Source organism: Homo sapiens, chromosome 14 (assembly GCF_000001405.40).
Source record: "Homo sapiens chromosome 14, GRCh38.p14 Primary Assembly".
Taxonomy (NCBI): domain Eukaryota; kingdom Metazoa; phylum Chordata; class Mammalia; order Primates; family Hominidae; genus Homo; species Homo sapiens.
Genome location: NC_000014.9, coordinates 104481296 through 104903499, shown reverse-complemented (window position 1 = coordinate 104903499; position 422204 = coordinate 104481296). Strand labels below are relative to the sequence as shown.

Sequence of the window (422204 nt, the reverse complement as noted above, 5' to 3'; positions counted from 1 at the left end):
GGATGGAAACATGGAAATGCAGGAGGGAAAGAATAAAAGAGCAGCAGAGAAGAAACACGCCAGTGCGTTTCCATGCACGCCGGCTGTAGAAAATGATAAGATGATTTATTGTGTGGTTTAACATTGTGCAGAACTGAAATACCTGAGAATGACAGCACAAAAAGTGGGGGAGAGGCCGATGGATTTAAAGCGTTAGAAGGGCAGAGCGTGGTGGCTCACACTTGTAATCCCAGCACTTTGGGAGGCCAAGGCGGGTGGATCCTTTGAGGTCAGGAGTTCAAGACTAGCCTGACCAACATGGTGAGATCCCGTCTCTACTAAAAAAAAAAAAAAAAAAAAATAGCTGGGCATGGTGACACATGCCTGTAGCCCCAGCTCCTCCGGAGGCTGAGGCAGGAGAATCGCTTGAACCCAGGAGGCAGAGGTTGCAGTGAGCCGAGTTCACACCACTGCACTCCAGCCTGGGCGACAGAGCGAGACTCTGTCTCAAAAAATAAATAAATAAATAAAGCGTTAGAAGGTCTTTACATTGTCCAGGAAGTGATAAAAGTACACATTTACATTAGGCCCTGGTAAGTGAAGGATGAATTTTATAATTACATTTTATAATTGTAAATGATTTTATAATTATAATTGTATAATTGCCAGAAAGTAGTAAAAAGAACAATTTGCCTTAGACCATAATTAGTGAAGGATTAATTTTATAATTGTTTGGGTAATTGCTACTAGTACAGTAAAAGTATGACTAACAAGCAAATCGGAGGATGTAAAATAAAATATTTTAATTAATCCTAAAAAAGGAAAAAAAAAAGGGAGAAAAAAGAACAAATAGCAGATGTAATATAGCAGATTTAAACCTAAGTACATTGATAAATATAATAGATGTATACTAAAAATACTCCAATTACAAGAAATATTGTCAGACTGAATGTTTTAAAACAAGCCCCACAAAAATGTCGTTAAAAGGACAGAAATTCTTTGAAGTGAGTTGGTTTAAATAAATAAATAAAAGGATGGAAAAAATAAATCATGATAACATTAACTAGAAAAAAAGCTGGCAGAACTATAATAATGCGAGACAAACTGGACTTCAGATAAAAAAACAACTAGAGATAACGGAGACTTCATAATGATAAGAGGGCTCATCGACCGGGAAGTTAATAATTCTAAATTGTATGCACCTAATAGCATAGCTTCAAAATACATAAAGAAAAACTTATAGGCCTGGCACAGTGGCTCACACCTGTAATCCCAGCACTTTGGGAGGCCAAGGCAGGAGATCACTTGCGGTCAGGAGTTCGAGACCAGCTTGACCAACATGGTGAAACCCCATCTCTATTTAAAAAGATGGGGTTTTTAATTAGCCAGGTGTGGTGGTGGGAGTCTGTAATCCCAGCTACTCGGGAGGCTAAGGCAGGAGAATGGCTTGAACCCAGGAGGTGGAGGTTGCAGTGAGCCAAGATCACATCACTGCACTCCAGCCTGGGCTACAGAGTGCGGCTCCGTCTCAAAAAATAAAATAAAATAAAACAAAATAAAAACTTACAGAACTGAAAAGAGAAATAGAGAGATCTGCTATCACGGCGGCGACTTCAACACAGTCCTTTCAGTAACTAGTAGAATAAGCAGATGGAAGAAAATTCATATGGATATAGATTATTTGAACATAAATTATGAAGCTGGTCAAATTGACAAAAAATAACACCTCTCCAAAAAAAATTGGAAGTTTACATATTCTCTTCAAGGGCACATGTAATAATTATCAAAAGTGTCCATATACTGGGCCGTAAGTCATTCTCTATACATTTCAAGTGACTGAAATAATTTTAAGCATATATTCTGACCATAGTGAAAAGAGGCTACAAATCAATAACAAAAGACTAACCAGAAAATTCTCAAATGTTTGGTAATTTAACAACACACATCTAAATAACTGACAGGCCAAGAAAGAAATCACAAAACGCTAGAAATTGTTTTACCTAAATAGTGATGAAAATATATCAAACCTTATGGTATCAGCTAAAATTATGTTTAGAAGGAAATGTATAGCTTTAAATCTGTGTATTAGAAAAGAAGATTCGCAGAAAAATCAGTGACTGTCCATGTCACGAAGGAAAGAAAGGAGTAGGAAAGAAACCCCAGATAGGGAAGAAAAGAAAAAAGCTAACAAACAAAAAGAAAATTAAAACTAACAGCAGAAATCAATGAAAGAGAAAACAATAAACAGGCAACAGAAAATATGTAAAACCAAAAAGTTGGTTTTATGAGAAGAGTATTGAAACTGGCAAACCACAGCAAGAATGAAACAAGAGCGAGAAAAGGCACAAATCACCAACATCAGGAGTGAAAATGAGAGCGTCAGCGGCTCCTACAGAGGCGAGAAAGACAAGAGGATATTAGGAACAATTTGATGCTATTAGATATTTTCTATCCTTATTTTTTTCAAATTTGTATGCAGTATAACATACATATGTAGAGTGACCAAATTTATTTATTTTATTTTAGGAGACAGAGTCTTGCTCTCTCTCTCAGGCTGGAGTGCAGCGGTGCGATCTCAGCTCACTGCAACCTCTGCCTCCCAGGTTCAAGCAATTCTTGTGCCTCCTCCCTCAGAGTAGCTGGGACTACAGGTGCACACCACCGTGCCTGGCTATTTTTTTGTATTTTTAGTAGAGATGGGGTTTCACCAGTTCAGGCTGGTCTCCAACTCCTGACCTCAGGTGATCCCAGCCGTCTCGGCCTCCCAAAGTGCTGGGATTACAGACGTGAGCCACTGCTCCCAGCCTGATTCCAGGTCTTCAGATAACTCTTTCAATCAACTGGCAACCAGAAAATCCCTGAATCCATCTATTACCTGGAAGCCTGGGACCACAGGTGTGAGCCACCATGCCTGGCCTTTTTTTTTTTTTTTTTTTGGAGACAGGTGGAAGACATTTCCTTGAACATCTTAGTTAATACCTTCCCCCCAAGAGGTAACCAGTGTTGTGATTTCTGCTGTCATGGATCGCTTTTTCCTGCTTTTGAAATCCTACGGCATGTAGACTTTGGTGTCTGGCTACTTTTGCTCATTGCGACGTCTGGAGAATCATCCATGTTTTATGAAGTGTAGTCATTTATTTTTCCCTTGCCATGTCCTAGCCCAGGGCTCGAACATACCAGGTGTTATTCACCCATTCTGTTGTCGAGGGCCATGAGGTTGCTTTCCATGTGGAGATTTTACCCATACAGCTGCTATGAGCAGTCTTGGACATGCCTTTGAAGGGCTGAATGCACTTGTTTCTCTTGGGTATAAAGCTGGGAGTAGAATTGCTGGGTCCGAGGTAGGCATATGTATAGCGTTGGTAAATTCTGCCACTTTTTCCAAAATAGTTGAACCACTATACTCTCACCTGCCAAGCCAAGGATTCTAGTTTTAGCTACCTTGGTGGGTATGGTTGTATCTCATTATGGTTTTAATTTGCACTTCTCTTTTTTTGACAAATGATATTGGGCATGTTTTCATAAAGGTGTTTGGTCACTTGGACACCCTCCTGCAACGCACCTGTTCACTTTCCCTGCTCTTTATTGGGTTGCCCATCTTTTTTCTCTGACTTATAATAGTTACTATACATTTTGAGTCCAAATTATTTGTCCTTTTCACTCTCTTCAAGGTGTCTTTGGATGAATAGAGGTTCCTAGTTTTCAGGTAGCCTAATTTACTAAGAAATTCCCAGCCAGGCACGGTGGCTCACACCTGTAATCCCAGCACTTTGGGAGGCTGAGGCAGGCGGATTGCCTGAGGTCAAGAGTTCGAGACCAGCCTGGCCAACATGGCAAAACCCCCGTCTCTACTAAAAATACAAAAATTAGCCAGGTGTGGTGGCACATGCCTGTAATCCCAGCTACTCAGGAGGCTGAGGCAGGAGAATTGCTTGAACCCGGGAGAAGGTTGCAGTGAGCCAAGATCACACCACTGCACTCAGCGAGACTCCATCTCCAAAAAAAAAAAAAAAAAAAGAAAGAAAGAAATTGCCTTATAATTGATAGCTTAAGGAAGAACTTAAAATTATGCCACAGGCTGCTTCTGGCCGTGAGCGATAGGAGTACAGGATGGTTTGCCTTCTCACCTCGGACAGTGAGAAAACCAGACCCAAGCTTTGCAGCGGGAGGGGAGGCAGGGCTGTGGGCTGATGGTGCCCTACTCATCGGCAGTTCCCTTCTGAGGACCATCCAGTGTCCTGTGCACCACGAGCCTTTCTCCCTCAGCCAGTGGGGGTGCAAGCATTTCCAGGCCTGTATCACATCCGAGGCATGCTCGGCTCCAGCGTTCTGCGGGTGGTTTTCCTGCCTCCCCTGGCTTCCTCGCGTGTGTGCAGGGGGTCCTCTGCCGGCGCTGGGGCTGTGTGTGTGGTGCTCTCCTCACCGCTGCTTCACTCTGCAAATTCCAGTTGCTTTGGCCTCCCCAAACTCTGATCTGGGCCTCAACTCGGCAACATCACCAAACCCCGTGGGAGCCGCTCCGCCCTTTGGCCTGCAAGCTATGCTGTGAGCAAGGCGGGCGGTCGGGCTCACCTCATTTCTTTCCTTTCTTGACATCACGGTCCTGTGCTGCCTGCTGTCCAGTGTCTGAAAACTGCCGTTTCACATATTTTGTCATTTTCTCACTGTTCAAGGTGAGAAGGCAAATCCATCCTGTACCCCATTACTCACGGCCAAAAGGAGAAATGGCCTGTGGCATGATTTTAAGTTCTTCTTCAAGCTAAATCATGACAGCCTTCTCAGTAAAATTTTATTGTATTTGAGAGTAAAAACAGTTTACTGTCTTTTTTGTCATAATTTGAATGTTTGGCCATCATTTCTTTGAATTTTTCTGAAAATTTTCTCTGAAAAAGCCATTAATTTTTGCATGGAAAAGGTGCGGGCTTCATTCTGTCTAATGGTTTCTTATATTTGTCACTAGCAAGATTAATTGGACACAAACCACATGTGTGCTTCACTCACTCCTGCAAATGACCCAAGACCCAAAGCAGGCCCTGAGCCACTGAGCTCCCCTCTGTCCCGCAGGGTTCTCTCTCCTCAGCTCCAGCTCCCTGACTGCATCCCCAACTGTCACCTGAGCATCTCACCCACTGTCCCCACATCTGGGCCACTTGGGCCAGGAGCTGGGCATGTCCTTGGCCCTCTCTGCCCCTCCGCCGGGGACCCAGCCCCTTCAGCCTCCGGCCTCTCCACACGGCCCATCTGCCCTCCACCGCCTCCTCCCGCAGCCCCTGTGCCCTCACTCCCAGTCAAAGCCCTCCTCACTCTGACTAGACAAGGAACAAGAAAAGCTCGCACTCCTTAGGGAGGTCCTGGAATGTTGAGCCCACCAAACCAGATCACCGCCCACTGGCCCGCCAGGCCCAGCCCTACCCTAGGGCTGGCGCACCCCCGGCACCTTCCACAGCCGTGGGCCCTGGGACGTCTGTTGAGGCTGACTTTCCAGCAGGTCCTGGGTCTCTGGGAAGGCCCGTTAAGGGGCCCCACTCAGAAGGCCCTCAGGAGTCTGCTGCCCAGACTAAGGTCTCACTACCTGGCCTTACCCACAGTCCTCCCTGTGGCCTCCCGTTAAGGGGGCCGGGCCAGCGGTGACCACCTCCAGTGTGGCCCCGGGAGTGGCGTTCAGATGGTTCAGATGCAAGACAAGGCGTGGAGGCCCCGAGTGGCTGCATGAGGCCTGTGGAGCCCTGTCCTCAAGTTCTCGGCGGGCCGCTCGGCTCAACCACCCCCTTGCAAACTCAAATGCATCCCCAAGGGCAGGGGAGGGTGGCATCATAAAGGCAGTCCACCCAGGAACATCTGGCGATGTCCTCTCCACGGCCACCGCAGGGAGTGGAAGGACAAGGGGCTCGGAGCAGCCAGACGGCTGGGCTGCGGAGGTAAGAAGCCCGCCCTGCTACTCCCGCCAGGGTCTCAAGGTCAGCCTTGCTGAGGACCTGAACCACTGCCTGGTAGCCTGGCAGCCGGACAACACATCAGTACCGTGGGGCCCGCCCTGTGGCCGGAAGTGGACAGTGACCTCTGACACCTCCAACAACCCGGGTGTGATGGGTGCCAGTGACGTGATGTAACAACGGGCAGTGGGTGTCCTCCGAAGCCCTAGCAGGGAGAAGGAACTGGGGCGGGAGGTGGTGCTCACCACACGGGGACTGTGTGCCTGCTTACTGCCTATTTTTATGCAGGATGAGCGGGGTTTTAAACAGTGCTCTCGGCCAGGCGCGGTGGCTCCCGCCTGTAATCCCAGCACTTTGGGAGGCCGAGATGGGCGGATCATGAGGTCAGGAGATCGAGACCATCTTGGCTAACACAGTGAAACCCCGTCTCTACTAAAAATACAAAAAATTAGCCGGGCGTGGTGGCGGGCGACTGTAGTCCCAGCTACTCGGGAGGCTGAGGCAGGAGAATGGCGTGAACCCAGGAGGCAGAGCTTGCAGTGAGCCGAGATCGCGCCACTGCACTCCAGCCTGGGCGACAGAGTGAGACTCCGTCTCAAAAACAAACAAACAAACAAAAACAGCGCTCTCGGATGCTGTCTCACTGAACAGTTTTCATAAATTAACTCTTCTGTTTTTTAGGAGTAAACATCTGGAAATGCTGCTTTCTAGCCCAGGCCGCCTCCTGGTGGCAGCATCTCTGAATTGCAGCCACCCCTGGTCTGTCCTATGTGCAGGGCCCCACCCACCCCAAACACCAAGGATAGAGAAACAAGGCCAAGGTGACAGGCTCCAGCGTGCTGCCATGTGATAGAAGAATGATTTATTAGAACAAATTCCATGACAAATCATATAAAATAACCATTTTCCGAAAGACAGCCACAAGACCACCTGAGAACGAATGTACAGTGAACCCTCCGAGAAGCCCGGCAAACAAGGACCAGTTCCCAGGCAAAGGCTGGAGGGGGAGGAACAAAGGAGCTCAGTGTGGGGAGGAGCAGGAACTTGTGAACTTAAAACATTGCACAGCCACTGCCGAGGGGTGGGAAGGAGCCGTGGATGAAGCGTGACCACTTCATGTCCAGGGGCAGGCGGGGTGGGCAACTGGGGCATGCAGGGGTGGGCAGCAGCCCGGTGGACCGGGCTAGCACCTCCTCCATACAGACAGCAGGCTCTTGGGGCGGGGACCAGGGGGGGACACCTGCCACCCCCGCCCCCCCTCACACACACACGTAAACATCAGGTGGGCCGCAGGCTCAGAGGAACAGAACCCGTACACCCAACCCCAGCTCAGCTAAAAGTAAACAGGGGACACACACCACCCGCTTCCAGCCTCCAGTCCCCAGTGCCGCTCCCCCAGCAGCTGGCCCTGTCCAGGTCCGACTCTCATACCATTGCCAGGCAGGGTGTGGAGCTCACCCACGCCAGTCTGGTCCAGGTGGGACACCCCCACGTCCACCCCCACCAACCACGGCCAACGGGCTCTTTGGCTTAGAGGCTCCGGCAACACGGGCTGCCCCAGCAGGGGCCACGGCAGAGGCACCAAGCTCTGCTCACCTGCCATGTTCCCAGCTGAAAGAATCCTGAGAAAACAACAGTTCCTGGGCCCGTCCCTGCCCCCATGCCCACTTGAGGCCTGATGGCGTGAAGCCAAAAGGGGAGGGCGTGTGGTGCAGGCCAAGCTGCGAGCTTCCGGAAACCCGGCTTCCAGTGACTTTGGTCGTGCGCTCACCCCCGCCAGAAGGGCTGCCATGCACCCGGCTGCACCCAGGACCTTGGAAGCCCACCTACAGAGGCCCATAGCCCCTCACGGGGACATGCCCTGCAGTCCTCACGGTGCAGCGTGGAGGCGCCTGGACTAGCCGTGTGCATGGGAGTTGGGGGGTGTCTGCACCTGTGTGCATGGCTCAGCTCTCAACAAGCCCCTGGTCCATACCCAGGAGGCCTCCACAGGGCAGCCCCAAGCTCAATGGGTTTGGCAACTGTGTTGGCACCAGAGGCTGGAAGCAGTGGGGCTCCTGCCTATAAAAGGCCTGGGGTCAGGTGGGAGCCACCAGGGCAAGTGCCCTGCCATCTCAGACAGTCCCAGGAACAGGTGAGCCTGCCCACCTCCATGTTTGGCACCAAATGACCCCACAGTCGACCTCTCTTCCTCTGCCTGGCCGCAGGCCAGCACAAAGGGTTATGGCAGGTTAGTGCCTGGCGGAGCCAGTCAGGCCTGGAGGGGGCACCTGCAATGGCACCAACAACTCTTTCCTTTAAAGCTAAAGACAAAAATAACAGTGATGAAGAGGAGGCGGGGTAATGCCCTTGAGGGCTTGACCTTGGCAGCAGCCTGGCCAGGAGCTGGGCCCAGAGGCCTGTAGGGGGCGAGGCAGGGGTGGGGGTGGCCATGGGGCTGGACAGGGTGAGTAGGGTGCTGGCTGGGAGCTGACGAGGGGGCAAGGGCGTGGGAGGCACCCGCCCACAGGGATATGGCACATGTGGGGGTCTTCAGGGAGAACCACCTGCGGCCAGGCAGGCGGGTGTGCGGCGGACGGAAGGCAGAGACGCACACGCACAGGGAGGCTGGCCTGGCCAGGTCTGGGGCCTAGATCAGGAACCTCTCGGCATCAGGGAGGAAGGTGGGGTCCGGGAGGCTGGGAGGCCCACAGCTGGCCCGCTGTGGGAAATTCCTCAGGGGCAGGGCTGGCAGCAGGGCCTCGGCTGAGGCGGGTGAGGGTGGGCTCTGGGCAGCCACGCGGCCCTTCCCCAGCCCCGGCTGTGCAGAGCTGGCCAAGCTCCTGTTTCCTGTGAGCAGGTCCAGGCTCCCACTGGGGTCCACGATGGCATTGATAACTGGAGGTGGGGAGGGAGGGTCAGGCTGCGGATCCAGTTCACCTGCTCCCACCCTGTGAGTCAGGGTTCCCCACAAGGCCCTGCCAGCCTCCCTTGCTGCCCCAGGCTTGGGCCACACTCACCTTCCAGCTGTTTCTGCACCCGCCTCAGTTCCTTCAGGATGGAGCTGATTTCCTGGAAACGTGGCAGGAAGGGAGGTGGAGTCAACTTCTGACGGGCTGCAGCCCTGCCCCGGGGCTCTGTGTGCAGGAGCTGGGACAAGGTTTGGGGCCAGCCAGGCAAAGGCAGGCTGGCTGGGGGCAGGCCAAGGGGCACGGGGCCCCAGCGCTCACCTTGTTAGATGTCTTCAGGATGGGCACCTCGTTCTCGGCGTTGATCCTGGCTTCCAGGTCCTCCCAAGCTCTCCCTGTGTTCTGAAAGAGGATCCTGTCCGAGGTAGGGGGAGGCAGAAATGGGGGGACAAGGACAGAGATGACAGAGCTGAGGCACAATTCTCCCAGACCTCCTCTGCCATGGTGAAGTTCATCCCAGCCCACCTGGGCCTAAGGGGGAAACTGAGGCCTGATGCATGAAGGGCACCAAAGTCCCATCTGTGCCTGACACTCGGCGGTGGGGAGGGCTGGGCCCGGGATGAGGGCTAGGGGAGAAGGGGAGGAAGGGCCGCCCTGGAGGCGCTGGCTCCTCTGAGTTCAGGGTCTGCCTGCTGGGAGCCACATACACGTGCACACGGGAGGGCTGCTCCACAGGTGCACACGAGTACCCATGAAACCGCTGCCCTTGAGGGATTCAGCCAGGCTGAGTCTCAGCTCATGCAGCTGTGCTGGTGTCTGGGCGTCCACCTCAGCCAGGAAGCCGACTCACTTCATCTTCTCGGCAAGGTGCTCTGTGTTCTCACGGATGGCCTGCGACAGCTGGGACACCGGGTTCAGCATCAGGTTATCGAAGATCACCTGCAAGAGCCCGGCCTCAGCATGGCCCCGCCCTCGAGGAGCCCCGCCCCTGCTCCCCCCACACCCAGCTCCGTGGCGGTAGTGGGCACCGTGCCTCCTCTCGGTTCCGAGGCCGCGTCTTGTTGGCCAGGGCGTCCTCACAGCTGTCGTTCATGTTCTGGTCAAAGTCCCGAGAGTTCAGCGAGCCGGGCGGCACCTTCTGGAAGTTGAGGCTGGCCTCGGGGATGCGCTGCACCAGCTGCAAGAGGGAGGGCCGGCACCGTGGGCCCCAGGCAGAGGCTCCTGCCAGGCTGTGGCTGCACCTCCCTGCTCCGGCCCGGCAGGTGGACAGAGCACACCCACCTTCCGTCTGTGCAAGGTCCCTCCTGTGCCCCTGCCCCGCCATGGAGGCAGCTGGGCTGGGGATGACGGCACAGTCAGGCTTGACTCAGGTGCCACGAGCGCCCCAGACCTCGAGCTCTCCGGTGGCCGTTTGGGGCGCTGACCCAGGGGGACATGTTCCAGCTCGCCAAGTGGGGATGTGCAGCAGGGCCTCAGCCGAGGCATGCAAAGGGCTGTGGGGACCTGGCCTGACCCTCCTCGAGGGTGGCTCTGGCACAGGGGCCTCAGAAAGCCTGGGGCTCACCTCCTCCCGGGCAGAGATGGTCGAGGCGGGGGTGCTGGGCATGTTGCTGAGGGAGGCGCTGTGGGCAGGCTCCGAGGAGCCCAGTGTGTCACCGTCCCCAGCCACATCGTGGATCTCCTGGGCTAGGATGGCCACGTCCTTCACCAGCGTCTGGCTCAGCCTGCAGCCGGCAGGAAAGACGGCAGGTTCTGCACAGAGGAAGTCGGGGCAGCAGGGGCCAGACAGGCCTCAAAGCCCCTCCCAGCTCCCAGGCAGCTGCTGGCCAGAGGTGGGGCCTGGGGGAGGTGCTCCCCAGCCTGGCCCCAAACACCGGCCTAGCCACTGGTTACACAGGCACTGGCCACGGCCCCAAAGGGAGGCCAAACTCCCCACAGCCACAAGGAGGGATGGTGGGGGGCTGGGACGGAGCCTGAAAAGAAGGGTGCACAGAAACCCTTGCTGGCTCTGGGGCAGGCCACACCTCCTCTCTCTCCGGCCCCCCAGGGCCAGCATCACAGCTGCGGGGCCCAAATGGGATGGATGGGACTCAGTCATAGAACGTGTGGGTGCCACGGGTGCCCAGCTCTGCAGGCAGAGAAACTGAGGCAAGGAAGGGAGTGGGCTGAGGCCACAGAAACTACAGCCTGGCACTCCTCACACTGAGGGTGGGGGCTGGGCAGAGGGTGGGGCTGGGCAGAGGGTGGGGCTGGGCAGATCCAGAGAGGGAGGGGACCCCTTGCAGGCCAGTGAGGCCAATGGCAGCTCAGCCTAGCCCCCTGCTCAAGCCTGGCCAGCTCAGTCCCCCTAGGATGTGCCCAGGGGGCACAGGCCTCCACCCTGCCGAGGTAACAGACACTTCCCAGCGAGGACAGGGGCCTGCCGGGCCCGTGAGCAGCTCCCAGCCCTCTGCTGGAGCGCACAGCCTCGTCAGCTGTCCTGCTGGCCCCTTAAGCACCTGGGCCACCAGCAGGTCCTGCCCCACTTAGGCCTTCAGCCCAGGCCGTGGGGACCTAGGCTCCCTGTCACTGCCAACCACCCATCCTCATGGGGACAGGCCCCACCCCAAGCCTCCTCGGCCCCCACACTGGCAGTCACCCAAGGAACAGACCACCCTGAGGGCCCTCCCCCTACCCCTACCTCCAGCGGCACCACAACCCTCGCCAGACACTGGCACGACCAGAGAAACACCCCCAGCACCCTCTGCCCAGATGGCCTTGCACATCCCACTGGCTGCCCTGGCCCCATTCAGGACTGGGTCCTAGCTGGGTCCACCATTCCACATCAAGACAAAACATGGAAGCCCTCCCTCCACCTCTGGGTGACACCAACTGGCACATGCCCCTGGCCCTCAGGCCCCCGCCCAGCACTCCCTGGCCTCCTGCCCCCGTCATATGGCATGCTCCAGCTCACCCACCATGGAAGGCAGAGAACTCCAGAAACCCACATGGGCCCCCCACATCCCCTTCTGCTCTCAGGCCTGGAAGCACCCACCCCCTTCTCAGCCAGGTGCAGTGTCTCTGTCCAGAGCCCTAGCCCTGTGCTAGCCTCCTCCGCTGATGGCAGCCTTCTTCCCTATGCTCCCCCAATACCTCAAGCATCCCAAGAGCCCTGTCCCCAGTCCCCATCCTTCCAAGCCCCCCAGGTCCTCCCCACCAACTTCATGCTGCTCACAGCCTCAGGTGCCTGCGCCTCCACCCCAGTGTGGGCCACTCTCTAAGGGCCGCCTGCTCCTGGCCACCTCCTTCCAGGTCCCTCATGGGCTTCAAGCTCAGCATCCTCCACAACAAACACTTGCCATCCACCCTGGTCCTGGGACCCCCCCTGCCTGCCCCACAGCCTTTCAGGGACTGCCTTTGCAGTACTGACCACTGCTTGGCAAAGACCACTCTCACTCCCACCCAACTCCCTACCCCATCCTCCCCAGCGCCTGGCCTGGAGAGGGCCCTGTTACTGAATGACCATGTGAGGGAGTTCATTTCTAATGAAAACCTTTGAGGAGGCCCTCCTTGTACTGGCGGTCTCACCTCCTGGGAAGATCTGCATCCACCCACCCCTCCATCCACCCACTCACTCTCCATCCATCCATCCATCCATCCACCCACCCACTCATCCATCCATCCATCCATCCATCCACCCACCCACTCATCCATCCATCCACACCCACCCACCCATCCATCCACACACCCACCCACCCATCCATCCACCCACCCACCCATCCATCCACCCACTCATCCATCCATCCATCCATCCATCCCTCCATCCACCCACCCACTCATCCATTCATCCATCCACCCACCCACCCACTCATTCATCCATTCATCCATCCATCCATCCATCCACCCACCCACTCATCCATCCATCCATCCATCCATCTACCCACTCATCCATCCATCCACCCACTCACTCATCCATTCATCCATCCATCCATCCACCCACCACTCATCCATCCATCCATCCACCCACCCACTCACCCATCCATCCATCCACCCACTCACTCATCCATTCATCCATCCATCCATCCACCCACCCACTCATCCATCCTTCCATCCATCCACCCACTCACTCACCCATCCATCCATCCATCCATCCACCCACCCACCCACCTACTCACCCATCCATCCATTCATCCATCCATCTACCCACCCACTCATCCATCCATCCACCAACCCACTCATTCATCCATCCATCCATCCATCCACCCACCCACTCACCCATCCACCCACTCACTCATCCATTCATCCATCCATCCATCCATCCATCCATCCACTCATCCATCCATCCACCCACCCACTCATCCATCCATCCATCCACACACTCATCCATCCATCCATCCACCCACCCACCCACTCACCCATCCATCCATCCACCCACTCACTCATCCATTCATCCATCCATCCATCCATCCACCCACCCACCCTCCTATTCATCCATCCATCCATCCATCCACCCACCCACCCACCTACCCACCCATCCATCCATCCATCCATCCATCCATGCATCCATCCATCCATCCACCCACCCACCCTCCCATCCATCCATCCATCCACCCACCCACCCACCTACCCACCCAGCCATCCACCCATCCACCCACCCAGCAACCTATCCATCTACCTGCCCACCTGCCCATCCATCCATCCATCCACCCACCCACCCACCCTCCTATCCATCCATCCACCCACCCACCCTCCTATCCATCCATCCATTCATCCATCCATCCATCCATCCATCCATCCATCCATCCATCCATCCATTTGTCCATCCATCCAGCCAGCCAGCCATCTGCCGTACCATCTATCCACTCAAGAAGGGAGCTCCCAGCCTGGTCCCTGCCCTCAGGGTGCTCTCACTCAAGAAAACGCACTGGCACCCAGTGGATTTACTCTGAATGGGCTACTCACCTGGCAATCTCCGCAATCTCTGCCGTCTGCACGATGAAACCATAAGGGTCAGGCTCCTCCTCATCGTCGTCCGTGTCCCGGGGGCCGGGGGCCCGGGAACGAGCCCGGCTGGAGCTGCCAGCCCTCGGGGTCTGAGTGGCTGTTGAGGTGTGGGAGCGTGTGTGTTTGGGGGAGCCGTGGCGGGAGCCGTACTCCTCCTCAGAGGTGGACGTGTAATCCGAGCCCTGCTGCCGGCGCCTCGTGTCTTGGTGAGTGAATTGGTTTTAGAAGCAAGAACAGAACAAAGCAGCACTCAGCACCCTGTGGCAGTCCCAGGGTCCCTCTGGGAGAGGGCTCAGTGCTGCAGGGCTGGGCAGCGTCGAGGCTGGTGCCCCCACCCAGTAGCCCTTCATTGAAACATCAACAGCTGCTGAGCTCCAGGGACCACAAGGCCCCCACCAGCCCAGGGCACATGCGGGGAAGGCGGCCTGGTGCTCCCAGGCCAGTGGCTGCAACCCGGGAGCAGTCTGCAGCTGATTAGGTGGGAAACCCCCTTACAGGTGGTGGGAAAGCAGTGCCTGACAGACCCCAAAACAGAGTAAACCTCCCCACCAGGACCTGCTGCGGCCCAGGCTGGACCACACAGACAGGCAAGGACCAGTCAGAGCGCAAGCAAGGCCACTGCAGTCCCTCCCTGCTGCCTGCTTGAGTTTGTCAGACCCAAAGCTTCAGGTTCCGCCCTCCTGGGCAGAGTCCTGGCCTCCTCACCAGCCCCTGCTCTAAGCCTGGCAGCAGCTGCGCTCCTGCACTGTAGCGGGGCATGATGGCGAGCCGCATGCTTGGGTCAAACACCACCAGTGCACCACGTCGGGTAGGGACAGCAGGCTCCACCAAGCAGGGGTGACCCTCGGCCCCGCCCCACCCCTTCCTCCAGCGAACCCTGCCTCAGCCTCCAGCCATACGCAAGGCCTGCCCAGTGCAGCCAGCAGTTGGGGTGGGGCTGTGGGAGGATGCTGGGAGTCAGGAAAGAGGCTCCACTGGGATCGTGGGTGGGTAGGTGGGTGCACAGGGCAGAAGGCAGTAGCAGCAGCACCTTGACCTCAAACCAATCCACTCGCAGGACAGCTCAGCTGCCTCGGCGGGCGGGGTGGGCCCCGCTCTGCAGACGCGGATGTCCGGCCACCCCAGGTAGGAGGCCAGCTCTGGTGGCCACAGAGGACCATCCCCGCTTGCTGTGCCCATGGACATCTGGGGGGCAGGGCAGGACTCTGCTCACAGCCCTCCCTCCCTCCCTGGTCATGGGGCCTGCGGGCTCAGAAGGGTGTTAGAGCAGCTACCAGCGGAGGGCACAGGTGTACTTGGCACCCTTCACTGAGCCACAGTACTGCGGCAGAGATCCATGGGACAGCCCTCCCCAGGCCTAGGGCCTCAGGCCCATGGGCAGATGGCGTGGGGACCCAAAGGCACCAGGGGCCTGAGCCAGGAGTACAGGAAGAGTGGGGAGGGCCAGCCTGGGCTTCGGGGCCCTGAGGCACACCCTGGGGGATGGAAGGCCCTCTCCACGCCAGAGATGGTCAGGGTGTTCTACCCACACCAGGGGACTGCGGGCCCTGCCCTCGGCCCATGCACGTGTGTGTGTGCACGTGAGTCCAGCAACACATCTACCCCAGCTTTGGGAACAGAGGCTCCTCTCGTGCCAGGACCAGGGGCCCACGGCCAGCACTCAGCTGGCATCCAAGATGCTGCAGACCCACTGGCAGCCCTGTCTTGGCCCTGGCCTCCCACCCGCCCTGGCACTCACTGGAGGTGTATCGGGCACTGCCTGAGCGGGCCCTGCTGAAGGGCTGGCGGGGACCCGTGGTGGTGGCTGTGTTGGCAGCCTTCCTGGAGACAGCCCGTGCTTCGGCCATGGTGGGCTTGCGGCTGGCACAGCACAACTCCACACTGCGGCCAGAGAAGCTGGTGCGGGCAGGGGCTGCCTCGGGGTCACTAGTCCCTGTGAAGGAGCCGGCCCGCTTCCGGGGCATGGCCAGGATGTCCAGGCGTGACAGCTTCTTGGCCTGCTCAGCAGCTGGCCGGCCCACGGGCTCAGGGTTGCCCAGGGACCCCCGCTCACCATCCGCAGCCTCAGTGTCTGAAGCGTCCCCCAGCCGGGCCCGCCTCAGCCGGGAGGCCCGTGTGGGGCGAGGGGTGGACAGGCTGTTGGAGCGGGTCAAGGCCTGCGGCCCCTTCTGGGAGCTGGCTGAGCTACGGCTCTGCTCCTCCCGGGCAGCTGGGGATGGCGGTGGGGCCGCTGGTTTCCGGCGAGAACCTAGCCGTCCTGCCCCGGTGGCCTCAGGGGTTTCGTGGTTGGAGGCCATCACATCTGAGCTGGGTAGGTGGGCGAGGACAGGGCCACGCTCCTCACTGGGCCAATCCAGGGACCCTCGGGGCCTGTGGCCACGCCTTATGGCTGAGCGCCGTACCGGCTCTCCACGGCCCATGTCCGTCGGGCCAAGTGGGTGATGCTGCCTCTCTGAGGACTGCTCACGGGCACTGACCAGGGCGGTGCCTCCCGGGTCCTGTGCAGCTGGCGGGGATGGCGACATCTCCTTCTGTGCCCGCAGAGGCTGGGGGGTTGTGGGGCTGGGCCCGCTCTTGCCACTACGCAGGCTGACGGTGCTGGCTGTGTCCACGTCCGAGTCCCCAGACAGGGCGTCCTCCGGCGGCCTCGGGGTGCTGCCCCCCTCACACTCGGCATCCACAGAATTAGAGAGGAGTCGGGCCTCCAGGGCCGCCAGGGCCGTCTCCGTCTCCTTCAAGATCAGGTGGGTGTCCTGGGAGTGGAAGTCCATGCGTGCGGCCCGGGTAGCGGCCAGGTCCTGTAGAAGCGGGTGGCTGGAGATGTGGGGGGGCTTGCCGGGCGCTGGGGGACCACTGGCTGGCTCCTTAGTGAAGCTCTCTTGCCGGAGAAAGGCTGGGGCAGGGCCGTCGGGTTCTGGGGACCGTCCAGGCCGTAGCTGGATGACCATTCTCCCATTGGCACTGACATAGACGCCATCCCGTGCTGGGGGGCTGGGCTGGGCTGTCTGCCCTAGGCCCTCCCCATCCCCTGGAGCCGCAAGCGGTTTCCTAGATAACACAGCGTCCCCATTCTGGTCCCCAATGAAGAAAGAGGCGGGAGTTGGCTCCCCGGGGGCCCTTGGTGAGCGCCGACCCCTGCTCCACGTGGGCCCCTCCTGGGGGCTCCTGCGTCTGCTGTCCTGTGGCTCCACCCCTGGCTCGGGGCCTCGGCCCCCGTCCGACCCACTGGCATCGCTGAGGCTGTCAGGATCCAACTCCTCCTGGCCGAAGAGGCGGCTGGGCTGCTCACTGTCCAGCTCCGGTGGCCCAGGCCCACTCCTCCTGCTGCTCTCTGGGCCCGCAGGGCTGTCAGCCCTCTCACTGGGCAGCTGAGGGAGCCGTCGCCGCATGCGCACAGGCAGGGACCCCTCCGGCTCCCCGCCTCTACGTCCCAGGCCATCCTCTGTGGAGCACAAAGGCAGCCGGTTAGAGGGCCGCTGGTCTGCAGGCCCTCCACGCTCAGGAAGAGGCAGCCTGTGTCCGTGGTCAGTGGCCTGAGGCCCGCCCCGGCCTGGCCCGACTCCCCCGCAGCACTGGAGCCACTTACCTGTGAGGCCCGGGTCTGAGTAGCTGTCAGCCAGGCTGGCCCAGCGGGACACCCACTTCTGACCCCCAGGGGAGCCCGGCACCGGGAGGCCCTGTGGAGAGGAGGGTGGGAGTGTTTCCACACGCAAGCCCAACGGCGAGAAGCAGGGGGTGCCAGGGAACAGGAGGGGCGTCCAGAGCAGCCAACACCAGCCCCACGCATGCGCGCCACCCAGGGCCTGCCGCATGAGCAAGCGTGCCCCTGCAAAGGCAGCCAGGGATCCCAGTTGCCTCGCCTGGACTTGCTCCAACGCGACCCCCTGCCTGCCCAGCCCAGGCAGCCTCACAGAACTCAGTTCCAGGTTGGCAGAGCAGCCGTGGCCCTGTCCTGACCTCAGAGCCCGTTTTGCCCAGGACCTCAAATCAACAGTGGGCCTGACACCTGGCCCCGATCCCTCCTCATGGAAGCCCCAGCCCACCCTCCTCTGAGCGTGTCCCTCAGAGGAAAGTCCAGTCTCGCCCCATGGGGGGCCCGCTGACCCCAGGTCCGGCTTGGATGCTGCCCTCTTCCTGCCCAGCCCCTCCTTGGGGTGGCCGTCTGTGCCTGTACCTGGTGCTCCGCCTGGGGGGCCGCACCCAGTGGCCGGGAGGCAAACTCCTGCAGTAGCGCCATCCGCTGGGCCACGCCCCCGTCATCAGACTCATCTCTGTCCCCTCTGATGACTGGGCGAAAGGTGGCCGAAGATGCCCTGGAGAGTTCAGGGGACTCCAACACCCCAAAGACCTGCCAAGAGGAAATGGTCCCAGGCACCGAGGGTCAGAGAAGCCCACCTCCCAACCCTCCACTGACACTGGCCACCCCCAGGCCACAGGGAGAGCAGGGACCTGGTTGGCCAGAGTGGCTGGTGGCCGGGACATGCAGCCTGGCTGTCAGCAGGACATGCGGATGGGATACGGACCCAGCCCTGGGAAGGGGAGGGGCGGGGCTGTGGGCAGCATACCAGGCTCCCTCCTGCCCAGCTGGGCCAGAGGCAGGAGCCAGGGCTGGGCCGGAGCAGGACAACGTCCGCCCACCTCCACCCCCGGCATCGCCTCCACCCCCCGTTCCCCACGAGTACTCTCACTCGCCACCCCCGGCATCGCCTCCACCCCCGATTCCCCACGAGGGCTCTCACTCGCCACCCCCGGCATCGCCTCCACCCCCCGTTCCCCACGAGTGCTCTCACTCGCCACCCCCGGCATCACCTCCACCCCCCGTTCCCCACGAGGGCTCTCACTCGCCACCCCCGGCATCACCTCCACCCCCCCGTTCCCCACGAGGGCTCTCACTCGCCACCCCCGGCATCACCTCCACCCCCCCGTTCCCCACGAGGGCTCTCACTCGCCACCCCCGGCATCACCTCCACCCCCGGTTCCCCACGAGGGCTCTCACTCGCCACCCCCGGCATCACCTCCACCCCCCGTTCCCCACGAGGGCTCTCACTCGCCACCCCCGGCATCGCCTCCACCCCCCGTTCCCCACGAGGGCTCTCACTCGCCACCCCCGGCATCGCCTCCACCCCCCCGTTCCCCACGAGGGCTCTCACTCGCCGCTGGGCTGCACCTGGTCGATCATCTTCCGGGCCTCCTCCACCTCCGTGTCCTGCGCCTCGGTCTCGATGGTGTATGTCCCTGCGTCACTGAGGCTGTCGTCCTCCTCCTGTTTCCGTGCCTTGGTCAGCTGGGGGTCCGTGGGGGCGGGCGGTGGGGTCGGGGGGCCCACGGGGCTGGTCCCATGGGGTGTCAGGGGAGCGGGCAGCACCGGAGGAACCTTCTCGGGGCTGGGCCGGGCGGCCGGGGAGCTCTCCCGCAGACACTGGGCCATGAAGTCCTGGGCCAGGCGGGAGCGGCGCCCCACGCTTCCGAAGGGGCGGGCAGGGGTTCGGGAGGCGGGCGAGGGGCTGCCCAGCCGTTCCTCTGTCTTCTCCCGCTTGAGCGAGCCGGCCCTCTGTGGCCCCGAGCTGCGGCCCCCTGCCTGGACTGGGGCTGGGACACTGGGGCGGTCCCTATCGGCCGGCGTTGGGCCACGGCGCTTGTCGGCCTTGGGGTCCCCGGACGGGCTGTGCGTGAAGGACTGGGAGCGCTTCTTTCGGGGTGTGTCCTCGTCGAAGAACTCGATGACAAAGGCCTGCTGGTTATGTAGTAGCTCCTGGGGGTCCCGCTTGATCTGCCTCTGCAGCCGCACCTGCTCCCCGCTGGCCTCCAAGGGCACCCCAGCGGCCGAGGCCGCCTTGGCCAGGGGGTCCTCTGAGTCACTCTGCGTGCCGTCCTCGTGCTTGTGGCCTGGGGGAGACAGGGGACCCCACCTTGTCAGGCCGAGAGAAAGGAAACAGCTGTCGATCTCAGGCAGCCTCATCACCCCATGCCTTAGCTGAGTTGACAAAGCACCCCAGCCCTCAGGGCCCCCCCACACAGGGCAAAGAAGTGCAACGGGAAGACGCAGGACCGGACTCCTGACCAGGCAGGTGGCTCTTAGGCAATTAACTGAAAAATGGGAAGTCAACCCAGCTGAATGGGCCCCTCTGCATGGCAACAGTGCAGACCCAGCCAAAGTCCGGTCCCCTGCCTGTCCCGGGACTGGCACGGCCGCCAGCTGGGCACTCACCCTTCAGGGTGCGGGTGTGGACAGGCAGGTCGCTCTTGGTGCTGTGGCGGTCATCCCCAGGGCCAACCCGGTGCAGCAGGCTCGGGTCATTCTGCACCAGCCAGTCGGCCACCTTGGTCTCAGCCGACACCATCTCGCCAGGTGTGGCCTCCTTGCCCGGGGGCCGCCGCTGGCGCAGGGAAAACTTGGTGATATGGTCCTTGATCTTCATCTTGCCAGGGCTGCAGTCATCAAACTCGATGGTGAAGGAGGCGTGGCTCTGCACCACAGGGGCCGCTCCGCCCCCACCTGCCTCTGCATCCTTCGTGGGCATCTCGTGTGCCGGCACCTCGGGGGGCTGCGACGGCTGCGGGGTCTCCTTCGTGGGGATCTCGAAGTAGCTGGGCTCCCGCCGGAACGAGCAGCCCTGAGGCTCAGCAGGGGCGCGGAAGCCGTGGAGCTCCCCGTCCTGCTGCACTGGTCCCTTGGGGCGCTCTGGTGTGGGAAGATGTCTTCAGACCGGGCCTCAGGGTAACCACCTGCCACCACCCTCCTCAGCCAGGACCATCCACTCCACCCAAGAGGGGGAGACAGGCCCCATGTCCCCCGGAGTGGGCTCCTCAAGCCCAGGCCATCCCCTTCACACACCACCCTCTGGGAGCCCTCAGGGTCTCACCAGCCTGGCCCCAAGACCAACCTGGGTAGGGCTCTCCCTGGCGCTGGGCGTCAGGCAGCGTGCTACCATCGTCCTCACCCCACCAGGAGGGCTGCCCATACAGGGGTGTGCGGTAAGAGGCTGCCTCTGTGGAGGGAGCGAGAGGTCAGACCCTGTGTTGCTGGGGCCCCCAGTGTGAAAAGCAGAGAACTGGCAGCCCAGGAGAGGCTGGACTCTGGGGCAGGCCCTGGCATCACCTCCCAGCTTGGCCCTGTGGCAGCCCAGGGCCCCGCCTCTGTGGGGAATGTTGACTACCTTGAGTTCCGAGGTGGCTCACTGGCCCCTCCCTGCCTGGCCCCACCTCCTCCCACAAGTGCTTAGAGGCTCCCTGCCTGCCTGGCCCCTCCTCCCTGCCTGGCCCCTCCTCTCTCCCCTCTGATGTACTCAGAGGCTCATCCCCTGGGGCATGGTGGGGGCCCCCCACCTCCGTCCTGCAACCCTGCCCCGGCCTTCCCGACCCCAGAGCGCATCCAACAGAGGGCAGGAGGCCAGGGGGAGCCCACACCTGGGTCCAGCCACCTCCAAGGCTGGTAAATGGTTCAGGCCACAAATGGGTGGCCCTGGGGGTGGGCAGCCACTGCAATCTACATGGTCCCTGCGGCATTTTAGTTTGTTTGCCTTAATGACCAGGAGGGAAATTGTATATTTCAGATAGAATCTCACTCCTGACTCCCTCTGAGAAGCCGGCAGCCCAGCCCTTCCTGATGGCAGCAGTGAACAGAAGCAGTGTCCAGTGCCCTCAGGTCAGGGCGCTGGCCCTCATGCCCACAGTCTCCTTCCTGGGCCCTCCACCCAAGCTCTTTCCATCCTTGCGGAAGCCCAGGGGGCCTCTGCGTCATGGCCCCCAGCTGCTTACACTGCTGGGGGGCCAGAGGGTCTGGGGCCAGTCACCCGTCAGGAACCATGTGCACACTGCGCTGGGGCCAGTTACCCATAGGGAACCATGTGCACACTGCGCTGGGGATGCAGGGCCCCTGAGATGTGTCACACACGCCTTACCCCTCCCTGGGGACTCCCTCTTGACCCAGGGACACACCCAGGGGCTGCTGAGGCAGGGGCATCTGCTACCAGGCAGTCCCCATCTGCTGCCGGCCCTGAACTCCTCCTTGGTCCCCACAATGTGCTGCCCTCGCTCTAACGGAGCCAAGGAGCCAGGCTGCCCAGCTGGCTGCACCTGTCATGACCTCCGGGACAGCCCCACACTGGCTGTCACCAGCTGCATGTGTTTCACAGTCTGGACACTGACAGGTGCTCTGGGGAGCTCAGATGGCTTTCTGGAAAGCTTCCCAGTCCCCAGCGGTCTTCCATTCTGGGCGGACCTGCATCCCAACCAGACACCGGCAGCTGCGGCTGTACAACACAGATGTGTGGGCTGACAGCAGAACACAGCAGACATGGGGCCAAAGCTGGGGGTGGCAGGGTGACCCCTCCTGGACCGAGGTGGGAGCCGAGAGCCTGATCCCCGGATACACCCCTGTCTAACCAGAACTCAAGTCTGGGGCCTCAGGCTTGGATACCCCACCCCGACCCCTCCACACCCCACCAGGCACTTTCTCACTCTCGCTCCTTCCCTTCCCTTTGTGCCCACCGGACCCACGCGGACCCTCGTGCAGCTGTCCTCCTCCCAGACTTCTGCCTACCCGCTGCACTGACTGCCAAAGGCGCAAATCAGGTTTCATCAGAAACCACCAACCCCTGAGCCCTGCTGGCTCGGTCTGCAGAATCCAGTCCAAATGCCTGATACTAGGGAGCATAGCCTCACCCCCCCATCACCTGCCTCTCACCACTGGGGACAGAGGGTGCCCAGCTGGTGGCCCACCAACCCCACAAGAACTGTGGGCTCAAGGGGTGCAGGCGTGCACAGGTAGGTGTGCACAGGGGTGAGCAGTGTGGGTGTGCATGGGTAGCTGTGTGTGTGGGGTAAGAGGTGAGGGATGTGGGTGTGCACAGGTAGATGTGTGTACAGGGGTGGGGGTGTGAGTGCACAGGGGTGAGCAGTATGGGTGTGCATGATAGGTCTGTGCACAGCAGTGAGAGCTATGGGCATGTATGGGTAGGTGTGCACAGGGGTGAGTGGTGTGGGTGTGCATGAGTAGGGTGTGTATAACGAAGATGCAGGCATGCATGGGTAGGTGTGTACAGAAGTGAGGGGTGCAGGCATGCACGGGTAGGTGTGTGCAATGGGTGAGGAATGTGGGTGTGCAAGGGTAGGTGTGCACAATGGGTGAGGGGTGTGCATGTGCAAGGGTAGGTGTGTGCAAAGGGTGAGGGGTATGGGTGTACATGGTATATGCATGCAGAGGGTTAAGGGGTGCAGAGAGGCAGGTGCGGGGCAGAGGGCCTGGCAGTGGCCCTGTGTGCTCACCCCATCCGCACTGCCTGGGCCTACCTGTTCCTGGTCTCCGGTCCCCCTTCTCCGGCCTGGGGTTCGAGGCCTCGCAGTATGGTGTGTGTTCCGGCAGTGCCTCGCTCCTCTTGGGCGCCAAACCCTTCACGCTCACCTGCAGCTGGCTGGTGTACTTTTCATGCTGTGGGCAGGCCAGGCGGGGTGAGGTACTGGGCCCAGCCTCAGGAGGAACCCACCAGGGTGGGCCCAGCCTCTCCTCTCCATCCAGAGGGCCCAGCTATGACTTTGCATGTCACAAGCTCTCCCTAATGCTCCCCAAAAGAGCAGACAGAGCCTCAGCCTGCCCAGGTAACACGGCTCGGGGTCCAGCTCAAGCCTGGGGAGGGGCAGCTTCCAGGGAAAGCAGGGGCCTGCTTGGGTGGGGCAGGACAGAGCAGGCTGCGATCATCAGAGTGGGGGCCCTGGGATGGGCAGCAGGGCCGCTTGTGCCATCAGACAGAACCTGACTCCCTTAGGCCCTGCCCCTTGCAGGCTGGGGGACCCCAGGCTGCTCGGAGATCATCCGAGGAACGGGCTAAGCGCCCTGGCCCCAAAGGGCTCCCGGGGAGCTCTGAACAGGGCCCTGAATCTGTGCTCCACAACTCCCACATGAACAAGTGAGGGCGAGGAGATGCCGTTCCCACCTAGGACCCTCACGCCCCCCACAGGGGCCCCGGCTGTGCGTGTCGCCAGCACACCGGGGAAAGGGCACGCAAGGATGCCCACCCCTGAAGGCTGCCACCGTCGGCCTCCAGCACCCTTCCTTCCTGCCTCTGGCCACCCCCTGCTGGCGGCCTCATCAATGTGCTGGGGGCAGCTGTTACCTCCTGAGGGGCTCCGAGAGGGCACCCGGCCAGGGCGGGCAGTGCGGGAGGAGATCGGAGAGACTGACAGGAACTCGGGGGGCCTTGGTCGTGCAGCGTAAAACCCTTATAAACCCTCAGCCTAAGACCTTCAGATTTCAGCCCAGGAGACCTCAGATCCCCTCACCCTAAGAAGCAACAAATCCTCTCAGCCTGAAGTGACCCCAAATCCTGCCACCTTGAAGGACTCAAATCCGTTAACCTGGAGCGAACTTAATCCCCTGGGCATGAGACCCCAAAGCACCTCAGCTTCAGAGACCTCAAATCCCTTCACCCAGAGGAACGCCAAATCCTCTAACACGTAGATCCTCAAATCCCCCGAGCCTAAGGAACCCTAAATATCTCACTCACAGAGAGACCAAATTCCCCAGCCTCAGAGACCCTAAACACTCTGTCTAGAGACTCTTAATCCCTTCAGCTTCGAAGACTCCAAATAACTGTAATGTCAGAGAATCTAAAGCCCCTTATGAGACCCCAAAGCTACTTAACCTGAGAGACACTCCCAAAAAGATGCTGGGGGGCTCAGGGGCTCTATACCCTCCTGGCCCTCTGAACGGGGCCCTCTGCTCCCAGGGAGGCTGCTGGCCCCCGCCTCAGCCCCGCTGCACTCTCCTGCAGGGTGACCCCAGCAGCTTCCTGGGCTCTGGCCACCCAGCTCACCCAATGAGCCATTTGTTCTGTGAGCCACAGCTAAATCCGCCAGTGCCCAGCGATGCAGCTCCGAAAGCCCAGGAGCTCCAGCAGGCTGACCATGCAGCCCGGCTCCTCCCAGGCCCCTCCCAGAGCCCGGATGCTGCTGCATCCACAACAGTGGCACCCGCGTCCCGGTGCCCCCGCCACCTGTCACTGCAGCAGGCTGGGGGTAATGACTACCTTCCCACCTGCCGGACTGGGCCATCTGGCAGGGCAGGACAGGCTGGCCTGACTCATGGCACCCGCAGCCTGAACAGGGCGCCCCAGAGGCCTGGTGAGTGTTTGCTGGGGAGATGGCAGCGGGAGCATGGTGGGGAGGATGGGGGGCTGAGCCCTCGTGGCTGAGCCACCCGGGCTTGGCCAGCACTAACCTTGAGTGCCTCCTCCGGGACTCGGTGCTGCACACGCTCCAGCACATACATGTTGGAATGTGGACACGTGTTAAGGCGAACACAGAGCAGAAGAGCCAGGAGCCCAGCGCTGAAGTCCACGCCCAGCAACAGGTGTGCCAGCTCAAGGGCCCATCGAGGCAGGCAGAGGAGGGGCCTCTTTCTTCCCGGGGAGGCACAGCCATGCCCACCCATGTGCTCAGACAGTCCCAAGGTCGGGCCAGGACTCGGGGTCCTAGGGAGTGGTCACCAGTTCCCCAGGCCCCATGTGACCTCAGGCTGGGTGGGTGGGCAAGCAGCAGGTACCCGTGGCCAGGGTGTCCACGGGGGGCCGGGCTGCAGGGACTGGCATTCCTTGGGGTGCTCCATCAGCAGGTGGAGCCCAGCCCTAGGGTCATCCTTGGTGCTCTGTTACCCAGCAACCCCAGCAGTGACAGCCCTGCTTCTGGAGTAACAGGGTGACTGTGGTCCTGGGGACTGAGAAGAAGCCCAGGAGGAGGGACGCTCAGGGGCAGGATATCGTAGCCGAAGCGGATGACATCGTTGAGCTTCAGCGTGACGTACTTCTGGTCCGGGATGCGCATGTCATTCACAAACGTCTGCAGGAAAACAGGTGGCGGGGGGGGGGGGGGAGCTGCGCGGGTGGGTGGCTGTGGGCAGGGCCGCAGGGTGGTGGGGCTGAGCAGGTGGGTGGCAGTGGGCAGGGCCGCGGGGGCACCAACTCTCTGGAACCCACGGCGAGTGATGGCCTGTGCAGCACTGTCCCAGGCACCAGCCCCAAGTTCCACAGCCATGGCAGGGGCACCCAGACACTGGGGCCCACCCAGCACTGCAGGGACCATGATGGAACCCTCCAGAACAGAACTCTTTGAGCATCTTTGTGAAGTGGACTCCAAGAGATGCTTCCTCTCACCCATACAGCCTCGTGCTGGCCCCAGCCCCCACCTTGGCCCCATGAGCCCTTGGGAACAGTCGAGGCAGGCCTGCCCTGTGGTGGCCCTTGGCCAAGGGTCAGGCCTCAGAGGGTCTGATACCCCCCTCCAGGCTGCCTACTGGCAGGAGTGTTGATGCACCAGTCCCACAGGCAGGTGGGAGGCAGGTCTGTGGGCATCACAGGCCTCAGAAGTAGCCAACCATGCAGGGCCCAGGAGCACGGACTGGGACGGTGCCATGCAACCCAGGCCAACAACCCCGGGGACCCTCTCAAAGCCCATGTGGGTGACGCAGTCCACACAGGCAGAGGAGCGGCCACTTGCTGTGCAGCCATTCAGGGACAGCCGCTTCATCAGACAGGCATGCTGCGGGAGGAGGGAGCTCAGGACAGACCCCAGCAGCCTGAGACCCCCTGGCCGGAGCTCCTTGAGGGGCTGCTGAGGGGCTGCTAGGGCCCCCCAGCTCAGGACTGCAGAGTGCAGTAAAGATAGAGTGTCCCAGGACAAGCTGGAGTCCGCCAAGCGCAGCAACAGACAGAGACATCCAGACAGGGACCTCAGGGACAGACACACGCCCCCAGAGAGGGGCCTCCAGCCTTCCTGCCTGCTTCCACCCCATACCCCATTCCTTTCACCTGACCCCCCAACCCTGCTCTTGCAGCCAGGGGTTCCCTCCGGGTTACCTTCCTGCCCCTGCCACCCCCAACTTACAGAAGAAAGGATCACATGGCTCCACCCATACCCAGACTGGGTACCCAAGCATAGCTCCTTCCATTTCAGGGGCCCCATTCCCCAGCCTAGTGCTTCCCTTCCCATCTGCAGGGTCCACTCTCCCTGAGAGCAGCCTGATCCTTGGCGGCCTGAGACCCTGCCAGGGGGAGCCTTCTGGGGAGGCCTGGGGGCCTCTGTAGTTGGGGATGGGGCCCGATCTGGGAGAGGGGCCAGATTTTGGAGAGGAGCCAGGGCTGGGGGAGGGGCCAGGGCTGAGAGGGAGGGGCCAGGGCTGGGGGAGGAGCCAGAGCTGAGAAGGAGGGGCCAGGGCTGAGAAGGAGGGGCTATGGCTGGGGGAGGAGGCAGAACTGAGAGGGAGGGGCCAGGGCTGAGAGGGAGGGGCTATGACTGGGGGAGGAGCCAGAACTGAGAGGGAGGGGCCAGGGCTGAAGGGTCGAGCTGTTAAAAGGCCAGGCCAGGGCCTCTCACACTTACCCCATTGAGGCTGCCCAGGTCCTTCACCCAGTGCTCGTCCCTGTCCTGGTCGTAGTTGATGACGGCATGCTGCTTGTCCACGCTGCGGGACTGGAGAGACACACAGCCAGCCCTCAGGTGCTCCAGGGGAGGAGGTGACACCCAAGAGGCAGAGGCACCCCTGCTCCATCCCCTGCCCCAGCACAACACCAGCAGTGGCCCCCAGGCCTCTGACCACAGAGCTGTGCCCACCCTGTCTCCAGAGCAGGATTCGCCAAGATGCCAGGGCCACGTCCCCCACCCTCTGCTGCTGCCCCAGGCCTCCCCTCATGACCGCCCTCCCCAGAGATGCTCCCCGCTGGGCCGTGGGAGTGCTGGGAGCCCTCTGGTCATCTGGCACACGCTGCTCCCTCCCAAGGTCAGGTGGCGGCAGCCAGGCTGGCGGTGAGGGGGCTTGTCTCAGGGAGCCCTCCCCCACTCCTGGCCCAGCCCCACAGGAACACACACAACTCTCAGCCAGTGTCCACACCTTTGGTGCTCCCACTCCAAGTGCTGCCGACCCTTTCTGGGCCACTAGCCCACCCAGGACCACCCCCCCGGAGGACAGGTGCCCTAGTGCCCTCACAAGGTCAAGCCCGGTCGTCCAATCATAAGGCCACAGCCAAGCCCCCATCACTGCCCCACTGGGGCATGGGGAGACGGAGGCAGAGGCGAGTCACTTTCTACTTGCTTAAGCGCTGCGAGCACGGCTGCTGCCCACTCGGCCTCCACTCCACACAGCACTGCGAGCACAGCTGCTGCCCACCCGGCCCCCAACTCCACACAGCGCTGCAAGCACGGCTGCTGCCCACCCGGCCTCCACTCCACACAGCACCCTGTGCTGCCTGGGGCTCTGGGTGGTGGCTCCATCCCTCCTGCCCCCAAACCTCAGGAGCCACAGGCCTGGGGATCCAGCCCCAGGAAAGGCCAGCAGAACCAGCCGACCCAGGGAAGTCACCGAGTCCTGGCCCAGACAGCGTGTGACCCTCGCCACCACCTAGGGACCATCCAGGCAGCACACCCACAAGACACCAGGCCAGCTTCCACAGGCAGCAATGGGCCTGAAGGAAGTCCCCCAGCCCTGGGACAGGACGGCCTGCAACCCACACGACTAGGAGCTGGAAGTCCCTCCTGAGTGCCAGCACGGCTTCTCAGTCTCCCAGGTGAGAGCCTGGGCCCCTCAGGCTGGTCACTCTTAGCCTGCCACGTGCAGGCCACCCTGGCAGCTGGCCATCACTGCCCCACCACAGGGCACCGTCATGAAACACCAGTGTGGGGCCTTCCCCAGCACCCCTGGGCAAGGGCTAGAAACCCTCAGGGCAGGGCCTCCTTCCTAACTCAGAGAGGAGATCACACAGCAGGGGCTAGTTGGGGGCAAGGGCTCTGATGGCCCAGCTTGACTGAGGCCTCTGCAGAGGTGCCAGGGCAGGGAAGCTGCAGCTGGGTGGGGCTCGTGGTGGCCAGCAGGCCTGAGAGCCAGCCTCACGCTAGTGCCACTGCCACCCAGCAGTGGGCACTCAGAAGCCCTGGGTGCCTGGCTCAAGCCACGGTGGTTGCGCTGCAGAGGAGGACCGGGGGTGGGGGTTGGGGGGTACTGCAGTGGAGGACCAGGGGGAGGACTGCAGTGGAGGACTGAGGGGAGGACTGCAGTGGAGGACCGGGGGCAGGGACTACAGTGGAGGGTGGCGAGGAGCCCACCCCTCCTGTCAGGACCCTGGGTCCCCCCAGGAAGTGGGCAGGGGTGCCAGGGAGGTTTAAAGGGGAGAGTAGGGTCCTGGGTGCAGCCATCCCTGAGCTGCCTGCCCAGACACAGCCCGTGGTTTCCCAGAAACCAGGTGAGCGGCTCCTCCTGCCCCACATGCCCTCCCTGGGAAGGCGGATCCTGGTGGGGCTCCTGGTGCCAGCTCCCCTGCCAGCCAAAGCCACAGGTCTCTGAGAGTGGGTCTGACCTTGATAGCCACCACCCACCTCCAGGTCCACCCTGTTCAAATTCCTTCTCCGAAGCTGGCACCCACAGCTACGTGGCTCCTGGCCACCCCAGTGGCAGTCTCTGCCGGAGGGGTTGGGGGAGGATCCTGGCCAGGGTGGGTGATGCCAGACATCACCTCCTCCATTGGACTTCCTACCTGTCCCTGAAGGCCTCCAGACACAGGCGACCCCCAGCACTCACCTCCTCCAAGAAGCCCGTCCTGAGACCCCCTCCCCAACTCTAGGATGGCTGCTGGAGACACCTCAGGCCACTAACTGCCCCGTGGGCAGCCCTGAGGGCCAGGCCCCAGGATCCCTGCCTGAGAGTGCAGCCTGGAAGCTGGGAGGCCTGGATCTCCCTCAGGGGGTTGGGGCTCACCTACTCCCGCACCCTGTCCTGTGCACAGGGCAGCATCCCCACCTCAGCCCGCCCGACACATGGGCTCCACGGGGCCAGGGGGACCTGCTGCTGTCTCAGAGAAAGGAAGCACTGAGGCCTGGGGCCGGGCTCGGGCCCTCCCTGCCAGCATGAGACCTCCCCAGGGGATGGGGTCCAGCAGGGGCATGAAGGAAGGAGCTACTGCCCCTGTCCCCTCTGGAAAGGGCTGAGGTGGCTGAGGGCGGGTGACTTGGATGTCATCTCTGCTGAGGAGTGGAAACCCTGGAGGGGTTTCCAGCCTGGACGCCTCCCTGCTGCTCCCCTAGCCTCAGACCCGCTGGGCCTCGAGAGCTCCTGCTGGACACAACTCTGCACACCTTCCAGGTCCTCTGAGCCCTGCCCCAGGCCTTCCCTGGAGGGTTCACCCACCAAGCCCCTCTCCACCACAGGCTCCAGCAACACTGGTCTTCCTCTCGGCAGCCCTCGGTCAGCCTCTCTCTCCACAGCCCCCTTTCCCGCAGGCCCCAAAGCCTCTCCAAACCTTCCTTACCCCACCCAGGCCACAGTCAGGCTTCAGGCAGATGACTCTGCCAGCTCTGGGCACACCGCATCCTTGCCCAGGCCTGGGTCTCACCTTCAGTCCAAGCCCCCTCCCCTGCCTGCACCCACCTTCCCCACCCCACCCGGCCCACACCAGCTTCCGGCTCCTTTGACTCAGCACAGAGTCCCCCCGCAGGACCCTGTTAACACCCCGAGCCCAGCTGCCCCGCCCACTCCCAGGACTGAGCCTCCACCCCCGGCCAGGGCTTTCTCACCAGACCTGCTCCTGCCAAGCCCCTCCCCAGACTGCAGGAAGCGCTGGAGACACATGGGGAACCCCCTTCCAGAAACTCCCCTCTCCAACCAGAAGCAGCCCCTCACTTGGCCGAGCCTCCAGCCACCAATGAGAAGTGGCCCCCGGCCCAGGGCTCAAGACTTAAAACAACAGAAACCCGGGCTGTGGACGGAACTCGGTGCAGAAACAGCCAGGCAAACACAGATGTGTGGCATGGCCGGAAGACGCCCCAAACACATGGATTTTGGGGAAAGTGTCTAATAATTTGTGCTCACTTTAAAACAGAATAAAGATGTTCCCAAAGTTCACGTCTGACGCCCTCTGGGGCAACAGCCTGGCCCAGCTGTGCTGAGTGGCAGTAGCAGCAGCCAGGGCTCTGGGCACACCCTCCTGCCAGCTCACCCGAGTTCCCCATTGGCGGCCACAGGCACCCGCAGCAGACCGGCTCGATGCACGGGGCACAGAAGGTCAGGGCCTGCCCAGGCTGTGGTCTCTGGGGCAGCACGCAAGAGTGCAAATCCCAGCTGTCACACGCTCTCACGGAGGACACCTCCCCACAGACATGCAGCACACACATGCACACAACACACACAGATGTGTGCACCTACAGACATGCACATGTATGCACATGCACACTTACACACGCACACACACACGGCACACACGCACACACACGGCACACCCACACGCACACACATGGCACACACACGCACACACGCACGGCACACCCACGGCACACCCACGCACACCCACGGCACACATGCACACCCATGGCACACACACGCGGCACACACACGCACACACACGCACACCCACGCACACCCACGGCACACACGCACACCCATGGCACACACACGCGGCACACACACGGCACACCCACACGCACACACATGGCACACACACGCACACACGCACGGCACACCCATGGTACACACACGCACACCCACGGCACACACACAGCACACACACGCACACACACGCGGCACACACGCACACACACGGCACACACACGCACACACACGACGCACACACGCACACCCTGGACCACAGCCTGGGCCACCACAGGAGTGACAGCCACAGCAGGAAGTCCTGCCTGGGTCCACGTTCCTGCGTCATTTAACGCCTGTTCGCTGGGCACCAGCTCTGTGCCAGGCTTGCACTGGGCACAAGGACACTGTGGGGAGCAGAGGCAGGGCCCTGGACAGCGTGGTCCGTGGGACAGCACGTGGGTGGCAGCTCTGCCTGGAACACAACTCCCCTACCCGTCTACCTGCTGTGGTCCAAGCTACCGCCCCTCTTGCCTAGTGAAAGCCCAGGCCTCGGGCCGCCCACTCTGCTTGTCTCCCCTCCATGTCCCATCCCCGTAGCCCCAGCTCAGCTCTGTCCTCCCACAGCCTCCCCCTCCTCACCGGCCCCAACTCCTGCTGCTGCGGCTCCTTGGGCCTCAGCACAACATAGGCAGGTGTCTGCTGACCGCCCAGTCCCCAGTACCACCTTCTTTACACAGGACTGGACCCTGGACACCTTGCTGGCCCCTCTCTGCAGTGGATGCCAAGGGAGGGCAGGGTCTCTGCTTGACACCCTGCCCAGTGGAAAGATGTGGCGCCGAAAGCAAGGACTGTGGAGGGGGCGCTGGGACAGGGTGTGGAGGTTCCAGGGCAGGAAGGTCGGTGTGAGCCGGGTCCGGAGAGCCAGGGCAGGTGTGGGGAGAGGCTGGGTCCAGTGGAGGCCTGCATTCCTGTCTGTGCGTGGGGTGGGGGTGGGGGTGGCACTGAGCAGAGGGAAGGGGACCCTGGCGGGGACCCCGGGTGGAAGGGACGGAGGGTGACAGGTTTGGTTCAGCCACCGAGCTTGGGATGCCTCTGAGAGGCCCCAGTGCAGCAGCCATATCCAGTAGGAGGCTGGAAGCCGAGGACAGAGCAGGCTCCAGGCAGCATGTGGATCATCTGAGCAGAGGTGGATAGGGCCTCGGGGAAGCAGCAGCGTTCGGAAAGGGCCACTGAGGCCCCTGAGCATGAGCTGAGAGGGCGGGGGTCCTGGCGCAGGTGCCAAGGAAGTTGCTGCAGGGAGGGGCGGCAGGTGCAAACATCCTCAGGTGGGGGCAACAGAGGGGCCAAGGGGCTGGACATGGGGCTGTAGGGTGGGGGTGAGAAGCCTCTAGGGCAGGTGCACAGGGAGTGAGGGGTGACAGAGGCCGGCAGGGGGCAGCGGTGGGCAGGTAGGAGGCCGCTGCAGGGGCACCGGGAGGCAGACAGCCTTCCCACACTCGCCACACCTGCAAGGCCTCCCTGAGCCTCAGTTTCCCCATGGAGATACATCTTACAATGGTGACACCACCCACAACAGCGAGGGGTAGAAATGCAGGCCCACCCAGGCCAGGGGCGGCCACTGAGGAGAGCTGGGAAGCCCCCAACACTCCCGACCTGCTCAGGGCTCCACTGACAGGTGCAGAAACTCGGAATCGGACCCCAAACTCACCCTGAGCACCCTGCCCCCAGCACTTTTCCCCTACCCCAGGGAGAAGCAGGCAGAGCAGGCCTGGTGCAGGGGTGGGGCAGGAAGAGCACCCACACCAGTCCCCTGCCTGCAGGCTGACTCTGGCTTCTTCCAGAGGCTCCAAAGTGCCGCCGCCTCCAAGAAGCCCTCCTAGCCACCCTAGGTAGAGCAGCGCGGCCATCACTGATGCCACCCCTGTACGCAGACCATGGGAGCAACCCGCCAAATACAGCTGCGGCCCCATGAGGCAGTGGGGTATGTGGGGCGTGGCCTATGGCCTGCCGCCTGTCTTTAGATGGCTTGAGAACTAAGAATGATCTTTACACTTTTAAATGATTGAAAATCATCAAAAGGCTATTTCATGACACATGAAAATTATGGGAAATTGATACTTCAACATCCATAAATGAAGTGCAGGTGCTGCCGCGCCCACCTCGGTCGCCCACGCTCGCTCCCTGGCTGCCCCTCACCACGGCCACAGGCCTGGGCTGCAGTGGATACTTTGTGGTCCATAAAACCTAAAATCTTTACCAGGCCCTTGTAGAAAACATTTGCCGACTCCTGCCCCCAGCCACCGACTCTCTCCCGCTACCAAAGGCATAAAGAAAAGAGAAAAAAGGGAGAGAATGTTCCAGATTAAAGAACTTCAGAGCCGGAACAACCAACCACAAGGTGAGAGACCTGCTGGGTCCAGACTCAAGAGGATCAGAGGACGCCTGGGGAGAAGCTGGGATGTCTGGACTTAGTCCATCCCAGCTGCTGTAACAAAATTCCTGAGTAATGTGGAAATGGCACAAATGTATTGCTCACGGTTCTGGAGGCTGGAAGCCCGAGATCTAGGCGCCGGCCAATTTGGTGTCTGGAGAGGGCCCTGTCTCTGCTTCAAGGATGGTATCTTGAATGCTGCGTCCCCACTGGGCAGAAGGGGTGAGCCAGCTTCCTCTGGCCTCTTTTTAAGGTCCCTGATCCCATTCCCAAGGGCAAAGCCTCACGCCCTGCTCACCTCCCAAAGGCCCCATCTCTTGAAGCTACCACGCTGGAAATGAAGCTTCAACCTCCGAATTGCAGGGGACACAAACCTTCCCGCCACAGCAGGACACATGCAGCAATATCGGGTGGGGCTGCCCTGGGTAGAGGCAGACAAACACTGTCTGCCCCAGGGAATGTGCACATGGCCAGGACCCCTCACCACAGCCTGAGGCCTGCCCACCTCGTCAGAGCCTGGCATGGCCCGGGCATGTGCGGCAGTAGCACGTTGCATCCAGGAGGCAACGTCTGAGTGGGCAGGGCAGCTCCCTGCACCTGCAGGCCCCTCGGCTAGACTGGACAGTGCCATCCACCTGGGTCAGGGGCCCACGTGCCACGCTGGGGGATGAGCCAGGACAGGGAGCCCAACTCGTTCACAGGCACACGGGGTAGAGGAAGGACATCAGGCCAGGATGGGCCTATGGGGTTAGCTCACCACCCCTGCTCTTTGTTCTCAAACAGCCAGATCGCAAGCCCCACAAAGCCAAACTCAGACCTCAAACCAGGGCCAGAGAAACTTCCGATTGTCAGTGCCGGTGCTCGGCAGGCTCTCATGCCCTGAGAAGAACCCCTCATGCCTGGAGGCCGCCAAAAGGCACTAGCCTTCACCAGGGTGCAGCTGGGACCAAGATACTGGGACCCCCGCTCAGGCAGCACTCACAGCATAGACGGGGCCCCCAGACAACAAGAATATGGACAGACCGGCTTTCCAGGACCTTCCAAAGCCCAGCCTCAGCTCCCTCTCTGCAAAAGGACGCCAACTCACGCTTCTAGGGACCCCAACAACTTTGAGAACCTGACAAAAGCCTAAGCCCCCTCCTGTCAGAGACAGGGATACGTACGGGGCAGGGACCCGAGCCTGTGAGCACACACACACCCCTGCACGCACCCACGGGAGCCCCAGAGCCCTCGGTGCATCCGGGACCCAAGTTAAGAGGCCCAGCCTGGGCTGCATGGCGGCCTCCTCGCCAGGGTGGCCTGCAGCAAGTGGGGTGGGCACCTTCCTGGCCTCCACAGGGACAGACTGTCTACCCCCTACCCTCCTGGCCCCAAGCGCTCCCTGCAAACCTGTAGCATGAGCTCACACTCCTCACGCCCCACGAAGATGAGCTCCCGAGGGAGCCGGTGGCGGGCGCCGCTGCTGCTCACCAGGAACCAGGACGTGGCACTCATCTTGGTGCTGGCTGGGCCCGTCTGGCCCTGGGGAAGAGGGGATTGTTAGAGTGGGGCTCCCTGGCCTGGTTCTTAGCCCCCTGGACACATCCAAGGCCCAGCCCAGATCCTGACCCTCTAAGGGAAGCTGGCAGCTTCCGGAGAAGCTGGGCTCCAGCCTCATCAGGCCACCCGCCCTCCCTGGGTATGGTCCCGAGTCCCACTGCCAGGCCTTTGCCCTCGTGACCGGCCTTTCCCATCACGTCCATCCCTGGCAAAGGCTGCCTGGTTCTCCCTTATCCTCCAGGCCCCAGCACACCTCATCTCCTCTATCTTCCAGGTGTCAGGGGTTGAAGTTCATGGGGACACTGGCTGCACTGCCTGTAAGTGACCCCACATCCACGTGACCCATCAGGAGCAGCTCATGGGTAGGACCCAGCATAGCCCATCAGGGTCCCCATGATGCCAGGTCCACAGCACCAGACCCACCCCAAGACATACACTGAACAAGAGGACCCACTCCCCCCAGCAGGACACTCTGAGACTGAGCCCCAGGCAGGGCCTGGGGTGAGGGGCAGCAGGGACAGAGCTGGAGACAGGGGCCCTGAGTCAGCAATATGTCCACCACCGAGAGGAGGCCAAATGTCCTTTGGTGGGCATGGTGCAAGGACAGCATCAGGCAGCCCCTTCAGTGCCCAAGAGGGAAGTGAGGCTTTGGTGCCCATAGTCCCAGTGACATCAACAAAGAGGGGGTGGTCTGAGGGGCTGGTGTAGACAGGCAGGGAGCCCCGTGGCAGCCTGGGAGGTAACGGGGACAGCCTGAGTAATGGCCAGGGCTGATGTCACCCCAAGACCCAACCCTGGGCAGCCCTATACCCAGCCAGCATGCACCCTGCAAGCCCGGAGCATGCCAGCACACATGTCCTGGGCACTCCACCCCACTGCCCAGCACATCCTGAGTGCTGCTATGGGCTAGGCGGCCTGGGCTAAGCCAGCTGTGACCAAGACACAGAGTCTCAGAATCCTGGGGCTCCCTTCAGCAGGGGGCAGGCACAGAGAACAGAAACGGCTTATGAGAAGGTGCAAAGAGGGATACAGGGAACACAGAGGCAGGGCGGGGATGGGGGCTCACTGGGAGGCAGCCTCCAGGCTCAGCAGGACAGGGGTGGAAGTGAGCCCATGAACGCTTGTGGGACTGCATTCCAGGCAGAGGGAACAGCTGGTGCCACCAGGGCAGAGGGACAGGGCAGAGGGATGGAGGGCCTCACATACCCCTGGGAGTCCTGTGGCTAGTCCTGGAAGGGGATGAAGTCCCTAAAGGGCCCAGCACTGGCTCCATCACTGCAGGGCCCAGCACAAAAAGAAAACGCGGTACCCTTATTCAAAAACTGAGAAGGAGAGCTGAGCAAGATGCCACATGCGGGGTCCAAGCAAGGGCTCTGTGGGGGTCTCCAAGTCACATACCTGTGAGGCCGGCCCCAGAGCTCCTGAGTGGACATGGGGCTGTGACTCAGGAGGCCAGTCAAGAAGTGAGGACAATAACCCAGGACAGGGATGACAGCAGCTGAGGCCCAGTGGAGCAGAGGAGAAGGGGAGGCTGCCGGGCTGAGTGCATCCTGAGGGCAGGGCCACACCACATGAGGGTGCCAGGCAGAGGAGTGAGTGGCTCCTTGTCCCTACTTTGCCCAGTGCCCACGCCCAAGGTCTTCAGCTTTGAGGCTCTTCACCAGATCTCAGCTCCCTTCGGTGAGCAGCAGGGAAAACCAACACCCAGCTCCAGCTAGCATGAATGCCCAAGTGACCACGTGCCCCATGGTAAACCCTCACCTTGGGCAGGGAGGTGGGAAGATGTAGAAAAATCCTCACCAGGAGAAGGCAGCTCCAGGCAGCCAGGACCCTCTCACTCTGGGGGCCCTGCCCTTCCTAAGCCACGCACCCAGCTCCAGCCAGACAGGCAGGCACTGGAGGCCAAGGGGCTGGCACTTCGATGACCCTGCAGCCCCAGACAGCAAAGCCTCCAGGAGGCCTCTACAGCCCCACCCTCCCTAGGGCTGCTGGGGGAGACCACAGGGTGCTCTATCGGGCAGGGCCTACCCCACCATTGCACCTCCGGCCCCCAGCCAGCCCTCCTAGGCCTCACCCTCTGCCATCACCTGCCGCGGCCCGCCCTGAGGAGTCCACGGTCCCTGTTTAAGGCGAAATGAAGCCGAGCCCCAGAGCCTGGTGGTGCCGCTGTGCCAGAGCCAGGCCACCCACTGCCCCGGCCGCCCACCCTGAAAAGGCCTGGGAGCCCGCGACGCTCCAAAACGGCCTTCGGCTGCCTCGGGGCTGGGCTGGCCATCGTTGCTAGGAGGAAGAATAATAAACGCCCCAAACTTGTCCCCTCAGCCGCCCCGGCCGGAAGGGCCACAGTCAGAGGTGAGGCGGGGAAAGGTGGCTAGGCCCAGGGCAGGGAAGGGCAGCGAGCCGGGCGGGGCAGGCCGGCGGTGGAAGGAGCGCACAGGCCGGGAGAGGCAGGGACAGCGGGGAGACGGCGGCGAAGGGAAATGAGGAGAGAGGGGAGGAGGAGGAAGACGGAGGGAGGGACCGCGGGAGGAGAGACCAGGCCAGGAGGGAGGCGGCCGGGCCCGGCGGGGGAGGGAGCGGCGCCTTCTGAATCAGCGCTCTCCGGGGGCGGCCATGGCCGAGCCGGTGCCGGGGCGGGGACCCGGGTGCCCAGGCTTGCCGCCCCCTCCGCAGGCCGCGTAGAAACGGGGCGGCTCCTCCCGGCCTGGCGCAGACCAGGGCCGCCTCCGCGGCGGCGGGGACCCGCCTGACCAGGTGCGCCGGGCGGCCCCCAACCCCCGCGCCTTTGTCCGGCCTCGGCCGGGACCCCGCGCCCCGTGAGACCCCACAGCCGTGCAGGTGCGGGCGATGGGAGGCCCGGGCCGCGGCCAGCGCTGGGCCGGCGCGTCCTACCTGCTGTTCGGGCTCGGTCTCCGGCTCGCCTTAGTCCCCGGCTTGGTCCCCGGCTTGGTCCCCGGCTTGTTCCCCAGCTCGGCCCGGCTCGGTCCCTGCCCTCGCGCCCGCCCGCCCGCCCGGCCGAGCGCTGGGCGGGGCCGCCGCCTAGGACATGCCCGGCGAGGCCCGCACGCTCGTGGCAGCCCGGGCCGAGCCCACGGCAGAGCGGCCGCCGGCGGCCTCGCGCGCGGGTCCCTGACGTCTGCGGGAGGCTCAGCCCCGCCCCCGGAACGCCCCGCCCCGGGCACGCCCCCGCCCGCCCCGCCCCCGCCCGGCCGCGCCGCACCCCGCGCCGCCCCGCCGGAAACCAGGTTAGGGCGGGTCCGCGGCCGCCAGGTGAGCCCGCCCCGGTAGCCCCGCGCGTGGTCCGGTCGGCAGAGGCTTGGCGAGCCGCCATCCCGCCCCTGCCCCAGGCCCACCTTCCCCCACCGCCCAGGCCCCGCTGGCCTCCCCGGCTCATCTCGCACCCGGCGCAGACCCCATGCCCTCCCGTCTCGGCAGCGCCCCCCGCTTCGCCTCCCGGTCCGGCCCCAGCTCGACGGGCGGAACCGGGTGCGCACAGCAGCCCCGCGCCCTGGCCCAGGGCCAGCGGGTTAACGCTTAACTACGCTCCAGGAGCTGTAGGCTCCAGCCGCGCCTCGAGTCCCCAACCTTTGGCCCCGGAAGCCAAAAAGAGGAGCGGACGGTGAAGGAGTCAGGGTGAGTTCCAGAGGCCGCTCCCAGATTTTCCCTCCCGAGCCTGGCCAGACTGGGCGTATGTCCGACATCTCCACCTCTGACCCCGGGCGCTCTGGGCTGAGCTGGGGGCGATGGTGGTGGGCATCGACGCCGTCTTACCTGGACGCCCACAGTGGACCTGACCTGGCCGAGGGGTGGGGGTGGGGTTGGGAACTACGGAGGCGCTCGGGGTTCCTGGGTAAGTTCCCGCGGACTGCTCGCTCCTTGCCGGGTGCTACAATAGGCGTATCCGGTGTCCCTGGAGCCAAGCTAGGGGACGGGATCAACGTGGGGGCGGGGCAGCGTGCCCGAAGGGCATTGCTGCATTCCAGGTGTTGGGGAACGCAGTGAGCGAAGGCGTGGAGGTGAGGGAGAATGTGGAAGGCGTGCGCCCGGCCGGGGAACCCTGGGCTTTGTCCTGTGGGCAGCTGGAGCGGCTGGGCGTTCCCGGCTGCGACAACGCCCACCTGGCCCCGCACCTGGGCCTGCTCGCAATCCAGCGGCGCCTCTCCGCATCTGCCTTCACGGATCTCAGCCCCAGCAGAGCCCTTGTGCCGGACCCTGGGGCGGGATTGCGAGTTCAGAGGGAGTCAAGAGGCGCCCTTGAGTATGGCGGGAGCCCCACCCCAAGCACCTGGTGGGAACTCACTTGCCTAGGGAGAGAGCAGGGCAGTGAGCACTCCGGGCTGGCTCCCAGGAAAGACCCTCCGGCAGGAGCTTGGATTGCAAGGTTGGGGAGGAGGGAGGCCAGGGGAGGGACCTGCAGCCAGGTGATCCGGGTGCCTGTATTTCTTCCCAAGGATAATGTGAGTTGATGCTGGCTGAGATCTGCTCCGATGAGGGTTTGAAAGAGAGAGCTCCGGGTGTCAAAGTCAGTGGATGGCAAAACATGCCTGGAGGGAGCAACCAGGCATCCAACCACAGGCCCTGGGCTGGAGGGCGGGGGGGGGGGGGGGTGGAAGCAGAGGAAGGAGAGAGAAGGAAATTTGGGAGGAAGAGTGGGCACGAACTGGCTGCCCAATTGTGTGGGTGGGTAGGTGGCAGGGAGGGACTGGTTGTTCTGGGTCTGCCCCTCCGGCCCCACCACACCTGCTTCCAGGTGAGCTTAGGAATTTCCCAGGCTTCCTCCCAGCTGGAGCCAGACGTGTCCCTCAGAGGCCCCAGCCCTGCCCATCCTTTCCTGCCCTACCCAGGGCTTCTCTACCTTCTTGGCTTGGCCTGCTCCTTGTTCACACCTTGGTAAATGACCCTTCACAAAAGTCATTTTCTCTATTTGTGCTTTTCTTTCTTTTGCCAGGACGCTTGACTTTCTCGACAGGGAGGGGGAGGCAAGCCTGGTGCCCAGTGCTCTGCCTGCACTGGTCAGTGCGCGTGGCTGTCACTTGGCTGGGAAGCTAGGCCAGGAGAGCAGCTGCAGCTGTGGAGGTCGGCAGTTGAGAGGTGGAGAGACCTGAGCACACTTGGGCCAGTCGTCCCGTGGCATTTGGGAGCCCAGGACCGAGCCGGGGGGCAAGTGTGGGCAATGCTTGGAGCCACAGAGTGGGGGTAGGGAATTGGAGGGGTAGAGAGGACAACTCAAACCAAGCCAGGAACCCACAGAGGAGACCAGGAAAGGAAAACCAAGAAGGAGTGAGTCCCCAATGCCCCCAAATTGATCCATATATTGAATGATCCCCAGTAAAAGTAGCTCCATGATGATTCCAAAGCCCTTAGGAAACTAAAGGTGCCAGGAGAATGAATAGACACGTCTCCATAGAAGACACACACTGGTCAACAAGTACATGGGAAATGTCCAGCATCCTCCAGGAAATGCAAAGCAAAACCACAGTGAGATCCCACCTCCCACCCGCTGGGACTGGGCAGATGCAGTCCTGGCAAACCAGTCTTGGTGAGGAGCGGGGGTATCAGAGCCCTGCTGCACTGAGATACACACACACAAAATGGAATAGTATTCAGTCTTAAAAAGGAAAGAAATTCCAGTACTGGCTGCAACTTGGATGGACCCTGAGGATCCTATGCTGAGTTAAATAAGCCAGTCACAGAAGAACACGTACCATACAATCCCACTTATGTGAGGTCCCTAGAGTAGTCACTTTCATAGAGATAGTAGCTGACAGGAGGAGCATGGGGAGTGACTGTTTAATGAATACAGACTTGAAATTTGGGAAGAGGTAAAAGTTCTGGAGATGGATGGTGGTGATGGGTGGTGATGATGGACATTGGAGATGGGCAATGGACATGGATGGTGGTGATGGATGGTATAAATGGATATTGGATGTGGACAGCGGACGTGGACAGTGGAGATAGAGGGTGGTGATGGCTGGTGGACATGGACAGTGAAGATAGAGAGTAGTGATGGATGGTGGAGATAGAGGGCGGTGATGGACAGTGGAGATAGAGGGTGGTGATGGACAGTGGAGATAGAGGGTGGTGATGGACAGTGGACATGGACAGTGGAGATAGAGGGTGGTGATGGACAGTGGAGATAGAGGGTGGTGATGGACAGTGGACATGGATAGTGGAGACAGAGGGTAGTGATGGACAGTGGAGATAGAGGGTGGTGATGGACAGTGGACATGGACAGTGGAGATAAAGGGTGGTGATGGACAGTGGAGATAGAGGGTGGTGATGGACAGTGGAGATAGAGGGTGGTGATGGACAGTGGAGATAGAGGGTGGTGATGAACAGTGGAGATAGAGGGTAGTGATGGACAGTGGACATGGACAGTGGAGATAGAGGGTGGTGATGGATGGTGGACATGGACAGTGGAGATAGAGGGTGGTGATAGACGGTGGACATGGACAGTGGACATGGACGGTGGGGACAGAGGGTGGTGATGGACGGTGGACACAGACGGTGGAGATAGAGGGTGGTGATGGACGGTGGACACGGACAGTGGAGATAGAGGGTGGTGATGGACAGTGGAGATAGAGGGTGGTGATGGTCAGTGGAGATAGAGGGTGGTGATGGACGGTGGAGATAGAGGGTGGTGATGGACAGTGGACATGGACAGTGGAGACAGAGGGGGTGATGGACAATGGACATGGACAGTGGAGATACAGGGTGGTGATGGACGGTGGACATGGACAGTGGAGACCGGGGGTGATGAACAGTGGACATGGACAGTGGAGACAGAGGGTGGTGATGGACCCTGGAGATAGAGGGTGGTGATGGACAGTGGAGATAGAGGGTGGTGATGGGCGGTGGACATGGACAGTGGAGATAGAGGGTGGTGATGGACAGTGGACATGGACAGTGGAGATAGAGGGTAGTGATAGACGGTGGACATGGATAGTGGAGATAGAGGGTGGTGATGGACGGTGGACATGGACAGTGGAGATAGAGGGTGGTGATGGACGGTGGACATGGACAGTGGAGATAGAGGGTGGTGATGGATGGTGGACATGGACAGTGGAGACAGAGGGTGGTGATGGACGGTGGAGATAGAGGGTAGTGATGGACGGTGGACATGGACAGTGGAGACGGAGGGTAGTGATGGATGGTGGACATGGACAGTGGAGACAGAGGGTAGTGACGGACGGTGGACATGGACAGTGGAGACAGAGGGTAGTGATGGATGGTGGACATGGGCAGTGGAGGTGGAGGGTAGTGATGGACGGTGGACGTGGACAGTGGAGATGGAGGGTAGTGATGTACAGTGGACATGGACAGTGGAGATAGAGAGTGGTGATGGACAGTGGAGATAGAAGGTGGTGATGGACAGTGGAGATAGAAGGTGGTGATGGACAGTGGACATGGACGCTGGAGATAGAGGGTGGTGATGGACAGTGGAGATAGAGGGTGGTGATGGATGGTGGACATGGACAGTGGAGATAGAGGGTGGTGATGGATGGTGGACATGGATAGTGGAGTTGAAGGGTGGAGATGGAGGGTGGTGATGGATGGCGGTGATGGAGGGTGGAGATGGAGGGTGGTGATGGAGGGTGGAGGGTAGTGATGGACAGTGGAGATGGAGGGTGGAGATGGTGGGTGGTGAAGGAGGTTGGTGATGGAGGGTGGTGATGGGGGGTGGAGATGGAGGGTGGTGATGGATGGTGGAGATGGAGGGTAAAAATAGTTGGTGGTGATGGAGGATGGAGATGGAGGGTGGATGGAGGGTGGAGATAGATGGTGGTGATAGAGGGTGGTGATGGAGGGTGGAGATGGTGGGTGATGATGGAGGGTGGTGATGGATGGTGGAGATAAATGGTGGTGATGAAGGGTGGAGATGGAGGGTGGAGATGCAGGGTGGAAATGGAGGGTGGTGATGGACAGTAGAGATGAATGGTTGTGATGGATGGTGGAGATGGAGGGTGGAAATGGTGGGTGGTGATGGAGGATGGAGATGGAGGGTGGATGGAGGGTGGAGATGGTGAGTGGTGATAGAGGGTGGAGATAAATGGTGGTAATGGACAGTGGAGATGGACAGCGGAAATGGAGGGTGGAGATGCAGGGTGGAAATGGAGGGTGGTGATGGACAGCGGAGATGAATGGTAGTGATGGATGGTGGAGATGGAGCATGGAAATGGTGGGTGGTGATGGAGGATGGAGATGGAGGGTGGTGATGGAGAGTGGTGATGGATGGTGGAGATGAATGGTGGTGATGGACGATGGAGATGGAGGATGGAGATGGAGGGTGGATGAAGGGTGGAGATGGAAGATAGTGATGGAGGGTGGTGATGGATGGTGGTGATGGAGGATGGAGATGGAGGGTGGATGGAGGGTGGAGATGGTGAGTGGTGATGGAGGGTGGAGATAAATGGTGGTAATGGACAGTGGAGATGGACAGTCGAAATGGAGAGTGGTGATGGATGGTAGTGATGGATGGTGGAGATGGACAGCGGAGATGAATGGTGGTGATGGATGGTGGAGATGGAGCGTGGAAATGGTGGGTGGTGATGGAGGATGGAGATGGAGGGTGGAGATGGAGGGTGGTGATGGAGGGTGGAGATGAATGGTGGTGATGGATGGTGGAGATGGAGGATGGAGATGGAGGGTGGATGAAGGGTGGAGATGGAAGGTGGTGATGGAGGGTGGTGATGGATGGTGGAGATGAATGGTGGCGATGGACGGTGGAGATGGAGGATGGAGATGGAAGGTGGTGATGGAGGGTGGAGATGCAGGGTGGAAATGGAGGGTGGTGATGGATAGCAGAGATGAATGGTTGTGATGGATGGTGGAGATGGAGGGTGGAAATGGTGGGTGGTGATGGAGGATGGAGATGGAGGGTGGATGAAGGGTGGAGATGAATGGTGGTGATGGACGGTGGAGATGGAGGGTGGACGAAGGGTGGAGATGGAAGGTGGTGATGGAGGGTGGAGATGGAGGGTGGTGATGGAGGGTGGAGATGCAGGGTGGTGATGGAGGGTGGCGATGGAGGTTGGTGATGGAGGGTGGCGATGGAGGGTGGTGATGGAGGGTGGAGATGGAGGGTGGTGATGGAGGGTGGAGATGCAGGGTGGAAATGGAGGGTGGAGATGCAGGGTGGAAATGGAGGGTGGTGATGGACAGCAGAGATGAATGGTTGTGATGGATGGTGGAGATGGAGGGTGGAAATGGTGGGTGATGGAGGGTGGAGATGGTGAGTGGTGATAGAAGGTGGAGATGAATGGTGGCGATGGACGGTGGAAATGGAAGATGGAGATGGAGGGTGGATGGAGGGTGGAGATGGTGAGTGGTGATACAGGGTGGAGATAAATGGTGGTAATGGACAGTGGAAATGGAGGGTGGTGATGGACGGTGGTGATGGATGGTGGAGATGGAGCGTGGAAATGGTGGGTGGTGATGGAGGGTGGAGATGGAGGGTGGTGATGGAGGGTGGTGATGGAGAGTGGTGATGGATGGTGGAGATGGAGATGGAGGGTGGACGAAGGGTGGAGATGGAAGGTGGTGATGGAGGGTGGTGATAGACGGTGGAGATGGAGGGTGGAGATGGTGGGTGGTGATGGAGGGTGGGGATAAATGGTGGTAATGGACAGTAGAGATGGACGGTGGAAATGGAGGATGGTGATGGTTGTACAACAATGTGAATGCACTTGATGTCACTCAACTGTTCACTTAAAAATGGCAAACATAGTAGTTTTTATGTTACATATATTTTACTACAATAAAAAAAGAATGAAAAGCCTATAAAATTCTGAAAAATAAAAAAGGGGGCTTTAGCCCTGCCAGAGAGTAGAATCCATCATAGAACATCTTGCTATGGGCAGTTGACTGGACACACACATCAGAGCAGGTCTGTGTGATCATTTAGCATATGATTAATGGGGCATTTAAAATCCACGAGGGGCCGGGCGCAGTGGCTCACGCCCGTAATCCCAGCACTTTGGGAGGCCGAGGCGGGTGGATCACCTGAGGTCAGCAGTTCGAGACCAGCCTAACTAACATGGGGAAACCCTGTCTCTACTAAAAATACAAAAAATAGCTGGGCATGGTGGTGGGTGGCTGTAATCCCAGCTACTGAGGTGGCTGAGGTGGGAGAATCACTTGAACCTGGAAGCGGAGGTTGCAGTGAGCCAAGATCGTGCCACTTCTCTCCAGCCTGAGCAACAAAGCGAGACTCTGTCTCAAAAAATAAATTAATTAATAAATAAATAAATCCATGAGGGAAAGGATGTCATTTAAAAAAGGGTGTGGCCAGGCACGGTGGCTCATGCCTATAACCAGCACTTTGGAGGCCGAGGCAGGTGGATCACCTGAGGTCAGGAGTTTGAGACTGGCCTGGCCAGCATGGTGAAACTCTGTCTCTACTAAAAAAAAAGGACAAAATTAGCTGGATGTGGTGGCGCATGCCTGTAATCCCAGCTACTTGGGAGGCTGAGGCAGGAGAATCGCTTGAACCTGGGAGGCAGAGATTGCAGTGAGCCTAGATTACGCCATTGTACTTCAGTCTGGGCAACGAGCGAAACTCCATCTCAAAAAAAATAAAAATAATAATAAAATAATAATAAAGGGTGGTGGAGCAACTGGGCGGCCTTGGTGTCTGGAAAAACATGACGTTGGATCCTGATCCCACTCTTCACACGGAAATAAATTCCTTATGGAGCGGAAATAGAAATGCAAAAACCCAAAACCACAAACATAATTTGGAAAAAACACAGGAGACTATTTAATGATCTCAGGATCCGGAAGGCTTTTCTGAGCACAACAAAAAAGCAGAAGCCACAGGGAACATTGTTGAAAAATTTAATTAAATTACAAATGGCAACATTTTGCCTAGACCACATATTTAAAATCAAAGGATGTGCAACAAACTGGGGAGAACCCATGATAACTCAGTGGTTAACAAAGGGCCGATTCTCCCAACAAAGGGCTACTATCAGTCAACGAGGAAAGGGCCAGGCCGCCGGACACGCTGCACAAAGGAAGCCCCAATGGCTGCTGACTGCAAGATGCTGAACCTCCGCCGTAATCAGGGATGAGCAAATTGGCCCTACCGGAAGATGGTATTTTCACCTGTCAGACGTTTTCATGAGAGACTGGGATGGGAGGAGCGGGGAGACAGGCACTTCCCACAACTCCCAGCAGGAGTGTGAATTTGGGGTGTCGGGGGAGGGGATTTTGTTTCCACTATAGCCTGGTACTGCTAGAAGGTTTTAAATGAGGACACTAGCTGTACTAACAATTACAAAATTCGCAGTACTGTGTAGGGGAGAGAGGGTCGGGGGGGAGGGCATGGGGCCCCCTACGCAATGTGGTGGCGCCAAGGGAATGCCTAGCGGGTCCCTTGGGCTTAAGGACAAGGATGCCAAGGTTTTGGGGCCTGGCAGGCCGGAGTGGGTGCCTGGAGCTAGAGGTAGAAGGTGTAGGTGCCCCCTTCTGGGAACAAGGGGGTGAGAGGAGGGAGGGAAAAAGGGGTGCAGGGCGGGTCAGAGGGCTCCCTCCCCCCAACAGCTGACCCCCCAGCCCCAGCGCCCTGCTTTGCAGCCACGGCATTCAGCAGCCTCCACCTGGGGCTGAGATTGTGACCACCCTCAGGGACACGGGTTCAGGTCTGCTGTCTGCTGAACCTACGTTCTGCAGGATTTGGTCCAGGGCTCTGGTGAAGATGTAGGAGTTGGCCTGCGTCAGCGCCCGTCCCCGCTTTCCACAGCGAGCAAAGACCGTGGGAACCCTGATGCCCCTTTGCATTTGCGCTTCTGTACTTAGCTGCTAGTCTCAGGCAGTGAAAGCTTCAAGCCACCCGCAGAGCCCTGGAACTGGGGCATTGGCTCTAGTGGGAAAAGGAGGCTTCCCACTGGCGACCCACCATGACAGACCACAAAAGACATGCAGGTCCCCACAGTCAGGCCCTGACACCCACTCTTCCTGCCTTCTTCTGCCTAGGCTTGCACAGCTGGGCAAGTGAGCGGGAGCCACGGGTTAGCTGAGATCACCTGCGGCCAGGAACAGGGCCTTCCTGGAGGTGAGGACAAGCTCTGCTTCCTCCAGGAGCAGGTGCTGGAGCAGAGCGGCTCCCCCGTTCTACAAGTGTCCTCTGTGTGGCGGCCCAGGTCTGTGCGGGCCTGTCCAGCCCAGGAGAGGACAGAAGTCATCTGTAGCCTGGGCCCCTGTGGCCCCCAGCGAGAGGCCCTGGTGGGACTGGTCTTTCTCAGCCTGTGCACCTGGGGCTGAAACAGGACTCAAAGAGGGAAAGTGGCCCAGGCAGGCCCTCCCCTCAGGCCTCCCCTCTCCCTGGCTGCTCTCCCAGGCTTCCCTGCTTTCCCTTCTGAGACCCCGACTACTGGACCCAGCCTTACTGCCAAGATAATTATCCACAACAGCAGGAGCGCCCAGGCCCATGAAGATAATCGCCTGCCCAGCACTGTGTCCACATCCAGTTCATCCCAGCTGAGACCCAAGTGCAGCTGAGGGGTGGGGGACACTCCTCAGCTCTCGAATGATGCCAACCCTCCAGGGCCTGGCTGGGAGCAGCTCAGTGCTTCCTGGCTCCGGGGCTGTGTTCCCTACGTCCCATTCGGAGCTTCTCTCCTGAAGAAAACAGTGTCTGCCTGCACCCTTCTTAGAAAGCACCCTGACACGTGGCTACAAAGAGCAGAGAGCACAGTACCCTTCCCAGACACACACCAGCACCCCCACCCACTGCATTTAAGCCACCACTGTCCCGCCGCATTCATCCCTCCTCTACCCCCTAAATTCATCTTTCAGTGGAACTCTGCGTTCATCCCTCCACTCCCCGCTCCATTCATCCCTCCACTCCCTGCTCCATTCACCCCTCCACTCCCCCCTCCATTCACCCTTCCACTCCCCCCTCCATTCATCCTTCCACTACCCCCTAAATTCATCCTTCCACAGAACCCTGCGTTCATCCCTCCACTCCCCGCTCCATTCACCTCCACTCTCCCTCCATTCACCCCTCCAAACCCCCCTCCATTCACCCCTCCACTCTCCCCTCCCTTCACCCTCCACTCCCTGCTCCTTTCACCCCTCCACTCCCCCCCATTCACCCTTCCACTCCCCCCTCCATTCATCCTTCCACTACCCCCTAAATTCATCCTTCCACAGAACCCTGCGTTCATCCCTCCACTCCCCGCTCCATTCACCTCCACTCTCCCTCCATTCACCCCTCCAAACCCCCCTCCATTCATCCCTCCACTCCCCCCTCCATTCACCCCTCCACTCCCCCCTACATTCACCCCTCCACTCCCCCCTCCATTCACCCCTCCACTCCCACCTCCATTCACCCCTCCACTCCCCCCTCCATTCACCCCTCCACTCCCCCCTCCATTCACCCCTCCACTCCCCCCTCCATTCACCCTCCACTCCCCCCTCCCTTCAACCTCCAGTCCCCTCTCCATTCACCTCTCCACTCCCCCCATTCACCCCTCCACTCCCCACTCCATCCCTCCATTCCCCCCTCCATTCATCCCTCCACTCCCCCCTACATTCATCCCTCCACTCGCCCCTACATTCATCCCTCCCCTACTCCTTACATTCATCCTTCCACTCCCTCACTCCATTCATACCTCCACTTCCCCCTCCATTCATTCCTCCACTGCCCCCTCCATTCCTCCACTGCCCCCTCCATTCCTCCCTCCACTGCCCCCTCCGTTCATCCCTCCACTGCCCCCTACATTCATCCCTCCCCTATCCCCTCCATTCATCCCTCCACTCCCTCACTCCATTCATCCTTCCATGGCCCCCTCCATTCATCCCTCCACTGCCCCCTCCATCCCTCCACTGCCCCCTCCATTCCTCCCTCCACTGCCCCCTCCGTTCATCCCTCCACTGCCCCCTCCGTTCATCCCTCCCCTATCCCCTCCATTCATCCCTCCACTCCCTCCATTCATCCCTCCACTGCCCCCTCCATTTATCCCTCCACTGCCCCCTCCATTCCTCCCTCCACTGCCCCCTCCATTCCTCCCTCCACTGCCCCCTCCGTTCATCCCTCCACTGCCCCCTCCGTTCATCCCTCCACTGCCCCCTACATTCATCCCTCCCCTATCCCCTCCATTCATCCCTCCACTCCCTCACTCCATTCATCCCTCCACTGCCCCCTCCATTCCTCCCTCCACTGCTCCTGACTGCCGGCTCTGGGGCAGTGCTCTGTGTCCCATGGTGCAGAGTAGGACAATGATGAGGAGGCAGAAGAGCAATCGAGTGGAGTTTCGGAGAGTACTGTCATAACCCTGCGCTGAGGGCGGATCCCATCTCTGCCCAGGTCCTGGATCTTTACCACCCAGCACCCACACACCCCCTAAGCTCTGCAGGACCCATGGTGAACAAGATGAGGAAGAGGACTGAGGTGGTCATCTCCTTTCTACTTCAGCGGGAATCCTTTCTCTGCGGTTCATCAGGGAAAATGGAATTTTTTTTGCTCACCTACAGATCAGCTCTCCAGCATGACGGGCCCTGCGGACCACCTGCCTCAAAGCCTTTCCTCCTTGTTCTTTCCAACAGAACCAGGGGCTTTCAGCCATCTGTGGTGATCTCTTGATCTCGGGGAAGGGGCCAGGTCCAGGACTGAGCAAGGGCACATAACTAATTTGGGGCCAAGGAGATATGAGGGGAAGTGTGCTGTTGCAGGGGACAGTGTGTGGGGAAGGGCGCTTCTAGGAATGCCGTCCTCCTGTTAAAGAGTTGATGTGAGGTAAGACATTCTCTGTCTCTACTCACCGCCTCTGCTGGGTGAGGACATGATTCTTGGGACTGCAGAGCCATCTTGAGACTAAGAGAAGACCAGGAGCAGAGCAGACAAGCTGACCAAGATCCCTGCCACAGCTGAACTGGACCCAGAGCCATAGACTTCTTAATCTTACGAAGTGGATCAAGCTAACAAACTTAAACGATGTTGTTTAAGCTACTTTGGGTTGGATGTTCTGTTAGTTACAGCTGAATCACCCATGTAGCAGAGGATGTTTTTATTTATTTTAGAGACAAGCTGTTGCTCTGTCACCCCGGCTGAAGTGCAGGTGCAATCATAGCTCACTGCAGCCTCAAAATCCTGGCTGCAAGTGATCCTCCCACCTCACCCTCCCAAGTACCTGGGACTACAGGTGCACTCTGCCACGCCAGCTAATTTTTTAAATTTTTGTAAATATGGGGCCTCAGTATGTTGCCCAGGCTGTTATTGAATTCCCGGCCTCAAACGATCCTCCTGCTTCAGTCTCCCAAAGTGCTGGGATTACAGGTGTGAACCACTGTACCTCGCCCTGCACACGTGCTTAGATATGCTTTCTCCAAGTACTGTTCTTTGGAATACTGGTAATAAATATTTCTATGAGCTGGGCACGGTGGCTCACTCCTGTAATCCCAGCATTTTGGGAGGCTGAGGCGGGCGGATCATCTAAGGTCAGGAGTGCAAGACCAGCCTGACCAACATGGATAAACCCCATCTCTACTAAAGATACAAAATTAGCTGCGCGTGGTGGCGCATGCCTGTAGTCCCAGCTACTCGGGAGGCTGAGGCAGGAGAATTGCTTGAACCCGGGAGGCAGAGGTTGCGGTGAGCTGAGATCGCACCACTGCACTCCAGCCTGGACAACAAGAGTGAAACTCCATCTCAAAAAAAAAATTTTTTTTTCTATGGAAAAAAGTCTATTTTGTGAGATATACATATATTTTTTTTTAAATAAAAATGTGTTGGTCCACCCCCCCCACACCTCCACCCCTGCAGTCAAAGCCACTGACCATGGAGCCAGGAGCCACCCAATGAGGTGTCTTTTCTCTAAGGATGGTGAAGTTAGAGAAGGCTCCTTTAAACCTCCTCCACCATGTGCCAGAAACCCAGAGAACACTCACGGCGGCCCTGAGCTCTCGAGAATCGTTGTGCAATGCCCATTCCAGCAGCCATGCACATCTCATGGCCAGGGTGAGCCTAGGAAGGAAGGGCAGAGGATGACACATTCGACGTGAGTAGGACTTTCTGTGTGTCCACTCTGTGGGGCTCTTCTTTGGAACGTCACTGTGGACACAGGAGTCAGAGGTGAACGAAGGCACTGAGAGGGGATGGGGCACTGGCATTGGAGGAGTGAGGAGCACCCAGCCATCCTTATTCGCTTTACTGCTTTTGGCAGTTTTTCTGTTTGATGTGTTAATTCGTGTACACGCTGCATGCCAGCCGCCACTGATGGCCGCCTTAACGGCGGTGCTGACCACGGCTGCTTTGTCAGCACAGGTGAAGCTGTTGAAACGCCTCTCAGAGGGGCCTCTGGTGGCACTGCCCATCTCTTCCCTCAGCCTCTCCTGAGTGAGGCCTGCTGCGGGGTTTCCGAGAGTTCCCTCAGGAAGCGGCAGAAGGGAGCAGATGCCCGAGGTCAGGTGCCTGAGAGACGGTAGCATTTGGACAGCCCAGTAGCCTTTCCCATGGTCACGCAAATTCTCCTGAAACTCAGGCAGGGTCTGAAGAAACACAAGATGGCACAAAGCCATCCCCAGAGCCGTGGGTCCCACGTGGTTAAATGTGGAAAACACTCGCTGAGGGTCATAGTGGAAAACAGCGGCTGGAGATGGGGTCTTCCTGTTGGCTGCCGAGACGGTGACATCTACAGGTGTTGAGTGGCTAAAAAAATGTATTCCTTGCAATGCCTCACAGACATGGTAACGTATGCACATATGCGTAGTGGCCTGCCAGGGCTGGTAAGATAACATCCCTTCTATATTCAGGGAGATGAAATCTGATCTTTTTTTTTTTTTTTTTTTTTTTGAGACAGAGTCTTGCTCTGTCACCCAGGCTGGAGTGCAGTGGCGTGATCTTGGCTCACTGCAACCTTCGCCTCCCAGGTTCAAGCGATTCTCCTGCCTCAGCCTCCTGAGTACCTGGGACTACAGGTGCCCACCACCACGCCTGGCTAATTTTTTGCATCTTTAGTAGAAACAAGGTTTCACTGTGTTGCCCAGACTGGTCTCAAACTCCTGAGCTCAGGCAATCCACCCGCCTCAGCCTCCCAAAGTGCTAGGATTACAGGTGCCAGCCACCGCGCCTGGCCAGAATCTGATCTTTTGATGGATAGTTGCAGAAAAGTCTTCTGCTATATTCCTAATCAAAGTCTTCTTAGAATATTGAAATATCACCTTTTTAGTAAGCGAAATGCCTTTTCATTTTATCCAAAACAACACAGATAGAACTATTTGTTTCATGTGTCAGATTTTATATTCCTTTCATATCACTACATTTCCCCTTGTGTTTTTTCACTCATGCACATGCAGTCTTTGTACTTTTTTTTTTTTTTTTTTGAGATGGAGTTTCATTCTTGTTGTCCAGGCAGGAGTGCAATGGCATGATCTTGGTTCACTGCAACTTCCGCCTCCCAGGTTCAAGTGATTCTCCTGCCTCAGCCTCCCGAGTAGCTGAGATTACAGGCGTGCACCACCACGCCCGGCTAATTTTGTATATTTAGTAGAGATGGGGTTTTCAAGTTGGCCAGGCTGGTCTCCAACTCCTGACCTCAGGTGATCCACCTGCCTCTGCCTCCCAAAGTGCTGGGATTACAGGTGTGAGCCACCACACCTGGCCTGTGCCTGGCTAATTTTAAAGTTTTTTTGTAGAGATGAGGTCTTGCTATGTTACCCAGGCTGGTCTTGAACTCCTGACCTCAATAGATCCTCCTGCCTTAGCCCACAAAGTGCTGAAATTACAGGTGTGAGCCACCATGCCTGGCCCTAATTTTAATAATTTCTTATATCAATCAAATCATCCAGTAGATCATTCTTCCTGTCTACCAGGCAAATCTATAAGTACTCATTATCATTTATTAGGCCATTTAATTCTTTTTTTTTTTTTTTTGAAACGGAGTTTCTTTCTTGTTGCCTAGGCTGGAGTACAATGGCGTGATCTTGGCTCACTGTAACCTCCACCTCCCAGGTCCAAGCGATTCTCCTGCCTCAGCTTCCCAAGTAGCTGGGATTACGGGCATGCACCACAACACCTGGCTAATTTTGTATTTTTAGTAGAGACGGGGTTTCTCCGTGTTGGTCAGGCTGGTCTCGAACTCCTGACCTCAGGTGATCTGCCTGCCTCGGCCTCCCAAAGTGCTCGGAGCACAGGCGTGAGCCACCGCGCCCGGCCCCATTTAATTCTTTATAGTAATCAGGAACCTCTATGCTCTCAAAAATAAAGCTTCCCACAAAGCAAAAACACCTACTTGTGGCTGTGGTAAATAACAAGTATCAGACACCAAAAGCAACTCTAAAAACTAGTTTAAAAACAACAACAGGCCGGGCACGGTGGCTCACGCCTGTAATCCCAGCACTTTGGGAGGCTGAGGCGGGTGGATCACGAGGTCAGGAGTTCAAGACCAGCATGACCAACATGGTGGAACCCCGTCTCTACTAAAAATACAAAAAATTAGCCAGGCGTGGTGGCAGGTGCCTGTACTCCCAGGTACTTGGGAGGCTGAGGCGGGAAAACGGTGTGAACCCAGGAGGTGGAGCTTGCATTGAGCCGAGATCGAGCCATTGCATTCCAGCCTGGGCGACAGAGCAAGACTCTGTCTCAAAACAACAGCAACAACATAACAGCTGTTTGAAGGCATTGGAGAGCAACCAAGGCAGCCAGGACTTGAGGGACTGAGAACCTGAGAAAAGGGAATCACATTGAGATGAGCCTGGCAGGTACTTAGAGACCAAGCAGAAAGTGGCAGCTCAGAGCTTCTGGGATTCTCACAGGCCTGGGGAGGCAAATATTGGCATTGGAAGCTACCATTCAATCTTCTGTGCCTCTTTTCCCATTAAGATATTTGCCAATCTCTAAGCTGTTTTGGGTAGGAGGTTACAAAGTCAAGCAGAAAATGGCAGCTGAAAGCCCATGAAATTAAAGCTTTAGCTGTCTGATGGTGTTATGGAGAAAGGAATTGGAGTCCAGGCATCAAGGAGAAGGGACCCTGTAAAAACACTCAGCCTTTCAGGTAAGGTCCTTGGAATGTGACACTCCAGCAAGCTAGAAACCAAATAAACCTTCCCACCCCTACTCAATTTCTCACACACGGGCCAGGCACAGTGGCTCATGCCTGTAATCTCAGTACTTAGGGAGGCCGAGGTGGGAGGATCGCTTGAGTCTAGGAGCTTGAGACAAGCCTGGGAGACATAGTGAGACCCCGAGACCTCATCTCATTTTTAATCTTTTTTTTTTCTTTTTTTTTTTTTTGAGACAGGATCTCACTCTGTCACCCAGGCTGGAGTGCAGTGGCACAATCAACTCCTGACCTCAAATGATCCAACTGCCTTGGCCTCCCAAAGTGCTAGGATTACAGGCATGAGCCACCATACCTGGCTGTGAGACCTCATCTCTACAGAAAATAATAAAATTAGTGGGATGTGGTGGTGTGCAGCTGTAGTCCCAGCTACTCTGGAGGCTGAGTCGGGGGATCCCTTGAGCCAGGCAGTTCAAGGCTGCAGTGAACTATGTATGACTGTGCCACTGCACTCCAGCCTGGGCCACACAATGAGACTGTAAAGAACTGGAGGCTCTAACCACACGTGGCTACTGCACTAGTAGCTGGTGCCTAAAACTTGGATTTTTAGGCCGGGTGTGGTGGCTCACACCTGTAATCCCAGCACTTTGGGAGGCCGAGGCGGGCGGATCACAAGGTGAGGAGATCAAGACCATCTTGGCTAACACGGTGAAACCCCATCTCTACTAAAAATACAAAAAAATTAGCCAGGCGTGGTGGTGGGTGCTTGTAGTCCCAGCTACTCAGGAGGCTGAGGCAGAAGAATGGCGTGAACCCGGGAGGCGGAGCTTGCAGTGAGCCGAGATGGAGCCACTGCACTCCAGCCTGGGCGACAGACAGAGCGAGACTCCGTCTCAAAAAAAAAAAAAAAAAAAAAGGAAGCTGTCAGTAGCCAGAAGTTAAGAAATGGAGTCCAACTCCTCAATACAAACTACCAGCTTACAGGGAATGCAGAGGCACAGATGCATGTTAAACAGTAGCAGGGGGCACAGCTGGCAAAATCCAGGCTGGTGAGCTACAGGGGAACAGCCTGGTTTCCTTTGCTAGAGGGGAAGAAAGGACGAATAAGAAAAGTGTGGATTAAGAAGACCTGACTTATCAACCAGTCACAAAGTGGCAAAACTGGGTTCCAATTCAAACAAACGTTTACAAAACAATTGGAAAAGTGAACATTGACTTGATATTTAGTAATATTGGCCGGGCGTGGTGGCTTGTGCCTCTAATCCCAACACTTTGGGAGGCCGTGGCAGGCAGATCATGAGGTCAAGAGATTGAGACCATCCTGGCCAACGTGTTGAAACCCCGTCTCTACTAAAAATACAAAACATTAGCTGGGTGTGGTGGCGGGCACCTGTAGTCCCAGCTACTCGGGCGGCTGAGGCAGGAGAATCACTTGAACCCGGGAGGCGGAGGTTGCAGTGACGATAAAACCATTTCACAATTATAAAAGGGTCAATTGAATAGGAAGATCTAACAATCATAAATCTGTAGACACCTAATAACACAGCGCTGAAACATAGAAAACAAAATCTGATAGAACTAAAAAAGTAGCAGCAAATCCACAACTACTGTGGGAAATTTTAAAACATCTCTCTCGGTAACTGATAGACTAAATGGACAAAATACCGGTAGAGATACAATATATTTAAACCACAAGTTGTTGTTGTTGTTGTTGTTGTTTTTGAGCCGGAGTCTTGCTCTGTCACCCAGGCTGGAGTGCAGTGGCACCATCTCGGCTCCCTGCAAGCTCCGCCTCCCGGGTTCACGCCATTCTCCTACCTCAGCCTCCCCAGTAGCTGGGACTACAGGCGCCCGCCACCATGTCCAGGTAATTTTTTGTATTTTTAGTAGAGACGGGGTTTCACCGCATTAGCCAGGATGGTCTCGATCTCCTGATCTCGTGATCTGCCCACCTCGGCCTCCCAAAGGGCTGGGATTACAGGCGTGAGCCACCGCGCCTGGCCCTCTTTTTTTTTGAAACAGAGTCTCGTTCTGTCACCCAGGCTGGAGTGCAGTGGGGTGAGATCTCAGCTCACTGCAACCTCCATCTCCTGAGTTCAAGAGATTCTCGTGCCTCAGCCTCCTGAGTAGCTGTAATTACAGGCACCCACCACCACACCTGGCTAATTTTTGTATTTTTATTAGAGATGGGGTTTTGCCATGTTGGCCAGGCTGGTCTTGAACTCCTGACCTCAAGTGATCCTCCCAAAATGCTAAGATTACAGGTGTGAGCCCCCGCTTCTGGCCCTGGTTTTTCTTTTTCTCTCTCTCTCTCTCTTTCTTTCTTTCTTTCTTTTTTTTTTTTTAAGAGACAGAGCCTCGCTCTGTTTCTCAGGCTGGAGTAGAGCCCTGATTTTCGTGTTTGGTTTTCAACTGTTGTGTTCTCAAATGGTCTGGGAAACTTCTGCATAGACCTAGACCTTGAAGTGTCCTCCTCCCCCAACCTGTCCCTCTAGGGAGCTTATGATGGTTAATTTTAGGGGTCAACTGAGCTGGATTGAGGGATGCCTAGATGGCTGGTGAAGCATTGTATCTCGGTGTGTCTGGGAGGACTTGTGAGTCAGTGGCCTGAGAGAGGAAGACCGGTCCTTAGTGTGGGCAGAACACCATCCCATCGGCTGGGGGCCCAGCTGGAACAAATGGGCAGAAGAAGGGGGATTCACTCTCTCTCTGCTGTTCCTCTCTACCTTTTGGAGAGGAGTGCTTTTTCTCCTCCTGCTTTTGTACATTGGCTCTTCTGCTTTTGAACTCTGGGACTCGCACTAGCGGCCTTTTGGGAACTCTTGGGCCTGAGCTGGCTTCCCTGAACCTGGCTGGCTTCCCTAGTTCTGAGGCTCTGGAAGTTGGACTGAGCCATGCTCTGGTCTCCAGCTTGCAGACCACCTGTCAGAGGACCTCACCTCTGTGAGCCTGTGAGCCAGCTCCCCTAATAAACCCCCTTTCTTATATCCTGCTGGTTCTGTCTTTCTGGAAAACGCTGAAAAATAAAGAGCTCAATCACATTTTTGGGCCAAAAAGGGCAAATCTCTCATTTGGCTGTTATTAGTCATCTATTGACTGCATTGGGCTTCAGAGCACAAATGCACTACAGCAGACTTGGCTGGTGGCCAGATTCCTGGGGCCCTTCCCTCAGCTGTCCTGCCTGTCACCCACCAGCAGCGACATCTCATCACCTAGAGGCTAAATCCTGGGAAGGGAAGGTCCCTCTGGTTCTGCTCAGGACTGGAGGTGGGGATTTGACACCTCGGAGAGTTCTCAACCACAGGCTGGAAGGAGTTGGTGTATAAATACCCCAGCTCTCTTCCTCCTAGCTCTGCATGTTTTACATTTTTCCCAAAATTCCCCTGGAGGTTATACTCCAGTTGCCTACCATAGCTACCTCTCCATCCCCATCTTACTCATCCACCACCTTCTGGCATTGCTATGACAAAAACCACAGACTGCACAACTTACAAACAACAGAAATTTATTCTCATTGTTCTGGAGGCTGTGGAGTCCAAGATCAAGGCCCCAGCAGTGTCTGGGGAGGGCTGCTTCCTGGTCCATAGATGGGGCTTCTCACTGTGTCCTCACATGGTGGGAGGGATGAGGGATCTCTCTTGGGCCATTTTTATAAAGGTACTATTGCCATTCCTAAGGGCTGTGCTCTCATGACCTAATCACCTCCCAAAGGCCCTACCCCCTAATACCACCATCACATGTGAACTTGGGAGGGACACACATATTTAGACTATGTTAACTTTTCAGTGTGGGTGCCAATCCCTGTCTGAGTCTGCTTCTGGAGAAATCCCACAGACCCGGAGTGTCCCCAACACCAGGGGGTCCTCACTGTGGGTGGGGTGGGGGAGGGGCACAGGGTGTGGAACTGCCACTACATAGCTCTTTGGCAGGGTGAGATACCAGGGGCTGGCCAGGCCTGGCTTGTGGGAGAGGAGCCAGCTCCAGGGACATGGGGAGAGGGTGGTGGGGTGGAGAAGGATGGGCCCTGCTTTCTCCAGAACACTCTTCTGCCTCCCCTTATCTGAGATCCCTTGAGAGCATTCCAAAGGATGGCCACTTATTCCCCAAGTCCTGAGGTCCTAGGTAAGCAGGCGGCCGCAGGGACCAGGCTCCTTTACCCCTTTCCCCCAATCTGTGTCCTGGCTCCTGCCTCCCCACAAAACACAGCCTGGCCCGCATGCCCCTCAGGGTCAAGTCATACAGCTCAGCCCAGCTTGGGAGAACCACCTGCACCAGACCCTCACCTCCCACCATCACCTTTGACTCCAGCTAAGCTCCAGGCCACCACTCTGAACTCTGAGCTTTTGCACATGCTGTTCCTCTCCCTTCCCTTCATGGGTTGTGTGCCATGTGCCCTTTTTTCTCAGGGTAAATGCCTTCTGACCCCAACTCTGCTCTTCCTCCGTAACCCCCCAGTGTGCATTTGTCACACTATGGTTCTGGTTAGTGAAGCCCTCAGCCTGTGCGGGGCTGGGTGAGGAGGAATCTGCAGGGGAGGGGCCAGCCAGCCAGCAGTAGGCAGCCAGGGCGCTGCATCCCGGAGGCTGTGGTCCCTCCTTCGCAGGTGAGCTCTGAGCACCAGTGAAAGCCCCTCTTTGCCCGCTCTGCTCTGAGCTGATTTCCAAACTTGGAAAAACGGAGACCGTAAGTTAAGAGACCTGAACGCTGGACACATCCGTTGCCAGAAAGAGGCGCTAGGGAGTGAATGAGCGTGACATAAAGAGTCTCCCTGAAGACAGCCATCTCCAGGGCCTGGGCCTCCAGCAGGTCTGGCCTTGGGCGGGAGGCTGTGCAGGCAGAAAACCTGCCTCTCGGTCTCCGAGTGGGCGAATGCGCGCCACCGTGGCTGCACCAGGCTTGCTGGTGATTTGGGAAGAGTTACGTGGCCCCTCTGAGCCTGGGTTTCCTCACTTGCATGGCCTGAGGACCCCAGGCAGAGGAAGCAGGGCCCGGCTGGGCCAAGCTAGATCCTGTCTGGGGGCTGCCGGGCTGGAAACAGCAGGAGCAGAGGGCAGCTTCCGTGGCACAGGAGGCGCGGAAAAGCGGCGCAAGGAGGTGGGGACGGATGAGAAGATTTTGAAATGCGTGCCTGGTTTCCCCTATAAAAGTCGAGTTGCAGAATCTTATTTTGAGATACAGTCCCCTCCCACCCCTGGGGGACTAGGGGTACTAGGGAGCGTCTCATTCTTCTCTCCTGAGTTCCGAAATCCACCTCCGAGAGCGCAGTCTCCAGGCTTTCAGCAGCCAGGCAGGCGCTCGGCGAGAAGGGTTTCTGGAATTCGAGCGATGCGGCTTTGCTCACCAGGGAGCCAGCCCGGGACCCAGAACTTACACCCGGGACCCCGCGAGTACAGGACACCGGTGGGGACAGGAATTATCCCCCGCCCAGGAGGCACTGAGACCCTGCGGGAGGCGTGCGCGGCCCTAGGGGAGGGGAGGGGAGGCAGCCGCCACTCGTGTCCGCGGAGAGTTGGGAGGCGGTCGGTTTTGAAAGGCGGCCAGGGGAGCTTTGTGCTGAACCGGGAGGGCCAGATTTACTCCCTCGGGCCTTCCGGAGTCGCTGCCCGGGAACGCGTGTCTGCCCCCGCTGCGCCCAGACGCGCCTGTGCAGAGAACAGGTGTCCCGGGGGACCGAACGCACTGAGCGCGGATTCTGGGAATATATGCGCGTCCTGGCTCCGGGTAACAGAGCAGCGGAAAGCACCCGCCAGGGAAAGCAGGAAGGGACCGGTCCGCCGGGCGGCGGGGCAGGCGAGCCCGGGGGACGGAGGCCAGGAGGGAGGGAACGGCGGGAGAGACAGGGTTTTCGTTTGGCTTCACTTGCTGTTTAGGATGAGGAAGCCTTAGGGGAGGGCCAGCGGCCAGGAGGAGGCCGCCGGGGCGCTGCGGCGACGGAGCCCCACTGTGTGCCTGCCCCTGCAGGGCCCCGGCCTGGCCTCCAGCACCACCTGCACTTACAGGTGAGCGTGGGGGGCTTGGCGCGCTGGGCGGGCATCCCGGGGTGACAGCACGTATGCCCAAGGTGGCCTGCTTGACTCTTCCTCGAAGCTTCTTCCTTTCGGCCCCCAGGCCTAGAACTTGGGGGCTCACACCCGCAGACCATCAGTCAAAGAGCCTGGGCCTCCCCCAAAGGGCCTCCTGGTACCTCATCTGCCAGGACCCCAACCCCCAAGCTTGCAGGGACAGAGGTTCAAACCTCTGCTGGGAGCGAGCACCTGGTGTTTCCAGCAGGGCCCGGCCGAGGCCATGAGCAAAGGCAGTGGGGAGGAGGAGGAGAGCAGGGCTCTGCTTACCTGCAGAGAACAGACAGGTCTGACCCAATGCACTTATTCCACAGCACAGGGAAAGGCGGGAGCCCCCAGCCCCCAATAACAGATGGTACAGAGGAGAAGGTAGCCACCCACTTGTGCACATAATAAAAGTGAAATAATTGGCGTAAACATTGGTAAAAAAGGATTACAGAGCTTCCCCTTCTTTTTTTATTTTTACATTTTTTTATAGAGATGAGGGTCTTACTATGTTGCCCAGATTGGTCTCAAACTCCTAGGCTCAAGTGATCCTCCTGTATCCGCTGCCCAAACTGCTGGGATTATATGTGTGAGCCACGGCACCTGGCCAAGCTCTTCTTCTTGATGATGATATGCTTGAACACCTGAACGATCTAAGAGACTCAAGTAAAAACTGCTGGCCTTAATAAAATAATCTGGTAAATTGAGAAGAGAAGAAGTATGCTCAATGATCAATCTTTCTTTCCATTCCAATAATGAGCTTCTGGCAAAGGCAATGGGAAATCTATCCCATCCAGAAGAGCGACAAAGAAATATAAAAAGCTTAAGAAAATCACTAAGGAAGGCACAGAACCTATAGGAAGAAAACATGGAATGATATGGAGCAATATCTGGACAAAAGAAAGCAATACCAGGTAGAACCCCAGATCTTTTCAATGACTAAAACTATCTTAAAGTGTATATGGAAGAATAAATGCTGAAGAACAGCCAAGAAAAGAACAAAAAAGAAAAGTGTGGCCAGGCGCAATGGCTCACGCCTGTAATCCTAGCACTCTGGAAGGCTGAGGTGGGCAGATCGCTTGAGTCCAGGAGTTTGAGACTAGTTCTAGCCTAGACAACATGGCGAAACTCTGTCTCTACAAAAAATACAAAAATTAGCCAGGCGCGATGGCACATACCCTTAGTCCCCAGCTATTTGGGGGTCTGAGATGGGAGGATTGCTAGAGCCTGGGTGGTTGAGGTGCAGTGAGCCATGATCGTGCCACTGCACTCCAGCCTGGGTGACAGAACAAGACCCTGTCAAAAAGAAAGAAAGAGAGGAGAAGGAAGGAAGGAAAGAAGGGAGTAAGGGAGGGAGGGAGGAAGGGGAGGAAGGAGGGAAGGAGGGAGGGAGGGAGGAAGGGGAGGAAGGAGGGAGGGAGGAAGGGAAGGAGGAAGGAAGGAAGAAAGGAAGGAAGGAAGGAAAGAAGGGAATGAAATAGAAAAATGAGCAAAGGTTATAAATAAGCAATTCATAGAAGAGCAATATGAAATGGTTAACAAACATTTGAAGAAGTTCTAATTCACTAGCCATCAGGGAAGTGTCAGCTAAAGCACTGCTCACACAGGGATCTACCCCCAGGTGTCAGACACAGAAGACAACCTAGCACCTAGTGCTCCCAGAGGTGTGAGGGCCCCAGGGACCCTCATTTGCTGATGGCGGAAATGAAAATCATTACAACAATCACCTTGGGAAGCAGCCTCTCAACTGCAAACACAATTAAGAAGGCAAATGGACATTGACCCAGCAATCCCTGACGCATTTTTTTATAATGGCAAAAGAAAAAAATCATAAATAAAGAGAATGCTAAATTAGTAAATTGTTCCTTCATCATTAGTGCACTCAACAAATACATACTAGACCATGTGCCTGACACTGTTTTCAGATCCTAGACTAAGGCAATAAGCAAATAAAAATCTTTAGACCTTATGGAAGATTTATTCAGTAAATGAGACAGAAAGAGACAAATAAATATATTTAAAATGTTAGGTAGTGGCAGGTACTAAGATAAAAAATAATCCAGGAAAGAAAAGAAAATTAAGAAAACAACTCCATCTGCATGCGATAGCATCTAAGATAATTAAGTACTTAGGAATAAATCTAACCAAGGAGGTGAAAGACTTAGATGCTGAAAACTACAAAGCATTGCGGAAAACAATTAAAGAGAGAAATAAATGGAAAGATACTTCATATTCATGGATGGGGGACGAAACATTGTTAAGATGTCACTACTACCCAAAATGATCTACAGATTCACCTCAGTCTCTGTAAAAATTCCAATAGCCTGGGCCGGATGTGGTGGCTCATGCCTGTGATCCTAGTACTTTAGGAGGCCGAGGCAGGCAGATCACCTGAGGTCAGGAGTTGGAGACCAGCCTGGCCAACATGGCGCAACCCCATCTCTACTAAAAATACAAAAATTAGCTGGGCATGGTGGCAGGCACCTGTAATTCCAGCTACTCAGGAGGCTGAGGCGGGAGAATTGCTTGAACCCAGGAGGCAGAGGTTACAGTGAGCTGAGATCGCGCCACTGCACTCCAGCCTGGGGGACAAGAGCAAAACTCCATCTCCAAAAAAATAAAAAATAATTCCAACAGCCATTTTTACTTTTTCAGAAATAGAAAAGCTGATCCTCAAACTCATATGGAATTGCAAGAGACCACAAATAGTCAAAATCGTTTGTAAAAAAGAAAGATAAAGTTGCAGGACTCACATGTCTTCACTTCAAAACTTACTACAAAGCTACAGTAATTAAAACAATGTGGTATTGGCATAAGGAGTGACATATAGACCAATGGAGTAGACTAGAGAATCTAGAAATAAGCCCTCGCATATTTGGTTAAATGATTTTTGGCAAAGTTGCCAAGACCATTTAATGGGGGGTAGGACAGTCTGTTCAACAAATGGTGCTAGGAAAACTGGATATCCATACACAAAAGAATGATGTTGGATCCTAACCTTATGCTATATACAAAAATGTACTCAAAAATGGATCAAAAAACCTAAACGTAAGAGCTAAAACTACGAAACTTGGCCAGGCACAGTGGCTCACGCCTGTAATCCCAGCACTTTGGGAGGCTGAGGTGGGTGGATCGCCTGAGGTCAGGAGTCCGAGACCAGCCTGGCCAACATGGTGAAACCCTGTCTCTACCAAAAATACAAAAATTAGCCAGGTGTGGTGGCAACGCGCCTGTAATTCCAGCTACTCAGGAGGCTGAGGCAGGAGAATTGGCTTGAAACTGGGAGGCAGAGGTTGCAGTGAGCCAAGATTGCACCACTGCACTCCACCCTGGGCAACAGAATGAGACCCTGTCTCTAAAAAGATTTTTTTTTAAAGAGTAGAATAAGGCCTGGTGCAGTGGCTCACGCCTGTAATCCTAGCACTTTGGGAGGCCGAGGCGGGTGGATCACGAGGTCAGGAGTTTGAGACCAGCCTGACCAACATGGTGAAACCCTGTCTCTACTAAAAATACAAAAATTAGCTGGGTGTGGTGGCACATGCCTTGTAATCCCAGCTACACGGGAAGCTGAGGCAGGAGAATTGCTTGAACCCGGGAGGCAGAGGTTGCAGTGAGCCGAGATCATGCCACTACACTCCAGCCTGGGCAACAAGGGAGACTCCGTCTGGACACATAAACCCTCCCAAGACTAAACCAGGAAGAAGTTGAATCTCTGAATAGACCAATAACAGGCTCTGAAATTGAGGCAATAATTAATAGTCTATTAACCGAAAAAAGTCCAGGACCAGACAGATTCACAGCCGAATTCTACCAGAGGTACAAAGAGGAGCTGGTACCATTCTTTCTGAAACTATTCCAATCAATAGAAAAAGAGGGAATCCTCCCTAACTCATTTTATGAGGCCAACATCATCCTGATACCAAAGCCTGGCAGAGACACAACAACAAAAAAATAGAATTTTAGACCAATATCCCTGATGAACATCGATGCGAAAATCGTCAATAAAATACCCGAATCCAGCAGCACATCAAAAAGCTTATCCACCACAATCAGGATAGCTTCATCCCTGGGATGCAAGGCTGGTTCAACATACGCAAATCAATAAACGTAATCCATCAGATAAATAGAACCAATGACAAAAACCACATGATTAACTCAATAGATGCAGAAAAGACCTTCAACAAAATTCAACAGCCCTTCATGCTAAAAACTCTCAATAAACTAGGTATTGATGGAATGTATCTCAAAATAGTAACAGCTATTTATGACAAACCCACAACCAATATCATACTGAATGGGCAAAAACTGGAAGCATTCCCTTTGAAAACCGGCACAAGACAAGGATGCCCTGTCTTACCACTCCTATTCAACATAGTGTTGGAAGTTCTGGCCAGGGCAATCAGGCAAGAGAAAGAAATAAAGGGTATTCAATTAGGAAATGAGGAAGTCAAATTGTCCCTGTTTGCAGATGACATGATTGTATATTTAGAAAACCCCATCATCTCAGCCCAAAATCTCCTTAAGCTGATAAGCAACTTCAGCAAAGTCTCTGGATACCAAATCGATGTGCAAAAATCACAAGCATTCCTATACATCATTAACAGACAAACAGAGAGTCAAATCATAAGTGAACTCCCATTCACAACTGCTACAAAGAGAATAAAATACCTAGGAATCCAACTTACAAGGGATGTGAAGGACCTCTTCAAGGAGAACTACAAACCACTGCTCAACGAAATAAAAGAGGACACAAACAAATGGAAGAATATTCCATGCTCATGGATAGGAAGAATCAATATCATGAAAATGGCCATATTGCCCAAAGTAATTTATAGATTCAATGCCATCCCCATCAAGCTACCAATGACTTTCTTTACAGAATTGGAAAAAACTACTTTAAAGTTCATATGGAACCAGAAAAGAGCCTGCATTGCCAAGACAATCCTAATTAAAAAGAACAAAGCTGGAGGCATCACGCTACCTGACTTCAAACTATACTACAAGGCTACAGTAACCAAAACAGCATGGTACTGGTACCAAAACAGATATATAGACCAATGGAACAGAACAGAGCCCTCAGAAATAACGCCGCATATCTACAACTATCTGATCTTTGACAAACCTGAGAAAAACAAGCATTGGGGAAAGGATTCCCTATTTAATAAATGGTGCTGGGAAAACTGGCTAGCCATATGTAGAAAGCTGAAACTGGATCCGTTCCTTACACCTTACACAAAAATTAATTCAAGATGGATTAAAGACTTAAATGTTAGACCTAAAACCATAAAAACCCTAGAAGAACACCTAGGCAGTACCATTCAGGACATAGGCATGGGCAAGGACTTCATGACTAAAACACCAAAAGCAATGGCAACAAAAGCCAAACTAGACAGATGGGATCTAATTAAACTAAAGAGCTTCTGCATGGCAAAAGAAACTACCATCAGTGTGAACAGGCAACCTACAGAATGGGAGAAAATTTTTGCAATCTACCCATATGACAAAGGGCTAATATCCAGAATCTACAAAGAACTCAAACAAATTTACAAGAAAAAAACAAATAACCCCATTAAAAAGTGGGCAAAGGATATCAACAGACACTTCTCAAAAGAAGACATTTATGCAGCCAACAGACACATGAAAAAATGCTCACCATCACTGGCCATCAGAGAAATGCAAATCAAAACCACAATGAGATACCATCTCACACCAGTTAGAATGGTGATCATTAAAAAGTCAGGACACAACAGGTGCTGGAGAGGATGTGGAGAAATAGAAACACTTTTACACTGTTGGTGGGAGTGTAAACTAGTTCAACCATTGTGGAAGACAGTGTGGTGATTCCTCAAGGATCTAGAACTAGAAATACCATTTGACCCAGTGATCCCATTACTGGGTATATACCCAAAGGATTATAAATCATGTTACTATAAAGACACATGCACACGTATGTTTATTGTGGTACTATTCACAATAGCAAAGACTTGGAACCAACCCAAATATCCATCAATGATAGACTGGATTAAGAAAATGTGGCACATATACACCATGGAATACTATGCAGCCATAAAAGAGGATGAGTTCATTTCCTTTACAGGGACATGAATGAAGCTGGAAACCATCATTCTCAGCAAACTATCACAAGGACAGAAAACCAAACACCACATGTTCTCACTCATAGGTGGGAATTGAACAATGAGATCACTTGAACACAAGGCGAGGAACATCACACACTGGGGCCTGTTGGGGGTTGGGGGGCTGGAGGGGGATAGATAGCATTAGGAGAAATACCTAATGTAAATGACGAGTTGATGGGTGCAGCACACCAACATGGCACATGTATACCTATGTATCAAACCTGCACGTTGTGCACATGTACCCTGGAACTTAAAGTATAATAAAAAAATTTAAAAAACAATAAAAAGAATTTTTAAAAAGAGTAGAATGGCGCTTCTTGTCTGAGAAAACACCAAATGGCGGATGACGCCGGTGCAGGGGGGGGGGGGGGGGGTGCCGGAGGCCCTGGTGGCCCTGGGATGGGGAACCGTGGTGCCTTCCGCGGAGGTTTCGGCAGTGGCATCCGGGGCCGGGGTCGCGGCCGTGGACGGGGCCAGGGCCAAGGCTGCGGAGCTCGCGGAGGCAAGGCTGAGGATAAGGAGTGGATGCCTGTCACCAAGCTGGGCCGCTTGGTCAAGGAGATGAAGATCAAGTCCCTGGAGGAGATCTATCTCTTTTCCCTGCCCATTAAGGAATCTGAGATCATTGACGTTTTCCTGGGGGCCTCTCTCAAGGATGAGGTTTTGAAGATTATGCTGGTGCAGAAGCAGACCCGTGCCGGCCAGCGCACCAGGTTCAAGGCGTTCTTTGCTATCGGAGACTACAATGGCCACGTCGGTCTGGGTGTTAAGTGCTCCAAGGAGGTGGCCACCGCCATCCGTGGGGCCATCATCCTGGCCAAGCTCTCCATTGTCCCTGTGCACAGAGGCTACTGGGGGAACAAGATCGGCAAGCCCCACACCGTCCCTTGCAAGGTGACAGGCCGCTGCGGCTCTGTGCCGGCGCGCCTCATCCCTGCACACGGGGGCACTGGCATCGTCTCCGCACCTGTGCCCAAGAAGCTGCTCATGATGGCTGGTATCGATGACTGCTACACCTCAGCCCGGGGCTGCACTGCCACCCTGGGCAACTTCGCCAAGGCCACCTTTGATGCCATCTCTAAGACCTACAGCTACCTGACCCCCAACCTCTGGAAGGAGACTGTATTCACCAAGTCTCCCTATCAGGAATTCACTGACCACCTCGTCAAGACCCACACCAGAGTCTCCGTGCAGTGGACCCAGGCTCCTGCTGTGGCTACAACATAGGGTTTTTATACAAGAGAAGTAAAGTGAATTAAGCCTGAAAAAAAAAAAAAGAGTAGAATGGCAACTCACAAAATGAGATATTTGCAAATCCTATATCTGATAGGATATTAATATGCAGCATATTAGAATTGCTGTAACTCCGAAACAAAAACTCCCTAAACAACCTAATTTACAAATAAACAAAGTACTTGAATGGACCTTTCCCCAAAGAAGACAGATAAATGGTCAACAAGCACACACAAAAAATGTTCAACATCATCAGTCACTAGGGAGATGCAAAATAAAACCACAATGAAATACCATGTCACACCCATTGGGATGGCTATAATTTTTTCAAAAGAAGCAAAATAACAAATGCTGGTAAGGGTAGTAAGAAATTAAAACCCTTGGCCGGGCACAGTGGCTCATGCCTGTAATCCCAGCACTTTGCGAGGCGAGCGGATCACGAGGTCAGGAGATCGAGACCATCCTGGCTAACACGTGAAACCCCGTCTCTACTAAAAAATACAAAAAATTAGCCGGACGTGGTGGCGGGCACCTGTAGTCCCAGCTACATGGGAGGCTGAGGCAGGAGAATGGCGTGAACCTGGGAGGCGGAGCTTGCAGTGAGCCGAGATGGGGCCACTGCACTCCAGCCTGGGCTACAGAGCAAGACTCCGTCTCAAAAAACAAAGAAACAAAAAAAGAACTGAAAAGGAGGAATCACACAGATACTTGCTCACCGATGTTCATAACGCATTATTTACAATAGCCAAATGTGGAAACAAGCCAAGTATCCATCAACAGATAAAAGAATAAACAAAATGTGGTCTAAACACATAAATGGAATATGCTTCAGCCATAAGAAGGAATGAAGTTCTGAGGCATGCTACAATATGGGAGAATTTGAAAACATTCTACTAAGTGAAATAAGCCAGACATTAAAGTTCCAATATTATATGATTCCACTTATATGACACATCTGGAATAGGCAAGTTTATAGAGACAGAAACTAGAATAGAGGTTACCAGGCCTAGAGGGAAGGGAGGGAGAGGGACTTATTGCTTAATGGGCACAGAATTTGGGATGACAAAAAAGTTCTGGAAATAGTGGTGATGATTACATAACATTGTGGATGTACTTAATGCCACTAAATTGTACACTTAAAACGGTTATAGTGGTAAATTTTTGTTTGTTTGTTTGGTTTTGAGATGGAGTCTCGCTCTGTCGCCCAGGCCACGGTGCAGTGGCACAATCTCAGCTCACTACAGCCTCCACCTCCTGGGTTTAAGCAATTCCCCCTGCCTCAATCTCCCAAGTAGCTGGGGTTACAGGCGCTCGCCACCACGCCTGGCTAATTTTTTTTGTATTTTTTAGGAGGGACGGGGTTTCACCATGTTGGCCAGGCTGGTCTTGAACTCCTGACCTCAGGTGATCAGCCCACCTTGGCCTCCCAAAGTGCTGGGATTACAGGCGTGACCCACCACGCCTGGGCAAAATTTATGTTATGTAAATTTTACCTCAATAAAACATAAATTTGAAAATATATATAGCAAAAGAAATGACAAAAGAATTAAATGGAGGCTGGCCGTGGTGGCTCACGCCTGTAATCCCAGCACTTTGGGAGGCCAAGGCAGGTGGATCACGAGGTCAGGAGTTCGAGACCAGCCTAACCAATATGGAGAAAACCCGTCTCTACTAAAAATACAAAAAAAAATTAGCCAGGGGTGGTGGCACCCACCTGTAGTCCCAGCTACTCGGGAGGCTGAAGCAGAAGAATTGCATGAACCTGGGAGGTGGAGCTTGCAGTGAGCCAAGATTGTGTCACTGCACTCCAGCCTGGGCAACAGAGCGAGACTCTGTCTCAAAAAAAAAAAAAAAAAAAGAATTAAATGGCACATTAGAGAATATATATTTAACACAAAAGAAGCAATATGGAGGAATAGAGGAGGAACAAAACAGGCAAGACAGAGAGAAAACAAATAGCACAATGGCAGACCTCAATCCCACCACTGGTAATTATAGTAAATATTAATATATTAAACACTAATTAAAAGAAAAAGATTGGCAGAATAGATTTAAAAAACATAATCCAACTATATCTGCTAGGTATAAAACATGATGGCTACTAGAGACACAGTTTAGATTCAGACACAATATCTTAAAAGTAAAATGACAGGAGGCCGGGCGCGGTGGCTCATGCCTGTAATACCAGCAATTTGGGAGGCCGAGGCGGGCGGATCATGAGGTCAGGAGATCGAGACTATCCTGGCTAACACGGTGAAACCCCGTCTCTACTAAAAATACAAAAATTAGCTGGGCGTGGTGGCGGGCACCTGTAGTCCCAGCTACTCGGGAGGCTGAGGCAGGAGAATGGCGTGAACCTGGGAGGCAGAGCTTGCAGGGAGCCAAGATTGCACCACTGCACTCCAGCCCGGGCGACAGAGCGAGACTCCGTCCAAAAAACAAAGTAAAATGACAGGAAAAGATATAACATTCAAACAGCAACTCAAAGAGAGGTGGAGTTCCTCTACTAATATTAGAAAATATAGATATTAAGACAAAAATTATTGTTAGAGACAAAGAAGGATGTGTTATAATGATAAGAGGGTGATCCATAAGGAAGATATAATAACTAGAAACACATATGCACTGGCTGGGCACGGTGGCTCATGCCTGTAATCTCAGCACTTTGGGAGGCTGAGGCGGGCAGATCACGAGGTCAGGAGATCGAGACCCTCCTGGCTAACACAGTGAAACCCGGTCTCTACTAAAAATATAAAAAATTAGCCAGGCTTGGTGGCACCTGTCTGTTATCCCAGCTACTCAGGAGGCTGAGGCAGGAGAATCACTTGAACCCGGGAGGCAGAGGTTGAAGTGAGCCAAGGTGGTGCCACTACACTCCAGCCTGGGCGACAGAGCGAGACTCTGTCTAAAAAAAAAAAAAAACAAAAAAAAAAAACTGACAAAATTGAAGGGAGAAATAGATAATTCAAATTAATTGGAGATTTCTTCCTTCCTTTTTTTTTTTTTTTTTTTGAGACAGAGTCTTGCTAAATCTCCCAGGCTGGAGTGCAGTGGTGCCATCTTGGCTCACTGCAACCTCTGCCTCCCAGGCTCAAGCCGTTCTCCTGCCTTAACCTCTCAGGTAGCTGGGATTACAGATGCCTGCCACCACACCGGGCTAATTTTTGTATTTTAGTAGAGATGGGGTTTCACGATGTTGGCTGGGCTGGTCTCAAACTCCTGACATCAGGTGATCCGCCCACCTTGGCCTCCCAAAGTGCTGGGATTATAGGCGTGAGCTGCCACACGCAGGCCTAGTTGGAGATTTCAATACCTCACTTTCAATAATGGATAGAACAACTAACAGAAGATAACGAGGAAGTAGACAACTTCAACAACACTATAAATCAACTAAACTAAACCTAACAGATCTTGAAAAAATGGTCCACACAACAATATCAGAATCCATATTCTTCTCAAGAGCATATGGAAGGTTCTCAAGGATAGACTATATGTTAGGCCAAAAAAAACACCTCAATAAACCTAAAAGGACTGAAGTCATGCAAAGTGTGTTCTCCAATCATAATGTAATAAAATTAGGAATCAATAACAGAAGGAAATTTGAGAAATTCACAAATAGGTGACGATTAAACAACACAATTCTAAATAACCAATGAGTCAAATAAAAAATGTCAAGAAAAAATTTAAAGTACTTTGATATGAAAGCGAGTGGGGGCATAACATACCAAAACTTATGGATGTAGCTAAAGTGGCTAAATAGGGAAATTTAGACCAGGCGTGGTGGCTTAGGCCTGTATCCCGCACTTTGGGAGGCCGAGGCGGGTGGATCACGAGGTCAGGAAATCGAGATCATCCTGGCTAACATGGTGAAACCCCACCTCTACCAAAAATATAAAAAATTAGCTGGGCGTGGCGGCGTGCACCTGTAGTCCCAGCTACTTGGGAGGCTGAGGCAGGAGAATGGCGTGAACCCGGGAGGCGGAGCTTGCAGTGAGCCAAGATTGTGCCACTGCACTTTAGCCTGGGCGACAGAGCGAGACTCTGTCTCAAAAAAAAAAAAAAAAAAGAAAAGAAACTAGAGAAAAAGCAAACTAAACCCAAAGCAGAAAGAAGAAAGGAAATAACAAAGGTGACAGTGGAAATAAATAAAATGGAGAACAAGCCAGGCATGGTGGCTCATGCCTACAATCCCAGCACTTTGGGAGGCCAAGGCGAGCGGATCACGAGGTCAGGAGTTCGAGACCAGCCTGGCCAAGATGGTGAAACCCCCGTCTCTACTAAAAATACAAAAATTAGCCGGGCGTGGTGGCAGGCGCCTGTAATCCCAGCTACTCGGGAGGCTGAGGCAGGAGAATCACTTGAACCCGGGAGGTGGAGGTTGCAGTGAGCTGAGATCGTGCCACTGCACTCCAGCCTGGGTGACAGAGCAAGACTCCATCTCAAAAATAAATAAATAAATAAATAAAAATGGAGAATAAAAAATAGAGAAAAATCAGTGAAACCAAAAGTGAATTCTTTGATAAAATCAATAAGATTGACAAACCTTAAGTTGTACTGACCTACAAAAAAAAAAAATAGAAAAGCCTTAGATTAATAAAATCAGGAATGAAAGTAGGTACAGTAGGACTGACCTTCAGGAAATAGAAGGGATGATATGCTCGGAATAACTGGAGGCCAATAAATGAGATAGTCTATATGAAACTGACACATTTCCGAAAAGTCACAAACTAATGAAACTAATCCAAGAAGAAATTTTAAAAAGCTGAATAGGACTTTAAGAAGTAAAAAGATAACTCTCTTGGGTCTGTGCCTTCAAGATGACAAAGAAAAGAAGGAACACTGGTTGTGCCAAAAAGGGCCATGGCCATGTGCAGCCTATTTGCTGCACAAACTGTGTCCAAAGACAAGGCTGTTAACAAATTCATCATTTGAAGCAGTAGAGGCCACAGCAGTCAGTAACGTTTCTGAAACAAGCATCTTCAAAGCCTACGTGCTTCCCAAGCTGCACGTGACGCTACACTGCTGTGTGAGTTGTGCGATTCACAGCAAGGCAGTCAGGAATCCATGTCGTGCAGCCTGCAAGGACCAAACAACCCTACCTGGATTTAGACCTGTCTGTGCTGCCCCACAACCACCATCAAAGCTCATGTAAGGAGCTGAGTCCTTAAGGACTTAAGAAAAACTATTCTCGGCCGGGTTCGGTGGCTCACAATTGTAATCCCAGCACTTTGGGAGGCCAAGGCAGGCGGATCACGAGATCAGGAGTTTGAAACCAGCCTGGCCAACATGGGGAAACCTCATCTCTACTAAAAATACAAAAATTAGCTGGGCATGGTGGCAGGTGCCTGTAATCCCAGCTACTCAGGAGGCTGAGGCAGGAGAATTGTTTGAACCTGGGAGGTTGGAGAGAGCCAAGATAACGCCATTGTCCTCCAGCCTGGGCGACAGGGTGAGACTCTGTCTCAAAAAAAAAGAAAAAAGAAAAAGTATTCTCTGGAGAAAATTAAAGTAAGAAGATTAAATTAGTGACAAACAAAACAAAACAAAAACAAAAAAATAACCTCTCTATAAAGAAAACCTTAGCCCTTTTGGCTCCACTGGTGAATTCTACCAAATATATATATATATTTTTTTTTTTTTTTTTTTTTTTTTTTTTTGCGACGGAGTCTGGCTCTCTCACCCAGGCTGGAGTGCAGCGGCGCGATCTTGGCTCACTGCAAGCTCTGCCTCCCAGGTTCAAGCAATTCTCCTGCCTCAGCCTCCCGAGTAGCAGGGACTACAGGCGCCCGCCACCCCACCACACCTGGCTAATTTTTTTTTCTTTTTTTTTAAGTAGAGACGGGGTTTCACCGTAGCAGCCAGGATGGTCTCTATCTCCTGACCTCGTGATCTGCCCATCTCGGCCTCCCAAAGTGCTGGGATTACAGGCGTGAGCCACTGTGCCCAGCCAACACTGAACACTATTAAACGTCATTTAAAGAAATTAAAAGGCTGGGTGCGGTTGCTCACACCTGTAATCCCAGCACTTTGGGAGGATGAGGCAGGCAGACACAAGGTCATGAGACTGAGACCAGCCTGGCCAATATGGTGAAACCCCATCTCTACTAAAAATACAAAAATTAGCTGGGTGTGGTGGCGCACGCCTGTAATCCTAGCTACTCAGGAGGCTGAGGCAGGAGAATTGCTTGAACCTGGAAGGCAGAGGTTGCGGTGAACTGAGACTGCGCCACTGCACTCCAGCCTGGGCGACAGAGCAAGACTCAAAAAAAAAAAAAGATGAATTTTATGGTATGTGAATTATATCTCAATCTTAAAAGTTTTTAAAAAGAGAATGAAAGAAGAGGAATTAGAGGCATGGCATGTAGACAGCATTCTGTGGGCGTCTTGCAGTAAAGATCTATGCCTTTCTTTTCTTTTCTTTTCTTTTTTTTTAATTGAGACAAGGTCTTGCTGTGTCACCCAGGCTAGAGTGCAGTGATATCATCATGGCCCGGACTCCCAGGCCCAACCCAAGGGATCCTCCCACTGTAGCCTCCCCAGTGGCTGGGACTACAGGCCCATGCCACCATGCCTGGCTGATTTTCCCTTAATTTTTTTGTTGTTGTTTTTAAAGAAATGAGGTGTCACTATGTTGCCCAGGCTGGTCTCCATCTCAAATAAATAAATAAAATACCACAGACTGAGTAATTTATAAATACTAAAAATGTATTCCTCACAGTTTTAGGGGCGGGGAAGTCCTAGGTCAAGGCCAGCAGATGTGGTGTCTGGGAGGGATTACACCCTCTTGCTGTGCCCTCACATAGAGGAAGGGGCCAAAAGGCCTAAAGAAAAGAACCCGCTGCCTCAAGCCCTTGTGTAAGAGCACTAATCCCGTCCGCCCTGCCCTGGTCACCTCCCAAAGGCCCTACCTCTTAATACCATCACTTTGCAACTTAAGTTCCAATATATGAATTTTGGATGGACACAAACATTCAAACCATAGCACACACAAAATAAGCTTAAATATTTTATTTTTTGAGACAGGGTCTTGTTTTGTCACCCAGGCTGGAGTGCAGTGGCCCCATCTCAGCTCACTGCAACCTCTGCCTCCTGGGCTCAAGCAATCCACTCACCATGGCCTCCCAAAGTGCTGGGACTACAGGCGTGAGCCACTGCACCTGGTCTTTTAAAATTTTTTTTTTTTTTTTGAGATGGAGTCTCCCTCTGTCGCCCAGGCTGGAGTGCAGTGGCGCGATCTCAGCTCACTGCAAGCTCTGCCTCCCAGGGTCATGCCATTCTCCTGCCTCAGCCTCCCGAGTAGCTGGGACCACAGGCACCCGCTACCACGCCTGGCTAATTTTTTGAATTTTTAGTAGAGACGGGGTTTCACGTGTTAGCCAGGATGGTCACAATCTCCTGACCTCGTGATCCGCCTGCCTTGGCCTCCCAAAGTGCTGGGATTACAGGCGTGAGGCTGAGGCAGGAGAAAGGTGTGAACCCGGGAGACGGAGCCTGCAGTGAGCCAAGATCGTGTCACTGCACTCCAGCCTGGGCGACACAGCGAGACTCTGTCTCAAAAAAAAAAAAAAAAAGAGTGACCACTGGTCGTCCTCACTGCTACACTCCCACCAGCACCATGAGAGTTTACAAATGCCATGGCAACATCAGGAAGTTACCCCTTATGGTCTAAAAAGGAGAGTCATGAATAATACACCCTTTGTTTATCATATAATAAAAATAAAACCATAAAAATGGTCACCCAGCAGCCCTCTGGCCCGCTCTATGGAGTGGCCATTCTTTTATTCCTCTAATTTCTTAATAAATTTGCTTTCGCTTTACTTTGTGGACTCGCCCTGAATTCTTTCTTGCGTGAGATCTAAGAACCCTCTCTTGGGATCTGGATCAGGACCCCTTTCTGGTAACCCCATGAACCACAGACTCACTCTCAGCCCTGGATCCCCATGCCTCTGCCACTGAGGCCTGAGGGACCACCTCTCCCGCCCCTGCCCTGAGCACTCTGGTGTCTCCGGCCAGCCCTTTCTCTCCAAGCCAGGCTCCTCCCACCCTCCCTGCCTTCTCCAGCCGTGTACCAGACACGAACCTGTGGAAGGAGAGCCCGCAGCTCCTGGGGCACCTGCATTCAGCCCAGCCCCTCCTCCCTGCCCCGTCCCTGGCCTCCCCCAGCCCCTGGCGGCTTCTTCTCTGCGGCCTCCTCCTAGTGGCTGGCTGAGCAAAGGACAGGAGGTACTTAGCCTTATCATCTGCCCTGCCCCTCCAGGACTGCAGGCGCCAAGCCCCCTGCACGCCCCTACTTCCCCGATGGGACCTCCCTGCTCCCAGCCAGTCAGCCTCCCAGGGAAGCTTAAGGCTGCTGCCTGGCTCCAGGGCGACGGCTGTTGGTGCTGGGGCCCAAGACGCAGGAGAGATTCAGACAGCACTTGGGGCCACACAAGACAGTGCCTGGGACGTGTGAAGCACCGCCCTCCCCTGGACGTGAGTCCACCCCAGGGCTTCAACGCCAGCCTGTGCCCACCTCACGCAGGCCTTTCTCCGCGGCTCAGGTGCTTCCTCCCCCCCACCGAAGCGCTGGTGCTAAGGTCACCGCCCTGCCCCACCGTCACTGTTCACTGATACCAGTCCTGGGCGCCCTCCTCGCAGCCCCTGCCCCACTCCACACCGGATCGACCACCAAGGCCTCTGCCTCCTACGCATCCCCAACGCCTTTTCCTTCCTTCCCGCGGACCTGCGGGGCGGGGGCGGGCCTGGCGTTTTTGAGCTGGACCCGAGCAGCCTCCCGGTGACTCCCCTGCTGTTGCCACCTCCTCATTCTCCACTCAAGAGACAAAGCGACCTCCCCGAATGCAAACCCGACCAGCCGCACTCCTTAAAATCCTTCGACGCTTCCCATTTCTCCCAGGGAAAAACTCCCCCACTCCTCCCCACCTGTGTCCGCGGCCCCTGCAGGACTGAGAGTCCGAGGTCTCCGCGCCGTCACCTCCCCCGACGCCCTTCCAGCTTCCCTGGGAGCCCGGGGCCATCCTCCGAGCCCACCCGCCCCCTCACCCCCGCAGACCCCCCTGCAGACCCTAGCAGTCCCCTGCGGCCCGTCTCGCCTTGCGGACGAAGCCGGGGCGCCCGAGGTCTCCGCCCTCTGAGCTTGCGTCCCCATCCCCAGGGGCCCCCAGCACAGTTCCTGGGGCAGGGCTGGAGCTCATCAGCCCCGGGACGGAAGGTTAGATTCCCAGGATCCACCGTGTCCAAGGGTTGCATTCCCACTCGAGCCCCGCCCCTCCGGCAGCCCCGCCCCCTCCGGCAGCCCCGCCCCCTCCGGCAGCCCCGCCCCTCCGGCAGCCCCGCCCCTCCGGCAACCCCGAAAAGCAGAGCGCGGCGGGAGCCATTGCGAAGTTTGCCGCCAGGGGGCGCGCGGGGAGCGGGGCGCAGGGCTGGCGGGGAGTGCGGAGCCGGGCGCGGGGAGAGGGCGGGACGGGTGCTCCTCCCGGATGCCCAGGGCGCCCAGCGCCGCGGGAAAGGCGCCTCCCCAGCAGGACGCCAGGCTCTGGGGCTAGCGCTCCTCGCCGCAGAGAGCTTGGGGCTGGCCACGGGTGGCCTGAGGATGACTTGGGACCGCCCCCCGCTCCAACGCCAGCTGTCGCAGTCTGCTCCGCTTCCCAGAAGGACCAGACCTTTCGCTTAGGGATTTCATTTTGGGAACTCCCTTTAAAGCGCTTCATTCATGCCGCAGTGCCTTGAGGGCGAGGATTGGCCACACCCTCCTAGGGACAGTGCTCACCCCGGCCTGAGCTTAAGAACAGGAGTTCCCCAGCCTCGTCAGACGCCCCACCTAGCCCTCCCAGCCCACCCCCCGCATATCCCCCTGCTCTGTGGTCTTGCACTGCCGCAGCGCTCCCACCACCGCCTTGCCCGTGTGCCCTCCAACCAGCGCCAGGGGTTGCGGTCAGAGCTCAAGCCCGATCTGGTCTCTCCGGGGATCAAACCTTCCTGCAGCTCCCATCGCACTCGGAGTGAACATCCAAGACCCCAGGAGAGCTCCATAAGGCCTCCACACCTTCCTCTCCCTCTGGCTCCCCTCCCTGCCGGTGCTCCGGGATCTCCTGCCACTTCGCTACGCCCCAGCACGCCCCAAGCCCCACATCAGGCTTCTGCTCCTGCCAGTCCCTCCGCCCCAGCCATTTCCTGCCTCTGCTCAAATATTCCCAGTCAGCGAGGCCATCTCCGCCAATCCTCAGACTGCCGGTATCTGTCATTCCGATTCTTTTCTTTCCTTAAGAGACGGAGTCTGACTCTGTCGCCCAGGCTGGAGTGCAGTGGCACCATCTCGGCTCACTGCAAGCTCCGCCTCCCGGGTCCCGCCATTCTCCTGCCTCAGCCTCCTGAGTAGCTGGGACTACAAGCACCCACCACCACGCCTGGCTAATTTTTTTGTATTTTTAGTAGAGATGGGGTTTCACCGTGATAGCCAGGACGGTCTCTATCTCCTGACCTCGTAATCTGCCCGCCTTGGCCTCCCAAAGTGCTGGGATTACAGGCGTGAGCCACCGTGCCCGGCCCGATTCTTTACTTTTCTATTGGCTTTTAAGCTGGGGAACCTGCCACCTGCCTTCATGAATCCCACCCAGAAGAGTCTTGGGGACTTCTAGAATCATCTGGAGTCCACAAATAACCATCTCCATCAGACACCAGAAATCCTGCAGAGTGCACCTCCACCCAGTTCCTTGTCTGTGCCTCTGCATCTCTGTCCTCACAGTGGCCCCTATCCCTAAAACCAGCCCAGGTCAAAGCCTCTCCAGTCTTGACTTCTCATCCACAGGACAGGCCCACAGACCCCTGTGATCAAGATTTCCAAACCTCCCAGAGTTTGCTCAGGTAGCAACCCTGGGGGATCCTCCATCCATCCAATTATCTTCCTAGCCAACCATCTTTAAACATCCATCTTTCCACCACCTATGCATCTGTCCTTAACCCCATCATACCATCTATTCAACCATCTGTCCAACCATCCATCCATCCACCCAACCAACCATCCATCAATCCATCCAACCATTCAACTGTCCATCCAACCTATCATCTACCAACCATCTATCCATCCATCAGTCCACCATCAATCCATCCATCCAATCATCCCTATCCATCCAACCATTCACCTATCCTACCATCCATCCATCAATTCATCCAACCATTCACCATCCAACCATACATCCACCCACCCAACCATGCAACCATCCACCAGCCTACGATCCATCCAAACATTCATCCAACCATCCACCATCTTACCATCCATCCATTAATCTATCCATCCAACCATTCACCATTCTACTACCCATCTAACCATTTACCTAAACATCTACCATCCTACCACCCATCTATCCATCCACCATTCTATCATCCAGCCAATATGCATTCATCTAACCCTCCATCCATCCATCCATCCATCAATCCATCCATCCAACCACCCACCATCCTACTGTCCATCCAACCATTTATCTACCCATCTACCACCCCACTGTTCATCCATCCATCCAACATCCATCCATCCTACTATCCATCCAGCCAATTATCCACCATCCACCATCCTACCATCCATCCAACCATACACCACCCGAATATTTATCCCACCATCTATCCAACAATCCACCCACCCTGTATCCATCCTTCCACCCATCCAACCATTCATCCATCCCTGACCCATCCAATCATCCACCTGTATCTGTTTTTTGGGGGGGGGTTTGAGATAGGGGTCTCGCTCTGTCACTCAGGCTGGAGTGCAGTGGCATGATCTTGGCTCACTGCAACCTTGCCTCCTGGGTTCAAGCAATCCTCCCACCTCAGCCTCTGGTATGGTTTGGCTGTGTCGCCACCCAAATCTCATCTTGAATTCCCATGTGTTGTGGGAGGGACCCAGTGGGTAATTGAATCATGGGGACAGGTCTTTCCCATGCTGTTCTCGTGATTCTGAATAAGTCTCATGAGATCTGATGGTTTTATAAGGAGGAATTTCCCTGCATAAGTTCCTTCTCTCTCTTGTCTGTCACCATGTGAGATGTGCCATTCCCCTTCTGCCATGATTGTGAGGCCTCCCCAGCCACATGGAACTGCAAATCCAATAAACCTCTTTCTTTTGTAAATTGCCCAGTCTCAAATACGTCTTTATCAGCAGCATGAAAATGGACTAATACAACCTCCCAGTGAATAGTTGGGACTATAGGCACGTGCCCCCATGCCCAGCTAATTTTTGTATTCTTCTTCTTCTTTTTCTTTTTTTTTTTTTTTTTGAGACAGGAGTCTCGCTCTGTCACCCAGGCTGGAGTGCACTGGCACCACCTCGGCTCACTGAAACTTCCACCTCCCAGGTTCAAGCGATTCTCCTGCCTCAGCCTCCTGAGTAGATGGGATTACAGGTGCCCGTCACCACGCCTGGCTGATTTTTGTATTTTTAGTAGACACAGGGTTTTACCATCTTGGCCAGGCTGGTCTTGAACTCCTGACCTTGGGATCCACCCGCCTCGGCCTCACAAAATTCTGGGATTACAGGCATGAGCCACCACGCCCGGCCTTTTGTATTTTCAAACGTCCAGCAGCACCACTGGTTGCGCACCTCATCTGGAGGGAAGGGAGGGCCTGGAGGACAGATTTACGTTGATTAGGCCTAACTCACAGGCAGGAGATGGCTCTGTGGACTGGGGAGGGGAGCTAAGGAACTGCTTGAAAGGGCAGGGGCTAAGACATTTGTAATCCATGAAAATGCTGGAAGCATTCCCTGCAGAGGAGGGGCTCAAAACCAGGGAGGCCTTCGGTGGACGGACACATCATGGCCTTGCCACGCCTCTGCAGTCCTTTGCACAAAGTGGCTGAGGCCACAGGCATGGTGGCCACACAGGCTCCGTAGCCTATTCACCCCCACCAGACCCTTCCAGCAGCATGGACAGCTGGGCGCCCATCTTTCCAACAGCGAGGATGGTGTCTGAGCCCTGATGTGGCACCACCCCCTGTGGGGAGGGCAGCCAGCCTCCAGGAAGCAGGCAGAGCACACGGCGTGCCTTTTGTCGAGAGCCAGTCCTTGCAGGGATGGATCCTCAAAGGGACGGGTCCTCGCAGGCTTCTCCCGCCAGCATGCCATCCTTGGCCTCCTTCGCTGCCTTGGGATTCCACAAATGACACTTGTAATCCAGGGCCTTGTTTCAGAGGAAAACCAGTGTGGCGATAAGCTTGTGTCCATCAGTTCCACTGGTCTCACTCCACGCCCTTCACCTAGAAGCAGGAGGCCTAACAGACTGGTGGAATGGTTGCAGCGGGGAGACTGCACCCCTTAACACTGAGATGCAGGCCTGTGGGGGGCAGAACAGGCTTCTAACCTGGGACCGACCTAGGAGGCCGTTTCCCCACCGCCAGAATGCCGAACTGGAGGTGGCCATGCCTGTGAGAGGGCTTCTGTGGACGGACGCCAGTCACGGCCTTGCCACGCCTCTGCAGTCCTTACACAGAGTGGCCGTGACAGCTAATCGGCTATGGAGGGATTTTTCTTTCCCACTCTGGTAAGGTGGGGTCGCAGGAGTGGCAGTCCTGGCTCCCGGTCCTCTGGGGAACGTGGGTCTGCTTCCCAAACACAGGAGCAGAGATGCCCTCTGGCCATGTGGGGCCGCTCACTGCCGAGCTGACCGCTGGAGAAGGGAGCTCCGCGGGCCAGAGATCTCTGCAGAGGAATCTCTTCGGAGAGATCCCTGCAGGAGGGTGGGAATGCTGCCTCAGGTGAGGAGGAAGCACTGTGTCAAAACCCAGGGATTCTGGGGCACTGCTCGATATTCCCATGTCACCTAATAAAGGTCCGTGGAAAACTAGGGCAGCTCCCACAGACAGAGCTGTGAGGCTCAGAGCCGGCCTGAGTGAGGACTCGGGTCGAGGTGCCTGGTAGAGACCCCAGCCTAAGCGTGGCAGAGGGAGAAGCACATCGGATGTGTGGGGAGACAGAAGCTGTTACGGGTCGAATTGTGTCCCCTCGAATTCATATGTTGAAGGCCTAACCCCCAGGGCCTCAGAATGTGACCTTGTTTGGAAATAGGGTCTTTGCAGATGTGATCCATCAAGTTAGGGTGAGTCATCCCGGGAGTGTGGGCCCCTGATCCTGTGTGACTGTGTCCTTATAAAGACGGGAAATTTGGACACAGCTCGCAGGGAGAATACCATGTGAAGATTCGGGCAGAGATTGAGGCGCTGCCTCCACCAGCCAAGGAACAGCAAAGATGGCCTGCAAACCCCACGAGAGTGGAGGAGAGGCCAGGTTCCCCACAACTGCCTCAGACCCAACCAGCCCTGTGGACAGCTGGAGCCTCCAGAACTGGGACCACACGCTGCTGCTGTTCACGCCCCGTTGGAGGCACCTCCTTACAGTGGCCCTAGCACACCAACGCTGGAGCTGTACTCACCAGTGCGGGCCCCCGACCCGCTCCTGCGTTGCAGGCCGGCAATGCCCCGACCCAGGAGCTCTGTCCTGAGGTCCATGCTGCAGAGTTCCTTGCTGTGCCCTCCTCCAGCTCAAGGGACATGGCCCCTCAGCACCTAGCCCCTTCCGTCTAGGTTGCTGCCCACACAGGCCTGAGCCTGCTTCCCAGACGGCAGGCCTCTTCCTGGGGTCTGCCTCCTGGGTGGACGCCGCCGCTGCGTGCACACATCTAGGCTCAAGTGGTGGCTGTTGGTGGTGGGCAGTGGACAGAGCTTGGTCGTCAGGCTGGGGTTTTGACATGCCTCTGGGAGAGCCTCCATGGTGCAGGGATGAGGAGTGGGCCAGCCGCAGCAGGAGCTTCTATTCCCGGACGCAGCGTATTGCAGGTTAATTTACCATTTCCTTTGATCCTCTTCCCTGCCACCTCTAAGGAGGGATTACTAGTGGCTCACAACACAGCTCCGATTTCTGTGGGAAGTGCCGCTGTGGTTTCTTCCGTTTGGGGTTAGAAATTCTTTCTCTTAGGGAAGGACAGTCACCGAGGACAGGACGCAGAGTGCAAACGTGGGCTGTGCCATGAACCTCCATCGGCCGCCCAGTGCTGTGCTCTGCCTGGGACATCACCCCCTTCCCGCCAGTTCCTGCAGGAAGCCGCCAGTGGGAGCTGCTGGCAGGAGACTGAAAGGCAGGAGGCGGCTAGGGCCTTGCTCGCCACCCCTCCCTGCTCAGGCGCTGCCTCTGCAGCCAAACGTGCCCCGCAGCGCCCACGGGGTGCTCGCTCTGCTGGGATCCAGGCAGAGGCACATGAAGGTTTGCAGGGCCCAACAGGCACATTCTTTAAGCTCCTCTTTAAGGTACAAGGATACACACACACACACACACACACACACACACACACAATGTATATTTTAATATAGAAATATGTTTTCTTTGTTTACTTTTGGCTAAATTGTGTCCCTGCCCCCACCAACTCATATGTTGAAGTCCTAACCCCTATCCCTCAAAATGTGACTGTATTTCGAGATGGAGTCTTTAAATAAGGTCACTAGAGTGTGAGGTCCCTAATCCCATCTGACGGATACCCTCATAAGAGATCAGGACACACACAGGGAAGACAACGTGAAGACACAGGGAGAAGGCAGCGTCTACAAGCCAAGGAGGGGGCCTCTGGAGAACCCAAGCCTGCTGACACCCCTTTTCAGACTTCCGGCCGCCAGAACTGTGAGAAATAAAGTTCCATTGTCGGCCGGCCATGGTGGCTCACGCCTGTAATCCCAGCACTTTGGGAGGCCGAGGCAGGTGGATCACTTGAGGTCAGGAGTTCAAGACCAGCCTGGCCAACATAGTGAAAAAAATTTGTATTTTTGTATTTTGGGTCTCTACCAAAAATACAAAAACTAGCCGAGCATGGTGGTGGGCACCTGTAGTCCCAGCTACTGGGGAGGGTGAGGTGGGAGAATCACTTGAACCCAGGAGACAGAGGTTGCAGTGAGCCGAGATCGCACCCCTGCATTCCAGCCTGGGCAACAGAGTAAGACCTTGCCTCAAAAAAAGAAAAAAATCCATTGTTTAAGCTGCCCAGGCTGTAGTATTTTGTTTTGGCAGCCCTGGCAGACTGTAGATAGATGGACAGATGGTATGGAGAGAAATGTAGAGATATGTGTATTTATTTAAGGTATGTAAATTATGTCACATGACTCTGCAAGTACATTTCTGGGGTCCCTCCCAGGGCCCTGAGAAAGGGCGTGAAGGTCAGGGTCCCTGACTCTCAAACCTCACCAGCCTCACGGCCCTACATGGCTGGCCTCCGGGCACCTCGGCCCCTGGTCTACTCCCTGACCCCTGCCTGCACCTCTAAATGAGTTCGAAGGAGAGAGCTCCAGTTTCTGCAGGCCCCACCCAGGGCGTTCTCGCCCCAGGCCTGCCACCCTGCCTGCCTCCTTACTAGTTTGGTGCCTGCTGCTCTCATGGGCTCCCACATTCGGAAATACCCAAGGTGGTGGGCATCGTCTCCACGTTCATCTGGACAGCCCACCTTCGGGGACAATAAGCCCAGCCCCAAGGATCGCTCTGCTCCCAGGGAGACAGCAGGACTGTCTGCAGGGAATGTAGCTTGGCTGGCTCCCAGCTGGGGGGTGAGATGCCAGAGTCCTCACCTGCAAGCATTTCAAATGCACACCCTCGCTGCTTCAGGGGTGACAGGGGTGGGAATCACTGCATTTTGCCTATCAGGATATGTGCTCTGAATTCCCTCCCCTCTTGTAGGTAGGACAGGAGAGGGTATGACATGAGGCTGCCAGAGCTGTGTAGCTTATAGGACTCTCGCTCAGTCACCTGGGCTGGAATACAGGGGTGCAATCTTGGCTCACTGTAACCTCTGCCTCTGGTTCAAGTGATTCTCCTGCCTCAGCCTCCTGAGTAGCTGGGATCACAGGCATGTGCCACCACACCCGGCTGATTTTTGCATGTTTGGCTGAGATGGGGTTTCACCACGTTGGCCAGGCTGGTCTCAAACATCTGCCTTGGCCTCCCAAAGTGCTGGGATTATAGGCGTGAGCCACCGCGCCTGGCCAAGCTGTGTAGCTTCTGTCACTTCCTTGAAAGCCCAGGGGTAGAAGCCTGGGCCCTTGGTTGGGTCTCTCTTTGGAATCACTAAGCAAAACCCAACTGTGGGATCTGGTTGCTTGTCTACCCCCTCCCTCCCACTTGCCCAGACACTGTGGTCGGGGGCTGCGCTGGGGTTCCACTGCCGTAACAAAGGACCACAAATTGCATGCTACAAATGGCAGAAATGCATTCACACAGCTCTGGAGGCCGGATGGCAAGGTGCCACAGGGCTGCGCTTCCTCTGAAGGCTGAGAGGAGGCCCCTCCCTCGCTGCTCTCCTAGCAGCATCTGGTGTGGGGTCACAGTCCTGCTTTCCTCAGCTTGAAGCTGCAGCACTTCGAGCTCTGCCTCAGTTGTCACATGGTGGATGGTTAATTTTATGTCAACTTGACTGGGCAAGGGGGTGCCCAGATAGCTGGTAAATGTGATTTCTGGGTGTGTCTGTGAGGGCGTTTCTGGAAGAAGTTGGCACTTGAATTAGTATAGTAAACTGCGTACAGAAGACCCACCCACACCAGTGTGGGTGAGCACTGTCCAATCTGAGGGCCTGAAAAGGACAAAAAGGTGGAAGAAGAATTTGCTTCTGTTTGAGCTGGGATGGCCATCTTCTCCTGCCCTCGGGCCTTGGACTCAGACTAATGACACCATGGCTGTCTTCCTTCTCCAGCATGCAGGCGACAGACTGACAGATCATGGCACTGCTCAGCCATGTACGATGTACATAGAAGCCTACTGGGGAGCCTCTGAGAATTTTGCTTTCATAATAAAGAGATAAACATCTCTGTAACTATCATTTCCCCATTCTTACAGCCAGAACATGGTGTGATGTCTGGAGCTGTGGCAATCCTTTTGTGACCATGAGGGAAAGTCACAGAATTGCAAAGCCTGTCCCTGCAATTGCTGGCCCTTACAGCACTGGGCTGCTGAAGTAATGCCAGTCACATCTACCTCCAGGATTCCTGTTATGGGAGAAAAATAAATCCCTATTGGTTCAAATCACCACACTTGGAGTTTCTGCTGTGAAGCCAAAAGTGCTTCTGATACATTATCCATCTACGTATCCATCCATCCTATAGTTAACAAAGTTTTTATTTATTTATTTTTTAGAGATGGGGGCTCACAATGTTGCCCACCCTGGCTGGTCTCCAACTCCTGAGCTCAAGCAATCCTCCTGCCTCAGCCTCCCAAAGTGCTGGGATTATACATGTGAGCCACCACACCTGGCCTAGATTTTAAGCAAATGAGTGACATGGTTAAACTTGCTTTTTAGAAAGGATTGGAGGAGGCTGGTGTGGTAGCTCATGCCTGTAATCCCCTTTGGGAGGCCAGGGTGGGCGGATCACTTGAGGCCAGGAGTTCCAGACCAGTTTGACCAACATGGCAGAATTCCATCTCTACTAAAAATACAAGTGGCACTTGTAGTTACTTGGGAAGTACTACTTGTACTTGGGAAGCTGAGACATGAGAATCACTGGAACCCAGGAGGCGGAGATTGCAGTGAGCCGAGATCACGCCACTGCACTCCAGCCTGGGCAACAGAGTGAAACTCCATCTCAAAAGGAAAAAAAAAGCCTCTGATCCCAGCACTTTGGGAGGCTGAGGTGGGTGAATCACTTGAGGTTAGTAGTTCAAGACCAGCCTGGCCAACATGGTGAAACCCTGTCTCTACTAAAATTACAAAAATTAGCCGGGTGTGGTGGCAGGCGCCTGTAATCCCAGCTACTCGAGAGGCTGATGCAGAATTGCTTGAACCCGAGAGGTGGAGGTTGCAGTGAGCCGGGATCATGCCACTGCACTCCAGCCTGGGCAAGAGTGAGACTCCATCTAAAAAAAAAAAAATTAAGGATTGGAGGAAAGAATAGAGGAAACAGAGGGAACGCAGGTGAAGGAGCTTATTCCTGAGGTGTCAGCCTGTAGGAAGTTGTTAACTGTTAGCAGGATTAAAGAAATTAAAGTGTTGAGGGATTCTCAGATTTGCACCAAACCAAGCTCTCTTAGCCCTCTAGAGTAGGGATATTTTTCCCCCAGACCTGACGTATCTTCACCTTTTGAGACGGGGTCGGGATTCTCCCTCATCCCACTGCTGCTTCTAAACCATTCTTCGGCCACCCTGGAGAGAAATCCGTGTTCCACCCGGGCATCATGCCGCTGGTCGCCTCACCTGGGCTGAGGGCCAGGGTCAGTCCAGCCAGCAGACAAAACCAAGAAGGTCTTCCCCAAAGCTGGGCCCGGTCAGGCAGGTGGAGGGCTCCTCTCCACAGAGGCTTGGCAGAGCACAGTGGGAAGTGCAAACTCCCTTGGGCAATGCCGAGGGTCGGGCAGGAGTATCCCCTGGCCCGTAACCAAGAAGCGAGCAAGGGGAACGCGTCGATGGTCACCCGCAGGGATGGAGAAGCAGCGCCACAGGGCAGCAGCGGGGCTCAAAAGGGGGCGTGAGGCCTCAAGAAGCTCGCAGACCTCCGGGAGGGATGCGGCCCGCGCCTCCCTGCAGTTCCCCTCTGCCCGGCCCTGCGGCCGCGTGGGGTGGCCTCGGCGTCCGGGAGAACAGCCCCTCTGGGCCGACTCCGTGTTCACGCCTCAGCGTCAGTGACGGCGCCAGGCACTAGCAAGGACACAGGGAGGTTCGCGTGGGGCTCGGGATCACCGCCGAATGCGCGTATCGCACCAAGTAACGCGCAGCGGACAGCCCCGCGACACAAAGGCGAGGAAATCGCTGGCAGCGCCCGTCCTCGCGGCCGCGCTTTTGGGAGGGGAGAGCGACAACACGGAAGTCGGCACGCGATGACTCCCGCGCAGCGCCGGCGCTAGAGCCCGGCCCAGGCGGAACCCCGCTCCGCCACTGCTTGCGTTTCCTTGGGGGGCGCTTCCGGCAGCGGCGCCACTCGCGGCCCCACGTGACTGGCGAGCGCCGGGAGGGGGTGCGCAGGCGCGCCCATCCGCTCCCGCCCGCCGGGTCTCCTCAGTCTGGCGGTCAGGGGGCCCGTCTGTCTACTCTGCGGACAGGTCACGTTCGGCAGCAGGCCTTTGTCGCGTCCGTCCGGCCTTGGCATCAGCTCGGAGAAGGCGGGTGGGAGGAGCAGGCCGCGATGGGAAGGAGGGGAGGCCCAGGAGCCGGCGCCGGCCCTTAAGAGCCGGACAAGGAGCCCGCCCGCCGCCACGAGCAGGCGCCCGGGACAGGGAAGCCCCGGCGCGCTGGGGCCTTGGGGAGGCGAGGTAGGAGGCAGGCGGCCGGGGCTGCGCGGGAGCAGGGATGGCCCAGGGCTGTGGCGTGGGAGTTGCGCAGGCGGGATTCGAAGAGGGCTCCCGGCGGGAGGCGTCAGTCCGGGGGCGTACGCGAGCGATGGCTGTGACCGCTGAGGGAGAGGACCAGGCTTCCTACAGCGCCGCCGCTCCCGGAGGAGACAGCCGTGGCCCGAAGCCCCAGGAGCGCCGGCAGGTGGACGGGAGGAGCGAGACTCTGTCTCAAAAAACATAAAATAAAATCATAAAATAAAATAACACGTTATGATGCTCCATTTGGTCCAGCCGCTTAGCGTGGCTGCTGTCGAATGCAGACACAGCAAGGAAAGGGAAACACCTCCGCACGTGGGGGAATTTATATGTGACATTTGCTCCCAAGTCAGCAGGGGTAATAAGTGACGTTGCTTGGCAGGGCGCGGTGGCTCACGCCTGTAATTCCAGCACTTTGGGAGGCCGAGGCGGGTGGATCACCTGAGGTCAGGAGTTCGAGACCAGCCTGGCCAACATGGTGAAACCCCGTCTCTACTAAAAATATAAAAATTAGCCGGTGTGGTGTTGGGCGCCTGTAATCCCAGCTACTCAGGAGGCTGAGGCAAGAGAATTGCCTGAACCCATGAAACGAGGTTGCAGTGAGCCGATACGGTGCCACTGCACTCCAGCCTGGGCGACAGAGTGACTCCACCTCAAGAAAAAAAAAAAAAAGTTCCTATATGATATGGAAAGATGTCTACAATCTCCTTTTTTTTTTTTTTTTTTTGACGGAGTCTCACTCTGTTGCCCAGGCTGGAGTCCAACGGCGTGATCTCGGCTCACTGCAACCTCCACCTCCCAGCTGCAAGCGATTATCCTGCCTCCGCCTCCCGAGTAGCTGGGACTACAGGCGCTGCCACCATGCCCGGCTAATTTTTCTATTTTTTAGTAGAGACGGGATTTTGCCATGTTGGCCAGTCTGGTCTCGAACTCCTGACCTCAGGTGATCTGCCTGCCTTGGCCTCCCAAAGTGCTGGGATTACAGGTGTGAGCCATCGCACCTGGCCTACAATCTATTTTTAAGTGAAAAAAGCAAGGTGCAGAACAACATACATGGTATGCTGCTTTTTGGGTGGTAATGGGGGAAAATATTTGCTTATAGTTGCGAAAAGAAACACTGGAGAATACACAAGAAACTAATAGTGGTTCCTTGAAGGCAGGGAAATGGAGTGGGGATGGAGGTACAGGGTAGGCAGGGAACACAGGCCACAGGGAGTCTCAATGTCTATTTTTTTAATGACAAAGGATAAAGATTAAAACAATACTTAGGAAAAAAGGAAAGAGAAAGTACACTGAAGTGGCCAGTCATGTGAGAACGCTGACCGGAAAGGGCAGAAAAGTGGAAGGAGGTAAGGGATCAAGGAAGCAATTTTGAATTTTATTTTAAGCTAATCCATTGAATTGATAATTAGTGATTGGTAACATGGTTCAAAAGTTTAAAAGTTACCCTCTCTCGTTTTCCAGCCACCGAGTTCCCTCCCCACAGGCAACCAAACCTCTTTTGATCTGTCCAGAAGTATTTCGTACATGTGAAAACGCATACTGTGCTCATGTGCATCCAGTTTCCCTTCTCTTTACACCACGGGAGGACAGGGTACAATCCTACTCCCTATTCTTCACACTCTTTTATACTCAGGACCCCGTCTAAACCTAATGACCTCCCAAAGGCTGCAAAAGAGTGCCTTCGTTTTTGTGACTATAGTATTCTGCTCAATGGATGGACCATGATTTATTAGCTGGCCCCCTGCCCATGGACATTGAGCCTTTTCCAGTGCTTTGCTGTACTGAACAATACTCCAACAAATACCCTTATACCGAGATCGTATTGCTTATGTGCAAGTTTATGGGATAGAATTTCCAGAACTGCTGGGTCAAAACACTTATGTAATTATAATGTGGACAGCAGTGATCAAATTGCCATCTGAATTAGGTGTGTGCCCATTTATACCTTACCAGTAATGTAGTAGAGGGTGCTGTTGTCCCATAGCTCCCCCAGTAATGTATGTTTCAAAGTTATGGACTGCATGTTCACGTCCCCCCAAAATTCACAGGAAATCTTACTATCCAATGCGATGATATTTGGAGACGGGACCTTTGGGAGGTCGTTGGGTTCAGGTGAGGTCATGAGGGTGGAGGCACTGATGTTCTTACGGGAAAAGGAGGAGACTGGAGCTTGCTCTCTTTGCAATGTGAGGGCACAACAAGAGGGCTGTCCCCACCAGACACCAAAGCTGCTGGCACCCCTATCTTGGACATGCCATCCTTCCGAACTGGGAGACACATTTCTGTTGTTTAAGCCACCCAGTCTGGTATTTTGTAACAGCACCATGAACTAAGACACAAAGTGTTTATCTTTGCCAGTCTGATACCGAATGGTATCTATATTTTTTCTTATGAACATTTTATTAAGGAAAGTTTTTTGTTGTTTGTTTTTTTTTTTTTTTTTTTTTTTTTTTTGAGACGGAGTCTCGCTCTGTCGCCCAGGCTGGAGTGCAGTGGCGCGATCTCAGCTCACTGCAAGCTCCACCTCCCGGGTTCACGCCATTCTCCTGCCTCAGCCTCCTAAGTAGCTGGGACTACAGGCGCCCACCACCACGCCTGGCTAATTTTTTTGTATTTTTAGTAGAGACGGGGTTTCACCATGTTAACCAGGATGGTCTCGATCTCCTGACCTCGTGATGCGCCCACTTCAGCCTCTCAAAGTGCGGGGATTACAGGCATGAACCACCGCGTCCAGCCTACTAATTTTTGTATTTTTAGTAGAGATGGAGTTTCACCTTCTTGGTCAGGCTGGTCTTGTACTCCTGACCTCGTGATCCTCCCGCCTCGGCCTCTCAAAGTGCTGGAGTTACAGGTGTGAGCCACTGTGCCCGGCCTCTTTTTTCTTTTTTTTTGAGATGGAGCGTCACTGTGTCACCCAGGCTGGAGTGCAGCGGCACGATCTCGGCTCACTGCAACCTCCACCTCCCAGGTTCAGGCGATTCTCCTGCCTCAACCTCCCGAGTAGGTGGGATTATAGGCACATGCCCAGCTAATTTTTGTATTTTCAGTAGAGGCGGGGTTTCGCCATTTTGGCCAGCCTGATCTCAAACCCCTGACCTCAGGTGATCTGCTCACCTCGGCCTCCCAAAGTGCTGGGATTACAGGCATGGCCACGCCTGGCCAAAATGCATGAATCTTAACTGTAAATTCTGAAAATGGCTGCACCTGTGTAGCCGCACCCCCCCCCCCAATAAAAATCTAAGCGTATCCATCACCCTAGAAGTTCCTTTGTGTCCCTCCCTCCCAGTCCCTGCTCATGATCTTGCCCTGAGGCAGCTGCTGGTCCCCTCTTTTTCTGCCGTGGATGAGTTCTGCCTCTGCGAGGACTCACCAGTGGGCAATCTTGCAGCAGGCTTCTCTCCATCAGCTCAGGGAGCTTCATCAACATCGGGTGCACCGCCAGCTCCTCTCTTTCATCCACGCATAAGATCCTGTTGTGCGAATATTCTGCAGTTGGTCTATCTGTTCTCCTGTGGGTGGGCACAGGGGTTGGAGAAAGCTCCTATGAGCATCAGAGGACACATCCTTTGTGGTTACACCTTTCACTTCTTTTCTGGATGACACCTGGGGGTAGAATCTTCAGGTCAAGTGGCAGGTGCGTGTTAACACGTTAACAGTGCTTGGTGTTGTCAGTCTTCAGAGCTGGCGTGTAGTGGTATCTTGTTGTGGGACTTTTTTGTTTGTCTTTTGTTTTGTGACAAGGTCTCTCTCTGTTACCCAGGCTGGAGTGCAGTGGCACAATCATGGCTCGCTGTATCCTTGATCCCCCAGGCTCAAGCAGTCTTCCCACTTCAGCCTCCCGAGTAGCTGGGACCATCGGTATGCACCACCACACCCAGCTAATTTTTTACTTTTTGTGGAGACAGGGTCTCACTATGTTGGCCAGGCTGGTCTTGAACTCCTGGGCTCAAGCAGTCCTCCCACCTGGGCCTCCCAAAGTGTTGGGATTATAGGCATGAGCCACCATGATTGGCCTTGGTGTGTTTTGTTTTGTGTTTTTGTTGTTTTCAAGACACTGTCTCGCTCTGTCATTCAGGCTGGAGTGCTGTGGCATGATCCCAGCTCACTGCAACCTCCACCTCCCAGGTTCAAGCGATTCTTCTGCCTCAGCCTCCCGAGTAGCTGGGATTACAGGTGCACGCCACCACGCCCGACTAATTTTTGTATTTTTAGTAGAGACGGTGTTGGTCGGGCTGGTCTCAAACTCCTGATCACAGGTGGTCTGTCCACCTCGGCCTCCTGAAGTGCGGGATTACAGGTGTGAGCCACCACGCCCAGCCCCTCGGTGGGTTTTGAGTCGCATTTCCCTGTGACTGATGATGTTGAGCACTTTTTCAGGTGTTTATTAGCCATTTGTGTAACTTCCTTTGTGCAAAGTCTATCAGATCTGCTGCCACAAACAGAGACCTCACCCGCCGCAGTTTGTTTTCAAGGGAAGCCTCCTCTCCAGCTTCCGCCTGTCTCCACCCGCTCTCCAGTGCCTTCCAGGAGTTTTTTTAACATGTCTATTTTTGTTCAGAATCTATCTTTGTTATCCATGGGGGATCAGTCCACCCAGGCTGCTCCACCATTGCTCCCTGTGGGGCGAGTTTACTTGTTTAAATTATATTTATTATAGATGGTGTGGAGATGCTTGCCCTTCCTTTTCTGTGACCTGTGCAGTGAAGGGAATGTGTGGGTTCATCCAGGTTGGGTCTTGGGAAGTAGTTTGATAGAAAAGGAGGGGAGGGCTCGAGGCAGGGGCTTGGGGTCAATCTAACGACGGCCAAGGCACTGAGTCGAGAGGCAGGCAGGAGAGGGCAGGAGACAGACTCGTGAAGGTGGCAAGGTCAAGAATTGGAAAACCACGAAATGAAGGAATTACTGTATAGAGAAATTACCTGCTTGATTAGGTAAACAGGAAAATAGCAGCTTGTGTCATGAGTGAGGATGCCTGAAGCTCACATTCCAGGGGAGCCGCGGCCTCTGGAGATGACCTGGGAAAGGCCACAGACCCAGGAGTGGGGGGCTCGCGTGGGATGGGAGATGAAGGAGATGGGGTGCCCAAAGCTGCAGCCTTGAGAAAATATGGGGGAGACAGGGGTGGGTCGAGAGCCCCGCAGAGAGGAGGAGGGTGTGAGCCTCTGGAGAGCTGGGCCTGGGTAAGCGGGAAGGGGTCAGGGATGCCCCCACCTTCCTTCCCGACCTGTTGGTGGTGCAGGCGGACTTCTGCAGGGGAGCAGTGCATGGGACAGCAGCGGGGGCAGCTGAGTGTCCAGGAGAACAAGCACAAAGGGGACCTGGACTGTCCCACACCCCGGTCTGCTCTGGGGATGCAGGGGTGGGGTGACAGCCAGGGAAGGGCGCTACTGGGAGGGCCTAGGCAATGGAGTTACCTGGGTTTTCTTTGTGGGTGAGGCTGTACCCCCTGACTGTACCCAAGTGTCCGTGGGTGTACCTGGAATATTGTGGGACAAAAATGGAAACATCAACAAATTTTACTGATGAGAAAACTGCAGTGGCTTGCCCAGAACTGGCAGAGCCAGGATGGGATCTGGGCCTCTGGCTCCAGCCCAGCGTCCTTGGGCCTCCATGTTCTTCTGAAACATTCAGGGTTCTGGACTGAATTTTGTCCCCAGCCAAATTCGTACATTGAGGTCCTAACTACCAGTCCCTCAGAATGTGCCTGTATTTGGAGATAGAGCCTTTAAAGAGGTGATGAAGGTAAAATGAGGTCATTAGGGTAGGCCTTAATCCCATAGGACTTGTGTCCTTATAAGAAGAGGAGATTAGGGCCAGGCACCGTGGCTCACGCCTGTCATCCCAACACTCTGGGAGGCCGAGGCGGGTGGATCACCTGAGGCCGGAAGTTCGAGACCAGCCTGACCAACATGGTGAAACCCCGTCTCTACTGAAAATACAAAATTAGCTGGGCATGGTAGTGGGTGCCGTAATCTCAGCTACTTGGGAGGCTGAGGCAGGAGAATCGCTCGAACCTGGGAGATGGAGGTTGCGATGAGCCAAGATCGCACCATTGCACTCCAGCCTGGACAACAAGAGCGAAACTCCGTCTCAAAAAAAAAAAAAAAAAAGAAGAAGAAGAGGAGATTAGGACACACACACAGGGAAGACCACGTGAGGCTGCAGAGAGAAGACCGCCCTTTACAAGCTGAGGAGATAGGACTCAGGAAGAAGCAACGCTGCAGATACCTTGAAACCTGTGAGACAATAAGTGTCTGTTGTTCAAGCCACCCTGTCTCTGTCTGTGGTACCTTATTATGACAGCCAGAGCCAACTACTACAGCCAATAAAGAAACAAAAAACATACCCCAGCGTCTGCTTCAGAAAGCAAAGAAAGGGATGTCTTGGGCTGGGCGCGGTGGCTCACGCCTGTAATCCCAGCACTTTGGGAGGCCGAGGAGGGCAGATCACGAGGTCAGGAGATTGAGACCATCCTGGTTAACACAGTGAAACTCCATCCCTACTAAAAATACAGAAAATTAGCCAGCTGTGGTGGCAGGCACCTGTAGTCCCAGCTACTCGGGAGGCTGAGGCAGGAGAATGGCGTGAACCTGGGAGGTGGAGCTTGCAGTGAGCCGAGATGGCGCCACTGCACTCCAGCCTGGGTAACAGAATGAGACTCCGTCTCAAAAAAAAAAAAAAAAAAAAAGAAAGAAAGAAAGGGATGTCTTGACTTCAGACTCAGACTTCTGCTAAAATTAGTGAAAACAAAACCAGGAGGGTTCCACAGAGGGAGGTGAGTCCCTGGCTCTCCCCCAGATCCACTGCCACCTCCGATACCAGGGCTATAGCTGGGCCAGCAGCAGCCTTGGTGCTCAATCATTCCTGCCTGGCAGGGGACAGTCCTCCGTGGCCTGGGACCTTTCTGAACGGCCACCCTCTCCGCCTCAGCCACAGGCTCTGGCACAGGCTCCAGAGGCAGCATCTTCTGCTGCTGCCAGCCCGTGTTGGGAGTGGCCTAGCCCTCCAGGCTGCTGTCCCTGGACTCCTCACTGCTGTGGTGTACCCCACCATCCTCCACAACAGCTGGAGGTGAAGGGGTGTTGAGGGAAAGTGGGAGGGGGAGGGGAGCAAGAGGCTGCCCAGAGCAGGGGAACAGAGCCAGGCCAGGGCCGGATTGCAAAGGTCCACAGACCAGCAATGCCCAAGCACACCTGGCGCCCCAGGGAGGCTGGGGGTGCTCTGTACGGCCTTGTTATCCTGGGGAGTCTGGGGGTGCTGTGTACGGCCTTGTTATCCTGGGGAGTCTGGGGGTGCTGTGTACGGCCTTGTTATCCTGGGGAGTCTGGGGGTGCTCTGTACGGCCTTGTTATCCTGGGGAGTCTGGGGGTGCTCTGTACGGCCTTGTTATCCTGGGGAGTCTGGGGGTGCTCTGTACGGCCTTGTTATCCTGGGGAGTCTGGGGGTGCTCTGTACGGCCTTGTTATCCTGGGGAGTCTGGGGGTGCTCTGTACGGCCTTGTTATCCTGGGGAGTCTGGGGGTGCTCTGTACGGCCTTGTTATCCTGGGGAGTCTGGGGGTGCTCTGTACGGCCTTGTTATCCTGGGGAGTCTGGGGGTGCTGTGTACGGCCTTGTTATCCTGGGGAGTCTGGGGGTGCTCTGTACGGCCTTGTTATCCTGGGGAGTCTGGGGGTGCTCTGTACGGCCTTGTTATCCTGGGGAGTCTGGGGGTGCTCTGTACGGCCTTGTTATCCTGGGGAGTCTGGGGGTGCTCTGTACGGCCTTGTTATCCTGGGGAGTCTGGGGGTGCTCTGTACGGCCTTGTTATCCTGGGGAGTCTGGGGGTGCTCTGTACGGCCTTGTTATCCTGGGGAGTCTGGGGGTGCTCTGTACGGCCTTGTTATCCTGGGGAGTCTGGGGGTGCTCTGTACGGCCTTGTTATCCTGGGGAGTCTGGGGGTGCTCTGTACGGCCTTGTTATCCTGGGGAGTCTGGGGGTGCTCTGTACGGCCTTGTTATCCTGGGGAGTCTGGGGGTGCTCTGTACGGCCTTGTTATCCTGGGGAGTCTGGGGGTGCTCTGTACGGCCTTGTTATCCTGGGGAGTCTGGGGGTGCTCTGTACGGCCTTGTTGTCAAAGGCTCCTCACCCTTGGTTCCCTTCTGACCTGGCAATGGCCCCAGAGGGAGGCAGGCAGGTGTTACATTTGTCAGCAGCAACACTGCCAACACTTAGTGTGGATGTTACCCTATTCACCCATCAACGGTTGTCTGCCATTCCCATTTCACAGGCGAGAATGCTGAGGCTGAAGAAAGGGAGTGACATGGTTATGAGCACAGGACAGGTGGCTGACGGGACAGGCACCGGTGGCCCTGTGTGCCATGGAATTCCGAATTCCTGGGACTTGCAGGGGCGGCCTTCCTTCTGTGCTGTGTGTTCAGAGGTGCCAGTGGGTGTGCGTGCAGAGAGGTACAGACCTACTTTCACAGAGATGCAGACTTTTCTTCTTCTGTATATGGAAGGGTAGTGGCGAGAGGGAGGAGGTGCAGGGAAACAGAAAATACCCTGGAACTAGCAGGTTCCATGGCTCATGCCTAGAATCCTAGCTACTCAGGAGGCTGAGTGGGGAGGGTCACTTGAGTCCAGGAGTTCAAGACCAGCCTGGGCGACACAAGACCATGTCTCAAAAAATAAAAATAAAAATCCTGGAACTTGAAGGCTACAGAAAAGGGAAGTGCAGATACTGAAGCTCCACTGAGTGAGGAGGGCAGATATTACCCCTTTCTCCAACCACTTCTCAGCTTGAACATAATCAAGCCCTACTTCCTCAGCCTGGAAGCCGACCTAGAGTTGGCTCAGTTTCTTTAGGGATCTTCCATAAAGGTGGTGGTGGTGGTGAAGGTGGAGGTGATGGTGATGGTGAAGATGGAGGTAGAGATGAAGGTGATGATGGTGGAGGTAATGGTGATGGAAGTGGAAGCAATGGTGCTGGAGGTGGAGGTGATGATGGTGGAGGTGGAGATGATGGTGGAGGTGATGGTGGTAGAGGTGGAGGTGATGGTGGGGGTGGAGGTGATGGTGGTGGAGGTGATGTGATAGTGGAGGTGATGGTGGTGGAGATGATACTGATGGCGGAGGTAAAGGTAATGGTGGAGGTGACAGTTGTGGTTCCATGGAGGGGGCGGTGATGGTGATGATGACCATGATGACAGCGTGGGATGTGTTCATTGAAGATGGGACTGAGGTGGGGATGAAAGAAGTCATAGAAAACCAGGGCAGAGCCTCTGTGGGCTTGGAGTTCACCCCTGAGAGCTGGGACAGCCAGGATTGGAGCCATGTCTGCACCGGGTTTGTTTGTTACCGGCTCTCCAGGGGTGTCTGTGGAGTGGAGCCTCCCACACCGGGAAGGACTCAGCACCATTCAGGAACACTGGGAAAGGTAAGACCAGGTGTGTGTGGGAGTGGGCAGGAGCTGGGGAGGTGGCAGAAGGGAAGGGCCAAGGCTGCCGACTCACCTGCTTCCCACTTGCAAGGCAGCCTCCCCAGGGTGGCGTCCACGCACCTGGGCTGACATGATCGGGCCTCTGTGGGGGGCCAGCCCCTGCCTGGTGCCTGTGTCTGTGTTGTCCACTCGCAGGCTCCTGAGAGGTCACCCTTCCTGGGGAGCCTCCAGGGATACCTCCTCCGCAGAGTCTGACCCTCTCCTTCCCTCTGGCCTCGTCCTTGCTGCCCCAACCTGCCACCGTGCCTCTGACAGCATTGGTGCCCTGTGCCCAGCACTGTGGGTAAACAGCTTGAGGTTTCCTGGAGTTTGTGGAAGGAAGTCCTGGATTTGCCACCAACTGGCTCTGGGACCATGGACAAGTACTGGTCCCTTCCATGTGCCTCAGTTTACCATCCAGCCAAGGAAGCCGGCTGGATGGCCTCCAAGGAGGGTGCCAGGAGGCCCACCCTGGCCAGGAGTGGGACTGAAAGCTTCCACGACAGCTCTAGCAGTCAGCTGAGTGTGAGCACAGTGTGGCAGAGCTGGGCAGGCTGGAGGGGCCCCAGGAAGCCCCATGCGCCCTAGGGGACAGCAGACCATCCTCCTTTCCTGCATGGTTAGCATAGCAACAGCCTCCTCCTCTGGGTTGAGAAGGCCTGGGCTGAGTCATGGGCCCAACTGGGAACATGAGAGGGCCTCCCTGCAGGACAGGGCACTGGTCCAAACTCAGCAGGAGGCACGGTGGGTGTGGGAGGGGGTAGGGGAGGAGCCAGCACCACCTCCCAGAAGGAAGGACCTGCATTTGGGGTCAGGACTGGGAAGGCGGCAGGAGCTGACCCAAGAGGGGCAGGCCCTTGCACACCAGCTCAGCCTGACTTTGAGGACTGTCTGGCCAGCACCATCCCCACCCTGTCCTGGGCCTGGGGCTTACCCTGGCTCTTCGCAAGTCAAGAGGGCACTGTGTTGACGCTTACAGCACATGTAGAGGCCCTGCCCCATTTGGTCTGGAAAGGAAGGCCGTGCTCCCGCCAGGGAGGGCTCAGGGCTAATGACCCCCTGCAAGGCCTCTGGAGGGAGCAGGGCAGAGGAGGAGGCGTGGAATTGCCCACCCCAGCCTCATCAACCCAGAGCCCAGCCCAGCCTGCACAGGGCTCTAGAAATTTCTGTGCCTTCTCCCACCAACAAGAGGCCAAGGGCGTAGGGTAGTGGGGAGGGCCATGGCATCCCCAGGTTCACAGGTTTCCTCCAGGGTCCAGCCTCCTTCCCCAGGGCAAGAAACCCCCGTGGACTGCCCTGCCCAAGCTGGCCTGTGTGCTCCGCCTCCCTGACAGATCTGCCTCCCTGGACTCCCCTCCCCCAAACGCTGGCAGTTGGGGACAAACCTGGGGAAAGAGGGGGTGCCACCTCAGCCCTGTCCCAGCCTCCCCCATCCACCAGCATGAGCACGTGGTGGCATCTGGGACACCTGTTCCCACCCGTCCTCAGGAATAGTCACTGCCGTTTCCACTGGAGGTGGGCTTTATTACTGTCGCCATGATGTGAAAAGAGGAAGACAGCACCCATTCCCACGCCTCCTAGACACTGTGCACCAACAACTGTCTGCTGGGGTTAGCACGGAGCTGTCCCCACCCCCAGGGTCAGAGCACCCACAGGTGCCGAGCTGGCCCAGGAGACCCCCACGCTGCTGACGCTGTTTGCCTTGTGTCTGCACAGGCCTCTACTAAACTCTCCCACACAATTAGTGTCTTAAATATATGTACACGTATATATTTTGTCCCAACTGTGTCAGTTATAAAATGAAAACTGACCACTTCTCCTTACGTTATCTTCACAGTAGCTGTGCAGAAGACAACAAATCCAGTGTTGATAGCTCAGGGCAGGCTGCCCACCCCAGCAAAGGGAAGTTCTTCCCCCATGGGACCCACTGGGGGACCCAGTGCCGCGGCCACATCTCCGTGCTTGGGTGGCAGTGTAGCTGCCCATCTACGGGGTGCCGGGTTGGCTTGGGCCTTGCCATGTGCCAGACGCATGCATACATACACACACACACACACACACACACACCCCCCACCCGATTATGGAGCACATCACACCGATCCCTTGCAGAGGTGGGGGCTGGGGCCCAGGACAATCAGAAGCAGGGCCCCTCCCCCAGCTGTCTCGAGACCAAAGCCATCCAGGGCCTCTGAGCCCTGGGGCATCACCCAGAAGCGCTGGGCTCCCAGGCTGGCACCCAGCACACCAGGAGCCCAGGGCGCGTGGGAGATGCGCTAGGGACGGTCTTTCACTCCAGACCAGGCTGACTAATAAATATGACATCCAGTGTTGTCAGGAGATGAGAAAATAACGTAGACTTGGCTGGACTCTGTTGTCAAGGCCATTCCCAGTCACAGAGGAAACATCCCAGGTGGTCTCCAGGCGTCCAGGTGGCTCTGCACCTGCCGACCCCCAGAGGCCAGTGAGGTTCTGGCAGCAAGATGTGCTCCATTAGGCAGGCAAAGCAGGGCGACCTGAACCAACGACATGTGTGGGGGTTGTGGTCTCCACATTCTATTCATGTTCGAGGAGCGTCAGTCTCCCAAGGCTGCGGATGGAGGCCCCTAGGGTGCTGCGACTCCCACTCCTCACCTGCCCCTAACCCTGCCGCCATGGCCACTTTCACCCATGCCTCGCCGTGGGGAAAGGAAGGCCCGCAAACCCTGCCCCTGGCGGACAGGGCAGCCCTTGCCTCTGCTCAGTCAGTGCACGGAAATGCCCACAGCTCCAGGGAAACCCCCTAGCAGGCAGAGTGACCGTCAAGGTAAGGCCCACGGTGGCCCAGCAGCAGCACACAGCTCAGCGGCCCAGACCCCACCCTGGGGGATGCCCAGAGGCTTCCTAGACCTGCACTCAGGCAGACAAGCATGTGGCTGGGCGGCCACCAGCAGACATCTGGCCGCCTCAGGAGGCTCTTCCTGGCTCTAAAGAGAATCCAGTTCCAAATTCCCACTTTCTCTGCTCAAAGTTACAGTGTGGTCATAATTGCACGCTCTCATGGACCCACGTCCCACCCGAGTGACAATGATGCCACAGCCACTCAGCTTCTAGCTGGCTCTACTCCTGCTGCCTTAGGATCCCTGCTGGGGCTGCACCCCCCCCCCCACCCCGAGACACCAGCTGTGCCCAGATGGCCCCTGCTGGCACTCACTGTGCCCCAGGCCTTCCTGGCAGGGGTTCCTGCTGCCGCTCCCCAGGAGTGTCCTGTTCCCTCCCAGCGCCCCATTGGGACGCACACCAACAACTTTTCTGACATGTGAATAATTCACCTAGCGTGGGGCCAGGCTCATGAAGACCTCCCCAAGCCTGCCAGAGAGGTGGTCAGGAAAGTCCCGGGCCGGGAGATGGATGTGCCATCTCACACGGAGAAACGGGGGCAGAGCCAGGTGCTGGTTGGACACCCCTCAGAACTTGGCTGGAGGGGACGGGAGAGGAAGATAGTGTCACAGCCTAGGCAGGGCACAGCCTGGGGGCCGGAATGAGTTGGAGAGTGAGGGGAAAGGAGAGGCAAGGTGGGAGGAAGGCTGCCCAAGTTACCGAGTCTGAGGCCAAGTTCCAGGAAGAGGCAGCATTCTCTCTGCCAGGAGGGTGGAGCCATCTGGCCCAAGCAGGGACCTCCACCTGGTCAGGCTTCACACCCCATGCTGTGTCCCACCTGGGAGGGCCCATCCCTTCCCTTCCACCCCACCCTCAGGACCCACAGGGATGCATCACACCAGAAGGGACTTGACGAGGCCACAGTGAAACTTGCGGACGTGGCGGTAGAGGTCCCCGGACTGCGTGAAACGGCGCTCACACCACCGGCAGGCATGCGGCTTCTCTCGAGTGTGCACTACGGTGTGCCGGCTCAGGTTGTGGGAGTACTGAAAACTTTTGCCACACTGCACACACGTATAGGGCTTCTCACCCGAGTGTGTCCGCTCGTGCCTCTTCAGTGTGTATGTGCACGAGAAGGTCTTCCCACAGAGCGGGCAGGTGGGTGCCACGCCGTCGGGTGAGAGCCGGGCCCGGGTGCTGTCTCGCTCACGGAAGTGGGCACTGAGGTGCAGCTGCAGCACGTGGGAGCTGGGAAACAGCTTGCTGCACAACGGGCAGATGCAGAGGGGCCCACCAGGCCCCAGCTCGTCCTCACTCGCCAGTCGCCCTGCACCAAGCTCCAGCTCCCGGCTGCCCTCTCCGCTGAGGGGCAGCGGCTGCAAGCCCACCACCAGGCCCTTGGCTGCAGGAACAGGAGGTGGCTTCGGGGGACTGTGGGGGCTCCTAGAGCTGCTGCTCTCCTCCTGTTCGGACAGTGAGTCCCGTTCGTCCTTCACCAGTGGCTGGGCCCCTGGCTGCCTCTGGCTGCAGAGGGGTGTCTGGAGGACGCACGGTGGGTGGACCCGCTCCTGCCTTGGGCCAGACTTCAACGACAGGTCCAGGGCCTGGTCTGACTCTTCTGGGACCTGGCAGGGAGGAGGCCCAGATGCTCGAGGAGGGAGGGCAGCCTTGACCCCAAACGGGGGGAGCTTGGCCTTTCGGGCAGCTGGGCAGAGGTCCGCGGTCCAGACAGGCCAGGGGCACGGTGGCTGAGCAGGTTCTGCCCCAGGGGCAGGGTTCCCCGGGTCCAGACTTCGATCCTTCTCCTGGAGCCTGCCCTTGCAGACCTTGACGATGTCATACATGTGCAGGTAGCTGGCGGCTGCCAGGACGTCCTCCACAGGCAGGCTGCGCAGGTCCAGGCGGCCCTCGTACATGAAGTCCAGTAGGCGGCCGAAGGCGGGCGCCGTGACGATGTCGCCGTTGAGCCGCACCGTGTCGCGACTGCCCGCGGGCCGGTCCCTGTAGAAGAGATGGAAGTAGACGCTGCACGCGGCCAGCACGGCACGGTGGGCCGGGAAGCGCGCGTCGCCCACCAGCACGGTGCAGTCGCATAGGAAGCCCAGCTCGCGCTGCTGTCTCAGGCGGCCCAGCAGCCGTCCGCCGTGCTCAGGGAACTCCATGCCGCCGCCGTCATCACCTGGGCACAAACGGGACGCCCGTCAGCGCGCCTGGAGGCGCCCACGAAGCGCCCTTCCCGGCTGCAGGCAGCGCGGAAAGAGCGGCGCGGGAGTGACGCGCGCAACCTCCCGTCCAGAGCCGCCGCGGGCACCTGCCCCGAGCAGGAAAAACTCGATCGAAAGTAAACAGTAGCAGCTCCGCCGCGGGGGCGGGTCCCGGGACTCAGGCGCAGGAGCCGGAGCCGCGCAAACCTGCGCGCGTCCCCGCCCGGGCGCTCCTGAACTTCACTCCCGGGCGGCCGCCCGCTCGCGGCGTCCCCGACGCCCGGGTGGCTGCGCCGCCACCCGCCCCACGCCTCCGCGCCGCCTCCAGCTGCCGCCCGGCCCACCAGATGCCGCCGCCGCCGGCCCCATTTATGGCAGCGCGGCCGCGGGGAGCGGGGAGAGGGCCGGCGGGCGGGCGGGGCGGGCAGAGCCGGGAGCCCACCCCCAGCGCTCACCTCCGCCGCCCCGAGCTCCTCTCCGGTCGCCGCTCGCGCGCGCGCCCTCCCCAGGGCGGCCCTGGCGCGCGTGGAGCTGCGGGCAGCGCGCCCCGGCGGGGAGGGCGCGGGGACGGCGAGGGCGCCGGGCGGGGCGCGCTCCAACTTGGCTGGCCCAGCGCCGCCCGCCGCTCGCCCCGCCCCAGAGAGAGCGAAACTCGGGGCGGGGGCCGGAGGGGGCGGGCCGAGCGACTTCCCGGAGCGGCGGAACCGCTGAGGTCACCCTCGCCCCCCCTTCCCTGTCCGCCCCACCCGGCCGGGCCCCGCGCGCAGCCAGCAGGGGCGCTGGGGTGTGAGGGGGGTTTAGGGCACTGCGCGGGGGCAGGGGGTCTCTCGCGATACTTGGCGCTTTGGCCTGGGTCCCCCACCTCCCAACCTTTCCCGGCATGGGGTCCTTACTGCGCCAGTCTGCAAAAGGAACCCTTCCGAGGGTCCGCTTGTATCCCAGCCCGCGTTGGGCAGTCACCCGAGGGTAAACCCGGGACCCTGGCCTCCCGCCACCTCGCAGGGCGCCGGCCTTGGGATGGCGTAGGGGTTGCGTGGATTGGGGGTCGTTAATTTTGCAAAGATGACACCTCCTTCTTCCTTGAAAGCCTCTTTTTGAATTTAATTCAGCTGGGACCCTCTTCCAAACATTCAAGCAGGATGTCGATCCTAGAGTCCAGAACGGGGACTTCCACCCTCTCCACAGACCCCAGCCCAGCGTCTATGGGGGACCCAGCGCAGAGAGGCACGGAAAACGGGCACCTCCCAGCAGACATGGTGGCACGGGGGGACAAACGCCATAACAGAGACAGTCGGAAGCCCTCCAGAGCCCAGGGTAGGCAGGAACGTGTTCAAAGAGGAGGAGACTCCGGACAGGGGCTGGCATGGGAGTGGGGGTAGGGAGGAGTGGGGGAAAGTGTTCTAGGGCAAAGAAGCATTGAGAAGATGTGAGGGGGACGCCTGGTTGTGGGAGAGGGAATCGCCAGAGAAGTAGAGAGTGTGTTTGGCGGGGTTAGGGTCCCTCCCAGGCAGATGGAGCCTTTTCCCAGGGGCACAACCTGGGCTGCCCTTGACTGAGCAGGTTTGAAGGTACTCTAGACCACCGGATCATCTTCACAACAGTCCCATTAACTAGACGCTCTTATTTTCATACCTTTTTGGTGAGAGAGTTTAGGTAAGGTACCCAGAGCCATGTATCAGGCAGTAAGTCACTGAACCACGATTTGAATTCAGCCGGTCTCATTCTTCTCTGCCTTGGAGTCCGGGAAATGGAGAATGTAGTGGAGGAGTCACCCCAGTCAAGGCCAAGCAGTGGGGTGGGGGTGGTGCTGGAAGAGGGGCTGGATCACAAAGGACAGGACCCGGCCAGGTATGTGTGTGCAGGAGGAGTGGAGCCCACAGTGGGATCTGAAGTCTGGGAAGGAAGGCCTCGTTGTTATACTAAAATATCATTCCTTGTTTCACCGGATGGACTGCATCTTTATTTCCTAAACCTGGCAACTGCAGCTTGGACCCCTGGAATGACACTGCACTTACAGCCACTGAGACTAGCTTAGGGACGGCAGAGGCCTGGCTCCCACTGCCGCCGGCCATCCACCCTAAGGACCCCTTCCTGAGGAAGGTCAACTCCCCTCTCTCCACGCATTTAAATAATCATCTGCCTTGCCCCAGCCACCAGCAGGAATAGCTGAATTCAAGTAAGTTAAGGGTGAACTCAGATGTGACTGCTCCCTTCCTGCCCTGCCTGGATCACAGCCCTGCCCCGGCCCCTCCCAACCTTGAGCACGACCAAACCTTTAACCTCTTTGAACCTCAGTAATCCTCATCTGCAAAATGGGAGTCAGAGTGCATCCCGGGGTCTTCGTGAACATTAACGACAGGGCCTGGCACTCAGCAAGCTCTCAGGCTCTGGAATGTTCTTCCCCAAAGAACCCTTCACTGGTTTCTCTTCATCCCTGTCTCTGCTGAAAGTCCACTCCTTAGTCAGGGTGGCCATTCCTGCCCACCTTCGCTAAGTTCCCTCGCAGTCCCTTCTGCTGCATACCCTCCTTTCCAGCCCATTCCGGGTGTCCTGTGATTGTGGGATATTCCAGCACCTTCTGAAAGGGAAGGGGCTGTTTGGTCACTTGGTGCTTAAAAGTTGGCAGGACGCAAGTGGGTGTTCAGTAAATGTTTGTTGAGTGAATGTGTGACGGTTGCTTCTGTGAGTGATTACGATGGTCCCACCATCCCTAATCCTGACTCCTCTGTGGCAACATTCCAGCCCTGCCTGCCCACACCCCCAGCCCCTGAACCTTCAGAGCAAGTAGGGGTGGCCTGCCACACTGGGGCTCTGGGCAACAGGCTGACAGCTCCCCACTGCAGGCTGGGAGCAAGCACCCTAGCCTGCCCTGCCTGGCTGGCGGGACAGAGAGAGCCTGGACACTTAATGGGGGTTGTGGTACACAGGGAGGGTCAGGATGCTGCCTTCAGGAGCCTAGGGTAGGACCTGGAAGGAGGGCCCAGCTAGGAATGGGCTAGATGAAGGGGAGGGGACAGTGGGAGAGAAGCTCCTTATCCCTCTCAGGTCGGGATGTCTGGGTTCAAGTCCCTCCTGCCCCACACCGATCAGGGAAGGGGGGCTGTTCCAGGCAGAGACCGCCCAGAGTTGGTGCTGGGATCCTGGCCAGCCTGTAGTCCTCAGAGCCCCTGTGACTGGCTGGGTCTCAAGTGCAGGAATGACAGGACACCGTCACACAGCCACTGTCGCGGCGGTGGTGGTTCAGGCAGAACCTCTGCAGACTCAGGCGGCCATCTGGCCTGGGAGCTGCCCTGAGGCCCCGCCCTGCAGCTGCTGCTGGGACCTACACAGCCCAGGGCCCTCGAGTCCTGCCCCCGGCCAGCAGCTGCAGAAGGTGACAGGGCAGGAGGCCCCTGAGCTCTGGGAGGAGGCAGCCGTCGGGCCCTTCCCTGGTGCAGCAGTTTTTGTCGGAAACATCTGGCCACAGAGCACCTCAGCAGTCCCAGCAGCAGCCGTGGGGCTGGGTTCTCTCCTGACCATTCTGTCTGGGGTGGGAGGGGGTGTTCTTGAAGAGAGGACTCTGCTTTCCCTCTGGGACGCTGGAGGAGAGGGAGATGGCCCTGCCCACTGGGAGATCCCCGTCTTGGGGGAGGGCAGTTCATGCCAAGGTGAAGACAGGACTGGAGTGTGGGGCCCACAGTGGGTTGCAGGCACCAGCAGATGCCAGGGCACCAGGCTGGGAAGACTGGGAGGCCTCCTTGGAGACAGCCAGTGCAAAATAAGCAAGAGGTCCAACCACTTCAAGAACAGCCCGCAATGTCACTGCCTCTTCCATGAGAGGGTGCCCTGCTCCCTCCCACATCCCCAAGCCTCGGCCACTTGCTGGCCTTGTCTCATGGCCCTCTTACCCTCTGCTTCCTCCCTGAATTCCTTCCTCCATCCTTGCATGGCAGAGCCCAGGATGGTGGACAGATACCAGGAACTCTTCCTCGGGGAGCAGTGGGCAGGTGGGACAGTCCCAGAGGGAGCCCCAGGTGGCTCATGGTGCAGGTTTGCTGGGTGAGAGACAGACACCAGACGCCCAGGCTCTGGGGGCAACCCTTGTGTCAGGTATCCCACCCAAGCGGCGCAGACCACTGGGCCTCTGACTTGGCCCCCTGGAGGTGGGCCCTTCCTGGGGTTACAAAGTCTGAGCTGGGAGGGAGCAGAGGTGCTCAGGCGAGAGGCAGGAATGGGGAGTCCCCTGTCTGAGGAGCGAGTGCCCTCATGCAGGGGGAGAGAGTCCTTCTCTTGGTCAGCCCCAAGAGGCAGGGATGAAGCCCGAGTTTTGGCTGCAGACTCTGTCCTGAGCACTGGGCCGAACCTGCTGCCTCTGTCTGCATCTCCTCCCACCCCCTCCCCTGCTGCCAGCTGAACTCACTCTGGCTGAAAATAAAAATGCTCCCCCAACCCCAATACTTAGCAGCCTCAGGAAGGTAACTCACAAGAGTCTGTCTTTCACAAAAGGGTTATTATCAACTGTGGGCCTCTGGAATGGGGGAGGGGCAGTTGTCGGAGGAACTTCTGGCTAGGAAGGGGTCGGGGTGGCAGTCACCTGCACTCTCCTGTGAGTGTCCAGGAGAAAGGGGTCTGTGTCCCACTTACTCATTCCATACCCGGGCCATCTGCCTCCCAGTGGACTTCGGACTGGGTGTCCGGGCTGACCAAGTCCACCCAGCAGGGAGGGCTCTGGGCTGTCAGCTGTCACAGCCCACCCTAGACACCGCTCCTCCTCTGTCTGGTGTCTGCTCCCAGCTCAAGGTGGGAGCCAGGCAAGGTGTGCCCCTCTTCTCCCACTCCCCAGCAAAGTCCCCCTTTTGTGAGTGTAGCTGCCAGTACCTAGGTGAATGGTTGACTCCCCTCGGAGCCTTCCTGCTCCTTGGAGGCCCACCTCCAACTGACCTCCTGTCCTGGCATCCTCCCGCACTTCCCCCAGAGGCACAAGGTCTTGGGATTGGGCCTTTTAGGTCACTCTTGGCCGCCCCCTCCACGCCCCCCAGAGTGGGGCAGCCTGAAAGTCAACCTAAGCCACCCCCGCCCCGCGCGCGGAGGCAGAAGTCCGGGATTCGTCCCTGACCTGTCTCGGGCCCCTTCTGCTAGGGTCACGGCAGAGCGAGCCCAGAAGCGCCGGGTCACTTTACAGACGGGGAAACTGAGGCCAGAGAGGGCGTGGCCCCGGGACGGGCTGGCTGGTGGCCGGGCTCCGTTAGCGGCCCAGCCCAGGCCCCAGGTCGTCGGGAGCTGCCCCTCAGCCCGGCCGCGCGCTCCCCGAGCGCGCTCCGCCCTCGCCGCCGGCCGCGCGGTGGGGACGCCCCGGGCGGCGGAGGCGGATGTGGGCGGGCGGCTCCGGGCGCGGGGCGGGCGCGGGGCGGGGAGAGGGCGGGCCGGCGGCGGCGGCAGGACCGAGCGCGGCAGGCGGCTGGCCCAGCGCACGCAGCGCGGCCCGAAGACGGGAGCAGGCGGCCGAGCACCGAGCGCTGGGCACCGGGCACCGAGCGGCGGCGGCACGCGAGGCCCGGCCCCGAGCAGCGCCCCCGCCCGCCGCGGCCTCCAGCCCGGCCCCGCCCAGCGCCGGCCCGCGGGGATGCGGAGCGGCGGGCGCCGGAGGCCGCGGCCCGGCTAGGCCCGCGCTCGCGCCCGGACGCGGCGGCCCGGTGAGTCCCCGCCCGCCGTGGCCGCCCGGGCCTGGATTTCCTCCCCGCGGGCCGGGCCGCTTTGTTCGCGGCCGGTCGGGCCGGGGCGCGAGCCGCGGCGCCGCCAGAATGGAGGAGCGGGAGCAGGAAGTGGCCGAGCGGGCCTGGGCGGGGAGGGCGCGGGGCGCGCGGGCCCGGCCAAGGGAGGGCGGCCCCACGCCGGGCGCCGGGGGTGCAGGCTGCCGGCCCCAGCCTCCCTCATGACCTTGGGGAGGCCGCTCCGCCGGGCGAGGCCGGGACCCGAGAGAAGGGACGCCGCCGGGCCTGGAGCTGGGGCTCGGGGTGCCCCTGCGGGCCGTGGGGCTCCCCGGGCGCTGGGCCAGCGAGGCAGCCGGCGGAGGTGCCCCGGGGTTGGAGAAAGACTCGCCGCGGCCGGCCTTCAAGTTTGTGGGAGGGCCCCGGAAGGAGACTTCGTTTCCCACGGACGAAAAGTTGTACGTGGTGGCGGGGTACCCAGGCTAGCCACAAAGGACTGTGACCCTCCTGGGCCCCGGAACTGCTTCCTGTCTTGGGTGGGCCCTGGAGGTCCTGCCCGCCCATCCCAGAGGCCAAGGCTTGGAGGGCAGCTGGGGCTTGCCCCTTAGATTGAGTATCCTGGGGCGCTAGCGAGCTTGGTCCTGTCGGGACGGCCTCTGAGTGCTGCCTTGGTCAGCGGGTGAGCTTGGGCCCCTGCTCTGCAGCCAGAGGCCGCCCCACATTCACTCCTGGGTCTCTCGGCCTTGCTCCAGGTGGCCACTTCTTGACTGCTTTGAGTCCCTCATCCGAGCGAAGGGCGGACGGAGTCCGTTGGTGGGGGTCCGGTTGCCTCTCCCGGGAGCTGTGTAGACTTCTCATACACCAGGGTTCTGGAGGCAGATGGAGGAGCCCTTTCGAAAACAGAGTATTTTTTTTTAAGTTGTGACTTAATAATAGTAGCAAGAATATGTGCTTATGGTAAAGGCAGGCGGCAGGTACGGAGGCTGTGGGAAGTCGGGGTCCCTCCGCCCCCACAGGCAGCCCTGTGCTGGCCTGGTGTATACGTTTCTGTGCAGACGTACACCACCCTGTGTGAGCACAGATGTATTTTTACACATGGCTCTGGACAGCTGTCTGACTCTGTCAGCAGCAGGCCTTGGAGGGGCTCAGGCCCGTGTGGGGGTGGGGGGACATCCAGAGGTCTTTGAGTCCAGCCCTCTGCCTCCAGGCCACGCCCACTCAGTGTCGTCAGAGCCCCCTGTGCCTGAGGCGTGCGCGGCTCGGAGCCCTGCCCTCGGAGTCCTGCGGTGCCTTCCTCGAGTCTGGCCTGCTTTCCATCCTGCTAAGTACTTGGGGCATTTCCCTCTTTGGGTAAGGTGTGGTCTTCCCTGTCCTGGCATTAGACACAAGGCAGTGGGCCTTCCTGCCATTCTAAGTGTAGCTTAAGACAATCAGTGCAAAGCAACCCTTTGTGGGTGTCCAGCCCTTGCCTCGGGAGGCCAGAAAGGTGGCCTGGGGGGAGAGCGTCTAAGCTGGCTGTGGAAAGACCCATGTTGGGATCCATTCCACAGAGGTCGTCAGGGGTCTCTGCCTGGCCTGGAGGTCCCAGAGAGGACCCTCCTCCCCTCAGGAAGGCCCATCTGGAAGGGTAGCAGAGGACTGCTCACAGGAAGAGCATGCGAAGTGCTCTTTCTGGGGATGCCTGTAGTTGGTGATGTGGGAACTGGGTTTTGAGGGATGCCTAGGAGTTCATCCATCAGAGGGGAAATGAGGAAGCCATGCAGGATCAATGGATAAAGTGTGCTCAGGTGAGGGTTGGCTGGTGGGCCGCTGCAGGGCGGGGGCCTGTCCAGTGCTCCCCCACTTACTTGCTGCCTCCCGACTGCTGTAATTATGGGTCTGTAACCACCCTGGACTGGGTGCTCCTCACTGACGGACTTGTCTGAACCTCTCTTTGTCTCCAGCGCCCAGCACTGGGCCTGGCAAAACCTGAGACGCCCGGTACATGTTGGCCAAATGAATGAACCAGATTCAGACCGGCAGGGGCGCTGTGGTTTAGGAGGGGCCTGGGGTTTCTCCCAGGAGGTTTTTGGGCTTGCGCTGGAGGGCTCTGGACTCCCGTTTGCGCCAGTGGCCTGCATCCTGGTCCTGTCTTCCTCATGTTTGAATTTCTTTGCTTTCCTAGTCTGGGGAGCAGGGAGGAGCCCTGTGCCCTGTCCCAGGATCCATGGGTAGGAACACCATGGACAGGGAGAGCAAACGGGGCCATCTGTCACCAGGGGCTTAGGGAAGGCCGAGCCAGCCTGGGTCAAAGAAGTCAAAGGGGCTGCCTGGAGGAGGCAGCCTGTCAGCTGGTGCATCAGGTTAGGGAGGCTGGGAAGGCCTTTTGGGGATGGGGGTGATTTGTCCAACGGCTGGGGGAGGTGGGAATGGGGAGGTGAGCAAGGCAGCAGCTCTCAGGGCCTGGCTGTTGCGGGTGGTGGTGGCAGGGGCTGGAGGCTCTAAGCCTAGAATAAGGAGAGGCCCAGGTCCAGGGAACTGTGTTCAATTACATGGATTTGACACTTGGCAGCCCTGAGTGTTTTGGGGAGAGGGAAGGCAGGCGGGCAGATGGGGGTCAGAGAGCTTAGAGGGATGGCAGCCCACCTGGGAAGGCAGGTGCGGGTGGAGCCCCCAGGCACGTGCAGTGGGTCTCTGGCTCACCCAGGGCGAGGAGCTGCCCTTAGCCAGGCGTGGCCTCACATTCAGCTTCCTTTGCTTCTCCCAGAGGCTGTGGCCAGGCCAGCTGGGCTCGGGGAGCGCCAGCCTGAGAGGAGCGCGTGAGCGTCGCGGGAGCCTCGGGCACCATGAGCGACGTGGCTATTGTGAAGGAGGGTTGGCTGCACAAACGAGGTTAGTACCCGCTGCCAGGGCTGGGCCTGGGGAGGGAGAGATGGGGGTAGTAGCCCCAGGGTCTGTGAGTGCCTGTGCCCTGCTGGGTGGGAGGGGCTGCCTCCCCTGGGGCTCCTGGGCTGGCCTAGGGTGAGTGTCCTGGGCCCCATGTCTTCCCATGGCATGGAGGGCACGGCCTCGGGGAGGCCAGGAGGATGAGGCCCTGTGCAGGGCCGGCCATCTGAGTGGCTTCCTGGTGTGGGCCCTGGCAGGCGGGGGAGCTGCTGCCAGCCTCTCTCCTGGCTTTCCTGGAAGGCAGCGAGGACACTGGGCTGTTCCAGGGTCTGGCACGCTGGCGGCCCAGGGCACTGCCCAAGGGCTCCTGAGGGCAGGGCAGGGCTGCTTGGCTTGGCCTGGTGCCTGCTTCAGGCCTGAGCTTTGGGGGTGGGGGGAATCCGTACCGCCTGGGCACAGGGCATGTTTGCCTTGGAGCTGCAGAGCTGGCTGAGCCAAGTCCCCCAGCCCCTGTGTCCCCCTCCTCACTCATTTGGCCTTGCAGCCTATGGAGGAGGTGCTGCCCGAGGGGCCTGGCCAGCAGCTGGGTGGGATGGGAGCTGGGGACATAGCCCCACCCCTTCCAACCCTGTGCAGGCCCTTCTGCCTCACCCACCCTCCGTTGCTCAGCGGGGTGCGGTGGAGTCTGGGTGGCTGTTTTGCTCCTCTGTCCTGCTAGGGTGGGCTTCCTGTTCAGGTCCAGGTCCTCTGGCCAAGTCACTCTCTTCTGCCCCAGGCGGAATCGGTCCGCCCTCTCCTGACTTCTTTTTCCAGACTTGTTCCCTCCTAAGTTCTAGTGATCTCATGCCAGCAGCCCCCCGGCTTTACGTACACCCTCTAGCAGATGGGTTTCACATCTGGTAGTGGGGAGACCCCAAACACAGCTGGAGCAGACAGGGAGGTGTGGCAAAAGTAGGTGTCACAAGATGGGGCATTGTGGGATGTATAGGAGCTCACAGAAGAGCAGGCCTAAGGAGCCACAGGAGCCTGGGGGTGGGGTGAAGGAGTGACCGAGATGAGATGCTGGGGGAATCAGGGGTGTGGCTGGCTGTGTGTTTGGAGTGTTTGAGTGGGCAGCTACCAGTGATGGCACGCGGGGCCTCGAGATGAAGACAAGGAGGCTGCAGACGCCTGTGGTCCTTGGGGAGCTTCTGGCTCTGCTTCCCCCCAAGGCCTCCTGCCGCATCCTGCCTTCTCCATCCCCTCCCCGTGTGCTGTCCCCTGCTTGTTCCCCAGGAGTCCTGCCACCTGTGCCTGGAGGTCCTCTCCTCACCTCACAGCCCTCTTTGGTGTCAGGGACCCCCTGCCCCGACCCTGGCCCTGTTCCTCTCTGTGTCACATAGTCTGCTGCCTGGGGCCGCTGCTTCTTTATCCTTGGCAAATGTGTGTTTGTTGATAGACTGTTGGATCTCGGGCTGACCCAGGAGATGCCAGGGCCTTGACTGCCCAGGGGCCCAGGCCCCAGTTACTGGGGCACCCATCAGCCAGCTGGGCCTAGGCAGGAGTGCTCCCCCGAGGCCAGGTGATTTTCAGGCTGCTGCTGATGTCGTGCCTTCAGGAGGGGCCTGGCAGGGACAGGACATCAGGCCCAGTGGGGCGTCCAGAGAGCTGAGTTTGAACCCTGGTTAGCCACTCTATCGCCATGACCCTTTCCAAGAGCAAGGTCATTGAGCTCCTTGGGCCTCAGTTTCCCCATCTACACCAGGGAGCGGTGGTGGGAGAGAGACCTGGTGGAGTGGAGAATGGCTTGTGGGCGGCCCTGAGTTGGGGTCCGGCCAGCCTCAGCAGCCTCTGGGCTCTGTCATCTGGCCCCTAGCCTCAGGCCAGGAGAGAGGGTCCTGTACCTCTACCCCCGGCTCTTCCTCCTCCATCCCCAGTGTAGTGGGCGCTGAGGATGGGAGGTGGCGTGGATATGACATATGCCCTTGGCAGGCATAGCCCCTCTTGTTGCCGAGAGCAGGTGGCGTCCACCCGCATGGCCGGCCGCTCCTTGCGGAGGAAAGCCTGTCCTCCGGGGCCTGCCGCATTTCGCCACTCCCGTCCCTGGGGTCCCCTGTGTGTCTTGCAGATGTGCTGTGCCACCCTCCTGGCAGGGCCAGCCCCACCCGCAACACTGGTTAGAGGTACTAGCTGCCTTCCTGTCCCTAGCAGGGCTGTGCTGGGCTGACCCCACCCGTGCTTCACAGTGCTCAGGCCTGGCTGGGGGTGGGGAGGGAGGGAGGGACGCAGTGACTGTCCTCCAGGCCCGGCCGCAGCCCCTTGCAGACGCCCTGTTCCACTCCCCCCCAGCCTTGCTCCTGCAGGTCAGGGTGCTTGTCTCAGAGGCTGGCCCGCACCTGTCCCCTTTGCCGGGACTCCCCACGACCGTGGCCTGGGGCACTTTGGTTCTCAGCTGAATCCCCAGGTGACAGTCCCACCACGGCTACTTGGGCTGGCCACACGTGGCGTGATGGTGCCTTCAGGGGTGATGTGGTCATTGAGATGAGAGGGGACGGGTATGCCCTGTGTGTGAGGGGTGGGGTGGCAGTGTCTGCAGGCTCCTTCTCCTGCTCCTTGGGAGGTGAGCGTCATCTCTGGGAAGTGGCCCAGGCTGCTTTCTGTTGTTCTGATGTGTGTGCTCTGAGTCAGAGGAGCTTCAGGGACAGAAGGGACCGGGCATGGGGACACAGGAGTTCCGGCTGCAGGCCTGTGTGGACCTGTGGCTGGACCCAGGCGAGGCCTCTGGGTCTGCACATCTAACAGGGAGATGGTTCCTGGAGGGTGAGCTTAGGCTGTTAAGGGCAGGAGCTAGTGAGGAGGCTGGTGGGGCCTATAGGGACAGGGGGCCAGATGTCCCCTCCTGTTTCGGCTGTCTCACTGGATAAGCAGCCCAGCTCAGCTCTGGCCATTGGTGGTCTGGTGGGCTCAGTGTTGCTCAGACGTTTGCATTTTCAAAGATTTGTTCTGTTGTGTGAAGTCTCCTGATTTTTGAAGGCTGACAATTTTAAAAAATCAATCCTGGGCCAGGGCGCAGGTCTGGCTGAACTCGGCCTCCAGCCTGCAGTTTTCCTTCCTTTGATAGCTCCGTGCCAGGCTTTGGCCAGAGGCTGTGTGGCTCTTTTGAGGTACTTTCCCCAAACAGCTTGCTCACCTTGCCCGCTTGCCCCAGTACTCCTGGGGCCGTGCACCAGCCTGGCTGCAGCCTAGCCCCGTGGAGAGCTGCCCTGGTGCAGCCCCGGCCTGGAGCCTGTTTTTGTCCACTCGCGGCTGTCTTCCTGAGCGTCCCCCCGTCCACATGGCTGGACCAAGTGGGTCAGGAGAGGGCCGAGGCGGGTGGCCGGGATGCTGGGACCCAGGATGAGGTGCTCTGGGCTCTCGAGAAAGGGCTGGGCCTAGGCCAGGAGTGGGTGCCGGCCGCAGGGGCACCACCTGGACTCCCTCAGGCTGGTCGCTGTCCGAGAGGGGCCGGGGAAGAGCTGCAGGCCTGGCTGCCTTCGGCAGGCTGTGACCCAGCAGGCCAAGGCCGAGTGGGCGGGGGTCGAGGGAAGCTGCCTGGGGCGCGTGGGTTACGCGGCAGACGCTCCTGAGTGTGTGGGCAGCGTGTCCAAGCCACGGATCTGGGTGCCTGGCCGGGCCCGGGTGACACGGGACCGTGTGTCCATGCGGCTCACGGAGGGTCCAGTCTCCGGACATCTGAGTCCTTGCCATGCCCTACCCCGGGCCCATGCCTGGCATAGACCCCCCAGTCCAGGCCTCAGGGCAGCCCCCTCACCACTCCTGCTGAGTTAGCCCCAGGCGTCCCGGTGGGGAGTATGGAGGCTGGTCTCTGACCCCAAGCAGGTGCCTAGGCTGGGCCTCCTTCCCACCCCCTCTCCCCGCCTTGAAGTCCTGGCACTGGCTGTCCCTGCGGGGGGGCACTGAGGCAGGGAGAGAGTGGTTCCTACCCCAGTGTGTTACTTCGCTTTGGTGAGCGACATAGAACCTCACTGCATCCCCAGCTGCTGCTCAGCCATCCAGCTGGTCCTGGGGTCCCTGCGTGAGGTGGGGGACCTCAGAGGGTACAGGCCACTCCCCTTCATCCTGGAGGAGGCCTTGGCTTTGCTGAGTAAACACCCTTGAGAAGAGGTCTGTGGGGGACTCTGAGCCCACTCCAGAGAGCAGCTGCTGCGGAGGGCCCCGCAGGGCTAATTGTTTGTGTGCAGATGGAGGCTGCTCATTACCCCGCCAGGATGAGGGGCCCAGCAGGACCCTGAGGGAGGGAGCCCGCAGACTCTCCCCTCAGCCTGTGGGAACCTTTGGGCTCCAGGCCAGGGCTGCCTGTGCCTCCTGGGCCTCAGTTTTTCCCAGGCTGTCAGGTGAGGGTCAACCCCAGGCTGCGTCTAGGTGGCTTCAGTGTGAGACCCGCGGGCCCTGGGCTGGTTAGTGCCAAGCTCTGCCTCCCCTGGGGGAGCGTTGAGGGTCTGGAACGGCCCCCGTGGGCAGGCCAGGGACAGAGATGGGGAGGCAAGTGTGCTGGCTCCTGGTGGGAGGGCTGGGCAGAGAGTGGGGGTCCCAACAGCCCTGGGCCTACCCGGGAGAGGGGCAGGAGGCACAGGCTGGTGGAGGTCATGGCATGGCTGTGGTGGAGGCCGCCAGCATCAGGGAGGTTCCTGTTTTGGGAGCTTGTTGAGTTCTCACTTCAAAAACAACAAAAGAGGAAGCCGAGGTGGCCTTGAGTGGGGGTGAGGGGTCACTGCTGGCCCCAGCCCTGGACCTTAGCCCCCACGCCTGGTGGCTCCTGAGTGGACAGCTCTTCTTCCTGTGTGTTTCTTGGTCACTGGCCCTCTCTGGGCAGGGATGCCCTGTGGGGGGCTGGACTCCGGGAAGGGAAACTGAGGCCCAGGAGAGTGGACAGAATGTGGGTGGAATGATTCCTGTGCTGGGGCCTAGACCCCCGTACACCTTCCACTCTCAGGAGAAGCCTGGCCGGGTTGCATCAGGCCGGGTTCCTAGAAGTCCTGCACGAGGCTGAGCGGAGGGAACTGGCGCGGCCCCCGCTGGCGTCCCCTCTGCCTGGGCACACCCGGCCCGGCTTGGGGCCAGCACCCTGCCCTCGGGCCCTCCCATAGCTGAGACTGGTGGCTGTGGCTGTGGCTCTGGGCCTGCTCCCCAGGCCACCCTGGGTGGGCAGCTGCCTGCTGCTTCTGTCTGCTTGGACCATTGTGCCTAGTCCCATGGCCTCAGGAGAAGGTTCCCCCAGCCCAGCGCTGGGGCCCCGGGCAGGTTGGCAGAGGGCCCTGGGGCTCCAGGCCAGGATGGGGCTGTTAGGCGAACCCTAGGCCCCTTACTTCCTCATCTCCAACGGGAGTTCCCTTCCCTGCCATGCCGCCTTTAGGTGTGTTTTCCTTGAACCTTAAGGAATGATAGGTTTGGATTTCAGAAACGTTGGAATTGAGGGGGTTGGGAGTTCATGGGTGACTCTGCTGCCAATGTTGCGGGCTTTGGGGTGGGATCCTTGGGGCGCTGTGTTTGGGCTCACACACCCCCCAGGCGGGCCCGGTGACTGCAGACCCCACCCATACCCTGTAACCTGGCGGGCCCACCTGCCCAGGCCCTCAGCTGGTTGTCCAGCTCAGGGGTGGAGACACCCCCTGGGCAGGCCTGGCGGGGAGGTGGCTGCTCCCTGGGCCTGGAGAATGCAGAGAGGCCCTTCGGCTGGCCAGGGTCTGGCTGGCCTCCCCACAGACTGGGGCCAGGGGCACAGCAGCCAGGTGTAGGGCGCGGAGACGCTGAGCTGCACAAGCTTGGTGAGGTGTGGGGTGAGGCCACGGGGGTCAGGGCCACAATGTCCCAGCAGGCCGGGGGATCAGAAGGAGCACCCTCCACAGCTGGCCGTGCTCTGGGGGCCCTCCTGCCCCAGGCGTGGCTCCAAGTTGGGGCAGAAACAAGATGGTGGGGAGATGGAAGGCCCCTCTGTGGCGGGTGCTTCCCATGGTCGGTGTGGAGGACGAGGTCCCTACTGCCTGGTTCCAGTTCCCCCAGCAATGCAGGGCACTTTTCCTGGGGTGTCAGGGATTGAGAGGCCAGCACTGGAGCCCTTCAACCGCCAGGGGCCCTGCCCAAGAGAGACGGGAGGAGGGAGGGGCTGTGGGCATGGCTGCGTGCCCCCGGCCGAGCCCCGGAAGGAGCCTGTGCCCGTGCCCACTTCCTTTCCCGAGGGCAGTGTCTACACGTGGGACACTGTGGCCAGCCCTCCCTCGCAGCAGGCACTGTGTGCTGTCCCCATGCCCAGCTTCCTCCCACGCAGGGAGCGAGGGTGAGGGCCCTGGGAACCCACTGGGTGGAGGGCACTTGGCAAAGCCTGCTGCAAGTTATGGGGAGAGTGGGCGGGGGCAGAGTAGGAGGCGCCAGGGAGGGGCTGCAGCCTCATCTGCAGGGGTCCTGAGTAGGCAGGGTGGGCCATGACATGGGTGGGGCTTGTTTGGGGCAGACCAAAAATGAGGTGGGGGACAGGGACAGGGACAGGGTCTTGGGATGTGCTGGGCTCTGCGATGGATGGGTGTGTGGCAGGTGGGGTGCCTTTGCCGGCCCGAGGGGTGGGTGACGGGCAGTGCCTGTGGGGGAGGACATCCAGGCCCAGGTGGTCTGTCAGGGGCAGCACCAGGGAGGCCCAGTACCCCACCCAGTAGAGCCCCAGGAGAATGGAAAGCTGAGACCCAGGTGCTTCCCTGGAGTGGCAGGAAGAGAGGCCCCAGCGCCTCCGGCTGTGCCTCAGCGAGGTGGACGGGGTCATGGTGGTGCCGCCTGCCCGCACCATGTTCCTCCCGGGGTGTGTGTGTCGGGCTGAGGCCTGCTCCATGGTGGAGCGGAAGGAGGTGAAGAATTTGCAGTTTGTGTCAAGTTACAACCCCTGCCTTGGCGGCAGGACCTGGGGTCTCTCTGGTCATGATCTGCCTCTGAGGGTCACCTCCCCTAAGTCTCCGTTTTCCCAGGGAGCTGATGGGCATGATGAGCCCTGCCCGCCCTGCCTGCCTGGTGGGCTTTCTGGGAGAGCAGAATGGGTCCTGGGCTGGGCGAGGCCCAGGCAGGTGGAGCGCCAGTCCTCTGCCTGGCGGGAACAGACACCTCTCCTTGTGCAGACTGGCCACTTGTGCCCCCTCAGAAGGGCTTGTGCCGGGAGGAGCAGTGGATGTATTTCACCCACAGACCTGGGGGCTCCAGCCAAGTGGGGTCAGCTGGCCTCCGTTGTGTGGCCCCTCCCCTGCCCCCACCCCAGCCTGGTTGTTTACAGGGTTCGAGGGCTGCTGGTAAAGGGGTGTGTACTCCCGGGCCCGGGCAGAGGCCTGGCAGGCCGGGCCCTTCGCGGTGAGCTGTGCGGTCTCCTGGCAGGCGGGGAGGGTGGGTTGCGGGCCCCTCATGGGCTGCCGTCAGCGGAGCCGTCTGCTCAATGTGCTGGAGAAGGTAAATGGGCCCCCGGCAGCTGTCGGGGCGATGGATGTGTCGGCAGTGGGGACCACGGTGGCCGCTGTCAGCTGGCGCCCGCTCCCAGGGCCTGCTGGGCTCACTTTGCTGTGGAGAAGCAGCTCGGTGCCGCCTGGCACCCTGCCAGCCGCTGCCACCACCGTCTCTGCGAAGTGTTTATCCAGCAGTTTCCTGAGAACTGGGGACTTTGAGAGAATGTTCAGGGAGCTGAGGACGTGGTGGCCTAGGGGGGCTGACACACCTGGTGGCTCAGGAGGTGGTCAGTCCCGGGACGTGGAGGGCCACCAGCTGGCCCTCAGGGGCCCACCCAGTCCTGCCCATGGCGCGTGGGTCCTGGCCCCCATGTCTAAGTGGGTGCCGCTTTGGGGGGCCTGACCCACAGTGTGGCCTGGGACACGTGTGTGAGGCGTGGAGAGGGTGGGCTGCCTGTGACTGTCCATGTGGTCCCCGTGGTGGTGGTGGGGTGGGTTGGGGGAGGCCAGGCAGGAGCAGCTTCCTCTCAGAACCCCGGTATTTGGTCCAGGAGGACTTCTGGGAAGGAACCCTCTTTCCCTGGGGGTGCTCCAGCCCCTTCCTGGGGATGAGCGGGGTTGGGGATGGAAGGTCACTCCTGCCGGAGGGCCACCCGGGACATCGGGATGCCAGAGGGACCAGGGCTGGGGTTGTGTGGGGCCCAGGAGGTGCAGGAGGAGTCGAGGGAGCCTGGTCTCCGCTGTCCCCCCGGGCAGGGACAGGAGTCTGGCCAACTGCCTACCCCCCACCGAGGGCAGCCACCTCCCATGCCTGGAGCCCTGGGCCATGGATGTGCTGGCTGGTGGGGAGGGTTACGGGTTTCATCAGGCACAGGAGCCCCTGCCCTTGTGGCTTCACAGGACCTGGTCTTGGATAGGTGCAGTGTCACAGGGTTAAGGGTCAGGGTGGCTCCCACCTGGCCCAGGGCTGGCCTTGAGAGAACCCTGAAGGGTGGGACCGGAGCTGCTGCCTCCCACTGCCCAGGGGGCCAGCAGGAGGGTGAGACTGGAACTGCTGCTTCCCCGCTGCCGAGGGAACCGGCCATGGGGCAGGAGGGTGGGACCGGAGCTGCTGCTTCCCCCTTGCCCAGGGGACCAGCCATGGGGCAGGAAGGTGGGACCAGTCCCCAGTGCCGTCCTCCACTCGGCCCCCCACTCAGGTCTTCTGGCAGTGGTGTGGGGTCCCCCATCCGGACTTGCTGACATTTCTGAAGGGGCACCTAGCCGTCTTCCCTGCCAGACCCTGAGGCCCAGGCCGGGGTTGCACTGGGACCCTGCCTGCTCCAGGTCCCGGGTCTGAAACATGTGCAGCGGGTGGGGACTTGGGGGTTCTTGAGCCCAGCATGGGGGTGTGAGAGTTAGGGACTGAAGAGGCCCCCTGGGCCTGAATGCTGGGCGGTCTCCATTGCCCTTGGGAGTGGCTGCTGGCAGGAGATGACTCTGGCTGTGTGTGGGGTGGGGCGTGCCCTGGCCTCCCCATTTGTTGCCTGCCTGTACCCGTCTGGAGTGAGGGCCTGGCGTGGCAACCTGGGGGTCTGTGCCCACTCTGTGTTTGGTGCCCTCAGCTGTGCAGGCAGGTGGGTGGGGTGGTGTTGGGGGGGTGACTGGGGTGGGGTGGGGGGATGCCAGCTGGCTGATGGTGGGGAGATGGAAGGCCCCTCTGTGGCGGGTGCTTCCCATGGTCGGTGTGGAGGACGAGGTCCCTACTGCCTGGTTCCAGTTCCCCCAGCAATGCAGGGCACTTTTCCTGGGGTGTCAGGGATTGAGAGGCCACTCTTCAAGTGGACTGTACTCCTGCCTCGAGTGGGGGGCATCTGAGGACCACAACAGGGTGGGGAACTCAAGTTAAGTCCTGGATGACAGGTTCCAGTTCCCCTGGGGACCCTCAGGATAGTGAAGGAGAAGACTCCATGTGGGTTGGTCTCTTTGTGTGAGGGGTCTGGGAGGGCAGCCCTGGCTGATGTGTCTGTGCTCCCACCCTCCTGAGGGACCCGGAGTAGGCAGGTGCAGGCCTGCAGGCGTCCTGTGGCCATGAGGACAGTGATGCTGGGCCCCGGGTGGCTGTCTCCTCCACCTGCCCCGTCCTGTGTCACCCCAGTCCTGGATCAGGGAGTAGTGGGGCCCTGCCGCATCTGCTGTCGGGGCTGGCCGCCCACCCAGCATCCTGTCTGGGCTGAACTCGTTAAGATGCGCGCCACGGCCCTGGCTGCAGCTGGCACCCCCCCAAGTGATCCTCTAGCTGACCCTCTAGGCGAGAGATGAAGAAAGAGAACTGTGTGTCTCTGGACCCCTTACCCCGGGTCCCTGGGGATCCTGCTCCTCCCCTGGAGGGGTCTGTGTGCTGGGCTGGGATGCCGAAGACAAAGGCCACGTGAGGCCCCTTCACTCACACCCGTCTCCTGGGGTAGGCCCTGATCGCCGTCTGTTCCCTGGGTCTGTGGGGCCAGGCGAGGGGAAGGCACTGAAAGCCCAGGGCCCATTTGGGCCTCTGCCCATCCCAGGACTCCCCAGGAATGCTCGGGGCTGGGCACCTGTCCTCTCCCACCCCCCACGCCTGGTAAGCGCCGCCCCTGGGCCTGCCCCTCCCGCACCCCCAGATCCAGCTCCCAGAACCCCCCAGATGCAGCTCACAGAACCTGGGGCTGGGCTTGTGGCAGCAGGGTCAGGGGCAAGGCTGGGGTTGGGCACGGGAGCTGCGTGCTCGGGGGCAGCACGGGGCCATGCTGGGCACGGTGGGGGCTGGCAGCAGTTGGTGGATAAGATGGGTTTCAGGGGTGCCGGGCCTGGGCGCTCATCAGTCTTCCCGCTCAGTTAGCGTCCCGGGGAGTGGCAGCTGGCAGGATGGGAGGCACTCCATCAGGGGCCGACAGCTCCAGACTGGCATGCAGGCGGGTGGGCGTGAGCAGCGGGGTGGCCCAGGATGGGGGACGGGTGGGGTGGGCTGCATGCAGCCCCCTGAGCCTGCTCTGCTCTCACTGAGCGCCCCTGCCTGCCCGCTGCACCTGCAGGGGCCCTGTGGCTGGGGGAGGGGACGTGGGAGGCGGGGTGGAGCTGCGTGGCACGTATGTGCGTGTATGTGCACACTCGGGGGTGTGCGAGATCCCAGGTCAGGGACAGGAGCCGGCACCCAAGGGTGGCAGGACCACGCCTGCTCGGCAGCCCACTGGCAGGGGCATGGAGGGCTTGCGGAGTGGGTGGGGTCTCCTGATGAGTGCTCTTGGGCACAGGGGCAGATTCTGGGCCCTGGATCATCCTCCCTGCAACTGGGTGTTGGCCGTCCTCCAGAGGTGTCAGGCAGCTATGAGTGGGCTGTGGCTGTCCCCTTCCTGGTCCACCCCAGACCTGACAACAGCCTCTTCCCACACTCAGGCCCTGCTGGGTGGGGTGTCCCCACCCTCCACCAGCATCCCCCCAGCAGCCCTGGCTTGGGCAGAGAGAGGGCTGGTCTTGTGGAGACCACGCCCCGTGGTGCTGGTGGGAAGGGCATTGGGCAGCTGGGGCCGGGGTAGGAGGGAGAGGTCACCTGGCCGGGGGGTGGCCATGTGTCGAGCCTTGGTGGCTCACCTCTATTAAAGAACTCCCCCGTGGCTCCCTGGAAAGTAGAATGCCTGCTGGGATGCCCATGACCCATGTCCTCTGAGCTCCCCTGGGGCTGCTGCCCTGCTGGGACTTCCCTGTGCACCAGGGAGGGCTGGACGCGTCTGGGCTCACCACGAAGACCCAGCAGGACTGGGTGGTGGGTGGTCTGGTGATGGGACAATTGCTTGTCCCCCACATCCCTCCAGGTGTCCCTGTCTGGGGCTCAGTGTGGCATGAAAACCCAGGCCCCAGAGCTCAGGGACCCCAACCCCTTACCCTGGCCCCCTCCCTAACCCCTGCCCAGTGACCCCTCAGATGAAGCAGTTGCCTAATTAGTAAGTTCCCTGTTGTTCAAACTCCTTGCTTGGCAAAATGTAAGTGGAACATTTTTTTCCGAGTGTCAGTATGAAAAATGGTACTTGCTGGGCTATCACCGAGGACAGCTGCTCTGATTCTGAAGTGTGAACGCCTGCGTACGGCTGATGCTGCAAAACTTGAGGGAGAATGTTCCCGTGTACCTGAATGACCCACGGGTGGGACGCGGCAGGGCCGACGGCGGCAGGGCCTGAGTGTGGGTCTCAGCCTGGGGACTTGGCACCCTCTGTGCCCTGGGGCCCCTGCCCAGCTGGCTGGGCCACCTCCGTGTCTGGCTTCATCGGCAGTCCCCAAGACGGTGCTCCAGGCCCCTAGACAGGGAGTGCGATCCCACGGCAGTGGGCAGTCCTGTCCCGCGAGCCCGGCCCTCAGTCTGAGTGGTGCTGACCTCTAACTGTGGACGCCATGCTCCATCCTCCTGGTGGGTGGCGGCGGGGCGGGGGGGGCGGCCATGCTGGGCAGCCCACACAAGCCACTGTCACCTGCTGTCGCCACCTGGCCGACCCTGGTTGATTGGGGAATGCTGTCAGCCCCGCAGCCCCTGTGGCCATAGCTGGGGCCCGAGCTGCTGCTGGTGCCTGCTGGGGACTGGCTGGTTTAGGGCTGCCTCCTCCAGGAAGGCTGTGCAGACTGGCCCAGACCTCTTCCCAGCCTCCTGTCCATGGTACTCCATCCCCTGCGTCCAGCTGGCCCAGCCCGTTTTCAGACACAGCTCGGGGTGGCTCTTCTGAGAGGGGCGCTGTGGTGGGGCGAGTCTGCCTTCCCGTTGACCCAGGGCCGTTTCTGTCGCTGGCCCTAAGAAACAGCTCCCGTACCGCGCCTGCCCCCTGGGACTCAGGCATCCCAGGCACATCTGTCCTGGCACACCCAGTTCCTGCCTGGCTGCCTGGCGAGGGTCTGACGGGTAGAGTGTGCGTGGCTCTCACCACCCGCACGTCTGTAGGGGAGTACATCAAGACCTGGCGGCCACGCTACTTCCTCCTCAAGAATGATGGCACCTTCATTGGCTACAAGGAGCGGCCGCAGGATGTGGACCAACGTGAGGCTCCCCTCAACAACTTCTCTGTGGCGCGTAAGTATCCCCTTGGCCTCTCGGGATTCAGATTTGGGGGGTTGGCTGGAGCCCTCTTTGCCCACCAGGCCCCACGATGGGGGTCCCCTGGAGCCTCCAAGTCCTGGGCTGGCAAGCAACAAGCACTGGCTGGGTGGGGGTCTCTGGGCCGAGTCCCGAGGCTGGCTGGGCAGGGGTCTCCGGGCTGAGTCCCAAAGCTGAGGCTGGCTGGGTGGGAGTCTCCAGGCTGAGTCCTAAGGCCGAGGCTGGCTGGGCAGGGGTCTCTGGTCCAAGTCCCGAGGCCGAGGCTGGCTGGGCAGGGGTCTCCGAGCTGAGTCCTGAGGCTGGCTGGGCGGGGGTCTCTGGTCCGAGTCCCGAGGCCGAGGCTGGCTGGGCCGGGGTCTCTGGGCTGAGTCCCGAGGCCGAGGCCGGCTGGGCAGGGGTTTCTGGGCAGAGTCCTGAGGCCGAGGCTGGCTGGGCGGGGGTCTCTGGGCCGAGTCCCAAGGCTGGCTGACCCTGGAGCAGTTCCCTGGTGCCCATGCTCTGGAAGCTGGAGGGTCCGGACAAGTGGCAGCAGAGCCCAGTCTCAGGGTGGACAGCTGCCCCGGGGGCCCCTCCTCCAAGGGGGTTAGATAGAGCCCATCAGGGCCTCTCCTTGGGAAACCCCTTGGGTGAGGGGGCAAGAGTCCATTGGGGTCTCCAGCTCTGAAGCCTCCATCACTCGAGGAAGAGCTCGTGCCTCTCCCTGCACAGGCTCTCAGCCTCCAGACCCCATGGCAGAGCCTTTGCTTCCCCTCTGTGAGGCTGCCTCCTTGCCCATGGAGGGGCAGGTGCAGAAAGGCCAGCGGGGGACCTTGGCCGGAGCATCCCACAGAGATGAGAGACATGTGACGCTCCCTGCTCCGCCCTGCTGTGGCTTTATTCCTTACCTGTAGCGGGGGCAGGTGCGACCCTACCCATGTCAGACGGGAACCCTGGCATGGAGACCCAGGCGCCCTGCTAGGTGGGAGGCTGGGGACACGTGGGCCTCCCAGCATGGTCCCCATTTTCTGTGTCCCTGTCCTGGAGCCCAGCTCTGCCTGTGGCAGCCAGAGACACGGGTTGGGCATGCAGGTGTGACTGAGTGGCTAATTAGGGCCCAGTTGTGGGCCATCTGTATGTGGCAGGGCTGGGTAACTGCAGGCCTCTGGGATCTGTCTCAGGCAGGTCTGTGGTGCAGAGCGAGGTGCCCACCAGGGGCTGGCCTTAGGTTCCATCCCCATGTGCTGCATCGGCCCCTCCCCTCCAAGTAGCTCTGCCCTCCTTTCTTTGAGGCCTGCGGTCCTCCGACTCCCTTGAACTTGCTGGACCCCCAGGTTCTGGTCCAGGGTCTGGGAGGAGGTTAAATGCAGGGAATCCGTCCCCAGGCTGGGCAGGGAAGGACTCCCACCCTTGGTGCCTGCACGTATAAGGGGAGGTGGGGTCAGTCTGGCACCCTGGCTGCTAGGTGGTCTGTGGCCAGCAAACCGTGCCCTGAAGCTTCTAGTTGGGAGGGGCAGAGGCCTTGCCCTGCAAAGCCCCAGGCTGAGGGGCTGGGGTTGGGGTGGGGTTTACCAGGACCTGGTTCCTGTAAGCCGAGGTCTCCTTCCCTGGCTCTTCCAGCCTCAAGCCAGCAGTAGCAGGGCAGCCTGATAGAGTAGGGCACCCCAGGGGTGAGGGGAGACCAGGAAGGCAGACACCCCTGTCTCCTGACAGCCTCGTAACCATGCAGGAGACTCACTGTGACTTGTCCCACACCCTCCCCAGTGTCTCCTCGGTTGGGGCTGGGGGCTTCAGGGATCAGGGAGAGGCTGGGTGCCAGCAGCGTGCCTGGTGGCACCTGGGACAGGGCCTTGCTGGGGGTGGGTGCTGTGGGTGTGCTCGCCAGGCCGAGGCATTGGGAAGGAACGAGGTGGGGAGCTCTCTGGAGAGGCACACGGGTGGGTACCAGCTGGAGGTGTTGCCTGAGCAGCTGGCAAGGCTGGGGCCTTCAGATTAGGCCATAGGTGAGTGGCCTGGAGCGCCTGGCCAAGGAGCAGAGCTGGGCAGGGGCCAGGGGCTGTGCTGGGCCTCTGTCCGGGGCTTTTCTCCGGGGAACGGTTCCGGGGCAGTGGGCTCGAGACTCTGGCCCTGGGGATTGCATACTGGGGCAGATCGGACCATCCAGGAGCGAGTGGGAGGTGGGTGTGCCGGGGCTTCACACCGGTTTCCACTTCTCTGGCCTGTGTTGACACAGGCCACCCTCCCCACCAGGCTGGTCCCGAGCCCCCTCCTGGCCCCCAGGCCTGGAAGACAGCTTCCTTGCTGCCTGGCCAGGCCCCCTTGTGGTTGCCAGGGCCTCGATGCTGGAATGTCAGAGGCCCCCCACTGGCCCCTCAGCCTCCTCCTGCTTTGCACAGGCTGGGCCAGAGCCTGCCACGGAGCCCCAGCGGCTACACACTCCACTCACTCACACCTCTCAGGGCCCCGCACGTTCCCACAGCCCTCAGGGTGTACGTGCTGTAGGTGTGGCTGTGCCCCAGGTATGTGTTCCCCAGGTGTGCTTGTGCCCCAGGTGTGGCTGTGCCCCAGGTGTGCGTGTGCCCCAGGTGTTCGTGTGCCCCAGATGTGGCTAGGTGTCTAGATGTGTTCTAGATGTCTGTGTATTCCAGTGTGGCTGTGTCCCAGGTGTGCGTGTGCCCCAGGTGTGTGCCTCAGGTGTGCGTGTGCCCCAGGTGTGGCTTTGCCTCCAGTGTGTGTGTGCCCCAGATGTATGTGTGCCCCAGGTGTGGCTGTGCCCCAGGTGTGCCTGTGCCCCAGGTGTGGCTGTGCCCCAGGTGTGCCTGTGCCCCAGGTGTGGGTGTGCCCCAGGTGTGGGTGTGCTCCAGGTGGCTGTATTTCCCAGGTACTCAGGGTGAGGTTGGGAAAAAAGCAGGACATTTCTACACTAGGTGGGACAAGCAGGTTTCTGGGGTGCCCCCCTCATGCCAGCCCCTCTGTGGGATCTCCATACCCCTCATCCTCTGAGGCCTGGCGCACGGCGGGGCTCAGAGACTGAAGGAAGGACTGTAGGAGTGGACGATGGTGGGGGTTTGACCTGACGCCGGGCCAGATGCCCTGTGTGGCTGCCTCAGCCTGGAGTAGAGTGTCTGAGCTGGAACAGGGGTCCTAGCCCCACTCTGTGAGGCGAGAAACTGAGGCTTGGAGAGAGGAAGAGATGGGGCTTCCCAGGACCTGGTGGGTGGTATGCAAGGGGAGCTGGCTGGTGCAGCGGGGGCTGTGGTGAGGGCCCTGGGAGGGGCAGGGGGATGCACGCAGACAGAGGCTCTGCCTGCCCGCAGAGTGCCAGCTGATGAAGACGGAGCGGCCCCGGCCCAACACCTTCATCATCCGCTGCCTGCAGTGGACCACTGTCATCGAACGCACCTTCCATGTGGAGACTCCTGAGGAGCGGTACGTGGGCTGTGGCGGCCAGGCCAGGCACTTGGGCAGCCCCAGCGCTTAGGAGGGACACGGGGATGGCGGGGTGCTGGCACCTCTGCCTGTAGCCATCCTCACTCCCCAGTGCTCCCAGGCCCTCCTCAGAGCCCAGTTTGGAAACTGGCCCAGTCCTGCCTGTGGGGTTTGGGTGGGGAAACTGAGGCTGGAGATAAAAACTGGCTAGGGACCGGGTGCAGTGGCTCACGTCTATAATCTCGGCACTTTGGGAGGCCGAGGTGCGCAGATCACTTGAGACCAGGAGTTTGAGACTAGCCTGCCAACATGGTGAAACCCCCGTCTCTACTAAAAATATAAAACTTAGCTGGGTGTGGTGGTGCACACCTGTAATCCCGGCTACTTGGGAGGCTGAGGCACAAGAATCGCTTGAACCCGAGAGGCAGAGGCTGCAGGAGCCGAGATTTTACCACTGCACTCCAGCCAGGGCGATAGAGCAAGACTCCGTCTCAAAAAAAGAAAAACCCGGTGGAGAGGGCCAGTCCTCCTTGGGGGGCGGAGTCCTGCTTGGGAGGCGGAGTCCTGCTTGGGGGGGGCGGAGTCCTGCTGGGGGGCGGAGTCCTGCTGGGGGTTGGAGTCCGGTTGTGGGGACAGAGTCCTGCTGGGGGGCTAAGCCTGGGTGTCCCCCACGTCCAAGAGGGCTTCGTGACCCTGAGTGTATGTGGCCAGACCAGGTCAAGTGGTGGCCTCCTCAGGGCTGTCTCTGGGAACCCCGACAGCTGTGGAACCACGCTTGTGAGGCTGGCGGGTGGGTGAAAGACGTGGGGTGGAGCTCCTGATCTGGTACAGGCCTGCAGCCTCACCTGACCTCCTGCAGGGAGGAGTGGACAACCGCCATCCAGACTGTGGCTGACGGCCTCAAGAAGCAGGAGGAGGAGGAGATGGACTTCCGGTCGGGCTCACCCAGTGACAACTCAGGGGCTGAAGAGATGGAGGTGTCCCTGGCCAAGCCCAAGCACCGCGTGGTGAGGCCTGTCCCCACTTCTGCCTGTGCCTGGGGCTGCCTTGGACTGTGGAGGGCTGGGTGGGTCATGGGGTCCCAGCTCGGCCCAGGAGACACTCAGCACTCCACGGCATCTCCACCTAGGCCGGTTTTCCATGTAGGGCGCAGCTGCTTCCCAGGTGGGTCCTCTTCCCCATGTCAGAGGAAAACTGGGGTTGCTGAGCCCTGCCAGGCTTGGGCAATGTTACCCCACCCTTCCCTGAACCCCATGCTCTGAGCTGGGGCCGCAGCCATGTGTTCCCTGTAAGCCTGGACTCCCCGCTGAGCCCAGTAGGCCACCAGGTGTGAAGTGGACGCCTCTCCTGGCTCTGCCTCCGACTCTGGGGCCCCTCATGCCACCCCACGCATGCCGACCAGCTGGGCACTGTTGGCAGCGCCGCTTGCTGACCCTGGTGCCTGCCCATAGACCATGAACGAGTTTGAGTACCTGAAGCTGCTGGGCAAGGGCACTTTCGGCAAGGTGATCCTGGTGAAGGAGAAGGCCACAGGCCGCTACTACGCCATGAAGATCCTCAAGAAGGAAGTCATCGTGGCCAAGGTGGGGCCGGGGCGGTGGGGCAGGGTGGAGATGAGGGTGCGGGGTGGCAGCTCACCCAGCCCTGCTTTACAGGACGAGGTGGCCCACACACTCACCGAGAACCGCGTCCTGCAGAACTCCAGGCACCCCTTCCTCACAGTGAGTGGGAGCCCAGATGGGGCTGAAGGGCTGGGGCCAGGTAGCGACTCCTGGGGCTGTCTCTAGGGGACGATGTCCTGTCTTCTTGGGCACGTGAGGGCTTTACACACCGTGGACTCCGCCGCTGGTGAGACAGGCCTGCCCTGGAGGGTCAGGCTGTGGAGGTGCCCAGTGTGGGCTAGGGGCTGTGCTCGCTGCTCCCGTGTGCGGGCAGGTGGGTGGGGCAGGTGGCCCTGGTCTTCCTTGCACTCTGCCGAGGCTCCAGGAGGCCCCAGCTCCCCATGCCCTGCAGCCCTGCCTGCCAGGCTTTTGTTGAGGCCCGGGCTCTGTCCTGCAGAACCTGTTCTGGGGACTTGGCCCAGGAGGTATTTACTGTGAAGGGGGCCAGGGTCCAGCCACTTGGTTAGTTCCAGGTCACTGTGTTTGGGGACGATTCTCCTGCAGATGGGGCCTTTGCTTTAAAAGCACAGTCGCCTGTGGTGGAAGGCGGGAGGGTGGGTCTCGCCTGGGAGGGTGTGTCCTCCCTTTGCGAAGGCCCTGGTGCTGGGAGCACTGTCCCCTGCTGAGGTCCCAACTCACCCTGGAGGACCTGAGCCCAGGCCACCTTGCTCACCTTTCAAACACTCCTTGGCACCTCAGGGGCTGCCGGGGCCCAGCCTGATGGTGGCGTGGCATGAGGCAGTGTGGTGTGGGGCAGTGTGGTGTGGGGCAGCGTGGCATGGGGGCAGTGTGATGTGGGGGTGTATGGTGTGGGGCAGTGTGATGGGGTGTGTGGTGTGGGGCAGTGTGGTATCGGGCGGTGTGGTATCAGGCAGCGTGGTGTCGGGCAGTGTGGTGTGGGGCTACGGGCGGTGTGGTATCAGGCGACGTGGTATCAAGCAGCGTGGTGTCGGGCAGCGTGGTGCGGGGCTGCCGTCCTGCCTGTGGGGCCGCAGTTCCAGCTCCCCTTCCTTGCAGGCCCTGAAGTACTCTTTCCAGACCCACGACCGCCTCTGCTTTGTCATGGAGTACGCCAACGGGGGCGAGGTAGGGGCTGGGGCTGCGGGGGATGGACTTCGCGGCCTGTGGGCCGCCCATGGTGGGGCCGGTCCTTCCCGGAGCCTCGGCTACTCTCCATGGCACCAGACGGTGCTCCCTGCTGGGTGGGTGGTGTGATGCCTGCCCAGGCAGCTGCCTGCTGTGGGGTGACTTGTTCCTGCTGAGTTAGGGCTTCTGAGACTTTCCAGGCCCCCGTGCCCTCTGGTGGCTGGTCCCTTCCCTGTGCAATGCCGAGACCCGGTCTGAGAAACCCCAGCCCTGCAGGCCATGGGGGCAGAGGCCCGAGCCACGGCTGTGCCTCAGGTTGCGCCTCCCGCAGCTGTTCTTCCACCTGTCCCGGGAGCGTGTGTTCTCCGAGGACCGGGCCCGCTTCTATGGCGCTGAGATTGTGTCAGCCCTGGACTACCTGCACTCGGAGAAGAACGTGGTGTACCGGGACCTCAAGGTGCGCTGGCGGGCAGGCAGGGGGGCAGGGCCCTGGGGGCCTGGCGGCACTGACCTGAGGCCACCTTTCCCCTAGCTGGAGAACCTCATGCTGGACAAGGACGGGCACATTAAGATCACAGACTTCGGGCTGTGCAAGGAGGGGATCAAGGACGGTGCCACCATGAAGACCTTTTGCGGCACACCTGAGTACCTGGCCCCCGAGGTGTGCGCCCCACCTGCGTGCATACGCGTTGCTGCGTCCCCACGTCCTGAGCACACGCAATGCTGTGTCCTCTCTGTGCCCCAAGCACGTCACACCTCCCCCGGCAGTGTCCCGGACACCCCTTGATGCCGAGTCCTGCCCATCTGCCACCCGTGCAGGTGCTGGAGGACAATGACTACGGCCGTGCAGTGGACTGGTGGGGGCTGGGCGTGGTCATGTACGAGATGATGTGCGGTCGCCTGCCCTTCTACAACCAGGACCATGAGAAGCTTTTTGAGCTCATCCTCATGGAGGAGATCCGCTTCCCGCGCACGCTTGGTCCCGAGGCCAAGTCCTTGCTTTCAGGGCTGCTCAAGAAGGACCCCAAGCAGAGGTGAGGGCCGCCCATCCCAGCTACAGGCTACACCTCCATCCCCTCATCCCCAGGCTGCACCTGCCCCTGCGCCAGGCGGTCCTGGCACCTCCCAGACTACACTGATAGCCAAAGCTTGATGTCCTTGGCCAGGGCTGATCTCCAAAGCCTCAGGCCCAAGCAGAGTGGCGGGCAGGCCGGGGTCAGTTGGGCCTCTGTCCCCAACCCTGCAGCCTGCACCCACCCACTCAGGAAGCCCCTGCCCTGCCGTGAGCTCTGTGGTGCTTTGCTACCCACAGCTGCTCAGGGACGCTGCACCACCGGCTCCCCTCCCTGGCCCCGGAACGTCCTGTCTGGCGGGCCCTACATCACAGGAGGAAGGGGCCTGAACCCAGGGCCTGGGCAGGTGGCGGTACCGACACTGTGGCCTTGTTTCCTGCCTGCAGGCTTGGCGGGGGCTCCGAGGACGCCAAGGAGATCATGCAGCATCGCTTCTTTGCCGGTATCGTGTGGCAGCACGTGTACGAGAAGAAGGTGCGGCTGCTCCCCGCATATTCACGCGCACGCATGCTCCCCACATATCCACACTCACGCATGCACGTGGCACGCTCGCCAGATTTCCCACACACTCGCCCTCACCTCAGGAGCCTGCTGCAGTCCTGGTACAAGGAGGGCCTTGCTGCACCAACCTCAGCGCCTGGTGCTCAGAGGCTCTGGCACTGCCGGGTTCCACCAGGAAACTGGCCTGGTCCTCATTTCCTCCTCCCCTCGGAGGTGTGTCACACTCTGAGTTTCCTCCTCCCCTCGGAGGTGTGTCACACTCTGAGTGCCAGCCTTGGGGTTCCCTTCCCTGACGCTGTGCAGTGAAGGCTGGCTGGTGGTGGACCAGGGGTGCTGCCCCTTGGCCTCCACGAGTTCCTCCTGTTTGACCTCAATCCCTTCTGCCGCAAGGAGAGCCCAGCCCTATTTCTGGCTGTGCAGGGACAGGGACAGCACCTACTTTTCTGGCACATGGGGGAGTCCGCCCTGGAGGGAGGCAGCTCTTTCTGCATGAGTCGCCATCCTGGGTGCTCATCTTTCAGGGACCCTAGGAGCCCTGGCCATCACCCCAGCTGATGGGGTCTGCCAGCTGGGTTCGGAAGCCTGCACTCTGAGATGCTGGGTGCCCTGTCACCAGGTGTGCTTCTGCCCCGTTCCCAGCCTGCCCCTCCCCTGAATGCCTGTCCTAGGCTGTGTGCAGCTGGTCGGGCTGGGCAGCCCTGGGACCCAGCTGGGCACCTGTTCTCCCATTAACACAGGGTGCCCTGGTCCTGGTCCCCGTTCCTGCCTTGAGGCCTGCCACCCTCCTGCCCTGCCCTCCAAGGGTATGGGGGGCCTGGGCAGTGCTCAACCTCTGCCCAGCCTTGACCAGAGACCTTGCTAATTGACAATGGACAATGCTGGTGCCCAGCCCAGACTCTGGGGTGGGGCAGTGCTTGAGGGGGTCCTTGACTGTGGGACCTGAGGGGCTCTCTGGCAGCTCCTCACGTGTGCACATCACCTTATAGTCACCCTTCATCCTGGGTCATTGAGAGTCCTGTCTGCAGCCAGATGCCAGCAGGCTGTGGTCCTGTAGTCCCTGAGCCATGGAGGCAGGGTGGGCTCATCCTGTGCACCTTGTTCCACAGTCTCCCTCTTTCCCAATTTACAAGAAGACCAATAAGAAAAATAAGAAAACAAGAAAGAAAAAGGAAAAATAAAGTTATCACCTCCTGGTAGCAGGGAGGGTCTCTCAGAGCTGGGCTGCACTACCTCCTGTCGCCTGCTGGGGCTGCTGTGAGGGCAGCTTTGCGTCTCAGCTGTTGAGGGTTGTCTCCGTGCTCCTGCACCCCTCATGTCCCTCCCTCCCAGAGCTGCCTCTGTGGGGGGCTGGTGGCTTGCTGCTCTCTGACATCAGTCCTGCCTGGAGACCCCTTGGAGATCCAGGTGCTTTGAAGGTCTTGAGCACACTTGAGGGTGTGCTGGGAGTGGGGAGCGAAGCTCATGACTGTCCCGTCTGCCCACCTCTGCAGCTCAGCCCACCCTTCAAGCCCCAGGTCACGTCGGAGACTGACACCAGGTATTTTGATGAGGAGTTCACGGCCCAGATGATCACCATCACACCACCTGACCAAGGTGAGGGGCCACTGCCTGCCCCCGCCCACTCCCTTTTCTCTCCACACTCAGAGAGGCCTGCAGTGTTCAGCTTTTTTGGCTTCAGATGTTTTAAAATCTAAATATTTAAAAAGGTTCCTTTTGGAGAGTGCCAATGATCAGGGTGGGAGGCAGTGCTCTGAGGGCCCAGGTCCCTGTGTCAATCTGTGGGGCCCTGTCTCAGTTTCCTGGCAGTATGGCAGCGTGCTGGCCGTGCTTTAAGAGGTTGGCTTCCTACTGGAGCTGTGGGTGGGTGGAGGTGGCAGGGAGGTGGGGCACCGGGGTCTGAGCTGTCTACACCCACAGATGACAGCATGGAGTGTGTGGACAGCGAGCGCAGGCCCCACTTCCCCCAGTTCTCCTACTCGGCCAGCGGCACGGCCTGAGGCGGCGGTGGACTGCGCTGGACGATAGCTTGGAGGGATGGAGAGGCGGCCTCGTGCCATGATCTGTATTTAATGGTTTTTATTTCTCGGGTGCATTTGAGAGAAGCCACGCTGTCCTCTCGAGCCCAGATGGAAAGACGTTTTTGTGCTGTGGGCAGCACCCTCCCCCGCAGCGGGGTAGGGAAGAAAACTATCCTGCGGGTTTTAATTTATTTCATCCAGTTTGTTCTCCGGGTGTGGCCTCAGCCCTCAGAACAATCCGATTCACGTAGGGAAATGTTAAGGACTTCTGCAGCTATGCGCAATGTGGCATTGGGGGGCCGGGCAGGTCCTGCCCATGTGTCCCCTCACTCTGTCAGCCAGCCGCCCTGGGCTGTCTGTCACCAGCTATCTGTCATCTCTCTGGGGCCCTGGGCCTCAGTTCAACCTGGTGGCACCAGATGCAACCTCACTATGGTATGCTGGCCAGCACCCTCTCCTGGGGGTGGCAGGCACACAGCAGCCCCCCAGCACTAAGGCCGTGTCTCTGAGGACGTCATCGGAGGCTGGGCCCCTGGGATGGGACCAGGGATGGGGGATGGGCCAGGGTTTACCCAGTGGGACAGAGGAGCAAGGTTTAAATTTGTTATTGTGTATTATGTTGTTCAAATGCATTTTGGGGGTTTTTAATCTTTGTGACAGGAAAGCCCTCCCCCTTCCCCTTCTGTGTCACAGTTCTTGGTGACTGTCCCACCGGGAGCCTCCCCCTCAGATGATCTCTCCACGGTAGCACTTGACCTTTTCGACGCTTAACCTTTCCGCTGTCGCCCCAGGCCCTCCCTGACTCCCTGTGGGGGTGGCCATCCCTGGGCCCCTCCACGCCTCCTGGCCAGACGCTGCCGCTGCCGCTGCACCACGGCGTTTTTTTACAACATTCAACTTTAGTATTTTTACTATTATAATATAATATGGAACCTTCCCTCCAAATTCTTCAATAAAAGTTGCTTTTCAAATTTTTGGCTCACTTTGCTGGGTGGAAGAGTGGGTGGCCAGGGAGGGAGTGGGGAGTCCTGGGAGGGAAGCAGCATCCTCAGAGCAGCTGGTCCTCCCCAGCTCCTCCTGGTGGGCACCGCCACCCCAACAGGTTTGGGGACAGGCTGTGTGGTGGGCCGAGGCGGGAGTATACAGGCCTGTTCCCAGGGGCAGCCTCCCATGGAAGGTGTTCCACCCCCATCTCCAGAGGCCTGGCCTGAGGGGAGATGGGAGGCCCTGGCTGGCCCTGCCCCCGTTGGGATCCACCTCTTCTTCCCTTGACCCCACCCAGCTTCACCCCAGCCATGAAGGAGACCATTGGACCACGTGGCCATCTGCCCCCCAGCCCCAGGTGCTGTTCCCCTGGGTAGGGCAGTGAATGAGACAGACCACCAGGAAGGACAGATAGGGCAGGGCCCAGAGTTGGGGCCAAGGTCATGGCCTGGGCCACGGTGGAAGTAAGGCTGGGAGGCCTGAGTGGCCTGTTCGAAGCTGGACAGAGCGGGAGGAGGGGCTGCAGGCGGTGGGAGGAGGGGCTGCAGGGGGCGGGAGGGGACAGGCTGGGGCCCAGGTTACCCCAGAGCACTACATCGAGCTCTGAGCCGGAACAGCCTGCAGAATGTGCCGGTGCTGCCACCTGGTGGACGCCTGCCGGAACCGCGCCCTGAGCCAGGAGAGGAGTCCACTGCCGAGCAACTGACAGCGGGTTGGCGACCAGGTTCCGGGTGGTTGGGTGACCAGCACGAGCCAGGGGCCTGGAGCTTCAGCTTCCTCATCTCTCAAATGGACTCCCCGTAGGTGTGGATGGTTGCAGAGTCAGGCCCCTGGCGATGGCAATTGGCCCCTCTCTAAGGCATTCCCAGGGGTGCGTGGCTGCCCTCACTTCCACTGGAGGGGGTGCCCCATAGGGAGCACAGGCTGGCGAGGATGTTCTGGGTCTGTGGGAGCCAAGAACAGCCACATCTGGAGCAGCCCGAAGCTCTCCTCTGGGTGATCCCTTATTGCTTCAGTTCTAACAGGCCGCAAAACTGATACCGCTTTTCGGGAAATACACGAAACATGACACAGTAAATGATGTTCCGAGGGTGAGAGGCATCTGGATTTCAGATCTATCAATAATGTGACTCTTAGAAACCAAAAAATACAGCAATGCCCTTCCAATATCCACAAACTTTGAGCAAAGCATTGCTGAAAGTAACCAAGGTATGGAAATGGTCAGGCAGACGCAGCATCTCCCAGACAGCCCGGCTGAGAAGCATGGGCTGCTTCTCCCAGCACGGCCCCCTCTGACAATATAGGATTGCCTTAGGGCCATTTCTTACCTTTTTTATGGTAGAGATAGGGTCTCGCTATGTTGTTCAGGCCGGTCTTGAACTCCGGGCCTCAAGTGATCCTCCTGCCTTGTCCTCCCAAAACGTTGGGATTATAAGGTGTGAGCCACCACACCTGGCCTCTTAGGGATAGTTCTATAGTCCAGAGAGAGAGAGGCTTCAACGTCATTGGCATTAATACAGACATGACCCTGTGTTATGTCCCCGTTACAAGTGGCTGAGGACCTAACAAAATGAACGCAGAAATGGAGACCCTCTGAGAATTTCCCGACCCTCCTAGCAGCCCCAGACAGAACCATCTACAGCAGGAGGCAGCATCCCAGGAGTGGGGTGGAGGGTGTCAGTGAGGGGTGAGATGTGCAAGGAGATGCACATCTCAGAGAGGAAACTCCAGGAGGTGCAGGTGCCCTTGCAAGGGGCAGTCCAGTCCTGGCCAGCGAGGCCAGAGCGGGTGGAGAGGGCCAGGATCCTGCAGCCCCAACAGGGCCTGCCGAACAGCGAGGGCTGTCTGGAGAGGTTGTAACAGGAATACGCCAACCAAGAGGAAGCTCTCCTTCCTGTGTCAGAGGTACCCCGAAGGAAACAATGCATAAAGTGTCCATTTCCAAGACAAAGTGCCTAAAATCAGCTTAGGTCAGCAAACTACGGAAGCAACAGGATATACTAGGCCCCTGCTTGGATAGCCAACGCCTGTTTGTCACCGCCAGCCCCCGTCCCTTAGTTTCCCTCACCTGAACCAAAGTTTAGTCTAAAATGAAAGTTTACTAGCCTCCAAAATAGCTCGCTTTGTCTGTTCGTATCAGCCTGCCCAGCTACTTAGGTCAGAAGTCAAATATTTGAAGAGCCCCTGAGCTAACTAGGATTGCAATGCATTGTGGGCTGCAACAGAATGCAGCAAGACAACTCTAAAGAAAACACCTAAAGCCCCTGCCCAACAACCAATAGGTGACGTCCAGGAAGGTTGTGACCCCATAGTACTCAGCCTATGAAGAACCGGGGGAGGGACCTGCACACTAGGGGATAAATTGCTTGTTGAAACTGTGCTGGGTGTGCCAGCTCATCAGGCACCCAATCTTGCAAGACTATCATTAAAAGTCTCACTTTTGCTGTTCTCCGGTCTCTGAGGTCTCTGAGTCCATTCTTCGGGTGTGGATGGGTGAGTTTGTTTCTCACATGCCCACATCATGCTCTTTCCAGCACAAGGCCGGCCTGGAAGGGAGGAAGATAATAAAAGTGACTTGAGCACTTAGACCTCCCATGTTTCAGCAGGTGTGGGTAACTGAAGGCTCTGCAGGTCTCTGGGTCTGGGGGCCTCAATGTTGTAGACGAGGTCCCAGGAGCTGAGAGTGCTACTGGGGCATGTCAGGATAAGGGCTAGGCCTGCCTTCCCAGAAGATGTCACTTCCAGTGAATGTCTGTTCAAAGGCTGACTTTATCATACAACAGATAATTATTTCATCCTTTTGCTTCTAGCAAGTCTGGGAAAGAGCTACAGAAGGGGCTGACAGCATGTAGGGTTTTTGTTGTTATTTAAAAAAAAAAGTCTAACAATCATTGCCCATTAATTAAGGTGTCTAGACCATTTACATTTAATGCAACTATTGATATGGTTGAGCTTAAATGTACTATCTTGCTCTTTTTCTATACATTCCATTTGTTCTTTGTTCCTCCTTTCCTTTCCTTTTTTTGTATTAAATAAGTATTGCCGATTGTCTCATTTTATCTCCTTTATTGGCTTATTTTTTGGATTTTACCAGTTTTCCCACTGATGTTCTTTTTCTATTCCAGTATACACATACAATCCAGGATACTGTGTTGCATTTAGAATAAATATATTTTGAATAAATGAATGAATGTAGCTCCCCAGCCCTCTGGGGATTTCATATACGTGAGATCATGCAGTGTTTGTCTTTTTGTGTCTGGCTTATTTCACTCAGTCATAGTATCTTTAAGGTTCATTTGTGTTGTAGCATGTCAGAATTTTATTTCTTTTTAAGGCTGAATACTATTTTATTGCATGTATAGACCACATTTTGTTTATTCATTTGTCCTGTGATGAACATTTGGGTTGTTTCCATCTTTTGGCTACTGGGGATAATGCTGCTACAAACTTGTGTACAAATACCTGTTCACGTCCCTGCTGTCAATTATTTTGTGTCTGTACCCAGAAGTGGAATTGCTGGATCAAACAGTAATTCTGTGTTCAGTTTTAATTTTCCTTTCATTTTTTTGAGACATAGTCTCACTATGTTGCCCAGGCTGGTCTCAAACTCCTGGGCTCAAGTGATCCTCCTGTCTCAGCCTTCCAAACCACTAGGATTACAGGCATTAGCCACTGTGCCAGGCTTATGTTTAGTGTTTTGAGGAACTGCCTACTGTTTTCTGCACTGGCTGCACCATTTCACATTCCCACCGGCAGTGCACAAATGTTCCAATTTCTCCATATCCTCCCCGACACTTGTTTTATTTTCAAATAGTAGCTATCTTGATGGGTGTGAGGTGGTATCTCATTGTGGTTTTGATTTGCATTTCCCTGATAATCAGTGATGTTGAGCATCTTTTCATGTGTGTGCTGTTTTTATATATTCTTTGGACAAATGTTTACTCAAGTCCTTTGCCCATTTTTGGATTTTTTTTTTAATTGCTGCGTGTTAGGAGTTCTTTATGTATAGATGGTCCCTGACTTACAATGGTTAAACTTATAATTTTTCAACTTTACAATGTTGCAAAAGCTATACACATTCAGTATGCTCCTTAACAATATTTTCTTTTTTTTTTTTTTTTTTTTTTTTGAGACGGAGTCTCGCTCTGTCACCCAGGCTGGAGTGCAGTGGCGCGATCTCGGCTCACTGCAAGCTCTGCCTCCTGGGTTCATGCCATTCTCCTGCCTCAGCCTCCCGAGTAGCTGGGACTACAGGAGCCTGCCAACACGCCCGGCTAATTTTTTGTATTTTTAGTAGACACGGGGTTTCACTGTGTTAGCCAGGATGGTCTCTATCTCCTGACCTCGTGATCCACCCGCCTCGGCCTCCCAAAGTGCTGGGATTACAGGCATGAGCCACTGCGCCTGGCCCTTAACAATATTTTCAACTCGTGATGGATTTATCTGGATGTAACCCATTGTAAGCTGAGGAGCATCTGTATAGACAATTAAAAAAAATTTTTTTTTTTCTTTGAGACAGAGTCTCGCTCTGTCACCCAGGCTGGAGTGCAATGGCGCGATCTAGGCTCACTGCAACCTCTGCCTCCGAGGTTCAAGCGATTCTCCTGCCTCAGCCTCCTGAGTAGCTGGGATTACAGGCGCCCACCACCATGCCCAGCTAATTTTTTTTTTTTTGTATTTTTAGTACAGACAGGGTTTTACCATGTTGGTCAGGCTGGTCTCGAACTCCTGACCTCAGGTGATCTGCCAGCATCAGCCTCCCAAAGTGCTGGGATTACAGGCATGAGCCACCACGCCTGGCCTTTTTTAAAATTAAGATAGTCTTGCTCTGTTGCCCAGGCTGGAGTGCAATGGCGCGATCTCGGGTCACTGCAACCTCTGCCTCCTGGGTTCAAGGGATTCTCCTGCCTCAGCCTCCTCAATAGCTGGGATTACAGGCGTGCGCCGCCACCACACCTGGCTAATTTTTGTATTTTTAGTAGAGATGGGTTTTTGCCATGTTGGCCAAACCTTGAACTCCTGACCTCAGGTGATTCGCCTGCCTCAGCCTCCCAAAGTGTTGGAATTACAGGTGTGAACCACTGCAGCTGGCCTAGGCAATTGTCTTTTAAAGAGATTATATATATACATATTTAAAGACAGGGTCAGCTGGGCGCAGTGGCTCATGCCTGTAATCCCAGCACTTTGGGAGGCCGAGGTGGGCAGATCACGAGGTCAGGAGATTGAGACCATCCTGGCTAACACGGTGAAACCTCGTCTCTACTAAAAATACAAAAAATTCACCGAGCGTGGTGGCGGGCACCTGTAGTCCCAGCTACTCAGGAGGCTGAGGCAGGAGAATGGCATGAACCCGGGAGGCAGAGCTTGCAGTGAGCCGAGATCAGGCCACTGCACTCCAACCTGGGTGACAGAGCAAGACACTGTCAAAAAAAAAAATAATAAATAAAATAAAATAAAGACAGGGTCTTGCCATGTTGCCCAGGCTGGCTTTGAACCCCTATCAAGTGATTCTCCCAGCTTAATCTCCTGAGTAGCTGGGACAACAGGCACTTTTAAAAATCAGAAAAAACCCTGCCTTTTGTGTCCTCCCAAACAGTGACCATTTCAGGTGCTCGTCATATCTTTGTGTACAAGCAGTTTCCATCTGGTGTCATTTTCCTTCTGCCAGAAAAACTTCTTTTGACAATTTTTGTAAATCTTCCAGCTTTGTATGTCTGAAAAGTCTTTATTTCACCTTCACTTTTGAAAGATATTTTCACTGGGTATAGAATTCCAGGTTGACATTCTTTTCTTTCAAAACTAAATTTGGATAAATGTTTATTCAAGCTGGGCTTGGGATTACAAATCCCAGCACTTTGGGAGGCTGAGGTAGGCAGATCACCTGAGGTTGGGAGTTTGAGACCAGCCTAACCGACATAGAGAAACCCCGTCTCCACTAAAAATACAAAATTAGGCAGGCATGGAGGCGCATGCCTGAAATCCCAGCTATTTGGGAGGCCGAGGCAGGCGAATTGCTTGAACCAGGGAGGCGGAGGTTGTGGTGAGGCGAGATCGTGCCACCGCACTCCAGCCTGGGCAACAAGAGCGAAACTCCATCTCAAAAAAATAAATAAATAAGTTTATTCAAGTTCTTTGCCCAACCCACAGGTGTTGTTCACTGTCTGCTTGCAGTTTCTAGTGAGAAGTCTTGCTGCCATTCTTTGTTCCTGTAAACACAAAGTGTCTTTTTTCTCTGGCTGCTTTTTTTTATTTGTCACTGGTTTGGAGGAATTTCATGATGATGTGCTTCATGTAATTTTCTCCATGTTTCTTTTGGGGTTTGTTGAGCTTCCTGGATCTGTGGCTTTATGTTTCCACCAAATTAGGAAATTTTACAGTCATTATTTTATTTATTTATTTATTTAGAGATGGAGTTTCGCTCTTGTTGCCCAGGCTGGAGTGCAATGGCACAATCTCAGCTTGCTGCAACCTCCGCCTCCCGGGTTCAAGCGATTCTCCTGCCTCAGCCTCCCAAGTAGCTGGGATTATAAGCACCTGCCACCACGCCTGGCTAATTTTTGCATTTTTAGTAGAGACAGGGTTTCACCATGTTGGCCAGGCTGGTCTCAAACTCCTGACCTCTGGTGATCCGCCAGCATCAGCTTCCCAAAGTGTTGAGATTACAGGCGTGAGCCACCACGCCCGGCCTGCCGTTATTTTTTCCAAAAGTTGTCTCCACCCTGCTATGCCCCTCGTCCATGGGTCTCCAGTTAAAGGCACAGTAGGCTGCTTGAAGTGGTCCCACAACTCAGAGGGGCTCTGCCATTTTCCTCATTTTTTTTCTGTTCCCTTTTGGATAGCTTATATTGCAATGGCTTCAAGTCCACTAATTTTTTGCTCTGCAATGTCTATTTTGGTTTTAATCTCATCAGTGTATTTTCCATCTCAGACATTGTATTTTTGTCTCTGGAAATTGTTTGGGCCATTTTTATGTCTTTCATTCCTTTTCTTAACATGCTCCTGTTTTCGTCTATCCTTCTTAATAATGGCCATTCTGATGTCCCTGTCTACTTAGTAGACGGAATTATTCTACCACCTTGTGTCATTTCTGGGTCTGTTTCTACAGACTAACTTTTCTTCTCATTGTGTGGTATAGTTCCTGCTTCTTTGCATGTTTGATTGTTTTTTTTCTTTTTTTGAGACGGAGTCTCACTCTGTCGCCCAGGCTAGAGTGCAGTGGTGAGATTGAGATCTTGGCTTACTTACCTCCACCTCCTGGGTTCAAGTGATTCTCCTGCCTCGGCCTTCCGAGTAGCTGGGATTACAGGCACATGCCACCGTGCCTGGCTTATTTTTGTATTTTTAGAGACGGGGTTTCACCATGTTGGCCAGGCTGTTCTCAAACTCCTAGCCTCAAGTGATCCACCCGCCTTGACCTCCCACAGTGCTTGGATTACAGGCGTGAGCCTCTGACACCCGGCCTCGTTTGTTCTAAAAAAAATAAGTAAATAAATATGTTTTCCCCCTTACTTTTGAGTTTTGTTCTGGATGCTATTAAAGCACTTGCAACCGTTTGGTCTTTTTGAGGCTTGACTTAAAGGTGTTAGGAAGGCACAGAGCAGTCTCTAGTCTAGGGCTAATCTAGCCTGAATATGGCATCAATATCCTTTTGAGTCCTCTACCCTGTTCTCCATGAATGATGTTTCCCCACACTTAGTGCTGGGAATGTGACTTGCTTCCCGCTTTCTTCCAATGGCTCTTTCCCCAGCCTCAGGCAGTTTCCTCACACACAGGAGCCATCAGTCCTCAGCAGGAGCCTTAGGGGAACACTGAGGCAATTTCTACTCCAGTGTTGCAGCTGCCCTGGGCTCTTGGTGTTTGTTCCCTCTCTCAGGCGTTACTATCCTGCAATGGCTGCTGTCCGATGTCTCTCTCTCTATATAGTCATCTATGGGCCAGTTTTTGTTGCTCCACCACAGCTGGAAGACCAACAATATTTACTGCAAACATATATGCCAGGTACTGCTCTAGGCAAAGTCCCACCCCTCACGGAAGCGACACCTCAGTTAGTAGAGTTAGAATAAGTACATTTGCATATTTACTTAAATATGCATTACGTCCAGTGGTAAAGTTAGGTAGGGCGAGAGGGAGCGTGATGGAGGGGTTGTCCTACACATTAGGGCACTGGGATGCTTCTCTGAGCTGAATCCGGGGGAGCCCTATGGATGTCCAGAGGAAGAGCTCCCCAGGCAGAAGGAGCGAGGGGGGTGCAGGGGAAACATGCTGAGCATTCTCAGAACAGCAGGAAGGCCTGGCTGGGGCAGAGCAAGCCTTGGGATAGGGGAGGAGGGGTGAAGCCAGAGGCTGTGGGGCCACAGACTTTTACTTTTAAGGACATGTTTAGCCACTGGAGTGTTGGGACAGGGGAGTGACAGATCTGGCTGCTGTATAAGGACAGACTGCCAGGTGCAGGGCAGAAGCAGGGAGCCTGGAAGGCGCTATGTAGTGACCCTATAGGGGAAGGAGGCAGGCTGGCTGGAGTAGTGTGGTCCTGTGGGGCAGGGATGTGGCCAGAGGATGTGAAGGGAAGAGCCGACAGGCCCGAGGGGGCAGCGACAGGAGTAACAGAAATGAGGGCTTGGGTGGCAGTCTGTTGTGGAAACCTGGAAGGAGTCAGCACGTGGCTGACCGTGGCCACTTGCTCCCGATGCTCGCAGCAGGCGGTCAAGGCCGTCCTCATTGCAGGAAGCCCCCAGCCAGTCCTCTGCAATCCCCTTCTAAGTTGCCCCCTGGAATTTTACCATGCTGACCACCTCTCTGAGCGCCCCCTCTACCCGTGACACGGGAGTGGTATATCCTCGGCCCCAGGGCAGCAAATCCCACTCTGGGCCTGGCTCCAACCCACCACTTGGGCACCACTGACTTTTCTCTAAGAATCAGCATAATTTGCTCTTCTAACAGCTTCCCAGGAACAGCAAAGGCTCTTCTCAACTGTCCCCAGCACATGCTCCCACCCACCCTCTGCCCCAAACAACCTTTACTCTAGTCCAGAGCTTCTCAGAGGGGCTGTGGCTCAACTGCTCACTCATCCCTGGAGGGGCTGGGACCCGCCTCAGTCGACTTGTGTGGGGACCAGCACTCAAGCAGCCTGCCCTCTTCTGTCCTCCAGGCCACCCCGCCTCCTCTCCTGTCAACTCCTCTTCCTTCAAGGCCCCACACAAGCTACACCGACTCCAGAGGGAGCACAGCTGGGCCCATCTCCCCTGCTAGAGCAAAGCTCCTGGAGGGCAGGGGCCTATCAATCACACGGGGCCTGACCATACAGGCACCAAAAAAGTAAAGTGGACACCAAGATGTGATGGATCAGGCGTGCATGACAGTGGCGTCTGGGGATGGGGCGCGAGTATCACCTCTCTCCGTGAAGGTCTAGTACACTGGTTGTGTACCCTGGAGCCAGACCTGGGTCCTTTCTCCCCATTTACCAGCTGGGCGAGCTGGGGAGGAGCGTGCTCTGGGCTGAGCCTTCCCACCTGTAGCAGGGGGCGAGTAAGGGGCCTCACACAATGCACAGTGGGGTCTCTAGGAGCTGGCGGGTAGACAGCAGGTGCAGCAGGCCCCGCCCACTGACTGCTCCTTTGGCCCTCCCAGGTGGAGGGTCACAAACTCCACCCTCAGAAGTGCTGACAGACAAGAGTCCTCTTGTGCAAATATAAAGAGGTTTATTCATTCTGTCATTAGGATACAAAATAGAACATGTAAAAGGCACCCCTCCCGTCGACCCCACAGTTCAGTGTGAACACCGAGCGCTCGTCCAGGGAAGGCTGCCATGCACGGCGTGGCTCCCGGTGAAGGCAGCCGGCTTGAGCCAGCCTCAGGTCTCGAACATGGCACAGCTGGTGCACAGCACTTTCTCGTACATGTCACTGCAGCTGCGACAGCGTCAGGGAGGGGAGAGAAAAGCTGCTGTCAGGGGCTGAATTGTGTCCACCACCCCCCACCATTCAAACGTCAAAGTCCTAACCCAGAACACCTCAGGACATGACCTTATCTGGAGACAGGATCACTGCGGGCATCATCAGTCTAGATGACGGCACTGACATGGGGGCCCTAAGGCAACACGACCAGCGTCCTAAAAAGACTACGTGAAGAGAAGGACACAGAGAAGGAAGACGACATGAAGATACAGGGAGGGGGCAGCTGTCTACAGGGAACACCAAAGATAACCAGCAGATGCCAGGAGAGAGGCCAGGACAGGTTTTCCATTGCAGCCTCAGAAGGAACCAGCCCTGCCAGCACCTTCCTCTCAGACTTCTGGTCTCCAAAGCCACGTGGCAGTACCTCTTTGCTGTCTATGCCACTGGGTCTGCGAACTCAGTTACAGCAGCCCTAGCTGATTCCCACTGCCGATCAATCCACATGGGGCCCAACCTGGGTTTCCAGTAGGATAGAAGCTCTCCAAAGAAACCTCCAGATGACCTGCCAGAATTCACCGAACCACAATGGTTTACACTGAAGCACATCAAACAGTGCTTTTCTGATATATCAAGACTAAGGGTAGGGCCGGGCATGGTGGCTCACGCGTATGGTGTGGCTTACCTCAGCACTTTGGGAGGCTGAGGCCGGAGGATCACCTGAGGTCAGGAGTTCGAGACCAGCCTGGCCAACATGGTGAAACTCTGTCTCTACTAAGAATACAAAAATTAGCTGGGCGTGCTAGCGCACGCCTGTAACTCCAGCTACTTGGGAGGCTGAGACAGGAAAATTGCTTGAACACAGGAGGTGGAAGTTGCAGTGAGCCAAGATCGCACCACTGCACTCCAGCCTGGGTGACAGAGCGAGACTCCGTCTCAAAAAAAAAAAAAAAAGAAAGCTCTAAAGGTAAAGGCTAGGGAACCCGGCAAAACACAGGGAGAAAGTGATTAAGAGAGATGTTGCGAGGAAACGGGACTGGCAATGGCTACCCCAAACACGACAGGGCCGTGGAGTCAACAAGGCAGCCAGAACTGCTTGCCACTTGGTTTGCAGAGTTTGCCAGTAGTATTGTGGGTGAGCCGCGAAGACAGCCCCTCACCGCCACCGGCAGCCAGCTGGAGAGCCCTGCAGAGGACGGGCCAGGCGTGGGCCAGTGCAGGCCATCAGCAGGACGCCAAAGGCTGCTGGGCTGCATCTGTGTTAAACCAGAGCCGTGTGGACAGATCCCTGTTTTCCCCCACTCCTGCGACGCCTGGTCCTGAAGTAGGAAATGGCAGGGGAGGGGGTAGGAGACTGCGGGTGCCACCAGCTGGGCTGCCTGGCCTGGGAATGCCACTTCTGGCTTGTGACCTGGAACAAGTCATTTATTTGTGAAAGAGGGCAGAGCCCACCTCCTGTGCTGTAGCTGCGATAAAAGAGTGTGTCCACAGTGGGGACAGTGGCCCACTCAGCTCAACGTGAACTCTGTGGGTATGGGAGGAAGCAGCAGCAGAAAGTAGGTAGAGGCCAGGAGGAAATGGGCGCAAGGGAGTCCCTCAAGGATGGTGTGCAGGGCAGGAGTGGGAGGCCAGCCACGCAGCGCTCTGGGACCCACCTCTCCGCTGAACCTGCCCATGGCTATGTTCACTTCTGCTTTGGTGAGAGGGCCACCAGACAATGAGAAAACCCTGCCCTTTTCAGTTTACTTCTAGGAAAGAAGATGAACTCAGCGGGTGAAAAGCAAAGACAGAGTATCCCACATTCATAGCTAGCCCTGCAGATGATTCCCAACCTGGATGGGGTGCGTTACCCCACTCCTGCCCATGCTGAAGCCATGGGAGCCGATCACTGGCACGCGGCGCTTCTCCCTGGTGCTGCCCCCCCTGCCCAGGGCTCTCCGTCTCCAATGAGTCTGGGCCTCTGCCCCGACTGAAGAAAGGCTCGAGAGAAAGGACTCGAGATGTAACATGTGGTTTCTATTTTAGATGGACAATTTCAGACATTGTTTGGACTAAGCTTGCTTTGGGTCTATGGAGCCAGTTCCACATGTGTCTGGATGAAGTCATCTTTCTCACGGGGCAGGGCAAACAGGCTCCACACTGTCCACTCCCATCCACCAGGTGAGTAGCCCCTAGGGTGAGAACGCCCCTCCCCACCTTAGGAGTAAGGACGGGATCCAGCCAGCTGCAGCAAACCCACCCACAAATGGGAGACTACACAAACACTCCACTTCCTGCCTGAGAGGGTCTACAACCAAACGGCACGCATGACTGTGGTGAAGCTGCGGTGTGCACCTGTGTCACCAACCAGGGGCTCCTCGGACGGGGGGAGGGGGGGCTCAAAGACCAGAGGAGGAGGAGGTGGGGGTGCTCAAAGATCAGAACAGGAAGTGGCTGAAGACAGGGACTAGAGCCGGATACAGAGCAGGTCATCTGTGAGGTTCAGCTTTCCCTTAGAGAGGATTACTAACCACTAAAGTTGGGCCAAGCATCTATTGCCACCATGTCCCGTTAGGCAATGCCAGATGGCACTGCATCAGGGGCCACACGTGTGTGTTCTGGGCCCACATGGGTGACCCACCCGTCCCCCATCACGGCTTGCTGGGGCTATGGGATCTCAGCAGCTCCAGGGACTGAAGTACTTACTCCACGAGGCCACACAGGGTACAGGCCACGGAGCCGCAGCCCCAGCAGGTGCGCACACACTGCCCGCACAGGGCTCGCTCACACTGACCGCAGACCGCCTTCCCATCCACGGCTCGCACGCATGAGGAACAGGCAATGGACGCTACCCCAGATGGGTCTGTGAGGAAGAAACGCCAAGCCGTCAGGCTGCAAGGAGACTGGAGTTTCCGGGACTGCCGGGCTACCTGCCTCCATGCATACCTGAGGGCAGAGGGCTCTGACCTGCCTACCCCATCCCCACCTACACTGGATCCTTCTGACAACCCGTGAGCCTGGTACAGTGCACAGGACCCCCGTTTTACTACAGAGATCCAAGGTGAGATATGCCTGTAGTTGACTCCAAGTTCAGTGCTCTTTCCCTTACCAGGTCCCTCTGCTACCTGGAGGCTAGTGCTGGAAGGACCATTCTTCCCCTGTTGCTTGTCAGAACTCCATGTGTCCCATCTGGGTCTCAGTGTGGCCCACTGCCTTACTGGTTAACAAAGAGGTGCCTGGGCTCCTCCTAGACACACCAACCAGACTTGAGGTAGAGTCGGGGATTGCATTTCTAACCAGCAACACAGGTGATGCTCTGAGACCCCACACTGCATAGGGATGGGACTGGCATGTTTCCAGCCTTGTGGGACTATCTGAGGGGGCTGCAGGCGGAAAGCAGACGGGATACCCGGGGAGTCTCTGCTGCTTTTTTGGCCCAGTACTTAGAAGCTGTTTAACAACTTCCAGTCTTGAATGTGAGACCTCCTGATAACAGGAGCCTTCTGAGCCAGAAGGCCAAGCTCTGGGTCAGAGTCCTGCTTACCCAGGGAGGAAAAGCCTGACCTTGCAAATCAAGAAAAATGCTCGTGCCACCACCTGCCCTCAGTGCCACAGCCACAAAGGGCTGCTGGTGCCACTCACCAGCTTCGGAGGCCTGCCCAAGGCTCCTGATCAGGCGGCCGTCTGGTCCAATCAGCATCTGCCCACGTGCAGCCCTCGGGGCCCCTGTAGGGCCAGGCTTTGGGGACTCTGGCAGGTGAACGACGGCACAGCCTTCATCCCACACGTGGTCCAGGTAGGCCTGGGCCCCGAGGAACAGGAGTCGCTTGGTCTTCTCTGGGGGAAGATAAATCATTCTCACGTCCTTCACTGTGTACCAACGAAGCCCCTGCATGGCCATTGAGTCTTTCTAGCCTCACATGAACCCCATCGTCCTCCTGTGTGCCCTCTGTCTCCCAGTAACCCCAGCCTGTGTTGTGCCCTGGCGAGCTGGGTCCTGCTCTGCCTCTATGCTGAGAATGCTTGTGCGTCCTTTCCTTACCTGGCTTAGCTGTCATCTCCTCCAGGAAGGCTCTGGCCCTGCAGCCCCACCTGTGTCTGATGCAAGGGTTCCCTCTCCTATCACTCGGCTCATTTTCTGCAATTCACGGCTGGCCTCGCCTCACTAAGCTTGTCCCCTTTCTCCCTTTTCTGCTTCCCCAGCACTCCCCACCTGGAAACCAGGCTCTGTGGAATGCACAGAGGGAGCTCTGCACTGTGGAGCACTAATTCACAAAACTCGTCCCCTGCCAAGGAAGCAGCCAGAGGCTTGGAGCTGGGCCTACAGCCTCTGGCCAGAGCACACCCCCTTCACCTGCTACAGAGTTGCTGGCAAGACAAGCATCCCAGAACCTTCCAGACCTCTTGTTCTAGAACACCCACCCATCCCTGGGAGCAGTGGTTTTCCATCAGGCCACAGTTCAGTCACCTGGGGAGCTTTGAAAAATCAGATGCCCAGGGCCAGACCCAGAAATGCTTTGTTTTTTGTTTTGCACCTCACCATAACACAGTAAAGGCAGAGATCCCAGAAACTCTATGTGGCTCTACATGAAGTGGGCAGCAATAATAGTGACAGGGTAACTCACATGGAGTAGCTGATGCCAGCCCACAACACCCTGCACCTTCCTCCTGGCCCCCCACACCTTCCCCCATCTATAAGGGGAAAGGAATGGGACAGACACGTGGTGAGGCTAATCCTTGTCCTCAAGGCCTTGTGGACAATTCGAGGTTAAGAGATCAGGGTAACAGCTGTGGCCTGGAATTTGGAAACTGTCACACAGTTCAAAGTAGGTGTCCTGCATTTACCATGGAAGGCCCACTGCACCCAGCAGACCTCCCTGACCTGACCCGGTGAGTGGCACACACCTGCCAACGCCCAGGTCAGGACACTCGGGAAGAATAAAGGGCCATACTGAGCCAGGCCCCATTTCCATCTTCCTCTTCTTGCCTGCACAGTGTTTGAATTTTTCAACTGTCCTGAGAGGGCACACGATTGCGGTCCTGCCACAGTTCCCACGGCATCATTCCCCTTACCTCCCCATGGCCCAGAATAGCACTCGCTTTCACAGCCCTAGCACACTGGAGACACCGCACAGAGGAACCTCGGGAGGCAGAGTCTTTCCCTCATTCCCAAGGCACAAGCGGCACCAGGTAAATCACACACCCCGGGTCATCCTCTAACTGCTCTACAGGTGCAGACTTTGTGTCCCAATCACTAGGCAAGGTAAGCTCCACTTTTTACCTGCCCCAGGGTATTAATCACCCCAGTCAGAGTGATGATCAATAAGATCAACACGCCTGAAATCCACAGGAGAAAGCCAGAGAAGGCCTGGGAGCTCACTGCCCTCACATCCCACCCAGAACTGGACACTGCAGCCACACGGAGTCCTATTTCGCTCTCCTGCTGCCTGGCTTCTGCCTCGCCCTCTTCCTTCCCTTCCTCTGCCTGGCTAACTCCTACTCGCCCCCACAGGATTCCGCTCAGACTGTTCTTCCAAGAAGCCTTCCGTGCCATCCCTGCAGGTGCGCCTGCACAAACCTGTGCCTGCCCCGACCACCTGTGGCGACTCCTCCTGCTGGTCTCCCCAACTAGGCTGGGGAGCTCCCGGGAGACGGGGCACATCTGTCTTGCCTGCCTTTGGTCTCCCGAGAAAGCCGCCGTGCCTGGCAGGGCCGCGCGCTCCATGAATACCTCTTGGGACAGGAGGGGCACTCTTCGGGTTGACTCCATGCAGGACGCCCCGCTCCCCAACCTCTCCCAGGACATCCTGCACGGGACAGTCCTGAGAAAGCACCAGGCGGGTGCCGCTCACTGCAGGGCGGCGACTAACCGGGATCGTGGAAGAGGGCGCGGGGGCTAGGGGCAGGGACCCTTTTCTTTCAGGCTGTTGGACAGGGTGGGCGAACGCTGGGGTCCTCACATCCCCCTCACTGACCCCAGCCCTGGGCGTGGCCAGCTTGTGTCCCCGCGGCCTCCCAGCTTCCGGGAACGCGGGGCCAGAAAGCAGGGCCCTCCAGCCCCCCGCTCAGGCCTCAGAGGGGACGCTGAGGCCCGGCCCGTTCCAGGCCCCGACGCAGCGGACCCTCGGCAGCCCGCCCGACACTCACCGAAGACCTCCTGCGAGTAGCGCTCGGCGCACACGCCGCGGCTCAACTCCCTCTGGCTCACGCGGACCTTGAGCTGTAGCGGGGCCACGTCCGCGAAGGGGCAGCTCCGCTTGGGCATGGCCGCGGGGCCGGGAGCTACGCAGCTCCCCGGCCGCCAGCCCCTTACCAACGACGCCGTGACGTCACAGCTGCGCGCCCATCCGCGGGCGAGAGCGGGTTTGAGGAGAGGGAGCGACGCGGCGCGTCATAGGCTGCGGGCGAAGTGGGAGGCGGGACTCCTGCGCGGAGCGGCGCGGGATAGGCCGAGGGAGAGATCGGGGGTGGGACTCGTGCGTCGGTGTACTGGACTCGACGCCGCGGGAAAGGCCAGGGGCCAGGTTGAGGATCAGGGTGGGCGGGTCCGTGGGAGAGATTTGTGCGCGCGCCGCTCAGGATAGGCGGGAGGAGAGACTAGGGGCGGGGTTCCTATGCGGCGCGAAGCGACGAAGGGTGGGAGCCAGGTCGCGGCATTCGGCTGCGCGGGAAGAGCCAGGGGGCGGGGGCGAGGCCGAGGGTCAGGACGGTGCAACGAGGGCGGAGCTTGTGCATCGGGGGCGGGCCTCGTTTGAGGATCGGCGTGGGATAGGCCAGGGCGACGTCGGGGCGGGTCTAGTTTGAGGAGCGGCGCGGGATAGGCCAGGGCAAAGTCTGGGGCGGCTGGGTCGGTGGCGGGATTCCTGTCAGCTTTTGTTTGGTTCCTAAACGGTAGACACTGGTTATAGTTCCTCATTTACTTCTCCGAAGTTAAGAGGCAGCCCGCTTCTTCCTAGCTCTTTTTTCCCCTTTAGAGACAGGGTCTCGCTCTGTCACCCAGACTGAGTGCAGTGGCAGTCTCGGCTCACTGTAGCTTGCGCCTCCCGGGCTCAGGCGATCCTCCCTTCTCGGCCTCCCCGGTAGCTGGGACCGCAGGCGCGCGCCTCCGCGCCCCGCTTTTTGGTTTTGGGTAGGAACGGGGGTTTTTCTGTGTTGCCTCAGCTGGCTTAGCTCCTCACTGTGGCGGTCTCCGCCTTCCAGAAGTAAAGGCGTGTGGGGGCTGCGCTCTGAGGGCCGCGTGCGGCTGCCGAGCGCCCCCGGGCGGGGGTATGCGCCGCTGTGTGGAAAATGTTCTTGCACAGCGGGTTCGTCTGACTTGGTGTCCCCATGCCGCGAGGTGCACCCGCGTCGTCCCTTCTCCGGGGTTCTGCTCACCAGAGGCGGCTCTCCCCTGCCCCGGCGGGTACAGAACCGACCCGTCCTGTGGCGTGGGCTTCGCCCTGTGAGAGATGACAGCGTGCTGGCAGCCCTCGCTCGCTCTCGGCGCCCACTCTGGCCGCGCTCGAGGGGCCCTTCAGCCCGCCGCTGCACTGTGGGAGCCCCTCTCTGGGCTGGCCGCGGCCGGAGCCGGCTCCCTCAGCTTGCAGGGAGGTGTGGAGGGAGAGGTGCGGGCGGGAACCCGGGCTGCACGTGGCGCTTGCGGGTCAGCGTGAGTTCCGGGTGGGCGTGGGCTCGGCGGGCCCCGCAATCGGAGCCACCGGCCCCAGGCAGTGAGGAGCTTAGCACCCGGGCCAGCAGCTGCGGAGGATGCGCCGGGTCCCCCACCAGTGCCGGCCCGCCGGCGCTGCGCTCGAATTCTCACCGGGCCTCAGCTGCCTCCCCGCGAGGCAGGGCTCAGGACCTGCAGCCCGCCATGCCTGAGTCTCCCCCCTGCCGTGGGCTCTTGCGCGGCCCCCTGCTCCGCGGCACCCGGTCCCATCGACCGCCCAAGGGCTGAGGAGTGCGGGCGCACGGCGCGGGACTGGCGGGCAGCTCCACCTGCAGCCCCGGTGTGGGATCCACTAGGTGAAGCCAGCTGGGCTCCTGAGTCTAGCGGCGACTTGGAGAACCTTTATGTCAAGCTAAGGGATTGTAAATACACCAATCAGCACTGTGTTTAGCTCAAGGTTTGTAAACTCACCAATCGGTACCCTGTGTCTAGCTCAAGGTTTGTAGATGCACCCATGGGCACTCTGTATCCAGCTAATCTGGTGGGGATTTGGAGAACCTTTATGTCTAGCTGTGGGATTGTGGACGCACCAGTCAGCACTCTGTGTTTAGCTCAAGGTTTGTAAATGTACCAATCAGCACTCTGTATCTAGCTAATCTGGTGGGGACTTGGAGAACCTTTATGTCTAGCTAAGGGACTGTAAATACACCAATCAGCACTCTGTGTCTAGCTCAAGGTTTGTAAAGACACCAATCAGCACCCTGTATCTAGCTCAAGGTTTGTAAATGCACCAATCAGTGCTCTGTGGGGACTTGGAGAACTTCTGTGTCTAGCTCAGGGATTGTAAACACACCAATCAGCGCCCTGTCAAGACGGACCAATCAGCTTTCTGTAAAACAGACCAGCCCTCTGTAAAATGGACCAATCAGCAGGATATGGGTGGGGCCAGATAAGGGAATAAAAGCAGGCCGCCCGAGCAGGCAGTGGGAACGTGTTGGTGTTCTGCCACATGTTTGGGGCTTTGCTCTTTCACTCTTTGGGTCCACACTTTTTATGAGCTGTAACACTCACTGGGAAGGTGTGTAGCTTCACTTCTGAGGCCAGCAAAGCCACAAACCCACCGGGAGGAATGAACAGCTCCAGACACACTGCCTTAAGAGCTGTAACACTCCTTGTGAAGGTCTGCAGCTCCACTCCTGAAGCCAGCAAGACCGTGAGTCTGCCAGAAGGAACAAACTCCAAACACGTCCAAACATCAGAAGGAACAAACTGCAGACATAACAATTTTAAGAACTGTAACAGTCAACTGTGAGGACCTAGTGCTTCATTCTTAAAGTCAGTGAGATCAAGAACCCACCAATTCTGGACACACCTGGACTATGTTCTCACGACTCCATCGGTGTTGCCTCCGGTGTGAAGAGGTGATGCCTGGAGTCCCGCAAACCCCTCCCACGTGACTCCCGTGTTGCAGCTGCCCACGCCCCCTCAGAGGCAGTGTATGCTTTCCTAGCCATGGGTGGCTGAAACCTTACCAGTCTCCAGCTTAGATGTCCTTTCTCCTCCTGCCGTGCAGGGTTCCCTGTGGTGGGGATGGGATCAAGCATTCTTGGCTCTTCCTTGCCACTTTGCTGGCATAATGGAGAATTTTTTCTGCCTTAGGGAAATGACTTGAAAGTTACTCAGTTGGAGTCACGTGTGACTAAACACAGATTTGGTTTATCCCAGAAATAGATGAAGTTCTCAGAGAGGAGGATTGTTTTCAATCTTATGGATCGTGGGGATTTCTAAAGATTTCCCTGTGTTCAGACTTGCAACTCTCCTAGGGTCTCATCACCATCGTGGACAGATACAGAACATCGGGCAGCTTATGGAGTGGGGCTGTCCCCCAGGCCACATGCCGGTTCCTCAGAGGTTGCTGGGTAGGATTCTGCTGCTTTAACAAACTTGCCTGGCTAACACCACTGGCTCACCCTTGAATGCCTTCCTGGGTGAAGCCATGAACCCTCCAGGGTTAAGCCCCAATTTTGGGGCTCACCTGCCCTGCATCAGATTGATGGTTAACTTGTAAAGAAACTGGCAGCTTTCCAGAGTGCTAGGAAAAAGGAAAATTATCATTAAACAAAATCATTGTCATAGTTTTCCTCTAATTCGTCTTGAGGTCTCTCCTGGAGAGTGGCTGTAAACTTTGGCCCTTCCCTGATGGGGCTCTGGGGGCGGTGGGCATGGGGTTACAGTGTGTGCTCTCGTGGGATGCCTCCTGACCCTGGCTGATGGCCTCAGGCCTGTGTATCCAGCTGTGCTGGCATTCCTCTCACCAGCAGCTTGCTTCTAGGCTTTGGCAGGCAGCCTGTGGCTTTTGTCTGAGCAGTGATCAGTTCATTCCTATCATGATGGTCTCTCTGGGAGAGTCCTGACCAGGAGAGTGAGGTTTGGGTGCAAGGGTCAGGTGAGAGCTGGAGGAGGCAGCACAGCAGAACACATGAAACTGCAGAGCAGGTGTGTGACTCAACCGGGCGGGAGCGAGGAGGCAGCGTTCCTCACAGGCCAGTGGGGAGGGGGAGCCACGGGGAACAGGCAGGCCCAGCCAGATGGTGGGGAGCGAGCCAGCGGCCTGTGCACCAAATCTGTATTCAGGTCCAGGGTGTTGTTACTCAAGTGCATTTCCTGTGGGGTGTGATTTCGAGCCGGCAGGCATCAGCTTCATGGCATCTTGCTGTGACTGGGTGGTGGTCACTGTGGCACGTCTGCACAGTCCGTGAGGGGTGTGGGGGCCAGGGGCTGAGTCCAGTAGGTTGTATCCAGGTGTCCCATAGGGAGCTGGTCACCAGCTGGCAGGTGTATAAAGCAGAGATCTGGGTGGACCACCCTGGGCAACTGGGAGGAGGTGAGGAGCTAGAAACTGTCAAGAATGACTGAGCCCTGCTTCTGTACCAGAAAGTCCCACTTTTATTCAGAATGGATGCCATTCTGAATAAATATTGTCATAAAATGATAAGAATTCACTACAATTATCACTAATTTGTCTTTTACCCATGTATTCAACAGAGACCACTCTGACCCCATCTACACTGGGGCTGTGTTATTGATGAAAAGTGGAGAGAGCCCCTTACTATAACCACTCAGACCCTCCAAACATCTGCTACTGAGAAGAAGGGGGTGGAGACCCGAATGATTGACCTGCCTGTCTGCACTAACCCACCGCTCAGACGCCAGAGCCTCTTGTCTCTGGTTCACGTGGAAGTGAGTGAGTTGGTGCTGGGGGAGAAGTATTTCCCCTCTGCGTTGGTGTCTTTTTACCCTGTGAAACGCCTGCCTTCCATCCCGAGAGGAAAGAAAACGATGACAACTTGTGTTCTGGTGGAAGATTTAGCAGCTACTACAAAACAGAGGTTTGAAAACCTATTTTGCAGCTCTCAAATTTCAATTTAGATGACTTGACTTTGAGGGCCCAGTGTAGATGTGAGGGCTGAGTAGAGAAAGCCCGCAGCCCCCTCTCCCCAGGAGCTTACCCCTGCCTCGGGGCTCCCTTTTTGTCTCTCTTGCTGTGTTATGAAAGGAGAGCATCTGGGAATACTCAAAGGCTGGCTTCTGCCTGTGTGTCCCACCCCATCTCAAGGTGGCTAGTGCTGCTGAGGGACTCCGGCCTGAGGAAGGAAGCGCCCGTGGCCTGGGGCAGAGCCGTGCAGTTGCATGGCTTTCCTGCCGCTCAAGTCACTGAGGGCTGTTCTTGGTACTGTCTAGAAAAGTTGCTTGCATCCCTGGAGTCACAGGAATCTCATAACCCAGCCTATGCCCCCAGGCCCCTGCCGTGTCAGTAGAGCCTGCTGAACTTCCTGGGCTAGCGAGACCAGCTGACAGCCACAGTGCTCAAAAGTCAGGGTCTAACCCCGCCAGACTGGCGTCTCTGTAGGATTCCCTGTCTTTGAAAGGATACTGGAAGGGCAGTTGTTTTTCTAAACTTACTCCGAACTCTGAGCCACTGCACCTGGCCTTAATATCATTTTAAAAACTAAACACGCTGGCGCGGTGCCTCCCACCTGTAATCCCAGCACTTCGGGAGGCCAAGGTGGGTGAATCATGAGGTCAGGCGTTTGAGACCAGCCTGGGCAGCATGGTGAAACCCCATCCCTATTAAAAATACAAAAATTAGCTGGGCGTCGTGGCGGGCCCCTGTAATACCAGCTACTCAGGAGGCCGAGGCAGGAGAATCGCTTGAACCTGGGAGGCAGAGGTTATGGTGAGCAGAGATCGCGCCACTGCACTCCAGCCTGGGTGATAGAGCAAGACTCTGTCTCAAAACAAACCATATTTAATTGACTTGGTCTCTTATATGGGCTTGTTCTATTTAATTTTCTGAGTAAACACAAGGCTTGGCTTTGTTACCCAAAAAACATGGGCAGCTCTTAGGAAGCTACATCCTCCAGACTCCTGTCACAGTGAATTGTTGTCTTTCAGTGTTTAAAAGCAATAAAGACAAAGTCAAATCAAACATGTAACAACTGCTCCCATTCAGTGGCCATTGGAGATGTTTATTACACTGCTTCGGCTGGACACGCAACCATGTGACACTAATGTGTCATAGAAGGTCTCTGAGCACTTTGGCTCATTTTGAATATAATTTTTAAAAATATACACAAGGCTGGCTTTCCAATGTTTAAAATCATTGTAGAAACCAACAGGTTGAACAGAAATATAAAAGTACAGAAAATGGTTTTCCTGCTTTGGTGTTGGTTGTGGCGGCCGAGGAACGTGACTGCTGCTGTTTACACAAGTCCAGACGCTGCCAGGGCCTGTTGGGATCAGCTCAGTCTGTGACTAAAACAGCTGGATCATCGACTCTCTTGACTTGCCAACACCAACCCATTTGACTGAGAGAGCAGAAAAGACTGTTATGATACACACTGGAGGCAGAAAGTTCAGAAAAAGTTGTCTTTAGTGTCGTATCTTTCTGTGTAGTTCAAATGGTAAAAGGGGCTATTTTCTCTCCAAATGGAGGCAGTTCTAATTTTTAAGTTATGAAGGTAGTGCATGTTGGGGGACTGATCCTCCCGCAGCGGAAAACAGGAGTCTCCTCCCTTCTTCCTTGGAAATGGCAACGTTAGTTACTTAGTGACTCTCCCTGCAGACCCTTTCTCTGTAGGTGCAAACACCTCTGGGTTATGAGGGTAAACATGACACACTCATATGGCTGGGATGTGTCCCATCTGTTGTTCTGGATGCGGAGAGGCAGGGGCTCCCGGCAAGGTCACACCCACACCCTAGCCCGGAGCCACACTGCCCCAGCTCCGAGTCGTCCTCCCCTCCTGCCATGCAATATATTCGCTTGGTGACCACACTTGGTTTTCTTATTGCTCACCAAGCCCTGCGCTGGGATGTGGGCCCCTTGGGGCATCCAGGGTGCAGGGAGGGTGGCTGGGGATGCAGGGCACCCACCTGCGACTCCCACGTGATTCTCCACAAAGCGGATGTAGTTCTGGGCCTGTGGGGGCAGGTCCTCCCACCTCCTGGCGCCTGTGGTGTCTGCTTTCCACCCAGGCAGCGTTTCATACTCAACTTCGACCTTCTGAAGCATCTCCTGGTTAGCTGGGGGAAGCACACAGGAGATGAGTGGGGCCCACAGACCTCCTATCACCAGGGAAGCGGATATTTGGTGACACGGCCACCCCCATCCAGGGCCTCCTTGCCTAGGGACTCAGCTGCAAGGAAGGCAGCAAGTGGGCACGTGGCCCAGTTTGATTTTCTCAGTGTTGGGTGGTAAGCAGGGGACAGCAGTGGGGCTCAGACACTACACGCCTTCCAGACCAGAGGGACATGACACATATGTGCTACCCACTCTGCTAGAACCTCCACTGTGACATCAGCTGAGGCACTCCAAGCCTTGGCTTGGAAATTCTGAGACTCTAGAATCCTGAAGCACTAAGGGATCCTGAAGCATCTGTGTCCTCCCACCCCAAGAGCATCAACTCCCAGAGGGCAGGGATCCCGGCCCTGTGCAGGACTCTGTGGCTCCTGGTAGAAGACAACCACCCTTACAGATGGAAGATGCTGGAATACGGGTTCTCGCTGCAAGTGTGTTTGAGCCTTGGAGCCAGGCAGTGTTTGCGTGTCCCCCTGGGACCCTGGACCACCATGAGGAGAGCTTGCAGTCCTCACAAGTGCAGCCTCTCAAAGGTCAAGGGTCAGGAGGGTCAGGGACACCGCCTGCAAGGACACACATGGCTCCTGTAGCCAAGTGGCCCTGTGTGGCCTACAAAGATCTGCTGAGTGGAGACCAGCCAGGAGCAGCTCGCCCAGGGCTGCTGAGGAGGAAGCCATTGTGGGGAACAGGGTCAGAACATGACCCTGGACCGAGGTCGAGGGGGCACATCCAGACGCACACGAAACTGAAACCTGTGAAACCCAGGAAAATGGCACCTCCTTCATGCTTTCCAGAAGAAGGGGTGCATGGAGCAGGGATCCCGGTTAGGTCTTAAAAATCTCGCCACAAAGCGTATTTTCTCAGATGAAATAGTCATCCTGTACGTCCGCATAGAGCTTTACATCTTCCAGAGCCGACCGCATCCACTAACTCCTGTGTGCCTCCCGTGGCTCCCTGCAGGTGGGCCTTTTCCTCAAGGCAGCTGAAGGTCCCCCAGGGTCCCAGGCGAGTAGTCTGTCCCCCTGAGCCATTCCCAAAACACTGGAAGGGGCCTACAGCCACCCCTGCCCAGCCAGGCCTCCTGGGGAACGCTGTGGGGAGAAACCCGTGAGAGGCAAAAGCCATGATGGAGGCTGGTCACTGGAGACAAGCTGCTTGCCCTGTGTCCTGTGAACGTGGGAACTCACCCCTCTCTGAGAAGTCACAGGTCCTATCTATTCCAATACCATGAAACGGCCCAACAGGCAGAACGGTTGCCCCACTTCACATACCTGGGAAATAGGGAATCCTTTTCCCGTTCAGCTTGTATGAGACACCGACTTTAACCTCACCCAGTACGTCCAGGATGTCCAGCTTCGTCAGGGCCAGCCTGTGGAAAGCCAAGGGGCCGGGCAAACCCAAGAAGTGGTCAGCAGTGCTGGGGTTTCTTCCGCTTGCTTTTGACCTCTCGCTTCTGTTACTTACAGCAGGGGTCCCCAGTCCCTGGGCTGTGGACCAGTACTGGTTGGTGGCCTGTTTGGAATTGGGCTGCAGAGCAGATGAGTGGCGGGCAAGCTAGCATTACGGCCTGAGCTCCACCTCCTGTCATTCAATTCTCACAGGAGCCTGAACCCTATTGTGAACTGTGCATGCGAGGGATCTAGGCCACATGCTCCTTGTGAGAATCGAATGCCTGAAGATCAGAGGTGGGACAGTTTCATCCCGAAACCATCCGCCGCCACACCCCTGCCACCTGCCCTGTCTGTGGGAAAATCATCTCCCGCCAAACTGGTCCCTGGTGCCAAAAAAGTTAGGGACTGCTGATTTACACTGAGTGGAAAAGAGAGATTAAGTGATCCCAAAAAAGCGCCATTGACAAACATGCCAGAGGGTGGGGGCTTCTGCTCACGCCCTGCACCTCATCTCTGCCTTTCCAAGTCCCCTGTACCTCGAGTGCCCCCCGGGACCCCTGCTCCCCCAGGCTCCACTTCTCCCCTCCCGTCCCCACACGTGCACTTTCCCCACAGCACAGCCGTGTTTAGGGCCCAGCACTGCCCTGTGTCCAGCCCGTGAGCATGGCACCCTTGTCCTAGTCACCTTCCTGGTCCCTGCCCACCCACCCACTGATGCCAATGATGGCAGCCTCCCTTCCTGGTCCATCTTCGGCACCAGGCCCTGTGCCATGGGCTCTGTTTTTCCTCCCTCCGTGGGCAAAGCCTGAAGGGGCGCCAGATGCAGCAGGCTATGGATGGGTCTGCTGAGCACTGCTGACCCTGCCTGTCCTCCATGCTGGCCCTAGCACGTGATGAGGCTGCGCCGTGAACCCTGCATCGCGCACAAGGAAAGTGAGGGTCACGGATCCCAGACGCCACACCCTCAGCTACTCGGTTCCTCTGCTTCCCGTTGCCGGATTAGCTCTATACCCACCTAGCAGGGGTCTGGTTAATTCTCCAGGAATTTTGGCTGATGCTCTCAACCCTGGTGAAAGATGTGCGACTCACAGCCTTGGCCTGTCTGACTGAGCTGGAAAGGAAGCTGTGAGCCCACCCCTCACACAAAGCCTCTTTCAGATCCCTGGGAGACAGCCCGAACAGCTGGGCAGCCTGGGTCAGTCTGTGGAAAGCAGAGGGGCCTGCAGAGCGGATGCCTCAACAGGCCGGCACCCATGCTGCCGTCCTTCTAGCAGGATGACAGTGCATCCTTTCGTCCTGGGTACTTCCGCTCTCCACATGAAGCATTTTAACCTCTCACAAGTGCCGGGATGCCCTCATCCTTCACGGCATCAGCCCTGGGGTGGGAGTTTGTGCTCCTACGGCTGGCTCCAACACACCCTGCACAGGCCTCCATACCGCTAACCTCTGGGCCGTGCTTTGTGGAAGGGTCGAGATCAGTGGAAACCTTGTCCAAGGAGACTTGGTGGCCCTCAGCCCCTGCGTCAAGTGCTGCTTGCCTCTGCAGGTGTCGGGAGTCAGGGACGGTCCCAGTGGGGATGGCAGCATGGGTTGCTTACGCAGTGAATCCGTTGACCATGTGAGCATATCTTAGAATCATCAGGTCGAGCCAGCCGCAGCGCCTCTTCCTGCCTGTGGTCACTCCCCACTCGTGGCCGCGGGTCTGCAGCAGGCCTCCAATCTCCTACATGAGAACAGGGAGGACGTCATGTGAGCTGTCGTGGGAGCCTTGTGCAGCCTGGCCCTGCTGCTCCCCCTCCTCCCTGCACACAGCTCTCAGAATCCCTGAGGGTGCCCCGCCTCCACCGACAGTCCTTACATCCAGCTCCCGGACATCCCCACACCCCTGGTAAGCCTGTCCAGCAGCTGAGGCTCACAATGGGCAAGGCCTGGCCCACAATGCCACCCGAGCCGGCGAGCGCTCTTCCTGAACACACCAGACCACTAGGCTTTGTGAGCTGGGGAAGGCACGGGCAGCCTTGCTGTCTTCCCCTCCTGCCATGGGCAGCTGGGGGAGGCGGGCCTGGCCCTGCAGCTTGGCTTTGGGGGTCAGGGGTGTGTGTATCTCCCGATATGTATCCCTGCACCCTCTCAAGCCTCTCTGGATGGCGTCCGCCCCTCCCCGTGTTGGCTTTCCCAGCACCTGCCCTTCCTCCTGCTCAGGCACAAGGGCCATGTCCTTGCCCTACCAAGGGTCACAGGTTGAGGGTGAAAGAGGAAGGCTGGGGTCTCCTGAGGATTCTGGGGCCACAGCAGCTTCCAGAAACCTTCCTGGGGCTGGAGAGCTGGGCAGGGTTGTGGGGGTTGGCTTTCAGCCCCAATTCTAGCTTGGTTGTGACAGAGGACCCCCCAACCTGGGGACAAGGCTGAGGGAAGATGCTTAGTGTCCTCTCTGAGCCAAGGTGAGTCCACCAGCTACCCCGAATGAGGGTGTCCTGAGGAACTGCAAGGCGTCCGCACTTGCCTGTGGGCCTCACACACTCCGAGGGGAACGAGGTCACGTGTACGTGTGGGCATGTGCGCACCCCGTGTGAGCTCACGTGCTGTGGCCGTGGGAACAGGCCCACCCCAGCGCCTCTTACTAAGCTCTCCCCTGGCCTGCACGGCAGGAAGCGCCCTGGTGGGAGATGGGGAGATGGCACTGGCAAGGTCCGCAGAGCCTCCACCCTGGCACTGCTCACCCCACCCCCGGCACCCCTGCCTGGCCTCCCTGTCCTCCCACGGGGTCCCGAGGGGCTGGGGACTCACGTTGATCTGCTCGGTGGGGAAGGCCCCGATGCCCACACGTGTGGTATAGGCTTTCACCACGCCATACACGTCACCTATGTTCTGCGGGGGGATGCCCAGGCCCGTGCACACACCGCCCACGGTGCAGTTGGATGAAGTCACAAAGGGGTAGGTCCCTGCAAGACAGAGCAGGTTTAGGGGGCTACCTGTCACCCCCTGTAGATTATTCCACCCGGCCCAAGAGGCCTTCTCAGTAAAGGGCAGTGGGCAGTTCAAACCGTGGGGGGCCCCCTCCGTGGGGTCGCCAGCCTGGCCTGTCCTGGTGGAGTGGCCGAATGGGTGCTGTGTGCTGGGCCATGTGGCTCACAAAAGAGTCTGGGGTGAGAGGAGGGAGAAAGTTGCCCACAGCATGGCCTGAGGTGACCAGGCCGCCTCGGGGGTGAGGGTAAGCTGGTGCGCCCGTGGGGGTGAGGACGGGATATGGCTGTACAGACCATCGGAAGGGCTGGCTCTGACCCACCTTGCCAGGCTCCCTGGCCCCACCCCTGACCTTGTCACCCTGTTCTTTCATCTCTAGCCCAGCCCTTTCTCCTCTCCCCTCCCTTGCTGACAATAGGAACACTAAGGACACGAGGATCATTTCCGCGGGCATGGATGGCACTGTGGCCTTGGAAAGCGGGTCTGCCCCTCCCTCCCCCATCGGTTCCCACGGCTCTCCGCAGCTGGGTCTTCCCTGGCAGGCACGAAAGGTCGTTGGCACGCACACCCTCCCGGACATACCGAAGTCAATGTCGAGGAGGGCGGCGTTGGCACCCTCCACCAGGATCTTCTTGGGGGGGCCGTGGAGTGCCTCATACATAAAGTAAACACCATCTCGGACCATGGGTCTGATCCGCTCAGCAAAGCCCTGCAAGGAAGGGCCAAGCAGCAGAGTGAGCCTGTGGCCTGGGGCAGGGGAGGCCTGCGTCCCAAGAAGGTTGGCCAGCCCATAACAATGCCTAGTATCAGGTGTGCCCCAAGGGTGTTCAACGAGCACCAGGTAGGACATCCAGCCTCCCTGGAGGAGCACTTCCGCAGCCCCCACACTGCGGCCCCGACTTCACCTTGAGCCTTTTGAGTTGGCCTTCAATGTCTATTTCCAGGGTGGGGAACATCGACTGGTGCTGGTGGGCCAGGTTCTTGAATCTGCACAAGGGACAGTCATCATCACCCCCTGTCATGGTCCATGCTGGTCCTCAGGGCCCTCCCCACTAGCCACAGTCCCTTCCGGCAACTTCTCCCCATCCTCCCCGGGGACTGCAGACGGCTCAGGTACCTGGAGGAAAACTCATCAAAATCTGACAGGAGGTCGCAGATGCGGAGGCCTGTCCGGGCAGCTTTGGAAGAGTAGGTTGGTCCGATTCCCTTCTTGGTGGTGCCTATACTGAAAGATGGGGAGTGGGTACCCATGAGAACCCAGGAGCCCTGAGGAGCTCAGGCATCCCACTGAGGCCATGACCCCCGCCGGCTCATGACTCCAGTGCCCACCATTGCTGCCTGTGTCTGGCTGAGCTGTGAGTGTGTGCGTGTGTGGGTGTACGCACTAGCATGGATGTACTGGTATGGTGTGTGCCTGTGGGTGGATGTGTGCATGTGGAGTGTGTGCATGTGTGGCTGTGTGTACTTTTGTGCATTTGCGTGGGTGTGTGGGCTTGTGTGGCGTGTGCACATGTGCATAACTGTGCGAGCATGCGTGGGCGTGTGGTGTGTATGTAAGAGCATGAGTGTGTGCCTGTGTGAGAGTGTGAGTGGGTAAGTGTGTGACCATCACCTCTCTGAGGCAGGACACTCATCTGCTTCACTCCTGTGTCCTTGGCACATCTGAGGTTCTACTAAACTGCTTTAGTGTTCCTCGTGTCTTCCCTGGGGCCGTGTGGAGTCAGGAAAGGTGGTGGGTGTGACAGGTGACGGTAGGGCTTATGCACTCCTGGGGGGAGCCGCGTGGCAGTGGCAGCCGGCAAGGACAGTGTGCAACCCCAGAGAGAGACGGGCTGGCTCGTCCGGGGGTTGGGTGATGCGCTGTGGAATTTTGACGGTGCCATTCTCCAGGGGCTTTGAGTGGGTTGAGGTACCCTCCTCGTTGTGCCCAGGACCAGACACGCCCCACAGTCTACCGGCTTACGGGCCCAGAAGACTCCCCGAGGGTGAGAGTGTCCCGGCAGACTTACTTCTTCCCCTCTTGTGCCTGGCGCTGCACTTCCTGAAGTCCGTCGACAGCCTGGTGAAAATCAAACACTGTCGGGCGGGCCAGGTGAGGGCAGCAGGAGACAGGAGAGAAGCAGAGGACAGATGTGTATACATGGACCTCACCTCCTGCTGGCCTGAGTCTCCTGGGAAGGGGGTGGTTGAGATTTCAAAGAGGACAAACTGGGGTGTGACCATGAGTGTCTGGGGCTCAGTCTCCCCACCTGCAAATGGGCTAGTGACCCCTGACCCAGCTCCCAACTTGAAGCTCTTTGAAAAGGGTAATGTACAAGCTAATGGAGCCATGTGGAGCAAGAAGGCCTTGGGGACTTCCCTGATCTCGGTGGCCATGTAGGAGCAGGGCCGGCTGGCAATGGTGGGGGCAGGAGGGGCTGTTCCCTGTACTCCAGTGGGAAACGTACCAAGGTGGGCTCTGTCAGAGATGATGAGCCTCTTCTCCCAGTCCTTCAGGCCTGCGGGGACACGGCACACAGGTGGGTCAGTGTTCACAGGTGCGCTGCAGCTCACACGTGAGGGGCCAGAGCTGGGCTAGCTCGCCCGGCTCCCATCCAGGTAAGGCATGCAGGGAGGAGGCTGACAGGGCCACCTCTGTTGCGCAGCAAGCGGCAGACCCGCCCCTCGTTGTCTCCTCCCCAGCTGAGACTCCCGGACCCTCACTCCACCCCGCCGCCAGGATGCCCACTCTCGTGCCTGCAGGCTTCGCCCACTCCAGGCTGGGAAGCCAGAGCTGGTGTGAGTGCCCGGCTTTCCTCCCTAGCTGCTGCCACTCTGAAGGTGACCTGCCCCCTCAGGGCCTCAGTCTGGGTACCCCCTGGTGCCCATGTCCCCAGAATCACATTCTTGCTCTTTTCACACCCGTCCCGCCCTTGAGCCTGAGGCTGCAGCTCAGCGTCCTCCCAGACCCACTCAGGCTGCCGTCCGTCCCTGCCCACACTAGGTCTGACTTGCCCACACCCCCAGCTGGTGGGTCTGGCCTCTGCGTGCCTGGCCAGATGCTCCGCAGAGCCCCCAGGAGCCACATCCTTCCCTGCAGGCATAGTTAGGCCAGCAGTCCCCACTTCCCACTGGGTGTCTGGTCCAGGTCCCTGGCTCCTTCCTGGACTTCCCAGGTGCTACCTGGCCCCGTGATGCTGAGGCCACCAGCATCTGAGGCCTCTGGGTTGCCCAGCTCACTCGCTTTCTGCGCGGGTAGAGCCGGCGGGTGATGAGCTGGGCCAGCTATGTTGGGAACCCACCCCTGCCAGTCCCCTCCGTGGGAGAAACCCTCAGGAAGGCTCCAGCCAACAACCGCTCAGGGCACCGCGTCTGGGACAGGGCAAGTCTGCAGGAGCTTGGACCTACCTTTCTTTTCATTCTTCTCTGCTTCCTCAAACAAGCCTGGCAAGTGGATGACCACCCCGTTGCCTGCATGAGAGACAGAGGCATGAGAGACAGAGTTGTGTCCCAGACACTGGAAAACATACATTAAGAACAGCATGAAATGGGTGGGTGCGGTGGCTCATGCCTGTAATCCTAGCACTTTGGGAGGCTGAGGCAGGAGGATCACTTGAGGTCAGGAGTTCGAAACCAGCCTGGCCCACATGGTGAAACCCCATCTCTAGTAAAAATACAAAAAATTATCTTGGCATGGTGGCGCATGCCTGTAATCTCAGCTACTCGGGAGGCTGAGGCAGGAGAATCGCTTGAACCTGGGAGGCGGAGGTTGCAGTGAGCTGAGATCCTGCCACTGCACTCTGGGTGACAGAGCGAGACTCCGTCTCAAAAAACAAACAAGCAAACAAACAACAACAAAAAACAACCCAGCATGAAATGGGCACACCTATGTTCATAGCAGCATTATTCAGAGTAGCCAAGAGCTGTCCATTGACAGATGAATGGGTAAGCAGAACACGGTCTACCCATACGATGGAAGAGTATTCAGCCTTAAAAAAGGAAGGAAATTCTGACACAGGCCTCGAAGACATTATGCTGAGTGAAATAAGGCAGTTACAAACGGACACAAACAGGATGATTCCGCTTATATGAAGTCCCTGGAAAAGTGAAATTCATAGAGATAGAAAGTAGAATGGGAGGCGCCAGGGGCTGGGAGAGGGAGACTGGGGAGTTATTTGATATTTCAGCATTTCAGTGTGTGAAGATAAGAAAGTTCTGGAGGTGGATGGTGGTGATGGATGCAAAACACATTCCTCGGTATTTAAGGAGCTGGAAATTGATGTCCCTGCAGAAACCTGCGCGTAGATGTGCAGCTCTATTCATAATCGCCGAAACTCGGCAGCAGTCAAGAGGCCCATCAGTAAACAAAAGGAGAAATCAACTGTGGTCCATCCAGACAGTGGAGTATTATTCAACACTGAAAAGAAATGAGCTTTCAAGCCATGAAAAGACATAGAGGAAAGTTAAATGCATGTTACTGAGTGAAAGAAGCCAATCCGAAAAGGCGACATACTGTACAATTCCAACTCTGAGATTCTGGAAAAGGCAAAACTGAGGAGACAGCATAAGGTGAGTGGCTGCCGAGGGTTGAGGGGGGAGAGATGAATGAAATGGGTGGAGCTCGGGGGTTTTAGGACAGTAAAAAATTCTGTACGATACTATAGTGGCAGATACACAGCATACGTTTGTCCAGACTGGTAGAATGTACAGCACCAAGTGTGAACCCAGAGGTGACTATGTACTCTGGGTGATCATGACCTGTCAGTGTAGGTTCATCGATTGTCACAAATGCACCGCTCTGGTGGGGCATGGTGGCTCATGCCTATAATCCCAACATTTTGTGATGCTGAGGCAGGAGGATTGCCTGAGGCCAGGAGTTGGAGGCCAGCCTGGGTAACACAGCAAGACTCCATTTCTAAAAAAAAAAAAATGCATATATATATATATATATATATATATATATATCAGCTAGGTGCGGTGGCATAAGCCTGTAGTCCTGGCTACTTGGGAGACAGAGGCAGGGGGATCCCCTGGGCCCAGTAGGTTGAGGCTGCAGTGAGCCAGGACTGTGCCATTGCATTCCAGCCTGAGTGACACAGCCAGACCCTGTCTCAAAATAAACAAAAAACAAAAAAACACAAATACACTCCTGAGCTCTAAACCCCTTGCTTGAAGATGAAGCCTTCAGAAACCCCTGCTGCCTCCCCAAGGAACCCCTTTCCCTTTGCCAGTTCCCGCTGAGGCTGGCCATGGCACAGGCTCAGCTGAGGGAGACGGGACTTCAGTCCAGACGAGAGTGACCCGGAGACGACGCAAGCCATGGTGAGCACAAAAGGTCACCCAAATGCCACGGCATCCTGAAATAAACACGCGGCAGAGGCCCGGAGTGTTGCAAGCTCAGGGTGTCTGTGTGAGCCCTGGCACGTCCTGCCGCTTGCTAAGCGGTGCCTCTTTGGCCTTGTTTCCTGCCATGTGGGGCCCAGGGCTGGGCAGGACGAGGCTGGCGGCTGGAGAAGGGCTTCCTGCAGCACAACCCGGAGCGGCCAGCCAGCGCTACTGCCCAGTCTGCCAGGGCTAGGGGCTCCTGCGACATGGCGGGCAGGCCACCTCACTGCTTAGGGCCTCCCTGCTGTGAACTAGGGACCGCCCCCACACTGTCCTGGCCCCACTGCTGGGAGGGCCAGGGACTGGGTCTGCACCCCAGGGGATGGTCTTGGGTGAGTCACTCCAGCTCAGCCCCTGACCACACATGGCCCCTGCGGCAGCCACCTCCGCGCTATCTTCCTCCCTCTGCTCACATTGAATGGGTCCAGGCCCATGCATCTGCTGGGCACACACCTGAGGCGCCTGACCCCCACTTCCTGACGGGCTGGGAAGGGGTCAGATACATCACAAGGATGGCCTTGCTGAAGTCTGGAAACAGCTGGAAGGGAAAGTACAAGAAGGGGCCTGGCTGGCTTGGCCACTGGGATCAGGAAAAGCTTCTCTGAGCAAGGGGGTTTTGGGCTAAGAGCTGAGGCCAGGGTGCACAGAGCAGGCTTCTGACCGAGAGAAGGAGGGAAAGAGCCACGGAACCCTGGGGACAGAGGTGGCTCGCCTCTTGGAGCACTGAGTGGTCACAGGTGGCTGCAGGGGAGGAGCTGTGTCCGGACCCAGGAGGGGGCAGGCGATGTGGAAGGAGGTCCCTCTGCAGCACGGACTGGGAAGGGGCTGGAACCAGGCCTGCCACGTGGCCACAGCAGCCCAGGCAAGAGGACGGCCACATGGCTCGGCAGGGCCGGGGAGGGCACGGCCTTGTCCACACAGCCTGGTCGCCACGCAGCGAGAAGCCAGGCCTGTCGCAAGCACATACTCACTCACAGGTATGCACATGGAGTCACGGGCACATGGGCGTGTGGTCTCCATGCCCACACAGGAAGTATGTGCATGTGAGGGATCAGGGATCAGGGATCAGGGATCAGGCACTCCCGCTCCTGCGCGGTGGATGTGACTCTGCCCCTCCTCCCATCAGCCCTGTGTCCTCTCAGCTGCGTTCCCAGCCCAGGCCCGGGCTATGCAGGTTTCTGTGCACCAGTGCCTGGTGGGGCAGGTGGAGGCTGGGGTCCAGCCTACTGCTAGAGCAGTCATCACCAGGCTCTGGTGCCCCGTGCCCCCATGCGTGGGGCTCCTGGGCTGGCTGACACCCCCTTTCCTGCTCACACACAGGTCGGGGCAGGGCACTCACCAATGAAGGACACGGCCTTGGTGTTGATGATGCCGCTGGGCAGCAGGTGGAAGTCGTACTCTTTCCCATCCACCACCACCGTGTGGCCGGCGTTGTTGCCCCCCTGGAACAGAAACCCGGCTGAGCTGAAGGCACTTGGGTACTGAGGACCCCCCGGACATGGACTGACCCACATGGGGCTTCGTCTGTCCCTGCAGGGCACTGCTGTTGGATTTTGGGGTGTCTGGTTTGGTGGCCAGCTCTGATGCGTCTGTGCGGGACTGGGATGTGGGCATCCTGCACCTTGGAAGGAGGGCAGCAGTTTGGTCAGGGGCCTGGGTCGGGGAGGGTCTGGCCCAGGCTGGTGCCAACACCTCCAGGTGGCTTGGTGCAGGTCTCTGCAGCTGCGGGCCCCGCTCTGGAGCTCGCTCCTCTCATGCAGGAATGAGGAGGCCTAACCCTCCCACAGAACATGAATTCAGCACCCCCACGGCCAAACCTGCCCTCACCCACTTTAGCAGAAACCCTTCCCTTTGGGCAGGCACCTCCCGTCTAAGAATGAAAAAGAAAAAGCCATTCTGAGCCAGCCCTGTTCTGGGAAACACCCAGCCACAGGCTCCCCTCTCTGGGGGGATTCCTGCTGATGGTGGGGAGAGGGCCTGGGACTAGCATGTGCAGGCTCCAATCCCCCTCCTGCCATGAGACAGCCACATGATACAAGCAAACTGTGCCACGCCCTGGATGCCACTGCCTTCGCTTCCCCAAGGGCCTCTTGTGCCAGTGGAAGCTAGAGGATAAGCTAGGGACCCTCTCCAGGTGGGGCAAGAACCAAAGCCCTCCTGCCTTTTGCTTGGCTCTGCTCAGCAGGGCACAGGTCCAGTGGGTGTCCCCTGCTGCCCCCACCCTCTGCTCCTGCAGGGCAGGTGGGCTGGTGGCATGATGGATACAGGGACACTCCAGTCCCAAGGCACGGCTGATAGGGCTCCCCTACGTGCAGGCAGGAGGCCCCGCTTCACAGCTGAGGAAGAGGCAGCATCTCTGATGGCCCATGATGGCTCATTGCCCCTGAAGCCAGGCCCCCACCAACGGCAAGGGATATCCCTACAGCACCTTTTGGTCTTTATGCCACCATAAGAGACCCCTGTAGGCCCAGTGTGACAGAGCCTGGAGGGAGCCCCAGAAGGTCTCTGCCCCAGGAGAGAAGGCCAGGTCTCCAGCCCCACTTCTGGCCAGCCACTGGATGGCATGGGGGACCCTTCCTGTTGCCCTCTCTCCTTGAGCTCCACCTGGAGGGTAAGCAGGGTCCCGGTGGGGTTGCGGGGGGCCACACACGGATACCCTGCCCCACAGACTGGTCTGGTCTCTCCTTCACTACTTCCCTTTTGGGGCCCACTCTGTCCCCAGGACCCCAGAGCCCAGATCCAGCCCCACCTTCCTGCCTCACCTCCCGGCAGAAAAGCCCTCAACTTGTCTACGCATGGGGGATTCTCCCAGCCACACCCCACTGCTCTCTGCCCGGCAGAGGGGTCTCAGCTCCCCTCCCACCCTCACAAGCCTGGCAGTGGGGTGTCTCACATAGCCTTTCCCCGCCTGCCCAAGCAGGACCCTCCGTGATGGCGGCCCCCTCCCTCTGCACTAGCTCCTCACGATGCATCTGGACAAGAGTTACACGGAAACAGCCCCGGCGCCTCGTGGCAGGGCAACCCTGGGGACAGAGGGGGGGCAGATCCAGAGATGCCAGGCAGGGGGCTCACCCTCCTGGGACGTAACTTCACACACTGGCAGATTAGGCAGCACTCAGAGCCCTGAAGCCCCTTCGCAGGGCAGGAGTCCCCACCTCCACGCCCTGACTTCTGCCTGGCCCTGCCTGGCTGGGCCCAGTCCTTATAGGAAACCAGTTCAGGACAGTGGCTCTGGGCGGGGCGGTGCTGGGTGAACTGGGTGGGGATCCTGGGAGGTGGAGAGATGCAGGAAGCCTGGTGGCAGGAGGGAGGGTGGTCTGAGGGCACCTGGAGGCCTTGTGGGAGCTAATGCTGCCAGGCGCCAAGGCAGGGTGGGGGTGGAGGGTCAGGGTACTTCTGCAGCCTGGGCGGATGGGCAGGGCTCTCAGCCTGTGCTGCTCAGCAGACGCTGAGTCAGCCCTGGGCGCACAGGTTCAGTCCATCGGGACGGGGCAGGCCCTGGCGTGACTCGAACAGATTCTGGGTTTGGGGGTCACAGCACCCTCCTGGAGACCCCCACTCTTACTCTGTCCTTGCCTCGGCACATATGTGGTAATTCCTCTCCGCTGGGGTCATGGAGTACCTTCATGCCCACGACTGCATCTGCTGCCTTTTGGGGGCAGTCAGGGGTGAGGTCTCTGAGGACAGGTAGGGAAACTGAGAGAAGGGAAGCCTATCCCTTGTACACAGCCCCGCCTGGGCGGGGGGGCAGGCGTCGAGGGATGACCTGGCAGTCAGGCCAAGTGCTGCCTACCATGGCAGAGTGCCCAGTGCCCACGTCAACAGGCCCAGGAACGCCCTGCTAGGCACACCCTGGCTCTGTTGGGGGCAAACACAGGCTCCTAGGAACAGGCGCGGCTTGTCGTAGGCCAGTGGGTGTCCAATGACCGCAGGGCCAGTGCCAGGCCACCCCTGGGAGCAGGAGCCAGCTCAGGACGCTGAGCCTGGGGCCTGCTGATCCGCAGGGGCTCCCAGTTCTGGGGAGCCCAGGACGATGGCCCCAGAGAGACACCAGTCTGTCCTCCCCATCACCAGTTGAGGTCTCAGGACGTCAGGCTGCACAGGCACGTGGTGAGAGGCTGGGGACAAGAAGTCCTCCTGCCTTTCCTCCAGCTTCAGCCTGGGATTCCCACAGCAAAGGCATCCAAGGAGGGCTGGACAAAGGGGAACAAAGGAAAACTGGTACCGTCAGGCTGGGGCTCTGCACAAAGGCAGAGCCTTCAGGTCCAGGCCAGGGTCTGCCTTGCCATGGGAGCCACCAGCCAAGGCTGACCATGAGGCTGGCCGATGAGGAGGGACCAAACATCAGGGCCAGCCTCGCCTCCTGGAGAAGCACCAGGACCTTCTTTTGGAGCTGCCTTGGGCTGCAGGTGGACGCCAGGCCTCTCAGCACGGTGTGCAGGGCAGTCCGGAGGCTGCTGCCCTCTCACAGGGCTTCCTCCTCTTGCACAGACGCACTGGTGCCTCCAGCCCCACCGGTCTCCCTCTTCTCCTTTCCTGGCCCCTGCTGGCCCAGTAGATGGGTCCATGGATCCTGCTGCAGGGGGCCCCTCAGGGTCTGCTTGTTCCAGGCAGCCCGGCCCTGAGCCCCGAGTCCTGTCACCATCCCCCCAGTGCCGAGCCCCCAGGGCAGCCGCACTCACTCTGTCTTTCCTGCCTCATGGGGATAAGTGATGGGCAGAAGAGCCAGGGCGAGTGTGTGCCACGGGACAGCCCTGCTCAGGCACGGCTCCCACCACAGCCCCTCAGGCCAAGCTCCAGGGTCCCCACGTCCAGCCGGCAGGCCTCTCTGCCAGGCACCCCTCGGCTGCCCTGCTCCTCTGAAAGCAGAGCTGAGGCACCTGAGCTCTGGGAAGGCCATGGGCACATCCATCCTTCAGCCACCACTCAGGGTCCTCTAGGGGCTGCAGAGTCCTGCATTTACCTAAGATGCCCACTGCTGCCCCTACAGGTGGAGAGGAAGCCCAGCCCTGCTGCTCCTAGGAAAGGAGCCCCCTGCATGGCCAATGGGCTGAGCCACATGCTGTGAGCTGCCATGGACAGTCACCCATGTTGCACACTGCACAACTCTAGGGGGTGCTGTCACAGAGCCATGGCATGAATGATGGCGCCTAGAGGTGTAGCAGCTGCAGGGCCACATCATGCCACCTTTCCACTGTTTGCCAGGTCAGGGACAGTAGATTAAGGTAAGCGCCCAACTCTCAGAAGCACAGTGATGCAAGGGTGCGAGTGAGAGAGACGATATGAAGATGGATGGTGCAGAACACCTGCCTTGAGTGACCTGTACCCAAAGGCTCAGACCAGGCTGGGGGCCCAGAGTTAGGGGCACCAAGGGAGCCTGGTGGCCCCCTGGCGCTCTCTACCTGCCTCCAGGTTTCTCTTGGGGTCTTCCCCTCTGTGGTGCAGGCTTGGGTCAGGACACAGCTCTGAGCCCCCACGGACACTGAGCCCCCCCCCCCCCCCCACTCTCTGCCTAGTCTGGCTTGTCACTCACAGTCCCTAGGGGACATCCGTGCCAGCTGCCTCCCTGGTGGCAGGGAGTTTAGGAAAAGAGGCTCTCTCCATCCTGGACAAGGCCCACTCAGGAACCAAACACAGCTCTGACCCCTGCTTTGTCCCTGCGGGTCCACCCAACTCACCCCTCTGGGGGCCAGGGAAGGCACGGCCCTGTGGCCAGCCCTATCTCCACTGCCCCACTCAGGCCCCTCCCCTCCAGGAGGCTGTGCGCACCCTCACACCCGCAGCACCTCTCGGGGCCACTCCCCAGTCCTCCCACCATTGCTGGTCCCTCCAGGCATTTTATATATGTACATATATTTATAAGTAAATATCTCTCTACACCTCTCTCCATATCATCTATCTATCTATAGTCTCCAGGGCTGCCAAAACAAAATACACAGCCTGGACAGCTTTAAACAATGGAATTTTTTTTTGAGACAGGGTCTCACTCTGTCGCCCAGGTTGGAGTGCAATGGTGTGATCCTGGCTCACTGCAACCTCTGCCTCCTGAGTTCAAGCTATTCTACCACCTCACCCTCCCCAGTAGCTGGGACTACAGGCGCCCACCAGCATGCCCAGATAATTTTTGTATTTTTAGTAGAAACCGGGTTTCACTTGGCCAGGCTGGTCTTGAACTCCTGACCCTAAGTGATCCGCTCGCCTCGGCCTCCCAAAGTGCTGGAGTTACAGATGTACGCCACCGCACCCACCCGCTCCCCTCCAGGTGTTAAGGATCCGGCTCCTGCAGTCCTCCTGGGCAGGCAGGTGTGGCCTCCTGCATTTGACCCGTGGCTCCTCCAAGCCCTCTCCTCTCCCAGCGTCACCCTAGTTGGGCCTCCACAGGCACTGGGAAGGTGAGGGGTGGGCTGAGCTGGCACGGAGTGGCCACTCAGTAACTGGAGACTCCTTGGAGGCAGCCAGGGGAGGGCTGTGCTGTGAGCTGGGGACGAGCTGAGGGTCAGGGCCAGGTTCGTGGGCCTCTGCCCACCTCCTTGCCTCTGGGTTGCCACCCCACAGCTCCTCCCCACCATGCCGACGCCACGCTCCTCCCCACGACGCCGACGCCACGCTCCTCCCCACGACGCCGACGCCACGCTCCTCCCCACGACGCCGACGCCACGCTCCTCCCCACGACGCCGACGCCACGCTCCTCCCCACGACGCCGACGCCACGCTCCTCCCCACGACGCCGACGCCACGCTCCTCCCGACGCCGACGCCACGCTCCTCCCCACGACGCCGACGCCACGCTCCTCCCCACGACGCCGACGCCACGCTCCTCCCCACGACGCCGACGCCACGCTCCTCCCCACGACGCCGACGCCACGCTCCTCCCCACCACGCCGACGCCACGCTCCTCCCCACCACGCCGACGCCACGCTCCTCCCCACGACGCCGACGCCACGCTCCTCCCCCACGCCGACGCTACCTCCTCCCTCCCACGCCGACGCCATGCTGCTGACACGTGCAAGGCGTCTCCACACACAGGCTTTGTCCTTGCTCCTCACCTCCACACTGCCCAGATGGCGCATGCCCTGCCCCTGCACTGAGCTTGTCACCCGTGCGGGTCCCAGCCTTGCCCTGCAGCCATCGTCCTGCTCCTGTCCACCCCGTCCCTAAATCCTTGGGATGCCACCTGCCATCTGCCTGGCTTGGGGGCTGTCCATTGACCTCCTTTGACCTGCCAGGGCCCCCTCCACTCCCGGCCCACTTGCCACTGCCCTTCTCTGCCCTGCAGTCCATAGGCCCTTTACTGCCATGGATGACTCCTCTGGCCACAGCGTCTGCTTGGCCCAGGGTTCCCAAGGAGGCCCCTTTCTCCCCTGCAATGCAGCCCCCATCGTCAGCCCTACCTGCAGCAACACCTGGACGAGGCTCGCTACCTCCCATGCTCCAGAGCCTTCTCCTCCCCACAGCGTTAGCGGACTGCATGTCTGACGGCGCCGTGCCTCAACGCCACTGCACTCTGCCCGCTTCCCCCTCGGCCCTAGCTGTGCCAGGCCCATGCTATACCACCTCCTGGTTCAGCTCTCATGCAGGCTTGGGGAGGAGGGGACAGTGGAGTGGCTGTTTGCACCTCTCCCCCTGGAATGGGAGCGACCAGCTCTCCTGCCTCTGTGTCCATCCCCAGCCCTGGCCCAGGGCCTGGCTGTCAGCGAGCTCACGCCAGGCAGTGAAGGCAGCAGAGTGGCAAGCGCAGGGGGAGGCCGGCGGTGCTTTTCAGAGGCCGTGAGGCTCCTGGGCCCAACCTCTTGGCACTGGCACTCAATGGCAGTTTGTACGACGACTGTGCCCGGCACAGAGCAAGGGGCCCTGGCGCCCAGTGTGCACACACCTGTGACTACCAGTGTGGTGCAGTGGGTTCACCCACTTACACTGCTTCACTCCCTTCTGGGCTCTGCTTGCAGGCTCCCACCATTCATTCATTCCTTCAACCCAAAGGAATTGTTCTCTGCCCCTTTTGGTAGTGGGGTGAGGTCTGGGACAGAACCGAGGTCACTGCTACAGGTGTGCAGGTCTCAGCTGCCCGGGACTGGTGTTCCTGCAATGAGGCAGGGCTGTGTGTAACTGCAGGGACCCTCTGTCCTGGAGCCACGGCCCAGTAACCAGCACCATCAACAGTGCAGAGGTGGGGTAGGGGGAAGACCTCTTTCTGGAAGCAACCCCAGGCATTCCCTGGCCAAGGCAGCTGCCCCTCTGACTCCCAGAAGGTCTCTGGTGCACCCTGGAGCCTAAGGCAAAGCGTTACCTGATGGCCCCTTGGAAAGGGTGCCCAGAGCCCCAACAGCCACAGCACAGGGGCCCTCAATGCACAGGATGCCAGCTCCCACCTGGCGCTGCCACACCACAGAGAAACACCCTGTGATCTCACACCCCTGCATACATGGCCATAGCTTTCCACCCGTCTGCTGGCTGGACACTGGCTCTAGCTAGACCTGGAGGGCACGGGAGGCTGGGAGTGCGCTATGGAGACCCAGGGCAGGCCCCTTCAGCCCGTGTACTGGGCATGGCCAGACATAAACAGCCCAGTGCCCTGAGGTCAGCACTGCAGCAGAAGGACGGGGATTCTAAACCCTGACCAGGGCGCGCTGGAGCCCTGTGGTCCTCGGCAGGGAGCCCAGTTATCCAGAGGAAGTATCTTGGAGATGGAAGGAGGAACTAGGGGGTGAAGGCCGGGCACTGCCAGCCTGGGAACAGGGGGCAGGGGAGACCCAGGTGCACCTGCCTTCAGCTGCCCATTTGAGGGGTAGGAGCTGGACAGCACGCAGGGGAAGGAAACGCCATGGACGCAAGGGAGGAAGCACAGGCGGAGGTACCTGGGGACCCCCTCGGAAGTAGGATGGGGTGTCCGTGCCCAGAGAGAAGAGAGGGAACACAGGACCCCAGCACAGACAGGCAGACGATGTGATGTGGCCGCAGAGCAGGGAGGGCAGACCTGGCTCAGAGGAGACTCAGCCTGGAGGGGAGAGAGGCTTGGAAGCAGCCAGGGGAGCAGGCAAGGAGGAAGATGGCATAGTGGGGCCAGGGGGCATAGTGCAGCCGAACAGACCCAGAGCCGCCCTGGAATGGAGGAAAGACAGCCGAGGTGTGAGGTGGGGGTGTGGTCAGAAGGTGGGGGATGCAAAATGTAGGCTCAGCCTGGAGAAGGGAGGCCGCCCAGGAAACAGGTCCTAAAGGTGGACCCAAGGCGGGAGGCTGTGGGAGGTGACGACACTCTCAGGGGCCCCCAGATGCACTCTGACCACAGGCCCCAAACCACCGGGATGGGAAAAGAATGAGGCGAGCCGTGCGGGGCTTTGGGCAGCCCCAGATCACCTCTGGGCAGAGTGGAAAGTCCATGTCCAGGGTGAGCAAAGCAGCAACTCTTGCCAAGTGCCAGGGGCCACCAGGGGGCTTGAGAGCTGGGCTCGAAGTGATGGCTCTGCTGGTGCAGGCGTCAGCAGCAGGCAGAGCCAGAGCCTGGGTGTCCAGAGGCTTGGGCAGCCAGGGAAGGAGCATAGCCAAAACCCAGGGTGGCCCCAGGCCCAGGTGACCCTTTGGGGACTGGGGAGCAGAACAGGCTTGTTGCCAGGGCTGGCAGCTTCAGCCCTCCTGGCAGCCAGCCTGCCTCCCAGATGCGGCCCAGCCCGCTCTGCCCACGGCGTGCACTTTGACCACCTGGACCACTCGGCCCTCGCTCTGTCCTCTGCTCAGCCCCTTGAGTGAGAGGGTGAGGTTTGGCCTCTGTGCGCCTGGAGACCCCCATGTCGGGTACCTTCATCTGGCTTCAGGCATCCACACTCCAAGTAAGAAAGACGCAGTCTTCCCTGGGGAGATCCAGCCAGACCCTCTGCCAGCCTCTGACGACATGGGGTGGTCAGACATGGTGTGCACAAGAACAGGGGAGGTGCTGGGAGCCCGGTGGTAGGGGAGAACCCCCACCGCTAGGAGGAGAGATGGGCACTGTGAGGTAGGGGTCACTGAGCACTTGCAGAGAGCCTGGGGCTGGGGCCCCAAAGAAGACCAGTCCCTGACCTTCCCTTGCAGAGCGGCGCCCCGCTGAGATCCAGCTCGGTCCCCGCACTCGCAGGTGGGGACAAAGGGCCAGGCCCTGGGCTATCATGGTGGGCACGTGGCACCAGTGAGGGCTCCAAATGTGGCAGTGACTCATTCCTCCACGCCTGAGCCTCTGTTCCCCTGTGAAGGAGCTCTTCAGGATGATCCTGCCTCACTGGCTCGTGAGGAGGCTGCAGGGGGACAGGTGTGGGCTCCAGGGACAAACCTCTTTTATTCCCACTCACTTGGAGAGCCAGGGGCTCCCTCAGGCTATAGGGTGGCCTGGTGGGGGTGGCCTGGCGGGGGCAGCCTGGTGGCCGGAGTGCGGGATGGGCTCCAGCCTGCTGCATCCTCCGTGCTCCCGTGTGCAGCTGCGAGTGAGCGGGGCTGTGGGGGGACTGGGTGGGGGGCACAGCAGGGAGTGCCCAGATCCAGAACCATCTCCACAGCTGGGAGCGCGGAGCCAGGTGAATGCTGTGTACAGCACCTGTGGGGGCCCCAGCCCGCCCTGCAGAAGTGCATGGCGCCCACCAGAGCTGGCAGCTCATAGGGAGGGGCCTGGGCCTCACGGGAGCAGAGAGGTCTAAGGAGGGTCAGGGGCCGGGGCTGCCCCACGCTGAGGGCGCCCTGGAGGGTGAAGAGCAGTAGAGCGCTGGACATGCCCCCTGGCGGCCCAGGACAAGGTGGCGGGGCAGAGGCAGTGTGGAGGGAGCATGGGCTGAGGACCACCTCTAGGACCTGGGGGATCTCTGGAGCGAGGGATGTGCTTGCCTGCTGCTTAGGACGGAGAGCAAGGGGGGAGGTCCCCCACTGTTCCAGGAAGAACTTTCTAGGAAGCCACAGTCCCTTCCGGCAGGAGGGGCTCGGACAGCCCTGAGCCACACAGGGTGCTGGGCTGACTCCCTTCGTCTTGGGCCCCAGCCCTCCTCTCTGGAGCTCAGGAAGGAGGCCACAGAACCCGGAGAAGGGACGGTGCGGGGGCCCTTGTTCCATTATTGGCAGCAGCCCCAGGCAGGCTCCAAACCCCAGACGCGTGCATCCCAAAGTTGACCCCTTTGTGCCTGGAGCTGTAAGTCAGCCCATGGGCAGCAGACTTGGCTGCCCTGGCATGGGGCATGTAGCCCCAGGGTGGCGGCCCGAGAGAGTGCCCAGTGTGCAGCTCAGTCAGAACAGATGGGGGCGCTGAGAGCAGCTGCCGGCTGGCAGAGGCCCAGCCCTGGGCCCTGGGGGACAAAGCAGGTCTGGCCTCCTCGGTGGCACTGCCAGCCACGGGGTCACCCTGGCCAGAAGTCTGTGGCCCTCCCTCTCCCATGTCTGGCTAGGATCGTCCCAAGCACCCTCCCTCAGGCGCGGCCCCAATTGCCCCCCAGGACGGCCTGGCCCCCTTCCACCTCTGCCTCTCCTTGGCTGACTCACCGGGGTCACCCCCACCCAGCAGGCAGCTTTTACCCCCTCCACCACCTGCAGACCTTGCGGGGAGCCAGGTAAGCCCTATCCCAGACCCAGACAGGCCCCAGGTGATCACTGTAAATGAGGAAGGGGGGTGTCTTGGGGGTCCTCAAACCATCCTGGGGCTGGGTCCTCTGGTTCCCCCATGGAGGGTCCAGCGTCACACCCATGGCATGCGCCACCCCCTAAGGATCGGGTGTCCCCAACTCAGCGACTTGTATTTATAGCTGTGCCCTGGCCCGCTGCCGGGGTGGTGGAGTAGGGGTGGGTGGAAGGAGGGCGGTGTGTGTGGGTCGGGGGTTGTGTGAGTGGTGCGTGTGCGTGCGTGGGTGGGGTGGCCCTGGGAAAGGTGCTCCCGGAAGGAAGGCATCCAAGCGGGTGAGTGACCGGCCAGGGCATGGGAGGACAGGGGCCGTCTGGGTCGGGGGAGGGGGGCTCGCTGGGCGGTGGGGGAGGGACCCGGCGCCCCAGCCCGCACCTGGCAGCGGCTGATGATGTCGGCGTCCGTGGCCAGCAGGTCCACCACCTTGCCTTTGCCCTCGTCCCCCCACTGCGCGCCCAGCACCACCGTCACGCGGGAGCCGGTCGCCGCCGCCTCCTGCTGCAGCCGCCCCCGCTTGACGCCGCCTGCGCCGGGGGGCCGGTCGTTGGAGGCTCGGGTCCCCGACATGCTGGCTTGGCTCTTCCGCTGCGCTGGCCCGGCCAGGAGCCCGCCGCCGCCGGCGTCCGCGCCATTAAATGGAGCCGGGCCGGGGCAGGGGGCGGGGCAGGGGGCGGGCCGGGGGAGGGCCAGGGCGGGCGCAGTGACGCCCCGGTGACCTCCGGCCGCCACATCCCCGCCCCCTCGCCGCTGCCCGGGAAGCCCAGTTGAGTCTCGAGCACTTTAGGGGTGAGGGGCCGCACGGACCAACGGCCAGGCAGGCAGATGGCCTGGGGAGCCGCCCCCACGAATTTGCCAACGGAGGCAGTTTCTCGCTAGCCCGTCGGGGACCAGGGCTTGTGCACCGCGACCTCACCCCCCACCAAGCCCTTGCCGGGCCCAGGACTTCGGGGTTCCAGCAACTGCAGGGGTGGTCGTTCCCTCCAGGGAAGGAGTGCGGTTTGCAAAAGGGGAGCTGCGTCCTGCACCCCACCTAGAGGGTCCGCACTCTCGAGGAGCGCACCTGCCCCCCGTGGAACCCCGAGTGCCCTGGGCGCGGGCGCGCCCCCTGGCGGCCGCGAAGAGCCGCGCAGCGCGTCCTCTCCGAGGACTTTGTGTCCCCGCAACTGCCCGCACTTCTGCCCCACGGCAGGGGCCCCGCGTCCCGCCCGGGCGCGCTGTGGCTCGGGCCTGGCTGTAGCGAGCAGGCGGGCTCCAGCATGGAGCTCCGGCCCTCAGCACCCAAGTCTGGGGTAAAGGGACCCATCCTGTCAGCGTCACCTGGCTGGCATGGGAGCAACCCCCAGGGATGCACGCCACCGTGGGGCCCAGGTTCCCAAGAGGTCCCACACCAGACCTTCCCGGCCCAGCCTGTGGAGGGACTAGGCCCCAGAGGGAGGCGATGGTCTGCGAGGCTCCCGTGTTCCCGGCTGGTTGTCCTGTCTCACCCATCCCGCCCCACCCCTCCCAAGTAGATGAGGCTTGGAGGAAGCCAGCCCTGGTGGCCAAGAGAAGGGTCCTGGGGCCCCAAGGGCGGAAAAGAGAATCAGGTTCTTGCTTCAGAGCAGGGAGGCGGGGTCCTTTGTTCCCTCCCTGACGGCTCTCAGTTGCCAAAGAGCCTGGAGCCACGAGGCCCCTTGGGCTCAGGGCAACTCCAAGGCTAGTGACAGGGAGTCCATGGAGACGGGACACTCCCTGTGAGGAAGGAGTGGAGCTTGGGCCTGTCACAGCAAAGGTCGCTCACACTGAGTTAGTGATTCAGGTGCAGCCAAGGACACCACTGCCCACCCCTGCCTGCAGCCTCCCCACCCCTCCTCTCTTGGCACCTGACCGTGCCCCAGCCTGGGGGAGAGGGGCTGTTTGAAGCCTGGCCTCCTGCCCCCTGCACCCATGTCCCCAGTCCCCTCTTCTTCCACTGGGCACATCGACACTTCCTCTCCCTCAGCATCCTTGCGGGGAAAATGCCGTTGTATGGGTTCCAAGCAGTCAGTGGGGCCTCAGTGGAAAAGCAGTCTTCATGCATGAACTTCCTAGTGCCACCTTGGGGGTGACAGCTGGTCGGGGGTGAACAGACCACCGGCCCCAGCTTGGGAAGGGGCTGGAGCAGGGTTGGAGGGCTCTGAGATTTGGCAGAACCTGGAGCCTGCTGAGAAGGGGCTGCACCTGAGGGTGGGGCAGTGGGTCTGGGGGTGTCAAGGAGGGAATTTGGGGCACAGCAGAGAGCTGTGCAGGTAGGGAAGAGGCAGACTGCAACAGGAGAAACCAAGAGCGTCATGGAGGTTTGTTTCCAGATGAGAGAAACCGACAATGTTAAATGTCCACCAGGAACCACAAAGTCCCATCAGACAAGGAGGTGCTGCCAAGGCCTGGGGGGGGCCACCAGCTCTGAGCCCTTCCTGGGGACCCCTGGGGCTCTGGGCTAGCAGATGTCAGATAGAGGCTTGGGGGACTGGGGGACATGCTAGACCACCTCACTAAGGGGGCTTGGACTGACCCTGCAGAGGCGAACGCTAGTGACTCACTGACTTCTCCAGGCCCGGACTATAAATAGCCACGGGCCCGGGTAGGGGCAGGGAGTTGGGGCTTTTCTAAAAACAGTCCTGCCCAGGCCCAACAGCTGGGGCCCCTGCCAGTCACACGGCTCAGCCCGAATTAGAACACCTCCACCCCTTACCCCCCACAGTGGGCCTGTCCCCAGGTGTGGGCAGCACGGGAGCCACCGAGCTTGGGGCCATCCATCTGGGCCCTGCTGTCTCGATGTGTGACCTTGGGCAAGAACGAGGGTGCATGGGTGTGTCCACCTGTGGGTTCCACTCTTTGGGGGCCACACCTCCCAGTGGGACCATCGCACACAGTGGCCCAGGACACACAGACACCCACAGCCACCTGCATACACGCGTGCAGCCACGGAGCCTCGCCATGCAAGGCACCCCCAGAGCTCCTGTTGGTTTTGGTTCCTTTGCTGGCTGTAGCCCACTAAACTGACTTCTCATGGAGCACAGAGGAAAAAGAAAAACCAGGCTCCAGGAAGGGCAGCTCCTCCTGTCACAGGGTCCCCAGTCCCACCTCTCCAGGCAGGAGGGGCGATGGTCTCACTTGCTGCAGATGACCTTGTAGGTGACCCCACCCAATACTCCATAGTCCAGTTTTACTGGCAGTTCTGTGGAGGGTGGGGAGGGGGAGGAGTGGAGCTATTTAACTGAAAAACAATAGCATGGATGGGAATGAAAAATGGTGCAGCTGCTTTGGAAAACAGTTAGGCAGTTACTTAAAAAGTTAAACATAAACTTAGCGTGTCGCCCAGTTGTTCCTCCGCTACGAATCTACCCCAGAGCAACGAAAACTCGCAGCATCCACATGAGACTACACAGACGTCCACAGCAGCATCCACACGAGGACGACGCAGACGTCCACAGCAGCATCCACACGAGACTACGCAGACGTCCACAGCAGCATCCACACGAGGACGACGCAGACGTCCACAGCAGCATCCACACGAGACTACGCAGACGTCCACAGCAGCATCCACACGAGACTACGCAGACGTCCACAGCAGCATCCACACGAGGACGACGCAGACGTCCACAGCAGCATCCACACGAGACTACGCAGACGTCCATAGCAGCATCCACACGAGGACGACGCAGACGTCCACAGCAGCATCGAGGACGACGCAGACGTCCACAGCAGCATCCACACGAGACTACGCAGACGTCCACAGCAGCATCCACACGAGACTACGCAGACGTCCACAGCAGCATCCACACGAGGACGACGCAGACGTCCACAGCAGCATCCACAGGAGGACGACGCAGACGTCCACAGCAGCATCCACACGAGGACGACGCAGACGTCCACAGCAGCATCCACACGAGGACGACGCAGACGTCCACAGCAGCATCCACACGAGGACGACGCAGACGTCCACAGCAGCATCCACACGAGACGACGCAGACGTCCACAGCAGCATCCACACGAGGACGACGCAGACGTCCACAGCAGCATCCACACGAGACGACGCAGACGTCCACAGCAGCATCCACACGAGACGACGCAGACGTCCACAGCAGCATCCACACGAGACGACGCAGACGTCCACAGCAGCATCCACACGAGGACGACGCAGACGTCCACAGCAGCATCCACACGAGGACGACGCAGACGTCCACAGCAGCATCCACACGAGGACGACGCAGACGTGCACAGCAGCATCCACACGAGACTACGCAGACGTCCACAGCAGCATCCACACGAGACTACGCAGACGTTCACAGCAGCATCCACACGAGACTACGCAGATGTCCACAGCAGCATCCACACGAGGACGACGCAGACGTCCACAGCAGCATCCACACGAGACTACGCAGACGTCCACAGCAGCATCCACACGAGGACGACGCAGACGTCCACAGCAGCATCCACACGAGGACGACGCAGACGTCCACAGCAGCATCCACACGAGGACTACGCAAATGTCCACAGCAGCAGGATTCACAGAAGCCCCAAACTGGAAGCAACCCAGATGTCCATGGACAGAAGAGCAGACAAACAAAATGTGGTCCCTGCATGCAATGGAATGTGCTTCAGCCATGAAATGGAATGAAGTCCTGATACAGCCTGCCGTGAGGATGGCGCGTGAAAACAGCCGAAGGAAGCCAGGAGACATGCATGACATCTGGAGCGTCTGGAGTGCAGGTGAGTGGCTGCCAGGGCTGGGGAGGAGCACGGGGAAGGGGTCGGACTGATGGGTGCGAGAGGACTTCTTGGGGTGACGGAGAGATTCTCAAAATGGATCATTGCACAAACTTGATCTGCTGGAGAGCAAACACCACCGCAGCACACACATAACCAGGGAGTCTGGTGGTTTGTAAATTACGCCCCTGTAGAGCTGCACCCATCTCACCACTGTTGGATGCGGTTCACCACTGGGTCTGCCCTCTTCTAGATGTTTCTTACTGCCTCCTGAGGGCTCCAGGGACAGCCCCTGGCCTGGGGGACTGGGGGACCCTCAACAGTGAATGCTCACACGGTGCCTGGGGGCCCAGGGACCCCTCAACAGTGAGTGTTCACACGGGGCCTGGGGGCCCCTCAACAGTGAGTGTTCACACGGGGCCTGTCCAGCGCTCACCATGTTTGTGGGAGCCCACGTCCACCGCCCACTCCCGCAGCCTCTGAACACGACAGTCGCACACCGGGCTAGGTCTGCTTTTTATTGGCCACGCATCCAGCCGCCAGCCTCAGGGCACACACCTGGCAGGGGGCAGGCTCGGGTAGGCTGCCCTCGCTGGGTGGGCAGTGAGGGGGCAGCGGCTGCTGGGTGTCACCCTGCAGCCCCTCAGGTGGACCTGTATTGTCCCCAGGGCCTGCCCACGCTGGGCAGCTGGCACTGGGAGGGGTTTTCTGTTGATGTGATGGCCAAGTTTCAGCTGCAGGGCAGAGGCCTGGCAGTGGCAGCAAAGGCAGACCGCCCCCCACTCCAACTTCAGGGGCTGGACATGCTGGAACGGGGGCCAGACCCCATGGGAGGGGACCCTGGCCTGCCATGGCACTGCCTGCCAGCTTACCCCTGCCCAGGGCCCCCAACTCAGCCACCTCCAAGCAGTAAAGACTTGCAAAGCATTGCATTTTGATTAAACCTTGCTGGGCTGAAGGGCAGGCAGAGCTGTGGTGGACACTGGCAGGACGCAGCACCCCCCGACTGGCCCTTGGCAGGCTGCACCGGGCGCATGCGGGTGTGGGCCAGGGTTGCCTTTAGGAAGCAGGTGGGAGGCTGGCACGTGCAGGCGGTCCAGGAGGGCACCAGGCCTGGCAGGGCACTGGTGCCTGTCGGGTTCCCAGCCACAACACCCCAAGAAGGCTCCAGGAGGGCCCCGGCTGGGTAAGGCACGGAGTTTTGGTTTCCGGGGCCCAGTCCCAGCCTGGCCCCCAGAAGAGCCTCTCTTGGCAGAATGGCAGCATGTCCTGTGGCCTGGGCTCTCTCACTTGGCCTTGGGCCTGGGCCTGAGGCCTGTAAGAGAGAGAAAAAATGACATTATTAGGAGCAGTTTTGCTGGGTACAATATCAGGTGCCCGCTTCTGGGTGCCCAGGTCCCTGAACCCCTCATCGCCACTGTCCAGCAGGTTGTGCCATGCATCGCAGGTCCACTCTGACCCCAGGCTCTTTCTCTGGAGCAGCACAACTTATCTAGGTGGAAGGTGCCGGGCTGGCCTGGCCAGGCTGGGTTTTGGCAAGGCGTGGCAGCCTGAGCCTGTCTCCTCTCTGCTGAGATAGGGAATCTCTGTGGCCTGTCCCCCACCCCCTGTCTGAGACCCAGGCTGCACTCTGTCCTTACTCATTCATCCCCACTGCCACCCCCTGCAGCCCTCCATTGCTTCCACGTCGGGCCCTGGGCCCCACACGAGGACCCCAGCAGCGCTTTCTCCAGTGGGCTGCTGAGGGCGCTCAGCCCTGCCCCAACAGCTCCCGCCACCCAGACGGCCCCCACACATGGCCCCACAGGCCTCCTGCCCCCAACGCCCTCTTCGCTTTCTGGTCCAGGGGCCCTCGATGGCCCTTGTCTGAGTGTCACCCCCACTGCCACCACAGTGCCAGGTGGTGTCCCAGCTCCCCAGTGGGATGGCCCAAGCAGGGTTTGAGAACCACTACTCTAAACAGACAGCAAGAAAACAAAAACTATCCAAAACAATCACTCAAAGGAGGGTCTCAGCACCATTCCCCACTCAGGGAACCTGGAGAAATGGCCAAGACCAAGGCCCGTGCAGGGATGGGGGGATCAGCAAGTCTGGGGTGAGCTAGGAACAGGGGCTTGTGCCAAAGATGGGAAGCGCTCAGGGCCCCCGCTGGTCCCCATCAAATGCACGGCAGTGGCAGTGAAGGATTACTGCACGTTCAAAACTCACGTGATGGAAAAAGGGAGGGGAGGGGGGAACGCTCGGACGAGGGGCGGCGAACACAGAACCGCGCTGCAGCGGTTGGTTCCACAGGTCACCACCGGTGCTTATTAACCAGACAGCGTGGTGTTCGTGCAGTGGAGGTTCAGAAACCACCCCCGCAGCCGTGGTCAGCGCTGCTGCCACAAACGTCCCCACCCAGCTGGGGAGGACATGGCATCCCTTGGGGTAGAACTCCTGCCCCAAAACTCAACCTGGACCTACTTGGGGGCGCAATCAGGCAAACCCAAAGTGAAGTTATCTTCCAGAACGTCAATGTCATACAAGACAAAAAGGGGCAGGAATGTTCTAGAACAAAAGAGACTGAAGTGATATGATAACCAAACACAGCATGTGACTCTGGATACAATCTTGTTTGCAAAAACAACAAAGCAACAACTAGAGAAGGAATTATTGGGGCAAGTGGCACATCTGCACTGGGACCGAGTATTAGAAGCATGTGGACGTGAAGCGCCCCACAGCGGACCCTGCCCGGGGGGGACTGGGAGGACGGCAGCGCACCCTGCCCGGGGGGGCGGACTAGGAGGACGGCAGCGCGCCCTGCCCGGGGGGGGGACTGGGAGGACGGCAGCGCACCCTGCCCGGTGGGGGCGGACTGGGAGGACGGCAGCGCACCCTGCCCGGGGGGGACTGAGGAAGACGGCTGTGCTCTCAGGTGTCTGTGGGCGAGTTTAGGGCTCCAGTGCCATGATGTTTATAAGAAACTCTCAGATGCCTCAGTTGGAGGGGGGCAATGTAGCAAAATGGTCACAATTTTGGTATTTTTGGCAAATGGTTGTAATTTCGGGGAGAAGGTGTTGTTCATTCTGATCTATGCAGTTTCCTGTGGTGTTGAAGATTTTCTAAATAAAAAGGTGGGGGCTGGGCACGGTGGCTCACGCCTGTAATCCCAGCACTTTGGGAGGCCGAGGCGGGTGGATCACCTGAGGTCAGGAGTTCGAGACCAGCCTGACCAACATGGTGAAACCCTGTCTCTGCTAAAAATACAAAAAATTAGCCGCGCGTGGTGGCGTGTGCCTGTGGTCCCAGCTACTCGGGAGGCTGAGGCAGGAGAATCACTTGAACCTGGAAGGTGGAGGTTGCTGTGAGCTCAGATCGCACCACTGCACTCCAGCCTGGGCAACAGAGTGAGACTCCGTCTTGAAAAAAAATAAAAAATAAAAAGTTGGGGAGAGAAGAGGACTTCTTCCTCTTGCCCTCAGCCACGTGCGTGGCAGGAGCTGGGGCGGGTGGAGGCTAAGCACGTGTAGCAGGTTCAGGAGGGAACCAGGTGGAGCGTGGAGCTGGCACTGGACACGTCCATCTTTCACTGGACCATTGTCAGATGTGGCCGCCCGCCCCAGACCTGCATGCTCCACTGTTCCTCACACTCAGGGCCAGCAAGTCCAAGTTCCAGCCTCTAAGGGAGATGCCAGCACCTTTCTAAAAAGTACACGTGGGTGCTTCACACCAGAGAGCCACACTCGGAAGATGACCCTGGAAGCAAAAGCTGGAACCCAGGGTGAAGGCCGTGCCCCAACAGCGAGGACAAGCTGTCCGGAGAAGCTTCTCCGGGGTCACGACTGCTCTTGCCTCTGATGGGCACCAGCAGACCTCAGGTGTGCACCTTGAGCCTAAGCCCCAGGCCCAGCGGTCAGCATATTTGTGATGCACCGACACCGGGCTGGCTCTGAGCAAGGCTGGAGGTGCTGGAAGACGCCACGACCTGGGCTCACAGAGCTCATGATCGGCCGGGCTGGACCTTCTGGTTCTCTGCTCTAGCCCCTCCTCCACCCAGTGCAGGCTGGTCCTGTCTAGCTGGATGCATTGGCCTCTCCAGCCCTGTGGACGGACCTGGCTGATTGACCTTTGGCTGGTCGCCCCCCAGAAGACTCGGTGTGCGGGGGGTAATCTGCTTCTCCATAGACCCACCCATGGCCTCGGGGTGGGAGGACACTGTCCAACAGGAGGGGGGTTGCAGTGTACTTGTCCCTGGCAGCATCTGCCCTTGCGACTGTCCCGGTCTCCTCACAGACTTCCTGGGGACATGCCCCAGAAGGCCCCACGCCATTGACACACTTAGAGTGAAGATAGCCCTCCACCAACAGACAGAGCAGGAAAGCCACAGGGTTACTGGAACTGCAGTTAGCGCCAGGACACCAGACAGGAGCAACCTCAGCCTGTCCTGCCAGCCAGGAGGTCCCGCCCACGCCCCAGGGCCCGGATCCTGCTTGCTAAGGGAGTCCGGCTGGCCCTGCCACCTGCCCTCTCGAGGCCCGCATGCCCGGGGCCAGCACTGAGGTTGCGTCCTGCCTGCAGGAGGCACCAGTTGAGCAGGTAACCTGCGGAGAGGGAGGGGATGGGGCGGGAAGCCCACCACCAGGGCTGCGGGAGCGGCAAGGCCACACTGACGCACCACGCGGGCTGGAGAGAAGCCAGGTTAGTGTCCCGGAGGGGTGTGGGCAGCAAGCTCCAGCCCCACTGCCCTGCAGCTGCTGTTAGCCCCCACGGAGCGCCGGCTGCGTACATACCTTACTGGATCACACACAGTTTCTTTGTTTTATTATCATCAGAATCAGGGGGAACCTCTGCTTCCAAATAAAAGAAACGCACTCAACGGCTTATCACACAGAAGCAACCCTGACTCGGAGTGGGTGGGGCTGGGGGGCCCGGGACAGCCATGCCAACACCCTCTGAGGGCTGCCCGGTTCTCTGGCCACTAAGCCACATGGCAGCCACTTGCCTGGGACCTGGTGCCCGGTGTCCGCCCCCTACTCCCTAACGGAGGTGGCGTGAAGGTCGGAATTAGTAGGTTGGAGGAATAGTTGCACGGGCCGCGGCAGCCCACATAGCCGCCCTGCGGTGGACGCACTGCCGCCTCCTCTCCCGTGCCGCACCCAAGTCACCTCTCCTGGGTGCCGCTGGAACTTGCAGTGCCCAATGGGGAAGGGGAGGGACCGGCTGGGTGCCAGCGCCCTGGCGTGGGACGGTGCCCGGGGCCCCTCCCTGAGTTACCTTCCTGGCTCCTGGAGGGACGCTTCTTCCTTCGCTTCCCGGTCCCCTTTGAGGCCCGGCCCCGGGCCCTGGGGAGTGTGCCCGACCCCGAGGAGTCGGTCACCGCATCCTCGGAGAAGGACTTGTCCAGGGATGTGTCCAGTGCGGACTCTGGGGCCGTGTCCTCCTCGTCCTCGTCCTCATCCCCACCTGGGCCTGCTGCAGGGGGTCTGGCACCACGGCTGTGGACAGCGTCCTCCAGCCCCTCACTTGTGCTGTCGGCCTCGGCCTGGAGGACGCCCAGCAAGGACGTGGGATCCTTGGCATCTTGCCTTGAACTTCCGGCTGCAGGGGGCTGGTTGCTGGAGAACTTGAGGGGCTTCAGGGCCTGAGCATCTCCCAGAGTCACCGGCCAGGCCCCCTCCAAGGGCTGGGGGCACTGGGGATCCTCAGTGGTTAGGACATCGCTGGCATCCACATACCAGGAAGAACGCCTCTCCAGGGGCCGTGGACCACCCTCCTCCAACTGCTCCAGGGTGGGCTGAGGGCCGGGGGTCACGGCGTCTACAAGGTCCCAGCCCCGGGACTCGCTGGCTGTTGTAGCATCAAGGCCGGGCTCAGAGGCGGGACAGCGCGTGCTGCCCACGGGATCTCCTGCAGGGTTACTGGTGGCCACTGGATGGAGGGACACACCAGTGAAGGGCAGGCACCCTGCCCCCGAGCCAGCCCAGGTGCAGCCTCCTCCATTCCGCTGTCTACCTGAACGCCCTGCAAAACCTCCTCCCCAGAAAGCCTCCTCTGATGTCTCAGAGCAGGACCCGGCCTCAGCGTCCTTGGTCTGTCTACACTGTGGCAGGGTGGGGGACACTGGGCCATGCCATTCCCAGCACCCTGAGGCAGCCACCCCAGGAATGGGGTCCTCCCACCAGGGCCTTGCCGCCTGCCTTTCCTGCCACCTCTAGCACCCTCTGAGCCCAAGGGCATCGGTCAGTGGGCCTGGCCTCATCTCTCTGGAGCCCAGCGGGCTGGACTGCTGCTTCAGCACTGAGGGCAGGGCCTGCGGTTACAGTGGAGGAGCTGGAGTGAGTGGAGGGAGGGATGAGGGCTGAGCGGCCACCACCTGTCCCCTCGGCTGTCCCCAGTCTTAGGGGCCTCCAGGGTGGCCCAGGGAGAGGAGAGGGCTTTCCAGTGAAGTCAGGAGGACTTCCTGGAGGCACAGGGTAGGGACAGTGGCAAGGGGACCATGAGGAGGCAGTGGGAGAGGGTCTTACCAGGCTCTGTGGCTCTTGGGGGATCCATGGAGGCTGCCTTGCTGCCCCCGTCGGTGTCCCCGCGGCCCCGGGCTGTCTTCCGCAGCTGGAAGCCCTTCCTGATGTCAGCCAGCAGGGCATCGATGACACACACCTCCTCCTGCTTCCCGGGCCCCTTCCTGACTGAGGAGCGTGGGGCACTCAGAGAGCGGCATGGGACCCTGGAGCCCACCTAGAGGGCTGGGGGTGGTGGGGAGGCTGGAGCACAGACAAGGATCCCAGAGTCACCCCCTCCCCGCCCAGCCGGCCCAGCCTCACCAGGCTTCCCGTCCTCTCCCCGAGGCCGCCGCGCCTCCTCCTCCGCCAGCTGCTGCTTCCTCCTCTCTGCCTTCGCCGCCTGCTCCTTCCGGTCCTTGTTCTCCTGCACTGGCAGATGTGGCCCCGTCACCCCAGCGTGGCATCCCTCAGGGGCTCCATGGGCCTGGGCGTCCCCCTCCCTGAGCCGCAGCAGCGCAGGGCCCACATGGCTGTGTCGGCCCGACGAAAGGTGCCTCTGCCCATCCTGCCGGAGGAAGGCCAGGGGCCTCGGGACCCCACTCTAGCCAGACAGGCTGTGTCCCGCCGGGCTGCCCCACCTTCAGGGCGCGGAGGAAAAGGTCCCGGAAAGCCTTCATGGTGCTGAACGTGTCCTCCAGGGACAGCTGCTGGGCGTCCTCACACAGGTAGTCGGCCAGCTCCCGTTGCTTCTGCTCGATGGCCTCAAACAGCTCATCCAGTGCCCGGAAGGCCGAGATGCTGGCCTGGGGGCAAGGGCACGTGACAGTCCCGTGAGAGCCCCGCGCGGGCACCACCCGGGGTGAGGCCCTGAGTTGCGGGAGGGTGACGGCCACAGGGACAGGCCCTGAGGACGGTGGTCTCTGACAAGGAGCAGGGGCCTGTGCCCTGACCATGCACACCTGGGGAAACTCGGGCCCCAGGATCCACCCTGGAGCCAGGAGACAGCACAGCCACTCGCCCAGCTCACTCTATCAGGGCAGCCTCTCCCGCCAGCCCCAGGCCCAGGTGCCCACTTGCCTGGAGGCGCTCGGTGTACTGCTCCTGGACCTCGGCCACGGAGGCAGACACCTTCCGCTCGGTCTCCAGAAGCTTCTTCAGGTTGGAGCTGGCCTCTGAGCGGATGATCTCCAGGTTGATCCTGAAAGGTGAGGAGGGCCGGGCAGAGACAGCAACGGCTGACGTCAGCCTCGCTGGGACAGGGGAGCCCCTCCCCTGCACCCCCCGGCACCCCACTGTGCACCCTGCAGGCTGTACTCTGAGGCTGCACGTGCAGTGTTGGGGTTGAGTGCCTGTTCCAGCTGACCCTCAGCCCCCTGTGAGCATCTGGGCGGGGACCCTAACGGTCAGCCTGTCCTGCTTGCCTAGTTCTCCCCAAGGCTGAGCAGCTCCTGAGCCAGAGAACCTTCCAGGGCAGGTGGAGCCCGGGAAGAACTCCGTGCTAGGGGCCCGGACTGTGTAGTGGGGTGGCCCAGGCTGCCCTCCTGCCTGGGTTGTGTGACCCAGGAGGTGACACTGCTTTCCTGGGCCTCCGTTTCCTCATCTATACAATGAGGGAGGCCCGAGCCTGCTCACGGCTGTCGTGAAGGTCCACCTTGTGAAGGGGCTGTATTAGACCTGCCCGTGGTGTGACCCTGACCTGGCCAGCCCTTGCCCACTCTAGGCCTGTTTCCTCGCTTAAGTCAGAAGGGGATAGGCCACGGCAGACCCGGTCCTGTCCCAAAAGGGAAGTGTTCTATTGGGCAGGGCTCCGTGGCGCCGGGGCTGCGCTGCAGCTGTGAGACCCAGCCCTGGCGGGCAGCCACCTCACTGCCTGGGGACAGAAGTCAGGCCCCCACCTGGCTGAGGTGGGCGGGCTGGCAGGAGCTACCTACCCTGCTGCTTGCGAGGGCTGTTCCAGGTCCCGGGGCAGCTGCAGGAGGTCGGGGTGGCTCTTTTCCGCTTCCTGCAATGGGACACGTCCAGTGAGATCCACTGTGGTCATACTCTCCACCTGGGGATGACCCTGTTCCCACTCCCCCAGCTCTAACCCTTAGCAATTAAGGTCCAGAAAACCCCCAGTACTCCAGACCCTCAAATCTTTCCCTTGGGCCTGGCTATGACTTTGTGATGTTTCTGCTTTTCCTAGGGACTGTCCCCCAGATCAGGGACAGGTATCCTGGGGAGGGACAAGGCTCGTGCAGGGGAGCCAGTGCTGCAGGAAGGAAGGGGTGCTGGGAGGGGTGGGGGCGTGGCTCTGACTGAGGCTGCTGGCTCTAGACGGAGCCCTGAGACAGGGAGACCGGCGGCCTGAGTGGTGGGCATGGGGGTATGGCCTCTACGCCTCTACACCCCAGGTCCGGGGGGACTTGAAGCCCTCCCATTATGCCCCCGCCACCACGGCCCACCTCCAGCACGTGGTGCAGCAGCGTCACGCGGTTCTGCTGGGACTTGGTCTCCGTGAGCTTCAGCAATGTGCTGATCTTGAAGCCGTCGGCGTCACCGGTGTGGCTGCCCTGGGAGGGGCAGGGAGTGAGTCTCACCAGCCCCTGGCACCAGGTGGGATGGGGAGCTGCCCCTGACTTACGTAGTTGAGGAAGTTCCCAATTCTCAGGATCAGCTGGCAGAAGATGGGCAGCTGGCGGCTGGTGAGCAGGCCTGCAGGGGCAGCCAGGGCTGGAGAGGGGCTCTTGGTTCGGAGCCCCCAGATGCCCTGGCGGTGGGGTGTGGTCCTGCTTGCCAGTGCCCCTGCACTCCCTGGCTCCTCCCCAGGCTCAGCCCAGCACCGGAAGGATCACAGGACAGGGCCTGGGGGCTGCAAACCCTCCACCGACGGGAGTGGACACCTACAGTGTGCCTGACAGACGTGAGCTGTGCCTCACTGGTCCGTACCTGTCCCTCTCCCTGCCCAGTGGCTGTGGCAGGTCCCCATGGATTCCCCTTTCAGAGATGGTGCCCGTGTGTGTGCACTTATGTCTGTACATGTATGTGAGGGTGTGTGTGTTGGGGGGGTGTGTACGTGTGTCTGTGTGTCCTGTGTGCATGTGTGTGACTGTGCTTGTGGGCTTGTGTGTGTGCACGTGCCCGAGTGGCGGTGTGCATGCGTGTGTGCACGTGCCTGAGTGGCGGTGTGCTTGTGTGTGCGCGTGCCGGAGAGTGGCAGTGTGCTTGTGTGTGTGCACGTGCCCGAGTGGCGGTGGGCATGCGTGTGTCTGTGCGTCCAGTAGGTGTGTGCACCGAGGTGGTGGCAGCAGGGTGGTTTCCGGAGTGGTGGTGAAGGCTGGCACCCTTAGGTGCTCTTAGCAGCCATTATGATACTGGCAGTAGCAGGGGCCCCGAGCAGCCCTCCCGCCCCGGTTCGGAGGCCTGTCCCTCCTGCACACGTGCCCCGCTTGGCCCCACTCACTTTCGCAGGCAGCCAGCACCAGCTGGGCCTTGGGCCGCACCATGTCCAGCACGGCGGCCGCGCCCTCACACAGCAGCATGCACTCGATTCGCAGCTGGTAGCTGGGGATGGCACAGACAGGGATCAGTGGCCTGCACCCCCCACCTGTCCCTGCCAGAGGGGCACTCAGCACAGGGCTCTGGCTTGGGTGGTGGGCAAAGGGAGGGGGTTTCCACCGCCTGCCCCATCCAACAGGCACCCTCCCGGGCCTGCGCAGAGCAGGATCCAATTCCTCCAGAGGCCTCCAGCCCCACACTTTGAGGGGAAGGACTGGGGGTGGGGCTCGAGTGATGTTTAGAAGCCCAACCGCTGCAATGCTGCTCCTGGAGCCCGGGGCAGCCATTGGCACAGCCTCTTCTCCTCCCTGGCTGGGCCCTGCTCCCTATTCCTGCTCTCCTCCCACCTGGGGCCCAGGCCCTGGGGTCTGAGGGCGGCCATGCTCACCAGGGAATGGCCAGCAGGAGGAGGTAGAAGTGGTCGGCGCTGGCCAGCTTGGCTCGCTCCTCTGTGAATGCCCGCAGGTTTTCAATCTGCCAGGAGGAGAACGGCATGTGGGATCCCCCCATGCCAGCTTCCCGCCCTCCCGGACTGCCCGCCGGGCTCAGCCCCTCCAGTGCCCATCATGGCTCCCTGTGGCTCACGGTTCAGGGCAGAGGTAGGGCTGGGATGCCTCCCTTCTCTGTCTCCCTGCTGGGAGCCCCCGGGACAGCCTCTCCCTTGGTTGGTGGCACTAACTGGGGGTGGGGTGTGGGGGTGGTCCTCTTACCTCGTGCTTCTCGGGAAGGAGCTTAAGGAGTTGTTTGAGAACCTCCACATCAAACTTGGTGGTATCTCCAGCCCGGATCATAGCAGCGACCTCCTCGTTGGAGCTGGAGCAGGGAGAGGACCGGGCAGGGGTGAGTGAATCATGAGTCACCCCCACCCAGCCTCTTTGGGACCCCACCTGGCAGGGTTTCCCCACGTAGTCATGGGGTGGCCAGGGCAGGGGGGACACAGAACAGTCGAGTTGTTGCCCACGGTCACGCGGTGAAGGGGACCCAGGCTGACTCCCACCCTCGCTACCCTCCATGGGCCCTGCTCAGGAGATGCAGGATGGGTCGGGTCCAGCCAGCTCCCTCGGGCCAGTGCTGGACACCCGCAGCAGGAAAGGACTCGGGGGCTGAGAGTCAGGGCCCACTGGTTTAGCCACTACTTGTCTGTGGCCTTGTGGGGGGAGGTCCCAGCGCTCTGTCCCTGGGAGCCTGGACAGCCCCTAGCTGGGGCAGCATGGGGCTATTACCCGCCTACAATCCTGCCTAGGGGATGCAGTGTGCACTTCCCATGGCGGCCTGCAGAGGGCACTGCTGGGCCCAAGTCAGAAGGCTCAGGTGGAGGCGAGGCTCCGTGGCCTGGGATGGGGGCTACCTCCCTCACTCACCACTTAAATTGCTTCAGGAAGATGTTGAGGTTCAGGCTCTTCTTGGCATCGAGGAAAGTGATCTAGAAAACCCCCCACCCAACAGGCTGGTACCGGAGGGTGGCCAGGCAGGCGGCCCCGGTCTGAGTCCCCTCCCCGTCCCCACCTCCTTGGGCTCCTTCCTGGCCCGGGGGGCCACCATGGTGGGCTCCTTGGGCTTGGCTGCAGGGAAGGAGAATAGTCGCTCGATGCTGGAGAAGTCGGGCTCCACAGCCTCGGCGTCGGGGCTGCTCAGGGACGCCCACATAGAGTTGTGCTCTGTCGGGTGGGGACACGGCCAGTGAGGCTCTCGCAGCCCCGGGGCCTGGCGATCCAGCAGGCAGGGGCTGGAGCCTCCCAGAGGGTCTAAAGGATGTCCTGCCTGGGGCCCAGTAGGTCCAGGTCCAGCGTACAGCAGGCACCCTACCTCCCTACCTGAGCACCTGTAGCAGGGCCCCAGGGCACCATGGCACCCCAGATGCACTGGCTCACGGGAGCATGTGGAGGGGGGTCCTCAGAGGTAGCCCCTGCCCTGCTCCTCCCCCGTCCCCACCTCAACCACAGGCGCCGAGCCCAGAGCAAGGGCCAGGCTGCCCTGGCCACGCACGGGCAGGACGCGCACACAAGTTCCATGTGCCACCTGCCCCTCTCCCCAGCAGAGACCAGCCCCCGTCCTAGGGGAAGCTTCCCTTGGGGGTCTGGGGACCCTCACCACGTGCCACGTTGGATGGCAGCTTCTGCCAGTTCAGCTTCTTCATGCGCAGTGTGGGTGGGTTCACCCGCCGATGGCTGGGGACCCATGCTGAGCCCAAGCCATGGTCCACCTGGGCCACGATGACCTCCTCCATGCCTCCCGCCACGGGGGGGCTGCAGGTGCAGGGCAGTAGTGGAGGTGGGGGTGGAGGAGGGCCCCAGCCCATACCAGGCAGCAGGGGTGGGGGTGGGGGCGGGCATCCCAAGCCCGGGAGTGGTGGAGGTGGTGGGGGCAGGAACTCACAGGAGCCTGGCAGGGGTGGTGGTAGAGGAGGTGCTGGGGGGGCCATGGCCCCCAGGCCTGGCAGGGGTGGGGGCGGGGGTGCTGTTGGGAGGGCCTTAGCCCCCACACTGGGCAGGGGGGGTGGTGGGGGAGGGGGAGGGGGCTCGGCACTGGAACCAGGGAGCAGGGGTGGGGGTGGGGGTGGGGGTGGGGTGGACGCCTGCTGCTCCAGGGCTCTGGGCTGCGAAACTTTCAGGATGCTCTCACTCTGGGCGTGGTCCACGGGCTCGCAGGCAGCAGCTGCTGCTGGCTGCTGGCCCTCCACGCTGGGCTTGGGGGTTGTAGTGTTTTGCGGGGAGCTGCCCCTCTGGCTCTGGTCTAGGTTGGCCTGGACGCTTTTATGGGCCTTGACCAGGGGGCTCGGTCTGGGTCGCCCCTTGACAGACAGGAGCCGCTCAACCACTTCCTCCAGGGTGCATTCCTGGGCTGCAGTAGGGGATGTCCAGGGTCAAGGGAGAAGGGAGCCGGAGAGGGAGGGATGGGGGCTTGAGGAAGAGGCAGGAAAAAGCGGCCACCTCCCCTGGGCAGAGGATGGGTTGGGGCCAAGGGCAGGCTCCCCCCCCCATGGTCTAAGACCTCAGTGTCTGCCCACCAGGCTGTGCCTACGCCCCTGCCCCGCCCCCTCACCATCGCTGGCCAGGAGCACGGCCCGGTTCACGAGGCTCTCCAGGGCCTCCCAGAGCAGCTGGCTGGAGCGGAGGGTGGGCTCCAGGTGCAGGAGGCCCTGCAGCACCGACAGGAGCTGGGCAGACACCGGGGAGCAGCTCACCTGGACGGGCGAGTGTGGGGTGCAGGTCAGCAGCCGGCCCCTCCCTGGTGGACTAAGGACTGTGGCCTGTCTGCCAGGGTGTCCAGCCCCATCACCCCCTCTATTCCCACGGATCCCTAGAGATGAGAGTTTCAGCGACTGTGGTACTGGTGACATGTGGGACTGTCCTGTGCATTATGGGATGTTAAACAGAACCACTGGTCTCTACCTACTCAATGCCAACAGCACCCCCTGCCCAGCCGTGGCAGCCAAAAATGTCTTCAGATGTTGCCAGATGCCACCTGGGGACACAACTGCCCCCAGATGAGAGCTGCAAGGTTCAGGGAATGAGGGGAAGGCCTGAGCTTGACGAGAATTCAGCCTCTTAGCCCCTCACCAAGCCCTGAGGCCTCTGAAGCCCACCTGATGGGGACTGGGCAGCTGGGGCCCAGGACAGTAAGGCCGGCTGTGGGCCGCACTGGTCTTTGGAGCCCCGTCCTTCTGGGTCCTGTGGCCCTGGCTTTGCCCCCAGGGCCCAGCCCGGCCCCCAGGCTGCCCGCTCTAGGCGCCACCTCCCTTTCCAACCCCTGGGTCCTTGCTGCTCCCTGGAGTCTCACCCCAAAGCTGGCACCATGGCCCAGGTCACAGCAGGGTCTGACCAGGGCAGGGAGGACCGTTCCAGGCCCAGCCTCTGGACCTCAGGGCCACAGCCTGCCCTGGAGGGCTGCCCTCCGCCCTGCAGCCCCCAGCCCACCTTGTGGAACAGGGAGGCAAAGACCTCCTGGTGGCTGCTCATGTCGACCCCGCCAGAGACTCGCAGCAGCTCCTCCTCGTCCTCGGCCTTAGCCTCCTCGAAAGCCTCCAGCTGGATCAGCAGGTCGGCATCCTCCAGGTCTCTGTGCAGGAGGGGCCAGGTGGGCTAAGCCTGCTGCTGCCACCACCAACACGCAGGCGGGGCAGCCTGGGTCAGCGCCAGTGTACCAGCCCCGCTCAGCCCACCTGGGACTCTGAGCCAGGCCATAGCCAGCTGTGGCTGACATGTGACCCACATAGCCAGGGATAGCGACCTAAGAGTGGCAGCTCCCAGGTCAGTGCCTTGCGCCCTGCCAGGCTGCCCCCGGGTCACCAGGCACCCGCACGCCCCTGGGGAAGGGGAAGGGCGAGTATGCCCACTCCCATCGAGTAACGTGCACCAAGGCCTGGGGAGGTGGCACACAATGGAACCGGGCCGTGACCTTGGGGGAGGGAAGGCCCTCCCCTGGGCGCTGCGTGACTACAGTGAAGACCACACCTGAGGTGGGTCCACAGGGCTGCATGGATACAGGAGGGGCGGGGCTCTGGCCTGAGCAGGAGGAAACTTAGTGTTCACTGGGCCTAGGACTTGCCAGTCATCTCAGTCTGGTCAATGAGCACAGCCCTCCGCAGGCAGGGCCGGCCCCCTTCAGCCCACACTGGTGGGGCACAGGCACCCATGTGGGCAAACTTTGCTGAGGCCATTTCTGTTTTTTTTTTTTGAGATGGAGTCTCGCTCTGTCACCCATGCTGGAGTGCAGTGGTACGATCTCAGCTCACTACAACTTCTACCTCCTGGGATCCAATGATTGTCCTGCCTCAGCCTCCTGAGTAGTTGGGATTGCAGGCACATGCCACCACGGCCAGCTAATTTTTGTACTTTTAGTAGAGATGGGGTTTCACCATGTTGGCCAAGCTGGTCTCGAACTCCTGACCTCAGGTGATCTGCCCATCTTGGCCTCCCAAAGTGCTGGAATTACAGGCGTGAGCCACCGCGCCTGGCCCCTGAGGCCATTTCAACACCAGGCATTCTAGCCCTGGGCTCCTCCAAGCTGATTTCCCTGGGTGTAAGGACACCCCCCTGAGTACAGTCCTGACTGAGGCCTGGATAGAGCTTCTCAGCTATGTGGGTTCCCAGCAGGGCTGCAAGATTTAGCAAATGAAACTACAGAGTACCTGTTCAATTTGAATTTCAGACAAACAATGAATAACTTTTGGCATAAGTATATCCCATGCAACATCTGGGATATACTTACACCAAAATATCGTCTGTTGTGTATCTGAAACCTGAATGAACTGCATGTCCCATACAGTACCTGGCAACCCTAGTTTCTTTTTTAAAAAATTTTTATTTTAGACTCGGGGGTACATGTGCGTGTTTGCCACATGGTACACTGTGTAACGTAGGCGATTTGCCTTCTAGGGCAGTGGTCCCCAGCCTTTTTGGCACCAGGGACTGGTTTTGTGGAAGACAATTTTTCCATAGACTGGGGTGACGGGAATGGTTTAGGGATAAAACTGTTCCACCCCCGATCATCAGGCATTAGATTGTCATGAGGAGCGCGCAGCCTGGATCCCTTGCGCGCGTGCGTGCGCTGGAGAATCTAATGCAGTGCTGATCTGACATGAGGTGCAGCTCAGGCAGGAATGCCCGCCCACCGCTCACTTCCTGCTGCGTGGCCCGGTTCCAATAGGCCAGGTACCGGTCCGCAGCCTGGCGGTTGGGGACCCTTGTTCTAGTGGGCCTGACACCAAGTAGCGACGAACACTGTACCCTGTAGGTAGTTTTTCAACTCTCGCCCTGGAGCCCGTGTCCCTGTCTCCATCTTGCGTCCACGTGAACCACCCTGTAGTTCCCTCTTATTGGCATTTCATTTTCTGTTTCTGGGTTGGTTCACTTAGGATCACGGCCTCCAGCTCCATCCACGGTGTGCAAAGGATATGAGCTCATTCTGTCCTTTCTATGGCTGCTGCAACCCTAGTTTCTGTGGGCAGCTGCCAGGGACAGTGAGCTGGATTCTAGCCTGAGACCTGGCTTCTGGCTGGACCCCTGGGGTTACTCCGAGGGAGCCACCTCCCTGCCATCTGGAGGTGCTGCTTAGGTGAGGTGGCTGGGAGCCAAAGGGCAGGTGGGCCTGGCCTTGGGAGCAGGAGGGGGAGCCGGCAGGACCGCTACAGTGGGGACTCACCGCAGGCGAGCCAGGACGTCCAGCAGCTGCAGCCCTGGGAAGGGACGGACAGGGTCAGAGGGTTCGGAGGCCACTCCCCGCCTTCCCCATTTCACTTCTGCCACCCAGAGCACCTGACCCTGCCCTGCTGCACTCATGGGACACCAGAGACCTGAGGCTCTGGAGGGGAGACATCATGCTGGACACACAGTGATGCTTACTCAGGGCTCACTGCCAGAACTGGCAGGGCTAGAACGAGGTCTCAGGCCCCCTGTCCGGCTCCACTGCCTGGCCAGTCTCACAAATGAGAACGGTCCAGGGTTGACCCCCAGGCGTTCTGAGGCCTGTGTCCATTGAAGGGGCAGGTGGTGGCAGGCCCGAGATGGCGCCTTCCTCTGGGGCCCTGGGTCGGGGGCAGCTTTTGTGGCGCTCCCACCTCCCCAGGTGGATGCAGCATGGGATGCACTGGCCAAGAGGCGGGCAGGAGCGGGCATGCGGCCCAGGGCAGGTGCTTACCGATAAACTCGTTCCGCAGCTGGGTGCGCGCGCGCAGGTCCTCGGGGCCCAAGATGACGGCGTTGATCACGCTAAGCAGGGTGACCACGTAGGGCACGTTGTCGCTGCCGGAGAGCTCGTTCATGACAATGCTGAAGCGGTACTGCTGGCTGCACACCGTCTGTGGGGAGGGCGGGGTCAGGGCACACCCAGGCAGGGAGCCCCATGTGCCCAGGCCCAGGCCCTGCCGCCCACCTTGTAGTGGTCCAGGGCGTCCAGGGTCAGCACGTGGCCCTCGGGAGAGTAGATGCACAGGGCAGCCAGTAGCTCAAACACCTGCTTCTTCACCATCACGTTGGATGTGTCCAGGGCTGCCAGGGTGGAGTGGGCAGGCTCAGCAGGGCCAATGCACCCCTTCCCATGCCTGTGCAGCTGGGCTCAGGGCTGGGGCTCTGGGCCTGGCAGGCAGACGCCAGGGGGTGCCGGGCACTTGTCTGTGGCCCACAGCAGTGGGCTGGGACCCAACGAGGTGCCCCACTCCTCGGTGTCCTGGCCCTGCTCCTGGACCACAGGGCCAGACCCTGCAGGGAAGGGCTTGGAGGCAGCTGCCCCATCCTGTCACTGGCTCTGGGCCCAGCTTTTCTCCCAATGCAGCACTTACTGTGTTTATGGCAGACACAACCTCATTCCTATGAACCCCTGCCTCCCACCCCATCTGGAGCTGTGAAAGTTCTGGGGGTGTCTCTCATCTGACCCTGCTGAGAACAATTCACAAAAGACTCCATAGAGGGGCCCTGCCAGGCCCAGGCTGGGGAGACGGGCTGAGAATGGCTGGCCCCTACACCTGCCTCTGTCCCCTGGGTCCGACAGAAACGAGGCGCCTCTGGCTTGCTTGCCTGCACAGGTAACTGCCGCCCCCATGGGCCCAGCCCCGCCCATCACTGCCCACCCTAGCTCGTCCCCAAGCATCGGTAGGACCTGGCAGCAGCCATGGAGTGGCACAGCAAGGGTTTCTCTCAAGGGACCGGGACTAACTTTGGGCACAGCCTGGGGAGACTTCCTGGAGGACAGGAAAGTGAGCTGGGGCTTAAAGGCTTAGCGGCGCAGGACCTTGGAGGACGCAAAGGCAGAAAACACGAGCAGAGGCAGAGACCAAGGGCCTGCCTGCCTGCCGGGAACGAGTCCCCTGGGTGCTGGAGTAGGGGACAGGGCGGGGAGGGAGGCGCTAGGGAAGGCGCTGGGAGGTGGAGGGTGACACCATCAGTAGGTGTGGGCCAGACCTCAAGGGCTCTGTCTGGGCTGAGGCTGAAGGGCTTGGAGCTAGGCAGGTGTATGTAGGGAGCCACTCGGGTGGATTCGCATCTCTGACTCAGTGACTCCTGCCGCCGAGGTGTGGACGAGGGCAGAGAGCCCAGAGGGTGGGAGCCAGCACAGGACGGGGAGGAAGGGTGGGGCAGAGCCACACAACAGAGAGGGGCACAGGGGGACCGCTGGTGCAGCAGTGCGGGGACTGGGGTGACCTGGAAGCCTCAGACTCGGAGTGAATGTGGATGTTTTTCCTGAGCCCAGGAAGCCAGTCCTCCTCCAGGAAGCCCTCCTTGCCTGCCTGGCTGCGCTTCCTCCTGGTGGTTCCCCAGGCCTCCCGGGGCCTTTTGGGCCTGAAGCCTCATACCAGGTCCCCAGCGTCCGCCTGGGCGGCCCTCCCACACTGCGGCTCACCCTGGGAGAGCTGGCGCACGTAGCCCTGGTTGCTGAGGATGTACTCGATGCCCTGCCGCGAGTTCATGACGGCGCGCACGCAGCTGACGCAGGTGAGCTGCAGCAGGGCGTCGGAGATACGTGCAACGCCGCGGCCCGACAGCCGCGCCAGCGCCTCCAGCAGCAGGTCCAGGCCGCTCTGCTCCAGGAACTGCACCATCCAGCCGCCGTCGCTGCCCTCCAGGCGCTTGCGCAGGCCGGAGTAGTTGACCACAGAGGGCATCTGGAGCAGCCGGATGCACAGCTCGGGGTCCGCGCTCTCCAGGTTGGCCTCCGTGGGGTCCGAATCCTGTGGCCCCAGCTTCTCCTTCAGCGCTGCCCACTTGCGCTGTGCGCCCTCCTTCACCGACATCTTGCCGAGCTGCAGGCAGAGGGCAGGGAGCCGTCAGCGGGGAGGGGATGGGGGCTGTCCTCCTGGCCACCAGCGCAGGCGGGGCCACTTCCCTCGGTCTCAGTTTCTCTGCTGCAATTCCTGCTCACGTGCCATGCTGAGGGTTAGGGGTAGCACTGTGTCCCCCACTATATCTTAGGCTTCCCTGTACCCATCCCTGACCGAATTTCAGCAACCGAGGCGGCAGGCAGGAAGGGCCCTACTGCGCGCATGAGGACCCCGAGGCTCAGGGCTGGGAGGGGAGGAGCCGGCTCAGAAACCTGCAGCACGAGGCCAGCACGGCCCCTGCAGAGTGACGGGACCGGATGAGCTTGGGGAGGACTCGGGGGAGCGGGAGGCTCCCCTGGCTGGAACATTACCCACGGTAATGATGCGACAAAACGGCGCATCTGAGGCTGCCTTATCTCACCCCAGGGCACTTCCCCCGCCCCAGTGGACAATATGGACAGGGAGATTCCAAACCTCAGGCATGCCTGGGGTGCCCACAGCGTCAGCAGCGTGGCTGGGGAGGAGGGGCGACTCCCAGGTCTCCCCTGGGCCTCAGTCTGCCCGTCTGCATGTGGGTAGGGGGCCCACACCAACAGGAAGACGGAAACCCTTGGCACTCAGGGTTTTACCAGGATTCAGTCGCAACAGGTCTGACTCCAGCCCTGGGAACACCCGGGTAGGTAACAGGCCCAGCCCAGAAGAGCCCCAACACGTGCCTTTCCCCAAAACAGAACAGCAGGACAGGCGGGTTGCACCTCTGACATCAGCTCCACGCCACCACATCCCCCCAGCCGCTGTCCCCAACCACAGACCCTGGGAACTGGCCTCGAAGGTCAGGGGCATCCCAGGCCCTCCTGCAACCATGTATGGCTTAGATCTTATATTTAGCGTCTGAGAACAGCAGCGTGGAGCCTCGGGGAGGGAGCTAGGGGGCCGGGCCTGGCAGGGACACGCTCTGAGCCTCCACCCCGGCCCAGCACTCTCCACCCTGGCCCTCGGCTTCCCACCACCTCCAAGGCAGGCACTTTATACCTCCCACAACAGGTGGGGAACTGGAGGCGGCTGGGTCCTAGAGAAGCTGGGTCTGTGCCCACAGTCCCACACCTGGGCACGGCTGGGCTGTGACTGGAGGTCCCACATGGCTTTGCTTCAAGTGCTGCCCAACCCGGTAAGTCAGGGGACCCCAGGCTGAAGGGCATTTGAGGTCACGGGAGCTGAGCGGGGTCGAGCACCCAAGCGCCTGCCTCCCCAGGAGGCTCTATTCCTCCCCTCCTGCCTTGGGAGAGTGTCCTGGAGCACCTGCCCTTGAGGTCTCAGGCCCACTCCCCAGCCTGGTCCACGACCAAGCCTGGTGTTTCCGGCAGTCCAGCCCCTACTCCCCGCACCGCCCCTCAGCCCTCCACCTGTCCAACTGCCCCAGGGGGCCAGTGGGCTCCTTCCAGGAGGCAGCCTGACAGGTGTAAGCCAGGGTTCTGATCTGCATGTCCCCAGCCCGGGCCCTCACCAGCAGACCTTGGCCCAGTCACTCATCCTGCCTGGGCCTCAGTTTCTTCTTCTGCACCTCCAGCACCAGGCTGCCAGGAGCATCCTGAGAGGCTGTCCTTGGGATGCCCCTCCTCCCTGCAGGGGGTCCTGGTCTGGGCACTGTAGAACGGAGAGCCCGGAGCCCCCGGTGCACTGTGGTTTTAAGCCACCCTCCCAGGCCCGGCCCTCTTGGTCACCCAGTGGCCGTCCACTCACCCAGATGCGCAAGACCTTCCGGCCACCTCTGCCCACCCACTCTGGGCCCTGTCCTGGGCTGCTCCTCACGCTCCCCTGGCTTCTCATCGCTGCTGACCGCTGAGCTGCCAGAGACAGCCGGGTCCCTCCCAGGCAGCCTCAGGTCCCCAACGCCCCTCCTGGTGGCAGTAGGGTTGCTCCCACCACCATGAAGAGCCAGGCAGCCGGGCCTCTGCATATATTCCCACCCGCCTTGGCTGTTGCTGCCTAAAGAGGCCCCAGAACTGACCCTCCTTTCCTCCCCCGCCTCCATTGGCCGGAGTCCCTGTCCCCTTGGCACAGGCTGAGTGGACGGAGTTATGAACTCTCCCAGGCCCGGCCCCTGGCATCCAGAGTGTCCTCTCCAGCCAAGAGCCCCGGGGGTCCCTCCATGCAAAAAATCCTGACCTTTTAGAGACAAGCAGTGCCGCCGAGAGCCACCGTGCCCCAGGCCCCAGGGTGTCCCTGGACACAGAAGATGCTCCCTGACCTGAGTACTGCCCCTCTTGGCACTGCCCAGCGCTCCTTGCCCTGTGCAAGCCCCTGAAAGACCCCAGTCAAGAGGATCCCCCTTGGTCAGTGGGGTGGAGCCACGGTGGGAGGAAACTGGCCCTCCTGCCCATCAGGTTCCTATACCCCCGTGCCTGGGTGCCTGGCTCTGTGTCTGAGCTGCCCCAGCTGGCCGTGTCCCACCGGGTGCTGTCTGGGGGCAGTGAGTGTAACAGGGTCTCGCTGGGCTGCGGCCCGGCATAGACAGGGCTCCGGCTGAGGCCCCGGAGGCTGAGGCCGGAGCTGCTCTCCTCCTTCTGTGGTGCTGCCAAGGCTGCCCGATCTCACCCAGGCCCCCCGTCAGGCTCTACACCGGAGAATGTTCCAACTGCTTTTCAGCATGAGGCTGAACCTGCAAACACACCACGGCCAGACCATATATGCAGCACTCTGACCCGCAATCTGGCCACTGGCCCCAAATGGCTGGGACCTGGGTAATAACTGACAGCTTCTGTGATTTTTGTCTCATCTCATAGGAGCCCAAATTCCAGCCAGCAGCCTCTCTCAGGGCATCCCCGAGCCTTCCCTGTGTCTATAAAAAGCTTTCTATGTATAGAGTGAATTATCCATATGAGAAAACCATGAGGCTTCCCACTCCCCCGCCCGCCTGTGAGTCTCTGCTAAACGCGGGTGGCGGTGGCCGACTCCCTGCTACAGCGAGCTCTGCAAAAACAGCCTTGCCTGTTCTCACTGGGGGGTGGTGTCCACTTCTGCAAGGATTCCAGAAGGAATCCACAGTTTACTGATCTCAGGGGCACGGGGCTATGGGGAACAATACGCTGGAAGGTGCCAGTGCCAACTGAGAAGGGAAGGGGGCGGGAGTCTCATTGCTGAGCTGTGTGCCCCTGGGCAGGCTACCCTTCCCCTCTGCTCTCCATCTGGAAAGTGGGTTGGCGGGGCCACCAGCGCAGGAATGTGTCCTCAGAGCTCCCCAGCCCCGGCTGTAGGGCGTGGCCACCTCCCCACAGGCACAGGAATTTGCGTTCTTCGCAATCTTTTCTACAGCCGGCACCAGCTCTGGCTGAGGCAGGGCAGGACCATCCAGGCTCTGCAGGGCCCAGTACCCATGGCTCAGGCCAGACCCCATGCCTTGGACAGCAAAAGGGTCAGGGCACCAAGAAGGGGCGTCCCATCCACCCCCCCCGGCAGTCCACCAGCACCAATGGAACTGCACAGGGCAGGGTCTTTTGCAGATGAAGACTCTGAGGTCTGAGGGGCTCACCCCACCCATGCTAGTGGGACATCACCATGGTTCTTCAGCACTTGCTTTTGTCAACCAATAGCCTGGGGCTTCCAGAGGACGGGGCCATGCCTCTCCCCTGACTCTAGCTCTGGCAGGCAGGGTCCCCCTCTGGGCCTGGGCCTGGCCAGCCTGGTGTGGTGATGCCAGCACCTCCATCCGAATGCCTACATGCTAGGGCAGCTGCACTGACTCTCGGGAAGCCACCGGGCCACCGCCCCGCCTAGCAGTCAACAGTCAAGCTGAGTGTGTGGTGTGGGTGGGGACAGGGCCATGCTGGCCTTCACTAGACCTGCAGCCATGTGCCTAGCCCCTGCGGTGCAGACAGAAAACCAGAGCCAGGGAGTGTGGGCTCCTGAGGCAGGCCCAGCACCGAGCTGTGGAGAGTAGCTGGGGGCTCCTGCATGGGCCCATGGTTCTGAGCGGCACACAGGCCAGGGTTAGGGTACCCAGACTTGAATCCCAGCACGCGAGGGACCTGAGCCAGCCACTGAAGCCCCCAGGCCTCGGCTCCCTCACTTGCCTCCCAGGAGCCAGGCGAGGAGGGCCTTCCACAGCACAGTGTGGGAGCTCCTATGCCCTCGGCCAGCACCAATGGGCCTGGAGGCCCCCGCTGTGACATGTTCTGAGTCTGCCTGGGACAGCCCCCTCCCCTGTGAAGTCCCCACTGGTAGGGAAGGGAGAGGTCTGCCTGGGTCCAGGCTCCCCACGAGGAACAGGCCAAGCCCTGAGCCTGGCAGCCCTGGGGTGGCAGGTACTGCCTACTGTGCCTGGGACCAAGGGGCTCTGGGGACCCTGAAGCAGTGGCGGGGGTAGGGCAGGCACTGGCTGGGCACATGAGCACCTGTGGGGGGCTGCTGCCTGGGAGTGGGCAGGCAGCTGTGGTGTCGCCCTTCTGGCACTGGCACAGGGCTGGGTGCTTCTGGGCCCTGAGCCAGCGTTGGTGGTGGGGGTGCAGGGAGGGAGCTTGTCTTCCACGGGGTGGGTGGGCAGAACGGCAGGAGAGGATTCCGGAACTAGGAGGCAGGGGCTGCCACACTGTATTTTTAGCTCCTCCGAGAGCCCCAATTTTTCCACTGCTTGGCAACCCATGGATCTCCAGGACTGCACGCGTTCCTGGCAGCACCCCGGGGTTCTGGGCAGCCCAGGCCCTGCAGGGCGGTGGAGGCACCTGGAGCTGAACCTGCCCTACCATGACCCCCATTCCCCTCCCTCACACTCAGACTCCCAGCTCCTTTGAGCCTCCAGCATGTGTCACCTTCCCCACCAGGCCAACAGCCCCTTGAGGGACCTCTACTGACCTGGTGGCTCACCAACTGCCGGCAAGGCCCAGGGAGGGTCTGTGCACAGGGGGCCTCAAGGCAGGTGAGGATGGGGGTCCACCCACTGCCACGTGTCCAGGGGCATGGGGCGCACTGGGCCTTGGTGAGGGCTGGCTGTGTCCTCACTGTCACCTGGCCCGTCTCACACCCAAGAAGCACTCCAGCCCTCATGCCACCTGCAGTCCCCAAGATCTGGATGGAGTGCAAGGCTCCTGCCTCCAAAGCCCTCCAAGATCTTGAACTCCGCTTGTTGTGCAAAGAGGGCCCCCGGGCCACTGTGAGGACCCACAGCAGGACAGAAGGGCCCCCTGGGAGCAGGTGGGCAGAAAGGCGCTCTCAGCAGCATCATGATCAGAAGACAAAGATGGGAAGCAGGCCGCATGGTGACGGATTTCAATCACATGGTGGGTGCGATACCACCGGGACACCTGCCCAATCACTAACTGAAGCTGCATCTCGGATGAATATGGTCGTTTCATACTGAGGAAGAAAGCAAGCAAAATGATCAAAAGACAGCAACATCTCACAGAGGGAAGCTGGGCTCAGAGCGGTGGTAGCCCCTGCTTGGGTCACCCAGAGAGCAGAGCTGGGGGCCAGGGGTCCTTCATGGCACTCTGGCAAGTGTCGGTGGAGGTGGCTGGGGGGTCCGGGCTGGCCAGCACTGAACGCCAGGGGACACCACTGGCCCGGGAGCCAGGCTACAGCTGGGCTCTCTGTGTCCCCAGGATCTGGGGCAGACAATGGGCCTGGGGAAGGTACATCTTCCTGGGTTAGGAACAGAGCCCTGTGGAAGCCACAGGGAGGAGGGTGACTCTGTAGGGGGGGTAGGGGGATGCAGCAAACAGGAAATGCCCCGGCTCACTGGGAGGAGGGGTCACTGGGAGGAGAGTCGGCAAGCGCAGCCCAGGCAAGGGAGGACAGGAAGGGCGGAGGCCCCACGCCAGGAAGCCCAGCTCTCGCTTCCACCTGCACTGAGGGTGTGCAGGGCCTGGGTGGGTGGGCGGCTCGCCAGTCACCGAATGGGCCTTCTACAGGCCACAGTGTCTCCACTGCACAAACAGCAGGGCCAACGGGGTGCTCCCTGAGGGCCTGGTCACCTCTGGCGTTCTCAGGGGTCTGGGCTGGAGTCTGGGGGCCCAGGGAGAGGCATGGGGGGACGAGCGGCTACATGGAAGTACTTCCTGGGCCTGAGGGCCTGCCAGCACCTACCATGGCTGTGGCTGGGAGTGACGTGTACAGATCTGTGGTTAGGGACTGGGAAGGGCACAGGGCCTGATCAGGCCCTGCAGGTGGCATGAGCCCAGGGCTGGCCTATCGCAGGCCCCAGACGTACCCTGCAGGGGGTCTGCTGGGCAATGAGGGCAGGTGGCCAGGAGCTCGTCACCAGAATCCTCCCACCTGGGTTTCCTCCCCCCGGACCAGACATACTCAGAGATGCCTCCTCCGAGGCCCCAGGTCCCTCCTCTGTCCTCAGAAAAAGCCTCTCTCAACCTGGGAGGGGGAAGGGCAGCAGCTCATTGGAGCCAGGCCCCGGCTTCAGGGTTCAGGTCCTGATTGCTGTGTGCCTAGCTGGGCCCCAGGGTGTCCAGCCCCCACCCTGCCTGTGCCAAGACAAGACGGCTGCCCGCTGCCTGCCCACGAGCCAGGCTCCATGGTCCCTGCCCCCAGCCTACATCCCCGCTAGCAGCTGCCTTCCCAGGAGCAGGGAGAACAAAGACAGATTGAGAGTGGGGGAGAGGCTGAGCCTGCGCACCCAGCACGGCCAGGGGCTGCTACCAGGGCCCAGGGTGGGGGACGGCTCTGATTCAGGGTGAGACTGGGCTCTTCCGCTGACCGGCCTGTGACCCATAGGATCTCCTGGTTCCTGTCCTCAAATGCGGATGAGTGTGTCAATGCCACCCCCACAGCTTACTGACAGATTGACGAGATGCCACCTGTAATGCCAGTGCATAACCACGCACTGACCGCCCGCCTTCCCACTCAGCCCACCTCCTGTTTGGCGGCTGGGACGGAGCTAGGACGTTGCATGAATCTTCCCAGCCCCTGCTCAGCGTCTCTTGACCTCTGCTCCAGGCAGCCAGTGCCAGGGAGCCCGTCAGGCCCAACTGGGCAAACAAGATCCTCAGCGTGGGTGCAACATGCCGCTTGGCAATGCTTGCTGGGACACGAGGGTGCCAGGGGCCTGGGACAGCCAGGCCCATTCTGGACTCAGTTTTCTCATCTGTAAAATGGCCAGGATGTTCTCCAGGGCCCCGTAGCTCTGACCTGGGTTGGCTGTGCCAGCACCGCCCGTGTGGCCCCTCCTGGGTCCGGCCCATGGCTCTGCCAGCTCCTGCAGGCAGCCCCTCACTGTTGGGCCTGCACCTCCACAGCCTGGCCTGGCCCAGGGAAGGGGCAGCCGGGGGGGCCCTCTGCACATGGAAGCATAGGCAGGGGCCCTGGGTGTCCCCAAGGGGCTCCCGTTCTCAGGCCACTCATGTCTGTGCACAAGGTGGAAGCAGAGGCAGGTGGGGACAGGTGGCTACTCCCTCACCCCCACCCTGTGTCCTCCTCCCAGCGTAGGCTGGGTGCAGGCGACAGTCTGAGCTGTGCCTGGAGCAGGAACAGGGACCCGGGGGCACAGAGGGTGGGGCAGGCAGGCTGTACACCGAGGCCATGTCCCAGGGCCTGCAAGGACCCAGGTACAGATGGGGAGATGGAGGCCAGTGGGATGCTGGCCCTCCTCGCACAGCTGGCCACGTCCACCCCCGACCCGGCGAGGGCCAGGACAGCTCAGGCACGAACAAACCCCTGCACCACTGGCCATGCCCACTGGGACTCCATGCGTGTTGGGCAGCTGGCCACTCGCTGGGCAGAGCGAGGGGCTGGGGCTGGCCTCTGCCCACAGCAGCTGAATGGGGGCTTGGAGATGATACAGAAAAGCCACTACCCGGGGCTGGTGTGCTCAGCGGCCACTGCTTCCCTCTCCCTCCCTCCTCAACTGTGCCCTGGGTTAGCCTCAAAGCTAGGCTTTGACACTAGCCCTCGTCTGCAAAATGGGAAGCAGACAGCCTGCCCTCCGCCCCCAGTGTGGCTCCTGGTTGAGTTCTGGCCCACCAAGGGCTGCCTGGGGGCCTCTGCCTTCACTGTGAGGTGGGCCCGGGGCAGAGCCCTGTAACAGTAGGACAGCCCTCCAATCCACCCCACTCCCTCTCCCCCACCCCACCTCTCCCACTTTGGACCTTGGGGTGCTCAGACTGTGTCCAGGTCACAGGAAGCAGGTGGGGTGGTATAACGCTGTCACAGCACGGGAGCACAGGGTCCCTGCCCAGGGCACCAGGGCCAGGGGCCTTGGCAGCATCTTCCCATGTCCCTCTGACCCTGCAAAGGCCTTGATCGGCGGCCAGGAGCCTGGCCAGGCCTCCAGTGGTGCCCATCTGCTCCTTCTGGGTCTCCATGCCATTTCCAACAGACAGAGGTTGGGGCTGAGGGAGATGGAGGGTGCCCCAGCCACGGCCAGTCACCCTTCTGGGGTGAGAACAGGAGTGAACTGAGGGCACAGAGGCTCGGGGCAGCCCAGGCTGGCCCTTCTCTCAGGACTCTCCTGGTACCTCTCTCTCCCTCCCTGCTGCCTCTGGGAAAAGCTGCAGGCGAAAGAGGAAAGCAGCCTTGGCCCTTGCCCTTGGCCATTGGCGTGGCAAGGTCCTCAGGGCCTTCACGCTAGTCATCCCATCTGGGCTGTGACCACACTGGTCATTCCACCCAGGCTGTGACCCAGGCCGACTGGCTGGGAGGGCTCCGGGGTCCAGGCTGGCCCTTGGGCAGTTGTCTGTCTGCATGGGCTGCTCTGGAGTGACACAGGTGGTTGCCTGGAGGGCGGGCCTATTCCTGCCCCACCAACCCCCGAGTTTGGAGGCCCGGTAATGGCTACTTGACCAGGACAGGCCTGTCCTATTCCCAGAGTGGCAGTGCCAGCACCCTGAGCCTACCCCAGTGGTAGCAACAAGGGCTGGGGGGCCTCGGCCTCCAGCTACTCTGTGGGGCCAGCCCATTTGCACCCTGACCCCCAGTAAGTGCCCTGCACCTGCCTGGCACCGTGCTGAGCGGGGCTGGGCTCCAGGCTCTGGGCACAAGGGCAGATGCACACAGTAGGGGCTTTATCAGCACCTCCTGGCAGAATGGATGGCACTGAGTGTAAAATGGCACCGACTGTCCCGCGCCTCACCTGTGAAATGAACGCTCCTGCAGGACCCACGTCGCACTGGGAGGGATGAGGGTGGGAGACCGTGCGGAGGGACCCCGCAGGCTGGCTCATTCCTTTCCTCCTCACCCACTCACCCAGCACACAGACCCTGCCCAGGCTGGCGTGAATGGTGAGTGGACAGACCCGGCCTGAGGCTGGCCCTCGGGGACTGACATGAGCCCTCAGAGGGGCGACCCTAAGCAACCCCTGTGGTTCCTTATTTAATTACAGCTTAGAAAGGGCTGTGAGAGAGGACGGCCCCTCAGGAGAGGACAGGCACCACCGGTCTGCCCTGCTCTCCTGGCCTGGTGGTTGCCAGGGTATACCGGCACTGGGCTGGGGGGCAGCTGTGTGAGCAGACCTCACCCCAGCTCAGGACCCAGGCTGTCTGGGTGCTCAGAGGCAGACCAGGCAGGACTCTCCCTCCTAGGGTGAGGCTGGCAGGAGTGGAAGCCTCTCTAACAGGGGGCCAGGTGGTTGGACCCTGCTCACCCCTCCAGCGACGGGGAGCCCGTGCCCCTGCCCTCTCTCCTTCCCACCGTTGGTAGAACTTAGTCTTTGACTTTAGGTGTCCACTAGGCCTGGGTCTGCTGTGGCCCCTGGGGACCACCCTCCAGAGACTGGCTCCTATGTGGCCTCCACCTCCCGGCCTTCCCGTCCACCATCCTGAAAACAGAGGTGGGTGTGCCTTCTCCAATGTAATGTGTCCACTGGGCCATGAACCACACACCTATCAGACACCTGCTGTTTGCAAGATGGAGGTAGGGGAGGGGCTGGCAGCAGGGAGTCAGGTCTCATTCCTGACTACAGGGAAATTTGACCTCCAGGCACCAGCAAAAAGCCAGGGGCTTGAGCTTACTTCACTGTCCCCGTCCAGAGCTGGGCCAGCTGCGTCCTGCCCCACACCCACAGGCAGCACCGCATCACTTTCCAGTCACCACCCACCCCTCCCGCAGCCTGCATGAACCGCATAACTTTTCCAACCCAGGAAGTAACTGCACTTTGATGGAAGGCGCAGAGTCTATTTCAGGTAGGAGCTTCCACGTCCCCACATGTGCGGTGTGTGTCATTCGCTTGACAGCCGTCAGCTCCTCCACAAAGTGGGCGCTCACCTGAAGGTTAACTCAGGAGCCCTGGCTGTGGAGGCTACAGTCGCACCTGGCCACTTGGTCCGTCCCCACTAGCGACATCCCCTTTGCCGGGCTGCAGGGCCCATGACAGTCCAGGGATGGGAGGGCAGGGCCTGGGCAGGGCCCACTGCACCAACCTGGCTTTTAGAACAGAAAATTGCTGCTGCCCTGGTAGGGGTGGGAGCAGTGTGAGGTCTCAGACCCCAGGCCTGGAACCCAATGCTACTATTTGCTGCACTGGGGGCTGAGCACCGACACCCCAAAAGCCCCTGGCTGGGTGGCACCCTCGGGGTCTGAGGCACTGCTCTGGGACCCCACCTTCCCAGTGCAGGGCGGCAGGGAGCAGGTCCCAGCCTGAGCTGCTGTCCCACCCTTCAGAGTGCAGATGTGGAAACTGAGGCCGGAAGAGGGCGAGTATCCTGCTCCATTCCAGTGCCAGACGGAGGGGCAGGGCTGGCAGTAAGGGAATTTCCTACGTCCAGCGCCTTCTGGGTGTGCCTGACCTCTGGCCCGGTTCCTGGGTTCCTGGTTCCCTGCCTGGGCAGGGTCTCTGCCTCTCTGCCTCCTGGTGTGTCCAGCTGGAGTGGGCAGTAATGCTGTGGTCACAGCTGAGCTGCGGGAGCCCTGGGTGGGGAGCTTGAGCCCCAGAAGGCCCAGACAGACAGACCACCCCCCACGCCTGTGCTCCCCAGGGGGCATTGGGGACGGTCAGGGACACAGCTGGTCACCCCGCCTTCCCCTCCTTAGTCATGGTCACTCCTGGGGCGACTCCCCAGTTAGAGGGTTGACGGGTGGGTCTGGGGGCGTACAGGGATTGGATCCTACCCCACCCAAAAGGAACAGAGAGCTGTGATGGAGGCTGATTCCCCTAAGCCTGCCAGCGGTTGCGGGGTGGGAAGGGCTCCCTGTGCGCCCACCTGCGCGTGGGCAGCTGGAAGCCAAGCAGTCAGGGTGGGGCCGCAGGCCGGCGCGCACCTCGGGGTGCCACCCGGGCGGCGGACCCGAAGTTGAAGTTTATTTTCCCAACTGTGGCTGATTCATGGTCAGGATGTGGCAGCCGCGAGGCGCGGAAATCCCGCCTGCCCTGGGAGTAGGCCCGGCCGACCCTGGGCCCACCACTCTGCGGCCAGTGCGCGCTCGGGCGGTGCCTCGGCGCGGAGGACCATAGTCCCGAGCGGGGCGCGCGGAGCCGGGGGGGCCAGGGGCGCCCTGGGGTCCCCGCCCGGGAACTGTACCCTGCGCCGCCGGACCGCCCGCCGCCACCTGGGCACACACGCCGCAGCCCGGAACCTCGCTCCTGGACCCAAGCACGCCCCTGCCTCCTCCCGGACTCAGTTTCCCCTGAAGCTCCAAGCGGACCCCGAGGCCAAGGACTTACCCGGTGAGGCAACGGCCAGAGGGCGGTGGTGCGGCCGGCGCTCCGTCCGGGGCCGGGTCAGGGGCTGCGGGCAGCCGGCGCCCACTGCCGCGCTCCGCAAGGCTCGGACGGTGGCTCCTGGCGGGCGCGGGGCGGGCGGGGCGGGCGGGAGGAAGAGGAGGTGCCGCCCCGCCCGTCAGCGGCCACGTGGGGAGCGAGCGCGGGCCGGGGGCGGGGCCTGGGGGGGGAGGTGGGTGGCTGGGGGTGGCCCCGCCCACTGTGGCCGGTCCCTGAGGGCGCTTTAAGGGGTCTCCCCACTCCCGTGAATAACCTGGCCGCCCCCTCGCGGTCCCTGCTGGCCTGGCTCCTGGTGGGCGGAGATGGGGGTGGGACGCGCAGATCGGGGCCGTCTCCCGCCTCAGCCCCCACTGTCCGCCCCGTCCCTGCCCTCCACCGCCTCCCGTCCACCTACACCCCTATCCTCCGGTGGGACTGGCCTCCCAGGCGCCGCTCACCTCTCTCTGCCCCGGCCCGGGACTCCCGTTCCAGCCAGCCGGATCCGGAGTCCCCGCGTTCGGGGATCCCTCAGCAGAGATGGCTCTTCCCAGGCTTTGGGGAGAGAGAGCCTACCCATCAACCAGGCCACCCATGTGGCCTCCTCTCCGCAGCCCTGCCTGACCCCCTTCCACCCTTGATGGGGTCTCGGCGGTCTTGGGCAGCCGCACTTCGCCGGTTGGTGGAGACAGCTGCATGAGGGCCGCGGAGGTGTCGCAATGGGGTGGGTTTTCTCTGCCACCCCTCTGCTGTCCGGCCTCATCTGTCTCCTAGATTGAGGGGGGCACCCATCCCCCCACCGCCGACATTGACCAGCATGGGGCGTGCCCATAGTCGGCTCTGAAAGCCAGCCTGGTTGGATGAGAGCCAGACCCCAGCTCTGGAAGTCCCTTCTGACGTCTGACCCTCAGTCAGAGCTGCAGGAAGCAGCGCACCAGGCCTGGGGTTTGGGGGCCACTGGCAGCTAGAGGGAGGGCAGAGGAAGGCAGGCCTGGGGGAGCCCCCGTGTGACATGTGACAGAGCAGACACAACCCCTGCCCTGAGAACCGGCGCCAGCACTCCCTGTGCGGCCTCAGGCTCGGATATGACTCTGTGGAGCCTCAGTTTCCCCATCTGTAAAATAGAATAAGTACCCGTAAGGGCTGTATGAGGGTCAAGAACATGCGGATAAAGTGTCTCCACTCGGAGTCCTGACATCTCTCTCCGGAGGGCCTGCTGTGTGGGCCGTGGCGGCCAGGGCTCAGGGTGAGGGCGAGGGGAGAGAAAAGGGCTCCTGAATGGCTTCCCAGCCCCGATGCAGCTTCTGCTTTGAGGCCAGCTGCGTGTCCTTTGGCTTTGGTGTGCCTCCGCTCCGGTGGGGATAAGCGCCGAATTGCAGGCTGCGTCTGTCTGCTCCCTGTGCGGACCTTGCCCTGCCCAGCAGCCCCAGCCCCGGAAGTTTGCTGGCTCAGCCCCAGTGCAGGAGCAGCTGCAGGCCACAGCCCCGGGTGTGCCTGAGGAGCCAGCCAAGGCAGGCGCTCACTGGACACCCTCCAACCTGGGCGGCCGCTGCTCCTAGACAGGCACTCTGCAATTCTTGGAATGCACCTGGAAGGCCGGCCTCCGGCCCTCCACACCGGGCTCCAGGGCCCCTTCCAGAGCAGAAGGCCTTCCTGCCCTCCCTCAAGCTGGGCTTTGGGTCTCCTGGTGCACTCCTGGACCCGAACATTGGTGCCTGCCCTGGTACCACCCCACCCTGGAGGGCACGGGCGGGGCTGACTCATCTGCGTTGGGAGCTGATGCCTGGCAGCGGTGCTGGGCAGTGGGTGTGTTTGTTGATCCAGTGAATGGAGGAATGTGAGGAGGTTGGTGGGGAGTGAGCTTTGACCTGCAGCCCCCTCCCCTGTCCACCTGCCTGGGGGAAAGTCAGAGTCCTGAGCCTTACTCAGAGGCTGGAGTAGGAGGTCAGGTGTGGGCGAGGGGTCCACCTTTCCTGCCCTGATGGGGGAGGGAGGCCCAGCGCCCCCAGGGCCGCTCCTGCCTGGGGCTGTCTCCCTTGCACCCAGTCGTGCTTCCGAGCTGCACACCTGGTCCAGAGAGGCCAGCACAGGCCGGAGCAGGGTGAAGAAGGTGGGGTGAATGTGATTTAGTTGGAGAGAGGTTGGAGAAGTCCCTGGGGTCGGCAGGGAGTGCAGAGGAGGGCTTTGGGCCCTGATTAAGAGTGTGTGTCTGTGTGTGTGTGTGTGTATGTGTGTGTGTGTGTGTGGAGTGGAGGCCGAGGTCAGAGGTCTGGGAGGGTGGAAATGTGGACACTGAAAGGGGGTTTTCCGTCAGGCTTGAACCCACCATGCCCGGGGCAGCAGGGTTCAACCCGGCTTGAGCACTGATTTTCTGAGACATACAGAGGCCCCCTCCTCTTCTCCTTCAGTGGCTCACCCTCAACCCTCTGTACCTCCAGCGCTCCCAGACTCCATCCTGGCCCTATTCTGAGCTTGCTTCCTGGCCCTGGGGTTGAAGAGAGGACCGATTTGGCCTCAGAAACACACCACCTGCAGCCACTGCCTGCGGCTTCCGGAGCTGCTTCCTGGAAGCCATGGCCTGCCTGGAGCCTCCCCTCCTGGGTGTCGGTCCTTCCTCGGAGCCGGGTACACAAGTGCCGGCCCCCAGCTGCAGGTACCCAGATGCCTGAGAACAGGGTCGTGCAGGTACAGGCTGGTACTGTGACACACCCAGGCGGAGCCACATGTTCCTGGCCACTGGCACAGAGTGCAAGAGTGGCCCTGCCACTGTAGGCCTGTGGAGAGCTTGCCTCTGCCTCTTGCTGGAAGATTGGGATGAGGGGAGAGCAGGCCTTGGCACCGACAGCTTGAGTTCTGCTAGAAACAGGCAGGCAGGTGTGGGCGTTCTGAGAGAAATCCTCCCAGCCTGATGTTGGCGCCGCCGTGCAGTCAGGACAGCCCTGCATGCAGCAGGCGGCCACTTGCAGGCCCAGAAGGGCTTCCTGGGGTCCACCTGAGCAGCAGCCTGGCCATGGGTTCATTTCCTTCATCAGTTCAGCACCCAGAATGCTTTTTATCTTTTTTCCCCTTTTGAGATTTTATTTTGCATCCTACTGTGGTGCCCTGAGATGATCTCTGACATTGTTACAGAATGAAGTAAGTGAAAACATGCCTGCTCACCCATGTCCACCCACCTTGCCCACCTATGTACCCATTCACCCATTCATCCATCCATTCCCACACACACCCACACTTCATCCGTCTGTTCACCCACCTACCCACCCATTCACCCACCCACCCTCATCCATCCATCTGCCTATCCATTCATCCATCCACCCACCCATCTGTCCATCCACTTATCCATACACCTACCCATCCACCTATTCACCCTTAATCCACTCATCCACCCATCCACCCACCTACCCACCCATTCATCCACCTACCCTTATCCATCCATCTGCCCATCCATTCATCTATCCACCCACCCACCTATCCACTCACACATCCATCCACCTACCCATCCACCCATCCACCTACCCACCTATCATCTACTCATCCATCCATCTGCCCATCCCTTCATCCATCTACCCATCCACCTACCCATCATCCACTCATCCACCCATCTAACCACCTACCCACCGACTGATCCACCCACCCTCATCCATCCATCTGCCCATCTATTTGTCCATCCACCCACCCACCTACCCACCCACCTATCCACCCACCTACCCATCCATCCATCCACCTACCCACCCATCATCCACTCATGCACCCATCCCCCCACTTACCCACCCATTTGCCACTCACCCACCCACCCTCATCCATTCATCTGCCCATTCATTCATCCATCCACCCACCCATCCATCCATCCACCCACCATCCACTTACCCATCGGCCTACCCACCCATCATCCACTCATCCACCCATCCACCCACCTACTCACCCATTCATCCACCCATGCACCCACCCTTATCCATCCATCTGCCCATCCATTCATCCATCCACCCACCCACCTATCCACCAACACATCCATCCACCTACTCATCCACCCATCCACCTACCCAGCCATCATCCACTCATCCACCCATCCCCCCACCTACCCACCCATTCATCCACCCATCCACCCACCCACCCACCCTTTCATCCACCCATCCACCCACTCACCCTTCCAGCTGTGGCACCTTGGGCAGCTGTTCTGCTCTATGCTTGCTGACAAGGACACGACCGCCCCCAGTCACCTCCAGCCAGGTCCTTCCTCCAACATCCCTGCCCCTCCCTTGGCTTTTTGCTCTGTAGCTGGCAGCTTTGCCTGCTGGGGCTTCAGCAGCCCCTTGTGGAGCCTCTCAGCATTTTGCAAGCTTCTCTTGCATTTCTCAGTTCAAACTCCAAGAGCACCTGAGTCAGCCTGTCTGTGTCTGGCTGCAGGAGGTAGACATTGGTCAGGGCTTATCCCTGGTCTGAGGAGGGAAGGCAAGAGCTGGGACCAGGCTGCTGCTCTTAGAAGGGACGGTGGGTGGGGCAGTCAGTCAGGGGCTTGTGTCAGGCAGGAAGCTCTGTCCTCTTCATTTGAATATTGCACACACATACAGTAGAATCTCATTATTTACAGATTCTGTACTTGCAAATTTGCCTACTCGCTAAAATGTATTTGTAAACCTAAAACCAGTACTTGCTTAAGAACAGTCTGCATCTCTTGAAAATGAGATAAAATAAGATCAATACTTGCTTTTGAGATGATGTGTCCTATGGAGAAAATACATGTGTTGGACAGGCTCTGTACAGGCATGAGTTGTAGTGCTCTTGGCCGGGAGTTTAGTGACATATATTAACAGAAACACATAAATAACTCTATTGTGTACTGATTGGTTGCTGAAAAGGCTGGAGCAGAGGCTCGTAGGAACCTGGCCCTCTATTTCCCTTAGGAGCAGAGGTTCGGCATTCACTCTGTCAAGTGTTTGCAGCCATATCATGGAACACAGGACTCGCTGTCACAGATCGAGCTGCTGCATGGCATGCGTGAGGTGCCCAGAGCTTGGGTCTACCACACCAAGAGTTTTTACATTCATAGAAACCCACGTAACTACCACCACCCATAGCAAACTCTGCAACACCTCCAGGGCCCAGAAAGTTCCATTGCATAGCCCCCTCCGTGGGCACCTGCCAAAGCTAACTGCTTTTCTCCTCTCTGCCACCATAGAGCCGTCATTCTAGGATTGCGTGTAAATGTCAACCTTTGTGTCTGGCTTCTTTCGCTCCACAGTCTCTGAGACTCATCCACGCGGTGGTGTGCATCGTTCACTCATGTTTCTTGATTTCTATGAAATATTTCGTTGCACAAACCTATCCGCTGAAAGCTGAGGTGCAGAGGCCGGGTGCTGGCAGAGCTGGTGGGCCTCCTTCGGGCACCTCACTGAGCAGGCTAAGCCAGTGCTGGCCCTCGGGAGACGCAGTCCACCTCCCTGCTGACCTCCAGTGAGCCCTCGAGCTGTCCCTCCCCAGCCTCCTTCTCGGTTGCCTCAGTTGTCTGGTGGGAGTCCAGATGGGATGCGTGCTGTTTCCCGTGGCGGCACGCAGGTTACTTGCATGATGGGGAGAGCCGCTCAGCTTTGAACTGTCTTATGTCGGGGGTCCGTGCCATCTTTTGCTTAAAGAAGGGGTTCTCCACCTAACGAGGTGAGAAGACACTGGGCCTTGCAACCCTGGTGTTGGGAATTTGAGGAGCTGGAGGGAGCACCAGATGGGCTCCCTGGAGGTGCTCCTTTGAGAGCAGGGAAGTGCCTGAGACCCACCCGCACCCCAACCCATAGTCTGCCTGCGTGTAGCTGTGTTCTGACTTGCTCTGCTTCTGGCCTTGAACCCTGCAGACTCAGAAGAGGCAGGGGTGGGGCGGCAGAGAAGGGGAGAGGGGGAGAGGGCTCAGGGCAGGCCCTGTAGGCTGATGAATTGGATCTTGCCTGATGATCTTGGAGGGAAGGAAATAAAGTCTAGAATGTCTTGCAGGTGATTTTTGGCCACTGGACTGTGTTTTGAAGAGATGTAGTGCCAAGACTTTGTAGGTCTCCAAAGTCTCCGGAGGTAATTTGTGTGTGTGTGTGTGTGTCTGTGTGTGTGTGGTGGGGAGGGGGGCGGGTTTCAGAAGTATTTATGAATGGAATGGTGACTGGAATGAGGACACCACTGCGACTGTCTGCCCTCCCCTGCGGGCCTTCTCCCTTCTCCTTCACTCTCCCCTCTACCCTCCCATCTTTCCCTGAACACCTCCCTCCCTGCCCCACGGCTCCAGGGCCTTCAGGTGTGCTGGTCACTGATGCCAGCCTTCTGCTTTGACACCCCTGGTGGGGGACCCAGGCACCCAGGGGAGCTAGGCTCTTGGAGTGGACGGTGGGAGGCAGGGAGTGGCAGCCCCAGGCTGAGGCACGTAGGAGGATGCATGCTTGGGATTTATTCTGGAAGGGTCACCAGGAAGCCACGGAGGGGTCACTCTACAAACCAGTCTGTGCTGCCTCCCCAGGGCCCCTCCTCCCCTCCACCCCTCCCCTCCCCCATTGCAGCCACCCGCAGACCCCTCCCCCAGGTCTCTGTGTCTTTGAGGACCTTTGCTGCTCCTTGGGTTTTCAACATTAACACTTAGTTTATTAAGGTAGCAGTGGCTCACGCCTGTAATCCCAGCACTTTGGGAGGCTCGGGAGGGTGGACCGCTTGAGCTCAGAGCCAGAGGAGCCTGGCTCCCCTTCCAACCCTGAGTGCCGTATAGCCGTGTTACTCTGAGCTATCCCAGGCACACCCAACATTGCGGAGGCCCCAGCCACTAGCGCAGGCTGCATGCACAGAAGACCCCTCAGTTCAACCCAGACGTGATAATCCTAGGGTTGGCTGACTTTCTTCCATCCTGGAGGCTAGACTTGTCCGGGGGGGACGTGAGGATTTTAGGAGTGGCCACTGCTGGGGTGGCCCTTCCCCTAGGTGAGGGCTTGGTTTCACGGTGAGCATTCCTGAGTTAGGGTAAATAATTCCCCAGTTCTTACAGAACCTCCTAGTTTCACTGCTAGCTTGGAAGTATATCAGACTCTTTCTTCCCACCTGGATGGGACCTGCAGCCAGGTTATGGCTGGATTCTGGCCTGCGTTCTCCCCTCACCTGGCCTGCAGGCCAGGCAGCCCGCTCTGCCTTCCCCACGCCTCCAGGGGTGCTGCCCATCCCAAAGGCCGGATGGCTGTCCCTGCTCCCTGCCGCCCTCCCGCCTCCTGGCCCTGCCCCGCGCCCCACTGCAGGCAGCTGCCTGCTCATCTGGGGCACCTTATCTGCCAGTCTTGGCTTTGCTTAGCCCCAGGCACTATGCTTTTTTCATGGAAAGGAATCCATTTGCTCCTGAGCTCTTCCAGGGTGGGAGGTGACAGATTCCAGAGGAGGGGTGGGAAGGCCAGCACTTCCCCGCTAAAGCCCCTTGGGCAAGGCTCTGACCCAGCCCCTAGGCCCTCCCTGTCCCTCCCCACACTGCTGCCTCCTGCCTGCATCTTCCTGAGCGCCCGGCACAGCGTTCCCTTTCTCCTGTAGAATAGCAGGGAGACTTACGGGTTAAAAATAACCCCAAACCCCAAACCCCTATCTGACTCCACATACACTGGCTGTGCCAATTCCTCGCCAGGCACTGGGGTCTTTCCCATGCCGCCGCACAGGCTGCTGGCTCTTCTGGGACCCCCACCCCAGGGAACTCCTCCAGGCCCTCCTCCCCTCCCTGGAGACTCCCAGCCCCTCCCACTTCCCGCCTTGGGAGAGTGACAGCTCCCCTCCTTCCCACAGCGCCTCAGCCTGGAATCTCCACTTGCATCCGGTTTCCTGCCTGGCTCCCTGCCTGGCTCCCCAGTTAGACTTCAACGTCCAGGCCGGGTGTGGCCAGGGGTCAGCCATGCTCAGCAACCAAGGGGATGTCATGGGCTCCAGCCCCCATCCTCACCTGCCCCGCCCACCCTGCCTCTCCAGTGAGTGAACCCCAGGCTGTCCCGGCTCTGCACCAGCGTGCTGCCCTCCGGGACCTCAGGGGCCTGTGCCTCCTGCACTCAGATGCTTGCAGCCACCTCTCCGCCCCCGTGTCTGCTCTGCTTTCTCGGCTACCCCAGCTTGGCCTTGTCGTTCCTGATCTCTTACCTTGGCCATATTTTCCAATTGAAGTGGAAATCCAGTGCTAATTTCATAAGACGTGGAGTTTGCTGAGAGGGGGCGCTGGTGCCCGTGTGCCGGTAACTAGGGCTTAGCTGAGTGCTTTCTACATCAGGCCTCCTAGACGCTGCCCCAGCTCTGAGAGCCAGATGTGACATAACCAGCTCCGTGTCCAAGGTCCCCAAGGTGAGGGCCAAGCCTGCACGTGGCTTTCTGTGGGTGGCGTCCAGGAGAATGTTCTTTGTTCCTCTTTTCACCTTTCGCTGGCAGTGCTTTATTCAGTGAGCATGGGGCATTGATGAGGCCCCTATTACAGTGGGGCGCTGGGAGGGCCCTTCCCTACCCCTGCTTTTTGGGGTCCTTACTCCTCGCCCGCCCCATTTCCTCCTGCATATGCCAGTCTGTGGATCCTTCACAGCCTGGTGCCACCCCCCAGATGGCAGCTCGTGATGTTGACTTCTCTTCCAGGGCCTGGCTCGGGGAGGAGCTGGTGTTTGCTGGGAGAGTGAGTCAGCTGGTAGCTCTGTTTCCTTGGCCTGTGTGGAGTTTCTGTTTAGGAGGCACATGGGTGCTCCACAGTCAGAGTGAGCCCCTCCAGCTGAGACCCCGCCTCACTGCCCACCGCGCCCCACCATCTCTGGCTTCTCTTCCCTGGGCTGGTGTTAGTCCAGCCCCACCCACCCTGATGGCAGGCCTCCTCTGTGTGCACGCGTGTGCGTGTGTGTGTGCATGTGAATTTTCCCGGGGAGGTGGCTCCCGGGCTCCTGAGCGCTGATGAGCCTGGTTCGGTTCCAGCCAGGGGTCCCCACAAGCCCAGCTAGCAGAGCTCGGGGCTGTCTGGGGATCCCTTATGCTGGCAGAGGGTTGGCTGCATCCTTATCCGATGCTGCTGACTCAAGGCCTGAGTCATCGCCAACCTCCCTCTGACGGTGGCTGGGCTGGGTGGGCTGGGCAGGTTGGGCATTGCGGGTGCACGGGCCCTGAGGGGTGGGAGCTGTCGGACCACCGCCCTGCCCCGGGCAGCAGGGAGCCCTGCGTGGACTGCATTACAGAGCACAGGCCTGGCCTGGCCTACCTGGAGGGACTCCCCAGAGGTCAGGAGTGGCCCTGTGAACAGCGCAGTCCCGTGGTACAGTGGGAGGGTGCTGTGGCTGGGCCGGTCTGGGTCCTGGCTCTGCTGCCTGCTGAGATAGGGGTGGTGATAACAGTCCCACCTCCTAGGGCTGCTGGACGGGAGGTGTGTGTGAAGCCCCCAAGTCGGGCCAAGCTACCATCAATAAAAAATGACCCAGATGCCAAGGCATGGGTGGAGGCAGCAGCCTGGTCAATGGCCTGGCCAAAGTCCAGGGTAGGGGACACAGGGCCACTTCAGCTGTGTGCAGGGAAGGCTCCTCTGCACACACTGAGGTGGGAGGGGTGAGAGTCAGAAGACGGAGGGGGGGTTTGTTCCACAAGCACGGAAAGGTGACGGAGGCTTTGAGTGCAGCTCGGGGACCCTGATTTATGGGATTGGATTGGAGGGTCCCCCTTGGTGAGGGGCAGAGGATGGTAGGGCCAGGTGGAGGGGGTGAGCTGGGGCAGAGCCGGTGGGGTCTGCCGAATGGTAAGGGGATGTGTGAGCGTGAACCTGAGAGAGTGCATATGTTTGGGCAGAGGCCGAGGAATCAGCATTCACACTTTGCAGAGGGCAGAGGTAATTTACAAATGACTGGGGACCCTCAGGGATCCGTCTTGACCCTGTGTTGCCTTCCTCTGGGGCCTCAGTCCCCTGTTCAGCCCAAGATCCCCTAGAGAAGAGCCAGGACATCTGGGGTCACCCAGGAGCAGCCTGGTCCCCTGCAGTCCTTTCTGGGGCCTGGAGCTGACACTACGGCAGCCACAGAGTTGTGCTGGCCCCGGAATCCTGGGAGCCCTGTTTGCCTCTGTCCCTGTCGGGCAGCCCAGCTGGAGGTTCATCCCCATCCATGTGGTGTGGGCTGGGTGCCCTGCCCCAGCGCTGGGCCTGATGAATGCCTAGGGAGGGCAGCTGGGCTGGGCCCACCCTCAGCCACTTCGCCCGGCAGTGCCATCACCCTGCTTACAGATGGACAGGCCCAGGGCCCGGGGCTTGCTTGGGCCCACAGAGTGGCTGCTGCGGCTGGGGCTGGGCCCATGCCTCCCTGACCTGGCTCCAGCCAGCTCCTGGCATTCCCTTCCCCCTCCCTCCCCCAGGATGCCCAGCCTTCCCAGCGGGCCGGCTGGGGAATCTCATTACTCCCAACCTACAGATGCAGAAACTGAGGCTGCAAGAGGGGAGTGGCTGGCAGCCAGGAGAATGGGAAGGCACCCGGTGGCAAGGTCGGAGTCTGCCCAGCTGGGTGGGGATGAGGCCTCTCTGCAGAGCTGTCGGGAGTCCTGGGGGAGAGTAGAGGGGCCACTGCCAGCAAACGGAGGGTGAGCTGGGGCTGGGACCCACCCGGACCTTTGAGCACTGGTGTCCCTGGCCAGGTCACCCTCAGGGCCTCCTGGCAGGAAGCCTCTCACCTGGGCTGGCCCGTTGGTCCTGGGCACCTGCTCAGGCCCCACAGGAGCGGCTTCCCATGTCAGGGCGGGAGGCTTCAGCTGGGGTCTGGGGTCTCTTGACCACCCCAGCTCTGCCACATGGAGTGAAGGGACTTGACCCCTTTGAGCCTCAGTTTCTGCAGCTGTACCTAGGGCTATGGGGAGGGGGACAGAAGTGGGAGGAAGGGGTGGGGGCGCTGGCAGGTCTTGTTTTGTGGGTTGGGAAGGGGACTCTCAGGAGAGCCCAGTTGCTGAGACGGTGTGCGTGTGCACGAGTGTGTGCCCACATCCCGAGGCACGGCTCCCTGATTACGGCCAGGCAGGAGTGGGGAGCCCACCCCAGCTGGCCACCCCCAGGGGCTTACAGAGAGCAGCTGGGGGTGCCGGGACTCTCCTGGGCCAAGCCCACCACAAAGGGAGTGAGGAGGAGAGAGGGAGCCGAGTGGGGGAGTGGGAGGAGCCACCAGGGGCTCTCAGCAGGGAGGGTTCCTTTGTCCCGAGAAGGAGTTGAGAGGATCTCTGGGGCTCCCAGGGGAGGCTCTGATGTAGGGAGGACGAGGGCCGACAGGAGCTCAGAGCAGGACCCGGGGCCACCGTGGTGGGCTGCAGTCAGTGTTCTCAGAGATTCTCCGGTGGGTTGAGGCCTGGCTCTGCGGCATTCCGCATGAGCCAAGCCTCTTGCTTCTGGAAATTTCTCTTATTTTCCTACTTCCCTGTGTTTTCTGATGGGTCCTTTCTTGGGGTGCCTCCTAGGCCTTCCCCTCCCCTTCGCTCAGCCCAGTCTCCTGGGCGGGGCGGCCACCCAGAAGCTAAGAAGCCCCGTGGTCGCCTCTGTGTGTCCCTGAGATCTGGGGCTGCAGCCCCGCCCACCTGCCCGCACTCCGCCCCGGCACACGTCCTCTGCCGTCGCCGGGTGGGCGGGAAATTAGCTGCCTAGGAGGGGTCCGCTGGGCTGGGGGCTCCGGGAAGGTGGGCTCGGCAGCCCGCAGCCCTGCGTTCTCCAGATGAGTTGCGGGAGGGGTGTTCTGGGGAGTCCCCGGGCTCCGCTGTAGGGGAGGGCAGGCTTCGCGCTGCTGCGTGGGGGCCGAGGCGGCAGCTGCGGTGCTGAGTCACGCTCCGGAAAATGGAGGAAGCAGAGTTTCCACCACCATCTGCCTCCTCCTTGGGAGGAGGAGGAAGGGGAGGAGGTGGAAGGAGGTGGAGTAAGGGAGCAGGGCGCAGAGCAGCGCTGCAGGCACAGGGGCGGGGGCTCCCGGCAGGCCAGTGCCCTGCCTGTCCCAGACCGAGTGGGGTGAGGGCAGGTGGTTCTTCCCGAAGCAGCTCTCGCCTCTTCGTCAGGGAAGGGAGTGTTGAGTGTTCCGCCCAGCAGAACCAGGCCACACCAGGGGCTCCCTCCTCCCTGCCCCACCTCGGGGAACCGAGAACCTCCAGGGCTTTCAGGAGCTCAGCAGGCTCAGGTGCTAAGTCCCACTGCCCCCGCGTGTGGCCTGGCTGTCCCCAGTCCCCAGAGGCAGTGGGAACATTGACACAAAGTCCTCAGCCAGCCACAGCCTCCTGTCCCCCATAGCCCTAGGAACCTCCAGCTTGCTGGCCGCAGAGTCCAGGGCAGCAATGGGGGGAGGGGGCTACTCTGAAGGGGGTGCGGTAAGGTCCCGCCAGCGCTCCCTCTGGAAGGCGGCTGCTGCCTTTCAAACCCAGGGGTGCGGCCCCTCCTCCTGCCTCCACAGGACGGGGGTGGGTCCTGGGGATGCCCCTATATCTGGGGATCCCCCCTCAGCTGCCCCGCCCTCCTGTCCTCCTGGAATGACACGTTTCTCCCCGTCACGTGCAGATGTGGCAACCAACGTCCAAGGTGGGAGGGCCCCCCCCCCCCCAGGCCCCTTGATCTCCCCGTGGGTCTCCCCAGCGGCGAAAACGGGAGCTGGGTAGGTCCGTAGGTTTCAGCTCTAGTAACAGCAGACCTCAGCCTCAGCTCTCTCACTCCTCAGGCGGCCCTGGGGCGGGGATCCCTCTCTGCTTCCTAGACGCGTGATTTGCCTCTCTGGGCTTCCTGCTCCTCTGCTAGAATGGGTGGTCCTGACACACGGAATCCAGCAGGAATCCTGGGCTGGTCCTGGCGGGGGCAGTCCCCCTGCTGCTGTGTGTGGCTCTTTCACAAGGACACAGGAGTCAGGAACCTTGTGGCTGCGAGGGCCAGAGACCCGACCTAGTGAGGGCAAAAGAGGGAGGGAATTGATGGGCTGATGTCACAGGGGGCAGGGAAGGTAGCCGGGCCAGGACAGCTGTCCCCGCGCCGCTCCCCCCTCCACAACACCCACCTCTGACTCCACTTCACCCTGATTGTGCTGTCCCCTCCCCCAGGCTGGGGCTACAGTGGCTGCAGGTCCAGGCTCGCTGCTCCTTGCCCTGGGGCCCTGGGAAGAGGGGCAATATTGTTTATAAGAAGTCCATCCCTAGGAATAACCCTGGAAACACTGGGGGTCCCACGCCCACCCTTAAACAGCCTCTGGGAGGAGGACTGGGGAGAGGGAGATGCTGTGAAAGGAAGACCCTTTCTAAAACACAAGGTTCAACAAGCGGGGTGGCAGTTTCTGAGTGCGGGGTCTGCAGGTGCTTCCGGCCTGCCTACCTGAGGCCCTTCCCCACAGGAAGAGGTGGCCTTGCTGGAAGGGAACGGTGCTCATGACCACCTGACACACTTGTGTCAGACTGGACACAGGGCTGTGGAGGCCTCTGAAGGGCTGCTGGGGAGGTGCTGGCCAGCCTAGCCTTGGCCATCAGGGTGGTCAGGGTCCAAAGGCAACTCCTTGGTGCTGGGAGTGGAGAGGTCACCTTTGAGTGATGCCTGGTTGGGGCTGGGAAGTCAAGGATCTTGGCAGGCAGGGCTTTGACGTCTGCAGGCGAATCACCCCCCACCACCCCCAGCAAGGCATCCATGTCAGGACATATAACTTGTGTTGCAGCACATGGAGCTTCCTCTTGCTGGAGCACCACTAAGCATTCCCATTTTACAGATTCAGAATCTGAGCAGGAGAGTCGCAGGGGTGGTGAGAGGTGTCAGAGCTGGGAGTTTTCCCATCAGCTGGCACTTCATTTACTCCCACCTTGGCCCTGTCATTTGGGCATTTAAGACAGCTTAGTGTTAAAACCTCTTACTGAATCCAAATCCCATTCATTCGCCTACCCATCTAGGCATCCACCCATCTATCCACCAATCTGTCTACTCTTCCACCCACACACCCAACCCCCTACGTCCATCCATCCATCTATTCACCCATTCACCCACCATCCATCCACCCATCCATCCACTCACCCATCCACCGATCCACCCATCCATCATCCATTCACCCACCAATCCACCCACCCCCATTATCCATCTGTCCATCCATCCATCTATTCATCCCTTCACCTACCACCATCCATCCATCTAACCACCTATCCACCCATCCATCCACCCCATCCATCCATCCATTCATCCATCCACCCATCTACCCACCATCCATCCATCCACCCATTCACCCACCATCCATCTATCCCCCATCCACCTGTCCCACATCCATTCAACATTAATTGAAAGTCTGCTATGTTCTGGGCACAGGATTGGCAGTGGTGGTACCAGGTAAGCAAGGGCACAGCATCACCCAAGTGGGTTGCAGCTTTACTAAATAAAGATACAGGGCACAGAGGTAAATTTGAATTTCAGATAAACAATGAATACAGTTTTAGGATAAGTATGTCTGATATGGTTTGGATTTGTGTCCTTGCTCAAATTTCATGTCAAATTGTAATCTGCAGTCTTGGAGGAAGGGCCTGGTGGGAGGTGACTGGATCATGGGCGTGATTTCCCCCTTGCTATTCTCCTGATAGTAAGTTCTCAGGAGATCTGGTTGTTTAAAAGTGTATGGCATCTCCCCTTTGCTCTCTTCCTCCTGTTCCCCCATGACTGTAAGTTTCCTGAGTCCTCCCCAGCTATGCTTCTTGTACAGCCTGCAGAACCATGAGCCAGTTAAACCTCTTTTCTTTATAAATTACCCAGTCTCAGGTAGTTCTTTTTTTTTTTGAGACGGAGTTTAGCTCTTGTTGATCAGGCTGGAGTGCAATGGCATGATCTTCATTCACTGCAACCTCCGCCTCCCGGGTTCAAGCGATTCTCCTGTCACAGCCTCTTGAGTAGCTGGGATTATAGGCATCTGCCACCATGCCTGGCTAATTTTTGTATTTTTAGTAGAGATGGGGTTTCATCATATCGGTCAGGCTGGTCTCGAACTCCTGACCTCAATTGGTCCGCCCACCTTGGCCTCCCAAAGTGCTGAGATTACAGGTGCGAGCCACTGGGCCCAGCCTCAGGTAGTTCTTTATAGCAATGTGAGAATGGGCTAATATAATGTCCTATGCAATATTTGGCACCAGCATGTCTCAAATATTGCATGGGACACACTTGTACTGAAATGTATTTGTTGTTTACCTGAAATTCAGATTGACCTGGGAGTTCTGTATTTTATCTGACAACCCCACCCCAAGGTGCTTGCTGTCAGGGGGTGAAATGATGCAGGTGGGAGATGCCTGGACATCACGCATGCAGAGGGCTGTAGGACAGGGCAGCTCTTCCTGTCTGCAGGAGTTGAGCAAACCTCTCTGGAGAGAGCTCCACGTGTGTGCTGAGCACCTTTTGTCTTCTCAAGAGCCTCCACACCTTGGCTGTGCCTTCAATATCTTCCATCCAACAGAGTCTTCCAATAGCACTGGATGAACTCAAGCCTCTCCTGATACTGTCTGTATTAGTCTGTTTTCACACTGCTATAAAGAACTGCCTGAGACTGGGTATTTTATAAAGGAAAGAGGTTTAATTGACTCACAGTTCCGCATGGCTGGGGAGGCCTCAGGAAACTTACAATCGTGGGGGAAGGTGAAGGGGAAGCAAGTACCTTCTTCATAAGGTGGCAGGAGAGAGAGAGCGCAGGGGAAACTGCCACTTTTAAACCATCAGATCTCAAGAGAACTCCCTGACTGTCAGGAGAACAGCCTGGGGGAAACCACTTCCTGATCCAGTCACCTCCCACCAGGTCCCTCCCTCCACACATGGGGATTACAATTCGAGGTGAGATTTGGGTGGGGACACAGAGCCAAACCCTGTCACTGTCTACAGCACCAGGTCCAAGGCACCCATTCCTCATATTGGAGTCTCTGTGGACAGCAGGGCTTTCCAACCCATCACGCTCCTGCAGACAGCCCCCACAGGAGGTCCTCCGCTGGCCCAGCAGGCCAGGGTCTCCCCAACTCCCCAGTCCGGCAACACCCTCAGGACAGGATGCTGACTCAGACCCTCTGAGTCTGCAGGGCATGTGCAGCGGTCCCCCACTTCTGACCCACCCCTCAGTTCCCCCAAGGCTTCAGCCGTCGGGCTCCTGCTTACCCTCCCGACATGCCTGTGGCCGCCCAGGGCAGTAGGCTGCTCATGAGGCTCCATCTGGGTGTTAGCTCTCGCCTCTTTCTGCCAGACTATCACCTCCTGAAGGGAGGGCTGAGTCTCTTTGTTGTTTTCTCCTCTATTTATGTTTGGCAATAATAATAGCAGCTATTGTGTATTAAGGGCCTCCTGTACTCTATACGCACTTTGAAAAATAATCTAATTTAATCTTTCTAAAAAAACCCTATGCATTTGGTAATATTCGTATCTGCATTTTACAGCTGCAAAAACCAAGGCTCAGCGAGGGTGAGAAACTTGCTCCAGGTCACCCAGCTAGTGATGGAGCACAACAGAATAGCTTTATTAACTTGAAAAATGCTTGTTATTAAAACGCGAATGAATGCAAACATGTACAAAAAAGAGTCTCTAAAAGTCACTTTAAATCCAACCACTGGCCGGGCGCGGTGGCTCACGTCTGTAATCCCAGCACTTTGGGAGGCCGAGGCGGGCGGATCACGAGGTCAGGAGATCGAGATCATCCTGGCTAACAAGATGAAACCCCGTCTCTACTAAAAATACAAAAAATTAGCCAGGCATGGTGGTGGGCGCCTGTAGTCCCAGCTACTCGGGAGGCTGAGGTAGGAGAATGGTGTGAACCCAGGAGGCGGAGCTTGCAGTGAGCTGAGATCGCACCACTGCACTCCAGCCTGGGCGACAGAGCGAGACTCCGTCTCAAAAAAAAAAAAAAAAAAAAAAGAAAGAAAAAAATAAATAAATCCAACCACTAAGAAATAACCATCATTAAATTGCTAAACCTTATTCCAGATGTCTTGCTTGGTACTTATGTAGAGAGACAGAGAAGAGGGCTGAAGAAGAGAAGAGTAGCTGAGAAGTGGAGTGGGATAAGACGATGATAGGCTTTATTTCAAAATAGAATATCAAACTTTATTTCATTCGGATTTAAATGGAAAGAGTTGCTGCATTTCAGATAAATATTTTACCACAACAAAAGATACTGGTTCCTTAATGATCTCCTTAGATTTAAAAAAATGACCATGGAAAACATTAAGTGCCTGGGTCATTATGTTTATGTAACCACATATTTTACAATTATCAAGGTCTGCTGATTCTGCAGGGCAATGAGAAGCACCACTCAGGCCTCCTCCCACGTTCCCTCCTTCCTCTGCTTCCCAAATGTGCTGGTTAAATACATGATTGTGTTTAGCTGACTTTTCACTGACATATAACGGAGATATGGAAAGATGCAGCCAGCCCCGCCTGGACGTCTTCACAAACTCAACACACTCCTCTAACCGACATCCAGACGGAATTAGACCATCCCCAGCCCCTGTACCCCCAGGTCTCCCCGTCAGCATCCCCAGGATAACTGTATCTACCCCCAGATCTCCCCATCAGCATCCCCAGGATAACTGTATCTACCCCCAGATCTCCCCATCAGCATCCCCAGGATAACTGTATCTACCCCCAGATCTCCCCGTCAGCATCCCCAGGATAACTGTATCTACCCCCAGATCTCCCCGTCAGCATCCCCAGGATAACTGTGTCTACCCCCAGATCTCCCCGTCAGCATCCCCAGGATAACTGTATCTACCTCCAGATCTCCCCGTCAGCATCCCCAGGATAACTGTGTCTACCCCCAGATCTCCCCGTCAGCATCCCCAGGATAACTGTATCTTTTTTTTTTTTTTTTTTTCAGATGGAGTTTCACTCTTGTTGCCCAGGCTGGAGTGCAATGGCGCAATCTCAGCTCACTGCAACCTCCGCCTCCCAGGCTCAAGTGATTCTCCTGACTCAGCCTCTTGAGTAGCTGGGATTACAGTCATGTGCCACCATGCCCGGCTAAGTTTTGTATTTTTAGTAGAGACGGGGCTTCGCTATGTTGGCCAGGCTGCTCTCCAACTCCTGACTTCAGGTGATCCACCCGCCTCGGCCTCCCAAAGTGCCAGGATTACAGGTGTGAACCACCGTGCCTGGCCAGATAACTGCATCTTATTTGCCCCCTTCCTAAAAGGGGATCGCACAGTGTCTGGTTTCCTCCACTCAGCGTACAGTCTGCAAGGTCGCCCTTGTTGCACGAGATTCTACATCAGTCATTGTCACTGCTGAGCGCCATTCCATGGGGTGAGCAGCCCCCCCACTCATCTATCCCTTCTACAACGAATGGGCGTTTGAGTGGCTTCTGGCGCCTGGCTTTTGTGTGGCCATGAACGTGCTCACACAGTACCTGTCTTTGGTGAACAGGTGCAAGCATTTCTGTCGGGTGAAACTTGGCAGTGGGTCTACCTGTGTTCAGCTTTAATAGTTACCATCCAGCACTTTTGTATAGTGGTTGTATCAACCTTCACGTGATGAGCAATGTGTGAGGGTTCTGGTTACTCCACAGCCTTGCTGATAACTGGAAGTGTTCACCTTGTTCATATTGACCAGTCTGTGGGTTGTGATATTACTTTGTGATTTGATTTGCATTTTCGTGATAACCAAGGAAATTGGGGTATCTTCTTACATATTTGCTGACCGCTGGACTATCCTCTTTGGTAAAGTGTCTTCAAATCTTTTTGCTCACTTCCTAGGGAGTCGTCTATCCTTTTCTTGTTGATTTGTAGGAGCTCTTTACATATGTTTTGGACGTAAGTCTTTTGTACGTGGCCGTACACTTGTATTGCAAATATCCCCGACCTCCTTTGTTGTGGTCGTTATACACGTGGTTTTACTTGTATTAAATTAATGAATTAATTAATTTTTTGAGACAGGGTCTCACTCTTTTGCCTAGGCTGGAGTGCAATGGCACAATCTCGGCTCACTGCAACCTCCGTCTCCTGGGTTCAAGTGATTCTTGTGCCTCAGCCTCCCAAGTAGCTGAGATTACAGGCATGCACCACCATGCCCAACTAATTTTTTGTATTTTTAGTAGAGATGGGGTTTCGCCACGTTGCCCAGGCGGGTCTCGAATTTCTGAGCTCAGGCAATCTGCCCGCTTTGGCCTCCCAAAGTGCTAGGATTACAGGTGTGAGCCACTGCGCCCAGCCTACTTGTATTCTAAACTCTATAAGATACTACAAGTATTGTTCTGAGCAGTCTATATTCAATTGAATTTACCCACATATTTTACTTTTTCTGGTATTCTTCATTTTTGTCTACATGTTCATGTTTACATCTGCGATCATTTTCCTCATGCCTAGATATATTTCCTTTAATATTCCGTTTGCAGCTCCATCAAAGATGAATTATCCTGGCTTTTGTTTGTCTGAAAAGTCTTTATTTCATTTTCATCTCAGAAGGATATTTTTTCTGGGTGTAGAATTGTAGGTTGGCCATGTTTTTTCTTTGAGCACTTTAAGGATATATTCCTTTGTCTTCTGGCTCCCATCAATTCACGTTCTTGATTCTCGGTCACATTTGCCTGCTTCTTGGTGTGTCTGTCGATTTGGGGTTGACCCTGTGCATTGTGAACACTACACTGTAGGGATGTGCGATTCCGTATCTTTCTCTCCAGATTATTAACTGTTTTGGTTTTGTGTCATCAAGCAGTTAACCTGACTGAACTCAAATGGTAAACGCTGCCTCCTCTGTGTGGCTGGCAGGTAAATCTCTCTTCAGCTATGTGAATTGCTGGGATCTGTCCTGTGTGCACATAGCTCAGGGTTCTGCCAGAGATCTGAGCTGAGTTTTTCATGCAGTCTTTGGGGAATCCCTCTCTATGGCGCTCTCCTTTCTGGGATTTCCCCCTCACAGTCCAGCTGCCATGGTCACCCCAAACTCTGTCCTCTGGTTCTTCGGGTCATTCCATTTCCTGTAGTCAACTCCCTACAACCTCTGTCTGGTTTTGGTCACTCAGAATGCAGTGAGTTTATATATATATATAATATATATAACATACATAAAATATATATATATATATATGGAAAGAGAGATGGAGTCTTGCTCTATTGCCCAGGCTGGAGTGCAGTGGCGCGATCTCAGCTCACTGCAACCTCTGCCTCCCGGGTTCAAGTGATTCTCCTGCCTCAGCCTTCCGAGTAGCTGAGATTACAGGGGCACCCCACCATGCCCGGCTAATTTTTGTATTTTTAATAGAGATGGGGTTTCACCATGTTGGCCAGGCTGGTCTTGAACTCCTGACCTCAGGTGATCTGCCTGCCTTGGCTTCCCAAAGTGCTGAGATTACAGGCGTGAGCCACCGTGCCTGGCCTAGTGAGTTTACATTTTGGTGTTTATATTTTGTCTGGCAATTATAGTTTTTTTTTTTTTTTTTTTGAGATGGAGTCTTGCTCTCTCGCCCAGGCTGGAGTGCAGTGGCGCTATCTTGGCTCACTGTAAGCTCTGCCTCCCAGGTTCATGCCATTCTCCTGCCTCAGCCTCCTGAGTAGTTTGGACTACGGGCACCCGCCACCACGCCCGGCTAATTTTTTTTTTTTTTGTATTTTTAGTAGAGACAGGGTTTTGCCATGTTAGCCAGGATGGTCTCGATCTCCTGACCTCGTGATCCGCCCGCCTCGGCCTCCGAAAGTGCTGGGATTACAGGTGTGAGCCACTGTGCCCGGCCTGGCAATTATAGTTGTTATTTGCACATTAGTTGTTCTAATTGGAGCCACCTGGCTTGTATTGGGAGCAAAAACCTCAGGCAGTTAGGATGGACAGAGGGGCAGGTCCCTCAACCCAGTGAGGGATGGGCCCGGGTGGACTGGTGTGTAGTTTGATGGGGTTCAGGCTTCCTCTGGTTTGCCCTGGTTTGGGGGATTGGTCTCTCCAGATTTCAGCTGAGAGCCTGGCGGGTCTTGATCTCCCCACTTTGAAAGGCTGTGGGAAGTGCAGTCCAGCCTCACAGAGCTGCTCAACTTGCTCCTGAGCCTCCTCCTGCAGCAGCATTGAGATCCTACAGGTGTCTTGGGGTGGGGCTGAGGGCCCCGCTGCCTGGTTGTGGCCCTGGACACTCCGATTTTGCCACTTTCCTCCCTGTGACAGTGAGAATCTTTGCTGGTTTCTTCTTCCCCGGCTGTAGCTCTCTGCCTGGGCCAAGCCCAATCCTTAGCCCAGTGTCCCAAATAGGCAAATGTCCCCAGGTAAAAAGATGGCTGTGGGTCACCTGCTTATCTGACAGTTCTCCATTCTCTGGAATTTTAGTTCGTTAAGTCCTCGCAGCCTCTGCAGCTCTCTGATGCCTTCGCAGTAAGGTTTTCACAATGTGTCTGGCCTCCTCAGTTATTGTGAGTAGTTGTGGTGACCTTCCCTGTGGGATCCACCTTGCCTACGTGAAAGTAAAAGTCCAGGTATTATTATTATTATTATTTTTGCTCTGTCGCCCAGGCTGGAGTGCAGTGGCACAATCCTGGCTCACTGCAACCTCCGCCTCCCAGGTTCAAGTGATTCTCCTGTCTCAGCCTCCCGAGTAACCGGGACTACAGGCACGTGCCACCAAGCCCAGCTATTTTTTTTTTTTTTTGTATTTTAGTAGAGATGGGGTTTCGCCATGTTGGCCAGGCTGGTCTCGAACTCCTGACCTCAAGCGCTCCACCTGCCTCGGCCTCCCAAAGTGCTGGGATTACAGGCCTGAGTCACGGCACCCGGCCGGAAGTCCAGGGATTAGTTTTACACTGTCAAGGTGTATTGCATTCTGGTCTGCATCCAGTAGGTTAGTCTTATTTCCAAGGCAGAATGGTTCTCGTGTTCCCCCGCAGGCTCAGTGTCTGCCAGGCTCTTTGGAGTTATAAAGATCAAGGAAGAGACTGGACTGGAAAGCCTATTGGAACCCCTGCTTTCCATAAGGCATTAAAAATACCCTTTAAGGCTGGGCACAGTGGCTCAAGCCTGTAATCCCAGCACTGTGGGAGGCCGAGGCAGGTGGATCACCTGAGGTTGGGAGTTCGAGACCAGCCTCACCAACATGGTGAAACCCTGTCTCTACTAAAAATACAAAAATTTGCCAGGTGTGGTAGCAGGCGCCTGTCATCCTAACTACTTGGGAGGCTGAGATAGGAGAATCGCTTGAACCCCGGAAGCGGAGGTTGCAGTAAGCTGAGATCATACCACTGCACTCCAGCCTGGGTGACAGAGCGAGACTCCATCTCAGAAAAAAACAAAAACAAAAAAGAACCCTTTAAAATGCAGGTGAGTGTCTTTTGCCCCAGCAACACCAATCCTGGGTCTTTACCTCAAGATAGCACCTTAAAGGTGCTCAAAGACCAAGCTATCAGGATATTTGTGGCCCTACTGTTTAGAATTCTGAAAGAATAACCCCAGAAGTGGTTAATTTCCAACAATACATGGATTTGTTGAACACAAATTGGCTTATGCACACAGCATAATGTGCAGTCATTTAAAATATTGTGTCAGAGTTAGTGGAAACACGGTCAGGTTTTGTCACTGACAGATGTAAGTGGCATTCACGGCGGCCTGCGTTGTGTGGTTGGCATTGCGTGTGTGTCACACGCGTGGAGGCGTCTGGACAGGTGGAAAGTACCTGCAATCACAGCAACTGGCCTCGGGCAGCGGCCGTTGGTTGTTCAGAATTCTTTCGGCTTGCCTGTATTTTCTGGTGTCTTAAAACAATGACTATGTATTTTTTTGTGGCCATGTATTTTTGAGATACAGTTTTTTTTTTTTTTTTTTTTTTTTGAGACAGAGTCTTGCTCTGTCGCCCAGGCTGGAATGCAGTGGTACAATCTTGACTCACTGCAACCTCCACCTCCCGGGTTCAAGCGATTCTCCTGCCTCAACCTCCTGAGTAGCTGGGACTACAGGTGCCTGCCACCACACCCGGCTAATTTTTGTATTTTTAGTAGAGACGGGTTTCACCATTTTGGCCAGGCTGGTCTCGAACTCCTGACCTCAAATGATCCACCCACCTTGGCCTCCCAAAGTGCTGGGATTACAGGCATGAGTCACCGCGCCTGGCCTGAGATACAGTTTACCCAGAGTAAAATGCATAGAACTAAAGTGTATGAGTTTTGACAAATAAAGAGGTCCGTGGAGCCCTCACCCAGAACAAGACTGGGGGCACTGCACCACCTCAGAGGGTCCTGGCCTTCTGTAGTCTACAGTGTATTGTGGGTAACACAAGTTAATCAGAAACGTAAATTCTCAGCTGGCAGAGAGAAGCTGTGTATAAGCCTGGGCTCTCCGATTAGATCGTTCTCACCAGGGTGCTCTGCAGCCAGGGGGTGCCGGGGAAGATGCCCTGCAGGTGCCCTCTGCCCGGCCCTGGGGGAGGAGGGAGGCCCTGCTGCAGGGGAGCTGGGAGCCACTGTGGCCGCCATGGAGGCTGCCACTCTCCCAGCTCCAGTGTCACCTCGGCGGGTGGGGGCTGGTTGTGGGGACAAAAGGCCTTTGTACTCGGGACAGCCTCAGCCCTACTGTAGGGATGGGAGGAGAGAACGGCCACATTCCGAGGTTGGGGGAGGTCACTGGACACAAGGCCTTTCTTTCTGAGCTGCTAGTGCATGTCGGCCTGGCTGGGGACCCCGCTGGGGCCTCTGTGGCCGCTGAGGGCAATTCCAACCAGCTTCATGGGCAGTGGCTGGTGGGGCTGGGGGTGACTCCTGCTCTGGGGCTAGAGAGAGGGGCTCAGTCTCGGGAAGAGGGGTAGGGGCGGTGTGTGCGACTCAGCCACCCTCTGATGCTGAGGCCTGCCACCAGCCCGGTGCCAGCCCTCGGGGACGGTGCCACGCCAGGGCCTGCGGAGTGGTGGTGGAGCTCCCTGGTGGTGGAGGGTTGCCCACATCCTTCTCCTCTTCCTTTCCCTGGTCTACACCTCCCCAAGGTGTGAAAAAGCCCAGGCCCTCTCTACAGCCTGCAGGCAGCGCCATGCCCGGGGAGGGTGCAGTTTGAGGAGGGGAGGGGCCGCCTCGGGATGTTTCCATTCAGAACTGGGACCTGTGGGCCACCAGAGAACCTAAAAGCAAACATGTCTGGCCAGCGACGGGATTAACTCTCAGACTGCAAAATCAAAACACTTCCTGTTAGTGTGAGCTCACTCAGTTATTTAGGCGAAAGCACACTGCCTTCCTGAGCTGGGAGAGTTTGTCTCTCCCCGCCCTGGGGTCCCTCCTGGATCTTCCTGCCTTGACAGCCCCACAGAAAATGCTAAGAGCCCAGGAAGGTTGTGAAGGGTGTGTGTGTGTTTGTGTGTGTGTCTGTGTGCTGTGTGTGTCTGTGTGTGTTTGTGTGTGTCTGTGTGTTTGTGTGTGTGTATGTGTGTGTCTGTGTTTGTGTGTGTTGTCTGTGTCTGTGTGTCTGTGTGTCTGTGTGTCTGTGTGTCTGTGTGTGTGTCTTGTGTCTGTGTGTTTGTGTGTGTGTCTGTGTGTTTGTGTGTCTGTGTGTTTGTGTGTGTGTTTGCATCTGTGTGTTTGTGTGTCTGTGTGTGTGTGTGTTTGTGTTTGTGTGTCTGTGTGTGTTTGTGTGTCTGTGTGTGTTTGCATCTGTGTGTGTGTGTGGGTTTGTGTGTGTCTGTGTGTTTCTGTGTGTCTGTGTGTGTGTGTCTGTGTGTGTGTGTTTGCATCTGTGTGTTTGTGTGTGTGTGGGTTTGTGTGTGTCTGTGTGTTTGTGTGTGTCTGTGTGTGTGTCTGTGTTTGTGTGTGTTTCTGTGTGTCTGTGTGTTTGTGTCGGTGTGTGTCTCTGTGTGTGTTTGTGTGTGTATGTGTATTGGGAGGACAGTGGTCCCAGCTCCTCAGGGGCATCAGGCTCTGTAGCAGGGCCCACCGTCTCGGCAGGAGGGTGCAATGGCCTCACCCACACTGTCCAGGCAGTTCTCTTGGGACCCCTTTTAGCCAGCACAGGTGCCTTCTCCCTCGGCAGGAGGGTGCGATGGTCTCACCCACACGGTCCAGGCGGGTCTCTTGGGTCTCCTTTTCCAGCACAGGTGCCTTCTCCCTAGGTAAGACATTATCCATCATGGTGGTGTTTCAGATGGCAGCGCAGGGAGTGGAGATTTTGGGGCCGCAGTCTTCCCCAGCCCAAGGTGCCCCAGGGCCTGCCCTGGGATGCGGGTTCCTGCCAGAAGTGCCTTTTGCTGCGTGGAATCATGGGGAATGTGGGGTCCTCCCCAGTCAACCTGGGGAGCCCTAGCAGGGAGGTGAAGATGGGTTTAGGGGATCATAAAAAGCAAAAACCAAACCAGATCCCAGTAGAAATCTCCGGGGGAGTTGGGGTCATCTCGAACCAAGGGGAGGGAGGAGAGGGGCTGCAGGTGGGGTGGGGGGTAGTGAGAGGGGAAGAGGGTGAAGCTCTGCTCACAGGAGTCGCCCGTTGCCCAGGCTTTGTGTGCTGGGCACACAGATGCCAGCAGGTGGAAGCTGAGCATGGAGGAGGTTCTCATCAGCTCACCCGCCCTCCTCCAAGCCCCAGGCTGGCCTGGGCTACGTAGGGAGCCCTTGGGGTCAAAAGCACATCCAACCCCTATAACCTTCCCCAAGGGCGTGGACACCTGTAGGAAGGGAGGGAGATCAATTACCTTGGTTCAGATCACAGGTTTTTTTTTTTTTTTTTTCTAAAAATCAGGAAACGGCAAAGATGTAATGACCACACTCAGGTGTAAACTCTGTAGCCGGGTTTCTAAACTAGAACCTACTGATCGTGGGATAAAAATCAGGAAACGGTGAAGATGTAATAACCACACTCAGGTGTAAACTCTGCAGCCGGATTTCTAAACTAGAAGCTACTGATCATGGGATAAAAATCAGGAAACGGTGAAGATGTAATCACCACACTCAGGTGTAAACTCTGCAGCCGGGTTCTAAACTAGAACCTACTGATCATGGGATTCAGGTGTCCCTGAACTTGGATGGAAAAACGTTGCATCTTTACTTTCACCAGCCTCTAGGCTAAAGTGAGTGTTCCTCAATAGTGAATGTGGCCAAAGGACCTAGCGGTCTCCACAGAACCTGGGACTCCACCGTCAGCAAAGTCCTGTGTATTTTCCCATCGTGTTTCAGTTGCTTCGGCGTCTTGAAGCCTCATTTTTGTTCCTGCTTCAACACTGTTGGTCATGAGAGCTGCTGCTAGATCTGGATCAGTAGGTTTTTTTTAATCTGTTGCCCAGGCTGTAGTGCAGTGGTGCAATCTCGGTTCACTGCAACCTCCGCCTCCCAGGTTCAAGTGATTCTCCTGCCTCAGCCTCCCAAGTAGCTGGGAGTACAGGTGCACGCCACCACACCCAGCTGATTTTTGTATTTTTAGTAGAGATGGTGGCGGGGGGGGAGGGGTCTCACCATGTTGGCCAGCCTGGTCTTGAACCCCTGACCTCAGGTGATCCACCCGCCTCGGCCTCCCAAAGTGCTGAGATTACAGGCGTGAGCCACCATGCCTGGCCTGAATCAGTAGATTAACAAGAAATCCAATAACAATTACTTTATTATTTTGGTAACCGTATTTCAATATAGTGGGTGTATGAGTTGGTTCTCACACTGCTATAAAGATACTACAAGAGACTGGGTAATTTATAATCAAAGGAGGTTTTATTTATTTACTGAGACAGAGTCTTGTTTTGTCCCCCAGGCTGGAGTGCAGTGGTGCAATCTCAGCTCACTGCAACCTCCGCCTCCTGGTTTCAAGTGAGTCTCCTGCCTCAGCCTCCCAAGTAACTGGGATTACAGGTGCGTGCCACCATGCCCGGCTAATTTTTGTATTTTTAGTAGGACGGGGTTTCACCACGTTGGCCAGGCTGGTCTCGAACTCCTGACCTCAAGTGATCCACCCACCTCAGCCTCCCAAAGTGCTGGTATCACAGGTGTGAGCCACCTCGCCCAGCCCACAAAGGAGGTTTAATTGACTCACAGTTCTGCATGGCTGGGGAGGCCTCAGGAAACTTACAATCATGGTGGAAGGGAAGCAGGTGCCTTCTCACAAGGCGGCACGAGAAAGAAGTTCAAGCAGGGGAAATGCCAGCTGAAGCCTGGGCGCAGGTGACCACGCAGGCCGAGAGGTCCCACGCCCGCGAAGACCCAGGGAAGCTGGTGGTGCAGTGCGGTCTGAGTCCGAAGCCCTGAGAGCCGGAGGGCTAATGGCGTTAATCTCAGTGTCAGGGCCAGAGAAGGTGAGGTGAGTGTCCCAGCTCAAGCAGCGTGGCAGGAAGAGGGGGGCAAATTCACCTTTCTCTGCCTTCCGCGCTATTCGGGTCCTCAGCGGATTGGGTGACACCACCCACCCTGGGGAGGGCGGCCTGCTTTACAGAGCCCACTGATTCAAATGCTAATCTCATCCAGAACACCCTCGGACATCCCCAGAAATAACGTTCAACCCGGCACCCCACGGCCAGGGGAGCTGACACATAAAGTTAACCGTCACTCCGCCCGCATGGAGAGGGAGCCCACAGGAAGGAGCTGGTGCTGCTGTCTCGACCCTGACCCTGGGCCGTGTGGGTCGTTCTGGCCCTTGCCCCTGCTTGTCTGTAGCTCCCACCCCACAGTGAGGAACCTGCCCCACCACCCACCATCCATGGACCTAATCGCTAAGCTGCAGTGTGCAGGGGGAGCAGTGTAGGGACTGCTCACCTGTACCCCGCGGCAGAAGCGTGTGTCTGCCAGGGTACAGGGCTCATGTGCGGGTCCATTTGCTTTTGGCTTCACAGACTTCGTCGTTTGTGAGGGTACCCAGGTCAGCCCCATCCCCCAGCCCCTCCCTACGTCTGTAATACAGCTGCTCCCTGGGTCTGTGATACAGCCAGAGGCTCTCGCCACACACGGCCCGCCTTCCGTCCTAGACCCCCAGCCTCTTGACTGAGCTTTAAAATTTGCATACATTAAGGCTCACTCTTGCTGTGAAGTTCTGTGGGTTTTGACAGATGCACAGTGTCGTGTCTCTGCCATTACAATGTCGTTCACGTTAGTTTCACAGCCCTAAAAACCCCCCTGTGCTCCACCGATCCAACCATTTCCTCTTTCCCGAACTCCTGGCAACAACTGTTTCCATAAATGTATTTTTCTGGTGGGTTTTTGGTGAACAATTTTATCAAATTAGAAATATTTCATTTGTTTCAATTTCTAATTTGCCCAGAAATTTTTAAAAAGTCACCGATGGCATCACTTGAGACATTGGGACACTTTTTGCCCTGTCATCTATTCAGATGGTATTTGCACGGATCAGATTCTGATATTAAACCTTCCTTGAATTCCTGGGAGAAACCCTTAGATCTATCAGGGTCCCAGCAGGAAAGAGACCCACATTTAGAGCAGGTTACTTGCAGCAGTGTTTAACAAAGGGGCTCTTTATAAAGGTAGGGCAGAGTACTGGAAACCTCAAGGGGCAGTACATGTCCCAGGGCTGGCCAAAGGCATGCCTGGTGGAGAGAATTTTCTGGAATGTGAAGGAGAGTGCTGTGGAGAGGAGCCATGACATTCCCAAGGCCACCTCACACAGTCATCTGCCATCATTTGCAGATCACATGTCAGCTTACTTAGCAAGCCTAACAGAACGGACAGGAAAACGTAATGTTATAAACACATAATTCTCCCCAGAGAATTATGGGGACATAATAAATTCAATGCAATTCTAATTGGAGTCTCATTTGGGCTTCAATTTTTTTTTAAAGAAATAAATAAATGTAGTCTACATTTTACATGGAAGAATACAGATCAAAAGCAGCTAAGATGGCTTGAGAAAGAAGAAAACAGACAGGGTGTTTGCGCCTACAAAGCCGGGTAACTGAAAGCAGCAGTGGAAGAGGCTGGGCCCGTGGAGGGAGACCCAGGCTGCACGGGGTAGGACGGAGGGCTCTGCCGGGCATTTCCTCCTGGCCCCCCCGGGGAGCTGAGGTGTGCGTAATTAGTACTTGTGCTTGGTGGGGAGGAAGTGAGAGCAGAGGGCGCTGGGCCACTGCTTCTCACTTTCTGGGACCCCAGCATCCCCAGGCAGGAGCGTCCCTGTCCTGGCAGGCAGGTCTTGGGCCTCAGGTCTGAACATCTGAATATCTGTGCAGCCCTGCCAGGGCCCCTCTCGGTCCTGCAGGCTCCTGGCGCTGGCTGGGGCACAGGGAGCCCTGAAGACGCCTGGGGGTCTGTGGGTGCTGCAGGCACCGCTGGCTGGTTATAGTCGCAACAGCCCCCAGGTGGGCAATTTTCCTTCCACTTCACAGTGGAGGAAACGGGTTCTGAGAGGTAGCAGCTTTCCCAAGTGCAGGGGGGTGGGGGCAGGACTTGAACCCAGATCCCTGAGAATCTGAACCCAGGCCTCTGCTCTTGCTCTCCAAGCTTCCAGACAGAGAAGGAGAGTGGGTGGCGACGGCCATCGGGAGGGGCTCCAGACGGAGGACCGGGCAAGTGAGCGCCTGGTGGGCGGCCTGGGGCGGAGGCACCCAGGGAGCCCAAATCGGGGCACCTGGGAGGAGGAAGTTCCCAGAGGACTGCAGACCCTGCAGCTGTGCCTCCGAGGTCAGAACCGCCCACGCCCGCCAGGCAGGACGTGCGGCTCCTGGCCGCAGCTGTCAGGGAGGAAATTCACGTCTCAGCTGAGGTTTAAGAGGCATCTGACCCTCTGCTAAAAATACTCGGGCAGCGTGGGTCCGGTGGAGTTGGCTGTGGGGTGCGTCTGGGTGGGGGTCCCAGCGAGGCCAGAACAGGCGCCAGCGACCTGCAGAGCGGTGCAGTGCGGTGGGGCTTGTGGATGCCGGGCCTGCAGACCAGCTCCATGGGAGAAACTGGGGCGGGGTAGGGAAGGCGCGGTGAGTCGCCGGCCCGCGGAGCCCCCGTTTGTGCCCTCGCTGGCAAACTGTGAAGCCCGTGCAAGGCGGGAGAGGCCGTGGGCTGGCGGGAACCTGGGCGTCCTGGGCTGCCCAGAACGTGCTGCCTCAGTTTACCCAGCTTTACCATGCAGAGGCCAACCTCGCCCCTCCCTTTCTCACCAGTGGTCAGTAAGATTCGGGTGGTGTTGGACATCACCTGAACAGATGTGGAGGTGGAGGGGGGTTGAGGTGTAGGCAGGGGCTGTGGAGCACCCTGGGGGGGCAGGTGTTGGACACTGGGGTCCCGGAATCAGGCCCTGTGATCTCAGGGAGGCTCACCTGGCTTCTGGTTCCCAATCCCCTTCTGGGTGAGTGGACGTGCACCCCTCCCCCAGTGCAGAGGGCTTGTTGGGGTACTCTGCAGGTCTTTTCTCCCCACAGCAGGGGTGGAGTAGGAGAAGGGAAGCTTCGGAGGGAGGGGCTCTGGGCTGGGAAGGAGGGAGGGTCTGAGAAGCAGGGAGCCCTGGGACTGGTTGGGGCGGGTCACTCTGACACGGATCTCACTGTGGAGGGGGTGATGTTGCTGAGACCTGCATGGGTCCGGGCTTCCAGTGGCCCCACCAGAATCCAGGGCCACCAGGGTGGGGGGTGCTGGTGGTTTCTGAGTACCTTCCCACACTGCCCCCATGGCAGACCCCTCCCAGCAGATCCCAAACATTCCCCACTATGCAGGGGAAGGGTGAAGCCACATTCCCCACTACTCAGGGGAAGGGTGGAGCCCCCTTCCTCTGGGACCACCCGCCTGGAGTCACCTCCTCTGGGCCTGCATATCCCTCCCGGGGAGGGACAGAAAGGAAGGTGGCAGCTGGAGGGCTTCCAGAGACCACCGACCAGCACCGGGCAGACAGGAAGACTCTGGAAGTCAAGCTATGACTTTTTTTGAGACAGGGTCTCGCTTTGCCACCCAGGCTGGAGTGCGGTGGTGCGATCTCAGCTCACTGCAACCTCCATCTCCTGGGCTCAAGTGATTCTCCTGCCTCAGCCTCCCAAAGTGCTGGGATTATCTGCATGAGCCACCGCTCCCAGCCTAAAGGGGACATTTTCATTGTCAGTTTCTTAATTTCCACTTTAGAGGGCAGGAAACTAAATCAGCCAGTTTGGTCCAATGGCAGGGGTTTGGGCCCCTTCTGAGGGCAGCCTGCTCTTCAATTGTGGGGGCTGCCTCAGGGGGCCTTTGGTTTCGCATTGATGGGATGGCTGTACCACTCATCTTCCAAACCAGGACAGCTTTGAGAGAGAAACAGGTACCAGTGACGCCAGGACACCAGGGGTGGTGCAGCGCACCTGCAGAGCTGAGCCAGGCTCCGTCGTGGGCGGATGCGCCACCGGCAAAATGCATCTGTTTGTTGCTGCGTCACAAATGACCCTCAGACGTAAATCCCAGAGACCATGCATTTTGCTCCCAAATCTGCAATTTGGGCAGGGCTCAGCAGGACTGTCTCATCTCTGTCCACGTGGCATCAGCCGGGGTGCCCGAGTGGGGGCTGGAGGGCCACCTCTGTCATGGTTCACTCGGCATGGTGGCTGGAGCCCAAGTCAGCCTCCCAGGAGAACAAGATGGAGGTGCGTGGACTCCAGAGCTGTGAAAAGAAAATCCGTAATGGAGATGGTTATGTCAGGGCTATCTAAAAAGGAACTGGGAGGGCAAGAGGAGCTGGACCCCGTCCAACTCGCCAGATAGAATTGATCTGTTGACCTGGGCCGGATCGTGAACCAGCTGCATTTGATTTGAACCATTCACACCGGGCCTGATCACTGGTCTCCTGGAGACAGGCACACCTGACTAGATTGATCATCAGCCAGAGCTGTCCTAAGCTGTTAAGCCCCCACCGTCGGTCATGGACCATGCCAACAGCTTCCGGATGTGTAGACTCACAGCAAACCTTTGTAAGCCCCTGCCCGGCCTCCCCCGCACAGACACGTTTGAGCTCCTTGCTAGATCTGTGTCTCCTGAACCGCAGTTCCTGAGGCCCTCCTTCTCTTTTGTTTCCTGATCTACAGTGTTGGTCTATTTTTTGTCAGTTGACAGAACATAGCCTTGCAAGTCACCCAGTCCCTTTTTTTTTTTTGAGAGAGGGTCTTGCTCTGTTGCCCAGGTTGGAGTGCAGTGGTGCAATCATGGCTCACTACAGCCTTGACCTCCTAGGCTCAAGCGATCCTCCTGCTTCAGCCTTGTGAGTAGCTGGGACTACAGATGTGTGTCACCATGCCTGGCTAATTAAAACAATTTTTTTTTTTTTTGTAGAGAGGGGGGTCTCACTATGTTGCCCAGGCTGGTCTTGAACTCCTCCGCTCAAGTGACCGTCTTGCCTCGGCCTCCCAAAGTGCTGGGATTACAGGCGTGAGCAACTGTAATGCACCAAGCTAACCCAGCTCACTTCTGCTATCCTCTGTCAGCAGAGACCCAAAGGCCTGGCCAGGCTCAAGGGGAGGGGACACAGCCCCTGCCTCTTGACGAGGGAGAGGCAGGGTTAGGAGGGCTTGTGGGATAGGAGATGGCACGGTGGCCATTATGGGACCCAGGCAGCCTCAGGAGGCGTGGGGGATGGCACTGCTCTCACAGGGAACATCTGAGCCCTGCGGGGGCAGGTGCATCTCAGCAGTGCGGGTGTGCACCCGGAGAGATGCTTCTCTGCTCACATGGGTTTGTGCCCGTGCCCTGTCTGCACAGTTTTCTGCAGGCTCTGAAGGAGCAGCCATGCACATGCTTTCTGCTTCCTCTTTCTTGACAGCGCTTGCCTGTGGGTGCCAGGACCCCACATGCTTTTGGTTCCCCTCTGGATGAGTGAGCCCAAGTTACCGTAACAGAAGACCTCAGCCTGGGCAGCTTAGACGATAGACCTTTATTTTCTCACAGCTCTGGAGCCTGGAAGTCCAAGATCAAGGTGCCACCAGTGTCAGAGCTGGTTTCTCATGAAACCTTCTCCCGGCCTTGCTGCGCCCACCTCTGGTGTCTCCTCCTCTTCTTGGAAGGCCACAGCCCTGTTGGATTAGGGCCCACCCTTATGACTTCGTAAAGGTCGTAGTTACCTTCTAAAGACCCTATTTCCAAATCAGTCACATTGGGGGTTGCGGCTTGACATAAGGATTTGGGGGGGCCACACTTCAGTCCATAGCACCCTCCTACCTCCCTGGCTGCCCCACCTCTGCCTCTGTCATCCCCTCCTCTCCCCGAGGAGAGGCCTCCTCTCCGGAGGGGCCGTGCCCCATCTCATCTATGAAGACTGCCCCCCGCCCCCGCTCCCGCGCTGTCTGTGCACCGTCAGCCTCCCACCGCCCTCCACGTCCTCAGAAACACACACTTGATGAGGCTGAAAGAACCGTGACTCTCTCGCCCGCCCCCACCATCTGCTTTTGCCTCCCGTGGGACACCCCACCACTTTGTCAAGCCCCGAGCCAGCCTCTCTCCGTGTTCTTCCCTCCCCTCACTGCCTCCACACCGAGGAGCTAGGCACTGCTTCCTAAGTCTCCCTTCCTGCATTGCTCACCACCTCCCCTGCCGCCACCATGTCCAGGGGCCAAAATTGTTCTGTCTGTTCTCCCTCCCTCCGCTGGGGCCTGAGGGCAGTCTGCTCCCATGGGAGCCGGCGGGATGCTGGCAAGTCACAGATGCAATCCTGTCCATGGCTCCCGCCTCCCTGCAGGTTACAAACATGCCTCCCTTTTCCTGCTGTTGGAATGAAGCTCAGAACCACGGCCCTGAGGCCCCATCCTGTCTGGTCCTGCTGCCTTCAGCCACGTCTCAGACCCCTTTCTGCGCCCGTCTGCCTCCAGCCGCACTGACATCAGTGCCAGGCATGCGCCTCTTCCCTCCTTCCCCAGGGCCTTTGCACGTGTAGCTCCCGCTGCCTGAGCACTCTTCCATGGCTCTGGCTCAGTCTGACATTCTATTTTTTCCTTGGAGAGTTAAGTGGAAGTTATATGCTCTATTTCTATTTTAAAATAGTCACTCTTAGAATTTTAACAAGTATATTTAGAATTCAAAGATAGCCAGTGTTTCCATCCTCCTCCTGATCACGCCCCTCCTGGCTCACAGATCATTACGACTGCCCAATACTCAGGTCTGCCTTGCCTTTATCACCCTCCACTTTCCACAGGGCTTTGTTGCACACAGCCAGCACTCGTTGAGGTTTGCACATGTTTGCACCCCACTCTTTCTGGCAGCCCAGGCGTCCCCTCTTTCTGAGCTGTATTCTGTGGAGGTTGCTCTGCTAAGGAGCTGGGTGGTGGCGCAGTCATTTTGCTGATCTGATGCTTCTCCCACACCCGTAAGTGGGAGTGGAGCAGGGCGTGTGGGTCCGGCTGCTGCCTCTGCCTCGGCACTTCAGAGACGGTCATCTGCTCCTGTTCTTGCCGTTCGCGGGGTCTGCCTCCAGCAAGTTCTCCTTCAGCATTCTGAGTGTACCACGGGACAGCTAGGTATGGGCTGCTTTTATTCTTCCTGCTTGAGAGTGCTGCACTCTTGAGGCTGAAGTTTCCATATTTTATCAGTTCTGGAAAATTCTCAGCCATATTGTCAGGGAGCTGGTGGGCTCTCCCCGTTTTATTTATTTCCACCTCTTGGAATTCCTTCCTTCCTTCCCGCCTTCCCACCTTCCCTCCTTCCCTCCTTCCCTCCTTCCTTCCTTCCTTCCATCCTTCCTTCCCTTCCCTCCCTCCCTCCCTTCCTCCCTCCCTCCCTTCCTTCCTTCCCTCCTTCCCTCCTTTCCTCCCTCTTCCCTCCCCTTCCTTCCCCTTCCCTCCCCTTCCCTTCTCTTTTCTTTTTGAGGCAAGTCTCGCTCTGTCACCCAGGCTGGAGTGCAGTGGCATGATCTCTGCTCACTGCAAGCTCCGCCTCCTGGGTTCACGCCATTCTCCTGCCTCAGCCTCCCGAGTAGCTGGGACTACAGGCACCCACCACCACGTCTGGCTAAGTTTTTGTATTTTTAGTAAAGACAGGGTTTCACTATGTTAGCCAGGATGGTCTCAATCTCCTGACCTCATGATCCGCCCGCCTCAGCCTCCCAAAGTGCTGGGATTACAGGTGTGAGCCACCGCGCCCGGCTTCTTTTCTTTTCTTTCTTCAGAGTCTCGCTTTCCTGCCCAGGCTGGAGTGAAGTGGCGCAATCTTGGCTGCACTGCAACCTCTGCCTCCCAGGTTCTCCGGGATTCTCCTGCCTCAGCCTCCCGAGTAGCTGGGATTACAGGCACCCGTCATCATGCCTGGCTAATTTTTGTATTTTTAGTAGAGATATGTTTTCACCATGTTGGCCAGGCTGGGTTCGAACTCCTGGCCTCAAGTGATCCACCTGCCGTGGCTTCCCAAAGTGCTGGGATTACAGGCATAAGCCACTGTGCCCAGCCCCTCTGGAATTTCGATCGGAAGTACGGAAAACCTTCTTATCCATCTCTCCTATGTCTTAACCTCTTCTGAACCCCCTTAACACCTCCTATCTGTCTGTGCCGATTAGGGGTGATCACAGTCTTCCCTATCGATTCCTCACTTCCCTCTTGATCTGCATCAAATCAGCTGCCAGACCAGCTGACTGGGGGCTTGTTTCCACACCGTCTTCCCATGTTTCCAGGTACAGTTCAAGTTCAGTGGCAGTAAGTACATTCGCATTGTTGTGCAACCAATCTCCAGAACTTTTTGACCTTCCCAAACGGAAACTCTGAAACAGCAAACACAAACTCCCCACACCCTCCTTCCCCCAGCCTGGCACCCTCCATTCTGCTTTCTGTCTCTGCGGTTTTGACTGCTCTGGGAGCCTCACAAACATGGAGTCAGGCAGCACTTGCCCTTTTGTGTCGGTTCTTTCCCTCAGCATAATGTCTTCAAGCCTGAGCTGTGTGGCAGCCTGTGTCAGGACCTCCTGTGTTTGTTGTTGTTGTTGGTGTTGTTGAGGCTGGATAATATTCCCCTTGATGGATACGCCACTTTTTTCTTTTTGAGACAGGGTCTCGCTCTGTTGCCCAGGATGGAGTGCAGTGGCGCCATTATGGCTCACTGCAGCCTCGACCTCCCTGGGCTCAAGCAATCCTCCCACTTCAGCCTCCTGAGTAGCTGGGACTACAGGCGCACACCAGCATGTTTAGCTAATTTTCGTATTTTTTGTATTGATGGATTTTCACCTGTTGGCCAGGTTGGTCTTGCACTCCTGAGTTCAAGCGGTCCACCCGTCTTGGCCTTCCATGTGATGGGATTACAGGCGTGAGCCACCTCGCTCGGCCTGGATACACCAGGTTCGCCCAGCCGCCTCGCCCGGCCTGGATACACCAGGTTCGCCCAGCCGCCTCGCCAGGCCTGGATACACCAGGTTCGCCCAGCCGCCTCGCCCGGCCTGGATACACCAGGTTCGCCCAGCCGCCTCGCCAGGCCTGGATACACCAGGTTCGCCCAGCCGCCTCGCCCGGCCTGGATACACCAGGTTCGCCCAGCCGCCTCGCCCGGCCTGGATACACCAGGTTCGCCCAGCCGCCTCGCCAGGCCTGGATACACCAGGTTCGCCCAGCCGCCTCGCCAGGCCTGGATACACCAGGTTCGCCCAGCCGCCTCGCCCGGCCTGGTTACACCATGTTCGCCCAGCCGCCGCGCCAGGCCTGGATACACCAGGTTCGCCCAGCCGCCGCGCCAGGCCTGGATACACCAGGTTCATCCATCCGTGAGCACCTGGGCTGCTTCTACCTTCGTGTGTTGGTGAATGATGCTGCTGTGGACACGGGTGTGCAGATATCTGTTCAAGTCCTTGCACTCAGTTCTTGGGCGAATACCCAGAAGTGAAATGTCCGGATGATGTGGCAATTCTAATATAAGTTTTTGAAATACTGTTTGAAATATCGCCATTCTGGTCTCCACAGTGGCTGCACCGGTTTGCCCTCTCTACCGTAAACACCCTCCATGCTCTGCGATTCATCCCTTCCCCCCCGCTAACCCTGGCAACTACGGGTCCTTTTACTGTCTCCGTAATTTCCCCTTCTCTGGGATGTCCTAGAGTTGGAATCATATAGTATGTGGCCTCTTCAGACTGGCTTCTTTCACTCAGTAATATGCATTTAGGGTTCTTCCATGGATTTTCATGGCTTCACAGCTGTCTTTTAAGTTTATCAACTTCATATAAACACACTGCCCTGCTTTGTCCTCAGGTTCTGTGAGTTTCGAAGAGGTAGTTTAAGGAGTCAACTGGGTTGGACTACAAGTTTTTGTTCTTTTTCTGTTTGGAAAAGCAACAGTGCATATCACCAGTTCGGGATTCCTGGCTCAATACCACCAGCTCGGGATTCCTGGCCCACAGGCCTTGAGCATGAGACGACTGTGGTTCTGAGGCTAGATATCGTAACCTCTCCATATGGAGAAGGATGCGGGAGAAGTGATCACGGGCTTGGCTCTCCCCAACCCCCCTGTAAAACATGAGCCACCGAGATTGCACAACCGGAGACACAGAGGACACTGTCCACAGTAAAGCCTGGTGGCAGCATGTTCCCCTGGAACACAAAATAAGAGTGGGCAGGAAGAGACCACCAACCTGGTGGCTGGCGAGCACGAGGAAGCTGAAAGCAGTGGTGGGCATTGGTGGGCTTGGGACGCCATGGACCTCCTCAGGGGCTCCCTGAGCCAACGTGGGGAGCAGCCATGGTGGGAGGGGTGGACACACACTTGGTGGGGAGCCAGGACAGCCCGGTCGGAAACGTTCACAACCGCCAGCCCAAGCCTCCTAAGGGGAGAGTGCTGGGACACAGCGACCAGGAGAAAGGTGCCCAGGCTGAGCCGGGAGAGAGGCGGGTGGGAGCACCTAGAGCCGCACACGAGGGCGCTGTAGAGTCACCGCTGTGCCACGTGGCGCCGGGTCTCCAGGCCCAGCTAGAGGATGCACCTGCTGGGAACAAGCCCTGCAGGAGGGGAGCAGGGGGGCAGCCCTCGACAGCAGGAGCCACTGGGAGATGAACCTGTGCGCGCCAGCAGCTTGGTCCCTTTGCTGCATGGCCAGCGGCTCCGATGCGTAAACAGTGGACAATTATTTCATGGTTTCTGGAGTTGGCATTTAGGAGGGGCTCATTTGGGAAGCTCAGGTGCGGGGTCTTGCACGTGGTCAGATGCTTGCGGGGATGGCTGTCATCTGAAGGCCTGGCTGTGCTCAAGTATCTGTCCAGGTGCCCCATGTCAGAGGGAACCCAGGCCCGGTTGTGCCCAGGGTGTCTGGTGCCTGTGGGCCGGGCCGTGGGTCTGCTCCTGTACCTGGTGCTGGTCACTGGGCCCCTCCTGCGGCCACTTCTCACTGACAAAACGCTGCCCCGCTTTGTCCCCAGGTTCTGTGAGTTTCAAAGAGGGGTTTCAGAACATCCCCTCCACCATGTGGTGGGATGCTGACTCCGGAGCATGGACTGTGTGCTGGCAGCACGTGGACTCCGCAAAGACAGACTGGCTTAGCCTTCCAAGCGAAAGCCGTCAACACCTCTGCTCTACGGAGGGGGAAACAGAGGCCCAGGGAGGTGAGGTGGCTCCAGGAGGAGCTAGGCTGTGATGGGCAGGGGCCAGGGAGGTGAGGGCTGTGGGGACTCAGCTCTGTACCCCAGCCTCGCGGCACCTCATGGAGGCCAGCCTGAGGGCCCTCCAGACCTGGGAGTCCTGCCCTGCGGCCCACAGGCCCGATGGCTTCACAGGTGGTAGAGGCCTCCAGTGCAGATCCCCGTCCACGCCCTCCTTCTGGACTTCCTGGCTGAGGCCTTATATGTCAAGAGTGGGTAGGGGTGGGGAGGTTAGGTGTGCCCCCACTGTGCCCGGCAGATGCTGGGGATGGGGAGGTGCTGGCAGGTGGGCTGGGGCTGCCCTTGGCCCCACCTTTCCAGTGTGAAGTTTGTGCAGCTTCTGCCTGGCCCAGTCGGGGTGTGACTGGCCTCAGGTGTGGGCCGTGAAACCCCAGGCCCACCCTCCCACTCCCAGCCATTCCTTGAAGGGGCCCAGGCCACCTGCACTGGAGTGGGACGCAGGTGTCTGCAGCGTTCAGGAAAGATGGCAGGTGTCCACGACACCCCAGCCACGCCCAGGACCTTCTGGACAGGCTCCTGTAGGGGTGGGGGTGGAGTCCTAATTATAGGGAGCCTGAAGACCAGGCCAGGACTTCGAGGCATCTTGATGCTACCCATCCCCAGACCCAGCGGCTCTGCCCCAGGGTGGGCCCCAGCCAGCCAGAGGAGCCCCGAGGCTGGGAGATGGGGAGACTGAGGCAGGGTGGGCAAGCGCTGGGTGGTGCGGGGGCAACCAAACCAGGACCCAGGCAGGAGGCTGGAAGCCCCCTGGGCCCCCTCTGTCCCTGCACCTCCTCTCCCCCTCCGCCCCCTCTTCCCCTGCGCCCCGCTCGGCCAGGGGGCGCCCGCTTCAGTGTCCGTTTGGGGGGCGCGGCGCGCCCTCTGGCGGTAAGCGGTGGCATCGCCCTCCTTTGTCAAGGCTGACGACGGGGGAGGAGGAGGGGCAGGGAGAGGGAAGCGGGGATGGAAGGAGAGAGTGGGGAGTGGAGGGTCCGCAGTCAGGCGGGGGCTGCAAAGGCGAGAACGCCTGGGAGGACGTTCCAGGGCGGGGCGGGCTCACGCGGCTCCGGGGCAGCGAATGTCCAGACCCTCGACTTCCTCGGCCCCTCGGCCTCCCCACCCGGAGCATGGACTTGCCCGGACGCCCAGAAAGCCGCTCTCCACCCTGGGGCTGGTGGCGTCGCAGCCCCCGACCGCAGCAGCGATTCCCGGTGGCCCGTCTCAGGTTTGCGGAAGTGCTGCCCCAATCCTCCTTTGTCCCGTAGACTTGTTCGTGTGAACAAAGACGCTCAGTGCTAGCCCCTAAAACCCAAAAAGCAGGAGGACATTCCACGCGGGATAGTGAGTCTTTTCAACAAGTCGTCGTCACCCATGGAAACAGGGGCTACACGGAAAAAAGCCCGTCCCCTTCATCGGGAGATGCATCCCCAATGAAAACTTCCTTTTTCTGTGTAACAATTTTTAATCAAAATGTATAATATAGATTATTTATATCCCAATCAGTGGTTTTGAGGAACTGTGGGCTAATAATTGAAAAATAATGAATCCAGTAGAAACATTTAAAGATAAGAGACTTATGAAGTAAAGAATGAAAAGTGGCATTTCAATTTATACACATATTTCCATTACGGAAAAGCACAGTGAGGCCAGCGGAGGACTTGGAGCAGAAGATATGTCATGTTGGCATAAAATTCTGTGGGCAAAGTGGAGGGAAAATACAAGGCAAAGGAGAAAACATTTAAGTCTGTTAAAAAATTGTCTCTTAAAAATTGATGATTAAATCACCATGATATTTAGATTTCGTTGGATTCATTTAAAAGACTGGCCAACATGGTGAAAACCTGTCTCTACTAAAAATACCAAAATTAGCCGGGCGTGGTGGTGGGCACCTGTAATCCCAGCTGCTCGGGAGGCCGAGGCAGAATTGCTTGAACCTGGGAAGCGGAGGTTGCAGTGAGCCGAGATCACACCATTGCACTCCAGCCTGGGCCACAGAGCGAGACTCCATCTCAAGAAAGAAAGAAAGAGAGAGGGAGACAGAGAGAGAGAGAGAGAGAGAGATGGCGGGAGGGAGGGTGGGAGGACTGGTCCAACCGTTATCTAATGAATATCAATATGAACCAGCGATCCGTGCAGCAATATGGATGACTTTATAAACATGATGCTGAGCAAAAGAGACCTTCCACAGAACAGGACCTGCTGTGATTCCTTTTATGTGGTGTTCTAGAACAGGCAAGAAATCGTACCAGGGGATGTCTTTTGGGGTAGGGTGGGGGTGGGGCTTTGCCAGGAGAGGGCATGAGGGAACATTCTGGATTGGTGGTGGTGTTCTCCCTCTTCGTAGGTGTATGCGTTTGTTAGAAGTCATCTAGGCAACCACTAATCTATTATTATTATTTTTTTTGATATGGAGTCTTGCTCTGTCACCCAGGCTGGAGTGCAGTGGTCACTGCACCCTCCACCTCCCAGGTTCAAGCAATTCTCCTGCCTCAGCAGCCGAGTAGCTGAGATTACAGGCGTGCACCCCCACACCTAACTAATTTTTGTATTTTTAGTAGAGATGGGGTTTCACTATGTTGGCCAGGATGGTCTTGAACTCCTCACCTCAGGGCTTCCACCGCCTTGGCCTCCCAAAGTGCTGGGATTACAGGCGTGAGCCACCGTGCCCAGCCTTTACTTTCTGTCTCTATGGATTTCTCTCTTCTGGACTTTCATGTGGATGGAGTTGTGTAGTGGGTGGCCCTTTATGTCTACCTCTTTTCCCTTAGCTTACTGTTTTCAAAGTTCATCCACATTGTAGCATGTATCAGTAATTCATTCCCTTTATGGCCAAATACTATTTACTACATGTAAATTTTACTTTAAAGAAAAAAAGGAGGCCAGGCCCAGTGGCTCACACCTGTAATCCCAGCACTTTGGGAGGCCAAGGTGGGCAGATCACTTGAGGTCAGGAGTTCAGGACTAGCCTGGCCAATACAGCAAAACCCCATCTCTCCTAAAAAATAAAATGAAATAAAAAACTTAGCCGGCTGTGGTCGTGGGCGCCTGTAGTCCCAGCTACACAGGAGGCTGAGGCAGGAGAATTGCTTGAACCCAGTAGGCGGAGGTTGCAGTGAGCTGAGATTGCGCCATTGCACTCCAGCCTGGGCGACAGAGTGAGACTCCATCTCAAAGAAAAAAAAAAAAATAGAGAAAAGGGGCCAGGTGCTGTGGCTCATGCCTATAATCCCAACCCTCTGGGAGGCTGAGGCAGGAGGATCACTTGAGCGCAGGAGTTCAAGACCAGCCTGGGCAACATAGGGAGACACCAGCTCTACAAAAAATAAAAAAAAAATTAGCCGAGTTGTGGTGGTGCATGACTGTAGTCTCAGCTACTTGGGAGGCTGAGGAGGGAGGATCACTTGAGCCTGGGAGGTTGAGGCTGCAGTGACCCACGATTGCACCACACTGCACTCCATCCAGCCTGGGTGACAGGGTAAGACCCCAGTAAATCATAAATGAATATTGAACTTCAGTTCCCTATGTAGGAAGTAAAACTTCCTCTTCAAAGTTTCCCTTCTTGTTAAAGAATAAATCGTGTTAAAAAAAATAGTTTCTTTTAGAGACTAACTTCCTTCAAGACTCCTTGCTTTGTGCTAGTAACTCTTTGTGAAGCCCTATCCTATGTAGCTGTTAAACATGCTCACAGGCACGTAATACATTCCATGTCTTTGTACTTTAACCAAAATATCTGTACCGGACGTGCTCGCAGGCATATCCCAGCTCACAGCCTATGCCCCTTCCCTATTTGGCAAAAGCAACTTCTTCTTTTCCTTTGTCTTTCCATTACTTTTACCTATTTGGAAAAGTTTTAAACTTTTAGCCAGTTGGGTTTTAGTTTAGATTGTGAGGCCTGGCTCCAGCCAATGGAGACAGGACACAGTACCAGGGACAAACTGTGTACAGGATAAAAATTGCTTCCCTCCTTTGTTCAGATGTGCTCTCGCCATTGTTGCATTTGCGATGGGCACCCTTTCTGCAGAAAGTAAAAATGGCCTTACTGAGAGAATTAAATTTATGTTCAAGTGCTGTTTCTTTGCAGCACTGGGGAACGAGCATTCTATTTCTAAACAAACATTTTTACATATAACACCCTATAATCTGCCTGCTGAAGGGCTCAGAGGGAGTAGACTGCAATTTACTTTAAAATGTACTAAGGGCCGGGCACAGTGACTGATGGCTGTAATCCCAGCACTTTGGGAGGCCAAGATGGATGGATCACCTGCGGTCAGGAGTTCAAGACCAGCCTGGCCAACATGGGGAAACCCTGTCTCCACTAAAAATAAAAAAAATTAGCTGGGCGTGGCGGCGGGTGCCTGTAATTCCAGCTACTAGGAAGGTTGAGACATGAGAATTGCTTGAACTCAGGAAGCAGAGGTTCCAGTGAGCTGAGATTATGCCACTGCACTCCAGCCTGGGCGACAGAGTGAGACTGTGTCTCAAAAAAAGAAAAAAAAAAATAGGAGGCCGGGCACAGTGGCTCATGCCTGTAATCCCAGCACTTTGGGAGGCCAAGGTAGGCAGATCACTTGAGCTCAGGAGTTTGATACCAGCCTGGACAACATGGCAAAACCCCGTCTCTACAAAAAATACAAAAATTAGCTGGTGTGTTGGTGTTGGCGCCTGTAAACACAAGCCCAGCTACTCGGGAGGCTGAGGTGGGAGGCTCCCTTGAGCCCAGGAGTGAGCTGAGATCACGCCACTGCACTCCAGCCTGGGTGACAGAGTGAGACCCTGTCTCAAAAAATAAAACAAAATAAAATGAAACATATTTAAAAAGACGGCCGAGGGACGCATAGCTGGTGGGGAGAGGGAGCAACCAGGGCAGAGCTTGGACCATATATGCGTTAATGGGAGACTCTAGAAGGAGGTAGATGGTGTCTGCTGTACAATTCTTTCAACTTGGCTGTGTGTTTACAAAGGTTCAGAATAAAATAGTAGGGAAGATGTTTGAAGAGCCCTGCGGAAGAAGGCTTGGGTTGCGGAGTTGGCGTGGTGGTCCCTCCGCCTGGTCCAAGCTGGCTGCCCCTCCAATGTCCCTGATCTTGAGAAGTTGCTGGCTGAGCTCCTGGAGGCCCTGCATGTGAGTGGGCATGAAGAGTGTGAATACCTGTGCTGTGGAGGCCTGGGGTTGACTCCTGGCATGTAAAGCCTGTTTCTGTTAGAGTTTGGAAGTAACATGTGTTCCCTATTTGTGAGGAACAATACAATAATACAGCCCAACAATACAATAACAAGTGACATCACTACAGCTGGGGAGGAGATAGAGAGGGAGGAATCAGGGTGTGATTCCAGGCTCTCCTAAATTCCAGGCTCTCCTAAATTTCTTTTGAGTCATATTTTCTTTCTTCTTCTAGTTTCTTAAATGAAAGCACACTTTCATCCTTTCTTACCTTTTATTAGAATTACTTAAGGCTAGGCTGGGCACAGTGTCTCACACCTGTAATCCCAGCACTTTGAGAGGCCGAGGCAGGCAGATCATGAGGTCAGGAGATCGAGACCATCCTGGCTAACACGGTGAAACCCTGTCTCTACTAAAAATACAAAAAAAAAAAAAAAAATTAGCCGGGCATGGTGGCAGGCACCTGTAGTCCCAGCCACTCGGGAGGCTGAGGCAGGAGAATGGCGTGAACCCGGGAGGCGGAGCTTGCAGTGAGCAGAGATCGCGCCATTGCACTCCAGCCTGGGTGACAGAACGAGATTCTGTCTCAAAAAAAGAAAAGAATTACTTAAGGCTATACTTTGTCCTTTGAGAGCCACTTTGGCTGCGTCCCAGGGTTTTTGATGTGTGGTGCTCTTGTTATCAAATTAGTTGAGCCTCTAATTTGATGTTTCATTTCCTCTAACTCAGAGTCATTCAGAAGAGTGTGTATCTCGTCTTACGCTAGCATTGGCAGCTAACATTCGCTGAGTGCTGTCTGTGTGTGTCACGCTCTGTGTGCTGTGGATATTAAGTGTTTCACTGCCTTTAACTTGCAGAATACAGAGACGTGTAACAGCCTGGTCCTCATTCCGCCGATGAGGAAGCAGAGTCATCTAGCCTGTAAGTAGAAAACGTGTCAGACGTAGTGTCTATCCCACGTCTAAGCTGACAAGAGGTGAGGACTTTAAAGAAGGTGATCTGTTGTTAGTTCCCTGTTTTATTGCACTGTGATCAGAGTTTCACAATTTCCCCTTCAGGGACCTACTGGGATTTCCTTGGGGATCTTGAACATGCTGTTTTTTTCACTTGTTTGTTATTCGAAAGGAATGCACTTCCTTTCTTTGTTGAGTGTGAAGTCCTGTAGATCTGGTAATTTATGGTGGTTAATTGTTCTATTAATATTCTTTTTTCCTTTACTCATTCTTTGATCTGACAATTACCGAGAGAGGTGTGTTGAAGTCTCCCACTGTGACTGTGGTTTAGGAAGATTCTCCCTGTGTTTCTAGCAGCTTTTTTCCATATGTTTTGGAGCAAAAGGTTAATAACTGTGATGTGGTCTCAATGGATGTGTCAGTCTGGCCCTGTGGGGGGCCCTGTCAAGGTCTCTGCCAAGCCTAGCATCTAATTTCTAAATTTAATTTCCTCCAAGATTGTGTGGGATTTTGCTCCTTAAGGGTTTTAGAAAACAAAAGCAACCATCCTGGCCTCTTACGCCAGTAAAATGAACCCTGAAGACCAGGAACCAATAGAGCACCGTGATGACCGCCTGTGTCATGCTCAAGCTGGGCGTTCTCTAGCTCCAAGATTTGCTGTCCTCTGGGCCTGCCTGGGTGCTGCTTGGCTGGTAGCGAGAGAAGGGCTCAAGTCTCATGAAATAATCAGCGTGGATTTCTAGTGCTCAGTTCCTAATCCACGTGCTGAGACTTTTGAGTCGATGGCTCCAATGCTGACTGCTGCCAAGTCCAGGTTGCAGGTGCCCAATTGCACAGGGTGGCTGTGGGGGCAGCCCGGGGAGAGGTCTGCTTTCGGCTGGGCCTCGGGGAGCCTCACAGACTGGGCAGTATTTGCCATCTGAGCAAAGCAGATTGCCCTTCCCAGTGTGGGTGCCACATCCAATCAATTGAAGACCCAAATAGAACAAAGAGGCTGAGTAGGAGTGAGCTTTTCTGGCTTGACTGAGCTGGGACGTGGGTCTTCTCCTGGCCTTGGATTACAACTGACACCACTGACCCCTTTGTCTCCCGCAGGCTGACTGCAGATCTGGGGGCTTCTCAGTGCTGTAATCGCATGAGCCAATCCTTGCAATCAGTCTCTCTCATATGCATACGAAGATAGGCGTTCACACATCCAATTGGCTCTGTTTCTCTGGAGAATCCTGGTACACATTCTGGACCACTGGCCTCTCCTACATTAACTTCATATTCTGAGATGCCCGGGCTGGCTTTCCTGCAGGCACAGGAGGAATGAATGAGTGTTGGAGTCAGCTCAGGGAGACGTGCGTGTAGCATTTGCACAAGTGCAATTAGAAGGATCGCAGAGGGTTTCTCTCCTTGGAGACCAATGTCTGGGTGAAACACACAACCCTGGGCTTGCCGACAGGGTGAATTACACTTCTGACCTAAATAGAATATTCTCTTTGTTCCATTAATACTTTTGCCCTGAAATCTACCTTCAAGGCGAAGTACGATGGTAATATTCCCACAATGCCACCTCCTTCTTCTCTTTCTTTTTGAACTCCCCTGGTAGAGCCCCCTGGGGTGGGGACCTGGCTCTCCTTAGGTCTGTGATCCCTCCAGAGCGTGAGGAGCTGGTGGAGGGGAAGGGATGGGGCCTGGCTCTCTAGGGAGGCCATAAAGGGGAATATGTTCTGGGCCGTGTCACCCTGATAGCATCAGGATGCCGGTCCCACCCACATTTTTGTTCGTTGCCCTTCCCTGTCCTGGGGAGGGGCACCAGCACCCAAAGCAACCTGACACAAGACCCTTCCCTGACCCTCCAGGCCAGCTTGTCAGGACACGAGGCTGGGGGGCGGGTGGGTAGCAGGTGGGGGAGGGGCACGGGGCCTTGCCACCTCTCTGCACAATGCAAGATCCCAGAAGGGGGCTCTGGGGTGGGCTTCCGGACTGACGGACGGCCTCCTGTGCTTCCTTTAGGCTTTCCTTTCTTTCTTTTATTTTTTGAGATGGAGTTTCACTCTTGTCTCCCAGGCTGCAGTGCTGCAATGGTGTGATCTCAGCTCACTGCAACCCCAGCCTCCCAGGTTCAAGTGATTCTCCTGCCTCAGCCTCCCGAGTAGCTGGAATTACAGGCACCCGTCACCATGCCCAGCTAATTTTTTTTGTATTTTTAGTAGAGATGGGGTTTCACTATGTTGGCCAGGCTGGTCTTGAACTCCTGAACTTGTGATCCGCCCGCATTGGCCTCCCAAAGTGTTGGGATTATAGGCGTGAGCCACCACACCCAGCCTCCAAAGCAGAGAAATTCCCTTCCGGTTCATAACACAATTCCCCTTAAGTCTGCGGAAGCACCAGCGGTCGCCAGAGCTGGATTTTGAGGAGTGAACGCTGTGGGGAGGAAGCTGAGCCAGTGGTCCCCTGTGGTAGGTGTAACTGCCCAGGACCATGGTGACTGCCCAGGGGCGGCCGTGGATGGCGTCCTCCATGCAGCCCAGTCCTGCCTCTCCCACCTCTTCCAGCACCCAAGTGCCTGAGCCTTTCTGGGGTCGGACCGGTCCGGGTGCTTCCATGTGCCCCTCTGTGGGGCTGTCACTACATGGCAACTCTCCTCCTCTGGGACCACCGTGGGCTGCCCAGCCCCAGGCCAGGCGGTGGCTCCACTGACTTGACCAGGTTGGGTGTGGGGGAGGGTGCCATTCCCCTTGGGGCCTCTGGTCTCTGGGTTCTGAGCATGGCTGTCTCTGGCTCAGGGGCTGTCCTGTGTGTGGGTGACCAGCACAGCCCCCAGGCCTCCGTGCTCCAGAGGCCTTGGTCCCAGAGAGTGCTCAGAGCTGGTCAGAAAAGGCCCCGAGAACAGCTTCCTCCCCCCGAGCCCCAGGCAGGCTGTCCTCTCCCACCACCGAGACGGCTCTCAGTTCCATCTTGGCAGAAATGTCTCCACAAGGCCCACCCTGTGGGCCCGGGGCCGTTCCGACCTTGAGGGATCCCGGATGGAGTCCTGTGCTGAGACTTTCTGGGAGGAAGGAAGTGGAGCTTCAGCCTTGAAACCCGCAGTGGTGGCTGACACAGGGGTGCAGCCACAGGCAGTCGGGTTCATCTCCCAGCAGCCCTGGGCTGAGCATGGACTCCTCCCCTGGGTCGAGGAGAGAGGGGGTCCCAGGGCCAGGGCAGACGGAGGGGACTCTGCTCAGACTCTGCTGGACAAAGACCAGGCCGCGCGAATGCGGGGCTTGTGAGACTCACCAGGCCCCGGGCAGGCTGCAGAGCCACCTTCACTCCTCACTCACCCTGTGGGGCCTGCACTCATTCATTCACCCTGATGGGGCCTTCACTCATTCATTCACCTGATGAGGCTTTCACGCGTTCCTTCACCTGATGGGGCCTTCACTCCTTCATTCACGCTGTGGGGCCTTCACTCATTCCTTCACCCTGTGGGGCCTTCACTCATTCCTTCACCTGATGGGGCCTTCAATCCTTCATTCACGCCGTGGGGCCTTCACTCATTCATTCACCCTGTGGGGCCTTCATTCATTCCTTCACCTGATGGGGCCTTCAATCCTTCATTCACGCCGTGGGACCTTCACTCATTCATTCACCCCGTGGGGCCTTCACTACTTCATTCACCTGATGGGGCCTTCACTCCTTCATTCACCCCGTGGGGCCTTCACGCATTCATTCACCCCGTGGGGCCTTCACGCATTCACTCCTCTGTGAGCGTAAGCAGAGGGGTGCTTGCAGGTGAGACTGGAGAGGGCCACTGGGAAGGTCCTTGTGGCCAAGGGGAGGGTTTGGCTGCTCCGAGTGCTGTGGTGAGTGCTCCGTGGTGTCCCAGCTGTGGTCACAGCTGTGGGATGCCAGGGAGGGGTGGCGGGAGTGGGCAGGCTGGGTGTGGAGGGGGCAGGCTGGAGAGAGGAAGGGGCTTAAGGGATGGAGTGAGAGCGGCCCAGCCCCAGCACAGCCCTGGTCCCCTTCACCCTAACTGTCCTCTCCCTGTCTCCCCAGCCTGCCTTCTCAGGGGATACCTGGGCGGGGGGTGAGTGGGGGCAGTGGGGACGGTGGGGGCTGGGAAGGATGGGGATCTGGCTTTCTCACTCATTGGGGTCTTTCCAGCCTGAGGTCCTTCACCCCCACGACCCTCACAGGTCTGTGCCCCCAGCACCCTCTGCTCCTGACCCGTGGCCCAGGCCCTTATCTGTCCGGCCCGGCTGGGTGGGGTGAGGGTGGTGCTGAGTGAGTGCAGGGGGCATCTTGAAGCCCCTGGATACAGCTGGCCTCTTAGGACCCCCCGCTTCTGCCTCTGTGTGGGTGCTTTGCTGGGGTCAACTCAGGAGCCAATGGGGGCTGTTTCCCCTGCCTCCCCTCCTCGTGGCTTTGGTGGGGCCCCAGGGGAGGAGGAACAGATAAAGGGGTGGAGTGGGCACAGAAACCCATCGGTCCTGCCCCTCCGAGGGTGGAGCAGGCACTAGGGGATGGGTCTTGTACTTCCCATGGAGATTCATGGAGGGTCCCGTTAAGGCCACAAAGCCATCCATGCTGGGGATGGGGGGCCGTGCGCACCAGGGATGGGGGGCCATCCTCACTAGGGATGAGGAGGGTGGGCAGGGCACAGGACTGGGCCTTTGAGACCCCGCACGTGGTGGGCATCACTAGAGGGGGTTGGCATCCCATGGATGGGAGGGGCTGTGCTGCCCCTAGGCACACGTGCCCAGGGGTGTGTAGGAGCCAAGGGGGAGGTAGGGTCAGGGCTTTGGGCTGCCCAATATTCAGTGGGCCTGGGCAGCAGAGGTCCCGGGCTCCACCCCTCAATCCCTGCAAGGAATTCCGGGGGCAGCTGCAGCAGAGGGGGCCTGACCAGTGTAGGGGTGGAAGCTCAGGCAGGAGGGCTGTTCCTCTGTGTGGACAGGGACGTTCTCAGGTTATGAAGCGAGTGCACTGCCGGGACCGTGCAAACCCAAGCCGAGGGTGGGGCTCGCTCCTAGTGCCACACGCGGGCTCTGTGCATCCTGGGACTGTGACCTGGGTAATCGCTGATCTTGTGCTCGGCTCCCTGGATCCTCCCATGGGGCAGCACGGCTGAGGTCCTGCACACACGGGCCACACGAGGGCGCCGGAGCTCCACCTGCGGCCCGGCCAGGCAGCAGTGTGGACAGGGTCTGGACCCCTTGGTGGAGTCCAATCAGAGAACTGGGTCCCCTCACAGCAGCCCACCTGCAGCGGGCTGGGCGGGGTCGCTGGGTCTCCGAGCCCCTGCCAGGTCAGGAGAGAGGATTGTGGCTGCCCTGAGGGACGGGTGCTGCTCCCTGTGGGCAGACCAGGTGGGCTTCCTGGTGGAGGTGGCATCAGTGGCAGGAGCCCAGTGGGGCTGAAGGTAAGGCTGGAATATAGATTTCCTGGTCAGTGAGTGTGTGTCTGTGCCAATGGAAGATGGGCCAGTGAGTGTCCTTGTGGTCAGAGTTCCACACCCACAGAAAGCCGATCCATCCATCCTGTAGTAGAACCCTCAGCCCCCGAGGCCAGGGATTCAAAGTACCTCCATGGAAGGAGCCCCAGGAGGAAGGACCCCACCCCCATCCCCGGGGTTGGCGTTGAGAAACACGGTGAATAATGGATGCTACACAGAGGGATTAGCACAGAGCACAGGAAGGGGAGGCCTATTCCTTGTTAATATTTATTAAACCCACAGCCTCATCACTCCAGAGCCTCATCCATATTAATTCCCAATTAAACATTTATATGAAGGAGATTGCTTCTCCTCCCCCTCAAAGAACCTGTTTGAAGCTGGGACTGCGGTTGGCCATCAGGGAAGTGGGGTCTCCAGGGGGACCTGGGAGTGGGGGCTGGAACAATCCCTGGACTTGCCCCTGAGGCCCCCCCCGTGCAGCCCGTGGCCCCAGCTACATCCTGGCCCGCACCTGCTCTCCATGCCCAAGTCCCACAGAATGGGTCCCCACTGACCGGTCCCAACACCTCCAAAGTCCCTGAGGTCAAGGCCCTGTCTCCAGCTGCAAAGTCAGTGCCTGAACTCTGTCGGCCATGCACACCTCGGTAAGACTGAGTGGGCAGGGGGTGGCTGAGTGCTGGCAGGAGGGGTCCAGAGTGCTGGCGTTGTCTGGGGTGGGCCTCGGGCCCAGCAGATGATGCCTTCCAGCAGGCTTGGTGCCACTTTCAGGGGACAGCCCAGCGGGGTCCCCAGGCTCCCTTCAGCCCACTCTCCATCTGTGGTCAGGGGGCATCTTTCTTTTGTTGACTTTGGTGCGGACATGGAGGGTGGTTACTGGTGGTCTTTGGTGCTAGGGTTGCGTGAACACGGTCCTGAGGGTGCGCCTCCTCCCCGAGCCCTGCCTAGCCTCCCTGCTGTGTTTGTCAGTTTCCCCTTTAGTCCATCTGCGGCCGGCGTGACTTTTTGTCTCCGTATAACGAGCCACTTTCCCCTACGCTGTGTTCTCCTTGATTTGTAGGAGTCACCTTTTACCTAAGGAGTTCCCACACGTCCCTGAGTCTGTTCAGGGTGGGCTTGCTCCGTCACCGGCAGCGTGCTGGCTTTTATTTTTATCTTTCATTTCCATGGCTTCATAGTTTATCTTCATTCTGGTGGAGTGAGCCCTTTCTCTTGGCTTTTCAATCAGCCTGTCATTCAGGGACGCCCCTTCTTCCATCACGTGCCGAGAATAGGGCTGTGGTCGGGTGTCTTTAAAATGCCTGCTGGAACTTTGCTTTGCGTTGCACTAATCTAGAAGCTAATTTGGCGACGTCGTGGGCTGTGCTGCTGGTCACTCCCGAGCTGACCATGCTGCCTTCTCCTTTCAGTGGCTTGGCTGGGTCCTTTCACTGAGTTCCAGAATTTTCTTAGCGAACGGCCAGCCCGTCCCTTGGTAATTTAATTCCTATCCACTTAATTGCTTCAGTTGCTGAATGGTATCTTATTTTCTGGCTGATTATTGTTGCCATAGAGTCACATTATTGATTTTTGTAGGTTTATCTTGTAACTGTTCGTCCCAGTAGTTTGTTGATTCAGTGACATTTTCTACATAGATGGCCACGTTATCCACCAGTCGTGACAGTTTTATCTCTTCCTTTCCAGTCCTTACACCTCTTCATTTCTTATTTTTTTTTTTTTGTTTGCAGTGTTTCCTGGGACTTTCGAGATTATGTTAAACTGAGTGGTGATAAGGGTCGCCCTTGATTTCTAGTCTGGAAGAGATTGTGTCTTAGATTTCTCTGTGAAGTCTGATGTTTCCTGGGGGTTTCTGGAAAGTAGGTTTTTTCAGGTTAAAGATGTTCTCTTTTATTTGTAGCCTTGTGAGAGTTTTTAGAAATTATAAATAGGTGTTGAACTTTATATGGGTCTTCTGTGTCTATTGAGATAATTCATGCGGTTTTTTTGGCCCTTAGTCCTTGTAGCAGACTGGTGAGTCACCTGAGGGTCTGATCTAATGTGAGCCATTCTTCCTCCTCTTGCATAGACCCTGCTGGACTGCGGGGTATTATTTTTTAACCATTTTGTTGAATGCCGCTGATTATAAGGTGCGCTGTTGTTTTATGTACCTCTAAGAAAGAAAAAATGCTGCCTGTAAAACTATGACACAGTGCTTTATCACATAGAAGCTCCACTTCACATGCATGGGAGAGCTATCAGACTTACTCATAGGATTTTATCATAGCTCACTCTTACGCATCCATAAACAGGGAAAAAAAGCAAAATCACAGAATGAAGGTGCCCTAAGATGCCCCACTCCCAGAGCTGGGCTCCCCTGAATCGCATTTGGACTTAGCATCCCCGACGCCCTTGTTTCTCTGTGTGGAGCCTTGGAGTGCAGAGTGCGTGGGTGGTGACACACGTCTCGGATGACAGGTCGTACCCGTTCCTCAGTGGGTGGCGACACAGGTCTCGGACGACGGGTGGTGCCCGTTCCTCAGTGGGTGGCGACACAGGTCTCGGACGACGGGTGGTGCCCGTTCCTCAGTGGGTGGCGACACAGGTCTCGGGCGACGGGTGGTGCCCGTTCCTCAGTGGGTGGCGACACAGGTCTCGGGCGACGGGTGGTGCCCGTTCCTCAGTGGGTGGCGACACAGGTCTCGGGCGACGGGTGGTGCCCGTTCCTCAGTGGGTGACTGTCTGAAGCACTGTCACTGTCCCCGCTCTCTCGGAGCCAGGGTCTTCGCAGGGCTGGCTCAGGCCATTGCTCTGACCATGTCCCGGAGGAGGTGGTCAGCCCCCCAGGCCTCCTGGGTCCAGCAGACCCAGCGCCCACTGTGTGGGCAGTCTGTCCAGAGGGGGCCCTGGGACCCTGCTCTCCTGGTCAGTGCTGGCCCCTCTCACTTCCAGGGATTTGAGGAGAATGGAGGTGGGCTGGACAGCCTGGTTAATTATTCGCTGATTTAAATGAGATAGCAAAGGGCTTTTTATTGATTTGCATATAAAAATTATGAAACCCAATATATCCTGAACACGCACAAATTAGTGGGCCGCAAAGACACGTGAGGCGGGTGATTCCACGAGCTTCAGGCCCCAGGCGCTGGGACAGGATTAAGGTCAGCTGTGGACACAGATGGACGCGCGGCCCGTTAATGGCCCGGAGACGCGTGTGCGTAAAAATGTATCCTTTCCCACACGACCACCGTTCCTGCTCCTCTGGCGGGTGTCTTAAATGTGCTCTTGTATGTATAATATTAATTTAGTCATAAAATAAAAGGCAGTAGCTCAGAGAGGAGCCCATGTGAACCATTAAATTCAAAGTACCGTGTGAAGTATTCGCGGTTCTGGTTGCCGGGTGGGGTGAGGGGAAGGGGCCCTGGAGGGGGCCTCTCCACACCCATGAGGAATGAACGTCAAGCGAAGCCTCCATCTCCTTCCTCCAGAGCCAAGAGCACTGGCCGTGGGTGACAATTAGAAGCTGGCTGGGGACCCCGGTGGCCCTAGGATGGGGTGGCTGGAGGCTGGGTGGATGAGGACCCCGCTGCAGTGGGCATCCTTCGGGGTGGAGAGTGGAGGTATTGTGTGTGCCGCTGTGCACCAAGAGGCTCCAGGTGGATACAGCAGATCCAGGAGGGGTTTCTGGGGATTGGGAGAGCTGCTGGGGGCCCCAGCAATCCACAGATGCACCCAGGAGATGTGCCAGGAGCCGTCTTCTGCTTCCCGGGGCCCCAGTGCAGCACTGCGCCTGATCTCCACCCCCAGGACGGTGAGGTGTCTGTGGTTTAAACCCCCGGTGGGTGGTACGCACTCACGGTGCCCAAGCTAGCTCACACAGTTGGAATGGAAGGAGGCGGGAGGGAAGAAAGGATGGAGGGATGGGTGCAAGAGCCGGGGCTGGGATGCTGGTAGAGCACGGGTGAGGATGCGGGGCAGGAGAGGGGACACGCGTGGAATCCTCGCACCTCAACCTCAGAGGGGATGTGGGGCCAGGATCACACAGCCCAGCCCCTTGAGGGGATGTGGGGCCAGAATCAAACAGCCCAGCCCCTTGAGGGGATGTGGGGGCCAGGATCACAGCCCAGCCCCTTGAGGGGATGTGGGGCCAGGATCACACGGCCCAGCCCCTCAGAGGGGATGTGGGGCCAGGGTCACATGGCCCAGCCCCTTGGAGCCCTGTCCTCTCATCACCAGTGACCCTAGGCTTCCTGTGTGACCCTTGCAGGCTGGAAAGCCCCCTCCACTCAGGATGCATCCCCCAGCAGGGCGAGACTGAACCAACCTCCTGGCAGGCCCGGCCAGTCCTGCGGGCGAGGCCCTTCCTTCCCCACCTTCCAGACATCCTTCAACTGTGGATGAAGCTGAAGCTACCCCCACTGGCTGCCACACCCCAACCCTCCCAGGGCGGGGACTTCCCTGGGGCGGCAGGTGCATCTCCTGGCTCCGGGCTACTTGTTCATGCTGCTATTGAGGGCCCATCCTCCGGGCGTGCACCAGGCCCCATCAACTGCAGGTCCATGGGGCGCCTAGGCCGGCCCCCGGGGGCTTTCGGGGTTGATGGGATTGGGGATGCCCCTCCATGCCCTTTGCCTCCTGTGTGTGCCGACCCCCAGCCCCTCCCCGATTCAGGCAGCTTGGCGTTCTGGGACGTGTGGAGCCCACGACTGCTCCCCTGCCCAGTCCACCGTGGGCTGTGGGCTTGTGTCCTGGAATCTTCTGTGGGTTGCCGCGGCGTCTCGGCTGTGCTCTGGCCCTGTCAGCCCCTCCTGTGTGGGGCTACTGCCCCCTCTACATGCAAAGCAGATCCCAGGTGCAGGCACAGCTTCTCCGCTGGGGAGCAGAGGGGTTTTCTGCAGAGAAAACACCCCCTAAGCTGTCGGCTTGAAGCCCCTGGTCCCGTTGGCCCTCCCTGTAGTGTCCTGGCCGTGACAACCCATCTCTGGGCTCCCTCTGGGGTGGTGCGGGGCAGGGCTGCTGGAGCTGGGCCCTCTCCCCTTTGAGGTCAGCAGGCCATGGGGTACCTGGGTGTTCATGTCCACCCCAGGGCCCTGCCGCAGGGGAACACACCCCTTGGCGTGGGGATTGCGCTGTAGAATGCGTTTACCTCTTTCTTCTCTTTCCCCAGGGGCACAGATTTTGGGGTCAGGAGGCCAGGCCAGTGCTCGGTCAGATTGTCTGGCCTTGCTGAGCCTCAGTTTCCCTCTCTGCAGCACAGGAAAGGTTATGGCTGTTGTCAGGCGTGCCAGTGTGGGCTCCTCCCTGTCAGGTCCCAGTGGGACAGCTTGGCGGGGTGGGCAGGTGGTAGCCGGGAGCCCGTGCTGGTTCCGGTCCACTCACAGCAGGACCCTGGGCAGTGGCTCAGTCGAGGCCCTGGGTGCGCTGGAGAGAACAGGGCAGGTGGCAGAGCTGACCCAGGTCAGTCGGATTCGGGGGGCCTGACAGGGGAGGAGGTGAAGGCAGGGGACCCAGCCCACCTTCGGGGTCCACTGCTCACCTCAGAGTGGTCTGAGAAAGGCAGCTGCCCTGTGGGGACAGGGCTCCTGGTCAGCCCCCGGCAGGCTCAGAGCTAGCCCTTCTGGCCCCACCGGTCTCATCTGTCCCCACATCAGTCTGAGGCCCTGCTTGGAACCTCAGGCCAGGGGGCGGCCAGGGACGCGGGGTCCCAGCCAGGCGGGCTCCCATGCTGCTCGTAGATTCTGACAGGACAGATGACAGCGGCGAGTTTTCACCTGATGGGCAGATGGGTGTCGTCTGTTGCTGTCATTAATCAGTGCCAGCTTCCCCAGAGCCACTAACAGGCTGCCAGGAGGGAAGGATGGATGGGGCTGAATTCATCAAGAACCAGGCAGAGGCCAGCAAGGGTGGGCTCTCAGCTAGGAAGCGATGGTGGTCACGGCAGCAAGGGGTGGGCTCCTGGGGGAACCCTGCGTAGCTGTGGGAGGCAGCAGGACAGTAGATTGGGGCTGGTGGTCATGGGCTCAGCTCCCTGGAGCCCGCCCTGGCAGCACGGCTGCCTCGCACCGTGGGGGCCTCTGCTGTTGGCACTGCAGGGCCTCAGGCTAAGTCAGGGGCAGCTGGGCCTGAAGGCCCTGGTCTGCTGCCATTTCTGTGCCTGCCTGGCCCCAGCGCAATGGCGGAGGCCATCCAGACGTGACTGTGTTGCAAGGGGCTCTTTGTTCTCACCAGTGGCAATGTCACTCCCATGGGGCAAACATTGGCCCTGGTGGCAGCCAAATATCTTACTCTTTTTCTGTACAAAGCACAGAAGCACATTCAGAAAACAGGCATATAAACAAGACCAAGAGGAGCTCTGTGGCCGTTTGTGGTATATTCCACTGGAAACGTTATTCAGTGGTGCGACACGACTGGCCTCCACAGAAGTGCAGAAAATAACGCAAGAGCGCAGGCCGACATTGTGCGCTATTTGTTGTTGACAGCTCCCTCTGGAATAAATCAAGCATGACAGCTGCATCCCATTGCCCCACCCGTGGAGGAAGTAGGAGTTTCTGACCCCCGTGCTCCATGGGTGCTCCCAGGCCGGTGGCTGGGAAGTAGCTTCTCTGTTTTCCAGTTGGCATTTCGTGCACCTGGAGCAGTGCTGTACGGGTGCGTTGGCCGGTCCTGGTTCTTCTCCTTGAGACTAACCTGCGCCTTCCTGCTGAGGTTTCAGGAAATCAGCAAAGACCCTCTGGCGTCCCTCATCTGAGTAGGATGGGGAAGCCTGAGCATCAGAGTCTACAGGTGTTGGGAAATCACCCTCTACACTGCAAAGCAAGGGCGGAGGAGGGGACCAAGTTATGCACAGGGTGTGTGGCGGGGCCTTCTACCTGGAGGCGCGTCGGGAGGCACAGCCGGCAGCCTCTCCAGGGTTGCTGCTTTGCAAAGGTTGAGGGCAGAGAGAGGAGAAAAGAGCCCAGGTCCTGAGCGCATGGCCTTTGAAGAGATTTCTTCCATGACACAGAGGTGGAGACCCATGCCTGCCACCTGCCTGTCTGGTGGCTCAGTCCTCTCCCGGGAGGAGTCAGGCAGGGCTGGAGGGTGGCAGGGGCCCAGTGTGCCTTGTGTGAAGAGCTGGGGACACAATGACCTTGACCATACCCTCTGCTCACTTTTCAGCTGGGTTGGATGTCTTTTTTGTTAAAATTGACTTTCATAGGAGTTCTTTCTGTATCCTGGATTCCAATTCTTTATTAGTCACGTGCATTGCAGATTTTCTCCAAGTCTGTGTTTGCCTTTCGCTTTGTAGTCTGTTTTTGACTTTCAGACATTTTACATTTTAATCCAGACAAATTTATCAGTATGTTCCATTATTGTTTGTTAACACTGTGACTTGTTTAGGAAATCATCCTGCTCGTCAATATCACAAGCATATTCTCCCAAGCTTTCTTTGAAAAGTTTTATAGTTTTGCTTTTCACCTGTTAGTCTTTGATCCGTGTGGAATTTAATGTGTATGTGGTATAGAATAGGAATTTAATTAATTTATTTATTTAATTGAGACAGAGTCTCACTCTCTTGCTCTGTCACCAGGATGGAGTGCAGTGGCACAGCCTTGTCTCACTGCCACCTCCGCCTCCTGGATTCAAGTGATTCTCGTGTCTCAGCCTCTTAAGTATCTGGGATTACAGGCGCAAGCCACCACGCCCCGCAGGAATTGAATTTAATGCATCCTGTGCGGAAAGCCAAAGTTCCCCATGCCGCTTGTTCAACAGCAGCTTTGATGCCTGCCCTGTGCACTGTGCAGCCCTGTAGCCACTAGGCACGTGGAACTATTTAAATCCCATGAACTGGCAGGGTGCAGTGGCTCACACCTGGAATCTCAGCACTTGGGAGGCCGAGGTGGGTGGATCACCTGAGGTCAGGAGTTCGAGACCAGCCTGACCAACATGTACTAAAAATATAAAAATTAGCCGGGCATGGTGGTTGGCGCCTGTAATCCCAGCCACTCGGGAGACTGAGGAAGGAGAATCGCTTGAAGCCGGCAGGTGGAGGTGACAGTGAGCCGAGATGGCACCACTGCACTCAGCCGATGCGACAGAGCAAGACTCTGTCTCAAAAAAAATAAAAAAATAAATAAATTCCATGAACTAACACTGAATAACATTTAAAATTCAGCTTCTCACGCCAGTTGTACCAGTCACATTTCAAGTGCTCGGCAGTCACAAATAACTGACAACTATAAAAATGAACAGGGATAGGGAAGATGTGAAAAGCACAATTAAGTTTGTTTGAATAGACACCTGGGGTAACTGCACTCAATCCCAGGCCACACATGCTTTCTAGGCACCCATGGGGCATTTTCAAAAGTTGGCCACATTTCAAAAATACCAAAAAGTGGTTTGTTGGGGCCATATTCTGTGATCAAACTGTGGTAAACTTGGAAATCAGTAACAAAAGGTAGTAACAAAATCCATAGTTGTCAAATGAAAAACACACGTATAAATAATTCATTTTCAAAGACAAAATCATAAAAGAAATTAGAAAATGTTTAGATTTGCATAATAACTACTTATCAAAACTTGTGGGGTTCAGCTAAAACAGTACTTACAGACAGGTTAGTCTATTTTACCATTTTGCTTCTCAAAAATCTAGATTTGGCTGGGCTCGGTGGCTCACACCTGTAATCCCAGCACTTTGGGAGGCCGAGGCCAGTGGATCACCTGAGGTCAGGAGTTCAAGACCAGCCTGGGCAACGTGGTGAAACCCCGTCTCTACTAAAAATACAAAAATCAGCCAGGCGTAGTGGCGCGCACCTGTAGTCTCGGCTACTCGGGAGGCTGAGGTGGGAGAATTGCTTGAACCCGGGAGGTGGAGGTTGCAGTGAGCCGAGATCATGCCACTGCACTCCAGCCTGGGCAACAGAGTGAGACTCTGCCTCGAAAAAAAAGAAAAAAAAATCTAGTTTTGGCCAGTCATTCTTAGCGATTTTTGTTCTCTGTTCCATTCATTTCTGCACATACATTTATGGTTCCATTCCTTTCTTGGGTTTGTGGTGTGGCTGGTTTCGTGTTTCTTGATTTAGATTCTTAACTCAAGAATTTTAACTATCTATTATATTACAATATGTGCAGTTTTAGGTTACATATTTCCCTTCCCAGCATTACTTCAGCTGCATCTCCTTAGACTGTGCTGCTTCACTGTGCTTTTCTCTTCTTTCTGATCCTTATTAGTTTTTATGATTTTCAGTTGTGAAGTGGAAAATCTTCCACTCTGATGTCAACTTGTCAATTTTTCATTGTAATCTGAACCTTTTTTATTTATATATTTGAGCTATGTTTGTCATTCTACGGTAATCTCTGAATCTTTACTAATGCTTTTTTACTTGACATTTATTTTGTTTGGTATTAATATAACTTCATAAACTTAAAGAGAATAAAGTATTTGCTAATTTTTAAAATTTCTTCTTGAAACCTAAATTGTTGGTGTTTCTGTATTTTGCATCTCTTAGGAAAGCGTATAGCTGGATTTGGTTTTGTCGAAGCTCTATTTTAACTTGCAAGTTCAGTTTATTCATATTTATTGACACATTTGGATTCACTTCTGCAATTTTATTTTGTGATTTTTATTTCTTGTGATTTTCCTTGGCTTCTTTCTCCCTCGTTTTCTGTTTTCTGTGGGGCTGAGGCATTTTTTTCCTTCTTCCTTTTTCTTTCCAAATTCTGTTTTTATTTTTAGTAGATACATGCATACTTGGCTTAAAGTCTAAACGCAATCAAAATCTATACAATCCTCTAGAATATTAAAAGGACGTTGGAATATTTGAATGGTAATTATACTATTCTGTATGTGTTTTTCTGAACTGTTATTTTAGTTTCATCTTATTTCTTGTTTTCATATCACAAAATTTGTCCTTATCATCATTTAATAACGATTAATCTCATTTGGATTTACTTACATATTTTATATTTTCTCCTCACCACTACTTTTTTTTTCTTTTTTGAGGCAGAGTCTCACTCTGTCACCCAGGCTGAAGTGCAATGGCACGATCTCAGCTCATTTCAACCTCCGCCTCCTGGGTTCAAGCGATTCTCGTGCCTCAGCCTCTTGAGTAGATGGGATTACAGGCTCCCACCACCATGCCTGGATAATTTTTGTATTTTTAGTAGAGACATGGTTTCACCATGGTGCCCAGGCCGGTCTTGAACTTTTGACTTCAGGTGATCCACTGGCCTTGGCCTCCCAAAGTGCTGGGATTGCAGGTGTGAGCCACCATGCCTAGCACCCCACCACTACTTCTTGACTCTCACTCCTTCCTTTGGATTTAATTTGTTTCTCTCTGAAAAATATCCTTTAGGAATTCTTTCAGTGAAGGAATGTGATTGTTCAATTTTTAATTTTTGTTTGTTGAAAGTGTTTTAAAAAATATAGTTGCCACCCTGACTGGCAATGTTGTTGGGTATAAAATTCCAGGTTGACACATACTTTCTCTCAGCATGGTGAAGACATTTCCTCACTCTGTTCTGGCTTCTATTGTTGTTGTTAAGAAGTCAGCTGAATTATAGTTCCCTTGTAGGTTATCTGCCAATATGGGCTAAATTGTGCCCCACTCCCCAGGATGACATCCCAATCCCCAGTACCTCAGAATGTAATCGTGTTTGGATAAGGTCTATAAAAGGTAATTAAGTTAAAAACGAGGCCACTGAGGGGGATCCTAATCCAATCTGACTGGTGTCCTTATAAGAAGAGGTAGAGACACACGGAGGAAAGGCCATGGAAGAGCATACTGGGAAGGTGGCTATCCGCCAGGCAAGGAGAGAGGCCTCAGCACAAACCAAACCTGCCAACACCGACAGCTTGAGCTTGGACTTCCAGCCTCCAGGACTGAGAAAAGGAATTTCTGTTGTTTAAGCCTCCCAGTCTGTGGTATTTTGTTATGGCAGGCCTAGCAAACCAATACTTCTGGTTTTTGCTGTTTACTCTGTTTTTTTTTTTTTTTTTTTTTTTTCTTTAGACAGAGTCTCACTCTGTTGCCCAGGCTGGAGTGCAGTGGTGCAATCTCGGCTCACTGCCACCTCCACCTCCACCTCCCGAGTTCACGCCATTGTCCTGCCTCAGCCTCCCGAGTAGCTGGGACTACAGATGCCTGCTACCACGCCTGGCTAATTTTTTTTGTATTTTTAGTAGAGACGGGGTTTCACCATGTTAGCCAGGGTGGTCTCGATCTCCTGACCTCGTGATCCACCCGCCTCGGGCTCCCAAAGTGCTGGGATTACAGGCATGAGCCACCGTGCCCGGCCTGCTGTTTACTCTTAATATATTCTCCTTGTCATGATGTTCTGCAGTTATACACTGAGATATAATTAGGAATGTGATTAATTTTATTTATTCTGCCTAGAACTTATTAGGAATTGTGAATCTGAGAATCCCTGTCTTTCATCAATTCTGGAAACCTCTCAGCCATTGTATCTGTGAAGAAAAGAATGACTGTGGCAAGCCTGAGACTGCTCACCCTTAGAAAGGCTACTCACAAGGATGGCCTTGGCCAAACATGGATTTCAGGAGGGTGCTTGTCATTTCTAGAACTGACAAGAGTGAGTGGCTCATTGTCTCTAAACAGTTTGTGCAAATAGTAAAGTTAGTTTATGCTAAACACCTGCTTTTCTTCTGGGAGCCTGGAGTTTTGGTATGTGCTAGGCAGGGGGTGCCTGTGTGACCAGCTGGAATCCCTGGGTACTGCAACTCTGATGAGCTGCTTTGGTAGACAATAACTCACCTGTGTCATCACAATTTGTTGCTGGGGGAATTAAGTTCATCTTATGTGACTATTATTAGGAAAGGAGTTATATTAGTTCATTTTTGCATTGCTATAAAAATACCTGAGACTGGGTAATTTATAAAGGAAAGAGGGTCACTTGGCTTATGGATCTGCAGGCTGTACAGAAAGCATGATGTTGGCATCTGCTCAGCTTCTGAGGTGGCCTCAGGAAGCTTCCAATCATGGTGGAAGGAGAAGGGGGAGTAGGTGCGTCACATGGAGAACAGGAGGAAGAGACTGAGTGGGGAGGGGCTACATACTTTTAAGCAGCTCTATCTCATAAGAACTCACTCATCATCATGAGGACAGTGCCAAGGGGGATGGTGCTCAACCATTCATAGGAAATCCACCCCCATGATTCCAGCACCTCCTGCCAGGCCGCACCTCCAACATTGGGGATCACAATTTGACATGAGATTTGGGTGGGGACACAGATCTAAACCATATCAGGGCTCCTGGAAACTTGTGCCTTGTTTCCTCCAGATTTCACCCCATGAGACTTTTCCCTTTGCTGATTTTTCTGTGGATTCTTTTGCCGTGATAAATCTTAGCCATGAGTATGACAATGTGCTGGGTCTTGTGAATCCTTTTAGCAAATCTCATGTTTGGGGGTGGTTTTGGGGACCGGCACACGGTCTCTCAAACATGGTCTCAGTTCTATTCTCTCTTGGAGCTCCAATTAGAGATAAGGTAAACTTCATTCTTTCCTTCTTGACGCTCTTTCATATCTTCCCTCTTTTCATTTCTTTGCTCTGCCTGCTGGATGATTTCTTCAGACCTTTACAGATAGTAATTTTCTCTACAGCTGTGTCTTAACTTCTATGAATCTATTCACTGATTTTAAAAATTCTAATGACCATAGTTTTCTTTTGAATGTTTTTATAATTTATATATTTATTCATTATTCCTTCAATTATTTATAGCAGTATAGACCCATGAATTCTGATTTTAGCTATTTTAGTTCAATGTGATTATTATTTATGTTGTTGTACAGATTTCCCAGCCGATGCCATTGGGAGCTACTTTTGGCCACCCCTGTGTTCTTTTGACACATCCCTCTCATTTTTTTGATTACTTCTGTAGTTCAAGATTATGATTTTTCCCTTCTCCAGTTATTTCTCCAAGCAGCTCTGGTTCTTTTAATAAATTTTAGTTACTTATTTATGTTTGAGCATGTGAAGCATTAACATGGTTCTAAAAGTCAGAACAATAGAAAATAAAAGTGCCCACAGTGTCTCTCCCCCACTTGCTACCCTGTTCCCATTCCCCCATCTTTTCCACTCCTTTGGTTTATCCAAGCCTCTATAGCCAAACAACCTTATATGTTTCTCGTTTATTATTCTTGTATTAGTCCATTCGTACACTGCTATAAGGAACTATCTGAGAATGGGTAATTTGTTAATATAAAGAAAAGAGGTTTAATTGACTGACAGTTCTGTAGGCTATACAGGAAGCATGGCTGGGAGGCCTCAGGAAACTTACAATCATGGTGGAAGGTGAAGGAGAAGCAAGCACATCTTCACATGGCTGTAGGAGAGAGAGAGAACAAAGTGGGAGGTGCTACACACTTTTCAAACATCAGATCTGGTGAGAACTCTATAGGAGATGGCACTAGTGAGGTGTTGCTAAACCTTTAGAAATCACCCCCATGATCCTGTCACCTGCCCCCAGGACCCCACCTTCAACACTGGGAATTACAATTCAACATGAGATCTGGGTGGGGACACAGAGCCAAACCATATCACTGTGTTTCTTTTTGCACAAAAGAGTAGCTGCATGTTTAATTTCCTGTTTCCATTTACTTCTTACACAAAGAGAGCATTCTATAGATGCTGTTCTGCTCTTTGCTTTTATAATGTAAAAAGTTCATCTGGAAGCCACTCACAGAGTTGAGTTCTTAGGAGTCTTTATCACTCTTTTTCAAAGCTGCATAGAACTTCATTGCATGAATGTATTATGGTTTATCCACTACTCTCCAGTTGCCTGATATACAGGGTTTCCCCATATAGGCTGCAATGAATAACTCTGGGCTTACGCAGTTTCCGTGTGGCTCCCCAGAGGTGGGATAGCCGGGTGGAAATGTGACTACAGGCCACAGTTTGGTAAGATACTCCAAATTCCGGCTGGGCCTGGTGGCTCACGTCTGTAATTCCAGCATTTTGGGAGGCCGAGGCCGGAGGATCACCTGAGGCCAGGAGTTTGAGACCAACCTGGCCAACATGGTGAGACCCCTCTCTACTAAAAATAAAAAAAAAAATTAGCTAGGTGCAGTGGTACGCACCTATAATCCCAGCTATTCGGGAGGCTGAGGCAGGAGAATCGCTTCAACCTGGGAGGCGGAGGTTGCAGTGAGCTGAGATGGCGCCATTGCCCTCCAGCCTGGGCGACAGAGCGAGACTCTGTCTCAAAAAAAAAAAAAAAAAACAACTCCAAATTCACCTCCTAAAGGCTTGTAGCAGTTTACACTCCCACTAGTAATGTATAAGAGTTACTGTTTCCCACAGCCTTGCCAACAGAGTATATTGTCATGCTTTGTAATTTCTATCCATATGAGAAGGTATCTTAGTGTAGGTTTTTAAGTGTGAAATATAATAACATAAAGCTTACCATTTTAACCATTGTAAGTGAACAGTTCAGTGGCGTTAACTACATTCATATCGCTCAGCAACCATCACCACCATCCATCTCCAGGCTAAAACTGTAAATTGTGTGTGTGTGTGTGTCTGTGTGTGTGTGTGTGTGTGAATATAAAATGCACCCACTGGCTCTACTGGAGCCGCTGTGTTGTTTAGATCTTCTGTGTTCTATGTGGCAGCCAGGGAGGTGAGCTGCTCAGATCTCCTTTCCAGAAGCATTTGTCTCTCTGCTGGAGAGGAGCAGTTAGCCAATGGCCTGCAGCTGTAGCCCCTTCCGGGGCTGCCACAATGCTTGCAGCAGGCCTTGTTCTTCCTGGGCAGCCTCAGGCAATGGCAGGGGCAGGCATGGGATGAGGACCTGGCCAGTTTTGTTCACCTGGGCCTTTCATGCAGTCTTTGCCTTAAACCTCCCCCAGGGTTGTTGAGACTTTGTGAGACATACGTCTCAGCCCCCGGCTCTGCCTGTCCAATCCTGTGCCTGCTTCACCTTCACCTTCCGTAGGTGCTGCCCCTAATGCACCTCTTACATCCTGACTTCAGCGCCTGCCTGCTTCCTGGCGGACACAAGCCGACCCACTTTACTTATTTTTTTGTTCCCTTGAGCCGCCTTGCTCCGGGAGTGATATGCTAACGTTTCCTATTGCTAGTTTGCTGCTATGACTCCTTACAGTTTCTGTGTTTTTGCTCCTTGAAGGTGGTTGCTGAGTTATTTTTATTTATTTACTTTTGAGACAGGGTCTCGCTCTGTCACCCAGGCTGGAGTGCAGTGGCATGATCTCGGCTCACTGTAGCCTCAACCTCCTGGACTCAAGCAATCCTCCCACCTCAGCCTTCCTAGTAGCTGGGACCAAGGCATGCCCACCATGCCCAGCTAATTTTCGTAGAGACTGGGTTTCGCCATGTTGCCCAGGCTGGTCTTGAACTCCTGAGGCTCAAGCAATCTGCCTGCCTCAGCTTCCCAAAGTGCTGGGGTTACAGGCATGAGCCACCACATCTGGCCCTGAGTTACTTGTTGCATAACTGATCTTTGCGTGAATCTTGTCTTTTTGCATTAAAAAGTCCTTCTTCGTGCTGCCTAAGGCTTTTTTGTCTTGAATTTTACCTTGCCTGCTAGCGTGGTCCCCATTTCTTTTCTTGCTGCATTTATATGACTCATGTACCTTCGTTCATCCCTTCAATTCCAGCATTTTGGATCACTTTACTTCAGCTGTGTCTTGAATACAGCATGTAGTTGGATGTCACTTGTGAGCCAAAGTGATTTTTTTTCCTGTGGTAAGTGAATCAAGCCCATGACTTTGTGATGGTCTAAGTGTTCACGTCCCCCCAAAATTCCTATGTTGAAACCCAGCTCCCAAGGTGTTGTACTAGGATGTGAGAAGGGCTGCCCATTTGGAACAGGATTAGTGCCCTGTTAAGGCCCTTGTTAAGGCCCGAGGGAACCGCTTGCCGCTTCGCCTTGTGAGGACACGTGGAAAGCACCCTCACAGGCATCGAATCTGCTGGCACATTGACCTTGGAGTTCTCAGCCCCAAGAACTGTGTTGCCTGTGAACTTCCCAGTTGTAGGTATTTGTTAGAGCAGCCTAACAGGACCAAGACAGATTCATGCATTCAGCGTCAGCTGTTATAATATTTTCTAATATGTGTATATCGTGACATTCGCCATGTGATGTGTAAGCTTTGCTCTTTCTTTCCTGTTATTTTTCTCAGGGGTTTGTATTTTTATTCTAAGGATTGCTTATCCTTTTTAAGTGCCCTTAGTTTCCTGTTTTCTCACCTAAACTTTCACCGTGGGTTTGTTAGTTTTGGGCAGTAACTAACTGTCCCCCTGATTGCCTGTGTCACCGTAAGTGAGCTGATGCTATTTTCCTCCTTCCCTCTCTCTTCTCCAGCGTTTCAAAGTTGCGATATTCCTACCTTGTCACTGCACACAACATTAGTTATGAACCTTTCACCCTCTGCCCTTATGATGCTCCTTGTGCTGAAGGAGCACAGTCATCTTTTGGGTTGGATGAAGTTAATATTCTAGTAGATTCTTCAAGAAGGGCTCTTGGGCCGGGTGCGGTGGCTCACACCTGTAATCCCAGCACTTTGGGAGGCTGAGGTGGGCGGATCACTTGAGGTCAGGAGTTTGAGACCAGCCAGGCCAACATAGTGAAACCCCATCACTACTAAAAATACAAAAATTAGCCAAGTGTGGTGACGCACACCTGTAATCCCAGGTACTAGGGAGGCTGGGGCAGGAGAATCACTTGGACCCAGGAGGCAGAAGTTGCAGTGAGTCAAGATTGCCCCATTGCACTCCTGCTGCACTCCAGCCTGGGCGTCCCAGTGAGAGACTCTATCTCAAAAAAAAAATAAATAAATAAAAAAATAAGACAAGGGCTCCTGGTTCAGAATGTTCTAAGTTCTTGTATTGTTAAAACTGTTTTCCATAGTTTTGATATTTGAAGGGAAGCTTCACTAGATATTGATATATTTGTATATCTATGCTTATCTATTTCATCCTGTTATAGGACAAGGGGTCCTGATCCAGACTCGAAGAGAGGGTTCGTGGATCTCACACAAGAAAGAATTCAGGGCGAGCCCACAGTGCAAAGTAAAAGCGAGCTTATTAAGGAAGTAAAGTGGTAAAAGGACAGCTACTTCGTAGACAGAGTAGAGCGTTCCCGAAAGTAAGAGGAGGAACGCGTCCACCCTAGGTACAATGCTGGTATATATGGGGAGATGCGCTCTGCTACAAGGGTTTGTGATAAAGAATTAATTTTCTTAATTGCTATATTTTGCAAGGATTGATATTATTACCTTTAAAGCAAAATTAGGAATGCCGTTGTTCTCTAGATATTGGGATAGCCGAACACTCCCAAGTCTGGGTCTGTTTAGTAAACATTATTCATTTGTTCCCTTAACTGTAAACATCTAGAGGCTTGGAATGCCTCACTTTCTGAGGATGCAGCTCAGCAAATCCCCGTCTCATTTTCCAGCCCTCACTGAAGATGAAGTCGCTCTGGTTCGAACGCCTCTGACAATCCTACGGGCGAGCACATCATTTTCCAGCCCTCACTCAAGATGGAGTCGCTCTGCTTCCAACACCACTGACAATCCTACGAGTGAGCATAACATTTCTGGATTAGAGGGAGACCCACTTTTTATTTACAGAACATATTGGCATTGGTTCCTCGTGACTGCTGCCCACCTGGGACAATGTGGTGATAGCGAGAGGAGGCTGCCTGTGCAAAAGGGGGTTTTGCTCTACAGGAGGGAAACCTGAAGATTATGAGTCTTAGAGCTGATGTAGGAACTGTTACACCCATGGGAGAGTGTAAGATAAACCTTATTTTCTAATGTCAACAGATCCTCTCTGAGAAGAGAAGGGAAAGGTCCCAGATTTACAGTTCTTTGGGATGTAAAGTAACGGTCCTGATTTTCATCTGGCTTGGAAATCTAAACACATACCAAAAGGGAGATAAACCTGTCAACCTTTTCCCTGGGTTCTTTCTTTCTTTCTTTCTCCCCCGTCCCTCCCTCTCTCTCTCTTTCCCTCCCTCCCTCCCTCCCTCCCTCTCTCTCTCTTTCCCTCCCTCCCTCCCTTCCTTCCTCTCTCTCTTTCCCTCCCTCCCTTCTTTCTCTTCCTTTCTCTCTCTCCTTTCTTTTTTCTTTCTCTTTTTTTTTTTTTTGAGACAGAGTCTCACCCTGTCTCCAGGCTAGAGTGCAATGGTGCGATCTCGGCTCACTGCAACCTCAGCCACCCGGGTTCAAGAGATTCTCCTGCTTCAGCCTCCCGAGTAGCTGAGACTACAGGCGCCTGCCACCACACCCAGCTAATTTTTTTATTTTTAGTAGAGATCGGGTTTCACCATGTTGCCCTGGCTGGTCTAGATCTCTTGACCTCATGATCCACCTGCTCCCAGCCTCCCAAAGTGCTGGGATTACAGGTGTGAGCCACCGCGCCTGGCCTCTTGCTTTCTTGCTTTCTTGCTCTCTTTCTCCTTCCCTTCCCTTCCTCTCCCCTCCCCTCACTCCTTCCCTCCCTCCCTCCCTCCCTTCCTTCCTTCCGTCCCTCCTTCCTTCCTCTCTTTTCCTTCCTTCCTTCTCTCTTTCCTCTCTGTTTCCCTTCCTTCCTTCCCTCCTTCCTCTCTGTTTCCCTTCGTTCCTTCCTTCCTTCCCTCTCTCTTTCTTTCTTTTCTCTCTCTCTCTTTTGAGTTGATATGTCACACTGTTGCCTTGACTGGAGTGCAGTGGTGCATCATAGCTCACTGCAGCCTCAAACTTCTGGGGTCAAGTGATCCTCCCACCTCCGCCCAAAGTGCTGAGACTACAGGTGGGAGCCACTGGGCCTTCCCCTGGGTGTTTCATTATCTGAGTCTTTCTAGGCTGGTTTCCCTTCCAGGCATCCGTTAACCCAGGTTACCAGTAATTTTTTCTCAGAAAGCCATGACCTTGCAGAAATACCAACATATTTTCTCTATAATAAAAAATCCTTGGTGCAGAGTTTCTTTCACCAATGTTTGGAAAATGTTGCTCCACTTTGCCCTGCTTTGCTATTACTTTTGAGAAATCTGATGCCAGGCGGGCTCCTTTGCTCTTGTAAGCTATTTTTAATTTGTTTTTGAAACATAATAATTTCATTAGATATTTTCTCAGAGTTGGTCATGTCTGATTAATTATCTCGGCATCTATGGGGGTGGGCCTTTCAATACATACACTCGTCTTTTAATTTTGAGGCATCTTCTTGGACTAAGGTCTTACGTATGATGCCTGTCCCGTTGCTTTGTTTCGCATCTTCTGGGGCTCCAGTTATGCATGTATGATTCCTTCTTTGCTTGTTTCCCATGTTCCCCACTTCTCTGTGGCCCTTTTTATTTCTTTTATGGTCTCATTTTCATTCTCTTAGTTACTTTTCTACTTTATTGCCTTTCTTTATTTAAGTCTATTATTTCTTGGGCATCTCATAATTCAGCCTTCATTTCTGAGACAATTTTGTCCGTTTCTTTCCTTTCTTTTCTGGTTTCAGCCAACCCTTTTTATTTCTTTCTGCTTTTGTCTACTTATATTCCAAGAGTTTGAATTTCTGACTCAGGGTGGGTTTTCCTATTCCCCAGGTGCTTCTGTGAGTATATTTCATTCACTTTAGAGTGTGGCCTTGCTGTTTTTTTCCTACTTCTTTTTTTCCAGGAGTGGGGATTTTTATCAAATGAGGTGTGTTGATTTTTGTAGTAGCTTTAAATAGACAATACTCTTCTGATCATTTTGTGAGTTTGGGTGGTTTACAAGGTTCCTGCTTCAGCACAGTCTGTTCTGTCGGCGTGGCGAAGTCTAGTTTCTCGCATGAATCTGTGTGTGAGTGTGTGCTGGGAGTGGGGGATGTGTGCCCTCTGCATTTTCTGGTTCACCTTTTCCTACAGGACCTGGGACTTCTCCCCTTTCCTCCTTTTTGGCTTGGCTGCTGGATGCCTAAAGAGCACATCTCCCTTCTTTTCCTCGTTTGCTTCTCCTGAAGTTCTGCATTTCACAGGTGCCACTTCAGGTTGTGTGTGCTTTTCGGGCCCATCTCTGCAGTTAGCAGGCGGACCTAAAGGGCACTTGTTCCGTGTTTTCACACGTGCGGAACGGTGCTATTTCTGCCGGTTTTAGAGCACTCCTACACCCCTCTCTAGCTTTCCTCTTCTCTCTTTCCTGTCTTATTCTTGGACTGCTCCTACCTACTGCAAAGAATGTGAGAAATCGCTTGCTGGGATGTTTTTCTTTTTCCCTTTTTTCCCCTGCGGTTGACTTGAAGTTGGGGCATTCCTGTCTTTGTGTGGTTTCACTTGACCTTCCTGTTGACCTGCACTGATTCTGGAGGATTTTGGGGGTGATGCAGACCTAGGCAGGTTCCATTCTCTTTGGTTGCTCAGAAGTCCTCTTAGAGAGTGTTAGAGTGCATTTATTGATTGTGAATGATTTTAAGACTCTTCACATGTTTAAGAATTAGTTGATTTTATTTTCTGCACCTGTTTATCTTACTTGATTATATTCTTCTATTAACATGTAGGCCCTGCTCTTATTGATTTCTAGAAAGTCTTTACATATTAGAACAATGGTGTTGTGCCTTGCAAAAGGTTTCTCTAAGTTCCTAGGTTGTCTGTGGGCTTTGCTGAAGGAGCCTGATGCTGTTAGCTCCGGCAGCATGGCGGAGGGCTTAGGCCTTTACGTTCATGTGCAGGCAGAGAGGCTTTGAGAACAGGACCATTATATATGCAAGGCAGGACTGGGGGACACTTAACTCTCTTCCTGTGGAGCTGTGGGGCAGAGATGATGGGGAAAGAGCAGGGAAGGAGGTAGCAGAGAGGGACCTGCAGGAACACAGAGAAAGGCAGCGTGTGTGTGTGTGTGTGTGTGTGTGTGTGTGTGTGTGTGTGTGTGTGGTGGGGGCTCGCCAGCTAGCTGGTGTCTGCAGTTCTTCCGCTCGCTGAGAGATGAAAGGAAGGGCAGAGACGAATGTACATGCAAATGGATAATCTGTGCAGCTTTGCAGAGTGCGGGGCCATTTGCATAAATATTGTTTGCAAGAAGCAATTAGTGGTTCATTTACATGCAGTGAAGTAGCAATTTGCACTTTTTTCAGGAACAATTTCTTTGCCAACGTGCACATATTTGATGCTTTGCAATTGGCCTGTGATAGTAAGGGTTTACAATTTTTCATGTTTGGTTCCTATCTTGCTTTCCTGAGGTATGGAATTTTTCCTTTAAAAAAAGAGAGTGCCACATTAAGGGCGAAAGTTCTCCAAGCTAGCATTCCTGGTGAACACTTACGCCTTTTCTGACTGTGTCCAAGCTTCTGCATCTCCCTGAGTACCTGTGCAGACCATTTTCTTGGCCTCCTACTTTAAGTGAAGTACCTTTACGTACCTTTAAGTGAAGCTTTCTCAGTTGGGCAATGATTGGCCACACCAGCACGCACTGCCCTCCTCCCCTACCTTGGGTCAAGCTGCAGTGAAGAAGGCTCTGCCTTGGGCAGGATCAGTGACTATGGGTCTCAGTTCAAAGAGACAGGATCATGGTCTGGTATCTGGTGGTCCTGGGAGGAGTGGGAGCATCCGTGCCCAGCCCCTACCAAGTGACCCCAGCTAGGCCTGGTCCGGCCCGCACTCTCACTGATGTCAGTGCTGTTCACGTCTCAGCTGAAGCTTCAGCCTTTCCTGCAAGGGCTGTGGCAGACAAATCCAGCAGAGGACCTGTGCGGAGGCTTCACCGCAATGGTGACCTCGCAGTCAAGTCTTGCTCAACTTCCGAGGAAAGCCCATACCATGTACACTTGTACAGGTGTGAACATGTACAAGGAGAAAGAGAAGCAGAACAAATACAGCCACCAGAGAGGACCTAGAGCAAGTATAACTGGTGTCCTCAGAGAGGAATGAGACCAGTGGGTATTGCAGAGAACCCATGAGAGGTCTTGCAATGAAAAAAAGTCATCAAGAACAAAAGCAAGAATGGCTCCAGTGATGGGAGGCAGAGTGGGCATCTGTGGGAGAAGCAGGGAGCTGGGCGAGGATGCTGAGGGAGTTTACTGGAATGTGACACAAAGGGATGGAGTTGGGAAGCACAATAGGCAAGCTGAGATGTGGAGGACGATCTAGAGGCCATAGCATCCCTCTCCTAGGATTTCAGGGGGAGAGAATAAAGGGGAGGTGCTGGGGGTGGGACAACAGCCAGGGCATGTTTTCATCTCTACCTTTTCAGAGCTAAAGGCAGGTGCTGGCCTCACTGAAAGAGCCCACCAAGTGCCTAGCAGGATAAACACAAATAACCAAAACCCCCAAATTCATTCCTTGCTACATCAAAGTGCAATGTGGATCGTCAGTGATAAAGCTAAAGCTGGGTGGGTAGGGGGAGGGGAAACCCCAATTATCTAAGAGGAACAAGGATCAGATTGACACCTGCCTTCTCATCCGCAGCATTGGGGGAACAGGTTAAGACTGCAAAATCTCCCCAGTTGTGAGGTGAAATCCTTGGACAATCCACTATTTATATGCAGATAGAAAATAAAACCAGCCGGGCAGGGAGGCCCAAGCCTGTAATCCCAGCACTTGGGGAGGCTGAGGCGGGTGGATCACCCGAGATCAGGTCAGGAGTTCGAGATCAGCAATTCCAGACCAGCCTGGCTGACATGGTGAAACCCTGTCTCTACTAAAAATACAAAAATCAGATGGGCGTGGTGTTGCACGCCTGTAATCCTAGCTACTAGGGAGGCTGAGGCAGGAGAATCGCTTGAACCCAGCAGGTGGAAGTTGCTGTGAGCCAAGTTCATACCACTGCACTCCAGCCTGGGTGACAGAGCGAGACTCTGATTCAAAAAACAAACAAACAAACAACCATTTAGCTCCCGTAGTCCCCCGACTTTCTGAAAGAAGTGCCAGAAGATGTGCTGTAGCAAGAGGAAAAGGGCGCCCGGGAGCTGATGCTGACTGACGGTTCTCATTCCTGCTGTTGCTCAGGTGCTAAGTGCTGCACGGGAATTATCTCACTGAATCCTCATGATGCCACGAGCCTGGTGCTGCCAGTCACATTTCACAGGCGAGGAAGTAGAAGTACAATAATGTTAGCGTATTGTTAAGTTCAAATAGGTATTGATTGCTAAAAATGATAACAATCTAGCACTAAAATTCCATGTGGGATCAACATGGGGGATTTGAGGGAGATGTGGAGAGTGGACAAAAGCGACATTATGTGATGGGTCTCATCTTGTTCGGAGAGTATCTCGACTCTGACAAATTCTTGACACTGTCGGAAAAACAGATGCTTAAGTGTGTATTTTCTAAATCTATAGGTAATCAAAAGGAATTGGAAATAGAATGTAACTATTTCAAAGACAGGTGAGGAAAAATGGAATAAAATAAACCTAATTTCTAAAATAAGATGAGAAAGGGGGGAAACAAACCCCAGGAAATACAAAGTAAGATTTTATTTGATCAGAAATCATAATAAATGTCAGTGGGCTAAACACACGTGTTGAAAGACAGAGACGCTCAGATTGAACAGAAACAAATAACAAATTCTAGCTGAAATGTTGCTTACAAAAGACATACTTAAAGTTGCCTAGAAAGTTAAAAATTAAAGGCATAAAAAAGTCTATCAAAAATGCCAAAAAATGCAAGCAGTCCTAGCAATATTTATATAATAGAAGATAAAATTTAAGGCAAAATGTTTAAAAGAGACAAAAGGGGATATTTCATGTTGACAAATGGAACAACTCATAAAGAATACATGAGGCCAGATGCAGTGGCTCATGCCTGTAATCCCAGCACTTTGGGAGGGCAAGGCGGGCAGATCCCCTGAGGTCAGGAGTTCGAGACCAGCTTGGCCAACATGGTGAAACACTGTCTCTACTAAAAATACAAAAATTAGCCAGCATGGTGGTACACACCTGTAGTACCAGCTACGTGGGAGGCTGAGGCAGGAGAATTGCTTGAACCTGGGAAGCGGAGGCTGCAGTGAGCCAAGATCGTGCCACTTGCATACTAGCCTGGGTGACACAGTGAGACTCTGTCTCAAATAAAAAAAAAAAAAAGAAAAGAAGAAGACTCCATAAGAGTCATAAACTGAAATATATAATGAAAAAATACATTAAGTAAAAAAAGAAAATTATGAATCCATAGTCATGGTGGGAGACCTACCCCAGAAACTGAAGAATTTAATAGACTATAAATAAATATAAGCAATTAAAGCTTAATCTAATAGACACATAGAAATACATATTCAACAAATAATAAACTTTTTTTTAGCACAGCAAGAACATTAAAAAAAGTGTACTAGATGACTAAGAGAATTTTGACAATTTAAAAATTAACATCTAAGGCTAACTTCAGTAACCACAAAGCAATAAAATTAGAAATCAATGGCAAAAAGAAAGTCCATCAAAATGAGTATAGCTGGAAATACACTGCTAATTATTTTAGCAGGTGTTAAAGTAAAAATAGAAACTGTTAACTATCTGTAGCCAAATGGCTATAAGAACATTTCATGTCAAAACCTATGGGATATGGCCAAAGTGTTATCAAGAGGAAAATGTATAGACTTAAATTGATTCATTAAAATAGAATATGAATAGGTTAAGATTTTAAACTGAAGAAGCTGGAAAAGCAACAGAATAAACTCAGAGAAATAATGTGTTAATCATAAAGGAGCATGATAATCATAAAGACAGCCATGGGATCACAGAAAAAGGGAGACACTGTTGACCATGCCCTTCCCAGCACTGTCCAGGGAGAGGGAGCCACTGTTTTAGACATCAAGTGCTTGTAGTCACCTGGACAGGTGTATGTTATTGGGAGATGCAAGGCAGCTCCTCTTAGCTTGAGCTTGTTATCATGAAATAATCTTATTCCCCATCTGATTCCATGCTCTCCAAGATGACTTCTAATGGTGCCTTCCCAGATAACACTGCTGACAGCAAATGCAGTTTGAGTAGGGATGTTAGTGTCCTAGTCTTGTAAATGGTAACTTCTCAGGGTAAATCAGCACATCAACATTCTGATTTCCCATATCAGTGATCACCTTGCCAAAATCAGGCTGCTGGTATTCTCCAAAATATGGCTGTAAGGATTTGTTAATCATTCTTCACCCCTCATCTCTCCACTGATCAATCCACCTACCCACCCACTCACACAGTCATCAATGTGTGAGTAATCAATACATTTATTTATCCTTCCTCCTCCTTCCTCCCTGCCACCCTCCCATCCATCCATCCATCCATCCACTCAAACATCCACCCACCCACCCATCCATTCATCCATCCACCCACCCACTCACTCACTCATTCATCCGTTCATCCACCTACCCATCCATCTACCCACCCACACATCCATCCATCCACCCAACCATCCATCCATCCATCCATCCATCCATCTATCCATCCGTCCATCCACCCACCCCTTCATCCACCCACTCACTCATTCATCCATTCATCTAACTACACATCCATCTACCCATCAACTCATCCATTTATCCACCCAAATGTTCATCCACACAACCATCCATCCATCCACCCATCCATCTCTCCATCCACCCAAACATCCAACCACCCATCCATCCACCCGAACATCCATCCATCCATTCATCCACCCACCCAAACATCCATCCATCCATGTATCCATCCATGCATGCATCCATCCATCTATCCATCCATCCACCCATCTATCTATCCACCCCTCCATCCACCCACCCACTTATTCATCCATACATCCATCCATGCATCCATCTACCCACCCACTCGTCCATCCACCCATCCATTCATCCATTCATCCAACCAGTCACCTATCCACCCTCTCATCCATTTATCACTCTCCTACTGATGTATGAATTCATTTATTCATCCTCTTATCCCCCATGCACCCAACCACCCTCCATCCATTCACCCCTCTGCAGGGGCCTTCATTTGGCAGTTCTTCTGGAGTGGTTGGCACCACTCATTTCTCTCCCATGCACGGAGGACTCCGTTGTGTCATGCTCAGGTGGAGTGCAGCAAGTGAGATGGTGAACAGTGCCCCTCAGTCATCTTTCAGATGGAGAGCAGTCTTCTTTATATGATCTTATGTTTGCCCTCAGTAGGAGCCAAGAAAATGGGGTGAAACATGAAGACATTAGATCTTTTGTGGTTTGCTATCTCAATCTCCACTGACCCCTTCCCAGCCCCGATCTTTTTCAGCCTTGCTTCTTCCTCCAGCCATGCCCTTCTTCCCCTTCGACCAGAGGCCTTGCAGCGCCATCCATGGGCCCTGCCTCGAGTCCTAGGGCACTGCCTGCTGGCCTGGCTCTTCTACACAATCCACAGCTTCCCTCACATGGGATGTGGTGGGGGTGAGGAAGTGCCTGCTGAGGAGACTCTTTCTGGAGTGTTCTATTTATAACCTCCTGCTTTAGAGAAGTTCCAGGTGCACCTGGGCCCTGTACTATGTATTTCTGGACTCTTTCCCACACCTGGCCAAAGCCAGCTGTCCTGGATCCTTCCAGGCCTCAGGCAACAGGACAGACAGGCCCTGACTGGGAGCTGGCAGGAAGGAGAAAAGCAAAGCATCCCTGAGGTAGGGGCGGTACTGCAGCAGAGGACAAGGATAGGAGGGAGCTCTGCAGCCTGGGGGTCAGTGGGGGGAGCCATACCACCCCTGAAGTTCCAGGTGGACATCTCCTCCACAGAGGGAGCTGGGAGTGTCCTCCCCTAGCCCCAGTGACAGCGGCTGGAGCACAGGGTCTCTCTCCCCTCACTCATGTGTGCAGATGGTAGTCACAAGCTGGTGAGGCTGTGGAGAAATAGGAACACTTTTACACTGTTGGTGGGAGTGTAAATTAGTTCAACCATTGGGAAGACAGTGTGGTGATTCCTCAGGGATCTAGAACCAGAAATACCATTGGACCCAGCAATCCCATTACTGGGTGTATACCCAAAGGATTGTAAATCATTCTACTATAAAGACACATGCACACGTATGTTTATTGCAACACTATTTACAATAGCAAAGACTTGGAACCAACTCAAATGCCCATCAGTGATAGACTGGATTAAGAAAATGTGGCACATATACACCATGGAATACCATGCAGCCATAAAGAAGAATGAGTTCATGTCCAAAACCGAACACCAGCTGTTCTCACTCATAAGTGGGAGTTGAACAGTGAGAACACATGGACACAGGGAGGGGAACATCACACACTGGGGCCTGTTGAGGGGTGGGGGGTAAGGGGAGGGAGAGCATTAGGACAAATACCTAATGCATGAGGGGCTTAAAGCCTAGATGACAGGTTGATAGGTGCAGCAAACTACCATGGCACATGTATACCTATGCAACAAACCAGCACATTCTGCACATGTATCCCAGAACTGAAAGTAAAATAATAAAAATAATTATATCAAAAAAGATGAAATAAATCGCCAATGTCCATATGAAAAAATGTGCTATTTGTATAATACACCAAAGACAAAAGGAAGAGCAGTTCCAGAAGCAAATCCACTTATATGTGAATTTAAAATATTTTAAAGTTAAAATTTTTAAAAAGTAAAAGAAGTTCAATATACAATTGCCACCCATATAAGGGGAAAAGGTTGATCACCTTTCACAATATCCAAAACATTGAATTGAAAGTTATTTAAGCTTTAAAAGAGATTTTGTAAATAGCAAAAGTATTAAATTTTTAAAGACTATAAAAAATAAAATGGGGTAATACAAACACATGACTTGACAATTTGCTTTTTTAAATATAGCACTAGACAGATAATCCTTCAAGCCAATACTCACAGAAACGACTCCCGTTTAACAGCTCAAAACTTTCCATTATAAGGAGGTGCCAGAATGTATTAAATTGCTCCCTGGTTTATAAACATTCTGGTTGTTTTCCATTTTTGGCTGGTACAAACCGTTGTAATAAACATTCATGTACACATGTCCTTATGAAATGAGGCTTTTCTGTTGAGCCCCCGTGTTTCAGAAGTGGTGGATCTGGGTCAAAGCATGTGCGGCGATCTTAGCTTCTACTGACTGTGCCAGTTCCCGCCAGAAGACCACGGGGCTCCCTCCTCCCTGGGGTCCCCAGCTTTGGCAGGCCAGGAGTGGGCATTATCAGCCTTTTAAAGCTTTGGGATTTAATTTTGGAGGCAGCCTGCGTCCAGTGATGGGTCAGTGTGGAGGTACAAAGGTCCAGCTCCTGCTCCTCTGTGGGGTCGCTCTGAAGGGGCTGTTCCCAGGGGATTGCTTCTGTGTCACCGAGCATTTCTCCCTTGGCCCAGTCCTGCTGCTCTTGGTGGCTCACAGGTGTTGCTCCTGAGAGGAACCCGCACACTCAGTCCTCCTGTCTACAAACCTCGAGGTCCAGCGTCAGTTCTCCTAAACTAGGGGTGGTCCTAGGAGGCAGACACACATGGGATTTGGGGCTAGACTAACCACTGCCAGTCACTGGCTGCGGTCCCTGTTGCTGTGGCTGGTGCAGAAGTGATAGCCCTGCCGTGTCAGGGACCCTCTCACCGTGGTGCCCCAGGTGCTGTATTGGGTAGGGGAGGAACTGCACTGGTTGGTGCCTTATCTCAGAAGCACGAGAGGCAGAGGCAATGTAGGAATCACAGAGCCATGGATCAGATGGCTGTTGCTGGGTGCTACAAATTCCTGGAGAAAGATGATGGGAGCCGAGCTTGACTCATCTCCACTCAAGGCTGGGTGTGGGGGCAGTGGGCCTGCTTGGCAGCCTGTCCAGAGAGTCTCATCCCCTACGGTTGGAGGCAGGGACAGGTGGGGGTCCAGTCCAGGGCTTAAATTCTAAGAGCAACATAGCTCCTGAGGTGATGGGACCCTCAGCCTTGGCAAGGCTGCCATGCTGGCCTCAGGCCTCCATGGTGGGCCCCTTTAGGATAGAACTTATTCCCCAAACTGCCATATGAGCTGCCCTCGATGGCTCCTGGCTGCCAGCCTCTTCTGATGCTGCCTCATCCCAGGTCACTCCCTGTCCCAGGCCAGCTGCTTCCAGTGACTGATCAACATGTGCTTACAAAGGCCCAGGCCCTTGACCCTGGGGTCAGCTGAGCCACCACTGAGACTGTGTCTCGGCCAGGAGCCCCTCTGCCCTCTCCTGTTTTTCTTTTCTTCCCCATCTGTGCTCACAGAATCCTTCCAACAAACCTCACTGGGTACTTCTCCACCTTAGAGCCTGCTTTCTAGGGAACCCCACCTGTGATGACATGCTCAGAGGTTGGGGCTCTCCCATGCCTTCTGGAAGCCTCTGGGCCTACAGAAGGGGCTTGCTCCTTCCTGTCAGAGACAGGCACTTCCTTGTGTATGAGTTTTCTGGGACGGCTGAGTCTAAGTACCATAGATGGGGCAGCTTAAACAACATTTATTTTCTCACAGTTCTGGAGGCTGGGAGTCCAATATCCAGGTGCCAGCATCTGCTGAGGGCCTTCTTGCTATGTCATCTCATGGTGGAGGCAGAAGGGCAGGAGAGCCCACACATGCAAGAGAAAGAGGGGTTCAATTCTTTCTTTATAAGGAATCCATTTCCAAGGTAAATAACCCACTTTCCCAGTAATGGCAATAATCCATTCATGAGCCCTCCTGACCTAGTCACCTCTTGAGGGCCCCACCTCTCAGCACTGTCACACTGGGGATTGAATTTCCAACATATGAATTTTGGGGGACACATTAAAACCCTAGCTGGAAGCATCATCCCAATCTCTGCCTGCATCTTCTCATGGTGTTCTACTTCTATGCATATCTATCACCAAATTTTTTACAAGGACATCAATTACATTGGCTGAGGGCCCACCCTAATGACCTTCTTTTAACTTGATTACCTCTGTAAAGACCCCATCTCCAAATAAGACCACATTCTAACCTGCTGAGGGTCTGGACTTCAACATGTCTTTGCTGCGGTCACAGTCAACCCATAACACCTGTTGGAAGATGATTCACAGGTTTGCTTTGCAAGGAGAATGCATGGCCTCTAAGGAGGGGCTACTCCATCTCTCCTGCTGGTGACCAACGTCAAAGAATGAGTTCTGCTGAGAGAGGGAGGCCAGCGTGCCCCGATGGCTCTGCAGGATCTGAAGACCACGTACCAACAGGCGGCAGGGATATGTGTGCGCCTGGACCACAGTGTGCTGGATTGGGGCAGGGGAGTAGAACATAAATGTTGGGTAAGAAAGAATTTATCCAAAAGGTAGAGGTGTCCTGGAATACAAAGGTTTAACACCAGGCAAGAGCCCTGGGAGGCAGGGTTAACTTGTTCCTAGGATGGTGGAGCAGACAGAATAATGCCCCAAAGATGTCCACATCCCAATTCCTGCAACCCATGAGTATGTTACCTTTTATGGAAAAAGAGACTCCGTGCATGTGATTAAGGTTGAGGACCTCAGGTTGCGGGGCATCCTGGATTTTCCAGATGGGTCTAATGTCAACATAGAGAGTCTTCTAGCTGCAGAGACCAGAGGAGTGGAGCATGAGAAGGGCTGGACTGGTGTTACTGGCTTTGAAGATGGAGCAAGGAGGCCAGTAGCCAAGGAACGCAGAACCCTCTAGAAACTGAAAAGGCGAGGAAACAGATTCTCCCCTGAAGACTCCAGAGAGAACAAAGCCCTGCAGATGCCTTGATTTTAGACTTCTGACCCTGGGATGTTCTCACCTCCCAGAACTGTCTGACAATCCATTTGTGCCGTTGTGGCATTTTGTTGCAGCAGTGACAGAAAACTCGTCTAAGTGGCTCTAAGAAGTTTGGAAAGTGGATACTCAACCCTGTAAAATAGAACAGCCAGGACAGATGGTGGGAGAGGGGGCAAGGACTCAGGGACAGGGGCGTGCTCGAGTGTCCGTGCTACAAAGGCTGCAGCACCCACCGAGGTTGCATTCCTGGGTGGAGAAAGGGTGGCTGCAGAAGAGTCTCCATTTACCAGAGCAAGAAAGTTGCACTGGGGAGGGGGCAGAATCACTGAGAAGCTCAGCGGGATGATGGTTGGAGCTGCTGTCACAGGACTGGGTGCCCTGAGAACAATGCGGCTGGTGGGATCCCCAGATAAGACAGACCAGGTGGTGCCAGCTAATCGTCGGGAGCAAGGTGAGCTCAGGTCCTAACGAGCAGCAAAGTCAAAGAAGGAGCCAGCGTGTCCTGACCAACAGAAAGTGGAGGAGATGGACAACAGGACTGGGCATCCCTGGAGGAAAGGCAGAGGCATCTCTCACTCTGGTGCACTTGACACCATCATAGGGCATGAAGGGGAACCATCCCAAGGGCAGCCTGACAGGAGACGTCATGACACCCGGCCCAGTTTCTGGACCTAAGCCAGGTTTTAGATCCAGAACAAAATTAATTTGCAAATTATCATATTTTTATAGAGTATCTTGAGATTTCTAGGTATAGAATCATATTATCCTCCAATAAAGATAGTTTTGCCTCTTTGTTTCCATAGTTATACTGCTTCTTTTATCTTCTTGTCTTGGTTCATTAGGTAGAATTGCCCCCAAAATGGTCAATAATAGTTGCAACAGTGAGCATTCCTGTGTTGTTCCTGATTTGAACGGGTGCGGATTTATAATGTGGTTTAAGGTAGTCTTGACCACATTTAGGTAGTTTTATTTTACATAGAGGTTTTTTTTTTTTTTATCAGGAGTGGATATTCAATGATAGGAAGTGCATTTTGATATTCCTTGATACGAAAAGGTGAGTTTGCCTCCTTTATTTGTTGATGTAGCATATCATTGATAGATTTCCTAAAGCAAAGCTATTCTCTCATTTGTAGACTAAAGTCTACCCATTCATGTTTTCTTACTTTCTTAATACATTGGGTTGTGTTCAGTGTGCCAATATTTTATTTGAAAGTGTTCTGCATCCATATTTGTATATGTAATTTCCTATTTCTTTCTTTCTCCCGCAATTTTGGTAAGATTTTGGTATTAATGTAATGTTGGCTTTTAAAAGTGAATTTTGGAGTTTTCCACATTTTCCGTAGATTGGAATTTCTTCAATAAAGAGATGGTTAATTTTATGTGTCAACTTGGCTGGGCCAAGGTGCCAGGTATGTGGTCAAACATTATTCTGGATGTTTCTGTGGGGGTATTTTTGGACAAGGTTAACATTTAAATGGTGAACTTTGAGTAAAGCAGATCCTCCATAATGTGGATGAGTGTCTTAGTCGGTTTTCTGTTGCTAAAACTGAATACTAGAGACTGGGTAATCTATAAAGGAAAGACGTTTATTTCTCATGGTGCTCGAGGCTGGGAAGTCCAAGGTTGAGGTGCTGCATCTGGTGAGGGCCTTCTTGCTGGTGGAAACTCCCTGCAGAGTCCCAAGGTGGTGCAGGGCATCCATGGTGGGGAGGCTGAGTGTGCCGGCTCATCTCTCTTCCTCTTGTTATAAAGCCATCAGTCCCAGTCCTGGGGCAACCCATTAATCCATGAGACCACTAATCCATGAAAAGAATTCATCTATTCATAAGGACAGGACCAAATCACCTACTAAAGGCCCCACTGTCACATTGGGGATTAAGTTTCTACATGAATTTCAGAAGAGACAAACATTCAAACTATAGCAGTGACCTCATCCAACCAGTTGAAGGCCTGAATAGAACCAAAGACTGACCCCACCTCCCAATCCCCCTCCCCCCACCAGTAAGAGGGAGTTCTGCAGCCACGACATTGAACCACAACATTGACTTTTCCTGGGTCTCCAGCCTGCTGGCCCACCCTGCAGATTCGAGACTTACCAGTCTCCAAAATCACATGAGCCAGTTCTTTAAAATAAATCTCTCTCTTTCTCTCTTTCTCCATCTTATTGGTTCTGTTTCTCTGGAGAACCCTGACTAATACAAACAAGATAAGTCTTTGATTTTTGAAGGTAAGTGGAACTAATCACAGACATGCCAGAGTCTCGCACCTTTGACCTTTGAAAATGGCAGATATTTAATCATCTTTCCAGCCTAGTCTGCGGTTTCCAGTGCTGGCGGTTCCCTGTCAGTTGTCATGGTCTCCTTCATGTTGGCCAGAGTCTGGAAGTGTAACACCCCCAGATGTGTTCAAATTGGTCCAACTGCTGGATAATGAGTGGATGGAACTTCCACTCTTGCCCAAGTTAGGGGAGGGGGTGAATTTCCTGAGTGAGCTCCCTTTGGGGAGAATTGGGGATACTCCAAGAGTGGTAAAAACCCTGAGTGGATTCTCCAAGAGAAGAGTGGCCGTTGCTGACCTCGTGGCTGGCCTTCAAGGCCCGACTTTAAAGTGACTGCAAAATGAAATGCAATCCACAGAAGAGAAGAAGTTGCAAATGGTGGCAAGCGTAAGAAGATATGCTCAGCCTCATGATGCCAAAGCAAGTCCAAGTTCACACAGCAATGAGCGCATTCTGTGGAAACTGGCAGGATTTGCCTACAACTGCTGTTTCTCAGCCAGCGAGGGGAGGGGTCTACAACCCAGATGTGAGGGTAAATTTGAACAACATTTTAATTTTTTTATTTTTATTTTTATTTTTTTTGAGACCAAGTCTCGCTCTGTCGCCCAAGCTGGAGTGTAGTGGCGTGATCTCGGCTCACTGCAACCTCTGCCTCCCAGGTTCAAGCGATTCTCATGTCTCGCCCTCCCGAGTAGCTGGGACTACAGGCACCCGCCACCACACCCGGCTGATTTTTTTGTATTTTTAGTAGAGACGGGGTTTCACCATGTTAGCCAGGATGGTCTCGATCTCCTGACCTCGTGATCCACCCGCCTCGCCCTCCCAAAGTGCTGAGATTACAGGCGTGAGCCACCGCGCCCGGCTGAACAACATTTTTAAAGCCGGTTTGGCAATTTCTGTCAACATTTTAAATGTGCATACCCCATGACCCAGCAATTCCTCTTCTAAGAATTTCTCTTATAAAAATGCCTGTGCAAGAACGCAAACATATGTGTACAAGAATGTTCACATGACAGCATTTGAGACAGCAAAAACTGGAGACACAAAACATCCACCTTAAGAGGAATAGTTATGCAGATTGTGGAATCATCATTATAATGGAGTCTTATGCAGTTATTAAAAAGAACAAAATAGGTGTATGTGTAGGCAGGGAATAATCTCCTTGACATTTTGTTGAATAAAAGAATCAGCCTTCAGAAAACTATGTATGGTATGAAGCATTTTTGTTAATTCTGTGTGTGTGCTTATGTGCTTAGCAAAATGTCTAGAAAAATAGATGCCAGGCTATTGAAGTGGTCACCCCTGGTAGTGTGATGGGGTAGGGGAGGGGGATGAGGAGAAGGCTTTCTATTTTATTGTATACATATCTCTATTACTTGACTTAAGAAATGAGCATATATTACTTAGTCAATAAAACAAAAATATTTTTTAATGCTTGCAACAAAAATGCTGATGGAATTTTAAACCAGGAGGAGCAATGTTAAGGCTTCCTCACTCTGGGAATTGGACTAAAGGTGACTTAGTCTTAAAGGCAACTAGAAAAGGCATTAATTCTATTAATTAATGCCTCAGCGATTTCCATCTCAGCAAAGATGTCTTAATGAGGCGCTCGGGACACCCATTATTTATCTTACAAATGCAGCTCCAGGGTCCTGCCCATGTCAGGCAGTGTAACACACGTCCCCGCGGAGGGCTGGCGCTGCAGAAGCTCCCGGTCCACCCCCTCCTGCCCACACCTGGCCTCACCCTCCCCATCTCTTCGAGGATGACCTCTGTCCCAGTCCCTTGGACCCCGACTCCTCCACGATCTGGCCCCTCCCCTCATACATTGCATTTCGGGACCCCCGCAAAGGAATCACTTCAGCCTGGACTGCAAACCGCACTCCTACACCTCACTATGAGCACCTTGGGGGTGTCCTCCAACACCCCCCGCCCCGCCCTCTCTCTCCTGGTCTCCTTTCGTTCGAGCTGATGAGGAACTGACGACCCAGAGTCGGCCTGTGTGAGGCCCGTACAGGTGGCTCCCGAAGTCTTTAGCGGCACAGGGTCGGTCCCTCCAGGCCGACCTGGTAAAATTCCCGCATCTCCCGCAGGCCGCCCTTCTCTGGCCCCTGGACCCCGGGCTCCTGGCCCGCGCGCACCAGGAGCTGTCCGCGGTGCTGACCGCAGGCGCTTCCCGCGCTCGGCCGATGCGCACGCGTCCCGGGAGGGGCGCGCGGGACCTGCCGGCGCCGCCACTGCGCAGCCTCCCGCGGCCTCCCCGCCCGGCGCAGCCTCCCGCGGCCTTCCCGCCGCCGCTCTCGCCCGGGCCGGCCATGGCGCTCAACAATTTCCTTTTCGCTCAGTGCGCCTGCTACTTCTTGGCCTTCCTGTTCAGCTTCGTGGTGGTGGTCCCGCTGTCCGAGAACGGCCACGACTTCCGCGGCCGCTGCCTGCTCTTCACCGAGGGCATGTGGCTGAGCGCCAACCTCACGGTGCAGGAGCGCGAGCGCTTCACGGTGCAGGAGTGGGGCCCGCCGGCCGCCTGCCGCTTCAGCCTGCTCGCCAGCCTCCTGTCTCTGCTGCTGGCCGCCGCGCACGCCTGGCGCACGCTCTTCTTCCTCTGCAAGGGACACGAGGGGTAAGTGGGGGCCGCTCCCGGCGCGGCGCCCCTTCCATGCCCCCAGCGCCCCCAGACCCACCTCCCCGGGGAGGCGCGCGAGTCCCTCCGTCTCTCAGGCAGCTCCGAGGCCCGCAAATGTCAACAATCCGCCCTCACCCCCTCCACTCAGACCGCCCTTTGTCTACACACACATCCAGGGACCATGACGACCACCGGTCCTGCGTACAAGGCCAGTGCCTCCCCTCCCCAGCTGCGCATCACCTCCCGCTTCCGGGCATCTGCTCCCTTGGGTTGCAGATGTTGCACTGTCATCACCCAGCAGGCCTGGACCTTCCTGGGCGGGCTCAGCCGGGCCACACTCGCCAGGACCGGCGACAACTCCCAGCCCGGTCTAGGGCTTGCACTGAGCTCTCCAGGTCCCAGTGACAAGGCGAACTGGGGAGCCCCACCCGGCACCATCGCCCCGGGAAAGGGACGGCAGATGGCTGTCTGGAGGGGAGCCACCCAGGCCCACCTCGAGCTCAGGCCTTGGATGGGGAGCTGGAGAGAGACTGCAGGGCGAGGGCTGTGCCTTGTGGGCTCAGCGCCTTCCTCCTCCTGGCCTGCATTTTCCTCTTTCTCTTTCCTGCTCCGGCTAGATACTGGAGCCCATACAACCTGGTTCACCTGGGGTGCGGTGACACCCTTAGCCAGTGGCACCCTGGGGGCCCTCTGGGGGCCCACCCACTCCCTCTGCAGGTGCTCTCTGTGAACCCTCCCACTCCCTCTGTGAGCCCACCCACTCCCTCTGTGAACCCACCCTCTCCCTCTGTGGGTGCCCTCTGTGAGCCCATCTACCACCTCTGTGAATCCACCCACCCCCTCTGTGAACCCACCCACCCCCTCTGTGAGCCCACCCACCCCCTCTGTGAGCCCACCCACTCCCTCTGTGAACCCACCCACTCCCTCTGTGGGTGCCCTCTGTGGGCCCTCCCACTCCCCTGGCTGAGGCCTGCTGTGCCCAGGAGCAGCCCGAGATCCTGTAGAGGTTCCGGGAGAGCACTCATGAAACCCAGGCTCCTCCCAAACTCTGCCCTCACCCCCATCCTTTGTTGTAGGTTTTCACTTCCTGCACGCAGGTGGGAGATGAGAAGGGCTCAGAGGGGTGTGGGCGGCAGGAGTGGGGAAGCCCTCCTGTTGCCCCCGCTGTGAGCCCACCGCTTGGTTTTGGCTGAGAGAGGGGCCAGAGAGGGGAAGAAGAGGGGCTTCAGGGAGAAGGGAGGGAGCCAGGGCTATGCTGAGTGGGGCTGCAAACTCTGGAGGAGGAATGAGAATCCCAGCGCCTGTGGGTAGGAGCGCCCTGGGGCTGCTGCAGCACAGTTGCACCAACTGGACTGAAACCCACTTGTCCCACCACCCTCTGCCGCTGTCCTCACAGGGCGCCTTTGCTCTGCTCTGTCCTCCCTCTTTTTACAGGGACACCAGTCACTGGATTCAGGGCCCACTCTAAACTCAGGGAGATATCCTGAGATCCAGAGCTTAATTACACCTGCAAAGATGCTATTTCCAAACAAAGTCACAGTCACGGGTACCAGGGGTGGGACTTGGGCATATCTTTCGGGGGACACCATTCAACCCACGACACTAAGGTTCTGGATGGGGGTCAGTAGAAAGCTGGCTGTCAGCCTGGGAGGACCCAGGTACTGTGGGGCCATGGGCCCAAATTGTGTGGCTGGAGCCCTGCTCAAGGTGGGGTCAGGCCGGGCGCAGGGTGGTGTCCTGCCCATTTGCAGCCGTCCTCCTTCCCTCAGCCCACTCCAGGGCTGGTGTCCCAAGAAGAGGCTTGAGACGTCATCTGCACCCATGTTGCCAAACCCAAGAGTTGCCCAGTCCATGCTGTGCATGCAGGGCAGGCAGGTGGAAGCCTCCCTGAATGAGACAGGTGTGAAGAGGGAGTGGGACAGCCAGCGAGTAGGGTCAGCCTCCCAACGCTTGAGGTCCCTTTAGTCTGGGAAGCTGAGGGTGGAGGGTGCAGGCCAGGTGGGGCCACAGTTGGTTCATCGCTCACGCACTTCTTCACCTCCTGGGTGTCCCTCAGGGTGCCTGTGGTCCAGCTGGGGCTGACAGAGGGTGGCTCTCTAGATAGGACCCAGCTATGTGGTCAGAGTGATGGGAGATTTTATAGGGGGTTCCACCAGAAGCTGGGGGACAGGGAGAGGGGAGAAAAGAGCCCCAGAGCTTGCAAGACAGGAGTCCAGGTCGCACAGGGTATGGTCTATTTCGCACACACTGGGCGGCAGGCCCAGGGATGCCGTAACAGCAGCTCTGCCTCTTGCCATCTCACGGAAGGTGACTGTCTGTCAGCCGTGGCAAACTGCCAGCACCATCTCCTTCCAAAGGCAGAAAACAGATTCCTGGGGAGTCTGCAGGCCTTCCCAGCACTCTTTGTGGTGTTCCATCCTCCCAAGGGGTGGAGCCGGCTGGGATGCAGGCCAGCTGTGTGGCCTCTGCTGCAGCCCTGCTGACCGGCCCATATGGGATTTAGGAAGCCTTAGACGGCCTGGTATGCTCAGGCCTGTGGGGGTTAGGGTGAGGGTTAGGGTTGTCGAGGGGGGCTACATTGTGGAGGCTCACCATGGCCTTGACCCCACTGGAGGTCAGGTCCGGGCAGCTCCTGCTGTCAGGAAGGGGCCTGTGGCGGAGCATTTCAGGTTCAGCTCCTTTGCTTCAGTTCAGGGGTTCACCAATCCTCCCACCACTGACCTCCGCCCAGCCTGCTCTTTTCCAGGGACATCTGGTGCCTGTGTCCTTCTTGACCATCAGGAATTAGTGGCTCAGTTCACGTGGTCATGTGGCCACCTGTCCCCCACCTCATGCACTGCACAGTCCATTGGCAGACGGCTTGTGGGGTGACATCTGTCAAACGTGTCAGCACTCCATTGAGTTCTGGTTGTAGGCGAAGGTTAACGCTCTCAAGAGCCATCTCAGGCCATGGGTCCCCCCCCAGGGGACCCCACCCTAGGGGACCCACAGCTGGGTGAAGCCAAGGCAGACATGCACCTTATTCATCTCTGTGTCCTTAGGGCTGAGCACAGGGGATGGTGCGTAGGAGTCCCCAGATAATGTTTGTTGAATGACTGACAGAAAGATGCCTGGGTCCTGAGGCCTGCTGCCTTGTGGTCACTCACCTGGCCCCGATACCTGTGCAGACTCAGTTATCTGGCCAACAGGTCCACCCTTCAGACTTGCCATGTCAGGAAGTTCTGGACCCCTGGGAAGATGGGGTCTGCAGGGTCCAGCGACAGAGCAGCCAATTCCAACTCAATTGTTGGTCCAGCTGCATAGACTAGGTGAGCAAGTGCCAGGTAGGTAAAGGGGACTCAGGACCAGCCACGGAGCTGAGACGGGCCTTTACAGGGAGCTCATGTGGTGGACAAGGGCTCTCAGGGCCATCGACGGCCACTGGACGTCCAGCCCAGGGAGGAGCCCACTGACCCCATCAGACTCTGGCTGCTAGAGGTCTGGGCCTGTTTAGGACAGCACATGCTCTAACCCTCTAAAGGGGACTCCACCTCCAGGGGCCACCCGGCTGCCCTCCTGCCAGTGTGAGGGCAAGGCCTGTGTGAGGTCTGTTTGAGGGGCACATGGCACGTCCAGAGCTTGTGGAGCAGAGGCCATGTCTCAGGTGCCAGCTTCCTCTTCCTATGGGGGTGTCTTTCATGCAGAGTCTGGGCCCTGAGAGCTCGTGCCCAGAAGTGTGAAAATTAGTCTGGGGGTAGCTTTTTGCAGAGGAGTGTCATCTTGATGCTCCATTATTGGCTGCTGAGTGAATGAGTGAATGAATGAATGAATGAATGAATGAGTAAATGAATGAATGAATGAATGAATGAATGGATGAATGAATGGAATGGCACCTGTGCTTCAGAGAGGCTTGCCATTTCGGGGCAGAAGGGTTTGCTGAGGCAGCCGTGGGCCTGGGGCAGCTGTGCTGAGGGAGGATTGAGCACGTGGGCTGGCAGCAGTTTGTGGTTGGCGGGCCGGAGGGATGCTGCGTTAAACTCATCTGCCTGCCCGTGCCGGCGCTGAGCCTTCACATTGCTGGGCTTTCCAGGACAGCGGTCACCATGGAGATGGCACATCCTGGCAGGGCACCCTGAGCGGCAGTGAAGAGAGACAGGGTTAACCCTGCATGTGCCGGGCTCCTGTTCCTGACCACTGTCCTGGCCTGGCCTTGGTGAGGGAGGGGCTGGGTGGCCCTGTGACCTCTGGGGAGCTGGATCCGGGGATGCTCTGGACACATCCAATTCTTCAACGACCTGGACAGCCTGGGCAGGATCCCTGGAAACCGACCAGAAAGGAATGAGAGGAACAGACCGAGGCTGTCAGCTGGCAGCGGCCCCAGCCTGGGGTCCCTTCCCTATCTCATGGGGAACTCCTCGATCTGGTCATGGGAGAAGACTCCAAAATCGGGCCATTTCATAGGGGTGAGGCTGGATGTTTGAAGTCTCCAGATAATTGGCTTTTCTGTCTGTTGGAGGTTGTGTTGTGGCCCATGCTCAGTGGTGGGAAGGGGACAGTGGGTCGCCTGGGCCCAGAGCCTCTGCCGTATCTCAGGTGCACTGGGCCAGGTATTTGCAGGCACCAGGGTCTTTCAGGGTCTGAAAGACCCTGCTCTTCAGAGTGCGTCTCCTTCTCCATTCTCTCTCTGGAGGCTGAAAGGTGTGGACCATGGCAGTGGCCCCTTCCTTGCCTCTGGCTGTGGAGCTGACCCTGGCCGTGCCTCGCCACCACCTTCTCCTTGGCTGGGGCGGAGCAGCTGGTCCAAGACTGCAGAGGTGGGGCGGGCTTACTGCGTTCCGCTCTGTGACTATAGGCCCCTAGCCCCTCATTTGCACCCCCAGGCCAGATGGATTTTGGGGTTCAGAACTGTGTCCTCAGGGTCCCAGCAGCAGCAGATGGCTCACCCAAGGAAAGGTCATTGAAGGAGGGCTGGTTGACAAGAGATGAAGTGGTGGGGTTCATGGGGTCAGTGGAGGTGGTGCTGTCCCCATCCCTGGCTAACGGGACCTGGATGGGTGGGTCACCTGGAGAGGAGCAGTGACTTTCAGTGGAGGGACCTGGTAGCAAATTCCCACCTTGCTCTCCCGCCCTCCCACCCCATTGCCCAAACCCAGCCGGAAGCCAGAGGGCACGGGGCCATTGCCATGGTCCACACCTTTCAGCCTCCAGACAGAGAATGGAGAAGGAGACGCACTCTGAAGAGCAGGCGGGAGACACTGGCACATGGTGATTCAGGCTTGGGCAGGGCGGATGGAGCCAGTCCCATGTGTGACAGCTCTGAGACTCACAGCACACTGGGCTGGAGAGGGACCGAGAATGGCCCCACACCCATCCTGGCGAACTTTTGCCGCTGCTCTTTCTGTCTTCAGAGAGCTTTGGATGTGGCGCTGTGATGGGGGTTGTGGCTTGTCTACTGGCACACGGTACCCACTCTCCAGCCATCTTCAGCCATGAGGCCTGGGCAGAGGCTCGGTCACCCCCCACGCGTACGTGTGTGAGTCCTGCTGGTCCTGCCCTCGTTGGTGTGGTTGTTGGATCACAGCCCATGGCTTTAAGAGTGTCCCTGTGTCCTCTCCCCTTGTCTGGGACTCCCTGGGGTGGCTCAAACCCTCCCGTTCCTGGGGGGTGGTTCTGCTGTCAGCCCAGCAGTCACCAAAACAGTGTGTCCGGGACTGGGGCCAGTGGACGGGCTCCTTGGAGGCACCAGATGTTACAAAGCAGCCTGGTGTCGCCTGCTCTGAGTTGGGCGCTGTGGCCTGGGTTTATCCTCAGCACGTTGGCTGGGGCACCTCCCGGGGCCAGGACTTCGTCTTTTGTATCACTCTGCCCTCTGTGTCCAGCACAGGGCGAGCAGGTGCTCAGAAAGTGCCTGCTGAATGAATGAACAGACAATGCGCTGGCCTCCACTTTGCCTCATCAGCAGCTGCCGAGTTCGGATGACGGTAGCGTTGATGTTTTCTTGGCTGAGATTCCAGGGAGACCTTGTTTATTAAATGATCGCTGTGAAGCTGTTTCTGTGGGTCACCTCCCTTAGATCCAGTGTGCTGACAGCATGCAGGCTAACATCGAGCCTGCTGGCAGGTGAGAGGCGGGAGCAGCCCCTTCTCAGCCATGCTGCTAGTGCTGGTGTCCGCCCGTGAGGAAGTCCCCCTCAGGGCTCCCACTGGAGGGACAGTCCCTATCCCTACCCCCTCTCCCTACCCCCCGGAGCCTCCGTGTGCATTCCAGGCTGAGCCCACCCCAGGCCCATTCGAGGGACTTTGAATCTTGATGGAGCAATTCAGAGATGATGGACGTTTGCAGGCCAGGCAGGAGGGCCGGGTGGGGTGGGTGTCCCGACCACCTGCCCGGTATCCTCAGAAGAGGAAACACGAGCATCCTCTGAAAGCCATGGCCGTGTGCGCCCTGGCAGAGGCCTCAGACCCCTGGGGCAGTGTGGCCCAGCCCTAAGTGAGCTCCTTCCTCATGGCCCTGCCTCCTGCGCTCCCCATGCTCTGGCCCTGGTCAGATGGGCCCAATCACAGCCTGGCCTTTTAAGTTTAAATGGATAAATCAGAGCTGGCCCATCAAGCAAGTCCTACCAGGGGTCCAGGCCACGCGCTGATGACCTGCGGGTGAATGGAAGCTCTCGGCATCACAGGCTGGGGTCTTGTAAACAACAGGCATTTACTGCTCACACTTCCGGAGGCTAGAGGTCTGCGATCCAGGCTGGGATCCAGGTTCGATGCCTGCTGAGGGCCCGTTCCTCTTGCTGTGTCGTTATCTGCTGGGAGCTCGCTTGGTGGGGTCTCTCCTAGGAGGGCACTCATTTCATTCATGAGGCTTCACCCTCATGACCTCCTCTCTTCCCAAAGGCCCCACTTTCTAACCCCTCAGTGGACTGGAACATATGGATTTGGGGGGACACAAGCACCTGGGCCAGAGTTGCTGGTGACTGTGGCTGGACGGCTTTGGAAGGGTGTCATTCACTTCCACCCTGGGTGCAGCCTCTTTTATGAAATGGTGGGGACCAGGGTTCCAGGTCCTGGGTCTTTGGGAAGGTGTGACCTGCAGCCCAGGGTGGGCACACGGAGCTGCCCGAGGGACCGCAGGCAGGGGGAACAACTCCTTGAGGCCCCACAGGGCCCAACCCAGGAATCCTGAGGGTCCGGGGGGTGCTGCTGGTGGGGGTTGCCCAGGAGATGGCGTCCAGTGAGCCTGCCCCTCCTGTTTCTGGCTGCAGCCTGGGGGCGGGGGTCGCCTGGGAGGTGGTGTCCAGTGAGCCTGCCCCTCCTGTTTCTGGCTGCAGCTCCTTCTTCTCCGCCTTCCTGAACCTCCTGGTCAGCGCCTTCGTGGTCTTCCTGGTCTTCATTGCCAGCACCATCGTGAGCGTGGGCTTCACCATGTGGTGCGACACCATCACCGAGAAGGGCACCGTACCCCACAGGTGCGCCCGCCCCACCCGCCTCGGCCTCCGCCCACCTCCCCGGAAGATCCCTTGACACCCTGCCCTGCTGTGGGTGATCTTCCCTCACGAAGCCCATCCTGAGTCTGCGGTCCCTGGTCCCACTGTGCACTGTGCCCCTGCCTGTGCATACCTGTGCAGCCCCTTCCCTGAGACCCACCCTGCAATGTCAGACACCTTCCCGCCCTAGGAGCCGGCAGCATCACACGTCACACAAGAGCGATCATCCCTAGGGCTGGATACAGCTGGGGGTGGCTCCAGGTGGTCAGGGACTCTGGCTGCCCTGTTCTTGCCACCAGGGCTTAGATGACAGATCCCGTGCAGCATGGCCCCGGGTCCTGGGAGGCTCGGTGTGGCCACACAGCCGGAGACTGTGGGGCTTCTGTCCTGTGCTGGCTGCATGGGAGAGCCCAGGGAGCATTAGGCTCAGGGCTTTGGTCCTCATGGTGAGGAGTTTGGAAGATGGTGGAAGGGACGGGGATGGTGAAGAACAGGAGCAGAGGAAGCTTCTGGCAGGGTGAGGGTCAGCTCCCAGGCGGGTTGGGGATGGAGGCCTTTGAGCCATGGTGGTCCCTCTGGGATCTTAGCAGGGGCATCATCTGGCTTGTGGGGGGCCCCAGAGTGGAGCACAGTGACTGCCTGCCCCCCACAGTGGGATGCCCCGCCCTGAGGGGCACCATGCAGTGCCCCAGGCCAAAACCCTGGAAGACAGGAACCCTCCAGAGTTTCCACATTCTTCCTTTAAGCAAACCCAGACCTGAAACCCCAGCATCTGCAACAGATGCAGCAGAGCTGAAGGGGCTCCCTGCCTGTCTGTTCCGTGCCTCCACCCTGGGGTAGCTGGGGCACAAACCAGAGGAAAGCAGGAGCACCTGGGTGTGTGGCCCTGCAGGGCCTCCTGTGCTGAGCTGTGCCCTGTGCCTCATCGTGCACTGTCCCAGCTCTGCCTGCTGGCTCGGGCCACCTGCTTCCCAAGAGTGTGGGCAACCTCTGGTACACACGCAAAGTTTCCTTGGCCTCACAGACACTGTTTCCAGCCCTTCAGCCCCTCCAGGGATTTGGGGCCGCTGGGCCCCCTCTTTCTGGCACCCTGCTCCTGTCAATGTGTCCTGGCTTCACGTTTTATGTTGGGGGTGCAGGACACCTACCGGGAGCCCAGGCCTGGCTCACTCCTGGGCCCTCTGATGCCCACTGCTTCCACAGATGCCTCCGTGATGGGGGCAGAGCTTCTGGGCAGCGTTGGTGGGGATGCCACCTCCATCTCTGTCTGGCTGAGGCAGCCCTGCATCTCCTGCCTCTGAGACCCTGTGACCCTCAGAGTGTGGGGCATGGGGGGCAGAGGGTCCAGAAAAGCAGAGGCTGAGCTGGCGTCTTCCGGCCGTCCTGGGTCAGGACAGGGAGGGGCCTGGCCTCTGAGACCCCGTGATCCTCAGAGTGTGGGGCATGGGGGGCAGAGGGTCCAGGAGGGCAGAGGCAGAGCTGGCGTCTTCTGGCTGTCCAGGGCCAGGACAGGGAGGGGCCTGGAGGTTTCCTTCCCCAAAGGCTGTCCTGCTCCATGGAGGAGGCATCGAGGCTAACCCTCCGTGATGTCCCCAGAGACTCCCTGCTGCCCACCCCCTCGCCCAACAATTGTAGGGCAAAGCTCCTGGCTCTCTGGCCAGCGGCTCAGCCATGTCCCGCACTGGCTGTCCTGGTGGTCACCCTCCACCCTATGTCCTGCTGTTTTAGCTGTGAAGAGCTCCAGGACATCGACTTGGAGCTGGGCGTGGACAACTCCGCCTTCTACGATCAGTTTGCAATTGCCCAGGTAGGGGGCTCTGGGCAAGAAGGGAGGCTTGCAATGCTGGGAGGGGGCCATTTACTGCTGGACATTTGCTGAGCTCTCCCCCATCCAGAGGAGGAGGCAGGCTCCTGTGTGGATAAGGTAGTTAGCAATGGGACCAGGCAGTGGGAGCAGTCGGGAAGGCTTCCTGCAGGAGGTGGGGGAGAGCTGGGCTTTTGTAGGTGGGTTTGGGGAGGAGATGGCCACAGTGAGTTAGAATCAGGAAGTGGCAAGGCCCTGGGGTCTGGGGTGGGAAGTGTGGGGGTGTGGGGGGAGGTGGTGCCAGAAACGAAACCAGGCATCAGATCCTGGGGGTCCAGTGTAGGGACAAGGGCTTTGGACTTTGGTGCTGGCGCTGGGTGGGCCTGTTCAGATCAGAGCTGGAGGCTTAGAGGAGTCCCCTAGCCAGGGGGAAGCTGATACAGAGTCCAAGGAAGGAGGCAGGGGATCCCACTTGTGAATTCAGATTTGCCACCCTGCCCTTGTATAAGCTGCGTCCCCCGCCCCCTAGGAGACTTGGTGGAGGGCGATGGTGGCCCCCACTCTGAGGGACGCTATTTGCTGAAATGCAGGCATGTGGGGACACATCAGTGGCCCGTGAGGGCCGGAGGGGGAACCCTGGAATTGGGTTTGCCCCTTGAAATCTGCAGATGTGCCCCAGACGGAGATGAGGCAGATGAGGGGTGCCGGGTGGGGGTGGCTGAGACCAGACACCTGGCTCCTGCCAGCACTGATCAGGGCCCGCTGGCTTCAGGTCCAATTCCGGACCCCAGGCTGGCCTCTGAAGGCTCTTGCTGGCCGTGGCTGGCCTGAGGACGCTTCTCCTGGCCAGGAGCCCTCCAAGGGTGCTGGACATGGGTGGGCCTGAATGCTCTTTGCCGAGATGAACTGGACCTGTCAAAGACACCTTCATGCAAATTTAGTGAGTGGAAGAGGCCTCAGGCCTAATTTGTGCCAGTTGGATTAAGGTGTGAGTGCAGTCTGATGGCAAATACGCTCAAATGAGAATCAGCTTAATGTAGCTCAGGCCTGGTTCTGATTAAATTGTTTCTCCTTCAACTGTTTGGAAACAGCGGCTAAAGGTCAATTTATTCCGGTGGTTGGAGGAGCCTCCGCTGTTTACCCGCCCTCCTTAGAGCCGACAGGCCGGAGCTGCTGGAGGAGAAAGCACTCGCCACTGGCCACTGCCCCTCCTCGGGGCCTCTGGCCGGCCTGGAGTGAGGGTTGGTCTGAGTGCCCAGGGCTTTTGCACCAGAGTGGGTTCCGGGAGGGCCACAGGTGCTGGAAAACGATGCTGGCTGCAGGAAGGAACTCAGAAGCTTGATCTTGGGCAGGGTCTTCAGGAGCTGGCCCTGCCCCATGTCCCCGGCCTCCTCCTTCCTCTGAGTCCTGTCCTTTCCCTGCAGAGCAGAGCCTGGGGGCTGGTGGGAGGGGGTTGCACTGACAGCGGACCCCCAACGGCTTCTGACCCTGACCCTGCCCTCTGTGCAGTTTGGCCTCTGGGCCTCATGGCTGGCCTGGCTGGCCATCACCACGCTGGCCTTCCTGAAGGTCTACCACAACTACCGTCAGGAGGACCTGCTGGACAGCCTGATCCACGAGAAGGAGCTGCTGCTGGCCCGGCCGTCCCCACGCACCTCCTTCCAAGAGGAGAAGAGCGCTGTCATTTAGGCACAGTGCAGGCAGGGGGAGCTGGCCCCGACCTCCCTGCTGCGCTCGGGGGCACGGGCCTGCCTGGGGAAGCAGCTGGGGGGCTCTGCCTGGGCCCTGGCCACATGCAGCCCTGCGTGTGTCCCCTCGACGCCACGTGTAGTGAGGTGAGCGCCCCAGTGCCCACCTGTGAGCCTGGCAGTGGACTGGGTGGGTGCCGGCTCCCTGATGAGGATGGTGCAGAGAGACTATGGGTGTGGGGCGGGGGCGGGGGGCACCTCCAGGCCTCGCACAGGGCCCCTTGGCTGTCCCAGTAGGACCTGACTGGCCAGCCTATGTGGAGGGCGTCCAGCTTGTCTCCCCCAACCCTGGCCGGATGCTGTCTCCATGCCAGCTGGCCCAGGGGTGGCCAGATGTCACTTAGCCCTGAACGAATTCTGCATGAATTCTGCCATCCAGGCAGAGGCTGCGTGTGGGGAGGAGCTCACGGCACCTTCCAGCCTCTGGCCCCAGGTTGGCCCCCTCCCCAGCTGAGTCCCCCTCCTGGGTGGGTGCCATAGGCCTGGGAGACCCTGTGGCCGGGCTCAGGGAGGCTTCTGAGGCCTGTGAGTTCACCTCACTGTGTGTGGGTCCTGTCTGTGCTTGGCTGAGGGTCAGGGAAGTGGTAATCTGGGCTCCACAGAATCGGGGGCATCATCTGGTTGGGGATTTCGGGGGCACACGTACCACATAGAGGACTGGGCCAGGAGCCATGGCAGGGGTCTGTGTGTGGGTGAGTATGGGAGGATGTGATTGTGAGTGCCTTTGTGCATGGGAGGGTGTGATTGTGTATATGAGTGCATGAGAGGATGTGACTGAGTGTGCATGTGTGGGTGTGACAGTGCAGGTGTGACTGCATGTGAAGGTGTCACTGAGTGTGCACGAGAGGGTGTGACTGCATGTGAGAGTGTGTGACTGCATGGGAGGATATGAGTGTGCATGAGTGTGCATGTGAGGGTGTGACTGAGTGCATGAGAGTGTGACTGCCTGTGAGTGAATGTGTGACTGCATGTGCGAGTGACTGCCTGGGAGGATGTGATTGTGCATGAGTGTGCATGTGGGTGTGACTGCATGTGAGGGTGTGACTGTTGTGCGTGTGAAGGCTTGATTGTGAGTGTGCCTGGGAGGATGTGAGTGTGAGGGTGTGACTCCCTGTGACATGAGTGTGCATGCATGTGAGTGTGAGGAAGAGTGTGTAGGTGTGAGTGTCTAGGCAGGTGTGTCTGCAGTGTGTGCAGCATGTGCGTAAGTGCATGTGAATGTGCGTGTGTTGCATGTGAGCATGTGCACGCCTGTGCGTGTGAGCATTGTGTGCGTGATGGGAGCCGTGGGTGCTGTGTGGACAGCCCCTCTGCCCCTCCCATGGGCTCCCACGCCCAGCATCCACCTGAGAGAGGAGGGAGCTGCCTTCCCATTCTGCAGAGTCTGTGTGCTGAGGCCCCGCAGAAGCAAGTGGAGGAGCTGGGATGTGAACCTGGGACCCCGGCGTAGGGGGCTGCTTGGCTGTGGACCCTGCCCCTCAGGAAAGCCCAGGGTCCACCTCCAGAGGACTCGTTCTGGGGCGGGGGCGGAGGCGGGGGGCCTCCCCACCCGGGGCTCGATGAGGGGCTGTCCGTTTCTTGGCTCGAGTGCTGCCAAGTGCTCCCTGCTGCTGCGCCCACCTTCCCGGGGAGAGGCGAGCCCCTGGCTCCCTGAGTTCATGACCCACCCTGTCCACCATCAGCAGCTGGCTTGTGTCTCTGGGTGGCTGGGCACCAGCCTCCTGGAGGCCACGTGCCTGGGTCCACATGGAGGGTCCTGGTGGGGGCATCATCCTGGGTCCCGGGAGTGAGGCTGGCAGGTGCCCATCGGGGGTGTCAAGTCCAGGGGGATCGAGGCTCTGGAAGCTCAAGGGGGCTCTGGCCTTGGGGACCAGCTGAGTTTCCAGCTGGCAGCCAGGTCCTCGAGGGAAGGGGTTTGGACAGAATCCGAGGCCCCCTAAGCTGATGGGGTCCCCTGTCTCCCCTTCCAGCCCTGACCCACTGGACATGGGGACTCTTTCCAGTCCGGAGAGCTCCTTGTCTGTGTCCCCAGCAGAAGGTGGGGTGGCTCCTGCCTCACCCTCTGCCCAGCCCTGATCCAGGCCACAGCCATCTAGGGCCCTGAAGGAGGGGCAGGAGGCAGGGGTGGCTTCTGGAACCTGAGGCTTGGCCCCGGTTGGGTCTGTTCTTGGGGGCTGCACTGCTGGATCCCAGGAGCAGGTGTGGAACAGCCCCATGGCCAGGGTGATGGAAATCCTCGGCTGCATGCAGACATAGACCCACCCTGGACTGGGCTGTCTCCGGAGCCCAGACACATCGCCCTGGGAAGGGGCAGCTGGGCCTGCAGTGTGCTGGGCAGGGGCTGGCGGCCCTGGTCGTGGGCTCTCCAGGGTCCCTCAGGGGATTGGGCCTCTCCCCAGGCAGGAAGGTGGGAAGTGCAGGCATGACCCGGGGTTCCTGAGGCTGGTCCACCAAGTTGCTTCTGAGACGCCTTCGCTTCTGTCCTGGCTGGCTGTTAATGATATCCCTGTTCTAATTCCACTCTGGCTAAACTGAAAGTAAAGATCCTTAAGCTTACATGTGTCTATTCCTCAAAATCAAAATAAAAACAAAAGCACCCGAGTCTCCAACAGGGATGAGGAGGAGCGTGTGGGGCTTCTGTCTGCCCTCTCCGCTGTTGGCTGGCCTGGCTCGTGGTTCTAACTGTCTGTAATTTGTGGGTCACACACAGTTTGCTCAGGCTTTGAGCCTTTCGTGTCCGAAGCTTTTAGGAATTAGAAGTTGGCCTTCCCGAGGTTCTGCCTTCCTCTCTGTACATTTTCTAGTGGCTTCGAGTCTCACTGCTTCCCATGCAGCTTCCCCAGGTGGGAGGATCCATTTCGAAGGATCTCTTGGGGGTGTGGTGCCCATCTTTGAGCAATGTTTATTCGAAAACACCTGAGGTCGTAGCGTGGGACCCCGCAAAGCCAGGCACGTCCTTGCGTTGCCTTTGCAGTGGACAGACAGCAGCGGCTGGGGGAGATCGGCCTGTGCGGTGTCCCCCGTCAGAACCGGGGCTGGAGGGGTGTCCCAAGCACACAGGGCTGAGCCTGGGCCTGTGACTGCTCTGAGAGACCCAACCTCTGGGAGCCGCTGCTTCTGCATCCAGAATATGGGGCAGGAACCTGCCCATCCTCCTTCCTGGGGTGGGGTGGGATGGGCTGGGCCTGGGGAGAGATGCTGGAGGGTCCCCGGGGGAGCCCCCACCATGGTCCCTTCTGGGCCACTTCTGGAAACAGCCCCTTTTGTTACCTCCACCCGCAACTCTGGGCTCCCTGGATTCCAAAGCTGGAAGTGACCCTGGAGACCACTTCACCTGTTCCCTGGCACCTGGAGTTGCAGGGACACACCCTGACTGCAGGGCAAAGGGAGCCGGCCGGGCATCCCTCAAGACCCAGGGGCTTGGTCAGCCCCTGCCCGAGTGGACACATCCACTCCCAGGCCTGCAGGAGATGGGGAGGTTCCAGGCGCCCAGGACATCCGCTTTGGCCACTGAGGCCGATTCCTTAGCAAATCGGTTCTGGTTTCTCTCATTTCTATAAAAACACCAAGACTGAAGGAAGCCACGGTGTGTTTTAATAAAACAGTGTCTCCCAGTTAAGTGGTGGGACAAACAGGAACCACCGGGTGGATGGTCGGCCGTGCCCACCCGCCTCAGGCTAACCTCGAGGACGCTGGTCTGATTGTCCCTGTGTCTCTCCTGGGCAGTTCTGCCTGGTGTCTAACCGTGGGCCTCCCTGCTTTGTTCAGCCCTCCCCCCACGTAGGGTCTGGAGAGGCCCCTGGTGTTTGTCATCCACAGGGCTCCCTTCAGCTCTGCAATCCGGCGACAAAGCCACAACCACAGACGGTCTCCGGGACCCACAGGCCCCAGCTGGTGGGTGGTGCTGGCTGGCCCCGGGCTCAGCTGGGTGTGCCTGGCCTGCAGAGCTGGGCACAGATGGCTGTTCTGAAGGTCGGGGGTGTCTGGGCCCCTTGCTGTCCCCTCGGCTTCTACACCTGAAGCCGCCCCTGATGAGGGGTCCTTCCCTGGGGCCTCTCCAGACTCACGGGGCTGGGTAGGGGGGTCAGACCTGGGCTCAGAGGATGGCACCTCACATCAAAGGGACCCACCTTGACAACCAGACCCTTCCCTCCCCGTGGGGTTTCGAGGTCTGGATTCCCCACAAGCCATAATCGCAAAAGGCTGGGTTTGCCTCCTCCGAGCAGCCCCTTGAACACGGGCAGTGTGTCCCCCTCCTCAAGAGGGTGCACACGGTGATGGCCGGGCCAGGCCCTAGCAGCAGCAGGAGTTCCTGCTGGGACGAGGGAGGGGTCTTTGGGTGAGCCTGGGGAGCCTCAACTGTTAGCAGTCGAATCCTCTTTCTAATAAAATCTCACATGGACCCAACACAGGAGACAGGAGGGCTGTGCTGACTAGTGTGGCGGGGCCGCCTGCTGTGCCCCCCATGTCCGATCTCACGCCACGGGGTCCCCCTTTTCCTAGTTAGCCCTCAGGCAGCAGCCCCTTTTGGCCCCCATGATTCACCAAGCAGCAGGGCCAGGGCTCAGGCTGTCTCGGAGCCCCCGGAGTGCTTGAGCTCTCCTGGAAGCCCTGCCCGTCCTGCCCGTCCTGCCCGTCAGAGCCGCAGGAGGCCGCGCCAGCAGGTGAGGGCCACGTGCCGCAGGTGCAGGACAAGGCCGAGGAGCCGGGCCCGCAGGTCCTCCAGTGCCGTTGCCACGGGCTTGGCCCGGCCGCAGTATAGGCCCAGGGCCAGCACGAGCAGGACGCACACACACAGCTGCAGGAGCAGGGAGCCGCCGTGTGGCCTGGGCCGGCCGGGCACTGCGGCCAGAGGGCAGGCAGGGTCAGCGCCAGCCAGCGCGACCCTTCCCTGGAGGACTGGGGCTGGTGGGGAAGGGATGGGGAGATTCCACCCTGTCCATGCCCATGGCCCCTCCCTAGCCTCTTGGGGTCTCCTTGCAACAAGAGCTCCCCAACTGGGGACTCCTTAGAGGCCCTGGCCCTGTGACACCTCCCTCGGGGAGGGAGTGAGGGTGGGTGCACCCACGGAGGGGGCAGTGGGGCACAGGGATGTGGGCTCAGAACTCACCCCTGACAGTGGCTGTGGCGTTCTTGTCAGCAATGTCTGCGAAAGAGAATGGAGAGTCAGCTGGGGGCACCTGCCTCAGTCCATCGGGCGCCCCCGCCCTCTCGTCTCACCCTGCACCCCCGAAGGACCCTGAGACTATTCATCAGTGAGAGACCCAGGCCCAGCCGGTCCTGACACTTCCTCAAAGGGACAGTCATGATTTGAGAATCCGCCCTCATGTTCTCCTCCAGTTGCTGTTTCATGGACCGGGACTGTGTGTCCAGATGACCCCAGGGGCCCAGGTCTTACAGGGGTTGTGGCACTGAAGGCAGGTGGCCACGGCCCCCCCATGTCCTGGGCCCTGCCAGAGCTGTGTGGGTGTGGCCGGTGTCCCCGCCTCCCTCTGCTTGACTCCACCCTCTCCCAGCTGCTTGCTGCGGGTGCCCTCTTACAGTGGACGGTCACCGCTGGGGGTTCTCGGAACCACACGCGCCTCGAGGTCCTCTGGGGCTTGGCCTCTGGGCGGTGGTGCTCCGGCCGGCTCCGTTTCAGGATGGAGGGGGGGCACTTCCTGTTGTCCTCCTGGTGTGGGGGCGGGAAGCAGACTGGTGAGTCCCCGGCGGGAGGCCGCTGGTACCCAGGTCTGAGCCATGTGGGGCCCAGCAGCACCGTCCTGGAACCTGTACCCTGTCCTGGCTGGTGCGCTATGCTGGGCCTGTCACTTCCTGTAGGGTGAGGGGCAGCTCCTGGACAGGGACTGCAGGGCAGCCAGACTCAGCCTCAGGGGCCCAGGCAAGACAGGAGCCCCTCCTGACCCCGTCTCTTCACGCAAGTCCCCACTGAACCTCTCTTCGTCTGCCCGCTGTCTCGGATGCAGGCTGCTGGACAGGGTCCCCAGGACATGTGGACAGGGGGAGGGGGCTGCAATGGCAGAGGGGCTCTGGCTAAGGGGCCAGAGTTTGCAAGCTCTATGGGGCAGGGGCCGGGCCAGGGCCGTGAGGAGGGCTGGTTGGTGGCCTCGGCCTCCTTTTCCCTGGGGCCGAGCCTCCCAGGCTGCAGGCGGGGGCAGCTCCTACACATTTGCCTACCTGGGCCCTTTCTCTGCTGGTCTGCTCACGTGTATGGGCCCAGCCTGAGTCTGGAAGATGGAGTGGGAGTTTCGGGCTGCTGTGAACCTCAGCATCCTTGTCTGTGACATGGTGACAACTGGGGCTGAGGCACCCTGGGAGCCGGGCCAGCTCTGAGGTTGTTCCTGGCTGGGGCATTGCTCGCTGTACACAGCCTGCTGCTCGGCATCTGGCGAGGCTGCCCCGCGAGGGCGTGAGGCCTGCCCATGCTGAGTCTGGCCCAGCTCCTGCTGTGCCTGTGGCATGCCCCAGCCTGGCAGTGCCTCAGAGGCTGGATGGAGCCTCAGGGTCTGAGGTCTGGGCCCCTAACCCTAACACTGACCCTTGGTGACAGTCTTGACCTGTCCTCTCTCCACCCTCTTCCCTCCTCCAACACCCTCCTCCCTGAGCTGCCTCTTCCACAGCCCTCCATGGCTCCCACTTCCTCTGCCAAGCTGTGCCCCACCTGGGGGCCTCCAATCTCCTCTGCCAGACCAAATCCTTCAAGGCACCCATTGCCCCCCGCTGCTCCCCCCAGCCCTCAGTGATCCCCCTGCCCTCCTCCTATCACCCCCTGATTCCTGGGGTGGAGGATGGCCTTTCCACGTCTGTTGCTCCCTGCCCCCTCCAGCCCCCAGTGGAAGGCCAGCTTGCAGAAGCTGTGTCCCAGCGGCCCGCCTTACCCTCTCTGCCCTGCACACCCGCGGGCCCCACGCGGCCTCCTCATTCTTTCTGGTCTGACGTCGTGTCTCTGGCCGGGAGTCAGGGCTCACGGCTCCTGCTGCAGTCCTCATTTACTGGAACATGGTCCTAAGATAAGCAGAGACGTTATTTATTATTTACTGCACAAGTGGCACTCAGAGGAATGAAAATAAGAGGAGGAGAAAATTCTTTCCTGGAAGCCAGGCTGGCTTCCCGGGCTTGCGACCGGCCACGCTGTTGAGCAGACACCACTTTTCCTCTGTGGTGTCCCCAGTGCAGGTAAATCCTGTTCCCTGCTCGTTCAGAAATGCCATCGCAAGCAATTTCCTTTGCTGCCACGGTCTTCATAATTATCATCTTTAATGGCTGCATAATATTCCACTGGGCCGAGGTCCCGTCACTGAAAGTCACCCTCGATGATTGGGTATTCATGAGGGTTGCATTTTAGTATTGTCATTTGCAATGTTTGGAGGTCATGGATAAGGCTGCAAGAAACATCTTTGCTTTGTCTCCTTTCGGTAGCGGGAAGCCCTGGGGCTGGGGACTGGGAATTGTCAGGGCTCTGAGACCGGGTCCACAGAAAGGCTTCCCAGAGGGTCATGCCCACCTTTTTGGGCTGGTGCTGGTGGGGCGCCCCTGGGCTCCTGGGGGCCCACCCCTCAGCACGGCTCACACTCTCTCTCTGTGTCTCTCTCTGCACCGCGCCCCCGCCGATTCTGTGTCTCTATCTCTCTGTCTCCATCTCTCTGTCCCCCTGCCTCTCTCTGATTCTGTCTCTATCTTTCTATGTCTCTCTCTCTGTCTCCATCTCTGTCTCCCTGCCTCTCTCTAATTCTGTCTCTATCTCCCTGTTTCTGTCTCTGTCCCCCTTCCTCTCTCTGATTCTCTCTCTATCTCTCTACCTCTATCTCTGTCTCTCTGTCCCCTCCTCTGTTGCGCTGGTTGCTTCCTGGCTGTGAATGGCGCCTCCTCGCCTCCACCCCCGTGTCTTTGGCGGCAGAGGCTGTGCTCTCCTCATTCGTGCTCACCGGTGGAGCCCCCCAAGTGTGAATTTTCTCTCACAGCCTTGGCAGGGTTCTTGACTTTTGGGCACTCCTCCCTACAGAGGGGTGCAGTGCCTACCAGGCATCTGTGCAGGTGCAGGTGTCTGCCTTTCAAGGGCTCTGGGGGTGATGAGCCTGCCTCTCTTGCTTCAGGTCGGGAAACTGAGGCCAGAGGGGGCTGGGGCTTCCCTGGGAGCTGATGCCAGGCCAGGTCCTCCCTGCCCTGCTCCCAGCTGGATAGGGGGCAGTGTGGGGACCTCCTGCTGCCCTTCAGGTTCTCCCCTGCCCTGGGGTCCTTGGAGGGTACTGCCGCCCCTGCCCCTCACAGGGCAGGTGTTTGCATTTCCTGAGATGCTTCCCTGGCTCCCCGTGGTCCTCCAAGGACCCTGCCCCCAAGGGCTGAGAAGGGGGAGGGTGAGAGTGAGGGGCCTACATGGTCCTCAAGGATAACTCCTCCAGGGTCCCCCAAAGGGATGGGTGCCTCAGAGGTTCAGGGCAGGCCTGTGGGAGGAGTGGTTTGGGTGGATACTGCAGTGACTCCAGCAGCCGTGTGCCGTCCTCTACAGGAGATAACAGGGTGGCCATGACCACCTCCCCAAGTGGGCATAAATACTGCAGACAAGCAGAGTGCCCTGTTAATGATGTCTGGGAGGACACTGTCTGGACGGGTTCAATTATTTCAAAAGAGAGCAATTTTCTGCTATCGCCGGATCAGGTTTTTATTGCAAATAGGGTTGTGGCAGGAGCCGGCCATCCAGGGGGGTGGCGGGGAGGGGCGGCTTATCTTCAGGACCTGCTCTCAGAGAGTGGCTGTGGGAGAGGTTGTGCTTGCAGGCCCAGCTGAGCTGGGGCCCCGTCTCCTGGGGCCAGGTCACCTGGAATGTGGGCTCTGCGTGATCCCCAGGGTTAGGGAAGCCACAGAGTGCCAGGCCTGTCCTGGTGTTTTGGGGATGCTGCCTGGCAGGGCAACCTTGACTGCCTGTCCGTAGCAGGGCTGGGGCTGGAAGGGCTCTCTGGATGCCATTGACTCAGTTTCCACCCTGGGTGGGATAGAAACTCTGCTAAAGCCCAGGGTGGGGTTGGGGGTGGAGCAGAGCCCCCCAGTGACCTCTTGGACCCAGAGCCCGGGCTCTCCCACTGCCCGGCGGAAGGAGGCTTGTGCATTCGGGGTCATTTCCTGGGGCTGCACGGCCTGGGGCTGGCTGGCGTGCCCAGGGCCACAGCCCCTTGCCAGGCGACCCTGCAGCAGCATTCCAGGGGGCCCAGCCAGGTTCACTCCTCATGGGGAAACAGGCCTGGAGAGGCTTGGGCCGACGGAGTCACGCAGGGATGCAGGGCTGGACGCAGTCTCCCCCAGCTCCTGCCAGCAGCTCTCGCTATTCACCCCTCCTTGGCCTGGGGTCTGTCCAAGGGATGGTGGGAAAACAGTGTGTGTGTGCACGTGTGTGAGTGCACACATGTGTGAGTATTCCCCTGAGTGTGCAAGTGTGAGAGTGGGCACGTGTGTCAGAGGGCATGAGTGTGCACGTGTGGGGTGTCTGTGTGTGTGAATGTGTGCATGGAGGTGTGGCTATGTGTGCATATGTGTACTTGTATTTCTGTGCGTGCATGTGAATATGCATGTGTGTGTGTGTCCATGCATGTGCCCGTGTGTGTGTGTGAGTGTATCTGCGTATGTGTGGGTGAATGTGTGTGTGTTTGTGTAGAGTGTATGTGAATGTGCAGGCGTAGGCAGTGTGTTTGTGAGGGTGCCTGGCTGTGGCATTAACCATCTGTTGCTGAGCAGCATAACTTGGGGAGGACGCGACTTCGCCTTCTGGGGCACAGAGTTCTGCCGGAATGTGGACAGTCAGGACTTCCTACGGGACAGCACCTCCCCCTCTTCAGGTGTGGGCTCCAGAGCACCTTGTGTGACCACGTGTGACCTTAGGCAAGTCTCCTAATCTGCCTGGGCGTTGGTCTGCTCAGCTGTGAAATGGGGGTGAGGAGAGCAGCAGCCTCTGCGGGCTCGCGTGAGGGTGGGAGTCAGTGCACAGACCCGAGTCCGCACCAAGCCTGTGCTCTGTGCCATCAGCCACTGTTGGCATCACTCGGGGAGGGAATGTGCCCAGGAACAGAGCTCAGGTGGCTCTGGCTGTGTCTGGACAGTCAGGACATCCTATGGGATGACACCTCCCCTCCGGGAGCCCTGGGGCCCTCTCCAGAGATGCACCTTCCCCTGGGCCACGCTCTGCTCCCAGGCAGCCTCCCTGAGCCCTGAGGTCCCCTCTCCAGAGATGCACCTTCACGTGGGCCACGCTCTGCTCCCAGGCAGCCTCCCTGAGCTCCGCGGTCCCCTCTCCAGAGATGCACCTTCACGTGGGCCATGCTCTGCTCCCAGACAGCCTCCCTGAGCCCTGCCATCCCCTCCCTAACTGGGCTTCACGCTTCCCCTTCTGGAAGAGAGGTCTGGCTCAAGTCCTGGGCTCTGTCCTTCTTTGGCTCTGTGACCTCGGGTAAGTGGTGTGACCTCCCTGGGCCTCATTTTCCCCAGTGGAAGCAGGGAAGGAGTGGCTCTGGCATGCTCGGCAGGTGGGGGCGGGGAGGCCTGGGGCCTCTGGCAGGGACAGTGTGTAACTGGAGGCCTCGTGACAGATGGGAGATAAAGGGCGGAAAATAGCTTCAGAGCCTGGACCTGTAAGTGTCCCGCTAGGCCCGCTGCTGGGGAGGGCGCGTCCACCCGAGGGGACTCTACCCCCACTCTGGGAACAGGAACCCCATGGCGCCTCCCTTGGTGCTGGGGGGCTGGGGGGTTCTTACCAGCTCCTCTACTGAGAGGGGGCACCGAGCTCCCTGGCGGAGGGGAAACTGAGGCCCAGAGAGGGAGAACAGCCTGCCAGGTTTCAGAGCCTGGGTTGGGACAGAGGCGGGAGTCAGGGCCCGGAGCTCCCAGTTGTGGGCATGACCAGCCCGTACTGCTGGTGGGAGGTGGGGCCATGAGGGCTGAGGCCCAGGACCTTGGTCTGGGGTGTGACCCTCCAACAGTCTTTGGGGGTCTAGCCCAGTACCCCAAAGACCCCACCTCATCTTGAAGCTGCTGAGAGACGTGAGGGCACTGATGGAGCCCAGCGGCCGTGGCAGTGCCGAGTCCCTCCCCCTCGAGACCAGCCTGCAGTGGGGCGTGGGGGCGGGCCAGTGGTTCTTGCCTGGTTCTGTGGCTTGGATAACGCCAAGCTCTGGGGCCCAGCCACTGCTGCTCCCTCCCACTCCTGCCCCGTCCTCCAGGACGCCGCCCGCTGGCTTCCCGCCTCCTCCCAGGCTGCTGCCTCTGCCTGGCCCGTGCCGCCCGCCCTTTTGCCCACAGCCCACCTCCTGATGTTTCTCTGTCCTCCCTGAGGGTTCCTCGGGGCGGGCAGTGCCCCCCATGCAGCAGCTGGCTCGTGAGAAATCCTGACATCCCACCCACCCCACATGGGAGGTCCTTCCTCGGCTCTGAGCGTGCGGCCCCACACTCCCGGCTCACCCCTCGCCTGGCACTGCCCTTCCTCGGCTCTGAGCGTGCGGCCCCACACTCCCGGCTCACCCCTCGCCTGGCACTGCACCCATTCACACGGCAGCCTCACAGCCTTCCAGGGGCAGAGGGTCCCGGGGCCTGAGCGAGTGCAGGCTGGGGCCAGGCTCCCTGTTTCCCTGTTCCAGGTGCAGCCTCCCCCAGGGCAACTCACTTGGGAGCTGGAGACAGGGGGCCAGGCTCCTGGGAAGCCAGAGACCTCCCTGGGAGAAGCTGGAGACTCACAGCCCCCACCCCCACCACTTACACACACACACATACATACTCTCTCTCTCTCTCTCTCTCTCTCTCTGCCCCTGCCCACCTGGGCTCCTGCTGGTGCTGTACCTCCGGGGTGGCTCAGGCCTGATCAGCCCCGAGATCCACTGGCGGTCACAGCCTCGCTGTCGCAGGGTGTGAACCAGAGCTGTTGCGGCTCACAACCAGCTGAGAAGTTTCCATTACGGCGACACTGAGCAGTGGCCTCAGCGGCCCTGAGGGCCCCGGCTGACTTGCTGCTCTCGGGACAGCCCGGTCCATGGGGAGGCCGTCAACCACGGGCTTGGTGGCCCCAGGAGGAGCTGGGCCTCCTCAGTCTCCCAGCACCTTAGTAGTTTGGCCACAGGCCTAACCCAATGGCCCTGGGGCTGCAGATGCAGGTTGTGCCTTCTTCCGGTGGAAGAAGACTGGGACCATGGACACTGCCTCGCTGGCCTTTCCTCTGCAGGGCGGAGGCAGAACACAGCCAGGCGGGGTGGCTGGGCTCCTGGGAAAAGCCTTGGCTCCCAGCCCAACGCTCACCACTGGAACCACGCTGGCAGCTCCCCAGACAACATGCGTTCTCGACTTAAGTAAGAGGGAGAACTTGTGGGGAGGCCCCTGGCTGGGCTGACCGCCCACTGGGCTTGCTCAGGTGCCTGCAGGCCCTACCAGGTAGGAACAGGAGCAGGAGCTGCCTGGTGGCCCCCTGAGGCCCCTCTCCATGCCTAGATGGGCCCTCACATCCCGAGGTGCAGTTAGGGCTCGAGGTAGCAGCAGTACCGGGTGATGGCTGCTCATCTGCTGGGTGCAGGGGCCACCCTAGGCCTCGAGAGCTCCAGACAGACAGGGCGGGGGACCCCCCCAGGCCCTTCCTCCCATATGTGGAATGGGGGCTGTTTGCCAACTGTCCAGGGCACTGCAAAGCTCAGTAGTGCCCAAGAAATGGCGTGGCGTCCAGTGCTGGGTGGGGGTCCCATGGCCACACAGGGCAGGACAGGGATTCCTTCTGACTGACGGCTCAGAAAAGAGCCAGTTCTCAGGGATTCCCAAACACTGAGAACTAGGCTTCAGTTACTGGAGTAACGAATCCATTCCTGCTAGGCTGGGCCTGCGTAGACTTGCCCTCGGAGGATGCCCCCCACCAAGGCCCTTCAGGGAAGGCTGGCTGGGTTCATGCCTGGCACGGCTGCCTGCATTCCCCTGAGAGTGCAGCCCCTTCTCCCACTGCCCAGGCTGTTTCGCGCAACATCAGGTGCCCTTTGGAAGCTCCTGTGTGGCCAGGAGCACCCCCGCTGCTAAGTTTGAAGTGGCCGTGTTCCCTGCTTCCCCCAGAGGCGGCCTGGCCTCAGTGTGGACACAGGGCCGGCCTGGGACTGTCTCCGTTTTAGGGAAACCATCAGTCCCAGGAGAAGGGGGAAGGGTGGCCACTCTGGAGCTTGTTCAGGTCACTCAGGATCATCAGTGTGTGCTCTGCCCAGTCTCTGCCCACACCTGCTGCCCAGCTGGGGCAGGTTCCCCACCTGCACCTGCCTTTGGCAATCTCTCCGCTCTGCCCAGTCTCTGCCCACACCTGCTGCCCAGCTGGGGCAGGTTCCCCACCTGCACCTGCCTTTGGCAATCTCTCCGCTCTGGCATCTTCATACCCAAGCAGGAAGTGAGCCCCCTCTCCCTGGGGCTGGAACTCACCTGGTTCCCTCCTGGCTCCCCGAGGGACAGAAACAGGCTCTTCGGGATCTCCCTGTGGGGCACAGTCCAGTGAGGTCCTGGACCCTCTTGGCCGGCAGCACCCCTCCCAGGCCCTTGAGAGTTGAGCCTCGGGCAGAACTGCAGGGCACACAGGTGAACGGGCCAGGCCCGCCCAGGCCTCCTTCCCGAGGGCTCTGATCTGGAGGCGCCACCGCCCGCTGGCAGGGCCGGGTCTGTTGTGGCCTTCGTCCCGTCTCCAGCCCTCTCTGCTGGATCGCAAAGCTGGGCCAGCTGGCAGCGGCCAGGCTATAATTACCTCTCCCCTTTGGCAGAAATAGCAGTGAACCCGAGGACAGGCCGCTGGCCCCGGAGCAGAAGGGGGTGGCTGTTTCCCAGGCCCCCGGTGGACAACAGACCATGATTTCAGATAAGACCAGAGTTTGCTGCTGTTCCTACCCCTCCCGGCCCAAATGTGCCCCCTCCCAGGTCAATTCCAGAGCTGTGCAGCTCTTGGAAAAACCTATGGATTGGAATTCGGGGCAGAGTGGGAGAGGGAGGGCACTGTGGGGCTGCGGGAGGTGAGGTGATCACAGAGTCCAGCCTCCAATAAGACCCTGACCCAGCATGGGGCCTCCGTGGTGGCGAGAGTGCCCGCCCTGCCCCAGGCCCCTGTGCCCCTGTGAGTCCTGACCTGGGGTTGCCAGAGGGAGAGGCAAAGAATGGGTCCCAAGCTGCCGTTTTGGGGCACACTGGCCGACCCTCGATATTGCCCTGGCAGGAAGGGGCAATGTATGGGTCAGTGAGCGATGGCAGGGGTGAGGGATCAGCCTTTCTCAGGGTCTGTCCTGGGTGGGCGTCCAACTGCCCTGCCTGGCGCTGCTGAGTCTGCCCCTCATTTGTAGGTGAAAGTGCAGCTCAGAGAGTTGAGGCACCCTGTCCAGAGTCACACAGCCCGGAGGTGGTAGCCTGGCTCAGGCTTGGTGGCCCGTCCTCGCCAGCCCCCCCGTCTGCTGGTGCATGTAAAGGCAGGTCTGAAAGAGGCTGGTGAGGGCATCACTGGCGCAGGGCACCACCACATGTGGGCAGACCCCTGCCTGGTTTGTGGGGCTTTGACCTGTTTCAGGGGACTGCTGGAGGAGGTGTGGAGAGACCCGTGTTTCTCCATTAGGAATGGGGGTGCATCTCCCTTGGGTAAAGCTACAGGACCCCTGGGAGCCCAGGGTGTGCCAGGCTGGGGGACAGTGTGCACAGAGGGTGACTGCTCAGGGCCAGCCGTGGGGCTGCATGGACACAGAGTCCTGGAACCCACCGTCAGAGCATGAGCAACGCAGCCACTGGGATGGGGTTCAGCAGACCGGCCCTCCCCTCACTGCCGTCTTCAGTACAGGGCATGGGGGAGCAAACTTTTCTCTTACAGGGCCATATGGCACACAGTGCGCTCTGTGTCTACACAAACGGGGTGGGCCAGATTGGCAGGAGGGCCTTGGCTCGCTGACGCTTGTTCCAGGGAGAGCACTGAGGAAGGCTGGGTGGTCCTGCTGGCAGTCTGGCTTCCTGGGAAGAGTGAGGTCCTGTAGCCAGACAAGACCCTCTCCCGCCTGTGCCCAATCTGGGCGCTTATCCTTGGCTTCCCAGGGCTGGAGCTGCTCCTCCCAGATTTCAGAGGTCAGGCTGCACTGCCCGAGGTCGGGGGGCTCCGGGACAACTCCTTCCTGACCCTTCTCATTGACAGAGGGGAGGGAACGGTCAGCCCACAGACCTTGGGTGCCGCCCCCTCTCTGTGCTCCCTGGAAAGGCGATGCGGGCTGACCCTGTGGACATTCGCTCTGGGTAATTTATTAGTGAGCTGATGGCTCGGCTCAGGGCTCAGGTCCCAGCGGGGTCATATTTCCGGCCGTATCTGATAGGGCTCGGCTGCACCCTCCTCGCCTCCGTCCATTGCGCCTCACTCCAGCCTGGGCTCTGCAGGGCAAGATAAGGCTGGCCCAGGGGAGTGCTGAGCTGCCGGGTCCGCGGAGGGTCCCCAGTGCCTGTGCCAGGCAGTGCCAGGGAAGAGCCCAGTTGTGTCAGGCCTGCCTGCAGCCGGCAGGTGGGCACATGTGCCCACGGGCAGTGGTGCCAATGACGTGGTGCCCAGGTTTGGGCCCAGCTCTGTCACTGTTCAGCCAGGTGACCTCCGCCACACCCTCATCTCTCCCCGGGAGCTGGGAATGATCGGATGCCCCACCCTCCCCAGATCTTTGTGGTGCACCCACCCTGAGCAGTGCCCCGGGAACACAGCAACTAAGGCCAGCTGTCATTCAGCGGGAGGGCGGAGCATGTCCAGTGGCTGGGCACTCCTGAGCGCTGGGAAAGTCCAGCGAGCTGGCTGGGCTGGGCTGTTTCCTTGGGGTGGTCCTGGAAGGTGGCCGGGGTGGAGTAGGGCGGCACGTGGGAGTGGAGGCTGCAGGGGCTGGAGATTGTGGCTACTCTGGTCATGGCCACGTGGTGCTGGCCTAGACTCCCAGCTCTCCCTGGACCATGGTCTGGCTGGAGTGCGGAGAGCCCTGGGCCTCAGCATGGCCTCATACATGGCTCCAGGCAGGGTCGGGGGTGGGGCTGGAGGGTGTGGAGGCCCTAGGCTGACCTGGGCCAGAGAAGAAAGGGCCGGTGGGTGGGGGAGATGGGGGTGGGGTCCACAGCTGGTTGAAGCAGAAGGACCCCAGGCACAAGAGAGGCCAGCGTTGGCCCAGGGGGTGGGAGTTGGCCGTGGCCCTCTTGCGCAGAGGCCTGGAGGCTGGCCCTTCCCCTGTCTGGCATACAGCCCGGGGGGAAATTCGTGCAGGCTGGCCGACTGCAGCACCAGGGCTTGTGGTGGAAATGGGTCCAAAGGTTCTCCAGGCGTCTCCGGGGCTCAGGGCTGCACCCCTGTCAGCTGAGGCTGTCCTGAGCCCAGCTCCCTCTGTGGTAGTGAAAACGCCCAGCTGAGGCTGTCCTGAGCCCAGCTCTCTCTGCTGCAGTGGGAATGCCCAGCTGAGGCTGTCCTGAGCCCAGCTCCCTCTGTGGCAGTGAAAACACCCAGCTGAGGCTGTCCTGAGCCCAGCTCTCTCTGCTGTAGTGGGAACACCCAGCTGAGGCTGTCCTGAGCCCAGCTCCCTCTGTAGCAGGAGGAACGCCGGGCTGAGGCTGTCCTGATCCCAGCTCCCTCTGCCGTAGGGGGAACGCCCAGCTGAGGCTGTCTTGAGCCCAGCTCCCTCTGCTGTCGTGGGAACGCCCAGCTAAGGCCGTCCTGAGCCCAGCTCCCTCTGGGGCAGTGAAAATGCAGCTGAGGCTGTCCTGATCCCAGCTCCCTCTGCTACAGTGGGAATGCATCTTTGTAGCTCTCGTCTCTGCAGTGGGTCGTCAGCTGCTTCATGACCACAGGAAACCCCCTGAGAGGGCTTGGTTGAGGGTCTCCAGCTGGGTGGGGACGGTGGCTGATGGGGTCATGAGAGGCCCCATAAACCATGACCACGGTGAGAAGGCCCTGGAGAGGACTACGGGAGAGGGCAGGCAGGGGTGGCGGTGGTGGGTGAGTCCAGGGCCGGTGGAGGCCGCATGAGCAGGTCTTTGCCACTGGCACACTCAGAGCCAGTGCTAGGTCAGGAGGGACAAGGAGTGAAGTCCTCACAGGACTTGCCACGTGGTGGTCACAGGTGGGCTTGGCCCAGGCACCCTGGGGGTTGGTGGGAGTGAAGCCTGAGGGTGGGGTCCAGGAGAAGAGGAGAGGAAATGAGGGAAATGAGGGAGGAGTGTGGGTTTGGGGTTAGAGGGGCTGACGCATGCTCTGGGTGAGAGCCGGAACCTGGGCTGGGGCTCCACAGGCACAGGCTGCTCTGCACAGGGGCTGGTGGGGGGACTTCCCACCAGGCAGAGCTGTCCATGGGAGGAACAGCCGACAGTAAGGTAGTGAGTTCCCCATCACTGGAGGCAAGCAAAGGAGGATTTTTGCCTTTGGGGACTCTTCAGGGCCCCATAGACCACGGGTGGGGAGGGAGGTGGGAGGACGGGGGAGCAGACTCTGGGCATATGGGGGTGACCTGTGACGCTCTGGCCCCTGTGTCTGCTCACTGGCCCCTGACATACGGCTGCCTGGAGAGATGCTGCTCTTCCGGCTTGCAGATACAGCTAGAGTCCTGCCCCAGGTCACGGCCCGGAGTGGGAGGTCCAGGCCCCTACCATGGAGCCTGCAGCTTGTCATTCTCAGACTGAGGCAGGGCCCTTTGACAGGGCCATGTATGGTCACCCCGTCGCCAAGTCAGAGCCCTTATTAAGAATACAGGACGCATGGGCACTGCCCCCAGCCCTGAGTGTGGTGGGGGCCCTGGGTGATGACCACACTGGTTTCCACGAGTGAGAACCATAGGCTGCTGGGGCCCCCCCAGCTCCCATCAGCTGAGATAATGGGGGCCTCTGGGCCCCGCGGAACACTAACCAAAGCGGCCCCTTTCCTCCTCCTCTATTATTCATGACCTCCAAGAGGCTGTAAAAGTCCTTTTTTCTCTACAGGAGCCATCGATACGATGACAAATTTTATCTATGAAGTTGGTCCCTCCCTGAAAGCCAGTTGGCTGTCGGGGCTGTACATAAGCCATAACCGAGCCGGGGCCCCCCGAGCTGCCTGCCACAGCTGTTTTTCCAGCAGCATCTTAGGGGCTGGCTGGAGGGGCCGGGAGATCCTTCCACCACCCCGCCTGACCTGCTGAAGGTTCTGGGCTCTGAGGCGAGGCCGTGTGGGGGTCTGTCTGGGCTTCAGTGGGGCGACTGCAGGCGTGGGCCCCGGGGGCAGCCGGTCAGCCCAGGTTCCCACTGTGGGCGCCATCCCTGGTCTCCGGGCCTGAGGACCCACCGCAGGGACCTGGCTGCGGCCGGCCGGGGCCGAGCATTCACACGTCACACACAGCCTCATTCTCACACCAGAAGCGTGCATTCTCTGTGGCGCAGGCAAGCCACACATCTGTGGACATGTGCGCCGAACTGTGAGGGCCACGCTGTCCGTGTGCAAAAGTGCTACGTGCTGTAAAATAAAAATAAAACCCTAAGGCCCCAACCGACTGAACAGGCTCCTCTTGGCCAAAGGGACTCCAGAGAAACCGGAACAACTGAGTTCCCAGTCATGATGGGACAGGAGGGCAGACGTGCCTCGCTCTCCCCCTTCCCTGCGGGAGTTCAGGCAGGGCTGACCAGTAGTGACGTTAACCTAGTGATCAGAGGACTGTGACCCTAAGACTCGAATTATAAACAGGACCGAAGGCCGCCAGCCCAGGGTCAAGTCATGCACCCCACACGCCACTGTGACCTGGTGTATCGGTTAAAAGACTTCTTAATCTTCACCGAAAACATTCCTTTCTGATGACTGCACATTTATAGACAAAGCTTTACTTCTTTAACTAATTGCAAATGAAATAATCTCTGGCCCCGCTGACGACCTGTCAGCCCCCTGCTTCAAGACACCCTGCCTTTCTGGGCTGAACCGATGTAGAAGCTCCTTGAACTATGACTGCCTGCAATTCCGTCACACTAAGGTGGGTGGGAAGCAGAGCTGGTGTCTGGCTGCCTCAGGACCCCCCACTCAGGGCTCCCTGGGTGTGTGCACTTTTTCCTGGGCCGCGGTCACTCATATTGGCTCAGAAGAAAGCTCCGTGTTCTACGGAGTTGGGTCTTTCCATTAACCATGCTCTCCAAGCGCTAGATGGGCAGAATGCATACTTGTGTGCAACGGCTTAGCTCCTCACAGGGCTTAGCTCCTCTTCCCTCCCCACCGCCTCCTGAGCCCCAGGCCTGGCCTCATTGGCAGATAAGGACAGGGGCTCTGTAGGGGGAAGCTCCTTGCCGGGCTGTGAGGCGGCAGCTTACGGAGTGGGCTCAGATCCAGGGGACTGGGTGCCGCCCTTGGTCATGACTCCCCTGCACACAGCTGCTGGGACATGGGGCACAGGCACAGGACACTGGGAAGAGCTTGGCACCAGAACCGGGGGAGGGAGGGCCCCACCCACACCCTGTCCTGGGCCTGCCACCTTGGGCAGTCAGTGCCTGGCCGAGAGCTACTACCTCCTGCCCCAGGGGAATCCTCTCCTTGCAGGGCCGTGGCAGGTTCTGAGGGGCTACTGTGTGCCTCCTTGTGAAAGCGGCAAGGTTGGGCTGGCCGGGCAGGCACACAGTTCTGGTTCACGCGGGTGCCCACCTGGCAGTGGCTGAGTGGCCCAGAGCCTGGGTGCCCAAAGTTCCCTCAGCCCAGGTGTGCCCGTCACTGGTGCTGCCCTCCCTGTTGCCGCCTGGAGCCCTCCGGCCCACTGGGGAGGGCAGCTTCTCCTGATCTTTCCACCGTGTCAGGAGCAGCTGGCCTGAAAGGGCAGAAGTCAGTGTCCAGGGCCCACAGAAACTATGTGCTGGGCAGGAGACTCTCCTGATCTTTTGAGAGCTGTGGGTACGGGCTCTGAGCTGGCAGTGATATCAGGGGACCCAGAACCCCGCTGTGGGTAGAGTAAGGGCTCCCGGAGACCTGGAGGCAAGCCCGCCCTGCAGTGACCCTGGGACCCTCAGCCTCTCGTGCCTAAGGGAAGGGGCTGCCTGTACTCTGCAGTTGGCAGAGCCTGCCCATTGGTTCCTTGACCTAATGATTATGAGCCATTTTGGCAGGAAAAAAACCCAAACGAACAAGTGGAAGCTTCTAAGACCCTGGCCAAGAGAGTCATTCCACACATCCTGAGCATCTGCAGAAATTAGGACCATCCCCAAAGACTCAAAAGATACAGGGATGGTCAGTCCCACTGTCCCCACTGTTCCCACTCTGTTCACCCATATGGTCCACAAAAACCAGCAGCATCATGGCCGATGGTGATGGATGAACCCAACCCAACGCAGAGTCAGCCCACATGGAAAATGCGCCGCCGGATGCGATACCTCGACTGAACCGAGTCACCACATCCTCTGGCCCTGGGTGTGTGCGGTGTGTCTAGCAAGTGTGTCCTTCTCAACCACCTCAGTAGAGAGGGGCCCACCCAGCTGCCTGTGAGAGACAGCAGTGCTCCAGCCACTGGCACTTTCTTGCTACTCTTGCAATCCAGTGCTCTGGGACACTCCTGGTCTGCGGAAAATGATGCTGATCAGCTACATTCGTGACGTCATGCTTAGTACGTCACATGGCAGGTGGTCCAGACCTCCAGGAACCCATGCAACAATGGTAGCCATGATTAATGGACAATGGAGGAAAAACTCTAGCCCCGGTCCCCAGGCATTTGGCTGGGGAAGTCAGTGCAACATAACATGACTGGCTGTGGCACTGGTGACCCCTCGGGTGGCCCTGAGGGCAGGGATGAGCTGTGAGCACCGCCTTGGGTGTCACTGTGGCTGAGGGAAGGATGGATGCAGGCTCCTGGGCCATGGCAGCTGGCCTGGATGACCAGGTAGGAGCCTGTGGGAAGCATAGGCTCGAGGACCAGGAGGTATGGGGGGAGGGCTGTGGGTGGGTGTGCAGGGTGGGCACACAGCTTGTGGCTCTCTGGTCCTGTGCCTGCTGGAGAGCATTGAGGGACAGGCTGGCTGGGGGAGGGGCTGCTGCAAGACACCCTGGGCAGCAGCCAAGGCCCTGTCTTGGGACACAGAGGGAAGGGATGGGTGAGACTCCTCTGCGGGGCAGTGCCTGCCTCCCCCTTGCCCCGTTCTGGGGCACATGCACCAGCAGCTCTGAGTGGAGGAAGCTGGGCAGGGCCAAGGAGGCTTGGTGGGGCCCACTCAGCCCAGGGCTTCGGGGACTCAGGAGCGGCCCCTCCCTCGTTCCCAGGGCCTGACCTTGCTCAGAGCCCGCAGGAGGCCAGCCGGGGTGGCAGGAGGGCTCCCAGAGGTGGGGCAGCCAGGCAGGGACCTGCTGACCGTGTCCTGTGGCCGGGGGTTGGGATCTTGGGCCTGGACTCCAGGGGCCGCTGCATGGGCCAACAGAGCCTTTCCCTGCCCTTTCCAGAGCCCGAGGGGAGAAGCCTTGTTCCTGAAACTGCCTTTTCCTTGCCACATCCTGTTTCCATTTCTTACGAACGACAAAATCGATTGGATGTGCCAGAAGTGCCATTGCTTGCGATTTAATGCCACCTTCCCTGGGGCTCTCGGGTCTTTCTGCAATCCCACGATGAAGCCAGCCACAAGAAGTTCAGAGAAGGTCACTAAAAGAGGGCCCGAGAAAAACCCTCTGAGGAGCTGGGCCTGAGTAGCCTCTGGCGGCAGCAGTGATGGGCTCACGACGGGGCCTCTCTACCCAGCACTGGGTGGGCACGAGGGGCCAGGCTGGGGTGCCAGGCAGGGGGCATAGGACAGTGGGCACTGGAAAGTCCGGCCAGGCCCATCCCACCACTGCACCGGGGCTGCTGCAGCCTCTGCTGGGGAGGGGCCTGAAGCCAGGGCTGCAGGAGAGGAGTGTGGGGATAAGGAAAAAAAAAAAAAAACCGAGAGAGGGAGGGCTGGGGAGGGCTGGGGAGGGAGGCCAGGGTCAGACTGAGGAGTGGGAGGTGGAGCTTAGCTCCGAGAGGAGCCACCAACCCCGTCCACAGCTTTCCGGTCTCGGATGAGAGCGTGAGGTCTTTGTACAGTCAGAAGCAGGGGGCTACACGCAGCTCAAGTGTGCCACAGAAATTCCGCTGGACCGACGCCTGTCTGTGTTTCATATGCACGCAGTCACGTGCACAACCAGGCACACCGAGTCTCACACGTGTGCACACACACACCTTCTCTCTCTGTCTCACGTCCCCCACGGGGCCCCAGCAAGCTCTGACCCCAAGAGGCTTTGTGTGGCCCCAGGCTTCAGCAGAGGTGGGCAGATGCACACGTGAGCCCCACTCTCCCAGTTCCCCGGCACGCGAGGTGCAAGCAGCCATGGTGTCTCCTCGCTCATAAGGGGAGGACCGCGATGTATGCACGTCCGGGGCCCCCAGAGGCTGAGTGTGGCCAAGTGCTGCCACTGCCTTTGTCACCAGTGCCCAGCGCCTGCCCGTCACTTTGACAAGGCCCAGCCTGTAGAACCCACTGGGGTAAACGCAGGGAGAACGCACTGTTACAAAGCCACTCTGCGACTCCTCCGGGCCTGTGGGGAGAGGGGAGTCTGCAAATAGCCACTTAGGCCAAGAATTGCTCCAGACCCCTGCAGGAGTGCCCCTCATGCTACAGATATTGAACGAGGTATCTGAGTACGCAGGGAGGTTTCTGGGCCCCACATGTGAGCCCTGCGTACACACCCCATAGCTGTGTCATGCCCAGGCAGGTGTGCACACGCGCCTGGCCCACGGGTACCTGTTCTCCTAGCATCTAGGGTACTGTGAGGTTACTCAAGTCTCCCCCTTACCCTCCCACCTCCTTTGCTCTTCTGTCTGGGGGAGAAGGCGTGTGAGTAAGTGGCCGGCGTCAGGCGGGAGCAGCAGGGGCATGTGTGTGCTGCGTGTGTGCTGCGTGTGTGCTGCATGTGTGCCGTGTGTGTGTCATGTGTAAGCTGCAGTGCCTTGCCTGGCACCACACAGGGAAGCCAGGCTCTGGCCTCCAATTTACAAGGCAGTTTGTTGGGACCCCTGAATGTTGGCCATGTACAGTTGTCCAGGTTGCACAATAAGGAACTAATTTAGGTTTACTGGAGGAGGGGTCAGATGTGCCGTGGGGGCGCCTCGATGTGGAGCACCCAGGAGAGATGTTGGAGATCAAAGGGCACAAGCAGGCTCTTGTAGGAGGAACTGTGTCCGACCCTGCTCACCATGTCCGTCGTCTGGCCTCACCTGCCCTGGCTCTGTCCCTCACTTGTGCTCCCAGCCCCCCGCAGCTGTCCCCATTCCCACGTATGGTGCTGCTGCATCCTCGGCATCTCTTCTTCCCACTGGAGTTGGAGCAGACCCACCGTGAGCCGGCACATGTGCCCACCCTGGGGCCTGGAAAACCGTGGAGGGCGGCACCCTCGCCAGCAGGGTTTGCACAGTCGCCTGGGCTTCCCCAGGAGCCCACATGGAGGTCATTCCCGAGACCGCCAGCTCCCTGCTGGGAATCACGTTTGCTTGTGAGGGATGTGTGTGTCCCGGTGGGAGAGCCATCAGGGAGCTGGGGATTAATAACCTGCACCCACTTGCCAGGTGGGAGGCCAGGAGCCCTCTGGGGTCCTGAGTGCTTCATGTTTGGGGCATGCTGCCCATGCCAGCCACAGGGATGCTGCCTTGAGACGGTCGGCGACTTTGTCATGGTGTGTGGTCTGCGGGTGCATGAACACACCCACTCCATAGCAGCCCGAGGAGCTGACGGAGGCTAATTAAGTTCTAGGCTTTATATTACACGAAATGGGGGAATCTTCTATAAAATCACCACTAAACGAAAGCCAAGTGCTGTGTGTGTGCAGAGCCGCCTATAAAGGATTCCCTGCCTGGCAGACACCGGAGAGGCTGAGGCTGTCTGGCAAATGTGGGGAGGGAGTTTATTGCTCACCATATGATAAAATAATGGAGTCATTAAGAGAAAATACTTTTCAGAGCATTAAAATTAGAGGTGAATTGATTCAGTGGTAAAACAGTCCCATTTTCCTTTTTGGGGTTTATTTAGAGCTTTTATGCGGCGTTCTCGCTATGATCCTGTTTGGAAGCCGCCCTGTGACGCGTCAGCTTCCCCGTGCTGGCTCTGGCCGCCCCGAGGCAGGACCGCTGCTGTGGATGGGAGGGTGGCAGCCTCCAGAGACCCTGCACACACCTTCCTGCTGAAGGTATTGGGGAGGCTGAGGGCAGGAGGGGCTTTCTGGGGACGCAGGGACCCCCCTTTGCTGCACAGATCCTGTCACTATTCATGTAGCACACTTGAACCCTGTGTCCAGTGCGCCGTGGCCCCAGAACCAACCGTGAGTGATGTCCAGGCAGGGCCTGCGGCTGAGGTGTGGCTAGGGGCAGGGCAGGAGTCCCATAGGGCTCAGGGGCGCTGGGAGGGGCTGGTGCTGGGGGTGGCAGTGGGAGCAGGACAGAAGGGGCAGCTCGCCAAGCTGGGGTTGGAGGGGCTGAGTGCAGGAGCCCTGGGGAAGGGCTGGAGCAGAGAAATGGGGTGGATGAGCTGGAAAGGCAGCGAGCTGGCCTCACAGACCCCGGGGTGCACCAGGGAGGCCCTGAAGGTGCAGGGCCCACCCAGCACCACTGCGGGGATGCACGTGACCTCCCACGTGGACCACGGCAGCAGCACGTGCCTGACTGAGGCCTCTGTGCTCCAGCTCCCTCTGCGCTTCACAAGTAGTGGCCCAAGCTCATGGCTCCCAAGGAGCTGTATGTCCCCTTTACAAGGGAGAAACTGAGGCTGAAGGTAGAGCAGGCGACCCTGTGGCCACAGGCAGCATCGCTGAGCTCCTGGGCAGAGGGGCTGACTCCTTAGGGTGGCCAGACAAGGCCCAAACGACCTCAGTTCTTCCTGCCCTGGCCGCAGCCTGGGTTCTGTCCTCACCTTGGTGTGGTGAAGGTGGAACAGCCCTGCCCCTGGCAAACTCCATCTTTTTTTTTTTTTTTTTTTTTTTGAGACGGAGTTTTGCTCTTGTTGCCCAGGCTGGAGTGCAATGGCACGATCTCGGCTCAGTGCAACCTCCGCCTCCCGGGTTCAAGCAATTCTCCTGCCTCAGCCTCCCGAGTAGCTGGGATTACAGGCATGCGCCACCACGCCCGGCTAATTTTGTATTTTTTAGTAGAGATGGGGTTTCTCCATGTTGGCCAGGCTGGTCTTGAACTCCCAACCTCAGGTGATCCGCCCGTCTTGACCTCCTAAAGTGCTGGGATTACAGCTGTGAGCCACCGTGCCCGGCTGCGTGCCCTGTCCTTTTATGGACGAGGATGCCAGGCTTGGCAAAGGCCTTTGAGACATGTCATGGCCATTTGGCCCTGTCCCTGGGGTCCCCGAGCTGCAGCAGGTGCCCCTCAGGGGGCACCTCAGTTCATTGTCTAGCCTCCCGCCCCCACTGGACCCAAGCAAGCGTTAGGGAGTGGGGGGCCCGTGTAGGGGGCCGGGGTCCTCCAGAACCCCTGCTCCCCAGGCTGCCCTGGGGCTGGGAGTGGGGAGGATGCCCAGGGCCGCCAGCACTCTAGAGCTGCTGGGTGTTTATCTGGGAGGCGATCTCCCTGCTTCTGGGCTGAGTTACAGTTCCATTTCTGTGGCTGAGGAGCGCCGGCCTCATGGGCCCCCACAACAGAGGACTGTGCATTTTAATCCCGGCAGGGTCCAGAGAGGGTGCGTGGCTCTAAAAGCCGGCGTGATGGATTTCTCTGGTCTTATCTTCATCTCGGCTGCCTCCTCAAAGACGGTGTTGCTCGGCCTCCTGCACACCACTATCTGGAAGCTGCTTTTAAAAGTGGGAATATTTGGATTCCAGACAATGGGGGGAGAATATTGGAAACGGAACTCTGAGAGGTGGAGCGAGCGACTGAGCTGCTGTCTAGAAGTGCTGGCCTCTCCTGGTTCCCACCTCAGGCCCCGGAGGGCCCCTCCCTGCTGCACAGCCGGCTGTGGCTCCTCCCGTCCTAGGCTGGGTGCCATACGCACTCCCACCTCCGGCCCTTCCTACCCCAGGGGCCTCCTTAGGTGCTTGCGGGCCTGGGCCTCCTGTGCCAGCTTTTGCCCCACCTCGCTCCTGAGCCTCCTTCTTTGGCAAGTCTTGCTTGATGGGTCTCAGGTGTGCCCCTGCCCATCTGTACCCCCAGGCCAGGGCAGCCCTGGCTCCCAGGACCGGGGTGGCAGTGTTTGCGGTGCTGAGGGGTTGTATGCGCAAATGCCTTCCCGTGGGCCCCATCTTGCAGTGTGGGTGGAGGCAAGGAAGCCGGGTGCGGGCAGGCTGGTGAGGTGCAATCTATTCCCTCTGTCATTACTTCTGCCAGCCCCGGGTCCTCCGCTTCCGAGGGGCTTCCCTACCATCCCCCACACAGACCTCAACAAGCACAGGAGAAACCAAGGCCCTCACGAGTCAGGCGGGCCAGGAGTCACCCCCAGATTGTCCTCTGCCCTTTCTGACTTTTGCGCCGCCCGAGCCTCCAGTGACTGGTCACTCCTGGGGAACCCTGCCCCCGGCTTGTCCTTAAACCACAAACCGGCCTCTCCAAAGCCCGAGGCAAGACCTGGGTCTCACAGGTGGGCATTTTTGACAAATTTTCTCTCTGCTGTGGTCAGCGAGTTCAGCTCACGTTCACACAATTCAAAGGGAGAGAAGTTGGGGTTCTCTCCATTCAGAGTCTCCAGAGCCCCGAGCCACCTGGTCAGTGCTCACCTGCAGAGCCCGTACCTGTGACTGTCTGAGCACCTGCTCGCTCACACCTTGTACACCGGTGGTGAGTCAGAGACCCTCCTGACAGGGTCAGTCAAATGGCATGGGGGTGCAAGAAAGCCCTGGGGAGCAGTCTCCAAGGCAGGGAGGTGGGTCTGTCTGTCACAGATAAGCTGTGGCCTCTGCAGAGCCGAGACAGCAAACTGAAAAGGCCGCGTGGCCAGGAGCCCTGGACCCCGGCAAGGCCGTCCTTCCAGCCCACTCGGGCGTGTAACTGACATCCAGGGGGCACTCTGGGAAGCTCGGGAATCACCCCTAGAAAGAGCCTGTGTTAAGTGCATCCCCTTCTCTCCTTCCCAGAGAGCCTCAGGCTTGCCTCCATTGAGTATGCACTAACCCTGCGGTCCCCGGCAGCCCCGGGTTGAGCAGGGACTTCACATTGTCTTCTGGTCTCATCCATCCTGCCCAGCTCTGCTGCCTGGGAGCCTGAGTGTGCCAGGGCAGAGCCCCATCAGGGAGTCAAATGTGTGCGGAGGACAGGAGGCTGGGGTGGCTGTGAGAGGGAGCTCTGCCCAGCAAGGATGCTGCCCTCAGGCTGAGATGGCTCTGCCCATGGGGTGAGCATCTGCCATCTGTCTTCCCCTTCATGGTGCCCTCCAGCCTGAGGGTGGGCCGGGTGGAGGCTGAACAGAAAGGTCAGGCGGTGGCAGGGACAGGACCCTGGGCAGGAGCTGGCTGGAGCCCCACCGTTACTTTCGCACAGACCCCTGTGGGTGGTCGGAGGTGCCTAGAGCAGAGGGTGGGGGTGCTCTGAAGTTGTGAGCCAGCCAGCCAGGGAACCCACGTGGGCTGGGACATGTGTCTGGGTGGGGTGGGGGTGCCTGCCTGGGCCCCCCCTTTCTCAGTGCGGTGGGGGGGACAGCAAATCGCATCTTGGCCCCTCTCTGGGGAAGGAGAGGGTGCAGCCGCTGCTGCAGTGGAGGCCTGAGGGCCCCGAGGGGCTGAGCACTGACTGCCCTGCTGGTTCTGTCTCCAGGGCCCTGGCGCTTGTCCTTGTCCTCGGGGCTGGGCTCTTGCCCTTAGGCCAAAGCTGGAGGTGGTTCAGGAGCCAACAGCCAGTGTGACCTCCATGGGGACACTGGCCAGAACCTGCAACTGGAGGGAATGGGGAAAGGCAAGCTGCCTTGGAGATGGGTCCGGGGAGGAGCACGGAGGGGCCAGGCCCCCCACAGCTTGCACACTCATGGTGACAAAACTGCCTGCTTCCCGCAGCTCACACGCTCCTCCTGGGGACAGGCTCCTTGGAAGCCCTGGGGCCCAGAGCTGGCTCGGCAGCCTCCCGCTGGAGGCCCCCAGCTCGTGAGGAGTTGACTCCCCCAGATGATGACTAAGGAGCTGTGGGGCACTGGGTGCTCTGTCCGCAAAGGCTCTCCCCGAGCCCGTGGACTGCTCCCTCTGGGCTCTGAAGATGAGGGGTGCTCGGGTCACTCATGGTGCGTGGCCGAGAGTGACTCCAACCTGACTTTGAGACGGTGCTAATCCTGGAGCACCAGGTGGGGAGACTCGCCCCTGAGAGGCTGACCTGATAAGGTCCACAGGGTGGTGGTGCTGCGGGCCCGGGGCCGGTGTGCTCCAGCTCTGTGCATGCCTGGATGTGGCCCTGGCCAAAGGCATTGCTGCCCTGTGCAGGGCTGGATGGTGGCCTTGAAAGCAGCTGCCTGGGACCTCAGATGCCCCATCCTGCCGGCAGGTCAGCCTGGCTTCCCACGGTGCTGGTGAGACAGGCGCCATGCATTGTTGAGACAGCGGAAAGCAGTGACGTCTTGGAGGCTTCTCGGGTCTGGCGGGCTGGGGACCACCATGTATGCCCACGACAGGACCCCCAACCTTTCAGCGCCACCCTGGCTGCCAGAGACACTCACGTGGAAGATACCGATATTAATAAATAACTTTTGAGTTACAAAACCATTGCTATCGCTATGGTGGGTGACAAAAGCCCCATGGTTGATGGGCAGCCGCGGGGCGTGAAATGGCTCGTAAATGTCCCTCCCGCCAGCCCCACGAAGCTGCGGAGGCAGTGCTGGGTGCTGAGACGTTGCGGTTTAAGACCAATGTTGATTAGAATTTTTTTATAAGTTTTTTTTTATAAGAGTAATAACAGCTCTTTTGAGACAATCACATGGCTCAGGAAGGGTTTTAAAGACCTTCAGGAATGAGAATTGGATTCGCAATCAGGAAGCGCCTCCCCCGGGCCACTCTAACGCCGCCTGTTTGTGTCTTTTTATTGCCATTTGCCCTCCAGGGATGGAGCCCCTTTGATGACTGAAGCTCCTTTTCAAGATCAAGGGCGCTGTTCCAGCAATGCCCGGACCGGGGCGCCTCCCCATCTAGGATGGGGGCTGGGGACCCCTGAACCCTGCCTTCTGCCAAAGTCTGGCGAGTTCAGGCCCAGGACAGCTGCCCAGTGTCCACCCAGGAGGCACCGGTGCCTGGAGGAGCTCGGGTCGGGCAGGTTGGCGGTCCCGGCTGTCGTGGGGCAATGGCCACCAGGTGGCAATGGAGGACTGGCCAGTGAAGAGGGATGCAGGAGGCAGGGCCTGACCCCGGGGGTGGGGATTGGCGGGACTGGGGGCCTGTGCTGTAGGGCTGTCCCACACTTCCCTCAGGCCCAGAAGCCTCGCTACCCAGAGGAACCCAGAGACAGCAACGCATTTCCTAAGGGCAGGAGCAACAAGGCCGGAATCTCGGGCAGGAAGGACCCACGTGGGTGTCTGGGCTCAGGGCAGCTTTTTTACTGGGACAAACTGCAAACTCATGGGCCCTGCAGTGTGCGGTGGCCTCGGGACACCCGGGGGAATCCCAGCCCAGTGGGGCCACGTGGCTCCCCAGTGGCATCCTCATGCATGGGCTGACTCCACTCTGGGGGCACCAGGGCCCCCTCCTCCCCCACACACAGCCTCACATGGGTCAGGGGTCCCCACAGGCAAGAGGGCTGCAGACAGTTCTGGGGAGGGGCTCCTAGCCTCGGGGGCCTGGCCATTGGCCCTGGTGCTCGGTGCTCAGGGAGGCAGCACACGCCTGTGCCCCTTGAGGGCTTGTGGGCTGGCCGGCTCAGCCCTGGCTTTGGGGGTGGGGTTGTGCAGTGGGCCATGCCCACACCCGGCTTTCTTTGTTGTGCCAGGAGGCAGGCTGTGTTCTGGGGAAGGGCCGGAGCTCCTCTTCACAGTCACAGCCCTGGATCAGGGTGGGTGTGCAGTCCGTCCCCAAACACCTGGGATCCCTCGGCAGGGCTGTTAGGCCGTGTGAGTTGGTGCGGCCTCCCCAGAGCATCTGGCAGCCGTGGGGGTGTTGGTGTCCTGAGGGCTGTTTCCTCTGCTGGGGGTGGGGTTTCCCACTGGGAGTTCTTCTATGGGACAGGAAGATGGCTGAGGGTCCTCTGCCCCTGCTCTCGAGTTCGGGGATAGTGATGGCAGCCTGCGCTGGGCTGAGGGACCAGGGGCCTCAGTTCCCCCGCAGCACAGGAGGAGGGGTCTGTGATGACTCTTTCCTTGGAAGGCAGCCCCAAGGCTCACCCTACAGGCCCTTGCTCTGTGCAGCCACCTGCTCCTGGCTGGGACAACATGCCCAGAGGCGGCCTTTGCTCTCCCTCCCTCCCTTCCTCCTTCCCTCCCTCCCTCCCTCCCTCCCTCCCTCCCTCCCTCAGGGAGCAGCCTGGGCTCATCAGGGAGACCCTCTCCCTCTGGCTGCCAGGGAGTGGTGAGGTAGTTTCCAAGCCGTCCTTGCTGGGGCATGTGGGTCTGAGCCTCAGGGTGTCTGCCCAGCATCCTTCCATGTGCTTGGACCCCATGTGCTGTGCAGATCCCAGGGGACCCTGGCCACCCCTTTCATTGGCCAGACAGCTGTGTCCGTAGAGCTCTGAGGGACTCAGAGCCCAGACATGGGCTGCAAGGGGGGTGGGTGGCTTCTTCTGCAGGTGGGGAAGAGCAATGGGGCCTGAGCCGCATGGACCCAGGAGCTCCACCAGCACCTGTCGCCTGCTGTGTGACCATGAGCAAGTCCAGCCACCTCTGTGAGGCCATGCCAGAGCATTTTGACTCAGCCCCAAACTGAGCCCGGATCCTAGCCCACATGGAGCCCTGATCCACCTCACACAGAGGCCTAACATTAGCTCACACTGAGTCCTGATTCCAGACACATGGAGCCCTGATTCCAGCCCACCCTGAGTCTTGATCTCAGCCCACCCTGGACCCGGATTCTAGCCCACTCTGAGCTCTGATCCCAGTCCACCCTGGACCCTGATTCTAGCCCATCCTGAGCTCTGATCCCAGCCCACCCTGGACCTGGATTCTAGCTCACTCTGAGCTCTGATCCCAGCCCACCCTGGACCCGGATTCTAGCTCACTCAGCTCTGATCCTGGCCCACCCTGGGCCTTGATTCCTGCTCACACAGAGTCCTGACTGCCGCCCGCACAGTCTGACCCAGGCAGGGCTCTGAGAGTCCGTGATGGCTGAAGGAGCATCAAAGTGGAGGGGACACATGGCGGGCTGGCATACCTCCTTCTGCTATGGGGTGGGAGTGGTCTTGGAAAATGTCTCCAGGAAGTATTTGACTCCTTTTTTTGATCCTCCTCGTTGTGGTTCTGGGGCCCACGCGACGTGTGGGGCAGAGGCTGTTCGTGGCCGTTTCTCTTGGTGTGGATTCCGCCGTTAGAACTTCTTTTCCATGGAGCAAGACTTGCTCTTAACCAGCAAACCCCAGAGGGAGGAACTCCCCATCGCTGGGCAGGCCCTGGAGGCTCTTTGTTGGAGGGCTGCAGGCTGGGTGGGGTCCCAGCCACGGGGTGGTCATCAACGCAGGGGCTGAGCAGAGGTGAGGACATCAGCGGGGCAGGAGGAGCAGCCTCTGCGGCCCCTCCAACCTGAGCCTGGGTGCCTGGCTGAGCTGGAGCTGAGCTGGAGCTGAGCTGGAGCTGGACGCACAGGCAGCCCTGCCTCCCACTCCGTAAACTTCCCTGATGATGCTGCCTGTCAGGCTCCCAGCCCCGTGTCAGTTCATTCTCTCTTCCACTCCACCCAGGATCCTGATCCTGCGTAACCACACTGACTGCGTGTGAGTGGGGGGGAGTTCTGAAAGATTACCTGCCACCAGTCCGTATGTAAATCCCAGGTGATTTATAAGCATGGACGGTTTTAAGGTCACCGGTGCGCAGAGCAGGTAGTCGGCCAGACTGCTGAACCAACAGTTTCCAAAGTGAGCGTGAAAGCATGAACCTGGCGCCTGCCCCAGCCTCCGTGCTGCTCAGGGCAGCTGCCTGTGTCTCTGCTGGATCCTTACAGAGGACGCTGGGGGGGTTCTGTGGAGCCTCGGGCCCTGTGGGCTGTCGAGGGGAAGGGCGGTGGCTCGGCCTGGGCATGTGAGGCTCACAAGAGCTGAGGGGCGGGTCCCGGTGGGTGCGCTGGAGTCCAGGTGTCTGGTGGGGCCCGAGGCAGGGAACGGGGTCCCATTTCTCCTGGGATGAGGAGGGTGACAGCAGGCTGGGTGGCCCAGGAAGCTGAGCTGAACATCTCTTGCTCTGTAAGCGGATGCTGGCCAGACATGGTGGGGCAGGCAGCTGGGGCAGGGAGGAAGGAGTCCAGCCCTCACCCATCCCCACCTGGCTGGGGAGGGCACCCCAGCCTGCTGGCCTCTGGGGGCTGGGATGGGAAGCTGATGATGGAGGAGGGTGGGAGGTGAGGGGGAGACCTGCCTGGTGGAGGGAAGCAGGTGGAGACTACAGAGAGGCTGAGTCCCCACTTTGCCAGCCAGGCTGGACAGGGGACACAGATATGGAACCTCCTAACTACTGAACGCTGGTGCCCAGCTCAGACCCTGTGGAGGGGGCCACATTGCCTGCTGAAGAGCGTGGCTGGGCCCAGCTATGGCAAGGACAGGTGTCAAGGGCTGTGGGCTCAGGAGGAAGTGGACACAGTCACTGGTGGGGCCAAGGGGAGTCACAAGGCTGGGGCAGGGGGGTGAGGGCGGCTGGGGAAGGCACTGCCAGGCACCCAAGCTTGCAGAGCTTCCCAGCCAGTGGCCACTGGGGGACTCTGAACCAGGCCCCTTCCCTTTCTTGGCCTCAGCTCCTCTGTGCCTGAAAAAGGGGCACTAAGAGTGGTCCCTGTTGGCCAGTGGCTCCTCAGCTGGTCCCCAAGGACAAAGCACAAGGTGGCACCACTCAGTGGCTTCAGGAGCTTGCTCCTGGCTGTGTGCATGTGTGAGCATGCAAGCTTGTGCCTGTGTGCAATGCACGCATGTGCGTGTATATGGGTGTGTGCGTGTGTGGCATGTATATATCTGTGTCCATGTATGTGGGTGTGGACATACGCATACATGTATGCATGCATGGATGTGCGTGCATTTGTGTGAGTGTGTGTGTGCGTGTGTGTGTGCACCGGGGAGCAGGGCTGACTGTCCTGGACGAGGAGGAGCCAGGCCTGCACGCATGAAGTGGCAGGCGTCGGAGGCTGAGTGAGATGTGCTTCTCCCCGTCGCGGTGGGGCAGGCTGTGGATTGGCACGGCTGCCATGTCCTTTTCAGTCCTCTTAATGTGAAGTTAATTAGGCAGAACATTCAAGAAAGACATTTGGAAGTTGATCTCAAATCAGAAGAGCCCCAGTGTGAGGAGAGGGAGGGCGAGGAAAGCCCCTGCAGCTGGGGAGCCTGTCTGTGTGAAGCCGGGGTCCTGGGCTGGGTGGCACTGTTGCTGGGGGGCCCCTGGGTGGGGCATTCCTTCCTGCCTGGCTCCCCCTTCCCCATCTGTCAAGAGTGGAAACAGTGAATGCGGGGCGCCCAGGCAGCCTAGGGGGAGTAGGGGCGGGTTCAGGGCACAGCCCGGCTGTCAAGTCTTGGGGAAGAGGAGGGAGGGACTTCTCTGGTGGCCCCACTAGGGTTGCAGGTCCTCCCAGGGCTCAGCTCCCTCTAGTTGGCCCTGGGGTTGAGTCCTGACCAGGTGTCTCTGCTGTCCAGGGAGTCTGGGCCACAACTCTGGCAGCCTGGGGACCTGCCTCAAGAAGGATGGCAGTGCTGGATGCCTGAGTGCCCTCCTGGTCTCCCACCCCCTGAACGCCCATGGTCGGGGAACATAACCTCGTCTCTGCGGGCGAGGCACACTCTGCCTGTGGGGCCAGTGTGGAGAAGCTGGTCAGGAACTGGAGGCCTGAAACTCGGGTCAGGAAAACCCCATGTCTGTCCCTGGGTGTGCATCAGACCAGGAAGAGGGACAAAGGCCACAGCAGCCCCGGGGAGATGCCAGTGGGTGAGTGTGCCTGGAGATGGGGATGGAGGGAGGCCGGGTGGCAAGGAGGCCTCACATGCCAAGGCTATGGCACGGCCTGGAAGGCTGGTGAGGGGATGTGGGCTCTGCCTGCACCAAGGGCAGCCCTGGGCAGGCAGAGGTGAGCCATGGCCATGGTCAGGGAAGGTGGAACCGCTGGGCCGTCACCTTGCACGGTGGTCCCAAGGCCAGCATCCCCGGGTGCTGGGACAGCATGGGGCACAACAGCCAGCCCACATAGAAATGAGGCAACGGGTCACAAGTGCAAACCCACAGCTAGTGAATATTTAACGCCTAACAAAAGTGCATGCATCATTAACCAGGTGCTGGTGGAGGAGCTGGAATAATTTGTCTTCTTAAAGGGGATTTGGTAATTTGTTAAGCTATTTTGAAACCTGCAGTCTAGCTGTGGGAGCCGCTCTGATTTCTAAATTAATTTGTGTGATTTAGAAAGTGGAAGCCTCTTGGTTCTGCAGGGGCCGCGGGCAGCAGGGCGGCCTTGCAGGCTCCTAGGTGTGCTCTGCATTTGTTGATTGTCCCATCCATGGGGACCCTGCTGAGGAGCTCGGCCCTGTGCACCCCGCCTCTCCCACCACCCTTGTTTCCATATGTGGAACCCAGTGGTCCCCCACCTCCCGGATGAGTTAGTTTACGAGCAGGTGCCACGGGAAGGTGGTCTCTGGAGGCTCAGTTTAACCCCCCTCCTAAGAGGATGCTCTTGGGCTGGAGGTGGGTGAGGCCATCTGGCCTGGAGCTGCTGGGCTTGGCTCTGAGATTGGCTGACACATCTGCAGTTCAAGGACCAGGCTGTGAGAGTCAAAGGGTGAGTTGTAACTATCACAGAGGTGACCACATGAAAAGCCCCAATTTCCAGCCCCAGATCCCCAGACCGTGAATCCCAGCTGTGGGTCACTGACTGGGAGCCTGCACTGTATCCTTCAGGGCCCTGGCAGGCCCCACAGGGCATCGCCACCCAGCTGGCGCCATCCCTGAGTCTCCGAAGGCCAGTCTGCCAGCCTCTCAGGCTGGCAGCTGCCAGACAGTGGGGACGTCAGACCAGTGGATTCTGTGAGGTTGAGTCCATTGCAGCTCGAAGGGAGACCCTTGGCTAACAGCAATGTTGTGCGGAAGGCCAGGCTGATGGGGAAAGATGGTCATATTTGCAGAAGCCTTGTGGCCAGGAAAGACCAGTCCATATTCAGATTAAGCGTCTCTTCTAGTGAGAACTAAGCGCTGCCTCTTTCATACAAAAGCAGTCCAACGTCATCACCTGTCACGGCTGCCCTGGTGATGGTGCTTCAACCTGTACTGAGCCTCAGTTTACCTCCCTAGCCAAACCTGAGTCCACCTCCCAGCTGAGCCTGGGTCCATCACCCCAGCTGAGCCTGACTCTACCTCACAGCTGAGCCTGGGGCCACCTTCCAGCTGAGCCTGAGTTCACCTTCCAGCTGAGCCTAAGTTCACCTCCCAGCTGAGCCTGGTTCCTCCTCCTAGCTGAGCCTGATTCCACCTCCCAGCTAAGTCTGGGTCCACCTCCCAGCTGAGCCTGGGGCCACTTTCCATCTGAGCCTGAGTTCACTTCCTGGCTGAGTCTGGGCCCACCTTCCAGCTGAGCCTGAGTCCACCTCCCAGCTGAGCCTGAGTCCATCATCCCAGCTGAGCCTGAGTCCACCTCCCAGCTGAACCTAGGACCATCACCTCAGCTGAGCTTGAGTCCACTTCCGAGCTGAGCCTGTGGCCATCATCCCAACCGAGTCTGAGTTCATTTCCCTGTTGAGCCTGGGTCTACCTCCCAGTCAAGTCTGAGTTCACCTCCCAGCCGAGCCTGGGTCTACCTTCCCAGCTGAGATGGGCCCTTGTGATTTGAGCCTATATCCCTATGGAGCCGTGTTCACCATGAGTGATTTTGTGGGTCCCTTCATTTGGTGACTTCTGGGTGTCAAGCACAGAGAGTTAAGTGAATCCCACCTGGATTGGCTGGGGGTCCCCAGCCAAGCATGCCCATCCTCTTGGTGGCCCACTCCTCACAAGCCTGGGACATCAGACCCTTGGGCAGCTCCTGAGCCCGACACACAGGGTCTGTTGGTGTGTCCTGGAATGGTGGGGAGGTGGTCCCTGGAAGAAGAGTAGGGGTGATCTGGCACACTGCTCTCTCCACGAGCCGTGGCCCGTCAGAGCCTGAGCACCTGAGGGACTTTGCCAGGCCTCTCAGCACTGGAACTGCTTCTCTCTGTCAGGCATCTGCTGCTGGCTCCAGAGGGGGATCTAGACAGGGGAGCAGAAGCCTCTCCAGCCTTGCCCTCAGATGGGCTGTGCGGAGGAGGGTCTCCTGCTCCCTGGGAACTAGAAGACATGGCAGAGAAGTCTGTGGTTTCCTTTGATTCTGGAAGGTTCTGGGGCAACTAGGGAAGGGTCAGGTTAGAGACTCTTACTGGGGAGGGGTGGCCAGCCGGGAGTGGACACAGTGACCATTTCCTGCAGGGCTTGGGGGCCTGGCTGGGGGCTGGCTGTGGGGGCTCAGGGCGTCACTCCCTGGGTGGGTGAGGGGGCCTGGGGGCTCCTGCAGACGCTGCCTTCCCTGACTCCCTGTCTTCTCTCAGCTCCCCGGGGCCTTTGGCCATAATTTGGTTTGGGCATCCTCAGTCTGTGTGGGCTGGAAGTCCCTGAGGGGATCTCCTTTTGGGCTCCTCTCCTTGGGCTGCAGGAAGAGGGGGTGACCCTCTGGCCCACGTGAGCCTGTCTGGCCGGGCCAGCCCATTGCCAGTGTCCACTGGGACAGGATTTGAGGGCCATGATGGCCACTTCCTCTGAGCTCCAGGTTGGACAAGGCTGCACAGGGAGCTCGGGTGTCCCTCTGGGCCAGAGGAGAGCCCTGGACCCCGGGGGACCAGCCCAGGCACAGTGTCACCGCAGCCCTCTTGTCTATCCCTGAGTGCCCCACCTGCTCCTGAGTGGCCCCCTAGTCCCTCGTCCCTCCAGGGGTGCAGAGCTTCATGCAGGAGGCTGGGAGCCTGGGGTGAGGGGCAGGGCTGGGCATGTCTTCAGAACGATGTGCTCCAGCAAAGCCCAAGCCGGGGCTCCAGCAAAGCCCAAGCAGGGGCTTCAGCTGCCACAGCCTCTGGCTTTGAAGATGGCAGCCCCGACAGCTTCTTTTCCATCTATAGTGCCTTTTTCAAGCTCTGGGCTTCAAAGCCAGCCTCGTAGCTCCTGGAGAGGCTCAGCCCCTGCTGGATATGACTGGGGTGGGGTGGGGATGGGAGATGGGGGAAGAAGAGCTGTGTCCCCAGGGACAGCGCTGGTGGCCTCAAGCCACTGAGATTGAACTTGAGGGAAGGGAAGCTGTGACCCCAGGGCAGATGGCAGATGCTCAGTTGGGTGTTTGCTCCTGGGAAAGGAGCAGAGATGACTGTGGATGGCCATCTCCACAACCCCCTCCCCAGCTCTGCAGAGCAGCCGCTTTTCTAGGAGCTCATCCAGTCCTTGCTGTACAGGTAGGGAAACTGAGGCTCAGAGAGACTCGCCCACAGCTGCACAGCAGGCAGGTGAGGGGCTGGACCCCTCCTGGGTCCTTCTTTCTGGCAGGGCTCACATGGCTCTGATTTTGGACTGCTGATCCCCACCTGGAGACCCACTAGGTGGGGAGCCTGCCCCTGGTCCCGCAAGCCCAGAATCTCTCCACAGGGCTTTTCAGTGAGGCCGCCGAGCCTCCAGCCTCCTCTTTGTTCTGCCCAGCGCAGTGCCTCAGCAGCTTTCTCCATGGCTGGATGCATCCTGAAATTATCTTTCCATTAAAAATAAATGCCCCATTTTATCTGCCTGAAATGGCCCTGCTCTCTGATTGTCTTTTCCGTGCCGCTGTATATGGAGAACTATAAAATCATAATACAACTATTAATCCCCTGTATCTGCTTGTACCTAATTTTTATTAAAAATATCCTGTGCTCCAGCTGCCTTGTAAATTATAGTGAGGTTGAAAAGTCTCCAACTGGATTAGCCAGGAAGGAGAGCGTATTGGATCGGAGACAGGCTCACTCTGGAGCACGGGGCCTGGCGGTGTGGGTTAGGAACATGGCAAAGCGATGCTGGGGCTGCCCCGTGCCCTGGGCAGCTGGGGGAAACTGGTCTCCATGGCTCAGTGGCAGCCTGCCTCCCCCTCCCAGCCTGGGCTCCCTGGGCCTGGGATGGGCTCAGGGGTCTGGTGCAGAGGAGCTCAGGGCCACCAGAAGTCCTGGCTCTGCTGCTCCTGGTGTCACCCCATGCAGACTCAGGCTTGAGTCCAGCTGCCATGACCATGGGCCATGGGACTCTTCTGAGGTGCAGTTTGCCCCCTGCACAGAGGAGTCACAGCGGTGCTGAGGGGAGGGCGGGGAGCAGAGTCCGGGGGTCTTTGCCTTCCAAGGTAGGCATACCCCCACCCCTCCGAGGCCTAGCATGGCTCCTGCCCTTCTCTCCCCTTGAAAGGGGCCGCAGCCACTCTGAGGGCTTCCTGGGTGGCCGTTGAGGCTCCGAGCTCCAGCGGAATGAGCTTCTCTGACATCATTCGATGAAGCTGGCACACTGCCCCAGGCCCTCACAGTCCAGGCAGACGAAGGGGAGCCCAGGGCCCCTTCCTCCCAGCCCGAGCCCTGCCTGGCTTGTTGTGTGGGGACAGGAGATGCCGCGGGGGCTGGGGTGACAGCTGGACGTTCGCTGGCAGCCACCCACAGCCAGCATTGCAGGAGGGAGGCCCCGGCCTGCAGGAGGGCAGCGAGGCTGAGGATAGAAGCATGCCTTCGGCAGGCTGCGGGTGCTGGGGGCCGTTGTGGCTGGGTTGTGAAGGTTCCCGAAGGTCCAGCTCTGCAGCCTCGCCTCTGAGTCGGGCTGACCTCCCAAAGTAGGCCTTTCAGAGGGAGGAAGGCAGGACGCCGCCCGATGGTGGCTGCAAGGCTGATGGTGGCACAGCGAGGGATTCAGGGATGTGTGTGAGTGCTGGGGCTTAGGGAACAGCAGGACAGAGGTGGCCCCTCCTCTTGGGGGTCCCCCCTCACTGCGGAGGGGGTGTTGGCCAAATCCACAGGTGCCACAGAGCTGTGGACAGACAGCGGCCATGGGGTGCCCCACCTCTGAACTTGGGACCTCCAGTCAGCTCCAGCCCCCTCCTGCCCTCCTGTCTCCTCACCCCAGGCGGCCTTGGCTTTCCCTGCTCGGCTCCCGCCCTCCACTCGAGAGGCCTGGATCCTTGTGCCTCAGGGAGTGTTTGGCTCACAATGGTGGGGGGGGGGTCCCAGGCTGAGGACTGGAGGGGCTGCACAGAGGAAGGGCCCCTTCCCAGAGTGGATGGGTTGGGCAGTGGGGCCCTGTTGCCCCTGACACCCCAGAGTGGCCAGGCCCCTCTGCGGGTCTCTATGTGAGCTCCTTCCTCAAAAGGTGGTTGTGGAGAATTCCAAGCACACCACGGGGAGGGGACAGTGCTGTGGACTCCGTTTCCCTCCGCCAGCCTCCCAGTGCCGACCCGCAGTCTCCTCTCTCCTCTCCAGCATCTGCATGTCCACACCTGGGGGGTTTGGAGCAAATCCCCAGGGTTGGATTCATGTATCTGTAAATATCGCTAAACAATAAGGCCGCCTTGAAAAGTAGCCACAGTGTGGTTATACCTAACAATGAAAAACAACGTCTTCACATCATTGCATACTTAGCTACCGTTCACATCTCCCCGGTGTCCTGTGTCTGTTTCTACAGGGTTGCGCCTCTGCCGGTCTTTTCCCCTGTGCAGTTTGTGTTTTGCAGAGGCTGGCTGTTTGTCCCAGAGTGTGCCCAGGGTCTGTGGCGGTGGCACCACGCCCACTGTCCTCAGTCCCCTGCCTGGCCTGGCGTTGGTTGATGTAGCTAGAGGTGGGACCCACGGGGGTGCTGCTCTGACCCCCACCCGGCCGTGTGCCCCTTCTGCTGGTCTCTCTTTTCTGGCTGTCAGCAGCTGTGGGCGTCCCTGCCCCGGCAGTGGCCAGCTGGTTATTTTGGTCCCCTTCCTTCTTGGTTCCTTTGCTGATGTGGCTTCCGCAGAGAGACGCCTTCTCCACCAGGCCCGGTGCATCATCCGTGGAGGATGCCAAGAGGAGGAGGCACACGATCTTGGGCCCTGTGGGGTGCGGGGAGGGGCTGGCACCCCCTGAGAGGGCTTCCTTGGGTTTTGTGCCAGGTGCCTCCCGTGGTCTGGCCCTACCCACCACCCTGAGTCCAGGCTCCTGAAGTTAGCCTGACGCACGCCTGGCCTCTGCACACAGCCTGTCTCCTACCGGGTACTTCGGCCAGTGGCTTAACCTGGTGCTCCTATAAAATAGGTGATGCCGCCTGTCTCATTGCAAGATGTCATAGGTGAGATCGCCCAGGTTTGGCAGAGATGAGTGGAGGGCGTCTGGTGAGTGGAGGTGGGTGAGAAGTTTCCTTTCCCTCTCTGTCCTTCCAGCCCCCTTCACTCCCTTGTCCTCCCCGTCCCCAGCCTTCCCCCTGGTTCTGTCCCGCTGGTTCCCAGAGGGAGGTTACCCAGGGCTGCTGCTTGGGGCCCAGGTCTGGTGAGCAGAAGTTCTTTGGGCAGTTCCAGACTTTCCCTGGCCAGGCGCAGCTCCCTGTGATGCTGCTGAGGCCCAGCATCTGCTTCTGCAAGATGCACAGGGACATCAAAACCGATTCCCCACGAGACAGAGCCTTCAATCGACATTTCACTTTTATGGACGGGTTTATTGCAAAGTAGATCTCCCACAGCCAATTCCCTGCGAAGGGGACAGGCTGAGCCACAGCAGGACAACACGGCAGCCACCCGGGCATGGACGCTGCGCACTGGAGTTGTGCCCGAGGTTGGCACCTGCCCACCTCCTGCCCCAGGTCTCGCGGGTGCCCCCGGGATCTGACCTACCGGGACTGCCGTCAGGTCTGTCCTCAGCAGTAACAGGCCACGAGACAGGGGCTAGCACAGGTCCCCGGGATTGGGCTGCTCACCCGGGGGGAGGGAGAGCCGAAGGAGGCGAGCTCTGCATTCAGGTGGAAGCAAAGCCACCCTCACAACAGCACCCCAAAACCACCGTCACTTGGCACCCCAAAACCACCCTCACAGCAGCATCCCAAAACCACCCTCACAGCGGCACCCCAAAACCACCCTCACAGCGGCACCCCAAAACCACCCTCACAGCAGCACCCGTGGGTCCTTCCTGCACTGGCAATTCTCCCCACCGTCATAGCTGCTCCCCCGCCCACAACAGGAGCATCACAGGTTGGGGCGGACCTCCTGGAAGACTCGCGACCCCTTCTGGAAGACTTGAGACCCCAGGAGGAGGTGTGGGCACAGACAGATGTGTCACTCCAGTGCCTGGCTGCCAGCAGCAGGGGGCCGGCCTGTCAGGGACCTGAGGCAGAGCTGGGGCAGCCACCAGCCGAATGTGGTAGATGTTTTAGCCTCAGGGAGGAGAGGATCTCAGGTCTGGCCGTGGCTGGAGTGGGAGTTGTGAGAGTTGGCAGGCCCAGCCCAGGAGGGAGGGTGCAGCAGGAGCCGTCCACTGGGCTAGGCTGGGCCTGGCTGATCTCAGCGGCTCCCGCTGGCCTGAGCGTCCTTGGCTGCTGTCTGGACACATCCACAGCTGGGCATTCTCCAAGTGGCTTCAAGGACCTCTTTTGGGGCAGGGTCCCTAAAAAGCCCTGGATGTGAGCGGGAGCCTGCAGGAACTGTCTGCCTGCCCTTCCCAGCTCGGAATCCCTCACCTGCACACCTGGACTGGATAGGGACCTTGACTGGATAAGGGAGGGCAGAGGATGGGTGGGCCGTGGGATAGGCTGTAATTTTGACCCCGACTTGGGGGAACTGGCTGTAGCCTGGAGTGAAGCCCCCTGCTCCCGGCCCCTGCCCTCCATACCCCGACATCGCTGCAGGGAGCTGCCCTCCTTGGCCTGGGAGATGGGGTGCCGACCTCCATTCTTTCTGTAGGGCCAGGAGGTGCGTCCAGGTGAAAAAGGAAGGGAGGAGGCCCAGAGAGAGGCAGGCTGGGAGCACAAACAGTGAGAGGAAAAGGGGGTCCCCTGGGGGATGTCTGGAGGGAGGCAGCCTGCTCAACCCCCTCATCCAAACTTGCCCCAACATTGATTCCCTTCCAGTCCTTATTGGTCAGTCTCCCAATAGTGGCCGGTCACCGGGGACTGCAGTTAAGTTGCCTGTGACTGATGCGGTTTCGGGAGCTGAGAATGATGGGTGGGACAGCGCAGGTGCCTGCAAAGCCACTGACGGATCAGTGCCCGCTGAGTCATTCCAGGTGAAAATCAAAGGCGAGCTGATTGCTAAGGGTGGTGGAGGGAAGGATGCTTCCAGGGAGATGGTCTGAGCACCGTGTCGAGGGGCCTGTGACTGTCGTGGGGGGTTCACATGCAGCCGCCCGTGCAGCGTGGCCAATCATTTTCCTGGGAGAACAGATAACAAACTCAAACAATGCATTCTCCTTGCATTCTAACAACCAGCGCAGGGTGGCAGTGAAAACTCAAATCTCTATCCAGTGCAATATCAGACTATTTTTGAGGTTTTACTTTTCAAGATAAAGATCCATTTAAACCTTTCCCCCGCTATTTTCTGTGACACGTTGAGCTCGGCTGCACCGTGTGGCAGTAACAAGCCATCTCCCAGCTGCAGCAACTCCACACTGCCGGCCCCACACCACCTCTAAGGCCTCCAGGGCACCTGCCCTCCTGGGGAGGGCTGAGCGTTGACTTCTCCATCAACATGTGTCACCTGTCCCAGGTTTTCTGAAACAGGAACATAGAAGTAGGTGGAGAGCTGAGCACTGCCCGCTGAATGCGGCTTCCCGGAGGTGACACGGAACTTTTCCCATTCCAGCAGCCAAACCAAGTCCAACCACTATGCCTGACTTTGCAGGGCAGGCGGGATACAGGATCCAGGAGCTGGGGAGCTGCACGGTTACACGAATTCACTTCCACTCACTACAAGGGGCTTTCTTCGGTTTTGTTGTTAGTAACAATTATTCTTGGGTACATTGCTTAGGAATACATTCAACTTTGCACTACATAAAACCCAAGTTAACATGGTTTGGCAAATGAGTTTTCAATTTCTATGTATCAAGAAGTCTGGAGTTCAGCAGGCACCCAAATTTGGTGTGGGGTCCATGGTGCCAGCAGGGACTCAGGCTCTTTCTGTCTTTCTGTTCATTCATCTGCAAGGTAGCTTTTGTCCTTCTGCTTTTAGCCTCATGGTTGCAAGATGGCTGCTTCACCTCCAGCATCACATCCGTGTTCCAGGCAGGAAGAAGGGTCAGGACCAAGGACAGAAGAGAGTGAAAGAGGGAAGCAAGACTGATGGCTGAGTCTTATTCTTCTATAGTACTTCCTGGGGCACCCACCCAGGGCCGCTCCTTACATCAGTGGCCCAGAACTGTGCTGTGTGGTCATTGCTGGCTGCAAGGTGACCCAAGATACATTTATGTTCAAGAGGATTCACTGATGCCTGGGCAGAATCAGCGGCTGCAGGTCCTGCCCCCAGAAGGCCCAGGAGATAATGGGAAGGCTGTCATTGGTCTCCCCTAGGTGGGGACATCCTGGTGTGCTATCATCTTTACGGAGAGGAAACACAATTCCTCTTTCAATTCACTTCTTTTACCATAAAAAAGCCTGGGCCTGTTCCCCCAGCCATGATGACAGACGCACTGCAGGCATTCACAATGAGGACGAATGTGTGTGGTGCCTCCTTTTGTGCTTTTTGCAGGGTTGTGGCATGTGTTTGGACACGCCTGTCCATGTAGCTGGAGACAGGCCTGACCCAGTCTGCGTGCTGTGCTGGACATGCCTTGGCTTCTTGGGTCCTTTTCATGAAATCTGCTGTTCTTGGGGTCCCATTGTCCTTGTCCCCTTGCTTTTAGGGGCCACATAGAATTTTGGGCTTGACTGGTGTTGGTCTGTGCCCATGGCCCAGTGAGTCCTTGTGGTTGAAGGGAAAGGACAGTGCCAGGATTGTGCTGTGTGGGGTGGGGAGGTGGTCTGGGCACCTGAGAGGGGTCAGGGCTGGGACTCCTCCCCACTGGACGGCACCATCCACCTGCCCCGACTCCCTGGGATCAAAGGCTGTGGGGAGAAGAGTCAAGCTGGGGCTGAGAGAGGGAGGCGGGGCACTAGCCTCTGTAATTAACACGCTGAGCGCTGGGTAGGCTGGCTGATGAGTTTTTTTATTAAAATAATGATGCCTTCCAGGCAATCAGGGAGAATTGCATGAAACTCAGCAGTTTTCACTGCTTATTGATGGTAACTTCAAGCAGTGGACAGTCTCATTACCATCTGTAAATACCCAGGGTCGTGTCCTTGATGGTGGAATATTGTCTTCCTGGATGGGGAGGCATGGCTCCCCAACTCCTCTTCCTCCTCCTCAGAGGCTGTAAAACCCTCTGGGCCTGATTGGCACGTGCTTTGGACAGGCATTTGACAACCTCGTTTGTGGAACCTCCAAGGGCCGAACTGGGAGGGGCTGGGAGGGACAGGAGGGACAGACCAGAGACCGGTGAGGGAGGGGTGGAAGCGGGGCTGGGGAGGACATTGGGGCAGAGGTGGGGAGCGGGGGCTGGGGAGAACGCTGGGGCGGGGGTGGGGGCAGGGCAGGGGGCTGGGGAGAACGCTGGGGCGGGGGTGGGGGCAGGGCAGGGGGCTGGGAAGAACGCTGGGGCAGGGGTGGGGGCAGGGCAGGGGGCTGGGGAGAATGCTGGGGCTGGGGTGGGGAGTGGGGCTGGGGAGGATGTTGGAGCAGGGGTGGGGAGTGGGGCTGGGGAGAACGCTGGGGCTGGGGTGGGGGCAGGGCAGGGCCCTGTCCTGTGCAGCCCTCACACCCCAGGACTCAGGCCATGGGGAGCCTCTGTGTTGGTGGCTTGTTGTGGTGGGAAGAAGGCTGCGGCCCCTCATCTTCCGCACTCTTCTAGCTGTTCACAGGGGCTCATGGTGGGTTTGGGATGAGACCGGGTCATCCCATGACACCTGCTCACTCTTCCCTTCTTCCCCTCTGCAGCGGCTCCTGGGGCAGAAGTGGCATTCTGTGGGGATCCTGCTGGGGAATAAGACATTTGGAAAGCTGGGCTGGGGCCAGGGGCTGGGGACCGAATGGCCATCTTTCCTAGAGAGGATGGATTGTTGTCCACCCAACATAACCAACCTGCACCAGGCAGTTGGCAGTGTCCCCTGGGTGGTGGCTGCGGACAACATGGACCCAAGCAGGGGCATCCCTGAGGGGAGTCTGTGCTGCTGAGCCCCCACCGCCCCGGAGCCCCTGCCGAGCCCCCACCGCCCCGGAGCCACCTTGCCCCTGTTCTGGCTCACCTGCTGGGGTGTCTTGTCACCTGGTCATTCACAGCCTCCCCATCTGGGTCTTCCTGAGTGGTCACCTGGATGCAGATGTGTGTACAGCCCGTGTCTGTTCCAACGAGCCTTGCCACCAACAGCTTCCTCCTTGTCACCAGCTCGGTCCTTCTCATGGCCAGCCTCTGGCCACACCTGGGGGCCCACAGGACTGTGGCTTCACATCACTCCCACTTCATGGAAACGTGACTGTCATTGTGCCCTGCTCAGGCCTGGCTGCTGGATGATGCCTCTTGCCACCAGCCTCCAGACCACCCATCAGCCAGCCCGGGAGCCACAGATGAGGCCACAGGTGTAGCCGTGGGTGCCTGAGGGCCTGTGGGCACATGGGCCTGGCCCGGCACATGTGGCGTTCACCTGGTGAGGGAGGAGCATCTTGGGCGTGGCCCAGCTCGAGGGCTTAGTGGATCAGGGGACCTCCAGTTCACATGGGGCAGCTGGGCCACCTTGTCATTTGGTGTCCCATTGTCAGGTGTCTACAGCCTCCCAGGCCCAACATGAGCCAGGAGCTCTCTCTCACGTGAGGATCTTACTCGCTGGGAGGGCTCTCTTCTGGAACTCTCCCACTGCAGCCGCCTGCCCGGAATTCCCAGCGGCCTAACCCTTGGGCATCGGTGATGCCCTCGGTCATCAGGGGTGGAAGGAAGGGCCTGGTCTTGCTTTGTCCCCTCTCCCTCGCCTGCCACTCCCTCCTTCGTGGCTGTGTCAAGAGCTGTGCTACCCAGTGGGGCTTGTCTCCCACCTCTGGCAGGTAAGGTGCTCCGTGTCCGTCTCTGGTTCTATGGTGAGTCCCCCCGCATGGGCCAGCATGAGGCCCAGGTAGTGCTGCAGCCATCACTTCTGTGGACCAAACTCTGTCACAGAGAGGGGTGCTGCGGTGTCCCTGAGAGCAGGTGGTGGAGACGCCCCAGCCTCCCTCCAGCCCAAGGGCTGGAGGGTTCCTGATTTCCTGGACGGGAGGGAAAACCAGGTGCCTGGCTGATGCCCATGAGGACCCTGCATCTGGAGCAGCAGCTGCTGCCGGGTGCAGCTCCGAGTTGTATTTACAGTGTCATCGCGTCAGAAGCCGTGCTTGCGGGTAGAGGGAGAACTGACTGCATTTCCAAATCTTTGGGGCATGGCACTGTCTCTCTAATTCCTCCGGGAATGTGCTGGAGCTTTGGGGTTTGGCAGCAGGGAGAGTGCCGGGTCCCACCGTGTTGCTCCTCAGTCCTGGGGTCAGGGGACCAGTGTGGGAATTCATGAAGTGCTTTTCCAAGTACGCCCTCAGGAGCTTGAGGAAGACATGGGGATGGGGTTGCGGGCCCTCCGGGCGCCGCTGAAGGGCAGAGCTCCACTTATCCCCAGGTCCCCTGAACCCCCTCATCCCCAGGTCCCCTGAACCCCCTCATCCCCAGGTCCCCTGAACCCCCTCATCCCCAGGTCCCCTGAACTCCCTCATCCCCAGGTCCCCTGAATCCCCTCATCCCCAGGTCCCCTGAACTCCCTCTCTGATTTGGGGATGACAGTGTTATTCAAGGACACCCCCCAGACTTCTAGGGGGTCCACTCTTTGTGGATGGCTGCCCTGACTCAGGAGAGACTCCCAGGCTGACATTGTAAAGGGCGTCTGGCAGGGCTCAGCCTGGGGGTGGGACTTGGCCACTGCCCTTGTGCCTTCTTGAGCTAAGCCGGCTTCTCCCGTGGTCCCACCGAGCACCTGGGGTTTGGTCTGTCCCTTGAACCAGGAATTTAGGGATTCGAATGTGTGTGTTCTCTCTGACCCCCCAAGTTCTGCCCCACGGTCCGGAGACCCCAGCCCTGCGTGTGCTTCCTGCAGCTCAGTGTCCTCATGCGGGTCGTTCTGCGGGCTCCTCCCCAGGCCATCCCAGGGTGATTCCGCTGCTTCAGCTGCAGGAAGACGGTGGGAATGTTTCCAGGGAAGGCGGGCACCCGGAGGTGGGCAGGGCACTGACGGGCGGCTCCCATCCCTCCCGCTTGTGGAGTGTGGGTAGCCCTCGGTCCCTGCTGTCTTGGTCACAGAGTTCACAACCAGGGGTGGGGCCGGCAGCCGGGAGCCTCCTACCAGCCCCCAGACGCTGCCTTTGAGGGAGCGACTTCTTCCTCGGTGTTTGCTTGCTCTGGGTTTCCTTGTGGGGGCCTGACTGGTGTTTTAGCTGCAGCGGGAGATCCACCCGGGACCTCCCAGCCTGAACGTCCTCAGAGGGTGGCGCTGCCTTCCGAGAGGATTCTGCCACAGAGCGAGAGCTTGCTGTGAATGTCAGGGCGCCAGGGCTGAAATTATAGCCTGCCTGGGCTGCCACTGAAGCCACATCCCCAACTGTTCCCTTCCCTTTATTCCCCTCGGCGTGTGTGACAGCCCCCGGGGAGGGGGCCGCTCCAGCTGGGAATCGCGGGCCTCGGGGACTCGTGCTGGCATAGAGGTGTGCGCCAGCCCGCGCGCCAGCTCCGGAATGAGTCAGAATAAATTAGCATGCTAACGAACGCGGGCGCACACAGGAACCATCTGGAACAAGGGAGTTGTCATCCGGAGAGCCAAGTTGGTTCCAAAGCCATACTTAATGTTTCAGATTAGTTCATCTCCCTCCTGCAACCTGGGGGATGGCTTAGTGCTACCCCATAGAGGGTGCACTGAGGGCCGGGCGGTGCGGGGATGAGGCACCTCCAGAGGGACTCGGTCTTGATGGTTCCCGCATCCCCTTGGGCCATCAGTACAGCCAGGAAAGGGCAGCAGTGAGACCCTCCTGAGATGGGACAGTGTGTGCGGTCAGGGGCAAGGCCCCAGTGGGGATCATGGCAGAGACCCTGTGTCCCCATCAGGTGCACTTCAAAGGGAGGGCAGTGGCACAGCATCGTCTCTCTAATTCCTCCAGGAATGTGCTGGAGCTTTGGGGTGTGGCAGCAGGGAGATTGTAGGGTGAGGGCAGGGGTCTCAAATGCAGACCCAGGTGCTCACAGACACACAGATGGAGGGACACGCGCACACACTTGCAGGCATACAGACAGACACACACTCTCAGACAGACACTCAGACACACACACTACAGACACACAGGGACACACTTACACAGACACACACAGGCACACAGAGACATTTGCTCACACACAGTCACACACAGACACATACACTCATAGACGATCTCACACAGACACACTGACAGACACAGTCATCACAGACACAGAGACACACTCACAGACAGACAGACGTAGACATACACACTCACAGACACACTCACATTCACTCGTCTGCCTGAAGCCAGGCACGTTTTACTTAAGCCTGAGCGACGTGGGGCCCGATGGAGCAGCCGCTGACCTACTTGAGGGTGCTCCCGAGAAGCTTGGAAATCTGCATTTTCAAATATCTGGCTCTCATTTGGTGTTAGCATGTGAAATAAACCCATATTGGATCCTGACTCCACACTGAATCACCTCACAGGGTTAACGACAATCCAAGCCAGGCTTCAGGCAGAGTTATAGCGAGGCACCGACCCGGGTGTGCAGGGCCACTTCCACCCAGTCCCCTGCAGCTCTAATGCACAGAGAGTCCCTCGGCAGGCTGAGCACCTGCTGCCCCGTTCTTCCACCAGAGAGACTCTCTGGCCCTGGGTCTTTTTACTCAAGAATTGCTTAAGGTGTTTTTCAGATCCTGAATTCTAGTAGCACGGCTGAGGCCAACAGGTATGAAGACCCCCGACCAAGGAAGCAGTAAAGTACAGGAATGCGGTTTCTTCATCCTCCACACTTCTCCACCAGTCAGCAATCCCCACACTTTAGCCCATCACCTGCCCAGACCCCTTAAGAGCCCATCCCAAACTTCCTGGGCAGGTGGATTTGAGGTTTCCTCTCATCTCCTCATTCGGCTGCCCTACAATTACTAAAGTCTTCCCCTGCTGCAACCCAGTGCAATACACTGTATCTGTGTATTGACGCGCTGCACAGTGGGCTACAAACCTAGTAGGGTTACAATCTTGGCTGAGTCCCTTATCCTCTCCCAGCCTCAGTTTCCCCATTTGATTAGGGGTGATGGCCAGGAGCATATGCCTCCCAGAGCTGGGACTGGGCTCAAGGCAAGAGTGCAGAGAGCACATGGCTCCCAGGACCAAGAGGAGGCAAGAGATTATGGACTTCTTTGAGGAGTGGGTGCAGAAGTTGTCGTTTAACCATCTGCACTGGTGTGCCTCTTGTGGGGAGCAGCTTGACTTCAGGTGTCCTGGTGGAAGATGTGCAAGGTGTTTGCCTTTCTGAGCGGCAAGCTTTTTCCAGCTCCTGAGATCACAGTAGTTTGGGCTCTTGGAGGAGTGTTGGGACAAATAAGGAACAGGATGTAACTTGGCGTCAGTGTTTTCATGGACTCAGGAGAAGAGAGCGGCAGCAGGAGCCGAGGAAGGGGCGAGTGGCCTCTGCTGGAGTCGGGGCCTCCAGCCAGAGTGAGCACAGGGCGTAACCCCCCAGGGATGCCCAGAACCCTGAGAGGCACCCGGCTGGCTTCTTACATACAGGACGGAGCACGGGGCCTTAGCCAACATGACACAGGACGGTGGGGCTCAGTGATGTCCGGCTTCATTCTCATCAGTGTCCTTGTAATGTTCTTACCACACTGCGATGGTGGATGTGGGTATTTATTCTTGACTCCTTCTATATGGGCATTTATTTTGATGGAAAAGCATCTGAGTTGCAGGACGCACTAGCCCTCTTGTAGGCAAACCTGTGGAAGGTCTGGCTATTTGGGTCAGGAAGCTGCAGATAAGTGGGCACCAACCCTCCTGGGATGACAAGGTGAGGCGGTTCCTTGGGCTGGAGACCTGGGCTCTAGGGAGAAAGAAGAGCCAGCTCTGAGCTGGGTTTGCCACTAGGAGAAGGAATAGTCTCTCACACACCATCACTCTCATGGCTGAAGACAGTCTCTGCTCTGCCTCCTCTCCTCGTGGCCCAAAGTAGGGCTGGGCAGGTGGGGAGGGAGGGCTAAGGGTTCCCTATGCACTCCTCAAGCTGTGTCTCACAGTCGCTGTTGGAGGATGTAAATTTTCTCCCACTCATTCAAAACAATCTCACCATTCAAATTAAAAATGGACACAATTAAACAAAGTGTGCCTTTATATAGCTTGATCCTTGGGGCTAACATTTGCCTTTTTGTTGCTAATTTCCAGTTGTATGTCTTACAGTTTTTGCTTTGTAGATTTGGATGATAAATTATTCCCTGCTTAAAGGTTAATCGTTGCTGTGCCCTCATTGGGTCTTTAATTGTTCCTCAGAATCAAATTACTCTTTGTCTCTTTTAGTGCTTTTTGGCTTTATCTGATACTCATTTTACCAACTCTCTTTCTTATTGTTTATGCTTGCCTAACATATATTTGCTTTCCTTTTCTTTTTAACATTTAAGTATTTTATTTTACGTGTACCCTTTGTGAGGAGTGTATATTTGGATGGTTTTCTTTAAATAGTGTTTATTGTCAAAACAGACATGTTTGTTGATACATCTGTTATTTATGCTTTGTTATCCTTTTTCTTTCCCTATCTTTGGCTTTGTGAGCTGTTTTCTTTACTATTTTATTTTTTCTCTAGTGTTTTGGAAGGCCTAGTCCTTATTTGTATTCTTTTGGTGGTAAATTCTAAGTTTAAGTTGGATTTTTGAAAAACAGCTTTTTTGGGGTGTAATTGGCATACAATTAGTGACACATATTAAAAATGGACAATTTGATACGTTTTGACATATATATACATTTGTGAAGCGTCACCACAATCAAGATGTACAAATCCCCGCTCCTAAAGCCTCTTCTTGGCTTTCGAACTCCCTTTCTCCTTCCTCCCTATCTCCTGTGGCTTCATCTCCCCAGGCAACCATGGATCTGCTTTCTGTCACTACGGATTAGTTTGCGTGTTCTAGAATTTTACACACATAGAGTCATGAAATATGTACTCCCTTTTTTGTCTGTTTTTTCACTCAGAATAACTATTTTGAGATTTCTCCATGTTGTCTCACGTATCAACAGTTCATCCGTCTGTTGCTGAGTATGTTCCACTGTATGGATAGAGGAGCAATTTCTCTCTTCATCTGTCGGTGGGCGTTTTAGTTGTTTCCAGGTTTGGACAATTTCAGATGAAGTTGATGTAACATCGATATACAGATATATGTATAGAAAAACCTCCTTTCTCTTGGGTAAAAATACCTATGAGTGGAATGGCTGGGTCATATGGCAGGTGCATGTTTAACTTTTAAAAAAACCTGCCAAACTATTTTCCGAAGTTCTTGCACTGTTTTACATTCTTACCAGCAGTGAATGAGAGCCCTAGTCCATCCACATTCTCACCAGCACCAGGTGAGGGCGGCCACTTTAGCCCCTCTAAGTAGTGTGCAGCTGTATGTCATTGTAGTTTTAATTTGCATTTTTGTAATGGAAAAATAAGTTGAGAATCCTCCAACATGCTCACTGGCCATTCAGATATCATCTTTGGTTAAATATCTGTTCAAATCCTGCCTTATAAATCAAATTGGGACAAATAGAATTTAATAGATCATATCAACATTCATATTAAGTAAAAATGGCCTATACACCCAAATTAAAAGATAAGGATTTTAACATTGGATAAAAAAGCAAGACCTAACTATATGCTGCCTATAAGAAACAAATATTAGCTGTAAAGACACATATACATTTAAAGTAAAGGTATGAGAAAATATGTACTATACTAACATTAGTTAAAAGAAAATTGGTATGGTTATACCAATATCCAAGTAGATTTCAGAACAAACAATATTGTTGGGGTATAAAGAAGGTCATTTCCATAATGACCAAGATGTCAGTTAATCAAGAAGAGTTATCAATCATAAACGTTGATGAACCTAACAATAGAGTTTCAAAACACCTGAAACAAATACTGATAGAACTACGAGGACAAATAGACAAACGAACATTACAGTCTTCTTTCAATAATTGATAGAACAAGTAGGAAAAACTAATGAAAAATAGATTTGAACACTGTCAATCAATTTGACCCAATTGTCATTTATAAGACACTCCACACAAGAGCAGAATATACATTCTTCTTAAGTGCACACAGAACATTTACCAAGATACACTGTATTATGGGCCATAAGTCTCAGTACATTAAAAAGCATTCAAACTATACAAAAGTGTTTTCTCTGACCACAGTGGATTGAAATTAGAAATCAATAACTAAAGGAAATCTGTAAAAACCTTAAATACTTAATTAAATAACACATTTATAAATAATCAATGGTCAAAAAATAAATTAAAATATAATTTAGGAAGTATTTATATTTAACTAAAATGAAAACATATTAGAATTTGTGGGATGCCATTAGAGCAGTACTTAGAGGGAAATTTTTAGCCTTAAAAATGCTTCCATTATGAAAAAAGAAAGAACTTCAATCAATGGTCTCATCTTGCGCCTTAAAGGCCAGAAAAAGAAGAGCAACTTAAATTTGAGGAGCAGAAAAAGAAAACAATAAAGATCAGAGTAGAAATCAATGAAGTAGAAAATAATAAAATGCAATAATAATAGAGAAAATCAATGAAACCAGAAGCTAGTTATTCAGAAGCTTAATAAAGTTGATAAACCTGTGGCTATATTCATCAAGAAAAAAGAAGAGAAGACACAAGTTACCAGTATCAGGAAGGAGAAAGGTGACATCACTGCAAATTTATTTTGCAAATATTAAAAGGATGGTAAAGGCACATATTATGGACTTTATACCAGTGTATTTGACAACTTAAATAAAATGAACAAATTACTCAAAAGATACAAACTACCAGAGTTGACTTAAGAAACAGATAATTTGGCCCTATATCTATTCCAAAAGTTGAATTTACTGTTAAATTCTTCCCCAAAGAAAACCTCACACCTAGATGGCTTCACTAGCAAATTATGCCAAACATTTATGGAAGAAATGATACCAAATCCACACAAACATTTTCAGAAAACTGAAGAGGAGGGAATACTCCTTCCAGGAGGCCATCATACTATGATACCAAAACCAAGACATTAAAATAAAAGAAAATTACAGCAAATATCCCTCATGAACATAGGTGAAAATATTCTAAACACATTTTAACAAAATGAACCTAACAATAGTTTAGTTAAAGAAAGACAGTACAACCAAGTGGGATTTAAGTCAGGAATGCAGGTATAGCTTAATATCAGAAAATCAATCAATGTAATTTATCATATTAATAAAACCATGAAAAATCATATGACGAAGCCAAAAATGCAGAAACATAAAAAATTCAATATACTTTAATAATAAAAACTCTCAACAAAGTAGGAATAGCAGGAAACTTTCTGAATCTGACAAAAGGCATCTGTAAAAACCCTACAGTGAACGTGACGCTTAATGTAAAAGCTTCAATGCTCTTTCCCTAAGACTGGGAACAAGACAAGGGTGTTCTCTTTCATCACTTCTACTCAATATTGTACAGGTTCTAGTCTGTGCAATACGGCAAGAAAAAGAAATAAAGGGCGTCCATACTGGAAAGGGAGCAATAAAGCTGTTTTTACTTGCAGACAACATCATCATCTATATACAAAGTGTAATGGAATCCTTAAAAATATTTTAATTAATAAGCGAGTTCTGGCTGGGCGCGGTGGCTCACGCCTGTAATCCCAGCACTTTGGGAGGCCGAGGCGGGCGGATCACAAGGTCAGGAGATCGAGACCATCTTGGCTAACACAGTGAAACCCCGTCTCTACTAAAAATACAAAAAATTAGCCGGGCGCGGTGGCAGGCGCCTGTAGTCCCAGCTACTCGGGAGGTTGAGGCAGGAGAATGGCGTGAACCTGGGAGGCGGAGCTTGCAGTGAGCCAAGATTGTGCCACTGCAATCCGGCCTGGGCTAAAGAGCGGGACTCCGTCTCAAAAAAAAAAAAAAAAAAAAGCGAGTTCAGCAAAGTGAAAGGATACAAGATCAATCAACAAAAATCTATTGTTTGCCATGTGCTATTAGCAAACAATCAGAAAATAAAAATTAAAAATACCATGTATAGGCCAGGTGCGGTGGCTCACGCCTGTAATCCCAGCACTTTGGGAGGCCAAGGTGGGTGGATCACGAGGTCAGGAAATCGAGACCATCCTGGCTAACACGGTGAAACTCCGTCTCTACTAAAAATACAAAAAATTTGCTGGGCATGGTGGTGGGCGCCTGTAGTCTCAGCTACTTGGGAGGCTGAGGCAGGAGAATGGCGTGAACTCGGGAGGTGAAGCTTGCAGTGAGCTGAGATTAGCCACTGCACTCCAGCCCGGGCTATAGAGTGAGACTCTCTCTCTCAAAAAAACAAAACAAAACAAAACAAAACAAACCCATTTATAATATAAACATATAAAATAAATATTTTGAGATAAATCTGACAAGATATATGAGAGACCTGTACACTAAAAACTGCAATGCTGGCTGGGCGTAGTGGCTCACGCCTGTAATCCCAGCACTTTGGGAGGCTGAGGCGGGCAGGTTGCCTGAGGTCAGGAGTTTGAGACCAGCCTCACCAACATGGGGAAACCCCATCTCTACGAAAAATGCAAAAATTAACCAGGCATGGTGGCGGAAGCCTGTAATCCCAGCTGCTTTGGAGGCTGAGATAGGAGAATTGCTTGAACCCGGGAGGTGGAGGTTGCAATGAGCTGAGACTGGGCCATTGCACTCCAGCCTGGGCAACAAAAGCGAAACTCCATTTCAAAACAAAAACAAAAACAAAAACAGAAAACAAAACAAAACAAAAAACCCACTGCAATGCTTTGCTGAAAGAAACTAAAAAAGATCTAAATAAATGAATGGTTATACTATATTTATACATCAGAAGACTGAAAATTGTTAAGATGTCAATTCTCCCTGGACTGATGTATAGATTCATTTCAATCCCAATCAAAATCCCATTAGGCATTTTTGTAAGAATTAATAAGTTGATTCTAATATTCATATGGAAATGCAAAGAACTTGTAATAGGCAAGACAACTTGGAGAAAAAAAGAAAGTTGTAGAATTAATACTATCCAATTTCAACTTATTATAAACCTACATTAATAAAAATAATGTCTTATCGCTATGAAGATAGACAAATAGGTCAATGGAACAGAAAAGAGTCCAAAAATGAAAGGCAGGATGTGGTTTATAGACTTCCTTCTCTTTGAGGTTCCTGAACTGGAAAGACATGAGTCCAATGCTGGAAACAATTTCCTCCGGTGAATGGAAAGCCTGTGAGAGAAAGTGGCCAGTGCAGAGGAAAGAAAAGCATGGGTGGGGGGGATCAGATGGATGCTGATCGTGGAGCACCTTGATTCAGCCGAGCCTGCAGCCACTCTTCTGTTGGACTTTTCAATTAGACAAGCCAATACATTTTGTTCATTTTTCTTAAACCTGTTTCTGTTTACTTGGCTGCACTTAGGCATTCTAGAAGTTTTTCCAGGTTCCTTCTGACATTTACCTGGGATTGAAGCCAAGCTATAGACTCCAGGGAGGAAAAGGCAAAAACCTATGCCTCTGTAGTCAAGTCCTGTGCAAACACCAGTTGAGGCTCCTCTTGTACCCTGGATGACTGACAGTGATGACATCCAATGGCTCACCTCCCTTCTCATGCAGGGCCCCAGGCAGAAGCTTCCTTTAATGTCTAGTGGGAGGTTTAAGGCATCAACGTTTTCAAGACTGAGTGGGAGGTATCGGGCTTGTCTGGTCTCTTTAGCTTGTTAGTACGTATGAGGATGACCTCATGGGACTGGAATGGTCTGCACAAGGCTCCGCCAGCTTCTCCTGTGAGGAGTTGTCAGTGTTCCAAGTCGCAGGCGAAGGCAGCATTGTCACTTGGTGGATGAAGACCTTGGCCTCCTGAGGAGGGATCCCTCGACAAGGTCCCCCACCTCTGCTCATCTACTTCATTCTTCCTACTCCAAAGTGCAGTCAATGCCTGTGTTTGGCCCTTGCTCAAGGGCACCTGAACATGGGGCTGTACCCCAAGCCAACTGAGTGAGCATCTCTGACATGGGTTATGGGGCCCAGGTGTCAGTACTTTTCTGCAGTTGCTCTAGGCAGACAAGTTTGTGAACCTTGCCTCCGTGCTCCAATTGCTCCCCATCAGGTGTGCCTGCCTTGTATCCTGGACTTTTATGTCCACATTGTGCTGTGTGAGCCAGTGACCCTAGTGAAGTACAACTGTCCCCTCTGAGCCCCACAGCTGTGTGTGGGCACAGACAAGCCCTCCCATCTCTGCCCAAAGGCCCCAGATCTCCATGCTTTGGGCTGCAGTCTCCAATCCTGAGAACATGTCTGCTTCAAAATAGACAACTACTGGGACCCCAGAACTCAATAGTCCACTTCACCTGGGTAAAACTGAAAGGCAAGATTGGGCTGGGCATGGTGGCTCACACCTGTAATCCCAGCATTTTTGGGAGGCTGAGGCGGGTGGATTTCTTGAGCTCAGGAGTTTAAGACCAGCCTGGGCAACATGAAGAAACCCTGCCTCTACAAAAAATACAAAAATTAACTGGGCATGGTGGCACATCCCTGTAGTCCCAGCTACTTGGAGGGGCTGAGGCAGGAGGATTGCTTGAACTCGGGAAGTCAAGGCTGCAGTGAGCTGAGATTGTAGCACTGTACTCCAGCCTGGGTAACAAAGTGAGACCCTGTCTCAAAAAGAAGATGCTTACCCAAACTTATACCATATACCATAAGCCAGTTAAAGATGGGGAGGCCAGAGGTTGGAAATAAACCCAGTGACACAGCAAGTTCGGACTACATCTCAGCAATCCATGCAAAGTTTTCAAATGTGGTCTCAAATCCCCTGAGGCCAATGCCCAAAACCTCTGGACCCAGGCCCAGCGGAGGGTCATAATCTGTTCATTCTGTGGATGTCTGAGCCGGACTGACTTCACTACTGATCCCATGGACATTCAAAGATAATAAAGTAATACTATTAATAACTCTATATCCACAAGTTTGATAACTTAGATGAAATGAACCGATTTCTTGAAAGACACAAACTACCAAAACTCACACAAGAAGAAAGAGGTAATCTTAATAGGCACATGTGTATTACAGAAATTGAATCCATGGTTAATAACTTTCTGGAAAAATAGCACCAGATTCAGACGGTTTCACTGGTGAAATCTACCAGTCATTTAAGGAAGAAATGGTACCAATTCTCTAAAATATCTCCAGAAAAGAGAAGCAGAGGGAATACTTCCTAATTCTTTTTATGAGGCTAGGATTGCCCTAATAGCAAAACTAGATAAATGCATTATGAGAAAGGAAAACTGCAGACCAATATGTTTCATGAAATAGATGCAAAAATTCTCAACAAAATATTAGCTAATTGAGGCCAGGCACGGTGGCTCACGCCTGTAATCCCTGCACTTTGGGAGGCCAAGGTGGGCAGATCACAAGGTCAGGAGATCGAGACCATCCTGGCTAATGTGGTGAAACCCTGTCTCTACTAAAATAAATAAATAAATAAAAATTAGCCGGGAGTGGTGGCAGGCGCCTGTAGTCCCAGCTACTCAGGAGGCTGAGGCAGGAGAATGGCATGAACCCAGGAGGTGGAGGTTGCAGTGAGCCGAGATTGCACCACTGCAGTCCAGCCCGGGCGACAGAGAGAGAACACTGTCTCAAAAAAAAAAAAAATTAGCTAATTGAATCCAACAATGTATAAAGTGTATAAGTGGAACAGAATACAGATCTTAGAAACTGACTTACCCAAGTGTAGTCAACTGATCTTTGATGTAAGCGTGAATACAATACAGTGAAGAAAGGATAGTCTTTTCAACAAATAGTGCTGGAACCATTGGACATTCTCATGCAAAAAGATGAATCTTGACACAGATATTATACTCTTCACAAAAATAAACTCAAAATGGATCATAGACCTAAATATAAATTGCAAAACTATAATATCTTAGAAGATAACATGGAAAGAATCAAAGTGATTTTGGGTTTGGCAATGAGTTTTTAGGTACAATACGAAAGGCATGACCCAAGAAAGAAAATATTGATGTTAGATTTCATTAAAATTAAAAACTTTTGTTCTGTGAAAGACACCATTGAAAATGGCAAGCCTCAGTGGTGCCCCGATTGGAGGCTATTGACCTGGAGAAGTTGGGGTAGCTATCTAGAAGTGGGGCTCCTATGTGATTGGTTAGGGGAGCACATTTGACTTCCTTTGGTTGATCCTAAGTTGGAAGTGGGAACAAAAAAATGGGACGGAGTCAGTTATAAGTCAAGTCCTGGCCATTTGGGGCTGATTGTTGCAAAGGCTATTGTTTGGCTTCCTGGACTGTTGGTAGAGATAGCGATCTGACATCTTACAAGTCTGAGGTATAGCAGGCTGGCTTCCTGGGCTGGTTACTATAGATAATGGGTTAGTTTCCAGGGCTGCTTCCTGCAACTTATTGGTCAGAGTTCTATTTCTATAAGGTCTGTCCATTTGTATATTTAATCTTTCAATTGTTGTCCAAAATATATAAAGAAACCTCAATACTCAGCAATAAGAAAACAAACATTCTGATTAACAATGGGAAAAAGATCTGAACAGACAGCTCACCAGAAAGATACAGATGGCAAATAAGCATATGAAAAAGATATTTGAAACCATTTGTTATTATGGAATTGCAAATTAAAACAATGAGATGCCTCTACACACAGATTAGAATGGTGAAAGTGAAAACAAAAAAGGAAAGAAAAAAAGAAAAGAAGCTGATGGCACCTAAAGTTGGTGAGCAGTCAGGGCACCAGGCCTGGCCATTCCCTGCTGCTGGGGTGTTAAATGGTACAGCCACTTTGGAAGACAGTTCAGCAGTTTCTTACAAAGTAAATAAACTCTTACCATAAGATCTAGCAATTGCACTCCTTGGAATTTATCCAACTGATTTAAAAACGTATGTCGACACAAAAACTTGCACATGAATGTTTATAGCAGCTTTCTCACAGTCACTCAAAACGAAAAGCAACCAAGATGTCCTTCAATAGGTGAACAGATAGACTTTGTACACCCATACAATGGAATATTTGGTGATTAAAAACCCACCTATCAAGCCACAAAAAGACCTGGAGGAATCTTAGATGTGTATTGCTAAGTGAAAGAAGCCAGTCAGAAAATGTCACCTACGGCTGGGAGCGGTGGCTCACGCCTGTAATCCCAGCACTTTGGGAGGCCGAGGTGGGTGGATCACGAGGTCAGGAGATCAAGACCATTCCTGGCTAACACAGTGAAACCCCATATCTACTAAAAATACAAAAATTAGCCAAACGTGGTGGCATGTGCCTGTAATCCCAGCTACTCAGGAGGCTGAGGCAGGAGAATTGCTTGTACCCAGGAGGCAGAGGTTGCAGTGAGCTGAGATCACGGCACTGTACTCCAGCCTGGGCGACAGAGTAAGACTCTGCCTAGAAAAAAAAAAAAAAAGAAAATGCTACCTACGTATGATTCCAAATATATGACATTCTGAAAAAGACATCCACAAAGACAGTAAAACATCCAGTGGTTTCCAGTGGTTGGTGGGAGGGAGGGATGAATATATGGGACACAGACAGTAAAACTGCACTGTAATAATGGATATTTGACAGGCATTTGTCAAAACCTATAGAACTTTATAGCCCAGAGGAACTCTTAATGTATACAAATAAAAAAAAATTATTTAGGAGGTCAAGGGATCCCAGGAGGGAATACTGACTGTGACCAGAGAATCCAACTGTATTACAAATGTGTAAAATTACCTCACTGAAGAGACAATGGGAGAGCAGGTGCTGCCCTAAGGGTACTGCATAAATGAGTGGAGTGGGTAAGACCAAAGGCAAAAGGGAACTGAGCATAAGCACTGCACTCTAGCTTATGGTGCTTCCCATGGAAGTACAGATTCACAATCTGATCCCACAGCTCATGTGCACTGGAATTGAGTGATTCTTTTTTTTTTTTTTTTTTTGAGACAGAGTCTCACTCTGTCACCCAGGCTGGACTGCAGCGGCACAATCTCGGCTCGCTGCAAGCTCTTCCTCCCAGGTTCATGCCATTCTCATGCCTCAGCCTCCTGAGTAGCTGGGACTACAGGTGCCCGCCACCATGCCTGGCTAATTTTTTGTATTTTTAGTACAGATGGGGTTTCACCGTGTTAGCCAGGATGGTCTCAATCTCCTGACCTCGTGATCCGCCCACCTCGGCCTCCCAAAGTGCTGGGATTACAGGTGTGAGCCACCGTGCCCGGCCGGAATTGAGTGATTCAGTAAATGGATCATGAGTAGTGGGAGTCAGGCTTCTCACTCTGAGGATTTACAGATAAAGCAGGGGATGAGACTAGAATGGTTCATGCATTATTGAATTTGAGTGGAAGGTATCAGTATAAACTCATGTTTAGCATAATACAGATACAAACGATTACATATAGAAATATTTATAGATATGCGTATGTGCGTTAATTAGTATACATATACCTCTCCTCTGTCATCTGAGACGGCCTAGAAGCAATCATATTCCAGTAGCAATAAACACACCTAGTGCTCAGATCTTGGCTTCTAATACTGTTCTCCAATAAAAAGAAACAGGGCTCCTCAGAGAAATGGCTGATTCTGGGACTGGGGCAAGAAATATACAAGATAAATCTATAGAAAGGAAGTACTAAAAAAAATCTCCAAATCCTACCTTAAAGGGACACAGGAGCCAACTGGAAGAGCTCCCAATGGCCAAAGCCAGAACAACTTGAGCAACAAAATAAAGTAGGGTTGAGTCATGACCCAAAATATGACACAGGTGTCCATGAGTCAGTGCTGACAGACATCAGTGACTGAATAAACTACATGGGAAAGAAGAGACAAATCACCATTGCCAAAGGATTCCAAATAATTTACGCAGATACCTTGCCCTCAAGGAGGGGACCGCGAGTCCCCCTCCTCAGGTGTGGGCTGTGCACCTTGACTTCCTTCCCAAGAGTGTGGTATGGAAGGCAGGTGATAACTGTTGAGGGGGGTGATGACTATCTGGGTGGTGGTGGTCCGGGGTAGGGGGAGCATCAAAGAATTTCCCAAGACAGTTGTAGATAAAGAAGGGCAGATTTATTAGAGAAAATAGGAAAATACGTTGCGAGGAGGAAACAGGCGGACTCAGCAGAAGAGGAGCTGACTGCTGGGGTTCAAAGGCTTGCTGGAGGTTTTATAGGATGGTTCTTGGGCTGCAGAGGGCTGCGTGCGGTACTGATAACGCCAGGGTTGCAGGGAGCTACCTTGCATTTTTCTATCAGCTGAGGGTCTGGTGATAGCTGGGTGCAGGAAGATTGTGAGTTATCTGTGCAGGAGGGCTGTGTGTCCTGCACCGTGAAGAAAGGCAGACTTATACCTCTTCTGCTGCTTCTTTTTGCTTCCCCTGCTCCCTGCAGCCTGACTCCTTTTCCCTAATTAGGACCCCACAGTGACTTCACAGCGGAGAAGACTGACAGCACGACCTCAGCCGGGGGCCAAGGTCAATGTCAGCAAGGACAGCCTTGTTGAGAGCACGCGCCCTGGGTAGGATGTGACGCCAGTGGAGTGCTGCCGCCGCGCTTTCTTTCCCCTGGCGCATAACACCAGTCACTCATGAGAAAAATAGCACGTTCCAAGAGTGGGGCATCCTGCAGAATTTCTGACTGGTACTCCTAAAAACTGTCAAGGCCATCAAAAACAAGGAAAGTTGGAGAAACTGTCACAGCCGAGAGGCACCTAAGGAGACATGCCGACCAAATGTCATGTGGTGTCCTGGACGGGCCCTTCCTGGGACAGGGCAAGGACATTAGGGAAGAATCAGGGAAATCTGAATGCACCATGTAGAACAGGGCCTTTAGCCAATACTTGTGTTTCAATACTGGTTCATCAGTGGTGGCAGATGCACAGCACTAATGTAAAATTTTAATAATAAGGGAAGCTGTGTGAGGGCTATATGGGGACTCTGTGACATCTTCTCAATATTCCTGTCAAAACTGTTCTAAAAATAAAGTCAGCTTAAAAAACTGTCAGCAACATGCACGCAGCTCTGGAGAATGGGGAGCAGCCCTCATGAAGTCGTGTGCATGAAAGGTGAAGACTTCACATCAACGAAAGCCATTCACAGGTCTGTGTTTGGAATCCCAGGGTTTGGAAAACATGCATCTCATTTCCTCTGGAGGTGAAATGTGAGTTGGTCCTGCTGCCCACATGCATTCCCTCAAGATGCAGAAAGCCATGCCTGGCTGTCATTCTGCTGATTAGGCCCGGGCAGGGTTGGACCGCTCCACATCGGGGCAGCAACCCAGGTGACCACACGGCAGGGATCTCCTCCACGGTTGTGTGGGAAAGCCCTGGAGACCGAGGGACGTTCAGCAGCATCATGGCCCCCACATCTCAGGCAGGCGGCATGGGGTGCTAAGCCCCTTCCTCCCCTTTAAAAAGAAGAATCATGGTTTTGTTTTGTAAGAAAGGTCCGGCCTCATATTTAAAAACTGAGTAACATAGGAGACCAAGAGGAAGTCAAAAGCATGCTCCAAACTCTCCTTCCAGATAACCAACTTTGTTCAATCTCACAAAGGACAACTTTCCTCCAAGGGTCCAGTAGAACTGGAAAGAGGGACAGGAGTAGAAATAATGTTAGTCACGGGCATCGTTTATCAGAAAGAGCATCTCCTGTGTTTGAGTTTCACAAGAACAAACCAAGGTGAAGCCGAAGGAAACACTTGAAATAAAGGTTTCACCTCACAGAGACTCAAGCACTGGAAGACCTGCTAAAAGCTACCGTGAAAGAGCTTGCGAACGAAGGGAACTCCACGTTGGTAAACCAGATGTTCCGGGTTCCAAGTTACATTTTTACTCCCAACCCCTCCATGCTTTCTAACGTTATTATTTTTTGGACGTGATCAAAGTTTGTAACATTTAACTTCTGTTCCTCACACCGTGGTTTCCATTGTCACTGTCACCCGGTTTAACATTCAGATGATTCCAGAGCTTGTCCCCAGCCTTTGCTGTGGTTCCTACCCCCTTGAGTTTTGTCTTCATCAGCGTTTGTCACCTGGATTTTGTCATCTGAGGTTGCTGGAGAGGCCCCTGTGCTGGCTCACCGTGTAATTTATCATCCTACCTGGAGCACTTGACTTCTACTTTTTAGACTTTTTATCTGGAAATGATTTCAAACTTAGACAAAGTCACAAAAGCAAAAAGAGTGCAAGGAATAGCCATATACCCATTGCTCAGATTTACCTATTATTCTATCCCATTTGCTGTATCATTTGTGTTGTAAGAACAGGAGTATTCTCTTACATAACCTCAACACAGTCATCAACCTCATACATCTCCATTAGTATTAATAAGAAGTATTTTTACATGATATGCCATCTGTATTCCAATGTTGTCAGATGTTCTAATAATATCCTGTAATTAATGAATTAAAAGATGAGGTCTAGCTCTGTTACCAGGCTGAAGTCTAGTTGTGCAATCATGGCTCACTGCAGCCTCAACCAACCAGGCTCAAGCGATCCTCCCACCTCAGCCTCCTGAGTAGCTGGGACCACAGGTGCGCACCACCACATCCAGCCTCTACTAATGTCATTTGTAGCCTTTGTAGCACCCTTTCCCTCTCAAACTTGAGCACTTTTTAGAGCAAGAGTTTGCTATGGACAACTATGCTGGTGATGCAGGACAGGCAAGCCGCAAAGTGGGGCTCAGCCTGAGAGGGTTCTTGGCTTTGCCCAGGAAAGAATTCAAGGGCAAGCCAGAGGCAGAAGAAAACAGCTTTATCGAAGCTGCAGTGTCACAGCTTCAGTGGTGTTATAGCTCCAAGACTGCACCTGCTGGGCCGGGCTACCCCATAGGCAAAGAGGGGAAGCTCAGGGCTGTTCTGCTCATATTTATACCCACTTTTTTTTTTCTTGAGACAGAGTCTCACTCTGTCACCCAGGCTGCAGTGCAGTGGTGTGATCTCAGCTTACTGCAACCTCCGCCTCCCAGGTTCAAGCGATTCTCCTGCCTCAGCCTCCCAAGTAGCTGGGATTACAGGCATGTGCCACTGCACCTGGCTAATTTTTGTATTTTTAGTAGAGATGAGGTTTTTCCATGTTAGCCAGGCTGGTCTCGAACTCGTGACCTCAGGTGATCCACCGGTCTTGGCCTTCCAAGGTGCTGGGATTACAGGTGTGAGCTACCGCACTTGGGTTCCCACTTTTAATTGCATGCAGATTAAGGAGTATGCAGGGAAGGGGCAGTAACTTTTGGATCATTGGGTACCATGGAAAGAGGCAGTAACTCCTGGGCGTTGCCATGACAACAGTAAATTGACATGGCACACTGGTGGGCAGGTCTGATTGAAAGCTGCTTTCACCCCAGCACTGTTTTAGCTAGTCCTCAATCTGGTCCAGTGTCTGAGCCCTTCCTCTGGAGTCAAGCCCCACCTCCTGTCTCACTGGGACAATGGGAATCTCGGGCTGCCACAGGCCCGGGAGATCCCCGCTTTCTCCTCCTGTGGGCGCTGTGTATTCTTCAAGTTCTTGCCTACCTAAGAGTCTGTTTCCTTTATACGTCAAGTCAGGATTATCGGATATAAAATCCTCAAGTCAAACATTTTTTCCATCAGAACTCTGTAGCTACTGTGTTCTGATATTTAAGTGATGCTCCGTCTGATTATTTCCAACCCCCTGAAGTTTAACAATGGCAGCAGCATACATCGTGCTGTTTTGCTGGCCCCACTCCTGCCCCCAGAATGTGTGCTCTGCAGAGCTGCAGATCCAGGCTTAAGGAACATGTATTTTGTGATAGCCCAGAGTCTATTTTTTTTTTTTCAGGCTTATGTGTTTTGTTTTCTTCTTCAGGAACATCAATTGTGCATGTGTTATATCTTCTTTGTTTGAATTCTGTACTTACCGTCTTATTTTTACATTGTAGAAACTTTCACTTTATTGTGTGTGACTTCCTCAAGCTCAACACTTTATCCTTTTAAAGGCATTTTCAGCCATGTTTATTTTTCTCTTTGTTCAGATGTGGTTATGGTCTCCAATCAACTTCTCTCTTCCATCTCTTTTCTGGGCTCCAGTGGCTCACACCTTCTGTTATCTTATCATCTCTTCTTTGAAACCACACATCTCCTTTTTGAGCGCTTCTCCCTTTTAGGAGATGAGGTTGTCTTGAAGCAGAAGAAACCTTTTTGTCTGAACTTTGCCTGTGTTTCCTTGGGTCGTTCTCCCAGGGGTGAATGTTTTTCATTTGTCTTTTATGTATAATTCCTTCATTTTAATTTTTGAAGTATTTATGCATAGGTGTGAAGTCACTTCCTAATAGTAACTTGTCTTTAACAGGGGAGGGCTATCTGCTGGGGGTGTGGGAGAGAGTGTATGTGTGTGAGTGTATGTGTGTGTGTGTGCATGAGTGCGTATGTGTGGGAGTGTGTGGGATGTGTGCATGAAAGTGTGTGCAAAAGTGTGTGGGTGCATATGTGAGCATGTGTCTGAATGTATGTGTGAGAGAACGTGTGTGTGAATGTGTGTCTGAATGTGTGTGTGTGAGAAAGTGTGTGTGAATGTGTTTGTGAATGTGTGAGTGTGGTGCATGAGTGCATATATGTATGTGAGAGTGTGAATGTGTGTGGATGTATGTGAAAGTGTGTGTGAAAATGTGAGTGTATGTCTGTGAAAGTGTGAATGTGGCTGTATGTCTGTGAAAGTGTGTGTGAATGTGGGTGTATGTGTGTGAACGTGTGTGTATAAGTGTGAATGTGTGTGGGTGTGTGTCTGAATGCATGTGTGTGGGTGTGTATGTGTGTGTCTGAATGTGTGTCTGAATGTGTGTCTGAATGTGTGTATGAGTGTGAACGTGAATGGGTGTATGAGTGTGAATGTGTGTGGGTGTATGTGTGTGAAAGTGTGAAAATGTGGGTGTATGTCTGTGAAAGTGTGTGGGTGTGTATGTGTGTGAATGTGTGTGTAAATGTGTGCATGACTGTGAATGTGTGTGGGTGTATGTGTGTGAATATGTGTGTATGACTGTGAATGTGTGTGGGTGTATGTGTGAATGTGTGTCTAAATGTGTATGTGTGTGGGTGTGTATGTGTGTGTCTGTGTGTCTGAATGTGTATGAGTGTGTGTCTGAATGAGTGTGTGGTGTATGTGTGTGAAAGTGTGTGGATGTATGTGTGAAAGTGTGAATGTGTGTTGTGTGTACGTGTGTAAGTGTGTGAATGTGTGTATGTGTGTGAAAGTGTGTGTGCATGTGTGTGGGTGTGTGTGAGAAAGTATGTGTGAATGTGAGTGTGTGTATATGAGTGTCTGTGTGTGAATGTGTGTCTGTGTGTATGTGTGAGAGAGTGTGAATGTGTGTGGGTGTACGTGTGTCTGAAAGTGTGTGACTGTGTGTGAGTGTGTGTGAATTGTGTGTGTGGCCATTGCAGGCCACGCCTCCACTCTGGTTTATTTTCTCAAGGGCTCTCTCACAATATCTGTTTTCCTTTCCTGGTGGACACACACCCCTTCAGCCTTTAGTGCAGGCCGTTAATTGTGGCTTATAGATGCTTCTAGACAACAGCCCCTATGTCATCAGCTGATAATCACTATTATCAACGTCTCAAATGTCTTCTAGAGTTTCTTTAGGAAATTACAAGCAAATCTGAATCTATTCATGTTTCCATGTTTATGCAAAAGGTAGCATAGGTAGCATAGTACACCTGTTCCTTTGCAGGTGCTGTGAAGTTTGCCTCTAGACACTGTGCTGTGAGGAGTAGGCCTCTACATGTGCCGCTCGCTGGGCACGTGAACGAGAGTGTTTATAGACTGCTGTAGAGTTTGCCACTAGACACTGTGCTGTGAGGAGTAGGCCTCTACATGTGCCGCTCTCTGGGCACGTGAACGAGAGTGTTTATAGACTGCTGTAGAGTTTGCCTCTAGACACTGTGCTGTGAGGAGTAGGCCTCTACATGTGCCGCTCTCTGGGCACGTGAACGAGAGTGTTTATAGACTGCTGTAGAGTTTGCCTCTAGACACTGTGCTGTGAGGAGTAGGCCTCTACACGTGCCGCTCGCTGGGCACGTGTACGAGAGTATTTATAGACTGCTGTAGAGTTTGCCTCTAGACACTGTGCTGTGAGGAGTAGGCCTCTACATGTGCCGCTCTCTGGGCACGTGAACGAGAGTGTTTATAGACTGCAACGTTTTCAAAAGTGGAGTCGCTGGGTGAAAGAGAACATGCATTTGTAATTTTGATGGAAGTGTGCACATTGCCCTCCAGAGGGGCTGCACCTGTGTGTGCTCATGCCAGGGAGGGCTGTCTCTCCCCGGCCTGGCCAGGCAGGGTGCTATCAAGCTTTTGGGTTCTTGCCACTCTGATGGAGGAAAATGTCCTCTTGGTGTAGCATCTATTTTTAAAAATTGAAGTGAAATGTGCAGATATTAAGTGTAGAGTTTGAGGAGTTTTGAGGCATGCGTATCTGAGCACAGCCCCCACCTCCATGAAGATGTAGCACACTCCACACCCCAGGTTCTTCCAGGCCCTTCCTGTTCAGTCCTTCCCACCCAGGGGCAGCTGCTGTTCTCATGTCTTTCATGATAGAGTCATTTTGCTCTAGAGCTTCTTGTACAGGGAGTTGTAGAGTAAGTGTCCCTTTATGTATTTGTCTGTTCACACTCTGCTGATAAAGACATACCTGAGACTGGGTAATTTATAAAGAAAAAGAGGTTTAATGGACTCACAGTTCCATGTGGCTGAGGAGGCCTCACAACTATGGCCGAAGGAGACAGGCACGTCTTACGTGGCATCAGACAAGAGAGAATTAAGAACCGAGTGAAAGGGGTTTCCCCTTGTAAAACCACCAGATCTCATGAGACCAGTAACGGGGAAACCGCCCCCATGATTCAATTATCTGCCACCAGGTCCCTCCCACAACATGTGGGAAATTCAACATGAGATTTGGGTGGGGACACAGCCAAACCAATCCCCTTACATCTGTCTTCTTTCACTCAGCACGCTGATTTTGAGAGGCATGTGTATCTTTTTACCAGCCTTCATTGCTTTTCCTTGCCAATGGACCATTCATGGTGTGGATGGACAGGACGTTTATTCACCTGTGGATGGACGTTTGGGTCTTTTCCCTTTTGGCTCAAGGAATAAGGCTGCATGGTGTTTATCACCGATCTGTGTGTGGACAGGTTTCGTTTCTCTTGGGCGGGCACCCTGGAGAGGAGTGCCTGGGTTGTGGGGTGGGTACGCCACCTCATGAGGCCCTGCGGGGCTGGCTCCTGATGTCAGCATCTGGATGGGACCATGTCCCTCCACCCTCAGGGCCCGGGAATCTCAGATGCCCCACATCCTCACCAACACTTGGTGTCGTCAATCTTCTTGCTTTTGCCATTTAGTGGTGTAGAGCAGGGTCTGAGGTTTCTTTTGTTTCCTGGGTCTGGAACATCTCCTCAGCTGTCACTTAGTACATTTCAAAAGAGTAAGCCCCACCCTTTAAAAAATGAACCCTGCATGGTTGCACACTCCTGTATTTCCAGCTACTAGGGAGGATGAGGTGGGAGGATCGCTTGAGGTGGGGAAGTCAAGGCTGCGGTGAGCTATGACTGTGGTATTGTACTCCAGACGGGGCAATAGAGAAAGACCCAGTCTCTAAATCAATAAATAATAAATGAGGGCTGGGCACAGTGGCTCACGCCTGTAATTCCAGCACTTTGGGAGGCCAAGGCAGGCAGATCACCTGAGGTCAGGAGTTCAAGACTAGCCTGGCCAACCTCGTCTCTACTAAAAAGACAAAATTAGGCTGGGCACGGTGGCTCATGCCTGTAATCCCAGCACTTTTGGAGGCTGAGGTGGGCAAATCACCTGAGGTCAGGAGTTCAAGACCAGCCTGGCCAACATGGTGAAACCCTGTCTCTACTAAAAACACAAAAAAATTAGCTGGGTGTGGTGGCACACCCCTGTAATCCCAGATACTCAGGAGGCCGAGGCAGGAAAATAATTTGAAACTGGGAGGCAGAGGTTGCAGTGAGCCAATACCGCACCATTGCACTCCAGCCTGGGTGACAAGAATGAAACTCTGTCTCAAAAAGAAATAATAATAATAATAAATGAAGTGCCAATTGCATGGCTGCTCAGGAGGCCACACCCTGGAGGAGGCCTGATCCATGGCTTGTGTGGGACTTTTCAAACAGTGTTTAGCAGCTAGGTGGAGACACAGAGAATCAGGCAGCAGGGGATCTAGTTTGAATGCATGTCGCTGCCAGATCTCATGTTGAATTGTGATTCCTAGTGCTGGAGGTGGGACCCGGTGGGAGGTGTCTGGGTCCTGGGGGTGGATCCTCATGGATTGGTGCTGTCCTCGCAATAGTGAGTGAGCTCTTGTGAGACTGGGTGGTTTAAATGTGTGGGACACCTCTCCGCCCCGCCTGCTCCTGCTTTCTCCCTGTGGCATGCCTGTTCCCCCTTCACCTTCCACTGTGACTGAAAGCTTCTGAGGCCTCCCTAGGAGCCGAGCAGATGTGGGTGCCACGCTTCCTGCAGAACCCTGAACCAATTATACCATTTTTCTTTATAAATTGCCCAGTCTCAGGTATTTCTTCATAGCAATGGAAGAATGGCCTAATACAGCTGGGGGTTTATGTTGGGATTTGTCAGACGGGTGCAGTGGTGTTGGTGAGAGAGGTGGCCGTGGAATCTGTGCGTGGCCGGGTGGGATGGAGGCCACGACGCCTCCTGTCTGAGGGCAGCCAGCTGAACAAACCGGGCTCAGAGCTCATCAGGTGGATGAGTGCTGGGCCTCAGAGGGCTCTGGGTCTCTTGTCCAGTGATGGCCTCTCCAGTGACCTTTGTGTCTGCCCCAGCTCCATGGCCACAATCCGGATGTTGCTGTTATCCTGGAAGAAGAGCCCCAGGTCCCAGGATGGCTGATGTTCAGGGAAGGCCCATGCAGTGGGGGTGAGATGGTGCGGGTCTGCGTGGGAGGAGACTGGTTGGAAGGCAGCAGCACTGAGGGCCGGGGGTCCCCACACCACCCACAGCCACAGACCCCATCCTCTAGTGGAGGCTGCTGCCGTCCCCAAGCTGGGCCTCAGGGCTCTGAGCAGGACTGTCCTCCTGGCTTCCTGTGCTTGGGATGAGAACATCCTGGCTGACCCGGCAGGCCCCAAATCCAATGGCAAATGTCCTTGTAAGAGAACATGGAGGAGGCACACAGAGGCAGAAGAAGCCCACATTGAGACAGAGACGGAGTTGGAGGGAGGCCTCCACAAGCCCAGGAATGCTGGAGCCCCCAGAAGCTGGAGGAAGCAGGAGGGGTTCCCGCTCGAGTCCTTGGGGGAGCGCAGGCCTGTGAGGGAGGCCAGCACACTGCAGGCCTGTGACTTTACCCCAGAGGCCTTGGCAGGATGTTATCACTGAGCCATACTTGTGGCAGCAGGGCTCCCATCCTAAGAGAGGAAGGGGCCTGGAGGCCACAGGGGAAAAGGGCCATGGGAGGTCAGGAAACCAGGCTCCAAGCCTGATCTCCAGGACCAGGATGGCTGCTGGGAAGGTACCCTGAGGGGGCCTGCATCTGCAGCCAGGGAGAGGATAAGGAAGCCAGGCCTGTGGCCTGGGACCTTGTAGAGCTGATGGGGAGAGGCCTGAACTGCTCTAAGGAGATGAAGCAGAAGGCCCCTGTCCACCTCTGAGGCTGAGCAGATGCTCAGTTTTGTGTGGCCCCAGCATCCTGGCAAGGCGTGGTGCTGACCCAGCTCGGGAAACCTTCCCTGAGATGCTTTCACTTCTGACTCTCCCTGCACAACCTCCTTAGATGGCTCCCACTCTGCCCACACTGATGAATGGGCAGTCCTGGGAGCGACAGACAGTGGGTTCCAATTCTATGCCGCTGCCACAGTGGCCAGGCTGCAGCCCCCAGGGACTCTATAGACCCAGGTAAGAGTGACAGAGTGAACCAACAAAACTGTCTATTAAAATGTGGAAAACAGAAGATGGAAAAATCCTGAAAGTAGCTGGAAGAGGCAGACGATCTTCAAAACAGCAGCCAATATCCGCACAATTGGCCCCTCAGTGTGGTCCACAGAACCCAGAAGACCATGACCATGGAGCACACTCACAAAGATGGCGTGAGGTGCAGCATCTTGTATTCATCCTGGAGGAAGGAGCTTGACATACGCCACACCTCTGGGCCCTGGAGACTTCACTGATGGGCAGGCCTCTGATGTTTTGTGGGGTTTATTTCCTACCTTCTAGTTAGTGTGTGTCTTACTAAGGCATTTAAAGTTATTTTCACTTCCTGCTCATCAGACACAGTCAGCTCAGTGTAATGTCATGAGTGTAGAGGACCAGCGTGATGCTTTGTAGGTGGGAAAATCTCTGCTTCTTATCACTGCAGGTGGGAGAACTGGCATGACCCAGAAGCAAGACTGTGAAAGGGCACTGTTGGCCCGGCCAGGTGAGAAAACCAAACTGCTCTGGTGATCTTTCCAAACTGGTACAGAGAAGACATTGGTGAGGTCAAGAGCTGAATAACAAGGGCTAGGGGCCATGCCATTTTCTACAGTAAAGATAATACATGTGGGACAACAGGTGCACCTGGATTCACCACCTGCTTCAGTTTACATCAGTGCACGGTCATTCTCCAAGGTTCACCCAACTTTTACACAGGCTTGACAGCCGAATTAAATGTGTGTGTGTGTGTGTGTGCAATGATCACTTCTGTTTCTTTCAAGCCTTGATGATGGCGTTAATCTCTGCAGTTTCCCCGGGAATGTGATATTGATTCTGGTTCTCTTATGGATAGGAAAGGAAGTCCCAGCGTTTTCCATCTAGTTCCTCTACCACAAATGCCCTCACTCCAGGGCTCAGGGAACCATGCTGGGGATCCCGCTAGTTGGCAGTATGTCTATTCCAATTATACATTCAGGAACTGGGGATACAACCAGACTGTGGGTCCGTGGACAGCCTACCCTGTGAGAGGTGAGCTAATGGGGGTTCCATCCATGACCTGACCACTGTATGTTCCCATGTGACTGATGGGCTGTGCTCGTGTTTTGGGTTCCCAAGGATTAGCATCAATTCAGAGCCCTGCAAAGTTCCATTCTCCAGCTCACAGTTACTCCCATGAATGGTCGTACATCCCTTTGGGAAAGGCGTGGAGGAGTATTTCCAGCATGGGCTGCAAATCACAGGTCATTGGATTGTGCATTGAGTTGGGTGTGCAAATGGGTGAGAGGCTGCGACTGGCCACTGCGGTGACTCAGGTCGGGGGTTTGGCTGGCACACCTGGGGTTCTCCTGTTATTTAGACCAAAGAATACCCTAGTAGGCTGCCCACCACTTTTGTCCTTGAGACCCTGTGATTAATTAGCTGCCACCAAAGACCTTGGTGATCAAGGTGCCATGGTTATGTGTGTCCCTGCTTTCCCTCGCTGTCGGTGGGCTGCCTGGTCTCTGATGTCTAGGTGCTGTGTTAGCCTCTGCTACTTCAGGATACCATCGTCCCCACTGAAGGGAGGAATTTCTCATGGTGACATCTTCCACAGTCACACCTGGTCTACAACCAGAGAGCTTGCAGGGAGCCTACAGCCAAGGTGAAAGCATTGCTTCACACCTTAGTCAAGAGAGTGTCCTGTGGCCCCTCAGGGACCACAGCTGGGAGGTGGCTGTGAGGTTGCACATAAATCCAGCCCAATAGTCCTTTCTCCCTAAGCTTTTGGGCTCTTTCCTCCACATCACACCTCCTACATGAACTGTAGGCCACGACAAAGTTCAAGCTTCAGTCGAGCCACCAAGTAAGCTGTCTGAGCCACCTCCAGATGCACGCGTTAACACATGAAATCCAAGCTCTCTGGAAAGTGCACCTGTGTCAAGGAATTTGGCCTAATCTAAGGTTATATTTCCCCTCCCCTCCTTGGTCTAACGCCCATTTAATCCACTCTCAAACACGTTCCCCATGTTACTGCAGATTTATATTAGCAAATTACTGCGATTCTTTTTATGTGTAAATCAATCCCTCCTGGGTCTTAGTGTGTGTCTTTCTCCCTGGAGCATTGGAGATCTGACCCCACTTAACCAGTGGCAGGTGCTAGTTATGGGGCGTCTTGAGGAGAGAGGGCATCCTGAATCTAACCTAATCTGGCCCGGGTTCGGTTCTTGCAGGGTGTTCAAGCCTAGTGGGGAGAGTCTTAGGCACAGGGGCACAAGCCAATGCAAAGGCAGAGTGCCGTGGGGGAAGTGTCTGGACTCATGTTCTGGGCTTGGCAGAGTGAGGATCTCTGCTGTCCTCCACAGGTGGGAGTTGGGACTCAACTCTGGAGGTGGGGCTCAGACACTGGACCAAATCGAGGACTAGCTAAAACAGGGGTGAGGTAAAGCAGCCTTCCATAAGACACACCCAGCAGTGTGCCATGTCCGTTTACCATTGCCGTGGCAAAACCCCGGGGTTACCACTCTTTTCCATGGCAATGACCCAGCGACCCAGAAGTTGATGCAGAAATTTCTGCATAAACCGCCCCTTAGCCTGCATGGAATTAAACGTGGGCATGAATACGACTGCAGAGCCACCCTGCACGGCTACTCTCTGCCTATGGGGTAGCCCTGCCCTGCAGAAGGAGTCACAGAGCTGTGACATGGCTGCTTCAATAGAGCTGTTTCTTCCATCTCCAGCTCGCCTTTGAATTCTCTCTTGGGTGAAGCCAAGTACTCTCACGGGCTGAGCCCCACTTTGGGGCTCACCTGCCCTGCATCACTCCCTTTGGACTGGCGTTGAGTGAACCTGCTTCCCACACCCACGTCCCATTCCCCCATGTTGACGTCTCCCCTTAGTGGGGTGCGCTTGTTCCAGGTAATGAACCAATACCGACACATTTTTCACTAGAGCCCACATTTCATTCACACTTTCCTCTTTCCTGGTTTTTCTCTAATGTCTATTTTCTGCCCCAGGGGCCCGTCCAGAATCCCACGTGACCTTTCATCATCACGTCTCCTTAGGCTCCTCCTGGCTGTGACAGCTCCCAGACTTCCCTTGCTTTTGACGAGCTTGAAGTTTTGAAGAGCACTGCTCAGGCATTAGGCTGCCCCTCAACCAGGATGTGTCTGTTTTTCTCGTGATGAGACTGGAGTCATAGGTTTGGGGGAGGAAGACCGCAGTGGTGAAGTGCCATGCTCATGCCATCCACGGGCGCACACAGTTGATGTGGCTCGTGGCTGGCTGGGGCCTCTATCACCTGGTGGGATAGCATGTCAGGCTTCCTTGCTCACGCCTCCTCAGCACACTGATCATTCTTTTGCTCTTTCTCATAGCAAAGGCAGTGACTGCACTGCCATTGGAGGGCAGTGACTGCACAGCCCGCACGTAAGGGGTGTGGGGCAGCTACAGAAGTGATGTAGAGTTCGTCCTCTTTGGAGGGAAGTGTCTGCACAGCCCGCATGTAAGGGGTGTGGAGCAGCTACGGAAGTGGTGTGGAGTTCTTCAGCATGGGGGCTTTGCCTCTTTTCCTTCACTTATTTATTTATTCATTTATTTAATCATTTGTTTCTATCAATATGCATTTATGGATATTTATTTTATAGTTTGGGTTAAAATCTAATGCTATATTTTCTTGCTCAAATTGTTCCAGCTTTGGCTGTTGGGAGTTTTTTTTGTTTTTTTTTTTTTTTTGACAGAGTCTCACTCTGTACCCCAGGCTGGAGTGCAATGGTGCGATGTTGGCTCACTGCAACCTTCGCCTCCTGGGTTCAAGCGATTCTCCTGCCTCATCCTCCCGAGTAGCTGGGATTACAGGCATGCGCCACCACGTCTGGGTAATTTTTGTATTTTTTTAGTAGAGACAGAGTTTCTCCATGTTGGTGAGGCTGGTCTCGAACTCCCGACCTCAGGTGATCTGCCCACCTTGGCCTCCCACAGTGCTGGGATTACAGGCGTGAAGCATCGCACCTGGTGGGGAGTACTTTAGGTTGGCCTTGGTGTCCCTTTGACACGCCCCATCGTGTGTGTGTGCGCGCACGTGCATGTGTGTGTTTGTGTGTCTGTGGGTGCATGTGTTTTTTGTGTGTGTTTGTGCATGTTTGTGTGTGCGTGTGTGTGTGCACGTGTGTGTTTGTGTGCGCATGGGTGTTTGTGTGTGTGTGCGTGTGTGTTCGTGTGTGTTTGTGTTTGTGTGTGCATGCTTGTGTGTGTGTGTTCGTGTGTGTTTGTGTGCGTGTTTGTATGTGTTTGTGTGTGTGATGTGGGCATTTCCTTACTTTTTGGCACTACAAGGTGCTCCATGTTGATTTTCAGCAGTATTCTCCCTGTGGCTGCAGGAATGAGGGATTCTTTTGGAGCAACTATGAATACTTTATTTTTCAGAGCATAGTCTGCATGGGGAGGGGCCCCCTAGCTGAGCATCATCTTTTGGAGGGGCCCCAGTGCATCAGGAACACTGTCCCACACTGTGGTCCTTGTCATCACACTTGCCACTGTACACGTCAGAGCAGCAGCCTCATGGAACCCCGAGGCACACGCTTCAGCTGGCGTTTCATGAAACCACCACAGGTGTCGGCTTGATTGATTATGATGTGAAGGTGGGCTGGGGATCGGGCTTGGGGTTGGGCTGTGGGTCGTCAGCATCTGATTTCTTATTGGCAATAAACTCAGCACTGCACTTGCGTCACAAATACAGACAAACCAATCCAATCCCAGCCTCATGGGGTGTCCCTCAGGATGGCTCCTGGTACTGACTCTCTATCAGTCAAGGTCCAATCAGGAGACAGGCGTCATGCAGCAATTTGAACAGTGAAAGTTTAATATAAAGAATTCTTAACTATAAGAGGGCGTTTCCTGTTGAGTGGCATGAGAATGCCAAAAGCACAGGAACAGCAGATACAGGCAGCAGCTACTTCTAGGTGGAGACAGAGTTCCCCAAATAGAAGCAAATTTGGAGAGGTCAAATCCCATCCCGGGCTGTGATCCCAACTCCAGCGGAGAGAGTGTGTGTGTGGCCCATAGGGTGGGGGAGAGGTTTGCTGGGATGCCATGCTGCCGAAGTGGGTGGGAAGGGGTGGGAAGGGCTGCAGGGAAGCCACCCCTGCAGATGACGTGCTGGGAAATGCCCCCTGGGGAGGTGCCGGGCTGTGGAACTCCGTGGCGAGCTCCTGGCAGACAGGTTGCCTGTTAGAGCACTGTTGGGCTGTGAGACAGGAAACACTGCACTATTTGATTTCAACAACATTCGCCCTAGGGCTTCAATAAATAAGAGATCTTTTGGATGTCATGGAAACTTTCTGGGGTGGGGGGCATAGTAGAAGGTCTTGCCTGGAGAGTTAGAGAGGGGACAGGAAACTGGGAGGCCCTGAGGCCGTGGATTAGGTGGGAAGGAGGGTCAGAAGAAAGGGACTCTGGAGATCTGACATGCTGTCTCCACAAAGACCAGCATCTCTGCCAGCCCTGCCTCCCCCTCAGCCTCCTGCCTACCCTGCTCCAGCGGACTTCGAGCCCAGCAGATCTGCTTGGGACGTGACTGACCTGTTCTGTTCAACTTCCCTGGCCTCAGACGGGAAGGCCCTCTGGCCATCCGCTCTCATTCCCCAGACCCTCTTGCTTCTCTGTTCAGCGATAACCATGGGTGCTGCTGAGAGGGGCCAGGTGCTGGGCTATCTCCTTCCCGGCAGGAATCACTTTCCTCGGCTTCCTTGCTGCAGGATCTTGCCTCTGTGAGGCCTTTGTGCTGGGCAGGGTGGAGTGCGGGACCAGCACTGGGCCCTCCAAGCATCACCGTAGTCCATGCCTTGGCCCTGCTCCAGGACATGCTGAGCCAGGTAGCATGCACCCCTGCCTCCACCAGGATGGCTCCCTCTCAGCCCAGCCTTCTGGGAGAACAAGACTCTCCACCCCAGCCCTTCTATGTCCACGGCGGAGCCCCTCCAGCCTGGGAGAGCTGCTGTGTGCAGCTCCCTGGACTCAGCCAGGGTCTTTCTACCACGTTTTGAAACTGAAGAGCCGGGGGTCCCTGGAGGCCATTACACTTACCCTGCTTGTTTTTCAGAGAGGGAAACTGAGGTCCACTCATGGGTGGGAAAGGCCTGGAGCCCGAGAGTCAAGACCCTCATGTCTATGAAAGGCCTCATATCTGGGAACAGGCCAGATGCAAACAAGCTGACTTCTGCCAGGGCCTTAGAACAGTGCCTGGCCCCCGAACATGCTGTGTAAGTGCCGATGATAGTAATAACAACAACAGCGGCCTCTGACCTTGGGTTCCATGACACCAAACTCAAGTCCAGCTACTATTCCGAGCTATCCGGGTAACCACTGGTTTTCAGAGTGCGTTCAAATGTTGGCAGGCATTTCGCAAAACGACCCTCTCCCCAGTGCCTGGAAGGACACCTGGCACATAGTGGGCATTCAGTGTGGATGTGTAGAGCGAATGAATGAATGAGTGACAGGACATGCAGATGTCCCCAGGTGGGAGTCTCCCACTCCCTCACAACGCAGTTCATGAGGCAGCTCGTGTTCCCCAAGCCCTGGGTCTGTCTCCATGCAATGCTTCCTCCAGGAAGCCTTCCTGGATGCCCAGCTGAGTCAGGAGCCTCCTGAGGGCCTCACTCCAGCACGACTGGAGTGCAGTCCATCGCCATTGCCCACCTCTTGTCATTTAGGGACGTATGAGCATCCTGAGGGCGGGTGCTGGGCCAGATGCATCTCATATCCTCCTCCTTCCTCCCCATATCTGGGCAATTGTGAATTCCTCGTGTTCTCTTCTCCTAAAAGTACATCAAACCCACCCACTTCTCTCTGCCCTTCCCCGCAATGGCTGTCACACTGGCTGGGGCCATCGTCCCCTCTGGGCTGGCCCAGTGCAGGGGTCTCGGTCCGTTCTTCCCAGTTCCTACCCAGCTGCCGGCAGCCTTGTCTCTGCACGGCTGTCAGAGGGAGCAGCTGCTGTCCTTCTCCTCCTTCTCAATGAGGTGAACTCATCATTTTAAAGGGTATAATTCAGTGGCATTTGGTATATTCACAGTGCTGTGCAGCCAGCACCACCACCGAGCTCCGAAGCATGATCACCACCCCAAAAAGAAGTCCTGTGTTCATGACACAGTCGCTCCCCATTGCCCCTCTCCCAAGCCCCCGGCAACCCCTCATCTTCCTGTTTACGGATTTGTTGTCTATTCTGCATATTTCATGTAAAAGGAGTCATACAACACGTGAACTTTTGTGTCCAGCTTCTTGCAGCAGAAAGTTTTCAAGCTCCAGCCATGTAGCAGGAATCAGTATTTTATTTCATTTTATGGCTGAATAATACATATTCTGTTGTGTGGCTAGACCACGATTTGCTCATCCATTCATCCGCGATGGACATCGGGCCAGAAGGAGATTCTTAAAGCATTCATTTGGTGAAGTCTCTTCTGCTCAGAACCTTCCAGGGGCTTAGCAAGATCTACAGGCCTCTTTGTGGCCCAGCCCTGGGGCCCCGGGGACTCCTCTGCACCACCCCACCCTCATCCTTTTTGGCTCCACGCCCTGCTTGCCATCTTCCACCTCACCACACTCTGTCCTGCCTCAGTTTCCCACCTGCCTTCTCACTGCCCAGGCTGAGCATCTCTGTCTGTTTCCCATGACTGGGCTGTACTTATCCTTCCAGTCCATGTTGGAACGTCACTTCCATGGGGACACCCTCCTCAGCCTCCTAGTCACGCCACGTCAGCCACATGCAATGACCGTGGGCCCCATTAGACCCATTCAAGGACGGCACATGGGGCTGAGTTATCCTCCCATTCTCGCCTCTGCAGCCTGAGCTCCTCAAGGGCAGTGCCAAGTCTGATTGGTCTTGGCAACCCCCACAGTACACAGCAACCCTGCCAGGGCGCCTGGCACGGAGGAGGTGCTCACTGCAGGCTGTGCGGACTCCTGGAGGGGCGTGTGTGTGTGGTGCGTGAGGAAGTGCCAGGTAGCAGTGCTGTATCATGGGTAGTGCTGTTTCTGCTTGGCATGGAATAGCAAGTTGGCATCTGGTACAAACTAGTAACTTCTTATCCAGTTGGCCCAAGCACAGAATTGGTCTATACCCATACCAGAGGATGTGACATATTTTTATTTAAAAAAAAATCAATAAATCATTTGTGGGACTGTCACCAGTAACGATGTGACTGAATTAACCTCTCATCTGCCATGAGGGTGATCTTTTTGTTACTTGATCTTAAGTAACTCACAGAATCTGGGGCACCTGTCAAGCAGGACCTTTGGGCCAGGGGTTGATCTCTAAGCCACTGGAGGGCAGGACTCTCAGGGAACCCTCAGGTGCCCACCAGCCCCTGCTTCTCTGGGCACTCGATGTGAAAGGTCCAGGCTGAGGAGCGGTGGTCCCTGATCCCAGGACAAATCCCCCCTGGTGGTGGCCCTTTGGGTCTGAAATCCCCGCTCTGAGCTGATGTGGTTGCATGGATGCTGCTGAACAAACCCGAGGGGGCTGCTGCTGACGCGATGGGCTTCTGGTGAACTCCTGAGGGAACAGCTTAGCTAGGGGCAGCTGGGCTGCACCATCAACACCTTCTCCTGAACATTGGCCCCCTTGATCCCCGACTGACCCAGATCTTCTGTATCCCCGGGCCCAGCCACCCGGCCTGGCCTGGTCCCACTCCCCAGCACAGGACACCTCCGCACCTTTGTATAGGCTGGGCTCCTGGCCTGGAGTGCCCCATCTGCACAAGCCCCTCTCCCTTGGGAGGCCTTCTAGAACGTTCCGACCCTCCACTCCTTTCTTGAGCCCGAGGAGTGCTTGTGCTTGGGTGTGCGTGGTGTAGCCCAGCCCGATAGCTCCTGCTCAGCCTGTCCCGTGTGTCTGCAGCCAGGGTTTGGAGGATGTGGCGCTGGGCGCATGCTTCCCTCGGCTGCCCCTCCCTCCCTGCCCTGGCGGGGTGTGGGGTGCCCATGCCAGAGAGTGACTGAAGGCGTCCCCACCATGCTCACTCCCTGTGAGCTGCCCTGCAGGGGCCAACTTATCCCAGAAACAGGCTGTCCCCCAAACCACACGTTGTTGACTTTGAAGCACGGTGCATGTTTTGGCAGCAGATTCACCTTCTTAATTATGTCTCTCGGCTGCTATTTCAACCAGCGTGTGCTCCGAGCATGTGCCAGCCTCCACAACGTCTGCGTCCCCCACAGGACGGCTCTGCATTGTCCCCTCCCATGGCTCCTTGTCGTCGCGGGGCTGGCGATGCCGAAGCCACCCTACCAGGCTCCCTGTCTCGGCTCTCCTTCCCCATCGCTGCCTGGCTCTGCGCTGACCACGGGGGGAGCCCCGACCACCCCAGCCTCTCATCTAAGGCCCCACTGTCAGGCTTAGCCTCAGCAGCCTGTGGCTGCCTCCCTCACCTCACCATTCCCTTGGCGGGGTATTCTTTGGGGACACCCGACATGCCTGGCTTGTTGCAGCTTCTGTGCTTTTTCTTTTTTGAGACAGGGTCCTGCTCTGTCGCCCAGGCTGGAGTGCAGTGGTGCAATCACAGCTCACTGCAGCCTCGACCTCCTGCGCTCAGGTGATCCTCCAGCTTCAGCTACCCAAGTAGCTGGAACTACAGGCGTGTGCCACCATGTCTGACTAATGTTTGTATTTTTTGTAGAGACAGGGTCTCACCATGTCACCCAGGCTCATCGCAAGCCTGTGCTTCGGTTTCTTTTGATCCTTCTCTCTTGATGTCCTTGGCTTCCAAAAGGATTCTGTGGTTCCGAGGGCCCCTGAAGGCCCCCTGTGGCAGGAGTTTCCCCACCACTCCCCAGGGCATCTCCCATCTGCACGCCTCTCGGCCGGAGCTTCCTGTGCCCTGTGCCCCTGGATGGGTGCTCTTTGCAGGTAGGGGTGGTGCACGAGTGACCCTCAACTTCCAGCCTCTGAGCACTGCATGGCAGCTGGTGGGCGGGCAGGATCTGCTGGGCTGGGTTGTCCTGGGTCTTGCACTTGTTGTCCATGGTCTTGCTGAGGGTCCATGTGTGACCCTTGTTTCTCTATGTGGAAGTACATGAGAAGCACAAACGCAGGGCAGGGGATCACAGGCGAGTGGGATTCCTCCTGCGACTGCCCCGAGCCACATGTCTGCATACTCAGACCTGCCTACAGGTACCTGGACAGCTCTGGAAGGTGCTCACAGGTGCACTGCGGGGAGAATCTCGGGGAAGGAACAGTATGGGGGACTGGGGTGCAGGTGAAGGAGGCTCTCACTTTTTAATATCAAGCCTGCTTTCGTGTAGTATTTGTATAGCTGTAAAATAATATTGTTAAAAATAACATCCTCATTTAAATACTTTTTTCTTTTTCTTTTTTTTTTTTTTTTTTGAGATGGAGTCTTGCTCTGTCGCCCAGGCTAGAGTGCAGTGGTATGATCTCAGCTTACTGCAACCTCTGCCTCCCGGGTTCAAACGATTCTCCTGCCTCAGCCTCCTGAGTACCTGGGATTACAGGCGCGCATCACCATGCCCAGCTAATTTTTGTATTTTTAGTAGAGACACTGTTTCGCCATGTTGGCTAGGCTGGTCTCGAACTCCTGACCTCAGGTGATCCACCTGTCTCAGCCTCCCAAAGTGCTGGGATTACAGGAGTGAACCACCATGCCCAGCCTAAAGACATCTTTTAATAGGTTAAATAATAGAAAGTCCTTTTAGGAAATGCCACTGCTCTCTGTCCCCTGTGCTCCGTGACTTGCCCACCTGCCTGGGGTGTGGGTGGGAGGCTGGCCCGGACCCCTGCCTGGAGGCCTCCGTGTCCTCAGCCCCAGCTGCGTGCATTTCTTCATGCGTCCCCTGCACACAGGATGCACCGTACCACGTGCCCGGCTGTGGGCTGCGTGTGTGGTAGGGATGTGCAGGTCCCCGGGTGGCGAGGGGGGTTCTGAGTTCCCGGGAGGACATGGACAGGGAAGGAGATGCAGGAGAGACACACACAGGGCCTGTGGGGATTCCAGGGCCAGAGCTGTCAAGCTCGGCGGCTGGAGCTGAAGATGGGGCGGGCTGTGCGGCGCTGGTGACGGGCACCGTGGCCTGGCTGGGGTGCTCAGGTACCAGCTGCTTCTCCTGGCTGGGTCTGGCTCGGTCTCAGCACGTGGCCAAGCCGGCAGCACAAGCACAGGCCTTGGTCTTGGCTGGGAGCAGGGCTGGCCCTGCCAGGCACCAGATCAGAGCCAGGAGCGCGCTGGCAAGCCCCGCGGGACATATTGTGCATCAGCTACCACGGCAGCCCTTCCCAGACGGGCCTCTGCTCGCCTGGGGAGATGGTGGCAGAATGCGGAGGTGCCCAGCCCTGGCCACTGCCCCACCCCTGCACTCTGACCTGCCAGTCCCAGAAATGTCCTCTCAGAGCCCTGGAGTCAGCGGGCGCTTTCTGGGGAGCTTTGCCTTCTCCCCTCTCCCCATCTGTCCCTGACTATTGGAGTCAGTGCTTGTGTTTGAGCCCCCGAATCAAATAGCTTTGCAATTTGTCAAATTATGCAGAAGAGACAGAGGAGAGGAAAGGGAAGTAGTTTGGTTCTATTATGTGGAAATTAGCTTTGAAACAGAGGCCGTTTGCCTGTTAGAGCAATTTCTCTCCATTTATTTCTAGAGAAAATTGCCTGTGTGGCTCACATCCTCATCTGGTGGGGCTGGCTGTCTCCCAGGCCACTAGGCATGGGGGCTGGAGGCCTGCACCAGCCCTGAGGGCGTCTCCATCCTGGCCAGGGAATGGAAGGGAGACCAGGAGGCTTCATGCTGCTGCCCCTGGCCCTGGGGCAGGAGGGGAGGGGGCAGGCTCCGGCTCACTGCCCAGCCCCCATCTACCTCTGAGACATGTCTTGGTGGCTCTTGGAAGGCCAGGTCCCCAGCTCCCTAGAGGATGGGCCTGGCCAAGCCTCCTGGATGGGGGTGGGAGGCCCTGCCTGAGCCTGACCTTGGCGGGAGAGTGCTGCAGGTGATGCTGGGATGGGTGGGAGGGGACTCCAGGAGGAGGGACCAGCTGAAGGCACCACAAGGCCCTGTGTTTGGGAAAGGGCAGAAGTCAGGCAAGACCTAGAAGTGGCAATCCCAACTGCATTTTCTATCCTTCCAGGTGGAGCTGCCACCTGTCTGCAGATCCCAGCCCGGCCAGCCAGCTCTACTGCAGGGCGCACTGGGGTGTCTCGGGGAGACTGGCAGAGTGATGGCTGCAGGCTGCTGCCCTTCACGGAGCCTCCTGTGGCCACACTCGTGGGGTGCCCGTATCTGCTGCCTGGGGGTCCCTGCACGAGCCCTCTGGGAGGCATGCGGGCTCCAGGGTTCCAGTGGGGAGCTTGTAGTGTGGTGAGGGGGGACCTGCTAGGGCCATGCACCACTGGAGGGCAGCAGCCCCCCACCCCTGCAACCCTGTCTGCTGCTCCGGAGCTCCGAGCAAAGTGTACACCTGGGCATCCTGAAGGAGACTCAAAGCCAGGACGCTCGGGTGGGGTCTGAGTGCAACATCACACTTGGCCGTGGCTGAGGGGAGAGGGCAGCCCTTTTGTGCTATTATCATATTGTTTTGGGGAAATTGCTTTTTATGAAATAAATTTTACATAAAGTGAAATGTGCAGATCTTAAGGGTACAACCTGATGAGTTTTGACAAATACACACACATAACCAACACCCAACCAAGTTGTTTTGAGCTTTATCTGTGTAGTTTATCCATTTTATCTTTGAAGGGTATTCCATTTTATAAATATAAAATCTATTTATGCTTTTTCCTGCCAGTGTACCTTTGGGTAGTTTCCAGTTTTTGACTATTATAAATACAGTTGCTATAAACATTCTTGTGCAAGTATTTTTGGGGTACAAATGTTTCTATTTCCTTTGGATAAATAGCTAGGAGGGCCATAGGACAGGTGGAGGTTTAATTATGTAAGAGATTGCCAAGCAGTTTTCTAAGTGGCAGCACCGTTTTGTACCCTCACCTGCAGTATAGGCGAGTTCCGGCTTCTGCATATCCACACTGACATTTAGTATTGTCAACCCGATGGGCAAAAAACTACTTCCTGGAGATTTTCGTATCTATTTCCTGATGATTAATGATGTTACACATCTTTTCATGTGCTTATCCAGCATTTATGTGTCTTCTTTTATGAAGCATCTTTTAATTGGATTTTTTATTATTGATTTGTAAGAACTCTTTATATATTTTGGATAAGTGGATTGTCTTTTTATTGTTGATTTGTAAGAACTCTCAATATATTCTGGATATAAGATGTATGTGTGTGTGAGTGTGTATATATATGTGTATATGTGTGTGCATATATATATACATATATATTAATAGAGTTAGAGAAAATATATGTGTGTGTATATATACACATATATATACACACACATATATTTTTTTCCCTAATTTTATGAAATACCTTTTTGTTTTTTGACAATGTCTTGATGACCTGAAATTTTAAATGTTGATTAATTTCTGCTTGTTGTTTTTTCTTTATTGGCCAGAGCCTTTTGTGTCCTCTCTAAAGAGTCTTTGTTTACCTCAATGTTGCAGATTTTCTCCTGTGTGTTCTAGGTATTTCCTGGTCCATATTTTAGATTTAGATCTGTGGTTTATCTTAAATTAATTTTCATGTATGGTGTGAGGAAGGGGTTGGGGTTTATTTCCCCCATAAATGTATCCAGTTGCTCCAACATCATTTGTCAAAGAGACTTTCTTTCTTTATTGAATTTCCTTGCAGCCTTTGCTAAAAATCGATGGGAAATGTATTTATGGGTCTAGTTCTTGTCTCTACATTTTCTTCCATTATCTAAGTGTCTATTTCTTCGCCAGTATCTCACTGCCCTGATTACTGGGCTTTGCAGCATCCTGAAATCAGATCGTATTAGTCCAACGGTGCTCTTTATCCAGGATCATGTTTCTTTTCCAGGTCTTTGCACTTGCAAATGCATTTTAGAATCAATCAATCAATTTCCGTCAAAAAGCTCATTGGAATTATTATGAAGATCACATTCGGTCTACTGATCATTTTGGGGTGGCTGAACAACATCCTAGCCATAGAGAGTCTGCCCATCCATGAACTTGGTATACTTCTCCATTCATTCAGCTCTTCTTTAATTTCTCTCAGCAATACTGTTGCAGTTTAGGGGATAGATCTGGACCTGGTGCTGTCAGAGTTAGGGAATGATATGGGCAGAGCATTTGACTGTAATCTGGGAAGCAAGGACTGGTGCCCACCTGCAGGCCTGTGGGGACTCTGGGCAGCAAGGCAGCCTCTCAGCTTCTGCCCAGGCAGCAGCCACAGCTCACTGTGATGCCAGGTATGCACACTTCCAGGGGGCCCATTGTCCTTCCACCCACCTTCTAGTCCACACTCAGGAACGTTCTAAGCCATCCCTGTCGGGTGGGGCAGGAGAGGGGAGAATCCAGACCTCACAGGAGCCCCAAACCCTGATATCTCCAAAGTGCCCTTTTGCCAGCCCTGGTCTCTGCTTTTGTGTCCTGGGTTTGGCTACATGTTGACAAAGATGCTCACTCGGAAAGTTGAGCAAGACCAGCTCTCATCTGTTGTTATGGTTACGAGGCAGGAAAAACAATTTCCTGTGAGTATCTTCTGATCACTCCTGTCGGATGCTGGAGCAGATTAGGCCAGGCACCATGGTGATGGCTTCTCTGGTTCTGTGGGGGACCATGTGACATTCATTTTGACCTCACACATGGGGTTGCAGTCTGCCGGCTCAGTCAGGGGAGATAGACGGATCTCATTAAGAACCATCAGAGGATCACTTTGCTGGTTTTATTGCAGTTGCAAAATTGCCTTTACCTCACTCTCTCCCAAATGCCAGATTACAAACATCACAAGAGATCAAGAAGCCTGGGTGGGCCCAGGAACGCACTGAGTGCACGCCAGTGGGCAGTGACCAATCACCAAACCCAAGGGAGTCCACATGGCGAGCTGTCTCCTTGCTACATGGGGCCTGCCTACTCACAGCTGGGAGCCCCTCCAGCACCAGGAGGCCCAGGTCTCCCCGAAAAGAGAACACACTCTCTGCAGGGGCAACTTCCACCTCCCCACCGACCCAGGCCCCCCAGTTGCAGAGCTGCAGAATGGCAGAATTGGGCCCCCCAGTTACAGAGCTCCCCAGAGCTGCAGAACGGCAGAGGGAGGCAGCAGGGAGACAGACCCATAAGTCTGGTCTTGGAGAAAGGGGTGGCTGCAGCCAGGTGGAGCAGCAGGCTGGGCCATTTCCTGGTCACAGAATCTTCTATCCCAGCCCCATGGCAACCTGGGGGCAATCTCCCCCTCCGCTCTCTCCTGAGGGAGAATCTCCCCCTCTGCTTGTTCTCCAGGCAGGGCCTGGGCTGCCCACGGTGGAGGAGAGGTTCACCCTCAGCCAGCCAAGTCTCTGCCCTTCTCTTCCAGATCCAAGCGCCCAGTGTGGCTTGCAGTCCTTACCTGTCTTCTCCTCTTGCTTTGGATGAAGCTTCAGGGTCCTGCCAGTGAGGAAATGGCCAAACACTGAGAAGGTGACCCCGGCCAGCTGACACCCCACGGTGGCTGCTCTGCGATGGGCAGCTGCTCCAAACCTGGGCCTGGGGCAGGGGGCAGGAGGAAGGGGGTCTGCAATGTGGTGGTTGCCTTGCTGGAAGCTTCTAGGACAAGAGGTCTCCTTAATGGCAGACAAGTGGGGAGAGTGTCTGGAGGTGCCTGGCGCCAAGATGTGGGGTGAGGTCGCCAGGGAGGGGTGCAGGGGAGGGGCTGCACACTGCTCCTTGGGTGGGACAGAGCAGGGACAGGGAACGAGGAGGCTGAACTTGGGGGCCAGGGAGGCCAGAGGAGGCTGGGTGGGGTAAGGGTGCAGGCAGGTAGGGAGTGTGTGTCTGAGAGGAGGGCGGCGTTGCTGGGGGAGCCAACATGCCAGGAGGAGCAGGGAGGCAGGAGAGGAGGAGGGGTGGTAGTAGGTGGGAGACCCCAGTGGGTTTCTATTTAGGAACTCATTTCCTGCTTTGTGATGTCCTCAGGTTTTAAGTTGCCTGACCCTGCAGGTGGAAAGGCTGACAGTGGCAGGTGGGGGTCCCCAAGCTGCCCCCAGAACCAAAGGTCAGGCAAAGGCTGCAGGTGGACCTCAGCTCTGAGGCTCACCTCCCTCTTGGCCCCTCAGGGTGACACCTTCTAGGAGGTCCCAGCGGGGCAGTCATCCCAAATCCAGGCCTGTTGCTTCCTGCCTCCTTCCCCAGCCTCACTCAGGGGCCAGCCAGCCAAGGTCACCTTGGCTATGATAGGTCAGTGTGGTCCCAGGTGGGGCCCTGACACCTTGTCTGAAAGACATGGAGGAGGAGGGGCCCCAGCCCCAGAGACTCAGCTCTCTGCACCCACAGACTCTCCCCAGCCCCCCAGCCCAGCAGGTCAAGGACCCCAGGCGGGGGCTCTCGGCAGCCCCTGCAGTGAGTCTCCCTCCCACTGTCAGTGTGCAGAGGGTCCCACGTGCTCCGGGACCGCGATTACATTTTCACAAAGAAATTGGAGAAACTACAGCAAACACAGCTCAGCTGTGGCGCTGAAGGGATTCCCTTCCTCTTTCTTCTTTTTGTCCTCTGCGAGTTCAGTTACTCCTGCCCTGGTCATGTGCAGCCCCGAGTCTGGCACTGGAGACGGGTTTGCTGTTTTGAGGGCGGAGGACGTGGCCCAGAAATGGTAGTAGAAGGGGAGCTCTTGATGTGGACAGCTCCCCTGCTGGGTGTCCAGCCTGCCCAGTTGCCCTGCCCGGAGGGAGGAACAGAGAGGAAGATGCCAAGGCTGGCTGGAGCAGGCGCCAGGTGTGCCTGCAGCAGCTCTGGGGGTGGGGAGCAACCATGCGGGGGGTGCAGGTGCCGCAGTCACCTTCCAGGTGGCCCAGTGGCTACCCGTCTTCACTATCCCGGGACGTGCCAGGCCTCCTGGCACTTTCCCCGGTGGTGAAGCAGAACTTCTGAGGCAGCCCTCTGCTATGGCTGCCCCTATTGTGGCCGTCAAGCTCAGCCTGGCTGCAGGCGGGGGCCGGCGTCTCCCGGGTCCTATCTCCTGGGTTGTGTTGTGAATCCGCAGACTGAGGGGCTGTGTGGTGTGGGTGGCGTGTGGTTTGCTGAGGAGCCTTGCTTTGGAGGTCTGGCCTTATTAGAAAACGTTACTTTATTATCTCACATTTCCAGAGGCCAGGAATTCAGAACAAGTCTCATGGCTTTAAAATCTAGATGTCAGCAAGGCTGGTTCCCTCTGGAGGCTCAAAGGGAGAATCTCGTCCCTGTCTCTCCAGGCTTCGGGGGCTCCAGGTGGCCCTGGTGTGGCTGCACCCCTCCATCTCTGCCTCTGTCTGCGCGGTCTCCTCCTCTGCGTTGCCAAATCTGCCCCTGCTTCCTCTTAAAAGGATTCCCGTGATTGCATGCAGGGTCCACCCCATCCAAGAGCCACTCCCTAGCTCCAGTCCTTGACTTAATCACACCGGCAGGGGCCATGTGAAGTCACACATTCACAGGCCCCAGCCACCAGGATGTGAATCTTTGAGATGTCAGCCTATCAGCTATTACACTAGGGTGGCGTGACCAACTCATCCAGTCTGCCTGGGGCCTTCCCGGCATTGGCATTCAAAGTCCCATGCCCTGGGAAACCCCTCAGTCCCAAGCAAAGGGATGGGGAGCCGCCCTCCTCTGTGGCAGCCTCACCTTAGCAGCTCATGTCTCCAGGGCACCTGCAGCACCAGGATGAAGCCTGACTCTCAACAGTCAGTCAGGCAACCCTGGGAGGTAATGCGTGCATGGAGAAGCCTGTGCTGTGCCAGCTGCCGGCCACCCCTCCCAGCTTTCTCAGCCCTTCCTGCTGAATGAGTCTCACTCTCTGTGTGGGGGCCCAGGGGGCCGGTGACACCTAGAGGGTGGCAGGACCCAGGCTGGCACGAGGTCTGAGGCACACCCACCTCCAGCTCAGGGCAGGCTGATAACTGCTCCTCCCTCTCCCCAGCAGGTCTAATACCTTGGCCTCAGCAGAGACCTGTGCCTGCAGTTGCTGACATTTAGCCCCTAAATGAATGAGAAGCTGTGTTATGTGTGTTATGCTGTGGCCTGAGGGCTCTGTGGTGTGGGCGGGGTGTGGTTTGCTGAGGAACCTTGCTTTGGAGGGCTGGCATTACTAGACTCCTCTGGTAGGCTGGGATGGCCTGAGAGGAAAGGGGGCTGTACTGGGTTCTGGGCCCAGCACTGTGGCTCGGTTGTTTTCAGGCGGGCTGGTGTGGACAGATCTCCTCTAGGTGCAGCCCGCTGGCCCATGGACCAACTTGGTAGGAAATTGATGCTTATGCAGCAGTGTGCATGTGTGTCGGCATGGGGGTTGTAAACACGGAGTTCAGAGCTGTTACCTGGGTGCCCAGGCTGCAGGAGGACATGGGTGGGCAGTAGCTGAGGGTGGTGCAGGGATAGACAAGTCTTGTATCAGCCTGCTTGCCACCAGCTGCTAAACGGCCATGCCCCACCACTCCCTGGGCTTCCCTTTCTCTGTCTGCAATGTGAAAGGCTAGCACCACGTGGTTTCTAAGCTCCGTCCAACCTAAAGTCTGTGATGCTGCCAACTCACCACAGTTATATTAAAGTGGTAAAGTGGGTTAGATAGAAATGAGTACTTTTATATTATTTAAGATCCATGGGCAGAGTCTCCTACTACAGCTTCCAGACTCACTCTTCTGAGTTAAGCAACTAGAAAACTGGGCAAAAAAGTATGAAACGACTGTTCTCAGACATTGGAGAGTGAGCGCTGTCTTAGTCCATTTTTGTTGCTATAAAGGAATACCTACTGCTCGGTAATTTATAAGAAAAAGAGCTTTATTGCCTCATGGTTCTGCAGGCTGGACAGAAGCATGGTGCCAGCATCTGCTCAACTTCTGGTGAGGACCTCAGGCTGTGCCACCTTCCCCACTCACAGGGGAAGGTGAAGGGAAGCTGGTGTGTGCAGAGACCACATGGCAAGAGAAGAAGCAAGATGGGGGAGGTGCCAGGCCCTTTTCAACAAGCCCCTCTCATGAGAACTAACAGCAAGAGCTCGCTCCTCCCTGAGGGAGGGCATGATCTATGCATGAGGGGTCCACCTCCACCACCCAGCCACCTTCCATTAGGCCCCACCTCCAACCCTGGGAATCCAATTTCAATATGAGGTTGGGGGGAAAACATTCAAACCACAGCAAGTGCAGAACTGAGACACCCATTCAGAGGGAAACAAATAAAGTGACCCCTCTGAGGCCTGGACTTTCTGTGTGGAGACAATGTCCAGGAGGGCTGCTATGCTGAGGACTGGATTATGGAGTAATGGGCTGTGATGGGGAAGGAAGGCCTTAGTCAAGGTGTGGTGGACCTGCTTCCTTGGTACTGATTTGGAGATTCCTTTAGGATGGCTGGACATTTTTTCAGTTCTCCGTCCTTCCTTAAGGCTGACAGCTCTTTGTCTTCTTATGAGAGGAGGGATCCACACAGAGCCTGGTGGTCTCATTGGATTGAGGAGATAGAGATCAGAATTTTGGGAGGCTGAGATGGCTAGAATTTGCTGGCAGAATACCAGAGAAGAGGGAAATAGGCAGAAAAAGAGTGCCAGAATTCTGCATAGGGGTTCCCATAGGTCTGTGCCTGAATGTCAATTGTCCCACGCAAGGCGTGAAACTTCAAGGGCAATGCTGAAGAAATAACAATTATCAGAGAGCTGCAAGGTGAATGGCTTAGAACCATCTAAGTTTCCACCAGCCAGAATGGAGAGAAGTTATTGAAGACATGGGCATTCACTAGAGACTCAGAAGAGTTTTGCTTTAGTAGTGGGGCTTAACTCACCCAAGAGGAAAGGTGACTCTAGACTCACCCTCAAAAGCATCAAACTTCTCTCCAGGTGACTTAACTGCCTGCCAGAATGGAGCCCAACACTCTTTAAAGGCATGTAAGTGAATTCAGAACTCAACAATGTACAGTATTCAACACAATGTCCAGCATCCAATCAAAAATCACTAGACAAACAAGTAGGAAAGTAGGGCCTATCGACAGGAAAAAATTAGTTATTAATAATAGAGATAGGCCCAGAACTGACAGAGGTGATGGAAAAGGCAAACCAGGATGTTAAAACACTTGTTATAAATATGTTCCATATACTCAAGGACTTAAAGGAAAACATGAACAGAGCGAGGAGAGAAATAGGGGACACAGAAATTCCAAGTGGAATTTCTAGAAGTGGCAAATTGTGCCAATCTCTGAAGTGAAAAGTTCACTGGATGGGACAGTACACTGCAGAAAAACCAGTGAATTCACTTTGGTATTTAAAAGCAGGGGTTGGTAAACTGTGGCCTATGGGCCAAATCCAGCTTGTTGCCCATTTTTATAAATAAAGTTTTACTGGAATGCAGCCACACTCACTTGTTTACGTACTGTCTGTATTAGTCCATTTTCATGCTACTAATAAAGACATACCTGAAACTGGGTAATTTATAAAGAAAAAGAGGTTTAATGGACTCACAGTTCCACATGGCTAGGGAGGCCTCACAATAATGGGGGAAGGTGAAGGAGAAGCAAAGTTCTGTCTTACATGGCAGAAGACAAGAGAGAAAGCATGTGCAGGGGAGCTCCCATTTGTAAAACCATCATATCTTGTGAGACTTACTCACTATCATGAGACCAGCACTGGATAGACCTGCCCTCATGGTTCAATGGCCTCCCACCAGGTCCCTTCCACAACATGTGAGAATTATGGGAGCTAACATTTGAGATGTGGGTGGGGACACAGCCAAACCGTATTGCTGTCTATGACGGCTTTCACGTAACAACATCAGAGTTTAGTAGTTGCAACAGATTGCATGGTGCACCAAGGCTGAAATATTTACTAGCCAGCCTATTGCAGAAAAAGTTTGCTGAGCCCTGGTTTAAAGTATTTACCTTGTGATCCCTTTATACTACAAATTGCAGAGCAAGCCCTTTATCAAAGATAATGTACACATTAATTTTTAGCCAGTTAGGTCAGAATTATTCCAGATCAGTAGAACATGAATTCCCAGGAATGGGCATCATAACCTCAGGTTACAGTTTGAGCATGGTGGAAATTGGAAAGAAAATGCTTGCACAAGGGCAGGTCATTCCTACCCTGCTCTCAACTCCCTCCTCCACAGCCCTGCCTCACCCACTCTGTGTTGCCCTGAGTACCAGGGTCTTTGTTCTGCTCACTTTTAGGAGGTCTCTCTCCTTCTCCCACTAGAACATGAGCTCCCCACTGGAGGGAGAACTGTCTGCCTCATCCTTTGCCCCATGGGCAGCAAAGGCTCAGCCTTGGGTCACAGACCAGATGCAGGAATGAGGCCCAGATATGGAAGGACCGGCTGTGAGTTCTGGGTCACGTCCCAGCACACTGGCTGGCTTTGGGAGGGATAACTTCGCCTTTCTATTCAACAGCAGTGAATTTCCCCCTCCTTTCTTCACCCTCTCTTTTTTTCAGTTTTTTTAGCTGACATCTATAATTTGGAAAGCCATAAAAATGAATATAGATGAAATATTAGAGGGCGGCAGCCTGAGAAAAGCATGGACAAAGAGGCTCTCACCGCCTTCAATAGGTCTTAAAACCGCTTTCATCTCCACGCTGCCTCAGCCCAGTGAAATTGATTCATTGACCAAATTGGCCATTTAAAATTCAAAAGCCTAAGCTCGCTCGGTGCAGCTCCCTCCTCTCCAGATTTATGGGGCCGCAGAGAGGCACCCGGGGTGTCTCTAGTTTCTTTTTTAAGGATGATCAACAGTGAGGCAACAGGCCCCTTCTTCCTGGAGAGTACACACTTGCCCACAGCCACAGTCTGAAGCGGGCGGCCGTGCCAGGCACTGGCTCTCGGGACCACAGAGGGCAGCTTTGCAGGTGCCGTCCTGGGAGCCCTGTCTGTGGGGATGACCTCCCCTCTGACCTCCTGTCCTGGTCAGTTGGAAGGACAAGGACTGGCAGTGCTTCCCAGGAAGGAAAGAGGTGGAAAGCGGCCTGGGATCCCAGTCGGTCACAGCAGCTGCCTGAGCCAGGGCTGCTATACCTGGCCCCTGGGAGTCTGAGAGTGCCCAACCTCTGCTTCTGAACTCACCTTGCTGTCCTGGGCAGAGCCACAGCACTGGGCAGGCCTGCAGGCTGGTCCCAGAGGTGACACAGGGCTAAGCAGGAACCTCCTGTGCAAAAGAATTTTATGGCAACCAGAGGATGCAAGGGTGGGGCCATCTGAGAAGGAAGTGGAGGTGAGCCTTTCCTCCCCAGGTGGCAGGCAATGGTGAGTGATCAGTCCCCAGGTGGAGTTACACTGCAGGGAACTCCTTCCCTGGTCACCTGGGCTCTGGCCACCTCTTCTAGGTAAACAAGCTGCCCCAGCAGAAGTCTGCAGTCTAGAACCATGAGACTTCTTCAGGCTGCAAGAGGACAACTGGGAGGGGACATGGGAAAAGGGGACTGGAAAGTGAACAGGTACTCCAGAGCTCCTGTTCTAGAACATTAGGGCATCTGCCAGCCCAGAATGAAGCTCCCAGGGGACCTCAGGTGGCAACAAAAATGGGGGTGAGAAAGGTCTGGAAATGTAGCACAGCCAGGGTTCAGTCTGAGACAAGGATTTATAGCTCAGCCTGAGATCAAGATTCAGGCTTAGTATGAGATCAGGATTCAGGGCTCAGTCTGAAATCAGTATTGGGCTCACTCTGAGATCAGGATTTGGGTTTTGATATGGTTTCGCTCTGTGTCCCCACCCAAATCTCATCTCGAATTGTAATCCCCATGTGTTGAGGGAGGGAGGTGATTGAATCATGGGGCGGTTCCCCCACGCTGTTCTTATGATAGTGAGTGAGTTCTCATGAGATCTGATGCTTTTATAAGTGTCTGGAAGTTCCTCCTTCGCTCTTCTCTCTCCTGCCACCTTGTGAAGAAGGCACTTGCTTCCCCTTCGCCCTCCTCCATCATCGTAGGTTTCCTGAGCGCTCCCCACAAGCCATGTGGAACTGTGAGTCAATTAAACCTCTTTCCTTTATAAATTACCCAGTCTCAGGGAAGTTCTTTATAGCAGTGTGAAAATGGACTAATACAGGCTTAGTCTAAAATCAGGATTCAGGCTTAGTCTGAGATAAAGATTCAGACTCAGTTTGAGATCAGTATTCAGGCTCAGTGTGAGACCAGGGTCAGAGCTCAATCTGAGGCAGAATTTTTAGGGCTTAGTCTGAAATCAGGATTCAGGCTCAGTCTGAGATCAGGATTTGGACTCAGTCTGAGTGATACCAGTGTTCAGTCTGGGAACAGGATTCAGGCTCTGTCTGACATCAGACATCCTGGGCAGGATGGAGGCAACCCATAGGTCATCACCTCCTGGCAGGGGGAACAGTAGCAGACACACACACACACACACACACACACACACACACACGAACAACCATGTGAGGACCCAGGGAAAAGACCACACCACATGCCCAGGAGGGAGGCCCAGGATAAAGCAGCCCTGCCACCACCTTGACCTCGGACCTTCAGCCGCCGAGAGTGTGAGAATCCCTTTTCCTCCCGTGAAGGGCACCATGTGTGCTGCTGTGCTGTGGCTACCCAAGCAGATACTACAGATTGGGATTTGGAGGTTAAAAAGCATGGATGGTGTTTCTTTGAACTGACATTTCTAGATAACTTTCCAAAAATGCTGCCGAATGTCCGCTTCCCAGCAGTAGTGATGCACGCTCTCTCTTCTTCGCATCCTCTCCTGCAATCGGTCCTGCTGCCCTTTCAATTTGCTGGTCAGGTGGGTTTTAAGTGACAGCTCCTTGTGGCTTTAACTTGCATGTCACCAATTATTGGTAGTTTTGAACATTTCTTATATGATGTTAGCCATTTGGATTTACTCTTTTGTGAATGTGTATTGTTTTGACCCTTTTCCTATTGGATTTTTTTCTCCTATCAATTTGTAAGCACTTTTCATATCTTACAGATAACAGCTTTCTCACTGTTGTTTTCATCATAAATCACTTTTTTTTTTGTTTTTCTTTTTTCTTTTTTTTTTTCTGAGATGGAGTTTCACTCTTGTTGCCCAGGCTGGAGTGCAGTGGTCTGATCTCAGCTCACTGCAACCTCCACCTCCCGGGTTCAAGCGATTCTCCTCCCTCAGCCTCCCAAGTAGCTGGGATTACAGGAACATGCCACCACGCTCAGCTAGTTTTGTATTTTTAGTAAGACAGGGTTTCACCATGCTGGCCAGGCTGGTTTTGAACTCCTGACCTCAGGTGATCCACCTGCCTTGGCCTCCCAAATTGCTGGGATTCCAGGCGTGAGCCACTGCATCTGGCCCACTTTTTGTTTTTCTAAACTTATACTTTGTCTGTTGATTTGGTTTTAGGTATCTATTCATAGATGAGTTTTAAATTGTTTTATAGTCCATCATATTTATACTTTCTTCTAAGAATTTCTGAGTTTTCAGTCTTGCTTAATGAGGAATCCTTACCCTAGCTGGCATGGTCTTCCAGATTTTCTTGCAGTATTTTTATTTTATTTTTACTTTCTTTTACATTTAAGTCTTTAATCCACTTAGAATTTAGTTTTGATTAAGATGAAGGAGTGGATCCACTTTTATTTTCTTCTAGATGGCAGCTGGGTGTGCTAGTCCATTAATTAAATGATGCTTCTGTTTACCCTGAAACAAATGAAGCTTGGTCTTATCTTCTTGCTTATCCTGAGGTCATTTTCTGGTTTTCTAACCCAACTCGTGGCGTGTTGTCAGTGTGTGTACAGTGGCAGGGTTGTCTCATCTTGCACGAGTATTTATCCTCCCATAAAAATGTCTACATAATTCTACCCAACAAGACCACACCAAAACCCCTAAAACTCTGTTGGGAATCTAATGAAATGGCATTTGACTAAAAGATAAATTTCAAGAGAATTGACATTTTTAAATTGAAAGTTCTTATCCAGAAAAATGTGTCTGCTTTGTGTCTTTAAATAAGATTTTATCATTTTTTTATCCCATAGGGATTGTATCAGTCAGGTTCTGACCTGGAAACCAGAAATCACTCTAGATCTTTTAAGCAGAGGGAATTTAATGCAGGGAGCTGGTTGTAGGGGTTACTTTGTATGGTGGTGAGGTCACTTCTACCCCAGGGCTGGGCCTGGAGGGTCAGTGTAGAGCATGCTCTAATCATATTGAGACTCTCAGCCCCATTTGGGACCATGGAGAAAGGAGCTTTCAGGTGGGAGCCCACAGCCACCGAGGAGACCCAGCTGCAGCTGGAGGTGCCACTGGAACAGAGAGAGGGAGAGAAGGGCCTCACGTGTCCTTTCATCCCACCCTTCAATCTTGGGTCAGCACCGCCCATTGGCCAAATCTACTGGAAGACAGAAGGGAAGGGAGCCTGGAGTATGGAGCAGGGCAGGACAGGAAATGGCTCCGAGCAGCAGTGGGCAGATGCTGGGCACACAGTTCCCGAGTCCTGTTCCATTGCTCCCTAAGTAGCTCACGGTTTTGTCACTGTTGTGGACAGACTGATTCTTCCCCTTTCCGTTTCTAGATGCCTATCATTTGAAAAGAGATAGTGCATTTGTTTCTGCATAATTATATGACATCATCTCATCCTATCACATTTTCTTTTTAATTCTAATTTTTAAATACAATATCTGGGTTGTGAAAACTAATAGCTATATCTTTTCCAACGCTTAAAGTATGTGTTTCATTTTCTTGGCCATTTGCATCTGCTTGAAGCCTCAGTGCAATATCAAATAAAAATGGTGGACCTCCCTTGCTAAGTTCTGGTTTTAATTGTATTAGTTTGGTGTTTCATGATTTGGATATTATCTGTGTCAGGTGGCCAAGTCATCCCTAAAGGGAGCGTGGCAGCGGCAGTGAGGTCAGCAGGTTTCACTCCCATAGACCTCGCTGCCAAGAAGACAGAGCAGCCAAGAGGATTCAAGACAGTTCATTACTCACACAGACAGCAAAGCCACAACCAGTGCAGTGTCAGGTCCTGGTGCCCCTAATCCACAGGTCGACTGAAACAGAAAGGTCTGGTGATCGTCGGCTTGAGTGTTGGGTCACTCTGCCATTGAGGAGTCCTCTCTAAACTATGGCCAAGCATTTGTACAGACTACACAGAAGCCAGCAGCTCCACATGACAGGGGAGTGGTGAGGAAGAGCTTTGTGCTCAACGGAAACCGGGGAGATGGATGAGCAACCCTTGGAGGCATTCTCACACGGATCAGGGGCTGCCCTTGCTGACTCCTCCCCAGCCTAATCTCCCCTTGCTTCAGGAGGAGTCATTCCCAGGACTCAGCTTAGACTGTGGCCAAGCCTCCTCTAGGAGGCCTGTAAGGAGATGTGCAACATGGTAGGGGCACCATGGGAGAGCCATTCCCCTACAAATAGCAGCTGGGATTTGAGATCTCTTTTTTAATAGTTTCTTTTTAGTATTACTTTTCTCCAGATTTTTTTGCAGGACCGATTGCTGAGTTTCCTCAAATGCTTTTTCGGTGTCTATTGATGGGATCATGTGGTTGATGGATATACTAAATTTTGTAGCTAGTTTCTTGGTATTGAACTACCCTTGCATTCCTGAAAACCAACACATAATACTTGGTCATAGCAGATTTTTAGAAATATATTTCTGGGTTCTATTTTCTAATATTTTATTCAGATTCTTTTTACATATATATTGTGAGTCAGTTTATAGTTATCTTTTTCTGTTCTCTTTTAATTATACAATTAAAGTTTCACTTATACAATTAAAATTTCCCATCTTTTCCCATGTCCCAGAATGTTCAAAATAACATTGAAATTATTTGTATTATTATATAGAGAAAGCCAGCTTTGACCTGTTTAAACCTGGTGACTTTTTTTAAAAAAAGAAACAGTTTCATCAAGATATAATTTGCATACCATATGAGTCACCTAAAGTGTACAAATTGATGTGCTTTAGTACATTCACCATTCACAGGGTTGTGCAACCACCATCATAATCTAACTTTAGAACATTTTTGTTTCTCATAAAAGAAACCCTTTATCCATTAACAGTCATTCATATTCCTCTCTGCTCACTTCCCAGCTCTAAGAAAATTCTAATCCATTTTCTGTCTCTATGGATTGGCCTGTTTTAGACACTTTATTACAAATGCAATCCTATAATATGTGGTTCTTTGTTACCGACTTCTTGCACTTAGCATGTTTTCAAGGTTCATCACTATCAACATTTTGTGGAATTTATCAGTATTTCATTTCCTTTTCATTGCCAAATAATATTTCATTGTACTGATAGAATGCATTTTATTTATTCATTTATTGGTTGATGAATATTTGAGTTATTTCAATTTTTGTCTATTACGAATAGTGCTGCTATGAAAATTTGCATATAAAAATTGTGGACATGTGTTTTCATTTATTTTGGGTATATACACTTAAGAGTGGAATTACCAGGTCATATGGTAAATCTATGTTTAACATTATAAGAAATTGCCAACCTGTTTCCAAAGCAGCTACAGCATGTTGCAACCCCATCAGCTTCCAGTTCCTTCATATCCTCGTCTGCAGCTGTCATTGTCTGTCTTCTTGATCCTAGACGTCCTCAGGATGTGGGGTAGAATCTGGTTGTGGTTTTGGTTTCTACCTCCCTGATGAATAAAGATATTGAACAGCTTTTCACGTGCTTATTGGCCTTTTGTATATTTACTTTGAAGGAATGTCTATTTAAGCCCTTTGCCCCCTTTTAAATGGTATTTTTGTCTTTTTGTTATTGAGCTATAAGAATTTTTTTTTTTTTTTTTTGAGATGGAGTCTCACTCTGTCTGTCACCCAGGCTGGAGTGCAGCCTGGCTCACTGCAAACTCCACCTCCTGGGTTCATGCCATTCTCCTGCCTCAGCATCCCGAGTAACTGGGACTGCAGGCACCCGCCACCACGCCCGGCTAATTTTTTGTATTTTTAGTAGAGACGGGGTTTCACCATGTTAGCCAGGATGGTCTCAATCTCCTGAACTCGTGATCCGCCCGCCTTGGCCTCCCAAAGTGCTGGGATTATAGGCATGAGCCACTGTGCCCGGCCAAGAATTTTTAAATATATAGTGGATATAAGGCCTCTAGCAGATATATGACTTGAAAATATTTTCTCCAATTCTATGGTGTTCTACTTTTGCTTTCTTGGTGGTATTATTTGTAGCATAAAAGTTTAAATTTTGATATGGCCCAGTTTATCTATTTTTGGTTGATGTTTCTGTTTGTGCTCTTGGTGTGCTATTTAAGAAACCATTGCCTAACCCAAGGTCATGAAGATTGACTTTTATGTTTTCTTCTAAGAGTTCTGTAGTTTTAACTCTTATCTCATAGACATTGAGGTTTACGATCTATTTTGAGTTTTAATTTTTGTGTATGGTATGAATTAGGGGTTATTCATTCTTTTGCATGTGGAAATATAGCTGTCCCAATGCCATTTATTGAAAAGACTCTTCTTTCCCCCACTTAACTGTCTCAGCACCTTGTTGAAAACCAATTGGCTATGAATGAAAAGGTTAATTTCTGGACTCCCAATTCTATTCTATTGATCTGTGTGTCTGTCTTCATGACAGTATCACATTGTCTCGATTACTGTCACTTTGTAGTAAGTTTTGAAATCAGGAAGTGTGAGTCTTTCAACTTTATTCTTTGTTTTCAATTTGTTTTCTTTGCTATTCTGAGTCCCTTGTGTTTCCAAATGAATTTTAGAGTCAGTTTGTCAATTTCTATAAAACAGTCAGTTGGGATTTTGATAGGGATTGAGATGACTCTGTAGGTTGATTTGGGCAGTACTGTCATTTTAACAATAATAAATCTTCTGACCCATGAACATGATATGTCTCCATTAATGTTGATTGTTTTCAGTTTATTTCAACAATGTTTATAGTTTTCAGTGTACAAGGTTTACACTTATTTTGTTTAAATTATACTTAAAGATTTTATGTTTTGAATGCAATTAGTAACGGATTTTTCTCCTAATTTTATTTTCAGAGTATTCTTTCGTAGTATATAGAAATACACTGATTTTTGTCTTAATATGTTAATCCTGTATCCTTCAAATTTGTTTAAGCCACTTATTAGCTCTAATGATTTTTATTTTGTGGATTCTTTGGGGTTTTTTAAACATACAAAATAATATTATTTGCAAACAGAGATAGTTTTACATCTTTTCTAATCTGAATGCTTTTATTTCATTTTCTTGCCTAATTGTCCTGGCTAGAAACTTCAGTACAATGTCAAATAGAAATGGCAACAGCAGACATCCTTGTCTTATTCCTGACTGTAGAGGGCAAGGCTTTCATTCTTCCACCATTAAGTATGAAGTTTGCTGTAAGTTTTTTTTTTTTTGAGACAAAGTCTCACTCTGTTGCCCAGGCTGGAGTGCAGTGGCATGATCTTGGCTCACTGCAACCTCTGTCTCTTGGGTTCAAGCAATTCTCCTGCTTCAGCCTCTTGAGTAGCTGGGATTACAGGCTTGTGCCACCACGCCCGGCTCATTTTTGTATTTTTAGTAAAGACAGGGTTTCACCATGTTGGTCAGGCTGGTCTCAAACTCCTGACCTCGTGTCCGCCCACCTCGGCCTCCCAAAGTGCTGGAATTACAGGTGTGAGCCACTGCATCTGGCCGTGTACATGCTTTTTATCGGACTGGGGAAGTTCCCTTTTATATCTGGTTTGTTAAATTTTTTATCACAAAAAATGTTGCTTGTTTAGTACTTTTTCTGCATTGAGATGATAATATGATTTTTGTCCTTTATTCTATTAATATGGTGTGTTACATTAATTGATTTTTTTTAATGATAAATTAACCTTGTACTTCTGGGATAAATTCCACTTGGTCATGGTACATAATCCTTTTTATATGTTGCTGGATTTAGTTTGCTAGTATTTTTTTTTTAAAGAATTTTCCCATCTCTATTCAGAAGAGGATTCACCAGAGTTATTTTTTTTCCTTATGATATCTTTGTCAGGTTTTTGTATCAGGTTAATACTGAACTTATAGATTGATATTAATTCTATGAACATTTGGTAGAATTTGGCAGTGAATCTAGGACCTGGGCTTTCCTTAATGCGAAGTTTTGTTTTGTTTTTTTAATTCTAATCCTATCTCTTTACTTGTTATAAGTCTGTTAAGGTTTTCTATTTTATCTTGAACCAGTTTCAGTAGTTTTCTCTCTCCAGGAATTTGTCTATTTCATCTAAATTGTCTAATTTGGTGGCAGACAGTTGTTTATAGCATTCCCTTATTCTCCTTTTCATTTCTGTAAGATCAGACATCTTATAGATTTTAGTGGCTTGAGTCTTCTCTCTTTTTTTTCTTGGCCAGTATAGCTAAAGATTTGTCACTTTTGTTCATCTATTCAAAGAACCAAACCTGTGTTCAAAAGAACAAAACTTTAGGTTTTGTCGACTTTATTGTTTTATATTCTTTATTTCCTTTATTTCTACTCTAATCTTGGTTATTTCCTTCCTTTTGTTTGCTTTGGGTTTAGTTTACTCTTGCTTTTCTACTTTCTGAGATTGGAAGGCTAGGTAATTAATTTGAGATCTTTCTTCTTTTAAAATATAGATACAGGTATAAATTTTCTCTGAGCGTCTTTATTTGCTTATTTGCATCTCAAGTTTTGGTATGCTGTGTTTTCATTTTTATTCATCTAAATGAATCTTCCGATTTCCCTTGAAATTTCCTCTTTGACACATTAGTTATTTAGAGGTATATTATTTCCCACTATTTGTGAATTTTAAATTTGCTTTTATTATTGATTTCTAATTTAATTTCATTGTGGGTGGAGAAAATATTTTGTATCATTTAAATATTTTAAGTTTATGGGGATGTGCTTAATTGTCTAACACAAGACAATTGTGTTTAATGATCTATCTCAAGGAGCGTTCCACGTGTACTTGAGAAGAATGCATATTCTACAGCTGTTGGTGGCATATTCATTGGTGTTTTTTAGGTCTAGTTGTTTCCAGTGTTCAATTCTATTTCCGTATTGGTCTTCTGCTTTAGTTGCTCTATTCATTATTGAAAGTGGGATATTAAAGTCCCTAACTATTATTGTTGAATGATCTATTTCCCATTTCAGTTCTGTCAGTTTTATCTCCAATGTTTGTGGGCTCTCTTGCTAGTTGCATATATGTTTATAATTGTTTTAGCTTCTTTATGAATTAACCCTTTTATCATTGTAAGATGTTCCTCTTTATCTCTAGTAACCTTTTTACTTGTTTTTTTGTTTTTTTCTTTTTTGATGGAGTTTTGCTCTGTCGCCCAGGGTGGAGTGCGATGGTGCGAACTTGGCTCACTGCAACCTCCGCCTCCTGGGTTCAAGCAATTCTCCTGCCTCGGCCTCCCAAGTAGCTGGGGTTACAGGTGCCTGCCACCACACCTGGCTAATTTTTGTATTTTTAGTAGAGACAGGGTTTCACCATCTTGGCCAGGCTGGTCTCGAACTCCTGACCTTGTGATCCACCCACCTCGGCCTCCCAAAGTGCTGGGATTACAGGCGTGAGCCACCATGCCCAGACACTTGTTTGTTTTAAAGCGTATTTTGTCTGATCATAGGAAAGCCACTCCAAGTCTTTTATAATTGTTGTTTACATGGTGTATTCTTTTCCACCCTTTCTTTCAACCCATTTGTATCTTTGCTTGTAAAATGTGTCTCTTGTAAACAACATGTAATTTGATCTTTTTTTTTATTTTGTATTTTTTTATTTTTTGGACGGAGTCTCACTCTGTCACCCAGGCTGGAGTGCAGCAGTGTGATCTCAGCTCACTGCAACCTCCACCTCCCAGGTGCAAGTGATTCTCATGCCTCAGCCTCCCGAGTAGCTGGGATTACAGGCACGTGCCACCACGCCTGGCTAATTTTTTTGTATTTTTAGTAGAGATGGGGTTTCACCATGTTAGCCAGGATGGTCTTGATCTCCTGACCTCGTGATCTGCCCACCTCGGCCTCCCAGAGTGCTGAGATTACAGGCGTGAGCCACCCCACCCCGCCTCGATCTTTTAAAAATTCAGTCTGACAATCTCTGCCTTTTGATTGGATTGTTTAATTCTTTCATATTTAATGTTATGATTGATATAGTTAGATTGACATCTGACATTTTACCTTTTTCTATAGGTCTCTTATCATCTTTGTTACATGATTTATCCTTTATTGTTTTACTTTGTATTAAGTAGATATTTTCTAATGCAACACTAGATATCACTAATTTCTTAAATAATGTTTACATTGTATTTTGAGTTTTTTTTTTTTTTTTTTTTGCAGTTTCCCTAGGGCTTACAGTGTATATCTTAATATATCAGATTTATACTGACTTATTTCCAGAGAAATATAGCTTTACCCTTATATTCCTCCATTCTCTCCCCATTTTTTGATGCCATTTTGAGGCCCAACAATACACCTGTATATTACATATATTGTTTTATGTAATTACTTTTTAAGTAAGGCAAGAAAATAAAGGGAAAGTATGCAATTATGCAGTCTTTTGTAATTATCTATATAAGTACCTTTACTGACACTTTTGTTTATTTGTGTGGATTTGAATTACTATCTTGTGTTGCTTGCTTTCAGTCTGAAGAACTTCCTTTAGTATTTCTTGTAAGGCAGATTTGCTAGCAATAAATTATCTCAGTTTTTATCTGGGAATGTCTTTATTTCACCTTTATATTTCAAGATGGTTTTGCTGGAAATAAGATTTTTGGTTGACAGTGTTTTGTCTTTCAACACTGACTATTTCATTCCGCTGCCATCTGGCTTCTATTATTTCTAATGAATTTAGTTGTTAATCTTATTGGTGTCCCTTTGCATGAATTGCTTTTTTTTTTTCTCTTGCTGTGAGGAGTAAATGGGGACCTTTTTTCTCTTGCCCAAATACCTATCTAAGGGGACTGGGGAGTCATGCTCTACAAACCATAAAAATCTCATCAGACAGGTTTTTATAAAATGTGGCTTGCTTTCCACTTGACTTTGGTATAATATCACATGACAGATAGCAGACTCTAAAGGACATATTAATAAAAATATTTTACCACAAAATATATTTCTTTAATGTACTTTGCAATGGCTGCCACAGTGCCAACAGATTAAAATGGCCCTGCAAAGCCATCTTTTATGGGGACAATTTGCAGCTATAGAGAATCTCCATGAATATAACCAGGTATTTTCCCTTCCAGGAGGTTTTCTCAGATCCAGGAGAGATTAAGGGAGAGCCTGACACCTTTAAAGTCTGAAAAGAGTCACTCATCAGCTATCATATCTCTGAGAGCTGCCACCCATGAGGCTTCATCTACATAATAAGAACATGGTCTCCAAAACTCCCTAATCTTAACTCAGGCATTCTTTTCTACTGATTTCAAGTCCTTAGACAATAGCTTAACTCTCTCAACCAACTGGCAACTGAAGAATCCCCTAAACCCACCTATGACTTGTAAGCCCCCACTTTGAGATGTCCCGCCTGTTCCAGCCAAACCAATGTGCACCCTTCTCATATTGATTTATTATTTTACCTGCAATTCCTGTCTCCCTGAAATGTGTAAAACCAAACTATAACCCAACCACCTCAGGCACACTTTCTCAGGACCTCTTGAGATTGTGTAACCTGGGCCATAGTCAAACATATTGGCCCAGAGTAAACCTCTTTAAATATATTTTGGCAACATTTGGATTTTTCTGTCATCAACTGCTTTCAAAATTTTCTGTTTGTGTTTGTCTCTAACATTTTGATTATGATGTGTTTGGGTGTGTTTCTCTTTGTTTTTATCCCACTTGCCATATTGAGCTTCCTGGATGTGAGGCTAGTACTTTTCATCAGATTCGGAAAGTTTTTAGCCATTATTTCTTTGAGTACTTTTCCTGTCTCCTCCTATTTCTCCTCTCCTCTGGCACTCCCAATATGTGCAGGTCAGGGTGCTTAGTGGTGTTCCACATTTCACGGAAGCTCTGTTAGTTTTTTTCTATCTCTTCTTCAAATTGAATACTTTGTATTGATTTGTCATTAAATTAGTTGGTGATCTCTTCTGCCAATTCAAATCTACCATCAAACCTCTCTAGTAAATTTTCCGCTTTAATCATTATACTTTTAATCTCCAGAATTTCCATTGACACTCCAGTCACAATAAGTGCACCCAGTGCCCACATCTTGGTTTCTAAAGTCTCTCTCCAATAAAAGGAATCAGAAATCTTTAGATAAATGGCTGATTCTAGGGCTAGGGTAAGGATTATACAAGAGGGGCCTAGAGCATCGTGTAGTGCCAGGAGGTAAAGAAGTGTTTAAAACCCCCACAAGAATGAGATTATGCCAGAGGGACACAGGAACCAACTGAAAGAGCTCCCAATAGCCAAAGCTGGAATAATCTGAGCAACAAAATAAAGCACATGCAGTGCACAATAGGAGATCGAGACCATCCTGGCCAACACAGTGAAACCTAGTCTCTACTAAAATACAAAAAAAAAGAAAAAAAATTAGCTGTGTGTGCTGGTGTGTGCCTGTAGTCCCAGCTAATCGGTTGGCTCAGGCAGGGGAATCGCTTGAATCTGGGAGGTGGAGGTTGCAGTGGGCCGAGATCATGCCACTGCACTCCAGCCTGGGTGACAGAGCGAGACTCTGTCTCAAAAAAATAATAAATAAAAATAAATGTTCACGAATCCTTACTGATATATATGTGTGTATATATGTAAATATATGTATATATACATAGAGTGGTGTATATACATAGGCATATGTATTTCTAATGTAGTTTGCCTAGTGATACCTTTATCTACATTATCACTAGGCAATCTACATGTTTATGAGTAAGCCTTGTAAGTCTTCCAAGTTGCTACTGCTCTCAACCTCTTTCTACTGCCCCCTGTCTGGAGCAGGGAGGACTCAGTCCACCCAGGAGCCAGCATCCATTTCAGAAGAGGTGGGTAGGTTGATCTGAGAAGGGAGGGACACAGCCGTGCTTCCAGCATTCCTCTTCCATGATTTAAAGTGGAAAGTCGCATCAGACGCCCCAAGTCTCTGCCCTTGACTTGAAAGAAAGAGACCAGTGCCACTAGGAGGGCCAGGTGGCCAAAGCCACCTGCCTCTGAAGCTTTTCAAGGGAAGTTGTTCCTCCAGTTCTGCCAAGGACGACGTGTCTCTAAACATCAGTCAGTTAATATTTTGCGAGTCACAAATTCTGCAACGAAGTGACATAAAGGGATAGCTTTTCTCTCCCACAGCAGTGACCGGTCAGAGACCACTGGAGCAGAGTAATGAGAATGGCTGAAGGAGACACCTGGGGATGCTTGAAGCTGCCCCCCGGAGCACGGTCCAGACACCTCCACGGTGAGTCCCAGTGTCAGGAGCAGGCGAGGGGAGGCCCAGGGAGTAACCAATGAATCACAACATTGTAAGTCATTTTAAAACCAATTTATCTGCCAGCTCCTCTTTCCTTTCTTCCTTCATCAGCTCACCCTCAGCCCCATGGCGGGCGTGTGAGTGAGTCAGACATGCTCCCGTGGTGTCAGATGCCATCCTCAGCCTCATGACTCCCAAATCGTTTTTATGCACTGCTGACCCATGGCTGTGTCTGACCGCTGCCCCTGTCAACGGTACCCCTAACTTCAATGGGTGAATTCAACTCGCATCCTCTGCCCTGGAACACATCTTTTCCTTTCGGGGTGGGGGGCATTGAGCAGAGGAAAGAAATCTAACATAAGAGATGCCAGGAGTCCAGTCACGGCCCTGCCACCCCATTGCTAGACTGCACCCAACGTCTGGGACACCTGAGCCGTCGGAGGGCAGCAAGGAATGCGGTGGGTGCTGTGCTGGGCTGATGGTGCTGTGGGTGCATCGTCCTAGAGACAGAGCGGATGACAGCCACTCAGAGGAGGCAGGCCCTGCATCCCGGCATTGGGAGAGAATGCACTTGGAGAACCCAGAGAGGCCCTCAGATCCCTAGCCCAACAGTCACCAGATTGCCTATTTGGTAGAACAGATGTGTATGCATCAACCTTTTTGCTCTGGAGAGAAATACATCCACCTATTCCCTGGGTCGGTTACTACTTTTGATGGAACTACCCCACTATGGGAGGCTCTTTGGTAATAGATACCTGGATAATGGCTCCAGTCTCTTCCTAGAATTTTTTGTCCATTGAGCTATGTGTATATGTGGGGGTGGGGGTCATCAGCAAGAGCCAGTGGTCAGCAGAGGGTGGGCACACCGCCAGCCTGGCTGGCCACACCAGGGGTGAGGATGGGCAACTGGCTGCAGAATCAATTATGACCAAGCAAGCTTTGTCCTGGGAACATAAGCATAAAGTATCGCTAGGCAATCCACTTTTATCATCAGCCTCATCAGCAGGTCTCAGGAGAGAAGCTATGGTCATCTCAGAGGATGTAACCCACATTTATTTCACCCTCCTTCCCAGCAGAGGCTCGTAGATAACAAAAGCTACAAGGACGACCTTCGCCTGATAAAAGGCCACCACGGCCAGCCTGCAGCAAGCCTCAAGCTTCCCGCGAAACTCCAGATGCAGTCCCATTAAAGTGGAAAACAGGGAGTTGACTCTCTCATAGCCATCACTCAGCATGGTCTGATGATCTAGCCAATGTTACAGGCCAAGATGGAAAAAGAGGAGTGAGGATTGGAAAGGAGGAGACATACATTTTCATATTTTTGGGGTAGACAATATAACTTTCTGCATAAAATTTTCTAAGAATTTACAATGAGAGCTAATGAGGTTTAATATAAGAAGATATAAAAGTCCACAGCATGGCTATGCAATAGCCAACACTAATTGGAGACTGTAATAGAAAAAACACACCATTCGCAATAGCAATAAAACACTGAGGTATTTAGAAATAAGTATAATAAAGATGTGGGACATCTTAAATGAGAAACTAATACAATTTTATTAAGGGCTATAGACAAAGATTTAACTAATTGGAAGGCTACATCATGAATGCAAAAACTCAGTTTCAAATGTTCTGTTTTCCTGTAAAATAATCAATAAATTAAATGCAATTTCATTCAAATCCTAGCAGCATTTTCTCCTGGCACCTGATAAGGTGGATTATTCCTTCACATGGAATAGCAAAGGACCAAAGATGGTGAAGACAGGTTTGAAGAAGAAGCAGAGGGTAGAGATGTTTTCTCTAACAAATAGCCAGCGATTTCCTCTAGTTTTGATAAAGACTATTCAAGAATAAACAGATCAGCAGAACAGAACAGAAAGGCAAAAGCAGACCTGCACGGAGTGGAAACCTGCTGTGCACCACAGGGATCCATACGTCAACAGGAATGGGGGTTTGTTGGTCAAATGCCACTGATAGAAAGGTAAAATATTCACATTATTATCTAACACTGCACCGGTAATAAAGCTCAGATGGGTTAAAGTCCTACATACGAAATGCAAAACTTTAAAACATTTAGAATAAACTACAGTGAAATAGCTTTATGATGTCAAAATACAGAAAAGTTCCTTTCTTTTTTTTTTTTTTTTTGAGATGGAGTCTTGCTCTGTTGCCCAGGCTGGAATGCAGTGGCACACTGCAACCTCCACTTCCCAGGTTCAAGTGATTCTCCTGCCTCAGCCTCCTGAGTAGCTGGGATTACAGGCACACACCACCACACCAGGCTAATTTTTGTATTTTTAGTAGAGACGGGTTTCACCATATTGGCCAGGCTGGTCTTGAACTCCTGACTTCAAGTGATCCACCTGCCTCAGCGTCCCAAAGAGGTGGAATTACAGGTGTGAGCCACTGCGCCTGGCCCAGAAAAGTTTCTCAAGTAAGACATACAAACGTAAACCCCATAAAACTGAAATTTGATAAAGTTGACTATGTTATGATTAATAGCTTCTATACAACAAAAGATGCCATAAACAAAGCTGAAAGTCAAAAGACCGGCCACACTCAGGAGGAAATGTTTGCTATAAACATAACAGGCAGACGATGATTATCCATCTCATATAAAGAGCTCACACAAATCAATGAGACAAAGAGAAGTGAAACATTTATGAATAAAGTGGAGCCCTGGTATGTCATCTACCAGTCCCATTTTCTTCTCTCCTTGACAGTCTTATCAATCATGTTTGAAATCTTTACTACAATGTATCCTGTTGTTTCAGTAAAGATATATGTGCTTACATATGCATGTTTACTGTGTAATGAACTCAGTGAAAACCAGGCGAATGATACAAACTCACAATTAACAGAAAAGGAAATGAGACATGCAATGACCGTGAAAAGATGCAGACTCTCCCCAGTTACCAGGAAAATGCAAATTAAAGTAACCTTTTGTTTTACAGTCATCAGATTAACAAAGATTAGGGATCTAAGAGTAAAAAAGCTGGCAGTGGGCGAGGGAGCGCTTAGCCCATGCTGAAGGGAAGGTTCATTGGCTCCACCTTTCAAAGAGCCATTTGGCTACTCCTAGTGAAGCTGGAACCAGGCATGTCCCTCCACCTGGCAAAGTCCCTCTCTCCTAGACTAGGGACCATGTTGCATGTTTGCACAAGAAAGGTTCCCCAGGAATGTGGGCTGCTGCCCCCCTTATGACAGTGACCCATCAAAACAATGAAGGCTGGCGAGTGAGCACAGGCTATACATCCATGGCATATGTGTACAAAGTACTATCCAGTAGTTGGTCTGTTATACACATGACAGACCAGTGTTCATCATCCAGCGTGTGTAGAGAACTCACAGAAATTAGTAAGACAGAGGCATCTGCAACAGTTGGTCCTGCACAGATGCAGACCAACCTGAAAATGCAATGTTGAGTTAAAAAAGAAACAAGTGGCACACATTATAAGCACCGTGGGGTACGATTTGTGTAAAGTATTAAAACATATCTTTACTAAACAGCAGGATAGATTGTGGTAAAGATATCAAACATGATTGAGAAGGCTGTGGAGGAGAGAGGAAAATGTGATTGCTGAATGATATACCAGGGCTCTATTCATAATGCTTTACTTCTAAAAATGATTACCTAAAGCAAATATGGCAGAATGCTAATATTTGTCATGCCCAGGTGGTGGGTTCAGTTCATATTATCCTACGTAATTTGTTCTCAATGTTGGAACTATCCCATAATAAAACACTGGAGCAAAGAACACAGATCATGAAGAAAAACAAAACCTAAGAAGAAATACAAGAAAACGAAAGATGCTAGGGTCGCAGAATAGGGTGGGAAAGCGAGCCAGTGGAGTCAGGACAGGTGTGAAAGAGAGAAACCGTCTCAGAAGCAAGCAGGGGAGACTGCTGGAGGTGGTGTCAAGGACATTTATTCATTCAACAAATAATCACTGAGCACTGTGAGAGTCAGGTCCTGGGGACTCAGAGAGTTGTGTCTGTTGCAGAAAGTCAGGGACCCTGAATGGAGGGACTGGCTGGAGCTGTGGCAAAGGAATATAAATTGTGCAGATTTCATTTTAATATGGACATATATCAGTTTCCAAAATTGATACTTTTATAAATTTCTTACGCCTGTCTTTACTGCAATCTCTGAACATAAATTGTAAAGATTTCATTTTAATATGGACATTTATCAGTTCCCAAAATTAATACTTTTATTTCTTGTGCCTGTCTTTACTTTAATCTCTTAATCCTGTTATCTTGGTAAACTGAGAATGTACGTCACCTCAGGACCACTATTGTGTTAAACTATACAAATTGATTGTAAAACATGTGTGTTTGAACAATATGAAATCAGTGCACCTTGAAAAAGAACAGAATGACAGCGATTTTGGGGAACAAAGGAAGACAACCATAAGGTCTGACTGCCTGCGGGGTCAGGCAGAATAGAGCCATATTTTTCTTCTTGCAGAGAGCCTATAAGAGCCTACAAACGGACATGCAAGTAGGGAAGATATCGCTGAATTCTTTTCCTAGCAAGGAATATTAATAATTAAGACCCTGGGAAAGGAATGCATTCCTGGGGGGAGGTCTATAAACGGCCGCTCTGGGAGTATCTGTCTTATGCAGTTGAGATAAGGACTGAAATATGCCCTGGTCTCCTGCAGTACCCTCAGGCTTAGTAGGGTGGGGGAAAAAACCCACCCTGGTGAATTTGAGGTCAGACTGGTTCTCTGCTCTCGAATCCTGTTTTCTGTTGTTTAAGATGTTTATCAAGACAATACGTGCACAGCTGAACATCGACCCTTATCAGGAGATTTTGATTTCGCTCTTTGCCTTGTGATCTTTGCTTTACCCTTTGCCTCGTGATCTTTATTGGCCTCAGAAGCATGTGATCTTTGTTCTCCTTTTTGCCCTTTGATGCATGTGATCTTTGTTACCTACTCCCTGTTCGTACACCCCCTCCCCTTTGAAAGTCCTTAATAAAAACCTTTGCAGCTCAGGAGGACATCATGGTCCTACCGATATGTGATGTCACCCCCAGAGGCCCAGCTGTAAAATTCCTCTCTTTGTACTCTTTCTTTTTATTTCTCAGCCAGCCAAAACGTAGGGAAAATAGAAAGAACCTACGTTGAAATATTGGGGGTGGGTTCCCCTGATAGCCTCCCCATGGGGAGAGAGGCAAACAGCCAGGAAGAGCAAATCCAGAAGCTTTCAGATTGTGCTGCTGAGGGCTGTGGAGGGCTGTGCCTGGTGGTACGGTGGGGACTGGACGGGTGGGCTTGCTCTGTAGGGGTGGACCCAGGACCCGGGGCAGCAGGGGCGGTGCTCAGAGCCTGCCCAGCTTGTTGCTGGCAGTGGGAGTGGCCGATGCAGCACTGGCTGCGGGGGGCTTGGCAGGTCTGGAAAGAGAAAGGTGCCCACTTGGCTGGGGGTTGAGAGGAGGCTCCGGTCCGCTCCAGCCAAGGTGTGGACCTGGAGCTCTCGCCAGAGCTAGAAAAGGTGATCTCCATGGGTATTGGAGCAAGGACGTCAGGGCCACCCAGACATGTGGGGGAGCCATGGGTAGAGAGTGAGCTTCCTGGGGAGTGGGAAGCCCAGCCAG

At 56.0% G+C, this 422204-nt stretch overlaps 8 protein-coding genes, 8 long non-coding RNA genes, 2 other non-coding genes and 2 pseudogenes across 75 annotated transcripts, besides 88 other annotated features; 11 read left to right on the top strand and 9 right to left on the bottom strand.

Annotated features, from left to right (window-relative positions):
• Positions 1 to 6752: 6752 nt before the first annotated feature.
• Positions 6753 to 38987, bottom strand: CEP170B (centrosomal protein 170B). 12 transcript variants are annotated; one of them, XM_011536665.3, is made up of 20 exons: positions 37987 to 38232; positions 36493 to 36644; positions 34945 to 35076; positions 27155 to 27244; positions 25537 to 25615; positions 24999 to 25057; positions 23075 to 23213; positions 20668 to 20772; positions 19992 to 20465; positions 18951 to 19669; positions 17958 to 18131; positions 17370 to 17460; positions 15522 to 17225; positions 13742 to 13985; positions 10365 to 10524; positions 9834 to 9977; positions 9651 to 9739; positions 9122 to 9215; positions 8912 to 8963; positions 6753 to 8789 (listed from the first exon to the last, which is right to left on the bottom strand). In XM_011536665.3, exons 3-20 carry the CDS (start codon positions 35047 to 35049, stop codon positions 8542 to 8544), a joined length of 4770 nt encoding a protein of 1589 aa, XP_011534967.1. In that variant the 5' UTR covers positions 35050 to 35076; positions 36493 to 36644; positions 37987 to 38232; the 3' UTR covers positions 6753 to 8541. The 12 variants fall into 12 exon arrangements, with proteins under 12 accessions (XP_011534967.1, XP_047287242.1, XP_047287243.1 ...); XM_047431286.1 differs by lacking the exon at positions 37987 to 38232 and adding an exon at positions 36856 to 37576; XM_047431287.1 differs by lacking the exons at positions 36493 to 36644; positions 37987 to 38232 and adding an exon at positions 38866 to 38987.
• Positions 20268 to 21175: an enhancer, noted in NCBI's record as "H3K4me1 hESC enhancer chr14:105348662-105349569 (GRCh37/hg19 assembly coordinates)". NCBI's record gives its function as "activates a minimal SCP1, AML or CMV promoter by ChIP-STARR-seq in naive H9 embryonic stem cells {active_cell/tissue: H9 hESC(naive)}" and the evidence as "EXISTENCE:reporter gene assay evidence [ECO:0000049][PMID:30033119]".
• Positions 21176 to 22084: an enhancer, noted in NCBI's record as "H3K4me1 hESC enhancer chr14:105347753-105348661 (GRCh37/hg19 assembly coordinates)". NCBI's record gives its function as "activates a minimal SCP1, AML or CMV promoter by ChIP-STARR-seq in naive H9 embryonic stem cells {active_cell/tissue: H9 hESC(naive)}" and the evidence as "EXISTENCE:reporter gene assay evidence [ECO:0000049][PMID:30033119]".
• Positions 25742 to 26300: an enhancer, noted in NCBI's record as "H3K4me1 hESC enhancer chr14:105343537-105344095 (GRCh37/hg19 assembly coordinates)". NCBI's record gives its function as "activates a minimal SCP1, AML or CMV promoter by ChIP-STARR-seq in primed H9 embryonic stem cells {active_cell/tissue: H9 hESC(primed)}" and the evidence as "EXISTENCE:reporter gene assay evidence [ECO:0000049][PMID:30033119]".
• Positions 26984 to 27169: a silencer, noted in NCBI's record as "fragment chr14:105342668-105342853 (GRCh37/hg19 assembly coordinates)". NCBI's record gives its function as "represses an EF-1alpha promoter that drives an FKBP-Casp9 reporter gene in an ReSE screen in phorbol 12-myristate 13-acetate-treated (for megakaryocytic differentiation) K562 erythroleukemia cells {active_cell/tissue: K562(+PMA)}" and the evidence as "EXISTENCE:reporter gene assay evidence [ECO:0000049][PMID:32094911]".
• Positions 32582 to 32631: a silencer, noted in NCBI's record as "silent region_6205". NCBI's record gives its function as "represses an Ori minimal core promoter by ATAC-STARR-seq in GM12878 lymphoblastoid cells {active_cell/tissue: GM12878}" and the evidence as "EXISTENCE:reporter gene assay evidence [ECO:0000049][PMID:35858748]".
• Positions 36227 to 37202: an enhancer, noted in NCBI's record as "H3K27ac-H3K4me1 hESC enhancer chr14:105332635-105333610 (GRCh37/hg19 assembly coordinates)". NCBI's record gives its function as "activates a minimal SCP1, AML or CMV promoter by ChIP-STARR-seq in naive H9 embryonic stem cells {active_cell/tissue: H9 hESC(naive)}" and the evidence as "EXISTENCE:reporter gene assay evidence [ECO:0000049][PMID:30033119]".
• MIR12121 (microRNA 12121) lies at positions 38089 to 38186 on the bottom strand. The gene has a single exon (NR_162135.1). It is a non-coding gene; the product is annotated as a microRNA 12121 (primary transcript).
• On the top strand, positions 38351 to 40004 carry LOC124903397 (uncharacterized). The gene is made up of 2 exons (XR_007064367.1): positions 38351 to 38727; positions 39546 to 40004. It is a non-coding gene; the product is annotated as an uncharacterized LOC124903397 (long non-coding RNA).
• Positions 47103 to 47604: an enhancer, noted in NCBI's record as "H3K4me1 hESC enhancer chr14:105322233-105322734 (GRCh37/hg19 assembly coordinates)". NCBI's record gives its function as "activates a minimal SCP1, AML or CMV promoter by ChIP-STARR-seq in naive H9 embryonic stem cells {active_cell/tissue: H9 hESC(naive)}" and the evidence as "EXISTENCE:reporter gene assay evidence [ECO:0000049][PMID:30033119]".
• Positions 58173 to 58784: an enhancer, noted in NCBI's record as "H3K4me1 hESC enhancer chr14:105311053-105311664 (GRCh37/hg19 assembly coordinates)". NCBI's record gives its function as "activates a minimal SCP1, AML or CMV promoter by ChIP-STARR-seq in primed H9 embryonic stem cells {active_cell/tissue: H9 hESC(primed)}" and the evidence as "EXISTENCE:reporter gene assay evidence [ECO:0000049][PMID:30033119]".
• Positions 58785 to 59396: an enhancer, noted in NCBI's record as "H3K4me1 hESC enhancer chr14:105310441-105311052 (GRCh37/hg19 assembly coordinates)". NCBI's record gives its function as "activates a minimal SCP1, AML or CMV promoter by ChIP-STARR-seq in naive H9 embryonic stem cells {active_cell/tissue: H9 hESC(naive)}" and the evidence as "EXISTENCE:reporter gene assay evidence [ECO:0000049][PMID:30033119]".
• On the top strand, positions 66593 to 67543 carry RPS2P4 (ribosomal protein S2 pseudogene 4; annotated as a pseudogene).
• Positions 67740 to 68008: a silencer, noted in NCBI's record as "fragment chr14:105301829-105302097 (GRCh37/hg19 assembly coordinates)". NCBI's record gives its function as "represses an EF-1alpha promoter that drives an FKBP-Casp9 reporter gene in an ReSE screen in phorbol 12-myristate 13-acetate-treated (for megakaryocytic differentiation) K562 erythroleukemia cells {active_cell/tissue: K562(+PMA)}" and the evidence as "EXISTENCE:reporter gene assay evidence [ECO:0000049][PMID:32094911]".
• RPS26P49 (ribosomal protein S26 pseudogene 49) lies at positions 72330 to 72664 on the top strand (annotated as a pseudogene).
• Positions 75063 to 75848: an enhancer, noted in NCBI's record as "H3K27ac-H3K4me1 hESC enhancer chr14:105293989-105294774 (GRCh37/hg19 assembly coordinates)". NCBI's record gives its function as "activates a minimal SCP1, AML or CMV promoter by ChIP-STARR-seq in naive H9 embryonic stem cells {active_cell/tissue: H9 hESC(naive)}" and the evidence as "EXISTENCE:reporter gene assay evidence [ECO:0000049][PMID:30033119]".
• Positions 75849 to 76634: an enhancer, noted in NCBI's record as "H3K27ac-H3K4me1 hESC enhancer chr14:105293203-105293988 (GRCh37/hg19 assembly coordinates)". NCBI's record gives its function as "activates a minimal SCP1, AML or CMV promoter by ChIP-STARR-seq in naive H9 embryonic stem cells {active_cell/tissue: H9 hESC(naive)}" and the evidence as "EXISTENCE:reporter gene assay evidence [ECO:0000049][PMID:30033119]".
• Positions 76784 to 76953: a silencer, noted in NCBI's record as "silent region_6204". NCBI's record gives its function as "represses an Ori minimal core promoter by ATAC-STARR-seq in GM12878 lymphoblastoid cells {active_cell/tissue: GM12878}" and the evidence as "EXISTENCE:reporter gene assay evidence [ECO:0000049][PMID:35858748]".
• VESTAR (VEGFC mRNA stability associated lncRNA) lies at positions 79782 to 82299 on the bottom strand. Its single transcript, NR_024396.1, has one exon. It is a non-coding gene; the product is annotated as a VEGFC mRNA stability associated lncRNA (long non-coding RNA).
• Positions 80637 to 81268: an enhancer, noted in NCBI's record as "H3K4me1 hESC enhancer chr14:105288569-105289200 (GRCh37/hg19 assembly coordinates)". NCBI's record gives its function as "activates a minimal SCP1, AML or CMV promoter by ChIP-STARR-seq in naive H9 embryonic stem cells {active_cell/tissue: H9 hESC(naive)}" and the evidence as "EXISTENCE:reporter gene assay evidence [ECO:0000049][PMID:30033119]".
• Positions 87111 to 87230: an enhancer, noted in NCBI's record as "active region_9124". NCBI's record gives its function as "activates an Ori minimal core promoter by ATAC-STARR-seq in GM12878 lymphoblastoid cells {active_cell/tissue: GM12878}" and the evidence as "EXISTENCE:reporter gene assay evidence [ECO:0000049][PMID:35858748]".
• Positions 87272 to 88261: an enhancer, noted in NCBI's record as "H3K27ac-H3K4me1 hESC enhancer chr14:105281576-105282565 (GRCh37/hg19 assembly coordinates)". NCBI's record gives its function as "activates a minimal SCP1, AML or CMV promoter by ChIP-STARR-seq in primed H9 embryonic stem cells {active_cell/tissue: H9 hESC(primed)}" and the evidence as "EXISTENCE:reporter gene assay evidence [ECO:0000049][PMID:30033119]".
• Positions 87272 to 88288: a biological region, named in NCBI's record as "Sharpr-MPRA regulatory region 3976".
• Positions 87331 to 87760: a silencer, noted in NCBI's record as "silent region_6203". NCBI's record gives its function as "represses an Ori minimal core promoter by ATAC-STARR-seq in GM12878 lymphoblastoid cells {active_cell/tissue: GM12878}" and the evidence as "EXISTENCE:reporter gene assay evidence [ECO:0000049][PMID:35858748]".
• Positions 87994 to 88288: an enhancer, noted in NCBI's record as "tiled region #3976; HepG2 Activating non-DNase unmatched - State 1:Tss". NCBI's record gives its function as "activates a minimal TATA promoter and a strong SV40 promoter by Sharpr-MPRA in HepG2 cells {active_cell/tissue: HepG2}" and the evidence as "EXISTENCE:reporter gene assay evidence [ECO:0000049][PMID:27701403]".
• Positions 97953 to 98702: an enhancer, noted in NCBI's record as "H3K4me1 hESC enhancer chr14:105271135-105271884 (GRCh37/hg19 assembly coordinates)". NCBI's record gives its function as "activates a minimal SCP1, AML or CMV promoter by ChIP-STARR-seq in primed H9 embryonic stem cells {active_cell/tissue: H9 hESC(primed)}" and the evidence as "EXISTENCE:reporter gene assay evidence [ECO:0000049][PMID:30033119]".
• ZBTB42 (zinc finger and BTB domain containing 42) lies at positions 98788 to 102946 on the bottom strand. 2 transcript variants are annotated; one of them, NM_001370342.1, is made up of 2 exons: positions 102800 to 102946; positions 98788 to 102319 (listed from the first exon to the last, which is right to left on the bottom strand). In NM_001370342.1, exon 2 carries the CDS (start codon positions 102300 to 102302, stop codon positions 101034 to 101036), a length of 1269 nt encoding a protein of 422 aa, NP_001357271.1. In that variant the 5' UTR covers positions 102303 to 102319; positions 102800 to 102946; the 3' UTR covers positions 98788 to 101033. The 2 variants fall into 2 exon arrangements, with proteins under 2 accessions (NP_001357271.1, NP_001131073.1); NM_001137601.3 differs by lacking the exon at positions 102800 to 102946 and having other exon boundaries at positions 98788 to 102399.
• Positions 98875 to 99374: an enhancer, noted in NCBI's record as "H3K4me1 hESC enhancer chr14:105270463-105270962 (GRCh37/hg19 assembly coordinates)". NCBI's record gives its function as "activates a minimal SCP1, AML or CMV promoter by ChIP-STARR-seq in primed H9 embryonic stem cells {active_cell/tissue: H9 hESC(primed)}" and the evidence as "EXISTENCE:reporter gene assay evidence [ECO:0000049][PMID:30033119]".
• Positions 102418 to 102567: a silencer, noted in NCBI's record as "silent region_6202". NCBI's record gives its function as "represses an Ori minimal core promoter by ATAC-STARR-seq in GM12878 lymphoblastoid cells {active_cell/tissue: GM12878}" and the evidence as "EXISTENCE:reporter gene assay evidence [ECO:0000049][PMID:35858748]".
• Positions 102628 to 102737: a silencer, noted in NCBI's record as "silent region_6201". NCBI's record gives its function as "represses an Ori minimal core promoter by ATAC-STARR-seq in GM12878 lymphoblastoid cells {active_cell/tissue: GM12878}" and the evidence as "EXISTENCE:reporter gene assay evidence [ECO:0000049][PMID:35858748]".
• Positions 102768 to 103207: a silencer, noted in NCBI's record as "silent region_6200". NCBI's record gives its function as "represses an Ori minimal core promoter by ATAC-STARR-seq in GM12878 lymphoblastoid cells {active_cell/tissue: GM12878}" and the evidence as "EXISTENCE:reporter gene assay evidence [ECO:0000049][PMID:35858748]".
• Positions 105058 to 105830: an enhancer, noted in NCBI's record as "H3K4me1 hESC enhancer chr14:105264007-105264779 (GRCh37/hg19 assembly coordinates)". NCBI's record gives its function as "activates a minimal SCP1, AML or CMV promoter by ChIP-STARR-seq in naive H9 embryonic stem cells {active_cell/tissue: H9 hESC(naive)}" and the evidence as "EXISTENCE:reporter gene assay evidence [ECO:0000049][PMID:30033119]".
• Positions 105831 to 106603: an enhancer, noted in NCBI's record as "H3K4me1 hESC enhancer chr14:105263234-105264006 (GRCh37/hg19 assembly coordinates)". NCBI's record gives its function as "activates a minimal SCP1, AML or CMV promoter by ChIP-STARR-seq in naive H9 embryonic stem cells {active_cell/tissue: H9 hESC(naive)}" and the evidence as "EXISTENCE:reporter gene assay evidence [ECO:0000049][PMID:30033119]".
• Positions 107441 to 107800: a silencer, noted in NCBI's record as "silent region_6199". NCBI's record gives its function as "represses an Ori minimal core promoter by ATAC-STARR-seq in GM12878 lymphoblastoid cells {active_cell/tissue: GM12878}" and the evidence as "EXISTENCE:reporter gene assay evidence [ECO:0000049][PMID:35858748]".
• On the top strand, positions 107752 to 134151 carry AKT1 (AKT serine/threonine kinase 1). 14 transcript variants are annotated; one of them, NM_001382433.1, is made up of 16 exons: positions 107752 to 108016; positions 109239 to 109356; positions 110196 to 110373; positions 110778 to 110902; positions 123284 to 123412; positions 126730 to 126841; positions 127701 to 127848; positions 128293 to 128424; positions 128497 to 128562; positions 129520 to 129588; positions 129920 to 130045; positions 130121 to 130249; positions 130408 to 130622; positions 131048 to 131135; positions 132653 to 132755; positions 133080 to 134151. In NM_001382433.1, exons 4-16 carry the CDS (start codon positions 110857 to 110859, stop codon positions 133157 to 133159), a joined length of 1443 nt encoding a protein of 480 aa, NP_001369362.1. In that variant the 5' UTR covers positions 107752 to 108016; positions 109239 to 109356; positions 110196 to 110373; positions 110778 to 110856; the 3' UTR covers positions 133160 to 134151. The 14 variants fall into 14 exon arrangements, with proteins under 14 accessions (NP_001369362.1, NP_001369361.1, XP_047287031.1 ...); NM_001382432.1 differs by having other exon boundaries at positions 109239 to 109381; positions 110290 to 110373; XM_047431075.1 differs by having other exon boundaries at positions 109239 to 109381.
• Positions 107981 to 108030: a silencer, noted in NCBI's record as "silent region_6198". NCBI's record gives its function as "represses an Ori minimal core promoter by ATAC-STARR-seq in GM12878 lymphoblastoid cells {active_cell/tissue: GM12878}" and the evidence as "EXISTENCE:reporter gene assay evidence [ECO:0000049][PMID:35858748]".
• Positions 108061 to 108380: a silencer, noted in NCBI's record as "silent region_6197". NCBI's record gives its function as "represses an Ori minimal core promoter by ATAC-STARR-seq in GM12878 lymphoblastoid cells {active_cell/tissue: GM12878}" and the evidence as "EXISTENCE:reporter gene assay evidence [ECO:0000049][PMID:35858748]".
• Positions 108645 to 109286: an enhancer, noted in NCBI's record as "H3K27ac-H3K4me1 hESC enhancer chr14:105260551-105261192 (GRCh37/hg19 assembly coordinates)". NCBI's record gives its function as "activates a minimal SCP1, AML or CMV promoter by ChIP-STARR-seq in primed H9 embryonic stem cells {active_cell/tissue: H9 hESC(primed)}" and the evidence as "EXISTENCE:reporter gene assay evidence [ECO:0000049][PMID:30033119]".
• Positions 109287 to 109926: an enhancer, noted in NCBI's record as "H3K4me1 hESC enhancer chr14:105259911-105260550 (GRCh37/hg19 assembly coordinates)". NCBI's record gives its function as "activates a minimal SCP1, AML or CMV promoter by ChIP-STARR-seq in naive H9 embryonic stem cells {active_cell/tissue: H9 hESC(naive)}" and the evidence as "EXISTENCE:reporter gene assay evidence [ECO:0000049][PMID:30033119]".
• Positions 109927 to 110568: an enhancer, noted in NCBI's record as "H3K4me1 hESC enhancer chr14:105259269-105259910 (GRCh37/hg19 assembly coordinates)". NCBI's record gives its function as "activates a minimal SCP1, AML or CMV promoter by ChIP-STARR-seq in naive and primed H9 embryonic stem cells {active_cell/tissue: H9 hESC(naive and primed)}" and the evidence as "EXISTENCE:reporter gene assay evidence [ECO:0000049][PMID:30033119]".
• Positions 111209 to 111850: an enhancer, noted in NCBI's record as "H3K4me1 hESC enhancer chr14:105257987-105258628 (GRCh37/hg19 assembly coordinates)". NCBI's record gives its function as "activates a minimal SCP1, AML or CMV promoter by ChIP-STARR-seq in primed H9 embryonic stem cells {active_cell/tissue: H9 hESC(primed)}" and the evidence as "EXISTENCE:reporter gene assay evidence [ECO:0000049][PMID:30033119]".
• Positions 134084 to 138685, bottom strand: LOC102723342 (uncharacterized). 4 transcript variants are annotated; one of them, XR_429419.5, is made up of 3 exons: positions 136603 to 138685; positions 135493 to 135636; positions 134084 to 135108 (listed from the first exon to the last, which is right to left on the bottom strand). It is a non-coding gene; the product is annotated as an uncharacterized LOC102723342 (long non-coding RNA). The 4 variants fall into 4 exon arrangements; XR_007064364.1 differs by lacking the exon at positions 136603 to 138685 and adding an exon at positions 136233 to 136521; XR_007064362.1 differs by having other exon boundaries at positions 134084 to 135636.
• Positions 134654 to 134948: an enhancer, noted in NCBI's record as "tiled region #15301; HepG2 Activating DNase unmatched - State 1:Tss, and K562 Activating DNase unmatched - State 5:Enh". NCBI's record gives its function as "activates a minimal TATA promoter and a strong SV40 promoter by Sharpr-MPRA in HepG2 and K562 cells {active_cell/tissue: HepG2 | K562}" and the evidence as "EXISTENCE:reporter gene assay evidence [ECO:0000049][PMID:27701403]".
• Positions 134654 to 135402: a biological region, named in NCBI's record as "Sharpr-MPRA regulatory region 15301".
• Positions 134851 to 135402: an enhancer, noted in NCBI's record as "H3K4me1 hESC enhancer chr14:105234435-105234986 (GRCh37/hg19 assembly coordinates)". NCBI's record gives its function as "activates a minimal SCP1, AML or CMV promoter by ChIP-STARR-seq in naive H9 embryonic stem cells {active_cell/tissue: H9 hESC(naive)}" and the evidence as "EXISTENCE:reporter gene assay evidence [ECO:0000049][PMID:30033119]".
• Positions 135403 to 135953: an enhancer, noted in NCBI's record as "H3K4me1 hESC enhancer chr14:105233884-105234434 (GRCh37/hg19 assembly coordinates)". NCBI's record gives its function as "activates a minimal SCP1, AML or CMV promoter by ChIP-STARR-seq in naive H9 embryonic stem cells {active_cell/tissue: H9 hESC(naive)}" and the evidence as "EXISTENCE:reporter gene assay evidence [ECO:0000049][PMID:30033119]".
• LOC107987209 (uncharacterized) lies at positions 136551 to 156170 on the top strand. 2 transcript variants are annotated; one of them, XR_001750915.3, is made up of 3 exons: positions 136551 to 136657; positions 146080 to 147094; positions 154727 to 156170. It is a non-coding gene; the product is annotated as an uncharacterized LOC107987209 (long non-coding RNA). The 2 variants fall into 2 exon arrangements; XR_001750914.3 differs by lacking the exon at positions 154727 to 156170 and adding an exon at positions 149029 to 150187.
• Positions 142210 to 143156: an enhancer, noted in NCBI's record as "H3K4me1 hESC enhancer chr14:105226681-105227627 (GRCh37/hg19 assembly coordinates)". NCBI's record gives its function as "activates a minimal SCP1, AML or CMV promoter by ChIP-STARR-seq in primed H9 embryonic stem cells {active_cell/tissue: H9 hESC(primed)}" and the evidence as "EXISTENCE:reporter gene assay evidence [ECO:0000049][PMID:30033119]".
• Positions 143157 to 144105: an enhancer, noted in NCBI's record as "H3K4me1 hESC enhancer chr14:105225732-105226680 (GRCh37/hg19 assembly coordinates)". NCBI's record gives its function as "activates a minimal SCP1, AML or CMV promoter by ChIP-STARR-seq in primed H9 embryonic stem cells {active_cell/tissue: H9 hESC(primed)}" and the evidence as "EXISTENCE:reporter gene assay evidence [ECO:0000049][PMID:30033119]".
• On the bottom strand, positions 143846 to 150353 carry SIVA1 (SIVA1 apoptosis inducing factor). Of its 3 annotated transcripts, none has more exons than XM_011536360.3 (4): positions 150181 to 150353; positions 147676 to 147870; positions 146740 to 146896; positions 143846 to 144281 (listed from the first exon to the last, which is right to left on the bottom strand). In XM_011536360.3, the coding sequence occupies exons 1-4, from the start codon at positions 150296 to 150298 to the stop codon at positions 144251 to 144253; spliced, it is 501 nt and encodes a 166-aa protein (XP_011534662.1). In that variant the 5' UTR covers positions 150299 to 150353; the 3' UTR covers positions 143846 to 144250. The 3 variants fall into 3 exon arrangements, with proteins under 3 accessions (XP_011534662.1, NP_006418.2, NP_068355.1); NM_006427.4 differs by having other exon boundaries at positions 143846 to 144072; NM_021709.3 differs by lacking the exon at positions 147676 to 147870 and having other exon boundaries at positions 143846 to 144072.
• Positions 150033 to 150534: an enhancer, noted in NCBI's record as "H3K27ac hESC enhancer chr14:105219303-105219804 (GRCh37/hg19 assembly coordinates)". NCBI's record gives its function as "activates a minimal SCP1, AML or CMV promoter by ChIP-STARR-seq in naive and primed H9 embryonic stem cells {active_cell/tissue: H9 hESC(naive and primed)}" and the evidence as "EXISTENCE:reporter gene assay evidence [ECO:0000049][PMID:30033119]".
• Positions 150258 to 150327: an enhancer, noted in NCBI's record as "active region_9123". NCBI's record gives its function as "activates an Ori minimal core promoter by ATAC-STARR-seq in GM12878 lymphoblastoid cells {active_cell/tissue: GM12878}" and the evidence as "EXISTENCE:reporter gene assay evidence [ECO:0000049][PMID:35858748]".
• Positions 150338 to 150387: an enhancer, noted in NCBI's record as "active region_9122". NCBI's record gives its function as "activates an Ori minimal core promoter by ATAC-STARR-seq in GM12878 lymphoblastoid cells {active_cell/tissue: GM12878}" and the evidence as "EXISTENCE:reporter gene assay evidence [ECO:0000049][PMID:35858748]".
• Positions 150488 to 150857: a silencer, noted in NCBI's record as "silent region_6196". NCBI's record gives its function as "represses an Ori minimal core promoter by ATAC-STARR-seq in GM12878 lymphoblastoid cells {active_cell/tissue: GM12878}" and the evidence as "EXISTENCE:reporter gene assay evidence [ECO:0000049][PMID:35858748]".
• Positions 151238 to 151327: an enhancer, noted in NCBI's record as "active region_9121". NCBI's record gives its function as "activates an Ori minimal core promoter by ATAC-STARR-seq in GM12878 lymphoblastoid cells {active_cell/tissue: GM12878}" and the evidence as "EXISTENCE:reporter gene assay evidence [ECO:0000049][PMID:35858748]".
• Positions 156175 to 179271, bottom strand: ADSS1 (adenylosuccinate synthase 1). 7 transcript variants are annotated; one of them, XM_006720026.4, is made up of 14 exons: positions 179038 to 179271; positions 168378 to 168480; positions 165062 to 165124; positions 164122 to 164172; positions 163826 to 163845; positions 163684 to 163733; positions 162792 to 162899; positions 162580 to 162661; positions 162257 to 162383; positions 161498 to 161652; positions 160309 to 160433; positions 158591 to 158688; positions 157115 to 157264; positions 156175 to 156549 (listed from the first exon to the last, which is right to left on the bottom strand). In XM_006720026.4, the coding sequence occupies exons 1-14, from the start codon at positions 179227 to 179229 to the stop codon at positions 156497 to 156499; spliced, it is 1377 nt and encodes a 458-aa protein (XP_006720089.1). In that variant the 5' UTR covers positions 179230 to 179271; the 3' UTR covers positions 156175 to 156496. The 7 variants fall into 7 exon arrangements, with proteins under 7 accessions (XP_006720089.1, XP_011534714.1, NP_954634.1 ...); XM_011536412.3 differs by lacking the exon at positions 179038 to 179271 and adding an exon at positions 173287 to 173656; NM_199165.2 differs by lacking the exons at positions 163826 to 163845; positions 179038 to 179271 and adding an exon at positions 173287 to 173656 and having other exon boundaries at positions 163684 to 163750.
• Positions 156637 to 157136: an enhancer, noted in NCBI's record as "H3K4me1 hESC enhancer chr14:105212701-105213200 (GRCh37/hg19 assembly coordinates)". NCBI's record gives its function as "activates a minimal SCP1, AML or CMV promoter by ChIP-STARR-seq in naive H9 embryonic stem cells {active_cell/tissue: H9 hESC(naive)}" and the evidence as "EXISTENCE:reporter gene assay evidence [ECO:0000049][PMID:30033119]".
• Positions 159497 to 160302: an enhancer, noted in NCBI's record as "H3K4me1 hESC enhancer chr14:105209535-105210340 (GRCh37/hg19 assembly coordinates)". NCBI's record gives its function as "activates a minimal SCP1, AML or CMV promoter by ChIP-STARR-seq in primed H9 embryonic stem cells {active_cell/tissue: H9 hESC(primed)}" and the evidence as "EXISTENCE:reporter gene assay evidence [ECO:0000049][PMID:30033119]".
• LOC107984670 (uncharacterized) lies at positions 161831 to 162356 on the top strand. The gene is made up of 2 exons (XR_007064366.1): positions 161831 to 161921; positions 162093 to 162356. It is a non-coding gene; the product is annotated as an uncharacterized LOC107984670 (long non-coding RNA).
• LOC124903396 (uncharacterized) lies at positions 165986 to 168932 on the top strand. The gene is made up of 3 exons (XR_007064365.1): positions 165986 to 166222; positions 166885 to 166975; positions 168359 to 168932. It is a non-coding gene; the product is annotated as an uncharacterized LOC124903396 (long non-coding RNA).
• Positions 177524 to 178224: an enhancer, noted in NCBI's record as "H3K27ac-H3K4me1 hESC enhancer chr14:105191613-105192313 (GRCh37/hg19 assembly coordinates)". NCBI's record gives its function as "activates a minimal SCP1, AML or CMV promoter by ChIP-STARR-seq in naive H9 embryonic stem cells {active_cell/tissue: H9 hESC(naive)}" and the evidence as "EXISTENCE:reporter gene assay evidence [ECO:0000049][PMID:30033119]".
• Positions 179055 to 179464: a silencer, noted in NCBI's record as "silent region_6195". NCBI's record gives its function as "represses an Ori minimal core promoter by ATAC-STARR-seq in GM12878 lymphoblastoid cells {active_cell/tissue: GM12878}" and the evidence as "EXISTENCE:reporter gene assay evidence [ECO:0000049][PMID:35858748]".
• INF2 (inverted formin 2) lies at positions 180965 to 222367 on the bottom strand. Of its 11 annotated transcripts, NR_190061.1 has the most exons (24): positions 213761 to 213882; positions 201744 to 202143; positions 200280 to 200395; positions 200046 to 200205; positions 199551 to 199584; positions 197324 to 197465; positions 196449 to 196590; positions 195498 to 196247; positions 194913 to 195064; positions 194768 to 194829; positions 194117 to 194219; positions 193795 to 193880; positions 193312 to 193412; positions 192493 to 192563; positions 192314 to 192421; positions 191801 to 191871; positions 190947 to 191067; positions 190508 to 190672; positions 190191 to 190293; positions 189894 to 190055; positions 188644 to 189297; positions 188160 to 188216; positions 185854 to 185937; positions 180965 to 184705 (listed from the first exon to the last, which is right to left on the bottom strand). NR_190061.1 is itself a non-coding variant. In NM_001426863.1 (23 exons), the coding sequence occupies exons 2-22, from the start codon at positions 202132 to 202134 to the stop codon at positions 188161 to 188163; spliced, it is 3750 nt and encodes a 1249-aa protein (NP_001413792.1). In that variant the 5' UTR covers positions 202135 to 202143; positions 221918 to 222367; the 3' UTR covers positions 180965 to 184705; position 188160. The 11 variants fall into 11 exon arrangements, 10 of the variants coding, with proteins under 10 accessions (NP_001413792.1, NP_001413793.1, NP_071934.3 ...); NM_001426863.1 differs by lacking the exons at positions 185854 to 185937; positions 213761 to 213882 and adding an exon at positions 221918 to 222367; NM_001426864.1 differs by lacking the exons at positions 185854 to 185937; positions 213761 to 213882 and adding an exon at positions 214255 to 214514.
• Positions 181021 to 181520: an enhancer, noted in NCBI's record as "ENSG00000185100_14:104259362-104259861 (NCBI36/hg18 genome assembly) insert fragment". NCBI's record gives its function as "drives selective reporter gene expression in differentiated C2C12 myotubes {active_cell/tissue: C2C12}" and the evidence as "EXISTENCE:reporter gene assay evidence [ECO:0000049][PMID:22144875]".
• Positions 187885 to 188824: an enhancer, noted in NCBI's record as "H3K4me1 hESC enhancer chr14:105181013-105181952 (GRCh37/hg19 assembly coordinates)". NCBI's record gives its function as "activates a minimal SCP1, AML or CMV promoter by ChIP-STARR-seq in primed H9 embryonic stem cells {active_cell/tissue: H9 hESC(primed)}" and the evidence as "EXISTENCE:reporter gene assay evidence [ECO:0000049][PMID:30033119]".
• Positions 194623 to 194772: a silencer, noted in NCBI's record as "silent region_6194". NCBI's record gives its function as "represses an Ori minimal core promoter by ATAC-STARR-seq in GM12878 lymphoblastoid cells {active_cell/tissue: GM12878}" and the evidence as "EXISTENCE:reporter gene assay evidence [ECO:0000049][PMID:35858748]".
• Positions 196458 to 197048: an enhancer, noted in NCBI's record as "H3K27ac-H3K4me1 hESC enhancer chr14:105172789-105173379 (GRCh37/hg19 assembly coordinates)". NCBI's record gives its function as "activates a minimal SCP1, AML or CMV promoter by ChIP-STARR-seq in naive and primed H9 embryonic stem cells {active_cell/tissue: H9 hESC(naive and primed)}" and the evidence as "EXISTENCE:reporter gene assay evidence [ECO:0000049][PMID:30033119]".
• Positions 201061 to 202048: an enhancer, noted in NCBI's record as "H3K27ac-H3K4me1 hESC enhancer chr14:105167789-105168776 (GRCh37/hg19 assembly coordinates)". NCBI's record gives its function as "activates a minimal SCP1, AML or CMV promoter by ChIP-STARR-seq in naive H9 embryonic stem cells {active_cell/tissue: H9 hESC(naive)}" and the evidence as "EXISTENCE:reporter gene assay evidence [ECO:0000049][PMID:30033119]".
• Positions 207690 to 207881: a silencer, noted in NCBI's record as "fragment chr14:105161956-105162147 (GRCh37/hg19 assembly coordinates)". NCBI's record gives its function as "represses an EF-1alpha promoter that drives an FKBP-Casp9 reporter gene in an ReSE screen in HepG2 liver carcinoma cells {active_cell/tissue: HepG2}" and the evidence as "EXISTENCE:reporter gene assay evidence [ECO:0000049][PMID:32094911]".
• Positions 208969 to 209956: an enhancer, noted in NCBI's record as "H3K27ac-H3K4me1 hESC enhancer chr14:105159881-105160868 (GRCh37/hg19 assembly coordinates)". NCBI's record gives its function as "activates a minimal SCP1, AML or CMV promoter by ChIP-STARR-seq in naive H9 embryonic stem cells {active_cell/tissue: H9 hESC(naive)}" and the evidence as "EXISTENCE:reporter gene assay evidence [ECO:0000049][PMID:30033119]".
• Positions 213369 to 213418: a silencer, noted in NCBI's record as "silent region_6193". NCBI's record gives its function as "represses an Ori minimal core promoter by ATAC-STARR-seq in GM12878 lymphoblastoid cells {active_cell/tissue: GM12878}" and the evidence as "EXISTENCE:reporter gene assay evidence [ECO:0000049][PMID:35858748]".
• Positions 213509 to 213748: a silencer, noted in NCBI's record as "silent region_6192". NCBI's record gives its function as "represses an Ori minimal core promoter by ATAC-STARR-seq in GM12878 lymphoblastoid cells {active_cell/tissue: GM12878}" and the evidence as "EXISTENCE:reporter gene assay evidence [ECO:0000049][PMID:35858748]".
• Positions 213769 to 213858: a silencer, noted in NCBI's record as "silent region_6191". NCBI's record gives its function as "represses an Ori minimal core promoter by ATAC-STARR-seq in GM12878 lymphoblastoid cells {active_cell/tissue: GM12878}" and the evidence as "EXISTENCE:reporter gene assay evidence [ECO:0000049][PMID:35858748]".
• Positions 213911 to 214900: an enhancer, noted in NCBI's record as "H3K27ac-H3K4me1 hESC enhancer chr14:105154937-105155926 (GRCh37/hg19 assembly coordinates)". NCBI's record gives its function as "activates a minimal SCP1, AML or CMV promoter by ChIP-STARR-seq in naive H9 embryonic stem cells {active_cell/tissue: H9 hESC(naive)}" and the evidence as "EXISTENCE:reporter gene assay evidence [ECO:0000049][PMID:30033119]".
• Positions 213959 to 214218: a silencer, noted in NCBI's record as "silent region_6190". NCBI's record gives its function as "represses an Ori minimal core promoter by ATAC-STARR-seq in GM12878 lymphoblastoid cells {active_cell/tissue: GM12878}" and the evidence as "EXISTENCE:reporter gene assay evidence [ECO:0000049][PMID:35858748]".
• Positions 214901 to 215888: an enhancer, noted in NCBI's record as "H3K27ac-H3K4me1 hESC enhancer chr14:105153949-105154936 (GRCh37/hg19 assembly coordinates)". NCBI's record gives its function as "activates a minimal SCP1, AML or CMV promoter by ChIP-STARR-seq in naive H9 embryonic stem cells {active_cell/tissue: H9 hESC(naive)}" and the evidence as "EXISTENCE:reporter gene assay evidence [ECO:0000049][PMID:30033119]".
• Positions 221776 to 222065: an enhancer, noted in NCBI's record as "active region_9120". NCBI's record gives its function as "activates an Ori minimal core promoter by ATAC-STARR-seq in GM12878 lymphoblastoid cells {active_cell/tissue: GM12878}" and the evidence as "EXISTENCE:reporter gene assay evidence [ECO:0000049][PMID:35858748]".
• Positions 222120 to 222676: an enhancer, noted in NCBI's record as "H3K27ac-H3K4me1 hESC enhancer chr14:105147161-105147717 (GRCh37/hg19 assembly coordinates)". NCBI's record gives its function as "activates a minimal SCP1, AML or CMV promoter by ChIP-STARR-seq in naive and primed H9 embryonic stem cells {active_cell/tissue: H9 hESC(naive and primed)}" and the evidence as "EXISTENCE:reporter gene assay evidence [ECO:0000049][PMID:30033119]".
• Positions 222426 to 222475: an enhancer, noted in NCBI's record as "active region_9119". NCBI's record gives its function as "activates an Ori minimal core promoter by ATAC-STARR-seq in GM12878 lymphoblastoid cells {active_cell/tissue: GM12878}" and the evidence as "EXISTENCE:reporter gene assay evidence [ECO:0000049][PMID:35858748]".
• Positions 224889 to 224938: a silencer, noted in NCBI's record as "silent region_6189". NCBI's record gives its function as "represses an Ori minimal core promoter by ATAC-STARR-seq in GM12878 lymphoblastoid cells {active_cell/tissue: GM12878}" and the evidence as "EXISTENCE:reporter gene assay evidence [ECO:0000049][PMID:35858748]".
• Positions 225464 to 226020: an enhancer, noted in NCBI's record as "H3K27ac-H3K4me1 hESC enhancer chr14:105143817-105144373 (GRCh37/hg19 assembly coordinates)". NCBI's record gives its function as "activates a minimal SCP1, AML or CMV promoter by ChIP-STARR-seq in primed H9 embryonic stem cells {active_cell/tissue: H9 hESC(primed)}" and the evidence as "EXISTENCE:reporter gene assay evidence [ECO:0000049][PMID:30033119]".
• Positions 225751 to 225806, top strand: MIR4710 (microRNA 4710). The gene has a single exon (NR_039860.1). It is a non-coding gene; the product is annotated as a microRNA 4710 (primary transcript).
• Positions 226021 to 226578: an enhancer, noted in NCBI's record as "H3K27ac-H3K4me1 hESC enhancer chr14:105143259-105143816 (GRCh37/hg19 assembly coordinates)". NCBI's record gives its function as "activates a minimal SCP1, AML or CMV promoter by ChIP-STARR-seq in primed H9 embryonic stem cells {active_cell/tissue: H9 hESC(primed)}" and the evidence as "EXISTENCE:reporter gene assay evidence [ECO:0000049][PMID:30033119]".
• Positions 237250 to 238012: an enhancer, noted in NCBI's record as "H3K27ac-H3K4me1 hESC enhancer chr14:105131825-105132587 (GRCh37/hg19 assembly coordinates)". NCBI's record gives its function as "activates a minimal SCP1, AML or CMV promoter by ChIP-STARR-seq in primed H9 embryonic stem cells {active_cell/tissue: H9 hESC(primed)}" and the evidence as "EXISTENCE:reporter gene assay evidence [ECO:0000049][PMID:30033119]".
• LINC02280 (long intergenic non-protein coding RNA 2280) lies at positions 237942 to 242380 on the top strand. The gene is made up of 2 exons (NR_135293.1): positions 237942 to 238767; positions 239391 to 242380. It is a non-coding gene; the product is annotated as a long intergenic non-protein coding RNA 2280 (long non-coding RNA).
• Positions 240475 to 240974: an enhancer, noted in NCBI's record as "H3K4me1 hESC enhancer chr14:105128863-105129362 (GRCh37/hg19 assembly coordinates)". NCBI's record gives its function as "activates a minimal SCP1, AML or CMV promoter by ChIP-STARR-seq in naive H9 embryonic stem cells {active_cell/tissue: H9 hESC(naive)}" and the evidence as "EXISTENCE:reporter gene assay evidence [ECO:0000049][PMID:30033119]".
• Positions 241500 to 241559: a silencer, noted in NCBI's record as "silent region_6188". NCBI's record gives its function as "represses an Ori minimal core promoter by ATAC-STARR-seq in GM12878 lymphoblastoid cells {active_cell/tissue: GM12878}" and the evidence as "EXISTENCE:reporter gene assay evidence [ECO:0000049][PMID:35858748]".
• Positions 243038 to 243632: an enhancer, noted in NCBI's record as "H3K27ac-H3K4me1 hESC enhancer chr14:105126205-105126799 (GRCh37/hg19 assembly coordinates)". NCBI's record gives its function as "activates a minimal SCP1, AML or CMV promoter by ChIP-STARR-seq in naive H9 embryonic stem cells {active_cell/tissue: H9 hESC(naive)}" and the evidence as "EXISTENCE:reporter gene assay evidence [ECO:0000049][PMID:30033119]".
• Positions 243633 to 244227: an enhancer, noted in NCBI's record as "H3K27ac-H3K4me1 hESC enhancer chr14:105125610-105126204 (GRCh37/hg19 assembly coordinates)". NCBI's record gives its function as "activates a minimal SCP1, AML or CMV promoter by ChIP-STARR-seq in naive H9 embryonic stem cells {active_cell/tissue: H9 hESC(naive)}" and the evidence as "EXISTENCE:reporter gene assay evidence [ECO:0000049][PMID:30033119]".
• Positions 244928 to 244997: an enhancer, noted in NCBI's record as "active region_9118". NCBI's record gives its function as "activates an Ori minimal core promoter by ATAC-STARR-seq in GM12878 lymphoblastoid cells {active_cell/tissue: GM12878}" and the evidence as "EXISTENCE:reporter gene assay evidence [ECO:0000049][PMID:35858748]".
• Positions 245048 to 245177: an enhancer, noted in NCBI's record as "active region_9117". NCBI's record gives its function as "activates an Ori minimal core promoter by ATAC-STARR-seq in GM12878 lymphoblastoid cells {active_cell/tissue: GM12878}" and the evidence as "EXISTENCE:reporter gene assay evidence [ECO:0000049][PMID:35858748]".
• Positions 246328 to 246437: an enhancer, noted in NCBI's record as "active region_9116". NCBI's record gives its function as "activates an Ori minimal core promoter by ATAC-STARR-seq in GM12878 lymphoblastoid cells {active_cell/tissue: GM12878}" and the evidence as "EXISTENCE:reporter gene assay evidence [ECO:0000049][PMID:35858748]".
• Positions 246654 to 247154: an enhancer, noted in NCBI's record as "H3K4me1 hESC enhancer chr14:105122683-105123183 (GRCh37/hg19 assembly coordinates)". NCBI's record gives its function as "activates a minimal SCP1, AML or CMV promoter by ChIP-STARR-seq in naive H9 embryonic stem cells {active_cell/tissue: H9 hESC(naive)}" and the evidence as "EXISTENCE:reporter gene assay evidence [ECO:0000049][PMID:30033119]".
• Positions 247155 to 247655: an enhancer, noted in NCBI's record as "H3K4me1 hESC enhancer chr14:105122182-105122682 (GRCh37/hg19 assembly coordinates)". NCBI's record gives its function as "activates a minimal SCP1, AML or CMV promoter by ChIP-STARR-seq in naive H9 embryonic stem cells {active_cell/tissue: H9 hESC(naive)}" and the evidence as "EXISTENCE:reporter gene assay evidence [ECO:0000049][PMID:30033119]".
• Positions 250073 to 250574: an enhancer, noted in NCBI's record as "H3K27ac hESC enhancer chr14:105119263-105119764 (GRCh37/hg19 assembly coordinates)". NCBI's record gives its function as "activates a minimal SCP1, AML or CMV promoter by ChIP-STARR-seq in primed H9 embryonic stem cells {active_cell/tissue: H9 hESC(primed)}" and the evidence as "EXISTENCE:reporter gene assay evidence [ECO:0000049][PMID:30033119]".
• Positions 252856 to 252935: a silencer, noted in NCBI's record as "silent region_6187". NCBI's record gives its function as "represses an Ori minimal core promoter by ATAC-STARR-seq in GM12878 lymphoblastoid cells {active_cell/tissue: GM12878}" and the evidence as "EXISTENCE:reporter gene assay evidence [ECO:0000049][PMID:35858748]".
• Positions 253016 to 253095: a silencer, noted in NCBI's record as "silent region_6186". NCBI's record gives its function as "represses an Ori minimal core promoter by ATAC-STARR-seq in GM12878 lymphoblastoid cells {active_cell/tissue: GM12878}" and the evidence as "EXISTENCE:reporter gene assay evidence [ECO:0000049][PMID:35858748]".
• Positions 253106 to 253255: a silencer, noted in NCBI's record as "silent region_6185". NCBI's record gives its function as "represses an Ori minimal core promoter by ATAC-STARR-seq in GM12878 lymphoblastoid cells {active_cell/tissue: GM12878}" and the evidence as "EXISTENCE:reporter gene assay evidence [ECO:0000049][PMID:35858748]".
• TMEM179 (transmembrane protein 179) lies at positions 298728 to 312636 on the top strand. 7 transcript variants are annotated; one of them, XM_011536745.3, is made up of 6 exons: positions 298728 to 303508; positions 304454 to 305165; positions 305725 to 305803; positions 306373 to 306510; positions 308257 to 308335; positions 309842 to 312636. In XM_011536745.3, exons 2-6 carry the CDS (start codon positions 305078 to 305080, stop codon positions 310019 to 310021), a joined length of 564 nt encoding a protein of 187 aa, XP_011535047.1. In that variant the 5' UTR covers positions 298728 to 303508; positions 304454 to 305077; the 3' UTR covers positions 310022 to 312636. The 7 variants fall into 7 exon arrangements, 5 of the variants coding, with proteins under 5 accessions (XP_011535047.1, NP_001273318.1, XP_024305346.1 ...); XR_002957551.2 differs by lacking the exons at positions 304454 to 305165; positions 305725 to 305803; positions 309842 to 312636 and adding exons at positions 309105 to 309272; positions 309424 to 309835 and having other exon boundaries at positions 298728 to 299063; XM_011536750.2 differs by lacking the exons at positions 298728 to 303508; positions 304454 to 305165 and adding an exon at positions 305939 to 306086 and having other exon boundaries at positions 305716 to 305803.
• A 348-nt stretch (positions 312637 to 312984) lies between these two features.
• Positions 312985 to 323736, bottom strand: C14orf180 (chromosome 14 open reading frame 180). 5 transcript variants are annotated; one of them, NM_001008404.3, is made up of 5 exons: positions 323497 to 323736; positions 316959 to 317085; positions 315622 to 315751; positions 315191 to 315226; positions 312985 to 314922 (listed from the first exon to the last, which is right to left on the bottom strand). In NM_001008404.3, exons 2-5 carry the CDS (start codon positions 317067 to 317069, stop codon positions 314717 to 314719), a joined length of 483 nt encoding a protein of 160 aa, NP_001008404.1. In that variant the 5' UTR covers positions 317070 to 317085; positions 323497 to 323736; the 3' UTR covers positions 312985 to 314716. The 5 variants fall into 5 exon arrangements, with proteins under 5 accessions (NP_001008404.1, NP_001273329.1, NP_001273328.1 ...); NM_001286400.2 differs by lacking the exon at positions 323497 to 323736 and adding an exon at positions 321875 to 322240; NM_001286399.2 differs by having other exon boundaries at positions 313653 to 314878.
• Positions 315167 to 315724: an enhancer, noted in NCBI's record as "H3K27ac-H3K4me1 hESC enhancer chr14:105054113-105054670 (GRCh37/hg19 assembly coordinates)". NCBI's record gives its function as "activates a minimal SCP1, AML or CMV promoter by ChIP-STARR-seq in primed H9 embryonic stem cells {active_cell/tissue: H9 hESC(primed)}" and the evidence as "EXISTENCE:reporter gene assay evidence [ECO:0000049][PMID:30033119]".
• Positions 315725 to 316284: an enhancer, noted in NCBI's record as "H3K27ac-H3K4me1 hESC enhancer chr14:105053553-105054112 (GRCh37/hg19 assembly coordinates)". NCBI's record gives its function as "activates a minimal SCP1, AML or CMV promoter by ChIP-STARR-seq in primed H9 embryonic stem cells {active_cell/tissue: H9 hESC(primed)}" and the evidence as "EXISTENCE:reporter gene assay evidence [ECO:0000049][PMID:30033119]".
• Positions 331862 to 332062: a silencer, noted in NCBI's record as "peak2258 fragment used in MPRA reporter construct". NCBI's record gives its function as "represses an SCP1 promoter by STARR-seq MPRAs in K562 erythroleukemia cells {active_cell/tissue: K562}" and the evidence as "EXISTENCE:reporter gene assay evidence [ECO:0000049][PMID:32103011]".
• Positions 337632 to 338376: an enhancer, noted in NCBI's record as "H3K4me1 hESC enhancer chr14:105031461-105032205 (GRCh37/hg19 assembly coordinates)". NCBI's record gives its function as "activates a minimal SCP1, AML or CMV promoter by ChIP-STARR-seq in naive and primed H9 embryonic stem cells {active_cell/tissue: H9 hESC(naive and primed)}" and the evidence as "EXISTENCE:reporter gene assay evidence [ECO:0000049][PMID:30033119]".
• Positions 338377 to 339123: an enhancer, noted in NCBI's record as "H3K4me1 hESC enhancer chr14:105030714-105031460 (GRCh37/hg19 assembly coordinates)". NCBI's record gives its function as "activates a minimal SCP1, AML or CMV promoter by ChIP-STARR-seq in naive and primed H9 embryonic stem cells {active_cell/tissue: H9 hESC(naive and primed)}" and the evidence as "EXISTENCE:reporter gene assay evidence [ECO:0000049][PMID:30033119]".
• Positions 339780 to 340341: an enhancer, noted in NCBI's record as "H3K27ac-H3K4me1 hESC enhancer chr14:105029496-105030057 (GRCh37/hg19 assembly coordinates)". NCBI's record gives its function as "activates a minimal SCP1, AML or CMV promoter by ChIP-STARR-seq in naive H9 embryonic stem cells {active_cell/tissue: H9 hESC(naive)}" and the evidence as "EXISTENCE:reporter gene assay evidence [ECO:0000049][PMID:30033119]".
• Positions 361702 to 373815, top strand: LOC124903395 (uncharacterized). Its single transcript, XR_007064361.1, has 2 exons — positions 361702 to 361738; positions 371780 to 373815. It is a non-coding gene; the product is annotated as an uncharacterized LOC124903395 (long non-coding RNA).
• Positions 371482 to 371682: a silencer, noted in NCBI's record as "peak2256 fragment used in MPRA reporter construct". NCBI's record gives its function as "represses an SCP1 promoter by STARR-seq MPRAs in K562 erythroleukemia cells {active_cell/tissue: K562}" and the evidence as "EXISTENCE:reporter gene assay evidence [ECO:0000049][PMID:32103011]".
• Positions 373816 to 422204: the final 48389 nt, after the last annotated feature.

What these genes read in the sequence shown, in the direction of transcription:
- ADSS1 (XM_011536412.3), bottom strand. Translation starts at nt 173,607, where the DNA reads ATGGTGGGGAGGAGCTGTGGGGTGGCAACCCAGAGGCAAGGAGGTGGG. An exon ending in TAACACCTGGAGGGGAGCGG is followed by an intron (nt 168,481 to 173,286) that starts GTGGGTGCGGTG and finishes TTTCTGTTCCAG; the next exon opens with GGGGGCAACAACGCCGGCCA. An exon ending in TTTGATGAGTTTTCCTCCAG is followed by an intron (nt 162,662 to 162,791) that starts GTACCTGAGCCG and finishes TCCCTTGTGCAG; the next exon opens with ATTCAAGAACCTGGCCCACC.
- SIVA1 (NM_006427.4), bottom strand. Translation starts at nt 150,298, where the DNA reads ATGCCCAAGCGGAGCTGCCCCTTCGCGGACGTGGCCCCGCTACAGCTC. An exon ending in TGGGCAGGCCTCCGAAGCTG is followed by an intron (nt 146,897 to 147,675) that starts GTGAGTGGCACC and finishes TCTTCCTCACAG; the next exon opens with ACCCATCTGGGGTAGCGTCC. An exon ending in ACCCTGTGTGGCCTCGTGGA is followed by an intron (nt 144,073 to 146,739) that starts GTAAGTACTTCA and finishes ACGCTGTCGCAG; the next exon opens with CTGCAGTGACATGTACGAGA.
- TMEM179 (NM_001286389.2), top strand. Translation starts at nt 298,759, where the DNA reads ATGGCGCTCAACAATTTCCTTTTCGCTCAGTGCGCCTGCTACTTCTTG. An exon ending in CTCTGCAAGGGACACGAGGG is followed by an intron (nt 299,064 to 306,372) that starts GTAAGTGGGGGC and finishes TTCTGGCTGCAG; the next exon opens with CTCCTTCTTCTCCGCCTTCC. An exon ending in ATCAGTTTGCAATTGCCCAG is followed by an intron (nt 308,336 to 309,841) that starts GTAGGGGGCTCT and finishes CCCTCTGTGCAG; the next exon opens with TTTGGCCTCTGGGCCTCATG.
- ZBTB42 (NM_001370342.1), bottom strand. Translation starts at nt 102,302, where the DNA reads ATGGAGTTCCCTGAGCACGGCGGACGGCTGCTGGGCCGCCTGAGACAG.
- AKT1 (NM_001014431.2), top strand. Translation starts at nt 110,857, where the DNA reads ATGAGCGACGTGGCTATTGTGAAGGAGGGTTGGCTGCACAAACGAG. An exon ending in CTGAGTACCTGGCCCCCGAG is followed by an intron (nt 130,250 to 130,407) that starts GTGTGCGCCCCA and finishes CCACCCGTGCAG; the next exon opens with GTGCTGGAGGACAATGACTA. An exon ending in AAGAAGGACCCCAAGCAGAG is followed by an intron (nt 130,623 to 131,047) that starts GTGAGGGCCGCC and finishes TCCTGCCTGCAG; the next exon opens with GCTTGGCGGGGGCTCCGAGG.
- C14orf180 (NM_001286399.2), bottom strand. Translation starts at nt 317,069, where the DNA reads ATGAGGACTGCAGCAGGAGCCGTGAGCCCTGACTCCCGGCCAGAGACA. An exon ending in CCCAGCGGTGACCGTCCACT is followed by an intron (nt 315,227 to 315,621) that starts GTAAGAGGGCAC and finishes TCTCTTTCGCAG; the next exon opens with ACATTGCTGACAAGAACGCC. An exon ending in CGCCACAGCCACTGTCAGGG is followed by an intron (nt 314,879 to 315,190) that starts GTGAGTTCTGAG and finishes CTGCTCCTGCAG; the next exon opens with CTGTGTGTGTGCGTCCTGCT.
- INF2 (NM_001426862.1), bottom strand. Translation starts at nt 202,134, where the DNA reads ATGTCGGTGAAGGAGGGCGCACAGCGCAAGTGGGCAGCGCTGAAGGAG. An exon ending in CAGCCCTCGCAAGCAGCAGG is followed by an intron (nt 191,068 to 191,800) that starts GTAGGTAGCTCC and finishes CTCACCTTTCAG; the next exon opens with GATCAACCTGGAGATCATCC. An exon ending in TCCCTCCAGGAGCCAGGAAG is followed by an intron (nt 185,938 to 188,643) that starts GTAACTCAGGGA and finishes CTTTTGTTCTAG; the next exon opens with AACATTCCTGCCCCTTTTTG.
- CEP170B (XM_017021227.2), bottom strand. Translation starts at nt 34,186, where the DNA reads ATGGCACTGTCCAGTCTAGCCGAGGGGCCTGCAGGTGCAGGGAGCTGC. An exon ending in CCAGGGAGAGCCCTACCCAG is followed by an intron (nt 20,466 to 20,667) that starts GTTGGTCTTGGG and finishes TTCCCACACCAG; the next exon opens with AGCGCCCCAAGGGACCAGTG. An exon ending in TCCTGAAGACATCTAACAAG is followed by an intron (nt 8,964 to 9,121) that starts GTGAGCGCTGGG and finishes CCACGTTTCCAG; the next exon opens with GAAATCAGCTCCATCCTGAA.